General features: G+C 37.7%; 1 protein-coding gene across 1 annotated transcript; it reads right to left on the bottom strand.

Moving 5' to 3' along the window:
• Positions 1–82,730: 82,730 nt before the first annotated feature.
• On the bottom strand, positions 82,731–477,216 carry LOC131038306 (vacuolar sorting protein 18). The gene is made up of 25 exons (XM_057970666.2): positions 476,863–477,216; positions 469,832–469,980; positions 467,888–468,074; positions 444,148–444,360; positions 443,806–443,945; positions 443,555–443,650; positions 377,490–377,557; positions 322,931–323,029; positions 322,406–322,550; positions 322,017–322,160; positions 290,862–290,981; positions 290,533–290,589; positions 286,874–286,933; positions 256,330–256,437; positions 256,026–256,189; positions 240,792–240,870; positions 234,452–234,514; positions 234,179–234,309; positions 156,269–156,374; positions 129,333–129,521; positions 122,633–122,860; positions 112,534–112,689; positions 112,156–112,311; positions 83,775–83,906; positions 82,731–83,541 (listed from the first exon to the last, which is right to left on the bottom strand). Exons 2-25 carry the CDS (start codon positions 469,901–469,903, stop codon positions 83,377–83,379), a joined length of 3,078 nt encoding a protein of 1,025 aa, XP_057826649.1. The 5' UTR covers positions 469,904–469,980; positions 476,863–477,216; the 3' UTR covers positions 82,731–83,376.
• Positions 477,217–570,099: the final 92,883 nt, after the last annotated feature.

Below are 570,099 nucleotides of genomic sequence, written 5' to 3'. Positions count from 1 at the left end.
TTAAGATTAAAATAGACAATATATCATTATTCTTAGAATGCAACCATTTGTGTAAAGATGCAATGAATATATTATATAAATCAACAATTGAGTTATGAATAAAACTATTCTTATTAAATAAAGGAAACACATTAAGAACTAATAAAATAGTGATCACAAAATTAGTAACAGTACATGCTTTATTAAAGGCAATGATACCTATTATTAAGGAAGTATTTAAGGTAGACATAATTTATAAAAGGTAGCAAATTGAGGTTTGAATTAAGGTGGTTTGTTAATAAATGGTCACACATTTATAAAAAAAAGTCTCCATTCAAAGGGATGGCTCATTTCATGAAAAGGCCTAAGAAGGATATAAAGGTAAAGGGAATTTGGAGAGAGGAACAAGGAAATGCAATAAGAGATTTGTGTGTAGAAAATTATGATATCATTCAAATAGATTTATTAATTTGAAGTGTGATTATTATATGAAATGAAGAGTTATAATTTTTAAAGGTGAAAGGAGATGTCTCTAATGAAATTGTCTCTCTTGGGAAGATATAAAGAAAACATTGTGTGAGAGATATAAGATATGTATTGAACAAAGAATGATATCATTTATACACCAGTAAATCCAAACATATGAAGAGTCGATTTTTATGGAGAATATATGTAGAATTTATAAAAAATTTATGTGCAATATTGTAAAAGATTTTTTAAGCGTACTTATAAGAGTTTAGAAGAACATTTATTGAAGATTATATAGTCGATTTTTATGGAGAATATATGTAGAATTTATAAAAAATTTATGTGCAATATTGTAAAAGATTTTTTAAGCATACTTATAAGAGTTTAGAAGAACATTTATTGAAGATTATATGAGAAGATATATGAGAGTATATGAGAATATTTATGGAAGATTATAAGAATATATTTAAGTGAAAAATTTGAGGATATGCTACCACAAATTTGAGTAGCATGTGAAGGATTATTTGTGTGCATTAAGGGTAGGATAAAAAAGAGTTTTATGTATATTTTTGAAGCATTTATGAAGAAGAGACTATGCAGATTTGTGAAGAATTTATAGTTTTTTTTAAGGAGAAGACATGAAAATTTAGATGGTTGTATCCATTTCAAAGAGCTGCATTCATTTATAGAATCATTAAAGATATAAAGGGATATTATTCAAGTGAAGAATTTGTGTGTGAAAAGAATAAGTACTATATAAAAAATACTATTAAGTGAAGAGAAAATTATAAAGAGTTATTATGCAGTTTAGATGAAGAGATTGCAAGAAATTTGATAGGAGATTTGTAATTAGATTTATGAAGTATTTATGGTAGATTTATGAAATATTTATATATATTTGTGAAGAGGGTTACATGCAAATATAAAGAAGGTTTTCGAGTACAATTAAGAAGCATATTGGAAAGAGTTTTATGAGAGGTATGTATGTGGAAAGAATATGCAAGCATATGTAATCATACAATTACATTTATGTTATAAAAAAGAGGGAAATCATGGATTGAACTTGAATGAAGCTTGTAATGTTGACACCATCAATTGAATAAGCAAATTAGAGGGTAATACTTTTATTTAGAAGTTGGTGCTTCTTAAAGGAGACATTGTTATCTCTGTAGTAGGTTGGTGCCTACGAATCCAATTGTGGGAGTTTGTGTTTCCGGTAGATTGGTGCTCACAAATTGAATGAGGGGTTGGTGTGAAGGAACACAATTGAGCCAACAAGGGGGGGGTGAATAAGTGGATATGTAAAGCTCTGATGCTAATAGTTAATAAGATGAGAGGGGGGGTGGGGGTGAATCATACAAACTTAATCTTTAATATATTCAACAGATTCAACCTCGGTAGCTTATACTTCAGAATACATAACCAAAACTGTAAAACATTCAAACTCATGAACAGATAACATCACAACACATATAACACCGGATTTAATGTGGAAACCCAAATAGGGAAAAACCACTGTGGGATTTTGGACCCACTAAGAAATATACCCTTCTAGAGTATGCTCGGTTAAAAGCAAATCCTGTTAAAGATTACAAACACATTGCTAGATGTGACCCGGTTAAGGGATTTCCCTCAGACTTGTTAGAGTCTTGCACTTTGTTAGGAGTGACCTTGTCAAAGGATTTCAAACACTCATTTAGAATGTTACCTTGCTAGAGGGTTTACAAATAAGACTGTTAGGTCCACTCGGTTAAGAGATTTCCTGTCACTTACAAAACAAATAATAGTAATAAATTATATCTGCAACTTTACATCTGAAATGCTAAAGCAGATTCTATTTGCTCAAAACAATCTTGTCATAAGACTTATCTAGTCCTTTGTTGGGCTTGTTGGGCTTCTCAATCTATTCTTCAATCAGATCTTCAAGCTTTTGAGCTCGGTAAACAATCCTGTAGCATCACTGTGCATACATTTGCTTGCATACATTGTTTATCAACAATTCCTTATTTATAAACAATTTCTAACCGCTTAATCTCCTTGATCACGTTTCCCATGATCAATATTAGCCATCAGATCATCAAACTTGACTAGGTTCAATGTATTCTTTGATCTGAAAAATGTTTTACCTCGCCTTGGAACTTGCATTCCTTCCTTGGAACTTGTGCCAGGTTATTGCGGTTCAATCTGTGCTGTAGATCTTCCTCCTGTATTTTCCATGTCGTCAATCCTCAACAAACTTCTTGCATGACAAACCAATCATCTGATCAACTCCAGCTCATCAACATCCTTCAAATGTAAATAATGCTTTTATCCATCCAATGCGATCTATTATAACTCGGTTGTTACTCGGTTAATACTGAACTTCACTCGGTAGATATTCTGCCTTCTTTAATCGATATCGATAACCTTAGGGTTTACCGACTAGGTTCCTTGCTCGGTGACATAATACAGTACTAAACTTATAATCAACAACATGTGAAGGATATCAAAACAATCAAAACAACATGATCTCATCATTGTCTAACTTGGTAATAGTTGCCCATTGAATAACTTATTTCTCCCCTTTTTTATCATATTCTTTCTGTGTCACTTACTGACCTCCTAATACTCATCAAAACATACTTCTCAAGATATGGCAACATCATACTGAATTAGAAAATCAATTTCTTGACATCAATGACAAAACAATATTATTAAGACAGTAATCATCCTTCTTCAATTATATCAATAATCTCCAACAACCTTCTCAATATCCTTATTGAAATGCCAACAATCTCCTTTCTGTTGTAATGCCAACAATCTCTCCCTTTGGCATTGATGGCAAAACCAACAATTAAATGGTAATACCAGCTTGATTTATTCCAACTGATTCGGATTTAGATTGCTGTTAGATTTCTCTTGTTATCCTTGAGCTGTTTAAATCTTCACCTGAAGTCTTCTCCCCTTGTCATTGGTTTTCTGTTATCTTCTCCATTTAGTCTTCTCCCCCTTTGACAACAATGCCAAAAGGAAAAACTAATTCATGATTTCTTGCCATTGTGAAGTAATTTCCTTACTGTGTTACACATGTATCATCTCAGTCTCAGTCAGAGCAACTTATCTCCAATCACTAATTCCTGCACACCTTTAGAAAACCTCCTAAAGTGCATAAATCAACATCAATCCACAAATAATATTCTATAGAGTCATCGAATTGATGCTTTCACTGAACTCTGTCAGTGAGTAGAAGATAGGGGTAGGACCCCTAACTTGCTTCTGAGATACTCAAAAGTGTCCCTTGGCAGTGGCTTTGTGAAGATGTCTACTATTTGCTCCTTTGAACTGATATAATCCAGCACAACTTTCTTCTCTGAGATAATGATACTTTATAGAGATATGCTTTATCTTAGAGTGCATTACCGGATTCTTTGAAATGTTAATGACACTAGTATTATCACAGAATATAGTTACTGGCTCGGTAACTTTCTCATTTATACCTTCCAACAGTTGTTTGATCCATGCTATATTGGTACAATTCAATGCTGCAACGACATATTCAGCTTCAGCTGTTGACTGTGAAATGCATCCTTGTTTCTTGCTAAGCCAACTTACTAGTCTTTCTCCCAAGAAGAAAGCTCCACCACTTGTGCTTTTCCTGTCATCAATGTTTCCTGCCCAATCAACATTAGTATAAACTTTTAAATCAAAATCATTCCTCTTTTCATATACTAAGCCATAATCTTCAATGCCTCTCAGGTATCTGAAAATTCTCTTGATTGCTGTCATATGGGTTTCTTTGGGATCTACAGAAAATCTTGCAACTATTCCTACTGCATGTGCTATATCTGGCCTGCTGTAAACAACATATTGCAACTTTCCAATCATAGATCGATAAAGTGTCTCATCAACAGATGCAAATTCATCATTCTTGGATAGTTTACAGTTAGTAGTCATAGGAATACTTACAGGTTTATAATCCTCCATTCCAAATTTCTTCAAGATTTCCTTTATGTACTTGGATTGAGTAATGAAAATCTCATCTTTCATTTGCAGTACTTGTAAACCTATAAAATACTTTATCTCACCGATTAATGACATCTCAAATTCTTTACACATTTCATTTCCAAAGTTCTTGCATAGATAATAATTTCCACAAAAAATAATATCATCAACAAATATGGCTGAGATCAGTATTCCATTGTCCTCATCATTCTTCATGTACATATTGCCATTTTCACTTGTCCTTATAAATCCAATCTTGAATAAGTAAGAGTGCAGTCACTCATACCATGCTCTAGGTGCTTGTTTTAGACCATATAAAGCTTTGTTTAATTTACATACCTAATCTTTACTCTTGTCTTCAACAAATCCTTCAAGCTGTTCAATGTAAACTTCTTCTTCTAGTATACCATTCAAAAATGCAGATTTAAAATCCATTTGATATACCTTGAAATTTTTGAAAGCAGCATATGCCAACAATGTTCTTACTCCCTCAAGTCTAGCCATAGGTGCAAAAGTCTCACCATAATCTATTCCTTCTTCTTGAGCATAACCTTTGCAAACTAGTCTTGCTTTGTTCTGAATGACCTCACCTTTTTCATTTAGCTTGTTTCTGAAAATCCAATTTGTATCAATCATATTTTTGTCCTTCGGTCTTGGGACCAATGTCCATGTTTCATTCTTCTTGATTTGATCAATCTCTTTTGTCATAGCATTTACCCAATCTTCATTGTTAAATGCCTCTTTTACTATTCTCGGTTCAAATTCAGATATCAGACATGTGTTATGTGTCAGTTTGTTCCTTGTCATCATTGGATCATCCTTATCTCCTATAATCTGACTTGATGCATGATTTCTTCTGACATATTTGGCTAATATAGGCTCGGTAGGCTCTGTATGATCTTCTTCATCACTCGGCAACTGGATATTATCTCCATTTTCTTCAACAACTTTCTCGGTAGGACTTCTCGGTTTAACATAAACAAATTCTTCATAATTTTTTGGTTCTTTGGAATTTCCTTCATCATTTCTTTCTGCAAATTCATCAATTTTCACATTTGTACTTTCTACTATTTTGTTAGGTGATTTGATCAGACATTTAAATGCTTTACTTCTAGAAGAATAACCAAAAAATGTTCCTTCCTCGCTTTTCTGATCAAACTTTCCATTTCTATCATCTTTGTGAACATAACATCTACTTCCAAAGATTTTAAAATAACTTACATTAGGTTTCTTGTCATACCAGATTTCATATGGTGTCTTCATAGTTCCTTTCTTCAGTTGTACTCGGTTCAGGGTGTAAACTGTAGTGATGATTGCTTCTCTCTAAAATGTTTGAGGTACCCTCTTTTCTATCGTCAAGGTTCTGGCACAATCTACAATTGATCTGTTTCTTCTCTCAGCTATCCCATTTTGCTGAGGTGTTCTTAGTGCAGACACTTGCCTTTTTATACCATGATCATTGTAGAATAAGTTAAATTCATCAGAAGTGAACTCTCCTCCTCTATCAGATCTAAGACATTTCAGCTGTCTTCCTGTTTCATTTTCAACTCTTTCCTTGTACCATTTAAACATTTGAAAAGATTCTGATTTTTCTTTTAAAAACATAACTGACATCATCCTTGAGTAATCATCCACAAATAATATGAAATATTTATCACCATAATAACTTTGAACTTTCATGGGACCACAAAGATCAGTTTGTACTAGATCTAAAATTCCTTTAGAAGTATAGGACTTACTTGTAAAGCTTGATCTTGTCATCTTACCCATCTGGCATCCTCGACACATAGCATTCTCAGGTTTTTCCAATCTTGGTAGACCTCTTACTCAGTGCTTCTTACTTATTTTGATCAGATTATCAAAATTTACATGACAAAACCTTTTATACCATAACCAGGTATCTTCTATTTTTGCATATAGACATTTGTTCCGAGTTGAGTCAAGATGAAATGTATTACCTTTTGTTTGTGTCCCGGTAGTAGCCAGCTTTCCATGTTTGTCATGAACTTTGACACATCCCTTTTGGAATTCTATTTGGTATCCTGTATTGTTTAACTGTGCTACACTCAACAAATTGTATTTCAAACCTTCAACCCAGTATACATCATCACATTTAGCATTGTCAAGAAGTGTTATAGATCCTTTACCTTTCACCGGACATGGTGCATCATTACCAAATCTTACATATCCTCCATCATAGTCTTCTAATTTAACAAACTTATGTTTATCACTTGTCATGTGATGTGAGCATCCACTGTCTATGATCCAAGAATCATTATTATTTATGTGAGATATTAGGGCTTTTTCTTCATACCTTTCTTCATCTGATCCATCTTTAATAGCCACATAAACAACTTCCTCTATATCAGTTTCATCAAATTTATCATCATTGGATTCCTCATCAGCTACTAGGCATGTCTTTCTGTCTCTCCTTCTGAAGTCTCAGTGTCCTCTGTATTGGTTGTCTTTCTGCCTGTTATCTCAGTATTCTCTCTTTTCACTAGATTCTTTGTTAGGGTAGTTAGAATCCATATGTCCTATTTTATCACAATTGAAACATTTTAAAGGTAGCTTTCTTTTATACTTACCTTTGCCTCTCGGTAACCTTCTGGCCAATAGTGCTTCAAACTCTTCTTGCTTTCTGATTTCCTCATATAGTTTGTGTACTTCTTCCATGTTTTTACAAAATCTCTCACTCGCTCTACTGTGATTTCCTTCAGAATACTTATTCATTCTATCATTATCCTCATCAGATTCACCAATATGAAAAGAATTGAATGCAGATTCTACTTTATCTACCGAAGACCCACTGTTATCAAAATTACTTAACTCAAATGCATGTAGCTTACCGATAGTGGCATCCAAAGAGACTGGCATGTTTTGTATAGACCTTAATTCATTGATTGCAGAGACTCAAATGGCATAAGCAGGTAGAAGGGTTCTCAACAACTTACTTGTTACATCCTTTTCTTCAATAGTTCCTCTTGCTCCTTTAATTTGATTGACAATTTCCTTTAACCTTGTACTGTATTGGGTTATGTTCTCACCTTCATTCATTCTCATAGATTCAAGTTGTCCTCTTAGACTATCTACTTTTGCTCTTTGAACATGTTCATCACCACCATACACAGATATGAGCTTGGTCCACATTGCTTTTGCATCATTACAGCCTTCTAGATCATTAAACTCTGAGTCGGTCAATACTGATGTTATTTCAATCATAGCTTGGATATGTTCTTGCTTTGCCTTTATCTCTTCCATGGTCATCGGGTTGGTGATAGGTGCTATGTAATCATTCTCCAAATAATATGTTGCATATTCTCCAATTCCTGATAAGTGCAGCTTCATCCTTTTCTGCCATGTGGAGAAACTTGACTTGTTCAACTTTGGTGCATCCCTTTTATACATCTTCAGATCTTTGCCTCAAGTACCTTTAAACGTTTCTTCCGGAGTCCACTGCTCTAATACCAATTGTAAAGCTCTGATGCTAATAGTTAATAAGATGAGAGGGGGGGGGGGTGAATCATACAAACTTAATCTTTAATATATTCAACAGATTCAACCTCGGTAGCGTATACTTCAGAATACATAACCAAAACTGTAAAACATTCAAACTCATGAACAAATAACATCACAACACATATAACACCAGATTTAACATGGAAACCCAAATAGGGAAAAACCACTATGGGATTTCGGACCCACTAAGAAATATACCCTTCTAGAGTATGCTCGGTTAAAAGCAAATCTTGTTAAAGATTACAAACACATTGCTAGATGTGACCCGGTTAAGGGATTTCCCTCATACTTGTTAGAGTCTTGCACTTTGTTAGAAGTGACCTTGTCAAAGGATTTCAAACACTCATTTAGAATGTTACCTTGCTAGAGGGTTTACAAATAAGACTATTAGGTCCACTCGGTTAAGAGATTTCCTGTCACTTACAAAACAAATAATAGTAATAAATTATATCTACAACTTTACATCTGAAATGCTAAAGTGGATTCTATTTGCTCAAAACAATCTTGTCATAAGACTTATCTAGTCCCTTGTTGGGCTTGCTGGGCTTCTCAATCTGTTCTTCAATCAGATCTTCAAGCTTCTAAGCTCGGTAAACAATCCTGTAGCATCACTATGCATACATTCCGCATACATTGTTTATCAACAATTCCTTATTTATAAACAATTTCTAACCGCTTAATCTCCTTGATCACGTTTCCCATGATCAATATTAGCCATCAGATCATCAAACTTGACTAGGTTCAATGTATTCTTTGATCTGAAAAATGTTTTACCTCGCCTTGGAACTTGCATTCCTTCCTTGGAACTTGTGCCAGGTTATTGCGGTTCAATCTGTGCTGTAGATCTTCCTCCTGTATTTTCCATGTCGTCAATCCTCAACAAACTTCTTGCACGACAAACCAATCATCTGATCAACTCCAGCTCATCAACATCCTTCAAATGTAAATAATGCTTTTATCCATCCAATGCGATCTATTATAACTCGGTTGTTACTCGATTAATACTGAACTTCATTCGGTAGACATTCTGCCTTCTTTAACTGATATCGATAACCTCAGGGTTTACCGACTAGGTACCTTAGGATTTATCGACTAGGTTCCTTGCTCGGTGACATAATACAATATTAAACTTATAATCAACAACATGTGAAGGATATCAAAACAATCAAAACAACATGATCTCATCATTGTCTAACTCGGTAATAGTTGCCCATTGAATAACTTATTTCTCCCCTTTATTATCATATTCTTTCTGTGTCACTTACTGACCTCCTAATACTCATCAAAACATACTTCTCAAGATATGGCAACATCATACTGAATTAGAAAATCAATTTCTTGACATCAATGACAAAACAATATTATTAAGACAGTAATCATCCTTCTTCAATTATATCAATAATCTCCAACAACCTTCTCAATATCCTTATTGAAATGCCAACAATCTCCTTTCTGTTATAGGTTGGTGCCTACGAATTCAATTCTGGGAATTTGTGTTTCCGGTAGATTGGTGCTCACAAATTGAATGAGGGGTTGGTGTGAAGGAACACAGTTGAGCCACTAAGAGGGGGGGTGAATTAGTGGATACTCAAAACTTGAGCTTTCTAAAGGATTAAGACTCTAAAAACAAAGATCAAGCAACAATGAGTAAAGATATTAAACAAATATGCACACACACATAAAAGACAAGCCCACAACACAAATATATATGAGGAAAACCCAAGATGGGAAAAACCTCAGTGAGAAATACTACTAGAGTCTACTGCTTTAATCCAACCTCACAGTGAAAAAGTCTGATTAGAAAGTTTATGAGCGCCAACTCAAAGGAGCACCAACCCCTAATATTTATGGGCACCAACCCAAAGGAGCACCAACCCTTAATCTGAGCACCCACTCAGATGATTACAATAATGAATAATTACTGTAGACACCTAAAATTGTCATGTCTAATTAAATAAATATTATTTATTTAATTATCTAAGCCTAATTCTTCTATTAATTAAATAAATCCTTATTTATTTAATTAATTCATTTATCCTCTTCTAGCCTTATTTCTCATTTAAATAAATACATTTATTTATTTAAATTATCCTCTTCCTAAATTAAATAAATATTTAATTTATTTAATTATCCCACTTCTACTATTAATTAAATAAATCTTTATTTATTTAATTAATTCATTAATCTTTTCTACACATGACACATGTCATTCATCTCTTAATTCATACACTACCTACCTCTTTCATTATTTTACTATTTCTTCTACCTACCCTCTAATCCTAGCCGACCTCCTTTTTACACCTCTCAATCTTATCCCTCCATTTCATATTGTGTCTTCTATTTAAGGAGATGCTTCCTTCATTATCAAACCCTAATCACTCATGCTAATCAAGCATTCTAATGACCTAATCGACAATTTGGAGGACTTGACTACACTACGATCCTACTTGCAACCACATTTCGTTCTTTGTTGAGCTCTTGTGCATATAAAATCTGAGAGCAAATATATCAAGCAAGATCAATGGAGATAGGAAGAATGGAGATCAAAACCCTATTGGACATGTGAAGGTATAATCTTTGTGATTTCATTTGATTTGCATTGTCTTAGGTAATCTTCATATGTTATGGTGGATCTTTGTTGATTGTTAGGCTAGGGTTTTGTGGTTGAATCCATTTAGTCTTTCAATATTGTTATTATTGTTATCCATTTTCACCATACACATTTTGGCACGCCCGGTGGGACTTCTTGTCCCTTTGCATTTAACCTTTTTTGTTGCAGATTTTGCGTTTTGAAGTTGCAGATCGGACATTTTTTTTGACGACATTTTAGGTTTTTTTCGCGTCTGCGAACTTTCGGATCGCGTCTCTGATTTTCAGGAGCGTCTGCGGATACTGGAGTCGCGTCTGTGTTTTTGACAAATTTTATTTTGCAGGTCTCAGATAGGGGCGTCTGTGTTTTCTAAGCGCGTCTGTGTTGTTTTTGATCGCGTCTGTGTTCTATAAGGGCGTCTGTGATTTTTGACCGCGTCTGTGAGTCACAGAACCGCGTCTGTGTCATATAGACACGTCTGTGTCGTAGGTAACAGCGTCTGTGTTTTGAATGTTTCAAAATTTTCAAATTTTCATTGATTCGGTTTTCGGATTTCGTACTTAGGGTTTCAGATCTGGTTTATTTTTGGACTAACCCTTTCAGATCTAGCTAACTAAGTTGGTGCAGCTCGCCTTGGAAGCTAAAACGTTTTGGTTGAAGGCCCCTCTTTCACAAAGTCTTTTGGGTTTCTAAAATTCACCTAACTTGTGTGCTTGCAGGAAGGGGTGATCATTTGAAACAACCCAAACTACTAACAAATTTTGTTGCAGGTCCTTGGCTAGGGTTTTGAAATTTTGTTGTGTACCTTGTTTTCATAGATTAGCAAACACTTCCATTGGTGCACTAAAATTGATTCATTTTCTTTTGTGTCTTGAGCAATAGGCTCTTTTTGTTTAATCTTTAGAGGGCTTGTCTTCCCGTGTGGTCATTAGGACTAGTGAGAAGAGAACGACCCAAGTGGTAGCGAGGAAAACCCACCTCATCCGAACCACTATAATCAAATGTATTCATGGTGAAAACTATGGATAACGTGTGCTGATTAGTTCATACCGACACTATGTCTCCCCATAAACCCGTTTGATCAAATTTATTTGATCATTTGTAGGGCGTAACCCCTACCGGCTGGAAGCCTTCTGTATTTACAGAGCTGAAAGTGCCGCATGTATGGCCACACGAGCGGATGCCCTTACTAGCACCATTTTGTTTTAGAGGCCCAAATCCTTCTAGTTGTTGGGGCAGGAGGTCGGACCTCTGGTAGCGGCCCACACACATACGGTTCTTAGTAGAGATACAAAGTTCACCATGGGGAGTTTTCATGGGGACTGATGCTTGGCTGACCCGAGAAGTGAGTGCCGAGGGTGGAGCCAGTGAGGTCAAGCATCTAAGTATCCGCTCTGAATAGCGTAGCCTCGAGGGTAAAACCCTATGTGGGATCAACAACTATTGTCTTGGCCAGCCATAAGAATTGTGCTTGACTTATGTTAAACATTCAAAGCATTCAAGATCAAACAACAAAACATTGTGTCTTTTGTGTCTTCAAGTGTATGCAAAAAATTTTACATCAAACAACACACTTTTCTTGGAGTCATTTTGGAGTCTAAACACTAGCAAACATTGAGTCCTCATCAACATTGTGTCCTCTTGTCACGAAAAACAGTCAAACAGTCAGATTTGGTCACAACAAAACAATTTCACAGATTGGAAAAATTGCACGAAGTTTACAGAAACGCGTCTGTGTCTGTTTTAACCGCGTCTGTGTTGTCTAAGCGCGTTTGTGAAGGGCAGAATAGCGTCTGTGTTTATAACAACGTCTGTGTTAAGCAGAGTAGCATCTGTGTCGGGTAACCGCGTCTGTGCAGTATACAGTCGCGTCTGTGTCCAGAATTGCAAAAACTTTACAGTCCAGCAAACATAAACAAGAAAATCACAGAAGCGCGTCTGGGTTAAACATAGTAGCATCTGTGTCCGGAAACCGTGTCTGTGAAGTATACAGGCGCGTCTGTGTTCAAAATTGCAAGAAAAAAATTTCAGAGTCCAACAAACAAGAGAAATCAGTTTCGGAATACTTGAGCTTCCTAGGTTGTTTCTTCAGGTTTCATCTAGCATTCAACCTATCTCTGGGTCTCATACAGTCCATCATTGCTTCACATCTCATTTTACATTCATACTTGTCTAAACTTGAGTCAAAAGGTCACTTGCTTGTCCTCATCATACTTTGTCAACATACTACAACTACACTTTGCTAAGTGGTCCCTCATCAAGGTTTCTTACCTTTGGGTCTCATTTGGTTTTACTTAGAGTCAAGGTCAACTTACCTCATCAAGAGAAACTATCCTCTCTTTGGAAGTCCCACCTACTCTACTACTTACATACTTGGTCTTACACTTTGGACATTGCAAGTAAACTTCAGATTCATTTACGCTCCATACAACTCTTGGTCTTCCATACTCTTTCCATTTTTCATCTAGTCTTACACATCTTGGTCAAACACCTAGTTCATGGTTGAAACCCGTCTTCAAAAATCTAGGAGAAAAGCTAAAGAAGCTCAAGAGTCCACCAACATGAGTTCTTATGAGTATGACAATGATTTATTTTTCAATCTTGAGCACACTACACTGCCTGACATGGATGTTTATAGACACATTCCAAATGTGGAAAACACAGACACTACAAACAACAAGGCTACACACAATGACAATGTGGACAACTTTTCAATACAATCAGCAGATGTAGAAGAATCCATAATGAATCTTCATTTCAATAGATTGGTTGAAGAGATAATGAAGAGGGATAGACAATACTTCTTACACATGATGGCACAAAGTGGAGCTAAAATACCTCATGACTTTGACATGTCTCAACTTATGGAAAACCGACCCTCGCAACAAACTCACTCCAACATGGATCAAAGGAGACCCAATAGTGGAGGGAATAGAGGACCGCATATGGTACCTGAATCACCATCGGCTTTGCTTCAAAAACCAGAGGTCCCACATACACATGGTCAAACATATGATACTTACCTTCGAAGACCATTATGGAAGCCTTATGCAGATAGATATGCTCAATCACATGCTCAAGCTATGGATCAATCAAAACAAGTGGACACTCAAAGGCATGCTCAAAATTTGGACACAAGGAAACCTCATGTCAAATTTGGGGGCAACACAATAGAACATGACGTGCCTATAGAATATGGTATATATGCACAAAATAGATATGGGGTTCCTCAACATGAAGCTATACCAAGTGCTCCCTATATGCCGCATCAATATAAACCTCCTCCATATGAACATGTTTATGATCAATATCATCCATACATGCAACAAGCTCCTCCTCAAATTGGTGTCCCAAACATGGGGTATGCTACAAGAAATCGATCGCCACCTAAGAATAATTTGGAGCAACAAATCAGAGATTTACAAAAGAAAATGGAGGACATGAGTACACCAAAACCAACATACACTATGAGAGACATATGTCCTTATCCATTTGATAAGAGCATTCCAATGCCTCCATTTCCGGCACACTTTGTGACGCCAAAATTTGACAAGTACAGAGGAAAAGGAGACCCCAAGGCACACATGCGACAATTTTTCACAGCTTGCATAGAGGTAGCGGTAGAAGAAACATATTTGATGAGGTTATTCCCGCAAAGCTTAGGCGATCAAGCTATGGAATGGTTCTCTCAATTACCTCCTGGTATTAAGTCATGGGGTGACTTAGCAGAGGCATTTATTTAGCATTTCTCTTACAACATAGAAACAGATATCTCAGTCACTACTTTGTGCAATACTAAGCAAAAGGAGGGAGAATCTTTTGCGTCATTTTTACAAAGATGGAGAAATCTAGCCAGCAGATGCTCTTGTGAAATTCCCCAAAAACAAATGGTAGAAATGTTCACTCAAAACGTTAACAAGGATATTGGCTATGATCTAAGGAAAGCTTGTTTGTCCACCTTCAAGGATGTTATTGAAAAGGGCTTAGCAACAGAAAAGGTCCTAATTGAACAAGGAGTCATCAAGCTATTCAAGGAAAACAAAGATGACTTTAAAGGAAAAGACAAGCCAAGATTTTGGAATAAAAACAAGAACACAGTCAACGATGGCGTTGTTGATGCCAATACAGTGAGACCCAAGTTCATCTTTTCAGGATCAAGTTCTACAAACAATCAAGTGAATACTCAAACAACTTTCAGATCACGAAGGAAGTACACTCCATTGGAAGAACCACTTGAATCAGTCTTCAAAAAGCTAGTGGCAAACAAAGTGATCATAGTTCCAGATTTTCCTCCATATGAACCAAAGGTCAAACCAAATTGGTGGAATGATGATGAGTATTGTGAGTTTCATAAGAGCAAGGGTCATAAGATAGGAAATTGCCATCGACTGAAGAATATCGTGCAAGATCTCATTGATAGAGGTGACATTGAGATTGAGGGACATTTGTCTAATCAAGAACATGAGATGTTTAAGGAACCATTCCCAAAGCATGACAAAGGAAAAGCCCAAGTCACAGATGATCAGGCCAACTATACTAGAGCACCTTACAACTATGACTCAACTATCAATCACATCTCAATGGATAATCATATCTCTACTATTACCATCAAGAACAAAAATCCTGAGAATCCTCCTCAGAGACCCAAGATTGTCCTAAGAGGTGTTGGATCTTCTTCCGAGCCTGCCTCTGAATGTCATGTTACAACTCGTCGAGGTAAAATTACTTTTCCAGGTGCCTCCACTAAAAACACCTCTTCTTCATCTACTAAACCTGAGTATGACCTTGTAGAACAGTTAGGGAGGACACCCACGCTCATCTCCATCCTTGAGCTCTTACGCATATCCCCCGCTCATAAAGCTATTCTTGACAAAATCTTGAGAGACACCGCCGTTCCTACTGATCTGAACGTGGACCAGTTTCAAGCCATGGTGGGATACCTATCCATTCCACATTCCCTTACATTCACAGAAGCTGATGACGCCTCCATAAGTCAACCACATAATGCACCATTACATATTGAAGCCTTCATACACAAGCATCGAATAAAGCGAGTCCTGATAGATGGAGGAGCTGGTCTAAACATTTGTACATTGAGCACCATTAAACAATTGGGATATTCCGATAAAGCTGTGAATTCAAAAAATCAAATCACCATCAAGGCATACGATGATGAAGAACGCTCATCCAAGGGCACGGTCACCTTACCTCTAAGAATTGGGCCAGTTACAAAGGATGTGGTTTGTCAGGTCCTGGATTTAGATCTCACTTATAATATATTGCTAGGACGTCCTTGGATTCATGAAATGAGGGCAGTCCCATCGACATATCACCAATGCATTAAGTTTCCTCATAATGGAGTCGAGGTAACAGTTAACGGTGATCCTAATCCATTCATATATTGCAATAACCTGAGATCACATACGGAGACCATCATTCCTAGTAATCGTGAAGCTGTTCCTTCTTCGGCATACATTGACCCTGAGTCATTAAAACCTTCGACATCAAAACAAGGTGAACTTAAAGGCAGATTTCAGGACAAAGGCATGGGAGAATACACTTTAAATCAGACCATGTATTTACGACAAGTCATGAGCTCTCCAAAAGAATTTGGAAGGCCACATCCTAACAAGCAAACATTCATCATGACGCTCAAATGGGATCCTACTACCTTTCAAAAATGGGGCGAACTGGAAGAGGAAGATTTATACAAAATGCTCTATAAAGACATTGAAGATGACACACATGATCAGATCAATATACCTTGTGAGAAATATGGCAAAGGCTTCAAGATTCTACAAAAATTCAGGTATGATGGAAAAAGCCCTCTTGGGTTACGCAAAGAAGGCGTCATGGAACCCCTACAACCTGAATTGACTGTAAGAAGAGAACGCTCAAAGGGACTTGGTTTTTTGACTTCCAAGATCCACACAAAAAGGACAGAAGAGGCATCACAAATCAAAGTTGCCAAAGTTCAACAAGAAGATTGCTATTCCACAGATTCCAACGAATGGGAATGGGGTTCAGACAAATCCTCCAGTGACTACGAGCTCACCGAGACATTCAGAGAGCCAGATGAACCCATAGAAGAAGAGGAATTTTATAAAAAGTTCAGAGTTGGTCAAGAAACAACCCATAAGGATTCCGCATAGTCTTCGTCTCAAGGTTCTAGGTCGAAATCACATAGGATGAGGACACCTGTCCCAGAAGGCGCTACTAGTAACGACAATTTGGATTCGCTTGCGATCGAAATTGACGAGGAGAGTGCCATCGATGACCTCAACGATTGCCTTGATATACCCGAATATAACCATATCTTCACTCTTAGCCCTGCAAACTCTAAAAACATTAAAGGCCTTCCCCTTATTCACCACCAACTCATTGACTGGGATTATGAAGGACCAGCACAATTTGACACATTTCAAAATGACGAAGCTATTATTGACTATCTTGGCATACGAGATGATCTTCCCCCTGGGGACCACAAAGCAGGATACACCATAGAACTCAACAACATGGCATATTTTGGTGAGGGTGTCGGACCTTCCAGTCGCAAAAATGTGAAAATAAGAACAAATCAAGGGTCTTATGGCAAAAACCACACTGTGGTGCTATCTGATCCCAAAAAAGTAAAAAGAAAGGACGCATCTGAAGGTGAAAACCTCTCTGAGGCACCCGAAGATGGAAGGCTCGACATTCTCCCAGCATCATATGAGGAAAAATCATCCATGTTGGTAGAGGAGACTATCAAAACAAACATTGGTACAGAAGAGGTTCCACACAACATATTCCTGGCTCAATCATTAACAGAGTCCGAAAGATCAAAATTCATAAGCTTCTTCAAAGAACGACAAATCAACTTTGCATGGTCATACGCTGATATGCCTGGACTGGATCCGGATTTGGTAATGCATCATTTGACAGTCAAACCGGGGGCAAAGCCAGTGAAACAGAAATTAAGGAAAATGCATCCACAAGTGGCATTACTAGTCAAAGCAGAGCTTGAGAAATTACTCGATGTCGGATTCATATGCCCAATTGATTACCCCGAATGGATCTCCAATTTGGTACCTGTCAGTAAACCAGATCGCAGCATTAGAATTTGCACAGATTTCAGAGACATCAACAAAGCTTGTCCAAAGGATGACTTCCCAATACCAAACATTGACTTGATTGTTGATCTCACAACAGGTCATGAAATGCTATCATTAATGGATGGATTCTTTGGCTATAATCAGATAAGAATTACACCCGAGGATCAACATAAAACATCATTCACTTGTCCGTGGGGAACTTTCTGTTGGAATGTCATGCCCTTTGGGCTGAAAAATGCAGGTGCTACATATCAAAGAGCTATGACTACTATTTTTCATGATCTCATGCATGTAATTGTGGAAGATTATGTTGACGATCTCTTGGTCAAATCAATAGACAGAAATACACATTTGGACATACTTTCAGTTGCCTTTGATCAGTTGGAAAAATACAAAGTAAGATTAAACCCTAAGAAATGTGTCTTTGGAGTAACCTCTGGGAAGCTCCTAGGATTCATCGTGTCCAAAAGAGGAATTTAAGCGGATCCAGCAAAAGTCAAAGCTATCTTGGAAATGCAACCCCCAAGAAATATCAGTCAACTTCGATCCTTACAAGGCAGACTCCAGTCCATACGAAGATTCATAGCACAACTGGCGGATAAGTGCAATCCTTTTCAACACTTGCTACATAAAAACATCAAATTCAAATGGGATGATAACTATCAACAGGCTTTCCAGACGCTCAAATATTATCTCCTAAATCCACTAGTTCTGATGCCACCAGTTCCAGATCAACCACTGTTATTATACATTTCAGCTACTCCAACAGCACTGGGGGCACTCTTAGCGTAACAACTTGCTGACGGCAAGCAAAAAACAGTATACTATATCAGTCGCACATTGGTGGGATATGAGCTAAACTACACACCAATCAAGCGTGCATGTCTCGCTGTGGTCTTTGCTTCACAAAAATTACGACATTATATGCTCACTCACAAGACTAAGTTGATTGCAAGAATTGATCCATTAAAATACCTTCTCAACAAAGCTACACTTACTGGGCGGCTGGCCAAATGGGTAATGATATTGAGTGAATTCGACATCGAGTATGTGGACAGAAAAACAATAAAAGGACAAGCCATCACAGATCAATTAGCAGATGCTCCCATGATAGATGATGTTCCTTTAAATTCAAAATTTCTAGATGAATCCATTTTAACAGTGTCACGTGCAAAGCCATGGCAACTGTACTTCGATGGCTCATACACACAGCATGGGGCAGGAGCTGGTATTCTCTTTATAACTCCTCAAGGCGATTCTATACCAAAATCATACCGCTTATCATTTCCTTGCACCAACAATATAGCGGAATATGAGGCATTAACAACAGGATTACGAATTACAGTTCAATGGAAGATCCAGGAACTTCGTGTTTTTGGAGACTCCCAACTTGTTATCCGTCAAGCAACTGATGATTACCAAACAAAAGATGAAAAATTACTGCCTTATAAACAAATGGTGGATAATCTGAAATAGCACTTTACAAAGATAGACTTTGAGCAGATACCAAGAGAGCAGAATCGTGCTGCAGATGCCATGGCTACAATTGCTTCACTAATTGACCTGCCTCAAAATGAAACTTGCTATGAGTTCCTGGTAGACAATCTATTGGTTCCTTCATATGAGACCACTCCTACTGAAATGATATGCGTTGTTGGTCCCGAATCCCAGTTATATGGTTCCATATTCACATATCTTCGCGACAATATCTTACCTCTTGATCTATCAAACAACCAACGCCGCACTTTCATTCGCCAATCCTCTCGATATGTCATTTTAGCTGATATCCTATACCGACGAGGTCTAGATGGCACTCTTCTTAGATGTCTAGAAAGCGACGAAGCTTAGATTGCGTTACGTGAAGTGCATGAAGGGATATGTGGTCCACATGCTAGTGGTCCTACCTTGGCCAAGAAACTCATCAGGATTGGATATTATTGGCCCAATATGGAAAAAGACTCATATCAGTTTGTCAAGAAATGTAAGCAATGTCAAATTCATGGAGACCTCATACATGCGCCGGCACAAGAACTACAACCACTTGCGTCTCCTTGGCCCTTTTGTCAGTGGGGACTCGATCTCATAGGCAAGATTCACCCTCCTTCTTCCAATGGTCATAAATTCATTATCACTGCCACAGAGTATTTCACAAAATGGATTGAAGCCGTGCCTCTCACACAAGTCATTGGAAAACAAATTGCTACTTTCATCCTTAACTATATCATTTGCCGATATGGTATTCCTAAGTCCATTATTACTGATAACGGGCGTCCCTTCAAAAATCAGGATGTTCGTGAATTCTGTGACCGCTTCCATATTTCCCATCATTTCTCCACACCATATTACCCCCAAGGTAATGGCCAAGCTGAGGTGTCTAATAAAACAATTCTTAAAATCCTCAAAAAGACAGTCGACGACACTGGCCGTAATTGGCATATCCAACTCGATCCTGCACTTTGGGCCTACCGCACAAGTGTCCGCACACCTACAGGAGCTATGCCATATTCACTTGTCTACGACACTGAAGCCATCTTGCCTATTGAGGTCGAGTTACCCTCTTTACGGGTCTCTTTGCAAAACATTATCACTGATGAAGACTACAGGGTCTCTCGCTTACAAGAACTAGAACTATTGGATGAACGGAGACAAATTGCTTTTAATCATCTCAAGGCTTACCAACAATGAATGAGTCGCAACTACAATCACAAAGTCAAGCCTCGCACATTTGAGGTAGGTGACTTGGTTCTCAGAGAAAACCTCAAGAATCAGCAAGACAGAGAGAAGAAGGGCAAGTTTGAACCAAACTGGCTGGGTCCTTACATCATCACAGCAGTATATGGATCTGGGGCATATCAGCTCTCTACTACAGAAGGTGAACCTTTGGAGGATCCTATCAACAGCATGCATCTTCGCAGATTTTACACATAGTTCTTCAGAATATCCTAATTCAAAAATACAAAAAAATCAAAAAATTCAAAAATACAAAAAAATTATAAAACAAAAAAATCGTTACTTGGTGAAAACCTGGCAAACAGGCGCCTTGTGACACAAAAAACATTGAAAAATTGAAAAAAGTAAAGAGAAATAATTTCGTCCAACGGTGAAAACCACTTCGGTGGCGCCCTGGGCAAGTACCATGGTGAAAACTGGGTTCCCAGCGCCATGCGTAGAGACATTGCTCCTCCCTCCTTCAGGATTCTCTTTCATCATTTCACTTTGCACACACTCACGACCAATTCGTTCATAATAAACTTACCCATTCCCATCATAGCTTGTTATTGATCTACCTAAGATTGGTTAGCCATTCATAATAAACATTCCTAAACCTCCCTTTCCATCCATAATAAATCAGATCCTATCTGTGGCTAAGGCAAATCCTATGTCTAGTGATGGGTGTGGAACTAAGAACATCACATGTTTCGAGGAGTACAGTTTCTTCCAGCTTTCTCCAGTCTATTCGCACACAATCCACAACAAAGCAACATCTGCATCACCAGATCCACAATAAAGCTTCATTTTCTCTGTAATAAAGTATCAGTTTCATGGATTCAGTCAGTTTCAGATGAGACACAACAGCAACAATGGGCTTCAACAAATCAAATCTTTCAACAGACTCAGACAACATTATGGTTCAGTGCTATCTATCCTTTCTGTGAAAGTAAACATTGTGACCACAATCAAATACGACTTATACAAGTGACAAGAGACACTAAACTTGAGGACTACAATGGATGTTGGTGTCGAGTCTTGGTTTTCTTTTGATTTCATCTTTTTTGGTGACATGTCTTTTAGCTTTTCCGGGATGTCTTTGACTAGAGATTCTATCTCTAGGATGTCTTTGACTAGAAAGGCAAGGATGGGGTATCGTCACCTATTTGTATTTGTTGTTTGTGGATTGTCTCTTAGTAATGCTATGACTTGTCCAAGGATATGAGGACACTGTGAGTCTAGTATGAACTGGGGCATTCCTTGTTTGTGACTGTCTTATCTCCATGCAAACAGGTACAATGACTTTCTGGGTCGAACATATGCCTCGATTGTCATAACCTACTTGCCATAATAAAGCTCAATGATGATAACGCACAAGAAGATCTCTCACTTTCATATCTTCTGTCTTCCATCCCCCTTTCTTGATTGACTTCCATCGTCCTTCTCGAGTCCGCGTAGCCTGCTATCACATGACTGAGTATAATGGCACACCAAAAACATTTGCATTTCATGTAGTTGCACCTGCATTACCACATATAAGCATCTCATACATACATATAGATATCACAACTGCATCACATCCTGCACACAACACCTATTAGCACAATTTACATTTGCATTATCATATTCATCTGCATTACATACATTCACATTTACATTAGCATAACATATAGAATCATAAAATAACAAAAATATTGCATCCATATCATAAGCATCACATAAGAACATCTCATCACATAGGTACACATGCATATAGCTGCCGCAAAAATGAATCATCTCTCATATATATAATAAAAAATGTCATGATACAATGATGTCAAAAATCATATGGCTACAATCACCCGTAGGTGTCTACAATACAAAAAATGGTTCAACTACTGATACAAGGGAGCCCTCTATGGCTATGATGAACTCCCTCCCTCGGAGCCGCCTGGCCTCGACAGAATCTGAGCCCTAGAAGGACCCGCTCCAGGATCACCCTGCCTGTTTGGTGGTGGTGGAGGACCCATGACCCCACCACTCGATGCCTGTCTCCTCCGGCTCCCTCCCGTAGCTGTCGTTGTCCGCGATGGTCTATGGAAGCTCCTCGCCCGCTGATCTGCTGGCACGACACCATAATACAGGTCCCTCCAGTAGGCAATCTCCTCTCCGGCTCGTAGGACATATGCGTAGCCTGCTCCTGTGTCCTCCGCCGCCTGCCTCCCTGCCCTCAGCGCTATCTCAGCCTCTGTGTAACGCTGGATAGCCTGATCTCGCTCTCGCTCAGTATCCCTGAGCCTGGTCCTGAGCCGATCCCTCTCCCTCTCCAGATCTTGAATCTCATCTGCCTAGCCCTGGCAGATCTCCCTCAGATCCAGCAGCTCAGCCTCCACTGGGTCACCCCCCTCTGCCTCTGCCTCTGCCTCTGCCCGTGGCTCTCCCTCTGCGGGTGCTTGCCCCTGTACCTCTCCCTGTACCTGTACTGGTGCCTGAACAAGTACCTGTCTCGGTACATGCCTAGGTCCCTGTACCTATCTCTGTCCCTGTGCCTGTACTGGCACCTGTCCCTGCACCTGTCCGTGTCTCTGTCCCTGTGCTCTAGGACCCTGTGCTGCTAGTACCTGCAGGGGCACTCCACCGCGACCCCTCACCACCTGGGCCTGTCCCTCCTGTCCACCCTCTCTCTGAGGTGCCACCCTCCTCTCCCCAACTACTCCCCTCCGCCGCCGTCGACCTCTACCCCCATCACCCCCACCATCATCATCATCATCTCCTCCTCCATCTCCATCCAGTAGCTCTCCTGGATCTGTCAATCGGGGGAATGGATGCTCGGCCCAATACGCTGTATACTCTGCATCCATCCCAGCGTCCTCAATCTCAGGCCACATGTCCCAAGGAAGGGGTATCATCTCTGCCAGCTGTGTGACTGCCTAATCATATGACAACAACAGCCCGAACTGCACCTGATCCCTAACTGTACGGGCATACATACCCGAGCCTCGTGGCATCCGCTGGATCCGGCCAAACTGTCGGCCAATCCTATCTACTAGTTGCCTCTCTAGTATATAGGGCATCCACCCAATCAAATACCTGTTCCGGAAGGTGTAAGGCAGCTCCACTGCGTCATCCTCCCACTCCTCGCATCCCAGATACGGCCTCCAGATGACGACATCAATGTCATCTATCACTCGCCGCCAATACTCTAGCCTGCCAATCCGAGGCTGTGACGTGATCATGTCGTACAGATGAACAAAACTCCGTCCGTGACCCCTGCCTCTGAAATGTATTGGCCGCATGATAGGCAGATGCTCGTATGCCCAAACCTGCAGTAGTGTCACTCCACAACCCAGTCCTACTGATCCATGGTAGACAAACTGGTGAAGCTCATAATATAGGTGGGCCAAAACACATGGACCCCACGCATATCTGGTGTGCTGCGTCACCAATGTCTCCAGTGCTCCTCCCCAGCCCACTGCCAACCCCCGTGTCGCTCTGTCCGGACATAGGAACCCACTGATAGCTCCTCCAATCACAGCTGGCAAAGCTAACCCTGTCGCAGTCATGGTATCCCATGCCACATGTCCTGCTCTCATCTCTAGTCCGGGATCCTGGAACACCCGTCTGAATGCCTCCCTGTCTCCGTCACGATCATATGGAATCAGCTCTCCATCAATCGGTATCCGCAGAATCCGGTAGACATCCTCGAGGGTGACTGTCATCTCACCCATCGACAAATGAAATGTGCATGTCTCTGAATGCCATCTCTCGGCCAGCGCAGTCAGCAAACCCATGTTTGCCCGAAACTCAGGCACATACAATACGTGTCTCAAACCCATCTCCTCGATGGCAGCTCTATCCTGAAAAGACAACTCCGGTCGCAACCTCTGTGTGGACGGGAATCTCTCCCGTGACTCTAGCATAGGCAAATACTCCTGCAGTCAAACAAATCAATCATGTCAGTCATGGTGGCATTCCCTGTTCATCACAAAATGCTACTCGCTATCTAAATGCATATGGTTATCTATTCTAGTGACACTCACTGTTCATCACAAAGTGTTGCTATCTATCCTAGTAGTGCTCCCTGTTCATCACAAAGTACTACGTGTGTGACATTCCCTGTTCATCACAAAGTGTTACTCACATTTTGCACTCCCTGTTCATCACAAAGTGCTGCTCATACTTTGGGTACTCCGTGTTCATCACAAAGTACTCTATCTTGGTGCTCCCTGTTCATCACAAAGTGCCTTGATCTATCCTAGTCTTCCTAGAGGACCTGCTTGAGTGTATCCTCTCAGCAGCTTATCCAATCGACAACGTATGTTCATCACAGAACTGCCGATTTGACCTAGAAGACCAAAACCTTGCATTTTCAGACACAAACGCATTTATAACTCACAAACGTGCCTATAGACTGCACAAGCGTGCCTGAACAACACAGACGCGCCTGATTGACATAAACGTGCCTACATTTGTCGCAAACGCGACTTTGCAACACAAACGCGCCTTCAGGACGTAGACGCGCCTGCATTAGACACAAACGCGGTTCCAGACGCAGACGCGCCTGGCACCGACACAGACATGCCTGGCACCGACACAGACGCGCCTGGCACCGACGCAGACGCGGTTGCATGTTTTTGCACTTTTTTGGTGCCCTATTCCTAAGTGCATTTATTGCTAACTAGCATGCATTAATGACAAAATTGAATGCGTCAAAGTACGAGGAGGTTTGGTGGTACTTACCGGCTCTCCTGCCTCTGCTGGTCTCTGAAATCGACGAACGTGGTCGAATCTGTGTACGAAGGCCATCGCTGCTGACTGCTGCTGCTCTTTTTCTCGCTCTGCACTGTGATCTCGTGAAGGTGTAGATGACAATGAGGATGTCTTTTGCCCGTGGTCTATCTTATGGCCTACCCTATCCCTCGCCTTCATTTCCCGAGTCAGTCTTTATTATCCCGTGACTTTGTCACTTTATCCGACCATTCCATTCTAGCCTTTCTTTCTTATCGAGAGATTGTCTACAATCTTTCCAGACTTTTTCATCCAATCTCTCGAGGGGGATATCATTCCCATCCTGGGGCAACTCTGTATCAGTTCATCTTATCTTCTTTGAAACAACGCGACAAGCCGCATTGTCTCAAAGAGGGGCAAAATGTAGACACCTAAAATTGTCATGTCTAATTAAATAAATATTATTTATTTAATTATCTAAGCCTAATTCTTCTATTAATTAAATAAATCCTTATTTATTTAATTAATTCATTTATCCTCTTCTAGCCTTATTTCTCATTTAAATAAATACATTTATTTATTTAAATTATCCTCTTCCTAAATTAAATAAATATTTAATTTATTTAATTATCCCACTTCTACTATTAATTAAATAAATCTTTATTTATTTAATTAATTCATTAATCTTTTCTACACATGACACATGCCATTCATCTCTTAACTCATACACTACCTACCTCTTTCATTATTTTACTATTTCTTCTACCTACCCTCTAATCCTAGCCGACCTCCTTTTTACACCTCTCAATCTTATCCCTCCATTTCATATTGTGTTTTCTATTTAAGGAGATGCTTCCTTCATTATCAAACCCTAATCACTCATGCTAATCAAGCATTCTAATGACCTAATCGACAATTTGGAGGACTTGACTACACTACGATCCTACTTGCAACCACATTCCGTTCTTTGTTGAGCTCTTGTGCATATAAAATCTGAGAGCAAATATATCAAGCAAGATCAATGGAGATAGGAAGAATGGAGATCAAAACCCTATTGGACATGTGAAGGTATATTCTTTGTGATTTCATTTGATTTGCATTGCCTTAGGTAATCTTCATATGTTATGGTGGATCTTTGTTGATTGTTAGGCTAGGGTTTTGTGGTTGAATCCATTTAGTCTTTCAATATTGTTATTATTGTTATCCATTTTCACCATACACAATTACAACTACAAGTTGAGACCCTTATTATAGATGATGTTCTGTAACCATCGTGTTTTCCACACCTAAAACTAAACCTGCTCTTTTCGACTTAAAAGATTTGTATTCTTATTTATGATCTCTACAATATCTCTCTACACTCTATCTTGTGTTTTCACTAACTATTTTTCTCTTTATAATAGCTCTCTGGTCTCTGCTATCAATCCCTGCTATCTGCCTTCTATTCTCTTATGATCTCTGCACCTAGCTCTCTAGACTCAAATCTGTCCAATTCCTTTTCTTTGCTCCACTTTGTGTGGATAACCCACTATGATTTCTGTCTCGGCTCTCTGCCATCTGGTCTTTGGTCTCTGTCTTGCACTTATGTCTCCTTCTCCCTCTTTCTTTTAGATCTTTGCTATCTGATCTAAGGCCTTAGTTCTATGTCTTCTCTTTGGTTTACTTGATGTGTATTCCCCACTGTTTCTTCGACACGTGATGTAGCTGCTTCTATCCACCTCACCTTTTCTTTTACAATTATGTATTCTCTGTTTTTACAGAACTCCTCCACCACTTTGCACACCTACAGCTCACACCCACAACTCTACACTTTTCACACCTCACACACTTCAACTTCTCAGATCTTCACCTCAACCTCTCTACTCTCCTGCAACACACACCCTTTTTTCTGCTTTATGCACAACAACACCTTCTATTTTTGTGCATTCACAACCTCACTACTCAACACTACAAATGTTCTAGATTTTGCACTTGCTCACTACTGAGTTTTCCATGCGTGTTGTAGCTGCTTTTATGTGCCTAGATTTTACACTCTTGGGTTCTATATTTTTATAAAGCTTCACCACTTTTCTGATCTTTGTTCTAATCAGATCTTTCCTCTTTGCTCCACATGACATGAAATACACACTATATTTCATACACTCTATTTTCTTGCTTCTCTTTTGTCTGCAACAACACTCTCTAGTTCGCCTTCCATAACACATGCACAACACTTAGAAAACATTTCATCTCCATCATACAAAAATGATCACAACAATTTTTACTTCTTAGAATTTTCCCTCCAAAGAAGAATCCAAAAGATTCATCTCAAAATCTAGAGCTTAATTTGCCTTAATTTTTGCCCTTTCGTATCACATTCTGTCTTTCTATTTTTGTTCAGCTAACTCATCATTCTTGCATGATCTTGGAATGCAACACTCATTCTCGTAAATGAAACTCCTAGTTGTCATTTCCTCAACAACCATATCTTGTTAGCAATCTCTGATTGGTCCTATACATGTCACATCCTCCACATCTCCTTTTAAATCATCAGGTCAAACTTGGTCAAATATTGAGTGCACCGCTTCTGTGTAAGCAATTTGTAGAATACCCATTGCGTTCTCAACATCACAAACCATACTTGTGGGATGGCGGCACTGCGTGCCTTCTTCCATCTGATTACTCCGTGAGTTCATTTTTCATTAGGCTTTCTTTCTGTAGGTTGACGGGGCGTTGTGCAAAACACGTCGTTTGATTTATTACACACAAAATATCATTTTTTCTAAGACATCTCATGTATCATAGCGAAAAGATTCATATCACTATAACACCAAGGGTCGACAAGAAACATATTGAGTTTTGTCGAAAATCAAAGTCTCATCAAAAAAGGAATATCAGTGTGACCCAAGGGTGTCGAGGAGACTTGTTGGATCTTTCACCGAAGAGAAAAGTCACATTGAAATGCAAAGGTGATAAACACGATGTTATCGACAAGACACATGTAATGTCACATCAAAATTAGGAATATTGGTGTAACCCAAGGGTGTCGAGTAGACTTGCTGGATCTCTCACCGAAATATAAAGTCACACTGAAATGCTTTATTACTATGGTACAAAACATGTTGAGTTTACCACAATACATTTTCAGAAGCTTTATCGACAAGATTCAATTGATCTCCAAGGCAACCAAGACATCTTGTCAAAATTAAATCTCTGATCATTAAACTTAGGTGCCCTATTGCATGTAGATAACACAGTGGGATTTTTACACTGCAAGAATACATTTTCTGAGCGAATCCAATTTGCCTAGTGCCTTCATAGTTCTATTTACTTTATCCCTTTATCCAATTGCAGTTCCAAATAGTTGACCTCATTGTCTTATTTATTTTGTGGCTTTTAACTACATGCACATTCCATACTTATTCAACTTGCTTGTATACAATAAGTTCTGCTCAACTTCGACAACATGAATTAATCTGCACATGAATTAATCTTCTCTTCATCAACACCGCAACAACACACCTTCAACCAATCTGATATTCCTTTGGGATATGCATCATCCAACATCTCTATCCAATCTTATCTCTGTTGGCATTTTGCATATAGATTGCATTAATGATATGTTGCAATTGATGTCAATTGAACCGGTAATAGTATTCATGTTATTGCTGATATTGTTGTTTTTAATATTGGCTAGTAACTGGTAGGAAGATCTTTGTGGAAGATATTGTAAACTGGTGTAAAGGGTTAAACCTTTCTATGCAATGTAACCGGTAAACCCTATCAATTGTTAAACCCTAACTGATCAAGTTTGTTGGTTTATTATTTGATGAGCGATAATGATGGAGACACATGTGATCATTGTATGAGGATAAGTTTAGATTGCTTTGGCATGTTTGTTTGCTATCTAGGGAAGGAGAAAAGTGGATTGCATCTAATGCATAGCGCGTGATGAGTTACAAAGTCCGATGAAGTGGTGATCATGGAGCGGTTGGAATTTTCTTGAAGAATGTGAAGAGATTGTTATGATTTCTAATGGTCAAGATTGTATCGACTTGTTTGTAATCTCGATGATGAGAATTAGGTTTTTGTTGTGTTACCGACCTAATTGATTTGTATTTAAGGTCGATGAAGTTGTTTGTAAAATTTGTTGGTAAGATTGGCAGAAACCTATTGAGTGTGTAGTTGCCTAACTGGTGAATGGATCTGCACTTTGAGTAAAGACATATTGAAGCTTAAAAGGATCTGATCAAGCAAATGTACTGCTATTCAGATAGATCAAGAAAACCTATTGTTTTCTAACAATTACAACAGAAGTGAAATCTCTTAACCGGGTAAGCTCTAACAAGCTTGGTTACTTATTAAATCCTCTAACAAGGTGGTCCATTAGCTTGGATTCTTAAATCCTCTAGAGAGGTTACTCCTAACAGGGTATTGTGCTTTTCATCAAGGCATATTTGTAAATCCTTTAACCGGGTGATTCCTAACCAAAATTAGTTCTTAACAGGACTTATTGTAAAACTTTAATAGGCTTGGCTCCTAATAGGGCAAACTTCAGAAGAGTTTAGATAGCTATCCTTGTGAGTCTCATCTCACCGTGGTTTTTACCTATTTGGTTTTCCATGTATAAACATTTGTGTCAAGTGGTGAATGTTTTTGTAGTTATGATCTTATTTGTTGATTTGATTAACTTCTAATAAGGCATGATAACTAGAAGCATTGAGAGATGAATATATTGAGATATGATTAAGCATTGTTGATGTTTATAAGATTAGAGTTGTTTACTGTTAAGTTGTCATAATAGTCAAACTGATTGATGTCAAGTATTCTTATGAATATTGATCTTGACTGTGATATGTTTACTTTGTGTGATTGAATTTGAGTTTGGGAACTTTGTATCAATTTTTCAATATACTGATTCACCCCCCCCTCTCAGTATTCTACCAGATACTTATTCTTTCATCATACCATCAATTGGTATCAGAGCGTCTCAGGTCCTCTTTAATCTAAAAACCTAATGTAGATTGAGGAAAAGATCTTGTAGATCATGATGAAGAAACGTCTAAAGTTCAACAAAGATAACTATATAATATGGAGCACCAGAATGAAGATTTACATTAAGAGTCTTGGTAGTCAGTATTGGGATCATATATAAACTAAGTATATTAAACCGACTAGAACCCTGACTGATGGTCATAAGAAAGAACAACAAGAAAATCATCAAGCATTAGAGGCTATTATCGGTTCCTTGTCTGATGCTGAATATGTAGATGTTCATGGTCTTGGGACTGCATATGAAGTATGGAAAAAACTTGAAGAGATTTATAGCGATGATGAACATGTTAAGATTGCTAAAGAGGAGAGTCTAAGAGGAAAGTTTGATAACATGAGAATGTCTAAAGGTGAGAATATCCAACAGTATGGTCAAAGGATAAAAGAGATAGTTGGTGAAATAAAGAGTGCAAGAGGGAAAGTGGAAGATGCCACTATGATCAGTAAGGTATTGAGAACCTTGCTACCGGTCTATGCTATCCGAGTTGCAGCTATTTAGGAGCTGAAATCCATTAACAAGACAAAGGTATCTCTTGACTCTATTATTGGCAAACTTACTGCTTTTGAATTAAATGGCTATGATGGCTAGTGTACAAAAATCAGAATCTACATTTAGAGCTTCTGTCTCTAACCCATATGTGAGAAGAAGTAGAGATACCGGCCATAGCTATGAATCTAGATCTAGCAGAGATGCTGATGATGAAGACAACTTAGTGGAACTTGAAGCATTGTTGGCAAAATGACTACCTAGAGGCACTGGTAAATATAGAGGTAAGCTACCTTTAAAATGTTTTGCATGCAACAAGATTGGTCATATAGCAGCTAATTTCCCTAATGGTGAAAATGAATACAAGAGAGGCAAATTTAAGAAGTATAAGGGTAAAGGCAAGAGAGATTGTCTTGTAGCTATTGACAGTGGTATTACTGACGAAGAATCTGATGATGATGCTAGTGAAGATATTGTGTTTGTAGCTATTAAGGATGAAATATCATATCAGAAGGCACTAGTATCCAGGATGGATAACTCTGATGATTGGATCATTGATAGTGGTTGTTCACATCGCATGACCGGTGATCAGAGCAAATTTATTTCCCTGAAGGAATTTGATGGCAATGTTGTCAGATTTGGCAATGACTCACCATTTACGGTTAAAGGTAAGGGAGTTATTTCTCTTAATGGGAAGAGTAGTGCTGACGATGTCTATTGGGTCGAAGGCCTAAAACATAATCTTTTGAGTGTGGCACAACTTAATGACAAATGATACCCACTGGATTTTAGAAATGGTATGTGCAAAATATTTGACAGCAAAGGTGAATTGATTGCAACCGGGAAATAGACCAGAGGTAATCTATTTCATCTTAATACTAAAGTTAGCAACTGTTTGATTGCAAAGATAGATGATAGCTAACTTTGGCATAGGAGATTTTGTCATATAATTTTTGACAATATTGTTAAAGTGAGAAAGTCTAAGACAGTAAGAGGTCCGCCTCAGCTAGACAAACCGGTTAATGCTCTTTGTAAAGAATGTCAGTTAGGAAAGATGACTTCTTCAACTTTCAAGAGCAAGTCCTTCTCAGTAGGGCACTTGTTAGATTTGGTTCATACAAATCTATGTGGACCAATAAGAACAAGAAGAATTCAAGGTGACAGATATTTCATGATCTTCACTGATGATTGTTCAAGGATGACGTGGCTCACATTCTTGAAGGATAAGAATGAAGCTTTTGGTAATTTCAAGGCATTCAGGGCCTTAGTTGAGAAAGAGAGTGGCAAAAAGATAAAATGTCCTAGAACAGATCAAGGTGGTGAATTTACTTCTAAGGAATTCACTAAGTATTGTGATGAGAATGGTATCAAGCAACAACTTTCTGCACCAAGGACACCACAGTAGAATGGTATAGCAAAGAGAAACAACCGGTCAGTGATTGAAACTGCTAGGACTATGTTGATACAAGGAGGTGTAGCAAAAACATTTTGGAAAGAAGCTGTAAGTACAACTATCTACACAATGAACCGAGTTATGGTGAAAAGAGGCAAGGACAAGACCCCTTATGGATACTGGTATGGGAGATCACTTGATGTTAGCTATTTTAAGATATTTGGAAGCAAATATTTTATTAAAAGAGGTGATTACATAAGCAATAAGTTTGAAGCTAAGAGTGATGAAGGCATATTTCTTGGCTATTCCACCAAGAGTAAGGCCTATAAATGCTTCAACAACCAGACACAAAGAATTGTTGAGAGTGCTGATGTTCATGTAGATGAATGTCCTGAAGTCTCTGAAGGAACCAGTTTAGAGAAAAAGGATGAAGATCCTTGCATTTTGCTTTTGGAACCTAACACTATTAAATCAGAAATCGGTAAAGCAAATCCTGATGTACTTGTTGAACCAGAACAAATAAATTTAGAAGAAGATGATAATGAATAAGCTGAACCTGAAGAGAATGATCATGTTATTCCTAGGTATGTGAGATTGAATCATAGTCCTAAATAGATTATTAGGGATAAGGATGCAGGAGTACTAACTAGAAGGAGAATAAGAGAGAACTCTTGCATGATCTCCACCTTTGAACCTAGAAGTGCTAAGGAGGCATTTGGTGATGATCATTGGGTTAAAGCTATGGAGGAGGAATTGGATCAAATTGAGAAGAACAACACTTGGACCCTGGTACCCCGACCGGTAAACAAGAATGTTATAGGTACTAAATGGGTGTTTAGAAACAAGTTAAATGAAGATCGTGTTGTAGTTCACAACAAGGCAAGATTAGTCTGCAAAGGTTATGCGCAAGAAGAAGGAGAAGATTATGGAGAAACTTTTGCACTAGTAGCAAGATTGGAAGGTGTCAGAAATTTACTTGCATTTGTAGCTCATAAGAAGTTCAAGGTATACCAGATGGATGTTAAGTTTGCATTTTTGAATGGGATATTGGAAGAAGAGGTTTTTATAGAGCAACCTGATGGTTATGCATTGACAGATAAGGAAGACATGGTATGCAAATTGCATAAAGCTTTGTATGGATTAAAGCAGGCACCCTAGAGCATGGTATGAATGACTTCATACACATCTAATGAAGATAGGCTTTACTAGAACCAGTGATGACAACAACATTTATATCAAGTTTGAAGGAGATGAAATACTGGTCAGTGAAGTATTTGTTGATGACATTATATTTGGAGGTAATGATGACATGAGCAATAGTTTTGCAGATGAAATGAAGATTGAGTTTGAGATGTCATTAGTAGGGGAAATAAATTTTTTCATAGGATTGCAGATACAACAAATGAAGAAGGGTATTTTCATTACTCAATCTAAGTATGTGAAAGAGGTTTTGAAGACTTTTGGTATGAGTGACTGTAAACCAGTTGGAACCCCAATGGTTACAGGTTGTAAGTTGTTCAAGGAAGATGCATCTAAGTCTGTAGATGAAAAGGAATACAGGTCAATGATTGGAAAATTACACTATGTTGTTCACAGTCAACCGAATATTGCCCATGCAGTTGGTATTGTTGCTAGATTTCAGAAGAATCCAAAGGAAGCACATCTGATGGCAACCAAGAGAATTTTTAGATATCTAAAAGGTACTGTTAACTATGGGTTATGGTATCCATATGGTGGAAATTTTGATTTGAAGGCATACACGGATGCTGATTGGGCAAGAAATATTGATGACCGGAAGAGTACTATCGGTGGAGCATTATTTCTAGGAGGAAGGCTAGTTTCATGGAGTAGTAAAAAGTAGAGTTGTACTTCACAATCTACTGCTGAAGCTGAGTATGCAACAACTTATATGAATTGCACACAAGCTATTTGGATGAGACACTTGGAAGGTTTTAAGATGAAAATCTCAGAAACAATAAAGATTTTGTGTGATAATACAAGTGCAATAAACATTTCTAAAAATCCTATTTTGCATGCAAGGACTAAGCACATTGAATTGAAGTATCACTTCTTGAGGGAAAACGTTCAAAGTAAAGATGTTATCTTGGAGCATGTTTCTACCAAGGAGCAGCTTGCAAATATCTTTACCAAACCTCTGCCTAAGACCACTTTTGAGTATCTTAGAAGTCAATTGGGGGTTGTACCTCTTCTTGAAGTTAGTTGAGCATGATGCTGATTGCATCAGTCCCTGAATTACTTGTAGAATCTTACATGGATTGATGAAGAAGTGGATGTATTCCACAGGAGGAGCATCAAGTTGCAGTATGTTGTTGATGCACAGTGAGAGCATAATTATGTGTTTTTACTTTCACTTTGACATTGCTGTCAAAGGGGGAGAAGAATTATGTGATTGAGGAGATGAATTATGTGTTTGATTAGGTGAACCAGCGGCAGGCTGAAGATAGACAGAGCAAGGTGAATACTTGGTAATGTAAACCAGGATTCCTATTCACTAATCTTAGTAGCAATAAGAGGCATTGATATTTGTATTGCCATCAATGCCAAAGGGGGAGATTGTTGGTATTTTGCATATAGATTGCATTAATGATATGTTGTCATTGATGCCAATTGAACCGGTAATGGTATTCATGTTATTGCTAATATTGTTGTTTTTGATATTGGCTAGTAACCGGTAGGAAGAGCTTTGTGGAAGATGTTGTAAACCGGTGTAAAGGGTTAAACCTTTCTATGCAATGTAACCAGTAAACCCTATCAGTTGTTAAACCCTAACCGATCAATTTTGTTGGTTTATTATCTGATGACTGGTAATGATGGAGATACGTGTGATCATTGTATGAGGATAAATTTAGATTGTTTTGGCATGTTTGTTTGTTGTCTAGGGAAGGAGAAAAGTGGATTGTATCTAATGCATAGCGCGTGATGAGTTACAAAGTCTGATGAAGCAGTGATCATGGAGCAGTTGGAATTTTCTTGAAGAATGTGAAGAGATTGTTATGATTTCTAATGGTCAAGATTGTACTGACTTGTTTGTAATCTCGATGATGAGAATTAGGTTTTTGTTGTGTTACCGATCTAATTGATTTGTATTTAAGGTCGATGAAGTTGTTTGTAAAAGTTGTTGGCAAGATTGGCAGAAACCTGTTGAGTGTGTAGTTGCCTAATCGGTGAATGGATCTGCACTTTGAGTAAAGGCAGATTGAAGCTTAAAAGGATCTGATCAAGCAAATGTAGTGCTATTCAGGTAGATCAAGAAAACTTGTTGTTTTCTAACAATTACATCAGAAGTGAAATCCCTTAACCGGGTAAGCTCTAACAAGATTGGTTACTTATTAAATCCTCTAACAATATGGTCCATTAGCTTGGATTCTTAAATCCTCCAGCGAGGTTACTCCTAACAGAGTATTGTGCTTTTCATCAAGGCATATTTGTAAATCCCTTAACTGGTTGATTCCTATCCAGAATTAGTTCTTAACACGACTTATTGTAAAGATTTAACAGGCTTGGCTCCTAACAGAGAGAACTTCATAAGAGTTCAGATAGCTATCCTTGTGAGTCTCATCTCACCGTGGTTTTTAACTATTTGGGTTTTCCACGTATAAACATTTGTGTCAAGTGGTGAATGTTTTTATAGTTATGATCTTATTTGTTGATTTGATTAACTTATGATAAGGCATAACAACTAGAAGCATTGAGAGATGAATATGTTGAGATATGATTAAGCATTGTTGATGTTTACAAGATTGGAGTTGTTTACTGTTAGGTTGTCATAACAGTCAAACAGGTTGATGTCAAGTATTCTTATGAATATTGATCTTGACTGTGATATGTTTACTTTGTGTGATTGAATTTGAGTTTGGGAACTTTGTATCAGTTTTTCAGTATACTGATTCACCCCCCCCTCTCAGTATTCTACCAGATACTTATTCTTTCATCATACCATCAATCTCCACTCCTGAGCACTCATAATTGCTCAACTATACCAATCTGAGACCATAACATCTCAACCAAACCTGATCTTCATCTGTTGCATTCATCATGTTGCATCTCCATCTAGTGGATGTATCTGCATCTTCTCAATTGTTGATATCAATGACAATCTAATGCCAACATGGTGCTCATGAATTGAATGAGGGGTTGGTGCTTACAAAATTTATAAAAAGAAGAATGTATATTAAAGCATTATTATGTTGTAGTTTTCTCTTGGAAGGATTTTCACGTAAATATCATTTGTTGTTGTTTTCTTCTCACATGCATGATTATTGATGTTGAGTAAATGATGTTATTATTATTGATCAAGTTTTAAATTTGGAATTAATTTTGAAATAGTAAAGATTAGTATTGTACCGATTCACCCCCCTCTTAGTATAACCATGTGCTCATCAGAAAGTTTTCATAAAAGAAAAGGAAGTATTGGGTCAAAGGTTAAATGGGTTGTAGGAAAATTTGGAATTATCAATGGTTTCAATTACCCCTTTTACACTTTCTAAAAGGTTAAAAACACATAAGTTATGGGAGTCCCTTGTGGGAGAAAACAACCTAAAAAATGTTGATTCTTAGTTCTTAGTGGGTTGAGAAATGTAAAATTCGATAGGATAAAGAAAAACCTTTTAAAGCTTTTACTAATTCCTTTTTGGCTAGAACCTTGGTGAAGAATATAGAATGGAAGATACTATGCTAAAAGAAGCTTGAAACTTTGATGTAGGGAAAAGAGAGCTGTTTTCAAATAGATTCAAACCTTGATGATGGATGAAGGGCTTAGGGTGTTTGTTTTGAAAAAATCTCAAACCCCAACATGAATAAAATAAAATAACCAATAAATCATTGGAAAATGAAAAAGTTCCTAAGGAGTGTTAGATTGCCAATGTAGTTGTGAATAATCTTCAAGTAATTTATTAGACTTCTTAAAAGATGACACATGAAAAAAGGATATTAAGGGGTTTATCATTGTACACTCTCATAATTGAAACATAAGTTTTTTAGCTTCTCGGTTGGTGAAGTATAAAAGAACACAAACCATATAGACCAAGGGACTTAGAAATCCATCTAAGAGGATGAACTAGTGAGAAAAGAGAGTTTTGGACTAGGAAGAAAATGGTCGGCATGTACAAGTGATGAAACAAATAGGAAGAGACTGAGCTTCAAAGTTCATTTGGAGAGAAGATTCTTTGTGGAATTATTGGAGAGACAATGAGAAGGATGATGAAGAGTGGTCATGAAAGAAGGCCAAATTTTGTAATAAGAATCTTGAAGTGGATTTTATTTGATAATTTTTTTTTTCATGTATGAATTCAATAAAATCAAAAGAGTTTATGGTTTTGTTGGGTTAGATGTTGATTTTTTTTGGTGTGACTGGGTAGTTTGACAAGATTCTTTAGTCATGATTGCATCCAATAGTATATAAACTAGTAATTTTCTAGGAGACGTTGAGATTGGGGTCATGATACTATCTAGTATTTTGAGTTTGGGTGGTAATTTTGTTGCAAGAGTCTTGGAACTAAAGAGAAGAGTGAGGATGAAAATGTGTTGGTTGTTGTCCAATAGAGATTGAAGTTGGGTAGAAGGTGCACAAAATTTATCCAATGAGAGAGTAGGTAGAGATATCGAGAGGTATGTTTTTTAAAAATATTTTTTGGGTAAAGGATAGGTGTGAGAGTGAGTTTTTGTTGCATGTATGAATGGGGTCTTATAATTGCTAAATGGTTGATGTGTGCTTGAGTGTGTGTGCAATTGAAGATGGAATAGAGAAAGAGCACACAACTACCTGTAAGAAAGGATTTGGGAATTGCATTCCTTACACAAAGAGAGAAGAGATATATAATGGAGATTAGTGAGATGTAGAAGACTCTATGAGTTTTGAGAGAAGGTAGAATGACAATGGAGAAAAGAAGAGAAGTGGTGAATATAGGTTTGTTTGTAGATGAACCTATGTGTACAATGAAAGGTGAGGAAGGATGAGTAGAGTGCCACGCTGATGACATTGAAGAAGAAATATATAAGGGAAAATAGGATGGAGGTGATATTATAGTAGATAGTGGCAAAGAAAACATTGATCAACAACTAAAGATAAGAATGGTAATGCAAAGGTTGTCAGGTGTCCTTTGGAGAATATGAATATTTTGGGAAGTACAAGACAATAGAGCACAAATAAATTGGTTGTGGAGCAAGGTGAAGCAGACGATGAGAAGATAGAATACATGGAAAAAAAGATGTTGAAGGAGAGGTGTATGCATATGATGTGGTGAGTGTTGAGGATATTGCAAGAAAATTTTAGTGGAGATCAAGTTATGGTGGGTTGAATCCCATAAGAAGGAGAAGAGGAATGGAGAAAGGTGAGATGAGGAGGACTGTTGAGTGTAGAATAATTTGGAGGAAGAGGTTAGGTTAATGTAGTGCACATAGATCCATGAGAGGAAACAGGGATGAAGAACATACTTGGAGGAGGAGGATAGTCTATACCCCAACCAAATTTAGAACATATGAAGTAGTGAGTGAAGAGTAAGTTTTAGGCTAGAAGAAAATGAATTAATGTGCAAATAATGAAGTAGATGGGAAAAGAGTGAGAGGTGAATATTTAATAGAGAATATTATTTGTAGAGCCATTGAGAGGCAACAAGAAAGGTGATGAAGAAGACAATCATGAAAGAAGGGAAAATTTTATATTATGTGAGTCCTAAAGTGGATTTTATATAATAACAAATAATAAAACCAATGAAGTTTCTAGTTTTGTTTGGTTTATATTGTATTGGATGTTGAGTTATGTTGCATGATTGGGTAGTCTAACATGGAGTCATGATTCCATCAAAATGTTATAAAAGATCAAGCCCAATACACACAATATCTTGATGGCTATGTATATCATTTGTAATAATGGAGGAAGATGTAAAAGATATATCATTAGATGACTGCATTTTTCTCACATAAGCAAAAATGTAAGAGATCCTTGTCTTGTTCTTTATGTATAATTATACAATGAGAAACATAAGAAGGTACTCCACAATTGTTCAAATATATATTGGAAGAAAGCATAGAAAGATAAAAAATAAAGTCCCCATAGACATCAAAAACTGATACATCATCATGATGTATGTTAAATTCCATGGGATCTGTTGGTGTAAATAATTATTCATCTTGGATATTATTACACCTTACTTAAGTTTACTTAGGTACATGCATTTCATAGTAGTTTGGGTATGAGACACTTGGGTGTTTGTGCCACATTGGGATAGTGTGTGTAAGAGAATTTCCACCTTTTGTGGACTTATCTTGTTGTTACATTCCACATTCAGTGGGTGATCCACCTCATGTGGAATATTATATTATTTCTCCTACCTACCCACACCTATTTCCTACCTACCCTTGTTTCTTATTGAGCCACATGTCATGTTTGTGTGCTCACATATCCATATAGCCTTGCCTATATAAGCAGGCTCATATTCATTGTATGTAACAACGATTGATGATCCAGTTGATCAGTATTTTCATCTTGATAGAATACAATTTATTTCTATCATCTGTTTTGTTCTCTTTTATTTGTGCTTTCCATTGACTCTTGATCTTGGCAAAATCTCACATGGTATCAGAGCTAGTCCATGTCTCACATGGTATCAGAACCATTAGAGTGTCATTGGTTTGCTAATTGAGAGAAATTTGATGCTATTTGGGGTTGTGTATTTTGGAGTTTTCTATTGCAGGTTATTATTGAAGCTTGATGGGTCAAATATGAGGTTACCATTGGATTGAGGAGGTATAAGAAAGTCAGTTTTGGCTTTTGTTTCATCCAAATCGGACTTCATAGGCCAAATCTAGAGGCATTTGAAGTTTGACGCTGCGGCGGAAATTTTCCAAAAATTATAAATTTTGCAGGCATTTTTCAAATAGCGATATCTCACTCATCCGGACTCGTTTTTTTGAGAATTTTTTTTTGTTTTGGGGTAGAATTTCATGATCTGTATAGTGGTGCAGGAGTTTTCTGAGTTTCAGATACAAGTTTTTTGAAAATCATGAAATCCCAATTTTTACAACTTTGGAGGCTTCGTTTAGGCTCATATGGACTCCTTTTCAGGTGCCGTTTTTTTTTAAAGTGCATATTTTTTCATCTACTTTCATAATCCACCATTTATTTGTAGTAATTTTAAGTAGAAATTTTACTTTCTATATTTGGCCATTTTTGGCATATTTGGTACTTGCATATTGCTTGGATCTCAGTTTAGATCACTAGCAGTATTTTTTGAAGTCTCTTACATCTCATTTTAAGAAGTTGTAAATTGAAATTAGAATTCCACTTTGCCTTGTTTTGCAAGTGGCCCATTGTATACGCACTAAGTATAAAGTGCCAAAATCACCATTTTGGGGGGATTTCTTGATTGAGTATTTTGGGGGGGTGTCTTGTGTGATTGTGCCTCTCTCTATCTTGTGTTTTTTTATTTTGGTGCTATGGGTTCTCCTAAATTTCCACTTTTAACTCCTCATAATTATGCATCATGAAAATTTAAGGCATGGAGTAAACTAATGGAAAAATGACTCATTCATTATGTAAATGAAACTATTACAACACCACCTGATCCTAAGGTTGATCGTAATGCTCAAATTGAATGGCTTACTAAGAATGCTATGGCACTTGGAACTCTTAGAAAGTATGTATCAGATGACCTCATTTTTCACATTGATAAGTGTACAACAATTAAAGAGGCTTGGGACATTTTTAAGAAATTGTATGGTCAAGTTGATGAGATTAAGGGCTACAAGCTTGATAGTGAACTCACAACTTTGGATCCCAAGGATTTTGATACAATCCAAAATTATGTCACAAAAGCAACTAAGCTAAGAGCAAAGCTAAAGGATTGTGGAATTGACAAAAAGGATGCTCAATTGGTTTATAACTTATTGGACAAGCTTCCTTCAGAGTATGCAGCTTTTGTATCTAGCTTTCACACCCACAGGTTAGCTCAAGGTTCCTCATACACTTCTCCCTCATATGATTCATTCATGGAGATGTTGATACTTGAGCAATCTAAGTTGACCACGATGGGGATTCTCAAATCTTCAAAGTCACAAGCTTTGGTGGCTAATAAAGGGAATCAAAGTAATCAAGGAAAAGGCAAGAATCAAAAGCAACCTAAGTCAAAACCACAACAATATGGAGCACAATCTTCCTCTCCACAACAAGGTGATTCACCATTCTCACCTAAGAGAAAATCATATAAGGACAATTTTTTTGTGGATATTGAAAGAAGTCAGGACATGATGAACATCATTGTTATAAGAAGGATATTGATGAGTTGAAGAATCTTCTTGAGAAGAAAAGAATCAACCTACCTTCTAGAATGTCTATATCAGCTTCTTCTTCCAAGGATAAAGGAAAGGATCACTCTTTTGGGATAGATAAAGGAAATGGACAAGCTCTTTGTGCTACTACAAGTCATGATTCAGGGAGATGGCTTCTGGATTCAGGGGCTTCTCATCATATGGCATCTTCACAGTCTATGTTTTCTACATTTGAGCCTTGCCACATGCCACAAATTTTGATGGGCAATCATACATACATGGATGTGATTGGGAAAGGATCTATTTCCATTGGGGATAACTCCTTGAATGATGTGTTGTGTGTACCCCACTTGACAAATAATTTTCTTTCCATCTATCAAATCACACATGGGGCAACAGTTTTCCTAGTCTCTCTTCTTCTTCTCTCATATGGGGGGGTCTTTTTCCTCACATGGGGTTTTGTCCTTCACATACTTCTATGAGAGTTCTTTGTATCTAGTTTTCATCTCTCTTTTGGGGGAAGGTTTTCTCCCATTGGGTTTTTCTCTCTTTCCCCACTTTGTGAGAGATTTCCTTGCATTGGTTTGCATGCATTTGCATTTGTACATGGGTACCTAACATGGCCTCGTAGCCAGGACCCATCTTGCATAGCTTAGTTGCATTGTAGACTTAAGTGCATTCCCCTAAGTTGCACTTAAGGGGGGGTGTTGGTGTAAATAATTATTCATCTTGGATATTATTACACCTTACTTAAGTTTACTTAGGTACATGCATTTCATAGTAGTTTGGGTATGAGACACTTGGGTGTTTGTGCCACATTGGGATAGTGTGTGTAGGATAATTTCCACCTTTTGTGGACTTATCTTGTTGTTACATTCCACATTCAGTGGGTGATCCACCTCATGTGGAATATTATATTGTTTCTCCTACCTACCCATACCTATTTCCTACCTACCCTTGTTTCTTATTGAGCCACATGTCATGTTTGTGTGCTCACATATCCATATAGCCTTGCCTATATAAGCAAGCTCATATTCATTGTATGTAACAATCATTGATGATCCAATTGATCAGTATTTCATCTTGATAGAATACAATTTATTTCTATCATCTATTTTGTTCTCTCTTATTTGTGCTTTCTATTGCCTCTTGATCTTGGCAAAATCTCACAGGATCCTCTAGTAAAAGTATATTGGAAGATCATATATGACAGTCATAAGAAAAACATGATCTAGAGCTACAAGTAAAGTAATCTATGAAAGCACATGACAAATAATGAAATGATTTATAATAAACATGACATGTGCTACACCATGGATTTACCATATCATTTAAGGTATCACCAAGTATATTCATTAATGTAATATCATCATGTAGACATGCATAATATGAAGAAAAAAATGATCAAAATATAGCATTACATTATTTATACTAAATAACTATCATTAGTGCTTTAAAAGAATGTGCATCATAAACCAAACCATTATGAAATAGAGTTTTCAACCTCATTGATGATGGGAAGATAAATAACTAGTACATTCTTCTCACTAAATATATAATTAACAGACTAAGTGTTAGAAGATACAGGACTAGCAATATCACATGAAGGTGGAATATGTGGATTTGTATTGCTTGGATCCTCAAGGAAAGATGAATTATGAGATACACATGAATGAGAATATATATATATAAAATAAAATCTACAATGAGATGTAGAAGGAATATTTTTTCTAGGTATATAACATGAATCAAAACTCCAAAATGCATAAATAAATATAGGGTTGAAGTAAGTCCCAAGTCACCATCATAGAATACAAAAGATGTCATTACAAAATATGGTGGCATAGTAAGTGAATTGGATTAAGAAGCAGACAATATATACATGATAAAGATCAAACAATGAAACCACAAATAAAAGGGTGGGTGGATACAGATTGTAAAGGGTGAAAACAATGAAAGTATAAACCCTAACCAATATGAATTAATAAAGTGCAAGTGAGGATGGACCTAAAATATAATTAATGATTTTTTTTTTTGAAATAAAAGATGCAAATGATAAAAAAATAGATTAAAAACTCAATAGATCAATATTATCACTAAGATTAAAGCCTTGTCAAAAATCCTAAAGGGGTTTGAATCCCAAGTTTGAAATATTATATAAGGAGTTTGAAAACCCTCCATATATACCTAGGTTAAATAAATGCAATAAAGTAGTTCTAATTAAATCATAGTAGATACTAGAGCAAGGGCAAAACTATGCACCTAATAAAAATGAAATAAGAATAAAATAATAATAAAATGTTTGCCTTGGAAGTGAAGATTAAAAAGGTTGTGATGAATGGTCATTACCCTTTTGAATTTGGATCTAGAATGGATAGACCAAGACGACCATGCTTTAAGAACTCTAACTTTCACTAATCCTCTTCTAGCCTTTCCCTATTTAAATAATTATTTTTTATTTATTTAAATTGATCATTTCCATAAATTAAATAAATATTTTGTTTATTTAATTGGTCTCACCTCTTCTATTAATTAAATTAAATCTTTATTTATTTAATTAATTAATTAGCTTTTTCCCTCCATAACATTTTTCATTCATCTCTTAATTTACCTTTAATTACCTCTCTAATATTTTCCTATTTTCTATACCTACCCTCTAATTTTCAGCCAACCATTTATTTGTCCACCTCTTAATCCTAGCCTTCCATTTCTAGGGTACTCTCTATAAAAGAGGATCCCTTCTCTTTATCTATCCTTAATCCTAAACCTTATGATAATACCCAAATACTCCAACAACGATCAATCAAGCATCTACATACATAGCCAAATATCATTCTTTATTGAGCTCTTGTGCACAATACAAAATTTGAGAGCAACCAATATAACAAAGAAATATCAATGGAGGTAGGAAACAATTGAGATCAAACCCTAATGAGCATGTGAATGGTGTAATCTTTCACATTTGTTGCTTTGCATGTTTTTAGGTTCTTCATTGATGTATGGTAGATTTCATTGTAGAACTAGGGTTTTATGTCGTTGAATCTTTATGAGTTTTATAATACTTTGAATTCCCAATTTCACCGTATACATAAGGAAATGGGATATGAAAGTGGCTAGCCTTAAAAGGGGGGAGTTATACTTTCTAAAACATTCTAGGGTGGTTCAACTTCCCAATACAAAGAAGACAAACAAGGGTTACAAAGGATAGTTCCAAGATTGCAATTTGTGGCTCTGGCTTTCAAATTATTGTACTAATAAAGCCCATGTGGTTGTAGCATGTTATTTTATAAATGTAATTTCATTTCATTGAGATAATAGAAAGAAAATGTTTCCTTTGTTACATTTTTTGTTCATTTCTCTATTGTTGTTGTATGTTTGGGTTTGTAATGGGAGTACTCATTATCAAAGGGTTGGGGTTTCCCTATGGGTTGATATGAGGGTTAATGTGTTTGATGTGGAAAGATGAATAATAATTGACAAGTGACACTTTCTATAGACACATGTAAAAGGATTGTTCTAGTGATGGATGAACCCTAGATGATTCTTATTATGAAATTACCTGCAAAGTGATGTTTTTTAGTCATAGGTGCACAATTTGGAAATTGTAGTGTGGGAAATGATAAATAATGAGTAGTTAGAGGTAGATCGGTTTGATTTTGGGATAAATTCTATATTTTAATAAAATTGGGTCACAACCATTGCTACAATATTGACCTAGAACAATATCATGCCTACAATTTTGAACCCATGAGGGAAAAATCTAATTTGAAGTCTGAAAATATTGTATGTTAAGAAGATATATTTTTTTTTCAAATGCTTAATCTAATTTTGGGGTTAATAGGAGAATCAAATTAATCAAAATCACATGTTAAGGCAATTTACTTAAGATGCTCATGGAAAGACTTGTAAAATGAAGGGTAAAAGTTCATATGCTCTTTTCACCCATACAACCCTTATTCCATTGACCTTAGTTAGATCCTACTGCATTTGTGGGTGATCCTAACATGTTTCTATATTTTTGAGCATTCAACATCTTTGTTTCTTTCTGCATTTATGGCTTGTCCTACTGCATTTTTGTATTTCTAAGCATTCAACATCTTTGTTTCTTTCCGTGTTTGCGGCATGTCCTACCGTATTTCTGGCTAATATTTTTGCATCTAGGACCAATCTTACTATGTTTCTAGTTCTGATAGTTTTCTATTTTGTAGGTTTCTGTTGCATTTTTGTTAATTTTTTATGCAACCATAACTGGTAAGAACCCTCAAAAGAGTCAACCGACTTATGCAGCAAGATAGACACAATGAAAGCAACAAGAAGATATAAAAATATCACATAAACAGATCATATTAAAGCCTTATAACTTCCGACAATCATCCAACAATCATCATATTATCATCAAAGAACATTCGATAGTTAATCGATTACATGCAGGCTTCAAGCTAGATACAATCCAACCGAGACTCTAAGAATCAACCAGATCACAACATGCGAATCTTAATCCTTATTCTAAGTTCTACTTTTCTCTCCCCCATCAATAAATACATAATAACAAATTTATACCCATCAGAACATATCCGAGTCGACCTCATAAGATTACATTCACCAATGTAGGAAAATGAAACGTGTAATTAGGTCGGCCCTAAGAATTAGATAAATCTTTCTAAAAAATAACAACCAAGTTATGCGGTTCAACAGGAAGATCTACCACACACCAAAGAACATCAGACAAGACCCAAGATAGATCCACATGCCAAGAATCACACCGGTAATGAAGGAAAACCAACCGGTAAGCACAAGAGCTGTCTCGAAACCAAGAAACAGTCAACCGGAAGCGAAAACTGACCGACAAAGAACCAAATGAATTGGAAATATGAAATCAAGCACATGAAACTGTTTGGAAACCAAAAATAAGATCTGCCATGAAGAACAATAAACTATTGGTACATACTTGTAAGAATACATAAAACTGCACAAAGAACTAAACCAGAACAAAACTGAAAGGAAATATTTTTGGTTGATGTAAGATTGCTCATCGACCGGGGATGCTCTTGCATTAGATAACCCAGGTAGAAAAAGATGTTCCATGAGAGGAAACTCATGAACATCTAAAAGGATTTAGAATGAAGATCCCATGCTCATTTCTGATCCAAACATCTTCCTTATCTGCCAACCTCTATTTTAGCTGTTTCGGTGCCTCAACTGACTTCTCTAACTTTTGACTCTCTCTGTTTCTCTTCCTTTTCTTCAAATCTTCACATTGTCTTTGTTTTTGTAATTTTTATTTGGTTCTGCCACAAGACTTCATCTAGTTTGTCACCATCAGCCCTCTGTCAATCAGTTCCATCTGTCCATCAGGTTCATCCATCAGATCCTTCTGCAAACTCATGTCACCCTCCAGTATAACCTCTATAACTGGTTCTATCATATCTTTCTTCAAAACCTCTGGTATGACCTCTGCAACCAGTTCTATCAAACCTTTTGGTATGACCTCTGCCACTGGTTTCTCAATATTGCAACTTCTCTCAAGACTCATATTCTTCACCCCCTTCTCTTTCTCCTTCAAAGAAATCAATGTGAACTTCTGCCCATCCTTTTCAATAGTAACGAGGTATCTTCTATAGTCATAAATAGCTCCTCTATCATACTACCAAGGTTTTCCAAACAAGACATGGCAAACACTCATAGACACAACATTACATAAAACTCCATCTCTGAAAGGCCCAATATTGAAACTCACCAAACACTGCTCCTTTATCTCTATCTTCTGATCATCTTGTAGCCAACTCACCTCATAAGGAAAATGATGCTTAAGACTCTTCAACCCAAGCTTCACAACCATCTCCTCAGATACTAAATTATCAGTACTTCCACTATCTACAATAACCTGGCAACACTTACCACCTGATTTGCACATAGTCTAGAAAAGACTCTTCCTTTGAGTAGATCCAGTATCCTTTCTTCTGAACATAAGGGATTCTCCTTGCTCCGGTGCACAGTCAGATACGGTACCATCACCTTCTGGTTCCTCACTTGGCACACAAATTCTTTCCATTTATGGCTTACATTCATAGAATCTATGTCTGGTTTCTCCACACTTGAAACATTTACCAAGAAATTCTCTACCGGTGCTGCTGCTACTATTCCTTGGTGTCTTCTGCTCCGGTTCTTTAATCCACTTAGGTTTTGATTCCTCTTCTTCAACCAATTTCTTCATACTATCACTCATCTTGAATTTCTCCTTTCCCTTATTCAGTTGTCTTCTTCTCACCTTCTCCCCAGCCTTCAAAGAATACTGGTAAGCTTCTTCAACTGTGGAAACTTTCAACATACTCATCTCATCTTGAATATTAAAAGCAAAGTCCATTGATGTACCTTGCCACCTTTTCTCTATCCATCTCTTTATGTTTAGATCTAATAACCACCTTGTAGAATTCCTCAGTATATTCCTTCAGAGTCATGTTTCTTTGTTTCAGGTTCTGCAACTTCTTAAACAGTTCCAATTCATAGTCTCGTGGTATGAACTTGGCCTTCAATCTTGCAACCATCTGTCTCCACCGGGTGATCTTCAATTCACCATTCTCCACTCTATCTTTCTACAATTCTTTCCACCATAAGGCAACATGCCCTTTCAACTTGGTCTGTGCCAACTGAACTCTTTGCGATTCCTTGACATCCTCAAACTCAAAGTAGTCCTCCAACTCTCCGATCCAATCGATCAGATCCTCCAGGTTTAGTGCTCCAGAAAAGTTGGAAACCTCAACTTTATGAACTTTACTTGCTTGCGCCACTGCTCTCAGGAATCTTTCCTCTCTTTCATCTTTCGGTCCTTGAACTTCATCAAGATCTTCACCGGCTTCCTCATATTCATCCTTAGAATCAGGGTTTCTCCGCAAACCAACGAAAGCATTTCGGATTTCATTCCTTACTTCATTCTTGAAGTCTTCCATCATCTGCTCTACCCTCCGAGGGTTTGTCCTCCTCGACGACATCTCTCCTTCCACTTCAATGAGCTGCCTCAACTCAACGATTTGACTACCAATTTCAATTGCCTCCCCTCGGTGATCTATTGAACATACGTGCAACTTGCCTCCTATTGCCGATCTGTCCACCCCAAGGAATGCCTCAATGTTCGCAAAGGATTCTTCCACCACCCAGTCCATAACCAACTCTGATACCACTTGATGCATCCATAACCGGTAATAACCCTCAAAAGAGTCAATTGACTTACGTAGCAAGAGACAATGAAAGCAACAAGAAAACATAACAAGCTCACATAAATAGATCATATTAAATCCTTAGAACTTCCAGAAATCATCCGACAATCATCTTATTATCATCAAAGAACATCTGGTAGTTAACCGGTTACATGCAGGCTTCAAGCCAGATACAATCCAAACAAGACTAAGAATCAACCGGATCACAACATGCGAATCTCAATCCTTATTCTAAGTTCTACTTTTATCTCCCCCACCATTGAATACATAATAACACATTTATACCCACCAGAACATATCTGGGTCAACCTCATAAGATTACATTCACCAATGCAGGAAAATGAAACATGTAATTAGGTCGACCCTAAGAATTAGATAAATCTTTCTGAAAAATAACAACCAAGTGATGCGGTTCAACAGGAAGGTCGACCACATGCCAAAGAGGATTGGACAAGACCCAAGATAGATCTAAATGCCAAGAATTGTGCTGGTAATGAAGGAAAACCAACTGGTAAGCACAAGAACTGTCCCAAAACCCAGAAACAATCAACCATAAGCAAAAAATGACCGAGAAAGAACCCAAATGAACTAGAAATATGGAATCAAGCACATGAAACCGTCTAGAAATTGAAAATAAGATCTCCCATGAAGAACAAGCAACTATCGGTACATACCGGTAAGAATACAAAAAACTGCACAAAGAACTAAACAAGAACAAAACTGAAAGGAAATATTTTTGGTTGATGCAAGATTTCTCATCGACTGGGGATGCTCTTGCATCAATTTTTGTGGTATCTTTATCCTATCCTACCACGTCAAGGGTTTAGATGTTATTGCATTTTCTCCAACTCTTAACACGTTTTTGGCTTGTTATGTCACATTTTTGTCTTGCGGGTTAGTTGAAGATTGAAGATTTTAAAATCGTTTGTAGAAGGCCTCTTTTAATTTCATTTTGTGATCTAATCTTTGTGGTTGCAGGTTGGGGTAATTTTGAAACTACTAATACATTTGTGCTTGCAGGGTTAATTTAGGAGAGTGCTTATTTTTATTAGATTAGTAAACACTTCCATTGATTCACTAAAAGAAACAATTGTTTGAAGTGTTTGGGGTGCTTTCCCAATCTATTGTAGAACCCTAGGTGTTTGATGAAAGTATCCTCTCTCCTCACCTTCGCAGATCTTGGGTGTAAGAGAAATCATTGAACATCTCTTTTTTTTAGAGATCCTGCCTCCCAATGGTGAGAGGGAACGACCCAAGCAACATTTTCATTTTGGTCCACTATATAAATAATCGTGGATGTGATGAAAGTCATCAACCATCTAGTGCCACTATTCTATACCAACAAAAGTTTCCCTCAGTATCCATGTGATGAGTAAAAACCCTTGTTCCAAGGGCTGGGGAACCTCTGAAATGAGTGAACCACTGCATGTATAGACACTAGATTACCCTAAAATACTAACTAAAAACCTTAGTATTGGCCCACCCTATTTTTTCCAATAATTGTGATAGCTTTAGTGCAAGGGGATAGCTAGTTTCCCCCCCAAGATACTCACTATAAGGTTCCCTTGAGATGAGACAAAAACCCTCAGCTTAGCATAAGATTTTTGTAGCTTTCTAAGGAGAGGGTGATTGGTTCATCCTTCCAGTCCTAGAGGCCCCTATCTATCCTCACACACACAAAAAAAATAGTGTACACACCCGTTAAGGTGTCCTACATTTGATTTGATGGAGATTCCAGGTTGTGGGTTGAACTTATTCTCATGAGACCTTGACCTTAGGTATAAGAAGTGTTTGAAGTGTATTCGTTTGTGATAAGACCTGTGGAAATTGGACTGTTTCAGCCTATTGAACATACACATTACAGTCATATTTGGACAACAAAACCTTAAAACATTGTGTCTTCTTCCCACAAAAACATCAACATTAAGATCTGGTCACTTATCAACAACTTCAAAAATTGGACAAATTTGAGATTTTTTTCTAGAAACGTGTCTGTGTTCACTTCTAGCGTGTATACAATCACTCTAGCCACATTTGTATTCATTTCTAGTGCATTTTTTACTCATCTTGTCACATTTGTGCAACTTTTTGGTGTGTTTACAGACAAAACCGAAACAACATTATCAATAGGAAAATGCATTTTTGAGATATTCTATCGCATCTGTGCATATTTATGGTGCATTTCTGAGACATTCTATTGTGTATTTGGACAAACTATGATTTACACTGCAACTGTGTTTTTAAATTTTGAAACTACATATTTGAGATATTATAATACATATGTGGATTCATACTGCTTCTATGGTTCTAATATTTAGAGAGCTTCTAAGGTTGATTACATAGGATTCCATTTTAGTCAAACATTATCTTTTCACGACTTTCCATCCATTTTCAGACACTTTCAGACATCACTTTCAACTAGAGTCAAAAGGTTTTTTATTAGTCCTTATCTTAGCTTGAAAACACCTCACATACATCTCTAGGTGGTTCTTGCATCATATTTATCATCTTGGGTACCATTTGGACATCTCAAGTTAAGGTCAACTTACCTATAGGATTTTGTCATCTCCTAGGAAGCCACACCTTGCTTAGATTATCTTATCTATCTTGGAACAATATTTTGGGACATTGCAAGACAACTCTAGATTTATTATCCATTTTCATAACCTCCTTATCTTTCATAGTCTCCATATTCTTCCATGATCCATTTTAGCCAAGGTCTTTTCATGGTTGAAACTTGATCCCAAAGATCTAGAAGACAAGCCGAAGAAGCTCAAAGTTCTCAAAACATGGATTCATATGTATTTGATGATGAAGAATTTTATAATCCACAACATAATGCACAAGAATTTGATAATGAGTCCTTTACAACCACAAAAATTCAAGATGACATGTCCAATGCAAGGTTTAATAGATTGCTAGGGACAATTTTGAGAAGAGATCGTCAAAGATTTTTACACATGTTAATTAAAAATGGGTCAAGATTACCCCATGACTTTGATATGACACAAATTTTGGAAGAAGTTCCCAATCAAGCTAATGGTAATGATGGTGGACATAGACATGAACATACCATGCAAGAGTCACCTTCATCCCTATTCCAAAAATTTGAAGTGACTAATACTCATACTCATACCAATGATGCTAGATACACTCATGAACAACCTCGTGCACGTACTTTACAAGGCAAAAATAATACCAATGCTTATACTAAAAAACAAGAGGATAGTAAAGATCATGATAATACCTATATTGGAAAACCATGTGCCAGATTTGATGACCATACTCAAGATCTTTCCTTCAATACTAATTATGCACATGGTCATGACATGTATACTAAGCCTAAGCCTAGTGAACCTCATCATAATACCATAACAGGTGGCTCATACGGTAACTTCATTCTTCCACCACTCCAACACATATATGACCAATATCATCCTTACATACAATATACCCTCCTCCACCCAGTGTCTCAGACATAGGAGTAGCTCAAAGAGACAAAGAACCACCTAGTAGTGATTTGCAACAACAAATTAAATAGTTGCAACTAAAAATGACAAGTATGCATGCACCAACCAAGAATTACATAATCCAAGACATATGTCTTTATCCAATTGATAGAAGCATACCCATGCCACCATTTTCTCCTTACTTTGTGGTATCTAAATTTGACAAATATAAAGGAAAGGGAGGTCCCAAGGAATATATTAGAGAATTTATCAGGACTTGCATAGAATTGACATGAGAGGATTCTTACTTGATGAGATTATTTCCACAAAGTTTAGGTGGACAAGCCATGTAATGGTTTTTAAAATTACCACTTAGGATCAAGTCATGGGGTGAGTTGGCAAAGGCTTTTATATAACATTTCTCATACAATATTGAATGTGGAGTATCAGTGACCACTTTATGTAACACAAAGAAGAAAAAGGGAGAGTCTTTTGTGTCATTTCTATAATTATGGAGAAGTTTATCTAGTCAATGCCCTTCTCATATTCCATTAAAATAGATGGTTGAGATGTTTACCCAAAATTTGAACAAAGACATTGTATATGACCTTCGTAAAGCATGTTTGTCTACATTCCAAGAAGTTATTGAAAAAGGTTTTATCTATTGAGAAGGTTATCATTGAGAAAGACACCATAAAGTTATTTAAAGAGAACAAAGATGAAGGAAATAGGAAAGACAAAACCTGATTTGGAATAAGAACAAGAATACCGTTAATAATGGGGTTGTTGATGCAAATGTGGTTAAACCAATGGTAAGTTTTCCCGATGATAGTTCATCTAATAATCAAGTTAATACACAAAGATCACCAAGACCTCCAAGGAAGTGCACACCTTTGGGAGAACCAATTGAAAGTGCATTGAAGAAGTTGGTTGCCAATAAGATCATTACAATACCAGAAAATTGACCATTTGAGCTAAGTGTAAAACTGTCATGGTGGAATGACAATGAGTTTTGCGAATACCACAAGAGCAAGGGCCATAAGACTAGCAATTATCAAAATTGAAGAATCTCCTTCAATATCTTATTGATGATGGCACGATAGAAGTTGACGGTCATACTTCCTATGAGGAGCATGCGACGTTCAAGGAACCATTTCCAAAATATGATAAGGGAAAGGCCTCTAAAACAAACAATAATGCCAATTATACTAATGAAGCCTATGATTACATTGCCAACCATATCAGTGAATTGAACAACCATGTGTCTACCATAATCATAAAAGGTAAAACCCCTAAATGCAATGTCACTAATTGATGAGGTAAAGTTACTTTACAAGGTGCTACATCCAAAATGACTTCATCTTCCAACAACCAATATGACCTTGAAGATCAATTGGGAAATAAAATCACTCGCATTTCAATCCTTCAGCTTTTGTGCATTTCACCCTCACACAAATTTATTTTGGACACAATCTTGCAAGAGACATCCGTTCCTACTGATCTAAAGGTGGACTAGTTTTGAGCCATGGTGGGACACCTTTCTACCCCTCATTTCCTTACATTCACCAAAGCAAATGATGCATCTCCATAAAAACCATAAAATGCACCACTTCATATTGAAGTTTTCCTCCATATACACTGCATAAAATGAGTCTTGATAGATAGAGGAGAAGGTCTCAATATTTGTACTTTGAAAGTTGTCTTAGCATTGGGATTCTCTGAAAACACTATAGATTTTAGGAAGAAGATTACTATAAAGGCATATGAAGATGAAGTATGCTCCTTAAAAGGAATAGTCACTCTACCTCTAAAAATTGGGCCAACAACAAAGGATGTGGTTTGCCAAGTCCTTGTTCTTGATCTTACATACAATATACTTTTGGGATGACCTTGGATACATGCAATGAAAGAAGTGCCTTCAACTTATCATCAATGTATCAAGTTCCCACACAACAAAATTGAAGTCATAGTTAAAGGTGATCCAAATCCATACATGTATTGCAATAATCTTTGACCAAGATTGGAAACAATAGTTCGTATAAATGGAGAAGTGAGTCCATCTTCAACATATATTTATCCAGAATCACTAAAAGATTCCACTTCAAAGCAAGTAGAGCTTAAAGAGAAATTCAAGGAACAAAGGCATGGGAGAATATAATCTAAACCAAACCATGTATCTGAGGCAATTAATGGGCTCTCTCAAGATTTATGGTAGACCACATCCTTCAAAGCAGATATCAAAAATTATCATAAAATAAGATCCCAACACTTTCAAAAAATGGGGTGAAATGGAAGGAGAAGATATCTAAAAGCGCTTTACAAAGAACTAGAAGAATAATCTAATCAAGGCCACATCATAATACCAGTTGAAAATTATGGAAAAAGTTTCAAGTTTTTTCTAAAGATGGGATACAAAAGATCCACTTGGCCTACAAAAGAAAGGTATTGTGGAACCATTACAACTTGAGTTAGTACCAAAGAAGTAGAGAACTAAAGGACTTGGTTTCACACCATTAACGCCATATGGTCTTGACTCTCAAGAAAAATTGCAAATTACTTATCCTACTTTCACCAATGACCAACATGAGGAACACCGTTATTTTACATATTCAAATGAATGAGAATGGGGCTCCGAAAAATCATCTAGTGACCATGCACTTGCAGAAACCTTCACAGAACCAAGCAAACCCAATGAGGAATTTTTGTTTAGAGAATTATTCAAAGTTGGTCAAGCAACATCATCGAATTCTACATCCCAAGATAAGAAAGATAGTGGTGAAGCATAGATAAGGACTTTTCTGGGATCTTGAACCCTCTATTTCTCGAGGCTTTAGGAAAAAACTATGAAAAGTGAGTTCTCTCGTTGTTGAGTGTCCTTCTAGTAATGCCGATTTAGATTCTCTTATGATCGATCCCGATGGAAAGAGTACTAGTAATGACCCTATAGAATTCATTGACATACTGAAAGACTCTTGTTTCTTTTTCCTTACACCGGCTGAATTTGAACATACTGATGGCCTTCCCCTCATTCACCCTCAACTCATTGAATGGGACCAAGAAGGACCTCCACAACTTGACAAATTCCAAAATGATGAGGCCTTCATTGATTACCTTGGCATAAGAGAAGATCTCCCTCTTGGGGACCATAAAGAAGGATACACCATTGAACTCAACAAAGTGGCATACTTTGGAGAGGGTGCCAAACCTTTCAGTTGCAAAAATATTAAAATAAAAATAAATAATGGGTCTTTTGGCGAAAATTGCATTGCGATGCTTTTTAACCCCATAAAAGTAAAAAGAAAGGACACATCTTATGGTGAAAAACTCTCTAAGATGCTATAGGATGGAAAGTTTGACACCCTCCCCAAGACATCATATCAGGAGAACTCATCTATGTTGATCGAAGAGACCATAAAAACAAACATTGGGATAAAAGAAGTACCAAACAACATTTTCCTCACACAATCATTGACAAAAATTGAGTGTCCAAAGTTCACAAAGTTTTTCATAGAGAGACAAATAAATTTTGCATGGTTGTATGCAAATATGCCTGGACTAGATCCTAACTTGTTTATGCATCACTTGATAGTTAGTCTAGGCGCCAAACCAGTTAAATAGAAACTGTGAAAGATGCATCCATAGGTGGCATTACTAGTGAACGTTGTGGTTGAAAAGTTGTTGGATGTTGGTTTCATTTGGCCATGCCAATTGATTATCTCAAATGGATTTCCAATCTTGTACTTGTCAGCAAGCCAACTGACAACATAAGGATATGTACCAATTTTAGAGACATAAACAAGGCTTGTCCCAAGGATGACTTCCCATTACCAAAAAATGATTTGATCACCAATCTCACCATAGGTCATGCAATGTTATCACTTATAGATGTATTCTCCATATACAACCAAATCAAGATAGCGCCTAAATATCAACACAAGACAACATTCACATGATCATAGGGTACCTTTTGTTGGAACATCATGCCCTTTGGATTGAAGAATGCAGGTGCCACATATCAGAGAGCCATGACAATAATATTTCATGACATGATGCATGTTACTTTGGAGGACTATTTTGATGATATTTAAAAAAAAATAGTTACAAGGGAAGAACATTTGGATGTTTTAGAAGTGGTTTTTGATTACTTGGAGAAATATATGGTAAGATTGAACCCCAAGAAGTGTGTCTTTGGGGCGACCTTTGGGAAACTCCTAGGATATATAGTATTGCAACGAGGCATTAAAGTAGATCTAGCAAAAGTCAAAGAAATTCTAGAGATGCCTCCTCTTAAGAATATCAGTCAACTAAGATCATTGCAAGGAAATCCAATCAATTTGTATATTTGTAGTGTAGCCTGTAGATAAGTGTAATCCATTTCAACATTTGTTTTACAATAATATCAAATTTAAGTGGGATGAAAAATGGCAATAAGATTTTGAGTTGCTTAAGGACTATCTTGTGAATCCACTAGTGCTTATGCCATCAATTCAAGGAAAACCATTGTTACTCTACATATCAGCAAATACGATGACACTAGGGCACTTTTGGCACAATAAGACCATGAAGGAAAAGAACGAGCCATCTATTACATCAATCACACATTGGTAGGATATGAGCTTAATTACACTCCAAATAAGCGTGCATGTCTTGTCGTAGTTTTTGCTTCACAAAAATTGTGTCATTACATGTTAACTCACAAAAGGATCCTCATAGAAAGAAGTGATCCACCGAAGTATCTACTCAACAAAGAAACTCTCACAAGAAGGTTGGCTAAGTGGGTAATGATGTTAAGAAAATTTAACATTGAGTATGTTGACTTAAAAGATATCAAAGGAAAAGTCAATGCAGATCAACTCGTAGATCCACCAATGGTTGATGATTCTCCTCTTGTATCAATTTTTTTTGGATAATTCCATTTTCACGGTGACAAAATCAAAATTATGGTAGCTATATTTTGATGGATCCTTTACACAACATGGAGTAGGAGTAGGCATGATACTCATCACACTTCAAGGAGATTGTATTCCTGTCATATTGGATATCTTTCCCTTGCACAAGAAATATTGTAGAATATGAAGCATTGACAACAGGTCTACAAATTGTAGTTTAGTTGAAGATCCAAGAGCTTCATGTTTTTGGGGACTCTCAACTCGTGATTCATCAAACAAATGATGATTATCAAACTAATGATAAAAAACTAACGCCTTTCAATAAAATGGTGGATGACTTCAAGAATTAATTCATAGAGATGGCCTTTGAGAAAATACCAAGAGAAAACAACCAAGCTGCAAATGCCATGGCTACCATTACCTCCTTGATTGAAATGCCACAAAACATGACCTGTTGTGAATTCTTGGTGGATAATGTTTTGGTTACTACATACGAGATCACTCCATTTGGATTAATATGTGTTATTGGACCCGATTTCCCTTGGTATGGCAAGATTTTCAATTAAATTCGTGACACCCTTCCACCTGACCTTTCCAATAACCAACGTTGGGCCTTTATCCGCCAAACCTCTTGCTACATCATCATAGATGACACAATTTACTGATGGGGTCTCGCTGGTACTCTTCTTAGATGTTTATAGAGTGAGGAAGCTCAAATCACATTGTGTGAAGTCCACGAAGGTATATATGGGACTCACTCTAGTGGTCTAGCCTTAGCCAAGAAACTTTAGAGGATTGGTTACTATTGGCCTACAATAGAAAAGGATTCATACCAATTTGTCACAAAATGTAAGCAATGTTAGATTCATGGAGACCTAATACATGCACCAACACAAGAACTTCAACCAATTGCTACACCATGGCCCCTTTTCCAGTGGAGACTCAATCTCGTGGGCAAGATTCACCCTCCCTCATCCAATGACCATACATTCATTATCACAACAATTGAGAATTTCACAAAGTGGATTGAGGGCATCCCTCTCATCCAAATCACCGGTAGGCTGGTTGCCACTTTTACCCTCAATTACATCATTTGCAAATACAATGTTCTCATTTCCATCATCACAACCAATGGATGTCCCTTAAAAAATCAGGATGTTCGTAAGCTTTGTGATTGATTCCATATTCACCATCACTTTTCCACTCCATACTACCCCCAAGGAAACGGTCAAGCTGAGGTGTCAAACAAAAACTATTCTCAGGATCCTTAAAAAGACAGTTGATGACACTAGGCATAACTAACACATTCAACTTAACTCCTAACTATGGGCTTATCACACAAGTGTCTACACACTTACTAGAGCTACCCCCTATTCACTTATCAATGGTATTGAAGCCACCTTTCCTATTGAGATCAAGTTGCCATCTTACATGTTTTGATTAGTGATGAAGACTAGAGGGTCACCTACTTGTAGGATTTGGAATTACTAGATGAGCATTGACAAAATACATTCAATCACTTGAAAGCATATCGAAAATGCATGAGCCACAATTATAATCACAAGGTGAAACTTCGCATATTTGAGATAGGTGACTTTCTCCTAAGAGAAAACCCCAAATTTTAGCAAGACAGAGAGAAAAGGGCCAAATTTGAACCAAATTGGCTTGGGCCTTACATCATCATAGTAGTTTATCACTCAAGTGCATGCCAATTATCAACACTAGAAGGAGAACCATTGGATGATCCTATCAACAACATGCACCTTTGTAGGTTCTATACATAGCTTTTTCAGAGAATCCCATTCAAAATTACAAAAAATATAAAAAAAATGCAATTATTTAAAAAAAAAATGAAAAATATAAAAAAAAAAAAATACAAAAAAAAAAAAAACCACTTTGGTGAAAACCTAGCAAACAGGTACCTTGTGATGCAAAAAAAAAAAATTGAAAAAAAAGTAAAGAGAAATAAATTCGTCCAATAGTGAAAACCACTTCGGTGGTGCCCTGGGTAAGTACCATGTTGAAAAATGGGTTACCAACGCCATGTGTAGTGATCCATCATATAACATCATAACATAATAATTATTTAGAACGTACACCATAATCATTATAGGATCATATAAATCATCATTTCATAAATAAATGCATCTCCTTACCTACTCCTGGAGTGATGCAATCCGCTTTGCCTAGACTTGTATCTGGTCCTCCAAAATCCATAGTTGGGCTCTCATAGCCCCAAAATCAGCTGGCTCATCCCAACCATCTCCTCCTCTGGGTTTCTCATACCTACCTTCCTAATCCCATCCCTGTCTAGTTGCTTATCCCTGCTCTCCCTCAACGTGGTGTGGGGCACCCTATCCCTAAACCTGTGCACCCTGTCCCTGTGGCTATATCGGTGGCACCTATATCCCACCTCCTCTCCCTCGTTGTGGCCTAGGTGGCCATCCATCCATACCTCCACCCCCCTCATCATCACCCTCCAAGCAACTGCCTCTCCCTCTCCTCCTTCGTTGGTGGGTTGGTCGCTCTCCATGTGTATCATCCTTGAGCCTAGACATGGGCTTGCCAACACCTGTCAACCATGTAAATGGATGTGCTCAGAAGTAAGCCTCATAGTCTAGTGTCATCCCAACATCTGTGACATCCAGCCTCAAGTCCCAAACCACATGAGTCAATGCTTGGAACTCGACCACATGTACCTCATAAGACAAACATGATCCCCATCAAGGAATATTTTGTCTGGTCCATGCAAACTCTGCATAACATATTGGTTGGCCCTATACCCATCCAAACTATCTAAAAACCCTATCTAGTAGATATCTCTCAATGATGTAAGCAGTTTGACCAATGAGACACCTGGTTTGATAATAGTATGGGAGCTCTATGTCATTCTCCTCCCAAGGCTCGCAATCTAAATAAGGTTGCCAAATAAGAGTATTAATTTCATCGATCACTTGTCTCGAGTAGTCCATCTTCCCAAGCGAAGGCTGGGAGACAATCATGCTATACATATATACACAAGGTTGTGCAACCTTGTGTCCTTTGTAATAAATTGGCCTAGTCACAACAATATGCTTGTAAGCCCATATATGAAGAAGTGTCACACCTGCAGATATCCCGCAATGACCCAAGTAAACAAAATGGTGTAGATCATGATATAGGTGAGTCAACATGCATGGCCCCCAAGCAAACCAATTCCCATGAGAGAGAATCATGTCCATAGCCCGAACCCAACTAATGGACATCCTATGAGTCATGTGGTCTGGACAGATGTACCCACTGATCATGCCGCCGACAATCGCCGCCCAAGCTGACCTCACCAAACCCACCTCATACATCTCATCCCAGCTGATGTGATTGTCGCGGATCTCCAAATCCTGATAGTCAAACACACGGTGTAGATCCTAAAGTTCTCCTCCCTCTTAGTAGTAGACCACCATCTCCCCATGGATAGGGATGCATATAATGTAGTAGACATCATGCAGCATCACAAAATCTCCTCGGTAGGCAACTGGAAAGTGTGGTGCTCACTGTACCACCGCTTGAAAAACACATATAGAAAATTGAGATTCATCCAAATTTCGAGCATGAAGGTAGCATGCCATAGTATTAGGACTCCTAGTGTCGGATGATCATCCTCCGTCAACTGTGGCCTTAGTCTTTGCATCCTCAAGAACCTCTCTTGTAAATCTAAAGGGGCCAAGTCAGTTTGCAATCAATTGTACACCTGTGTTAGCGTCAAAATCTTGTCAGTCTTGCGTGAGTTTAATTAGCTCTATCTTTCAAATTCATCAACTTTATCAGCTTCACCAATCACTTTGCAACCTATCCTACTAGGGCACTCACCGAATTTCATCAATCCGATGACTTATCCAATGGGTAGTTCTTGTTTATCACAGTGAAAGCCTATTTTGCCCTTATTGGGACCATAAACAAACTTATGTTTATCACGAATATGCTAATAATCCATATACACAATTTTATAGTGCAAAAACACACTTCTACCCTATACGCGCTTATGTTTATCATAGATGCGCTAAAAAACCACATACACATTTATTTGTGCCATATACACAGTTTGACCGCGTAAGCACTACTATTCATCACAAACATGCCAATATTGACCCTAAACAAATTTTCATCATCAAGGTACTTTTGCAGACCCTATACGTAATTATCTTGACCATAGACATGTTAAGACCCTATACATGCTAAGATGCAACCCAAATGTGCTAATATGAAACCTGTACGCGATTTCAACATTTTCCTAATCGTTGCATTTTTGGCAAAATGCATTCTATCCCTATTAATGATGCATTAAATGCATGAAATTAAAAGTATGATAGGGTAGATACTGGCTCTCTGTATTCCTCAGGCCGTTCATGGTGTTGAACATGCTCGAATTTGTGGAATCTCTTTGCCATAGCTTCGCTATGGTGCTTTTTAGCTCTCCTTTGCTCTATGTCATGAACAATGAAAGTGATGGATGCAAATGAGGTGGTCCCTCTTCCTAGCTCCTATTTATAGGGGTGCTAACCCTAGTTTCTCATGGTGACTCTCTGTGGTCGCTGTGATCCCCCGAGACCCCGTTTTCATCTGTCTTCAACCTTTTCACCTTATTTTTCATTCCACTTAGCCTTTTTCCAACATTTTTCTCTTTGAGAGATTGTCCAAATTAAAGGTATGATAGGGTACATACCGGCTCTCTGTACTCCTCAGGCCGCTCATTGTGTCGAACATGCTTGAATTTGTGGAATCTCTTTGCCATAGCTTCACTATGGTGTTTTTTAGCTCTCTTTTGCTCTGTGTCATGAACAATGAAAGTGATGGATGCAAATGAGGTGGTCCCTCTTCCTAGCTCCTATTTATAGGGGTGCTAACCCTAGTTGCTCATGGTGACTCTCTGTGGTCGTTGTGATCCCCCGAGACCCCGTTTTCATCTGTATTAAACCTTTTCACCTTATTTTTCATTCCGCTTAGCCTTTTTCCAACCTTTTTCTCTTTGAGAGATTGTCCAAAATTTTCAATTTTTTTTTAACCTAATCTCTCGAGGGAGTATGTTGTCTTCCTTAATAGGGGCAACTTATCACACCAATGCTTTATTTTCTTTGAAACAACACAATAGGCTGAATTGTCTCAAAGATGTAGTACCCCTACCCTAATTAGACCCTTTTTGACCTCGTTGACTGTGGTTAACTTTTCAGTGGCTTATGTGGATGACTGATTCATTATGATTGTGATGTTTTTATCTAGGTATCATGCTTTGGAGTGTGATTTTGTGAATATGATTATGCATTATTGCTCATTGAGGAGTAGTTGAATGAGTAGTTGTTAACTCTGCTTATGCATTGTATTTTATAAATAATGAAATGTTAAGTTTATTTATGTGTTACTAACGATGGACTAACACATTTACTACCTGTGTGAATTGTATTATGTATATGTCATCATGTATGTGTGGAAAGTGTAAGGGGTGTGAGGAGATGATTTACCGTCACTCACTTCGGTGAGACACAGAAAGTCATAATTCTCCTTCACTGGTGTGTTTATTGTGTTTGTATCTATATGTATGCATGGTTCGATGATGCAAAATTGTAGGTACAAGGTATTGACTCCACCTGGCTCCACAAGTTTGAGCGTACCTAATTAACCTGATGGAAGTGGAGGAGATGGTTTTAAGACCCTAATGTCACCCCTAGCCTTGCTTGTTGTTGAGTGTCATCTATCATTTGTCAACCCTGTCAGATCACCAAGTAGGCCATTGTTCCGACGTTGGTATGTGGGTCATGTCTTTATTTTGTTTAAGTTGAGTGCTGCGTGTTATGCGTTTTGTGTATTTAAACTATTCTCTTTTTGTGTTAGTTAATGAGTAATTACTTATTAATACCATATGGTTATTAATAACTAATGTGTGTTGTGTTTATTAAATTTAATAAAGAATAAATTAAATTAAGAGCACTTTTGTGGTTAATTAGAGAATCGATTTTTCTTAGTTTTTTAGTTAAAGTAATTGTTGAATTATTAGTGGAAATTTATATTTTGTCTTGAGTATTTGTTTTAAAAAAATAAGAGAGAAAGAAAGTTAATTTTTACTTATTAGTTATTAAAATATTTATTCGATTTTGTGTTAAAAGAATAATGGAATTGTTAAATATGTGATGTAAATGTTTTAAACAAAATTAGATTTTCAATTTTTTCTGAAAGTGAATTTGTGCCCTCAAATAGATTTTTGGGTAAAATTGCTTTATAATTTGGGAAATTTTTCAAAAAGGGGGATTCTTTCTCATGCTGGAGAAATTCTTCTTCTTTGCTTGTTATTGGGGTTTGGTGTGAACTTTGACAATTTTGGGAGGATTGAGATGGCTCTTCCTCAAATTTCCTCCAAGAAAGCTTTTGCAGGTTGGCTGCTTGATTCTTTTGCTTGTTCTTCTTTTTAAAATTTTTCGAGACTATGTGATTGTTTGTTTTTTTCCTTTGTCAAGTTGAAAGAAATTGTTGTTGAGAATGCTCTTATTGCTGGGTTTCTATCAAATTTAGCGAAATTGGAAGAAGTTTATTCCTTCCCTTTTGGGTAAAATTGGTTCATGGGGTTTTGAAATTTCTCAATTTTATGTTTGGGAAGAAAAAATGGTCTGTGAAATGTCTTTAAAATTTTGGTATTTGAATCTTGGATTCAGACTGTTAAATTAATATTATGAATGTTTTACCATTCAATTTGTGCCAAAAGTACATACCCTGTTTCTGGGCAGAGGACTGGTGTTTTTGTTGCTGTTGGAAAACTTCATTTGAAATTTTGTTTTGAAAAAAATTAATGAAAAAAAAACCTCTGTTTGAAATCACAGAGAAGAGTGTCTAAAAAAATTTAAATAAAAAATAAATTGATTGAACACGTTGGGGTGGGGGGGGGGGGGAGGGGGGCGTGGAGCCCAAACTCCATGCTGTGGGGAGAGGGCGCCACAACCGCGGTGCCTCTCAACCCATAGTGGTGGGGAGAGCCACCACAACTGTGGGGGGGCTCTCTCCACGACTATGGAGGTTCCTCACCCTACTCCATGGGGGGAGCCTTCCACAGTTGTGGAGGCCCCTTCCTCCACGCAGTGGGGAGTATGGCGGGCGGTAAATTTGTAGTACTGTTTCATTTTTTTTAATTTGTTGTTAAAAATCATTCCTGCAGTATGTATTTCGATTTATATTAAAATGTGATTTATATATATGTATATATATACATATATATGTGTATATATACATATATATGTGTATATATACATATAGATATGTATATATATCTATATGTATATGTATATACATATATATGTATATATATCTATATGTATATATATCTATATCTATATATGTGTATATGTATATATAAATTTTTAATTTTAAATTGATATGGTGGTTAGTGGGATTATGATGAGTATCAGATTTTGAATTAAATAAATATTATGTATATATACATATACATATACATATATGTGTGTGTGTGTGTGTGTGTGTGTGTGTAGTCATATATGTGTATATATATAATATGTATTTTGGAATTAGTAATATGAATTAAATGTTAAAGATGTAGGCTTGATGATGATGATATGATGTAATAGGTTGATTGATGTATATATAAATTTGTAATTTTAAATTGATATGGTGGTTAGTGGGATTATGATGAGTATCAGATTTTGAATTAAATAAATATATATGTATTTATATATATATGGGATTATGATGAGAATAAGATTTTGAATTATATATGTGTGTGTGTGTGTGTGTGTGTGTGTGTGTTCATATATGTGTATATATATAATATGTATTTTGGAATTAGTAATATGAATTAAATGTTAAAGATGTTGGCTTGATGATGATGATATGATGTAATAGGTTGATTGATGACTTGAATTGTGTTGTCATTGATGGCAACCATGTTTTGTCAGTCATCTAAGTAATTTAGTCCAACCGGTAAAGCCTAACCGGTAGAGGAAGCAGTTAAATAGTGAACCGGTAAACAAGACAACAAATCAGTAAATAGGGACAGTGCTATAATCAAGCGACCGGTACGAAAGATCAGATAAGAGTTAAGTGTTACGGTTTGGAATGTATGTTCATGACATTGGTAGGAGTCTATGACTGGAACCGCATCGACGGATTTGAAGTTTGGAGTGAGTTATGATGTATTGAGCAGTCAGTCAGGAAGAACAGTTAACCAGTAGAGCAGAGTTACTTAGATTGATAAATCGGTAGACTTAATGTTTTATTTTTGAGTTATGATGTTTGTGGCCAACATGAGTAAAGCGTAATGAGCAAGATTGACCAAATACATTAAACCTAGGAAATTGTTCCAAGGGTATTAGCTGACTTAACAAAGTTGTTTATAAAAAGGTGAATATTGTGTGATGATGTATGAGATGAAGGATCTACAATTATAATTTGATTGTGCAGTGTAAGGTGAAGCTTTGTATTAATGTTTAGTCGGTTCTAGAAGAAGAACTAAAGCAGATCTATTAGGCACAAATGTGCTATATGCAGATCACTTATTTGTTGTTTCCTTTGCAGCAGTATTAAAATCCCTTAACCGGGTAGGTCCTAATAGGCCTAATCTTGTAAATCCCTTCATCGAGTGACTCATTAACTTGAGTTTAAATCCTTTAGCAAGGTTACTCCTAACAGGGTTGAGGTTGAAATCCCTTCACCAGGTGACTCCTAACAGGGTCTGCTCTTAACTGGACATTATTGTAAAGCTCCTAATTGGGCTAGGCCTTTAACAGGGCGCATTCCGAAAGAGTGCATATTTTTGTGGGTGCTAATTCCCACCATGGTTTTTCCCATTTGGGTTTCCACATGAAAAATTATTGTGTTACATGTTGCATGCTTTATTGGATGTTTGCATAAGTGGTGATATTTCTTGCATGCTTATTGTTTTTCAAGTTGGTTAAAGTGGTGATCAGATTTATATTTTTTTTGCTTGCACCGATTCACCCCCCCTCTCAGTGCCTTATAAGTTTATCAATTGGTATTAGAGCCTAACTTCCTCAAGGCTTAATCGCTTTGGAAAGATCCTTAAGGATATCATGGGGGATATGAGTTATAGAGAGATTTCTAACCGGCTTGCAGAATCTGAAGAAGCCCTAGGTGAGTTAAGGGTCAAGTACCAAGCTTCACTGGCTAAAAGGAGAGAGCTAGCTGAGTAGTTGTATGAACTTAGTGAAAATAGTTCATCTAAAGAAGCTAACATTGATGTATTGGCTAATGAGGTGGAAAAGTTGAATGATGAGAAGTCAAATCTGAGGAGAGAGTTGGAAGCCCTAACCATCATAATGAGTCAAGAGCTGGAAGCCAGAAGGACTGCTGAAGACAAGATAAGAGAAAAGGATGATGAGATCTTAAAGCTAAACCAGGAGATTGGTACCCTGCATGCACATCTTCATGAAGAAAAAGAAGAAAAAGAGGAAATATAAGCTGATCTAGACATGGCTATGTCTCTTAGAGAAATTCTTATGAAGAAGAATGAAGATCTTGCTAAGGAGTTGGCTGATGCTAATGAGATATTGGCTAAATACAATAAGAGAATTGCTATGCTTGATGAGAAGATCTAGTGACAAAGGCAGAATGTAGATACGCATGGCTTGGGATACATAAACTTTGAGCAAGGAGAGCCTTGTGGTACTAAAGACATCATGGCTGAAGCTAAGTTTGCACCTAAGAACATGAAAACCACTAGTAAGAGATCCTACAAACCAATATGTTTTAACTGTCATAAGGTAGGTCATACTGCTAATGTTTGTAGAAGTAGATCCAGTACCTTTGATGGATATATACCTAATACATATAATGGACTAAGCCTAGTACCTTTAATGGTTATTGCTAAAATTGCAACAGGTATGGGCATAGAGCTGTTGAGTGCAGGTCTGGAGCAAATAATCAGAGATCTTACTTGAATAAGAGGTATAATGGTAGATGGCAAAGATCTTTCAATGACCAGAGAAACCCTACTTGGCAGAGACCTTATGTGAATCGGTCTAGCCCTTATGAAATGGAGAACAAATGGAATGTGATTTGCACTATTTGTCATAACTATGGACATGTAGCTATGAACTACAAAAGAAGAACTAGTAGAGGCAATGCTGGACCCTGGAGAGCATTTGGAATGGCTTGTTTTCATTGTCATAAACCGAGACATATTGCAAGGTTTTGCAGAGAAAGAATGAACCAATCAGTAAATCAGTTTGCTAACTGGAAAGGGAAGAAGAAGGTTGATGTGGAGGAGACCAGGAGTGAAATGAACAAGATCTGGAGAAAGAAGAGTGATGAGAAACCAACAGAAGACCCTAATTCTTCACCTAGTGTGGAGAATCCTTCACTGGTAAACTAAGCTATGCATAAAGCTTAGGGGGAGCTTATTGTCAGATCTATTTATGGACCCCCTGAATGGTGTGAGGTGAGTTAAATGTGCATATCTTGATGCATTATAATGTTATGAAGAGTTTTTGTGATCTAACTGGTATATTGGATGTGTTATGAGAACCGGTAACAAGTTTTAGGGTTGGATGGTGATTAGGGTAAGTTCAACTGATATAGCATTTAATGCAGTTTGTAAAAGGTAAATAAAAGGATGTTTTACAGTTTCATTTGTTACCTTGCATTCTTGAGAGCACATTTGCAGAGCGAATGAAGCACTGAAGAGCTGTTGATTATTTCTTTAGCAAAATTGTTAGCAGATTGAGAAGTGAATCAGTGAAAGTACATTCTGACTGGAAACCCTAGCTGCAAAGAAGTTGAAAAGGTATTCCTTTGAGAATCTAAATCTGTGTTTAAGTTCTTACAATGGATATGCCACACATTGTAGATGTTACTGTTAGGCCTCGACTGAAATTCAAGAGGCATCCTCACAAATCAACAGAAACTGATCCCGTTGGAGCCCTATCAAGTGTTCCTTATGGTGTTCTGCATGTGGAATATGTTAGATCTTATATTCACTGTAAGTTGGAAGACTTAGGTATTTTTGCTATCTTTTATCAGTACAGGTTAATGTGTGATAAGGAAGGAATTTTGCAAGAACAATTCAGACGGGTTACCGATAAAGGTTTTCATCATGCATTGAATTTTATGGATAATTTTGAAGAGGAGCATGCTAGATATGTTTTGAGCAGAGTTCATGACCAGTTTATGTGGTTGGATAGACCACATAAGATTACTAAGGAGGTGAATCATGCTATCATCGGATTGTCTGCCACCAGTGAAGTTCCTATTTTAAGATCAATTTTGAAGGATGAGGTGATTCGATTGACTAACTCTAAATGGGATGGTCGTGCTATGACTGTGAATGAGATTGATGATCCAAAAGCAAAATATGTATCTTTGGTCATCGATTATAGGGTTTATCATTCTAGCCGGATGAACATTATTCCTTGTGCTGTGATTCATACTGCCTATTGGATGATTAAGGATAATGCAAAATATGATATTTTTGAAGCCGTAAGAGCACAATTGATGCTGAATCTAGAGTCAATTAAGAAGGACAAGAGACAGAAGTTTAAATTTGGTCAGTTGATCATTGGTTTATTTTTATATTTCCAAAACTTCTTTCTCGGTATCGGTGAAATACAGTGGTCTAATAATACACCGACATCCCTACAAATCAAGAACAACATCAAGATGCTTGGGAATGAATTTAATAAGACCATTTGGGGTTACTTTAAAGATTTTTGGAAGAGGATGCATGAAAGAAAAAGGATACCAGAAAGTGTTGTGAAGAAGTATGAGGACTCTATCTATTTTATGGTTGATATAGATACATGTCAGATGGAGGCGGAAGACCCTAGAACTTCATGGGTTATGCCTATGGGATACAAGGTAGAAGCAACTATTTTGACTATGTATGCTGATCATCTTCTATCTACACCGGTAGATCTGAATGCGACGAGGTTTGGTACCTTTAAGGAGAAATATTTACAAGTTCATGCTGAGTTGGCCAAACCGATTATTGAAAAGAAAGTTAGAAAAGAGGTTGAACAATTTGTAGTTGAACAAGGGTTCACAAAAGAGATGATTGCTGAAGCTAGAACAAAGTTTGAAGCAAGATAGGAAGGATCCTCTAGTGCCTCAACTGATACCAGCACCGATATGCAAACCAAGAGCGTAAATGTGAAGAAAGAGAAGCCTCCTCCTCCTCCTAAGATCCAATTTAGAATAAAATCTAAGGAAGAAAAGCCTCAAGTTCCTAAAGTGAAAGAAGTTTACAAGAAAAGGGAGAAAAAAACAAGCACAAAAGTCTCTTGAGACTATAGCCGATGATAAGGAAGAAGATACAAAATCTAAAGGTGGACATAAAGAATTGAGAGCCAGTGGGAAAAAATCCAAAGTGGTGGGTTCTCCTACTAAGAAATCTGTAAAGCAACCGATAAGTAAACTTACTTCACTTGAAAAGATGTTGGAGAAAATAAGAAAGTATGGTATTTTGGTTGATGTAAAGAAACATTTTAACAATTTTGGTGAAGATGAGAAAAAGCATATTTTGAAGAAGTTTTTAGGACTTATTCCTGAAGAAGAGGAACCAAAGAGAATAAAGGGAGAAGATCTCCCTGACAATTTGAACATTAATGATATTATACCAGATGAAATTGTATTTGATACACACACTGAGCAAGAAACAATTATTATCACAGATGAAGAGACTGTGTTATCAGAAGCTACTTCAACCGGTATAGGTGAAGAGAAAACATAAGCAGAGAAGAAAGATGAAGAAATGACTGAGCCATCAGTGATTATACAATAAAATGTACAGACCACTGAGCAATCGGAAAAGACAAAAGCACAAGAGCCACCAGTAAAGAAGATAGAAGAAGAGAAGATTGAAGAAAAGGCTCAAGAGGAGACAAAACAAAAGATACCAGAAAAGAAAAAGGAAGAAGAACCCGAACAAAAAGTGACACCTCGGTCACTTACATCAAAGAAAATTATTGATGATGATGCAGAAGATGACACTATATCCATTCAAGGACTGATCAACATGGATATGTTAAGTCCTACTGAGTTGATGGAGATTGCATCTGCTATGCAGTCTAAGGCACAAAAGAAAATTATGAAAGCACAGAGAAAAGAGGCTCAAACTATTCAAAGTGCAATTGATATACTTTCCAATATACTATCAGAGACTAATATTGACAGTCTTCCTACACCTATTGACAAACTGGAACAACTGGTCACATCAGTAGGAGAACAAATGAAGAGTTTGGAAGAAGCAACAATGCTTAATGTGGAGAAGGAATATAGGAAGAAGAGAATTGAGCAATTGATGCAAGATATTGATAAGGAAATAGTAGGTCTCACTGTCAACATGGACCTAATTAAAGGAGCATTGAAAACCAAAGAGAGGCTACAAGGAAACAAAGACAATTATGTCAACACCAAAGATGAGTACATTAGATGCCATGGAAGAACTTGCCTACCAAGTCAGGACTCAATGAGATCACTGCTACACTTTTGGAGACATGGGAGAACAGTCACAAAGACACATTTTGCAGATATTTTCATCAAGAGGTAATTATTGTAAAACTTTTGAACTCCTATATATTTTTTGGTAATGCAAATTTTGATATATTGTATTCATTTGTTTCAAATCTATTTGCTTACCTTTGTCATTGTTGTCAAAGGGGGAGTAGTATGGTCAACAAATTTTTTGTAATAGAATGTAATTGCTAAGGGGGAGTTTTGTATGTATTTGAGTAATGAGTCATAATTTTTGTAATGTGACACTTAGACAAAATTTTTCCTAAGTGTTGCCATTAATGCCAAAGGGGGAGATTGTTGGCTTGATTATGATGATATGATGTAATAGGTTGATTGATGACTTGAATTGTGTTGTCATTGATGGAAACCATATTTTGTCAGTCATCTAAGTCATTTAGTCCAATCGGTAAAGCCTAACTGGTAGAGGAAGTAGTTAAATAGTGAACCAGTAAACATGACAACAAACCGGTGAACAAGGACAACGCTATGATAAAGCGACCGGTACGGAAGATCAGAGAAGAGTTAAGTGTTGCAGTTTGGAATGCATGTTCATGACATTGGCACGAGTCTATGACTGGAACCGCATCAACAAATTTGAAGTTTAAAGTGAGTTATGATGTATTGAGCAGTCAGTCAGGAAGAACAGTTAACCGGTAGAGAAGAGTTACTTAGATTGGTAAACCGGTAGACTTAATGCTTTATTTTTGAGTTATGATGTTTGTGGCCAACATGAGTAAAGTGTAATGAGCAAGATTGACCAGATATATTGAACCTAGCAAATTATTCCAAGGGTATTAGCCGATTTAAGAGATTTGTTTATAAAAAGGTGAATATTGTGTGATGATGTATGAGATGAAGGATCTACATGGAGAATTTGATTGTGTGGTGTAAGGTGAAGCTCTGCATTAATGTTTAGTCAATGCTAGAAGCATAACTGAAGCAGATCTATCAGGTACATAGGTGCTATATGCAGATCACTTATCTGTTGTTTCCTAACAATTGCAGCAGTATTAAAATCCCTTAACTAGGTAGGTCCGAATAGGCCTGATCTTGTAAATCACTTCACTAGGTGACTCATTAACTTGAGTTTAAATCCTTTAGCAAGGTTACTCCTAACAGGGTAGAGCTCCTAACAGGGCCGAGGTTGAAATCCCTTCACTGAGTGACTCCTAACGGGGTCTGCTCTTAATCAGGCATTATTGTAAAGCTCCTAACCGGGCTAGGCCTTCAATAGGACGCATTCCGAAAGAGTGCATATTTTTGTGGGTGCTAATTCCCACCATGGTTTTTCCCATTTGGGTTTCCACGTGAAAAATTATTGTGCTATGTGTTGCATGCTTTATTGGATGTTTGCATATGTGGTGATATTTCTTGCATGCTTATTGTTTTTGAAGTTGGTTAAAGTGGTGATCAAATTTATATTGTTTTTGCTTGCACTGATTCACCCCCCCCCACTCTCAGTGCCTTATAAGTTTATTAAAAGATTGATTGGATATAATAGTAAGTTATTTAGTGAAAATAAAGACTATATGAATAGTCATCAATTAAATTTAGTCGACATGATTTTTAATTGAAAAGGTCTATTTGACTTAAATAATGTTTTTAGTTTTCAAATGTATTTAATTGTTATTTTTATTAATTAGAAATTTGAATGCAAAGGGAAATTGTTTATAGCCCAATTGACTTTAATTGAAAAGATTTATATTTATTTTAAATGATGACTTATTTAGTCTACGAGTTGCTTTTATTCTTTTAGAGGGTGTATGGTTTTTAAATCAAGCATTGTGCACGTCTATTTGGGTGTATGTGTACTTAGACCCTTTTTATGCGTTATTCCCTATTGTGGATTTTCTTATCATGAAGGAGTCAATTATTGAAAGAGCTGCAATAAGATAACATTATCTTTTAATTATATTTTGAGTGATCGTTATGATTCCTTAACATGGATGTGTTTAGAGTGCAAGTGTACCCTTTTGAGTATTTACTCTGATTGATGGTATTTGGTGTTGATTTGAAAGAGTCATTCTCATGTTCATGTTGGTATTTTGTTGAATGCGAGTCTGTTGTGTAAGATAATTGGTTAAGTGTTGAATTGTGGCTATACTTGCTTTATTTTGGTGGTGGTCTTGATTTGTGAATAGTCTAGTTGTTCGTTTCACACCTCCAGTTGGTTTAACCTTGGTAGAAGGTTTGTATAACCAAATTGTTCTTCAGTTTTGTTTTTGAACTCCTTGTGTTAGTTTTCTTTTGTGATTTGCCTTGGGGTTCTTTGGAGGTTGTGTAGTGTCATAAGGAAGAGTGACTTCTAAGTGGGTCCCGGGGCCCAAAGTGGCTGCCAGGATAACCCCTTGGAAGTTGAGTAATAAGTGATAACTTAATTAATAATCCGGGGTTGGGTTTCAAACATTAATTAAGATTAATTGTGCCTCGCTCATGGTTGAGTGCTAGTACAGACTCAGGGTGTAGTGAGAAGGCTTGGAATGACAAACCAACTACCTTGTCTTCATGAAAGGTTTGTTGGATCTACATGAGTTATGGATGGGGTTCGAGGGTACGTGAGAGGCTACCAAGATAACCCAAGATGGGGGTTGGGGCCTATGGAGGCCTTCCAGGATAACCCATACTAGCTATGCGATGACATTCTTCCCTTATTTTCACTAGTGTGTAGTCATGTGTTGGCTTTACTTGGAGCACTCTTGTGGGAGTCTTATTTGTATGCTTATGCTTTGTGTAAGTACCTAATGTACATGTTAGACCATGTGATGATTTGTTGTGGCTTGCTTGAGGGCCTTATTACTATCTCCTAGCACAAAGGGGTGGTTCCTTTTTGGGCCACATGGTCGGGTGGTAGTGCCACTTTCCATTGGGTATTTTTTTCGTGCCTTCTTGTGAGGGATTAGCTTCGCAGGTGCTCCAGATGTATTTCTTGGATTTGCTTCAATCTATTGTACCAGTTGGATCTTCTTTGTTATTCTTGGATCATATTTTTATCTCTTGGAACCTTATGTGGTCGGTTGTATCATATGTTATATGTATGCCTTCATGGCAGTTGTAATTTGATATAATCATCATGTATTATTATGAGACTTGATGTATTAAGTCCAATTGTAATACTATGTTATCCTTGCAATGTAAAAGAAGTTTATAATGATGTGAGTTAGATGTTAGGATTTATATCTTTAATTAAGTTCATTAATGCAATGTAATTGAATGTTTAATCATAAATGAAGTATGGAAATGTTAGTGTTATCTCGTGCAAAGAATGAAACAATCATTGATTTGTATAACTAAGTTCCTAATGGTTAAATATATTTCTTAAGTGGATTAATTGATCTTAAGTAAGGATTAGTTTAATTAAGTAATTCATGTTGGGAAACCCTTTAGCAGTTTGAGTTAAGTCTTCCGCTTGTGCAACAACTATTGCAATGTTTATTTTTTACATTATGCGTTCAAAATTGTTTAAAGAAAATATTTAGGCACTCTTTTTGAGTGTTTGTAGTTGTATCCTTTAGGGTTTCTCGGTGGGGAATTATAGGGGAAAAATGTAGACACCTAAAATTGTCCTAGCTTAATTAAAAAAATATTTTATTTGTTTAATTATTTTTATTCTAAGCTTTCTATTAATTAAATAGATTTTTATTTATTTAATTAATTCACTAATCCTCTCCTAGCCTTTCCCTATTTAAATAAATATTTCTATTTATTTAAATTATTCTTTCCCTAAATTAAATAAATATTTTATTTATTTAATTGGTCCCACCTCTTCTATTAATTAAATAAATTTTTATTTATTTAATTAATTCATTAGCTTTTTCCCTCTATGAAATTTGTCATTCATCTCTTAATTTACCTTTAATCACCTCTAATATTTTCTTATTTTCTATACCCACCCTCTAATCTCAATCGACCATTTATCCCTTTACCTCTTAATCCGAGCCTTTCATTTCTAGGGTACTCTCTATAAAAGAGGATCCCTTTTATTTGTCCATCCATAATCCTAATCCTTATGCTAATACCCCAATACTCTAACAATGATCAATCACACATATACATACACAACCACAATTTGTTCTTTATTGAGCTCTTGTGCACAATACAAAAATCTGAGAGCAACCAACATATTAAAGCAAGATCAATGAAGATAGGAAACAATGGAGATCAAACCCTAATGAGCATGTGAATGGTGTAATCTTTCATATTTTTTTCTTTGCATGTTTTTAGGTTCTTCATTGGTGTATGATGGATCATTGTAGAACTAGGGTTTTCTGTGATTGAATCTTTATGAGTTTTACAATATTTTGAATTCCTAATTTCACCGTATACATAAGGAAAGGGGATACAAAAGTGGCCAACCTTAAAAGGGGGGAGTTACACTTTCCAGAACATTCTAGGGTGGTTAAACTTAACAATATAAAGAAGACAAAGAAGACAAACATGGGTTATATAGGACAATTCCAAGATTGCAATTTGTGGTTTTGGCTTGTAGATTATGTTGTCTCAATTTTTGAACTTTCAAATAATTGACAGTCCATACAAATTTTTACTCAAAATTTGTAGTTTTCTTCTCTAAGGCATGTTTTACAAGGTTTAAAACTCATATTTGTCAATGCCAAATCATCAGTGAGTGTGTTTGTCATTGTTGTCCAAGTTTTGGTTGGTTTTTGCTTTCATTTCCTATCTTTTTGTGCAATTTCGGGTTTTCAGTTCCTCTCCGCAAGTAGGAACTTTTTGCTATCATTGCGAGTAGGAACTTTTTGCAGTCATTGCAAGTAGGAACTTTTTGTAGTCATTGCAGGCAAGAACTTTTTGTAGTCATTGTAAATAGGAAATTTTTGCAATCATTGCAAGTAGGAACTTTTTGCTATCATTGCAAGTTAACTTTACTTGCAATTGGGTCTTAGAAACCCGATTACAAGTTGTGTTGCACTATAACTTGCAAATTGGGTCCTAAGACCCGAAATGTAAGTTCAAACCTTATTACTTGCAATCAGTTTTCTAAACCTCAACTGCAACTAAAGTCACTTTGATCACTTGCAATTGGGTTTCAAAACCCTGATTGCAAGTACGTAGGTTTTGTCTTTGCTTGCAAGTTGTGATTACTTGCAATCGAGTTTCTAAAATCCAATTGCAAGCCTTTATATTTGCCATTACATTATTACTTGCAATCAAGTCTTAGAAACCCGATTGCAAGCATGCAATGCTGTCTTCTTTTTTGCAAGTTCCCTTTGTAATTGGGCCTCCAAAATCCGATTGCCAGCCAATATTGCAAGAATGTTAAATATTTTTGCACTTGTAATTGGGTCCTAGAGACCCAATTGCAAGGGGTCTTAATTCATGTAAAGATAGTAAACAAAAGCCAACGTTGTCATATGTTGATGACAATAGTGATGTAAATTGAAAAGAGTACAATGTCATATGCATAGAGAGAACTTCTCCTGAAGAATCAGTATTACACCAAGCAAGAAGATGAGGTTGGAGTTCTTTGGCAAAGGACATAAGAACTATCAAGGATGCAAGTTGATGTTCCAAAACAAATACCTTCACCAATCTTGAATACTTCAAGTGCTAGCATCTCGTAGTAGCATGAAGACCCCTTAGATAGAGGATGATGTAAGTAGAGTCGTGTTTTGGACACATATTAGTTTCAATTATGTATTTGTAATTTCCCTTTGACAAATTACATGTAATGCCAAAAATTGTAATTGCAAGTAGTCACCTTACTTGCATTCTTGTAACTTGTAATTACATGTAAACAAGTTACAAGTTGAAAGATAGTAGGACTGCAATTAGGAATAAGTCATAGTTAGTTGTGGAATAAGTCTTAGTTAGTTAGACCTCTCCCACTTTTTTTTTCTCTTAGCTCCTCTCCTATATATATTGGGGAGTGCTCTATGTAACAGGGATCTTTTTAGCAAGCAAGAAAACTCTACAAAAATAAATAGTGATAAAGACTTTATGCTTTATACTTGTAAATTGGATTCTCAAGCAATATAAATGAGGACATTTAAGTTTTAGAGTTGTTGTTGAGGCTTTGTTCATATATCCATTGTGTTCTTATGTCACAATCATATATTTTTCTGCATATACTTGAGATTCTAGTGAGGTTGTTGGAAATAGCTTTAATCTAATTTCTTGTAGAATTTATGTTGCAAATATTGAGGATTAGATTAGCATAGTTAAGTGTTCATAATAGATAAAAGTCACAAGACTTTGTGCTTGTAATTATTCCTACTCATAATAGTTTGGAGTGCATCATATCAATAGACTTTGAGCTGTCATATGTTGTACATTGTTATCATACTAATCATCTTGGAAGGTAGATAGGATAGTAGAAAGGTGAAGACTTTGAGATTTTCTTCTACATTCCCATCTCGAGAAAGTGACAAAAGACTTTGCACTTTCATGGAAACTTCACTTTCTTTTATACAAGAATCTTTGTAGTTGTCGAAATTTTGTTAAGTTTCCATATTTGTTACTCTAGTTGTAGTTTCTTTTCTGAAAAGAGAAAAGAATATCATATTTTCTAAAAAGTGAGAAAAGGATGTTGTCTCACCCAAGTTAGAATAGTGTTTATATTTTATAGTTAATTTGTAATAGTAGGAAAGGGAGAGCCTTACCTTAGAATTAGGAGAGTTTTAACTCACACGCTGTGGCTGAAACCCTGATTTTGCATGCCTTCTTAGGTGTACAAAATTTTCAACCAATCAATTATTGTAATGAGAAAGCCCATGTGGTTGTAGCATGTTATTTTCTAAATGTTGTAATTTCATTTCATTGAGATAATAGAAAGAAAGTGTTTCCTTTCTTGCATCTTTTGTTCATTTCTCTAGTGTTGTTGTGGGTTTGGGCTTGTAAGGGGAGTACTTGTCATCAAAGGGTTGGGGTTTCCCTATGGGTTGATACGAGGGTCAATGTGTTTTATGTGGAAATATGAATAATAATTGATGAGTGACACTTTCTATAGACACATGTAAAAGGATTGTTCTAATGATGGATGAACCCTAGATGATTCTTATTATGAAATTATCTACAAAGTGATGTTTTTTAGTCATAGGTGCACAATTTGAAAGTTGTATTGTGGGCAATGATAAATAATGAGTAGTTAGAGGTAGATCGGTTTGATTTTGGAATAAAATTTATATTTTGATAAAATTGGGTCACAATCATTGCTACGATATGGACCTAGAACAATATCATGCCTACAATTTTGAACCTAAGGGAAAAATCTAATTTGAAGTCTCAGAACATTATATGTTAAGATAAGATAGTTTTTTCAAATGGTTAATCTAATTCTAGGGTTAATAGGAGAATCAAATTAATAGAAATCACATGTTAAGGTAATGTACTTAAGATGCCCATGCAAAGACTTGTAAAATGAAGGGTAAAGGTTCATATGCTCTTTTCACCCATACAACACTTATTCCATTAACCTTATTCTATAATCTAATGTGAATTTAAAAATAATTAAATATTTAAACATTCATTTTCATTCAATATAAACTAGGGCAACCAAAAAAAGGCAACTCATAGAAAGGGACAAGCTAATAGGGCTAGAGCATGTAGTGGTTTATCACTCTATTTTAGAATAGAATAGATTAGGAGTTGCATTCTGGGATTTGCATTAGGGTTTATGCTTCTCTAATCTTAGTCTCTTTCAAGAAGATAAATATATGCATGGGTTGTATGGTTTGGGATGGTGGCATTCACATGATCATGATGGTGTTGCACTACAAAGGTGTTATGTACAACTACACAACTTTAAAAAAAAAAAAAAATATAGGTGGACCTATATATGAACCTTTTCACCTAACTACAAATAAACACTAGCTAACAAAGACAAAACTCACAAAATGACATATACACTACAAAAATGACACTACACTTTTTCTTTCCCCTTGATCTTGTTGCTATATAGCTTGTAACACATTTCTTCTTTTGACCTCTTTCTAATCAAACAAAGCTTCATCTACTTTATAATCTACATAAGAGGCATCATGTAATGGTTGATTGATTATAGCTAGAAATAATTCTTGAAAATGGGAGGCAACTCCTAAATACTCTATCTAATGGTCATCGTAGTTTCCATAATGCTTCCACCAACTATTCTAGGATGAAGCACTTGCGTTTTTTTGAATACAATATGGATTTCTTGGCCATCTTTAAATTCTACTATTCTAACAAAAGATTTGTATTTACCTTTATGGGAAGACCAATTATGAGTTTGAACCTATCAAGGCTAAGGTAGACAAACTATATCAAAGCATTTATGTGGTGATGTAGGTCGTGGAGTGAATAGAATCAACCACATATCCTACATACATGCATTAGTAAACTACTTCATCTCTTTGCCATGTAACTTAACATCATCCCCTTCACTCACAAATACAAAACCACCCTTTTAACTAACAGATGAGAGAACCTAACCCCCCCATGTAGGGCTACTCCACCCAACACACACATATATCACAACAAACATAGATTCACATAGAAAATACCAAGGTAAACAATAAACTTTTATTCATCCAAGAAAATAAAATAAAATATTCAAAAATTACTTTACTACAACATCATGGGCTTATTCCATTACAAATGAATTCGACTCTAACAAATTCTTTTTACAAGTCAGAGACACTATTTGTATTACTAGAACTATAATTGTAACCTTTGTCCACCTCTTTAATTGGCATCAATAATTTTTCATCCAATTCCTCTACATCTTTCGAATGTTTTGGAAATCGTAATTCCATTTTTTTTGGGCACCCAAGAGCCCAACCATTCATTTTCCCACCCAAGAAGATATTTTATTTGAAATTTGAAATTTAGAATTTAATAGCACAAATTTTGAGAGTTGACTCAGGTGTTCGATTTACAAACCTAATAAATTGTTGGAAAGCTTGTGAAGATATCTACAATGTCGAAATAATTTGAAGATCATTTACCCCACTTTTCAAACTTGTATGAGGCTTCTAAGGGATTTAAATTTAAGTTTGAAACCTTTAAAATTTTCTAGGAGGAAAGCTTTAATATCTTCCGAACAATACATGATATTCAAATGATTTCTTCAACATTTTCTTAAATTTTCGCTTCTACTCCTTGGGGTAAGTTTTTAGGTTCACATGTTGCCTAAACACGCAACCTTACTATAAATAACGTTACAATTTTTGGCCTTTTAGAACACCTGGCTATCCTACACCTCTGAAGTGTCATCATGGGCTCCAATAGAACCGTAAAAGTGTAAAAAACAACAAATTTTATTCCGGTGATGCAAGATTGCTCTTACACCTCAGATGTTGTTGCATCACCCCCTACCATCATGTCACCATTTCACCTTTTATAGTTTCTCTTTTAAACATTGCCACAATATATCCCACTTGATAACAATGCCTATATTTAAACAAGATATTTTCATACTCTAAAACCTACTTACAAATGTGCTCACCTACTTGCAACCACACTTTCAATGACAAACCCATAGAAATTTCCAACTATACTTGAATCCTAGTGGAAGTAATGGATTAAATGATCACTTTTTGGGCCAATAAAAAAAATGACCTAATAGATTTCTTTTCTTGTGGAAATAATCATCTACTCAAAACTGTAGCTACAAATAAGGTAGCCTAATCCATACTAGCATTATTGAGAATGTCTTTGTCATCAAATTAAACTCTAGAAACCAAAAGTTTGGTCAACAAGATTGATTTTCCTTCAAACATGGCCCTATTTTCCAATTTATATTCTTTATCTTGCACACATTGACATAGCAATAGAAAAATACCTAAGAACAAGGATAATCTCTAATGATCCTTTTAGTTTTTTAGACCAACTTTTTGTTATCCATACATGAAGATTAGCTAGCGTAGAACATAAAGTGTTAAATCTATAGATCAGCCCTTGACTCAAAAAATATCTTCCTCACTAATTACTTTCTAACCTAGAAAATGGATCCAAAACTCCTTAAAAGGGAAGAGTTAATCAAATGTATTTAAGATACCAACCTTTCTTTCAGATTTTTTTCTTCCCTTTCATCCATTTCTTGTGTTGATGCATTCTTTTTTAGGAGAAACACTATAGCTAGATATCCTTGTTTTCTACTTAGTACCCACTTCATTACATGGTTTTCTAGGAGTGATAGACACCTCAAGCACCTCAACATCTACTAGCTTGGGGCTTAACGTTATCCCCATTGCAAGTTCACTTTGCAAACTATCAAAGTGACACTCCTCACTTGGGAACTCCCACTATTCTTATACATTTGTTATAGCACACCCAAGACCTTGATGCAAGGTTGACATCTATTTGAGTCTAAGATTGATTTTGAATTGCTATGGTACTCTAGTGTCCCTTGCCAAGAATTAATATGCAACTTTGAAGCTTATTACTTACAAATAGAATTTAGCTATTTGGACAAGATGTTTCCTTAGCACCTTTGGGAGTTTTTCTTAAAGAGGTTGATGATGATCAAGCTCCATATGGTTTATAAATATGTGAAAAATAGAATCATTAGGATCATGCATTATTAAAAATGTTAATAAATGTAAGTGCATCTAAGAAAGTCTAACAATGACCTCTTCTATGTGTTTTGTTAATGATAATTACTTTCTAATATATTTACAATATGATTATCTTGTGTGATCATTTCTATATTAATTTAGTAATTCCCTTTTAAAAATAAATCATTAAAAAATTATTTTTATTCTTAGGCATGTAAAAAGGATAAGGGCATTAGTTGGAGTAGAGAGGTAGTTGTTAGACTATAAAATATCACATTTTGACTATTGTGCATACTATTTTGAATGTTGGTGTTTAGTAGACACCACTATAGGTATGCTGATGTTCATTGTAGTCAAATGATTAGGATAGAGGTAAACAAAGGGTATTATGCTCTAAAAGGATTAAATATAGAATGCATTGTGGGATGAGGGACAATTTGTGTGTCAATTGGATAAATGGTTCAAACTATGACAATTTGACTACAATAGGCGACTTCTTATTAAGCACAAACTCACCATCCTTAAACTCACAAGTTGAAATGCACGAGGCTGGAAAATATGTAGTTACTACGTTGCCACCTAGGACAATTACCCTATGAGTTGTGATAAAACTATTTTTGCCTTGTCAGGATTTGAATCTGATGGCCCAACAAATGACTAGTGAGGATCAATATCTTTAGCTCCAATATTACAATTGTTCTTTTTATTATTTATTATAGCCCAACCATCCTTATTTTTTAAGGAGAATCTCCGATAAGTAACTTGGGTTGTGGCTTGGGGCATTGGATATCCAACATAAATCCTAGATTTTGTGAATTGAGGATTGGTACCAACAACAAGTGTTTGGCAAATCAAGGTAGATGCACCATTGAGTGAGACTTTGGTCACCAATTAATTTTTTCAATAGAATCCTTGACATTCTTAAATAGGTTGACCTCAAAAACTCTTTTCCAAGGATAAGCAAAGAAAAATGGTTTTAGCTCAACATGAACAACATCACCTAGTGAAGCCACTCTGTAGTCCATAAAAGGCCATAACAACAAAGGAACACTAGGGAACTTAACCTAGATACGAACTTAGAGGGCATGTTCTTCAGAGACAACAAAGTCTTGAGTCCAATAGGGGAAAAAGTACTAAAAAGGTGTGAATTAAGCATGGGCCATGCTCAAACAAAGCTTTCACAAATTTAAAATTAACAAAACAAAACAAAAACTGCTTTTAAGGTTTTAGATGATCTCTACGTAAACTCCACATAGAACCCAAATAGAGTTGACCCAGCTTTAGCATGCATTCAAAGAGAATTTTATTATAAAATATCAACAAGAGTATAGTTTTCGACGTCGTCTATGCAGTCATCAGACTGCCATTTGACAGTATTAATTAATTAAAAAACAACAATTTTTTTATTTTCAATTAATTAATAAATACGGTCAAATGTGCAATCTGATGGCTACATAGACAATATTATAATTTTCAAGCCGTTCACATGCATTATCAAGATCATAAATCAACAAAACATCAAGAACATGAGAGCTACTCATGGACAACTTTTGGTATGAGCTTGTGAAGATGTTTTGATGCCATTTTCTTACACTTGACAGCTAGCAACCCTAGAATCAAGCATTGGACTATTATAGCTAGCAACTCTAGATTCAAACGCTGGACTATTATGGCTAACAACCATTTAAAAAAGAAAAAAAATCTTAAAGACGATAGAAATTTAAATAACTGAAGAAGAGTTAAGGGTCTTATATAAAGAATTTTGTATTTGAATTGAATCTTTAAGATTAGAAGTAATTAAATAATAGAGATCCTGTTCAGTCTTATACAATCGATCTTATATACAAATTGATCCAATATTACTCTGGTTGAACTTGCGAGTAAAAAACTAAACAAAGGTAACTTCCTTTGAGAAACAAGACGGATCAAGACTGCCCTAAGATGATTAAGTTTAAACTACTCAATAACAACTCCTTATATGTGTTTTTTAATAGCACGTTTTACATCATCTCGACATTAACCATTAGATACACACTGTTAAATTGAATATATCACTTTAATTTTGTGCTTCAATTTAAATATGGAAAACACTAATAAATAATCTTATGAACTTTTTGATGGCTTAACTATCTCAATGCTTATGCTTGTGAAAGGTGAAAATTTGGTTCTGTAGCAAAAATTCATTAGTTAGAAAATCCAAGATTGCCCGATCACAACTCAATCATATCCAAATGGTGACGAACAAAGCATTTATTGTTCTCAATTCAAATCCCCAATACTGCATAAAAAGACCAAACATTCACTGCTCAGGCGAAAGAGGAACATCTCAAGGAAATAACATATTCCTCGCTGTCTCCAGGTGGATCCCTGTTAACTCAGTATTTATATCTTCAGCTGATTGAAATGTAGCCGCATCGTCATGAAGTTGTGTATACTTGACCATTCCAAAACTCAAACTTGGATTGTAAACCATACATTTATCCCAAATAAATCATATAACTTTTTACATATTGTTTCTGCTGAACCAATCTGACTCAATGCTGATTGTAGCTTTCAAAGGTACGATTTGAACCATTCTCCCAGAGAGCTCTTTATGTTAAACCATACTCTCGTGAAAATGTACCACCTTTTATGTCCCATGACATTACATGTTCTGTTTCCTCGGGCATAATAAAAGGCAAGGAGATCTCCTTTATCATCAACTCTCCACAAAATGGGCATTCCCCAGCCACAGCATCATCAAGCTGTGCTCGAATCTAAACAATAAAGAAAACTGGCGATTCAGAAATCATGACCTTCAAAGTAGAAGAAAAAATAGATATGACAGAATAAGCAATGGCCTGCAGAATCTTGTACAGCATGGGAAAAGAATACAAGACGGACAGGAAATTTGAATTGAAGAAAAATATTTCAGCAATGGAAACAGAAACATATCACATTACTATCTAATTTGTGGAAAACCATATCATATTACAAGCCAAGTATAAACCTGATCTGTGGGTGATCTGGTGCTGACTTGTGCTTCTTCATCTGCAATGCTTGACGTTCTTTCTAAATTGAGGGTTGTCCCTGAGTTCACAGCTAAACTCAGCCTCCGCTGCAGATCAAGTATGCGCTCTGCCTGCAAAATATGAATGCAATAACAAATTACAGCTATAAAAATAATTGCATGATACAAAAATAACAGAGAAATTTACTCCGAGTAAATGCTAGTCTATAAAGTTCAAATATGTTCTCCATGAACACAATTACTCAGTTTACATATGGCATTCCATCCCCTATTTGGGTTGGAAAGAAAATGGGAAACTTCATTACATTCTTAGCCACTGATTTACAGAGATCACAAGACAATTCATATGAGGAATCATAAGATGGACTATATTATAAGGTCATTTTATTGTGGTACCTTGTTACTTAAAAAAGATTATCAGATGTCTTAAGTGTACAATTGTTTCAATCTTACTTATCAAAGATTCAGCTTGTTTTATATTCCAATTCTACTCACCCGCAAGGATCCAGGCCGCTGATCCGTAGGCCACTAATGCTGTTGGGGCTTCCACTTGCCGTTGAAAGAAGTATTAACAGATGAGACTGCCCACCACAAATTGAACTGAGGTTGTTTTTGAAGCTTGTTCTCCAAACTATTACTAGACCACAGCTCAATGGACAATTGACAGGTTGTCATTGTAGATTTGACATTATGTACTTTCATCTTCTTTAATTTGCTGGCAGAAAATTTCAGAAGATACATTTTAGAAACAAGGATTTCTTGTCTGGCATGTCTTTCAAACCATTTCAAATCTTTGATTCATTGATGAGGACGCTTAATGAAATTATTGTGTACATAGGCTCATCGACAGATGGTTAGCTTATTGAGAAATTTTAGTAGATTTTGAGCTTACCGTAAAACCTTTATACTAATGTTCTCCATTCATTTGAAAGATGAAGTGCGAAGGTACTTTAGTGTTGTTACAAGGCAAAAGCTTTTCAACCCTTCATTTGGTTTTCTAGCATTGGCCATTACAAGGTTCAACGGTACTAAGGTCCGTAGCTGTGGACGTGATTAAGGTGCACGATAGTTGAATCCATGTTCATAGAGCAAGTTAAAAGAATACAAATAACAAAGTTTATTAATTAGAGTTTTTAATTTGTGGAATTTGAATTGTTGGTGCTTTAAGTCATCTATGAGTGGTCGTTTACTAATGGCATTTTTTCTTTGTATACTTTGGTAATAATTTCAAGGCAGAGGGACCCACTTAGCACACAAACATCTTCAATAATTTGTAAATAGGAAAAGGAATAGTCAATGTAATCCCCACTGCTTTGGCCTTCTCCCCTCAAGCATCTTTTTCTATTAGCAAAGCTTTTGTAGCAGGTAATGCCTTGTAACTTGTAAGTCACCCTTACAATGCATCCAATGTAGGATTGACCCAATTAAAACCTAATCATGTAGTTGTATTAAGTAATTGAAGGCTTCTAAACACAATTTTAGTTATATATATTTTATTTTTGTTATATGGACCTGTGTTTTTGCTAGTGTTACTAGACTCAATGTTTTTTTTTTGGTACGCTAGGGGTATCCCCGCGACCCAGCCCAACGACCCAACCTGCCTTACCTTGAGCTTACTTTATTGCCAAGTTGGGGTTAGGAAGGGGCGAGCTGAGGCGAGACTAGTCTCCTAGGGGGAGAAGCCAGAGCCCGCAACCAGTCCTCCCTCTTAAACCCGAGAGGGAGTCAAACCCGAGACCGATGGGGAACAAACCCACCGCCCAAGCCAACACACCTACACGTGCGGGCTTTTACTAGACTCAATGTTGACAAAAACTCGGCATAGGTTCTGTTGATGTGGCTAAAATCGTATTGCTACAACTCTATTCGGCCAACGTAGAATAGAATTACTCGCTGAGTATCCTATCCTCTCTTGTATAAGGAAGCCCTAATGCTGTTTTAGTTGATCAAAGGGGACAACCTCAAGGTTCCAAGTGTCAATTCATGACTGCGGGATAGCTCAATAGTTGATGTGTTTTGCTAGGAGCACAAGGGGCCTTACGTTCACAACAAGATGGTTTGCATCTGATTCTCAAACTGGGAAATAAAAGCAAAGGATAAGGGTTTAGGAGACCTAAAATTAACAAGACTGGTGTGCAAGTAGACGGATTTGACATAACCAATCCCTGCTTGGCTAGAATAACTCACAACCTCACAAGAACGGTGCAATCTTCAAGGGGACTTAGAAGATTTTCAGACTGCAGTTGCATGCCTAAGCACCCAATTCTGGTGCAACTCACACAGACACCTACAATTGAACTAAACACAATTTTAAAGGTTCAGGATAACCATACACAGAGATACACAATCAACATATCCCCAATGGTATGAACCCGAATCCATTAAATACTTGCACACCAGAAAGAATCTATCTAAACCTGTTCAAGGAAACCATGCAAATAGACTAAAACCAAGATGATAAACACCAAATCAATGTCCATATATTGATTTCAGCTGCTATTACAACAATTTCTACAGAAATTCTACTCTATTCCTAACTACTAAATTCTAACTTTCTACAAAAACTCTAACTATCTAACTGTCTAACAATCTAACCCTTAACAATGAGAGGCATCTTGCCTTTTATAGATTTTACAATTATGAATCAAAGGCCACGATTGACTGCATCCAATAGTTCTAATCTGCCTTCTAGAACTTGGTAGCTTTAACCCATGCCCATTTAATCCTTAGTTATCCTCCCAACCACATTCTCAACTACCTACAACTGTTTGGCATTAATTCGGTCAACCTGATAGTTGGAAATAACTGACCCGTGTCTTTTTGTTTTGAATACATAAGGTAGGGCCCACAGATAGTCATGTACATTAAACAATTTAGTTTTCAAACTGATTTTCTAGAATTTCTTCTGGCTGTGCATTTTTGAGAATGCATAGACTTGTTGCATTCTGAGTGTTTTTTTAATCTTCGGTCTAGCTGGTGGACCTCAACTTTGTGGTCTGGTGGTGGCACGTTTCTCCGTGCTTCGTTTTTTGATCCTGCGCTCCGCAATGTGTTCTTCATTAGCAACGCCTGGCTTTGTTGCTTTGATCCTACGCTTCTGCATCCTTGCTTCCGGCTTTGATTGTGATCAGGTTTGAGCTTTAAGTCGCCACCTTAGTTCCTCTTGATGTCAATCTGCAAACAATCAATTTCGATTTAAATTAATTATTTTTGAAAAATTAAATAAATTCATTTAACAAAAATCAAATTTTAAGCGATGTCGGGCTTTGTCTTGGCGAAGACGAAAAATGTTTTCTTTAAAAAACAATATAAGTTCCCTCCTTTGCAAAATAAGGGTTTTATGGTTAAAACACGAGATTTAAACCTGTAAGTTGAAATGCTCCCTTCACTTGTGACGAAAATCGGCCACTTTGGCTTTAAATGCAAGATTTAAACCCCTTTGATAGAAAGTGCCCACCTTTAAATGAAATTTGGACGAACTTTTATGTTTGCAAAATCTTAACTTTTAAAACGTCTCCCTTTAATTGCATTTGCAATTACTTGGGCGACTAAGGGAAAAATTCGGCCCTTTGAAATAAAATGCAATACTTTGTTATCTTTTCGCCCTTTCACCTTTGATTAGTGAAATTCGGGTCCTTTTAGATACATTGTGATTTTGGACGTTTCACTTCATTTTCGGCCTATGGACTCATTTGGCGAGATTTTAGTCCGTGAATGACTTTTCGGGCAAATGGAGTGTTTTGCACGACTTGATCTTTTATCATTTTCGGTCTATGAGGTGAAAATGCGTGACTTAGAACTTGCTTATCATTTTCGGCGAGCCTTTTTGCGAGTTGTCTTCTAATTTTGGCCAAATGAAGTTAAAATGCGAACTTACCTTATTGATTTCATTTTCAGCTCAAATGCTCTTTTGCATGACTTTGAACTCTTTTATCATTTTTGGTCTAGAGAGCCGTTTCGCATGATGTGGGAGGCTTTAGTTCATTTTCGGCTCATAGAGCCATTTTGCGCAATTTGATTCCTGGAGTCGTTTTCGGCCTAAAAGACGATTTTGTGAGATTTTGGAATTTTGTTGATTTTCGGCCTCCAAGCTCCGTTTGTGAGATTTGCTGTTTTTCAGCCTTCTGGTCACTTTGGCGCGATTTTGGAGAGTCAGGACTTTCACGGCCTTGAGAGGCACTTTGAGATTTTGCCCCCTTACTTTTACTTTGCACTTTGACCCTCTAAGCCGAATCCAGGAGACTTTCAGTGATCTGAGAGGGGTTTATTTCGAGCATTTAAGAGAAAATGTGCGATTTTGGTTCTCTCTCTTAACGCCCCCCCCTTTCATTGTTTGAAAACAAATTTTGGGCCTTAGCGTCTAAATGTGAGATGTCTCTGTGTTCTATTTCTCACGCCCTTCCTACGAAATTTGGATCTTTCCCCTAGAAGGTGCGATTTATTTAATTGCTGGAGCCTATGGACTTTCGGGATTTCACATGAAAATGGCGATTTTGGTTTGATTGCTTGATTTTGACTCAGGCTCTCAAAACACCTAACTCCTCTCACAGACAGGCAGATTGCAACAAAAAACTTGGGATTCCCTGTGAAGTAGGGTGATGTGTGCTTAACGCACAACAAATGGCGACTCGGCTGGGAAATGTTCCCGAACATTTTGAGGATGACCATTTGGATCAAACCCCAGAATCTCTGGTATATACCCCACAAAACAACCCAAATGACAAAGACAGATTCATGGCAAAAATGAGGTCGCAAACTGAATCGAGTCACCAACCTTGAAAATCGAGTGTGTGTAGTGAAGTTCATTCCAGCTTAAAGAAAGTTGGGATATCATCGTTTAGTTAGGGCAAGCTACATAGGTGAAGCTGACTTCAAAAGCAACCTGGATATTGCCCCGCTGCCAGTGAGCGTGACGCAGTCAAGGCAAGGAGATCCAATGAAGGACAACCCAACCTTGCAGCTTATAACATAAATCATGCAAAGCATACTGGTAACCGGTAACAAGGTGCTAGAAACAACAGAAAGAACAACCGGTAACAACACAGAACACATAAAACCGGTAAACAATGTGAATGAATCTTATTACAATTTGAAGAATTATACATGCCACATGCTGGATCGCAGTCCAGGATACAAACAATGCTTACAATGCAATTACTAGATCCGCAGATCATATACACATCAAGACGGTCTCTGGTAATAGTCTGCCGGTTCTATCCTAATCCGGACCTCAGTCCTACCGGATCAAAATCTCGCCGGTTCTACATCTTCGCTCAATCTCAAAGCTCTGTCTTCAATCTTCTAACTTTTCTCCGTCCTCAAATGATTCACAAGCTTCCATTTTTAAATCATTTGCAAATAATTACAACTCAATCAAGTCGGCCCAAAGACCAACCGGTTCATGAAACGTGCAACGGTAACATGTCGACTCAAATCACTAAGAACAATCTCCAAATCATAAAAATGATGTGCAGACCTCCGGGAATACCGACCAAGGCCCAAAGCAACACCTCCAACGATCCGCAAGTCACGAAGATCAATCGCAACCAGAATTCATCTTCGCTCAACATACAGCCAGGCTAACCGGTAAGAACACAACGACCGGGACAATACCGGAATCCACATCTCATCGGAAACAAATCCAAATGCTATGAAACTCGAACACGGTAAAGACCACGAACACAAGGGGATAAACCCAAAACCACAATGCTAAACACTCAAACATGAAGAAATGCCACGCTCTCAAGCAATTCCACTGAAAACTGCTCAACTGGTAAGAACTAGATCGATGCTCCTGCATCAGAGCGTCTATAGCCCCGACGAGGTTATTGCCTGTAAGCTCACAAAGATTGCTCTGTTTCCGATAAATTACTCTTTTTGAATACTGGCAGAGATGTCTGCACTCCCAAAGCCAAACAATTTGATATTTCTTTGCTTTTGATTTTTCTTTGATTTTCACTTTTTTCACATTGGCTGGTAAGCAATGAAGCCTACGTAGGATTGAGCGTTATAGTGGTCGCTGAAGTAGAGCTTCAGATTTTTTACTTGCAATGACTTCCCTTTGACAAGACAACGGACGAGCGATATTAAGAATCTAAGGTGCAGTGATCGCAATGTTGGTGACAAAGTGCAGTAAGCAACTAAATTTTTAAAATGACTAAGCCTTAAACCAAATGAATTGACTACGGGGGCAACTGTCAATTAGGTGTTCTACCAAAGTCGACATTCGAGAAATGAGCTGGAAAAATTTCCTAGCTTCGCACACCAATGTTGGGAAAGAAAACAAACCCTCTTGCAAAAACTAATAGGGAGACAACTCCTTCTGAAAGGACACCTACACTATGGAAAGCAAACTAAACTAAAATAGAAAACAAAAAATCTAAGCTAGAAACAGAAAGAAAAACTACTCTAAAACAAAAAATAAAAAAACCTAAGCTAACTATATACAAGAAGAGACTGATTGTACAAAATGTGGACTATACACACATGTTCCTGCCCCAAGATGATTTCTTAGTATGTGCAGCAATAACAGGGCAGTGGGGACAGTTCTAAGTTTGGCTAGTTTGTCTTTAAATTTTGAAAAGAAAATTTTTAGTTGGCCACTTTCGAGTTTAACTAGGACATCGGGCAGTATTATCAGTTGGGGTAGTTCATTAGGTCCGTGGTTAATCCATTTACAGGTTGCTTTCCTAGGATATTCAAAATCAAACTAAAAACTTTCAAAATTAATAGCAGAAAGGAAATACACAACCTGACAAGTTTCTGAGTCGTGCGGGGTGTTGTGCAGCGGAAAAGCTTTAGCAGCCTCAGGAGGTCGCAACTGGTGGTGCAGCATCACGCTTGCGTCCGGCTTGTGCAAATCAGCATCAAGCTCTTCATTGGGTTAAACAGGCTGAAAATCAGTCTGGAACACGAATTCAAGAAAGTGGAAATCATCATCCACTGGTGCATCTTTGGGTTGTATGAACCATGCGGCCTTATGCACCTCTGTCAGTATATCTTCAAATAGAAGGGACTCTTCGATAGCCTGGTCCTCAAAAATGTCTTCAACGGGCTCTTGGATTGCATCCTCCATTGGTGGGGGTGCTGCAAACTGCTCTTCAGTGTTGAGCTTCTCTACGGAGCTCACTTGATCTTCGTCTCCTTCAGCCTTGGCTTCATCAAGTGCAGGGACAACACAATCATCCTCTGTCACATCTTCCTTTGGCACAAGGACAACAATGGCTCTAATGAGCTTTATTTGACCCAATAGTGATTACCAAAAACAAATAATTGAATTCCACTAATTTCCATGCATGATTCCTAGGAGGATTATTCGATCTACAAAACAAAACACTATTCCGGAAGGGAGAATTATTCCTGTAACCAATTTAATCATTGAAATATTGATGTGCAACGCTGACCATAATAAATTTAGGAGATTCAAGCCCTCTACTGGCTGGATTAATGGTAGCTAGCACCCTGGAAGCCCACCAAATGGTACAACTGCGTATGGAGGTTGTATAGCTACCCTAGGAAATGAATTATCTGCCTTCTCAGTCTGAAACCCTCTCCAATCTGCATATAAATTCCCTGTATATGCTGAAGTGAATCTGAATTAAAGCTCAATTAGGAATTCACAGTGAATTCCTCCATCCTGTGAATTGGGGTATCGTCCAATTTCACCTTCTCTTCAAGGAGTTTTCGTTCCTTAAAGTTGCTAAGCTGTTGAATTGAGTTGCAGAGCTCAATTTCCAAAAGTTGATTGTAAAAATGATTTCAAAGATAATCAAATGGCTGCCTCCAATGTTCTTTTGTTGTCTCAAAACCCTAATTTAATTTTAGGGTTGCCTTTCCATTATTATCATTCTTAAATAAAGTTATTTCCTCCTCTAGGCTGACCATACCTTATCTCCTAGGCTTCATTTTATTATTTTAACTTGTTTAAAAACAACTTAAATCATGTCCCCTAGCCATCATGGCCCGAGGTGGTCTCCTTTAGTATAATATAAAGATACTTTATCGAACCATTATAAAGTGATTATAATCACTTAACTTTATTTCTTTTATTAAATATTAAAGTTAAACTTTAATATTTAATTTATTCAAATTCCATCACCTGGCCTCCCCCAAACTAAAAATTGATGATGCACGTACCCTTCTGGTGATGTCCAAATATAGTAGGTGAATTGGCAGTGTCCTAAGAAATAGGGATTCTCCTAAAAGTTAGGAGATTGTCTCCAATCAACTGAAAATGCACGTAAAGGCTCTTGCTTTGCTCCCTGGTCCTCCAGGTGGTCAACCAATCAACTGACAGTCTACCCTAAAAAATAGGAGATGGTCTCAAATCATCCGGAATGGTTTGTAGACATCGCGGGACCAACTCCCAGTCATTCCATAAAAAAATAGGGATCCCTCCTAAAAAGTAGGAACTGCCTCTGAACATCCAAAATGGCTTATAAATCCCTTACACAACTCCACAAGCCTTAGAATGGGTTCCCTCTTCACTCCATCGGCCTACGGAAACCCGATGATAGGCAAATCCTTGCTCAATTGCCTGTCACCTAGGAAGGGGACATTACAATCCTCCCTTCCCGAGATTGCTTGCTCTCAAGCAATCTCCAAGCAACCCGCTGCTCCACTCTGATAGAAATACCATACACCACAATCTGTGAAGCAACAACATGGAATCCATGCAGACAACCAATCGATACCCGGATCCCATATCAAAATATAGAACCTGCTGTAAGAGATGAATAAGAAGTTTGTCAACCAATCACCCTGAAGTAACCATCCATGCATGTAAGACATCAAGACAATGTGAAGATGAACTCCCATATGCCAAATAACCAACACAAATGGCCACTAACCCTCACTGTCATAACTTTGATCAGCAACATGGATGATATCAAACATGTCATCAAACCAATGCCAATCAAAGAATATCCAAAAGAAATACCCCTCAACATTCCCATACTGAATCGCTGATGTAGTCAATGCAAAATCAAGAAGTGCTAAATGATTCCAACTAGGACAGCCACTATCCCATGTAGAATCTATGAAGAATAAATCACCAATCAACAAGTAGATCGCTGCCATATCATTAGAAAGAGGTGACAAGTCCACGGATGAATAGTAGATGTTTTCGTTTTGCATCATAGACAAACTTTTATTGGCTGGTCCACTATGAATGCCACCCAATATCTCATCAACTCTAGGCAGGAAGGAATCAACTTCACACCTAGCCATCCCTACTTGAATATTCTCAATGCAAGGTTTCAAATTTGACTCATTAGATGAAAGAGAATTGCTGATCAAACTCAAAAAATCAGACTGATGCTTAAACCTCTTCAATATATCTTCGCTGTCTTCTTCTTCCCTTGGAAAAAATAAAGACCTAATGGATGATTCTCTTTGTTTCCTTGCATCATCTAGCTGATTGCGACGTTCTTTGACTTTTTGGAGGTGTTGTCTTGCTTGGGCAGTAAGCATCTTTGCTTGGGTAGCTCTATGTAACCAATCTTCATTCAGCCTTTGGCAATGCTCTATATTTGCTACCCAAAAGTACACAAAATCTAATTTATGATGGGTTGTGTTGACATGGCTAAAGTCGTGTTGCTACAACTCTCTCCGATCAACACAGAATAGAATGCTAAGTATCCTATCCTCTCTTGAGATAAGGAAATCCCTAATGCTATTTTAGTTGATCAATGGGGACGACCTCAAGGTTTCGATTGTCAGGTCTTGACTGCAGGATAGCTCAACAGTTTGATGTGTTTTGCTGGAAACACAAAGGGGACTTACGATTAGACAGAATTGGTTTTGTTCACATAGGTTCCCTAAGATCCTACGGTTTTGATTTCATCAGATTTTGCTTTAATACGATGCTGTTTGGAATTCAACTTTGGTAAAAAAAAGGAGGAAAAAAGGAAGGGAAAAGAGGGAGAAAATGCCTAATTAATCTACCTAAAAATAACACCTTCAAGCTAATAGATAGAAATCTTGCAATAATCAAATTTTATTTTGCCAACAATTTGCACTACTACATAAAATTGATGCAATCTTCAAAGGGGAAACAAATTTTCAAGTTTTTAAACATAAACACTGAATTTGAGAGATTCATGCATTCCATGTTCAAAAAACCGAACTAAGCATACTAATAAGTTCAGACTAACCATCCAGAGGAACTTGCAATCAGTCAATCCTTAATGGTATGAACGAAGATTTCTATCAAAAATCAACTTGCAAATATTATTTTGTAAAGCAAAATGCATACATAAATTTAAAGAGTGAAGAAAGACCATGCACTCACATGAAACAATAACAACTTTAATCTTCACTAAGTCTGAATGTATTTCTGCAAAGCTTTTGCAACAATCCACAATTTCTTACTAAAAAAAAAGAAGGGACTATTCCTTATATAGATTTTCAAAAATGGATGAATGGCCAGGATTTGATTCTACAAGTGGCTCAAATTCATCCTATGAAACATGGCTGCCCATACCCATAAATGGAAAACAAAATATCACCACCAACCATAAAGTAACTAATAACTACCAACTACCAAACATAAAGCTGATCCAAAAAGTGCACTTGCACGGAGCTCAAAAATTTACAATGACTTTGGTAGTTGGAAAGAAACTTTATGCTGAAAAAGTGCATTTAGAATTTGAAAGAAACAAATATTCTCAAGAAAGCACTTTTTCCTTCCCCGAGGTAGACTCTTTCTCCAAAAATTCAACTTCGTTGTGCAAGTACTCTCCCCAGATGTCTCGATTTGCTGCACGTTCTACCCGAACGTAATCCTGAAATCTCATGCACAGTTGGAACAGTACCTTGTTGGGGGGCATAGGAGGATGGCGTATTTTGTACTGCATACCCTCTCGGTGGTGATCCACATGTTTCAACTCATCACTCTAGACCGACCGACGAGTTTCAAAACCCAATTTGTCTGCACGTAGCTCACTGGCAAATTCCAGGTCTTCTATGGAGTACGTGGCTTTATCAATTCTCAATCTATCCTCCCACCTTGGTCGTACCTCATTATCCCTCATGCTGCTCTTCCAACCAAGGACCATCGATCTGAGGATCCTTTCACCAAGATCCTTCATGTTTGACAAAATTTCCTCGCACTCATCCTGCTCTTTATTTATGGTATGTTTCATATCATTTTTCGTTCTGGCAGTCCATTACCATTCTTTGAAAGTGCTGATGTCGTAGGGATCCAGGATAGTATGCAATGTGGGAATTTGAGTGTGGGTCCAGAAAAGAGCCCTCATGAGGGGGAAACCATACCAACCATCTCATGGACCTTGAAGTATTCCTTCTTTACTTCAAATATCTTGATGCGAATGGTCTCTCGGTCGTGGGCCATCTTCCACACATCGTTGATGATTTGCTCTCCCCTTTCTTTAATGCCCCGAATCCATTCCCTGATGACCTTGGTAGTGTCACACACTCCTTCAAATTCAGCTGTAGTCTTTTGTGCTAGTGCCAATGGGGGAACATGGGACTCACGGCATGCTGCAGTGGTCTCAACACTTGATCTATGTACCCCTCAACTTGCTCAGCACGAGCCCGGTACATATCTCTCTCAGCGGTCATTTCGTCAAGTTATCTGAGCATATTCTGCACGGAATCTTTGAATTCTTCCCTCTCCTGCTCTTTGATTGCTCGTCCTATTGGGATGGTCGTGACGCTGTAATTAGCCAATGCAATCTGATCTGCTAGTTTGTCTGCAGGTGGGGTAGCAATATGAATCAAGCGATTCCTTTGCTCATCTTCAGTGATCTTGGAGTAAGTCTTCGGCTTTTTCCTGCCTTTGGATTTTATTTCTCCTATTCGAGAGAAGATATCCTCCAGGTTAATTGGTGGCTTGACAACTGCTTTCCGCTGTGCGTGAGTTATTAACTAGTCCTGAGGGATGGTTTGGCTAGATGTAATTGCTAGATTCCTACTCTATTCTTTGGAGGCCTCAACTGACTCACTGCTTATCCGTAATTGATCAGATATAGGAGGAATGGGTGCAGTATCTAATCCTTTACTCAATTGAGTTTTCTCCCACTTCACTGAGCAACTGCTGGGTATCCTCTAGTAATGGTTGCTCTTCAGTTCTGCTGGGTTCTTGAGTTCCATCCTCTTTCTGTTCTCCCTCAACCGTGGTGTCATCTTTGTTGCCGCCTTTCTGCTGCAACTCATGCCCGCTCTCTTGTGTGAGCTCTTGTTTACCAATCTCTTGATCAGGTGCAATCTCTCCCTCCTTGACCTGATTTCCAGGTCCATCCAAACCAATGATCCTCACCTCTGCCTCTTGCTCATTCTGTATTTGAGGATTATTTGCCTCCGATGCAACAGGATCATTCTGTGAAGGTGGAGTGGGCATGAAATCAAGTTCAACCACATCATCCTCCGAACTGGGGTCCTTGGATGAGGAAGTAACCTCTAGCCTCCTGATTGGGATCTTTTCTCTTCTTGTTCTTTTCGACGTCGGAGTCCCTCTATTGGCTCTTGCTTTCTTTCTCTTTTTTTTCAGGTTTCTCAACCTTTTCTTTTGGTGCGCTTGAGGTTCCTTCGTCCTCTGAAGACTGGGAATCAAGACTACCCATTAAATTGTATGTGAATTGGGTTCCTTCATGAGTCAGCCTCTCTATTTGTTGGGATAGCCAGTTATCTGTGTACCTTCTTGGACCTTCCATGACTACTTCAAAATATGTGATCGGGTCCTGAGTCCAATCAATGGCTGGCGGGAGGTCCTTGACTGCTTCAAATTCCCGGACTTGCAAGCAGTTTCCATAGTCTGTTACTTGATCTGGGACTTGGCGGTACTCATAAAGCCGCATTTGTTGAACACTCAACCTTGAATATTCCCGCTGAGGACCTCAAAGTCATCTGAACAATTGCTCCAATAGTCCTCAATCAATACCTTGGCCCTGTAATGCTTGTCGTAGGCCTTCTTTCCCAATCCATCATGGTCAAAGCATTTTCTGGGGAAATGCTCCTGTAAGCAATAGGATGCTAATTCGGCAAATGATTCTTCAGCTTGCACCAAATTCTTGAAGCGTACATCAAGATTACCCAAAATCACGGGGAAGGTGAACCCTGATTGCTTTTTGTCTCTGAGTAAGCTACCTGCTGGGTGTGCCTGCCTTGGTACCTCCATGAGGACTAATCTATCTAATGGATAACGCGGAAGCTGGTATGGTGTTCCCTCAAAGCCTACTATTTTGATGTAGGTGAATCTGGGGAATTGGATGAACCATGCACCGTATTTCCGGATCAAGGTGGTAGCCTGCTTTGACAACCTTATATGCAATCCTTCTTGCATTAATCTAACTAGGTGCATTGTAAAAGCATCATTAACACACTCGTACTGACCAATTGCATATGCGATGTTATTCTTTTCTCTTTGGGCAATGTCATAGTAATGCAACTGAGGGTAGCAGTCGTATACTTTCCCCTGATTCGGCCCATTCCCAATCTCACCTTTCTTAATTAATCTCGGCAATGGCTGATGTCGAGCAAACATGTAGACCAAGTAGGAAGTCACGGTAAAGTACTTTTTCTCTTCAAGCTCAACCAGCTGTGTATGAATATTGTTGCCGATGATCTGAGCCCAGTCAAACTTAGACTTCCCAGCGAAGACTTGCTCGGTGAAGTAGAACATCCATTCCTCAAAGAGATTGGATTGAGAAAGTCCCATGACTCGGCTGAGTAAGGTAACCATATCACCATACTCATTGTGGAAATCGCTTCTGAGGGTCTTTTTACTGATTCTAGTGCTTTGTGGTCTTCTCTCGCTGAACCATTCTTCGTTTATCAATGTTTTGCACTTAACAAGATTCATGTCATAAACAATTTGAGCCTCATCGATAGTTGTGGCAGTGGGATTATCAAGAAACGGGATATCAAATGCTTCCCCAAGGGCTTCAGGCATGAAGTCAGCTAGTACCATCCCTTTAAATACCACTAATCTGGTTTCTGACTAACAATGTTTAGCAGCTTCAACCACTAATTCATAATTCTGCACGACCGGAGGGAAACCAACTGCCTGAGCAATACCACTCTCCATCATTCGTTTGGGCTTGCCATAGGCGTTAAGAGAGTACACTCTGTTCCTGAAATCCTGAATATCAATATGTCCCAGGTCCATATCACCTATGTTGTCCCACACACTCTGGACCTTTGACTCCTTGACTCCTCCTTGGTATCGGTACTTCATTTTTTTGACCTTGCGGGGAATCTCAGCTTTGGAAATCCGTGATGTTCCAATTGCGTCAGGTGCCTTCGAGGACTCTGTCGCTAATTTAGGCATCTATCCTGCACAATCAGACATGGATTACGAGACAAGATTAAGGCAAAAAAAACGGGTTAGCAAGGCTAGAAGACGACATTAGCATTTAAAATTGATGACCAACGAGATAACTTAATGCTTGAAAGCATTTCGGAATAGGTTTTTAAAACATTTTAAATCCTGCGCTTGGGGAATGAATGCAATTCAAAGTTGAAAATCAGTTGGTTGGTTTGAACAAAGTTTCAAAATATCATTGCTCCTGATTTTGTTGATGTGGGAATTTGCAAACGTTTTGGCTTGCGACTGAGCGTTTGAATGTTTTGATAATGGTATGCTAATTGTTTGAAGATGATTCTGCGTTTGCAATCTCTGAAAGATGAGTTTATGCGTTTTGGACCTTTGAAAAGCTTTAAATTTCGAAAGTTGTTGGTCATTGATATCGGATGAGTGTCTTTGAACGATGCCGCTTCCTATACAACTGATTTGGAACTTGAAAAAAAGGCTTCAGTTTTAAAAGTGCTTTATTTTCGAACTTGTTTTCTTTATTGGCTATTAAAAGGAGGTTCAAACGTTTCAAGGGTGCTTGGAACAATGCTCCAATGTTCAATTTAGGCTTGAAACCTAAAGTTTGTCTAAGTTCAAAATTTCAGTCTGAAGGCCGATTTGCCAGTTAGCTGTTATTGATTTTGAGCAAGTTTAAAATTTTATCATTTCATTTGTTGCTGACTGGAGGCCGAATTTGGCAGGTCACTGATGTTTCATGAGGTTAAACTTTTATAATTTACTTGGTTTTGATTTGCATTTTCACCCTAGGTAAAAGAAACATGGTTATTCACTAAATGCAACAATCTAACCATTCAAGGGCAAATTTCGAATTTACCTGGTAACACAATGAAAGGTTTGCTGATGGTGTTTAGACTTCTAAACTCAAATGGTGAACTTGGCGTCTAAGAACCTCTACAATTTCGGGCCGATGAACCAAAGTGAAAAGATGCCCTCCCTCTGAAGTTTAGATCGCCCTCTCTTTGAATAGCGCAACTAATGGTTCCAACGTCTTCCCTCTTGAAATAAATTCGGACTTTGAATACACAAATGTGTGATTTTGAACCTCCTCGCACGACCTCAACCTTTCACCACATGTTAAACATCGATTTTGGGACAATGGCAGGGTTTTGTTCAGTTTCGTTTCCTGTGAAATCACCACACTTCGCGCATCCGTTTGCCTTAGAAGGAATTCGGCTTACTATGAGAATGTGCGATCTTCTTTTGTGTTCTCTTTGTTACCAATTTTGGGCTACTAAGCCGAATTGCGTGATTGTCTTTTGCACCTTGAGACGCCTAGTTCAAGCTTCAGGCGATCTTCGGGTTATGTAAAAATGCTCTTTCATAACAATTTCGGACATTAGACCAAAATGTGAGATTTCGGGCCAAATAATAATATCACGTGATTTTTAGACTTGGTTTTCGGCTTAGAAGATGGTTTTTGGCTTGAAGGGCCAAAAGACGGCGTTTTGTTTTAGTGTTTTCTTCCTTTTCAGCCTGAAAGTCGACTTTAAGAACTTAGGTGATCTTGTATTTCGGTCTTAGAGGCCGATTTGAGGGTCTATCATTTCGGCCAAATGACTCGAAATCGCGACTTGGTTTGCAGCCAGTTTCGGCCTGGAAGCTAACTTTGAGAACTCAAGTTTATTCGGCCTATTGGGTGCCTTCGTGCGATATTAGACTCCTGAAGATTTTCGGTTATTTTGCCCATTTTCGCGATTTTGGGCATTTGTTCATTTTCGGGTATGAAGAGGATTTTGAGAGTTTTGTATCTTTTCGGCCATTTGGGCCGAATTGCGTGAACTTTATTACTTGTCTCAATTTCAGCAAGTTTCACCTCTTTTATCATTTTTCGGCCTGAAAGCTGATTTCATGAGCTTAGACGTTTTAAAACTCTTTTGGACATTTTTGCGATTTTCTATCTTTTCCCATTTTCGGCTTAGAAGCCGGTTTTTAAGGACTTCGTTGAACTTTGCATTTTGGCTTTGGAGGCCGACTTTGTGGGCTTTAATGAATTTCAGCTTAGGAGGCAACTTTGTGAGCTCTTTACCTTTACTTTGTTTCTCTCATTTCGGCCTATCAAGCCGAATTTTAAACTTTTGCGTTGTAACGTTTTGGTGCTTAGGTCGATTTTGCTTTCAACGACTTTGCATTTTGGTCTGGAGGCCGATTTTGGGCCTTAGAGATTTTGAATTTGCATTTTGGCCTTAGAGGCTGATTTTGGTTCTCAAGAGGTCTTAAAGACATTTTCAACTCGGCTTTAGGATCATTTTGCAAACTTTGAATTTTCAAAACCCCCTTGGTAGCTTGGTCATCTGACTTAGATGCAAAATTTTGCTTCTCATCTTCAAGATGTAAACACTCCAGTACCTAGAACTTAGGCTAGTCATCTTCTCAACATTCAAATTCTTAGCTGCTACATCCTCTCTCTACGAATTACAGAAATTCCCTACCCAGGACCTGAGCGAGGACGAGACGAGAGAACGAAAAAAAAAGGGGGGACCTTGTCGACGACAGGGAGTGTGTGCAAGGCACAATAGGTTGTATCATTCACATCATCACAACCCATGCTTGCACCATGTGTGCCCTCAAATGTAGAATACAAATCATTGTTCTCTTTTTGACCAAAGGCTGCCATATCTTGAGGAAGAGAAATTATGTCACTGCTGTTATGAACTTCAGAATTATGGTCATACCTTGGTGATAAATCTTCAATTGATACAAGCATATTTTTCTTGTAAACTTCATGCCCAACCTTTATATCTTGAATGCCAATGCTAGAGGTCTCTTCTTTACTGATTAGCCCATGTGTCAAATCTGCAAACTCAAGAAAATGAGGAAAGGAACCTTTGCTGTCCAAATTCAGAACTTGGGACTTTTCTCCTTTGCTATCTTTGGATTCACTACACACCACTAAATTTCGATTTTCCTCATAGTCTTCCCAATTGAGAAGAGGAGGTAGTGTGTCAAATGAATTCAAACTTTCACTATCCATATCAATCTCATGTTCTTCATCAATTGCTGATTCAAAATCAGTCTTTGAGCAATCTGAATACTCATCAAAACTCTCTTGAATGTTGTCACTACAAGGCCCATGTGATGACAAAGAACTCCTGGTCAAACTCAGAAAATCAGACTCGTGTTCAACAATAATCTCTCCATGGGTTGCTGTACCTTGCATATTGCTTGAAGTTACAAACACTTCCTTCACATCTTCCACCATGAATGATGGGACAGCGTCGTGACCAACCAAAGAGGCACCAATTGGATCTATGCTTTCATCGATCAAGATCTCTAGTTCACCCACCGAAATGCTCTTGCATGCCTTGCCACTAGGGTGAAGAGATAGTGAGGTAATACTATGCTCAAGTAATGGATCATTACAAGAATTCATACCTTCATGTGGCTGATTACCAAGAAGCAATTCTTCATTTAACCTCTAGACATCTTCAACATGCTTTCCTTCAAGGGCGGTTCTAGACCTTTGTTCTCCTATAGAATCCACTTGTGAGACTTGCAAAGATGGGGAAGCCTCATGTGAGTCACTCCTCAATGTTATCCATTTGTCCTCATAACCTGAATTTGCCTATTTATCAAATTCTACATATAGCTTTTTGCAAACCTTACTTGTAGCCTTCATATCTTCTACTCTCCCAATGTTTTCCTTGCTATCTTCTGATTTTTCTTTCAACTGATATGAACTTGTGGATACCAAATCATCATCCTTACTTGGTATACCCATAAATTGTGTGAAGAAAAAGAGGTCACATATCTCCTTCGAAAGAGTGCAATACCCATCCTTGAATGCCTTGGCATGAGGCCTCTTACTTGTACTTGTTGATGGAGATGAAACTTAGAGTGCCCAATTTTCCTTGAATGTGCAATATCTAAGCGTTGCAATTTTCGATTGTTTTGAGGTTGAGTTTCTCCTAACTTTGTAGGATCCTTTGTTATTTTCTCCCAGCTAGGTATCTTTTCCTTCATTGGTGAAGAATGTAGGTAATAATCTTCCACCCTTAATTTTGGCCATTGACGTGATTAGCAACTGAAGCAAATTGATTCCACCCTCAGGCTAGCAGAATCAAGGCTCTGATACCATTGAAAGATCCCTGCCAATTCTATACAGAATTTTTTCTGAATTTTATGCTGCAACTTGATGGTTTTATGATTGTTTTCAAAGGTGTTTGCTTCGGATTTGTTTCCAATGAATTGTTTGGGGTTTTGTCATGAGCAATTGCCAATGAACTTAATATTTTTGAATCCAAAATATAGAAATATAAATGACTGCTAATGAAACTCAGAATTCTGATTTTTGAGAACAACAATATGATAATTTCAGAATTAAGGAATTTATTTCAATAGGATAATAGAGCTGCATACCAGGTGTCCAACGCCATGCCTGGAATACATTTATTAAAGTTATTGGTGCACAATGCAATTTAACAACACCCAAAAGTTGGGAATTGCTTTAATGATCTTTATTTGACCCAATAGTAATTACCAAAAACAAATAATTGAATTCCACTAATTTCCATGCCCGATTCCCATGAGGATTATTCAATCTACTAAACAAAACACTATTCTGGAAGAGAGAATTATTCTTGTAACCAATTAAATCACTGAAATTGTGCAACAGTGACCATGAGAAATTCAGGAGATTCAAGCCGTGGTAGCTAGCACCTTGGAAGCCCACCAAATGGTACGGCTGCATATGGAGGCTGTACGGCTGCCATAGGAAATGAATTATTTGCCTTCACAATCTGAAACCCTCTCTAGTCTACATATAAATTCCCTGTAGATGCTGAATTAAGGCTCAATTAGGAATTCAGGGTGAATTCCTCCATCCCGTGATTTAGGGTATCGTCCAATTTCACCTTCTCTTCAAGGAGTTTTCATTCCTCAAAGTTGCAAAGCTATTGAATTGAGTTGCAGAGCTCAAGTTCTAGAAGTTGATTGTAAAAATGATTTCACAGATAATCAAATGGCTGCCTCCAATGTTCTTTTATTGTCTCAAAAGTCAAAACCCTAATTTGATTTTAGGGTTGCCTTTCCATTATTATCATTCTTAAATAAAATCTTTATTTGATTTTTAATCAAATTATTTCCTCCTCTAGGCTGACTGTACCTTTTCTCCTAGGCTTCATTTTATTATTTTAAGTTGTTCAAAAACAACTTAAATCATGTCCCTTAGCCATCATGGCCCAAGGTGGTCCCCTTTATTATAATATTAAGATACTTTATTAAATCATTATAAAGTGATATTATAATCACTTAACTTTATTTCTTTTATTAAATACTAAAGTCAAAATTTAATATTTAATTTATTCAAATTCCATCACCTAGCCTCCTCCAAACTGAAAACTGAAGATGCACGTGCCATCCTGGTGATGTCCAAATATAGCAGGTGAATCGGCAGTGTCCTCCTAAGAAATAGGGATTCTCCTAAAAGTTAGGAGACTATTTCCAATCATTTGAAAATTCACGTAAGGGCTCCTACTCTGCGCCCCAGTCCTTCGGTGGTCAACTAGTCAACTTGCTTGCCCTAAAAAATAGGAGCCATCCTAAAAAAATAGGAGATGGTCTCAAATCATCCAGAATGGTTCGTAGACTGTGATAACCCCCATGATATCACCTGATGCAAATTATTAAATAATGTTAATATTCTAAAGAGGAAATAAATCATTAAATATTGTTAATTAAATAAGGTTAATATAAATAAATGATTAAAATATTAATAGATTTAATATATATAAAATAATAAAGGAAAAGTATTATTAAACAAATAATTAAATTGGTAATACAATTAATATATTAAGTAATAATGAAAGGTATTATAAAGTAAATGGTTAAAATGTTAATAGATTTAATAAAGTAAATGGGTATTATAAAGTAAACAATTAAAAATACCATAAATAATATATAAAAAAAATATATATTTAAATTAAACCACTAAAGACTGACCCCCCCCACACCCCGCACGAAGTGATGCGACGGTAGTCGCAGCCTACCATCGCATCCCTTTGCGTGGAAAGGGGCCCATGGAGGGATGCAACCTTTCCCCTCCACGGGGTATATAAAAGGTGCATCAGCGCAAGGGAGGGAGGTAAAAAAAGGAGGATCAGCAGACAAAGAAATCAGACTGTCAGAAGGCTGTCAGAAAGGTTGTCTGCAGTGGTAAGTACTCCTTACCCAATGTTGGTGTATTAATATTATTAATATTATTAATATTATAAGGTAATAATATTATTTAATATTGTTCAAAGACAATCATGTTCCAGGATAAGAACATAATTCAGTAAATAATAAATATTACGTTCCAGAATAAATGCAATATAATAAAAAATATATCTTAGAAGAGAACTAATTGGTTATCGAATAACATAACAGTGAACTTTACAATGTTATACTGAATATTTACAAACATAAATACAGTCAGATGCATAATAAAAGAACTGAATATTTGAATTAATTAGGATAACAATTTAACAGTAAGAGATGTCACATGATGTATGTGTAAATAAATATTTTAATATATACATTAATGAATATAATGAATAGTTTAATATATATATTAATGAATATAAATAATGAACATTTGAATATATATGTTAATGAAAGGTCCTTAATGAATATGTATAAACGTAAGTAATAAATACATATCAATGAAGTAGGAATATATGTTAAGAAATAAATGTGAATATTGGATAATGAACATTTTTATAAATATATATTAGGGAATACATGTTAAATCAATATTTAATAACTATAAGGGCAGACAGATCTGACATGCGTCAGATCTGGTCTGCCATTATATATTAAATTAAGAGTGGCTGTCGTGTCTTGCAGTTTATATTAATGTTACCCTTAAATTTTGCATAAAACATTATCAGACTCTATATTAAGCTTACGTATTAAGCATGTTCCCATGCATACCACCAAACAAGGATGTTACCGCCTGTAACTTAATAGTTCTAATCTGATCGGCAGCTATCCCATCATAGTTCCCGCCCCGCCCCCCCCCCCCCCCCACCCCGCTGTGGACTTATTATATCTTGCTAGAGAAACGGTTGCATCGTTTCAAACAGATCGCATCTCCCTATAATATAAACAAATCACATCCTCTACAAAATGATTTGGGTTTAATAATATGGTTTTTCTTTCCTAAGGGGAGTCTTATTTGGATCGCAATATACGTGATGCCTAAATAGGCTTCTTATTAGTCATTGTCTATTCTATTGTAAATAGTATTGTTATTATTTATTATCGATTGTGTAAATTATATGTGTATTATTTTAAATAAATACATGTTGTTTACAATTAAGAATATGTAAACTATGTTTATGATTTATAATATATAAATATGTTTATGATATAATATTAATTTATTTTATTTGAATATTTTAAGATTTTATTAGTAATAAATATTAATTAAATAATAATATTTAATATATAAATAAATATCAAATAATCATTCTTTGGTAATTATTATATTAATTTATAATTGTTTTATTTAGGATATATATATAACGGTCAAGCAGGGGGACATGACAGGAATCGAATTAACCTTCGATTTCTTGAATGGCTTGGGTGTGAGAAGTTACATCCAAGACAGGAATCGAATTAACCTTTGATTTCTTGGATGGCTTGGGTGTAAGAAATTACATCCAAGATAGGAATCGAATTCACCTTCGATTTCCTGGATGGCTTGGAACCAAGATGGGTTCCAAGAAGGCGAGCTTCACGGCTGCCTAAGGACATATCTCCGTATGGCATTCGTATCCTTTTTATTAGATAAGAATTGTGAGTAGTGTTGAATTAAGTATTTTAAAGTTAAATTGCAAGTTAGATTAGTTATATATATATATATATATATATATATATATATATATATATATATATATATATATATATATATATATATATATATATATATATATATATTTGTTGTATTCTAACAATTTGTTTTGTAGGACAATGATCTCTAACTAGTAGGGACATTACAGTGGTATCAGAGCATAATCCTGCCAACTTGTGAGAAGGATTCTTAGTTTATGATCACATATCAGAGAAAGAAAGGCGTGAAAGAAATGGCCGATCAATTAGCCAAACAGCTTTAGATTTTCATGGAGCAAACCAATGAGAAATTCGAAAGAATGAGCCAATTAATCCTCCAAAGTACAAACAACAACAATAGAGATATTCCAAACCCTAGAAGAGAGACACGCTCTAATCACGCCGATAATGAACGATCTCCTCAAAGTTCTAGACAAACAGTTCCCGAATTTCTTCCTAGAGAGGAACATGTGAGGGACGAAGAGGAACCAACCACACTTGGGGTGGAAGAAATGACCCAAATTTATGCTAGATTAGAGCCAGAAGTTCAAAGGGTGGTTTCCTTCAGGGACTTCTGTGAGTCCAAGACTAATGAAGGTAGAAGGAGGAAGCCTATGGGTAGAGACCTCAAAGCTAAGGTCAACAAAATGTCCCTACCATGCTTTGACGGGTCAGGGAAGGATAGTGCCCAAGCTTGGGTCCAAAAACTAGATACATACCTTTCATACAGCCCCATGACCGAAGGAGATGCTATAAAATTTGCCATACTCCATCTAACCGAAGCAACCCATAATTGGTGGCATGATGGTCTCATTTCCCTAGGGCACAAAAATATCTCCACCTATAATGAGTTTACCCAAAAGCTCATCAACCGGTTTGACTAGAAAGACTCCGAATGGTATTTCCAAGAGTTAACACACCTTAAGCAATCAGGAACCATTGAAGACTATATAGACCAATTCCAAAACCTATCAGGGATGGTCCTTGACCTATCTCAGAGAAGGCATACTTACATGTTTTTAGAAGGCTTGAAAGAGACTATTAAAATTTTTGTAAAACCCTTGGAACCTCAAAATTTAGTAGAGGCCATTAAGAAAACTAGGATGGTCGAATTTAGTGCTCCCAAGAACCCCGCAACCAAAATGCCGCATAGGAATGAAGGACCCCAGAGGGACCACCAAGAGAAGCCCTGTCACTTTTGCAAGAAACCTTGGAGTTTGATTCACCAATGTAAGGAGAGAGGGGAACTCAGGGAGAAAGGGTTATGTTTCAAATGCAAGGCCCCATGGGGGAAAGGCCATGACTGTAAAAGAGGACACTTAAATAACACAGAAGAAATACGGGATGAGGAAAGACCCTATAAAAGGGTCAGGTTTGAAAGCAAGAAACTAGGCACCTTGGCAGTCATCACTCAAGGAAGTGAGAATAGATGCTTCAAACTCAATGGGATTATCAAAGGGCAGAAAGTAATCGCTTTGGTAGACACAGGAGCCTCACATGACTTCATTAGCAAACACTTAGCAGCAAAGAGAAGGTTAAAAACTCAAGAGTTTGGAGGGTTTGAAGTGATCATGGGCAACAGAGTCGTAGACAGGTGCACTAAAATTATACCTCAATTGGAAGTCACCCTGGGGGGGCACACAATTAAGAGGAACTTCTTTGTGGTGAACCTAGAGAATGACATCATTTTGGGAATGCCATGGATAAACTAATTGGGACGGTTCACCATGGAATACCTGATGGCTCTCCAAAGACAATATCGTGTAATAAAATGGAGAAAATCCTTAGGCATGATCAACGAGAGTGGGTCGCCCAATGAATGGTCGTGGATAAATCTCCGACCAAAGGTCAAATCATTCATAGTAATATACAACCCATCCTTAGGAGACACCAAACAATAAAAAAAAAAAAAAAAAAGAAGTCTTCAAAGACATTCCCCTGGGTTTACCCACAAAAAGGGGATTTGAACACTCCATTGAACTAGAAGAAGGAGCAAAACTTGCCATTACACCTCCTTACCGCCACCCCATAAATAAAAGAGGAAGACCTAAATATGCTTGAGGACAAGCAAAATTGAGATAGAGGGACTGTGATAACCCCCATGATATCACCTGATGCAAATTATTAAATAATGTTAATATTCTAAAGAGGAAATAAATCATTAAATATTGTTAATTAAATAAGGTTAATATAAATAAATGATTAAAATATTAATAGATTTAATATATATAATAATAAAGGAAAAGTATTATTAAACAAATAATTAAATTGGTAATACATTTAATATATTAAATAATAATGAAAGGTATTATAAAGTAAATGGTTAAAATGTTAATAGATTTAATAAAGTAAATGATATTATATAGTAAACGGTATTACAAAGTAAACAATTAAAAATACCATAAATAATATATAAAAAAGAAATATATTTAAATTAAATCACTGAAGACTACGACCCACCCCCTCCCCCACCCCGCACGAAGTGATGCGACGGTAGTCGCAGCCTGGGCTGCGACTACTATCGCATCCCTTCGTGTGGAAAGGGGCCTGTGGAGGGATGCAACCTTTCCCCTCCACGGGGTATATAAAAGGTGCATCAACGCAAGGTAAAAAAAGGAGGATCAGCAGACAAAGGAATCAGACTGTCAGAAGGTTGTCAGAAAGGTTGTCTGTAGTGGTAAGTACTCCTTACCCAATGTTGGTGTATTAATATTATTAATATTATACGGTAATAATATTATTGAGTATTGTTCAAAGACAATCATGTTCCAGGATAAGAACATAATTCAGTAAATAATAAATATTATGTTCCAGAATAAATGCAATATAATAAAAAATATATCTTAGAAGAGAACTAATTGATTATCAAATAACATAACAGTGAACTATACAATGTTATACTGAATATTTACAAACATAAATACAGTCAGATGCATAATAAAAGAACTGAATATTTAAATTAATTAGGATAACAATTTAACAGTAAGAGATGTCACAGGATGTATGTGTAAATAAATATAAGTAATTAATATTTTAAATATATATTAATGAATATAATGAATAGTTTAATATATATATTAATGAATATAAATAATGAACATTTGAATACATATGTTAATGAAAGGTCCTTAATGAATATGTATAAACATAAGTAATAAATACATATCAATGAATAGCAGGAATATATGTTAAGAAATAAATGTGAATATTGGATAATGAACATTTTTATGAATATATGTTAGGGAATACATGTTAAATCGGGAATATGTAAATGTGGATTATGGAATGGAAAATAGTAACAAAATGCAAAAATGTATTATAAATGTGATTACATGAAGGAGGCTATAAGGAGGAAACTCCCTTAGTCTAAGGGAGGGATTATGATAATCCCTGATAGGCAATATATATACTGAATATCTATATGCACATATATGGCTTGGTTGACTAAGTTCATCCAAGAAGAGACGGATCTGGCCGGTCCCCTCTGAGGACTTGGATGATGAGATGCATCATCCAAGGCAAGGAATTGACATATGGTCTTCCTTGGATGGCTTGAGTGTAAGAAATTACACTCAAGACGAGAATCGAATTAACCTTCAATTTCCTGAATGGCTTGGGTGTGAGAAGTTACATCCAAGACAGGAATCGAATTAACCTTTGATTTCTTGGATGGCTTGGGCGTAAGAAATTACATCCAAGACAGGAATCGAATTCACCTTCGATTTCCTGGATGGCTTGGAACCAAGATGGGTTCCAAGAAGGCGAGCTTCATGGCCACCTAAGGACATATCTCCGTATGACATTTGTATCCTTTTTATTAGATAAGAATTGTGATTAGTGTTGAATTAAGTATTTTAAAGTTAAATTGCAAGTTAGATTAGTTATATATATATATTTGTTGCATTCTAACAATTTGTTTTGCAGGACAATGATCTCTAACTAGTAGGGACATTACATAGACACCCCAAGACCAACTCTCAATTATTCCCTAAAAAATAGGGATCCCTCTTAAAAATTAGAACTGCCTCTAAGCATCCAAAATGGCTTATAAATCCCCTGCGCAACTCCACAAGCCTCATAATGGGTTCCCTCTTCACTCCACTGGCCTACAGAAACCCGATGATAGGCCAATCCTTGCTCAATTGCCTGTCACCTAGGAAGGGGACATTACAGGCTCTATCTCTTATTGATGTCCATGACCTTCAACAAATATTGGGGGCACACTCACATTAGTAGTTTCTTTTCTATCACTAGTTGTTCTTTGACTTTAAATGTTAGAAGAATTCTATGTGATATCAATTGCCTCCTAGGATTGTCTAGCCCAACCCCCTTAGTCATGAAACTTCCTTGACAAGCATTCTTAGACTCTACATTGGTAGTCTTATAATGATAAGTTGTTCAATACTTTGATGCATACTAGAATACAAACACTTGAGAATTGTTGTTCCCTTTTTTGGTGGTCTTCATTTGCTTCTAGTGCTTTGCAAGGTTTCCCTCACACATTTATTTATATTTGTTCTAGTTTGTGGGTTACCTTTTTTTAGATTAACCCCCATGTGTAATTTTCTTTCTTTTTCCTGCTTTTCTCGCTTTACTGTATTTGCTTCAGTTTTAGAGCATCTTTTGCCCTTGTTCTTTGCTATTGTACCTGTTGTACATTCTAGTCCCTTTTACCTATTCTAGTCATTCCTAGACATTAATATAATTTCTTATTTCTTTCTTTCGTGCATGAAATTTTGGTGCATTTTTTTTTACCTAAGTTGCCAATTTGGATATAGTTGCAGCCTGCAGGTATGGGTACAACAATATATGTAATAAATGCATAAATGTAATATATTAATATAATAAAATATATAGTATATATCAATGAATTTATAATTTTTTTTAAAAGTAATAAATAAATATATTAATAAGCATTATTAAATATATATAAAAACAAATTTAGATAAACTTTAGAGTCTTAATTTTTTTTAATAAAAAATAAAAAAATATCAATTTTATTAAAGCAAGTGAGGCCAGAATGGTGGCAAACCCAAGGCCGCACAAGGAATAGACTTGGACCCGGCTCAAATGCGGACTGGCAACTGGGCTCCCAATGCCATATCCAGTAACATAGTTTTTTATGCATTCGGTAAAACAAAATTGTTTCAATGAAGCTCCTTGTTTCAGTCTTATTGCATGTAACTGTTACCTAAGCATATTTTTCCAGCCCTCCCTTTTGCTTACAATTCTGGTTATACATGAAAAGAACTGCAGCTGTATGTACAAAAAAATTCAAATCAATTTACCATTGTTTTCACTGATCTAGCATGTTGGATTCACTTTTTGTAGCTCATACTAGCTTATACAGTTCTCAGTTTCATAGTAAAGGAACAGAAAAAGTGAGGAGGATAGCAAGAAATAATGTTATTCACAAGTAATAAAAGGGGATAGAATGAAGAGTATAAGATCTAGAAAATAAACAGATGCATTACAGGAGTGCATTTGTACCCATAATTGTACAATTAAATTCAAGTTTCTAATGATTTTTGTATATATACTCATACATACACAATTTTAAAGTATACACAGATACACCCTATAACAGATGCACCCAAATTTCAGAGGGGTGTTATGTACTCATACCTTGTGCATCCTCCCATCATCACAACCAGGTTATCTTGAATTAATTGCAATGTAACACAAAGAAAAGGATAGAAATGCAGAGAATTCCCACTCAATGGGAAGATACAGAAGATAGTTATGTAAATAGATTCAATCAGGGTAATGCTTTCTAAAAAAGCATCAATCTGCAACACTTGTTACTTCAAGATCATTTAAATGCACAATGTGCATAAATATAGATTATAAATTATTGTGAAAATATTTACAATAGCATTCCTTTTTGAGTCAAAGTGTGCAATGACCATGAAAAGTTGATACATCCATGCCTTTCAGATTGAAAATTCAACAGCTTAGCAAGGATAAGTGTTTGCCAAACAGGATATGTTTGTTTTTCCATTACATGTTCAGCATATACATTGTGGACATATTAATTAAAGGTAGCTTGGTTATACATACATACACATACACATGCATCCATATGTACACACATACGTAATCACATTTCTAAGCATTGCATGAAAGGATAGACAAATATAGTATGATATTTGATTTAAGTTTCATGAAAGGGAAGAATAGATCAAGCATACAATAAATGTCACTGCAAATTATTACCTCAGTTGGATCTGTGTGCTTCGTGACATGCCCAATAAGACATTGTGCATGAAAAGCATGTTCACAAGGAAAAACATAAAATGGCGCCATGGGTGATGTAAAACCCCTAGCCACTCCAAGTCCACTTCTTGAAGTCAATATTTTTCGTTCACAAACCTGTCAGATCCAGTTTGATAGTCATTAAAATTCTTAGTGTTACTTCTATCTTATTATGCCTAAGAGCTGCAATTAAAAGACAAATGACTTGAACCTGGTATCCAGTAAGCTGTTCTATAATAATCTGAGAAATGCTTCAGAAAGAAATGTATGCAAGAAATTAGAAAAAGCCTCCTCTCACTTAAATAGACAGAGTCATGGCTGAATGTTAAAAAACAATACCCCACATTCTTCATCACGGTCAACAACTGCATATCTTTGTGCCAAAGCACTGATGTCTTGTCTGATGCTGTCTGCTCCATGAGTTGCATCGTTCATCTCCTGCTTCAGTTTCTCAATTTGCTTATTATAGTCTTCCAGGGATGAACATATGGCTTCCTGTAGGAAATAACCAGTACACTAACATTAAAAAAAAACAATGTTCTATAAAAATTCTCCTGAGTCACTCTACTATTGAGTACTGAGCAAACATTTGGTCAAACGTTGGTTTTCTTTTTGTTTCAATGCATATCCTGTGAATCAAAATAGGAAATGAAAAGATTGCAACAGAGACAATTGGAAATATAGGAGTAAGTATGGAATTTACAGCTTTAATGATACTAGACAAGAATGAGAATTTTGAGATGTCATGAATTAAAGTAAATGCACAGGCCACACTAGTTTATCGGATAGAAGCAAGAAACTGTTCGAGTGATATAAAAATGAGATTACTGAAACTAGATGTATGGTAGTATGATCTACTTATATACTTTTGGTAGAAAATTTTCTTCACAATTTACATTTTGTACTTTTTCTTTAGCTCTAATCATTAGCTTTTACTTCCTAAAATTTTGATGGTCGCATTTTTATTCATCCTCATTTTTTAACCTAACTGTTATTATATTGATTGTAGAAGTCATTGGGTAAGGTCCTATTAGCCTTTCCTTCTATAGATGTAGATAGATTTGATCACCAAAATAAAAGGTGTGTGTTGACGTGGCTAAAATCGCATTGCTACGACTCTATCCGGCCAACGCAGAATAGAATGATCTCGCCGAGTATCCTATCCTCTCTTGAGATAAGGAAATCCCTAATGCTGTTTTAATTGATCAATGGGGACGACCTCAAGGTTTCGATTGTCAGGTCTTGACTGTAGGATAGCTCAACGGTCGATATGATTTGCTGGGAGCACAAGGGGGAATTACGTTTTGCAACAAGTTGGTCTGTTGCGATTTTCAGACAGGGAAATAAAAGCAAAAGAGAAGGTTTAGGAAGCCTAAGGGCAAGGATGATAAAAGTTGATGTAGCGGGTAGATAGATTTCGATAAACCAATTCTTGTTTTGCTAGAGACACCCTCACAACTAGACAAGAATGGTGCAAGCTCCAAGGGATGAAGGATTTTCAGACCGGAGACATTCGTTTTAGGCACCCAATTCTGGCGCAGCCTAAAGACGAACACCTGCGGTTGAACTAAGCACAGTTTGGGTTCATACTAACCATGCACGGTGACCTACAATCAGCAGACCCCCAATGGTATGAACTAGAAATGCATCAAATACCCCTCTACACTTCACCATTAAAATCCCTGCACTCTAAAATTAACCAGCTGAAAGAAAACATGCAAACAGACTAAACAAAGACAACAAACACCATATTTCAATGTTCATATATTTGCTTCAATTGCCATTACAACAATTTCTGCAGCATCTCTATGCTATTCCTAAAATCTAACCTGTTCTAACTCTAAAATCTAACTACAAAATTCTAACCACCTAACCCTTTACAAAAGAAAGGCCTCTGCCTTTTATAGATTTTACAATATGAATCAGAGGCTAGGATGGACTGCATCCAAGGGCTGTAACCTACCATCTAGAAGTTGGCAGCTTTAACCCATGCCCACTAAACTCTTAGTCATCCACCCAACCACTATCTCAACTACCCACAACTGTTTGGATTCAATTTGGGTCTATCCAATGGTTGGACATAATTGTCCACAACTGACCTGTTTCCCCTTTGTTTCAAAATATATTGAGTGGGGCCCACAGGCAATTTTACAATAAAACAGTTTCAGTTTTCAGAAACTGAACTTCTGGAATTAAATCTAGCTGTGTATTTCTCGAGAATGCATAGACTTGCCGCATTCAGAGTGTTCTTCGGTCTTTGGTCTCGGTGGTGGACTTCAGCTTTGTGGTCTGGTGGCACAACGACACACTTCCCAATGCTCGGTTCAGATCTCGCGTTCCTGCATCTTCGGGACAATACCTTCGACCTGCGAACAATCAATCAATTTGAAAAATTAAAATTATTTTGACAAACATTAAATTTTAACGTTTGGCTCAAGAAGCTCTTTGTGAGATGAATCTTTAAATGTTTTTCGCTTAATAGAGGTGAAATGTGAGATTTCATTTTAAATGCTCATTTGCCTCTCTCTTTGGAATTTCATGCATATTAGGCAATTTGAAACCTCTAAGCATTTTTTGAATTTCGGCCTATGAGGATTTCATCTTATTAGATTTTCGGCCAAAAAGACCTTTTGCAAAGTTATTAAAATGCCTCTCTTCTAACATCTTCACGATTTTGGCCTAAAAGGCTTTTTGCAAATTTTAAGAGATTTCAGCCTAAAAGGCTTTTTGCAAACTTTAAGTGATTTCGGCCTAAAAGGCCTTTTTGCAAACTTTAAGTGATTTCGGCCTAAAAGGCCTTTTTGCAAACTTTTAAGTTAAAACACCTTTACTTCTCATTTTTGCGTTTTCGGGTTAGAAGGTCATTTTCGGCCCAAAAGCATATTTTCAGGATTTTAATGATTTTCGGGACTTATGACATTTTCAGCCCAAAGGTATCATTTGCGCGACTTTCAACTGTTGTTTCATTTTCGGCTTACAAGCCGAGTTTGCAAGGCTGTGAAGCTTTATCATTTCGGCGATTTAACTATTTTGTGAGATTTTCAGAGGGCATGAAACTTCCGAACTTTATCCTTTTGCTCATTTGCTAAGCGAAATTGGGTTTCTAAGGCAACTCACATGAGGTTTACTTCAAAGCATTGAACGCTTCCTTCACTTCTCTCCTACTACGCGGCAGACCAGACTCAAAACGGGGGTCCCTGTCAATGATGGGGTGTGTGTGCTATACGCACAACAGTGTGCAGCGCCTAATGCTTGTGCTTTGCACTGATCTATTGTAGACTGTTTTGCATTTGCTACTAAATGCGCTCAATGAATTGAATAGCTTTGTCAACTTCCTTTAGAGATAAACGAGTTACTATAATTGATGGTTGAATAGGATACTGGTAAACTATGTCAATGGGTGCTGAAAGTTGGAAACCCATGTAGACCTAAAAAAAATTGTGGTGTTGTGTGAAACTCTGTTGTAGTTGTAGTTACTATGAGAGCTTGAATTAGCATTCAGCTCAGACAATTTGCTACTAGGCTGGCACTTTCCTTGTTATGTTTGATGTTTAAGTGGAATTGTTTAAGACAATACAACCATTTTTGTGCTGCTCTTGTTGTAGTGGGTGTTGAGTTTGCAAGAACTAAAGTGGCTTGTGATTTGTGTGGATCATAGTCTCCTTGTCCAAGATATAACTCTTCTAATGCTTAGATGTCTAAATAATGGCATAAAGTCTTGCAATCATATATTGAGTAGTTCCTTACTAGTTCAGTGAATATCTTGCTCTGGTAAGCAATCAAGTGACTATGTTCAGTGAGGACTGATCCAATGTATATTCTGATGCATCAATTTTGATCTCTAATTAACGTAAGTATTGACATCAAATAGAGTCTACATTTCAATTCTTCAAATACTTTTTGTTGTGCAATTGTCTAGATAACTTTTCCTTAGAGTCACCTTTGGTAACTTCGTCTAGTGGCCAAGATTGTGCTACTATCTAAATGAAGCTTACCTTAGTGCCACCTTTGGTAACTGTTATCACAAAAGCTTGCACCCTTGCTGAGCTATCAACATAGCAACCTTGTGAAACATGGAAACAACCCCGAAGTGTGGGACCTTGCGCAAGTGGGTTGAATCTCCGGAGAAGGCCAACTTCCTTCTCAATCCAGGTAGGTGTTGAACCAACTCAACACTTCAAAACTTACTCCTAAGCCTATCCTAACAACTTGTAGAGGAAAAGGGAAGAGAGAAATGCTTTAAATTAAGGAGGTGATGCACCAAGGAGAGATTGTTTCTCTCCCTACCCGAAATGAGACAAAGAATCAACTGAAATACCCAGGAGATGCACAAACTTCAATTGTATGAGTGATCCCAATGCATGTATGGAGGTTAGAATTCGCTGAATGTCAAGAGGGGAGAAAGTTTCCCATAAGTCCACTCAGAAATAGATTTAACATGGCATATATGAGGGAAGAACCACAAAACATACACCTATGATGAAGGTAAGGAAACATACACAACATACATAAGTCGAAGGAAGGCAAGAATGGTGATTTCAATTCATTATAAGGCCAATGGCCAAACTTACAGTTGCAAAAATGCAAGATAAATACAAGACAAGTGAAAGAGCATAGAATAATTCAAGCCAGCAGGGAGAGAACCCTTTACAATGAGGTTTAACAACCTTTATATAGAAAATTGGTTACAAGAGTGATCATGACCCCTGTGTGTGCAGGGAAATGTCATTCTGAGAGTGCAGGGAAGTGCATGCACTTGACTTCTGTACATGCAAGCAACCTAGCCATACCCTCAAAATGCAACCCTGAGAAGGGTGGATTGACTGACCTTCCAAAGTCAGAGCATGCAGACATGACATAAGTTACCACAACAAGCATGGCCCTGTACCTCTCTTGATGGAAATCCTGCCAAAATCATTAAATGCACCCTTGTAGCTACACAAAAGAAGGTGTACAAGTCACAAAAGTCGTCGGAGCATTTAAAGCTTTGAGTGTTGATCACGCCATCTAGAAGTGCTGCAAGCCGGAAGGAAGTCCAAGGACTTCGGAAACTCAGGTTCCCGAAGTGGGGAAGACAATGAAGGAACTTCAGAACCTCGGGGTTCCGGGGAAGGGGAAGGAGAAACTAAGCAAAAGGAAAAGGGGAGACCTAGCAAAGGAATCTCGGAACCTCGGGGTTTTGGGGAACTGAAAAAGGCTTGAGGAAGGAACTTCAGAACCTGGGGGTTCCGGAGTTCTGGGGAAGAGGGAAAAGTAGCAAGGAAGAGACTTCGGAACCTCGTGTAACTGGAGTTCCGGGAAAAGAAAGGGGCTAAGGGAAACGAACTTCGGAACCTCGGGTTTCCGGAGTTCCGAAGAAGGCAAGGAAAGGGAACTTCGGAACCTCACAGTTCCGAAGAACTGAAGAGGAAGGGGAAGGAAAGGGAGGAACTTCGGAACCTCAGGGTTTCGGAGTTCTAGGAAAGGGAAGAAGACGAGGAGGGAACGTCGGAACCTCGGGGTTTCGGAGTTCCAGGGAACATGAAAGAAAAGGAAGTAAAGGGAACTTCGGAACCTCGGGGTTCCAAAGTTCCGGAGAAGAAAAGAAGAGAAGGCAAAGAGAAGGAACTTCCTCTAGGCAAGACAACACCTCTCACCTCATAATTCTTCTGCTTTTCTCCTTGATCAACTGGGGCAGCGCTGGTCCATGGATCATATCTCTGATCGGTTATTACTAATGGACCGAAGGTGTCATAAAATGACAGCATTTTTGGCAATTTCTGCGGGATGCTTGCCTGCTAAGCATGAAGTCCAGAAGCCTTGAGCATCCATTGGGCACTGAGTCATTGAAAAGACCCAAAACATGTGTGTGCCATCACTTGGAGGAAAACTGGAAATTAAAGCGCACACCCTCTTAAGGAGAATGGGGTAGGTGCACAAGCACTTATGAAAGCAAAACAACTTCTAGTCTAATACTTACATAGTCATCAACAACCTCTTCAGAAGTAGGGCTTGAGATGAATCCCATTCACTAGGATTGGAAGAACTTCGCCATCAAGCCTGGAGAGATGAAATGCATTGGCCTCCTTGCAACTAGTGATGACATATGGACCACTCCAAATAGCATCAAATTTGGAGTGTCGCCCAGCTTTGGCTCTGTCTGCATCCCATTTGAGAACTAGATCTCCCTCTTTGAAGACCTTATTAGTCGCCTTTTTGTCAAAAAATTTCTTGACCTACTCTTGATGAGTCTCAAGTGTATGCATAGCCTGACTTCTAACCTCCTCCGGCTCCATCAGCTCAACTAGCTTTATTGTCATGGCATCATTCTCTGTTAATTCCAGCTGATGTGCTAGTTCAAGAGAGGGTAACTCCAGGGAAGTTGGGAGTCTTGCTTCCTTCTCATATACTAGCATGAAAGGGGAGTTACCGATCGCCCTCTTGTGTGTGATCCTGTCAGCCCATAAGGCTGTCCTCAACTTAGTATGCCATGCCCTCTGACTGTCTTCAATTGTCCTTTTAATTATCCTGATGAGGTTCTTGTTGGAAGATTCAGCTAAGCCATTACCATGAGGGTAATAGTTGGATGACGTCTTCAAGTATACACCATGCTTAACTACCCAAGAACTGATTTGGGTTCCAACAAATGCCCAGGCATTGTCTGATATGATGGTGGAGGGGACACCGAATCTTGTCACAATTCCATCAAGGAATTCCAACACTGAGGTCTCAGTGGCATCCCTCAATGCAACTGCCTCTGTCCACCTAGTGAAGTAATCTATTGCGGCCAAGATCCACTTATGGCCAGCACTAGAAGGTGGATTTATCATGCCAATGAAGTCTAAACCCCATAGTGCGAATGGTTGATTTGCTTCAATGGGGTGAAGAGTTAGGGCAGCTAGTCTTTGCTTTCCAGAGAAGAGAGCACATTTCTTGCAATTCTTCACCCATCTATGTGAGTCACTGAATAAGGATGGCCAGTAATAACCTGTCCTCATTATTTTGATAGCCGTAGTCCTTGCAGAGGAGTGGTCCCCTGAAGAGCCATCATGAAATTCCTCTAACAATCTACTGACTTGGTTTTGCTCGATACATCTTAGTAAGACTCCATTAGAGTCTCTTTGAAAAAGAGTGCCATTCCACGAAGACATAGGGAATGGACTGCAACCTGAAATGCCTTCTTTTGGTCCTGTCCAGGCCTTTGGGGTATCTACCTTCCATTAAGAAGGCGGTCATGTCACCTACCCAATTGAATTGAGTGTCGTTGCTAGTTGGTTGATCCTCTTGTAACACAAGGGCGACCTCTGAAGTAGTCTCAGAAGATGAGACAAGCTGTTCACATAGGCCCCTGCCTCTTACAAGCTTGGTGATCTTGATGTTGATATCGTACTCCATGACCTTGGTTATCCACCTAGCGCTCTTCTCACTGATGTCCTTGTTTAGAAGGAAATCCTTGACACTTGCATGTGGAACTAAGAGTTGGATCTTGTTGTTAGACAACATGTGTCTGAACTTTTTTAATGCCCTTACAATAGTGAGGACTTGCTTCTCTACATAGCTATACTCAAGCTCATAGTCCTTTGACCCCTCACTAAAGAAAGCAATAGGTTGCTCCAAATTATCATCGTTCAGCTATGTTAGGACAGATAAGATGCTGGATTCTCCTCCGAAGGTATAGAGGATAAAATCCCTTTCATAGCTAGGATTGACAAGGGTAGGTGCCTGAGCAATTGCTTGTTTGATCTCTTCAAAACCGGCCCTTCCCTCCTTGGTCCAACTAAAAACCAAGTTTTTTTTCAACATGGAAGTGAGGGGTTTTACCATGGTGGCAAGGTTGAGAATGAACCTCCTCACAAAGTTGATCCTACCAAGGAAACTTTGCAATCCTTATGACTGGGGAGTGGAAGAGAAAGAATAGCCTCCACTCGCTCTGGATCAATGGTCAAGCCATCCTTGGATACAATGTGTCCTAGCAACCTTGATCAATAGCAAATACACAGTTGCTAGGGTTCAAGGACACACCATACTCCCTACATTTCATGAACACTTGCTCAAGATGACCAAGATGGTCAGCTGCATGCTTTGAATAAACAGTTATGTAGTCAAGGTATACAAGCACAAACTTTGCTAATACCCCTTTGAAAGCCATGTCCATTGCTCTTTGAAATGTGGCACCTGCATTGGTTAGCCCAAAGGGCATTTTGCAATAAGCATAGGTACCCCACTTAGTAGTAAATGCAATCTTGTATTGGTCTGATTCTTGGACCAAGATCTAATTGTAGCCTGAATACCCATCCAAGAATGAAAATCTTTCCGAGCCACTGACCTTTTGGAGAATTTGCTCCATAGATGGAAGGGAATAGTGATCCTTGAGGGAGGCTCTATTGAGATCCCTAAAGTCTACACATAGTCTGATTTCCCCATTCTTCTTTCTTACAGGGACAAGGTTGGCCGCCCAAGAGGAGTGCTTGATAGGGAAGATGATATTGGCTTCTAGGAGCTTGGTCAACTCCTTCCTCATTAGTAGCTCAATCTTGGGGTTTATTGGCCTTTGCCTTTGTCTAACTGGCCTTTGCATCCGGGTTTAGCTCTATAGTATGCTGGGCTAAGCTAGGGTCAAAACCCTTCAAGTCTTCATAGGTCCAAGCAACCATGTCATCATATTTTTTACAAAGCTCAACAAAGGCCTCTTATTTGGTTGAGGAACACACCTTGCCCAAGTTTAGAGACCTACCCCGGCGACAACAACTGGCTTATAATCACACCTCTTTGTAGCCAAGTTCATCTTCTTCTTCAACTGATCATCCGAGTTGAAAATGCCTTTCAAGATAACTAGACCTTTAGGCAACTTGTTGTAGTTGAGTTGCATGATTTGATCTCCATACTGGTCTTGCAACTTAGACTGATTTTTAGCAGAAAATTCTGCTTCATTTTGCAAGAAGTTGACGATCTGCTGATCGCTTTCGAACACTTGCCAATTTACCTGATTGTTTGGGACAGCAGGCCTCACAACAAGCCTGATGTGTTGCTCCTTCTCACTTGCAACATGCGCTGGTATGTTGAATTGAGCACCAACCGCTACAAGCCTATCAGCGTGCTTGTTCTGACCTCTAGGAATGCTTTGGATATTGAAGGCCTCGAATCCTTCAATCAAATCCCAAACCCCGTGTTTGTATGATTTGAGTAGGTTGTTCTTTGTTATACTTTGAGCTCGGATGTGGTTAACCACCAACTCACTATCTCCAAATACTTGCAAAGATCCGATCTTTCTGCTTTGTGCAAGTTGGAGACCTTGGATCAAGGCTTCATACTCAACGACATTGTTGGTGCAACCAAACTGAAGCATGTAAGGGTTTTTGGGATAACCTTTACTCCGGTGGAGCTGACTTCTTGAAGACTTAGCTTGATATATATACAGTTGCTTTGCGAAGGATTAAGACATGATCTTTTTGATCATTGTATGCGAATGTATATAGTGAATGTGAAAGTGATTATAGTGAATTTATATAGTGAATGTGAAAGTGATTATGCACCTCAGTGGAATTGTAACTCATGCATATGATAGATGCAATATTAACAGTTCAGATTTTGTAATATTGGCTGTAAGCCATCCTCTAGTAGTGAGTCTATCCGGTAGTGAGCCACCCTGTATTATTGTAACTGGTTACATAATATTGAGAGCTACCGTCTTGGGTTTTCTATGTATAAATCCTTGTGTTATGTGGTGTATTGTATTTCTGTTTACTATTCATTTTCAATTCTGCAACTATGTTATGTGGATGGTTGTTTAAAAGTTTTAATAAATTCAAGGGAATACTGATTCACCCCTCCCCTCTCAGTATTCCGGATGTTCAACAGGCATACCTTATAAGTTATGGTCCAACTCTGAGTTTAGGTTGAAAACTCCTATTTTTGTTCAGGGCATTTTCAAAGCTATGGCCAGTCCAGCTGACAGAAAACCTTCAGGTCCCACTACACAGTACTTTATCAAGTTATTCTCTTCTACAGATTGATGAATCAAAACTTAAATCATCAGCATCAGTGTTTGCTTTTCTTTGGTTTCCTGCTGCCACGCGTCTATCACTCTTTTTAGTAATGGTAGAGTTACAGGTCCAAATGGTCTTTAAAAGCCTGTTGACTTTCCATATATTCAGTTTTCAAGCTTCAGTTACAGTTATCTTAATAAACTGCTAGAAAGTTCTATAATGGATATTTTTGTACAAGCACAATTCGCAGTCATTAGTTTGCTGACTTTGTAAACATCTTCCACATCTTAAAATAATCATGTAATTGTGCCAATCAGAAAGAGCATAAAACCATTCAATCTTTACAGTTATATTTGAACTTAAATAAAAAAAAAATTAAAATAAGGTCATCCACCAAAAGGATAGTGGGGGGTGTACCTAATGCAAAAGTATCGTATTCTTAAGAAGTGAGAAGAAATCAAAGACATTCATACCTTGAAATCGTCAATCAGAGCAAAATCTGGGAAGAAAGGTAATATATCTTCAATTTTTAGAAGGCCATCTGTTTCCTTGAGAAAGGCTATTGCCTTTCGAATGTTCTCTCGTTTTGTCCCCCTTTCCTGCTCAATTACATGCTTGGCAACCATGAGCCAAAGCTTTTTTCGCAGGTCTTCGTCATCCTCGACTTTGTCTGCCTCTGCCATTGCTAGCTCTGGGTCTACCTGGCAAATGAATTTGTAAGAGAATCATGTTTATATGATATATTCAACAATATCTTCTTCAAGAACTATTGCCTAAATGTTGATTCTACAGAGACAAACAGCTCTGAAATGAAAAAACAAATCTATTTATTTCCTACAATATGCAATTGAAAAATGACTTTCTCGATAGGTAAAGCATTGTGGTGGTATGTGAGTTTCATACTTTGATTATATAGACAAAACTTTTCATATTGAAGTATTTTACTAAAGAAATAGTAAATGAAGTATCCTTGGACAGAATGATAAAAGTATCTTGGAAACGCCTGACCAAGAGGATAAGCAACCACCTTTTACTTAGAAATTCTGATATTAATAAAGACTTTCATCAATAAAACGGAATCCATGTTAGAGCAGGCAGCTTGTGCAAAAGCTTCATGATAATATATTATTAGGATATAATGCCAAGCAACTGTTGAAGAAGTGTGTATTGGTCCTCTGATCATTTCATCAAATGAATTGGGATGGTTCACACTTCACCCTACTAAAGTATCTACTGTTTTGGGGGTTTCCATCAATAAAAGAATACACAGACTTTATTTAATAATGGGTGTTTCCGATTTCTGATAGCAACAGATAAGTATTAGCAAGTTTTGAATTATTACGTGTAGTGAAAAATTCTAGTACCTTGAAACTAATGTATAATTTCTGTAGTTCTAGGTTCTTTCAGTCTTCGACTTTCTTGAACAGAAACTTTTTTATTTTGTAAACAGACTTGCTTAAATTAAAATCTAAATAATTTGTTCTTGTTCCAATATCAATTTAATTATATGGCCCTTATGTAATAATAAAGAGGTAGTACCTCAAAATAAGAGAGGGAGCATAATCATAAACAAAAGATATTAGAAGTGAGGGATGCCCCTCATAAAGCCAAAAAGAGAGATATTTCATGAGTTTATAAAAGTGCCAAGATAAAGAGTGCAGGTCCAACGAGTCAAAATATTCCTTGTGGATAAAAGGATAGTCCAATAATTAAAAACACATTTTAAAGCTTTAGCTTTACTATTTCAGGACCTGTTTGCGTATCTTAATATCATAGGATAATTTGTAGGCAAATGTGAGGCATTGATAAGGAGGATGATCATAATAGATATCGAAGGCCCTTTCAATGTCCCAAAATTGTTTGTATTGCAGATAAATGAGGGGCCCACCTTAGCTTTGCAAGAGATTGATTCTATTGTAGTTCTTTCTTATGCAGTTGTAACTGTTTTATTATGCATTCAGCAAGCATTTAACCTTTGGAGAGTTTTGCAACTGTGTATTTTCAGAAGCATTTAATAAAAGATTTCATGGCATTTTTATTCTTCCCACAATCTCGAGTTTTATGTGAACAGTTCAACCTCACTAGAGTGTTAAACTTCTTACCTCTAGCATTAGACATTTACCATATCCATTTTTTTGTTGAATGTTTAGAATCTAGATTTTCAAGTGCTTATCTTGTTCCTTTGGGAGTGACACACTATTTTGGCACATCACCCTTTTAGTGTAAAAGTTACGGTATTTTTCTCCCTCACCCTTTTCACCCATAAGTATTTTTAGAAACCATTAGAATAGGGGAACCAGTTTACTCCAGAGTTTGCTTGAGATTAAGATAACTGTGGTCAAGCTTCCAGCTGTGGATTTGGACAGACAGATGCAACACTGTAAGTCACAATCCCTAATCAACAATAAGACTATTCAACTAAGAAAAGACAGATAATTTATATGGAGTTTCCAGTCAGTACACATATTTATTGAAGATCAGAGTTGAAAGTAGATGCATAGACAGCAGTAACATCCTCATGCAGTCTCACCCATACTTTTGGGCAGTGGATCATGTATGGATCTATTACAAATGTAGTTATTTGGCCTTACGATGAAACTAGAAGGCTAACTAAGATTTCACATTGTAGTGTCAACTAATTTTCTGTAATGTCCCGTTTTTGCCAGCCTTAAATAAACAAATTATTGAATTACTATTTTGCCTAAAATATTTGAAGGCAATTAATAGTTAATTAATTATTTATTATAAAGTGACTTTTCAAGTTAAAATTATAATATTATTAATGTCACTTTATGATTTAATATTTGGAATGGTTTACAATAAACTATTATAAAAGGGTGGCAGAAAGAAGGATTATTCATTTGGGAAACTAGTAATTGAAGAATACGGAAGAGCTTTTGCTTTCAAAGGATCTGAGGATGAAAATCCTCGAGGTTGGATAGAAACCCAACATCATCAAGAAGGTGGATTCACGTCAAGATCCGCACTCTGCTTTATTGATCAGGTTAGATATTTGTTGAAATTTTGTGAAGTCTTCTCTGAAGACAAATTTCAGAAATATTAGTCAGGCAAAAAAGCAAAGGAGTTAATAATGAATTTCTTTAAGTAAGGTGATAGTACCAGTTAAGTTGGTGAAGAAATTATACAGAAATAGTGGGCCAGGTGTTAATAGCAAACACTGATTCATGGATAGTAATAAGAAATGAGCGCCAAGTTTTAGGACTTGGAGCATTCATTAATGATATGGCCATCTTACGATTCCTCGTGCATACTTACAAGAAGATTGGAAGGAAATTTCAGTCATAAATGGGAGCATGTTTCCATTGATTAATTTTGTGAAGGAATTTACAGTCTTGACAAAGGTATTTCCAGCTATTAGAACACCTAAATCTTTCATTATTCCTAAGAGATTTCGGACTTGTTGCTGAGGTCTCATTTTCAGATTGTTGAAATCATATTATAATATGTTAGTTTCAGGTTTTTGCAGCAATCAGATTATACTTTTTGGGGACTTGGAGCCTTCGGAGAATTTTGACAAAAGGTTACGGTTGAAGAGAACAGGTGTTGCAGCTAATATTGCTTCATCTAGTTTTGAAAATCATGTAATTCATGGCTGCCCAGCATTATATTCAGATTGCATGCAAGCTAATTTGTGTTCTTCCTCGGAGGAGCAACTCAAATTTTGTTCTCAACATCAATTTGGAGTTGGATAATTTGTGTTCATGATTTGCAGGTTATGCTTATCTTTTCACTTTGAGGATATATGACGATTCTAAGGTTTGGGATCCAGGGATTGCTAGGAAACTTCATAGGGTAATGCAGAAGGGTAGAACTACCACATTCAGTACTATCAGAGTGGCACAGCGAAATTTTGGTGTTAAGGCAGAAGCATGTAATGGTGACTATGCTAATACCATGATGAGTCTTTTCATACTTTTATCTAGGAGAGATAAGGAGATATTGTTTACAGAAAAGCTGCTGAATAATGTTTCAAGCAGAAGCTTTTACAGGCCTCCTAGATTGATAAGGGATCCTGGTGATTGGTACAATTCTTCAGTGATTGTTCTACAGATTGCTTGAGGACAAGCAATCCCAGGGTGAGAAGACTTGTAATGTCCTATTTTTGCCAACCTTAAATAAATAAATAAATAAATAATTAAATTATTACTCTGACTAAATTATTTTAAGGCAATTAATAGTTAATTAATTATTTATTATAAAGTGACTTTTCGAGTTAAAATTATAATATTATTAATGTCACTTTATGATTTAATATTTGGAACCGTTATCAATAAACTATTATAAAAGGGTGGCAGAAATAAGGATTATTCATTCAAGAAATTAGTAATAAAAGAATACAAGAGAGCTTTTGCTTTCAGAGGACTTGAAGACAAAAACCCTCGAGGTTGGATGGAAACCCAACACCATCAGGAAGGCAGATTCACATCAGGATTCGCAATGTGTTAGATGTTTGTTGAATTTTTGTTAAGTCTTCTCAGAAGACGAATTTCAGAAATATTAGTCAGGCAAAGAAGCAAAGGAGTTAATAATGAATTTATTTGAGTAAGGTGATAGTACCAGTTAAGTTGGTGAAGGTAATATACAGAAATAGTGAGCTAGGGGTTAATAGCAAGCAATAATTCATGGATAGTAACGAGTGCCAGATTTTAAGACTTAGGTCATTCATTAATGGCATGGAAATCTGAATAATACTGGCTGCCACTCATCAAGTTGGCGTGAGGAAAATTGGGACGTCTTGCCTTATGCTGGCAAGTCAAATAAAGCGAAGGCCTAGTGGGATGTATTTGGTAAAGCTGAAATCAAATGACAGAGTTTATTAATTCATAAGATGGAGTGTTACTTTGAGAAATAAATATTTGTCACGGATTATGGTTCCTTACATATATTATGGGAGTCATTTTATTGTTTCAAATGCCTTACATTTTGTGATGCCGATAAATGTTAAATTTTATATGGCCTTCCATCTTGGCATTACATTTTTGGGCAGCCGATTTCGAAAATAAGGGGCAATGAAATGTTATTGAGCAACTTATTTCAAAGAAGCCAAATAACGTGGGAGGATATTAGCATAGTTTGGCTGCCCAGGTTCATTTATACGGAATTCAATTTAAAGATTGGCAGCTTTAGTGGGCCTGAGTAATATGTGAAGGCTATTGGTCCATATTTGGGAGAAAGGCAACCTGTGGTATTTGGTTTGCAGCTCAGTGTGAGGTAAATGCTTCTACACTTGGACACATTCTACCGGTAGCAGCGTAGACATTATTGAAGGCTGCGATTCCAGGTATTGGTGTAACGTACCAATGGTGATTGCATTGCTAGCTGCTCAAAGTTATTGAACAGGTGCTTGGAATATGCATTGGAGATTAAATAGCTGTTGAGATCATAGTCATATCATTCCAGTCTACTGTGGGCGGCATTTGTTGAAAGCTGTCTGTCATAAATGAATACCCTGAGTGCCTTGGATTTCATTGTGTAAGGGAACAATTATCTGCTACTAAAAGGTCAGAGATTTCATTTATTTCATATAGAAATATAAGACACTGTATTGCAAAGTACAAGTATCAAATATCAGGTCAGGAACAAATCATTTGTTTACTTTTAAATTCAACGAGGAGGGTGATTTTACTATAGTTGAACAATAAAGAGTAGATTTTGGTACTGCTTTGCATTGAAACTTAATATCTGAGCACTAGTGTTACTTTTGCAACTAAGATCAGTTCCACAATTAACTTCAAACATTTGAGTTAGATCTAAGTTTGTTAAAGCATTGTCAATGTAAGGTTATTTCAGTTCATTCCGACTTGTAACCACAGTTATATTAACATGAAATCCGAGTTGTCAAACTACCTATGTGGCTGTTATATTGTATAGCAAGTGTTTGTTAAATCACCCTATCATTTCCATTATGAGTTCATACATTATTTGTACTAGTTTGGAGCCATTAATCTGCTGCTCTGAAAAAAAACCCACTCAAAAATGAACAAGACAGCTTGCATACAAAGTGTTTAATGGAATGCCAATACACTAAAATCATGAAATTCAGGGAGATTAAGGTTATATTAGACAGGGTATCTTACATTTTCAGGATCATAAAATTGAGCTCAATGACTTAACATTCTGACGCACATTATTTTCTAGTGATTAAGGTCCAAGGATCTCAAACTCTTATTTTGTATTTTAGTATTTTAGTGTGTGACGAGAGGTGATAATTTAGTTGGATATGAGATCTATCACAACTGATATTTCTAATCCTTTCCTTTATCAGTTATCAGTAGAAGCGACCATAGTTATAAAAAACAAGATTAAAACACAGCACCCTTTTAAACAGACCAGCCACTTGCATCGTCTCATTTTGACCCAAGTTGCCCAGTTTTTTCAATAAACTAGGTCAAACTAGGAAAAACTTTTTTTTCTTAAAAACAAGTTTAAAACCATCTTACCAAGGAAAACTGCATCAAATCCAATGGAATTCAATGGATTCTGCAATGAACCCATGGTAGTTTGGCAGCTGTTTTAAAACAGTATATGGTATTTTGCAAGGGTTATCTATGACTACTGCTATGTTGTATTGCAATTTAGTATTTTAGTGTTCAATAGAGTTTTGATTATGGAAAAGAGTAATTAACTAGATCTCTGACATTAGGGAAACATCAAAGATGAAAGAACAATATATATCTGTCTCTTCTTTATATCCTCTAAATATATTGGACACTTTTTGCTTATCGATATATTTATGGGATATTGAGAACTTTATTTAACTTTAATAATTCTAAATTTATATACATTTGTAGGTTTTTTCCGTGTTTTTATTAGTATTTTAATGTTTTAATTTACCATGCTTTTTAAACCTAAGTAGTTGAATTCCATTTTTAGTTTTGGTTTTCTGTGTATGTATAATGTGACTATAGTAGTGGTTGTTACCGAAAAACTCCCGACTTTAAAAACTTATTAAAATAGAAACAAAAGAGCTGGTAGTTTATCTTCTCTTTGACATAATTTTGGCTAATAACTTTCAGTTTCTTAAATAGCTATTTAACAAGTTCCTTTTTTCAAAGGTTCCCAATATCTATTTTATTGCATATTTGCTAGTCTTTTTAGCTCAGTTACAGAATATGGTCCCACAAGAGAATTTTTCAATGAGATGAAAATTACCTGCAATGCCAGAGCAACAGCTGCTTCATGCATGCCCAGCATGCTATAGATGTAAACACAAGCACGCATTCGTCCCTCTTTCAGACAAAGACGTAAAGCATACTTAGGATCATAAAATATATCTGGTCTGCCAGATCGACCTTTTCCATACTTGCATTGAAGGAAGCGTAAGAGTGCACTTTCATCTTTCTGTTCTCATTATCAAGACAAATGAGCACACGCCATTAATGGATGAGAAATATATTATGGGAAAAAAAACAGCAAAAAGGAAATGTTTCTAGTATACTAATTAACCTTCTTACTTTAAAATCCTATTTTTAATAGATTGCAGAACCTATTAAAAACTGTAATTATTTTAATCAATACAAAAATATCATCACCTGTCACAAACCATCTATAAACTTTATCTCCACTTCTGACGAATAAAATCCCATCAATAAAGACAAGTACATATGAGGATCCCCTCAAGGAGAAATTGGTATAAAATAAAGGAAACTGTGCTAGAGTTGAAAAGATCTGTTACATCCCATTTGTGCCCTAGTTTTTATGCTACTTTACGCCATGTTGTTTGTGCCCTAGTTGTTCTATGCTTTATTGTGAGATATTTAATCGTGCCCTAGATGTTTCATGTTTTAAATTGAATAATGATGCCCTAGATGTTCATGCATTACTGAATGATGCTAAATGTGCTTAGAACAATGAATTGTAGACTCATAATTGTTAGATTGATGTTTTGATGGTTTACATTATGACATTAAGATGTTTTACTTTTGATAATGATATTTTGAAATGTCAAGATTATAACAAGGTTTTTGAGCTAACTGGTTGAATTGGCCAAGTGTGTGCAGGAGTTCGTCATCCTCTGAGAAGGGAGGGGAAGTATCATCAAGTTGGGAGGTAAGGAGAGGGAAAACTCATGCCATCTAGAAACCCTAAAGGTAAGTGAGTCAAGTCGTTTCAATTGACCATGTTTTTTGTCAGCTTGTCGCGTCAGGTAACCCTATTTTGGTCTGAATAGATGTCTAGGGTTTCACATCTTAAGTCTTGAAATAGGTATTTTAAGCTAAGCTATTATTAATTCACTTATTAATATTATTATTATTTTATTTCCGTTTTATAATAATTAAAAATAACTTTTGCATTCGGTACCCTCTCGTTAAGGAAAGGTTAATCCAATCCATAGAGTTTATAGGCGGATTTTGGAAAAAATGTGGGACATTCTTGTTGCTGGAAGTTTAATTTGCTCTGCAAATACCATTGTTCTTCATTCAAAGGAATGGCTACCATTCTGGAACTCATAGAAGCATATTTAGGGGCAGTTATTAAAGGGAAAGCTAGGTTGTTAGTAGCACAATTGAGGACTAGTTTGCATCATCTCAGGTTGAAACGGGTAGGTGGAAAAGGCCCAAGGAGTTATAGGAAGAGAGAACTTGTTTGTTTTGCGGGATGGGAGCAATTGAGACTAAATGGCACTTTCTGATTGAATGCATAGCGTATGAAGATATTCGAGCTCAGTATGAGATCATTTTGAAGGCCGACAACATGCATCAGTTATTTGACGAGGACGGGATCAACCAAACGGCTAGATTTCTAGTCAAGATTCATAGCAAGAGATCAAACATTTGACGAGGATAGGATCAACCAAACGGCTAGCTTTCTAGTCAAGATTCATAGCAAGAGATCAGACATGGAAAAATATATTTAAGGGGTTTAGTGTGTGTGTTTTTCTTGGTCCCATAGACTGTTCAACCAAGATGGTCAATTTATCTTCAGAGTGGTAAGAACGATAGGCAAGAGATGTATTCCAGTACTCATTAATGCGGTTGGGCAGGATAAATACAAGTGCATTTAGACATTTAATATACAAAACCTTAGTGCGAAAAGATTTGATAGACAAGGGAGCTTATAGCGCTTCTTAATGCAAATAGTCATGTATAAACTGTTGGCATTCCTACAAAATATATAGTATCACGAAATGGTACAGAAGCAATACGAATGCTCATAATACACACAAAACATAGAAGCTAATGTTGATGAGGGAGATAGCAATTTGTTGTCTATCTCATCTTTTCCGCTGTAATGGACACCTTAGAATGCCCAAAACATAAACCAATTGCCAATAGGAATTTAGTCAAACAGTTTGCATCCAACTCCTTATTTCTCCGTTTAATGTTTAAACCTCTTATGGCTTCGGAAATGAAATGTTTGTTTGTTTTTAAGTCTTTGCATAGGTTTAAAATCACATAACATGAACTAGAAGGAAATTACAATAATATGCAACATGAAGATTGAACTACTGCTGATATGATATTATTTCCAGAATTAATAAAGTCAAATACATAGTAGATTTTTCAACTCACTAAATACTTAAGCATTTTTTGACATAATGTTCCAAAAATGACTCCCATCTTGCTGCTACAGTAACATGAATAGTGCTGCACTATAGTAGCGTGAATAGTGCCGTGCTATAGTAACGTGAATAGTGCTGCGCTACAGTATTAATTAGTCTTCAATCAGTCCAATATCTTCATAAAATCATCCCTTCAGAATGGCATAAGCATTGGTCAAGAAGTGAAGAAGGTATGAGCAAAACACCAAATTTGCCTGTAGTTGGAGATGAACCCAATCTGCCTGTTAATGAAGCTGATAGCAATGGATTCCAAAGGCCAAACCCCAAGGGAATGACGTCTAGAATGTCACAAGAGAGGATAGACGTCCTCTAATGCCAAGAACGGATCTGCAACTCACACATCAATTTCTTCTCATATTCAACATGTTGAATGAAGCCACAAAAGCTTCCTTTTATTCTTTCTCCAAGGGTCGACCCAACTCACTTGAACAATGTGGGATAAAAGATGTGCAATATAAAACATATTAAAATATTCACTTATGTCTCCCTTGGGTGCCCCTTTGATTTGCACACATCCCCATAAAATAAATATTAAAGTCAAACTTTAATATTTTACAATTAAATTAAATGTTACTTTAATAACACTTCAGGCATTAAAATATATTAGCAATCGGACTCCGAATAGTGCGAGTGATAGCTCATCGAAAAGCTCTCACCGAGGAGTATCGAATCCAATCACCAAAACTAGCCTCCGTTGTGTCCTGCTGACTTATGAAAAATAGTAAGTATGCCTGAAACTAAGTAAATCAACTCCGTTTTGGCCCAAACTGGAAATGACTAGGCCAAAACACTCCAGGATCCCCTTAAACCCTTCGTTAGCCCTCGGGACCATGTAGAGCTAGGCTAACGCACATACACTTGGTCAACTACTAAAGTGGGGACATTACAGTCCGCCCCCCTTGAAATTGCTTGTCCTCAAGCAATCTCAGTCCAGCTTGTTGTATCACCTGCTCATTCTCCCATGTAGCATCTTCCTCCGGCAGGTCTCTCCATCTGACCAAATACTCCTTCACTATCCTGTTTCTGAGTTTCCTCTCTCTGGTGTCCAAAATAGCCTCAGGTACTAACACGAGCTTCCCCTCCTCATCTAAAGGGGGTAAATCTGCAAAAGGTACTACACTATGACCAATGGCTTTCTTAAGCCTAGACACATGAAATACATTGTGTACCCGACTGCCCTCTGGAAGCTCAAGCTCATAGGCGACTTCACCCACTTTGCGAATCACCCTGTAGGGACCATAAAATCTAGGCTTCAACTTCTCTGCTCCGCTCCTCTTGAGCGATGATTGCTTATATGGCTGTAGCCTCAAATACACCATGTCCCCCACCTCGAAACTGCGCTCTACCCTATGTTGGTTAGCATACAACTTCTGCTGATTTTGAGCCTACTGTATATTCTCCTTGAGCGCTCTCAGGATATCTTGACTATCCTACAACGGATCCTTGGCTTTGGGCACTCTGTTGTCCCCCAAAGCCAAATCCATGAAGCTTGGTGCTTCATACCCATACAATGCCATAAATGGAGTCATCTTGATGGTCATGTGATATGTGGTATTGTAACAATACTCCCCCATGTGTAACCACCCGACCCAAGCTCTCTGCTGCACAGTCACATAGTTCCGTAAATAACCTTCCACCCATTTATTTACTATCTCCATCTGCCCATCTGTCTAAGGATGGTAGCTCATACTAGGTGTAAGATCTGTACCGCACAGCCTGAACAACTCCTGCCAAAAGGCGCTCATGAACTTGCTATCCTTGTCACTAACAATAAATCTTGGTAGCCCATGCAACCTAAAAATCTCTCTGAAGAACAAATCTGCCACCTGAGCTGCTGTGTAAGAAGAAGGAATAGCAAAGAAGTGAGCAAACTTCGTCAATCTGTCTACCACCACATAAATGCAATCTCTTCCCTGCACTCGTGGTAAACCAGTAATGAAGTCCATAGAAATGCTTTCCCATTTCCTGTCCAGAATGGGCAAGGGCTGTAGTAAACCTGCAAGAAACGTGTGCTCTCCCTTATTTTGTTGACAAACTGCACACTCCCTGACATACCTCTGAACATCATCCTTGAGCCCTCTCCATGAGAACCGCTCTCGGATCTGCCTGTAGGTCTTGAAGACCCTTGGATGCCCAGCTGTAGGCGCATCATGAAATGCCCTCAGTATCGCCTCTCTCAACTGTGATGACGGAATCAAATAAACCCTGTCTTGAAATCTGATCAATCCATCTATCACCTCATAGCGATCATCTTGTATAGTACCTGAAATCAAACCAGAAGCCCAAGTATATCCAACATACTCTGCTATAATCTTATCCCTCCAATCTCCTGTAATCTCTGCAAGAGCACAAATGTGAGGTCTTCTTGATAAGGCATCAGCTACTACATTCTTCTTCCCTTTGACAAACTCAATGTCAAAGTCATAAGCCTGCAATTTAGTGACCCACTTCTGTTGCCTGCCATTCAAGTCTCGTTGGCTCATGAAATGCTTTATGCTGTTGTGATCCATCTTGATCACAAACTTCCCTCCAACCAAGTAGGATCGGAATTTGGCCAAGGCATGCATGATGGCCAACATCTCACGATCATAAATAGAATAGCTCCTCTCCACACCTCGGAGCTTCCTACTCTCAAAAGCGATGGGGTGCTTCTCCTGCATCAATACTGCTCCAATCCCATCACCCAATGCATCACAATGAAGCTCAAAAGGCTTCGTGAAGTCTGGTAGAGCTAGGACTGGACATGAAGACATCACTTGCTTGAAATGCTCAAAACACCTCTGTGCTGCCCCTGTCCACATGAAGGCCCCCTTCTTAGTAAGATCTGTCAAGGGAGCAGCTGTCTGAGAAAACCCCTTAACAAACCTCCTATAAAAACCACATAAGCCAAAGAACCCCTTAAGCTGAGTAAGGTTCGTAGGCGTGGGCCAATCAACAATAGCTCTAATCTTTTCAGGATCCACCCGAACTCCCTTTGCATTGATAATATGACCAAGGTATAAAAGCTCTGTCATCCCGAACTCACACTTAGACTCCTTGGCATACAGTGACTCTCTCTCCAAGATAGATAGCACCTCCTCAAGATGCTACAAATTCTCCTCCCATGTCTTGCTAAAGACCAAAATATCGTCAAAGAAAATCAAAACGAATCTCCTCTAATGCCCCCTGAATACCTGGTTCATGCAACTCTGAAAAGTAGTAGGAGCATTGGTTAGCCCAAATGGCATAACCAGAAACTCGAAATGACCATAGTGACACTGAAAAGCTGTCTTCTCAATGTCCTTTGCCCTCATACTGATCTGATGATACCTTGATCTCAAATCTATCTTTGTGAAGAAGCATGCCCCATGTAGCTCATCTATCAGCTCATCTATCCTCGGAATGGGGTACCTGTTCTTAATGGTTTCTTGTTCAAGGCCCTGTAGTCAATGCACATGTGCATTGTTCCATCCTTCTTAACCAAAACAACTGCTGAAGCAAAAGGGCTTTTGCTTGGCCTAATGTGCCCCATCTCCAACAACTCCTTGATGGCTTTCTCTATCTCATCCTTGTGTTTCTTTGGATGATGATAGGGCGTGATCATAATGGGCTTAGCCCCCTCTTCTAACTCAATGACGTGCTCTATCCCCCTATCTGGAGGAACACCATGTGGAATACTGCCAAATACCTTGGCATGTCTATCAAGGATGTCCTGCATATCAAGCGGATGACTCTTAACCTGTGGCTCTGGTGATGCTGGCATAATCAAGCACTCCGCTGCCCACTCAACATCATCATGTCCGAACAATCTCTCCATCCTCCTCAAAGAAACTACCCTACAACTGCCATCTGATAATCCTCTGAGTACCACGGTCCTGCCCTCATGCTGGAACCTCATCTCTACTCTCTCCATGTTGAGAGTAAACTCTCTCAACGATGCCATCCAAGTCATCCCTAAGATAACGTCATAATCACCCATGTCCACAACATAGAACTCATCCTGGAGCTCATAACCATCTCCCAATCTGATGCGAAGATTTGTAATCTTCTGTGTGTATAGTAACTTGTGACCACTAGCTACCATGACTCGAAATCCTGAATGTTCTTCAATTTGCCACCCTCTCCTAGCCACTAACTGTGAATCTATGAAATTATGTGTGGCCCCAGTGTCCAACAAAGCACCACCTTCTGTCCCTGTATGGTGCCACGCACCTTAAAAGTAATTGCCTTTTGAGCACCTGTCAATCTAGCTAGGGACTTCTCATTCCCTGAACCCTCCTCAGTGGCACTGCTCTCACCATCAGACTCTGACTGCTGCTCCTCATCCTCTGACTATGACTCCTTAGTAGAGAAGTACTCCATCTAGTTGGCCTTAGCCTTCAGAGGACACTTGTGAGATAAATCCCACGGTTCCCTACATTGAAAACATAGTTTTTTTCCACCTCAACTCGTTCAGTGTCTCATTGTCTAACCTCTTTGATTCTTTTTTCTGAGGCTAAGAATCCTTATGTAGAGGTTTCTTATCCTTATCCCTCTTGAAGTGTGGATCCTTAGGAGTGAACTTACTCCTAGAAGCGGAAGGTGCAAGATCTCTCGCCTTCCGAATGGCATCCTGCAATGTGAGGGGATCATGTCCCTTCACCCAACCACGAAGAGGCTCTAACAATCCATCCACAAACAGTACAATCAACCTCCTCTCCGAAATGTCTGTAACCAACACTGATAGACTCTGGAAATCTGAGATGTAACTGTCAATAAGACCCCACTGTCTCAATTGAGCTAACTCCTTGAAATGAAGTTTTGGATCCTTCGTATCAAACCTGTCAATCAACCTCTCAGTGAACTCTGTGTATGTGTCTATCTGATTATGGCCCAATGTGACCATACCATGGTGCCACCACTCGTGTGCACTCCCATCCAAGTGCAATGCAACATACTTAATCGCATCCTCCTCAAGCATGGGATTAAGCTGGAAATAAGTATCTAATTTCTGGACCCATATCCGTGCTAAAGCCTTCCCTGTACCATCATAGTATGGAATAGACAACTTTCCCAACTTCTTCCTCATCTCATAATTTTGTTGTCAGTTTCCTCTCATGGGCATATTCTTGAGTCTTGTCATCTCAGCCTGTAACTCAGGGCTGGAGTCCCTCCAATCATCCATAATCATATCTTGAATCTCTTACTGTGTAGGACCGGCATTATTCTAGTCATTCTGTCTCGGAGCAAACTGTGGCATGAGTGGTTTCGTGGTAGAAGAACTTGCTCTAGCATATGTCCTGGTTCCCCTGTTAACCGATGCGTCTCCATTACCTCCATTACCCTGTCCACCTCCCTGGTTAGCATTATTACCCTGATTGGTATTATTACCTTGGTTGCCATTATTGCCTTGATCTGCTCTCGTCAAATGTTGTATAATGGCTATAGCCATCTGCTGCAATGTAGCCTGGAGCTCCCTCTGACCCCTAGCAAGATCACTGAGCATCTCCCTAGTGCTAGGTTCTCCCCTTTCCCCATCTCTGTCACCCATGGCTGGTGCTGAAAAAGGGTCACCCTCCTCTTCAATCTCTGGTGAATTCTGTAAGTTTAGGTTTGACCTGTTTCTCCTCAAGTAATACTGATGTGCTGGATGCACGAAACCCTCACAAGATGGTAGGAAAAACAAGCTTTGATACCACTGTAATGGACACCCTAGAATGCCCCAAAAATAAACCAACTGCTGATAGGAATTTAGTCAAATAGTTTGCATCCAACTCCTTATTTCTCCGTTTAATGTTTAAACCTCTTATGGCTTTAGAAATGAAATGTTTGTTTGTTTTTAAGTCTTTGCATAGGTTTAAAATCACATAACATGAACTAGAAGGAAATTACAATAATATGCAACATGAAGATTGAACTACTGCTGATATGATATTATTTCCAGAATTAATAAAGTCAAATACATAGCAGATTTTTCAACTCACTAAATACTCCAGCATTTTTTGACATAATGTTCCAACAATGACTTCCCATCTTGCTGCTACAGTAGCGTGAATAGTGCCATGCTACAGTAACATGAATAGTGCTGCGCTACAGTGCTGCTACAGTATTAATTAGTATTCAATCAATCCAATATCTTCATAAAATCATCCCTTCAGAATGGCATAAGCATTGGTCAAGAAGTGAAGAAGGTATGAGCAAAACACCAAATCTGCTTGTAATTGGAGATGCACCCAATCTGCCTATTAATGAAGCTGATAGCAATGGATTCCAAAGGCCAAACCCCAAGGGAATGACGTCTAGAATGTCACAAGAGAGGATAGACGTCCTCTAATGCCAAGAACGGATCTGCAACTCACACATCAATTTCTTCTCATATTCAACATGCTGAATGAAGCTACAAAAGCTTCCTTTTATTCTTTCTCCAAGGGTCGACCCAACTCACTTGAGCAATGTGGGATAAAAGATGTGCAATATAAAACATATTAAAATATTCACTTATGTCTCCCTTGGGTGCCCCTTTGATTTGCACACATCCCCATAAAATAAATATTAAAGTAACTTTAATATTTTACAATTAAATTAAATGTGACTTTAATAACACTTCAGGCATTAAAATATATTAGCAATCGGACTCCGAATAGCGTGAGTGATAGCTCGTCGGAAAGCTCTTGCCGAGGAGTATCAAATCCAATCACCAAAACTAGCCTCCGTTGTGTCCTGCTGACTTACTAAAAATAGTAAGTATGCCTAAAACTAAGTAAATCAACTCCGTTTTGGCCCAAACTAGAAATGACTAGGCCAAAACAATCCAGGATCCCCTTAAACCCTTCGTTAGCCCTCGGGACCATGTAGAGCAAGGCTAACGCACATACACTTGGTCAACTGCTAAAGTGGGGACATGACATCTGCACTAAGGTAAGTATATCGGTGTAGACCATGCTTCAATGAACTAGAAGGGAACAATTTTACATTTAAAAATAAAATAAGGTCTTAACCTCAGGATGAGGTAGAATACCGGCCGATACAATCAACTATGCCAGACTGTAGAGAACTATCAACTGTCTGGATATTTCTTGTAATATTCATGTGTGAAAAAGGGCATCATATGTTTTTCATTCTTCTGTTCATGAGAGAGCAAGTTGCTAGGTCAAGGGCACAATTATGAACTCCATACTAAAATAATCTAGGGTTTGGTCAAGAAAGGTTACATTATAAGAGTGTAAGTCATCTTGAGTTTATAGACCAGTATGTGAAACTTGAGTCCACACTTGAATGACAACCAATGTGTCTCATAGAGTCAGAATGCAGTAGCATAGAGACAAACATGAGGACTTGGATACCTTCAGGAATTTAATCCAACCGAGCAAGTTGATGAACAATTAACTTCATGAACTAGCGTGATTGCTATTATATTTAAACTTTCAGCCAAGGTGATGCTATTCTACAAGCGTCAACCAATTTGCTAATCCAGATACACAACTTGGTCAGAGGTCATACTAGTAAGGGGAAACCTATGGTGTATGACCGACTAAGGATCCGTGTAGGATTATCCACCAATTCAGATGGCATGGGTTAGAGTTTTTGGTATCTCCCTGCGAAGGGTCGGGCCAATCTAGTCGGATATGGCACGGAGGACTAGTAAGTCCGTGGTTGGGGCGGAAACGCACCTTGATGATACTTTCCCTCCTCATTGGTCTGTTGACAAAGTTATGAAAGTTTAGAATATTGGCATCTGGAAAAATGTATATTCTAAACCTCTCTTTTCATTTTAATTGAAATGTTAAACTTTACATTCGTATCTACTATTTTGCTCATAGCATAGATCTATGTTTAATTCAAGATTTCAGTTAAGAACAAGTTTCCTTTCAGTTATTTGATGTTCAAAATGAAAAACGGTAGTTTTTTTTCCTCTTTTTTTTCTACAAAGATGTAAAAGTTGTTATTTCAAATTTTCATATGTTGTTGCTTGCAACAAGATCAAAGATAGGAGTCATAGAGAGTGCACAAGCCATGCCAAACCAAAGAGTACAATAATTTATGAAATGTTAATCCATTCAACACGCATTAAAAATAATCCTTCCATCTACTTGGCCTTAACATCACTAGGAAACAACCCTACCAACATTGACAAACACATTAGATTATCCCAGTTTCGATGCAAGCGTGAAACTAGTGAAAAAGGACATCACAATGTCTCAAAAGAATAAAGATGGAAATGAAACTAGATTGTTGAGTGCTCAAGCCATCTAAAACTAAGAATAAAATAATCTACACAAGAATATAAATTTTCATTGCACAACGTAGGCCATCTTATGACAAATGTTGTTGTGATTAAATTAGAATGATACCAGGGCCATTATTTCTTAGTTTAATGATATTCTATCTCAAAGAAAACCAGGAAGGTGGAGAGGGCAGGTTGGTCAACCATATGGGGTATACGTCTTGATTCTTATGCACATTGGCACAAGTAAGAACAATGGTAAAGCACAAATGTGAAAATGATCATCTCCTGATTACTGCTCCCACATAAACCTAAAATTTGCATTTCTTTAGATGGAGATCTCCAATAACAACGTAAAAGGATTAGACGAAATGGAATTTCAAGAGATTAAAATTTACAGTCAATGAGATCACGCTGTAGAATATGGGATACGGAGAGGGTAAAAAGATAACATGACAGAAGCAGACTAAAAAGAGAAATACAAGACATTACCTAAAAACAACAGACCAGTGATTAAAAGTTGGCAAGTAAATCAAGGACTCGCTAGTACTCACAAATCCGGTAGGTTTGGTAGATTTCTCACCCAACAACTCACAAGCTAGTTTTGGGCAAGTAGTTGTTAAGTAACACACATATGCATCTTGATTCTTATGCACATTGACACAAGTAAGAACAATGGTAAAGCACAAATGTGAAAATGATCATCTCTTGATTAATTGCTCACACATAAACCTAAAATTTGCATTTCTTTAGATGGAGATCTCCAATAACAAGGTAAAAGGACTAGACGAAATGGAATTTCAACAGGGTACATCTATATATTTTGAAAGTAAACTTAATTGAGATTGAAATTTACAGTCAATGAGATCACGCTGTAGAATATGGGATACAGAGAGGGTAAAAAGATAACACGACAAAAGAAGACTAAAAAGAGAAATACAGGACATTACCTAAAAACAACAGACCAATGAGTAAAAGTTGGCAAGCAAATCAAGGACTCGCTAGTGTTGAAGTTTTATCAGATTTGAATATAGGATATTTTAAATTTAAGAATGTAATCTCCAAGTCTTATTACAGTATTATCAATCACTAAGAATATTGATTTATTATAATATGAACTGCTGTTCCAATGATCGATTTATAATAATATCGATCTCTCTACAAGTGCTGTTTTAAACAAAGAAACAATCGATATATTACTTATCGATTTTACCAGCATACGGGCTGCTGTGATGAAGGTGGCAGTCGGGCTTGTGTCAACACTTAATATTTCTGTATGTTTACAAGTACCAATTGATCACCTCTACATATAGAGGGAGACATGCCTATGTAGAGGCACGCCTCTACGTGGAACATGTCCACATAGAGACATCTCTCTACGTAGATATGTCTTATCGGCTGTATTAGTCATGCCGATACATAACAAAGGTTAAATGATTGTTATCGATTCCAATTTGCATTTGATACCGATACACTTTAATAATATGATTCACTTAGAATATATAATCTGATCGATACTCAATATCGATATACATATGATTAATTTACAATCATATTTCATAGATTAATAATTAAAGCAAGAATCTTATTAAACACAAAGCAAATAATTCGATTAATACTTGTGAAGGATAGATATCAAATGCTTAAGGCCGACAGGCCAATTAAGCATTTGATTTCATCAGTTAGAATAATCTGACCGAAGCTACAAAACATTAACACTCCCTCTTGGCTAGGGAGGATTAATTCTATCCCAGAATACAATGGATTCATTTATAAATGATATCACCTCATTGTGATATTTAAGAGATATCGCTTGCCCATAAATATCAAGTTACATGATATTTGCCATGACTCTCATATATATATATCCAGAAACTATGATATGTGGACTGGCATCACGTCACATGATACCTACCATAGGAATATTAAATCATGGCATATCCATGGATATTATGTCACATAATATCCACCATGATTATCTCAACTATTATGGTTATCCATTGATATCAAGTCTCATGATATCCACCATAAAGTCTACTGAGATGCTAACTATCATGACGTTGTTGACGTGTCTAAAGTCGCATCGCTGCAAACTCCATACGGCCAACGCAAAATAGAATGTACTTGTTGAGTATCCTATCCTCTCTTGAGATAAGGAAATCCCTAATGCTGTTTTTTGTTTGATCAAAGGGGACGACTTCAAGGTTTTGATTGTCAGGTCTTGACTACGGGATTACTCAGTGGTTTGATGTGTTTTTGCTAGAAACACAAGAGGACTTACTGTAAAATAGGCAATTACTAGATGAGTTCCCCAAAACTTTAACAGTCTCGTTTATCGAATAGTTTCAGTTGGGTTGATATTGTTTTTAAAAGGACTGCGGATTCTTCTTGGTAAAAAAAAGGAAAAAGAGGGATAGGGAGAGAGAGATACAAAGAATCTAAGTTACTTAACTAGGATAGCATATTCAGAAAACAGACAGACACCTCCAAATAACTAGACTAAGCATTACCAACCATTTAAGCACAATACTTGCATCAATCTAGTGCGATCTTCAAGGGAAAATTGAGTATTCATGCTACTAAATACAACATCAGAACTTTAACATTCATTCAGTGAGCATTCAATAACCGAACTAAGCATATGAAAGGTTCAGATTAACCATACAGAAGGAAAGACAATCAGTCATCCCCTAATGGTATGAACAACGAGGATTCTATCAGATGTTTATCTAGAAAATGCTATAGAGAAATGAAAGGAACATAAATGATAATTCTAAATTAATGAAGAAGGAGACCATGCACTCACAAGGAAACTTGAAACGGTCTTAACTTTGCATTAAATCCTGTAAATTTCGCCAGAGCTTCAGCAACAATCCATGAACTTCTTACAAAATGAGGGAAAACCAGTCCCCTTAAATAGGTTTCAAAAATGGATGAATGGCCAAGATCTAATCTAAACAAGTGGCCCAGATTCATCCTTTACAAAAGAGTACCGATACCCATTAATGGAGGGTAAATATCAGCAACTACCCCAAAGGGAGAAATAACTACCCAAAAAGGTAATTAAAACTTATCCAAAATAATCCAAAAAGGTGTACACACATAAAGTTTACATTTAGTTGACTTGGAAGTCAAATATGACCCTTTGGCCAAAAGTGCACTTTTCAAAATTCAAAAGAAAAAGAAAAAAAAGCACTTTCTCTTTTCCAGCTTCACATCCCTTTTCCAGGAATTCATCCTTACCATGCAAATATTCTTGCCAAAGGTCTTGACTTGCTGCACGTTCCTCACGAACATATTCCTGGAACCTAAGGCACAATTGGAATAGCAAATTGAATGGAGGCATAGGAGGATGACGAATTTTATACTGCATGCCTTCAAGGTATTGGTCTACGTGCTTCAAACCATCTTTCCAGCTGGAACGATTATGCTCGAAGCACAACATGTCTGAATGGAATTGACCAACAAAACTCAGGTCCCTAGCGGAATAGGTGATCCTATCCGTCCCCAGTCTTTTCTCCCAGTCCGGCTGTATCACATCATCGGATAGGTCATTTTGCCATCCCGAGACCATTGATCGGAGGATCGTCTTGCCGAGTTTTTGCATGCCTTTCAGAATTGTCTCGCATGCATTGTGTTCTTTATCAATGATTTCTCTTGTGTCATTCTTCATGGTGATAGTCCAGTACCACTCTTTGAAAACGCCGATATCGTGGGGGTGCAGGATGTCGGAGGGTGTAGGGATCTATGCTTGGGTCCAAAAGAGAGCTCTTACGAGGGGAAGAGTTGTGGCAGCCACTTCATGCATTCTGAGGGATTCCGTTTTTACCTCTAATAGCCTGACCAAGGTGGTCTCTCGATGGTGGGCCATTTCTTTTACTTCTTCAAGGATTCGTTCTCCCCTCCCTTTGATGCCTTGTATCCATTCCCTGACGGCCCTCGCAGTATCCCGTACTCCCTCAAATACCATCGTGGTTCTTTGTGCCAATGCTGTCGGGGGAATGTGGGATTCAAAAGCATTGTGTAAAGGTCTCAAGAGTTGATCAATGTACCCCTTGGCCTGCTCAGCCCGAGCTTGATACATGTTCTTTTCAGCTATTATTTCTTCAAGTTGCCTGAGTATGTTTTGTATTGAATCCTTGAATTCCTCCTTTTCCTGTTCCTTAGTGGCTCGTCCGATGGGGACGGTTGTGATGCTATAATCTGCCAGTGTAATCTGATCTGCTGGCTTGTCTATAGGCGGGGTGGCGATGTGAAGAGTACGGTTCCTTCGTTCATCCTTGGTTATTCTGGAATATGCCTTGGGCTTCTTCTTCCCTTTGGCTTTAGCTTGGTCTATGTGTGAGAAGATGTCCTCCAAATCGATGGATGGCTTGGTGGCGGCCTTGCGTTGGGCTCGGGCAATTAACCATTCTTGAGGTACAGTCTGGGCTGATGCTATGGTTAAACTTGCACTCTGTTCTTTGATGTTCTCAGCCGTCTCATCAAAATTTGCAGATGTTCCGTTACAGGAGGAGTGGAGGAGGTGTCAAGTTCTTTACTCGCAGCGGAGTTTTCTCCCACTTCACTGAACAATTGTCGTGCCTTCGTGTGATGGTTGCTCTTCAGTCTTTTCGAGCTCGCGAGTCTCCTCTGTCCTTTGCTCTCCTTCAACGGTAGAGTCATCTTTGGTAGTATTATGGAGCAGCAATCCATGGCGGCTCTGTTGGGTGGGTTCATGCAATTTAATCCCCTGAATGGATGGAATTTCTCCTTCCTCAACTAGATTGTCCGTTTCGGCTGATTCAATGGCCCTTAGCTCGGACTCCAGCATGTCAGGTGCAGGAGGATCATCAACTCCAAATGCATCAATATCACTCTGGGAAGGCGGAGCAGGTATATAATCTAGTTCAACTATGTCATCGGACGAACTAGGGTCCTTTGACGATGAAGTGACCTCTGGTCTCCTAATGGGAATCTTTTCCCTTCTTGTCCTTTTGGATGTATGAGTTCCTCTGCTGGCCTTCGCCTTCTTCCTTTTCTCAGGCTTTTCAACCTCCTCCTTAGGTGCACTAGAAGTTCCCTCATCTTCGGAGGACTGAGAATCAAGGCTACCCATTAAGTGGTAAGTGAACTGGACTCCTTCATGAATTAGTCGCTCAATCTGCTGATGCAACTATTGGTCTGTATATCTTCTTGGGGCTGCCATGACTGCCTCAAAATCAGTGATCGGGTCCTGTGACCAATCAACGCCTGGTAAAAGATGCCTTATTGCCTCAAATTCCTGGACTTGCAGACAATTTCTTGAATCTGTGAGTTGATCTAGGACCCGACGGTATTCGAAGAGTCGCATCTGCTGCACAATCAGCCTTGAATATTCGCACCTACGGACCTCATAGTCATCAGAGCAGTTTTTCCAATAATCGTCAACTAATTCTTTTGCTCTGTATCGCCTGCCATAGGCTCTCTTTGCCAGATTGTCGTGATCAAAGCATTTCCTTGGAAAATGCTCCTATAAGCCATAGGAGGCTAGCTCTGCAAAGGATTCTTCCGCCTGGGATGGGCTCTTTAGATGGACATCCTGGTTGCCTATAATCATGGGGAATGCAAATCAAGCCTGCTTCCTGTCCTTGAGTAAGCTGCCTACCGAACATGATTGCCTTGCGACCTCCATAAGAACTATCTTGTCGGTTGGGTAGTGGAAGTCGGAGAGGGGCACCATCAAAGCCAACTATCCGGATGTAGGAGAACCTTGGGAACTGGATGAACCAGGCATGATATCTTTGTACTAGAACAGTAGCTTGCTCTGAGAGCCTTATGTGTAATCCTCCATGCATTAGCCTGACCAGGCGCATTATGAAGGCGTCATTGATGCGCTCATATTGACCAATTGCATAGGTCGGGCTGTTCTTTTCTCTTTGAGCTATATCCTGATAGTGTAGTTGTGGGTAACAATCATATACTTTTATCAGGTCCATTCCCAATTTCACCTTTCATTATTAAACCGGGTAGTGGCTGGTTCCTGGTGAACATATAGACCAAATAGGAGGTCATAGTGAAGTACTTCTTTGTCTCAAGTTCAATCAGCTGAGTGTGGATGTTGTCGCTTATGATCTGGGCCTAGTCAAACTTGGATTTCCCAGCGAAGACCTGTTCTGTGAAGTAAAACATCCACTCTTCAAAGTAGATGGATTGGGGAAGTCCCATAATCCTGTTGAGCAATGTGACCATGTCCCCATGCTCGTTGTGAAAGTCACTTCTAGGGGTCTTTTTCCCAATTCTGACGCTTGGAGGTCTTCTCTCCTTGTACCACTCTTCATTCATTAGTGTTCTGCACCTGGCGAGATTCATGTCATACACCCCCTGTGCTTTGTCCATTGTTGTTGCTATAGGGTTGCTTGGGAAGGGAATGTCAAATGCGTCGCCAATGGCCTCCGGAGTGAAGTTAGCGAGGACCATGTCCTCGAGGAGCACCAACCTGGAACCTGGCTGGTAATGCCGGGCAGCCTCCACTACTAACTCATAGTTTTGCACTACTGGGGGAAATCCTGCCGCTTGGGCGATGCCACTTTCCATCATCTGTCTAGGCCTGCCGTAGGCATTATGAGAAAAGACTCAGTTCCTAAAATCTTGGATGTCAATATGGCCCAAGTCAGTATCATCGACACTATCCTAGACACTCTGAACTTTTGACTCTCTCAGTCCCCCTCTTTGATATTGATACTTCATCCTTTCGACTTTGCGAGGGATATCTGATTTGGATGCTCGCGATGTCTTGGCTGTAGCAGGCGTCTTTGATGATTCTACTGCTGATTTAGGCATTTATTCTGCACAACAAGATGCGGATTACGAGGTGATATAGGGGAAGTAAAGCGGGTCAGATAAAGAATATGCCAGCATACAAAGATCAATTCAAAACCGAATTGAAAGAACAACATGATATCGCTAGCTAAAAGCTTGATTGATTTAAACATAAATATTTATGAAGCTTTTTGATTGCAGATTTATACTTAGGCATTAATTTCAAAATGGACAAAACTTGAGAAATTTTCCTAAGTCTGAAAATGCGTTTTCTGGTTAATTCCGAGATTCTGTTTTCAGTTAACTTGCATGACGTCTTACAAACGGAAAAAGATGTGTTTTTCAAGATTTAATCATTTTAATCAATTTTTTTACACACATCTATCCAATTTGCAAATATTTCAAACGATCGAGAGAGGTGAAGTGCACTTACCTAGCGAAAATGAATGACGCGAATCCGCACAACTTGCAAATTTGAATGGAAGAGTTCTGCAATTTTTGAATTTTAACGGTCAACTTCCTATTCGAATTTTCACGCCCATGGTTTGAAAAGAACTTGCAGTTTTCATGACTTAATCATTTTAATTACCCTGGCGATTTCTGAAAACTCCCACCTTCACACTTCTGCGTGGTTTCTTCTTGGTGAGATCTTCACGGATGGAGAGGGGAGTTTGGTGTGATTGTAATGCTTGACTTCTGATATTTACGCCCCCTTCAACCCCTTAAAAAAAAAAAACGCGACTCACCTGCTATTGGAAATTTAGGGGGGGGTTTAGAATATTTTGCAAGTTTTACAAATTTACAACTTCGCCATAGCTGCCAAACTTTGGCATTCCTGGAGGGTTGGAAAACTTCAAAACCTTAACACTTTAGCAATAATCGCGATTTACGGAGCTTTCATACAATTTGCGAATTTTACGTAAATAGCGGCTTCTCCTTGGTATGCAAACTTCGGACTTTCAGTTGCCTTAGGAGATTAAACTTTAAACTATCCACCGTTGCTCCTCTAAATCGCTCATTTTCAGACCCTTGGGGCATTTTGCCAAGTTTAAAACATTTCACAGGGTTTACCCTTTTTTGCGATTTTCGGACTCCATTTGAACTTCGGCGGATTGGGACTATTTCCACTTTTTAAACACTTCGCATTTACCCTTGGTCATGCGAAGTTCAGCGCTTGGGCGTGGTTCGTCAAACTTCAAACTTTTCTCTCCTATCTCCTAGAATGCGGATTTCGGCGATAATAAGCATTTTGCAAACTTCGGCAGATTTAGGGGCTTTGCCAACTTCGGCGATTTTACTTTGTTTGAAAACCTCGGACCTTTGGTGGCCTTTGTCAATTTTACCCCTTTCGCGTTTTTACTAGACAGTGCGAACTTCGACACTTTTAGCCTCTTTGCTAACTTCGGACTTCTTAGGCGTTTTGCAAATTTTCACTTTTTCACATTTTGACATAAAGGTCCGAATTTCGGCCTTTTGAGGCATTTTGCCAACTTCCACTTTTTCTAACATTTTGGCTTAAAGGTCCGAATTTCGGCCTTTTGAGGCATTTTGCCAACTTTCACTTTTTCTAACATTTTGGCTTAAAGGTCCGAATTTCGGCCTTTTGAGGCATTTTGTTAACTTTCACTTTTTCTAACATTTTGGCTTAAAGGTCCGAATTTCGGGTTCGAGGCATTTTGCCAACTTTGCCTTTCAGCTGGCGAAAATCGACATTCATACAAATCCTGCAAACCTCTAAAAACATCATGCAATCTCTCTCATTTTCTTCTACGAAAATCAGCGTCTTTGGGTCCTTATGTAGCCTTCAGATGCATTATCCTTTACTTAGCGGATTTCACCAGTCTCTAACACCCCACGCCTATTTAAGGCGATTTTACAAGCTTAGACAATCTCTTGGAATTTGTGTCCGAGGGCCCAACTGACCTCATAGAATCACAGGCTCCTCTGTTCAACATCATCATCTTACGGACTGATCGCGGGCTCGCTCGAAAGGACGCGAGACACTCTGCGCGGAACTCAACAGGGCGAAGACAGAAAGGCCCTCAAAAAGGAGGACCCTGTTGGCGACAGGGAGCGTGTGCAATGCACAACAGACATGTCCATAGAGATCAAGTCCCATGATATCCAACATGATAGTGATGTCAAATATTTGCAAAGTCGTCGCTTTACAATATCAACCAGATACAAGTGTTCATTGTTGAAAAGTCGTGACCTTTCAAAAATGTTCACAGGGCCCATGTAGTCATGAAGTCTCACACATGACAAAAGAGTTTACCAATTAAATATCTTTAGTGATATTAGTACAACAGAATTAAATACTTTAGATTTAATCTCAAATTAACATACATTTTCAACCATACCAAGTTTATCCCGAAAATGCTCAACTTTTGACTTGGATAGAGGTTTGATAAGAATGTCTGCAGTCTGTTCGCCTGTACTAACATACTTCAGCTGAATCACATTCCTTTCAACCATATCTCTAACATAGTGATAAGGAATCTCAATATGCTTTGACCGGTCATGGAACACTGGATTTACTGAAAGTTTTATGCAACTTTGGTTGTCACAATGGATGATAGTAGAATCGAAAGGTTGACCAAACAATCCCACAAGGAGTTTCCTTAGCCATACTACTTGCCTTGCTCCCATGGAAACTGCAATGTACTCGGCTTCTGTAGAACTCTGTGCCACTCAGGATTGTTTCCTACTAATCCAGGAAATCATAGCTGATCCTAAGCTAAAGCAACACCCTGATGTGCTCTTTCTATCTACCACACTTCCAGCCCAATTTGAATTAGTGTATCCATGAAGATCTAGGTCAACATTAGTGTATTTAAGACCATACCCAATAGTACCACGCAAGTATCTCAGAATATGCTTAGCTGCAACCATATGTATCTGCTTTGGTTCACACATGAATTGACTAAGTGCATTAACTGGATAACAAATGCCTGGCCTGGTGTTAACCAAATACATCAGGGACCCAATTATCTGCCTGTATAAGGTGGGATCTGCAAATTCTGATTCCGCTGCTACTTCCTTTAACTTGTGCAAGTTTGTTTCCATAGGGGTAGACATAGGCTTACACTCCATCATTCCAAATCTTTTCAGTATATCAATGGTGTACTTTCCTTGATTTAGGATGATGCTATCTGCCTGCTGCCAAACTTCTAAACCGAGGAAATAATGTAAAGGACCCCAAGTCCTTCATGTCAAACTTTGATGCAAGATCTTGTTTACATTTGGTTATTAGGTGATCTTCTCCTGTAATTAGTAAATCATCAACATATAAAATGAGAATCAACATTTCACCATTAATTACCTTGAAGTACAAATTCGGATCTGCATCATTCTTGGATAAGTTATAGCCCAGAAGATATTTATCTATCCTTTCATACCAGGCTCGAGGAGCCTGTTTGAGCCCATATAAGGCTTTCTTCAACTTGCATACATGAGAACCATTTCCATGCATGACAAACCCTTCGGGTTGCTCTAAGTATACTTCCTCTTCTATTACCCCATTCAGGAAGGCGGTCTTCACATCCATCTGGTGAATCTTCCATCCTTTAGATGCAACAATGGCAATGACAGCTCTAATAGAAGTATATCTGGCAATTGGGGCAAAAGTCTCTTCATAGTCAATCCCTTCCTTCTGAGAGAAACCTCTGGCTACAAATCGTGCTTTGTATTTCTCAATGCTACCATCTACCGCATGTTTGATTTTGAAAAGTCATTTTGAAGACACTACTGATTTATCTTTAGGTCGGGGCACAATGTCCCAAACATCATTCTTAATGATGGACTGATACTCTTTTGTCATAGCATCCTTCCACACTTGATTTTTAATGACCTTGATTCTGGAAGGTTCTGATTTGATGATCTCACTCATCAAGGCAACATAGCTGGAGAACCTGTGAGGTCTTTTGTTTTCCTTGAAGGTCCCTTGAGGTGCTGCATGGTCTTTAGCCTCTTGAATCATTTTCCTTGCCCAAAGTGGCCTCTTTCGATTCACATTAGTGTCTCTAGGTTCATTTGCAGGATCCATGAATTCATTTTGTCCTTCATTTTCTATTACTTCATGAGTCTCCCTCTGAATCTCAGGAGCAAGATCCTCTTCCATATTTAGAGGAGATTCTTGATCTTCTAACTCTTGAGTACTTTTAGATTTTCTGAAAGCAATGTCTTCCTCAAATATGACATCTCTACTTAATTCAATTAATCTTTGTCCAGGTATGTAGATTCTATAGGCTTTAGATGTTTCACTATATCCTACAAATATGCCCTTTTTGCCCGAGGGTTCTAATTTGGATCTTTTCTCATTAGGTATATGAATATAGACTGGACATCCAAAGATTCTTAGGTGGCTTATGTCAGGTTTAACTCTAGTGAAGGGGTTTTGTCATCTAGGAGGGAGTGAGGACATCTATTTTGTATATATACAACAGTACTAGAGGCTTCAGCTCAAAAAGACGTTTCTAAGTTTTGATCATACATCATAGCTCTAGCAGCTTCAACAATAGTTCTATTCTTCCTCTCTGCCACCCCATTTTGTTGAGGATTATAAGGAACTGTATACTCCCTCTTAATCCCAACATTTATACAAAAGTTTTTAAAGTTATTTGAAATATATTCCCCCCCATTATCTGTTCTTAGTATTTTAATTCTCTTACCCAATATATTTTCTACTAGAGCCTTGAATTCCTTAAATCTCATAAGGATTTCTTTTGACCCTTTACATTTAAAAAAATATATCCATGTCTTCCTAGAGAAATCATCTACAAAGATAACATAATACAAAAATCCTCCTAAAGAGGTTACAGACATGGGTCCACATAAATCAAAATGAATAATTTCTCGTACATTTTTAGATTTGCTCCCTCTGGAGTGAAAAGTCCCTTTCGTGTTTTTCCCTAAGGCACATCCTTTGCATGTTCTTTCATGATTTTGCTTGAGCTTAGGTAGACCTATTACCATTTTTTCAATTGAAGGGAGAGCTCGAAAATGGAGATGTCCTAACCTTCTGTGCCAAATTTCACATGTACTTGTGGACTCGTGGAGTAGGGCTTGAGAGGAAGAAATGCAAAGTTTGTAGAGGCACCCATGTCTTACTCCAATAGTGTAAGCCTTCTTGATGGTTGAGCTCTTTGGCATGCCAAGACCTTTCCTTCCATAAAGGTGATTCTATATCCTTTGTCTTCAAGAGCTGAAATGGAGACTAAATTCCTCTTTATCCCTGGAACATATAACACACCTGTAAGTTGAAGAGAAATGCCTGAATTCAGGTTTATAGTACAGGTCCCAATTCCTTTTATGGGATAGTTTGAATCATCCCCAATAGTTACTTCCTCATCAAAGTTTTCTATTAGAATATCAAGATGTTCTTTGAATCCTGTAATGTGACGTGATTCTCCACTATCAATCACCCAAGTATTAGGACTGGTTGATACTTGTCTTGATAGTGCTGAGTAGAACACAAGTTTCTCTGAATCATTCTCTAACCCTGTCTTACCAACTTCTGCAACAGTGGCTTGAGGTCTTGGCCTGTCTGGACACTTTATGGCGTAATGCCCATATTGGTCACATCTGAAACATTGCACCTTGGTCATATCCTTTTTTCTCTTGGATGAGTATTTTCCTCTTGTATCTTTGTCCTTCTTCCTTTTGAAGTTCCTTTTCTACAAAAGCTTCTAACTCTTGCTCTCTTAATGTGATCATAATTCTGAATTTCCATGGGACAAAGTTAGAGGCACCTTCAAGACGATCCTCAAACCTAACACTGTTGGCCATTTGGAGAAGAAATATGTTTTTCTAAAGAAAAAGATTCAAATGATAATTTCGACAGCCTTTAGACTCAAATCTGATCGGATCTTCCTTAGACTGGCTTTGATACCATGTTGAAGTTTTATCAGATTTGAATATAGGATATTTTAAATTTAAGAATGTAATCTCCAAGTCTTATTACAGTATTATCAATCACTAAGAAAATTGATTTATTATAATATGAACTGCTGTTCCAATGATCGATTTATAATAATATCGATCTCTGTACAAGTGCTATTTTAAACAAAGAAACAATCGATATATTACTTATTGATTTTACCAGAATACGGGCTGCTGTGATGAAGGTGGCAGTCAGGCTTGTGTCAACACTTAATATTTCTGTATGTTCACAAGTACCGATTGATCACCTCTACATATAGAGGGAGACATGCCTACGTAGAGGCATGCCTCTACGTGGAACATGTCCACATAGAGACATGTCTCTGTGTAGATATGTCTTATCGGCTGTGATAGTCACGCCGATACATAACAAAGGTTAATCGATTGTTATCGATTCCAATTTGCATTTGATACCGATACACTTTAATAATATGATTCACTTAAAATATATAATCTGATTGATACTCAATATCGATATACATATAATTAATTTACAATCATATTTCATAGATTAATAATTAAAGCAAGAATCTTATTAAACAAATAAAGCAAATAATTTGATTAATACTTGTGAAGGATAGATATCAAATGTTTAAGGCCGATAGGCCAATTAAGCATTTGATTTCATCAGTTAGAATAATCTGACCGAAGCTACAAAACATTAACAGCTAGTACTCACAAATCAGCTAGGTCTGGTAGATTTCTCACCCAACAACTCACAAGCTAGTTTTGGGCAAGTAGTTATTGAGTAACACACATATAAACTTGCAAATCCTGCATCAAAATTTGCTAGAGGGAAGAAAAAAGTATTTTTCCTCATTTTCTGATGTAGGCTCTTGTAAAGTTGGCAAGTAAATGAAGGACTTGCAAGTACTCATGAATTTCTTGCCCAACAACTCACAAGCTAGTTTTGGACAAGTAGTTGTTCAGTAACACACCTATAAACTTGCAAATCCTGCATCAAAATTTGCTTGATGAAAGAAAAAAACAGCATTTTCCTCATTTTCTGATGTAGGCTCTTGTACCCTTCACTCTTTGATTTCATTGCATCAATATTGAGGTTGTTTTTGACTCAATTTGATTGATCTTGAACTGTTTTAGCAACTTTAATAATCAGTTTCTAAAGGTATGTAACTCTTTTTTTTGTTTTAGTTATTTTTCTTTCATTGTTGTTGTGTTCTAGGACAGCCGGGATCTTACATTGTCTATTTATCTATGCTGCCAAACTGGCAGAAAAACAAACCGATACCAGGCATGAAACATCCTAGAGTCAGATTACAGTTTGAATTGTTCATGAATTTGACTAGGGCTTGGAATTTTGGCGGCCAAAATGCTCCAAATCAACAGCAATTTGCAAAAGAACTCAACCGATCCCAAAAGTGACATGGCAATTCCTGAGCAATTCCAAATACAAACACAAATTTGGATGGCTTTTTTTTAACCTATCGACCGAAAAAAACCTAAATGTGTAACATTCATTTATTTTATGAGTTTTAGATGCCAGAAGAGGGAAGGATAAAAGAAGTAAATGTAGAAGAAACCACAATGAATAGATATGATTTCAAACTGAATATTCACCTACTGCCTGCTGCTTGAATGTCTTAAAACTGGCCAGTAGCCTGTACAAAGCATATGACTACCAAGTGATCATTTTGGCTGAAATTTCAAGCTTGAATCAGCTGCTACTAACAAGTTTCTCACATTTTTAGTTATTTAATATTTTTATGCTGTTACTGACTTCTGGCTACTAGCCAAACAGATCTCATGCTATTCCTCAGCCTCCTATATCAAGAATCATTCGGTCTAGGAAAGGCTTGTCAAGATCCATGTTGACATAGATCCAGACATAGGTCATCACTCCTTGGTTTTTTGTGAACTTAAAGGTTGTCATACATTCCAACATCAAATCTTCAATTTTTCTTTATTTCCTTGGCAAAAGGGGTACACACAAATAGACAAGGACTATGCTACAAAGATCCTCTGTTAGGTTGAAATCCAAAGATCAATATTCCATAAAGTCACAATTTTTTCATGAACCAAGGATGGCCTTGAGATACTATGTCTTGTTATGAATTGGAGGAGAACAGACTCATTAAGTAGCTCTTAGGCATTTTTATGATATACACCAGTCCTAGAGGGTATTGGGGTTGGGAAAGCTTTGATAATCCTGTGGATGAAAGCCTTTTCTTTTTGAAGTCACACTCTAAATGTTGTGTCCTGCATTGAGAAAAAGACCTTGGGAGGAGTTTCGAGACATAGGTTGCATCCATTTTCCTTATTGGCTTGAAATATGTGGCTTGAGAATAGTCCTTTGTACATGTTATCACATGAACTGATGTACTTCTTTCTGTTTTCTGTTAGGCTCCTATAGATATCTTTCATGAAAATTGGCAGAGGATACTACTTTTGAGGTCTTGGCCTCCTCTCGGGGGTAAGAAACACACATTAGTCAAGAGAGAAATTTGAGGAAATAAATACAATTTTCTGCTTTGAGTGATGGTTAAGAGCTGAGTTACCGGGTTCGCCCCCCTAGACCCCTGGTACTGGTCCAGTCCGAACCTAGTTTGGGGTTCGGGTCCGGTTCGCCTGTGGTTCGGACAGGGTTCGTGATTCACAAGCCTAGTAGAACCAGGGCGAACCCAAGAGGACCCAAGTTGAACCCAAGGGTCTGACAGCCCAAAAATGGATTTTTTTTTGCAAAATTTAATTTTTTTTGAATTCCACCACATAAAAAAAAAAAAATATGACCCTAAAAGTGAGTTTTAAAACATTAACTTGGCTCATTTCACACAAGCAACATGACTACAAGCAAGGGGAAACGAAGATGTGGGATATGGAGCCAAAACATACTGATTTGGATGATTTCACTTCTCAGCTTGTTGCATTTGATGGCTCAGATAGCGAGCAAACTTCAAGTGCGAGTGCAAGTGTAAGTGGCATTGGCATTAGCATTGATTCATCTAATGTCAATGTCAATGATGAGGATGACGAATTAGAGAATCCATTTGATGATCAAACTTTAAATTGTCGAAAGTTGAAACAATGATACTTGAATATTTTATCATTTTGATATTAAACTTGATGTATATGATGCTGTTATGGTATGATGATGATGCTATGATTACAAGTTTATGTTGGTTTTGTTGTTTATATGATGCTATGTGGCATGCTAATCTTAATTCATGCTTATAGGCTGCATATATATATATATATATATATATAATTTACATGGTTTTGTACTAACGAACCCAAACCCCTTTTCAAAATTTTGCCATACCGGCGTACTGGTTCTTCGAACCCGAACTGGCAACCTAGGTTAAGAGTAAGGAAGATGTGTGAATCAAAGAGCATGAAAACATTTCATTTTGCAAAGAATCATCAATGTTCAGACTATCAAGAGCTATATAAACTTCATATGACTAAAACAAAAAATCATAGAATAGATAATTTTAAATGAGCTATCACAATGCATAGCAATCTCCTCTACCCAAACATATTTTGAAATCAAAATCTTTTATTTCTATAATCTTATTCACTAAACACATTTACAACAAAGAGATCTTTTATGTCAAACTGAAAGACCATATAATGTTTCATGAGAGATTATGTCGTAGCTAAACTAACCTGTTTTGTGTACAAGGAAAGTAACAAGTTATGCACAGCAGGATCTTCATTTTGGAGCCGCGAGACACAGTATTCCAAATACTTGATAGCCTCATGTGCCTCATCTCTGCAGACAATGGTTTGTTAAAGGCAGTAAGATGTCTAACCAAAAAATTTAACAAGCAACATGATAATCCATGAGAAGATTAGATGAACAATTTTGCAACTAAACAACTCATGTAAGCTTGTTGAAATGAGATATGCTACAGAAGGAAATATCCATTGCCCCCATCATTCAGGGAATGATAAACAATTCATGGCTATACCATTATGAGTAAAATTTATTAAATGATTTCCTGCCCAACACAATTGCACAATGCACAATAGAACCTAAGGAGACACTATTCTATCTCTATTGTTGAGCAGCACAGAAAAATATATTATCATACAGTATAGTATTGAAAACAATCATAATAATATGGAAGCCAAGCATCTAGGATGCTGCTAATTAATTAGCTGACTCTAAAAATAGCATCTTGTTATGATGACTGTAAAAAATTGAGTATATTTATATATATATATATATAGCTTTGTTGTTAATAGTTTCTGAACTATATGTATTTTCTTTTACCTATTACGCTCAATCGTATCAGTCACAAACAGAGACATTAACTAAGGGGTAGAAAGATAACTGAACCTTGCCTATCTTACATTATGAAAAATGATCTGCATAATACTTTGAATAAATTGTACTTATTTAGCAAGTTCCTAACCATAAAGCACACATTTGACAAAGGAATGATTATAGAAGATGCAATATACTTAATAAACTATTTCAATTTTTTTATTAGTGATGCTTGTGATAACCATAGTTGAAAAACTTGGACTTGGCAATTGCTCAGTTGACCGAATAACTCAGCAAATTTATCAAAAAAGATCAAAAATTACATGAGTTTTTCAAAATTCAAAACCACACATATTACTGGTTTTATGAAACATATTACTGATTTCCTTCATATGGAGATCAAATTAAAGTTCAATACACATCATACACCAAAAAAAGGGATCAAATTTTTAATACAAGCTTCACATTTCAATATAAAAAGGTTATAAATCATAAATTATAAAATAAAATGTTTATTACAGGCAAAGGCCTGTGACACATTAAATTTATCTTATTTTAAATTGTGAAGCCTCTTGACAGTTGACACTAACAAAAAATCTTCACTACGATTAAAAAATTAATTTTTTAAAACAGAATTAATCAAGCATCTTATCCTAGCACATACCTGATTCAGCAAATAAAATTATAAATATGCATCCCTAAAAGTTGAAGGAAAAATGTAGATTTGCAGACAGCTTAGGGTAACATGCATCTGCCCCATCACGTGATGATATGGAGTGCATTAACCTCACACAAACACTAAAACACCTACTTGTGACTTCAATAAAACACTGTCAAAGACCTGAAATCCAAACCCAAAAATTGCATTATAATGAACTTTATGTGCTTTATTTTTTTAACAAGCCAAGTTTTTTGTAAGTGTGAGTCAGGCAATTTTTTCTGGAGAATTCTGCAATTTTTAGAGGAAAATGCACAGCGAGTTTTTGTTAAAACTCGTGGTTAAGATTTTATGGCAATTATTCATATAGAGTTTGGCATGAGTACTATCTTAGTTCTGTAGCATTCATCTGATAACACAGTGTTGCCAAAATCAGGGGTTAATCAGAAAATCCAGAATTTGAACTTTAAATCTTATGCACTTTTATGTTTTAAAATTGTTAAAATCACCGAACTTCCATTAAAAAAATGTGACAAAAGGTCTTTAATTCAATAAAATCTGAAATCAGGAAAAATTTAGCAAATTTTAGAAAAAATTAAACTTTATGTTTTCCATTGATCTCTGCTTAAATTAATGAAATATAAATTTAAATTTTCTCTCTCTCTCTCTCTCTCTCTCTCCTTTTTGCGCACTTCTGATGTATTCACATTTTCCAATTCTATGCAAGACATAATTTTGGTAACATTGTAGCAATGTCCCAAGTAAACTGTTGTACCTTTCATATTTTCTCCTTTGTGTACCGATTGGGTAAATACGTTCAGAGATCTCAATCAATATCTCCATCCATGAAAGTCAAGCCTGAATGTGCTAGAGACTAGGTACGAATAGTATGAGTAAAAAAAATATGCATATTCAGAGATATTTATATGAGTATTTCAGAGACATTACTGAATATAAATAATGACTAATGACAACATTTCTACTCAGAGATATTACTTATCTAAAAAAAAATATGAATATTATTTAGAGACTAGGTATGAATTATTAATTTAGAATTATTTATTCTGAACAACTTTTGTTTAGTTTAGAATTAAAATTTGTACATAATATAAATATTAAATAGCATTAAGCATATATTACATATATATAAGATATATATTATTATTTATTCATTGTTTTAATCTTTTAAGTTTTTGACTATTATGATTGATATATATTTACATATTAATCATTAAAAATTTTAAATATATAAAACTCAATTATAGTTTTCAATATTTTATTATTGAAAGTTTTCAAAATTAGAAACTCATAATTATTATGTATATATTATAATAATATAAAAATTAAAAGAATCTAAATAAAAAATATAGTTATTGAGGAGATATAATCACCGAAGGTGAGGTCGCGACTTCCAACTAATGCTGCAGCTAGAGTTTTTTAACAAAGATATGAGTGGAATGTGGATTATTACTCCGGACAACTCCATGGAGCTTGGCTAATTGGCATGCAAGGCAGGGGCGTGCCTAGCTCAACAACTTTCCATGAAGCTTCGATATGTTGGGATGGAGATAGGGCTTATGGGCAACGACCTCCATTTGGCCCCCATGTTGGGCAGCCTCCATTATAAAGCACGACGGTTGGTAATTGTGACAAGCATCCACCCTTAGGGTTGGATGATAGGTGTGCATGGAAGGGACATGGTAATGCAGAATAGGATACCTTAAATTCGCCTCACTTGCTTTTGTTGGCTAGAGATCCTTTGATGGTAGATTTGGGTGAGGATATACTATGGGAAGTTGAAAAAAATGTGGCTTTCTTTGCCAAACATGGGTTGATTAGAAGGTTTAGGGGTTTTTGGTCAAGTTTGGTAGAGCTTCATCAACAAATTATAGATACCTAGTGGCCCATTTTGAAAGGTGATCAATAAATCTATCCATATGCACGAGGGTTTTTTGTAGTCATTTTTGACAATTCCCATGACTGTCACATTGTGCTTTGTGATTCTCAATGTGACATTTACAAGCACTTTCTTATGTTAAAACTATTGAGGCATCTGAAGTCGGTTTTCAACTCCTTCCGGTCAACACATAATAGAATTCAAATAGCAATCCCATTCTCTCTTGCGTAAGGAAGTTCCAATGCTGCTAAAAAGATCAGTGGAGAGCAACCTCAAGGTCAATTTCGTTAGGTCTTGACTGTGGGATGGCTCAAAAGTTGATGCGTCTTGCTGGTAGACACGAGGGGGACTTATGTTTTACGGATAGAATGAGCTTCAAAATTCATATAAGGTCCCTAATACCCTATAGGTCTAGATATGATCAGATTATTCATACGTATGATGCTGTTTACGGTCTGCAATTTCAGATTTTCAAAAAAAAGGAAAAAGAGAGAAAATAAGAAGCGGATATTAACTAGTCTAACTAAAATAGTGTATGTGGGCAAATACACGAGGATCCTAACATCACCACATTATACTTGCCAATTAAACACAACTTAGTATAATCTGGAGCAATCTTCAAAGGAAAGTTGAATTTTCAAACTTTTAAACATTAATACGGAATTTAAAATAAACATTCATCAGAGTGTTTAACAGGCGAACTAGATACATGAACATGTTCAGACTAACCATGCAAAGGGATTGACAATCAGCCAATCCTTAATAGTATGAACTAGAAATCCCTATCAAATACTTTTCCAAATACACTACTTGTAAATAAAACGCATTACAAAAATTTGAATGACGAAGCAAGAACCATGCACTCACAGGAAATATGAACATCTTGGAATTCCATAAAACCTATAAACATTTTTGCAGATGTAATGTCCCTAGTCAATTCTGATATGAAAATTCTGATCTTTTTGTCCTAAATATTTCGTCAAACACTTGGCTAACAGAGTCTCAGTCTGCTGGTCTTAGTTTCAGTTCAATATAAGGGACATCAAACACTAATTCCTCATGAAAGAACATTCACCAAAAAACGTTGAAATGCAAATATGAAAATATTAAAATACTTAGACCAACCTAGAAGTGTTACAAGACAAAAGTAGCTCTCAAACATGGACATCTACTGGCTGTCATTATGTCAAATGGTTGTCATACAATCTCAGAATTTAGTCATATAAGATGGAGCCATTAACTCCTTCAACCTTTATTCATAGGATAGCTCAATGATAACTTTACAAGCCCAAACACATTGACTGATAACAATAACTAATTCTCAGACTTCTGAGGACTAATGGTACTCATAAACTTTATGCATATCAAACTGGAATTATAATGAATTTTATTGGCAAAGAACCTGGAGTTAATCGCTTGAGTATGGCGATGAAGGAACAAACAATATCCATTGGCAAGGAGACTCCAATGAGCAAAATCGAACCATGTGCATGCCGTCCCTCCTGCTGCAAGTGAAGGGTCTGAGATACCAAGGTAGACTGCACACAAGTGCTCCAATTCACCTCGAAACTGGTCGGTCTTCTCTCTTGAAGAGGGCGCCTTACTAACCAGATATCCCAAGGCCGAACCATGAAGTGTCAATCCAAATCGAGGGTTTATGTGCCACCGAACTGTTCTGATCAGATTCTCTTATGTGGCCGATATCTATCACCAAAACTTATAACAATTAGATCGCCTTGTTATCCCAATGTAATCGGTAGCCTTCAATATCAAAATCGATGCACATTGGATGGTGTATGAACGAAATCGTGGATGGTTCAATCTGCAAACAATATGACAACCAGCAACAACATACTTCGATTTGCCCTCCAAGAACAACAAATCATATTGCTTCCTTCTCTAGGAGAGATTGCTATCTTCAAATCACCATGGAGATACATTCACCATTGTCATTAGCAAAATCGTAGAAATCTGATAAAGGATTCAAAATCTGATATGAAACCTTGATAAGCTCAATGTGAAGAGCTGAATGCTCCTCACTCAAAGCAACCCTTCATAGGATCTTTCACCCCCTCAGTTATGCGATCAATGGGAGTTGACGTTCCCAAGGATCCTAAGTCTGCAGACACCCTTTAGGTTCTACAAAACCCTTTTAATTCTCCAATCTCAAAATCCAAGTCTGCCTTCCTTCTCTTACCCTCATCTATTTAACCTTTTCCATAACTCGTCATGAGACACCTTCTAGAAGGGGGTAGGTACAATATATTTATTTTTAATTAAGTGACTATTAATTAATATTTTATTTTTATACTTTAGTCACTTATAATTAAATTAATTAAATATAGTCACTTTTTAATAAATAATTCATTTTAATGACTTTATAAGAAATTAATTTAATTAATATCTCCTTATAATGCCTATTAGCCTAAAGGCTAAAATTGGGGACATTACAACAGATTTTTTGTAACAATTCTAGAGTTCTAAAATAAGGAAACTCAATCCCTTTAAATAGACTTTCAAAATTGAATGAACGGCCCAAATTAAACAATACAAGTGGCCCAGATTCATCCCCAAAAGTATGACTACCCATACCTAGTTAATAAGGAACATACCTCCCAACTAACTAACCAACTACCTACCATACAGTTGTCCCCCCAAAAGTGCATTGCACGGAGCTCAAAAACTGAAAAGATTACCTTGGTAGTTGGGGAGAAATAACTAACTTTGGGAATGCACTTTTTATTATCCCAAACTAGATATTTTCCTCTTTTACAATAAAAATTCCTTTTCTCCTTTCAAGTACCCTTTCCATATGTCTCAGCTTGCAACTCACTCTACCCGAACGTATTCTTGGAACCTTAGGCAGATGGAGCATATTTCTTGAAGAGGAGGAATAGGTGGATTATTCATTTGGAAGTGAACGTCCTCACAGCGACTATCTACCCTTCCGATTTGCTCTAACCAGACCAATTTATTGGTCTCAAAGTCCCTTATAGCTGTGCGCAGCCTCTGGCGAATGCTATATCATCCTTGGAATATGGAGTTCCATCATCCTTTAGCGGGTCCTTCGAGCGTATTTTCATCTCGCTGCACTCCAGCTTTGGCTGCCAATCATTGATCAAAGTTCACAAGATCCTCTTACAGAATGTCTCGACATCGAGCACGGTTATTTCATATTCATTCCATCCTTTGTTGTTGCAATCTACGATGTAGCCTTTCATACCTAAGATTCAGTACCAACTTTCAAAGGTATCGACATCAAAAGGTCCAAGGATCTACTGCAATGTGGGAATCCAGGAATGGGTGAAAAATAATGCCCTAATGATGGGGAGTGGCGTATCAACTGCCTTTTGAAATTCTCCCACTTGGTCCCTAATGATCTACAGTCTCTTGTAGACTCGCTTTACGTCTAATCTCATGCCAGTCGCCTCCTCAAGTACTAGATATCCCATCTGTGTTATGTCTTTAATCCATTCCCAGGTTGCCTTGGTAGTGTCTCGGACACTCTCAAACTCTGCAATTGTTTTTTGTGCCAGCTCTAGAGGGGAGACATAAGTCTCAGTAGCGTACTGCAGCGGCTTAATCAGATGATCTATATAGTTCTCGGCCTGCTCAGCACATGCCTTATACATTTCTTGTTCAGCACTCATTCTTTCTAGCTGACCCAATATGTTCTGCATGGAGTCCTTGAACTCATCCACTTCCTGTTCTTTTGCCACCTTTCCCAATGGAATTGACATAACACTATAATCGGCCAATGCAACTTCCTCGACGGATTTGTCTTCAAGCAGAGCAGCAATATGTATTGTTCAGTTCTTTTGAGTATCTTTGGTAATCTTGGAATATGTTCTCGGTTTCTTCTTCCCTTTAGTTTGAGGCTCTCCTATTCGAATGCGACTAAACTAGTACCAAAACCGCATGTTAAAACTCGTGTTATTGATTTTTCAAAAAAATCAAAGCCGCAGCTAATTCTGCTGATCACGATGAACAATCTGGAATTTTCGCAAAAATCAATAACACAAAGGTTACTAGTTTGTACTATGAGATTTTGGAGCCAGTTTAGCTGCAGCCCTCCTATTGTAGAGAATAAGTCATCCATGCTTATGGGTGGCCTTGCTGCGTTTTTCTTATGTATCCAGGACTGCAGTCATGCATGAGGAGTGGGTTGTCCTAATGTGACAACCAAATCTCTGTTTTGTTATCTCAATGCCTTAGCAGATTCACTATCTAGTCGTTGTTGATCAGTCATGGAAAGAGGCTGAGTCAGCTTTGTAACTTGATCCTTACAGCTGAATTCTCCCCAACTTCACTTAGCAACTGTTGAATGACTTCCATTACCTATTGTTCTTCAGTTTTGTAGGGCTCCTCATTTTTATTTTCTTCCTTAGCCCTTTCAACTGCTCCATCATTCTTCACATCATCCTCTTCCTTTAGATCCTCATGTGTGTCCTCTTGCCTGCTTACCTCTTCATTCGGTATAATCTCCCCTTCCTCGATTTGACTCTCAGGCCCATCCAGATCGATGATCTACGTCTCTGCCTCCTGCACATTAGGCCCTTGCGAATCGATTGCCTTAGTGACAACCAAATCAATCTACAGGGGAGGAGTAGGTAGATGCTCAATTTCAATTACATCCTCAGCTGAGTCAGGATCTTTTGACAATGTGGCGGTGGTTGGCCTTCTTGTTGGTATCTTTTCCCGCACAAGGGCCTTAGGTGACTGGCTTGGATCTTTCCTATACCTTTTTGATGTTCGCGTTTTGTTACTAGCCTTCGTCTTCTTTCTCTTCTTTTCGATCCTCTCCTCAACTTCTTCCTTCACAACACTTGATGCCTCTTCATCCTCTGACGAGTGAGATTCAAAGCCTCCCATCAGGTTGCAAGTGAATTGAATCCAGTCATGGATTAACTTTTAAATCTGCTGATATAACTTCCATTATAGCCTCCAAATCAGTGATTGTATCTTGGGACCAGTTCATCGATGGTGGGAGGTCTTTTACTGCTTCATAGTCTTGGTATTGTAGACAATCCCCATAGTCAACTAGCTGATCTGGGACCTGGGCATACTTGAAAGTCCTGATTTTATGCACATTAAGCCTCGAGTATTCCTGCCGGTGGACTTCAAAGTCATCCTTGCAGCTGGCTCAATAATCTTCTATAGTCATTTTATATCTATAATGCCTGCCATAGGCTTTCTTCCCTAATCCAGTGGGGTCGAAGCTCCTCTTGAAGGGGTGCTCTTGTAAGCAATAGGATGCCAATTCCTTGTAAGATTGCTCAGCATGTGCAAAATTCTTAAAATACACATCATTGTCCCCTATGGTCATTGGGAACGTGACTCCTGATATCTTCTTGTCCTTGAGTATTTGCCCCACTGGATGTGCTTGTTTGGCAACTTCCAAGAGAATCATCCTGTCTATAGCGTATTGTGAGAGTCTGTAAGGGGAACCTTCAAAGCCTGAAACTCTCAAATAGGTGAACAGGGGAAATTGGATATACCATGCTCCGTACTTCCACATTAGTGCGGTGGCCTGTTTAGATAATCGTTAATGCAATCCTTCTTGCATCATCCTGACCATGCGCATGGTGAATGCGTCATTCACGCACTCATATTGGCCCACTGCTTAGGCGATGTTGTTTTTCTCCCTCTGTTTTATGCTATAATAATGCAACTGAGGTTAGCAGTCATACACTTTCACTTGGCCTGGTCCATTTCCTATTTCCCCGAAGCAAATCAATCTTGGAAGCTTTGGATGCCTTGCATACATGTACACTAGGTAAGAGGACATCGTGAAGTATTTATTTTCCTCAAGATGGACTAGTTGGGTATGTATGTTATCACTTCTGATTTGGGCCCAATCAAACTTGACTTTTCCCAAAAAGACTTGCTCTGTAAAATAGAACATCCACTCCTTGAAGAGGTTGGAGTGGGGGAGTCCCATGACTCGACTGAGCAGTGTTATCATATCTCCATACTCCTCAATGAAATCGCTCCTGTAGGTCTTCTTGGGAATCCTGGTGCTAGGGGGCCTTCTCTCCTTAAACCATTCTTCATTTATTTTTCCCTTGCACTTATTTGGATTAGCGTCATAAGCTGCTTGAGCTTCTTCCATTGCTACTACAATTGCATCCTCAGGTAGTGGGATGTCAAAGGCCTCCCTAGTAGCTTCTAGGGTGAAGCAGCCATCATTGTTCCATTTGCAATCACCACATAGCTATCTGGTAGATAATGCTTGGAAGCCTTGACAACAAGCTCATAATTTTGGATGGCTTGGGGAAAACCTACCGCCTGTGCAATACCGCTTTCCATTGTACTTTTGACTTTTTCGTAGGCATTAGGAGCATACACCCTGTCTTTGAAATTTTGAAGATCAACATGCCTAAAGTCAGTGTCGCCAACATTCTCCCAATTACTCTGAACTTTTGATTCTCGTATCACCCCTTGGTATCGATACTTCATTTTCTCCAATTTGCAGAGGTTGTCGATTTTGGGTGCCTGGGATGTTCCTGATGTGTCAGGTGCCTTCGAGGATTCTGCAACCTTAGGTGGCATCTATCTTGCATATCAGGACGCGAATTAAGATGTAGGCTTAAGGTAAAAACGTGGTTAGTGGTGCCCAAAGACGACGTTAACATCAAAATTATTGGGATAACGACATTGTAATTGTAAAACAACATGATAACCAGAATTTGAAAGTATTGCTACAGTTCTTTTTATGAATGATTTGAATTTCGAGGCCCGGTTGGGGATGGGGGATTAGGTGCGTTTTGGTTTAAAATTCTATTGGTTGCTGATTTGGATGCATTTTTAAACGATGTTTCCTATACTACTGGTTTTCCCACAACTAAGTTCTAGTTTCGACTTAATGCATTTCGATCGTGAACTTGTTTTACCAACCAATAAGGGAATTTTAGGCATTTTTGAAGGGCATTTAGGAAGATGTTTTGATGTTTGCCAATTTCGTTAACATTCTTGAAATTTCCCTAAGTTTAAAACTTTTAGATTTTGGGCTGAATTTTGATAGCAAATGATGGATTGCAAAGTTGGATTTTGAAGCTTGCATCATTTATATTGCATACATACTGTAGATATGGTTTATACAGGAAAATTTTAAAACTTTAGAAGCGATCAGCATACCTAGAATCGTGGAAAAGAAGACTATGGGTTTGCATGCCCTTTTGGCAAATTGGGGTGGGCTTTGGTACACGCCCTTGACTCCCTTCGACCAAGGCCGCGCTGCAACCTTTGCTAAAGAATCCGAGCAAAGAGAAAAGTTTGTAATGGGGATTTTAAGAAAATCTCTTCCTTCATTCGCCCTTGGGAGAAAACTTGGTGCTATGAAGCATAATGTGAATCATGTGGCGTACCTCCCATATCATTCCTCTAGCTTGCCAATTTCGGGAAGAAATTAGGTGTTCTGGAGAAAAATGAGCGAACTTTCCTTTTGTTTCACTTTCTACGCCCTACAAGACTCAGCGATTAGAGGCAAAATCCGAACTTTACATTCTTCAAACTTTATTTCCAAAAGGTATCATGCAGGTTGGCGTTATAATATGCTTTCATTCTACTTATTGCAACGTTTTGCACTTGAGGGAAAAACCTCGGCTTTTAAAGGCAAAAATGTGAAAATTGCTTTAAAACATTTGATTATTTGCCTTGGGTGAAATTTTGGTTTTATAAGCCGAAATGCAAACTTTCACTCTTCTAAAAAAAATGCCTTTTTTCATTAACCTTTACTTCTCCTTTGTTTTGCTGATAGGAGGAGAGATTTCGACTTTGAAGAAAAAAAATAGGAAAATTTTCGAGTTTGTCAAGAGAAATGCAAGTTTCTCCACCCTTCACTTTTTACCCTTGCTGGAGAGAATTCGGCCTTTTCAAGGGAAACATGCGATTTTGTGTTTAAAAAATGTCTTGTTATTTGCCTTCTAAAATGCCCCTTTGCAATTTGAAACTTTTTGTCTTTTTGAGGAAAATTGCAAGAAATTCGCTCTAAAGTTTTACTCCATCATCACAAGCTCGGCCTTTTGTTTTATAAGAAAATCCTCTTAACTTGTCACTTTACCTTGTAGGGGGAAAACTAGCCTTTTTAGGCAAATTGTGAGAAATTCACTTTTTTTTTTAAATTGCCCCTTTTCACTTATTGAGAATTTTGGCCTTTTAGGCCAAATTGTGAGATGTGCGATTTTGAAGTGCGCCTTACTTTACCCTTTGTTTTTTTTTTGCGCGCAACTTAGGGAAAAACTCGGTCTTTTTGGGTAAAATGCAAAAAAATGTTTTAAAAATTTCATTATTTGCCTTAGGCGAAATTTCGGCATTATAAGGCGAAATGTGAACTTTAATACACCACGCACCCTTTGCAACTTTTACCTCTACCTTTTAGGGAGGTGGTCGGGTTTTTTAGGCAAAATGCAAGAATTGCCTTTATCTTTTTCTCTTTTCGCCCTTTTGGTAACTTTTTCCCTCTTTACGCCACAATGGAGAAAACTCGGGTTTTTAGAATAAAAACGTGAACAGTGTTTTCAGCTTCTATGTTATTTGCCCTTCTAGGGGACCAAGTTCGAGTTTGCAAGCAAAAATATGAACTTCAATTTTAAAATACCCCCTTTGTTCTCCACTTAACCTTTAAGGGAGAAACTAGGTTTTGCAAGAATCACAACCTTGCACACAGAGGAGAAAGGCCAGATTTAGATTTTAAACTGTCCCTTCTCTATTCGCTTTGTCTTTTTTCCCTTGAAGAATTTTTTTGGCTCTGAGAGATAAAGGTACAACGTTGCCTCAAATTTCTCCCCTTTTAAAAACCTTCATCTCCTTCCAGGATTAAGCTTGGCATTGCGAGACCAAAAATGCAGGAGCTTTTCCTAAAATCCTATGGTATAATCCGACCAAACCGACTTACATTGCGCCTAGCTCTGCAAACTAAACAAAAACTGCTACGAGAACTCAAAGAGGTAGGAATCAAAAGGGGGAGGGGGACCTTGTTGACGACGGGGAGTGTATGCAAGGCACAACAAAAAACTTTGCACACCTCCTTTGATCCAGCCACTAAATCCTTTTCTGTAACTCCAATTTGGGTAAGAGTCCCAAATCTTCCCTTGTAATTTTGGTTCAAATCTTGTTTTGAAGCTATAGGTAATTCGCTGGGGAAATTCTTGTGGGTTAATGATGGCTCTATCGATTATCTACAAATTGTCTTTGCACACATATTGGTGGAAGTAGATATTACCAAAGAACTCTCAATGGAGATCTCTCTCACCACCGAAAAAGGATGTTGAAAATAGATTTTAGACTATGAGGGCATCTCGTTCCGATGTAGCAGATGCTTTTCTACTAGTCATTTAGCTGTTCAATGTACCAAATAGAAATATAAAAACAAGGCTACTTGGTGGAAGGATGTTACACAACATCATTATACTATGGAAAAGATGAAATCTAGCTTGAAAGGAAAGTCTAGTGATATGACTCCTAAAAGTGTAAGTAAAGATGGGAGCGAACCATTTACTCTAAACAAGGCAGTGCACTCACCTAAGACATTGCTGCCCCCTCTCCATCAGACTGTGACAATGCACAATCTATTTTGGTTGCAACCGAGAGGGAGGCCAAGCAAGTTGAGAGCTCTACAACTTTGCCTAATGAAGGAGATGAAAATTCCTCAATTTTAGCTAATGTGTGTTGGTTGAAAATTTTGTACACCTGGGAAGATGTGCAAAATTGTGGTTTCAGCCATAGTGTGTGAAGTATAAAACTCTCCTAATTTAGGGAAGGCTCCCCCTCTACTACAACTAACACTAATCTAATTTGGGTGGAATAACATCTTATTCTCTTTCTTCAAAATAGGCAACATTCTTTCTCTTATTTCAGAAAAGAAGTTACAACAATAACAGTAAATACAAAAATGAAACTTTTTGTAGGATTTTTAGAACATAAAGGGAAGCAAAGTTTACATGAAAGCACAAATACTTCCGTCACTTCCTCGGGACGAGAAAATAGAAATGAAAGCACAAAGGCTTCAACACTTCTACTATCCTATCAACCTTCTCAAAATGATAACACTGTACAACACACAACAACTCAAAGTCTGCAAGACCAAGTCTGTAAACCAAACCTATGACTCTATATACAATTAGCAGCTCAAAGTCTGGAAGATTGAATTTAAATCCTTCTTGAACAATAGAACAAAAATCACAATCAAATCTAGAAAACGTCAACACATAACAACTTGAATTAGCACAAAGTCTCAACATAACTTGCCTCTTTTATTGAGAGCAATTTGATTTACATCTAAGCTCAAAGTCTTAGAGTGCACATACAAACTGGTAGAATTTTGTTGGATTGCCAAAAGATGAACATTACAAAGAGCACCCTCATCTATATATAGGAGAGGGGTTGAGAGCAAAATGAGGGAGAAGTCTAACTAACTAAGACGTTTTCCACAACCAACTAACTAACAATGACTTATTCAACATTGTAAGTCCTATTGCATTTCGACTTGCAATGTAATTACATGTAATTGCAATTTACAACTTTGCAAGTGATACGATTTCCTGCAATTACAATTTCTGACATTACATGTAATTTGTCAAAATGAAACTATATCTGCATAATTAATCTAAGTGTCCAAGACATGACTCTATTTACATCATCCTCTGTCTAAGAGGTCTTCATGCTGTTACAAGACACTCTGTGATTGAAGTACTCAGGTTCAGGAATGGCATCTTGAATCGGAACAAGAACTTGCACCCTTGATAGTCTTTGTGTCCTTGGCCAGCGAGCTTCAACCTTATCACATGCTTGGGGTAGTACCATTTCTTCATGAGGGAAATCCTTCTCTTTGTTGTGTTCTTTCTCCATGCTTGATTCACTTTGTCACTGGATGACTTCTATTTACAGATGACTTCATGAGGATTATTGATCCTTGGGCTGTCCCATGAATTACTGTTGTATCTATTCTTCTTTTGTTCACTAATGAAGAACCCTATAACACCTTATTCAAGATGAAATTGTTATAAAACAATGCCCATGCCTCGATTTCTTGGTTTGATAGATCGTGTGTGCAAACAAGACTGACAAAGGAAGGGATAAATTGATGCAAAAAAGGGCTCATAAGTGAATTTCAGGTTTTGGAGACTACATTACATGTGTGGAAAAACAAGAGCATTGACTTGCAATTGTGGAGAACGAACAGGCAACTTCATATGTGTAATGAGAAAATACAAGTTTGCAATTGTTATTAGATCCTAGAGACTCATTTTCAAGTATTTTGACTGCATTTTGGACCAATTTCGGGTTTTGGAGGACGGATTGTAGGCAAGGGAATCATCACAACTTGCACTTGTAATCGGGTCTTGGGATGTGGAATGCGAGTCAGGTGAACTCGGAATGTGCAAGTGGAAGAGCACAAGTGAATAGCAGCAAGCTTGAAAAGGTGGAAATGACCAATGCAAATGTAGGGAAAAACCATGACAGTTCCACTTGTAATCGGGTCTTGGAGACCCGATTGCAAGTGAGTATTGCTTGCAAATGAGTGGGAAAAATCTTCATAGTTTGCCCTTGAAATCAGAACTTGGGGATTTGAGAGCAAGCTAGCAAGTCTTAAATGTTTGGGATGTGCAAAATGGGGAAGAGATGCTGAAACTTTCACTGGCAATTGGGTCTTGAAGACCTGACTGCAAGTGTGCGAGTTTGCATAGAAACTTGCAGCAGGGACCTTAAGATCCGATTACACATAAAAGAGGCTTAGCAAGATAGATACATGTAATGTCCCTACTAGTTAGGGATCACTATCCTGCAAAGCAGATTGTTAGAATACAACAATTATATATATATATATATATATATATATATAACTAATCCAACTTGCAATTTAACTTTAAAATACTTAATTAACACTAATCACAATTCTTATCTAATAAAAAAGGATACAAATGCCATACAGAGATATGTCCTTAGGCAGCTGTGAAGCTCGCCTTCTTGGAACCCATCTTGGATCCAAGCCATCTAGGAAATCGAAAGTGAATTTGATTCCTGTCTTGGGTGTAATTTCTTACACCCAAGCCATCCAGGAAATCAAAGGTTAATTCGAATTCTGTCTTGGATGTAAGTACTTACACCCAAGCCATCTAGGAAATCGAAGGTTAATTTGATTCCTGTCTTTCTTACACCCAAGCCATCCAAGGAAGACCATATGTCAATTCCTTGCCTTGGATGATGCATCTCATCATCCAAGTCTACCAGAGGGGACCGGCCAGATCCGTCTCTTCTTGGATGAACTTTGTCAACCAAGCCATACATATATGCATATAGATATTCAGTATATATACTGCCTACCTGTTGACGTGTTTTTTATGCACATGCGAACACAGAATAAAATACCTAAAGGTACCTTATCCTCTCTTGAATAAAGCCTCTGAATGCTGAAGATATCGCGAAAAGGATCAATCAGGATGACTTCAAGGTTCTTCGTTGTAGGATCTCTATGTGTGGATAAGCTCTTTGTGGTATGATGTGATTTGCTGGAATCACAAGGGGACTTACACTTGATGACCTGAACGTCTGATTTGCTAGAATCACAAGTCCTACTAACTAACTGGAAGACAAACAAATGGCAAAAGATACAAGGTTTAGGAAGTCTACTCTACTACCTAGAATGCGAGAAGATGGATGAATGACTAGGTGGATTCCTACTGGGCTGGGTCTCACCATCAGGCTGAACAATTCAACACCAACTCAGTGCGATCTTCTAAGGGATGCTTCCAATATGTTTAAATTGTACACCATCTGACAATGATCACCATTCAAGAAAATGCATGAAACAATAGACGTGTAACGACTTATGATTAAGCTCATTTCATTCCAGTTGACCACACAAGGCGTCCTTACAATCAGTAAGAGGCTAGTGGTATGGATTAAACGGATTCCACACAGGTGCATTCAACAATTTCCTTCATTCGATCTAATCATCTACCATCTAGAATTGAAGATTCAACAAGAAACCATGCATATTGCAAGAAACGACATACTTCACCATTACTTCAATGAAAATGGAGTTTGTTTACAATCAATGGCAACAATTTCTTGCCTTGTCCTCCTATTCTACTCTAATTGCTATTCTATCAACTGACTACTCACTCTCTAACTACTCTCTATCTTCTATTATCTATTCTAACTGCCTTTACAAAATGAAGAGTCGGGGCTTATATAGTGCCCACAATACAATTCGATGGCTCAGATGAATTTGAGATCAATGGTCAAGATTCAACAATGAAAACCCTAATTAGCGTTTGTTACAACCATTACATAACTTTTAATGCTTGACCAATGATAAAATTACATTTTAAGGACACATGTCTTCACTGGAAAATTCGACCAACGGATAGCTGGGGTAGGTACATCGAAGTTTGTGCCATCTCCCATGAGTTAGGTACATTGAATCTGGACATGCTGAGGTGGACCAATCCGACTGGAGAAGTGATGACTGGGATGCCACCTTATCTAACACTTGGAACTTGGTAGATATCCAATTTGGTGATGTTGAGAAGCTAGAATGCTTCTTCAACGAACCCTTGCTCTGACTTCTCTTGTCTTTGATGTGCAGGATGATTGATGTACCTCGCCTTGGAATGCTGGATTGGAAGAAGTTATTCCTGATGATGCTTGACCGAAGAAGGTTGTCCTTGTTGATGCTAGACTGGAGGAGGTCACCCTTATCTTTGCTTGATCTTCTTTGGTGATACTGAGCTGGAGGAGATCATCTTTGTCCTGGACCAGATCTTCTTTGATGAGAACCTGCCGACTTGTAGATGCTCCTGCCCTAGGAGTCGCCATCTTGATACCTACACAACATTTCAAAATTAGTATTATATCTTGAAGTGTAGAAATTAAACTTAAAAGGAAGATTTAAGATTTTAATTAGAAAACTTCATGATAAATCTTGAGTTATTATTTCCTAATTAACCATGCAATACTTAGATTTTTCCAAAACAAATGTCCAAAAATCAAACCTTAAACAAGGGTGTCAAGATGATTTTGCCATACCTCCTCTTGAGTATTAAACTCTAAGAAATGATGTAAAAATAGATGAATTTCGCTAGGCAAAGTGTAGATCAAAGTTCTCCCTTAGATGAATTGCGCCTCCCTTAGCCTTCCAAAAGGGTTCCACCTTCCACTAGCTTCTTCAAAATCTGGAAATTCGCCTTCAATCCTCTGGATTTCGTTCCTCCAATTCGCACTTCAACTTTGCACTTGAAAAAGGATGAATGAATGATTTGAAATGTGAAACAAACCCCTCCAATATATAGAGCGCTCACCTCTCTTCTCTCCAAGGCCGACTTGCCAAATTAAAAGGTGAAATAATAAATAAAACCTCAAAAGAGTAGGCCGACTTGGCTAATAAAAACAAAATAAGGCCTTGAGCGCTTTATTAAAAATTAATTTTAAATGCCTCCAAAATAAATTTCGATTTTCTCAAGGTTTAAAATTAATTTATTAAATGCAAAAATGCTTTCAAATTTAAATTTAATTTTCTAAAACGCCTCAAAATTAGCAATGTTGGCGATCAAGTGCAATTTGGAGAATATGAATTTTTAAAACAAGGCTTAATGAGATTTCATGAGGATTTCGCCCTGGACCCTCTCTGAGGGTCAGGAGTGATTTTTCTGTTTTCAACAAAGTCCTCCATCATTTCTAGTCAAAACTTCTTCAGGCGGGTGGAGAAAGTCCTTTATTTTCCATTTATGATCAAAACTTGGTCTCTTTTCATTGCAAAACGAAGGAAATCAAAATCTCGCTGTGGGCCCTCTCTGAGGTCAGGAGCGACTTTTTGGTTTTGAGCTTGATTATCCATCATTTTTCATTGAAACTTCATTCATCACTTGGCAATGTTCTTCCTTCATCCATCTCATCCAAACTCGCTTTGTTGTTGCAAGGTAAAATGAGGATTTTCAACAATATCACTATGGGCCCTCTTTGAGGGTTCGGAGCGATTTTTTGCTGTGGGCCCTCTCTGAGGGTCAGGAGCGATTTTTCATTTTCTGACCAAAATCATCAAGTTTCAAAGGCAAAATAATATTCATCATGTTCTTGGAGGTCTCTTCTCCTTGTCCTAACCTTGCCTTAGCACCATTTTGAAGAAAACATGCATTTTTTGAAAATCTCGCTGTGGGCCTTCAGTGAGGGTCTGGAGCGATTTTTTGGTTCTAGGCAAATTCCTTTATCTTTTAATCTTCAAATCACCTCCAAGGCATAACACATCACATTCTCCTCCTGTCCAAGCAAGTTTTTATCTCAATTCTTCAAACCAAGGAGAGAATCTTGGAAAATCGCTATGGGCCCTCTCTGAGGGTCCGGAGCGATTTTTGTAATTGCCTTCAAAATATTGATTCTCAACGATTTCTTTTCACTTCAAGGCTTTTCAAACATCGTTTCAAACCCATGCCTAACCTTAGCTTTCCTCAAACTTGGATGAAAAGTTCCCATATTAGGTTTCTCGCTGTGGGCCCTCTCTGAGGGTCCGAAGCGATTTTTCGCTGTGGGCCTTCAGTGAGGGTTAGGAGCGATTTTTTCATTTTGGGTTGATTTCTTCTTGTGTTGATCCTCCAAATTATATTCAACGGATAGAACATGCTTTCCTTCATCCCTTCCAATCATAAAATCACTTTGATCTTGCAAGAATAATGCATATTTGAAAATCTCGCTGTGGACCCTCTCTGAGGGTCAGGAGCGATTTTTGCTACCTGGACCAAAATGTTTCACTTTTCATCTAAAAATCACTTTGCCAAGGGAGATATCGTCTTGTTCTTTGCTATGAATAAAAATTCATGTCCAAGAAAGGTCAAAAAATGTGTGCACAACGAAAATCGCTGTGGGCCCTCTCTGAGAGTCGGGAGCGATTTTTCCTTTCCTGGGCAAAACTCCTTCAATTTATCATCTTTGATCCAGTCTAGATACCTCATTATGTTCATTCTATCCCTCACCATGCCTTTGACATCTTAAGTCGACCAAATAAGGCTAGCAATGACCCTTATAAGATTTCTCGCTGTGGGCCCTCTCTGAGGGTCAGGAGCGATTTTCGCTTTGGACCCTCAGGAAGGGTCAGGAGTGAGATTTGACTTTTTGAACTCTTCGTCAGAATAATTTTATGGAATATAACATTTAAGTATAAGAACTTATACTTTAAGTTATATTCCATATATACTTTCAGGATGTTTGAGAGTGGTTTCAGACCTCTAGGAGCTATATTGCAAAATCTAGTTTTTGGAGGTTTTTTCAGTTTCCAGACTTAGTCAAATTTCAGGATCAAGACATTCCAGACTTAGCCAAATTTCAGGATCAGGACATTCAGACTCCAACAGGACTTGCTATCCAGGTGATCCCCTAGGCGACACTCAAAACGCAAAGGCTAACAAACAAAACCCTAAAAGACCTAAAAAACAAACCCTAGAAAGCAAAAAAAAGCAGGGGTCCCCATTTGCAATGGGGCGATGTGTGAATACGTCACAACACTACCAGAGATTATCATAATCCCTCCATTAGACTAAGGGAGTTTCCTCCCTATAGCCTCCATCAGTTAATCACATTTATATTACATTTTACAATTTATTACTATTTTCCATTCCATAATCCACATTTTCATATTCCTAATTTAACATGTATTCCCTAACATATATTCGGAAAATATCCATTATCCAAAATTCACATTTATTTATTAACGTATATTCCTAACTATTAATTGATATGTATTCATTAACATCTAAGAACCATTCATTATCATATGCATTAAAATGTTCATTACTTATATTCATCAACAAATGTATTAAAATATTCATTATTAACATTCATTAATATATGTATTAAAATATTCATTATTAATATTCATTAATATATATATTAAAATATTCATTAATATATATATTAAAATATTTATTAACTATAATCATTTACATATACATGTGACATCCCTTACCTGTCTGCACCCGTAGTAGTAGTTTCCACTTTGCAGTTCCTTGTTGCTGTTCGCAGTTTTCCTTGCACCTCGCGCTGCCTTCCTTTTTCTTCAAACTGTGTGCTGCTGTCCCCTTTATACCCCGTGAAGGGTTGTACCCCTCCACGGGTCCCCTTCCGCATGAAGGGGTGCGGTGGTAATCGCAGCCACCGTCGCACCACTTCGTGCGGGGGTAATCGGGGGGAGGGGGGGGGTTCGTTATAGTTTAATTATATTATGCTTTGAATAGGGGTGTTTTAAATACATTAAATATTACATTATCATATTGCCATTTAAAATATATTAAATATTAAATAACACTTTTCTTTATTATTATATATTAAATATATTTCCTTTATTTTTAATATATTACCTATATTAGCATTTTAATCATTTATTTACAGTAACCTTATTTAATTAATCCATATATTAACATTATTAAATAATTTTACATCCGGTGATACCGTAGGGGTTATCACAATACACGCTTGCATTCATCACTCAAAAAGAAAGGTGACTTGGCTAAGACACTTTGCATTAGGGTTTTGTGGACCAATTACAAGTGAAAGGGTAGTACTTGCACACTTGCAATTGGGTTTCAAGGACCTGATTGCAAGTAAAATACACATTGCCAATGGTGAAGCATGAAGAGATTGCAATCGGGATCTAGAGACCCGATTGCAAGTGATTTTAACTTGTAATGAAAATAACCCCTACACACTTGCAATCGGGTTTCTAGAACCCGATTGCAAGTGACCAAGTGTGTCTCTTTTCTTTTATATAGCGAAACTTGTAATCGGGTTTCAAAACTCTGATTACAAGTAAAGTTGATTTACTTGCAATGTTCGACATACAACCCCACTTGACTTTCACAAGAGCGCTCAACTAAAGGGACCTTAGCTGCAGTCGGGACTTGAAGACCTGATTGCAAGTGTTATAATACAACTTGTAATGATGCTCTAGAGATCTGACTTTACAAGTAACTTGACAATTAAAATAATGAGCTAACTTATAATTGGGTCTTAAAGGCCCGATTACAAGTAAATGCTTTTACTTGTAATGTCATCCAAAAGTTCCTACTACTTGCAGTGAGCTACTTGAAACCTGAAATTGCATATAAAGCTAGGAAAATGAAGGCAAAAATCAACCGAAACTTGAACAATAATGGCAAAGACACCCCCTAATGATTGGACATTAGCAAATATGAGTTTTGCACCTTGTAAAATGTGCTTTAGAGACAAAAACGACACATTTTGAATAAAAATTCATAGGGGTTGTCAAATTTTTGAAAATCCAAAAAAAGGGACAACAATGTGGACCAAGAGAAGGGAGCCATAGAAGATAATTGATCTGTTGTTCAAAGTAGGAGGAAGAAACGTGAGGCAGTTTTTAATATGCAGCTTCGTTCTCACAGCAAATTGGGTGCAAACCATTAATGGGTTAGTGTTGGGCTATGGCAAGATGTTAGTATGGCTTTCGTGGTTTTGTGTTGTTGGAAATTGTTCATGGGTTTTGTTGGCAATTTTGCCCATATCTGATTTAAAACTTTCAACTTCTTCAATTTAATGGGTGCGGCCCCTCAGTTGTTATTTACCGATTAAAAATATGTATACAAAATTAAAATTATTTATATATTTATAAAACAAAATATGTAAAAAATATATATTATTATTTAAATTTTATACGTAATATATATAAAAAATTAAAATTGTTTAGTGTATATATAAATTGAACTCATAAATTATTAAATTAAATAAATGTAATGAAAATTGTTTATAATTTTACAGTTTAGCTCAATGCTTATGTACTTTTTTGTTGCTATGTTGTAGATTGATTTCTAATTGGAATGGCATCTGAATCTGCACCAGCATCTGCTTCAAACTTTGCAAGTGCAAGTCAATCTATTGGAAGGAGATCCCTTGGTAGTCGTGGACCCACTTGGAAACATAGCAGAATGGGACCAGTATCAGGGACTGTTATTCTTAGAGTTAAAGCTTCTTGTCCATCAAAACCTCCATAGAGGTTTGATCAACAAATATTAAACTAGGAGACATGTTAATTAGATAACATGTAGTGATAACCACTAATGCCTAAAACTTTTGTTCCAAATTGACTCAAATAATATACTTTTAGCCCTCTCCATCAACATCATGATTATATTCTCCCCAACTCCTTTTTGTTTAGGAATGTATCATGAAGTTGACCTGTGCCATGAAATAGCATTGTCCTTCAAAACTCTATCAAACTTTGTTGACCAATATTTTCCACCATTGTCTATTCTCAACACCTTGATCTTTTTTTCCATATGGTTCTCGACAAGAGCCTCAAATTCTATGAACTGATTGAAGACCTTAGATTTATTTTTCAAAAAATAGGCCTATGTCCTGCAAAAGTCATCAATAAAAGACACGTCATCCATAGAATTTTTCAAGCAAAGGTACATAAACATGACCAAAAGCATCACTATGGATAAGATCCACAATCCCTATAGATTTATGAGAGCTCAAGTAAATCTGAAAATGATTTTGTTTCCCATATATAGTTTTCATATAAATAAAAAATCAAGGTTACAATCAGCCAACCCCTCTACAAGATTTGTAGTTTTCAAGGCTCTTAGACCTTCCTCACTAATGTGGCCCATATGTTGATGCCACAATATAGCCTTTTTAATAGGTAACTTGTTCTTTGACGTAAGAGTACCCAAACTACACAATCAACAAAACTAGATACAACAAATCTCTTTGCTACAAGTTTTGATGCCAAAGGTGTAGACATTGCAGATCTCTTCACTATAGGTACAACAAACTATTACTTCGAAAGTATGTGTTGGCATCAAAGTGGGAAGTAGTTCCAATCTTAATATCCTTTTTGACACCATAGCTTCATGAACCATCTTGCACCCTTCCTTGCCAAAGACCACCTACACTACCACATAATTCATCTTACTAATAGATAACGAGTTTTGTGCCAAACCAAAGATGTATAGAACTCGTGAGATTACTTTGATTAGCCCATTAGAGAATCTGATCTTTCCTCTCTTGTGACCAAAAATACTGAGGAAAGAGTTGTCACCAAGGTAAACCTTTCCACTATAAAAGCTATCATAGTTTCAAAACCACTTCCTATGGAGAGTTACGTGGAAAGAAGTTCTAATGTCAATCATCAATGGTTCCTCACATGCACACATAGCCAAACCTGCAACCTATGTATCACCAGCATCATCATGCAATGTCTTGGAATCCAAATCATATTCGATTCTTCCTTGTCCATTTTCTTATTCTTCTCCTTGTAGTCTTTTCTATTGTGGTTTGTTTTGCCACAATTCCAACATTTCACTTTGGACCTCCCATAGGACTTAGATCTGCCTCTAGATTTCGATATTTGGTCCTTGCTCTAGCCTTTTTCTTTTTCCCACAAACAAGCAATGCATCTTTTGTGGCTTCCTAATTTTTTCATCTTAGCTCATTTGGGAAGAGCACTCACCACCTCTTCAAGAGTCAACTTAGTGGCAATATTGTTGATAACAACGAATAGGTTGTCCCACGAATCTGACAAAGTATATTGCAAGGTAATACCATGATATTCATCATCTATTTGCACACTAAGGGATTTCATTTATGCATCAATGATGTTGAATGCATTCAAGTGTTCCAAAATATAATCAACATCACCCAAATTCAAGGAATGGAGCTTCTCCGATGAAAAGAAACTATTCACCAAGAATTTAGAGTATTACAAGTTTCCCAAATTCTAAAGGGAATCCACAATTATTTTTCATGAAATATATAGAAGCACTAGATAAGCCATGCATAATCTAATCAAGCTTTGTAACGTTTCTATCCAACAATAGTCATTTGTTGGTGTTGTCACAAAAGTTTGAACCCTTGCTGAGCTATCAACTCAACCTTGTGAAACATGGAAACAACCCCGAAATGTGGGAACTTGCGCAAAGAGGTTGAATCTTTAGAGAAGGTCGGCTTGCTTCTCAATCCAATTGCAGGTGTTGAATCAAATCAACACTCCAAATTCTACTTCTAAACCTATCCTAACAACTTGCAGAGGAAAAGGGAAGAAGGAAATGCTATAATGAAAGGAGGTGATACACCAAGATAAGAGAAGTTTCTCTCCCCAGCCAAAAATGACACCAAGAATCAATTGAAATGCCCAGGATATGCAAAACATCAGTTGCATGAATGACCTCGAACGCATATATGGAGGTTAGAATTTGTTGTGTGTCAAAAGGGGAGAAGGTTTCCCACAAGTCACTTTTAGAAACAAGTTAACACGGCATATACGTGAGAGAAAGCCACAAAACATACACTTACAATAAAGGTAAGAAAACATACACAACATACATTAGTTGAAGGAAGGCAAGAATGATAATTTCAATTGATTCTCAGGCCAATGGCAAAATTTACAGTTGCAGAAAAGAAAGAAAATATACAAATCTTCAAGAGAAGTGAAAGAGAAAAGATTAGCTCAAGCCAATAGGGAAAGAACCCTTTACAATGAGGCTTAACAACATATATATACCAAATTGGTTGTAGAGGAGAGACCAATGGTCAAGGAGAGGAAGCCTTGACCCTAGCATGCACAGAGTAATGTGAATCAGGCAAGGTAGGGAGGTGCACAGACCTGACATGGTGTGTATGTAAGCAACCTAGCCATACCTAGACAAGGCAATCCCAAGAAGAATAGTACTTCTAGAAGGTGGATTGTTTGACATTCCAAAGTCAGAACATGCAGTTTTGACATGAAGGCCATCAAGTAACCATAAATAAGCATGGCACTAGACTCCACTTGATGGCAACCTTGCAAAAACACTAAATGTGCCCTTGTAGCTCCATGAATGAAAGTTGACAAGTCGCAAGGGTTGATGGAGCATTAAGAGCCTTGAGTGTTGATCACACCATCTAGAAGTGTCACAAGTCATCAGAAATCGAACGTCGGGTCTTGCCGCAAGGGGAGAGGAGTCTTAGAATCTGGAGGTTCCGGAGTCATTTGGAAAAGGCTTGGAACCTAGGGGTTTCGAGATTCCAGGGTCATGAAGGAAAAGGATTGGAACCTGGGGGTTTCGAGATTCCGGGGTCATGAAGGAAAAGGCTTGGAACCTAGGGGTTCTGGGATTCCGTGGTCATGAAGGAAAAGGCTTGGAACCTGTGGGTTCTAGAATTACGGGGTCATGAAGGAAAAGGCTTGGAACCTGGGGGTTCCAAGATTTGGAGGTCATGAAAGAAAAGGTTTGGAACCTGGGGGTTCTAGGATTCCACGGTCATGAAGGAAAAGGCTTGGAACCTACAGGTTTCGGGATATTGGGGTCATGAAGGAAAAGGCTTGGAACCTAGGGATTTGGGGCAAGACAACACTTAACACATCATAACCATTGGCCTATCCACCTTGATCAATTGGGGCAACACTGGTCCATGGAACATATCTTAGATCGGTTCTCACTGATGGAACAAGGATGCCATAAAATGACAACATTTTGGCGACCTTTGTGGGATGTTTGATTGCTAAACATGAAATCTAGAAGCCTTATGCATACATTGGGCACTAAGTCACTAGATGGACCCAAAGCATGTGCGTGCCAACACTTGTAGGGAAGCTGGAAACTAGAGCATACATTCTCTTAAGGAAAATGCAGCAGGTGCAAAAGCACTTATGAAAGAAAAACAACCTCTGATCTAATACATACATTGTCATCAATACCCTCTTTAGAAGCAAGGCTTGAGATGAATCCCATTCATTGAGATTTGAAGAACTTCACCATCCAGCCTAGAGAGATGAAAAGCATTGGCCTCCTTGCAACTGTTGATGACATATGGACCACTCCAGATAACATCAAATTTGGAGTGTCGCCTGGCTTTGGCTCTGTCTACATCCCACTTGAGGACTAGATCTCCCTATTAATTGTCTTTTTGTCAAAACTTCTTTTGACTTGTTCTTGATGAGCCTCAAACGTATGCATAGCCTGACTTCTAAACTCTTCCAGCTCCATTAGCTCAGCTAGCCTTCCTGTCATGGCATCATTCTCTGTCAACTCTAGATGATGTGCTAGTTCAAGAGAGGGTAACTCTAGGGAAGATAGGAGCCTTGCTTCCTTCCCATATACCAACATGAAAGGGGAGTTACCAATCGCCCTCTTGGGTGTGATCCTATCAGCCCATAAGGTTGTCCTCAACTTAGTTTGCCAAAACCTCTAGCTATCTTCAATTGTCCTTTTGATTATCTCGATGAGGTTTTTGTTGGAAGATTCAGCTAAGCCATTAACAAGAGGGTAATAATTGGATGATGTCTTTAAGTATATACCATGCTTAACTGCCCAAGAACATTTGGGTTCCAACAAATGCCTTGGCATTATCTGATATGATGGTGGAGGGGACATTGAATCTTGTCACAGTTTCATCAAGGAATTCCAACACTGAGGCCTCAATGGTGTCTTCCAATGCGATTGCCTCTTTCCATTTGGTGAAGTAGTCTATTGCGGTCAAGATTACTTGTGGCCAGCACTAGAAGGTGGATTCATCATGCCAATTAAGTCTAAACCTCATTGTGCGAATGGCTGATCTGCTTAAATAGGGTGGAGAGGAAGGGCACCTAGCCTTTTTCTTTCCAATGAAGAAAGCACATTTCTTGCAATTCTTCACCCATCTATGTGAGTCACTGAATAAGGTTGGCCAATAATAACCAGCCCTCATTATTTTGATAGTTGTAGTCCTTGCTGAGAAGTGGCCCCCTGAAGAGCCATCATGAAATTCTTCTAATAATCTGCTGACTTGATTTTGCTCAATACATCTTAACAAGACTCCATTAAAAAGTCTCTTCGGAAAAGGGTGCCATCCACTATGACATAGGGGATGGATTGCAACTTGAAGTGTCTTCTTTTGCTCCTATCTAGAGCTTGGGGGTATCTACCTTCCACTAAGAAGGTGGTCATGTCACTCACCCAACTAACCTGAGTGTTGTTGCTAGTTGGTTGACCCTCTTGTAACACAAGGACAACCTCTGAAGGACTCTTAAAAGATGAGACAAGATGTTCACATAGGCCCTTGCCTCTTACAAGCTTGTTGATCTTGATGTTGATGTCGTATTCCATGACCTCGGTTATCCACCCAGCCCTCTTCTCACTAAGGTCCTTGTTTAGAAGGAATTCCTTGACACTTGCATGTGGAACTAAGAGCTAGATCCTGTTGTTAGACACATGTCTAAACTTTTTCAATACGCTTACAACAGTGAGGACCTGTTTCTCTACATAGCTATACCTAAGCTCATAATCCTTTAATCCCTCATTGAAGAAGGCAATGGGTTGCTCCAAATTATCAGTGTGTTAGGACAGCTGAGATGTCGGATTCTCCTCAGAAGGTATAGAGGATAAAATCCTTTTCATAGTTAGGATTGACAAGAGTGGGGGCCTGAGCAATTGCTTGCTTAATTTCTTCAAATCCGTCATTCCCTTCCTTGGTCGAAATGAAAGCCAAACTTTTCTTTAGCATGGAGGTGAGGGGTTTTACCATGGTGGCAAGGTTGGGAATGAACCTCCTCACAAAATTGATCCTACCAAGGAAACTCTGTAGTCCTTTCTTATGATTAGGGAGTGGAAGGGAAAGAATAGCCTCCACTCTCTCTAGATCAATGGTTAAACCTTCTTTAGCTACAATGTGTCCTAACAATCTTCCTTGATCAGTAGAAAATACACATTTGCTTGGGTTCAAGGACACACCATATTCTTTGCATTTCAGGAACACCCGCTCAAGATGACCAAAATGGTCAGTTGCATGCTTCGAATAAACAGTTATATCATCAAGGTATATAAGCACAAACTTTGCTAATACACCCTTGAAAGCCATGTCCATTGCTCTTTGAAACATGGCACTTGCATTGGTTAGCCCAAAAGGCATCTTACAATAAGCATAATTACCCCACTTAGTAGTAAACACGGTCTTGTATTGGTTTGACTCTTGGACCAAAATTTGGTTGCAACCTGAATACTCGTCCAAAAATGAAAATCTTTCTGAGCCCTAACCCTTAGTAGAATTTGTTCCATGGAGGGAAGGGGATAATGATCCTTAAGGGAGGCTCTGTTGAGGTCCCTAAAGTCTACACATAGTATGATTTCCCCATTCATCTTCCTTACAAGGACAAGGTTAGCCACCCAAGAGGAGTTCTTGATAGGGAAGATGATATTGGCTTCTATGAGTTTGGTTAACTCCTTCCTCATTAGTGGCTCATTACTGGTTTTGCATCTGGGTTTAGTCCTATAGTATGTTGGGCTAGGCTAGGGTCAAAACCCTTCAAATCTTCTTAAATCCAAGCAACTATGTCATCATATCCTTGACAAAGCTTAACAAAGGCTTCTTGTTCGATTGAGGAACATACCTTTCCCAAATTTAGTGACCTACCCTCGGCAACAACAACTGGCTTATAATCACCCCTCTTTGCAGCCAAGTTCATCTTCTTCTTCAATTGATCATCCGAGTTGAAAATGCCTTCCTAGGTAACTAGACATTTAGGCAACTTGTTGGAGTTGAGCTGCCTGATCTGATCTGATCTCCATTTTGATTTTGCAGCATAGACTGATTTTTAGCAGAAAATTATGCTTCATTTTGCAAGAAATTGACAATCTACTGATCACTTTTGAATACTTGTCAGTTTGCTTGATTGTCTAAGATAGCAGGCCCCACAAAAAGCTTGATGTGCTGTTCCTTCTTGTTTGCAACATGCATTGGTATGTCAAACTAAGCACCAACTGTTGCAATCCTATTAGCATGCTTATTCTAACTCCTAGGAATTCTTTGGTTGTTGAAGGCCTCAAATCCTTCAATCAAATCCCAAACCCTTTGTTTGTACGATTTGAGTAAGTTTTTCTTTGTTATGCTTTGAGCTCTAATATGATTAACAACTAACTCACTATCCTTAAATACTTGCAAAGATTTGATCTTTCTTTTATGTGCAAGTTGGAGACCTTGGACTAGGGCTTCATACTCAGCCACATTGTTCTTGCAAACAAAATGAAGCCTAAAAGAGAAGTAATATTTCTCCTGCTTAGGAGAAACAAGCATCATGCTAGCAGCTGCACCATTCCTGTTTCTTGAACCATCAAAAAACATGCTCAATAAACCTTCCGGACCTTCTTGTCTCTTGATGAGGTTAGGAATAGGAGTATACTCCTCATGAATACAATAGGTACCAAGCCCAGTCTCCTCACTCTCAGCTAATGGATCAAGTTGGAAAGCATTGCCCTACTCATCTAGCAAGGTCACAGACAATACACTCTTCCCCCTCTTCACACGAGGTGCAATTCATGTTTATAGGTCTGGGGGTGTAGGGCTCAATGTGGTTTTGTGCAATGGGTTCTGCCTTTATGGTAACCTTGGGACCATACCTTGTTTGAAATAGCATGTGGGACCCATCAGAAGATAGGTATCGACCTATCTTGGCAGTGAAGTCTCTAGACAGATAGATGACAAAGGCAGGGAGATCAATGACTGATATGTCTTGTAAGATAGTGCAATCAGGGCATGCATGCAAAGTTAACTTCAAAATTTTTACAACCCCTACTCTCTTAATAGAAGTGGCATCCAATTAGACAACTCCCTTAGTCACAGGTTCAAATTCTATACCAAGGTCAGCTACTTTCTTAGGTATGACTAAGCTGCTAGCTCCTAAATCTATCATACAATTGTGGACTAAGTTATCTCCTATGATTAAAGAGAGATAAAAAGGGGGAGGCTTACTGATTTTGCTTGAATCTCCTTCCTCTCCAAGTTGTACCAAACTAGTTGGAACTATCTTCCTGCTGACTGGGACCTCATCACTTGATTGGTTGATGTCCTTCGATATCTCCTTAAGCAAATCCCTTTGAGATGGGATGGAAAGGGCCTCCCACATATTGACATTGAGATTGGCCTTCTTCATTTGGTCAACTATATTGAAAGGAACACTTGCTGATTTTGAAGACCCCTTTGAAATTACAAGGTCTATCTTTGTTCTTGGGGTGACATCCTACTCCCTTGAATGGTATTTTAACTTGTATCTTGGACAACTACTTTGGGCGTTGGAGCTTGGGCTGATGTTAAAGGTAAGGCACCTTCTACCGCTTTCCTTTTTGACCTTGTGTATTGTAGTATAGTATCACCATTTGTCTGGTTTATACCACAAAATTCTACCTCTTCCAAATTGACAAAAATAGAATCCCCTTGTATGTGAACCTGATTGCCAACACTTGGTTGATTTGGATCATATTGTTGGCCAGAGGTGGTTGGCTCATTTTGCACTACTAGAGCTTAGACAAACTCTCCATTTTAGCATGCACTTTGGTTGTGTGGCTGATTGCATGGTTGACACCAATCTTGCTCCTGGGCGAGATTGTTCTGCATTGGAACTATTGACTTTGAGTTATTTGCAGTTGTAGGATTCAAACTATGCAAGGACCTAGCTTTTTTCCATTGGTTTTGCCCTCGAAAATGTGGCCTATTTTGCTGGTAATTCTGATTTTGTGCTTTAATAAGGCCTGCTATGTTGAGTCTGCTACCTCTTTAGTGTCACCAACTCATTGCCAAAGTTTTGCAAGAGAGTTTTGACCTTGTGGAGCTCATTTGAGGATGAAGTGGATGTGGATGGATGGCATGTGGGCGCCATCGAGATACGAGCCAAGGTGGGTTGTTGAGTAGGAGCTTCTGGGAATAGAGATATTGGAGGCCTTGGAGCTATAGTCCTAGCTAGTATCAAACAATTTTTTGCATTTATGGCTATGTCATATGCATCTGGTAGCGAAGTTTCTCCCATTGATTGTATCATGATAGCTACATCACTATTGAGAGCTCTTAGATAATACAAGAAGGCATGATTAGGAGATGGGTTTGCTAGAGTAGGGATTCTATCCCATGTCTTTTGGAATCTGAAATTAAAGTCTCCCATGAATTCATGATGTGCCCTCTTGATTGTAGTTAGTTGTTCAACCAGGGATAGGTGATCACTTTTGTCTTCAAAAGGGTCACACAATTTTTCCCCTAATTCGTCCCAATTATGAATGGAGTTAGGCAGTAACCCTCTATACCACTCCAAAGCTTTTCCTTTCAAGGAAGTGCCCAAGAGCCTAACAGCAACATCATCCTCGGTGACATTATGGACAGAGAAGATGTTTGTGATGCAAAGGATATTGGTCTTGATCAACTCTAGAGGGATAACACCAACCTCTTTCCCAACTAGGTTCAAAATCTACTCACTTTGTTTGATACTCAACCTTCACTAGGCTTCATTCAATGCACTCAACTATGGATTCCAACTCCAAAGGCTTATCCAACACACCCAAGGGTGTCAACACACTCACATTAACTTGACAAAAGGTTCTGCACTCTTCAAACTCGGGGTTCTAACTTCGTTACACTCGGACTGCTCTATAAGGCTTATTCCTACTAGCCCTACCAAACGGGTATTTGCAACTTAACGCCATATTCTTCCGAAACACTTGCCCAACAAATTACATATTCAGACACCCATTAGGGAGTTCTACAGCATATCCAAAACTCGAGTATAGGTACTTTGGACTAACTGTGCCAACCAGCACCCTGCTACGCATGAAACTAGGCTAATTAGCCGACTTTTACAAAGCAACTACCTCAAAAACTCATCACCAAACCTCAACACCCAAAAGAAGTCTTACTAAAGGATGCAAATCAACATATTTTCAAGGTTTTAGACAGTACCATGAACATTTACACTCCCAAACATAAAACCCTCCTTTTTAGGACTACAAACTAGGGCTTTCACAATCTCACCCCTCAAATCACCTCAAGACTCCAACAATGGACCAAACACATTCCATATGACCTGCATAAACTCCAACAACCATAAAAACACCCACTCATTCAATGGTTTGACTCAACTCCACACATGGCAACATAAATTCACTTATTCAACACACAATTCCTCACCACTCTTCACCCTAGGGTTTCACCATCACATCTCCATGGCCATACCTGCACTCCACTTGTTAGAATAGGCCATAATACAACTTTCCAGACCCATTCCACAAGAAATAGTGGATACATAAAGTGGAATGGGTCAATTCTTCATTGTGACCCTCAAACCCTTACAAAACTATCAAATATGGCAGAATTTAGGAGAGTCAACAATATATGCACAAAAAGGATTGATTAAGCCTTCAAACCAATGCCAAATGAGTGTTAGAACATTTCCCTATCACATCCAATGAAAATCCAATCAAATATTGCCATGTATGAACTGTTGCAACCAAGGAAAAGTTCAGATTTTACACAAAATTGCAGGGAACCATTTTATTCATTGCCAAGAACTCTTTTGTTTTACAAGATCCGACCTTCAACCATCAACAAAAACCTTTTCCAGGCGTGAACACGAGTATTTAAACTTTCTCCATGCCCATTCAACTGACTTCAACCTCGTAACCAACTTTTAAACTAAACATGATTGTTGGAATTCAAATTTGACAACTTTAACAAGTTGTTTCATGACAACCTTACATTGCTTGAACTTTTACATCATTTGATTAATCAACACACCTAATTAGACTCAAAATCACCTAAAACATGATCTTCACACCAATAAGGAGCATTTTTACATTTATTTGCTCATATGACAAATTTGTGACTCAACTAGACAACTTTTGAAAACAATGACACATGTACCCTACACATTACACCATGGACCATAAATGGTCTTATTACACCACAAAATGATCCAAATGACCTTATTACACCTCATCTAGACTCAACTTGACACATTTACTCATGTGGTCTCATAGGACCCTTGGGTGCTCCTGCACCAGTTTGCAATGTCTTGAATGTGCTATATAGAAGTATTAGTACGCCCATACATCTCTCTCTCTCTCTCTCTCTCTCTCTATATATATATATATATATATATATATATATATGCCAAAAAATACAATATTTAGATACCTCACATCCATAATTTGCAAAAATAAAAATACTCAAGTCTCAAAATGCCATTACACAATAATAATTCAAATTACAATCGATATCAACATTTGGTTCAATTTCATTCGAACACCACTAGATGTGTCAAGTGTAGAAGTTGGTTCGATTCCTTTTTTTAAACATTTGACAAAATGCCAAATCATTAGTAACACAAGGAAAGTGATTTCACAAAACATAAGCAAACAACTGCTACATATGCATAATGACAATCATCTGAAATCAATCTCATTACTGTCGACATAAACTTTTCTAACCTCGTGTTCGTAGGTATAGCTCACAAATGCAACTGATATTGGTAGATTGGCTCTCGCAATTAACTGCGCTAAGAACAAAAAGAAATTAGAGGCAAGTTTCCCAATCACTCTTCTTTGTCAAGCACTTCTCTTATTTGTCTGAATTTAGCATGACTTCTTTGGTTTCTCCAAGCAAGAGTGTTGAAGTGTGAAATGATCTCTCTTTGTTCACCTTGAATAAGTTCTTCTTCAAGCAACACTATACCAGAACATAATCTTGGAAAGATGATTGCAGGCCCTCCTTCTAGTGCCAAAAGATGTTGATGTGTTCTTTTAGCACATGCAAGCATTAGAATAAAATACCAAAGTACTTTACCCTCTCTTGAACAAAATCACCTCAGATGCTAAGGGTAAGATCAACTAAAATGATTCCTCGGTTTCTATAGTTAGGTCTTGACGAGTGGGTAACTCAATGGTTGATGTGAATTCTTGTTTTCACTCGGAGACTTACACAATTGTTCAAATCAACTTTGCTTATAAAGGATGTGGAATGGGTGTGCTGGTAACTTAGGATTTAGCAATGAAGCTCTTGACTTAATTCTAGCAAAACTTTCTAAAAAAGGCAAAAGGAATTGGGTTTAAGAATTCTATTATAAAGCCTAGAATGCAAGAAGTGATGAACAAATTCAATGGAATCAAACTAGGCAAGGTCTCACCATCAAGTCGAACAGATTTTGACACATGATTAGTTCAATCATCTAAGGTGTATTTCATAGATTTTCAAATTACTACCATCAAACATTGATACCATCCAAGTTGATGCCTAACAATGGACGTTTAATAATCAAAGTTAAGCTTGCATAAACTTCTAGTTGACCACGCACGACACACTTACAATCAACAAGAGGCTAGTGGTATGGATAAATGGATTCCACACAAATACATTCAACGAATTCTTTCATTCAATCTAACAAACTTGAAAGCAAATTCTAATCTAGAATTCTAATCTAACTTGGAGGAATTGAGAACCTTGAATGCAAGACAACACTTAAACAAAAATCACCATCAAGTCGAACAATGATTTATATTCAAATCTGTAGCATCTACCAACAATTCTCAAAAATCTCTCCCTTACAAATGAGAGGCAATGAGGTATAAATAGAGTCTCATACAAAATGGATGGCCAAGATTAAATCAAAATCAAGGGCCAAGATCATGGCAACAATGCCCTAGAGTTGCCCTAATTAGGGTTTACATAAAAAATGGAGCCACCAACATATGGCCCAATAGAAAGACACCTAGTCATCAAATAGGGAATCTTCTAGAAAAATTTGTCCTGCATCTCTTTCTCTCACAGCATAATCCAAGAATCTAGCCAATACAGAATCTAAATCCTCCATGGAAATGCTAGGTAAGGTATCCTGTTGTAGATCAATCACGTCCAACACATCCTAGCAAGCATCCAAGGTGTTCTCCCAATCTGGCATGAGCTTCTGCGAATTGTGAACATGAATCAACAAAGACACTAAGTCATCCATCTGACTCTTCTTCAAAGAGTCCAGCTGATTGAAGTACATGAACTTCATCTTGTCTCTAAATTCTGCTAAGTGTAAACCACTGGCTTCACTGACATCAACTCCCAATAATTCCTCAATTGAGGCAAGGATCTTTGACTGGATATCATGAATTGATCCCTCCATCTCTGCACAATCCGTTTGTGCGTGCTCATAAGTTGATTTCTTCATGCCCAATGAACAATACCAGCCATGGAAATCATATCTATCTCCATTATGCACAATATTCTCCCTGATCAATGTGGACATAGGAATTCTCTTCAAAACTTTGAGGCGTGGAATAGTCTTCTCCTGAATAGGTCAGAATTCCTCCCAAACTCCCTCCAAATACTGTATCTTGAATATGAGCTCTGATGTCCTGGCAAAAGTCTGGACAAAGTGAGTAAGGAAATCATCCGCCTGTCCCTTCATATCTTCAATCAATTTCTCCACTTCCAAGAGTGTATCTCTCGTTGCCTCATAATGTGTATGTAGTCCACGATCAACTACAATAGGGGAAATAAGGGTGGGATTCTTACGCCTTATCCCTGCAATATACTCTCTAAGTCTAATATTCTCTTCTTCATACTTCTCTTTCTTTTCTATCTCCCTATCTAATCTTGCACTAATTGCCTTGAGAGTATCACCAACTTCCTGGAATTCCTGGTCTTTTGTAGTATGACCAAGGGCAACTGAAGTAATATGGAAATCCATTGGAGTAGCAACATCCTTCGTCACATCCCCAATAGGAACAACCACCTGTGCAACTCGCATTCCTGCCTCATCTCTAGCTATATGTGACAAAATCTCAGCTTTCTTTGGTTCTTTTTCCTTGTTGCTCCTAGCTAAGTAGTCATCAATGTCGTCAATAGGTTGCACCTCTATCATTTTCTTACTTTTCTCCATACTCTTCATCAGCCAATCAAGAATAGCAGCCATCTCCATACCATCATCGAGACACATCTCTTGATCAAGCTCTCTCAATGTCGAGACAACATCATCATCATCATCATCAGGATTATCCTTGGTCAAATCATATACATTCTTCCCCAAACTAACCTCCAAAAGGATAGTAGGAGATCCTGGCTAATCATCATCTTCATTAGGTGGAGCAGATGTAGCTGTGGCATATAAATCCTGAACTTTCTCTGGTAATATCACCGTGTTGGAACATTGTTCAATCTCTTTGTTCTATTCTAGCACTTCAACTTCCTTGATTGATGAGACACTGAGGGAAGGTGAAGGAATGATAGGCGAAGGAATGATAATCTTTTGCTTTTCTTCTTAACCACCTCAATCTTCTTCCCTCTAGCATTGACTTCTCCAGGTGTGTTCTTCCTTCGCTCGGGAGCTTGACTCTCCTCATCCGCATGAATCCTTATGTTGTTGATAGTTCTTTGATTGTCTTCAGAAGCGGATTCCTCCTGTTTCATCTTTTCATAAGTGAAGATAACACCCATGTCAACTAACTTGTTCATCTGACTGTCTACCCATCCTCAGGAGAAACTCAAGACTTCTCTCATCAATACATTCAAATTTGTCACTTCTTGTTCTGACCAATTAGGCAATAGAATAGCCTTCTTCATTTCATTCTCATATTGTGCATGCGTATGATGCTTGTCATCTAATATCTGATGGGGAATGAGGAAAAGTCCATACTTCCTCATGAAATCCATAGATATTCAGGACCACATTCTCCTTTTCATTGCTTGCTCGTCCATTAGGTTGGCCCAATAATCCTCTATGTCCACCTTGTGAATGAACTTATCTCCCCTGATCCTTCCAACTTTCTTATTCGGATCAAACCTTTCTCTTCTCTTGTATGTTGCAAGGCGATAAAATGCAAGTTCTTCAATAACTGTATTAGCTGTTGTGGAGGAATGACAAACCTCCAATGTGTTCCCTACCAAAATAGGAAATGTCATCCCCGTTCTATGTTTGTCCTTCTGGATAGAATCAAACTCCAGAAGCTGTCTCACCACCTCAAGTAATATCATTCTGTCTGTAGGATACCTAGGAAGCCTGTAAGGTTCGGATTGAAATCCATGAAATCCATGAATCCTTAGGTATGTGAAAGTGGGAAACCGAATGTACCATGATCAATGTTTCTCTATCAGCTTTGCTGCCTCCTTGGACAACCTCTTGTGGATTCCGCTCTGCAACATTCGTGTTAAGTACATAGTGAATGCATCATCCACTCTCTTATAATCTTCATTTTGATACATGTTCAGTTGTGGATAACATTCATGACTCCTATATTGCCCTTGTCCATTCCCAACTTCACCTATGCATATCAATCCTTTATAAGTAACAAATCGCGCAAGTAAATACACCAAGTAGGAAGTCATGGCAAATGACTTGGATCTCTCCACATTCCTCAGCTGAAAATCCAGATTGTCACATGATTTTTGACCAATTGATCAATGTTCCCTTCAGACAATCCTAGACAAAATAGAATATCCATCCATCAAATAATGCAACCTGCGGCATTCTCATCACTCGGTTAAGTAGGAATACCAAGTTGCTATATTCCTCTTTGAAATCTGTGCACATGAGTGTCTTGGGAGCCTTGCAATGATGAGACCTAGGGTTGATCATCCACTCCTTGTTCACTATGGTCTTGCACGCATCCATCTTCTTCTTATACCTTTCTTCATATTCATCCTTGGTTCTATCTTTCACGTCTGCTCCACGTGGAATTCCGAACACCTCAGCCAGGAAAACAATGGTGACACCCTTAGGAGTCTTGATCATTTGGGGGCGAGGATCATAACATCGCACACACTCTAAGATTAGCTCACTGCACTGTATGGACTTCGGGAACCGAGCAGCCTGATAAATATTACTCTTCATAAGTTGGGGAAGGAATCTGGTTTCCAATTCCGAACATCTGCTATTGCATCTGGTCCATGTTCAGGAAATGCATGTTCGTGTCTGTAATCTCCTTCCATCTGGATGACATCTTGGATTCTGAATAGAATTTCGTCTCAACTATCCTCTGTTGTTCCTTCCGAATGCTAATTCTGGACTTCGACATTGCACCTATATGAAGCTGGAAGTTAGAAACTTCGGAAAATTTTCCTGACAACTATTTTCAGAATTGAATAAGTTCTGATTTTTTAAAAATATAGACAAATTTATGGATGGAAATCAGGAATTTTATCCACATTCTTAATGAATTCTGAAATAGAACAAAAATGTGATAAGACTAGGGTATGAAACCCTCATGAAATTCATTAAAATCATAAATTTACAAAGTTTGAAGACACCTCCTTATACTTAGAAATTTTAACAAAATTAGAGTATAAAAGAGTATATCGGAGTGGGAAATGAACTAGGAAAAATTTGAAAGTAGTGTTTTTCACTCAAAAGTTGTCTGAGGACACCTTCCCAAGGTCAACAATGGTTGCCAGCAAGTCTGAACACAACCTGCAACTCTACAAATCAGTCACTAAAAACATGTTGCAATTGCGTGAAATGCACAAACTTGAATAAAATAACTTTCCATGGTGAAAACAATCAATTCTGAGTGCATATGCATGGCTGGTAAAATAAAACTTTTTTGAAGACAAGTCTGAAAATGTGTGTTTTAGAATTACCAGCACCTTGCAAAGTGATAAAAAACCCTAGAAATGATTGAAAAATGGCTTATAAATGCCCTCCAAGTAAAATCACTAAGGTAGGTAAGTGGCTGGAAATGATGTTTTTTCTGAGGACAGCCTGCAACAATGGCATCTCAGACCTGCAACAACGAAGAATAGCTCTGAAAATGCATTGAAAACTTCTCCGAACAGCCTTTAGACAAAATCACATGAGGTGGAAATGTGCTGGGAATGAAATGTATGCCTGAAAAATGTGTTCCCAGCCGACAATGGAGGTAAGATAATTTCCAGCAATGGTCAAAAATCAGGTCTGATGGCAATGACAACGAATCTCAAGCAATGGTGCCACCCAACATGGAGGATAATCACCAAAAATTGGAGGAATAACCTCCCCAAACAAAATCACCTTCTCCTCAAAAATGGCACGACCCAAAGAAAATCGCCAAAATCTGAAAATTAGTCTTCAAGGGCACTCCAATGGCTGCCGAGCAAAATTGCCTAAGGCTGGAAATGGAGAAAAATAAACAATGGAAACAACTTTCAGCCTCAATGGTGTCAAGTTGACACTTAACCAAAATCGCCAACTAGAGAAATTCGCCCAAATCAGCAACACACTTGGCAAATATAATATTATTATACTACTGGCCTCCCTCTTTTAAACATGCTTTCACCACAAGTTTTCACCACACAAGCAATGTGGGATAAAACTTTGATATTTATACTTGCCTGGGGAAAATCGATTTGCTTCTAGAAGGTAAAAATCATTTAATGTTTATTGCAAATAATTTATTAATTGTTTTTATTTTTTAAATAATCGTCAATACTTGTAAAAACAATTAAATTTGGGTCAAATTAAAAAAAATATTTCAAAATTTGGATCAAAATTGACCTCAAGGGGAAAATCGATCCCTATTGGGATAAAAATCCCAATAAAAATTTATTAAAAATCATTAATAATGCCCTTGGGGCAAAATTGCTCCATATTGGGATAAAAATCTCGACAAAATTTCATCAAACTTGTACAAATACGCCTCCAAGGAAAATCGACCCCTGTCTGGAATGAGAATTCCAATTTAAATCTTGTTATTCAGCTCAAAAATCACCTTGGGGGAAAATTGACCCCTCTCTGGACAATTATCCGGACTTTAAATTGTCAAAATCATCATTGGTGGAAATTCCCCTTATGCCTGGAATCACTATCCACATTAAAATCCTTAAAATCTTGTCATAAATGCACTGGTGGAAAATCGATAGGCATTAGGAATCATCATTAAAGGCATCCACAGTCCTAGTAGAAAATCAAGGGTCATCCGGAAGATTTCCCACACATAGTCGAATTTTTACCTCTTTGGTGGAAAATCGCCCCATGTCTGGATAATGAGTGGGAGAAAAATTAGGTCCATCAAGAATCCAATGGAAATTCACCTCCCATTAGGATTTTGAGTGGGAGAAAATCATGGGTCATCGGAAATATGGGGGGAAAGCACCTCCCATCAAGAATTTTGACATTTTGACCCTTAGAGTATGGATTTTTATTAAGAATTTAAAAATTTAACTAGTCAAAATCATCTGGACATTTAATGTTGTCCTCATTTTTGTTTCCAAAAATGAAGGACCACTACGATGGAATTTTTATGAAAAAATAAAAATTATTACTCTATGGCACGCTTCCCGAGGCAAAATTTTGACTAATCCTTGGACTGGCTTAATCCTCAGTCCATTCTCGAACTACGTTTCAAATTTCGTCCAATTCTGGGTTCGTTTGCTATGCCTTTCCTTCAATTTCGGGTTTTAAAACCCAGACTGCAGGTGGAGAATTTTCTTCAAACTGCAAGTTTTAATGATATTCATTGTTGTGGTCTTTGTAGGGGAGTTTTTGATCACTTACATGTGCATTTTTTATTTCAAATATGTCACTTGTAATTTATTTTAAGTTTCCCATTTAATGTTTTTATCTTTTTGTTGTTTTTTGGTCATTTTTAGTTAAAATAGGGGTTTTTTTAGCTCAACTGCAAGTAAACTTGCAGTTTGTTCAAAAAACCCCTACTTTAATGGTTTTCACATGTAATAGGGATTTTAAATCCCCATTACATGTGTGCAAGTGTTTAATACTTGTTGTAGGGATTTTATTTCCCCCTTACAAGTATTTTTAAACTTGCAGTTTGTCTTTTAAAACCCGATTTTAACATAAAAGTTCATTTTTGACAATTTTAAACTTGTCATTTGTCCAAAAAAACCCGATTTTGGCTTAATGAGTGAAAAAGTGAAAATCGAACTTGTTGTTTTATATCCAAAACCCGATTTGCTTCCTTTTGAAGAAAACGAACTTGCCTTTGGCTCTCCAAAACCCGAAATGCAAGAGAAAAACGATTTTAGACCTTTTCAAGGTGAAATTTGTGGAGGAATCATTGGATGAAGGAGGCGTTTTGGGTTTGCATCCTATCTTCATGCATTGTTGGACATCTCTCATGCCATTTGAAGGATACATTCACTGGTTTTTACCCTAAATCAGCAACCACGCTATTTATTAATGCCACGTTTTTAGGAGTTAAATCTATAACAATTTGCACTCCTAAATCGTTTTGCTCTTTTCTACTAAGGCGTGGAGTATGGGATTGGTTTCAAGACATTTAATAATCCATTGAATGTGTATTGAATACCACGTTTTTTGCAAAAACGTGATTCTCTTTGGCTGCCTTTTAAACCTTTGGCATTGTTACCTCTTCAAATACCTTTGGTGTTATTGCTTCAGCAAATACCTTGATTGTTTTGCTTCAACAAACTTGAAATGAACACTTTCATTGGCATTTTGCTCCTCCAAGTTTAAGATTGCTGCCATTTTTGGGGGCATTTTCACAAAAACGTGATAAGGGTTTAATAGTCCAGTTTTGCTTCTTCATCTCAAGAAGTATTGCATTGTTGGAGAAGCATTTTGATTTTCTAATCAAGGTATGTTCTTCCTTTCTTCTCTTCTTTTTATTATTTTCATGTTTTCTTCATTTTTCGTTATTTGTTACATTCTTCGCATGTGTTGTTCTTCCCTTAAAATTGGTTTTCATGAAAGAAATCTTCCCTTTGAAATGCAATTGTTAAATTGCATTATTCTTCTCAAAATTCCATCTTAGCTTGTATTCGGGATTTTTAATCTCGATTACAAGTTCGCTGGAAATTCTTGTTCTTCCCCTACGGTTAAGGAATTTAATCATTTTTGGTTAAATTTCCAAGCTTGAAAAGTGTGAAATACCCCTCTTGCAAATTCGGGTTTTGAAAACCGGATTACATGTTGAAAAGATCTTCCCATTTTCATGAAAATGACTATCCCGGATATTCCCATTTCTATCCATTCACGTTCCCCATATCCGTACTTTCCATTTCCATCATTTCCCGCAAGTCAAAATCCCGTTTTTCATCCGTTTCTCCATTTTCGAATTTACAAGTATACTTGTATTCGGGTTTTAAAATCCCGATTGCATGTATGTACTTTCCAACTTGTATACTTGCGAAAATTCCCCCAAGATCCGAAATTGGTCAAAGTCAAGATTTTCCCATTTCTACATGTCTTCCCTCTTCTTCTCACAAAACCGTGAAATTCAGAGATCAAAGTTTTACCCATTTGAAAAAGAAAGAATGATATTTGCAGCTGATTATGATGTGGCCTTAACCCATTTAAGTCTTCATCACAGCATTCCAGGTTCGCAATCAATGTCAGATTTGCCGGCATCGCCAACTCCAAAGAAAATGAAATACAAATATGACAAATACCAGAATGAGGTTGCACCTTCCAAGGTATCTTCTCCATTGGATCGCATCAGGGACACAGAAATAGGGCACGTTGATATGGCAGAATTCATTCACAGGGTAGAAGATCCACAGGATAACAACTTGCAGCGGCTGTTGGACAGCCATATCCATCATGCGTCTTCTTTCCCGGTGGCTGCCCTAGAACCTGAATTTGTTCTTGCATGCGCCCATCATTTTGACAAAGAGTCAAGAGTCATAAAAAATGATGATGGTGAAGCCATAATTCGTCTTGATGCGGATACAATCGAGAAGGTCTTCAAAATACCTCCTGCACCTGTTTATATGGAAATCACCAAAGAAAGTGCAGCAGAGTATTATGTGAAAAGAGAAAAAGATTGCAAGCACCACATCAATAGGTGGATTCATGAGCCACGTCCTTCCTTCTCAAGATGGGCAAAGTTGTACCGTTGTGATTTCAAGTGGGAGATAGGAGACACCATCACTCTTCTCAGCAAAATGTTAGGCCTTGAGCACTCTAATGTCTTTGAGCCATGGATGTATCAATTCATCATGTTCATACGGCAGTCGCATCACATTTCATGGGGTGAAATCATCAGCGATGCTTTGTGCGAACAACTTGCAGCGGTTCCTACCACTATGACCTTCTTTATGAATTCTTATTTGATATATTTAGCAGCATCACTTAGACACTTTCCAGGTCTTTCTACCGAGGGTGATCGCTCGCTCATACCAGTTTGGGAATATTATGACCAGCTGCCTTTGAAACCTAGCAGACTACATTTCAAAAGAGTCCAAGACACATTCTTTGGATATTTTATGTGTCAGTTTGACATGGATCTCAAAAATAAACGAGTATCAGATGAGGCATGGGTCAAGGTATCTGAGTATGGGTGTTTATTCCTGCAATTTCCCACCTTCACCTACATGAGGATTGGGTGCTATGATGGACAACCATACATGCTTCCAAGATACCCGACCGATACGAAAATTCTTATGGAGTTGGGAAGACAGATTATGGCTGTTCATACTCTTCAGTCTGCTAGACACAAGGTTGGAATGGGGATCTCTAACACAAATCCATTGAAAATTGGTCGATACTCCCTTGTCACATCTGTGAAGGCTAAGGCCATGGAGGTTGAATTGCAGGAAATCAAGCTTAAGAGGTTCAAACCTAGAGCTGATTTTGATTATAGAGGTATGAAGGAAAAGATCAAGAAATCCTTTGTGCATGTTCATCGCATTGAAGACATCTGGGCAGATCTCCGCACAGAAGCTGAAGTTCTGAAGATGGATTACTGCAGGCTCACTGTTGAGCAAATTGTTGACTTGAACTTGGCAGATATCCCACAAGGGATGATTGATGACGGGCGTATACTTGATCCTGAATACACTTCACGGAGGGTTGAGGAAGCTCCACTTCCTTTGATCCAATGGTCACATAAAGAGTGCGTCTCCATTCTTGACAAATTTCAGCCTATCTTGGCCAACACTAACGCATGGTTGAAAAGCAATGCTGTTAGACTTATCAAAATCAAGGTTGGTAAAGAAGATGATTCTACAGGGCCTCTTGGACGGAAGTCTGAGATTCAAATTGATAATAAGGAGGGTGCTTCATCTTCAAGCACAAGGATCAAATTACGAGTTAGTCGTGCAGTAGTGCTTCCACCTGAAGAGACAACTACTCGTGGGAAGGAGAAATCACGGTTCCATGTTCAGGTGGTCGATCTGGATAATCCAGAAGAGGGGCAGCAATCTGATGATGCGCCTAAGTCTCCAGTTCTAGACATGCCTCATGAGGTCATTCCTCCAGTTTCCATTGAGACGCCTCTTTCTCCTCCTGATTTGCTCATTGATGAGTCTCCTCAGAATGCAGTTCCCATTTCGGCATACGAGCCTTCTCCTGATCAACAGCGAGAAAGTGTGTTGAAAGTTCCTGAAGATATTCCCATTTGCATTCAGTTATCAGAAATTGACACTTCCACTTTTGGTTTTGAAGAATTCATGAGGCAATCTTCATGTCCGTTGGTAACTGAGCAAAACATAGTCGCTATTCAAACAGATATTCCTCCCAGGGTGACCACGGTGATTCAAACAGAAACTGCTTCTCCTTTGCCTACAGCTGCTACAGGAAGTGAGTTGATGACTTTGCCTCCATGGCTTAGTTCTTTCACCCCGAAAAGAAAGAAGCAAAAGATCTCACCTGATGCCTTTGACTACCAGCAACTCAAACAGTCCAGATCCAAAGTTGCTAAGAAGGCGAAGACTATTTCCAGGGTAACTGTTGATAGCAACAAGATGAAAGTAGCTGAAATTGTGGAACCTATTGTAGATAAACCACTTGATGAAATGTCAGCTGCTGATTATAAGGTTACAAAGGTAGAATTGGGCAAGCAAACACATGAGGTTATTAAACATGATGCTCAGTTTTCTGTTGCTTCACTAGTGCAAAGATGTGACGATCTTCTTGCAAAGAAAAACAAGCTAGAAGAAGAAAATCGACAGCTCATGGCAGCCATCCATAAAATCACAAAACCTGCTGCCGAAGGGAGTAACTCTATAGGTTCTTCTGGTTCCCAAGAATCGATTCGTGGAGTGGAAAGAGCTGCTCAGAAAGTACAAGCACTGGATTCCTAGGTTGATCAGCTTCATGATCAATGCGTGCAAGTGATAAAAGACATTTTTCAAATAATGTCTAAGCTGGAAACCATTGAGGAGAAATTGGATCAGACTTCTAACACTTTCAAAAAGAATCTGGAAAGTGTTGAGAAAAGTCTGGCAATCTGGCGTACCATGCCCCAACAACAGCTCAATATCCTGCAGGATCACGCCATCATTTCTTCCAGGGTCATGTACTTGGAATTCGAGGAACTCATGGAAAACAAAACTCTTGTTCTTAAATCCCTCATCGAAGAGATCAGTGATGCAAGGAGATTCCGGGATGAAGTTTATCAAGGTATTGTCCCACATTGTGAAAGGGCCTCTTGCAATATAGTAAGTCAGGATGGAGAGCTAATTCCAGAAGAAGAGGTTCTTGCAGATTTACAGATGAGGATTCACGGTGAATGGAGGAGTGAACAATTCTCAGCAGTTTCAATTCAAACATTGATGAAACACCAAGCCTTTTTGCATGAGATTCAGTCCATCTTGGATAAAGACAATTCCGCGCTTCTCCGTTGCCACGACACTATTGTGAAGACTATGGTAGTTGCTAAGAACACTCATGAACCGAATCCCGAGGAACTACAAGCGAGCATCCGGAAGTTTCAAGGATTCATGTCTTCACAAAATTCAACTTAAGTGTTTCTCAGCACTTAGTTGAATTTTCTCTCTTTTTGTAATTTCTTAGTTGTAATTTTGTTTTAACAAGATACATGTAAAAGTAGTTTATGTAAAATGCAAGTTACACATTACTTGTACTTTTGTAATTACATGTAAGGTAACTACAAGTTGTGTCCGATTAGGACTGTAGTCTGAATAAGTCTTAGTTAGTTAGAATAACTCTTAGTTAATTAATGAAGTCTCAGTTAGTTATTGAATGAGTCTTGGTGGTTGAGAGAATCTCTCAAGTTAGTTAGTATCCTCCCACCTTTTTCTCAAGGCTCCTCTTCTATAAATACTGGAGGAGTCTATTGTAATTTATATCTTTTTGAAAGCAAGCAAAAACTCTGCCAAATTTACAGCAAGAAGTCTTTGAGCTTATGAATGTGAATTGAAGGTTTTGGAAGAATAATAAAGAAGGATTACTCAAGTTTTGAGTCTTTGAGCTACATGTTTGAGTTTGAATCTTTTTATTTCTTCTATGCAAAGTGTTTCTAAAGGAGCTTAGTCCAATCTGATTTGAAGTCTTTGAGCTGCAAGTAGAGAAGATTAATTAAAATAGGAAACCCTCTTGAAGGAGCAGCAAGTCTTTGAGCTTGCGTCTATTCTTGAGGAAAAATTACTGTTTGATAAGAAATAGCAGCAAGTCTTTGAGCTTGCATTAGTTCTTGTCTTTGTGTTAAAAGAATAGATTATTTCAGTCTTTGAGCTGTTATCTTTTATTCGTTGTAAAATTTAGTATAGCAAAGGGTAGATAGGACTTCCAATAGTAAAGTCTTTGAACTTGATATTGCTGTCCCGTCCCGAAGGAAGTGACGGAAGTCTTTGCGCTTTCAGGAAACTTCATTTCCTTTCTCTCATTTCACTTGAAAGTAGTTACTGTTGTTCGTTTTCAATCGCTATCCTTTTCTGTGAAGAGAAAAGGATATTGTCTTTCTTGAAGAAAGAAGGAAGACTGCTGTCCCATCCTGTTTTTATTTCAGTTTTAGTTAGATAGGGGGAGCCTTCCCTTAATGAGGAGAGTTTTTACTCGTGTGCTGTGGTTGAAATCACAATTTTGTATATTTCCCCTAAGTGTACAAAATTTTCAACCAACAGTTTTTTGGCGACTCTGCTGGGGACACGGACGCATTCGGAAGCCTCAAGCTTTCGTTTGAAGATTAGTGTCTTGCTGGTAAAAAAAAGAAAAAAAAGAAAAACAAAAGGAAATAACTTTTGTTGGGTTTCTTGCTGATCGAACGAGATTTGAAGTACTTTGTTATTTCTGTCTTAAAAGATCTCTGATATAAATTTGTTTGGCCCATCCGAGACACCAACAGTTTTTTGGCGACTCTGCTGGGGACACGGACGCATTCGGGAGCCTCACGCTTTCGTTTGAAGACTAGTGTCCTACCGTTTTGAAAGAAGATCTTGGAAATTCCTTCATTTCTTTAAGCTGGAAAGTTCGCGTGTTTACGTTCGTCGGAAGAAAGGTGAACATTCAGAAGAAATATTTGTTGCTGAAAGAGCTAGATCCTTTTTGCTCGCTAGTACATCTTCCCTTTCACGAACCACAAGTTATCCTCCTTCAAGGAAGAAGAAATCCATCCCAAGTGAAAATTCTTCCTTCTTTTTCAAACCACTAATACCTTCATTACCTAATATGGCTAATCCACCTCCACTTCCTCCTCCCGGTCCATGGGGAGTAGCTTTTGGTCCTTTGGCATTAACCCCGCCTCTTCATCCGCTTCCACAAGGTTCACGCAAAAATCTTCCCAAATTTTATGGCGATGGAAAGCAACACCCAGATGAACATGTCAAGTCCTTTTATATGGCATGTGGTGTTCTTGGGGTTGAACATCAAGATGTTGCTGTTCGGTTGTTCATAGAGACTCTTCAAGGTATTGCAGCCGACTGGTTTTTCAATCTTACGGCTGGTTCAATTGTTTCCTGGAACTCGTTGAGAGACAAGTTCGAGGAACGTTTTAAGCCTGCAGAAGATGAGCACGCCTTATTGGCCCAGTTGACACAAATGAAGAAGGATACGCATGAAAGCATGCGTGAATTCATTGCTAAATTTAACAAATTAGCAAATAGAATTCCTGTTAATGCTAAGCCTACTCCTGAAAACCTCAAGTGTTTTTTCATCAACACTCAATTGCCCGAGGTCAGTTTCTTCTTAAGACGAGCATCTCCTGCTGATTTAGAAGTTGCTCAATCAATGGCTACTGAAATTGAGGACGATTTGATCTTAGCTGGTAAGATCAAGAAGGATTCTAATCGGTCCAAAGGACTTTCGCACCAGGATAGTTCATTTTCTGGTTCTACCGATCCAATGGTACAGAAATTGGCAAATGAACTTCTTGCTTTGAAGAAGCAAGTGTCTCAGAATTCCTACCCCGCACCGTACAAGGATATCCCAAGAAGGACATATCCTAATGCTGCTGCTAGTTATGCTGCCAAAAATCAACCCAAGTTGCCTCCTCCTCCGGAGAAACTTGCGCTTGAGCCTCCTTCTTCAAAGGCAGCAATTGGTTATTATGAGACTGATCAAAATGAGTCTTCTTATTTTGATTATCAGTCCGATGAAGTTGCTCTTCCTCAACAAGAAGAAGAAGAAGTGACTGGCGACTCTACTATACGTTACATGCACTATGATGACTCTGTTGCTACCGACAGGACTCATAGCCAAGCATTTGCTGTAACGACAAGATCCCAGACCCGGTTGGCCCAGCAAGAAGACGCTGCAAAGATCGCAAGTGATTTACAACCACCTGCTGTTATTGCTCAAAGAGGAACACCGCTGCCTTATATTTCAAAGGATGCAGCAAAAAACCAAGTAAGTAACAAAAGTCCTCCTCTTGCTTCATCTGTTGACCCCAAGCCTAGTATGCCCAACCCCAAAACATTCTCGGACAATGTTAATCCTTTTCCAGCTGGTTCATTTCAAGCCTTTGATATTATTGACCATGCTAGGAAGACTAAGATTCAAATGTCCGAAGTTGAGTATTTGCAAGCTAATCCTGATCAATTTGATAGATTAGCTGATTTTGTTAAAAGCAAGGAGACTCGTCCTATACTTGAAAACACTATCCCACAAGAACCCAAGAAGTTGCCTAATCATTTGGTAACCATTGCATCTACCACCCAGGGAAAAATAGAACCTTTTTACATTTCCTTGTTGATCAATGGTTTTCAATTAAGCAATTGTGTCTTGGATTCTGGTGCTTCTGATAACGTCATGCCCGCGAAAGTTGCTCAAGCTTTGGGGCTGACTTTGACCAAAACTTTTGGTCATTGTTATTCCATGGAGAACAAGCAAGTGCCCCTTATTGGACAAATCAAGGACGCACAATTTGCATTTGCTGCTTTTCCGGATAATAAGATAAAGATGACTGTCTTGGTGGCTGACGTTCCTGCATCATACGGAATGTTGCTTGGCCGTAATTTTTGTAAAGATGTTGGAGGTGAACTCAACATGGATATGACAGAAGCAAGAATACCTGTCAAAGGTGTTGTGCAGAAGTTAATTCCTGAAAGAGAGACCAAGTACACGGTTGTCAAATCCAATGACCCTCATGCTCAGATTCTTTTTGAATCTTCAGGTTTTGGGAATTATTACCTCCATGTTGATGAAATTTCAGAATTTGCTGAAGATTATCCTTCTAGCAGCTCTGATATTTCATTACTTTCGGCAAATGAAAGTTTTGTTGATATTGATCAGGACCAAACATCAAAAGATGGGTCATCCAGTTCATATGTTATGGTTGAAGAGGTCGCATCTTCAGTTGCTAATGAAAGTATTCCATCACCTCCTCAACAAGAAGAGCTTCATTCTTCGTCTGTTCAAGAGGAAAGTTCATCCCCTCCTATGGAAGAAGATGATAACTTTTCTTTTCACAATGCACTCATCTCGGAGGAAAGCAGCTCTAATCATTCCAATGAAAACAACAGTTCAAATGATGTATGGACTCTTGAATTTGATGGCAGCTGTGCTACGAATGGATCCGGAGCTGGTGTAGTTCTTATATCTCCCAAGGGAGAGATCTTCCCTTACTCTTTCAAATTACAATTTGTTAATACCAACAATACGGCTGAATATGAGTCGCTCTTGTTGGGAATGAGTGTTGCATTGAAAAGAGGAATCAGAAACCTTCATGCCCAAGGCGATGCAGAATTAATTGTTTGTCAAGTGAGAAACATATATCAAACTAAGAATGACAGGCTCAAGCATTATCGCAATTTGGTATGGGAGAATATTGAAGAGTTTGATTCTTTCAATATCTCAGTTGTTCCTCGTGAATACAATGATAGAGCTGATTCTCTTGCTGTTTCAGCTACTTCATTAATTCCACATCTTGACTTTGGTCAAGATAAATACATCATTGAGATAATCTGCAGACCTAGTGTGCCTGATAATTGGGATCATTGGCAGATCTTCAATGATGATAAGCAGATTAATAATTTCTTGCAAGCTGAGGATGGTTTCAACAACTTGTATTTTGAAGGAAGTAATTCTCCTTCTTCTTCGTCTTCAGATCCGGTGTCTGATACATTATCTGAATCAGATGAAAATATCCTTCAGCTGAAAGGAAATAAAATCCCCAAGGGATTGGTTTCTCTTGAAAAACTTTTCGATCAACATGATCGTTATATCAAGAGACGACAACAAGAGAGTACTGATTCTCTTATGGGATATGAGAAATACAATATTGGATCTGACGGAGATCCAAAGTTTGTCAATATTGGCAATAACTGCACTTTAGAAGAGAGAGATCAGTTTATTCAGCTTTTGCGTCAATACCATGATGTCTTGGCGTACTCATATGATGATCTAAAGTCCTTCCAACCCAAGGAAGTGCAGCATGACATTCCTCTCAAGCTTGGTGCGGAACCTTTCAGACAAAAGCAACGCCAATATAATCCAAAGATTTCAGGTACCATTCTTTCTGAAGTTCAAAAGATGCTTGATGCTCGGATTATCTTTCCCATCCATCATTCAACATGGTTGGCAAACATAGTACCGGTGCGTAAGAAGAATGGAGAAATACGTATCTGTGTGGACTTTAGGAATCTTAATCAGCTATCACTTAAAGACAATTATCCATTGCCAATCATGGATCAAGTCCTTCAAACAGTGACAGGCTCCGAGATGCTATCTATGCTCGATGGATTTTCAGGATACAATCAGATTGAGGTTAATGAACTTGATCAATACAAGACTGCATTCACCACTCCATGGGGTACGTTTGCATACCGCAGAATGCCTTTCGGTTTGATCAATGCAGGAGCTACTTTCCAGCGAGCTATGGACTTAGCTTTCCGTGGTATTGTGGGGAGGTATATTGTAGTATATCTTGATGATCTTACTGTTTTTTCTAAAGATCGTGAGAATCATCTTTTTCATCTACAAGATGTACTTGAAAGATGTCGCAAGCATGGCATCTCTCTTAATCCCAAGAAGTCAATTTTTGGGGTGACGGAAGGAAAACTACTTGGTCACATTGTTTCCAAGGAGGGCATAAAGGTTGATCCTGAAAGGGTTAGATCTATTCAGAATCTCCCTTTGCCGTCCAACAAGACTGCTGTTCATTCTTTTTTTGGTAAGGTTAATTTTCTGCGAAGATTCATTCCTGACTTTGCGGAGAAGACTCGTCATATTGTGGACATGATGAAAGGAAAGTCTTCTTTCCATTGGAATTCTGAAGGAAGAGCGGCATTCAATGAAATCAAAGATGCAATTGCTCATGCACCTGTGTTGGTTTGTCCCAACTACACTAAGGAGTTCATTATGTATAGCTATGCTTCCGAGCATACTTTGTCGGCTATTTTGATGCAGAAAAATTCAGAAGCAATTGAATCTCCTATCGCTTTCATGAGTTGTCCTTTGAAGTCTCATGAACTTAAGTATTCCTCTATTGAAAAGAATGCTTATGCGGTGGTAAAAGCAGTTAAGAACTTCCGTTTTTACATATTGAATTCTCATACCATTGTGTTAGTTCCTGATACATCAGTCAAATCTATCTTAACACAACAAGAGTTTGGTACAAAAAGAGGAAATTGGATTGCTAGAATCCAAGAATATGACTTGGAGATCAGGCCTACAAAGCTCGTTCGAGGAAGAGGACTTTGTCAGTTGATGGCGGAAGGTATTCCAGAGGAGCGAGAATTGAATGATTCAGAAGATCTTCCCAAGGTGCTGTTTGTTAGTACTACTGATGAATGGTACTCTAATATAGCATTTTTCTTGACCTATGGCGAATGTCCACAATATTTGACATTCAAGGAAAAGAGAAGTATCAAGTTGAAAGCTGCAAACTTTGTATTATGGGATGCTGGTTTGTATAAGAAAGCCATTGACGGTACTTTCCTCCGTTGTGTTGACAAAGCGCAACAAACTAAATTGCTGGAATTTTTTCATGACAAGGCTTGTGGAGGACATTTTTCTGCGCCAGTGACCGCTCATAAAATTTTGAGAGCAAAATATTATTGGCCTACACTCTTTCAAGATGCTTTTCGGTGGGTACGTAAGTGTGTACATTGTCAGCAGTTTGTAGGTAAACCAAAGCTTGCAGCATTACCATTGAAGCCGGTTATTGTTGAAGAACCTTTCCGGCAATGGGGCATTGATTTCATTGGTGTGATCAATCCCTCCTCAAGTGCAGGTCATTCCTATGTCCTTACAGCTACTGATTATTTCACCAAGTGGGTGGAAGCCATACCAGTAAAGAACGCTACTTCTGAGGTAGTATGCAGATTCCTCAAGGAGAATATTATTTCCAGGTTTGGTGTTCCTTTCAAGATTGTGACTGATAATGCGGCTACTTTCTCTTCCTCAGAAATTTCACAATTTTGCTTTGAGTATAATATTTTGTTAACTCATTCATCTGATTATTATCCCCAAGGTAATGGTCAAGCGGAATCTAGTAACAAGAATTTGATTACTATTATTCGCAAGCTTGTGGAGGAAAATCAAAGGTCCTGGCATAAGGCTCTTTTTGATGCTTTATGGGCAGACAGGATTACACCCAAAAGGGCTATTGGTATGTCTCCATTTCAGCTCCTTTATGGGATTAATGCAGAAATACCCATCACTTTGGAACTTCCTGCTCTCAAGTTATCTAAAGCAATTGAGGATCAAACTTATGAGGATGCTTTAGATAAAAGGATCATGTATCTTTCCCAACTGGAAGAACAAAGAACACAAGTGGTAGACCGAATTGCTCAGCATCAGCTACAAGTTAAAATTCTTTTTGACAAGAAAGCAAAACAAAAAGGATTCCAAGTTGGTGATCGTGTTTTGCTTTGGGATAAGCGAAGGGAACCGAAAGGCTTACATGGCAAATCTGATTCTCTTTGGCGAGGGCCCTTCACCATTCACCGTATTGCTGGAGAAGATAGTTTTATCTTGTCTTATCATGATGGAACTCCATTTGTACTGCCATATAATGGTCAACATTTGAAGCATTACTTTGAATGAAGGTTCGAGGTAACTTTTTGTAAATAATGTCTTTCTCTTGATTGTTTTTCGCCTTTTGTTTGTTTGTTTTTTGCTTTGTTTGACTCTGTGACCCAATGGATAAGAGGAAGGCACTTAGAGTTCTGGATTCTTTTCTCTCATAATCTTGAAGGATAAATGAAAGAATTCCCCAGTCAGAGCCTGTTGTTGTCCTCATTTTTGTTTCCAAAAATGAAGGACCACTACGATGGAATTTTTATGAAAAAATAAAAATTATTACTCTATGGCACGCTTCCCGAGGCAGAATTTTGACTAATCCTTGGACTGGCTTAATCCTCAGTCCATTCTCGAACTACGTTTCAAATTTCGTCCAATTCTGGGTTTGTTTGCTATGCCTTTCCTTCAATTTCAGGTTTTAAAACCCAGACTGCAGGTGGAGAATTTTCTTCAAACTGCAAGTTTTAATGATATTCATTGTTGTGGTCTTTGTAGGGGAATTTTTGATCACTTCCATGTGCATTTTTTATTTCAAATATGTCACTTGTAATTTATTTTAAGTTTCCCATTTAATGTTTTTATCTTTTTGTTGTTTTTTGGTCATTTTTAGTTAAAATAGGGGTTTTTTAGCTCAACTGCAAGTAAACTTGCAGTTTGTTCAAAAAACCCCTACTTTAATGGTTTTCACATGTAATAGGGATTTTAAATCCCCATTACATGTGTGCAAGTGTTTAATACTTGTTGTAGGGATTTTATTTCCCCCTTACAAGTATTTTTAAACTTGCAGTTTGTCTTTTAAAACCCGATTTTAACATAAAAGTTCATTTTTGACAATTTTAAACTTGTCATTTGTCCAAAAAAACCCGATTTTGGCTTAATGAGTGAAAAAGTGAAAATCGAACTTGTTGTTTTATATCCAAAACCCGATTTGCTTCCTTTTGAAGAAAACGAACTTGCCTTTGGCTCTCCAAAACCCGAAATGCAAGAGAAAAACGATTTTAGACCTTTTCAAGGCGAAATTTGTGGAGGAATCGTTGGATGAAGGAGGCGTTTTGGGTTTGCATCCTATCTTCATGCATTGTTGGACATCTCTCATGCCATTTGAAGGATACATTCACTGGTTTTTACCCTAAATCAGCAACCACGCTATTTCTTAATGCCACGTTTTTAGGAGTTAAATCTATAACAATTTGCACACTCCTAAATCGTTTTGCTCTTTTCTACTAAGGCGTGGAGTATGGGATTGGTTTCAAGACATTTAATAATCCATTGAATGTGTATTGAATATCACGTTTTTTGCAAAAACGTGATTCTCTTTGGCTGCCTTTTAAACCTTTGGCATTGTTACCTCTTCAAATACCTTTGGTGTTATTGCTTCAGCAAATACCTTGATCGTTTTGCTTCAACAAACTTGAAATGAACACTTTCATTGGCATTTTGCTCCTCCAAGTTTAAGATTGCTGCCATTTTTGGGGGCATTTTCACAAAAACGTGATAAGGGTTTAATAGTCCAGTTTTGCTTCTTCATCTCAAGAAGTATTGCATTGTTGGAGAAGCATTTTGATTTTCTAATCAAGGTATGTTCTTCCTTTCTTCTCTTCTTTTTATTATTTTCATGTTTTCTTCATTTTTCGTTATTTGTTACATTCTTCGCATGTGTTGTTCTTCCCTTAAAATTGGTTTTCATGAAAGAAATCTTCCCTTTGAAATGCAATTGTTAAATTGCATTATTCTTCTCAAAATTCCATCTTAGCTTGTATTCGGGATTTTTAATCTCGATTACAAATTCGCTGGAAATTCTTGTTCTTCCCCTACGGTTAAGGAATTTAATCATTTTTGGTTAAATTTCCAAGCTTGAAAAGTGTGAAATACCCCTCTCTTGCAAATTCGGGTTTTGAAAACCGGATTACATGTTGAAAAGATCTTCCCATTTTCATGAAAATGACTATCCCGGATATTCCCATTTCTATCCATTCACGTTCCCCATATCCGTACTTTCCATTTCCATCATTTCCCGCAAGTCAAAATCCCGTTTTTCATCCGTTTCTCCATTTTCGAATTTACAAGTATACTTGTATTCGGGTTTTAAAATCCCGACTGCATGTATGTACTTTCCAACTTGTATACTTGCGAAAATTCCCCCAAGATCCGAAATTGGTCAAAGTCAAGATTTTCCCATTTCTACATGTCTTCCCTCTTCTTCTCACAAAACCGTGAAATTCAGAGATCAAAGTTTTACCCATTTGAAAAAGAAAGAATGATATTTGCAGCTGATTATGATGTGGCCTTAACCCTTTTAAGTCTTCATCACAGCATTCCAGGTTCGCAATCAATGTCAGATTTGCCGGCATCGCCAACTCCAAAGAAAATGAAATACAAATATGACAAATACCAGAATGAGGTTGCACCTTCCCAGGTATCTTCTCCATTGGATCGCATCAGGGACACAGAAATAGGGCACGTTGATATGGCAGAATTCATTCACAGGGTAGAAGATCCACAGGATAACAACTTGCAGCGGCTGTTGGACAGCCATATCCATCATGCGTCTTCTTTCCCAGTGGCTGCCCTAGAACCTGAATTTGTTCTTGCATGCGCCCATCATTTTGACAAAGAGTCAAGAGTCATAAAAAATGATGATGGTGAAGCCATAATTCGTCTTGATGCGGATACAATCGAGAAGGTCTTCAAAATACCTCCTGCACCTGTTTATATGGAAATCACCAAAGAAAGTGCAGCAGAGTATTATGTGAAAAGAGAAAAAGATTGCAAGCGCCACATCAATAGGTGGATTCATGAGCCACGTCCTTCCTTCTCAAGATGGGCAAAGTTGTACCGTTGTGAGTTCAAGTGGGAGATAGGAGACACCATCACTCTTCTCAGCAAAATGTTAGGCCTTGAGCACTCTAATGTCTTTGAGCCATGGATGTATCAATTCATCATGTTCATACGGCAGTCGCATCACATTTCATGGGGTGAAATCATCAACGATGCTTTGTGCAAACAACTTGCAGCGGTTCCTACCACTATGACCTTCTTTATGAATTCTTATTTGGTATATTTAGCAGCATCACTTAGACACTTTCCAGGTCTTTCTACCAAGGGTGATCGCTCGCTCATACCAGTTTGGGAATATTATGACCAGCTGCCTTTGAAACCTAGCAGACTACATTTCAGAAGAATCCAAGACGCATTCTTTGGATATTTTATGTGTCAGTTTGACATGGATCTCAGAAATAAACGAGTATCAGATGAGGCATGGGTCAAGGTATCTGAGTATGGGTGTTTATTCCTGCAATTTCCCACCTTCACCTACATGAGGATTGGGTGCTATGATGGACAACCATACATGCTTCCAAGATACCCGACCGATAGGATAATTCTTATGGAGTTGGGAAGACAGATTATGGCTGTTCATACTCTTCAGTATGCTAGACACAAGGTTCGAATGGGGATCTCGAGCACAAATCCATTGAAAATTGGTCGATACTCCCTTGTCACATCTGTGAAGGCTAAGGCCATGGAGGTTGAATTGCAGGAAATCAAGCTTAAGAGGTTCAAACCTAGAGCTGATTTTGATTATAGAGGTATGAAGGAAAAGATCAAGAAATCCTTTGTGCATGCTCATCGCATTGAAGACATCTGGGCAGATCTCCGCACAAAAGCTGAAGTTCTGAAGATGGATTACTGCAGGCTCACTGTTGAGCAAATTGTTGACTTGAACTTGGCAGATATCCCACAAGGGATGATTGATGACGGGCGTATACTTGATCCTGAATACACTTCACGGAGGGTTGAGGAAGCTCCACTTCCTTTGATCCAATGGTCACATAAAGAGTGCGTCTCCATTCTTGACAGATTTCAGCCTATCTTGGCCAACACTAATGCATGGTTGAAAAGCAATGCTGTTAGACTTATCAAAATCAAGGTTGGTAAAGAAGATGATTCTACAAGGCCTCTTGGACGGAAGTCTGAGATTCAAATTGATAATAAGGAGGGTGCTTCATCTTCAAGCACAAGGATCAAATTACGAGTTAGTCATGCAGTAGTGCTTCCACCTGAAGAGACAACTACTCGTGGGAAGGAGAAATCACGGTTCCATGTTCAGGTGGTCGATCTGGATAATCCAGAAGAGGGGCAGCAATCTGATGATGCGCCTAAGTCTCCAGTTCTAGACACGCCTCACGAGGTCATTCCTCCAGTTTCCATTGAGACGCCTCTTTCTCCTCCTGATTTGCTCATTGATGAGTCTCCTCAGAATGCAGTTCCCATTTCGGCATACGAGCCTTCTCCTGATCAACAGCGAGAAAGTGTGTTGAAAGTTCCTGAAGATATTCCCATTTGCATTCAGTTATCAGAAATTGACACTTCCACTTCTGGGTTTGAAGAATTCATGAGGCAATCTTCATGTCCGTTGGTAACTGAGCAAAACATAGTCGCTATTCAAACAGATATTCCTCCCAGGGTGACCACGGTGATTCAAACAGAAACTGCTTCTCCTTTGCCTACAGCTGCTACAGGAAGTGAGTTGATGACTTTGCCTCCATGGCTTAGTTCTTTCACCCCGAAAAGAAAGAAGCAAGAGATCTCACCTGATGCCTTTGACTACCAGCAACTCAAACAGTCCAGATCCAAAGTTGCTAAGAAGGCGAAGACTATTTCCAGGGTAACTGTTGATAGCAACAAGATGAAAGTAGCTAAAATTGTGGAACCTATTGCAGATAAACCACTTGATGAAATGTCAGCTGCTGATTATAAGGTTACAAAGGTAGAATTGGGCAAGCAAACACATGAGGTTATTGAACATGATGCTCAGTTTTCTGTTGCTTCACTAGTGCAAAGATGTGACGATCTTCTTGCAAAGAAAAACAAGCTAGAAGAAGAAAATCGACAGCTCATGGCAGCCATCCAGAAAATCACAAAACCTGCTGCCGAAGGGAGTAACTCTATAGGTTCTTCTGGTTCCCAAGAATCGATTCGTGGAGTGGAAAGAGCTGCTCAGAAAGTACAAGCACTGGATTCCTGGGTTGATCAGCTTCATGATCAATGCGTGCAAGTGATAAAAGACATTTTTCAAATAATGTCTAAGCTGGAAACCATTGAGGAGAAATTGGATCAGACTTCTAACACTTTCAAAAAGAATCTGGAAAGTGTTGAGAAAAGTCTGGCAATCTGGCGTACCATGCCCCAACAACAGCTCAATATCCTGCAGGATCACGCCATCATTTCTTCCAGGGTCATGTACTTGGAATTCGAGGAACTCATGGAAAACAAAACTCTTGTTCTTAAATCCCTCATCGAAGAGATCAGTGATGCAAGGAGATTCCGGGATGAAGTTTATCAACGTATTGTCTCACATTGTGAAAGGGCCTCTTGCAATATAGTAAGTCAGGATGGAGAGCTAATTCCAGAAGAAGACGTTCTTGCGGATTTACAGATGAGGATTCACGGTGAATGGAGGAGTGAACAATTCTCAGCAGTTTCAATTCAAACATTGATGAAACACCAAGCCTTTTTGCATGAGATTCAGTCCATCTTGGATAAAGACAATTCCGCGCTTCTCCGTTGCCACGACACTATTGTGAAGACTATGGTAGTTGCTAAGAACACTCATGAACTGAATCCCGAGGAACTACAAGTGAGCATCCGGAAGTTTCAAGGATTCATGTCTTCACAAAATTCAACTTAAGTGTTTCTCAGCACTTAGTTGAATTTTCTCTCTTTTTGTAATTTCTTAGTTGTAATTTTGTTTTAACAAGATACATGTAAAAGTAGTTTATGTAAAATGCAAGTTACACATTACTTGTACTTTTGTAATTACATGTAAGGTAACTACAAGTTGTGTCCGATTAGGACTGTAGTCTGAATAAGTCTTAGTTAGTTAGAATAACTTTGAGTTAATTAATGAAGTCTCAGTTAGTTATTGAATGAGTCTTGGTGGTTGAGAGAATCTCTCAAGTTAGTTAGTATCCTCCCACCTTTTTCTCAAGGCTCCTCTTCTATAAATACTGGAGGAGTCTATTGTAATTTATATCTTTTTGAAAGCAAGCAAAAACTCTGCCAAATTTACAGCAAGAAGTCTTTGAGCTTATGAATGTGAATTGAAGGTTTTGGAAGAATAATAAAGAAGGATTACTCAAGTTTTGAGTCTTTGAGCTACATGTTTGAGTTTGAATCTTTTTATTTCTTCTATGCAAAGTGTTTCTAAAGGAGCTTAGTCCAATCTGATTTGAAGTCTTTGAGCTGCAAGTAGAGAAGATTAATTAAAATAGGAAACCCTCTTGAAGGAGCAGCAAGTCTTTGAGCTTGCATCTATTCTTGAGGAAAAATTACTGTTTGATAAGAAATAGCAGCAAGTCTTTGAACTTGCATTAGTTCTTGTCTTTGTGTTAAAAGAATAGATTATTTCAGTCTTTGAGCTGTTATCTTTTATTCGTTGTAAAATTTAGTATAGCAAAGGGTAGATAGGACTTCCAATAGTAAAGTCTTTGAACTTGATATTGCTGTCCCGTCCCGAAGGAAGTGACGGAAGTCTTTGCGCTTTCAGGAAACTTCATTTCCTTTCTCTCATTTCACTTGAAAGTAGTTACTGTTGTTCGTTTTCAATCGCTATCCTTTTCTGTGAAGAGAAAAGGATATTGTCTTTCTTGAAGAAAGAAGGAAGACTGCTGTCCCATCCTGTTTTTATTTCAGTTTTAGTTAGATAGGGGGAGCCTTCCCTTAATGAGGAGAGTTTTTACTCGTGTGCTGTGGTTGAAATCACAATTTTGTATATTTCCCCTAAGTGTACAAAATTTTCAACCAACATTTAAAATTTTCAATAAATGCATCGGGACATCGGCAAATTTACCAAAATTTGAGCGAACCAAAAGGAAACCTATCGGGATAAAGTGCAAAATACTCTTGGATAACTTCCTAGGAGCGAGAAAACAACTCCTAAAGGTCCTAAAATACCTTAGCACTTAAAATCACCGACGTGGATGTTCTAAAATATGTTAACGCTCAAAAGGTCTACACTTAAACAAAATTAGGATCATTTATAATCTCAACTTTTACGCACTTGATCCTATAACTTCAAAACCCTAAATGACAAATAGGCATGATCAAAAATCTGAGAGTTGGGCATGTGAACTCAAAATTGCCCACTATGCTGCCAAACCCCTAAACTAACCAACGCAGAAAGCGAGAGAGAGAGGGTCCGTGTTTGCAATGGGGCGATGTGTGAAAAGGTCACAACAAAACCCATACTATACCAAAACCGTACCCTACAAGGACCCGGTCCTTACTAGCAGTACTTGATAACTTAGATAAATAGGCACATTTTAGAGCAACCAGATAAATTTCCTTTTAAATACTCACGTTTCTCCTCGATATCAAAATTGACTTCAAGGACTTTTAGTTTAATATTACTTTTTGATCCTCGATTTCAATGTCACTTTTAAATAATAACCTTTTAAGTCACTTGAACCCAACACCTAGTGCTAACACTTTTTGGTCCTCTTTCAAAAACACTTTACAAAGTAGGCCACCCTTCTTTAAAATAAATATAAAACCATCAGTTGCCTTTATAATATAAAATCACCTTAAGGTAAATTATTTATTTAATTACTTTTATCCACACACCCCAAGGTCGTAGGAAAGTTGGTGCTCTCCAAGGTTGTTGTAAATTTCCAAGAAGTGTGGAATGCTCCTTGAAAGTTGGATTTGCATCGAAAAAACCATTGTATTCATCTTGACCCCTAGAACACTGCAATTGTCAAAAATCTATTTTGATAAAACTAACATTCTCCATGAATGTTGGAATGTAACAAAAAAGGGGTATTACAACTATCACTCTTCATGCTCTTTCCATTCTAGTGACTCTTACACAATGTAAAAGTCCTCATAGTTGGATTTAGCAGCTTCCATGACACTAAGTGAGACTTACAAATTGTCTATTATCAATTAAAGTGGCACATAGTGCCACTTCAAGTGGGATACCCCAAATTTGTGGTTACATAATAAATAAATACGAATTAATTAATCAATCAAACATTAATATTGCAAGGTCTATGACATCAATCCCAACATTGCCAAACATTATCCCTATTTGGGTGAGGTTGCCCTTACTTCCCCATGAAAACTCAAAGGAAAATGTTCTATATTATTGGGCATTGCAGATTAGCCCAGATATGTGTACTAGTACATTCCTAGTACTCGTACAATTCAAGTTCATCCTTGAGTACACATAGGGTACTTCCTAAGCACTTGGGTTCCCTGTGGGTCCTTCTACATTAATATTGCAATTTGTATGACATCAAACCCAACACTACCAAGCATTATCCCAATTTGGGTGAGGTTTCCCTTCCCAATGAAAACTCAAAGGAAAATGCTCTAAGTTATTGGGCATTGCAGATTAGCCCACATATGTGTATTGGTACATTCCTAGTACTCGTACAATTCAAGTTCGTCCTTGAGTATGCATAGGGTACTTCTTGAGCACTCGAGTTCTATGAAGGACCTATAGGGAACCCAAGTACCTGGGCATACTTGGGGCATAGCCAATAGAACCATAGGCAAATAGTTTATTTTACCTTGATTAAATTCTCTCTCATTTTGTTTTTCCTTTTTGGTTTCGCTAGAGTTTTGTGCTCATAGCATTAACTTTTTCAATGATGTGGATACAAAATCTTGTGGTTCTCTTCCAATAGATTGTTATACAAAGCATTAAGATTGTCCTACTTTAGGAATCTTGTTTCCATATAGATGGTTGTTTGATATCCCTAAGTGAAAAGGGAGAGAGGTTGTATGCTTTAGCTAAACAACCCAGTTCTGCAAATTTTCAATCCTTTCTAGGTGTAGGTGTAAATGTTATGCTGGTGGCAAGATAACCATCTATATTTTTCACATATATTTGTTGAGTTTCTATAACTATGAGTATCATTGTTCTTATAATTTATAGTTTTGAACATACATACATATGTAAAGCGTATATATCCGTGTGTGTGTGTGTGTTTGTATGTGTGTATATGTGTGTGTGTGTGTGTGTGTGTGTTTGTATGTGCGTATATATGTGTGTGTGTGTATTCCCATACCCAAGCCAGTAACTTAGAAAATGCTCTAAATAAGACTGAAAATGCCTCTGGAACATAGCAGCTTTACAATTCATTAGAGATTAAATGGTTCTCGACTACACACACATTTGTGTTAGTCTACATCTAGATAAACCTTTGATAAATTAAATTTGGTAATTGGAGTAACCAATGGACCATAAAAACCTCCAACATCAACAAGTACACACACAAGGGCAGTAGCTAGCAGGGAATGATCCACCATTTCCCATTATAAGTGCTACAATAAATCACACTAGATCATGTCAATTTAAAATATCGGTAAAACAGCACAAGTCATAACTAGTACATACATTTCATCATAAAACACAATAGCACAAGACTCTAGTGATGTAGATGCACTATGTAACATGTTTCAATAGAAAATGTAAGAAAAACAATATATTTGATATGTTGCATCCCTTATCTGTGTATAATATTTCTCTGAGTACTTATAAATTCCACACTAGATCGTGTCAATTTAGAATATCGGCTAAACAACACAACTCATAACTAGTAGTACATACATTTCATCAGAAAACACAACAGCACAAGACTCCAGTGATGTAAATGGACTATGTAACATGTTTCAATAAAAAATGTAACAAAAACAATATATTTCATATGTTGCATCCCTTATCTGTGTATAACTTTTTTTGAGTACTTATACAAACAGCTTACAAATTTCTCATTTTCTTATTTTTGAAAGATCAATATTTCTGCATTTGATATCGAAAATATTACAATGAAGTCAAAGAGTTGTATTAGAATAGTGTAATGACACTCGCCTAGACTTGCAATTACTCAGCAAGTCATGAAGTGGGGCGAAGCACCCTCGCGGAATTTGTGGGACCTAGACTCCGTCGAGTCTTTCCTAGACTTGCCAAGTCTTGGTGAGTCTAGATCTAAGACTCCACCATTTATATTTTTCTTTTTTTTGTAATCTCACAATTTCAATGCTTGTTCGGTTTATGAGATGCCCCTAGATTATATACATGGAAGATAACATATAACTCTGCATCTGTGTCTTCAAGCAGTCTCATTTCCTTCATCAAAATATATACATGAAATATAACATTTAAGTATAATAAAGGAAAAACACATAATTTCATGTATATATTGGCAAGATGTTTGAGAGTGGTTCCAAATCTCGAGGAGTTATAATGCAGATTCTAGATTTTAAAAGGTCTTATAAATTTTCAGATAGTCAAATTTCAGTAATCAGCAAACTTCTATCAACATTCTCTCGCTCTCTCTATCTCACTCTCTTTATCTCCCCCAAACTCTAGACCCATCTCTCTCCCAATCACTGTTCCTCTATCCCCTCTCTCTACATCTATTTCACTCTCTTCTCTCTCCCCCAAGATCTAGACCTATCTCTCTACATCTCTTTCTCACCCCCAAACCCCTGCGAGGGCTGCAACCCTCAACCTTGTTCTGTTGTTACCCCCAAACCCCCATCAAACTATAAGGTTAAGCAAGTAATATGCCAATAATGAATAGTGATCATAAAAATATACATGATACATAGCCCTTGTTGCAAATCTCTCCATATTCATAGCCAAAGCCACAATCAAGGATTATCTTGTTTCATATATTGGACAACTTGTTTAGTATACAGGGACCACCCTAGGCAAAGTTGGCATGCTACAGTCCTTGTACTAGTAAGTACAAGTTCAGTCACAGTTGCTAAGAAATGTCATTTTCATCATGCAAAATGTATCAATCATGCCTTGCATAGACAATTGATAGAAGAATATCATCTATTAGTATCCTAGCTAAAGTAAAAAATAGAACATAACCATTTATCTTTTTACTTAACCACTCCTCTTCGTTGATGAGTTTGTCAACAACACATGCAGTATTGAAGGCTTCAAAAACAAATTACTAATAAATTCTTTAGTTGAATATACACACCAATTGTTTGCCACATACGGGTAAACCTTAAATGCACATAACATAATGGAAATATATTAAATAACCAGTCTCTGTATTAATTCAATAGTCCATGTACATCAAGTGCTTATAACATTACATCTGATACAACTATTATGATTCCATTACGAAGGAACGATACGCAATATATAATACCCAAAGGGGTGCGACCAACCGTCGCATCCAATTGCCCTTCGGGACGACTAACTAACTGACCGTCGTACTGTTGTGACCATTTCACACATCGCCCCATTTAAATGGGGACCCCCTCTTTATGCTCGTTGTTGCTCGCCTTTCGCTCTGCCTTTTAGGGTTTTGGTAGTTTGTCAGTTGTCTGGATTTAGGGTCAAGCCTTAGGGTTTCTGTTTTGTCGTTTTCAGGCCAAAGTCCAGTCAGTCTTGAGAGTTTTTTTGGCTTCCTCTCGCAGGATGCAATTTTGAATAAAGTGAATTCGCCAGAGGCTAAGTGAGTTGGTCTATTTTCAATTGGAATTTTGAATGAAGAGTCTAAATTTGTCTAAGTATGAATGATGAAATTGCGAATTTTGTCCAATTGAGTGATTTTGACCAAATTTTGAAAATTTTGATATTTGATCCCGGGCATTGGAAATGACTTGTTTTTACCTTGTGAAGTGATCAAAATCCCGAAATCATGATATTTTGGCCTGTAGGAGCAAAATCGCTCCTGTCCCTCAGTGAAGGACCAGAGCTCGTTTTCAAAAATCTTACTGTCCCTGCAGGATCAAGATGATTTTTCGAATGGAAGTGGTAAAGGGAGGCGTGATCTTTCCGTTGAATATAATTTGAAGAATTTCATGAGCACGGAAATGCCCCAGGAGTGAAAATCGCTCCTGTCCCTCAGTGAAGGACCGGAGCTCAAAATCAAACATTGCCTTGTCCTTGCAGGATTTAAGCAACTTGACGATTTGAAGAGATCAAAGAGGATATGTTTTATTAATTGAATATAACTTGAAATACCTTCGTGAAGGAAAACGGACCAAAAATGCAAAGTTCGCTCCTGTCCCTCAGTCAGGGACCAGGGCGAAATCCAGTGTAGCTCCCGTCCCTCTCCCAGGGACCAGAGCGAAATTCTTCATAGGGGAAAATTCAGGCAAAAGCAAGTAAGTTTTGGGTTTGGAGGCGAGAAAGGAGGGTGAAATGATCCTGTTGAATACAAATTGAAGACTACAAGACATCAATAGGAGACTCAAATTGGCCTAGGCGCTCCTGTCCCTCAGTCAGGGACCAGAGCGATTTTTGCCTTAGGTCAATTTCTTGCCAAGTTTGAATGAATTCCAAGCCAAAGATGAATGAAAGGATACATAACGAGACCATTGAAGATAAATTTGGCAGTTGGCAAAGTGTAGTTGAGCTTGAAAATGCAAATTCGCTCCTGTCCCTCAGCCAGGGACTAGGGCGAAATGATGATTATCTTGCCTTCTATCCAAGTTCAAACCACTCCAAGTCAGGATACAAGGGGGCAAGGACATTTTGAAGTGTCTTGACGAAGGACGAAGTTATGAAGATCGCCAAAACGAAGGATTTGCACTAAAATGCCTAGGCGCTCCTGTCCCTCAGGCAGGGACCAGAGCGAAATTTTCAAATGAGGCCAAATTTAAGTTGCCATTCACATTTTAAATGTTTGAAAGGGAGTAAAAGACATCGTTTTGCACTTTGAAGACAATTACAAGTTAATATGATGAAGATTTTGCACTAAAAGGCCCAAGTTCGCTCCTGTCCCTCAGTCAAGGACCAGGGCGAAATTCAGTGTAGCTCCCATCCCTCTCCCAGGGACCAGAGCGAAATCTTCATGAAGGCCTAAGTTTTGAAGGTTTATCAAGTTTCAAGTGGCCAAAAGAGATCAAAGGACCTCATTCTTCATGGTGAAAGTGATTGCAAGTTGGCAAGAACAAGGATGAGCCCAGGATGCCCAAATTCGCTCCTGTCCCTCAGTCAGGGACCAGGGCGATATTTACCATATTGGCCAATTCCTTCAAAAATCATGCCAAGTCAAAGTTATGCGCGGTTGCAAAGTATCAAAGGTATCTTAAGAAGATGATATGCAAAGAAATCTAATGTCAAAAGGTGATCAATTGAGGTAAGGAGATTATATCGCTCCTGTCCTTCAGTCAAGGACCAGGGCGATTTTCACAAGATCATTCATTTTCCTTCAAAATCTTGACAAGGCAAAGATACATAAGATCAAGGATATCGTTTGGAAGGCAATGAACGAGGAGTTGAGGTTAAAAGATGACAAATTTGAGCTAGGATTCAAAGTTCGCTCCTGTCCCTCACCAAGGGACCAAGGCGATAAACACTCAAATATCAAATTTGCCTTGTAAAAGACAAGTAAACTATGCATGGAATGAAAGAATAAAGTTGTTACTTGCCTTGTGATATAAATTGGCAACTTAGAAGGCAAAGACCAAGGAGTAAAAACAAGTTCGCTCCTGTCCCTCACCAAGGGACCAGGGCGAAAATGGTCTAAAAGGCATTCTTTCCAAAGATGAAATAAGTCACAATCAAAATACATAGCGAGAACCTCATTTTGGACGTAGGGGATGAAGTTTCAAACGTGAAAAATGAAAGATGGAGGACCTAAATGCATAATCACTCCTGTCCCTCTCCCAGGGACCAGAGCGATGAAGTTAATGTTCATTTTTTCTTCCCATGTCTAGGCACCAACATCATTTTTTTAAATTGCATTAAATGCTAAATTTCGATAAACCTTGATATTTTTAATTAAAATTGGCATTTAATGGGTGCGCACAAGGCATTTAATAATTAATTTTGCCTTTTAAAAAACCGAAACAATTAATTACAAAGGTATTTTAATTAATTAATTAAATAAGGAGGTGAGCGCTTGGGTTTTATTTTTATATTTATACAAAAGTCGGCCTCCCTTTATTTAATTTTTGTTATTATTTGCTTTATTTCCAAGTCGTCCTAGAGGCAATCAAGGAAGTAAGCACTTATATAAAGGGGGTGTGATATGGCATTTTAAAACATCATTCAATCATCCCTTTGCATGCGATTTGGAGAAGACAATTACAAGGTGCGAATTTCATCAAGGAGAGGTGCGAAATTCCATTCAAAGGGGAGTGCGAACTTGGTTTGAGGTGGAGCGAATTTGCCATCAAGACGTTGAAGACCCCACAAGTTGGCGAAGTTGACAAGGAAGGTGCCTTTGCTAGAAGAGGATCGCATTGATACTTCGAAACTCCAATTTTTGTCTAGACAAATCGCCTTATTTTGCATTTTTAGAGTTAGCTCGCAAGTGAGGTATGGCAAAGTCTTCCCTTGTCTAAATTTTCAATATTGATCTTAAATTTTGAATTTTGAAATTTTGAAATTCCATTAGCTTAATCGTTTTTAGGAAATGATAACTCAAAGACTTATCATGAGGTTTCCTAAAATTAATCTTTAATCTAATCTATGTTATGCATTGCAAAATCTAGTTCTTATTATGAAATGTTGTGTAGGTATGGCGACCCCGAAGGCGGGAGCATCCACCAATCGTCCTGCTCTCATGAAGGAAGATCAAAAGACCGAAGAGGTGGAGACCAAGATCGTGTCTAAATGGAGCAACATTGGAGATACCAACTTGGGCAACTTCAGTACAAAGAAATTTCGAGAGGTCCCTTACATTGGCAAGCCATCACCTGTCGCCCGGAGGATAATCGAAAGTGGCATCATTAAGGCGGCCGGATTCCCTCCAGCAGTACAGTGTCATGAGTTGATGATCGAGTGTGCTCGTCATTATGATCCTCAATCCAGAACGATCGTGTCCAAGGAAGGAAACACTTTAGTGTATCTTTCAGAGGAAGCTATAAGTGAGGCTTTCCATCTTCCAGAGCACGGAGATATGATTTACAAGAGCATAGAAGGAGCCAAGTCCATGTACGAAGATGATCCAGATGCTTGTCTAAGCATCATTAACAAGAACTGGTTACTCAAGAGTCGTCCTCGCCTGAGCAAGGTACCAAACACACCACACAGGATTGATTTCCAGGAGGAGTACAGAGATTTGATTACAATGCTCAACCGAGTCACAGGTGCACCTCAAGCTTTTTACTTTGAAAAATGGATGTTCTACTTCATCCAGGTGATAGTTCAGGGTAAAGGAACAATTCATTGGGCTAGAATGATTAGCCATTGCTTGGACGTACAGTTGAGGAGACTCAAAGCTACCAAGTCCTTCCACATGAGTTCATACGTCATCTATGCCTTGATCAGGAGCTTTGAGTACGCAGGACTACCTCACAGAGGAGTGATTGGAAGAGGACCCGGCGAGGTCAGAGTTTGTGATTCCTATGTTCACTTGCATCATCCGCCAGGAAGCAACTACAAGTTAGTTAATGATACCTTCACTATGAACATCACAAGGACGTTGCAAGGCGGGATTCACAACAGATTATCTCAGGATGCACAGGAACTAGTAAAGAGGTACGGTGCTTGGTTTATCCAATTTCCGAAGTTTACTTATATCAGAGTTCATGGATGTCCTTCACCTCCATACATGTTGCCGAGATATCCAACAGACAGAATTGTGTTACTTGAGGTAACAAGACAGTTGGCAGCTTATGCGAAGGCATTCAGACACAGACATGGAAATGGAGTTCCTGTACCCATCATATTGGGCAATTCAGTTGAGGTATGTCCTAATGCTTTAGCCATGGATGACGCAGAGAAGGAGTTAGCTTTGTATTCTTTTTCATTCTTTGCTTTGAGGGAGAGCTTTGATCCACATGGACATATAGAGGAGACAGTCGGTAGGAAGTTTAAGCATGAGTTTCAGATGGAAGATTTTATGATGAATCTCTTAGACGATCTTGAAGTGAAAAGAAAGATGCATTCTAGATTGCATTTGGATTTCATCAGGAAATGCAAGATTTACAGAGTGGCCGACCAAGCACAGGACAGTGGCAGACATCTCCAGTCATCCTATGATCGAGAAAGCAAATCAATAAGGTTAGATTGGAATGAGCCCGAGGTCGTGGATCTAGATGCTGTGATGGCTCCAGTCTTGTCTTGTACTCGCAGATGGGTTGATGTGCAGCATCAGAAGTTGAGAGAGCAAGGCATAGCTATGACTTTCACTTTGGAAGAGAAACCAACCGAGGGTGGAGCTAGTGTAAGTGAAGGTAATCCTAATCCCAGAAATGCAAATGAAGGCAACCTTCGAAGTGCAAGTGAAGGCGATCTCCATCCAAGGGGCTCGAAGAGGAAAGAGAGACCTGGAAAGAGAGAATCTTCCAAGAAGAAACAAGAGGCCAGCCGAGATCGTTCATCCGGTACATCTTCTCGACAAGAGAAAAGGACACTCGAAGTGGAAGAGTCTATGGAGTTGATGGTTCAGAATGATAAAGAAGGACAGGTACCTCAAGGGTCGCCAAGTGGATCTCTCCAAGATTATGAGTTACATGAAGACAAGAATAATGACGAAGTAACATCTCCTCACAGAGAAGAAGAAATATTGCATAAGGAAATACAGGTCAAAGAGACAAGATCAACCATCCCAGATTGGTTGAAGGAAAGATTAACGAAGGTGATTGTGATCGAGGACGAAGACAATGTGATTGATTTAGAGAGCCTTGTTGGACATTCCCAGGAAGTGACAGAGAAGAGAAAGGCTACCAAGATGTCCAAGATGATTAGAGATGAGACTGGATCCAGAAAATTACAGATAGCTACACCGGCAGTAGACAAGTATGAAGGTGAGATCCTAGCAGAGGAATATGATGTAGAGACATTTGAGCTAGGTCCATCCACAGCTGAGCAGACACTAGATGATGCCACAGATTCCTTTGAGGCATTGAAGGACAAGCTTAGAGAAGAAATGGAGAAGAGTAGAAAGCTTGAGAGGGATGTCGGTGCATGGAGAACATATTTCAGCCATCTCAATCAGCCTTTGGGACGTCAGGATCCAGCAAGATCACCTATACAGGCACTTCCCCTTCAATCAATTGGTGAGGCAGAGAGATTCAGGAGTATGGTCCAGCGTATGAGTACTTGGATGGATAAATCTCATACAGTTGCCGTAGAGTTTGCAACAAGGATGATGAAGACTATTCATAGGGCTATTCAGGTTCTTGAGATCATCCACAATTTGATGATAACAGTAGCCGCTTTTGCTCATACCAAGGATGTTATCATTCCTGTCTTGAAGGTAATTAGACAAACATCGAGGAAGGTCTTAGCGCAGGAAAAGATTATGGATGGAGGACCTCACAGTTTACTTCAGTGGTCAACCTTACTCCAGATGAAGGAAGTTCTCTTTGAGGACATCAGTACTAGATGCAGTCATGTTGAGGAGGTGATCAACCCGATCCAGGACAGAGTATTTGAGGTACTACGTACCATTCTTGGCAGGAGGATCGAAGTTGAGACAGATGTGGATTTGCAAGAATTGGAAGATAGAATCAAGGTCATCTTTTGCAAGGACGTCAATATCACAGATGAGCAACAGGACCAGATGTTTGCTACCATGCTCCTGATTGAAAAGACTAAGGAACTTGAACTTACATGGGACGCAGCTCTTCTAGATGCATTTGATCAGGTCATCCACTTGGAAGAAAGAATGAAGAATCTTCCCGAGATTCCAATTGCTGAGATCGAGGGAATCGTATCAAGATTCATTGCACATGCTAAAAAGGAGCATTGGAAAGGGAATAAGATTCTAGATGAGAGGTTGTTATAGATGACATGGCGCCTTAATTGTCATTGGTCTATGTCTCCTAGATTTTCGTGCCAAATTTATAATTGGTTATGCATTTAATGTTGTGCAATAAAAGGGGAACTTTTGTAAAAAACCCTAATTAGGGTTTAGGTGTCATGATCTTGACCATTGATCTACTTTTGATCTGGACCATTCATTGTAATTGAGGATTTCATTTCATTTTAAAGAGTGAGATGTGAGAAGAAGATTAGATTATTGATGTATTAGAGAGATTAGAGTTTAGAAGCAATTTACTTTTGTAGCAAGATTGAGTTTTGAAGAAAGAATTCAAACAATTGTTGTACATGATGACTTTGGAATCAATGAAATATTGAAGTTATGGTGTTTTGTTGCAATTCTCTTGGTTATCTTCATGGTTGTTCATTTTCCTTAAATCATTCTCAATCAAGGTAGTGTGTTAATTCGAAGGACAAAGTGTTGGACTTGATCTTTGGTAGGATTCGCTTTCCAAACCACTAGCTTCTTGCTGATTGTAGGAACGCCTTGCGTGGTCAACTGGAGAATACTTGAATCACTTAAACCTTCAATCATTGTTGTATCTTGGATATGTACCTTCGTGGCAGTGTCCTTGATCTGTGATGTATTGAAAAATCATTTGTTACCTTAGAAGATCGCATCAATTTCAATTGAGTTGTTACTTTATGGCAATGTTGAAGTTGGTAGAATCTTGCCAAGTCTTGTCCACACCAAGTCATTCTTAGGGTTAGACTAGATTAGAACTCTTGCAACCCTATCCTTTTGTTATTTTTTTTGAAAAGCTTGTTTAGTTTAGCAAAATCTTCGGCAACGTAAGGCCCCTTGAGGACACAGCAAATCACAACGACCACTGGTGCTTATCCACACGTAGAGACCCTACTTACAAGAACATTGGAGTCATCCTAACTGATCCTTCTTGCGAAATCTTCAGCAGTTAGCGACTTTATTCAAGAGAGGATAAGATGCCTTTGGGTATTTTATTCTGTGTATGATTGTGTATAAAAGACACGTCAACACGTACCTCATTATTACCAATGACAACATAAACATGATATGACAACATAACATAATGATTATTCCCGACAACATCATCCCCCCCAAGAAAAGAAGTCGACTCCGGACGACTTAATACAAAATAGAGATGAACGGCAGGAACTGCTGATGCCAGTCGAGCTCGGAACTTATACACTTGCTACATCCTCACCTGAAAACCCTTTTCTGCTACCAGCCGATGCTCAAGTGCGGATTTCACCATTATTGCTTCCTTTGACATCACAGTCCTCCTGTACCTAAACCAAACTTGTCTGCAAAACACGCTTTTCAGTCTTAGCCTCCACCAACTGCTACTCAAATGATACTGTCTCCCTAGCCAATTTGTCCTCGATAGCCACTGGCGTTGCCCTTGCGGCATCCAACACCTGGGTACGCTGAGCTAAGTCTCACGCTACTATTGCCTCTAACCTAGTGGTCAACTCCTCCCGATCCCTCTCTGCATCCACCAAGGCAACCTCATGTCCAGTCGAGACATACTCCAAGTTCCTCAAGCGTACCATTCCTACCTGGAGGTGGCCACAACCCTCTGGCACAAAGGCTAGGAGACACCTCAAATCCTCCATCACACTCCCCAAAGGTTGCTAACTGAACTGAATAACTCTCTGGTGTCATACAATTGCGCGGACTTGCAATGCCTTCCCTCACCAATGCTTAGCTTCAGGCTTCCTTCTCACAGTACGAACAACCACAACACTTACCATGACATCTCTAATGCCCTTCGCCCAACTCCAACAAGTGTATTGTAGCTCAAAAAATAAACTGGGGGTCTGGGGGCAATGCCCCCAGCGGGGTCGAGGGGCAGCGCCCCCGCCACCAACATCAATTTACAACCCTCAGAACCATACGAAAGTCCATGGCGCACATCATTTCTGTGATATTTTATGATGTCAAAACCCTTCTTCTCCACTCTAATATTTTCAGTGTCCTGGCTCCAAATGTCATCGAATAATTTTTCAATCTAGTTGTCGTCGTTTTTTTTGTTTTTTTTCCTTTCTGTAATGTCCCCAATGGCACCCTGGCCATACAACCTCCCTGTACGGTCAACACCCCTCCACCATACAGCTGTGTTTGTTTGTGAGGCGTACTTGGCGTGCGGGTGTGTGCAATCTCCTTCCTCTGCGTTGTTTCCCTTCTTCTTTTTCCTTGCGTGGGCTGCGTGGTGCGGGGGTTTGTTTTAAGTGCGGCGTGTGGGTGTCCACCTTCGGTGGCCCCACCGTTGGTGTGACCATCGCATGGTGGTCCCACCTTCAGTCGTCCCACCGCACGGTGGTTCCACCGCAACATGGTTCCACCTTCGGTGGTTCCACTGCCGGTGTGGTCACCATACGGTGGCCCGACGACTTTTTTTTTTTTTTTCCTCCCACGCCGTACGGTCACTTGGCGTACGAGTCTTTTTTCTTTTTTTTCAAGTCGTACGGTCACCTAGCATACGAGTTTTTTTTTTGTCCAGATTCGGCTTGGGTTTCATGCCTCCAGGATCGCCTTTTCTCGGTTTGCCTCGCCCGAGGGTCTCCCGCTGTGGTCCTGTGCCTCTCAAGTCACCTGCCCAGCCTCTTGAGTCCCCTTCCATCCTCTTGGGTCCCCCTCCGAGCCCTCGGGTGCCCTTCCGGCCTCTCAGGTCCCCTGCGCACTTCGTGTGGTAGGGTTTTAATTTGGATCCGTTGGTGGCAAGTCTATTTTCAATGGCCATCAAAAGACCTGGAACCACAAATTCTACAGGGACCACGGCCTCCTTCCCGTATATAAGAAGAAGAAGAATAATAAAGATTTTGATAGCTGCGGCCTTCCACACAAGGTTCCAATCGTTGCCGACACAATTGATCTTCGGATTATCTGCGTCACCGAGGTTTGGGGCATCTCCCTTCCAATATTCCATGTATTTTGGCAGGTACACCTCCTCTGTTACTTGCTCTGGTTTCTCTACTTCGAGCTTGTAGCTCTGGAACATTTCATAATCCTCCATCTGCCAATGGAAGAGCCCGTTCAATGACCCTATCTCATCCTCGAAGCACTCTCCTAGTTTGAGAATCCCTTCGTCATTGGGCTCCCTGCAGCCTTGTCCTTCGTTCCTCAGGTTGCCTTCTCCTTCACCCTCCGATTCCGAAGATGATGCCAGTTCCTCACTAACTAACTGTGTCCCAACGTCTATGATAAACTTCCTTCCTCCATTCTCCGTAGACAGAGTGTTCTTCTTCCAGTTGTGGGTGGCTTTGGCTGCCACCAGCCACCCTCTCCCTAAGATCGCATCATACCCTTTTTTCTTTAGTGGGATTACCACGAAGTACAGTATGAAGGGTTGCGTCCCAAAGGTAACTTGTTGGCCCATCAGTGTCCCAATGGGTTTGATTCCATGTTGATTTGCTCCCAGCAGATTGAATGTAGATGGCCATAGCGTCGGCTTCCCCAGCTTCCGCCAGGTTTCTTCTGGAAGAACATTCACTCCTGATCCACCATCGACGATGGTATAGGTTAGAATGGTGCCAAGAATACCCATCTCCACAATGGTCGAGTTCCTTCCAGTGTTAACTGCCAGCAGCATGGGGTCTATTGCAGACCCCCCAGGAACATCTGTGCGGTGGTTGGTATTGGTGCGTGGTTGGGAGAGATTATTCAGCAACGCCGTTCGTAATTGAGGCATCGTTTGGAGGAGGTCGTGTACCTTCACAGGCACCTCCAGTTTTAATTTTAAAATTTGATTTAGTATAGCATCCTTTGCCTCCGGTCGGCTGGAAGTACTTGTTGTACCCTTCGCCTTTGCCCTTTCTCGTATCTCTTTCTCAATTTCTACCCGTGCTTCCCGTGCCCTTTGCTTCTCCATCTCTGGGTCTGGGCACATTGCGTGTCTGGCTTGGGTGTGGGTTACGGCCAGCACTTCCTCTTCTTTGGTTTCCTCGATATTGAGCAAGTTGACGCCAGACTTCGGGCAGGTGACGTCTTCGTGGTCTCCCGGTCCGCACCATTTGCACAAATATTGTGTGGCCTCTCCCTTCGGGCAGTCTCGGGCGAAGTGCCCCCACTGGCTGCACGCTCTGCATTGTACCATCGGTTGACCTTTGGAGTCGTATTGGATCCGGCTCCTTGTGTTGTTATTGTTGTTGTTTCTTCCGCTGTCGCGTCTGTTATCCCGATATCCTCCAGGGGTTGCATTGTTGTTCTCTTGTTGGCCCGTACCCGCTGGTGCGGACGTTGTGGCCTGCTCTGTGAATAACACCTTGTTCATTTGCGTATTCTGGGTTTTCATGTTGTATGGGCACTCCTTGGTGGAGTGTCCCATCACTTGGCAAATCTCGCAGAATGCCTTCTTCGGGCAGGTACCCTTTGTGTGCCCCTCCTCTTTGCACTCAGTGCACCATATGTCCCCTTCGGTCCGACCAATGCTTCTCATTGTTTTGAATTCCCTCCTCATTCGCTCCATGTCTTTCTGGAGCACTTGCACCCATTTGCCAGCCTCGCTGTCGCTACTGCTTTCCTGTGACGAGTCATCCCCCTCGGACAAGCTATCCTTCTTCTTTTTCTTCGATGTCTTGGTCTTGCTCTCGAGATCCATTGCTCTATTGTATGCATCTTTGTACGATGTAGGTGGAATGATTTTCATCTTCCTTCGGAGGGAATGCTTTAGTCCCTCCACGAACCATCGCTTTTTCAACCCATCTGCTGGTTGACTCTCCATTTTTCCCAATAGTTCCTTCAGCCACCGACTATAGGCTCGGACAGTCTTGTTCTTGTTCTGCTTCGTTCCATAGATCTCAGTGACTATTTCGTTGTCATCTCTCAGGAGGTGGAACTCTATCCCAAACTCCTTCTTCAGGTCGGGCCATGTGCCGACTTTGGCCATATCCATGTCTGAGTACCAGTCTATGGCCACTCCCCTTAAAGTTGTTGGGAACTGTGTTACCCATTCGTTTTGGTCGGTAACACCGTTCGCTAACCATATGATTTCGCACGTTCGACAATAGCGGACGGGATCTTCCTTCCCGTCGCCATTGAACTTCGGCAGTTTCTGTTTACTCCCCATCGATGGGGGTCGTCTTCCTGGAGGTGGTTGTGGCTGTGTCTGTGCCCCTGCACCGCTCCCTCCGGTGCCGGTGGTGTGTCCTGCGTGGGTGACTGGAGGTACAGTGTTTTCCCTGTTGAGTGTGGCACCTACCGTACGGTTATCCTCCCCTTCGTTGTCACCCGCACCCACTCCTGGCTCCCTTTGGTGATCCTCACTTTGTGGTGTAAGGGATAGATTTCTGAACCGATCCCGGGTCTCTTCGACTAGATCTCTCCTTAACCTTGTTTCCTCCAGAAACTCTTCGTGGCTCCGCACCTTACGGTGTTCTGGCGACACGTAGAAATTTCCGTCGGCTTCTGCACCCTCCGTAACACCTCCTTGGTTTCCCTTGGGCCACCCTTCGGTAGGTCGTCCTTCGACAAGTTGCCTCAGCCTCCGTCTACATTCTACTTGCTGCTCTAGAATCAAGGCCCTCTGCGCGGCCTCCCACTCGTCCGTTTCTGCTTTTTTATTTCTATCTTTATTTAATATATTGGGCATAAATCACTTCCGTACATAGCAAGCACACGCCATGTACAAAAAAAAAAAACTTTTATTATTTTTCCTTTCGGCCACAATTTATCTCAACATTGTGTCGGGATTATTACAGGGTTCAATTTCCCCTTCGCCTCTTGCCATCACGCTCTGCGTCCCACGATGATTGTTCCGTTTGTGCGTCGTCGGCCTCTGGGTTAATCTCACCGACGGGTAGGCCCATCGTGTTTGTGCGCCATCCGCGTTTTCCGTTCCCAAGTACGTCTAGGCAACGACGCCAAATGTTTGCCACATACGGGTAAACCTTAAATGCAGAAAGTAAATGCACATAACATAATGGAAATATATTAAATAATCAATCTCTGTATTTATTCAACAGTCCATGTACATCAAGTGCTTATAACATTACATCTGATACAACTATTATGATTCCACTACGAAGGAACGGTATGCAATATATAATACCCGAAGGGGTGCGACCAACCGTCGCATCCAATTGCCCTTCGGGACAACTAACTAACTGACCGTCGTAATTCATTATTACCGACGACAACATAAACATAATATGACAACATAACATAATGATTATTCCCAGCAACACCAATTATTGAGACACAAGCAATTATCATGGCTACATCATCATCCAAAACCCATCTAAGATGCCAACACATGACTTGTTGTGATGTTGGGATGAGTAATGCAACCTTCTTCAGCCATTGTCCTAAAATTTTAGTTTTAATATTTGTTTTGATGCCAAGGATTTCATATCCATGAGTTTTGTATATATTTGACAATATTTATATATCCAAGTGTGTTATTTCCTTCAACTACAATTTGTGTTTATACTTACGTGATCGATGTATACTTGTGTATGTCATCAAATAAGCTTCTATTTGATGATGTTATTGTGTCTTTAGGGTTTATTTAATATAGGGTGCATGAAACAAGTTAAATCCTTAAAAATCTATGAATTTCTTGGGTTTTTCACTTTGCCGCATTTTTGTAGATTCTTTGTGCCGGGTCCGAGTCCAAGCTTAAACATGCTTGCCATGTCCGAGGTGAGTCCAAGTCTCATAACTATGGTATTATTTCTTATATTTTTTAAAGCACTAGAGAAGCAACTTATTCAAATAAAGAAACACAATCAATTGTTTCAGGTTTTGATGATGCCCAATTTTCCCATGAAACAATTCTAAGATGGCCATGTGAATGTTTAGATTCCCGACATTTTGAGTTCTACTCCTAGATAGTTCTCCAAGGGATAAATTCTTCAATGTTTGATTCAAAATAAAGCAACCAAAAGATTACCACAAAGTATTATTTAAGAAAAACCATTGGATGTGTCTGTTTCATAACCTCTTATTTCTAATTAATTATCTATTTCTTGTGAAGAACAATCTTCGTGATGTCTATCTGCAGCACAGATGCAAAGATCAAGCTCTCACACAAATCAAAGGAGAACTACACGAGTTTGAAGAGAGAGAGAGAGAGAGACCACAAGTTCAGCAATATGAGATGACACAAGATACACAAGAAAAAACAAAAACTATGAATAAACAGTACTCTATACTTACTTTGTATGGGGTTCACTGGAATAACGCATCAATGCAGGAATCAATCTCCTTGGGTTCAAATTGCTTGTAACCATCCACGACTCAACAGTTTCATATGGGTCTAGCATGATTAGATCTGGTGCAAACTTGTACTACAATATTATGAATTATCAGATTCACAACAAAGAAGAAATAAAGAACTCTTATATTATCACACTTCATGAGTATGCCGCATTTTATTCTGACACTGCATTTTGCTTAAAATCATACTTTGGATATCTCATGTTTATGTACCTGCAACTCTGGAGAAACATTTGGTTTTTGCAATACTTCCAAAGCTTTTCTAGTCTCTCCTTGCTGAAATCAAATAAATAGAGTCATCAAATATGCTGTGCTAAGAGAGGATGAAATTATGCAAGACTAATAGAAAACAAATTCTTTTCAATTCATAACATTGATGAGGTTAAAAGAAACTAATAACTTCCAATGGCAACACCAACTATAAAATTGCTAAAGCAAATACACTTAAATTGTGGGCAGTCCCTTATCCATAGATAAACCTAAACATGTCATTGGTATATAACTGATGCCAGGGGCAGACTGTTCATAAAACACAGATAATATCATTAGTCCATAATACTATCTTTTACAATAATACTCAATTTCCTATATACAATAGGTATCAATATTGGTTATCCAAGGATGTATTATTTGTTTGACAAGTTTGAGCAATTATAAGCGTCGATTGATGATTGTGTTCCTCTTGGCCATCATCAGATCTTTTAAATGGATTGTGTATCATCAAGGAAAGCAGTATGATCTAGTTGGATTGACTCTAATTCCTGGTTAACCATGTCTGGTCTTCTTCTAAAACAATTTAATTTAGGAATAAAGATATATTTTACTCCTATTTTTAGTGTGCATTGTCATAGGCATGACTCTGTGGGGCTCTCATCAAGGGATGAACGGGCTAAACCCGACGTTGTTGAATACTCTTGCTAGTGCCTTTGCCCAAGAGAGTATAGGTGCCCAACCAGCAGCCAAATAGATTGTAGCGTAACCAGCATGAATGAGTGAGACAATAACCTATCTGATCAGAGTAGTTCATCTGATAGATGGGTACCTCAATTAATGCTCAAGGAAGGCCCGACCATGACGGAGAGGCCTTGGGATCAACCAAGTTTGCCAATAAGGGGAAAGAAATTGTTCAAACAAGTCTGTCCATTCCAATAATGATTTGGCAGCTCCTGAAAGGACGTGCGAAATGTTTTTTTAAATTCATCTATTTATTTTATCAGATAGAGCGGTAAACACCCAAAATGTACCCAGCCACCCGAAAAAAAATTGGTTGTACCAATGTACCATACCCCCGTACTGAAACCCAATTCCAATTCAATAACTTAGCATTAAGATTGTTGGTCTTTTTAAAGAGAACAGATTTGCAAAAGCAGTAGATCATGTGTCGAAACTAATAGAATACTACGAATTTGGATCCAATACTTCAAGCACACCCTTCAAGTTCTCATGTAGATTTTAACCGATCCAAAAGAATGGACCTACATGATTCAGTTAACAAACCTCCAAAAGAAATGGATATAAACCATATAGCTCCAAATTAGTTAAACCCATTATGAGAAAAAAAATGTTACTAGCCTTTTAAGAGAATATTTAAAAAAAAAGAGTAAAGACATTAGAAAGTAGAGAGAAATGTCACAACTCAAGCTAAAACACTTTACATGGTTCTGTTGTGACGTATTCACACATCGCCCCATTGCAAATGGGGACCCCTGCTTTTTGCTTTCTAGGGTTTGTTTTCTAGGTCTTTTAGGGTTTTGTCTGTTGGCCTTTGCAGGATGAGTGCTGTCGAGGGGAACGTTGGATTACAGGCTTTGCTTGAGCCAGGGTGAGTCCACAGGGCCCCAGAATTAGGGTTTCTTTGAGAGTCTTCCTTAGGGCCTGGTTTTGCTCTCATTGCTAATGTGTCTTGCTTTGTGAGTGGGTATCATTCTTGAAGGTCTGAGTTAGGTCGAGTTGGTGAGTGATGAAGTCTGAAATGTCATCCTGATCTTCAAATGCCCTGAAATTTGGCTAAGTCTGGAATGTCCTGATCCTGAAATTTGGCTAAGTCTGGAATGTCTTGATCCTGAAATTTGACTAAGTCTGGAAAACTGAAGAATCCTTCAAAAACTAGATTTTGCAATATAACTCCTGGAGGTCCGAAACCACTCTCAAACATCCTGAAAGTATTCTTATACTTAAATGTTATATTCCATAAAATGATCCTGATGGAGAGTCCAAAATGTCAAATTTCGCTCCCGACCCTTCCAAAGGGTCCAAAGCGAATTTCGCTCCTGACCCTTCCAAAGGGTCCAGAGCGAAATTCTCCATAAGACATTCTACTTTGACCAAAACCTAGAACTAAAGCATTCCCAGGCTTGAATGAAGGCAAAAGCACTTGTTTGAATGAAGAAATGCAAAAAATGAAGTCAGGATCATGGCCTAAGGTGAATTTTGCTCCTGACCCTTCCAAAGGGTCCAGAGCGAAATTCTTATTTCCTCTATTTTTCTCCTTAGCTTGACCAAGTTTGTAGACTTTTGAGGCATAATTGAGAAGGTTTGATGCAACTTTGCCTTGGAGAGGAGATTTTAGACCTTGGGATGATGGATTCTAGCCTGGGAGAGGAATTTCGCTCCTGACCCTTCCAAAGGGTCCAAAGCGAAAATCCTTATAACTCTCATTTTCCTTCCTTGTTTTGGATGGGCGTTGGTTTATTAGGCTTTGTGTGTGAGTCTTGATGTGTTCTTGCCTTGAGAAGTGTTTTGAAAAGTGAGGATCTTGTCCAAAATAGGAATTTCGCTCCTGACCCTTCCAAAGGGTCCAGAGCGAAATTCTTCATAAGCCTCATTTGCTCCCTTGTTTTGGATACCTTGTTCCATGGGCGAATTTGGGAAGGAAATAACATGTCTCTGCCTTTTGAGGTGATGGATCGTAGAAATGTGAAGGATTTTGGCCAAGATTAGGAATTTCGCTCCTGACCCTTCCAAAGGGTCCAAAGCGAAATTCACTATAATCCTCATTTGCTACCTTGAATTGGCTTAAAACCTGGTTCCTTAAGTGGAAAACAATCTATATTTGCCTCCAGGAGAAGATTGAAGTTTGAAAAATGAGTAATTAAAGCCTAAATCAAGATTTTCACTCCTGACCCTTCTAAAGGGTCTAGAGCGAAAATCCTCCTTCTAAAGGGTCTAGAGCGAAAATCCTCCTAGACCTCATTTCCTTCCCTATTTGACCAAATTGTGATGTCCAAAGCATGTTGAAAGGGGAAATGGACATGATCTTTCCTTTGAGAGTGTTTGGAAGTTGTGAAAATGAAGGATTTTAGCCAGGAAAGGAAATTTCGCTCCTGACCCTTGCAAAGGGTCCAGAGCGAAATTCCTTATAAGCCTACTTTTTAACCTTTCTTGGACATGAAACCTTGTTCCTAGGGCAATGAAGGATGAGATTCTACCTTGCAAAGAAGTTTCAAGTTGAAAGGATGATGATTTTGGGTCAAGAATGAGATTTTCGCTCCTGACCCTTCCAAAGGGTCCAGAGCGAATTTTCTCAAAGCTGCTTTTGGCTATCAAGTTTTGCTAGGACAAGTGTGGGATAAGGTAAAACCAAGAAGGAATTGCCCCTGGGAGTGACTTGAAGTGCTAAGGGATCATTAAAAGGTGAAGGAATTGAGCCAAATAGTGAATTTCGCTCCTGACCCTTCCAAAGGGTCCAGAGCGAAATTCCTAAAAACACCTATTTTCCTTGCAAGGTCAGGACAACTTTTTGGTTTTTATGGCTTGAATGGGTGTGAGGAGGTGTGTTTTTGCCTTTTGAAGATGATTGAGGTTGAAAAGATGAAGGAATTGAGCCTAAGAGAGATTTTCGCTCCTGACCCTTCCAAAGGGTCCAGAGCGAAAATCCTAAAAACTATCCTTTCTTTCAAATTTTGGGCAAAACTAAGCTTAGACAAGGGTGAGAGAACGTATTTGGATTGCCTTAGAGTGGAATTGGGTTGCTAAAAATGCAAGTTTTTAAGACAAATGAAAATTTCGCTCCTGACCCTTCCAAAGGGTCCAGAGCGAAATTTCTAGATCCTCCTTCCTTACAATTTAAGACAAGATTTTGGTTTTCATGACTTGGAGAGGAGTGAGGCAAGATGTTTTATGCATTGGAAGTGATTTGAAGATGAAAGGATTGGAAAATTGCCCTAAAACCTAATTTTTGCTCCTGACCCTTCCAAAGGGTCCAGAGCAAAAATCCTAAAATCTACCTATTCCTTTCAAATTTATGCTAAGCTATGCCTAGACCAAGGTAAAAGATGCCCTTGTGATTGCCCTTAAGTCGATGGTTGTCTCCAGAAGTGATGATTTTAGGCCAGAAGAGGAAATTCGCTCCTGACCCTTCCAAAGGGTCCAGGGCGAAAATCCTTCAATCACCTATTTTGGCCTTGCAAAATCAAGATAAACTTGGGTTGGATGAGAGAAGAAAAGTGTTTCCTTGCCTTGTGAGGTGGATTGAAGTTGAAATGATGAAAAAATGAGCTACAAACAAGAAATTCGCTCCTGACCCTTCCAAAGGGTCCAGAGCGAAAAACACTAAAACCATCCTTTTCTCCAAATTTTGTGCTAAGTCAGGCCTGGACTAGGGTGAGAAAAGCTATTTGGAATGCCTTGGAAAGATGTTTGACCTTCAAAAATGTGAATTTTGAGCTAAAGTTGGAATTTCGCTCCTGACCCTTCCAAAGGGTCCAGGGCGAAATTCTTATAGGGTCTGTTCCTGGAGAAAATCTTGGGCAAGTTTCATGTTAATATCTTTTTGTTGATGATTTAAGTTGAAAATGCTATGTTGAAATGAATTTATCATGTGTTCTTAATCATTGTTTGGTTTGTTTTGGCAGATGAAAGAAGACCAGGCTAGGACAAGGACGACCTTCTCCAACCCAACATCAACAAGGACGACCTTCTCCAGCCCAGCCTCATCAAGGACGACCTCTTCCAATCCAACATTTGAAGGAAAGACAAGGTGGCATCCTAGTCATCACTCCTCCAGTCGGGTTGGTCCACTTCAGCATGTCCAGATTCAATGTACCTGACTCATCAAAGATGGCACTAACTTCGATGTACCTACCCCGGCTATCCATTGGTCGAATATTCCAGAGAAGACATGTGTCCAAATAATGCAATTATTTCATTGGTTAGAATTAAGTTTGTTGTAACTAACCCTAATTAGGGTTTTCATTGTAAAATCTCAGCCATTGATCTCAAATTGATCCGAGCCATTGAATTGTATTGAGGGCACTATATAAGCCCTGGCTCCTCATTTGTAAAGGCTAATAGTTAGTCAATAATAGCTAATAGTTAATAGTTAGTAAATAGAGGCCAGAATAGTAGAATAGCAATTAGAGTAGATTAAGAAGAGAAGGCAAGACATTGTTGCCTTAATTGTAAAGACTTCTTTTCATTGAAGATATCGTGGAATATGTTGTTTCTTTGCAATGTGCATGGTCTCTTGTTGAATCTTCATTTTTGATGATAGATGATTAGATTGAGTGAAGAAAATTGTTGAATGCACCTGTGTGGAATCTGTCTAGTCCATACCACTAGCCTCTTACTGATGGTAAGTGCGCCCTACGTGGTCAACTGGCATAAAATGAGCTTAATCTTAAATCGTTACACGTCTATTGTTCATGCATTATCTTGAATGGTGATCATTGTCAGATGGTGTACGATTTGAATGTGTTGGAAGCATCCCTTAGAAGATCGCACTGAGTTGGTGTTGAATTGTTCAACCTGATGGTGAGACCCAGCCCAGTAGGACTCCACCTAGTCGTTCATCCATCTTCTTGCATTCTAGGTAGTAGAGTAGACTTCCTAGACCCTGCATCTTTTGTCATTTGTTTGTTTTCCAGTTAGTTAATAGGACCTGCGATTCCAGCAAATCAGATGTTTAGGTTGTCAAGTGTAAGTCCCCTTGTGATTCCAGCAAAATCACATCATACCACAGAGAGCTTATCCACACGTAGAGATCCTACATAACAGAACCTTGGAGTTACTCCGACTGATCCTTCAGCGAGATCTTCAGCAATCGGGAACTTTGTTCAAGAGAGGATAAGATACTTCGGTATTTTATTCTGTGTTCGCATGTGCATAAAAAACACATCAACAGGTTCCAAAAAAGTGGAGAGCCTTCCAGTCTTTCTTGTCCCTTTGTAGATATCAACACATAGACATTTCCAGGAAACCTATCGAGAAAACTATGTAAAGAAAAAGGTGATAAGGCTTTAAAAACATTTGTACACAGTTTTACAGGAGCACATCTGATACCTACAACTTTAGCCCATTTTAACAAAACAATAAATGCATCTATAAAAGTCAATGCATAATACTCTTCATTTATAGAAAACAAACAAAATATTCCTTTAGAGAGAAAAAAAATTGAAATGATGAGAATAATAATCAAAGTGATAGAATATACCACATAATTGTCACATGAATTTTTCAAAAGAGTAAGCTTTGCATGGCATGTCTAAAAAACAGCATGAAATTAGAAAACATGCATATATGATTGAGATTTTGAGGAAAACAATGATGCACATACCTGAATGTAATGGTGGATTACAGTCTCATGTTGCTCCTTAAGACTAGCAAAAAACACAAGTTCGTCTACCCTTCCATAGCTGTACAAGAAGTTTTGGAGACAATTAACATGCAGCCAAGGAAAATTTGCTTCCTGTCTATACTAGAGCATGTTGGGTGTTTCCAACTGTTGACAGTTTATGGTAACAATTTATTCACCTAGGATAAATGAGAAGATGAGTTTGAGACTATCAAAGCAAAACTTATTTAAACACTAGGAGTACATATGATGACATTGATGGCATAAATTCAACCATGATCCACATTTCAAAACCTTAAGAATGTGATCCAAGCCTACCCTGCAACACATTAAAGGTCATCCATAACCTCGACCATGATCTACCAAGCAAAAGAAAGAACAAGATAAATAAAGTAAATGTAATAATGTAGCGAAAAGATAGTAAAAACCAGTGAAAATTTCAGGATCCAATATTCAGAAAACAAACATTTTATGTCTATCCAATATCATACCTATAAAATCCTAAAAATTTCATCTTTTCCTTTGATAAAACATTACAAAATTGATATCTTAAACTTCAAAACTAAATTATCAATTACAACCAGCTTGAATATTTTCCATTGAGTTATAATTTCTTCACTTCTTTGATTAAAACCATTCTCCAAAAGTTTGTAGTTGTATTATTTAGAAAAAAAATAGGTGATTCCCTTAATTATTCCTGTCAATTAATGAAGATTTTTCCAGTATGATATTATTGTTGAAAATGAGTTTGTAATTCAGCTAAGTGAAAAAATAGGACAGGTATAGCACCAATGCAATTCCCAGGTTAGCTACAAATGTGACTCTGATGGTAGCAGACTTTATATATCAATAAGCTAATTCAACATATGATTCAACAACTCTGAAATAAACCAAAGAATAAGTATTATTTGTCAAGCTTTCTGCGAGAACTCTGTAATGTCCCCAAAATTTTGGTGAAATGAATTAATTAAATTAATTATTCTAAAGTTGTCCAAATAAATAAAATATTAAGAGGATGACTTTATTTTAATTAATGTAATTGAAAGTGACTTAAATAAAATAAATATTATAAGAAGTCACTTTATTTAATAAAGTTTTCCAGCAAATTCCAGAAGCTACATCATGAGGTGGAAAAGGGAAAATTCTAGAAGGCTCATCAAATTGTTATAAAAGGAAGGGTTTGCAATGTGTTTGACATGCTTGTGAAATTTTTATGTTATGAATGCATCTGATGCTTTGCATTAGCTAAACCCTGAGGACGGAAACCTTCAGGAGTAGACAGGAGAGCTGGACAAATGCCTAGCTCTTCCAAAAGGTGGATTCACGACGGAGTTCACAGCTGGACAAATTTGTGAAGTCCTGTGTGGAGACAAATTTGCAGATAAGTGTCAGTAATAAAGAATTTTTCCCAATCTTTATTATTCTAAATTATTATATGTGCCATAAGGGGTATGTGCGATGGTCTTGATATGAGTATTAGTGAATATTATGAGCCGTGGTACTCAACTTGTGTCAGGAACAGATTTGTATGATGTGTGGCATATAAGACAAATCACATGTAAACACGAAAGAAGTTAGCGCAGCTAAGGGTTAGCATGAAGGAATCGTAGGTCAAGGTGATTGGCTTAATATTAGAGCTAGAAGACAAATTTTAAAAGGGAACGAAGTGTAAGAAAAGGAAATCGAATCCTATTCAGATTTATCCTTGAGGAAACGTGGACATCATTGTTAATTGCTGTTGGCCGTGTAAGGCACACTTTGTTGGGAAAAAGACAAACACAGGTCAAACAAATCGCTAGAAGACAAAATTAATAGAAAATCAAGCATTGGAAGACCCCACGTAGCATCCAAGGAAGTCTCAGCTCAATCCTTTGAGTCAGCAAGAGAAAAATTTGGAATAAGAAAATCTGAGAATAAAACAAGAGTAACTGCCAGGTGTGAGGATGATGTGGAAAAATGCCACTACAAGGTTGAAGAAATTCATGAGAGTGGACCCAGCAGCAAAAACAAAGATTCTGAAGTTTTGTTTGATTTTTGAAATTTCCCACTATCTTGGTCTACGTAGGTCAAAGGAAGGATTGTAGTGGAATGCAGCAGCAACCCAAAAATAAAATGGAATTGCAGTTAAGGAAGAGGGTGTAGCTTGTAAAGAATTTTGTTGGGTTTTTTGGTCAGCCTCCACTATCTTGTGGGGCCGTCAACCAACCCCAGTCTTGCTGCTTGAGTCTGCAAATCAGGTTCATTCTAAATCATTTGAATTTATTGAACAATATTTAAACAATGTTTCAATATTATATGTGAATATTTAATTCACTGTGAAAATTCAAGGCTGTTCTAATTTGTTCAAGAATACCACAATCAATACCAATTATTGATGGGTTTGGAAGGAATGGGAAAAAGGTACAGCAGAAGAAATATTTGATGGTTGATTTTTATTAAGGGACAATCTTTTGCAATACATCTTTGTTTATTAATGAATGAGTTTCTAGCATTGTGAATGTCATTAAAACTATATTTAACTAGCACCACATCAAACAGTCAGAAAACCTTTGTAATTCTCTATATTGGCAAACTGTTTGACAAGAAGACAATTAGTGGGAAAGAAAAAATTTCAGTGGCAAACAGGGGAAGTTCATTACAAACTCAGTCATTTGAAGACACTTTACAAGGAAATTTTATCCTCTTCCTAATAATGGACCATGGAGTGTGATCCAAAACATGAAATTCAAAATTATACACAATTTTCTGCCAGAAGATTTCAAATTAATAAGAAACTTTACTCATTTCATGGATAAAAAAATAAAAGTACTCATCAAAAGACAAGCCCAAAGAAAAAAATGAGTGTCAGAATTAGATCGGAGGGCTCTAAAGTGGTTAATAAAAACAAGAGCATATGAAAATAATTTGGTAATTGCAGATGATGGTAGTTTACAAATTTCTTCTGCTCTAGAAATATTTGTGGGAAGATTCAGCTTGACATAGGATAAATAGATTTATGAGACCTTTTAGCTGTTGTCCTATCCCTTGAAATGGCAATTGTGTACTAGTATACAAAGGCAATTTTCTGGATGAAAAAAGGAAACAAGAAATTCAGAGGCTGCACATTCAAGCATGTCTGACTAAAATATTCCCTGGCAAAGTATCAACAAGCTACAGTGGGAGACACATAATTTAAGCACACACAAAGATTTGTCAACTTGTGGATTGGAGAATGAAAAGAAGCACATTAGTCCCTCTTCTTGCAAGCAATAGCAAAGGCAGGTGACCCATGGTGGAGCCACACATATCTGAAGATGGATTAAGATTTGGACTAGACAATAACAACTAAAGTATTTGGTACAAGAAATAAACAATGCAGAAATAAAAAATAACAACTCACAAAAAAAGGTGGAGCACTTCACTCTGGTCTACAAAATGTGCAATTGACATAAATCATTGATACCAAGAATGCCTAGAAGAAATCATACATCATCTGATTCAATGTCGGATACATTGTCTGAAGCAGATGATGAAATTCTTCAATTAAAAGGGAATAGAATTCCAAAGGGACTAGTTTCTCTTAAGAAACTTTTTGATAAGCATGATCGCTTTATCAAGAAGCAAGAACAAGAGAATTCAGAATCTTCTATGGGATTTGAAAAGTACAATATTGGTTCAAAAGAAGATCCTAAATTTGTCAATATTGGCAATAATTGCAGTCCAGAAGAGAAAGAGCAGTTCATTCAGCTTTTGCGTCAATATGTATGTTTTGGCTTATTCCTATGATGACCTTAAATCTTTTCATCCGAAGGAGATGCAACATGATATTCTTTGAAGCTTGGCACAGTGCCTTTTCATTAGAAGCAGCATCAATACAACCCCAAAATTTCAGATACTATTCATTCTAAGATTCAGAAGATGTTTTGCTCGGATTATCTTTCCTATCCACCATTCAATGTGGGTAGCAAATATAGTTCTGGTGCGTAAAAAGAATGGAGAAATATATATCTGTGTAGATTTTCGAAACCTCAATCAGTTGTCGCTGAAAGATAATTATCCTCTGCCAATAATGGATCAAGTGTTGCAAACAGTGACAGGTGCTCAGATGATGTCTAGGTTAGATGGATTTTCCGAGTATAACCAAATTGAGGTAAGGGAATCTGATCAACATAAAACTGCATTTACTACTCCTTGGGGTACTTTTGTGTATCGTAGGATGCCTTTTGGTTTAATCAATGCACGAGCTACCTTTCAAAGAGCCATGGATTTAGCCTTTCGTGGTATTTTGGGAAGGTTTATTGTGGTATATCTTGATGATCTCACCGTTTTTTCAAAAGATCATGAGAATCATCTTTTTCATTTGTAAGATGTATTAGAAAGATGCTGCAAGCACGACATTTCTCTTAATCCTAAGAAATCAGTCTTTTGAGTGACTGAGGGAAAGCTTCTTGGTCATGTTGTCTCCAAAGAAGGTATTAAGATCGACCCAGAAAGAGTGAAGTCAATTCAGTCTCTTTCTTTGCCGGCTAGTAAGACAGTTGTCCATTCTTTCTTTGGCAAAGTAATTTTTCTACGTCGGTTCATACCTGATTTTGCAGAAAAGACTCATCATATCGTTGATACGATGAAAGGAAAAAACGTTTTCCGTTGGAATTCGGAAGGAAAGGCTGCATTCAATGAGATTAAGGAAGCCATTGCTAATGCACCTGTGTTGGTTTGTCCAGATTACACCAAGAATTTTATCATGTACAGTTATGCTTCTGAACATACTTTGTCTGCCATTCTAATGCAGAAAAACTCAAAAGGAGTTGAGTCTCCCATTGCTTTCATGAGTTGTCCGTAGAAGACTCATGAACTTAAATACTCCTTAGTTGAAAAGAATGCTTATGCTATGGTGAAAGCAGTTAAGAATTTTAGGTTCTATATTTTGAATTCTCATATTGTGGTTTTGGTTCCAGAAACATTAGTTAAATCAATCTTGACTCAGCAAGAGTTTGGTACGAAGAGGGGTAACTAGATTGCAAAAATCCAGGAGTATGATTTAGAGATTAAACCTACCAAACTTGTTCGTGGAAAGGGTTTTTGTCAGCTTATAGCTCAAAACGTTCTCGATAATCAAGAATATGATGATTCAGAAGATCTCCCTAGAGTGTTGTTTGTCAGTACAATTGATGAGTGGTATTCAGATTTGGCCTATTTTCTGACTTATGGTGAGTGTCCAATGCATTTATCATTTAAAGAAAAGAGGAATGTCAAGCTCAAGTCTACAAACTTTGTTCTTTGGGACACCGGTTTGTACAAGCGAGTTGTTGATGGAACTTTCCTTTGTTGTGTTGATAAGGCACAAAAAGTTAGATTGTTATAATCTTTCCATAATCAGGCCTGTGGTGGGCATTTCTCCGCACCAATGACTGCTCATAAGATTTTGCAAGCTAAATATTATTGGCCAACATTGTTCTGTGATGCCTTCAAATGGGTGCGAAAGTATGTTCATTGTCAACAGTTTGTGGGAAAACAAAAGCTTGCAACATTGCCATTAAAGCCCGTGGTTATTGAAGAACCTTTCCGGCAATAGGGTATTGATTTCATTGGTGTTATCAATCCGTCTTCAAGTTTAGGTCATTCATATGTTCTCACGGCAACAGATTACTTCACCAAGTGGGTGGAGGCAGTACTAGTGAAGCATGCTACCTCTGAGGTGGTATGCAGATTTCTCAAAGAGAACATCATCTCCAGGTTTGGTGTTCCACACAAGATTGTGACTGATAATGCAGCCACATTCTCTTCTTTTGAGATAACACAATTTTGTTTTGAATATGGTATCTTATTAGCTCATTCATCTGACTATTATCCTCAGGGTAAAGGTCAAGCTGAATCAAGTAATAAGAACTTGATTACTATCATACGCAAGCTTGTTGAGGAAAATCAAAGGTCTTGGCATAAGGCTCTTTATGATGCTTTATGGGCTGACAAAATTACACCCAAAAGAGCTATTGGTATGTCACCATTTCAACTTCTTTATGGGATAAATGCAGAAATACCCATCACTTTGGAACTTCTTGCCCTTAAATTGGCTAAAGCAATTGAGGATGATAACTTTGAAAGTGCTTTAAACAAAAGAATCATGTATCTTTCCCAGTTGGAAGAGCAAAGGACACAAGTGGTAGATCGAACTGCTCAGCATCAGAAACAAGTCAAAATCCTTTTTGACAAAAAAGCTAAGCAATGGGGGTTTCGATCGTGTTGCTTTGGGATAAGCATAGAGAATCTAAAGGCTTACATGGAAAATTTGATTCTCTATTGCGTGGACCTTTCACCATTCATCGTGTTGCTGGAGAAGATAGCTTTATCTTCGCTTATCGTGATGGTACACCATTTGCGCTGCCCTATAGTGGCCAGCAACTGAAGCATTACTTCGAATGAAGTTTCGAGATGAATCATTGTAAATAATGTCCGAGTCTTTTTGTTTTGTTTTTGGATTCTGCTTTGATTGACTCTATGGTCCAATGGATAAGGAGGAAGGCACTTAGAGATCTGGTTTCTATTCTTTCACAATAAGTGAAATGAATTCCCCAATCAGAGCGAGTTGTCCATATTTTTGTATTCACAAAAATAGACAACCCCTTTAAAAATCGTTTAAAAATGAAAATTTTACTCTAAGGAACGCTTCCCGAGGTAAAATTTTGCATTGCCCTTGGACTGGCTTAATCCTTAATCCATCCTCGATCCACGTTTCAAATTTCATTGCATTCTGAGTTCGTTTGCTATGTTTTTCTTTCAATTTCAAGTTTTTCCTTCCTGACTGCAGGTGGGAAATTTTCCTTGGATTGCAAGTTTTATTCTTCTCTTGTTTAGTGTTGTAGGGAAATTTTAAGTCAATTACAAGTGCACTTTATGTAATTTTTAAACTTGTAACTTACTTTTTATTTCCCCTTTGTTGCTTTATGTCTTTTAAGTCATTGTAGGAACTTTTTGGACATATTACAAGTTAATTTAAAATTATAAGTTAAAAAGAACTTGTAATTCCTTTTAAAAGTTCCTACTTAAGTGATTTTAACATGTAATATGGATTTTATTTCTTTATTACAAGTTTTAAAGTTACTTTTTATATGTAATAGGGATTTTATTTCCCTATTACATGTTTTATTGTTTTTCTAGTCACTTGTAAAGGGAAATTTATTTCCCTATGACAAGTTCTTTTTTGAGTTAAGTCATTAAAACTTGTAAAGGGGATTTTATTTCCCTCTTACAAGTTATTTTGACATGTTCTTTTCTCTCACAAACCCGATTTGCCTAAAAAATGAAAAGTGAAACAAATTAAAATTTGTAAAAGGGTTTCTAAAACCCGATTACATGTCTTTGCAAGGCATTCTAAACTTGTTGCTTCCTACCAAGAACCCGACTCTCTTTCCTCTCCATAGAGTTCAATTTTGCCACAATTTCTAACTGATTTTGGTGGAGGAATCCATGGGATGAGGAGGCGTTTTGGATTCAAGGCAGATTTTATGCTTTTGGAAAAACGTTGCAGCTTTTTTGGTTGCCATTTCATTGATCTTTGACTGCGTTTTTTCCTCCATGGGCTGTTTTTGAATGCCACGATTTGGAGATTGGAATGCCACGTTTTTCAGTTGGAACTTAGGTGTTTTGGTTTATATTTCTCCTACATGGGTTTTCCATGAGGATTTGACCTATTCTTTCTCCTTTTTGAATGTCCTTTTTAGTGCATTCGGTTAAAATTCGAGTTTGTCTTGGACGTGGCAAGCGTTTCAGTTTTGTGGTTTCATTTTCTATTTAAGGAATCAGTTCTTCCTTTCAAGGATTGTTTCATCTCTTGAAGAAGCATCTTGATTAAGCAAGGTAAGGTTTATTTTCAATTTTGCTTTCTTTTCCTTTCTTTTTGTTTTCATTCCTTGTTTGATCATTCCTTGTATGTTTTGCTCTAGTTCGGATTTGAGAGAGATCTTCCCCTTTCTATCCAAGTCTTGAATAGTATTGCATTGTCTTTCCCCTTTTTTTTTTATGTTTGCATTTCAGGTTTTAAAAATTCGATTGCAAGATGAAAAAGTGAGTTTTTCCCCTTTGGTTGAAAAGACTTAATCATCTTTTGCCAAAAGTTCAAGTTTCAAAGTTGTTAAAAAGCTCATCCTTCCAATTTCAGGTTTTTAAAACCTAATTACAAGTAAAGGTTTTTCCCATTCTCTTGAAGATGATCTTCCAAAATTCTTTCCTTTTTCATCTGCATTCATCACTCTTGTACACACATTCCATTCCCATTATCTTTTTCCATTTTTCACACATTCTTCCATTTTTCTTAATACAAGTATGCTTGCATTTTGGTTTTACAAACCCGATTGGGAATATGTCCTACCCCACTTACATACTTGTAACATATCTCCCAAGATCCGAAATTGCCCAAAAGCCAATTTCCAAGTGTTCCTATTTATTCACCATTTTCCTCTCAAAGAGGGATAGAGTTTTTCCCATTGAAAAGAAGAAATTGTTTCATTGGGCTGATCTTGATGTTGCTTTGATACTTCTAGATCTTCATCATAGTGTGCCAAGCTCTTGTTCAATGTCTGATTTACCGTCATCTTCTACTCCAAAGAAGATGAAATACAAATATGACAAGTACCAGAATGAGATCTCCCCTTCTCAAGTTTCCTCTTCCATGGAGCATATCAAGGATACGGAAATAGGGCATGTTGACATGTCAGAGTTTGTTAAAAGGTGGAGGATCCAAAGGATAGTAATATGCAGTGCTTGTTGGACAGCCACATTCACCATGCTTCTTCCTTTCCAGTGGCTGCCCTAGAACCTAAGTTTGTTCTTGCTTGTGTTCACCATGTGAATAGGGCATGTTGACATGTCAGAGTTTGTTAAAAGGGTTGAGGATCCAAAGGATAGTAATATGCAGTGCTTGTTGGACAGCCACATTCACCATGCTTCTTCCTTTCCAGTGGCTGCCCTAGAACCTAAGTTTGTTCTTGCTTGTGTTCACCATGTGAATAGGGCATGTTGACATGTCAGAGTTTGTTAAAAGGGTTGAGGATCCAAAGGATAGTAATATGCAGTGCTTGTTGGACAGCCACATTCACCATGCTTCTTCCTTTCCAGTGGCTGTCCTAGAACCTGAGTTTGTTCTTGCTTGTGTTCACAAGATGAAATACAAATATGACAAGTACCAGAATGAGATCTCCCCTTCTCAAGTTTCCTCTTCCATGGAGCATATCAAGGATACGGAAATAGGGCATGTTGACATGTCAGAGTTTGTTAAAAGGGTGGAGGATCCAAAGGATAGTAATATGCAGTGCTTGTTGGACAACCACATTCACCATGCTTCTTCCTTTCCAGTGGCTGCCCTAGAACCTGAGTTTGTTCTTGATTGTGTTCACCATTAGAAAGTTTTTGCCTTGATGAAGACACTATTGAGAAAGTTTTCAGAATAATTATCGCCTCCCCAACCACATTCACTTAAGTGTTTTTCAACACTTGGTTGTATATTCAGAATTGTAATTTCATAGTTGTAATTTCCTTTTTGACATGTTTACTTGTAAAATCATTTTTGTGAAGAGCAAGTCATCACTTGCACTTTTGTAATTACAAGTAAACTGATTACCAGTCAATTTAGAATAGGACTTGTAACCTTGAATAAGTCTTAGTTAGTTGTTGAATAAGTCATGGTGGTTGAGAGAATTTCTCAATTTAGTTGGGATCCTCCAGCCTTTTTCTCAAGACTCTTCTCCTATAAATACTTGAGAGGGTCTATTGTAATTTTTATCTTTTTGAAAGCAAGCAAAAACTCTGCCAAATTTGCAACAAAGAAGTCTTTGAGCTTTTATGTGTAAATTGAAGAATTGAAAGGAATAGAAGAAGATTGCTCAAGTGTTGAGATTTTGTGCTACATTCTTGAGTTTGTGTTCAATATTGTCTTTCTTGCAAGTGTTTTTTAAAGAGCTTAATCAAATTTGATTTGCAGACTTTGTGCTGCAAGTATTGGAGATTAATTTTAGTAAGAATAGAAGTTCTATTAAGAGAAGTTGTAAGACTTTGTGCTTACACTTGTTCTTGAGAGAGATTAGAAGTAGATTTTGTGATAGGAAATAGCTGTGAGACTTTGAGCTCACACTAGTTCTTGCTGTTTTGTGTAGAAAGGAATAAGTTATTTTAGACTTTGTGCTGTTATATTTTGTTCTTGTTATTATCGGTATAGAAAAGGGTAGATAGGACTTCACATATTCAAGACTTTGAGCTTGATATAGCTGTGCCGTCCTGAAGGAAGTGACGGAAGTCTTTGAGCTTTCAGGAAACTTCATTTCCTTTCTCTCATTTTATTTCAAAAGTTGTTATTGTTGTTTTACGTTAAATTGCTATCAATTTTCTGTGAAGAGCAAAGGATATTGGCTTTCTTGAAAAAAGAAGAAAGACTGTTGTTTTATCCTATTTTAGTTTTAGTATTAGATAGATAGGGGGAGCCTTCCCTTCATTAGGAGAATTTATACTCACACACTGTGGTTGAAGCCACAATTTTGTATATTTCCCCAAGTGTACAAAATTTTCAACCAACAAGAAAGGAGACATATATATATGCTTTACATAAAGTAATTCTGGTCAGTATTCCATACACCTAAATCTGCTCATCTTCATAGAATCTTCCTAGTGAGATCTATCAACATCATTCCCCCCCAACAGATTCAATATCGAAAAATGATCAAAAGGAGACCAAAAGAACTCAGCAATAGTCTACATTCGATCTAAATAAATATAACAAGTCAACCAGCATCATCAAAATCGGTGATAAAGGAATCAAGTACGAAATGGGATGCTGATTTGTATAATGAACCTTAAGTGATCAGGGAAGAATAAGATCGGATAGCACATCAATCAAGCCAATTATCAGATCGGAAATAATACTCTTCAACTACCAGCACATAAGTGTATCAATCAAATGTATAAAGAGTGATCGGTAATTGAGTATCGGATTTAATCATATAGGCAGCAAAACACTCCACTAATCTCCATCATGAAGGGATGCGATTATGGTTAACCCATATTATCTATGCACCATAGCCACTTTGGTTATAATGTGAAGAGGCACGATTAAAGACAATACGAGTCAGTGATCAGGAAGAGACAAGGGACGTGTCTCTTACGACACCCCATCCCTTCATATATGAAGACAATCCCCATCATTTCCAAAAGGGGCATGGATGGAGTTTATACCTTATCCCTACATCCAGTTTGGATCGTTCTTAAAGAGCAATTGTTGTAGGCACATAACCTGTTGCATATGAAACGCAGAATACATAATCTAGTATAATTATATAAGGAACCAACAATGAATATATATAATATGCAACCATCGAACAGATCAGATCAGGACTGTTATTAATTACAGTCAGTGACGTACTAGTTCTTGGTGGTATGCATGGGATGTGTATGCTTAAGCCTGATAATATTCTTATGCAGAATTTAGTAGTAATATTAATATACTCATATAGACTATAATATGTATGACAGTCATACTTAATTTTATATACATTAATAATAATTGAAAGACGAATATATATTCACAGTCTAAGTACTTAATCAACTCTAATCCTATTCCTCAAGGGAGATGGGTGCTGCTAGGGAGAGATGGAGTAAATCCATCTAATAGGAAGCCCCAAGGGTGAAAAACTCCTCCTGAAATCTGGGCTGCAGGCCCCAAGGGTGAATGGACTGAGTTCGGTAATCTGGGCTACTTTAAGAGTTGGTGTCAAGCGCCCTAGGCAGCCCAGCCCTCTTCTCGGAAGAGTGTCGGAACAGTTTGAGATTCGGCATAGCTTTAAGAAGTTATGTTACAAGGTTTAGTTAATTATGCTTAATTAAGGTAGTAACATAGATGTTGCTTTGATAATTGACAGAGTATAAGTAGGGGACATTATAGATGGAAGCCATTCATAGAGATTGTTCTTCTTCGATTTCTCCATTTCTTGGATCTTTGAGTAGTGGTAGTGGTAGTGGTAGTGTTGCTCTTAGAGTTAGTGGATCTAATTAGCCTCAAGTATCATACCACACGCTACTTTAGGGTCCCAACCATCACTTGAGATGTAGCAAGGAACGCAATTGGAGACTTGGTTTTATTGCACCATTCCATTTCAAGTAGCTAGATAATTAATTATTATTATTAAAAGATTCTTTGATTTATTTGTCTCTTGAACTTTTGAATTTAAGGGTATATAGAATTTAAACTCTAAACTTTTCAATACCTTTTTTGTTTTTGTTTTTTTAATGTTTCCTTATTGACATTATTGTTTGTAGGGCGAAGTTTAAAGCCCCTATTGATAAGGAGATAAAGGGAACCCTTTCGACTCAAACGGCGGCTCATATGAAAGTCAAAATTAATGAATGGGATGAAATACGAAAGAATGGTTGCACTCTCATGAATAATGGTTGGACAAATAGGAGAAATAAAAAATTATTGAATTTCCTTGTTTCTTCCTCAGATGATTATGCTTGTTGAAACCCATTGACTTAGTGATTAAGATTTTTTATTTCTATATTATTAATAAACATTAGGATTTAAAATTTTGTGGTTTCTTTTTCAAATGACACATCTTTTTTAAATCCATTGATGCTTTAGGAAATACAAAAACTGTCGAATTCTCTTGTAAGATTTTGGAGGAAGTCTTAGGCAAGGTGAGTGAAAAAAATGTTGTGTAAATATTTACAAATAAGCATAGTTTGCAAACTTTGCGAGTACTCTATTTTTTTTTGCTCCACGAGTTTTTACAAGCTTAACTCGCAAGTTTTTATAGGCACAAGAAAAACAAGGGTAAAATCGCCTACATAGAAAAAACATTGGTTAAAATGCATTTTTCACACCTTTTTTTTTGCTATATAACCATTCATTTTCCTTTTTGAGATGTCATTTTTTAATTTAATACATTTTGTAATCGAAAAAAATGTCTTTTTAAGAAATTTTAATTTTTAGTACTTTCTAAGTTGCCAGGTTTTGGTTGAGTATTTGTCAAGTTTTTGTCAAAAATTTAGGGCTTCCCGAGTACTCTTTGAATTTGAGTTTGCTAACTATAGATCAAGGTATGTGTGAAAAATGGGAAAAATATTTGCAAATACATATACAACCATGATTGGATCCTCAACCTAATCAAGAAATAAAGGAACAAGGAGCTAGCTTAGTTTGGAATAACCCATTTTGCAACAAACCTTATTATGGTGCAATCTTTGTCTTAGTCAAAGGTTGCTTTGAGGTGCATGTTTGTTAGTGAGGAGTTGTCTACATCATCATTTGCTAAGATCAATGTAGGGGTTGTCATGGTTGACAAGTTTTTTTATGACCATAGCTTATAGCTTTTGAAGAAGGTGATTCTAGAGGTTAGTTCATATTTTCATTATATTTTTGTTCATTTTTTGTTTGTATTTCCAATCTATTTATTTATTTTTGTTCACACTTATGTTAATGTTTAATAATAATTACAATTAATAGAGTCTTTAGTTGTTCTACTTTGAGTTGTTGATGGGAAGAAGCCAACGATGGACTGTATATACAAGAACATGGAAAGGGCCAAGGAGGTATTGAGATCCATTTGTGTTGGGATTCAAAGTATGATCCCATATGGGACATCATTGGTCAACAGCGATAGCAGCTTCCGCTTCACAAGCCCTCACATACGACTATCTATTTCTAAAACCTAACATTCCAATTTCACCTAGATTTCATGGCTAATGAGGAGTTTCTAAGTGGGTTCTACACAATCATAGAACAAACAGTACTTGGTTGAGATTTATAGACTTACAAGGGGACCTCTTCACATGAGACATGCAAAGCAACTTGGATGACACTGCAGCCAAGTAAGTTTATTCAGGGCATAATTCAAGTTTAAAAATTGAAAAAAAATATTTTTTACATTACAAGGGACCTCTTTACATGAGACATATGCAAAGCAACTTGGATGACGCTGCAGCCAAGTAAGTTTATTCAGGGCACAATTCAAGTTTAAAAATTAAAAAATATTCTTTTTTACATTACTATTGAAAATTAAAGTTGGACAATGCGATAGATTTTTTTACTCACCATTTCAAATGCATGGTGGAAAATTTTTGGTGCTAATGTGTCAAATCTTCAAAGAATTGCAAATCATATTTTGATCCAACCATGCAGCACTTCACCATGCAACCACAATTGGAGTACGTTTGAGCATATAGACTCCAAAAAGTGCAATAGGTTGTCAATGCAAAGATTGAATGACCTTTCTTATGTTCATTACAAAATTTTCTTCTATCATAGACAAATCATAGGTACAAACTTATCTCCCATCACGATATCGTTGGGAACCCAAGGTTGAAGACTAATCCAGCCAAGATCCAAGTAATTTTGGACATAAAGGCTCTCATCAATATGATGGCAATAAAATGAGAAAATTATGAACAAAACACAAGTTTGGGGAAAGAAACTATTTTACTGCTAAGTTTTTAATATCACCTCTTTTTAACAAGCAATTGTCATGATTTTTCTTATATTTTTCCATTTTAACCTTAGTAATTTAAAAGTGGTCTTACTCTAGCCATGTCATGTCCCCACCTAAGTGTTGTATTACTATGGATCCAATGCTTAGTTTTACAACTTACAATTCAACTTAAAAGAAGGGGTTTCATAGCCCTCAATATGGCATTTATCTTATCATGTTAAAGAATATAGAAAACATGTTTTATGACATTTTGTCTACCCTCAAGCCTCTCATATTCATGTTAGACATATGCGGGCTACGTTTTAGGAGCTTTCTAGTTCATTCTCAAATTGCAATATGGTCTATATGCAGTGGATTTAGCTAGAACAAGACAGATTCTCCAAGTCAATATTTGGACTGGTTAGTTGAGGCCAAAAAATTTACCACCATGTACATTCGTTGCAAACCAATGTAACTTGCTACATACCTTATAAAAAGAAAAAAGATAGACACAAAAATAAAAGAGAATCGCTCATTTAGAAAGAAACTAAATACAAAAAGCTATAAAAAGAAGCCAAATTTTCAATGCAAGGAAAAGAAATATTAAGAAACAAAATTATTTTAGAAATGGAGCATGGCAGAAAAGTAACAAAAATCATCGCTAATGAACTAATGAGCCACTCACAATACATTGAAAATGAATAACCTTTTTGTCAATATAGTTATTTGAAAAAAATATTGTATTTACAACATTAAGAAGATATGTAAAATTGTATTGCAAAATACTAACCTCCCTATTAGTTTGACAGTTGTTGCTTCGTCAAGAACATCTTTACAATCACTAAGAAAATCTCTGAACTCCCGAAGTGTCTCCTGGTACTTGGTGTTAATTTCATTCGAAGAAGGCGATGTTCCACCACTTTGTTTGTCATCATCCAAAAGTAGACGATTAATCTAGAAAGAAAAGTAAACAATTGTTTTATGTGTTCTAATATACTTCAGACTCCTTAAAGAACAGCATCATGGACAATTCCAAAGAAGAAATTCATGTTCACCAAATTACAGATTATGCAACATTAGTAGACATCTTTAACCTTGTCAAGGTACAACTCAGTTGCCCATGTAGAGATCATCGTTATTTGAGAACGGTCCTCACGGCCAAGATTGTCTAATTTCCTTAGCAAAAAGGTTCTCAATGCATCCTGCAATGTCAAATACCTATTATAAAAGAGGATGATACATTTGTGCCAAATCAATAAAACATAATTTTAAAAAGAACGTAAGTTAAACAACTATTGAAACAATTTTCACAAAACAATGAACCAAAAAAACATTATCAAATTTATCCAAGTCCTACTTTTATTAATTTATGTTCACAGTAGAAGAACTGAAATAGAGTATTAAATATAATTAAGTTACCGTACCATTATCAAACATACAAATACAGTAAATTCCTATGTCCTTTCCCCAATGATACATAAAAGAAGCTATAATGATTTGATACCTAAAATTTAGGAAAAATTATCCAAGGTACATTAAGTAAAAATTATACATGATGATTTGATACCTAAATTTGATAACTAGCACATGGATATGGATTCATATGGTTAATATTAGGAATAATTATCCACAGAACATTAAGGAAACATCCTTAGGTATTCTATGATGTACTCCCATTTTGGGTAGTCTTGATGATGTGGGGATGCGAATAAAACATCCCCTCTCCGGCCATATCCTCTACAAGATTTGAAGCATGTCTCTCCAATTTGGGGGACATTTCCTACAATGCCTCCCTTGTCACCAAATAGATTTGGAATGCCTGACATCATCAATGTTTTACAAAAATCAAGGCATCAAGGCATCCACCACATACCATACTTTTGAAGGCATGTAGAGAAGCCTCAACTAAAAAACCCTAGATCCTTTATGAAGGGCCCATAACACTCCACAACCTAGACATTTTATGTTTAATACCCAAATATGGTATGCACCATGAAGGTCCTTGTGTCCTCAAAGGCCATAAATTCTGCTTAAGCTGCTGCCCCCAAACCCCAAGAGGGGTAATGACCCTTTACCCCACTAAATCCCCACTCTAGTATAAGATACATAAATAGTTGTGTATTGTGCCATATCAAAAAGCAGCGAATTTTTTAAGAGTTTCCCCAATTAATTCAATTTCATTTATACATTTGGTTTGTCAAAACAATCACAATTCTGAATAGGACCACAACGTTCCCCAACAAGTTCATTTATACATTGATGTCAAATAGTTGTGGGTAGTTGAGAAAGTGGTTGAGAGGGTAACTGAGGATTGAATGGGCATGGGTTAAAGCTGCCAAGTTCTAGAAGGCAAATCAGGGCCCTTGGATTCAGTCAATCCTTGCCTCTGGTTCAAAATTGTCAAATCTATAAAAGGCAGGATGCCTCTTATTGTAAAGGGTTAGATTTTTATAGTTAAGACTTTTAGAGTTTGACAGTTAGATCAGGTTAGAGTTTTTGTAGAAGGTTAGATTTTAGTTATAGAGTAAGAATTGTTGCAGAAATTGTTGTAATGACAGGCAAAATCAATATATGAACATTGAAGTATGGTGTTTGTTATCTTGGTTTTCTTCTGTTTGCATGGTTTCCTTCAGCAGGTTTAGATAGATCCTTTTTGGTGTGCAAGTGTTTGATGGATTCAGGTTCATACCATTGGGCGATATGTTGATTGTGTATCCCTTTGAATGGTTAGTCCGAGCCTTTAAAATTGTGTTTAGTTCAATTGCAAGTGTCCGTTTGAGTTGCGCCAGAATTGGGTGCTTAGGCATGCATCCGCAATCTGAAAATCTTCTAAGTCCCCTTGAAGATTATACCTTTCTTGTGACGTTGTGAGTTATTCTAGCCAAGCAGGGATTGGTTATGTCAAATCTGTCTACCCACACACGAGTCTTGTTAATTTTAGGTCTCCTATCCCTTCTCTTTTGCTTTTATTTCGCAGTCTGAGAATCGCAGCAAACCAATTTGTTGCAAAATGTGAGTCCCCTTGTGCTCCCAGCAAAACACATCAACCGTTGAGCTATCTCGCTGTCATGAACTGACATTTGGAACCTTGAGGTTGTCCCCATTGATCAACTAAAACAGCATTAGGGCTTCCTTATACAAGAGAGGATAGAATACTCAGCGAGAACATTCTATTATGCATTGGCCGGAGAGAGTTGTAGTGATACGATTTTAGCCATGTCAACAGAATTGGTGCTAGAAGGAGAGCCTCCCTATCAGGTTCCTTGCAGCAAGTTGAGTCTAATAAACCTTTTAAATGCTATATTTGGGATATACAAGATCCCTGTTCTGAAAATACCAAAATAATTTGAGTCAAAATGTTGAGTCAGCCACTTCATGAAGACTGTCCACGGTCCAATATTTTCCAAATCTAGCAAACACTGAGTCTGGAGTCATATCCAAATCAGTTATCCGAGTTCACATCAACAGGTCACTGTAGAATTCATGGCACAACAGAGCACGAAGAGTTGAACTGCTTGACATTTCTATCAAGAGTTGAGCTAGCACTGCAGGGACAAATATTTTTCTGGGATATCCCCAAACCAGGAGAGCTCATATAGTCGGATATCCCCTGTCCTCCGTCAAGCATGGATGAGTTCACTCGATTAAAGGACCGGATTGTGAACCAGTTTGGTCTCGAAGAAGAGTTATGCTTAGAGAGCGTGTTGTCACTTTGGTGGTGCAGAATTCATCGCAACCCACACTCAAAATTCATCTGCTCATTATGCATGGAGGCAGTCAATCAAGTCAAAGCCCAATACGGACTAACGGAAGAGTCGGAGGAGCCCATCACCAGCAAAGTGTGGAGTGCCTACCTCGCTGCTAATGAATACAGAAGATCGCAAAAACAATGCAGCGCCACACTCCCCGATGATGAAAAGATGGAATTCCCAAGTACTGAGCAAGGTGAACCCGTCAATCAGACTATGGTAGCAGGTGACTGTGTCGTCCCTGTACTTGATGAAGCCAGGGCTGAAGATGATGATCAAGCGAGCCCCGTAGAGCAGCCTGATGTTGAAGAGCAATTTGCAGCAGCCTCACCAATGCAGGATATAATCCAAGAGTCTGTCGAGGATGTTTTTGAGGATCAATCAATCGAAGAGTCCTTGCTATTTGAGGATATGCTGACAGAAGTGCATAAAGCCGCATTGTTCATAGAACCCGAAGATGCACCAACAGATGATGCATTCCACTCTCCTGAGTTCGAATTCAAGACTACTTTTCAGCCTATACAAACTGCTGAAGAATCTGATGCTAATTTGCACGAGCCGGGCGCAAGTGGGATGTTGCACCATCAATGGCGACCTCCTGATACAGCTATTGAAGACCTCCCGCCACACAACCCCCCGCCACACAACCCCCCGCATGACTCATTAACGCGCCAGGTTGTTTCTTTCCATCCTACTGTTAATTCTGAAAAAATTCAGTTTGATATTGAATATTATGGGAAAACAACCTATAAATGGATTAACCACGAGCCTAAAGAACTTCCCTAACTGTTGATACTACCCGATGCCCTGGTTAGACCCGAGAGTGGCAAACTGAAAATTTTCTTTTCGGAATTTAAAGAGAAGTCAGCCAACCTTAGAACTATCCCCACTGGCTTGTTATTGCTGCACATACTAAGAAATCATCCTGGATCGGGGATGCATGCATGTGGTCCTCATTTTGTACAGTCGATCTCTTCTTGTATATGGTTAGTTTAGGGTTTTATTTTTTGTTTTCAGAGTAGTTTGTTTTTTGTTTTAGTTTAGTTTCCCTGTTTTCCGCTTTAGTTTAGTTTTCTTTCTGTAGTGTAGGTTTCCTTTCGGAAAAGGTTGTCTACCTGTCAATTTTTGTAGGGGTATGTTTGTTTTTCCCAGCATTGGTGTACGAAGTCAGGAAGTTTTGCCGGTCTATTTCTTAGATGCCAACTTTGGTAGAGCACCTAATTGATGGTTGCCCCTTTAGTCAATCCATTTGGTTTAAGGCTGTCATTTTAAAAATTTAGTTGCTTGCTGCATCATGTCACCAACATTGCGATCACTGCACATTTAAATGCTTAAATTGCTTAGGTCTATTGTTTGATCAAAGGGAAGTCATTGCAAGTGAAAATTTTGAGGCTCTGCTTCAGCGACCACTGTAACGCTCAATCCCACGTAGGCTTCATTGCTTACCAGCCAAAGTGAAGAAGTGAAAATAAAAGAAAAAATCAAAAGAAAAGAAATATCAAATTGCTTGGCTTTGGAAATGCAGACACCTCTACCGGTATTTCAAAAAAAAAAAAGGAATTTACAGGAAATAGAGCAATCTCTCTAAGCTTATAGGCGATAACATCGTCGGGGCTATGAACGCTTGTTGGCAGCGAGGCAATGTCCAGGTTGCTTTTTAAGTTAGAGTCGCTCTACATAACTTGTCTTGATTGAACAATGATATTTCAACTTTCTTCAAACTGGAATGAACTTCACTGCACACACTTGATTTTCAAGGTTGGTGACTTGATTTAGTTTGCAACCTCATTTTTACTTTGAATCTGTCTTTTGTAATTTGGGTTGTTCTGTGGGATATATACCAGAGATTTTGGGGTTCAATCCGAATAGTCATCCTTGAAATATTCAAGAACATATCCCAGCCGAGTCACCATTTGGTGTGCGTTATGTACACCCGCCATGCTTCACAGGGGACCCCCAATTTTGTCTATCTTCCCACAGGAGAGAAAGAGACATTCAAAAGAACACAGTGCGTTGAGTTTCAAGTTAAAGAAAATGCGTCTAATATCTAAGTCGCTCATTTAAAGAAAAATTAATGAAAGTTTGCTAAGAACACACGAACTCCCCGAAAAATCAAGGGGTGTTTTAATGTCTCCCCATGCTAAGAAAGTGAAAATAGCACCTTTGAGCTTTTCTTTTTTTTGTGTGAAATGGTGGTCGAAAAAGAAAAATGCGCACAGGCCCTCATTTGGCCAAGTTTAGGAAAGATGTGAAAAAAACTCAAAAGACTAATGTCGCACAAAACCATCATTTTGGCCGAAAATGAAAAGCAAGAGCCTAAAGTTGAGCGAAATGCTCAGTCGGCCTGAAAATCGTGAGCTAAGGCATAATAGCTTCAAAGTTCAAAATCGCATCGTTCTGACAAAATGGCCGAAGTTTCATTGCCTACGTAAAGGGCTAAAACAAAACCTAAATCGCACAAAACAACTGATATTGCCGAATTTGCAAGTGAAAATGAGAAAGGAGATCTAAGTCGCGTAATTTTTATTTTTTTAAAGGCCGAATTCCCTTAGTAAAACCAAATTGCGTGATTTGATTGAAAATGCCGAGGTTTGCAAAAGATGAAAAGTTCCCATATGTTTTCCTAAAATGCTTGAATTTCATTCAACAATGGAAAGCTCGTTTTAAACATAAACGATCAATTCACCCAAAGTGCCTGAGTTTCATCTAGGACAAAGGCGTGTTTAATAAAGTCACGCAACACAATCCTATATGCTGAAAATGAACAAAGAAGTTCAAATTCGCACAAAGCCTCCCATAAGCCTACAAAGCCGAAAGCCCAAAATTGCTTCATAAGCCGAAAAGGGGAAAAGGTCAAAAAAGAACAAAAAGTTTGAATCACGCAATTCGACCGAATTGGCCAAAATTAGAAGACAATGTGCAAAATCGCCCATTTAGCCGAAAAAGTGAAGAGAGTCTAAGTTCGCATTTTTACTCATTTTGGCCGACCAAGTTTGCAAAATCGCCTAGTAGGCCGAAATTGGAGCCAAGTTCTAAATCGCACATCTTCCTCTTGAGCCGAAAATATTCTAAAATCGCACCTTTGGGGCAAAAAACCCAAATTTCATAAGGCCCAAAGGTTCACGTTTTTTATAAAAATGCTGACTTTCAAACCAAAGAAGAAACAGTTGCACATTCTAACTAAAATAGTCGAATTCTTCCAAGGGGTGTTAAAAAGCTAAGGTCAAAATCTCTCAAAACCTTCAAATCACTTGAAGTTCATCAAAGGAAGACATTTGTTGCAATAATATCTCGCAAAGGATATGAAATGTGCGAATTTTCATCAAGGGGCATTTTAAGTTGAAATTTATTTTTTGTTAAATTAGTTCATTTAATTTCTCAAAATGATTAATCCAAAGTGGAATTCATTGTTTGCAGGACGATATCGGGAAGAGCTAGAGCGTCAAGTTGAAGTGCAAATTGGAGATGCGATCACGATCAACGCCGGCCAGCAAAGATGCAAGAGTGCAGAACGTAAAACAAAGTACCAGAAAGCAAACCACCGGACGACAACTAAAAGTGAACCAACGAGATTGAAGACTAAGAACACAAAATGCTACAAAATATGCATTCTTAGAAATGTACAGCTAGAAGAAATTCCAAAAAATCAGTTTAAAACTGAAATGCTTTATTGTAAAAAGAACTACCTGTGGATCCCATTCAAGATATTTTAAAACAAGGGGACACAGGACACTTATTTCCAACTACCGGATAGACCAAAATTGATGTCAAATAGTTGTAGGTAGTTGAGAAAGTAGTTGGGGAGAATTTTGAGGATTGAATGGGCATGGGTTAAAGCTGCCAAGTTCTAGAAGGCAGATCAGGGCCCTTGGATTCAGTCAATCCTTGCCTCTGGTTCAGATTTGTAAAATCTATAAAAGGTAGGATGCCTCTTATTGTAAAGGGTTAGATTTTTACAGTTAGATTCTAGTTAGATTTTTAGAGTTAGACGATTAGATCAGGTTAGAGTTTTTGGAGAAGGTTAGATTTTAGGAATAGAGTAGAATTGTTGAAGAAATTGTTGTAATGACAGCCAAAATCAATATATGAAAATTGAAGTATGGTGTTTGTCATCTTGGTTTTCTTTAGTTTGCATGGTTTCCTTTAGCAGGTTTAGATAGATCCGTTTTGGTGTGCAAGTATTTGATGGATTCAGGATCATACCATTGGGGATATGCTAATTGTGTATCCCTTTGCATGGTTAGTCTGATCGTTTAAAATTGTGTTTAGTTCAATTGCAGGTGTCTGTTAGAGTTGCGCCAGAATTGGGTGCTTAGGCATGTATCCGCAGTCTGAAAATCTTCTAAGTCCCCTTGAAGATTGCACCATTCTTGTGAGATTGTGAGTTATTCTAGCCAAGGAGGGATTGGTTATGTCGAATCTGTATACCCACACACCAGTCTTGTTAATTTAAGGTCTCCTATCTCTTCTCTTTTGCTTTTATTTCGGAGTCTGAGAATCGCAACAGACCTGTTTGTTGCAAAACGTAAGTCCCCTTGTGCTCCCAACAAAACACATCAACCGTTCAGCTATCTCGTAGTCATGAACAAAAATTTGGAACCTTGAGGTTGTCCCCATTGATTAACTAAAACAGCATTAGGGCTTCCTTATACAAGAGAGGATAGGATACTCAACGAGAAAATTCTATTTGCATTGGCCGGAGAGAGTTGTAGCGATACGATTTTAGCCACATCAACAGAATGGGCGCTAGAAGGAGGGCCCCTCTATCAGGTTCCTTGCAATAAGTTCATTCTAACAAACCTTTTAAATGCTATATTTGGGATATGCAAGATCCCTATTAAACTAAAAAATAAAAATAAAATAAAAAAATCTGAAAATACCAAAAAAAATTCCGAGTCAAAATGTTGAGTCTGCCACTTCATGAAGACTGTCTACAGTTTGACATTTTCCAAATCCAGCAAAGGCTGAGTCTACAATTGTATCCAAACCAGTTATCTGAGTTCACATCAGCAGGTCACTGTAGAATTCGTGGCACAACAGAGCACGAAGGGTTGAACTGCTTGACATTTCTGTTTAGAGTTGAGCTAGCGCTGCAAGGACAAATATTTTTCTAAGATATCCCCACACCACGAGAGCTCATACAGTCGGATATCCCCAGTCCTTCCCCAGTCCTTCATCAAGCATGATGAGTTCACTCAATTAAAGGACTAGATTGAGAACCAGTTTGGTCTCAAAGAAGAGTTATGCTTAGTGAGCGTGTTGTCACCTTGGTGGTGTAGAATTCATCGTAGCCCACACTTAGAATTCACCTTCTCATTATGCATGGAGACAATCAATCAAGTCAAAGCCCAATACGGACTGACGCAAGAGTCAGAGGAGCCCATCACCAGCAAAGTGTGGAGTGCCTACCTCGCTGGTGATGAATACAGAAGATCGCAAAATCAATGCATCGCCGCACTCCCCAATGATGAAAAGATGGAATTGCCAAGTGCTGAGCAAGGTGAACCAGTCAATCAGAATGTGGCAGGAGGTGACTGTGTTGTCCCTGTACTTGATGAAGCCAGGGTTGAAGATGATGATCAAGTGAGCCCCGTAGGGCAGCTCGATGCTGAAGAGCAATTTGCAGCAGCCTCACCAATGCAAGATATGATCCAAGAGTCCGTCGAGGATGTTTTTTAGGACCAATCAATTGAAGAGTCCCTATTATTTGAGGATATGCTGACAAAAGTGCATAAAGCCACATTGTTCATACAACCCGAAGATGCACCAACAGAAGATGCATTCCACTTTCCTGAGTTCGAATTCAAGACTGCTTTTCAGCCTATACAAACTGCTGAAGAATTTGATGCTGATTTGCACGAGCCGGATGCAAGTGGGATGCTGCACCACCAGTGGCGACCTCCTGATACAGCTGCTGAAGATCTCCCGCCACACAACCCCCCACATGACTCAAAAAGGCGCCAGGTTGTTTCTTTCCATCCTACTGTTAATTCTGAAAATTTTCAGTTTGATTTTGAATATTATGGGAAAACAACCTGTAAATGGATTAGCCACAGGCCTAATGAACTTCCCCAGCTGTTGATACTAACCGATGCCCTAGTTAGACCCAAGAGTGGCAAACTGAAAATTTTCTTTTCGCAATATAAAGACAAGTCAGCCAAACTTAGAACTATCCGCGCTGCCCTGTTACTGCTGCACATACTAAGAAATCATCCTCGATCAAAGACGCATGCATATAGTACTCATTTTGTACAATAGATCTCTTCTTGTATATAGTTAGTTTATGGTATTATTTTCTGTTTTTAGAGAAGTTTGTTTTTTGTTTTAGTTTAGTTTCCCTGTTTTCCTCTTTAGTTTAATTTCCATGTTTTCCTCTTTAGTTTAGTTTGTTTTCTGTAGCATAGGTTTCCTTTCGGAAAGGGTTGTCTGCCTGTCAGTTTTTGTTGCAACACTTCCTGATGGCATGATCAACACTCAAAGCTCTTAATGCTTCGACAACTCTTGTGACTTGTACACCTCCATTCGTGGAGTTACAGAGGCGTATTTAATTATTTTTGTAGGTGGAGTACAATGCCATGCTTATTTGTGGTTACTTATGTCATGCCTGCATGCTCTGACTTTGGAATGTCAGGCAATCCACCTTTTGGAAGTCACTTTCTTCTTGGTATTGCGTTGTCAGAGTATGGTTGTCAGGTGCATGCACTTCCTTGCATTCCCTAACTGACATTTCCCTGCACACACAAGGGTCAACGCTTCTCTTCCTACCAATGGTCTCTCCCATGTGACCACTTTTCTATATAAAGGTTGTTAAGCCTCATTGTAAAGGGTTCTCTCCCTGCTGGTTTGAGCTATTCTATGCTCTTTCACTTCTCTTAAAGACTCGTATTTATCTTGCATTTCTACATCTGTAAGTTTGGCCATTGGCCTTATAATGAATTGAAATCATCATTCTTGCCTTACTTCAACTTATGCATGTTGTGTATGTGTTCTTACCTTCATTGTAAGTGTAAGTTTGTGGCTTTCCTTCACATATATGTTGTGTTAACCTGTTTCTGGGTGTGACTTGTGGGAAACCTTCTCCCCTCTTGACATTCAACAAGTTCTAACCTCCATACGTGCATTGAGGTCATTCATGCAACTAAAGTTTGTGCATCTCCTGGGTATTTCCGTTGATTCTTTGTGCCATTTCAGGTGGGGAGAGATGTTAAAGTTTAGATCAAATTTAGAGGTTATAGTATTTTTAAATTTATAATCACTGCTCTCAGATGTATATACTGATTCTATATGATATGTTGATCACAATATCTCAATAATTTCACTTGGATATATATTAATATAAATGCAGCATGAATATATATCGATCTGCTAAGATCTTAATATCAATATCAATGAGATGATGCTTAGATGTAATGAGAATGCAATACCGATCTGAACTATATATATAATGCCACTAATATAATTGATGAGATGATTACAAACTATGTATAACTTGCTGTCTTTCTTATAGCACTTATTGATATTTTTGTACCTAACAAGATACTTGGATAGATCATTATATATATAATAGTGTGGAGACATGTCTCCCCTAGAAACATGTCTCATCATGACCAATCATTAACTAATCAATATACTAATTGATATGTATTCTATTTAATCGGTACTCATTATCAATTAATGTTATAATTAAAACCAAAGTTGATACACTTTATCGATTCATATAATAGTCAATGCAAAATCGATATTAAATATCGATACCATATTATGCTCAATACATCTTATCGAAGCATAGTATGATATCGATATTTATTATCGATACTCACCAATGTGAATGTCGATATCCAATATTGATGCATGGTATAATTAGTATCAACATTAAGATTAATGTAACAGCATTATTAACATCAACAGTATGAACAGCATGATTAATAATTGTTATATCAAACTCAATCATGTATTGTGATAACCATAATCGTTAGCAATATATAGAAGAAGGATAGTAATCAAATGCTCAAGGCTGATAGGCCACTTATGCATTTGATTTCATCGATAGGAATAATCCGATCAAAGCTACAATTCATTAACACTCCCTTTTAGCTAGGGAGGATGATTACTATTCTAAAGTAAACACAATAGATCCATATATTGTGTGAGAGAGAGAGATCACCTCAATGTGATATTAGGAGTAATGGCATGTCCACAAATATCAAGTCACATGATATTCACCATACTCACATTATCCATAATGGTATGTGCACAGGCATCAAGTCACATGATGCCTACTATAAGGATATCTGCTCATGGCATATCCATGGATATTACGTCACATAATATCCACCATTAAATATCTCAGTAATATAACTCATTGAGGTTATCCACCACTTAGTTAATATCGCTTAAGAGATATCAACTATCATGACATGTCCACGGATATCAAGTCACATGATATCCATCATGATAGTAAGGTTTAACTATTGTAAAGTCGTCACCTTACAACAGTAACCAGAAGTATAGGTGTACATCATTGAAAGATCGTCATCTTTCAAGGTGTTCACAAGGCCCATGAAGTCATGTAATCACACACATGACAAAAGAGTTTACACATTAAACATCTTTCAAATATATTAGTACAATAAATTTATATTGTTGAGACTCAATCTTAGATAAAATTACATTTCTACCATACCAAGCTTACCTCTAATATATGTCAACTGTATAACATTCCTTTCCACCATGTCTCTAACATAATGATAAGGAATCTCCACATGCTTTGTCCTGTCATGAAATACAAGATTTGCATCAATCTTGGTGTATTCCAAGCTCATCAAGTATTCATCTATCCAGAAATCTCATGACCTAGGAGTCAGCATAAAGGGCTTTTCAGTCTACATGGGACACCATCCCATGAATCATAATCTTTTGTCTGATCACTAGAGAAATTTTCTCGACATAGTCCACTCCCTCTGAATCAATATGATCAAGATTCTAGGATATCAATCGAAGCTCCCTCTATCACGGAAGCATCCCTTGCTCACATGGACCGAATCATGGAAGATATCTTGCTTCAAGAGACTCATTTTTTGGTATGATCCTTATTCGTCTCAAAGTGCTAGATCCAAACTACCGTGGGTCAACTGTCATAAGATCGAGCCCTGCACAAATTACTTATAGCTTTTCCAAGATGACTATAGCACTTTTGTAAGTAAATATTGTTTCATAAAAATGGAAATTCCAAATTTCAAAATCTCCACTAAAGTCCTCTAACAATTCCTCCTAAATTTCAATCTTCTTCATCACAAATAGAACTCTAAAATTTCACAAGTTGTGATCCTAAGGATGTCCTGTATGTAAGGGATAAGTTTCTCATAGTAAATTGAAGAATTTTAACCATAGGCTATCTAGATGCAACTTGTTGTAAACAAACATCTGTTAACAATGTTGATTCACAAATACCACGCATAATGTAATTTCATGGATTCACAAATACCACGCATAATGTAATTTCATGGATTCACAAATACCACGCATATTGTGACGACTTTACAATAACTCTACAGTCTATCATGATAGATATCATATGGTTGATATCTGTGAACATGTCATGATCACAGATATCTCTTAAAACAATTTTCAACTATATATCATAAGGTTGATATCTTGAAATTATTGAGATATGTCATGGTGGATATTAAGTGCTTAATATCTGTGAGTATGCCATGATTTTCATACATCTCTATGGTAGGCATCATATGGTTGATGCTAGTGCACATACCATATTGGATATGTTGAGTTTCGGTGAGTATCATAAGTGTTGATACTTATAGACCATTGCTCCTGATATCATATAATGATATCTACTACACTATGTGTAGTTCTTCTATGAATACCTTGTAATCCTCCTCCCTAGCTAAGAGGGAGTGTTGATGTTTTATAGCTTTGGTCGGAGTAGACTCATATGTATAAGTAATGCTAATTATTGTTGATATGAATATATACATATTAATATATGTAATAATAATAAGTGTTCTTATTATTATTATATATATGAATATTTATACATACATAATTTATATTTATCATTGTTTATGCAAAATCGAATATGAGCACCGTATCTATATAAGTATTGATTATATTGATCAAATGAAATGATCAATATAAATCGATTCTCAACATTAAATAGTTCGATATCAATTTATCGCTGTGTATATCAACTTTAGTCGATCTCCCTTCAAAGACGATTATGAGAATCATTACTTGCAGATAACAGTAATAACTAATCATTAGAAGAATCATTAACTGCTAACAAACGATTAAGAGGAATCGTTGTTTGATTGTCAACCGAATAACAAACTATTAGGAGAATCGTTGTCTTGCATATCGGTTCATGACTTTCGGTATAGAGACATCCCATTCATCGACATGTCTCCACGTACATGGAGTCATGTCTATTCATCGACATGTCTCCACATACGCAGAGGCATGTCTGTCCATTGGCATGCCTATACCGTAAGGTATATATCTGATGCAGTTCGATTTTAATAGGCAAGTACAGTAATCGAAAGTGCAAGCCTTTAGATATCGATCTCCTTCATTCAGCAGACTCTCAAATACATCATGCATTAAGTTGTGTTCCCTTCACATGAGCAGCAACCTGCACTCAAGAGTTCATTGTCATATAGTTTAGTGAGAACCAAGTATTAGAAAATAAAAACTACTCACATATCTAATATGATCCAATCTTTAACATATCAGCCCCGCCCACACACACCCCCCTCTCGGCCCGTCCACCAGCCCCCCGTCGTCCCCGAACTTAGGACCTTTGTCCACCTGTCCCACCGTCTTGAAATGCGGTGGAACACTGATATATTGTAATGTCCCCATCTTGTGACCTGAAATATAACAAACAAAACCTTTACGTGGTCAAGGAGTGGCAGACCTTGAGCACCTATATGTAATGTCCCCTTTCTAGCACATGCTGTTTGAGGCTCTCGTTAGCCTATTTCTCCATGGTCTCGTAGGCCAACAATGACATTTAAGGGATATTGAGGATATTTGGAGTAGGAAGTTTCAGTTGTAGACGATTCTAAGGTGTTTTGATGTGTTTTGGGCATACTTACTATTTATAGTAAGTTAGCTGGGCAAGGACAAGATCATCAGTGGTTCATGAATAATAACCTGTCACTGGTTAACTGATTTGAGATTTTAATAATCATTTGCAATTATTAAATAGTTTCTCAATAAAAGTTAAGTTATAAAGTTAAATTTAAATATTTAACTTTACTGATGTGCAAATTTAAGTTAAAAGTGAAAGTAATTTAAATATTTTATTAAAGTATGTGGAGACATGAATGTTAAAGGGAAAAAGTATGCCTTTTATCCTACATTGGCTGGAAAGTGTGTGAGCTCTCCCAGGAAAGTTATAAAACGCTCTTAAGAGCTCATTTATGGGCATGCTTGATTGATTTGTTATTTTGTGAATATATTAGACAATTCATCTTCACGGATTTGTGAGGATGAAACCCCTAATGAATGACATTATTCTTGCTGCTGCAACACAAAGTCAGGAGGATTAGTGGTGTTTCAACTTCAGGAAGCACAATGAGCTTGATTTCTAGGTTTTGGTTGCATTCAAGGAAGATTTTAATGTTTGCATTCTAAGTATTGACTGAGTTGGAGGGCATTGCTGAAACACAAGACTATTTCTTCCATTTAGAATATTGCTGGGCTGTACTTTATTTATTACTTCTGCTGGCCGATTGTTGATGTCTACACCCTTTGCCAAACATGTTAATGTTGGTCATGCCTTCCATTGTGCCATTAAAGTTAGGAGAAGGTCGTACAGGTCTGGAACCCACTTAAAAGGAGTCGTACAGGTTTGTAGCAAGTTCAAGGGAGTCGTACAGGTCTGAAGATCGATTGGAGATAGCTACACTTGCTGGGTTAAGTGCCGTACAGATCTGAGAAGAGTTTCCAGGGTGGCCGTACTACCTAGAGGAAGTGTCGTAATGATTTGGAGATCACTGGAGGTGGGACGTGAGGGTCTTGGAAGAGAATATTGCTGATTACATATTAGCTGCTTTTAATCTTAACTGGAACAACATTGGGGCATGCACGTACATTGTAATGTTATTACCAGTTGAATTGAAATCAATAAATTATCCGTTGTTAGACTTTCCTGTTCTTAATCTACTATGTTCACAAAATATACTTGTTAGAAAAGTGGTGTTGAACTGTGACATTGTTATCAGCTGTTGTAATCTGCATTAGTCTTGTTACATTTATATATATTTCTGCATTGTCTATTCTACTGTGTTATACATTATCATTTCAAGCAAATCAGAAATTTACATTAAAACTCAGAAAAATCAGACCCCTAGAAGCTTACATGCCAAGTGTTTGACAAAATGACAAATAACCCAAACTGAAAAAATAAGTGCAAAAAGGATAGGGGATATTTCAGTGGTATCAAAGCTAAAGTTCCTCCCAGACTTTGGGTGATTTAGGAAGTTGGATTTCAGTCTAGAGCATGGCAATAGAAGATAGGAAACAATTGGCAAGATCACTTTATGAAGTAGGTAGAAAGCTCAGTAATTAATTTCAATCAAGGGATGATGTCTTGAACACTCTTAAAAAGGTAGAAGAATGTTTGATCTTGGTTGGGCAGTCACCATGTGAAGTGATACAAATAGCTCTAACTCCTATAGTGTCCTCCCTAAATCAGCACAAGTGGTTGAGAGATCCAGATGATGACATTAAGTTGGTGGGTACTTTTTGCTTAACTGAGATCATGAGGATTATAACACCTCTAGTACCTTATGATGATGATACAATGAAAGAGGTAATGCAACTGATTGTGGGTAGCTTCCAACAGCTTGGTGATATTAAAAATCCCCATTTTTCTAAAAGAGTTGCCATACTAAAAACATTTTTAGGAATCAGATTGAGTAATCTCATGATAGATTTGGAGTTGCCTAATTTAATGTACAACATGTTTCACCATTTCCTTGCTTAAATTAGGGAAGATCGTGATAATGATGTTATTGCAGCAATAAAAGCCATTATGGTTTTGTCCATTAATGAGAGCTATGATGTACCTCAGTCTTTGTTCTCTATCTTATCCGCTAACAGGAAGAAGAGAATTCTTGGACTCTCATTGGTAAAAGGGAGATTGGTTAGAAGGGTGATATTTTGATATGAAGAGAAATTGAAACCTTTCTTGGATAAAGAGAAAGCAGAAGTTAATGCAAAGGACTTCTCCTTTGACAAAAATCAGAAAGTTAGCAAGAATGATCTAAGAAGACAAAACCTTTGCTTCTCCTGCAAAGGACTCTGGGAGCCTAATCACCATTGCTCGAGTGAAATGGTGAAAGTACTGGAAGAAGGACAAGAAGACATAGAGAGAGAGACTAGGAAGAAGGATCAGACAGAATCTTCCATTGACAACCTAGACAACTCGGTTGAGCATGTTAGGAATTTCAATATTCCTATGCCATCATTTCATGAGGGAATACAAGTGAAAGGAATGACACCTAATGGTGATGATATTGCAGAAGAAGTTCAATTGAAGGAGGAGCACAATTGCCTCACAAGTCAAATATCTTCAATATGTGAGGAGTCCAATACAAGTCTGTTGCAGAATGTAACTTATTCTTCATGTGCGTCTACCATGGAAGATGATTACAATAATGCTCAATTTGAAGATGCAAATAGTACCTTAACTCATGACAACTTGGTGATGAAGTTACAAGGAGTTGTTGATGCTGAATTGGTGCACAAGACAGCAGCCTTGATTACTCCTTCTATGTATGTTGAAAACAAGAACTTGAAATCTGATCATGAATCTTTCTTTCACTTCAATGATAGGGGAGGACTTTGGTTTGACTTTCAGAATAAGCTTATTCCTTTGGATTCTAATGCTACTGTTATCACAACTCAAAAATCACGTATAGAAGATGACATAGAAGGAATTAATTCTTCGAAACATAAATCAGATTTTCCTTTGATTGAAACTGGTCTAGAACAAAGACCTAGTGACTTCAATGATTCGGGTTCTCAACTTACTGTTGAAGATGAAAGGGAAGAGGCATCTGAGAATTGTAACAGCCATGGAACCACAGTTGAGAGGAATTTTGACAACTGTTCATCATCTTCCTTTGATCATAACTGGAGAAGAAATTTTTTACTAACTGCTGAAAATGAAATACAAGTCTTGACTAGAATAGATGATGCACATGGGTATGTGGGAAGTTTAATTCATAGTGTGCCAAGAGGTCAAGAGGAGTGTAATATTTCCCTTGCTGATCTACAAAACACGAAGAACACTATAGAGGAGAGCAAGACAGCATTCTTGCATGTGATCCTTGACAGATATATGGCTTCTAAGGTTGTTGACGAGGCAATAGATCTATACAAAGGAACAAAGTCTAAATTGAAAGCAGCGCAGAGATTCAGATTGCTACCAATAACCTTTTCAAGAAGTAGGAGAATAGAGAAAGAGCCAAGGAGATCGAACTGGTATTGGAGGAGATTGATTCCACTCAATAGGAGTATGATCTGGTCCATTGTCCTGAGAAATTAGGAAAAAAAGAGTCTAGATCAGCAAAAGGATAATCTTCAGCTCGTTGGCAATCCTTTGTTCGAGATAGATGCTGATAAGTCTTATGATAATCCACTTTTTGACTTAGATGAAGGTTCTGGCATCACCCATACTTAGATGATTTCATATGTTGATAAGGATTGGGAAGAACATCAAGAGTATGAACTCTTGAGATTGGAGGAGGAAGTCTCACAAGAAGGTTTAGATTTCAAACATGGGACTGCTGTTATAACAGCTTATGCAAGCAATTTTCAGAGGGGTACACCTGATAGAACATCCACTTTTGATTAGCAACCAAAACTAGAGGGTGAATGGCACAAGTACTATGAAGTTACCATGAAAGGATTTGAAGAAAATGTCAATTCCGTGATGATGAACAACAGTTCATACGCTTTGGTTTGTCATAAGATGTCACATATGAACATTCAAGTTGACACGAGTTTGGTGAATCACACTATTACTGCTCGAGATTTCAATTTTAGGCATGAAGATGTGCTTATGGTTTCAATTTTCTTACAAGGTATGAACTTTCCTTGTTATTTGAAGATTTGCATTAAGGAGGAGCTTGAGGTATACAAAGTTCTTGTTTGTATGGATATACCAAGAAGCTTGAATGAACATGGGAGTCATAGCATTGAAGAGTTGATAGTTAAATGGTTAGCAAATGATCACACTCTCTCTCTAACCAATAAGAAAGCATTATATTTGTTGAATGAGCCATATTCTAGCAGCCTACAACTGATTGGGAATGAATTTTCAGATTTGGTTCCTCGGCCTCCATCTCACAATTCAATGCATAAAAGTTCTCCTATGATGCTAATCATTGAATTTTCAAATCATGCAGTGATGATAACAACTGATCGTATGGATTTGAGTGCACATAATGATCTCTACAGCACTTAGGAATTGAATGTCGATGAGGATTTTCCAGTCCATGAGAGAAAAGGCATTCGGGAAATGAGTATAAAATCAGATTTCCACATTTGTTGCCGCTGAAAATTGTGAAGAGATGTGTGTGATAACATTTGGAGATACGCTGAAAAATTTTAAAAGTCACTTAGTTTGATTGAGAAAACAAATGGAAAATCTGATTTTAAAGCCTCCAAAAATCACATTTCATGCCTCCAAACCTTGCCGGCCAGCTAGTACAGTTCAACCTCACTCAATAAAATTAGATTCAGTTTGAAACCTCCTGAAATCAGTCCAAATAGGGTCACCCAGGGTTTGAAAAAACTTTAGACCAATACCTAGATCAGTTTGCATCAAAACTCATCCACCATGAACATTTTATGAGTAGAACAGCCTGCTCTAGCATAGGATTGACCAGCAGAATGAACCCTGTAATATCATTAAACTAAACAAATAAAGCTCTATGAATAATCACCAAAAAACATCCTTCAAACCTAACTACAAAAGACCACGAAGATTCTCATTCTTTTTGAAAATCTGAATCACCCAAACTTTGTGAAAATCAATGTATTTACTATTTCCTGAATGAAAATACCAAATCCAGAAAGGGTGTATCTCTCACCACCAAAACCAATCAAGTTGCTTTCACCCTCAACAATCTCTGAAAGAACTCTCAAGTTCATTTCAACATCTCATTATGTGTGCACAAGAAAAATGTAAGAATGAGAGCCAAAATCCCATTATATAGACTTGGAGGAAGAAATTAGGGCAGATTTGAAAATTCAAGTATAATATTGCATGAGAAAAGACCCTCAAATGACTTTTAAAACACAACCTATGTCGCCCAGCTAGGCATCCCCTTTTTGAGACATAATTTATAAAATATTTATCACTTCAGTTAAATATTAAAGTCATTTTTAAAACATTTAAGTGAAAATATTAAAATAATTCCATCACCTTATGAAAACTTGCCAAGACACAAACAAAAAAATTGAACATGTTGGAACCAACTGAAGCTAAAAAGAAGATAATTGATGCCAACAAGAGAACGATATAAATAGCAATGCTCTCCAAGAACCAAAGAGAACAAACCCAGAAAAACCCAGAAAGATTGATACCATGCAAGAACTAACTATAAATAGCAATGTTTTCCAAGGACCAAAGAGAACAAATCCAGAAAAAACCCAGAAAGATCGATGTCATGCAAGCACTTACTATAAATAATAGTGTTCTCCATAGACCAAAAAGAACAAACCCAAAAAGAACAAACCCAAAAAAACGGAGAAAGACTGGTGCCATACAAACACTTACTATAGATAGCAGCATTCTCCATAGACCAAAGAGAACAAACCCACAAAAACCAAAAATGATTGATACCATGCAAGCACTTACTATAAATAGAAACTATTGTCGAAATCACTGAAACTAAGAATTGAGCTCACCAAGAACATTGGAACCCTCCCAATGCATCTAGAAACCTACAAAAAACCCTAAAAGTTGGCCAACACTCGTAGAACAAGATGCAATAAAAATGGGGAAACAACCCAAAAAGTAGTGAAGGCACCCCAAATCTATGATCTTGAATTGTGAGGATAATTGCTTCTTCATTTCAATGATCAATTGACATTGTTCACGATCATAATCAGATCACCCATAGAGAACAATAATTAGAATTTCTCAGCCTGACGAGGTAGCATAGTTGGCTTGGGTCATGGGTTTGCTCCGCAGTGGTTCCATGTTCGACTCTGAGGCCTTGTACTCACCTAATGGACCGGGCAAGCGGGCTGCAGGATCCATCCCAGGGACTAGTCTCGCCTCAGCTCGCCCCAAACGAGTGTTGGGATGGGTCGGGGTACCCTATGGCACCAAAAAAAATTAAAAAATTAGAATTTCTCAATCAATATTCTTAACTTACAGATTGGGATCCTTTTCAAAGTTCTTGGCACCCAACTTATTAACATATTGATCAATCCACTCATTCCACAAACAAGGCATCTACTTCAAGCCATATAATGACTTCTTCATGAAGGGAGAGAGATAACATTAAAAGGAATTCCTGATGGCTCTCCAAAGATAGTATCATGTAATCAAACGGAGAAAATCCTTAGGCATGATCAAGGAGAGTGGGTCACCCAATGTATGGTCTTGGATAAATCCCCGACCGAAGGTCAGAACGTTCATAGTGATATACAACCCATCCTTAGGAGACACAAAAAAGTCTTCGAAGACATTCCCCCTGGCTTACCCCCAAAAAGGGGATTTGAACACTCCACTGAATTAGAAGAAGGAGCAAAAACTATCATTACCACTCATTACCGCCACCCCCACAAATTCAAAGAGGAGATTGAAAAAACCATAAAAGAACTATTAGAAATGGGACACATCCAACCAAGCAGCAGCCCCTTTGCTTCATCAGTGGCATTGGTCAAGAAGAAAGATGGGATGATGAGAATGTGCATAGATTACCGGGCCCTGAATAAGAAGACTATAAAAAACAAATACCCTATTCCGAAAATTGACGAACTAATGGATGAACTACACGGAGCAAGATATTTCTCTAAAATTGATCTAAGGTCGGGATACCATCAGATTAGAATGAGGGAAGAGGATATTGCCAAAACAGCATTCAGATGTCACTTGGACATTTCGAGTTTTTGGTTCTACCATTTGGTCTCACTAACGCCCCGGCCACCATTCAGTCATGTATAAATCATACATTCAGGCAACAGTTGAGGAATTTCTCCTAATCTTCTTTGATGATATACTCATTTATAGCAAGACATGGGAAGAACAACTCTGGCACATTGAGGAGGTATTAAAATATTCTTGAGTCTAAATCCTTATATGCTAAAGTCTCCACGTGTGAATTTGAGATGAAAAATTTATCTACTTAGGACACAAAATTAGTAAGGTCAAAGTAAGTGTGGATGAGGAAAAAATCAGGGCCATCAAGGAATGGCCCACCCCTAGAACCTTAACACAACTAAGGGGGTTTGTGGGACTATGCAGCTACTATAGACGTTTTGTAAAAGGGTTTTCCAAGATAGCGGCACCCCTCACCAACCTAACTAAGAAAGGAGCCTTCACATGGAATGACCAAGCCCAACAGGCTTTTGAACAACTTAAAATAACCATGAGCTCATGTCCAGTATTGGCCATTCCCGACTTCTCTATGCCTTTTGAACTTCAATGTAATGCATCCGGGGAGGGAATTGGGGCAGTCCTCACGCAAAAGAAACACCCCCTAGCTTTTGAGAGCCGTAAACTTACCGAAGCGGAAAGACACTACTCTATTTATGACAAAGAAATGTTAGCCATAATGCATGCCTTGGCCAAATTTCGCCAATACCTCGTCTGTGGGAAGTTTGGTGTGAAAACCGATCATAATAGTCTACGCTTCTTCTTGAGCCAAAAGGACCTTAATGATAAGCAACAAAAATGGGTGAGCAAAATACAAGCCTGTGACTTTGATATAGAATATGTAAAAGGGGTGAATAATAGGGCAGCAGATGCATTATCCCGAAGAGCCCCCCTCAATGCCATTATCAGCATCTCAAAGGACTGGAAGGAAGAAATCCTTAATGAATATGACCAAGATCCCCAAGCAAAGGAAATCTTAAAGGGAAACCTTCCCAATGAAGATTTTAAAGTTAGGGGAGACCCCATCTTGTACAAGGGAAGGGTATACTTGACCCCTCAGACCAAATTCAAAAACAAAATCCTAAAGGAATTCCATGATAACCCCCTGGCAGGACATCAAGGATACTATAAAACTTATAAACACATAAGGGAAAAGTATGCATGGAAAGACCAAAAGAGAGATGTCCAAAAATATGTACAAGAGTGCCTAACTTGTCAATGCAATAAAACCGAACTCACCCACCCAGCTGGATTGCTTCAACCATTACCTATTCCCAAACAGAAGTGGGAGAGCATTTCTATGGACTTCATAACAGGGTTGCCGAGGACACAAGGAAAGGATAGCATTTTTGTGGTAGTAGACAGACTCACAAAGTATGCCCATTTCCTTGCAGTCTCCACAGAATACAAAGCCTACCAAATAGCCGATCTATTCTTCAAGGAAATTTTCAGACTCCACGGACTCGCTCTGAATATTGTCAGTGACAAAGATAGCAAGTTTATTAGCCAATTTTGGCAGGAACTCTTTAGAATGGAAGGAACAGTCTTGACCCCTAGTACTAGTTACCATCCTCAAACTGATGGGCAAACAGAAATAGTGAACAAATGGATAGAGGGTTATCTAAGGAATTATGTTACAAGGCAACAGACCGCTTGGGTCAAGTGGTTACACCTAGGAGAACATTGTTACAACACGACACATCAGATGTCAATAAGGATGAGTCCTTTCCAAGCTTTGTACGGTTATGAGGCCACAAACTTTGGCGAGTTAATAACCCAAGAAAGCAAGGTACCAAGAGCACAGGATTTTGTTCAACAAAGTAGGGATATCATGAAGACTTTGAAAGAAAATTTACAACAAGCCCAAAATCAACAAAAGATCTATACAGACAGGAAACGTACGGAAAGGACGTTCGAGGCAGGAGATCTGGTGTTTTTAAGGCTACAACCTTATAAACAATATTCCCTCAAGAAGAATGGGGCTGAAAAATTGAAGCCCTGGTTTTATGGACCCTACAAGGTAATTCGAAGGATTGGGGAAGTAGCTTATGAAATAGAACTCCCCAAAGAGAGTAAAATACATAATGTGTTCCATGTCTCCAGACTCAAAAAGGTTCTCGGGCAACACTTGTCTCCATGCAGTGAACTACCTCCCCTAGATGATGAAGGGAAACTCACTTTGTACCCTGAGATCATCTTGGACACACAGAAAAAAGAGCTTAGGAACCGAACCATTACCGAATACCTGATTAAATGGAGGAATCTCCCAAATGAGGATGCTACTTGGGAAAAAGAGGAGGATCTAAATATGCTTGAGGACAAGCAAAAGAGATGGAGGGATTGTGATAAACCAGGATTTATCACCTGATGTAAATTGGTTAAATAATGTTAATATACTAAAAGTAGAAATAAATCACTAAATACCATTTCTTTATGTTAAATTATTTATTTATGTTAAATCGTTTATTTATGTTGAATCATTTATCTATGTTAAATCATTCATTTTATAAAAGTTAAAATATAAATAAATGATTAGAATATTAATATATTTAATATGTGAAACAATATAGAAAAAAGTTTTATTAATTTAAAAGAATTGTTGAAGATGAAATATGGAAATGAAGCAGTGTCAAGGTATAAGGGAAGACACCACGGTGGCCGCCCCGCGAGAAGTGGTGGGACGGGGGTCGCAACATGGGTTGCAACCACTGTCACGCCCCTTCCTGTGGAAGGGACCCCGTGGTGGGTCGTGACCCTCCTCTCCACAGGGTATAAAGGACGGCCTCCGTGGAGCACAAAGGGGAACAAGGGGAAGAAAAAAGGACTACAAGCAAACAGCGGACTCCCATCTGCAGACGACAATTGCAAATTATGAACGTCAACAGCAAGCTGCGATCTGCGTACAGGTAAGAGGGGTTAAGGGTCATAAGATATATATGTGTGTGGACGTGTGTACCACACACACACATATATATTACTGCATATTTATAAGTACATATATTACTAATGTTTATTTATATGAATGTAGCAATAAAGATAGGTACCCATGTAGAATATGTATGTATATATAGGATCATTACAAAGGTTAAAGAATATGTAAATATAGACGTAAATTATGGAAAGGAAAATAGTAATGAATTGTAAAATGTAATATAAATGTGATTATATGATGGAGGCTATAGGGAGGAAATTCCCTTAGCCTAATGGAGGGATTATGATAATCCCTGGTAGGCAGTATATACTGAATATCTATATGCATATATGTTATGGCTTGGTTGACAAAGTTCATCCAAGAAGAGACTGATCTGGCCGGTCCTCTCTGGTAGACTTGGATGATGAGATGCATCATCCAAAGCAAGGAATTGATCACATATGATGGTCTTCCTTGGTATGGCTTGGGTGTAAGAAATTACATCCAAGACCAGAATGGAATTAACCTTCGATTTCCTAGATGGCTTGGGTGTAAGAAATTACATCCAATACAGGAATCGAATTAACCTTCGATTTTTTGGTATGGCTTGGAACCAAGATGGGTTCCAAGAAGGCGAGCTTCATAGCCGCCTAAGGACATGTCCCAGTGCTGCACTCGTATCCTTTTTAAGAATTGAGATTAGTGTTAATTAAGTAATTGAACTTTAATTGCAAATTAGATTAGTTATGTGTATATTTGTGTTGTGTTCTAACAATCTGTTTTGCAAGACAATGATCTCTAACTAGTAGGGACATTACAATATTCTACAGCAAATAGAAGACTATTTACAAGAGGTTGAGCATCAACTAAGGAATTTCGATTCTTTATTGCAGATCGTATATTCTCTATATTGAATTGTTGGCATTGCTTCAAGAGTGAAGCAAATTCTTTGTAAAGTCTCTTGACATAACTGAGATAATAAAGACATTTCATTGTTGGGTTTTCTCACCTTCAAGAGGAAGGTTTTCCCAGGATAATATCTATGCATTTGTGTGAATTATTGTGTTATCTAATCTGATCATAAAACTTAACATGGTATCAGAGCCACAGTGAAACAAGATTGTGTTTAGATTCTATACAACCTATAAGTATTCTCTCCTCTCTCTCCATCAAGCAGTATCTCTAAGTCTAGAAAATGGTGAATGGTCTTAAATTCGAAGATAGGCTTGAAGGCGCATCTAACTTCACCTCATGGAAGTTTAGAGTACTCATTGCACTTGAAGAAAATGATCTTCCTCAATTCATAGAAAAGGATTTATCCGAACCTGAAGATCATGACGAGAAACTGCAATTCAAGAAGAACGCAATCAAGGCAAAGAAGATATTAATCGACTCCGTGAGGGATCACTTGGTGCCTCTCATTTCCAAGATGACAATTGCAAGAGATATGTTCAAGACCTTGGAGCGTTTATATGAGATCAACAATGTAAGTAGGGCTCTTGCCTTGAGACAGCAACTCCACCAAGTGAAGATGGCAAAAGGAGATTCAGTGATCACCTACTTTATGAAAATTTCAGAATTGAGAGATCAACTATGCGCAATTGGGGATCAAGTGATAGATAAAGACCTTGTTATGCTAGCCTTGAATGGTCTGCCTCATTCATGGGAGCCATTTATCCAAAGCATAAGTTGAAGGTCCAAATTACCTAAGTTTGATCGACTTTGTGTAGATTGTATTCAAGAAGAATCAAGATTGACCGCCAGAGGAATCGTCAAGAGTTCTCAAAATGAAGATACACATGTTCTTGCCACTCAATCTACCAAGAAACAAAAGTATTGGAAGAAGGGCAACTTCAAAATGAATAGAGATTTCAAATCAGATTCTGCACTTGATTCTAGGAAGAGGAAGAAAGATCTCTTTCGCATCCAGTGTTTTAGGTGTGACAAGTTTGGTCAGTTTCCAAAGGATTGTTTGACAAGACCTAATCATCAAGGAGCAACCATCAATGAAGTCTCATCTCAAAAAGAGAATAAAGATAACACCCAAATGGTTTTCTTTTCATATCAACACTATCAAGCAATCTTCCTACAGACAGTGATACATGGTTAATTGATAGTGGAGCCTCTCGACATATCACCAGTCATCAGGAGCACCTTTCTGATCTAGTGGAGAAAGAGTCACATCTTCAAGTCAGTATTGGGGATGATGCTCACTATGCTGTAAGAGGAGTTGGTGCTACATCTCTAAAACTTGAATCTCGAGTTTCTCTACACCTAAGTGATTTATTGTTTGTACCAAGGATCAAGAGGAACCTTGTATCTATTTCAGCCTTGGAGGATAAGGGATATCAAATTGCATTTTATGAAGCAAGAGTTCTTGCTTGGCCTAAGAACTCCAGCATCAAGATTGCTCGTGTGATTGGAAATTGTCATGAGAGTTTATAAAAACTCTCCACTCTCCCAGTTCAAGCTCTTATTCATGATTCTTCTAGTTCCAACGAACTCTGGCACAGAAGACTTGGACATCTTCAATTCAGGGCTCTTCCATCTTTGGAAAAGATGGTAAAAGGTATTCCTAAACTTATTCATGTAAAATGATGGTACTTGTAAAGGTTGTGCTATGGGTAAATATATTAAAAGTCCTTTTCATAGTAGTGAAAGTAGGTCTAAAGAAATACTAGATCTTGTACATTCAGATTTATGTGGTCCAATGTCAATTCCATCCCTAAGTGGATGTTTGTATTATATAACTTTTATAGATGACTAATTTAGGAAGACTTGGATTTATTTTTTAAGGTCTAAAGAGTCTAAAGAAGTCCTAGGTAGGTTTAAAGAGTTTAAAGCTCTTGTAGAAAACAACACTGGAAAGAAAATTAAAATTCTTAGGTCTGATAATGGAGGTGAATACACCTCGGGTAGCTTTTGTGATTTCTATATTGAGGCAGGAATCAAGACGGAGTTTTGTGTTCCTTACAACCCCCAACAAAATGGGGTTGCTGAAAGGAACGATAGGTCTGTAGTTGAAGCTGCAAAAGCTATGATTCATGATCAAGACGTTTAGATTTTTCTATGGGCAGAAGCCTCTAGAACAGAGGTGTATGTTCGGAATAGATGTCCCCATCGGATATTACAAAATATGACTCCTAAAGAAGCCTTATCAGGTATCAAGCCTGATATCAACCACTTGAGAATATTTGGTTGTCCTGTGTATGTTCATATTCCCAAGGACAAGAAAACCAATTTGGAGCCTTCTGGCAAGAGAGGAATATTTGTAGGCTACAGTAAAACCTCCAAAGCCTACCGTATTTACATTCCTAGATAGAAGCAAATAGAGGTTAGCAGGGATGTCACATTTGAGGAAGATGTTGCATTCAGGAAATCAAAGGGCTCATGCATGGAAATAGATGATGGGACTCCTCAAGACATGGATGTTGATCATGCTCCTGAGATTCAGAGCGAGACTATAGAACCTGATGTGAGTAATGATCCAATTGAACCCTCGGATCCCACTGATGGGCCCAGAGATATTGTTGTGTCTCGAAAGAGACCTCTTTGGGCGCGAAACACTATGCAGGAAGCGAAACAATTTGTCGCTCCTAGAAGAACATTCAGAGAAAGAAAAAGACCATAAATATTTTATGGTTATGTTGCATTAATGTGTAATCTTATTGAGTTTGAACCTTCTAGTGTAGAGGAAGCCACAAAACAACAAGTTTGGAAAGATGCAATGGATGAGGAGTATCAATCCATTCTCAAGAACGATGTGTAGGATATTGTGCCTAGACCAAAAGGAAGTTTGTTGTATCTTCCAAGTGGTTGTATAAGATAAAACATGCAGCTGATGGCAGCATTGAAAAGTAAAAGGCTAGATTTGTGGCTCGTGGCTTCTCTCATCAAGAGGGAATAGACTACAAAGAAACATTTGCCCCTGTTGCTCGCTATACTTCCATTAGAACCATCATTGCCATTGCAGCAGCTAAGGGATGGAAGTTGCATCAGATGGATGTGAGGACTACCTTTCTCAATGGTGTGATTGAAGAAGAAGTCTACGTCAAGCAACCTGTGGGGTTCGTGATTCATGGGAAAGAGTGTCATGTGTGTAAATTGAAGAAAGCCCTATATGGTCTTAAACAAGCTCCTCAAGCTTGGTATGAAAGAATTGGCAGATACTTAGTGGGTTTGGGTTTCTGCAAAAATGATGTTGATCCAAACCTTTACTTCAAGGTATTCAAAGGTGATATGTTGATCTTAGTACTTTATGTTGATGACCTATTTGTTACCGGAGAAGATCATCTCATTGATAGATGTAAGGAGTTGACTTCAAAATTTGAGATGAAGGACTTAGGACTTGTGCATTTCTTTCTAGGGTTGGAGGTGTGGTAGAGGCCCAATGGGATTATCCTAAGTCAAGGAAAATACACCATCGATATCTTGAAGAGATTTGGAATGACAGATTGTAAATCTATGTCCACACCAATGGAAACTAACTTGAAGAAATTAAGGGAAGCTGCAGCTAGTTTAGATCTTGTGGACCCTACTATGTATAGGCAATTGATTGGGTCCCTGATGTATCTACTTAACACTAGACCAGATATTTGCTATGCAGTAAGTGCACTTAGCCAATTCATGAGTGAATCTAGACAGATACATCTAGTTGCAATCAAGCATATCTTGAGATACTTGCATGGCACAGTTGGATATGGCTTGAAATACTCTTCCAGTATGGACCTGATTCTTGAAGGATATTCTGATTCAGATTGGGCAGGAAGTGTTACTGATCGAAAGAGCACTTCTGGTTGTTGCTTCAGCTTGGGATCTGCTATGATTTCCTAGTGTAGGAGGAAGCAGTCTTCAGTAGCTCTGAGCACTACAGAGCCAGAATACATTGCAGCATGTGTAGCAACTCGCGAAGCAATGTGGCTTCGTAGGCTCCTTGCAGGATTGTTTGGTCAATCATTGGAGCCTACCATCATACACTGTGATAAGCAAAGTTGTGTGAAGCTTTTAGTCAATCCAATATTTCATGGTAGAACGAAGCATGTAGAGATTCAATACCACTATATCAAAGATATGGTACAAAGGAATGTTGTTCAGTTGAGATACATTTGTACTAAGGAACAGATGGCTGACATTTTCACCAAGCCTCTTGCGAAAGTGAAATTTGTGCATTTTCGAGACAAGCTTGGAATTGTGGAAAATGAAGCCCTTGCTGAGAGGGAGTCTCAGCATCATTGATTACTTGATATGTATTATAAAGCATTCTTCTCTGTGAGAGAAGTTTGAGGTATCAGCCCTTGTTGAGCATTCTTCTCTGTGAGAGAAGTTTGAGGTATTAGCCCTTGTTGTGCAGTCTTCTTTGTGAGAGAAGTTTGAGGTTCCATCCCTTGTTCCATTCTCTGCGAGTAGGCATGGTGGATCCACCCTCTGTGAGTAGGTATGGTGGATGTCAAGACTTTGCACTTGTGCATATTTACTCTCTGAGAGTAGCCATGGTGAATGTCACTATGTGACTCAGTTATCAAGAAGGATTCCTCCCTAACTAAGAGGGAGTGTTGATGAATAGCTTCGGTCGATATCCTTCAAGGCCGACGATATAACTAATTTGCCTAATTGGCCTATTGGCCTTAGACCAATTAATGATATCGTTGAATATTAAATGGTTAAGTAAACAAGATTTGCATATATCAATAATGTAATCATTCCTTAATGTGTCGATTTATATAAATCCTGCCAACCTTTAAGAGACGTGTTAATATAACCGATGCATAATTATATTATAACTAATCTTCATTCATGAGACGCGTTGATTAGAAACCGACCCTTGGAGCAGTTGTGTTGGTTGAAGGCACATCTGATCGGGTACATATATGAAGTTTTGTATCCCTCTCTAAAACATATCGAAGGACACACTCATATAACAGTTTGTGGACATTCTACAGACATTCATTTCTTCAGGCAGTTCATTAATATTCTACAGCAGATAGAAGACTATTTATAGGAGGTTGAGCATCAACTAAGGATTTCCGATTCTTTATTGCAGATTGTATATTCTCTATAAGAGATCATACATTCTCTAAATAGAATTGTTGGCATTGCTTCAAGAGTGAAGCAAATTCTTTGTAAAGTCTCTTGACATAATTGAGATAATAAAGACATATTTCATTGCTGGGTTTTTTCACCTTCAAGAGGAAGGTTTTCCCAGGATAATATCTGTGCATTTGTGTGAATTATTGTGTTATCTAATCTGATCATAAAACTTAAAACAAATCACTACCAAAAATGAAGCTTATGAATTTAGATAAAAGTGTCAAACAGGCTCCTACTGTGCTTAGGGATAACATGTAATTTAATCAATATCATACAAATCACAGCTACATCGCATTCTAATCAAAGAACCTAATAATTTGCAGCAAAATAAGTGTCCCTAACCATACTCTCCCACCCTTGAACTTCCCTAAAATGCTGAATATCTTACAACCCCCTCACCACACATCATATGTCCTATATGTACTTATATATCTATATCAACTTTGAATGGGACTTGCTTCCTTGAATATATTAAACATAGAATGTTGCCATTACCCCAATATTATAAATACATAGCACAATAATTAAGAAAACACCCAACCCTTGATTGAACGCAACAATAAATAGAGCATGTGATAAAAGCATAACGAACATAAACATATGCCGAATTTCCAGAAATTTATTTGTTTAAAAATTTCAACAATATTTGTGCTGTTCTAGTCCTTTGTATATTCACTCAATCAAAGTTGTGCAAACATTTTATTCCTAGAAAATGAAAGGTAAAAAGAGAAAACCACAAATATTGTTACCTGTTCGCCTGCAGCAACAAATTTTAATGCAACTTCCTCAAATGACAAGATATAATTTGTCTGCAAGACAAAAACATCCATTATGGCAGGTTTCATTGCTAAATACTAATATTCAAAAATTGATGAGGCATAAGACACTAACAAATATAAGCATATAAAAACTAAAACACTGCATCAACAGGCAACATCATCAAGTGAAAACATATAAGCTTCCTTCACAAGGATATCACACACCAAATCTAGTATACATGTCAATCTATGTTTGCCCCATGAAACAAATAAATGAAACATTGTTAGAAACCCTTACTAACATCATCCACTATCCTCTTCCTCTTTTGAGAGCAATATTGCAACAATCTTAATCCAAGCATGTCAAGTGAATTTAAAAATTAATTTCTTTTTTTTAAGTCTTTGGAGAAATGTCATAATGATGACCCAAGACACTCTTTGTTAGCCAGGCTCCACAATGTTAAAAAGGAGATGAAAATGAAGACTCAAACCATTTAAGGCTGGATGCAAATCCCAAAAGAATTTTGGAAGATCATATACCCATTGGATGAGGATGCGTACTGCTAGCCTAAGATTGATAATTTTCTTAGTGTGTGAGTATTTACCACGCAAAACAATATTTTAAAGTTTCTTCAAAGATAGTTAATAAATTCTAAACAAGTTGCAACCTTTTCATAGTGATTTTTTAACTATTCAATTTTATTCAAAGCAACACCAAACAGCAGCAGCACTAGAGTCATACACATCTAGTAAGTTCAAAATGAATCTATCACCAAGAAAGAGGCTAAAAGGTTCAGTAGGATAGCTTGACCTCAAACTTCATTGCATGAGAAATTGCTCATAGTGACGTGTTTCATCACCATCACCAAGTTCCATCAAATATATAATCATTCATCTTTGAGAATGCCTTTGGTTCTTAGACTCTGCTACTGAATTTTTTAAATTAACTTTAGCTTATTAAGATATCTTAACCACTCCATAATTAGGACAAAAATTATACAATTCCCTAAACTCCTAGAATGTCTAAGGATCTTATTCTAGTTAGGCTTAGTATTTGTCATATTGTATAGTTAAAGTTTGTTTTATTGGCCAGAGAAATAATGCATGAATTATTGTAAAAATGCTTAGAATTAATCCAAGTCATAATATACGTGTTCATGATTAAATTCAGCAAAATAAAAATGCAGAAAAAAGTTCATCAACTAATGCATTTCAAGAAAAAAACTATGATTAAGTTTGAGTAATTATGTATCTTTATTTTTTACTATTTTTATTTTTATAATATAAATACAAGTTCTATTATTTCTATTCTTTAAATTAAAAATTAAATTAAAACCTTAAATTAAAATGTAATCAATAGACAATTAAAATTAATAAATTAAATAAGATTTAGAAAAAAAAATTCTAAAAGCCAAAAATCATAAATGTAATAAAAAATAAATATTCCCATTAAAACATGCTATCTCGCTTGAATGAATAGGGCCAAAACCATATTGTCAAGGCCATTTACCTTGTTATAGAACTGTGCTAAGAAAGTTTTCTGCAATCTATATGAAAGAAGTAGTTGGGTTATGTTGATAGTCTCAACCAGAAATTTTAAACAGGAGTAAGAAAAAAATGGCAATGATTGTAACAGCGAAAATAAAAACCAGAAGTTGTTTCAGTTTGATGGAACCTATGCCCCCCGCAATCAAACAACTCCAGAAAACATCCAAACTCTGAATGGTGGGCATCCAGGGATTTTGTAAAAGTTTTAGGGCATTTTTAACAAAAAAAAAAAATCTAAATCACTGAATTTCAAATTTGTAAGAAGAGATTTGGCTAACTCTGCGACTTAAGAACTAATCAACCAATGTATATTGTAATGTCCCCTTATGGGTTTAGGGACATCTCCTTCCCCACTTCTTAAATACTGATAGTAATAACATGTTTTAGACTATACGTATACTAATTGCTTATGTATTATGAATATATATATGAAATTAACTATGACTGTGATACATATTGCAGTCCATATTAATATTACTATTTATTCTGCATAAGAACATTATTGGACTTCATATATTAAGCATACTTATTAAACACATCCCCATGCATACCACCAAGAACAAGGATGTTACTGCCTGTAACTTAATAACAGTTCTGATCTGATTTGATCCATCATGTATATCCTTTGGCAAGAGATTCACCCTTTCACCATTAGCACCCTTTGAAAGAGTGTAACTCTTCATTGTTTCTGCCCTTTGAAAGGGACACAACCTCTCATAATCAGATCTGCACTTATCATTTAAATCAGATCTGCACTTCTCATTTCCAAATTATTCCCTCTCTCAAATGAGGTTCTCTTCTCCCTTTTATATCTCATTGTTGAGGGAGTCACAACCTTTCCTTTCATTTCTTTTGACTTTTCATTAACTTAATTAATTTTTAATTAATCATATTTAATTATATTTAATTATTTTACTTTATATTTTAATTTAATTTTAAATATTTTAATTTTATTATTACCATTTATTATTGAATTTTATTTCAAAGTGGGGACATTACATATATGATCAATTCAATCAATTCCTTTCAGGTACCAAACCAGATAAAATCATGAGTAATGAAACAAAAAAGAAAGTTCAGATGATGATAGCAGTGACCAAGTTAGACCCATGTACCCTGTCTCCAAGAGTAACTAATCCCATAATAGAATGTAACTTCTGAGTCAAATAGTTTGCACACCAAACTTGGGCACTCCTCTTTAATCCTATCAAACCTCTTACAAAATCCTATGCGTGCTATAAATAGTGGTCAAAGATGCTGCACATAGCCTCCTATCTAACTCTCTCTATCAATGCTCTTGAAATGTAATTTACACATATCATAGAATCTGCTACACATTTTACAATGTCATAGATGCTCTTACACATCCTTCAATAATATTAGATGCTCTCTTACAGATGTCATATCATACAATCCAAGTGGCAAAATGCATCAGAGAAAGAAACTCAAGATTCCTCCATGGGTGGTGCCCCATTCCATGTGGGGTCACAAATTATAACACATCAAATATGGAATACATTTATAAGGACTTGCAAGGTTTGCAACATCAAGTCCTAACAATGCAAACATGCAAATATGAAGTTTGAGGCTATATATTTTAGTTTGTTCCACATTCGAACAAGCTTTCATAGTTATGTTCCTTGAGAATCGTATACGGAACTTGTGAAGTTTGGTTTGGTATCCATGCCAATTACTAGCAGATGGAAAGAATACAGCAAGCAACCCAACTCCAAACAAATGCATGAAGTGTGGGTTTGGAGGCAGAAGAAGTACATGTACAAAATCATAAACCCAATTAAAGAGAGCGCTGTCCACCTAGATGATTGGACAAAACATTGTCAAACATCTGACAGTGCATTGTTTCGTTTGAAGATGGAAAATTAACTATAAAGTAGTTCAAAATTTTCCTAAACCTACAGTTTCAAATCAGAAAAATTTTATATAAACAAGATTTCCTAATAACCTTTACTTCTTTGAAAACTTGGATTTTATCACATACTGCATCTTTCAGAAAAAACAGTCATAATTAACTCTGGTGTCAGTAGGTAATCAGCACTTGCTCAAGCTGCAAAATCCATATATGAGGAATATGAGAAAGTCACCTTTGCATAAAAGAAAGCTGCCCTCATGAAATCCTTAGTAGAGAAGGCAGCCTCAGCCTGCAGAGAACACACAACCACATTATAAAATCTGTGATTTATTTTGATTTAGAAAGACTAAACATACTTCATAAGTGTGGATCAATAAGAAAAACATTCTACAGTAAAAATTCAACAAGTTTCATGTAAACCTACTTAAAAGCAAACCGATTGATTAAAAACCATTTTGTAAAGACACCATTGCACTTGAAAAGAGAACATAGATTCTCTGAAATTAATTAGCGATTTCAAAAATCTGACTAGTTCAATGCCTGTAAAAGTGATTTTATAACCTGAACTGAGTATACTTGATCTCTCTGAAATGTGTTCCTGCAGTGTTCTAAAGCAGCAGCATATTCCTTCATGTCTAAATAAACTTGCCACATATCTTGGCCTTCATCATGTACAGATATCTGCAATTTTTCAAAATGAACAGAAATTTAGAATGTTTTATTAAACAAGAAGAAACTGAATTCCAAATGGAAGCAATGAACTTATTGTTACCATTTTAGATGCAAGTGTGGAAAGATTTCCAAAGATTAAGGTTCACTGGTTAGGCAATGGATAATGTATGTATAAAGGTAAAAGCTAAAAGCTGAATTTTCAAGTCACACATATCCAGCATGCCAACTTGCCATAAGTCCTTATTATGGGAACAAGCATCTTTTCTGCTTTAGTGTGTGTGTGGGTGTGCTGTATTTACACAATATAAATATATATCAATCATGTCAAATGATATAAGCTTAAGCAGTAAATCAATAGAGCTTTCACAGTCATGAGTTCAAATCTCGGATGCTAATACATAATAATAATGCTGATCAATGTACTACTTTCAATTATGCATGTTATGTACCTCAACAAGCAAGCCCGAGTGCAAGTCCTAAGCGAATTTGACAAAAAAGGTCTTCCTCAGTTGAGCAATGTTAGCCAAACGCAAGTCCCCACTATTGTTAAAAGGTGACAATTTACCAATCATATAAACAAATATTGTTAAAAGGTGGCGATTTACCAATCATATAAATAAATATAAGCTTGCATAGTCCAATGATTTATTTTAATTTATTAGTACAATCATGTGATATATTAATGTAACATTCAATTTTAGGATGGCTATAGGATAAAATATAAATCAGAGCTCCATTATAAATTTGATAGTCCTTTAATACATGCATTATTATATGTGAAAGCATAATTTTATAATTTATAACTAGTTACCATAAGCACTAAGTAGTAACAGCAAGGAGTGAGCAAGGAGCAACAAGTAGGAGTGATTAGAATAGGCAACAGGTCTATGTCATGATCATATTCCTTGCATTTGTGCTGGATTATCAGCACAAGTTCTCTTATAGTTTGGTGACAAGAATGCAGTTCTGATTGATGATAATAAGATGTGGATCGCATTTGGAAACCTTGGATTCGTCTTTGTGATCACACAGTTCAACTATTTAGCGCATAAGATTTAGATCAAGAGAGAATAGGATATCTCTAGGTATTTTATTTTGTGTTGAACATGCATAAAACCACACCAACAAGAATACGAGGAAGAACTGCTATAGATTCCTCACTAAGCACACGACCTCATATGAGATGGCGGAAGGCCACATGAGGCCAAGAGGGATGGGATATCCACTCTTGGGCCTAGGGTATAGGATTGCTTTTGGCACCCTATAATACAAGAAGAGGAAACAATTATGAGGTCCTCTTTTAAGCACACCACCTCATGGTGGTGGCTAATAGTTCCATGAGACCAAGGGGGTGCAAGGTGTGCCCCGCCCTCGGGCTTAGAAGGGAAGGATGCTCTGGAAACCCTATTGTAATTTCCCCACAAGCTTCCACCATGGTTGATTATTGAGTTAAGGATTCCCAATCATAGGAAGGTGAATAAAGGTGATATGATAAGGGGGAACAGTTGAACAACTCACTAGGTACACCACCTCATATGAGATGGTGAAAGGCCACACGAGGCTAAGAGGGATGGTATATCCACTCTTGGGCCTAGGGTAGAGGATTGCTTTGTGCACCTGTTGTGCGTTGCACACGCTCCCTGTCGCCGACAAGGTCCCCTTTCCTGTTTTTGAGCTTTCGATCGTTGTCCTGAGGTTCCGAGCAGAGCTTCTCGTGTCTCTTCGAGCGAGTTCGTGACCGATCCGTACACTGATTGGCATTGAAGTAATGAACCGATGAGTCCTCCTGACTAGTCTAGCTCTCGGGCGTAAACGCCAAGAGCTTTGTTCAAAGTTTTGAAAATCGCCTTAGATAGGCGTAAGATGGTAGGAATTGACGGATCCCCGCCAAGCCAGAGTTGTGAGGCCGATTACATAAAGTTTGTCACCCGACCTTTGCAAGGTTTGGGCGAGAGATGATTTTCACCTGCTGATGAAAGATCGAATTGCCCGGCCAAGTGCCTTAGTATTCTGATGCCTCCCAAATCCAGATTTGTGGAACCTGGCAAAGCTAGTAGGAGGTCCGACGTTCCGTGCAAGTTTCCAAAATTGTCTAAGGGGCAGGTTTCGGGCCCTGGAGCGAAAATTTCAAGACAGATGCTCCCTACTTGGTTCGAAAGCAATGCAAAGTTCTTTTAAAATGTCGCAAAAATAGCGCTTCAAACCCAGAAAATCACTCGAAATGTTATTTTCGGACCCCTGCTCCGAAATTTGGAAGTGCATCGATTTCACCAAAAATGCCAAATGGTCCGAGGTCTTCTTAATATGGCAAAGTGTTTCAAGGTCCGAAACTTCGGATAGAAGCTCGTAAATCACGCGAAAGACCCCAAATTCGGACCCTGGGGTAAGAGGCATCAAAAGGAAAATTAGAAAAGCGCGTTTGAGGTCCGAAAACCCGAAGTGTTCTTTTCAGACCCCTGGGAAAAAGTTTAAAAAACGCGAAGTTGAAAAGGGACGCATTAGGTCCGAAAACGCGAAAAAGAAGAAAGCGCGTTTCAACTCCAAAATCACTTAATCCGATTTTCGAACCCCTGGGATAAAGTGAAACGCGAAGTTTAAAAAGTTTAAAAAAGCTCTCCATGGTCCGAAAACGTGGAAAATTAGAAGAAAGCGCATTTCAACTCCAAAATCTCTTAAGTCCATTTTCGGACCCCTGGGAAAAAGTTTAAAAAACGCGAAGTTGAAAAGGGACGCATTAGGTCCAAAAACGCGAAAAAGAAGAAAGCGCGTTTCAACTCGAAATCACTTAAGTCCATTTTCAAACCCCTGGGAAAAAGTTTTAAAAACGCGAAGTTCAAAAGGGACGCATTAGGTCCGAAAACGCAAAGTTTAAAGTGAAATCGCGAAATGTTTTAAAGCACTTCAAGCTCCAAAGAGAACTTAAGCCAATTTTCGAACCCTAGCTCCGAAAGGCGAGATGCGAAAATCGCGAAAGAGGCATTAGGTCCGAAAATCATCCGAAATCTTGAAGTCCTCCGAGGTTTTTTGCGAAAAGAGCGCCGTGACTACAGAAGTCGCGAAAATCGCGAAGGATGGCATAGTTAGGAGTTTGGCGAAGCTTGCGGATTCATTCAAACACTCCGAGGTTTCGAAAGCATCCAACATAAGCGGCGAGTCCTCCAAAGTTTTTCCCAAATTGCCGAAGTTTGCCAAACACGTTCCAGCTCCGAAGTTTGAAAGTTGCAAGAGCATGCAAAAAAAGGGGTGCTCAGGTCCGAAGTTTTGAAGAGTCGCAAAAGTGCGTCAAGCTCCGAAAGTCTCCAGCTCGCCTAAAACCCCAAGGACTTCCGAAATTCGCCAACGGGTTGAGAATCTCCAAGTTTGCAAATAGCGTTCAAGCTCCGAAATTCGTGCAGGCTGGGTAGAACCAAGTTTAAATTTCGAAACCTCCAAATTCGTCAAAAATCCAAAGTTGGAGAGAGAATGCAATTCAAAATTTGAAAAAACTCCTTAAGGTCCGAAAATAGGAAGGTAAGACGCTGCATCAACCCCTCTCAATCATTTAAATTCAGATTGCCAAAGGTGAAGCCATTTAAAATTGATAAATTCTCTTTCGTCCACCAAACCGCGAAAATTTAAATCAAAGGGATAACCGTTGGGATTCGAACTTTGCAAGATCGTCCGTTCATTTCACGCGACGAGATCGGGTAATCTCTCGCCATCCGCTCCCATCAGGTAAGTACACTTTATCGCATATGATCATTTGAAAATGCTTAAATCAAGTAGACAAATGCATGAAATTTGATCACAATGCTTGAATTCTTGAAGTCTGCATCTCTTTTTCATAAAACGTTGTTCAAAGCATTCGAAATTTAGAATTCACTCCCAAGGTTTAGCCAGAAATTGCATCTCTTTTCAAACTCAAGAAAGTTTCCATGCTTTGCCTCTGTTGAAAGTTAATCCAAAGTTCAAAGTGATAAGTATAAATGCGTAGTCACAAATCTCCAAGAATATGCTGCGGTTTAAGTTAATCAAGTTGTTAGCTAAAATGATATTGCTCCATGTTCGGACTAAACTCTAAATTAATCCCGGCCTGCTGGAGCACTTCTTTTGTTATCTAACCCGCATTGCCGTTCTTGTATCACCTTGTAATCCGCGTCCGGCTGTGCAAGATAGATGCCTAAATCGGTGGTGGAATCATCAAAAACACCCGCTGCAGCCGAAACCTCACGAGCATCCAAATCAGACATCCCGCATAAGGTTGAAAGGATGAAGTACCAGTATCAAAGGGGAGGATTAAGGGAGTCGAAGGTTCAGAGCGTCTGGGACAACATTGGTGACACCGACCTTGGCCATATTGATATTCAAGACTTCAGGAATCGGGTCTTTTCACCCAACGCTTATGGCAGGCCTAGGCAGATGGTGGAGAGTGGCATCACCCAAGCAGCAGGTTTTCCTCTAGCAATCCAGAACTATGAATTAGTAGTAGAGGTTGCTCGGCATTACGAACCAAAGTCCAGATTAGTGCTTCTGGAAAATATGACTATCGCCGACTTCTCCCCTGAGGCTATCGGTGATGCATTTGATATCCCCTTTCCAAATAATCCCACAGCTACAACCATAGACGAAGCACAAGGGGCATATGATATGAACCCGGCCCGATGCAGGGCACTGATTAACGAAGAATGGTTCAAAGAGAAAAGGCCTTCGAACACCAGGATTGTGAAAAAGACCCCCAGAAGTGATTTTCATAATGAACATGGGGATATGGTCACCTTACTCAGCCGAGTCATGGGACTTCCTAAGTCCAACTACTTTGAAGAGTGGATGTTCTATTTTACAAAGCAGGTCTTCGCCGGAAAGTCTAAGTTTGACTGGGCCCAGATCATAAGTGATAACATCCACACTCAGCTGATTGAGCTCGAAGCAAAGAAGTACTTCACCATGACCTCCTACTTGGTCTATATGTTCGCAAAGAACCAGCCACTGCCAGGATTGATAATGAAAGGTGAGATCGGGAATGGGCCCGGTCAGGTGAAAGTCTATGATTGCTACCCGCAGCTGCACTACCAAGATATAGCTCAAAGGGAAAAGAACAGCCCGGCTTACGCGGTTGGTCAGTATGAACACGTCAATGACGCCTTCACAATGCGCTTGGTTAGGCTAATGCAGGGCGGGTTGCACATCAGGCTCTCGGAGCAAGCTACTACTTTAGTACAGAGGTACGGAGCCTGGTTCATCCAATTCCCAAGGTTTTCCTACATCCGAATAGCTGGCTTCGATGGTGCCCCCCTTCGACTTCCACGGTATCCAACCGATAAAGTAATCCTTATGGAGGTGGCAAGGCAATCACGCCCCGCCGGCATCTTACTTCGAGAGAGCAAGCAGGCTGGATTCACATTTCCTATGATCATAGGCAACCATGATGTCCAATTGAGAACCCCCACCCTAGCGGAGGAGTCCCTTGCAGAGCTGGCCTCTTATGGCCTCCAAGACCATTTCCCAAGAAAATACTTCAATCATGATAATCTGGCAAAAAGGGCCTATGGTCGAAGATACAAAGCAAAGGAGTCAATTGAAGACTATTGGAAAAACTGCTCCGATGACTACGAAGTCAGGCGACGGGAATATTCTAGGTTGAGTGTGCAGCAGATGCGACTCTTTGAATACCGTCAGGTCCCAGATCAGCTCACGGACTCAGGAAATTGCCTCCAGGTCCGAGAATTCGAGGCAGTAAGACACCACTTGCCAGGCGTTGATTGGTCTCAGGACCCAATCACAGATTTCAAAGCGGTTATGGTAGCCCCAGCAAGATACACAGATCAGTGGTTACATCATCAGATCGAGAGGCTAGTCCATGAGGGGGTCCATGGGCAGTCTTGACTCTCAGTCTTCCGAAGACGAAGGGACATCAACTGAGAAACCAGAGAAAAGAAAGAAAGCTAAGGCTTGCAGAGGAACTCGGACGTCCAAAAGAACAAGAAGGGAGAAGATTCCCATAAAGAGGCCAGAGGTCACTTCATCTTCAAAAGACCCCAGTTCATCTGACGATGCCATAGAATTGGATTGCGTACCTGCTCCGCCTTCCCAAAGAGACATCGATGCATTCGAAGCCAGTGATCCTCCTGCACCTAATGTACTAGACACCGAGCCAAAAGGCCTCGAGTTGACCAAACTGGGTAACCAAATAAAAGAAGGAGAAATCCCATCCACCCAGGGGGTCGAAGTGCATGAACCTACCCAGCAGAGTCGTCACGAGTTGCTACTCCTTAACACAGCCAAGGACGACTCAACCGTCGAAGGAGAACAAAGGATAGACGAAATTCATGAGCCCGAGAGAACTGAGGAGCAACCTTCACAAGAGGATGTCAGACAGTTGTTCAACGAAATAGGGGAGAACTCAGCTGCAAGCAAAGAGCTTCCTCCCTCTTTCACTCCTCCGATGGTGGGGCAGCTACGAATTTGTGGTCAGCCGGTTGAGAGCGTAGGAGAACAGGATGCTAACTTAACCCTATCGTCGACCCAGACAGTGCCTCAAGAGTGGCTGATTGCCAAAGCTCAGCGTAGGGCCGCCACCAAAGCGCCCATCGATCTAGAGGATATCTTCTCACGAATGGATCAAGCAAAAACTAAAGGGAAGAAGAAACCAAGGGCATATTCTAAAGTAACCAGGGATGAGCAAAGGAACCGCACTCTTCATATTGCCACCCCGCCCATAGACAAGCCAGCAGATCAAATAACACTGGCAGATTATAGCATCACGACTGTCCCCATCAGACGAGCTACAAAAGAGCAGGAAAAGGAAGAATTTAAGGATTCAGTGCAGAACATACTCAGACAGCTCGAGGAGATCACAGCGGAAAAGGATATGTACCGGGCCCGTGCTGAACAAGCCGAGGGATACATCGATCAGCTCCTGCGGCCATTGCGCAACCCCTCCGAATCCCATATTCCCCCAATGACATTGGCACAAAGGACCACGACTGAATTTGAAGGAATTCGGGATACCGCAAAGGCCGTCAAGGAATGGATGCAGGACATCAAGAAAAAGGGAGAACAGATCCTTAGGGAGGTGAAAGAAATGGCTTTCCATCGAGAGCTCACTCTAGTCAGGCTGTTGGAGTTAAAGAGGGAATCCCTTCACATGCACAAAGTGGCAGCCTCTACCCTTCCCCTCATGAGAGCTCTTTTCTGGACACATGCGCAAATTCCCACATTGTTTGACATCCTAGATCCCCATAGCATCAGTGTTCTCAAAGAATGGTACTGGACCATCACCATGAAGAACGACGCCCAGGAAATTATTGACAAAGAAAATGACGCATGTGAGGTAATTCTGAGGAACATGCAAGAACTAGGTAAGACCATCCTCCGATCGATGGTTTCAGGATGGATAAATGACCTATCCGATAGTGTAATCCGGCCAGACTGGGAAGAAAGGTTGGGAGCAGATAAGGTTTCTTATTCCGTTGGAGACTTGAGTTTTGTTGGTCAGTTCCATTCAGACATATTATGCTTCGAGCGTAATCGCTCCGGCTGGAAGGACGGTTTAAAGCACGTAGACCAGTATCTCGAGGGCATGCAGTACAAAATTCGCCACCCTCCCATGTCTCCTTTCAATCTCCTCTTCCAGTTATGTATCAAATTCCAGGAATACGTTCGCAAGGAACGGGCCGCAGGTCGTGATTTATGGCGGGAATACCTGCATGGCGAGGACCAGTTTCTAAAGAAAGAATGTGAAACCGAAATAGAGAAAATAGTTTCTCAAATGTGTTTTTTCCCTTCCAAATCTTAAAATGCACTTTTTGTCCTAAAAAGGTGACAGTTGACTTTTGGTCAACAAATTGTAAAACTTTTGTGTCCCCTTTTTTATTTGTTCCTAATTGTTGTAATTATCCCTTTTTGGGTAGTTATTGCCCATTTTGGGGTAGTTGTTGATATTTGCCTCCCATTTATGGGTATGGGCAGCACTGCTTTATGGATGAATCTGGGCCACTTATTTAGATTTAATCTAGGCCATTCATCTTTTTTGAGGCCTATTTAAGGGACTGGTTTTCCCTCATTTTGTAAGAAGTTCTTGGATTGTTGCGAAAGCTCTGAAGGAATTTGCAGGAATTAATACAATGGATTAAGACTATTTTCAAGTTTCCTTGTGAGTGCATGGCCTCCTTCTTCACTTAATTTTGAAAGCTTTTAGTTATGTCTATTCATTTTGCATAGCAGCTTCTTTAATCAAGCATCTGATAGAGTCTTCATAGTCCATACCATTAGAGAATAGTTGATTGCTTTTCTTTCCACATGGTTAATCTGGACCATTTCATGCTCAGTTCGATTATCAAATATATAGACCATGAATGTAGAAATTTTAATATCGTATTTGGTAATATGAAAATCTGGTTTCTCCCTTGAAGATTGCACTAAGTTTATGCAAGCATTGTGTCTAAATGGTTGATGATGCCTAATCTAGTTTCCTGGAGGTGTCTGTCTGCTTGATTGAATCTGCTGTCTTAGTTAGAATTTACAGTTCATGTCTCTCTCTCTCCCTATCCTTCCTTTCTTTTCCCCCTTTTTTTTATCTATTCGGAAAATCTGCAGTCCTGCTAAAACAGCTTCAAATTAACCAATATCACCTGATGGAAAGATCATAAAAGGTTCTGGGGAACTTATCCATAGAACTGCCGGTCAAACGTAAGCCCCCTTGTGTTTCCAGCATAAACACATCAAGCCACTGAGAGATCTCGCAGTCAAGACCTGACAAAAGAAACCTTGAGGTAGTCTCCTTTGATCAAACTTAGAAAACAGCATTAGAGACTTCCTTATCTCAAGAGAGAGTAGGATAATCAGTCGGCTATTCTATTTTGCGTTGGCCGTATGGAGTTTGTAGCAGTGCGATTTCATCCACGTCAACAGCACCCTATCATGTCTCATTATCCTAACCATTTATGGTGGAACTCCATTAATGAATTAGATATATAATATGATTAAAATAATGTTCCTAAACCTACTAGGAAAGATGTATTTTATGGATTATGCTTTCAATGATTATCTAACACGATTGCAAGGTCAAAACTAGGATCTATCTTGTTAAACAATTTAAATGGGTAAATGATATCTCTAACTCTATTTCAATGATTATGCTTTCAATAATGGTTGATTATTGAGTTAAGGATTCCCAATCATAGGAAGCTGAATAAAGGTGATAAACCCTTTATGGTGGAACTCCATTAATGAATTAGATATATAATATGATTAAAATAATGTTCCTAAACCTACTAGGAAGGATGTATTTTATGGATTATGCTTTCAATGATTATCTAACACGATTGCAAGGTCAAAACTAGGATCTATCTTGTTAAACAATTTAAATTGGTAAATGATATCTCTAACTCTATTTCAATGATTATGCTTTCAACAATGGTTGATTATTAAGTTAAGGATTCCCAATCATAGGAAGGTGAATAAAGGTGATATGATAAGGGGGAACAGTTGAACACCTCACTAGGTACACCACCTCATATGAGATGGTGAAAGGCCACACAAGGCTAAGAGGGATGGTATATCCACTCTTGGGCCTAGGGTAGAGGATCGCTTTGTGCACCCTCTCATGTCTCCTTATCCTAACCCTTTATGGTGGAACTCCATTAATGAATTAGATATATAATATGATTAAAATAATGTTCCTAAACCTACTAGGAAAGATGTATTTTATGGATTATGCTTTCAATGATTATCTAACACGATTGCAAGGTCAAAACTAGGATCTATCTTGTTAAACAATTTAAATTGGTAAATGATATCTCTAAACTCTATTTCATTTCTTACTTGGAATTGTGATTTTTGGGCAAAAACTAGGGCATTTACAAAAGGGGGCATTACAATTTGCCCCTATACAATTGTGAAATGTGAGTGAGTCTCCCATTGCCTCTATTGTCCTCTTTTTTTCTACCTTTTCTTGCTCAAATGTTAAAGGAGAGCTCACACCTCATTTTGAACCTGTAGAGTTGCTTTATTTCATGGCATAACATCTTGGCAAGGAAATTGTGCAAGGTGATATTTTAAATGATTTAAACCTTCTCTCATATGTTTAGAATAATAGTTGCAACTAACCATTCTCTTTTTAGGGCCTTTTGTCCCATATTTCTACCAAGGGTTCTTAGGTTTTCCACCTTTCGTAGTTGTAGCCATATTCTTTTAAAAAAATGATAACCAAGCCTACCAAAAGGAAAATAACTAAGAAGAACTGATACTACAGGTGTGGCTCAAAATAAAATCATTCACAACTAACAAACTATCTTTGTTTAATTTTTAATTTTTTTAATGGGTGTTGAATGGTTGATAATCCATGACAATCACTTTGAAATTTAATTGTAGTTCCATTATGATAATTTTGTTGAGGATTTGGTTTCAATTATTGAAATCTTAGCATCTTGAGGATTTGGTTTCAATTATTGAAATCTTAGCATCTTGCACTAAATGGTATCCTAGTAGCATTTGCATTGAATATTGTTGTTGGCCTTGAGCCTGTGAAAACCAAGGCTGCATTTAGTTAAGCTTGGAGGCTTATATGGTCAATTCCTATTGTAGGTCTATAAGATGGATGACACCCCTGCTTGTCATACAATTTTTTATATGATGGCTAGATTCATTTTACCAATGAAAAATTCACAAACATAAAAAGATTATAAAAGGGCAAAATGTACATGTTAAAGTTGTGCAAATTATTATACCATGCATGTACCATTAGAAACTATAACACAAGCCTTTCAAAAATTTGTATTTAAGTATGTAGTGAAGAATGTGTTCCTAATAAAAGCCACAAACTTACTAAATAGCATATTTCCGTGGAGTTTCCTAACAAGGGAACGTGGGTACGTGAAGACAAGTTTCAAGGACAGGGGAACCAAGGGCCTAAATTTGGGGACAACAGAGGGATGACGACAAAGTGGCAATGGGGTGCGACACTGATATACAAATTGAGGTGAATTGAAATCTTCAAGGCAAAATCTGCAATATAACATCTCTACAAGTGCCCCATGAGGCAAACTAGTTTTCATGAAGTTAAAGGTTGCAATCAGTATGTAATGGCGTGTGTCATATAGTAAGCAACCCAGCAGCATCCTCAACAAAGGTAGTGATGCTATGGGAGGGAGTTTCCCCCGAGTCCACACATCCCAAAAACATTCCCATCTTGAGGTCACGGAGTTATTTTTGGTGTGACACGCACCCATGGAACACTGTTGAATAGTAGAAGTCTTGGCAAAGTGTTGTCCTCATTTTTGTTTCCAAAAATGAAGGACCACTACCATGAAATTTTTGTGAAAAAATGAAAAAATTTACTCTATGGCACGCTTCCCGAGGCAAAATTTCGACTAATCCTTGGACTGGCTTAATCCTCAGTCCATCCTCGAACTACGTTTCGAATTTCGTCAAATTCTGGGTTCGTTTGCTATGTCTTTCCTTCAATTTCGGGTTTTAAAACCCAGACTGCAGGTGGAGAATTTTCTTCAAAATGCAAGTTTTAATGATATTCATTGTTGTGGTCTTTGTAGGGGAATTTTTGATCACTTACATGTGCATTTTTTATTTCAAATATGTCACTTGTAATTTATTTTAAGTTTCCCATTTAATGTTTTTATCTTTTTGTTGTTTTTTGGTCATTTTTAGTTAAAATAGGGGTTTTTTAGCTCAACTGCAAGTAAACTTGCAGTTTGTCCAAAAAACCCCTACTTTAATGGGTTTTACATGTAATAGGGATTTTAAATCCCCATTACATGTGTGCAAGTGTTTAATACTTGTTGTAGGGATTTTATTTCCCCCTTACAAGTATTTTTAAACTTGCAGTTTGTCTTTTAAAACCCGATTTTAACATAAAGTTCATTTTTGACAATTTTTAAACTTGTCATTTGTCCAAAAAAACCCGATTTTGGCTTAATGAGTGAAAAAGTGAATTTTTAAACTTGTTGTTTTATATTTAAAACCCGATTTTGAGCATGAAAAGGAAAAAGGAGAAAATCGAACTTGTCATTTTATGTTTAAAACCCGATTTGCTTCCTTTTGAAGAAAATCGAACTTGTCATTCATTTTTCAAAACCCGAAATGCAAGAATGAAGCGATTTTGGACTTTTTCAAGGCGAAATTCGTGGATGAATCGTTGGATGATGGGGGCGTTTTGAGTTTGCATCCTATCTTCTTGCATTTTTTGACATCTATCATGCCATTTCAAAGACAAATCCGCTGGTTTTTACCCTAAGAAACAGCAACTGCGTTTTTTTTTTAACGTGCCTCATGAATGCCACGATTTGAGCGGTTAAATCTTCAATGTTGCCCACACTCCTAAATCGTTTTGGCCTTTCTTCCTAAGGCGTGGAGGGTAAGAGCAGGTTCGCACCATTTAATGGTGCATTGAATGTGTAATGAATGCCACATTTTTTCATAAAAACGTGACTCTCTTGGCTGCGTTTTTTGGCATTGATACCTCTTCAAACACCTTTGGTATTATTGCTTTAGCAAATACCTTGATCGTTTTGCTGCAACAAACTTGAAATGAACACTTTCATTGGCATTTTACTCTTGCAAGTTTAAGATTGCTACCATTTTTGGGGGCATTTTCACAAAAACGTGATAAGGGTTTAAAAGTTCAGTTTTGCTTCTTCATCTCAAGAAGTATTGCATTGTTGGAGAAGCATTTTGATTTTCCAATCAAGGTATGTTCTTCCTTTCTTCTCTTCTTTTTATTTTCATGTTTTCTTCTTTTTTTGTTATTAATTGCATTCTTCACATGTGTTGTTCTTCCCTTAAAATTGGTTTTCATGAAACAAATCTTCCATTTTAAATCCCCATTACATGTGTGCAAGTGTTTAATACTTGTTGTAGGGATTTTATTTCCCCCTTACAAGTATTTTTAAACTTGCAGTTTGTCTTTTAAAACCCGATTTTAACATAAAGTTCATTTTTGACAATTTTTAAACTTGTCATTTGTCCAAAAAAACCCGATTTTGGCTTAATGAGTGAAAAAGTGAATTTTTAAACTTGTTGTTTTATATTTAAAACCCGATTTTGAGCATGAAAAGGAAAAAGGAGAAAATCGAACTTGTCATTTTATGTTTAAAACCCGATTTGCTTCCTTTTGAAGAAAATCGAACTTGTCATTCATTTTTCAAAACCCGAAATGCAAGAATGAAGCGATTTTGGACTTTTTCAAGGCGAAATTCGTGGATGAATCGTTGGATGATGGGGGCGTTTTGAGTTTGCATCCTATCTTCTTGCATTTTTTGACATCTATCATGCCATTTCAAAGACAAATCCGCTGGTTTTTACCCTAAGAAACAGCAACTGCGTTTTTTTTTTAACGTGCCTCATGAATGCCACGATTTGAGCGGTTAAATCTTCAATGTTGCCCACACTCCTAAATCGTTTTGGCCTTTCTTCCTAAGGCGTGGAGGGTAAGAGCAGGTTCGCACCATTTAATGGTGCATTGAATGTGTAATGAATGCCACGTTTTTTCATAAAAACGTGACTCTCTTGGCTGCGTTTTTTGGCATTGATACCTCTTCAAACACCTTTGGTATTATTGCTTTAGCAAATACCTTGATCGTTTTGCTGCAACAAACTTGAAATGAACACTTTCATTGGCATTTTACTCTTGCAAGTTTAAGATTGCTACCATTTTTGGGGGCATTTTCACAAAAACGTGATAAGGGTTTAAAAGTTCAGTTTTGCTTCTTCATCTCAAGAAGTATTGCATTGTTGGAGAAGCATTTTGATTTTCCAATCAAGGTATGTTCTTCCTTTCTTCTCTTCTTTTTATTTTCATGTTTTCTTCTTTTTTTGTTATTAATTGCATTCTTCACATGTGTTGTTCTTCCCTTAAAATTGGTTTTCATGAAACAAATCTTCCATTTTAAATCCCCATTACATGTGTGCAAGTGTTTAATACTTGTTGTAGGGATTTTATTTCCCCCTTACAAGTATTTTTAAACTTGCAGTTTGTCTTTTAAAACCCGATTTTAACATAAAGTTCATTTTTGACAATTTTTAAACTTGTCATTTGTCCAAAAAAACCCGATTTTGGCTTAATGAGTGAAAAAGTGAATTTTTAAACTTGTTGTTTTATATTTAAAACCCGATTTTGAGCATGAAAAGGAAAAAGGAGAAAATCGAACTTGTCATTTTATGTTTAAAACCCGATTTGCTTCCTTTTGAAGAAAATCGAACTTGTCATTCATTTTTCAAAACCCGAAATGCAAGAATGAAGCGATTTTGGACTTTTTCAAGGCGAAATTCGTGGATGAATCGTTGGATGATGGGGGCGTTTTGAGTTTGCATCCTATCTTCTTGCATTTTTTGACATCTATCATGCCATTTCAAAGACAAATCCGCTGGTTTTTACCCTAAGAAACAGCAACTGCGTTTTTTTTTTAACGTGCCTCATGAATGCCACGATTTGAGCGGTTAAATCTTCAATGTTGCCCACACTCCTAAATCGTTTTGGCCTTTCTTCCTAAGGCGTGGAGGGTAAGAGCAGGTTCGCACCATTTAATGGTGCATTGAATGTGTAATGAATGCCACGTTTTTTCATAAAAACGTGACTCTCTTGGCTGCGTTTTTTGGCATTGATACCTCTTCAAACACCTTTGGTATTATTGCTTTAGCAAATACCTTGATCGTTTTGCTGCAACAAACTTGAAATGAACACTTTCATTGGCATTTTACTCTTGCAAGTTTAAGATTGCTACCATTTTTGGGGGCATTTTCACAAAAACGTGATAAGGGTTTAAAAGTTCAGTTTTGCTTCTTCATCTCAAGAAGTATTGCATTGTTGGAGAAGCATTTTGATTTTCCAATCAAGGTATGTTCTTCCTTTCTTCTCTTCTTTTTATTTTCATGTTTTCTTCTTTTTTTGTTATTAATTGCATTCTTCACATGTGTTGTTCTTCCCTTAAAATTGGTTTTCATGAAACAAATCTTCCCTTTGAAATGCAATTATTAAATTGCATTATTCTTCTCAAAATTCCATCTTAGCTAGTATTCGGGATTTTTAATCTCGATTACAAGTTCGCTGGAAATTGTTGTTCTTCCCTTACGGTTGAGAAATTTAATCATTTTTGGTTAAATTTCCAAGCTTGAAAAATGTGAAATACCTCTCTCTTGCAAATTCGTGTTTTGAAAACCGGATTACATGTTGTAAAGATCTTCCCATTTTCATGAAAATGACTATCCCGGATATTCCCATTTCTATCCATTCACGTTCCCCATATCCGTACTTTCCATTTCCATCATTTCCCGCAAGTCAAAATCCCATTTTTCATCCGTTTCTCCATTTTCGAATTTACAAGTATACTTGTATTCGGGTTTTAAAATCCCGATTGCATGTATGTACTTTCCAACTTGTATACTTGCGAAAATTCCCCCAAGATCCGAAATTGGTCAAAGTCAAGATTTTCCCATTTCTACATGTCTTCTCTCTTCTTCTCACAAAACCGTGAAATTCAGAGATCAAAGTTTTACCCAGTTGAAAAAAGAAAGAATGATATTTGCAGCTGATTATGATGTGGCCTTAACCCTTTTAAGTCTTCATCACAGCATTCCAGGTTCGCAATCAATGTCAGATTTGCCGGCATCGCCAACTCCAAAGAAAATGAAATACAAATATGATAAATACCAGAATGAGGTTACACCTTCCCAGGTTTCCTCGCCATTGGATCGCATTAGGGACACAGAAATAGGGCATGTTGATATGGCAGAATTCATTCACAGGGTAGAAGATCCACAGGATAATAACTTGCAGCGGCTGTTGGACAGCCATATCCATCATGCGTCTTCTTTCCCAGTGGCTGCCCTAGAACCTGAATTTGTTCTTGCATGCGCCCATCATTTTGACAAAGAGTCAAGAGTCATAAAAAATGATGATGGTGAAGCCATAATTCGTCTTGATGCGGATACAATCGAGAAGGTCTTCAAAATACCTCCTGCACCTGTTTACATGGAAATCACCAAAGAAAGTGCAGCAGAGTATTATGTGAAAAGAGAAAAAGATTGCAAGCGCCACATCAATAGGTGGATTCATGAGCCACGTCCTTCCTTCTCAAGATGGGCAAAGTTGTACCGTTGTGATTTCAAGTGGGAGATAGGAGACACCATCACTCTTCTCAGCAGAATGTTAGGCCTTGAGCACTCTAATGTCTTTGAGCCATGGATGTATCAATTCATCATGTTCATACGGCAGTCGCATCACATTTCATGGGGTGAAATCATCAGCGATGCTTTGTGCGAACAACTTGCAGCGGTTCCTACCACTATGACCTTCTTTATGAATTCTTATTTGGTATATTTAGCAGCATCACTTAGACACTTTCCAGGTCTTTCTACCAAGGGTGATCGCTCTCTCATACCAGTTTGGGAATATTATGACCAGCTGCCTTTGAAACCTAGCAGACTACATTTTAGAAGAGTCCAAGACGCATTCTTTGGATATTTTATGTGTCAGTTTGACATGGATCTCAGAAATAAGCGAGTATCAGATGAGGCATGGGTCAAGGTATCTGAGTATGGGTGCTTATTCCTGCAATTTCCCACCTTCACCTACATGAGGATTGGGTGCTATGATGGACAACCATACATGCTACCAAGATACCCGACCGATAGGATAATTCTTATGGAGTTGGGTAGACAGATTATGGCTGTTCATACTCTTCAGTCTGCTAGACACAAGGTTGGAATGGGGATCTCCAGCACAAATCCGTTGAAAATTGGTCGATACTCCCTTGTCACATCTGTGAAGGCTAAGGCCATGGAGGTTGAATTGCAGGAAATCAAGCTTAAGAGGTTCAAACCTAGAGCTGATTTTGATTATAGAGGTATGAAGGAAAAGATCAAAAAATCCTTTGTACATGTTCATCGCATTGAAGACATCTGGGCAGATCTCCGCACAGAAGCTGAAGTCCTGAAGATGGATTACTGCAGGCTCACTGTTGAGCAAATTGTTGACTTGAACTTGGCAGATATCCCACAAGGAATGATTGATGATGGGCGTATACTTGATCTTGAATACACTTCACGGAGGGTTGAGGAAGCTCCACTTCCTTTGATCCAATGGTCACATAAAGAGTGCGTCTCCATTCTTGACAGATTTCAGCCTATCTTGGCCAACACTAACGCATGGTTGAAAAGCAATGCTGTTAGACTTATCAAAATCAAGGTTGGTAAAGAAGATGATTCTACAGGGCCTCTTGGACGAAAGTCTGAGATTCAGATTGATAATAAGGAGGGTGCTTCATCTTCGAGCACAAGGATCAAGTTACGAGTTAGTCGTGCAGTAGTGCTTCCTCCTGAGGAGACAACTACTCGTGGGAAGGAGAAATCACGGTTCCATGTTCGGGTGATCGATCTGGATAATCCAGAAGAGGGGCAGCAATCTGATGATGCGCCTAAGTCTCCAGTTTCAGACACGCCTCATGAGGTCATTCCTCCAGTTTCTATTGAGACGCCTCTTTCTCCCCCTGATTTGCTCATTGATGAGTCTCCTCAGAACGCAGTTCCCATTTCAGCATACGGGCCTTCTCCTGAGCAACAACGAGAAAGTGTGTTGGAAGTTCCTGAAGATAATCCCACTTGCATTCAGTTATCAGAAATTGATACTTCCACTTCTGGTTTTGAAGAATTCATGAGGCAATCTTCATGTCCGTTGGTAACTGAGCAAAACATAGTCGCTATTCAAACAGATATTCCTCCCAGGGTGACCACAGTGATTCAAACAGAAACTGCTTCTCCTTTGCCTACAGCTGTTACAGGAAGTGAGTTGATGACTTTGCCTCCATGGCTTAGTTCTTTCACCCCGAAAAGAAAGAAGCAAGAGATCTCACCTGATGCCTTCGACTACCAGCAACTCAAACAGTCCAGATCCAAAGTTGCTAAGAAGGCGAAGACTATTTCCAGGGTAACTGTTGATAGCAACAAGATGAAAGTAGCTGAAATTGTGGAACCTATTGCAGATAAACCACTTGATGAAATGTCAGCTGCTGATTATAAGGTTACAAGGGTAGAATTGGGCAAGCAAACACATGAAGTCATTAAACATGATGCTCAGTTTTCTGTTGCTTCACTAGTGCAAAGGTGTGACGATCTTCTTGCAAAGAAAGACAAGCTAGAAGAAGAAAACCGACAGCTCATGGCAGCCATCAATAAAATCACAAAACCTGCTGCTGAAGGGAGTAACTCCATAGGTTCTTCCGGTTCCCAAGAATCGATTCGTGGAGTAGAAAGGGCTGCTCAAAAAGTACAAGCACTGGATTCCTGGATTGATCACCTTCATGATCAATGCGTGCAAGTGATAAAAGACATTTTTCTAATAATGTCTAAGCTGGAAACCATTGAGGAGAAATTGGATCAGACTTCTAACACTTTCAAAAAGAATCTGGAAAGTGTTGAGAAAAGTCTGGCAATCTGGCGTACCATGCCCCAACAACAGCTGAGTATTTTGCAGGAGAACACCATCATCTCTTCCAGGGTCATGTACTTGGAATATGAGGAACTCATGGAAAACAAAACCCTTGTTCTTAAGTCCCTCATCGAAGAGATCAGTGATGCAAGGAGATTCCGGAATGAAGTTTATCAAGGTATTGTCTCACATTGTGAAAGGGCCTCTTGCAATATAGTAAGTCAGGATGGAGAGCTAATTCCAGAAGAAGAAGTTCTTGCGGACTTGCAGATGAGGATTCATGGTGAATGGAGGAGTGAACAATTCTCGGCAGTTTCAATTCAAGCATTGATGAAACATCAAGCCTTTTTGCATGAGATCCAGTCCATCCTGGATAGAGACAATTCCGCGCTCCTCCGCTGTCACGACACTATTGTGAAGACTATGGTAGTTGCTAAGAACACTCATGAACCGAATCCCGAGGAACTACAAGCGAGCATCCGGAAATTTCAAGGATTCATGTCTTCACAAAAGGCAACCTAAGTGTTTTTCAACACTTAGTTGAATTTTCTCTCTTTCGTAACCTTTAGTTGTAATTTCGTTTTGACAAGTTACATGTAAAAGTAATTTTTGTAAAATACAAGTTACACATTACTTGTACTTTTGTAATTACATGTAAGGCAACTACAAGTTATGTCCGATTAGGACTGTAGTTGGAATAAGTCTTAGTTAGTTAGAGTGACTCTTAGTTAATTAATGAAGTCTCAGTTATTTATTGAAGGAGTCTTGGTGGTTGAGAGAATCTCTCAAGTTAGTTAGGATCCTCCCACCTTTTTCTCAAGGCTCCTCTTCTATAAATACTTGAGAGGTCCATTGTAAATATATCTTTTGGGAAAGCAAGCAAAAACTCTGCCAAATTTACAGCAAGAAGTCTTTGAGCTTATGTATGTGGATTGAAAGTTTTTGAAGAAATAATAAAGAAGGACTACTCAAGTTTTGAGTCTTTGAGCTACATGTTTGAGTTTGAATCTTTTATTTCTTCTATGCCAAGTGTTTCTAAAGGAGCTTAGTCCAATCTGATTTGAAGTCTTTGAGCTGCAAGTAGAGAAGATTAATTAAAATAGGAAAATCTCTAGAAGGAGCAGCAAGTCTTTGAGCTTGCGTCTATTCTTGAGGAAAATTACTGTTTGATAAGAAATAGCAGCAAGTCTTTGAGCTTGCATTAATTCTTGTCTTTGTGTTAAAAGAATAGATTATTTCAGTCTTTGAGCTGTTATCTTTTATTCGTTGTAAAATTTAGTATAGCAAAGGGTAGATAGGACTTCCAGTAGTCAAGTCTTTGAGCTTGATATTGCTGTCCCGTCCGGAAGGAAGTGACGGGAGTCTTTGAGCTTTCAGGAAACTTCACTTCCTTTCTCTCATTTTACTTGAAAGTGGTTACTGCTGTTATTCAATCGCTATCCTTTTCTGTGAAGAGAAAAAAGGATATTGTCTTTCTTGAAAAAAAGAAGAAAGATTGTTGTCCCATCCAATTTTATTTTCCAAGTTGTAGTTAGATAGGGGGAGCCTTCCCTTAATTAGGAGAGTTTTTAGTCATGTGCTGTAGTTGAAACCACAATTTTGTATATTTCCCCAAGTGTACAAAATTTTCAACCAACACAAAGAAACCACAATCAAGAAGATTTATTCAATTTATTATAAATAGATATCCAGCTCTACAATATCATTAGAATGACTTATCAAGATGCAAATCAATTTCCTTGTGATCTTGTTTTGAATTTGCTCTATGTACAAAATCATAAATCAGCTTCATTCTTGAAAATTGGAGTTCTAAAAAATGCAAGAAAATTTTGAGTGAGATGAAGTACAAGGTGAAAATTAAACTGCTTAAGAGCTTATAGGCAATAATTGTTATAAAATTGATTATTATATTGTTATTCAATTTCTAAATTTTTCGCCTTAAATAATTATTATGCTTATTTTCAATGATCATTACAGCTAGAAAAATACTACACATTGTTGGTATGTATAAATCTGATTCAAAGCAGATTTGTATTCATTTTAAGTTTTGAACTTTTTACACCTTATTACCTCTTGCATCCACAAGCCAAATAGGAGTATGATTGAATAGCATCGAGACTCTAAACAATGAAGACTAAAGACTAAAATGGCAAAACTGAAAGGTCTGAAACCCACCAAACACTCAAACCTTCAGCCTGTCAAGCCCTGAAACAGCTCACAATCACCTTCCAAACCCATGAAAATAAAATGACGAGATTGTGTTGCGTTATGGTGAGTTTTCTAAATTACTCAAAATTGAGTTTTGGTATTCTATCTTCTCTTGAAAAAAGAAACCTTATATGCTAAACAATATGATTAGATAAGGCAACTCCAAGGTTTACAATGCGAACAATTGACTTTAAATTATGAATAGACAAAGTGATTTGATGTGATATGCTGGTAACACAAAGGGACTTACGTTTTGTTGGAATGTAGAGTACTAAACTCACTTAAAAAATAGAAGACAAAGGATGAAGGGTTAAGAAAATATCAATTAAAACTAAGGATTTAAAAAGTGATTGCTGACTCGATGAAAGCAAACCAAGTTTTGCTTCGCCATGAGGAAACAACTACACAAAGATGGTGCTATTTCCTAAGGATAAGCAAATGATTTTCATATTACTTATGCAGATCAACACCATGAACAATGAGCATAAAGCAATTGAAGTTAAGCTTTAAATTAAGTTCAGTTTAACCATGCACTGCAATTTGCAATCAACAAATTCCAAATGGTATGAACATTTAGGCTTCACCATTCATACAATAAAATTTTCCATTCAACTAATCAACTCCATATAATCAAATCTAACTTATGAGAAGTAGAAACCATGCAACATGTAGAAACTCATACAATGTTCAACCATATCCTCAATGAAATCAAGTATTTATTTCAACAAAGCCTTGACAACAATTTTTTGTATTCTCCTCCTACTCTACTTCTAAGACTAACTATTCTATTATCAATTGTTAACTATTAACCTTTACAAATGAGAAGGCAATGCCTTATATAGACATCCCAATTACAAACGAATGGCCAAGATTGATTTGGAATCAATGGCCGAGATTACAAGATGAAATCCAAATTAGCGTTAGTAATAACTAACTCCTCTTGGAATCAATGACCTTCCACATGAATAGTTATCTTCTTCATAGGTTGAGCCAAGTACATTGATCTTGGACAAGCTAACTTGTCATGACCTGAGTGGGTTGATGATGACTAGGTGTAATACGCAGCCCTGTTCTGATATTTTTTGTTTTGATTTTTTTGAAATGGTTTTGATATGTTTGAAGAATTTACCCAATGACAATAACAATAACAATGCAAGAATATAGATATTTGCAGCACTCAACATACAATGATAGTTAAGAATACTAAGAAATAGCTTCAAAGTAGTTTCGAAATAAAGATATCAGTTCTGTAATAGCAGATTTCTTCATTAAAGATGGTGGCCCTTTTGAAGAACAAGATTTCAAGACATTTCTTTACATACCCAGAAGAATGCTACACTGGAACGATGACTTTAGTTACAAGAGACATCATTATTGTCACCTCAAACCCTACACGCAACCATCAGCTATACAGACTCAGTACGACTTAGGGAAAGTACAGTATTCAGCAAGAAATCTGTTCAATGAATGCAGCTTACTGTCTCCCAAATCCAGCCGCCCAGCTCCAAAACTCTACGTCCCAGCAATGACCAAGTATGCAGCTCCAAATTGGGACAGCTAAACAACAGTATCGCCTAGCAATGAAGTATGGCCTTGCTGGAAATGCAAACAGAAACTCCTGAACTACAAAAACTCCTCCAAAACTCCTCTAATCGACCCTCCAAACTGATTGAATAATGCAAACCAAAAACCAAACTTACTCCAATCTTGCTCCAAGCTGTAAATCTGATTTTCTATTAAGCACGTCTCCTGTATTGAAAACACCCAATGAATCTCCAGGCTGTATCTCTCAACAGTGTAGAGATTGTCGCTTATAAGGGATTTCGTCCTCACAAACGCGTGAGAAATTATCCCAACAATATGCTCACAAATTCTCCAACCAAAAACATGCCCAACATGCCCAATGATCTTCACAATACTTCTTTTATAACTTCCCCAAGGGGTTCAATCCACTTTACCAAGCAATGTGGGACTAAATAAAACACTTTTAAATCTCCCAAGGTGAATTCCAAAATAATAAAGGCCACATTTTAAAATTAAAACATATTTCACTTTAATACTCACCCTTATACCCCTTTATTAAAATAACAATAAAGTTAAATCTTTAATTTAACTTTATTACTTAATAACTTATCGTTATTTTATTTTAAACCATCAAACAATATAAAAGACTGAGATACTAATCAAATACTAAATCCACTGAGAATATTATAATAATAAGAGTACCAGCTGATTCTGTCAAAGACCATAACTAGCTTACTATAAATAGTAAGTATGTAGAAACCACACCAAATCACCTCGAAATTGCCTAAAACTAAAATGTCTAGGCCAAATGTCCCGAAGATCCCTTAGATGTCCTAGTTAGCCTACGAGACCACAGCAAAATAGGCTAACTGTTGGTTGAAAATTTTGTACACTTGGGAAGATGTACAAAATTGTGGTTTCAGCCACAGTGTGTGAGATATACTCTCCTAATTTCAAAGGGAAGGCTCCCCCTTTGCTTTCTACTTCAACAATTCAAAAATAAACTCTAACTCAAAATCTATTTTAAATCTGGGTGAAACTCTGTCTTGTTCTCTTTTTTCAGAAAAGACACTTATTCTTTTCTCTTCTTTCAAAAAAGAATCACAGTTGAAAGCACAAATGATTAATGAAGTGAACTAAATAAAGAAGCAAGTTTCCATAAATGCACAAAGTCCTTTGTTGCTTCTCCGAGACCGGAAAACAGAAAGAAAGATCAAAGTCTTCAAGTATCTACTCTCCTATCAACTTTTTTAGATGATTTTCTGGTAACCAAGCACAATATGTAGCAGCTCAAAATCTAACTACATGATGCACCTCTTATGCACAAACATAGAAAATAAAAGCAGCACAAAGTCTGCAAATTACACCCTTTGCTTGAGCGTCCTACAATAGTTTCAATTTTCAAACGTGACAAGTAGCTCAAAGTTTGCAGTATCAAATCTTAAAACCAATCTAAAACTCCAAACACAATAAGCAGCTCAAGGTCTGCAAGATTGAGCTTGAATCCCTCTTGTATAACACCTCAATACTCACAATCAATTTCCAAAAAATGTTGTCACATAACACCTTGAATCACCACAAAGTTTGAAAGCAATTTTCCTCTTTTAATTGACTACAATCTGATTTACAACTAAGCTCAAAGTCTTATAGTACACATACAAACTGACAGAATTTTTGTTGCATTGCCAAAAGATATCTATTACAATAGACCCCGTCAAGTATTTATAGGAGAGGAGCTTTGAGAAAAAGGTGGGAGGATACTAACTAACTTGAGAAATTTTATCAACCACCATACTTATTCCAACTACAGTCCTAATCTAACTCAACTTGTAGTTGCCTTGCATGCAATTACATTTTACAAGAATGCAAGTGAAAGTGACACTTGAAATTACAAAAGTTGTTTTTACATGTAACTTGTCGAAACAAACTTACAAATACACAATTGAAACTATTCAACGTGTCCGAAGACACGACTCTAACTACATCATCCTTTGTCTGCAATGATCTTCATGCTTCTTCGGGATGCTAGAACTTGAAGTATTCAAGATTGGTGAAGACATCTCGAACCGGAACAGGAATTTGCATCCTTAACAATCTTTGTGTCCTTGGCCAACCAACTTCAATCTTATCTTCTTCCTTGGGGTAGTACTGGCTTTTCAGGAGGGAAGTTCTTTGCAAGGCTGAGATAAGAAACCTATCTCTGTCTTGAAAGCATTCTATGCTCTCAATAATTCATATCACTTATCCATCTCCTTGTATGGCTCTGTCATGTTGTTGTTCTTTCTTTGTATCATCCTCCAATCTTGGAATCTGCTTGCAAAATAAGGCCCATGCCTTAATTTGTTGATTGGTAGGTCGTGTGTGCAAACGGGACTAACCAGGATGAGACAAAGGGGCTACACAAGTGAGGCCAAAGCTCAATTTCGGATCTTGGGAGGCTAATTGCAAGTGTGGAAAAACAAGAGCATTGACTTGCAATCGTGGAGAACAAACATGCAATTTCATATGTGTAATGGGAAAATACAAGTTTGCACTTGTAATTGGATCCTAGAGACTCATTTTCAAGTGTTTTTGAGTGCATTTTGGATCAATTTCGGGTTCTGGAAGGCTGGTTGCAAGTGCAATGTAGGGAAAAACCTTGGCCTTACACTTGTAATCAGGTCTTGAAGACTCGACTGCAAGTAAGCATTTTGATTGGGTATAAGCTTGCAATCTTGTGGGAAAGCCTTCATAATCTGTCTATGAGAATTTTGTGGAGGCAAGCAATGTTTTAAAACTTAGAGACCCGACTGCAAGTAATGAAAGCCATGGATAATGAACTTGCAATCACCCTTTCGAGACCTAAAATGAAACATGTGGGCATAATAAAGAGGAAACAGCAACAATAGGCATTATTGGTAATTGCTTGTAATGGAGGCAATGTTCTTTTATGTGAAAAGTACTTGCAGCAGCAACATAAAAATCCGACCAAGGAGGGAAGGGCATCATCAAACTCAAATCTGCAAAAACGTGGCAATGGTAGAGCAAAAATGGGGGATTCAATAAAGTTGCAGACCGTACCAAGTGTTCTTCATGCCAAAAATCTCTCTAATAGGGGTTTGAATGAGCAAGAGCAAGTAAAAATCAGTTGCAAAACTGATTTCGGGTTTGGAAAGACTCTTTACAAGTTTAAAATAACATGTAATTCCTCATTGCAAGCATTTCGGGTTATTTTTGGTTCATTACAAGTTGCTTTTTGAAAACAACTTGTAATGAAAGCTTTTAAAATCACTTTACAAGTTTGAAATATGACTTAAAGGCAAATTCGGGTCTTAAAAGTCACTTTACAAGTTTGAAAAAAAATCGACTTAAAGGCCAATTTCGGGTTTTAAAGGACACATTACAAGTTAAAATAACTTGTAATTTCAATTACTAGCAATCACCTTAAAAAGACCCTCACTTGCACTTAAAGTGAAAAATGAAAACATAAAGTGAAATTTAAAACTTGTAATTGCATCAAACAGTTCCTACCTGCAGTGACTTAACTTGTAATGACATCTAAAAGACCCCCTTGCAGTGACTTTACTTGCAATGACATCAAAAGACCCCCACTTGTAGTGACTGCTCTGAAACCCGGAATTGCACAAAAAATGGCCAAAATGAAGGCCAAAAGTAACCAAAATTTTCACAGAGATGGAAGATAAACACATGATTGATTTACCATCAAGAAATGTAGACTTCCCACCTTGAAAAGTGTGCCTTAGAGCCTTAAAATCACAAATTTCAAGCAAAAAGTTCCTACTTGCAGTGACTACTCTGAAATCGGAAATTGCACAGAAAGCTAGGAAAATGAAGGCCAAAAACTCACCAAAACTTGGACAACAATGGCAAAGACACCCCCTAATGATTTGACCCTATCAAATATGAGTTTTGTGCCTCGTAAAACGTGACTTAGAGACAAAAAAGACACATTTTAAACAAAAATTTGTAGGGGTTGTCACATTTTTGAGAGTTCAAAAATGAGGACAAAACTAATGACAAAATTTATCGAATATGCTAGAAAGGGGACATTACACTAGGCACCAACTAAGCTTGCTCTTTGCAAATCATCATGAAGAAGTCTTTCATCTTGAGCAATATCTCTGGATACTTAAGATTTCCAATCCCTGATGTGATGATGATTCATATTCCCAAGTTGCATCATTTCAGTAATCAATTATCTAACACTGCTTAACTCTTCTAAAATTACCTAGCTTGATCTTCTTTCACAATTTCATCTCCTAACTTGGGAACATCGTCTTTGTGTTGCATTTCGCCTTGAACATCTTACCTCTTCCTAATAGTCTTTGGTCTTGAAATGTGGAACACGTCCTTGATGTAGTACATGACTTCATGATGTCTATACTTGATCCTCTTGTGCATGATGTACTTGATCGAGATTACCTCCTTATTGTACTGGCTTTGAATCTTGGATTTCCAAAGGAAATTCAAGATAATTGTAAAATTTCCTCATTTCATTGTCATGTCTTGAACACCCTAACATTGTACAGCAATCTCCATGTGGTGGTTGTATCCTTGAAGTTGTAATGCTTTGAATCCTCCATCCCTTCGTTTGCATTTGTGATATCCTTCCCACACCTTTGAGGTGCGCTTCTTGTTCCCTTGATGTAGTCTGGATTTGCTCCTTCACTAAATGAGTCAATACTTGACTTCTTCTTAGCATCCTTCCCTTATGTTGATCTTGAAACTAAGGTTGGAGGCTGACTTGCAAGTGCTTGGAGCACAATTGCAAGGAGTTATGGGAATAGCGACCAGCCCTTTGATTAAAATTGCATGATGGAGGTGAATTAATGTCCTCCTTGATGTTGCATTTGATAGGGCAGGAATGCAAGTATGACAGGAAATTCCACCCATACTTGATGTTGCATTTTTTCAGTTGAACTCCTTCATCCTTCCCCACTTTGTACATTATTGAAGTTTCAAATAATGATTCCCTTCCCTAGCCAGCTGATTACAATCCTTGTGTTGATTATTCATCATGTTGTTATAGAATTGCAAGGTGATGGGTGGGATCACAAAGCACATATGCAATTACACTTTTGTTCTTGATGTTGCATTGTCTTTTCTTGTGCATCCTTGTGCTTCCTAATGAAGTCCTCTTCTTATCAGCTTTCCATCCTCACATCAAAACCTGAAAGGCAAAGGGATTTAACATCATACATCATGGATTGAATGCAAATAAGGCTGATACCTACCAAATCAGGCCCCTAAAAACCCATTTAACCTGGAAATAACATTGAAAAAACAAGGAATGTAAATCTGAAAATGGCCTTTTCAATATTGGAGACTATCTCCAATCAAGTCTGCTGCCTCAAATCAGATCTGCTCCTCTGCCACTGCCCCTAGAATTGGAATGATTGATGTTTGAATTGAAATTTTAGTCCTCCATTTATATAACTTCAATACCCTTCAATCACCTTTACCTCCATTAGCCAACCTAGACACAATTGATGTTTGGAAAATGATTTTAGTGCTTACTTCGGGTAAGTCAGGCGGGGATGTAGTTTTAATTTTGCCATTAAATTAGCAAAATTTTGAAAAGTTTTTACTTTTCTTCCCTAGGTCAGCTGAGCTAAATTTGCAACTCTTGCATTCTTAAGGAGGGGGTGGGGGTAATAAATAGAAGGTTGGTGCACCTATCAAAGCATCATCAAAATGGCATCAAGCAATATTCTGCTCTGCTATGATCTGCGAGTTAGGTCTGATTTGTGATTCAATGATGAACTGATAGAATCATACCTCTCCCTTACAACACTTTCACTTATAGCCAACTTACCTTGTACTTCAATTTTGATCCTTTAAAGATTTCACTTGTCATTCAAAGGGGGCCGACTTGGCATTATATCACCTTGAGTGGGTTTTAGGTAGTGGTATGCACAAATTTGTTGTGAACATAGTTACAAGCCTCAGACTCGCCTCGGACTCAGCAAGCTGATTTTTGACTCGGACTCAGACTCGGTGCTCAGACTCGGCCGAGACTCGGCAAATTGAAAACCCCAAGAGATTCAAAGATTTTTAACGATTTTAAGCTACTTTCATGCTTTTTTTAATAAATAAACAGTAAAGACACAATAATTCATGGAATATGAAATCCATGTCATCAAAAGTTCAAAACATATATCAAGTTCAACATAGTAACCAGAGCCTAGAAGTCTAAGGCTCAGAGGAGCCAATATCAGTCAACCCCGCAACTGTCCTATGTGTGCGCCTAAGATAGGTCCTGGAACGTTCTGTAGCCATGATCTTTACCTATGTTTGAGGCTCAAGCTCACGCTCAGTGACATCCATATCATCCTCGAGGTCCTCCAATGGGTCTCCTCGTGCTCTAGACCCTTTTTCTCATTTAAAAATAATTTTTTTTTTTTTAACTTATTATTTTATGTCTGCGTAGCAAAGTCTGACCCACGAGACTCGGCGAGTCTGCCGAGTTTGACAGACTTGGCGAGTCTGCCAAAACTCGGCCAGACTCAGTCGACCAGAGGCCATGGGCCTCAGCAAGGGCGACCTGCCTCCGGACTCTGCGAGTCTTGCCAAGACTCACAGAGACTTGTAACACTGGTTGTGAACGCATTTGACACTTGTGTATGCACAAGTTTGCCCTTGGACGGGTTTGGTGGTCTTCTATGCACAAAAAGGTGAGTTCCATCAAATAAGGTGTATGCTCAAATGTTAGCCAAGGTAGGCTTTAGACCTATTGTTGCACAAACATAGGAACTTTTTTGATGTTGTCTTGCACAATGTAGGGCAGTATTTAGGGGTTCTTGTGCATTAAATGATAGGTTGGTTTATGCACACTACAAGGGGGTTCATTCCTGCCTTACACAAATTTTGTCTTCTCTTGAGCACATATGAGGTAGCTTCTTGCACAAAATGGTGCAAGGGGGTTGACTTCTGTCTTAATCAAAATTTCATACTTTTACCCACCTAGGACTTGCACAAATACAGACTTGAAGTTCATGACCTTAAGGTAACCGTAATATACTTGCAATTTCTGACGAAATTACAAGCAAACTTACCACTTCTTTCTCTTATGACCAAATTGACAGCATTAACAACCTTGACAAGATTTTGCAACATTTGACAGCATTGACAACTTTGACCAATTTAACAAATTTTGCAACTTTCGACAATATTTACAACTTTTAGCAATTTTTGACAAGACTCTACAACTTTTTGCAATTCACCCCCAACTCTCAATCTTGACACTCGATTATGGATTCCAGACCTGAAACAATCAATTTCCAACTTGATCTCACTTGTTTGACAAAATGTTGCACTCTTAAGATATACCTAGAGTTGCGAAACATACCTAACCTGGATGGACAAAACATATCCTTCTCATAAACAAAGGTTAAAGCCTATGAAACTATCGCCAAGCTAAAACAAAACACTAGAACACCTAAGGTAGGAAGCAAAAAAGTGGGGGTCCCCATTTGCAATGGGGCGATGTGTAAAAATGTCACAACAAGTTTTCCTACAAGTCACTCGGCTCAATTTATGACTTACAATCACTTGCAAGTTCTACAAGTAATCATAGAGTTTTAAAAGCCCTAGTTTAGATCAAGAAGCTACCCTACTAATATAATGAGAGGATTTCCTCACATACTATTTTGGTCTATGTTTTTCTAAAAAAGACAAAACATTAACAAGATCTAAGCAAGGTATATGATAGTCAACTGCATTTAATGTTTATGGTTCTCAAATTTGGCTTTGACTATAAATTTCGCAAATGAATACTAAATTGTGTATTTACCCTAAGGTTCTCAATGATGACCAATGGAAGCCCTATTGAAAGCCATCTAACACTTGAGACGAGTTGAGAGCATCTACCAAGGAGACCCCATTCCCCCTCACCTCTTCATTAGGATGGTTGAGGCTCTTGGGAGGGTTCCCATAACATCAAGCATTTAAAACGCATCCCATAAGTAGATTATGGATGATACAATATTGGAAGGTTAAGCCACAACAGATGTAGCAAAGGAATTTTTTAAAATTGTTTATTTATAAGGAAACCAATAAGATGAGAAACAATGGCATTTCAAGAATATTTTTTACAAATCTGCCACCACTAAGGCAAAGGAAGTTAGTGGTAATCATGGGTTATGTGATAGAAGCACATTCAAGCAAGTAATTTGGATTTCCCCTTTTTGAAGGACAAAGTTTGACCATGGTATGGAATAATCTAATGGAGAAAACTAGGAATATCTTGTCATCATTGCAGGAGAAGTGGCTCTCCTCTATAGTATGCTCCAATTCCTTTCTTGCGTTCTCCAAGTTTCTCCTAAATGCTTCATATCAATCCTACAGGGTCAAAGCTTAATTATATCATGTCTAAAAATAATCATGAGATTTCCTACAGCTAAACACTAAAAAAAACACAAGGCTTCATTGATTTACAGGAAGCTGAATCATTCACAACAAACATCTTTAGCAAGTCCCTATAGGCATCTCAATCAGTTCGGTGCTGTGATCTAGATACTAAAACACAACACTATGTTTAGTCTGGGAGTCGACCCCTATACCCACATTTGCATATTTATTAAAATATAAACAAATACATGGCATTAGGATAAAAACTAATTTTATCATAGATTTTTACTATCCTACATGTGTGTGCATGTGTGCATTGGTGAATACATAATCTAACCTAAATATTTTATATTATTTAACACAAATTGTTCTCACTATGGGTGCAAGAAAGAGAATGGATCCCTGATTCTCTGCACCTCAAATGAATCATAACCATATATGGCAACTAGAACAGGTCTAGATAAAGGAGTGGCGGGATAGCTCTGGTAAACCTTGTTCTTACAAAAAAATAGGGATACAAAAGATGAAATTAATAATCAGATACAAACCTCAAAAATAGAGTTTTCATCATAAGCATAAAATACACCAGCTGTAACATCGCTGCAAAGTCCAAGAATTTCTCTAGAACTTGAATCAAATTCTCGGTCAAACTGCAGCTCTTCTATCACTTTTTGGCTTACTCTATTAACAACCTGCCTCAAAGGAAGAAACAAAGCACAATCATATTTTAATGAGGATGAAGTTCCATAAGCAAGAAACTCAATAATGATGTCCATTCACAGCAAAATGTTCACTGTTTGCTTCATTACAGCACAACCTTCCTAACTTATTCTTAATTGAAAAAGAAAGCCTTCTAACTTACATGATTAGCATCGAATATGCAAATTCTAGCAGTTCAAGTGATATAAATGTGAAAAGGGATGTGGCTGAGGCTCACCTTAACTTTGTTTTCAAAAAGCAACAAGAAATGGAACTCTGATAGTGCAAGTGAGTGTGGTTTTATTCCTTCTCGATCTTTTTCTAATTTTGAATACTCTACAAGGGCCTTGTTTTCCACAAAGTTGTCATCTCCATTGCTTGAGCTGCTACCAAAAAAATTAATATAAGAAACACATAAGGGAAGCAGAGCCCAAATCAAAGACCCGAATCACATAAAATCCCCTATAAGAAAAGAAATGATAATCGAAATTCAAAGTATTGAATTGTTTAACTAATTTTTTAAACATGATAAAATCAGTTGTGTGTCAAATCATCTTCATCTCAAATATAAAGCCTATATTGAGTTCAGCTTAAATTTATTGCTTCACATATTCAAGGCAGAACAACGGTAACAATATGTTGTGTTTGAAAAAGCAACCAGAAAACCACAAGCAAATAACAAACAAGTGATACTTCTATAAAGAGTCAGTATACTTATAGTGACAAAAAATATGTAGTTAAAAAGAATAAATGAGTTCCCCACCTTTGTGGTGCACCAAGATTCAGATTACCATAGTATATCCCTGCCCCAGCTAGCCATGCAAAGTCTGCCTGTCGTTGCTTGACAAAGAAATGAAGTTCACTGCAAAATAAGAATTGAATATTCATCAGAAAAGATTGATGATGTTGGGAATTTAAGCGCCTTGACAAATACAAATCAAACTAATTTCACCTAGACAATAAAAGAATGCACTGCCACACATATATCCATAAATGCTAACCAACCAGATTGACTTAAGAGATTTAAAGATTTCAAATATATCAAACTATAATATATGAAACTTGTGGAAAAACATAAGTATTTGTCAGGTCAAATATGCTAAGTTGCTAATTAGGGTAAGGAATAGGATGTGTACGGTTTCAGGATTCAGGTTTGCTGGTACAGAAAAAAAAAATCCTAGGTCTAGTATGGCTACGTTCATATATATACATATGAACTTACACATAAATAACTTATGGCTAGATTTACTACTTATATAAATAGTTTATATTAATATAATTATATAATTAGTTATTTTACTCTCTCTCTCTCTCTCTCTCTCTCTCTCTCTCTCTCTCTCTCTCTCTCTCTCTCTCTCTCTCTCTCTGTGTGTATATATATATATTACACCTTAATAATTAATAATCTACATGTAATATTTTTTAATTTCTAGGAGAATCAGCAGCCCAGCAACAACAAATTCGCCACAAGTAATCGGTGTGTTTTCAAATGATCTGCAATCCCCTAGTACTTGCATCTGCACCTAGAAAGGCCCCACACACTAGTGCAGCTTTAAATCAGTTTTCAAACTTATGCCCATTGTGTTTTCAACAACTCAAACATCCGATCTATGGCCAGAGACTCACTGTATATAATATTATATTATAAAATTAATTATATTGAGATAATAAATATGATACTACGAAATAATTATTTATAAAGTATCAAAGCACTCAAAAGTGGTCAAGATAATAATTGCAATAACCATCAATTTCAAAGTAGATTCCTTGTAGTGATCATGGATTAAAAGCATAACCAAGAAATTGGCACCCTTATTGATGGGAAGAATGTTTAGCACAGTCTAAAAGAGCTGGGAATAGGGCTTCTCTACCTCTCGATATTTCTACCTATTTTTACTAAGACTTTTCCTTGCATCTTAGTTGGATTTTCTACCTATTTCTAATTACTTCTACTTTGATTTTTCTATCCAAATACTTTCTGATAAAAACGGCTCTAAAAGAATTGGTTAAAAATGGGTACAAGTGCCTATGAGTCCTATTGTGCATAGAAGCAAAAATCGTCAAAAAATCCTCCCTTTTAAAAAACCAATTGATTGCAATTTTCAACATTTTTTTGTGTTTATATCGCATAAAAATCAAATTTAAATTGCATCTAAAACCTTAATCAATCTCCCACCACCCTGTGAAACCCTTGAAACCTACAAAATAGCAAAATATTTTATGGATAACTCAATCGCGTCTTGTTTTTAGGGCACAACTACAAACAAGAGCTCACAGGGATGTGCGTAGAAGGTGCAACTAGTTGCAAACTTGCAAAGACTCAGGACGTGGTACATCTGACTCAATGATAGGCAATTTTCTTGTTGTAACACTGCTGCATATACATTCTATAACTTCACGCCACATAAATAGCATTTACAAAAAAATCAAACAAAGCATACAAATAGATGAATAATTTGTTAAATAAAAAAATTTCAATGCGCACATCAAAAGGATTTTTCAATTAAAATTAACAAGATAAAAAACGTTAAATCTATTTTATTTTTGTGGGGCTTCCATCCAAAGAGATAGTATTATACTGTTATGACAAGTGAATGGTCTATATTCCGAGGTTATATTTTAGGTCAATGTTCATACTTCATATTTTGTGTCCATTTAAACATGGTTTATTTTTATCAATTGACAAATGCAAGGATTTTTCTCAATACCATCAATACATTGTCACAAATGGTTTAATTTTGTGTCTACTTATCTAAATTGAATGTTAAATAAAATTTTCAATGTGCACATCACAAAGGTCTTTCAATTTAAATTAACAAGATAAAAAACATTAAATCTATTTTATTTTAGTGGGGCATCCATCCAAAGAGATAGTATTATAATATTATGACAAGTGAATGGTCCATATTCCAAGGTTATATTTTAGCTCACTAGTCATATTTCATATTTTGTGTCTACTTTATAATTGTTTAATTTTATCTACAGTCAGATGTGAGGATTTTTGTCAATACCATCAATACATTGTCACATGTGGTTTAATTTTGTGTCTACTTGTCATCTAAATTGAATGTTAAATAAAATTTTCAATGTGCACATCACAAGGATCTTTCAATTTTAAATTAACAAGATAAAAAATGTTAAATCTATTTTATTTTTGTGGGGCTTCCATCCGAAGAGATAGTATTTTACTATTATGATAGGTGAATGGTCTATTTTTTGAAGTTATATTTTAGCTTGTTGTGTCTACTTCTTATCTTGATTTTCTGCACAAATTAATTGTTATTGTGAAGATTGGTTGGTCATTTGGTCCAAACAACATTTGATGGTCTCTTTTTCTATAGTGGTAGCCTTTTAATTAGTTCTCTGGAAAGAAATAATCCATATTCCTGGCTAAATGGCTTGAATTTAATGCTAATTTAGGCTCTTCGTCATATCATTGCTTTGCTTGATTAATATGACAATGCTAAAGTGTCATTATTTTACAATCTCATTACTAGGAGTGAAGAGGTAATGTTATGTATAGGTCATCCTTGTTTTCCTATCATTGTATCCTTCTCTCAAGTTGTAGTACGAAAACCCTTGGCTGCATAAAAACATCAGCCTGATGTTTATATGTAAGATGTCCAATCTTTGTGACATCAAAATCTTGGTCATTGTGATTTTGTATGCTTATTTTGATATTATGCATATCTATCCTAAAATGTGTTTTGTCCATATCTCCTATTTCTACTTCTACTTTATATGAATCAATACTTTGACTAAATTGAAGGTTTGGTTTTATAGCAAAGCTCTTGAATGTGACTTGGTTTTGTATCTTGACTCTTTGAAAATGAGTAATTCGTGCTCAGTTAACTCTACCTATTATGAGAAATGATTTCTCTCTTATTGATCGATTAGATTTTTATTTGGATTCTATAATCTTTTGTAATGTCCCTTTTAAAGATACTTTGAATTTGACTTCAAAAATATAACTATAGCTTGCAACCAATACTATGAAGTCAGCTTCAGTTTATTTAAGTGCACTAAACAATCTTAGTTATGGTTTTGATGCTTGATTACATATGCATATTTCAATAGAAATAATGAAATTAATAATGGTGCCACGTTCTGATCTGAATTACTATCAATGAAATCTGATATAATAAACATCTTTATATGAATGAAATCCAAGCAATTTCTGTTTCAGATTACTCTATATGATCATGCGATGAAGATATGAGGGCTATCCCTCACTCGAATGGCTGTGCCTGATTGATCTTTATATACCTGCTATATAGTCTGGGCACTGTGTCTGATTATTACTTTCTAATTGTGTACACTTCACCTTGTAGTGGGGTGGGTGATACCCCCCTCTTACTTGGCTGACAAAGGGCTCCTTGAGTGCTGTGAATATGAAAAAAGATTAACAGCTTCGATGTCATGAAAGAAGCTTATGATCCTCTATTAATATCTATTCAGGTGATCATGATGTGAGGAGTTGTATCTCCTTAATCATGTCTCTTCAACAATTTAAATAATCAGGCTGTTAATCAGACTTAACTAATCACCCCTCCTTTAATCAATCTGATTTCTTCTTCATTATGACAGCGATACTTTTAATTATATCACACTTCACATCTAAGGAAGGTTTTGTGTGATTTGTTAGTAATCGGGTGGGGTTATTAGATCTTTGAAGATTCCTACATGAAATTTTCTCAGTGATAAAATGTTTTTTTCTTTTATCCTTCATGCAAGCATGTTTATTTGTAGTTGTTTTGAGGTCTTACTAACTTTTTGAAGGTTTCAGAGTTAGTTATGATTGTCTAATCTCTATGATTAAACATTCTTTTTATATTGATAATAATTTGGAATGCACTGTTGTTAGTAGCGTTTTACCATCCACTCACATCATACAACAAGACTGGAGGTTTACTCATATATATTTCAGTGAAATCTTTTATTGTTAACTTAGCAATAACTTTATAAACTTCATACAGAACTTACCAAAGAATCATATACTAGCAAAGCTTACATGCTATACTATATTCTACTATTTTAGACAAACTTTGCATTTGGAGAACTCATGGACTAAACTCTCTATTTTAGACAATTTATGTGATAAACTCTCTACTTTATTTGCTCTCTACATCTCTATGCTATAGAAATGCCTTTAAATTTCAAAAACAGGTGGTTTTTGTCTCAATTTCTACATTTTTCTTAAATCTGATTTTTCAGTAATTTTTTCAACAAACCTTGTACTTTTCGTTTGTTGATTTTTTCCCAAAAGATTTTTGCTGCTATGGAGTGTTCTCTATAAAATTTGTGCCTTCAATGCTTGATATTTAAGCTGGACGGAGAAACTTTAATCATCTTTTCTTCTCTTTATCCCAAAAAATAGATGATCTAGGTGTTGCCAATTTCAAAAGACCACTAACATGCAAACTATAATAAAAAACCCAAAATCCTCCCATGGAATAATTGAGAGTGAGCACATTTGGGATTAATATTTTTGTATGTGCAACACTAGGCACATCTTTGCTACTTTTTAGCATGCAACGATATTTGCATAAAGATGTTGTTATGTCATGCAGTTATATTGAACGGAAACCATTTTTAATAGACAAGATCTCTATCCCTATCTTTTGGGAAAGGTTCTTGTTGTGACTAATTTCACACATCGCCCCATTGCAAATGTGGACCCCCAGTTGTTTGCTTTTTATGGTTTTGTCGTAGTTCTGCAGTTTCATAAGTCTATTTTCGAGAGTTTAGAGTTAAAAGTTTTTTTTTTCCAAGAGTCACCCCGAGCTAAATGGAGAAATCATGCCCCGATCAGTGTCTAGACGTCACCAAAGCACTCAGAAGGCACGAAGGACGAAGATCGCAATTCTTTGAGTCAATTCTGACACCTTCCTATTTTTTAGGAATTCTGCTATTTTGCTTTTTTGCTTTTTTCTACTTCTTTGAAAGTAGACCTAGGGTTGGGTCCCTCGGGTCATGGCGTCAGTGCCCATGTCTTCAAAATCGAAAAATTATGTCTCCAAGTATAAAAAGCAAGAAATTAGGGTCTTGTTCCAAAAGATCAAAACTTCAACATGGCAGATCAAAACTTGAACAAGGCAATAGAGGAAAGGATGGCAGCATGGTAAAAAGAAATTCAATGTCCAATGATGCCCAAGGACAGCCTAGGCAAGGTGAAAGATATGTCTAAGCAGCTGCAAACTCCGACCAGCATGGTGAAAGGTATGGCCAATCAGCCTCAAAGTTCAACCTGCCTAAGGATGAGCATGGCAATGGAAGAAGAGAAGTTAAACTATGCCTAAGCATGCATGAAGTCTGCCTAGCATGTGGTCAAGACAGCATTGAAGTCCTCCATGGCAAAGTAGTCTCAAAGTCCGCCAAGGAAGAGGTAACGTTGATTGTCCAAAACATCAACAAAGTCCGCCCTCTCAACATTGTCCATCATGATGCAAAGTCCGCCCTCTCAACATTGTCCATCATGATGCAAAGTCCGCCCATGGTCAAAAGGGAATGGCAGAAGACTAGTCAAGTCCACCCTAGAGGATGGCTAATCAATATCCAAATCCGCCCAAGGGGAAGAGCAACGTCCAAAGCACGGGTAAAGTCCACCAAGGGAAGCAAGATGAAGTGGCATGTGAAGATCAAAGTCCGCCTTGTCCAAGAGAGGGTGAAGTCCACCTAAGGTATGTCCAATAATACATGAAGTCCGCCCTAGCAAGTGTTGAGACATGGACCAGCAAGGACTCAAACCTAGGACCTTCCATACGTTGTTGGAGTGCTCTACCACTAAGCTACTGGCCCCTCTTGGACCAGTCCATCGTCAGTCTGGGTGTGGCTTATTTCCAACACCAAAACCCCCCCTTAAGCCACACCTCTAGTGTGCTTGGGGCTCCTAGCCTGAACCTGGCTTTGATACCATGTTGAGACATGGACCAGCTAGAACTCAAACCTAGGACCTTCCATATGCTGCTGAAGTGCTCTACCATTGAGCTACTGGCCCCTCTTGGACCAGTTCATCGTCGGTCCGGGTGTGGCTTATTTCCAACACCAACAGCAAGGAGGTTGACAAGATAAATGTGAAGTTCGCCTAGCAAGGAGAAGCATGATCAAAGGCTAATTGTCTGACACAAGTTCAACTCCGCCCAAGCCTAAAAACACATCCAAACACACTACAAAATCTACCTAGCCTAAGAGAAGGATGTCCAAACATGGGGTAAAGTCTGCCTTGGCACTTAGATTGGAAATTCTAATTATCTCCAAAGTCCGCCTAGGTTGGAAGATGGCTTGAAAACCTCAAAGTCCAACCCCCTTTGTGAAAGATGTCTAATCGACTATGAACTCCACCCTAGAGAGAAGATGGCTAAACAAGATGAAAAGTTCACCCATGGCATAGGAATTAGGCATGAAGATGACCAACTTGCCATGATGAAGGGGGGGAAATGACTAGAGAAATAAGCAAATTTGACATAAAGCACATGAGATCACCATTGGAAGATCAATCGAGATTGAATGGGTTGGAAAAATAAATTCAAACACTTGGAATATTTTTAAATTTTTTTCAAAACTTAGAATTATTTTCGAAGGGGAAATAAATTTAGAAAAAAATTTGAAAACTTTTGGAATTTGAGAGAAACATCTAGAAGGTTCCTTGCTTTCTTAGCTAAGGATGAATTCTTGAAAGAAGAATAAAACTTTCCATTTTGGGAAGAAATAAAACAAGTCTAAGTTCAATGAATATAAATAAAACCAAAAAAACGAAAAAACTGGAAGCTCCTAAAAATCGAACTTTTGAAGTCTATATCAATTTGACTCGTCACTTTCAAATTCATTATCAGGTTTGAAGATTGGAGTTCGATTGTGAAGAAGTTTCTCTCTCTCGAAGGTTTGAAAGATTGATTTTTTGAAGAATTTTTGGAGTAAAATTTTTTAACTGTTGGATGACAAGAAACAAAGTGCTTTTTCTAAGTTTAAACAAAATTTTCAGAATTAAAGGTAGATTTTCAGTCACAAGAGCAAATTTGAAGGTCCAGAATCCGAGTTTGACTGATTACTTTCACCCTCCTGTCTTATTCACTTATTTTCACGAAATTTGCCAAATGCTTAGTCAAATTTTTCCACTTTTAGACTGATTTTTCACAGATATTTAGCTTTTTGACAGGCTGAAGTGAAATTTTCAAGTAAAAAGGTCCAAAATCAGAGTTAGAACCTTCAAATTTTCTCGAAAATAATATTGAATTTTCATGTGTATTGCAGGTTAATGACCACCAAAGGAATACCCTCCAGGAAAGCTCAGATGAAGTTCGCCAGTAAAGGGTTGCAGCCGGAATCGAAGATCATTTCCAAATGGAAAAATGTCACAGATACCAACCTCGGGCATGTAGATTTCAAAGACTTCAAAAGGAAAATGTATGGGCACGATGGATACTTGCCAACACCTATTGCCCGTCGGATGATGAGAAATGGCATCGTCCAGGTAGCTGGATTTCCACCAGCTATGTGTTGACGTAGCTAAAATCGTATTGCTACAACTCTATCCAGTCAACACAGAATAGAATATTTTGCTGAGTATTCTATCCTCTTGAAATAAGGGATCCCTAATGTTGTTTTTGATTGATCAACAAGGACGACCTCAAGGTTCCAATTGCCAGTTCATGACTACAAGATAACTCAGTGATTTGATGTGTTTTGTTGGAAACACAAGGGGCCTTGTGTTTACAACAAGTTGTTTTGCATCCAATGATGCTATGATTCTCAGACTAGGAAATAAATCAAAAGAGAAAAGTTTTAGGAATCCTAAGGACACTGATGATAACAGCTAATGCAGCGGGTAGACATAAACCAGTTCTTGTTTCACCAGAGACATCCTCACAACTTGACAAGAACGGTGCAAGCTCCAAAGGGATGAAGTATTTTCAGACTATGGGGATCCATCTACGAACCCAATTCTGGCGCAGACTAAAATGAATACCTACAGTTCAACTAAGCACAGTTTTGGGTTCAGACTAACCATGCACAATGACCTACAATCATTAGATCCCCAATGGTATGGACCTGAAATGCATCAAATATCCCCCACAATTCGCCATTAAAACCATTGAACTCTAACTAACCAACTAAAGGGAAACCATGCAAACAGAAGAAAACAAAGACAACAAACACCATATTTCAATGTTCATATATTTGCTTCAGCTACCATTACAACAATTTTTGCAGTTCTATTCTACTCCTAATAGTCTAACTAATTCTAACCTTCTACGAAAACTCTAACCCTTTACAATGACAGGCATCCTGCCTTTTATAGATTTTTCAAATTGAACCAAAGGCCAGGATTGATTGCATCCAACAATCCTAATCTGCCTTCTAGAACTTGGCATCTTGTAAGAACCCAACTTGGCTCTCCTCTGCTGACTGTTTCTTTTGAATGCAGTAGATTTGAATTTGTTTTGGTTTTTGAATGTTTATAGATTTTTTTTGTGTTTTTTTGGTAATAATGAGCAATGAAACAATACTGGAATAAACTCCTATGCTTAAAATAATACTGAAACAATAATATTACTGCTGGAATTAATTTACGAGACTATCAAGGGAATGTTTGTTCTGTTTTATGGCCAATATGCCTGGAAAACAAATTCATTACAATGTAAGATAAAAACCTGATTTTTGCTGTCCTAGTAGTTGAAAAAAATCTGCCAACTGCAAATTTTAATTTTTTTGAAAAAATTACTGTTCACGTGGTACTGTAGCAATCCGTACGGCGGCACTATTCACGCGGTACTGTTCACGCGGCACTGTAGCAGTCCATACGGCGGTACTGTAGCGTTTATTGTAGTGCGGGTACTGTAGCAGCAATTGTATTTTGAAATGATTGCTTCAATTCTGATTTTTAATGGCTGCCAAATGAAACTGTAGGTCTGCAATTAATATATATTCGAAAATCTGCATACCCTAGATGTCTTCCCTTCTTTTTAAAGCCCAAATAGAACTCCAGAATGAAGCTCTCCTGAAATGCCAAATTTAGTGGATATTTCACCACCTCAAATGGTTGCAACACTGAAGAATTGTCGCTCTCCAATGGCTGACTGAATCAGAAACCCTTGGCTTCTTCTCCCAAGTTCATAACAAACAAATATCAATTCTCTGGATGGATGCTATAAAATGAGCTCTTAAGTCCCTTCTTATTCTTTCTTATGAGAGCTCGAACACTTTCTTGGCCAATGTGGGATTAAAGACATATTCACACATTATAATATTAAAGTGACTTTATTATTATAAAGTTACTTTATAACTTTATAATAACATTAAAATATTTAAATAAATCACTTAAGTCACTTTTAATTAAATTAATTAAATATAAAGTCACCTTTTTTAATTTAATTTTATTTAATGACTTAATAAGAAATTAATTTAATCAATTTCTCCTTATTTCTCCACTTAGCCTTCGGAGAATGTAAAGGCTAAGAACTCCAATGAGATGCTAAAAAGGTGGGGACATTACAGTCCGCCCTTCCTGAAATTGCTTGTCCTCAAGCAACTTCAACTCCGGATGCTGCAAAATCTCCTCATTCTCCCAAGTAGCATCCTCTACTGGCAAATCCTTCCACTTCACCAAATATTCCCGGATGGTACGTCTCCTCAAGTTCCTTTCTCTGAAATCAATGATAGCCTCCGGTATCAAAACAAGTTTTCCCTCATCATCCAGGGGTGGTAGTACTGTAGAAGGCACAATATGATGTCCTAGCGCCTTCTTGAGGCGTGACACATGAAAAACGTTGTGCACCTTGCTCTCTGCCTGTAAATCTAACTCATAAGCCACCTCTCCCACTTTCCTGATAATCCTAAATGGACCATAGTATCGTGGCTTAAGTTTCTCGGCACCACTCTTCTTGAGAGTGGATTGACGGTAAGGCTGCAACATAAGATACACCATATCTCCAACCTCAAAAGTCCGCTCAGTCCTCTTCTGATCTGCATACTGCTTCTGCTGATTTTGTGCCTTAGTTATATTATCCTTGAGAGTCTTAACAATGTCTTGACTCTCCTGTAACAAATCACCTGCACTGGGCACTCTATTGTCACTCAAAAGCAGATCCATAAAATTGGGTGCCTCATACCCATACAGGGCCATAAACGGTGACATTTGAATAGACATGTGATAAGTGGTATTGTAGCAATACTCACAGAGATAAATCCACTTTACCCATGCCTTCTGTTGCCCTGCTATATAATTTATGAGATATCCCTCCACCCATTTGTTCACTATCTCTGTCTGACCATCTGTCTGAGGGTGGTAGCTAGTACTCGGAGTGAGCTCTGTCGCACACAACCTGAATAGCTCCTGCCAAAAGTGACTCATAAACCTGCTGTCCCTGTCACTCACAATGCTCCGAGGTAAGCCATGTAATCTAAATATCTCCTTGAAGAACAACTCTGCCACCTGTGTAGCAGTGTATGTAGCAGTGATCGGAAAGAAGTGTGCAAACTTCGTAAGGCGATCCACAACCACATATATGCAGTCCCTGCCTTGGGCCCTAGGCAGTCCTGTGATGAAGTCCATAGACAAACACTCCCACTTCCTATCAGGAATCGAAAGTGGCTGAAGTAAACCGGCTGGATAGGAGTGTTCTTGCTTATTCTGTTGGCAGGTGGGACACTCCCTAACATACTGAAGTACCTCTGCTTTGAGCCCTTTCCATGTGAAGCGCTCTCTAATCTGTCGGTATGTCTTGTAGTAACCAGGATGTCCTGCCATAGGTGAATCATGAAAAGATTTCAGAACCATCCTCCTCACTGCTGATCCTAGAACCAAAAATATTCGCCCTTTGTAAATGATGAGCTCATTCACAAGGGTGTATCTGCTGTCCTGAATATTCCCATCTATGAATCCAACTGCCCAAGTATCCTTTGCATACTCTGCAAGGATCAAGTGTCTCCAATCCTCCGATATGTCTGTCAATAAGCTCAAATGGGGCCGACGTGATAAGGCATCAGCAACTACATTCTGTGTCCCCTTAAAATATGTAATGTCAAAGTCATAGGACTGTAACTTGCTCACCCACTTCTGCTGCCTATCATTGAGATCTCGCTGCCCCAAAAAGTATTTTAGGCTATTATGGTCGGTTTTGATACAAAATTTGCTACCTACCAAATATTGCCTGAATTTAGCCAAAGCATGCATAATAGCTAACATCTCCTTATCATATATGCTAAAGCTCCGCTCTGGCCCTCTCAATTTCCTGCTCTCATAAGCAATAGGGTGCTTCTCCAGCATAAGCACCGCTCCAATGCCCTCCCCGGAAGCATCACAGTGTAGCTCAAAAGGTTTGCTGAAATCTGGTAATGCTAACACTGGACAAGAAGTCATCAACTCCTTAAATTTCTCAAAACACTCCTGTGCCTCAGGAGTCCACAAGAAAGCTCCCTTTCTCATCAAATCTGTCAAGGGTGCTGCATGCCTAGAATATCCATCCACAAACCTCCTGTAGAAACCACATAATCCCAAAAAGCCCCTCAACTGTGTAAGGTTCACCGGTGAAGGCCACTCCACAATGGCACGAATCTTTTCATGATCCATGCGTACGCCCTCTGCACTGATGATGTGACCCAAGTACAACAACTCTGTCATGCCCAAATCACACTTTGACTCCTTTGCATACAAGGACTCTCTGCCCAATATATCCAACACCGTGTCAAGGTGAACCAAGTGCTCCTCCCAAGATCTACTGTACACCAAGATATCATCGAAGAAGACAAGTACAAATTTCCTCAACTGAGGATGGAAAACCCAATTCATTGTTGCCTGAAAAGTAGCAGGTGCGTTAGTTAGCCCAAATGGCATAACTACAAACTCAAAATGGCCACAATGACATCTAAAGGCTGTCTTCTCAATGTCCTGCTCTCTAACTCTGATCTGGTGATAACCTAATCTCAAATCTATCTTTGAAAAGAAGCAAGCTCCATGAAGCTCATCTATCAACTCATCGATCCTAGGAATGGGGTACCTGTTTTTAATTGTCTTCCTATTAAGCACCCTGTAATCAATGCACATCCTCAATGTCCCATCCTTCTTCTTCACTAAGACCACTGAAGAAGCGAAAGGAGACTTACTTGGTCTAATGTGGCCCATAGCAAGTAACTCCTTTACGGTTTTCTCAATTTCATCCTTCAACCTCTTCGGATGCCTGTAAGGTGTAATCATGATGGGTTTAGCCCCCTCCTCTAACTCAATGATGTGCTCAATACCCCTGTCTGGTGGTCTACCTGGTGGAATGTCACTGAACACCTTAGAGTGTTTAACTCTAAGCTCCTGAATATCAGGAGGATATTCAATCTTCTGCTGTCCCTCCTGTGATGGCATCAACATGCACTCTGCTGCCCACTCTACCTGATCATGTCGAATCAATCTAGCCATCCTCGGGAAAGAAACCATCCTGAGATCACTGTCCCTGATTGCCTTAAGAATATGTGTCTTCCCATTCACTTTAAACCTCATCTCCATCTCCTTGAGGTTAAGAGTGAACTCCCCAATATCATGCAACCAACTCATCCCAAGGACTATATCTGTATCTCCCATAGGCACAACATAGAAATCTGCCTTAAAATCATAATTATTAACTTTCAATGGGAGTCCAGTGATCTTACGATCACATTTGAGGACATAGCCATCAGCTACCCTCACTCTAATTCCCCCAAACTCCTCTGTTTGTATGCCACGCTTCTCCACCATCCTAGCATCAATGAAATTATGAGTGGCACCTGTATCAACCAAAGTTATGACTCGCTGTCCAGCAAGCACTCCTCTCATCCGGAATGACCCTTCTTGCCTAATACTTGTGAGACGAGCTTCCCTAAGTTGCCCATCTCCTTCCCCATCATTGGACTCCATTTTAGACAAGTTTTCAGCCTTGTCTTCCTCTTTTTCACCATCTATTTCCTCTATATCAGACTGCTGGTCTGAGTTATCTGATTCTGATTCCTCATAGTATGCCCACATAACTCTGTTAGCTTTGCCCTTTGGTCTAAGAGGACAATCATGGTTTGCATCATAGGGTCCTTTACAGTAGAAACATAATTTTTTCTTCCTCAAATCATTTAATGTTTTCCTATCAAAAGGTGCTGGAGTTTTATCTTTAGAATCATTTTTAAAATTAGTCCTCTCTGGTTTTTTATAAAATGGTTTGTTATCCTTACTAGAAGATGCTCCTTTGGACTGAAATTTGTTTGTTGGGACTGCATGTTCCATACTTCTTGCCTTTTTCATAGCTTCCTGTAACGAAATAGGATCAAATGCCTTTATCCAACCTCTCAGTGGTTCGGATAGGCCCTCAATGAAAAGAACTATCAATCTACGCTCTGAAATGTTTGGCACCATGACTGCCAACCGCTAAAATTCACCAATGAAATACTCCAAGTTGCCTGTTTGTTTTAGCTGTGCTAAGTCCCGGAAGTAAACCTCTAGATCTTTCTTGTCAAATCTTTCAACCAACCTATCCACGAAGTCCTGGTACTCTGTCACCTGATTATGTTGAAGTGTTACCAAACCATGGTACCACCAATCATGTGCTACTCCCTCCAAATGCAAAGTGGCGTATTTGATAGCTTCAATCTCTGTCATTGGCCTCAGTGCCAAAAATGTGTCAAGCTTATGAATCCAAGTTTGAGCTGTCATCTTACCACTCCCATCAAATGTAGGCATAGTAAGCTTGCCTGTAACTCTATTCAGCTCACTATTTTGACCTCTAGGCCTCCTATCCTGTCTGAGTGACCTGTAATGCTCTCTCCTCTGATTTACAAACCTCTCGAATGTCATCCTCTCTCGTACCTGTGGAGTTAATAAATCCCATTTGTCATTCGCAGCCATGAGGATATCTGCGAACATCTCCTCTCCTGGTTCTCCTGTAGGTGCTACCTCAGGCTCATCTCTAATGAAGGTAGGACGTGTAGGCCTGTCTCCTGTCCTGGAATGAGTCCTCTGAGCTCTAGGTGACCCCACTGCACTCCTGTTATCCCCTTGCTCCTGATTCTGTCTGTCTTGTGGGTTCATGCGCTCAATCATGGTGGTGAGTGCCTGCAAGGCCTGAGCCATCTGCTGCTGTCCTGTAGCCATTACTCTGAAAAATTCCCTTGTTTCTTGCTCCTCATTCCTATCGCCTCTGGGTGAGCTACCCCCTTGCCTGTCACCCATGGTGCCCGACTGCCTGTCAAATTCTTGTTCCCTGTCAAACAAAGCTCGCCTGCGAGTGTAATATCTGTGAGAGCCAACCTCAGGCGGCTGCATGTGATTGCTAAACCCTCAGGATGGCAGGATTTAGCTCTGATACCAATGTAAGAACCCAACTTGGCTCTCCTCTGCTGACTGTTTCTTTTGAATGCAGTAGATTTGAATTTGTTTTGGTTTTTGAATGTTTATAGATTTTTTTTGTGTTTTTTTGGTAATAATGAGCAATGAAACAATACTGGAATAAACTCCTATGCTTAAAATAATACTGAAACAATAATATTACTGCTGGAATTAATTTACGAGACTATCAAGGGAATGTTTGTTCTGTTTTATGGCCAATATGCCTGGAAAACAAATTCATTACAATGTAAGATAAAAACCTGATTTTTGCTGTCCCAGTAGTTGAAAAAAATCTGCCAACTGCAAATTTTAATTTTTTTGAAAAAATTACTGTTCACGCGGTACTGTAGCAATCCGTACGGCGGCACTATTCACGCGGTACTGTTCACGCGGCACTGTAGCAGTCCATACGGCGGTACTGTAGCGTTTACTGTAGTGCGGGTACTGTAGCAGCAATTGTATTTTGAAATGATTGCTTCAATTCTGATTTTTAATGGCTGCCAAATGAAACTGTAGATCTGCAATTAATATATATTCGAAAATCTGCATACCCTAGATGTCTTCCCTTCTTTTTAAAGCCCAAATAGAACTCCAGAATGAAGCTCTCCTGAAATGCCAAATTTAGTGGATATTTCACCACCTCAAATGGTTGCAACATTGAAGAATTGTCGCTCTCCAATGGCTGACTGAATCAGAAACCCTTGGCTTCTTCTCCCAAGTTCATAACAAACAAATATCAATTCTCTGGATGGATGCTATAAAATGAGCTCTTAAGTCCCTTCTTATTCTTTCTTATGAGAGCTCGAACACTTTCTTGGCCAATGTGGGATTAAAGACATATTCACAAATTATAATATTAAAGTGACTTTATTATTATAAAGTTACTTTATAACTTTATAATAACATTAAAATATTTAAATAAATCACTTAAGTCACTTTTAATTAAATTAATTAAATATAAAGTCACCTTTTTTAATTTAATTTTATTTAATGACTTAATAAGAAATTAATTTAATCAATTTCTCCTTATTTCTCCACTTAGCCTTCGGAGAATGTAAAGGCTAAGAACTCCAATGAGATGCTAAAAAGGTGGGGACATTACACATCTTTAACCCATGCTTATTTAGTATTCAATTATCCTCCCAACCATATTCTCAACTACTTACAACTGTTTGGCATCAATTCAGGTCAATCCGGTAGTTGGAAATAACTGACCTATGTCCCTTTGCTTTCAAATATATTAAACGAGGCCCACAGGCAATCATGTACATTAAACGATTCAATTTTGCAACTGATTTTCTGGAATTAATTCCAGTTGTGTATCTTTTTGAGAATGCATTTTTTGTAGAATTACGAGTGTTCTTTGTCCTTAGTCTTGCTGGGACTTCAACTTGTTGTCTAGCGGTGACGCATTTCTCCATACTTCATCGCTTCAACCTTGCTCTCTGCAACACGTTCTTGCATCTTCGCTTCCGGCTTCAATCGCGATCGTGCCTTCAATCTTAGCTTTAGGTTAACGTCTATATGCAAACAACCAATTTCAACTTGACTTAATCATTTTGAAGAATTAAATGATTTAAATAATTTTAACTTTAAATGCCCCTTGATACTGAATTTAACTTTAACTTGAAAGTATTGATATTATGGGGATTTAGGATAGACTGGATTGCCAGAGTCCGAGCATGAGTCCAAAAAAGGGCCCTCATGATTGGTTGAGCTAAGGCAACCACCTCCTGGATTTTGGCGTACTCCTTTTGCACCTGTAGCATTTTGATCCGTGCTGCTTGTATTCTGAGTGCTACTTCGAATACATCACTAATAATCTTCTTTCCTTTCTTTTTAATGCTCTGGACCCATTCCCCAACGGCCATGGCATTGTCACGCACTCCTTCAAATTCAATTGTAGTCTTTTGTGCCAGTGCCAATGGGGGAACATGGGATTCAGAGGCATGTTGCAGTGGTTTCAACAGGTGATCAATGTACCTATTGGTGTCTGTTTTATCATCTACCAAACATTAGGATAGGATACCCAAAGGTATTCTATCCTCTCCTGAAAAATCACTACTGATTCCAAGGTCTATATGTGCGAACAAGTGACTTTAGTGGAATAGCTTCTTGGGTAGTGTATGCTGAAATTTCGAGGGGGACTTACGTTTGACAAGTATCTTGAATTGCTGGACTTAGATGGATTTAGCAATTTTAGGCTCTTCTTTTTTCTTTTGGGGAATTTTCTAGGATTTAGACTTTCAAAAGAAAGGGAAAAAGGGATAGGGTTTAGGAAGGCTAATCTAATCCTACGAACTCTGGAGACGGTATCAACTGGGTGCTCTCGAGAAACCAAACCTTGCTTCGCCACACTAGGGACAACTACACAAGGCCGATGCAATCTTCAATGGGTTGTGCTTATGATCGAGATGTTGGGATGCACAGGGGATGGGCTCAGACTAACTTTGCACAATAGAATGGAAATCATCCATTTACCAAAAGTATGAGCGGAGATACACCATCAATTGACAATTATCAAATCCTTCATTGAAATTAACAACAATGAAAGCAAATCTAAATTAATTCTAACTAAGTGTTGAGGCAATTGAAACCATGCAAATCATTCAAATAATAGAGATTACAAAGCGGCGCACATGCAATATATTATCTGGAAATGACCTTAAGCAACAATACATCAAAAACCTCACACTCTCCAAATGAGAGGAGGTAGCCTTATATAGTTTTCAAGAATAAATGAACGGCCGAGATCAAACAGTGATCAAGGGCCCAGATTGAAAGCTATAAACCCTAATTAGGGTTGCCCAAAACTAACTACCCTCAACCAATTACATTTGGGACACTTGTCCTTCTTGCTAAATATGAACCATCAATGAAAATAGAAGGTTGTTGCATTGTGAAGTGCGCCCTTCTAGAAGCTTCTGAATAAGTCAGGTTCATCAAACCTGGACATGCTGACTTGGAGCGATCTGATTGGTTGGAAAATGACGAGGCGCCACCTCAACGTGTTGGATGTCTTTCTTGAATTCTCCAATTTGTGTCAAGAAATCGTCTAAGTATGGAAATTTGATTCCTTCTTGTCACCATTTGATTCTGCTTGGGAGCTTGTCTTTTTTAATTCCTTCAAGAGATGAAATTCTTCAAGAAGTTGGAAGTTTATCTAACTTTTCCATATTTTCACCAAGTCTGAGAACTTTTCTTTCTTGATGCCTTGAGATTCTTTCAAGTGCCTCGAATTTGGAGGAGAAATCCCCTCGTGAAGTTTTTCCCATACTTAGCCAAATTTTGGCCCTCTCTATACTCGGACGAACCTTGCTCGTGGTCCTGTCTTCAATTTTGAATTTGGCTCGAAACTCCATTTGTGTTTTTTGTGATGATCCTGCCTTAAGTTGCCAATTTATGTTGCGTGGGAGGAGGGTAAAAGCTCTAGATAATCCCTTGCAAATATGAAATGATGGGATCCAATTGTTCTGGCATTCGCTGTGATCATGTCCTTCTTCTCGATACCCTGACATGCCTTCATCATAATTGAGGAAATTGGAATTTTCTTTGTGAAACATTTCCCATACTTAGCCAAATTTTGGCTATCTTCACGCCCGGATGAACCTTGCCTGTGAACTTGTCCTCAATCTTTCGTTTGGCTTGAAACTCCAGCTGCGATCTCTATGATGATCCCACTTCTATTGCCTCCTGCGACCTGTAAAACCAAAGGAAAATAAGTTAAAAATCTATCTTGGATTAAAGAAAATCGAGGCTGCGAACGGCTAAGTGTTTGGAAAATTTCACTTCATTTTCATACTTAGCCATGAGAATGGGATTTTCACATGTAAATTCTCCAACCTTCAAGATAACTGTGATCACAATCCAACACCAAGTGTTATAACTCCGAAAATTTCTTATACTTAGCCAAAAAAATGATTTTCCTCCCTTAGAAATTCGAACAAATTCACTAAAAATCATTTCTCAAACTCTGGAAAAACTCAGAAAATACATAAATCTGCATCATGAATTTAATTTCACCTTCAAAAATACTCAAAAATTCAGGAGAGATTCAATAATTCGTCCTTATACTGGTTGTCTTTCTCCAAAAATCTCTGAAACTTTTGTCAAAAAAGTTTATCCAACTTCCAGCAATATCCAAAACTTTCTCCAGATGAACTCCAAATTGAAAGTATTTTACTATGCTCTCCTTAATATTTTCAAACTTCTTGGTGTAGAAATGAAGTTTACAACGAAGTATTTGTAAATAAAGTTAAATCTTCAATCAGAAACCCTTAAAATCTTCCAAATCATGTTTCCAATTTTAACTTCATTCTTTTGGAAAGTGTTGTCAAGTTTCCAAATTCGAAGAAAATATCTTCCAAAAGTTTCCAATTTGGCTATAAGTTCGAAATATTTATTAATCTTCCAATATTCTCTTTAAAAAAACTTTCCATTTTGGATTTAAGTTCGAAATACTTATCAATCTTCCAATATTCTCCTTTTGAAAACTTTCTATTTTGGATTTAAGTTCGAAATCTTGAAGGATTTTCATGACATCACTTTGTATTTTCGTTGATTCTGTTTGACTTTTATGTGTAGGCGGACTTTTGGAGGATTACCTTCATCTTCCTCAAACTTGGGCAGACTTTCCTTACCTCTCCAAGGCATGGCGGAGTTTGAGAAGGCTCTTCAAAATCATACTTAGCATCTACTTCCTTGGGCGGAGTTTTGAAGGGTCCCTTCAACATGGAGGGCGGACTTTGAGCAAAGCTCAATCAAGGCGAATTTTTAGCTAAGGCATAGGGCGGACTTTGGAAGACATCTCCAACATGGGCGGACTTCTAAGACATCTCCAACATGGGCGGACTTCTAGACCTTTGCATCATTTTGCTAGGGTAGGGCGGAGTTTTGATGGGTCTCCAACATTGGGCGGACTTTGGACTTCACCCCTTGGGCACCCCACACACATGGCGGACTTTAGAGTGTTGGCCATCATGGCCTCTTCCAAAACATAGCGGACTTTGAAGGGTTGGCCGCCAACATGGTAGGATAGGGCGGAGTTTTGGATGAGTCTCCTTACCTTGGGCGGACTTTGGACTTGGTTCCCACATGGCGGAGTTTAGAGAGTCCTAAGACATGGCGGACTTTGGAGGCCTCTCCTCATGGCTCTCCCTAACATGTGTGGCGGACTTTAGGCTAGGCTCCCACCACTTTGAAGACCTTGGGCAGACTTTGGAGGTTGCTCTTCAAAAATCTTCCCAACCTATGGCGGACTTTGGAGGTTGCTCCTCATAGGTGGACTTCTAGACCTCTCCATCATGTTGCTAGGGTAGGGCGGACTTCTAAGGACTCTCAATGCTTGGAGGGAGGAGTTTGGACAAGGCTCCCGTATCTTCTTTTCTCACTCCACAAGGCATAGGGCGGAGTTTAAGAGGCCTGACCACCAATTGACATGCTTGGGCGGAGTTTTGATGTCTTTACCACTTCACCAACAAGTTTGGGCGGACTTTGGAGAGTCCACAAGACATGGCAGAGTTTTGAAGCCTCTCAAGGCGGACTTTAGGAAGGTCTCCTTGAGGGCGGAGTTCTATGCTCCCTCTTCATAGCCTCTCCAACATGCATGGCGGACTTTAGACACCTCTCAACATGGCGGACTTTTGGTCTACCTCCCAACATGGCGGACTTTTAGACATCTCCAACATGGGCGGACTTCCAGACCTTTGCTCTTCAAGGCGGACTTTTGGAGGTTCTCAAGAGGGCGAACTATATATGAAATATAACAATTAAGTATTTTCTCTTTCTTATACTTTAAGTTATATTTCATATATATTGTCAGGATGTTTGAGAGTGGTTTCAAGTATCTAGGACTTATAATGCAAAATCTAGTTTTTGGAGGATTCTCCAATTTTCCAGACTTAGTCAAATTTCAGGATCAGGATGACATTCTAGACTTAGCCAAATTTCTTAGAAAAAATTCAAAATTTCACAGCTTAATCAAATTTAACCGGATTAACTTGAAATTTGAAATCCATGCCTAGGTGGATCATCTGAGGCATCACACCCCCTAAAATCTAGGGATTTGGCTTTTTAGGTCAAAACTTGGAATTTTTGAGTCTCGGTCAAAGCTAGTCAGTGGTGCAAGTGTAAACCCTAGGTTTGCATCCCGAAAAAGCAAAAAGCCTAAAATCTAGGGATTTGGATTTTTAGGTCAAAACTTGGAATTTTTGAGTCCCGGTCAAAGCTGGTCAGTGGTGCAAGTGTAAACCCTAGGTTTGCATCCTGAAAAAGCAAAAAGCAATATGATCCCTAAAATCTAGGGATTTGGCTTTTTAGGTCAAAACTTGGAATTCGAGTTCCGATCGAAGCTGGTCAGTGGTGCAAGTGCGCATCCTGAAAAAGCAAAATGCAGTATGATCCCTAAAATCTAGGGATTTGGCTTTTTAGGTCAACTTGGAATTTTCGAGTTACGGTCGAAGCTGGTTAGTGGTGCAAGTGCAAACCTTAGATTCCCATTCCGAAAAAGCAAAAAGCAAACATCCCTAAAATCTAGGGAAAACTTTCTAAAAATAGTCGTACTGTGGATCCGGCTGAAAATGCCAAAAACCAAACATCCTAAAAAATAGGAAAAAGCGAAGAAAGTTGTCCAAATTCGTCCAAATCAATTGCGATCTTCATCCTTTGGCCTTTCTAGGCACTTTGACAGCATCCGGACTCTGGTATCACTTGGTTTGCAAAAACTAGCTTTCAATCTCTAGGACTTGAATCATTCAAAACTAAGCAAGGCTTGGCAAAAAAATGAAGCGGAAGGCCACAGGACACTGTTGTGACCATTTCACACATCCCCCAATTAGAATGGGGACCCCCTCTTTTGCTTTTGGTTTTGTTTTTCTCTCTGCTTGTTTTTCTCTCTGCTTTTAGGATTTTGAGTGAGTGAGTGGTCTGTCTGAGCTAGCTGGATTAGGGCTAAACCTTGGAAGCTCATTTTTAGGGTTTCATTCAAGTTAAGTCTAACCAAGTTTTGGAATTGTTAATAGTCTACCTGAAGATTCAAGATTGTCGGAATGAAGTATACCTTTCAGGAGACTCATTGGATAGGACAGGTCTCAGGTCAGGTCGAGATTGAAGGAAGGTTTTTCTGGGTAAGGTCCTGTTTGTTTCTGAGTCTGAGTCAGCTAAGCATGGTCAGTGAAGAAAGGGAGTCTGGTCAATGAAGAAAGGGAGTCTGTTCAGTGAAGAAAGGGAGTCTGGTTGGCCAAGTTAAATGGAGAATGAGATGGATTAAGGGCCTAAAAACCTAAAATTCGCTCCTGACCCTCCCAGGAGGTCCAGAGCGAATTTCATTCTAAACACAATTTCATGTTTTGAGTGGACTTGCAAACTGGTTCCTGGCCTTGAAAATGATCTAACCTTGCCCTATGAAATGGTTTGAGACTTAAAAATTGAGCAGTCTAGCCTGGAATGAAGATTTCGCTCCTGACCCTTCCAGAGGGTCCAGAGCTAAAATCTTATTTGAGCTTATTTGTCACTAATTTTGGCTAACTTTTTTGTGCAGGGCATCTTGGAGGAAAGATTGGACGTCATTTGATACGTTTGAAGATTTGGAAGCGTGCATAATGAAGAGTTTTGGACAAGGAAGGTAATTTTTGCTCCTGACCCTTCCAGAGGGTCGAGGGCGAAATTCCCAAATGCTCCTATTTTGCAGTGAAAAAGGTCAAGTCTGTGGCATGAATGAAACAAGAATAACTTGCTTTTACCTATTGAGGTTGTTTTGACTTGGAAAAATGAAGGATTTTGCCTAAAACCAAATTTTCGCTCCTGGCCCTTCCAGAGGGTCCAGGGCGAAATTTCTTCAATCGCCTGTTTTCCTTGCAAAATCAAGTCAAGCTTGGGTTTGGATGAGAGAGGAATAGTGTCTTCTTTCCTGGAGAGGTGAAATCAACTTGAAATGATGATGAGATAAGCCTCAATTGAGAAGTTCGCTCCTAACCCTTCCAGAGGGGTCCAGGGCGAAAATCTTAGTAGAAGACATTTCTTGCTCAGTTTGGGCGAATTGGAGTATCGAAGGCGTGATGAAAGGTGAAATGAACATGATGAAGCCCCTAGACCTGTTTGGAGATGAAAGAATGAAGGAGTTTTGTCCAGGAAAGGCAATTTCACCCCTGGCCCTTCCAGAGGGTCCAGAGCGAAATTCCTTCTAAACACATTTTTTGGCCTTTCTTGGACATGAAATCCTATTCTTAGCACAGTGCAAGATGAAATCTTACTTAACAAAGAGGTTTCAAGGTGAAAAGTGAGAGATTTTGGTCAAAATTGCAAAATTCGCTCCTGACCCTCCCAGGAGGTCCAGAGCGAAATTCTCAAAAACACCTTTTCCTTGCAAGATCAAAGCGATTTTTGTGGTTGGAGTGGATGTGAGGAAGTATGTTTTGTCCTTTGAAGATAATTTGGATAGTCAAGAAGAAGCAACCAAGCCTAGAAAAGGAAAATTGCTCCTGACCCTTCCAGAGGGTCCAGGGCGAAAATCAAAAAACCTATCTTTTCTTCCAAAGTTTGAGCGAAGCTGAGCCTAGGCATGGGTTTAGAACAATGTTTGGATTGCCTTGAAGTGAGGAGAGATTGTTGAAAGTGAAAGTTTTGAAGCCAAGAAGGAAATTCGCTCATGACCCTTCCAAAGGGTCCAGAGCGAAATTTCCAAGTCCTCCCCTTTTTTCTTGCAAATTCAAGACAAAATCTTGCTATTCATGACTTAGCTGGGAGAAGGACATGATGTTTTACGCCTTAGAAGTGATTTGAGGCTAAAGGAATGAAGGAATGTGCCTAAAAACTCAAAGTTCGCTCCTGACCCTTCCAGAGGGCCCAGGGCGAAAATCATAAAATCAACCTATTCCTTTTGAGTTTTTGCTAAGGCAAGGATGCACTAAGGTAGAAATAACCTTTAAGACCATGATGAGTAATTGTTTGCTTCAAAAAACTTGATGATTCTAGGCTAAGGAAAAAAAAAATTGCTCCTGACCCTTCCAGAGGGTCCAGGGCGAAAATTTGAAAAACCCCTATTTGACCTTGCAGAAACAAGACAAACTTGGGTGGAATGAATAAAGAAGAATATTGCCTAGCAATGAGTGAAGGATTCAACGAAAGATGATGAAGGAATTAGCCTGAGGAGGAAAAATCGCTCCTAACCCTTCCAGAGGGTCCAAGGCGAAAAACCCTAAAATCACACTTTTCCTCCTAAGTTGAATAAAACTAAGTCTGGAATGCAATGAAAGAGCCTATTTGGAGTGCCTTGAAGAGGTTTTTGAACTTTGAAAATGAACATTTTGAGCCCAATTGTGAATTTCGCTCCTGACCCTTCCAGAGGATCCAGAACGAAATTCCCCTAAATGCACTGTTTCCTTCAAAATTTTGATGAGCCAACTCAGTGATACAAGGAAATAGACCTTGGAGATCGATTTGGAAGAGTTTTATGATCAAGCCAAGGTGGATTATAGCCTAAGGAGGAAAAATCGCTCCTGACCCTTCCAGAGGGCCGAGGGCGAAATCCACATTTTCACCTAATTTCCTCCTGTGAAATACCAAAATTTGAAATGCAACACTTTAATTAGGTATGAATTCACCCTCCAGGAGATTTTGGAGTCAAGGTATGAGATATTCAGTACTAAATTGAGAAAATCACTCCTGACCCTCCGAGAGGGTCCAGGGCGAAATCATTAGCAAACTTCATTAGGCCTTGATCAAGCGTTGATATTCTCCAGTTTGTACTAAATCACCAAATTTGCTAAATTCGAAACATTTTGGAGGATTAAATTAAATTCGCATTAATTAAGGCATTTTTTTAATTTAATAAATTAATTTTTTAGGCCTTGAAATAATAAAAATTTACCTTGGATGCATTGAAATTAATTTTAAAAAATTAAAAATACAAAATGAGCGCTCAAAAATCATTATTATGCCTTTGTAGGCAAGTCGACCACCTTTTCAAGGAATATTTATTTATTTTTACCCCTTATTTGTCAAGTCGGCCTTGAAGGGAGTAGGGTGAGCGCCCTATATGAAGGGGGAGTGTTGCTTCAAATTTCAAATCATTCATTCATTCCTTCTAGGTGTGATTTTGAGGAGCAAATTGAGGAGCGAAATCCAGCAGATTGGAGGCTAAATTTCCAGAATTTGCTGAGTGTTGGAGGCTAAATTTCCAGAATTTGCTGAGTGTTGGAGGCTAGTGAAGGAGACGTTCTTTTGAAGGTTAGTCAAGACATAATTCATCCAAGAAGGAAGACTATAATTTAACCCTTGTCCAGCAAAATCCGGTCTTCCTTCATCATTTTCCAAAGGTTTTATAGTTAAGCACTCAAGGGAAGGTATGGGGAATCGTTTTTCAAGGCTTGTTTTAATTTCATAGCAATTTTTTAGAAAAAGGTCTAAGTCTTGAAAGTTTGATTCCATTCATAATTAATTGAGAAATGAGGAATTCTGGATTTATCATTAATATCTTAAATCTTCCCTTGGAAGGTCTTAAGTTCTATGCTTTAAGGTATGATGCTTAAAGACTAATCTTAAATTGTTTGTGTAGACATCAAATGGCGACCCCCAAAGCCGAAGGACCTACTAGTCGGCAGGCTCTCATTAAGGAAGATCAGAGGAGCGACGAATTGGAGACCAGGATCGTGTCCAAGTGGAGTAATTCCGGAGACACCAATTTAGGAAACTTCAATGTGAAGAAGTTTCGAGAGGCCCCCTACATTGGCAAGCCATCACCTATTGCAAGGAAGATAATCGAGAGTGGCATCATCAAGGCGGCAGGTTTCCCTCCCGCAGTAAACTGTCATGAGCTAATGATCGAGTGTGCATGCCACTGACTCACAATCAAGGACGATCGTAACCAAAGATGGGAACATCTTAGCTTACCTTTCAGAGGAAGCTGTAAGCGAAGCTCTTCATCTTCCAGACCATAAAGATATGATTTACAAAAGCTTAGAAGGAGCAAGGGCGATCTATGAAGATGATCCTGAGACTTGTCTGAATCTCATCAATAAGAATTGGTTGCTCAAAAGTCGGCCTCACCTGAACAAGATTCCCAATACACCACATAGGATCGACTTCCAGGAGGAATACAGAGATTTGATAACTTTGCTCAATCGAGTTACAGGGGCTCCTCAAGCCGCCTTCTTTGAAAAGTGGATGTTCTTCTTCATCCAAATGATAGTCCAAGGAAAAGGAATGCTTCATTGGGCCAGAATTATTAGCGATTGTCTGGACGTGCAGTTGAGAAGGCTAAGACCCACCAAATCATTCCACATGAGCTCATATGTTATATATGCCTTAATCAGGAGTTTCGAGTATGCAGGGCTACCTCACAGAGGAGTGATCGAAAGAGGACCCGGAGAAATGAGGGTTTGTGATTCTTATGTTCATCTGCATCATCCGCCTAGAAGTGACTACAAGTTAGTCAATGACACCTTCACGATGAACATTACCAGGATATTGCAAGGTGGGATTCACAATCGACTATCTCTGGATGCGCAGGAGCTTGTGAAGAAGTATGGTGCATGGTTCATCCAGTTTCAAAAATTCACATACATCAGAGTTCATGGTTGTCCTTCACCTCCCTACATGTTGCCAAGGTATCCAACAGACAGAATAATACTACTTGAGGTGACCAGACAGTTGGCAACTTATGCGAAGGCATCCAGACACAAGCATGGAAATGGAATTCCCGTGCCCATCATATTAGGGAATTCAGTTGAGGTGTGTCCTAACACTCAAGCCTCGGAGGATGCAGAGAAAGAATTATCTTTATACTCATTCTAATTCTTTGCCTCGCGGGAGAATTTTGATCCTCATGGTTATATGGAGGAGATAGTCGGTAGGAAGTACAAGCATGAGTTTCAAGTGGACAATTTTTGGATGAATCTCCCAGGTGATTTAGAGGTTAAGAGAAAGATGCATTCCCGGCTACCCTTAGATCTCATCAGGAAATGCAAAGTTTATAGAGTAGCCGATCAGGCCCAAGATAATGGTAGATACCTCCAGTCATCTTATGAGAAAGAGGACAAGGAAGTGAAAATAGATTGGAATGAGCCCGAGGTTTTAGACTTGAGAGCCTTGATGGCCCTCGTTTTATCCTGCACTCGCAGATGGGTGGATGTACAGCATCAGAAGTTGAAAGAGCAGAATGTATCAATGACATTCACTTTGGAGGCAAGACCAGAGGAAGGAGAAGCAAGTGTGAGTGAGAATACTTCTCATCCCAAGGGCTCAAAGAGGAAAGAAAGACCTGAGAAAAGGGAACCCTCCAAGAAGAAGCAGAAAACCAATCCTGATCACCCACCAAGCACATCTTCTCAACATGAAAAGAAGGCAAGTCAAGGAGAAGATCAGGAGAAGATGGTATATGAAATTGATGAGTCTATGGAATCCATGGTACAAAATGACAATCAAGAAAAGGGACAGACACCTCAGCAGTCGTCGAGTCAATCTCCCCAAGTTGATGCTAATGAACTACATGAAGAGAAGAATGATGATGAAGCGACATCTCCTTTCCGAGAGGATAGACCACTGCTTAAAGAAATACAAGTAAGGGAAACAAGATCCGCCATTCCGGATTGGTTAAAAGAGAGACTGACAAGGGTAGTTGTGGTTGAAGAGGAAGAAGATGTATTTGATTTAGAAAGCCTTATAGGAAACTCTCAAGAGGTAATGGAAAAGAAGAGGGCCACAAAGATGTCCAAGGTAATTAGAGATGAGACAGGATCCAGGAAATTGCAAATAGCTACACCAGTGGTGGACAAATATGAGGGTGAGATTCTTGCAGATGAGTATGACTTAGAAACATTTGAGCTTGGTCCACTTACCTCCGAGCAAGCAATGGAAGAAGCAACCAATTCATTTGAAGCACTTAAAGACAAACTTAAAGAAGAAATGGGAAAGAATAAGAAGCTTGAGAGGGAGGTCAGTGCTTGGAGAAGCTATTTTAGTCATCTCAATCAGCCCTTGAGACGTCAAGATCCAGCAGTATCCCCTTTACAAGCACTTCCTCTTGAATCAGTGGGTGAGGCAGAAAGAGTCAAGAGCTTGGTTCAACTTATGAGCTCTTGGATTGATAAATCCCACACGGTAGCCGTTGAATTTGCAACAAGAATGATGAAGACAGTTCATCGAGCTATCCAGGTCCTTGAGATTATCCATAATCTAATGATAATTGTAGCTGCATTCACTCACACTAGAGATGTTATCATTCTTGTCCTACAAGTGATAAGACAAACACCAAGACGGATTCTGGCACAAGAAAAGATAATGGATGGAGGAACCCATAGTCTCCTACAGTGGTCAGCTCTACTCCAGATGAAAGAGGTCCTTTTTGAAGACATCAACACTAGATGCAGTCAAGTTGAAGGTATCATTCATCCAATTCAAGATAAGGTGTTTGAGGTGTTATGTACCATTCTTGGCAGGCGGATTGAGATTGAGACAGATGTGGACATCCAAGAGTTAGAGGAGAGAGTCAAGGTTATCTTTTGCAAAGAGGAGAACATCATCATAGATAAGCAACGAGATCAGATGTACACTACTATGTTCCTGATTGAGAAGACCAAAGAACTTGAACCTGGATGGGAGACAGCTCTTCTCATGGCTTTTGATCAAGTCCTTCACTTGGAAGAACGAATGAAGAATCTTCCTGAGATTCCCATTGCTGAGATCGAGAGAGCTGTGTCCAGATTCATTGAATATGCTTAGAAAGAGCATAGGAAAGGGAGCAAAATTCTAGATGAAAAGTTGTTATAGGATGATGTGGCAGCTTAATTCCTATTGGTCTATGTTTCCTCGATATTTGTGCCAATTAATTATTGGCTATGCATTTAATGATGTTTATCTAAATGGGGAACTTTTTGTAACAAACCCTAATTAGGGTTTAGGTGTCAAAATCTCAGCCGTTGATCTTCTTTTGATCTGGGCCATTCATTGTATTTGAGGATGCTATATATACCCTCACTCATTTTCATTTTGATATATAGAAGTTAGAAAAAAAGGAGAGAGAGCTTAGAGAGAAAAAGTAATTGTGTAGCAAGCTTGAGTAGTGAAGAAAGAATTTTCAACAATTGTTGTCTATTTGGCTTTGAGATCAATAAAATATTGAAGTTATGGTGTTTTATTGCAATACTTGTGGCTATCTTCATGATTGTTTATTTTCTTGAATCACTCTCAGTTGAAGTAGTATTTAAGTTTAAGTTTGAAGGACTAAGTGTTGTGCTTAATCTTTGGTGAGATTCACGTTCCAAACCACTAGCTTCTTACTGATTGTAAGGACGTCTTGTGTGGTCAACTGGAAATATTGAGATTGCTTAAAATTTCAATCATTTTGGAAGTATTGATATGTATCCCTATGATAGTATCTATATCCTTGATGATTTGAAAGTTACTGAATCACCTTAGAAGATCGCATCAATTCCAGTAGAGTTGTAATTTCTTGGCGATACTGAAATTGGTAGAATCTTACCAAGTCTAGCCTTCATTGAGTCATTCTTAGGATTAGATTAGCATTCCTTCCTTGAAACCCTTATCCTTTTGACATTTTTTTGAGAATCTGTTAGTGTTTGGAAAATCCTGTTCCTGCAATCGAAAAGAGAGTAACACGGCTCTGAAAGTACATAAGGCCCCTTGAAGAAACAGGATATACAACGACCACTGGTGCTTATCCACACGTAGATATCCTACAACGAAGAACCTTGAAGTCATCCCGATTGATCCTTTTTGCAACATCTTCAGCATTCGGAGACTTTAATCAAGAGAGGATAAGGTACCTTTTGGGTATTTTATTCTGTGTTTGGTGGTGTACAAAATACACATCAACAGACACTAACAAAAACCCTAGAAAGCAAGAAAAGACAAGGTCCCCATTTGCAATGGGGCGATGTGTGAAAAAGGTCACAACAGTACCCTTCGGCTTGCTCAGCGCGAGCTCGGTACATATCTCTCTCAATGGTCATTTCGTCGAGATGTTTGAGCATATTCTGCACGGCATCTCTGAATTCCTCCCTCTCCTGCTCTTTGGTGGCTCGCCCTATTGGGATGGTCGCAACATTGTAATCAGCTAATGCAATCTGGTCTACTGGTTTGTCTGCAGGTGGGGTGGCAATATGAATCATGCGGTTCCTTAGCTCATCTTTAGTGATCCTGGAGTAAGTCTTTGGCTTTTTCTTGCCTTTGGATTTTATCTCTCCTATTCGAGGCAAGATATCCTCCAAGTTAATTGGTGGCTTGACAGCCACTTTCCGTTGTGCATGAGCAATTAGCTAGTCCTGAGGGATGGTCTGTCTAGATATAATTGCCAGATTCCCACTCGGTTCTTTCGTGGCTTCAGCTGACTCACTGCCTACCTGTAATTGATCAATCATAAAAGGAATGGATGCAATATCCAATCCCTTACTCATGGTTGAATTCTCTCCTACCTCGCTGAACAACTGTCGGGTATCCTCCTGTAACGGTTGCTCTTCAGTTTTGTTGGGTTCTTGAGTCTCATCCCCTTTATGTTCTCCCTCAACAGTGGTGTCATCCTTGTCGCCGCTATTTAGTTGCAACTCATGCCTGCTTCCCTGCGTGAGCTCATGCTTACTAATCCCCTATTTAGGTGCAATCTCTCCCTCTTCAACCTGATTTCCAAGTTCATCAGAGCCAACGACCCTCACCTTTGCTTCTTGCTCACTTTGAGTTTGAGGATTATTTGCCTTGAATGCAGCAAGATCACTTTGTGAAGGCGGAGCGGGTATGTAGTCAAGTTCAACCACATCATCCTCTGAACAGGGGTCCCTAGATGATGAAGTAACCTCTGGCCTCCTGATGGGGATTTTTTCTCTCCTTGTTCTTTTTGATGTTCAAGTCCCTCTATTGGTCCTTGCTTTCTTTCTCTTCTTTTCAAGTTTCTCAACCTCTTCCTTTGGCACGCTTGAGGTTCCTTCATCCTCCGAAGACTAGGAATCGAGACTACCCATTAGATTGCACATGAATTGGGTCCCTTCATGGGTTAGTCTCTCAATTTGTTGGGATAAACAGTAATCAGTATACCTCCTTGGAGCTTGCATAACTGCCTCAAAATCTGTGATTGGGTCCTGAGTCCAATCAATGCCTGGCAAGAGATTCTTGACTGCTTAGAATTCTTGGACTTGCAAGCAATTTCCATAGTCCGTCACTTGATCTGGGACCTGGCAGTACTCATAAAGCCGCATTTGCTGAACACTCAGCCTAGAATATTCACATCGACAGACCTCAAAGTCATTAGAACAATTGCTCCAATAGTCCTCTATTGACGCCTTGGCCCTGCAATGCCTGCCATAGGCTCTTTTTGCCAAATTATCATGATCAAAGCATTTCCTAGGGAAATGTTCCTGTAAGCCATAGGACACCAATTCAGCAAATGACTCTTCAGCTTGCACCGAATTTTTGAAGTGCGCATCAAGAGTACCCAAAATCATGGGGAAGGTCAACCTAGATTGCTTCTTATCTCTAAGTAGACTACCTATTGGGTGTGCCTGTCTTGCTACCTCCATGAGGACTATTTTATCTAATGGATAGCACAGAAGTCGGAATGGTGTTCCCTCAAAGCCTGCCACTCTGATGTAAGTGAACCTGGGAAACTGGATGAACCACACACCGTATCTTCGGATCAGAGTGATAGCCTGATCTAAGAGCCTTATATGCAATCCTCCTTGCATTAATCTGACCAGGCGCATTGTAAAGGCATCATTAACACGCTCATACTGACCAATTGCGTATGCGATGTTATTCTTTTCTCTTTGGGAAATGTCATAATAATGCAGTTGAGGGTAGCATTCGTACACCTTCACCTAATTCGGCCCATTCCCGATCTCACCTTGCTTAATTAACCCTGTCAGCAATTGGTGTCAAGCAAACATGTAGACCAAATATGAAGTCATGGCAAAGTACTTTTTTTCTTCAAGCTCAACCAATTGCGTATGGATATCGTCATTGATGATCTGAGCCCAGTCAAACTTAGACTTCCCGGCGAAGACCTGCTCAGTGAAGTAGAACATCCATTCCTCAAAAAGATTAGATTGAGGAAGTCCCATGACCCGGCTGAGTAAGGCACCGTACTCGTTGTGAAAATCACTTCTCGGGGTCTTTTTACTAATTCTAATGCTTGGGGGTCTTCTTTCTTTGTACCATTCTTCATTTATCAATGTTTTGCACTTAGCAGGATTCATGTCATAAGCGACCTGCACCTCATCAATAGTTGTAGCAATGGGATTACCTAGAAATGGGATATCAAATGCTTCCCCAAGGGCTTCAGGCGTGAAGTCAGCTACTAACATCCCCTCTAGCACCACTAGTCTGGTTTCCGGCTGATAATGTTAAGCAACCTCAATCACTAATTCATAATTCTGCATGGCCGGAGGGAAACCAATTGCCTAAGCAATACCACTCTCTATCATCCGTCTGGGCCTGCCATAGGCGTTTGGAGAGTATACCCTGTTCCTGAAATCTTGGGTATCTATGTGGCCCAAGTCCATGTCTCCTATGTTTTCCCATACACTCTGGACCTTCGACTCCCTAACTTCTCCCCCTTGGTACCGGTACTTCATTTTTTCGACCTTGCGGGGAATGTTAGCTTTGGAAACCCGGGACATTCCAGTTGCGCCAGGTGTCTTTGAGGACTCAGCTGCCGATTTAGGCATCTATCCTACGCAATCGGACACGGATTACGAGACAAAATAAGGCAACAAAAATGGGTTAGCCAAAACAGAGGACAACATTAGCGTTTAAAATTAACGATCAACAGCGAAATCGGAATTTGAACATATTGCTAAAAGCATGACATTTCAATAAATAAAGCCTGATCATCCGGAAACTAGATGCTATTTGAAGCTGAAAATCAGGTTGGTTTTGTTTAACTATTGCTCCTTGGACGGGTTTCAAAAAATGCTACTTGATCGATAATGGCGGAAAGTTGCAAACGTTCTGGCTTGCGACTCAATGCTTGAATGTTTTGATGATTGCTGATCTTTCGAAAATGTACTTGGAAAAGAGTGTTGTTCTAGTTTAGACTTGAATTTTCCAAAATTTCTCTAAGTCTGAAATTCCAGTCTAAAGGCTGATTTCCCTAGCTGGTTGTTGTTACATGCTATGCTGATGTTTTCTAAAATCATAACCCGCAAAGCTTCACTCTCTCACCTACACTCTAACCCTAGCCTAACTATCATGGCCATTTTGCACAAATTTAATGACTTAAAGGAGAAATCCGAACTTACCAGGTGGAAAAGCTTTGCCCAACGTAGAATGACTTTTGGCCAAATGCTGATGTTTGCGATTTTAGAAACTCTAGGTGCCTTGGTGAATAAATGGTTAACCCCGCGATCTCTTCAGACCTTGGCCTGGAAAAGGCGCTTGGAGATTTGGCCCCCTTCGCTCTGCAATCCGAAGACCCTCTATCTTGCAAAAAACTCGGGCCCTAAGGGGATTTTCTGGAAAACTCGCGCGACTATGGAGATTTCGGCCAAGAATGACTCTCTGCAAAATCCGTAGCTAAAATGCCCCCTCTTGTGATTTCTTCAAACTGGGGGACTCATGCGATTTTGCAAAGCTCTGATAGTTTAAACACCTCCCCTTCTACACGCGATTTTACATTTCGGCACAAAGGAGACTTATGCAAATGTTTAAGTTAAAACACCTTTCTCACTACTGACGCGATTTCAGCTTGAAGAGAGATTTTGTCAATGTTTTAAAGTAAAACGCCTTTCTCCTTCACTTTTGCGTTTTCGTTTTTCGGCCCTTGAAGCCTTTGTGTAAACTCCGAACACATCTTTTCTCCTTTTTCACGTGATTTCGGCCTTTCTTGGGTTTTTGCAAATTTCGAGTTAAAACGCATTTGCCCTCTATTGTTTATTTCGCATTTTCGGCCTTAAGAAGGATTTCGGGACCAAAGAACATTATGCAATTTTAAAAAGACGACTTGAAGGAGAACTATGGCATTTCAGCCAAAAGGGCTCATTTGCAAAGTTCGCACTTAAAACGCCTTGCCTTCTTGAACTTTTCGGCCCAAGAGGCCATTTCGCAAATGTTTTAAACTTTATGAAAACACCCTTTTTATTGCGCGATATCGGCCTGACATACCCTTTTGCAAGATTTTAAAGTGATTGAAAAACGCCCTTTCCCCTCTTTTGCGCGATTTCAAACAGGAAAGGGCTTTTGCAAGATTTTAAACTTTAACGCCTTTCCTTTTGCGCGATATCGGCCTGAAATGCCCTTTTGCAAGATTTTCAAGTGATTGAAAAATGCCCTTTTGCAAGATTTTAAACTTTTAACGATTTTGGCCAGGAAAAGGCTTTTGCAAGATTTTATACTTTTAACGCCTTTCCTTTTGCGAAATATCGGCCTGAAATGCCCTTTTGCCAGATTTTAAACTGATTGAAAAATGCCCTATCTCTTCAAACGATTCATGATTCAACCTTCCCTTCACGAACAAGATCATGCATGACATTTGACACAAACTCCTCAAGACTTAAGTGGTCGGGCTCACTCTTCTGCAGGATCATCTCCTCATACTTCTAACTGTTGCATCTCCTTAGCGAATACAATCAAATTTCACACACCGAGGGCGAGACGAAAACCAAAATAGAGGGGGGACCCTATTGGCGACGGGGAGTGTGTGCAAACCACAACAAATATGAACAGTGGAAAAAGCATCCACATCCACGTCGAGAGGAGACATAGGTAATTCTAAAGGAATCTAAGGAGGAACTTCATGAGGTGACTCCAAAGTTGGTGACTCGAGAGCATTATCTGATTGTAGTTCTTCCTCTAGATCTTCAGAATCAATTACATGAATATGAAGCTGAGGCTTTTCTTTCCCTCGAACTGTCACTTCTTCAGGAGGAAGTACCATTGCTCTACTAACTCTCAACTTGATTCTTGTGCCTGAAGATGATGCACCTTCCTTGTTGTCTATTTTGATTTCGAGCTTACGTCCGACAGGTCCTGAAGAATCATCTTCTTTACCAATCTTGATCTTGATGAGTCTAACACCGTTGCTCTTGAGCCAAGTGTTGGTGTTAGCTAAGACAGGCTGAAATCTATCAAGAATAGAAGTGCATTCCTTATGTGACCATTGAATTGATGGAAGTGGTGCTTCATCAACTCTCTTTCCAACATATTCAGGATCAAGTACCTCTCCATCATTAATCATTCCTTCAGGAATGTTCACCAAGTTCAAGTCAACAATCTGCTCAAGAGTGAGTCTGCAATAATCCATCTTATGAACCTCCTTTTATGTACAAAGATCAACCCAGATGTCTTCTATCCAATGCACATGTGTGAAAGACTTTTTGATCCTCTCCTTCATGCCTCGGTAGTCAAAAACTGCTCTTGACTTGAACCTTTTGAACTTTATTTCCTACATTTCGGTCCCCATGGCCTTGGCTTTGGTGGATGTAATGAGGGAATAATGGCCAATCTTCAATGGGTTATTTGTGGAAATTCCCATTCCAACCTTATGCTTAACAGATTGATGTGCATGAACAACCATGATCTGTGTAAGAACCTACCAAGGGTTCTCAACTCAAACAACGGAGGTTTAGTTGAACCTATTGCATTTTATGTTTTGCATTTTGCAATTTCTAACAACAAGGCTAGTTTTGAACAAATAGTATGCAAAAAGCAACATTAGAAAGAGCTGGAAATTAATTGAACTTCATGAAATTAGGATTATCAAACCCTTGTTACATCCAATTTGCATAAACACCTTCAATAAAGAAATCAGACAAGACCAGGAAGATTTATTGTCAACTACTCAAATTTATGAAACCCCTTATTTATCCTTCCTGCCATACAGCAGCAAATAATGACAGCAAAATTATTTATCAGTCCAAACTACCCGAAATGGTGAGTTTAGCAGCTCAAACTGAAGCTACCAGCTAGGCATCTCCTTCAGGATTTATTTCAGCATTTTTGGACTCCTTCAACAAAATTGTACCCTTTCAAGGAAGAAAGGTACAGCAGATCTGCAGGCTATACATGCACAAAACCCCAGCTGTAAACACAATTATTCCTGCCTCTGTTCTGACTCTGTGGCTGCAATCAATCCTTTGCATAAAATGAATAAAACCCTTTCTAATCTGCCCAATCTTGGTTTCTGGATAAAACCAACTGAAACCAAAATCAACTGATATTTCACAGCCTCTAATGCTGATGCACAGAAATCCATCGTTTTCCTGTACCGATACTTTCAGATCATCTGCAGGAAGAAACCCCTGCTGAAACCCTCAAGCCAAAGTCTCCTAAGAGCAAACTCAATATCAAATCTTCACATAATGAAAAGAAGACCTAAAAACTTCTTTTATCTCTTCCCTTTAGGGTTTGGCACGATTCCCAAGAAAAGTACGATTTGGCATTAAATGATGTTTTAACTTTTAATATTTATTTTTTACTATTGAAGCTTCAAAAATAAATCTCTTTTCAATTTAATATAAAAGTGGCCCCATCCAATGAGAAATAGACCCGCACTTAAGTTATAACTTAAAGTGACTTGAAAATATTAAAACATTAAAGTTCGCCATTTAATATTTAATTAAAGTAATTAAATATTAATATCTCTCTAAGTATCCATCAGAATTGCCTGCCATCAGAACTGGAGACTGCCAAGCCATACTCTGCCACTGCCCAACCCACTAGCTAAAAATAGCAGGACTGCTAAAAATAAAGAGTGTCTCACGAAGTCCTGGAGACCTCAAATAAAAGTCAGTCCTATAATGCTCACTCTGAAGATGAAGAATCAATCTCCGGGAGACCCTCTAACCAACCTCATCAGCCTACGTGGGTCAGTGATAGGCTAATCTACTCAGCTGACAGATGTCAACTAGAAGGGGACATCACAGTCCGCCCCTCTTGAAATTGCTTGTCCTCGAGCAATCTCAACTCCGGATGTTGTAAAATCTCCTCTCCCAAGTAGCATCCTCTACCGGCAAATCCTTCCATTTCACCAAGTACTCTGTCATGGTACGTCTTCTGAAATTCCTCTCCCTGAACTCAATGATAGCCTCAGGTACAAGTATCAACTTCCCCTCATCATCCAGGGGTGGTAAAACTGTAGAAGGAACAATACGGTGTCCCAACGCCATTTTGAGACGTGACACGTGAAACACATTGTGTACGTTGCTATGTGTCGGTAAATCCAACTCATAAGCCACCTCACCTATACGCCTAGTCACTCTGAAAGGGCCATAATATCGTGGCTTGAGCTTCTCTGCTCCACTCCTCCTGAGAGTAGATTGTCGATATGGCTACAACATCAAATACACCATGTCTCCTACCTCAAATGACCTCTCTGTCCTCTTCTGATCAGCATATTGCATGGTATAAGGGAGGAGCTATGGAATTATAGCTACATAGAAAGAGGAATAAGATAATGGTTACTACTGCGTAGACAGAGGAAAGGGTGAAGGGAGACAGCAGAAGCGTCACAGGTACGTGTATGTGTGTGGATGTGTGTGCCACACACACACATACAAATATACGTTTAGTTGTTAATGGTTATGTCATTATCAATATATAATGTGTAGTTACAGAATTCTGTCATGAATGTTATAATATGAAGGTTGCAGAATTATATCATGAATATTATAATATGTATGTTGCAGAATTATATCATGAATATTATAATATTTATGTTGCAGAATTATTTCATCGTTATTACAATGTTGTAAGTTACAGAATCTTAGCGAATGTTGCATGTTAAATTATAATTCAAATGATGTCAATAATATGAATTGTTATGAAATATGGTATATCAATGAATGGCGATAATGTGATTATCTGATGGAGGCTATTGGGGGAGGGGGAAATCCCGGTAGTCTAATTCAGGGATTATGATAATCCCTGGTAGGCAGTATATACTGAATATCTATATGCATATATGTATGGCTTGGTTGACAAAGTTCATCCAAGAAGAGACGGATCTGGCCGGTCCTCTCTGGTAGACTTGGATGATGGGATGCATCATCCAAGGCAAGGAATTGATCAAATATGATGGTCTTCCTTGGTATGGCTTGGACGTAAGAAATTATATCCAAGATAGGAATCGAATTAACCTTCGATTTCCTGGATGGCTTGGGTGTAAGAAATTACATCCAAGACAGGAGTCGAATTAACCTTCGATTTCCTGGATGGCTTGGGTGTAAGAAGTTACATCCAAGACAGGAATCGAATTAACCTTTGATTTCCTGGATGGCTTGGGTGTAAGAAGTTACATCCAAGACAGGAATCGAATTAACCTTCGATTTCCTGGATGGCTTGGAACCAAGATGGGTTCCAAGAAGGCGAGCTTCACAATCGCCTAAGGACATATCTCCGTACGACATTCGTATCCTTTTTATTAGATAAGAATTATGATTAGTCTTAATTAAGTAATTTAAGTTAAATTGCAAATTAGATTAGTTATATATATATATATATATATTTGTTGTATTCTAACAATCTGTTTTGCAAGACAGTGATCTCTAACTAGTAGGGACATTACAGCGATCATCAAACAACATTATAGCACATCCCTCATTGTTAAATCAGAGAAAGATATTAGGATCATCTTTGCATGATTGTATCAGTTTATATCAAATATAGCAGTGATCTATATTCAATATTCTTTGAATTGACATTATCATTATCTATATCTTATCCATTAAATATAATATCTTATCAATTAAATAAGTTTATAAGTGGTATCATATATTGTACTTCATAGTGATATTTGAGACTTGAAGTAAAGAAGTCTCTTGCAATTTATCTAATGCCCCTATTTCCTAAGTCATAAAATAAGGGGGCATTACAAGTGGTGTCAGGACATTGCATTTTGTGGTTATATTGTATTGTTCCTAAAACAGGACATTACACCACCATACTAAACTGATTAGCAAGGGGACATTACCGTACTTACCCAAAAAATTGTTAATGGAATGCAGATATATGATCAGACTAATTTCTTGTTTGTGGGTTTGATGTTCTTTATTTTATGGAATTTGTATTTCTCTTTATAGATGGAGTACTCATTGAATGCATTTTTTTTTTTTATGTAAAGTATGGACAAACTTTGCAATGTGAAAACCCTATAACCAGACTTTGCCAAATGCATACAATAAAGCTTCAAAAGAGCCTTTGAGTTCTCAAGCAACCTTTTTCTCTCATTACATATGCTAATTGTTTCTTCATTTTCATCCAAGAGAAGAAACCTCTTTCATCTTTTTTACCCATTTTGTGTCATACATGTAGATCTCTATGTTTATTTATTTTGGATTTCTCTATTTATGATATTCCATTTTCCCTTTCTCTTTTTTGTTCCTTTGTACTTTCTGGTTAAACGTACCAAAAACCCCAAATATTACGTCATATGAGGGAGATGCCCCTCTCAAAGGCAAAGGAAGATCATCCTTTCAATGGTGATCTATCATTTGTTAAGATTTTGTTACTACCCATTGGACAAATTGACAGAGAAACTACAATGACAAAAATTCTTGCCAACACACCCTTTAAGAGAAAAGGCAAAACCAACCCCTTCAATAAAATAATCTTGATAAATAGGAAGACCATACTTCAGCATCCCATCTTGGAATGTATGCTCCTCTCACACCCCATCTAGAAGACGTTAAGAATATAAGCACTCAAGCATCAAGAATTTTATGCAAAGTATACAACACATTCCTAACAAAATTCACCCGTCATCAATGCTAAAAATTTGAGTTTAATGATTAATATTGTAAATGGTGTTCAATTCTCAATTCAATATGCAAGTTATATTCTAGTGTATATTTTCTTGATCTATGTATTATCTATTTATATGATAAATCTGACTATCTTCTTTGTATGGCAGGTGAGAGGAGCATTTATTGATTTCGATGTCCTTCTCACAAATGCCAATTGATATGTATATGCAAGCTGGGTACAATCATGCAATGCCTTGACCGGTCATGTCTTTTAGACATGACCGATCAAGACATTACTTGATCGTGCCCCTTTGCTTATCGCAGTAATTACAAACGGTGCATGTTTAACAAACCGATACCAATCGGTGTATGCTTAACTTAACAACCGATACCAATCGGTGTATGCTTAACGTAACAGCCCGATACCAATCGGTGCGTATTTACCTTGCCACCCGATACCAATCGGTGTTTAGTTAATCCGATAATTATTATTGTTCGCTGTCAAATATATTAACCGATATAAATCGGAATACATTGGTTGGCCCGATTTAATAATCGGTGAACACAAATAATATAACCGATATTCATTGGGATTCTATGCTACAGGATGATTATCGATAGTTAAGCATTTGATCGAACTAAGTAGATTGATCATATACAAATGAAGAATGGTTATCAAATGAAGGATTAATAGCTTGAAGTTTTTCATCATAATTTATCGATAGGATAAATGATTGAATGAGAGACTTCATTTATCTCTCATTCAATCATTTATCTTACCGAAGCTATCATGCATTAACAAATATGAAAATGCCATTTAATGTTAAATCATGGATTATGTCGTTTATATTAAAATTTTAAAGCTCTAGTTTATTTTAGTTAGTTTATTTTGCAAATTCTTTAGTTTGATTTTCATATATTTAAAAAGGTTGCCCCCCAAATCCAAGAAATTCTTTGCCATCTACAAATATATAGTTATAGCCCCTCCCCATCTCAAAAACTCAAAGAGACACTATTGCTTACTTAAAGGATGACGATATTAAGTTATTAGCATTACTTCAAAGCCATGTGATATAGATATAGATAAGCTGAAAGGGCAACCCTTGGTCCAAATCTTTACCCATGTGTTATTGTATCCTAGCACTCTAGTTAGCTCTATGGGGAAATTTATCTCCCCTTCCTATCCTTGCTCCAAGGATTACTAATCCATTGTTGGTGACTAATAAAGATCCGATTAGTGAAGGGCACCAAATAGTACTAATGGTATTTAGGATAAGGGTGGATGAGATTCCTAACCAACTACTTTGAGAATGATGATAGTAGCATTAGCTCAAAGCCATTAGCTCAAAGCCATACAAAATGAAAACTAATAAGCTAATGGAAAAATGCACAGTCAAACACATTTTAGTTTAGAACTGCCTATCCTTGAGCTGGAACATGTTAAATTAGAAAACCAACATCATATGAGCTTCCCCTCATTGAGAAAATATCTGGTACAGTATCTAAGTACTAAGCACAAACTTTCAAAAATGGTCTACCACCATCCAAACCTATGACAAATATCGTGGAATAGTAGCACAGTCAATGGAAGTTCCTATGAAGTAAAAGGGAGGTGCTATACTGATCCATAAACTCCATGGATATTCCATTGAAAGAATCACCAATACAAATCCTTTATTCATTAATTAGTTGCTCTCTAGATTCCTGCAGCATTTGAACATCAAAGGCTTAAAGCCTTAAAACAATAGAGATAGGCATATTCACATAATCCACATCCTCATGTCTTAGCTGGTAATGATTACAAAAGATAGCATGAAGCAAGTAAAAGAAAACAAAACAAGCAAAAGAACAGTAAAGATTATACTAATGGTCACAAAAGATCAAAAGAAGAGGAAAGGAAAAATGAGAGACTGGTTGGAGTAAGGTTCATTAATTTACTCTTCACAAAGCTCATGTAACTGTAGAGATGGTATTATAGTGATCTAGGCATTTAACATATTAAATGTGTACCAAGAGGTAAATGAACAAGAGTGGCTATGTTCAAAATCCTAGCATTGATATAGGAAAAACACCATTGCTCAAACACAAAACTTATCAGATAATAGGATAGCAGACAAATTTTGAATTGAGATTCTATAGAGGATTACGAATTCTAATATTCGTGATTAATTTATCGAATCAGTTTGCACTAGTCAAGAGTTCGACAAATTGGGGAAACGAAACTTCAAAGACAATAAAAACTTCATTATGTCCAATGAAGTCAACACAATAATCAAGTGAAATGTCCCTGTCTATTTCACAGCTTGGCTATGGACTTGTTCATGGCAGGAGGTGGCTCTAGTTCTTACTGCATTTTAACATAAATGATAATTAACAAGATCAACAACCTCATTTGATGGTTTCCTTGAACCTTCATGAGAAAATTCATGGGCACATATCAAAGAAACGGGACTCGGACTCGGCTCGGACTCGGCAAGACCAAATCGACTCAAGACTCAAACTCGGGAGTCAAAACTCGGCTTAGACTCGGTTGGACTCGACAAAGTGAAAAACTCAAGAAATTTAGAGATTTTTTAAGATTTAAAACTTGTTTCATGCACCCTTTATTAAATACACCTTAAAGACACAATAAAATCATCAAATAGAAGCTAATTTGATTACATACACGAGTATACATCAATCACATAAGCATAAACGCAAATGGTAGCTAAAGGAAATAACAACATAGATATATAAATATTGTCAAATGTATACAATATTACAAAACTCATGGAATAAAAAATCCGTGTCATCATATGATCAAATGTTACATGGAAATACCAAAAGTAAAAAACAACTACAAGCCTATGGCTCAGAGGAGCATGCATCCCCTAGCCCTGGCCCCCTACGAAGGCGTGTAAGGTAGGTCCTGGATGATTCGGCAACCATAGCCTCTCCCCGTGACACCATGCCACCCTCACCAACATCAAGAATATCTGTGTCACTGTCTACCTCTAGCTCTGTTGTCTTTGCTCGTGCTCTCTGCTCCTCCTCTGCCATGGCTACAACCTCAGCCTCTATATCTGCTTGGTTGACCCAATCAATGTCGTCGTCACTAAAGACAGTATCTGTCTCAGTGGTCCACTCAGCTTCAGGATCAACCTCCTCTAGAATGATAGGGGAGATGTCAGTCTGTGCATTCCTTTTCATTCTGAGGCGGAGGTTGTAGTGAACAAAGACAAGATCATTCATCTTCTCCACAGATAATCTATTGCGCCTCTTGGAGTGTATGTGCTCAAAATACTCCAATTGCGCTCACAATCAGATGCGCTGCATGGTTGGCTCAAAATGCGAATGGCCTACATTTGAATATTTGGTGTTTTTGGGCCAAAAAAGCTCCACCAATTATCTGAATTTGAAATGAGAAAAATTACAAAAATCAACCTCACTCTCGACTCTCATTTAACAATATATAATAAAATTAAAATTACGCCTTAAAATGTATTTTTACCTTGCATCATAGTTGTCCTACTTTCTTTGTAGATAGTACGAGAGGCTCTCCCCTTGAGCATTAGAAAACAACTGTATCTCTCGCATAAGTTCAATCTAACAACTAACAAGTGTGATCTTCTCCATGACTAAGTACAACCCACTAAGAACCTCCTCATCCGCCTTGAAAGTAGGGCTGAAATGGAATGTCGGGTTCAGATAATATGTTGCTGCATGGGTGGGCCTGTGAAGCTCCTTATGCCATCTCCTATCAATAATATCCCAAATGGGACAATACCTGCTCTCATCTCCTCCATAGACAGATTTGATGGCCTCCTTGGCCCTATCCATGCCCTCATATATGTAGCCCATTGCAGGTTTTTCCCCATCCACAACTCGCAAGAGAACCACCAAGGGCTTAACAAACTGCAAAATTGCAAATATTGTGTAATTTATAAAAATGAGCAAATAAGAGAAAATGATGAAAAAATTATTAAACAAAAACTTAAATTGTAGAATTTATAAAAAATTTACCTTCACAATTTCATCACAAGGGGTCCAAAAGCCTCCCTCATCAAAAATGCACTCTACCATATCTATCCCTGCAGCGGTAGCAGCATAGGATGAGGAAGCCCACTCCTCACCAACAATCATACATCTCAAGGCCGCCTTACAGCGAAGCATGGACTGTAATGTAATGAAGTTAGTGCCAAATCTGGTGATTCTAGGACCTGCTAACTCCCTCTACTCTGTGTATTGCCTCATAAGAGCTAACACCCATGAATGATTATATACAATTTTGCATATATTTCTTGCCCTTACTAGTATTCTACACATCTCCTAATCCATGGGAGTTTTCCAATATCCACCAACATGAGGTCAATGCAATGGGCGGCACATGGAGTCCAAACTATAGATGGGTGCCTCTCCATCAAAAGTCTACTTGCAGCAACATAATTTGTTGCATTGTCGGTGACTACCTACACCACGTTCTCCTCACCCATGTCATGTATCACCTCACCCACCTCATGTATCACCTCCTCTATTTTCTCACATAGGAATGTGCATTTTTACAGTGTGCGGAGGCATCAATGGACTTGAACGAAACCAATGCCCCCTGAAATTAAAAATAAAACAAGATCAATGATCATTCAATAAACAATAAAATAAAATCAATGACTAAATGAAATTAAAATTAATCAATCACCTGCAGAAGAAACAAGAAAATTAAGGAGAGTTCTATTTCTCCTATCTATCCAACCATCAGTCATGATGGTGCAACCTGTCCTACTCCATATCTGGCGTTGATCCTCTAATTCCCTCTTCACATCACGCACTAAATCTATCAAAATTGGTCCCCTTAAATCAGATTCAGAAGGGGCTTTGAACCTCACCCTACATATGGTAAGGGCATCAACCATTTCCTACCAATAAGGAGACCTGTCACAAATAAATTATATGAGATAAGTATGTACTATGTACAACAAAAAATCAAACAAAGAATCAAACTATAAATATTAAAACAATCAAACAAAAAATATTCACCTGGCTGCAAAGAATGGAACACTGCAGTAGACCCAAAACCTGCCAATTGCCATTTTAGCGGCATCATGGACCTCCTTGTTCCAACCCATGCTCTCAACCAACTGTTGGGACCCAGGAGTAGTGTGAGGCTCAAAGTAGCAATCTAGCCTAGATTTACGAATTCTAGGACCAATCCTAACACTTCCACTACCACTGGTAGTGCTAGGACCATGAGCAGTAGCACTACCAGAAGCACTAGCACTGGGAGTGGGACGATATGCAAGCATGGAAGAAGGCTCTCCAACACAACCTAAACCATGGCCACCAAATCATCCTTTTGCTTCTTCGCCATTTCCTTCTTTTGTTCAAGTGTTTCAACTACCACATAGCACTCACGTGTAGCCTTAATAATTGCTTTTGGGCATGGATCGGCATCATGGCCACGTACGCCAACAATATGGTATTTCAATCTATATATACCTCCATGGAATATTGTTTTGCAATATTTACACTTTGTCTGTCCTCTTTTTTGCCTAGGAAAATCTTCATGAAATTTCCAAGCGGGGTCCTTTCTAAGTGGGGGTCTAGAAGAAGACATTGTATGATTGTAATGTGAAAATTGAGGCAAATAAGACAGTCAAGGTTGCTGCAATAAGACATTATTACAAATACAATAAAATTAATATTTGAGAATTTGTGCATTCATTGTACATTTTTTTCAAAAAAAAACTAAGGTAGGATTTGTTAAAATTTTTAAAAAGAAATGTAGGGTTTGATCAAAATTTGAAACCCTACTTTTTCTTTAAAAAAAATTTACAAACCCTACATACATTAGATTTTGGAAGAAAATGTAAAACTTTCAAAAAAAATGAATAGAAAATGAAATTTTTGCTTACAAGAAACAAAAAAAACTCAAAAAATCAATCTTACCTCTTACAACAAGCTTGAAATGAGCTGAAAACTTTTCCTTTCCAAATCTTGATGCACCAAATGAAAGTATAATGCAGCCCCAATGCGATGTATGGGTGAAATCTTGAGCTTCCTCCTTGCTGGTTTTTCTTCAATGAACCCTTATTTCTCTTCACAACTAACTTTCCTCCTCCTATTTTGCCAAATGAATGAAATGAAGTTCACTTTTAGGGGCAAAGCAAAATATAAACAAAAAAAAATCAGATAAAAACATTTTAAAACATGGTTTTTTTGTGTCTTTAAGTTGCCTTACGTCGGTTGAGTTTGGGAGTCGGGACTCGCCAAACTTGGCGATTTCAGGTGATTTTGGCAAATGGCGATTTTGGGCAATTTTTGGGGCCAAACTCGTCCAAGCCCGAGTCTGAGTCCAGTAGACTCGGCGACCCTCACTCAACTCGGAAATATTTTGGGCGATTCTCGTTTTTCTGGCACATATACACTATGCAAAAAATCGAGAATATTGTAGTTCCTTGAATATTTATTACCTACTTCCTTAATATAGTAAAAGGCAATAGAAGAAAAACAGTAGCAAACCCAATTGATGGTGACACTAGAGAATAATAATATTGTTGGACAATTTTTTTTAACCTTACTAAATAAAAGCCTCTTATAACAAGGCCTCCCATCATGAGATGCCCTAATTTTGATTACAAAGCTTTGATTATTCAAGAATATATGTGTTCAGCTCCAAACTTTTGTTTGGTTCTTGGGCTAGTATTCCCAACTTTTATAAGGGCTTATTTTTTTAGGGTTTATTGTCACTGTAGTATCAAAAAGTATAGAAACTTTTCACTTCATGGCGGTATCTATCAGTAATTAGGTGCTCTCCACTCTCCAGTAGGCATATTGTCAACACTGATAATTTTAAAGACATAACATGGAAAAGCTCTGAGCTTGATTGTATTGTAAGTTTGATTTTTTTGAATGGAACAAGGTACCCATAATAGAAACCTAGAATTTTAGCAAAAAAGAAAATATGATATGGCTTGATTCACTATTTTAGATGGAAAAATCAAATTCTGATACCTAATCTGATGAAAAGATGCATATAAATATAAAATCATGCAGACCCCAAAACTAAAAGAGATCCATTTGTTATCTCCAACTTTTCTCAATGGGGATAACAGCCAATTACACCATTTCGGAGCTATTGAAGCCACCTTTTCTGATTGTCACAATTTTCCAATTGCAACTTGCACACAGAGGATGTTTGAAATTACAAAGATCTCTCAGCACGTAGATGAAAACATCAGCGCTTTCAAAAACTTATCGAGTTTTTATGTTTATCAAGATACTCCATGATCAAAGATCAATCACTTAATTGTATGGATAATGGTTTTGTAAATGATATTCAAATTTATGTTCGAGTCTGAAGTTATATAATCTTATTATTCTTTTGCTGTTATTTCCTGTTATTTCTTATGTCACAGGTTGCTGAAGATAACATTAATATTTTACATGCTTCTACAGCTTTTCATTGACAAGTACATATAGGCAATGCCCACCGATCAAGGCATGCCTTGACCGGTCATGTCTTTTGACATGCCCGATCAAGACATGTCTTGATCGGTGCATATGCACTGCTTCACTTAAGCGATGTACCGATAACTATCGGTCACATCACATTTAATATATTAAACCAATTCCTATCGAGGCACGTTTGTTAGTATGTTTGACTGATTAGTAATCGGGTCACGTCAGGAATATAATCATCCGATAAATAAGATAATCATCAATCGATATAAATTGAGATTAAGATGATAACTGTTATAATTATCATATGATAGAATCAATCGATGCTATCATATGATATCTATGATAGTTATCATAATTCTAGTCTGATCTTATTACAATTATAGTATGATCGATTATGCATATAAGATGATTATAACAAGTTCATTTATTTAATCATGAGGTCTACATTTAGATTTTAGTTATCTCAATAAGGTATATGATTGAATGAGAAATAAATGAAGTCTCTCATTCAATCATTTATCTTACTGAAGCTACTAAGTTTCAACACTCTCTCTTAGCTAGGGAAGATAACTGGAGACCTATGGAAAATAAGCATTAATTTCTTATAATAACATGTATTACACGACTTCGTAATACAAGAGATCATATCACATATGCTCGTGACATGATGCATCATGTAATGAGTGACACAGGAATATATCACATCATCTCGTGATATCAGTATCGCATAACACACGATACCTTGGATATAGAATACTTGAGAATGTAAAATTCCCTTATATCCGAGTTATGGTATGTGCTTTGACATTACGTCACATAATGTCTACCATAACATATAATGGCACATCCATGATACAGAGTGATATCAAGTCAGCATGATATCAACATTACAAGATCGTCACCTCATAATGTTTAATACAAGTGTTCATAGTCTAAAAGATCGCCACCTTTTAGAAATGTACACAGGGGGTGGAGCCCATAAAGTCATAACACGACAAAAGAAGTTTACACATTAAGCATCTCATATATTAGTACAGATTACAAAAACTGATTATAACTCAACTTTCACTCTAGCTAGAGGTTTGGTCAGTATGTCTGTTGTCTGGTCTCCTGTACTGATATACTGCAACTGAATCACATTCCTATCCACCATATCTCTCACATAGTGATAAGGGATCTCAATGTGTTTGGATCTATCATGAAATACAGGGTTCACAGAGAGTTTTATACAACTCTGATTGTCACAATGAATTATAGTAAGCTTCATTGGTTCTCTGAATAATCCCACAAGTACCTTTCGTAGCCATACAGCTTCTCGTGTAGCCATGGAAGCTACGATATATTCGGCCTCTGTAGAGCTCTGAGCTACTAAAGACTGTTTCCTGCTAATCCAAGATATCATGGCTGAACCCAAGCTGAAGCAGCACCCTGAGGTGCTTTTCCTATCAGTCACACTTCCAACTCAATCTGAATCAGTGAACCCGTGAAGATTCAAGTCAATATTCTCATACTTGAGTCCATAGTTGAGAGTACCTTGAAGGTATCTATTAGAGTTTTAATCTGCACGCATTGACTATAAGATGAATCTCCTTAGGTTCACACATGAATTGACTTAAGGCATTTACAGGATAACAAATATCAAGTCTAGTGTTGACAAGGTACATTAATGATCCAATCATCTGCCTGTAGAGCGTAGGATCTACCAATGGGGAATTTGCTGCTGCCTCCTTCAATTTGTGAAGATTAGTTTCCATGGGAGAAGTCATGGGTCTACAGTTCATCATACCAAATCTCTTCAATATGTCTAAGGTGTTTTTTCCTTGATTAAGTATAATGTTGTTAGAGTTTTGCCAAACCTCTAATCCAAGGAAGTAATGTAGAAGGCCTAAATCCTTCATATCAAACTCCTTTTCAAGGTTTTTCTTACATTGACCAATAAGGTGATTTTCTCCTGTAATCAGAATATCATCAACATATAAGATTAATATCAGCATGTCGCTTTTGACTTTCTTGAAGTAAAGACTTGGATCTGCATCATTCTTTAAGAATCCCAATCCCAGTAGATAGCTGTCAATTCTTTCATACCAGGCCCTGGGAGCCTGTTTTAGACCATATAGAGCTTTCTTTAATCTGCACATACGTGTCTTTGGATTGTGGATCTCAAACCCTTCTGGTTGTTCCAACTAGACTTCCTCCTCAATTTCACCATTGAAAAAAGCAGTTTTCACATCCATTTGATGGACTTTCCAACCTTTGGCTGCTGTAATGGCCAGTACTATTCTGACAGAGGTGTATCTAGCAACTGGAGCAAATGTCTCATCATAGTCTATTCCTTTTTCTAAGAGAACCCCCGGGCAACAAATCTGGCTTTATGTTTCTCTATGCTACCATCTGCAGCATGTTTGATTTTGAATAGCCACTTGGATGAGACAACAGATTTCCCTTTTGGCCTAGGAAAAATTTCCCATACATCATTGTTGAGGATGGATTTATATTCTTCTGACATGGCATCTCTCCAAACTTGATGTGTAAGAGCTTCTGGTACACTAGAAGGTTCCTATTTAGAGAGATCATTCATTAGGGCTACATAGGTAGTGAATCTTCGGGGCCTCTTACTTTCTCTAAAGGTCCCTGAAGGAGCTGCAAAGTCCCTTGCATTTTCCATTGTTTTGTGAACCCACAGAGATCTTTTCTTAGCGATTTCTTGGGGAGGAATTTCTTCTTCATTTTCTTCTGAGCACTCCCTCTGAATCTCAGGAGTGGAATCCTCTTCTATGTCTAAAGATGGAACATAGATTTCTGACTCAAAAGAGTATTTGGCTCTTTTGAAGGCTATGTCTTCTTCAAATATTACATCTCTACTAAGTTCAATATTGCTATGTCCAGGCACAAATATTTTGTAGGCTTTAGAGGTTTCATTGTATCCAACAAATATTCCTTTTCTTCCAGAGGATTCTAGTTTTGTTCTTTTCTCTTAAGGTATATGAAAGTAGACAGGGCATCCAAATATCCTAAAGTGAGTGATATCAGATTTTATACCTGTGAAGACTTCTTCAGGAGTTTTATCTTCAATGTGGGAGTGAGGGCATCTATTTTGTATGTATACAGTAGTGTTGGAGGCTTCTACCCAAAGATGAGTTTCTAAGTTTTGATCAAGAAGCATGGCTTTGGCTGCCTTTACAATGGTTCTATTTTTCCTCTCAGCAACCCCATTTTGTTGGGGGTTGTAAGGGACAGTGAACTCCCTCTTAATCCCAACATCTTTCCAAATTCTCTAAAAATGTCTAAGGTGTATTCCCTCCCATTATCAGTCCTTAAGGTTTTTATTCTCCTTCCGGAAGAATTTTCAGAGAGGGATTTGAATTCCTTAAATCTCTTGAGAACCTCTTCAAATTCTTTACGTTTAAGAAAATAGATCCAGGTCTTCCTGGAGAAGTCATCAATGAATATTACATAGTAAAGGCACCGCCCTAATGATGGTACAGACATTGGCCCACATAGGTCAGAGTGAACTAGCTCTAAAACATTGTTTGTTTTCCTAGAACTATTCTTAAAGGAACTCTTAGTATTTTTGCCTAGGGAACACCCCTTACATGTACCAGAATGGTATTCTTTTAACTTAGGCAAACCAATTACTAATTTTTCCATTGAACATAAAGCACGAAAGTTTAAATGACCTAATCTTCTATGCCAAATTTCATTTGAATCTGTAATCTCATGAATTAGGGCTAGGTTAGATTCAGTACATACCTCATATAAATAGCCTTTTCTATGTCCTAGGGTTGTAGCCTTCTTGATGGAAGAGTTTTGTGGCCATACTAGAACTTTACCATTCATGAATGTTATTATGTACCCATCATCTTCAAGTGCAGATATGGAGATTAAGTTCCTCTTCATGCCAAGAACGAATGGGACTCCAGTGAGTTGAAGAGACATGCCTGTCTTCAGCTTGATGGTGCAGGTACCGACGCCTTTCACTGGATGTGCAGAGTCATCACCAATGGTTACTTCCTCATCGGTTTCTTCTACCATGGAATCCAATAATTCTCTATACCCAGTGATGTGTCTTGAAGACCCACTGTCAATGATCCAGGTGTTAGTTTTAAAAGATACTTGACTGGAGAGGGCAAAGTAGAATACATGCTTCTCGGAGTCATATTCTTCCCTTTTAACTTTTGCAAATGTAGCTTGTTGTTTGATTCTATCCGGACATCTTGCTGCATAGTGTCCATATTGATCACATCTAAAGCACTGAATGTGAGAGTTGTCTCTTTTAGATGACTTTTCTCATGTCGGTTCTTTCTCTTTTTGAAATGTTTCTTCTTGTTTTTCTTGTTGGAGTTGGTATTTAGAACATGGAGATCTTCATCTATGTTCTTTTGTTTGATCCCCTTCTTATTTAGCCTTGACTCCTCTTGAAGACAATATGTTCTTAACCTATCAAATTTCGGATATTTAGCTCTTGCACTAATGCCTTGGATGAATGTCTCCAATGTAATAAGCAACCCATCTAGAGCAATGAGCGTTAGCTCTTTGCTCTAGATCTCATATCCAAGCGTTGCCAATTCATCCCTTAGGGCTGATATCCGCATAAAGTATGCATTAATTGACTCCCCTTTGTTCATACTTATATGATTTATTTCCCTTTTTAGAGCCAGGGTTCTACTTGCATTATTTATCTCAAATGCACTTTCGAGTGCTTTGAACATATGGTAGGCAATTTCATGCTTTGTTATTATTGGCATGATGTGATTTCGTACTCCATCGACTATGATCTTCATGGCCTTTTCATTTCCCTCGATCCATGTTGATTTGTCAGGTTCATCCTCTGGTTCTTTAGATTCAATTATTACGAATGATTCAACCTTATTTTCTTTTAGAATCATTTTAATTCTGAACTTCCATGCTGAGAAATTGTCACCTCCTTCAAGTCTGTCCTCAAATCTGATAGCATTAGCCATGGGAAATATGATGTTTATATCTTCGGTTTGAACTTCTCAAATTTGAATGCCTCAGGTTCGATCAGCGTGGCTCTGATACCATGTAAATGATATTCAAATTTATGTTCAAGTCTGAAGTTATATAATCTTATTATTCTTTTGCTGATATTTCCTGTTATTTCTTGTGTCACAGGTTGCTGAAGATAACATTAATATTTTATATGCTTCTACAGCTTTTCATTGACATGTACATATAGGCAATGCCCACCGATCAAGGCATGCCTTGACTGGTCATATCTTTTGGCATGCCCGATCAAGACATGTCTTGATCGGTGCATATGCACCGCTTCACTTAAGCGATGTACCGATAACTATCGGTCACATCACATTTAATATATTAAACCAATTGCTATCAGGGCATGTTAGTTAGTATGTTTGACTGATTAGTAATCGGGTCACGTCAGGAATATAATCATCCAATAAATAAGATAATCATTGATCGATGTAAATTGAGATTAAGATGATAACTATTATAGTTATCATATGATAGCATCAATCGATGCTATCATATGATATCTATGATAGTTATCATAATTCTGGTCTGATCTTATTACAATTATAGTATGATCGATTATGCATATAAGATGATTATAACAAGTTCATTTAGTTAATCATGAGGTCTAGATTTAGATTTTAGTTATGTCTATAAGGAATATGATTGAATGAGAGATAAATGAAGTCTCTCATTCAATCATTTCTCTTACTAAAGCTAATAAGTTTCAACAGGTTTCAAAAATATTGTCCTATGTAATAAATGTCATCACGATCATAATTGATGATCATGCCATGTCTTGACATGTTCTACAAAGTAATTGCTAAAGGTTATTATTCTATAACCCGATGTACAAGGCATACAGGGCCCAACATCAAATCAAATTTATGTATATGTCTAGACTATAGATGCGGATGTTAATTATACATGTGTCAAGAAAATGACAAATGTTTACAAGGAGAAAGTATCTTTAGTAATAAGGGTCCATAGTCGGATCATATTCATTATTTGCACATTGCTATCCCCACCCACTTCATTTTTTAGTTAATTATTATTGTTATGCAGTGTTCCACAAGGATGTGTCCTTGTCGGTCCAAGCGACATCCCCAACATCTCTGGGACTTGAGATGGAAACCTCCCCTTTTTCAAGACCAGACAGCCTACTCCATTTGGTGCATAAAATTTTAAAAAGGATAACTTTTAAAGTAAAAAATATTAAAAACCCCTAAAAACTGAAAAAGGGGAGGATCATAATTGCAAATGCAGCACATTGTATTTACTTTCTAAAATTTCAGCTGCTTTTAGCAGCAAAATGTAATAAAAAGCATGTAAATATTAATTTGAAAGATTTACATGTAATAAAAAAGTTAGGTTGTGAGGTTGTGGTCGTAAGTGGTTGAAAATACTAAATAAGGGTAAAAAAATACAATTATCAACTACATTTGCAACACAAGGGATTGTGTTAAAAACATGAAAAGTAATGAAAAGGGATTCCTCTCTTCTGAAATACCCATTGACCCATGGAAAATATTCCTTGGAAGTAATTTTATGTGTGTTTTGTTCATGAAGAATTTGATGCATATCCTATTACATGAATTATGAATTGAGTTCTGGTTTTTGTGTTAAAAACATGAAAAGTAATGAAAAGGGATTCCTCTCTTCTGAAATACCCATTGACCCATGGAAAATATTCCTTGGAAGTAATTTTATCTGTGTCTTGTTCATGAAGAATTTGATGCATATCCTATTACATGAATTATGAATTGAGTTCTGGTTTTGCTATTCAATGTGCAATGTATTGTAACTCATGTTGATAGGGCGATATTTTTCAGATTTACAATGAAAATTATTCTTGCATGATTAAAACATGCAATGTGATCTAACCTGGTAGATTGAATATTTCATTAGACTATTTTTAAGCTACAGTAACAAGCACACATGCACTTGAGTTTTGTATCAAGGGTGTGGAGATGTGTCTTGATATATATTGAATTTTGTGCCAAGAAAGTTTCAATTGGTGGCCTTTGAAGCACATTCTTGTAGGTACCTTAACCAAGGACTTTGAGCCTTAAATTTCTTTCAATCATCTTTACACAACCATCTTCCACCAATACCTCTTCAATGTTTTCCAAAAGAAGATATTATTTTCACTCTTTAACATCTTCCTTGGTTTTCTAGAGCAGTTCTCTGCATTCATTCTGTGCGAAGGTCTCATATTCCACCTCTTTCCCTCTCTTTTCATTATTTTGTCCTTTTACTGCTTTCAGGTTAAAAGTATAGACAACCCAGAATATTCATCCTACAAGGAAACCTGCCCCAGTAAAATGTTGGTAAATCAATTGTTTTGTGTAGTTGCACATATCTATGGCATGTCTTGTTGCTGTCTATTGAACCCAACGCAATAAAATCAGTAAAAGACTAAAAGGTTTCAGTGACAAAAATGTACACTTACACAAAAGGTTTTTATGATCCTTCTTAACAAGCTTGTGAATAAATATTTACAAATAATGATGTGAGAATGTATAATATCGACAATGAACGGGATTCTTAATTTCATTTTCTGCATTTTATTCAGTTTTCAAAATGTCTTCTCCTAGATTCCAAAGTAAACTCTATAGCCCTTTCTATCCTTGTAATATTTTCTGATCTGCACAAAACATTTTAGACTCTTACCACAAAAGAAAATAGAAAACATTCAGCACAACTTGTATGTTTTTAAAACTTCAAGTGAAGAAAATAGCTTTGCAAATGATTGCAATAAATATTTTGAGTGAATGCAATTCAATCCCTCAAAGATGTCATAATATGCTTGAAATAAACCATTGGTGATGTTTCATTATCCCCTAAAAAACAGAACAGGAATTATGAAAAACACTTGCCTGCTTGGTGTTTCACCAGGAAGTTCTGTAAAATGCATACTACGATTAGCATATACAGCAAACACAGCCTGCCATCCAAACTAATGAGATTAGAAGGTCTTCTTCACACCAATAATCTTTTCCCTTTTTACACAAACACTAAAATCAAGACTTTAAGATGTCCCAATAAAGGTTCTCAAATCATTATGATTCAACACAATATATAATACATTTAGGAAAAAAATGATAGCATCAAATAATCATGAACTTCTTTAAATGAGAAAATCTTATGCAATGAAATATATAATATTGTGCCCTAAAACATTGAGAAAGGAGTGAAATTCAAAGGCTCGATTCACACGCAACACGTTAGGTTAAGGCTTGAACTCTTGTACATATGCTACAAATATGATAATCAATTCTACCCAAGGACGGCTTTTAGCATGACAACTTTACCTAGCTCATTTAAATTACCAAGCACAAACATAAATAGAAAATTCATATGCCATATTATATTTCATGCTGAAAATTTAACTATCAGAGACCTCTCTTCTAAAATACAAAACATTGAATTCTATGAAATTTATTTTTTCAAAAAATCCATTTGTAGAAATATTTATTTCGAAATCAGCCCTCCTCCAAACCTATTTATACTAGAAATATCTATTGCCCTAACTCAGAAACAGAAACAAGAAATGATTTCAATGACTGAAGCATGACATTGCATGCAACGAGGCATAATTCGAAATGAACTTTTTCATTGTACTAACTACACTAAACTGGTGCCCAGCAGACCCCAGAGAAACTACCCAACTATTGCTCTTATTATATTATATGTGATTTATTTACACTACAAATGCCCAACTATTACTGTTAAAGGACAAATAGTTGACAGCAACTGCTTAACCAACCTCTGATAACATCCACAATAAACACATGATTTACATAAACATAATTACCATCTACATCCCTCTGAACCTCTAGTTAAGATTCTTATCCTCAAGAATCATTGCTTGATCTCCTCCTGAATGCTGATACTAAATTTTCTTCACTTCCATCTATTCTTGCTTCCTACTAGGGTTGTCCATTTGGGCACTCTTAGCCCTGGAATTTGTCAGATCTTGCACTGAGCCCATTCTGTTTGGTACGGTGGCATTTTTAATCTTCCTCACCAGAACCTTGGTGCAGACATGTGACTGTGCCAGTGTTTCATTACAAAGTTGATACCTCACATTGACTATTTGTAATCAACAAATTGTAGTTAGATCATATGAATTGGAGTTAATCCCTTTTGGTTTTCCCCTCAGTTATGCTTTTTAGTGTTTACTTGCTTTTCAGAATCTAAGGTTCTTTTTACCCCAGTACTCTTCTAATGTAACTGGATGTACTCTTTAAGTGCCATCAGCCTACTTTAGTTGAATGCGGAACCTTAATATTTCCTTTCATTATTTTCCTTCTCTTCTGGCAGCCCTTAAGACTTTCACTCAAGAATCTCATATTGAATACAAAAAAAAACAATCTATGCAACATAAGTTTGACTTCAACTATCCTTCTAAGTTTATGTCCTCAAAACACGTATTTATAGGCTACAATAAATAGCTTTTAGGGATTTAAGAATAATAATTTAATATCCAAAAAAAAATTGATGAGCGGGTGGGTGTGAGTCAGTATAACAATGATCTTTTGATTTTTCAAAATTTATACTATAACCATATTGATTGCACAATAACATAACGTGTAACAATTATGCCACGCAAGGAGAACACAAGATTTACATAGAAACCTTTATAGGTGAAAACCACGACACAATATTGCTTATATAAAAAATCCTCTTACAACTTTGTAGACAATTATGCCACGCAAGGAGAACACAAGATTTACATAGAAACCCTTATAGGTGAAAACCACGACACAATATTGCTTATATAAAGAATCCTCTTACAACTTTGTAGACACCAGGCCACAAGATACACCAATCCCCTCAGTTCATAGGCACCAACCCCCACAGCTAAGACCCAACTTAGCGAGATACACCAATGTCTCCTATAAATGATAGGCACCAACCTCTTGCATAAACCTCTCCTCAAAATTCTGCTATAAGTCTGTTTACAAATCTACTACAATATCGCCCATAAATCTGCTATAATGTCTGCCTTTAAATTTACTATAACACTCCTCACAATTCCTTCATAAAATCTGCTATATACTCCTCATGGTCCGCTCTTCATATGCTTGGATCTACTGGTGTATTAAGAATATAACTCTTGTTCAACTCACAAATTCTATTTCTCACACAATGCTCTCTTTATATCTTTCACCTTCATATGAACCTATTGGTTGAAAGTTTTGTGCGCCTGGGAGATGTGCAAAATTGTGGTTTCAGCCATAGTGTGTGAGTATGATACTCTCCTAATTTAGGGAAGGCTCCCCCTATTTACAAACTAAACTAATCTAATATGGGTGAGACAACAGTCTTTCTTCTTCTTTCAAGAAAAACTATACTCTTTTGTCTTCACAGAAAAGCAATAGCAATTGGAAATAAATAACAGCAAATACAAAAATGAGACTTTTTGTAGAATTTTTGGAACATAAAGGGAAGCAAATTTTCCATGAAGGCACAAAGACATCCATCACTTCTCAGGATGGGAAAACAGAAAGAAAGCTCAAAGTCTTCAACTATCTATTCTCCTATCAACCTTTTTAGATGATTTTATGCTAACTAAGCACAATATGTTGCAGCTCAAAGTCTAACTACATGATGCACTACACCTTACATGCACAGGTTTTAAAAATAGAAGCAACACAAAGTCTACAAGCTATCTTCCCTCTTGAGCTTTCCACACTAGCTTCAAATATGATAAGCAACTCAAAGTCTGCAAGACCAAATCTGAAAACCAAACATATAACTCTAAATACAATTAGCAGCTCAAAGTCTGCAAGATTGAATTTAAATCTCTTGAACAATAACACAAAAATCACAATCAACTCCAGAAAATGTCGTCACATAACAACTTGAATTGGCACAAAGTCTCAACAGAATTTGCCTCTTATTGAAAGCATTTTGATTTGAATCTAAGCTCAAAGTCTTAAAGTGCACATACAAATTGGCAGAATTTTGTCGCATTGCCAAAAGATATCAATTACAATAGACCCCCTCAAGTATTTATAGGAGAGGGGCCTTGAGAAAAAGGTGGGAGGATCCTAACTAACTTGAGAAATTCTCTCAACCACCATGACTTATTCCAACTACAGTCCTAGTCTAACTCAACATGTAGTTGCCTTACATGTAATTACATTTTTACAAAAGTGCAAGTAAAAGTGACACTTGCAATTACAAATTTGACATTACATGTAATTTGTCAACACAAAATTACAAATGCATAATTAATCTATGTGTCCAAAGATACGACTCCAACTACATCATCCTTTGTTTTGAAAATCTTCATGCTACTTCAGGATGCTAGACCTTGAAGTATTTTGGATTGGTGAAGACACCTCGAACCGAAACGGGGATTTGCATCCTTAATGATCTTTGTGTTCTTGGCCAATGAACTTCAATCTTGTTTTCTTGCTTGGGGTAGTACTGGCTTTTCAAGAGGGAAGTTCTTTGCAAGGCTAAGGTAAGAAGCCTATCTCTGTCTTGAAAGCATTCTATGCTCTCACCATTCATATCACTTATGTGGCTTCGTCATGTTATTGTTTTTTTCTTTGTATCATCCTCCAATCTTGGAATCTACTTGCAAAATAAGGCCCATGCCTTAATTTACTGAGTTGGTAGGTCATGTGTGCAAACAAGACTAACATAGGCAGGGATAAATTGATGCAAAAATGGCCTCACAAGTGAATTTCGGGTTTTGAAGACTGCATTACATGTGAGGAAAAACAAGAGCATTAACTTGCAATTGATGATGAGCAACTTCATATGTGTAATGGGTAACTATTTGCACTTGTAATTGGACCTTTGAAACTCATTTTCAAGTGTTTTTTTAGTGCATTTTGGACCAATTTCGGGTTCTGGAAGGCTGACTGCAAGTGAAGACACAACTGCAATCAGGTTTTGACATGAGGGGAAAATGGAAAGAATGATACCAACCGGTAATGGCAAACTTGGAAAATGGGAAAAACTCTTGTTTGCAATCAGATTTGTAAAACCCAAAATCAAATGAATGAATCTCATAGCAATTCTTCAACATTTGTAAATTTTGTAAAAAGAAGATTAACTCTTTTTACCAAAGGGGGGAAAATCTTGCACATTTACAACTTGCATTCAAAGAAATTATTCATTTGGGAAGATCACTTAGAAACCCGAATTTTTGCTTGGTCAAATACCCTAGACCAAAACAAATGAGCTTGGGAAGAACTGAAATGCTCCATAAATAGACATGCTGAAAACCCTTGGCAGCCAAAACAAACTCGGATTCAAACTTCTTGCACCAAAAATGGCATGAAAGGAGGAAGAAAAACGCCTTCAATCATATTGCAAATCCACGATGGGGATAAAGAAGGAAAAACGCCTTACAATGGAGGATCAAAATGCAACAACACGTGTTTGAAAATCATCCATAATGGGGCAAAAACGTGGCTCCAAATCAGTAAAAACGCCTCCCAAATAGCAAGGAAACGTGACCCATAACCAAGCAAATGAGGAACAAAACGTCCCACCTCCTTCATTCAATGCATTCTTCCATGAAAATCGGATTCAAACCATGAAAAATGGGTTGTTTTGGGGAGCAAAAATGCATTTCAGGTTCTTGAGCTGCAAATACAAGTATCAAAATGCACTTGGAAGTTGTAATCGGGTTTTAGAAACCCCTCTACAAGTTTTAAATATTTCACTTTTTCCGCTTCAAAGGCAAATTCGGGTTTTAGGGAAGAAATGACAAAAAGAAAGAGCAAAACAACTTGTAATAGGGAAATAAAATCTCCATTTCAACTAAAAGCAACACATAAAAACTTGTAATAGGGAAATAAAATCACTATTACAACTTAAAATCACTTAAGTAGGAACTTTTAAAAGAAATTACAAGTTCTTTTTAAACTTATAATTTAAAATTCACTTGCAATTTGTTCAAAAAGTTTCTACAATGACTTAAAAGACATAAAAAGCAAGGGGGAAATAAAAAGTAACTTGAAAATCTGCTTTAAACCTGCTTGTATATCTGCTTGTAAATCTGCTTGAATTAGGAAGATATTACATTTTTGCTTCACGAAATCTATTGATTTAACAAATATTTTGCTCTCCTTCAGAATCTGCTTGCAATGGAATGATACTATATTTACTGCTTGCTTGTTTTACCTCCACTGCATCTTCTATTTATACCCCTATCATGCCTCTTCACCCAAAAGGGGTGACTTCCCCAAGAGGCCGGTCACATTTTGAAAATTATAAATTTATTTTTATTTCCCCAAGACTGGTGAACATATCAAGGTGGTCAGCCCAAATCAAGGAGGTCCCAAATAATAATTTTATTTTTATTTTAATTTCTTCAGTGGATGCCAAGATTAGATGAGGTCCGACAAATATTATGGGCACCAAAAAGAGAATTAAACCACTATGGAGGTCGACCAACATTTGTACATAAAATCTCATGGGTCGGCCAACGAATTAATCTTTCGCCTTCAATAAAATATCTCCTTTAACATCAATGACGACAATGTCTCCAACAACCAATACCAATTTGATGACTTAAAATTGGAAATCTGACCCTTTGATGTTTTGAATAAAATATTAGCTCAATTCTAAAGGCATTCATCTTGATGATGAATCTATTATACTTAAAATACTAACAAACAGGAAGAACATCTACAACCTACTGTTAAACATTCCTCTTCTTTTCTTATTCGGCTTATGTTGTCATAGAGTCTCCTTTCACTTGGATTTATCCAATCCAAATGTCCCAAAAAATCATCAAAAGAAAATAAAGATTTAATTTCATCAAACAACCCTAAATATTCTTCAAATATTTTTATGGCTTCAAATGTGTACCTTTTTTATCCCATCATTCCAATTTGAAATTCTCCTCGTAGGGTCCTCCCTATATCCTCTTCTCCTTCGCCCAATCGTTTGAAACTCACAATATTCAATACAAGTAATATATTGTCAGATAGATGGGCCTAAGTTCATATATTTGGCATGACATCTTGTTACTTCTTTAGCAAATTCTCCTAGATGTCGTCCTAATGTCATTAAACCCATTGCTTCCTATTTTCATGCAGCTGCATGACCAAACTTTCATAGGCTGGCCGAAAGGTGGCTCTAATACCCCTGAAATATACCAATCATTTGATATATATATATATATATATATATATTTGTTAGCATGTTTTTGTCATTGATGTATTAAGTTGTAATTGTTACATGTTTAGTATTGGCGTGATATTCTGTTTTATGAAACTGTGAGTTTGAACGAGTTGATGCTCAAAGATTTTGTATTCTAAATTGATGAGTTGGTGCCCAGATTGTAGAGTTAGGGTGTTGAAAGAGTTGGTGCTCTTAAGATATGGGTTTGGTGACTCCTTAGGGTCGGTTCCCTTAAAGATTGTAATTGATTTTAACTGTGAGGCTCGATTAGAACAGCAGATCCTAGCAGCATTACTCACCATGGTTTTTCCCATCTTGGGTTTCCACGTCAAATCTTGTGCAACTGTTCCATGTGTGATTGCTTTGCATTATTGTTTCAGTTTCAATTTAAAAGCAATTTCACAAAAGGATTTAATTGATTAAAAAGTTTTAAGATACATTTACTACTGATTCACCACTCCCCCACTCCCTCCCTCTTAGTAGTAAACCTGTGTTCTACAACTAGTATCAAAGCCAGTGCTTGTTAAAAAGACCTAATCAGTCTAAGCAAATCCTGTCAATAGAACACATGGTTAATCTAGAAGGTTCCTCATCAAATAAGGCATCTTTGTTTGATGGCACTAATTATGGATTATGGAGCATTAGAATAGAAAGCTATATTTCTTCCTTAGGGTTTGATGTTTGGATGGCAATAGAAAATGGTTGTACTATACCTAAACTTCCTTTAACTAATCTTGTAGAGAAAAGGGGTTATGAAAACAATGCCAAAGCTAAAAAATGTTATGTTATGTGGTTTGTCTAACATTGAGTTTGTTAAAAGTTATGCATTGTAAAACATCCAAGGAGATTTGTGACAAATTGAAGAGCATCTATGAAGGAGATGACAAAGTGAAATAGACAAAGCTACAAACCTACAAAATACGATTTGAGAGTGTAAAGATGAAAGACGATGAACAGATCGCAAAGTATTTGTTAAGAGTGGACGAGATAGTGAATGCTATTAAAGGTCTTGGAGAAAAAGTGGAGGACAAAGCAGTTGTGCAGAAGGTATTAAGGTCATTAGCCTCAAGGTATAATGCTAAGATTTCTACTATGGAAGAAGCTAGGGATCTTAAAACACTTACTATTGATGATTTACATGGAATACTAACAGCATATGAGATGAAAATTGTTGATGAAGCAACTACCGAAAGAGAAACTGCATTCAAAGCAACAAGGAAGGCAAAAGAAGAAAGTTCAGAGTCGGATAGTGATGACAAGGAAGAGCTTGCAGAACTTATAAAGAAACTTAGAAGGGGTTTTAGAAAGTACAAAGGGAAACTACCCCTAAAGTGCTTCAACTGTGGGAGAGTTTGACACTTTGCTCCTAAATGTCCCTATACCAAAGATGATCAAAACAATGAGGAAGATTTCAAGAAGAAGAATAAAGGCAAACCTTTCTACAAACAGCAAAACTTCTCGAAGAAGAAGAAGAGTTTGTGTGTTAATGAGGAAATTTCAAACTTAGAAGACAGTAATGAATCTGATGGTGAAGTATTGTTCATGCCAATTGGTTCACCGGAACAGAGTGATGAAGATGATGTCGAAGAAGGTGAAATAGATCTTGAAGGAGAACTACTATGTGCCCTTGAAGAAATCAACAAATTGAAGAAAAAGAGCTCTCAGCACAAGGTTTCAGCATTGAAAGAAGTTGAAGTCCTAATAAATGAACTTGAAAAAGGAAATCACACGATCATCAAGTTAACAAGTGAAATTGAAGAAGGTAAGAAAAGGGAAGAGGTAATACATTCGAAATTTTTGTCTAAATCTGAAGAACATATAGTTTTAGATTATAAATTAGTGGCATTACAACATGATCTAGAACCATATGAAAGTGAAACAGATAGAAAAGCAAAATTTGTTAAAAGCTCTAACCTGTTGGATGAAATGCTAACTAAACAAAGGTCAAATAAGAATGCATCTGGTTTGGGTTTTGAACAAGGTCAAAGTTTTGATGACAAAGACAAGAGCAACAAATTTGTTAGAGTTCAAAGACAACAAAGGTATTCACAATGGCATTTTCCTACTATAAGATTGACAACAAACAAATATTATTCTTTTCATGGCTATTGTAATCTTTGCAACTATTTTGGTCATAAAGTTGTTAATTGCAGAGTTGTACCACGAAGGAATGTTAATTTTATTAGTAGAAATTCTTTTGAATATTTGAAAGATTTCAGTGTAATCTATTTTAATTGTCAGAATGTTGGTCATATTGAAAAAAACTATCACATACATTTTGCAGAAAAGAAAAGAGCTGAAAACAAGTTCTCCAAGTCAGAAACAAAGAAAGTATGGAAGAAGAAAGGAGACAATAAGTCAGAAAAGTCCATGATAGCTTAGTTTGCTCCGCATGCAAAAAAAAAAACCTTTGGATCATAGATAGTGGTATCTTGAATCACATGACAAGTGATAAGAGTAAGTTTATTACCTTTACTGATCGGAATGGTGGTGTAGTAAAGTTTGGTGATAAATCAATCATACAATTCAAGGTAAAGGCTCTGGAAGCATTAATGATACTTTAAAAGCATGTGATGTTTGGTATGTAGAGAACCTTAAGTATAATTTGCTAAGTGTCAGCCAATTATGTGATAATGGATATTTTGTGAACTTTAATGCTCACAGGTGTGATATCAAAAAGGTTGATATAAGCAGGTTGGTTGCTAAAGGGACAAGATAATGTCTATGATTTGAGAGAGGTTCAAGGTGCACACTGTTTGCTTGAGCAGATTCATGAAGGTTAGCTTCGACACAAATGGAAGCTTGGGGTATTACCTTCTCTCTAATTTTGTTCAAGAGCAAGCATCTCCTTAGGGAGAGAATTGTCTTGTCAAACTTTGTTATCCCCGGCCGCTTTGTCATTGATGTCAAAGGGAAAAAAAGGTATATTTGTTTTGCAGATGCTATTGTATTTTGATGCGGCAGGGATACTTCAAGATTTGAATGGATGCTTCATGATTTGTTCAGATTTCACAGATATTGGTGTTTTTCAGTTTCCAGCTTCAGATTTGATTGTGAACGGTGATCTTAATTTTCAGATTTGTTTCAGATGTTGTTGTCAGGTTGAGGTTGTTGACATCAATGCCAAAGAGGGAGATTGTTAGCATGTTTTTGTCATTGATGTCAAAAACAAAGAGTGCTTTACTATTCTGATTGATTTTGACATATGGGAAAATATTCTTTGAAGTATTCATACCGGAAATTATTGTTAATAAATTGAGTTAGTTCTCTCATATCCAACGTAGATGAAGTCAATATTCAACGTATTCATCAGGAGGTTGTAAGCAAATGTTTTGAAATATTTCTTACGTAAAGTGACTTTGTCGTTACAGCTTGCATGGACTTCTTAATGGAGCAACCTAATTGTTCTTTCGTTTATTGTTATCGGCTTTTCTTTGAGAGGAGAGTCGGAAGTTTTGTTTGCGAACACTGAGATCATATTGTTGATGTATATATCTGCAGGAGTCTCCTTGGGAGACCGATTCTGCCAAATATGCAATTGACCTTCGGCCTTGCATATTTTTATATTGCCGATAAATACCTCAAATATGCGATCCCTTGATTACGTGCATATAATATAATAAATATGTTTATTAAGGGGACCAACTTTTGGGAAAGTTTGCCACCCTTAATGAAAGGACACATTGCTTTGAATGGAGTTAATCCAAGAGAGTTGACTCTTCATGGAGAGTCACCTTGCACGGGTATAAAGGAAGAAAGATTGACTTCTCCTTCGGCATTGAATTATTCTTACATACAGCAGATCGAAGAATACTTGCTCCAGCGATTTGTATATCAACCTTCGGCAGATCGAATAAACATATATCAGCAGTTCGTATTCATCTACAACAGATTGAGAATTTATCAAGGAAGATCGAGTTCATTGCAGATCATCTATATAGCAAATCAGATTTTTCTCTATAGCAAACTATTGTCGTATATAAATTATTAAATAGCTTCAAGTGTGAAGCAAATTCCTTGTAAAGTCTTTTGACATGACTGATATAATAAAGACATATTTCATTGCTGGGTTTTTCACCTTCAAGACAAAGGTTTTCCAAGGGTAAATTTTGTGCATTTGTATTTGATTTACTGTCTACCCAATCTGATCATTAAAATTTAACATGGTATCAGAGCCACGGTGAAAGAAGATCGTGATCAGATTCTCTACAACTTCTAAGTATTCTCTCCTCTCTCTCCATCAAGCAGTATCTCTAAGTCTTGAAAATGGTGAACGGTCTTAAAGTCGAAGATAGGCTTGAAGGCGCATCTAACTTCACCTCATGGAAGTTTAGAGTGCTCATTGCACTTGAAGAAAATGATCTTCTTCAATTCGTGTAGCAAAAGGATTTATCCGAACCTGAAGATCATGAGGAGAACCTTCAATTCAAGAAAAATGCCATCAAAGCAAAGAAGATATTAATCGACTCTGTGAGGGATCACTTGGTGCCTCTCATCTCCAAGATAACAACTGCGAGAGATATGTTCAAAACCTTGGAAGATTTATATGAGATTAACAAAGTAAGTAGGGCTCTTGCCTTGAGGCAACAACTCCACCAAGTGAAGATGGCAAAAGGAGATTCAATCATCACCTACTTCATGAAAATTTCAGAATTAAGAGATCAAATAAGCGTAATTGGGGATAAAGTGATCGATAAAGGCCTTGTTATGCTAGCCTTGAATGGACTGCCTCATTCATGGGAGCCATTTATCCAAAGCATAAGGGGAAGATCCAAATTACCTAAGTTTGATCGACTCTGTGTAGATTGTATTCAAGAAGAATCAAGATTGACCGCTAGAGAAATTATCAAGAGTTCTCAAAATGAAGATACACGTGTTCTTGCCACTCAATCTACCAAGAAATGTAAGACTTGGAAGAAGGGCAACTTCAAAAGGAATAGAGATTTCAAATCAGATTCTGCACCTGATTCTAGGAAGAGGAAGAAAGATCTCTCTCGCATCCAGTGTTCTAGGTGTGACAAGTCTGGTCACTTTGCAAAGGATTGTTTGACAAGACCTAATCATCAAGGAGCAAACATCAATGAAGACTCATCTCAGAAGGAGGTGGAAGATATCTCCAATGGTTTTCTTTTCATATCAGCATTATCAAGCAATGTTCCTAAGACAGTTATACGTGGTTAATTGATAGTGGAGCCTCTCGACATATCACTGGTTATCGGGAGCACCTTCCTAGTCTAATGGAGAAACTAGAAAGAGTCACATCTCCAAGTTATTATTGGGGATGATGCACTCTATTCTGTAAGAGGATTTGGTGCCACATCTCTGAACCTTGAATCTAGAGTTTCTCTACACCTAAGTGATGTGTTGTTCGTGCCAGGGATCAAGAGAAACCTTGTGTCTATTTCAGCATTGGAGGATAGGGGCTATCAAATTGCATTTTCTGAAGGAAGAGTTCTTGCTTGGCCTAAGAACTCCAGCATCAAGACTGTTCGTGTGATTGGAAATCAACATGAGAGTTTATACAAACTCTCCACTCCCTGTTCAAGCTCTTATTCATGATTCTTCTAGTTCTAGCGAACTCTAGCACAGAAGACTTGGACATCTTCACTTCATGGCTCTTCCATTATTGGAGAAGTTGGTAAAAGGTACTCCTAGACTTATTCATGTAAATGATGGTACTTGTAAAGGTTGTGCTATGGGCAAAAATATTAAAAGTCCTTTTCATAGCAGTGAAAGTAGGTCTAAAGAAATACTAGATCTTGTACATTCAAATTCATGTGGTCCAATGTCAATTCTATCCCTAAGTGGATGTTTGTATTATGTAACTTTTATAGATGACTACTCTAGGAAGACTTGGATTTATTTCTTAAGGTCTAAAGAGTCTGATGAAGTCTTAGGTAGGTTTAAAGAGTTTAAAGCTCTTGTAGAAAATTTATATGGAAAAAAAATTAAAATTTTAAGGTCTGATAATGGAGGTGAGTACACCTCGAGTAGCTTTCGTGATTTCTGTATTGAGGCAAGGATCAAGAGGGAGTTTTGTGTTCCTTACAAACCTCAACAAAATGGGGTCGCTGAAAGGAAGAACAGATCTATTGTTGAAGCTGGAAAAGCTATGATTCATGATCAAGACCTTCAAATTTTCCTATGGGCAGAAGCCTCTAAAACAGCAGTGTATGTTCAGAATAGATGTCCTTATCGAATATTACAAAATCTGACTCCTGAAGAAGCCTTTTCAAGTATCAAGCCTGATATCAGCCACCTAAGAATATTTGGTTGTCCTGTGTATGTTCATATTCCCAAGGACAAGAGAACAAAGTTGGAACCTTCTGGCAAGAGAGGAATATTTGTGGGCTACAGTGAAACCTCCAAAGCCTACCATGTTTACATTCCTGGTCAGAAGCAAATAGAAGTTAGCAGGGATGTCACATTTGAGGAAGATGTTGCAATCAGGAAATCAAAGGGTTCATGCATGGAGATAGATGATGAGACTCCTCAAAACATGGTTGTTGATCATGCTCCTGAGATTCAGAGGGAGACTACAGAACCTAATATGAGTAATGATCCAATTGAACCCTTGGATCCCAGTGATGGGCCTAGAGATATTGTTGTGTCACGAAAGAGATCTCTTTGGGCGAGAAACACTATGCAGGAAGCAGAACAATTTGCCACTCCTAGAGGCACATTCAAAGAAAGCAAAAGACCACAGAGATTTTCTAGTTATGTTGCATTAATGTGTAATCTTATTGAGTTTGAACCTTCTAGCGTAGCGAAAGCCTCAAAACATCAAGTTTGGAAAGATGCAATGGATGAGGAGTATCAATCCATTCTCAAGAATAATGTGTAGGATATTGTGCCTAGACCAAAAGGGAAGTTTGTTGTATCTTCCAAGTGGTTGTACAAGATAAAACATGCAGGTGATGGTAGCATTGAAAAGTACAAAGCTAGATTTGTGGCTCGTGGCTTCTCTCAACAAGAGGGAATAGACTACGAAGAAACATTTGCTCTTGTTGCTCGCTATACTTCCATTAGAACCATCATTGCCATTGCAGCAGCTAAGGGATGGAAGTTGCATCAGATGGATGTGAAGACTGCTTTTCTCAATGGTGTGATTGAAGAAGAGGTCTACATAAAGCAACCTGAGGGGTTCTTGATTCATGGGAAATAGTCTCATGTGTGTAGATTGAAGAAAGCCCTATATGGTCTTAAACAGGCTCCTCAGGCTTGGTATGAAAGAATTGACAGATACTTAGTAGGATTAGGTTTCTGCAAGAATGATGCTGATCCAAACCTTTACTTAAAGGTGTTGTTCTCATTTTTGTTTTCAAAAATGAAGGACCATTACATCAATTTTTTTGTGAAAAAAATGAAAATTTTACTCTGGCACACTTCTCGAGGAAGAATTTTGACTAATCCTTGGACTGGCGTAATCCTCAGTCCATCCTCGAACTACGTTTCGAATTTCATCACATTCTGGATTCGTTTGCTATGTCTTTCCTTCAATTTCGGGTTTTTTCTCCCTGACTGCAGGTGGAGAATTTTCCTTGAACTGCAAGTTTTAATGATTTCCATTGTTTTGGTCTTTGTAAGGAAATTTTTGGCTAATTACAAGTGCACTTTATTGAAAAATAAAAACTTGTAATTTTCTTTTTATTTCCCCCTTGATGCTTTTTGGCTTTTTCAGTTAAAATAGGGATTTTTTGGTTAAGTTACAAGTAAACTTGTAATTCTTTTCTAAAACCCCTACTTTAATGGTTTTTGCTTGTAATAGGGATTTTAAACCCCTATTACATGTGTGCAAGTGAATTATAACTTGTTGTAGGGATTTTATTTTCCCTTTACAAGTGATTTTAAACTTGCACATCTCTCTCCAAAACCCGATTTTCCCTATAAAGTGCATTTTTGAGGATTTTAAGCATGTAATTGCATTTTAAAAACTCGATTTTGCCCAGGAATGAGATAAAGTGCATTTTAAACTTGTCATGTTGCCCAAAAAACCCGATTTTGCCTAGGAATGAGATAAAGTTCATTTTAAACTTGTTATTTCCTCCAAAAAACCCGATTTTCAACAATACATGCAAATTCGAACTTGCTATTTCCTTCAAAAAACCCGACCAGCAAGGAGAAACGTTTTTGTTGAAGATTTCAAGCAAATTTTTGTGGAGATTTTTTAGGAAGGAGAGGCATTTGGGATTCTTCCATATTCTTGTGCATTTGCAAACATCTTTCACGCCATTCTAGGGTTTTGGGAGTTCGATTTATTGCTGGTTTCTTGGTGTCAAAAATGCAAACATGTTTTTACCAAAAACCACGTTTTTCTCCTTCAAGGATGCCACGAATCAGCAATCTCCTAAATCGTTTTGGCCTGGTATGCTAAGGCATTGAGGTTAGAAAGTGTTTTTGCCACTTTCCACGCCATTTCCCTTGGATTTGCTGTCACATTTTTATGCAAATGGCATTTTTGTAAAAACGTGGCAAGGGTTTGGGTTGCGGATTGTCTTTATTTATTGGATTGTCTTCTTCATTCCAAGATTGTTGCATCTTTTGGAGAGGCATTTTCAGTTTGGAACAAGGTATGATTTCTTTTCTTTTCTTGTTTCATTTTCTTATTTTCTTGTTTTCTTTGTTTTCCTTTCTAGTTGTAAATTTGTAAATATGTTGTTCTTGCCCCAAAAATCGGTTTTGTGAGAGAGATTTTCCTCCTTGATATGCAATTTTTGAATTGCATTGATCTTCCCCATGTTCCCTCTTTACTTGTATTCGGGATTTTAAATCCCGATTACAAGTTGGCTGGAAATCTTTGTTCTTCCTTTACGGTTAAAGAATTCAACCATTTTTGGTTAAAATTCCAAGTTGAAAAGATGTGAAATACCCTTCCTTTCAAAATCGGGTTTTAAGAACCGGATAACATGTTGAAAAGTCCTTCCCATTTTCATGAAAATGGCATTCCCGGATTTTCCCATTTTTATCCATTCATGTCACCCATATCCGTACTTTCCATTTTCGTCATTTTCCACAAGTCTAATTCTCATTTTCCATCCATTTCTCCCTTTGCAAATTTACAAGTGTACTTGCATTCGGGTTTTAAAAATCCGATTGCATGTATGCCCTTTCCAACTTATATACTTGCGAAAATTCTCCAAGATCCGAAATTGGTCAAAGTCAAGATGACCCCATTTCCATTTATTTCCCCTCTTTCTCTCACAAAGTCATGAAGTTCAAGAGTCGAAGTTTTTCCCATTTGAAGAAGGAAAAATGTTATTTGCAGCTGAATATGATGTTGCCTTAACGCTTTTAAGTCTTCATCACAGTATTCCAGGTTGTCCATCAATGTTAGATTTGTCGTCATCACCAATTCCAAAAAAGATGAAGTACAAATATGACAAGTACCAAAACGAAGTTGCGCCTTCCCAAGTTTCCTCTCCTTTGGATCGTATCAGAGATACAGAGATAGGGCATGTGGACATGTCAGAATTTGTCAAGAGGGTTGAGGATCCACAAGATAGCAATATGCAACGGCTGTTGGACAGCCATATCCATCACACATCTTCTTTCCTAGTGGCTGCCCTAGAACCTGAATTTGTTCTCGCTTGCACCCATCACTTTGACAAAGAGACAAGAATCATTAAAAATGATGATGGTGAAGCAATAATCCGCCTTGATGCAGACACAATTGAGAAGGTCTTCACAATACCTCCCGCACCTGTTTACATGGAAATCTCCAAAGAGAGTGCAGCTGAGTATTATGTGAAAAGGGAAAAAGACTGTAAACAACATATCAACAGGTGGATCCATGAGCCACGAGCCGCCTTCTCAAGGTGGGCTAAGTTGTACTGCTGTGACTTCAAATGGGAAATAGGAGACATCGTAACCCTCCTCAGCAGGATAATGGGCCTTGAACATTCTAATATTTTTGAGCCCTGGATGTACCAGTTCATCATGTTCATAAGGTAGTCCCATCATATATCATTGGGAGAAGTCATCAGCGATGCCTTGTGTGAACAACTTTCAGCAGTCTCTTCCACCATGACTTTCTACATGAACTCATATTTGGTGTACTTGGCAGCATCGCTTAGACATTTTCCAGGTCTTTCTACCAAGGGTGATCGCTCGCTTATACCAGTTTGGGAATATTAGGATCAGTTACCTTTGAGACCCAGCAGATTGCATTTCAAAAGAGTCCAAGATGCATTCTTCGGTTACTTCATGTGTCAGTTTGACAGAACTCTGAAGAACAAAAGGGTATCAGATGAGGCATGGGAAAGGGTGAGTGAGTATGGATGCTTGTTTCTACAGTTCCCGACCTTCACCTATATGAGAATCAGATGCTATAGTGGGCAGCCATACATGCTTCCTAGATACCCAACTGATAAGATCATTACTATGGAGTTGGGAAGACAAATCATGGCTGTCCACACTCATCAGTCTGCCAGACATAAGGTTGGAATGGGGATCTCTACAACAAACCCATTAAAAATTGGCCGGTATTCTCTTGTCACATCCGTTAAAGCCAAGGCCATGGAGACTGATATGCAGGAAATTAAGCTCAAAAGGTTTAAGTCCAGAGCTGATTTTGATTACCGGGGTATGAAGGAGAAGATCAAGAAATCCTTCGTGCACGTGCATCGCATTGAGGATATCTGGGTAGATCTCCGTACAGAGGTCGAGGTTCTGAAGATGGATTACTGCAGGGTCATTGTTGAGCAAGTTGTTGATTTGAACTTGGTGGATATTCCACAAGGGATGATTGACGATGGGCACGTACTTAATCCTGAATATATTTCACAAAGGGTTGAGGAAGCTCCACTTCCTTTAATCCAATGGTCACACAAGGAGTGCATATCCATTCTTGAGAGATTTCAGCCTATCTTGGCTAACACCAACGCTTGGCTAAAAAGTAATGTTGTTAGACTCATAAAAATCAAGATTGGAAAAGAAGATGATTCTACGGGGCCTCTTGGACATAAGTTTGAGATTCAGGTTGACAACAAGGAAGGCGCATCATCTTCGGGCACAAGGATCAAATTGTGAGTTAGTTGGGCAGTAGTGCTTCCTCCTGAGGAGGCGACAGTTCGTGGGAAGGAAAAGTCACGGTTTCATGTTCAGGTGATCAATCTGGGCAATCCAGAAGAAGGGCAGCAATCTAATGATGCTCCCAAGTCTCCAGCATCGGACTCGCCTCATGAGATTATTCCCCCAATTTCCATTGAGACGCCCCTTTCTCTTCCTGACTTGCTTGTAGATGAATCTCCTCAGAATACCATTCCTATTTCGGCATACGAGCCAACTCCAGATCATCAACAAGAGAGTGTGCAAGAAGTTCCTGAAGATACTTCTGCTTGTATCCAGCTATTAGAAATTGATACCTCCTGTTTAGTCCTAAATGTATAGTTGGTGAATAATCAGATAACCTAGTAGTTCCTGCACGTACCAAGCATTCATGGAAAAAAACAATTGTACATCATAACATAAATGACAAATGATAATAATTAGACTAGAAAGTTATATCTTTATTCCAATGTCCAGAATTGTCCATACCTGATCCCCCCCTGCCGAGGTTCCAACCAAACAATATATAGACCCAACGGTTGGCCAGGTTGCCAACCGTCACCAACTCCCAACTACCCGACGGGAACCTCTCGACAACAGCAAAACATAACCACACATAACATACTTATAATTATTATTCATACTAACATACATTTTTACCCCTAACATTAGCCCCCCCAAAAACGTAGTCGTCTTCCAGACGACTCAGACAAGAGAAACTGAATTATATAAAACATAGCTAAGATCGAGAAGAGGGAGGAGGCGTCCCTGTAGTGGCTGCAGGAGGAGGTTGTTGTCCGGTCGGAAGTTTCAGGTTCTTTTCCGCCAGCAATTGTCGTTCCCGTGCTTTCTTTACCATGTGAGCAGCTTCCAGTAGCTTTTTATCTTTTTGTTCCAGCTGTAAGGTGAGCTCTGCCACTTGGGCTGCTAATGCCTCCAAGTCACCCATACTTGTTTTTGCTGGTACTGTATCAGTTTTTGCCTCCAAGTCACTCGTACCAGTTTTTGTTGGTACCGTACAAGTTTTTTGTCGTACCAGTACATGTTGGCACCATACTAGTTTCTGTCGTACCAGTACATGTTGGCACCGTACCAGTTCTTGTTGGCACCGTACCAATTTTTGTCGTACCAGTACATGTTGGCATCGTACCAGTACTTGTTGGCATCGTACCAGTACTTGTTGGCACCGTACCAGTACTTGTTGGCATCGTACCAGTTATTGTTGGCATCGTACCAGTTTCTGTCATACCAGTACATGTTGGCACCGTACCAGTTTCTGCCGACACCGTACCAGTTTCTGTTGTCGTCATACCAGTTTCTGTTGCCGACGTACCAGTTTTTGCCGACACAGTACCAGTTTTTGCTGACACCATACCAGTTTTTGTTGTCGTCGTACCAATATATGTTGGCATCGTACCAGTTTCTCTTGCCGTCGTACCAATTTCTGTTGCCCCCGTACCAATTTATGCTGCCACCGTACCAGTTTTTGCTACCACCGTACCAGTTTTTGTTCCTGCTGCAAGTACGGCCAAACTGATATGTGGCAACGATACCTGTCGCTGTGCCGGCGGTTCCCCCTCTCCAATCTTCTGGAACAGCACCCCCATTGGTCGTACATCTCCCACTGGGCTAGCTACTGCAAGCGCCTCCTAAGGTACCAAGTGTGCCGAGGCTAGTTTCGAGGGTGTAAATTTCACCCTCGTACTCTTCCATTGCTCCCGCGATTCTCCTTGTTGCTCCTCCTCTTCATCTTCTTCCTGCTGTCATGACTCTGTTTCCTCTTCCTCCTCTACAGCGGTGTGTCCTGACAAGTGGAACCCTTCATCCCCACTTTCCTGTTCTTCTGTTTCTTCCACCTCCTCTGAATCCTCTGCACTGCTAACCTCTTCAATTTCTACAAATGCGTCTAGTTTCCTCCTCGCTGCGCTGTGTCGCCAAGGATGTCCACGTGAATGTAGTAGTACATGGTGGGTTTATTTGGTTCATCCCGTCCGCGAGGTTCAAAGGTTCCCCACTTTTTTGGTGGTACTTGCACGCGTATGGCGTCTAGGAATAAGCTAATAGCATGATGGCACATGTATAATGTCTTGTATTCCATCTTGAAAAAAACATGAATTCGTTCTGCCAGAAGTTGTCCTTCCGACCTGGTACCAGTGATCGTCGTACCAGTACCTGAACTTGTCGTACTAGCACCTGGCGTACAAGTACATGCTAGTACCGTACCAGTTCTTGCTGGAAATGTACCAGTTCCTACTGGAACCGTACCAATACCTGCTGGTATTATACTAGTGCTCGTCGTACCAATACCTGAACATGTCGTACTAGTACCAATTACCTGTACGGCGACCTCTTTTTTCCCTAGTGCGGCCTCCTCTGCCATTGTCTGGTTTGCCATACTGGTAGGGACCATTGGACCGATTGCTGCCTCTACACCGTACAGATTAACTCATGCACTTCCACTCCCTGGTCGTACGGCCTCTTCAACCCGTGCCAACTCTTCACTCAGCTTCACATGGATGGCACAAATCTCTGCACAGATACCCTCAAACTTTTCATACAACCGCTCCCTGCATGTACAAATACCGCGAAGGAGGGGATTGTACAAATCCCGCACGTACGGTATGTTTGTTTTCTGACCGTACGGTTTTTCTCCTTTATCTGTTGATAGTCGTACAAGATCATATGACTTAGTTTCCTGTGGGTGCAATGTTCCGCCGTACGGTATTCCTCCTCTTGCAGGTCGTACACCATACGAGCTATGCCAGTCTCCCTTCTCTGTCGATCGTACGTTGTACAGATAACTCAAAACACTGCCACTCTCCTTTCTTTGTCGACCCTACGTTGTAGAAATATTTCAAACACTCCCTCGATTGGCATACGTCGTACGAGTGATCTAGTACGGGGTTCCAATCATCCCCTACGAGTATCACCTGCGGGTCCTCGTCCTTGCCTAGATTGATTTTTTTCGCATCCCTTTCCTCATACTTGATGGGTTTATCCCGTTCAAACTGGTGGGTTGGCGTGTCGTCCATCCGTGCCATTCCCTCTTGGTATCTACCGCACTCCGGGGAAAAGGATTGTTTTTCCATCCCGTCGCTTGATTCTCCTATCTCACATATTTGAAGCATGTGACACTCTAGGTGGAAGACCTCATAGTCCCCCATTTGCCAATAAAAAGGTCCCGCCAATGAACTGGTTCCATCCTCGGAACATTCGTCCAATTCCAACACTCCTTCCTCGTCGGGTTCTTTCCCTCCTCTGTCTCCTGCAGAACCCCACTCCCATCTATTTGAATCTTCTGAGTCGGAGTCCAATGACGCGAGCTCTTCACTAACGAACTGGTTCCTTAGATCAATTACATACTTATGACCGTCACTCTCGATTGAAAGCGTATTCCTTTTCCAGTTGTGGTTAGCTTTGGCCATGATCAGCCACCCCCTTCCTAGAAGAGCGTTGTACACTTTCCTTTCCAGAGGGATGACTACAAAATCCAGAAGGAAGTGTTGCGTCCCAATTACCACCTTTTGTGCCATGAGGGTGCCAAGGGGTTTGATGTCGTGCTGATCCGCACCGACCAGGTGCAAGGTTGGTGGCCATAGAGTCGGCTTGCCAAGGTTTCGCCAAGTTTCCTCCGGCAGTACGTTGACTCCGGACCCACCATCAACAATGGCGTTTGTCAGCTTTTGTCCCAATATATCCATCTCTACCACTACGTGTTTCCATCCGACGCCCACCGCTAGTAGCATAGGGTTCATGGCATCCGTACCGGATCCCTTCACCGGGTTTGTACCAGACTTTGTCATCGTTTGGTGTTCTTGACCGATGGTAGTGTCCCCAGTTACATTTGTCAGAGCCATCCTTAACTGTGGCATGGTCTGTAGAAGGTCCAACACCCGTACAGGTATTGTGCTTTGTAACATCTGCTTGATGATATTCTTCTCTAGTTCCGATCGGACTAGTGTATCAGCAGCCAGGTGCGACGCCCTCCGCTCTCCAACCATCGCCCGCTCGATATCCACCCTTGCCTCCTGGAATCTTTCTTTTTCTGTGGGAGGATCCAGGTACATGGCTTTCTTGTTCTGCAACCTTTTGATTGCCAGTACGTCTTCTCTTGATCCCTCCACATCGAGAATGTTCACCCCATTTTGTTTTGGACAATCTATGTCCTCATGATTTCCTGGACCGCACCATCTGCAAAGCAAACTTCCTACATCACCTTCGTTTTGGCATTATCGGGCAAAGTGACCCCATTCGTTGCACTTCCTGCACTGAATCATGGGTCGCCCCTTCCCATCGTATTGAATTCTGCTCCTCGGTGTGTTATTATTGGATCTGTTGTTACCCTGCCGATTGTTTCTGTACCCTCTAGGTGAGGCATCAGAGTTTGTTGTTGGCTTCAGCGGTGTCGCCCGCGGTGTGGCTTGGTCGGGTTGGGCGTAGAGCACTTGTGTGCTTCGTGCTTTCAAGTTTTACGGGCATTCCTTAGTGGAATGTCCCATTACTTGGTAGATGTCATAGAAAACTTTACGGGGACAACTTCCTTTAGTGTGTCCTTCAATCTTGCAGTCAGTACACCATAGTTCTTTTCCTTTCCTACCACTTTCTTTGTCACCTTTTAACTCCATCATCCTCATCATATCCTTCTGGAGTGCTTGCACGGTTTTGGATCCCCCGTCACTGTCTTCGTCCGTGCTGTCACCATCACTAGTCTGTCACTTCCCCCGGGATGTCTTGTTTTCACTTTCAATATCCATGGCGCGGTTGTATGCTTCATCGTACGATGGCGGAGGGACTACTTTCATCGTCCTTCTCAGGGATGGTACCAATCCTTCCACGAACCACCGCTTCTTGAGGCCATCTGTCGGCCGGTTCTCCATTTTGTTAAGCAAATCCCTCAGCCTTCTGTTATATGCGCGCACACTTTCGTTTTTTCCTTGTTTGGTGTTGTAAATTTCCATCACAATCTCGTTGTCATCCCGTAGGAGTTTGAATTCTTCCTTGAAGGCCTTCTTTAGATTGCTCCAAGATGTTTTATGTTGAGCTTCAAGGTCTATGTACCAGTCAGTAGCTATTCCTCGCAGAGTGGCCGGAAATGCCTTCACCCAGTAGTCCCGGTTGTCCTGGCCATTTGCTTCCCAGATGGTGACGCATGTCTTCCAATGCCGTATGGGGTCCTCTGACCTGTCGCCCATGAATTTTGGAAGTTTTTGTTTCTCCGAGGTGTGTGCCATCGTTCTTTTCTGTGCGGTTTTATGCAGTGCCTGGAAATGGCTATATGTCGGGAAGGTACTGTGTCCGCAGGGTACCATACACTCCTAGTCTGATTGGGCCCCTGCCAACCGGGCTGGTCACCTTCACTTCTATAGTCCCTCCTTCCCGGGGTTTCCGGATCCGATCTTCCTATTTTGATGCCCTCCGCCAAGGACAAGTATTTAATGCCAGACAACGTTGCTTCGAAAATAGTGGTGATTTCCTCGTGCAAGTCTCATACCGCCTCCTCTCCTTGTTCGGAAAATTCCGATTGGGTGCTTTGTGATTCGGTTCTGGAGTCTTCTTCACTTGACGTCGAGTGTGGGGCCTGGTCGGCGAGATCTTCCTCCGCTACGTCTAGAAGTGGCAGGTTCCTGGCGACCTCGGCCAACTCCTTCCACGTACACGGTTTTTGCCTCTCCCGACTACGACTCCGACTCACACTCCGACTTCTGTTGTGTTTCTCCAGACTCCTCGAGTCGGCAACCTCTCTTAATCGTCGTCTCATGTCGGCCTGTTCTTTTATGCGAAGAGATCACCATACAGTTCCCTCGTTTACTCCTTCGGTAGCAGTGGTACATCTGTCTTTGTTCAGTCGTAGGGGCATCAAGTGCCAGAGGTTCGACGCAGATTGGCCTCCCTCTCCTCTTCCTCCCTACGACTCTGTTCCTCGTACCGTCGGAGAACTTGTTGCCGCCGAAGTTCCTTTGTCGTTTCCTCCCTTTGGTCTTGGAGTGCAATCAAATTCCTGGCGAGTAACCTTGGAATACTTCTGAGTAGGTCAAAGACGGGGGTGCTGACGGTGAGTTCACCACGTACCGTACCTTCCGAGACGGCTCTCTCCTGAGCCTCTCGCCGTACGTACTGCATGACCGACACGTCCCACAACTCCACCAAGTCTGTCGTCAACTGATCCTCTCATTCCTCTTCCGCGGTACTCTCTTCGTGCGTGTCACTGTCCACGACAATTAATTGTTGGTTAAATGGTCGGCCCATTAATTGTATCCACCTGCTGCCATGGTTATCTCCAGGTTCGTTCAGGCAACGGTGCCAAAATGTTTAGTCCTAAATGTATAGTTGGTGAATAATCAGATAACACAGTAGTTCCTGCACGTACCAAACATTCATGGAACAGAACAATTGTACATCATAACATAAATGATAATAATTAGACCAGAAAGTTATATCTTTATTTCAATGTCCAAAATTGTCCATACATGATCCCCCCCTGCCGAGGTTCCAACCAAACAATATATAAAACCGACGGTTGGCCAAGTTGCCGACCGTCACCAACTCCCAACTACCCGACGGGAACCTCTCGGCAACAACAAAACATAACCAAACATAACACACTTATAATTATTATTCATACTAACATACGTTTTTACCCCTAACACCTCCACTTCTGGTTTTGAAGAATTCATGAAGCAATCTTCATGCCCATTGGTTACTGAGCAAACCGTGGTCCCCATCCAAACAAATATTCCTCCCAGGATGACCACGATTATTCAAACAAAAACTGCTTCTCCTTTGCCTACAGCTGCTACTGAAGGAGAGTTGATGGCTTTACCTCCATGGCTTAGTTCTTTTACTCCAAAAAGGAAGAAGCAAGAAATCTCACCTGATGCCTTTGATTATCAGCAACTAAAACGGTCTAGATCCAAGGTTGCTAAAAAGGCCAAGACTATTTCCAGAGTAACTGTTGACAGCAACAAGATGAAGTTAGCTGAAATTGTTGAACCCATTGCAGATAAGCCACTTGAAGAAATGTCAGTTGTTGATTACAAAGTTACACGGATAGAATTGGGTAAGCAAATGCATGAGGTGATTAAACATGATGCTCAGTTTCTTGTAGCTTCATTGGTACAGCGGTGTGATGAACTTCTAGCAAAGAAAAACAAGCTAGAAGAGGAAAACCGACAACTTATGGCAGTTGTTCATAAAATCACAAAACCTGCTGCTGAAGGGAGTAACTCCATAGGTTTTTCCCAAGAATCAATTCGTGGAGTGGAAAGGGCTGCTCAGAAGGTACAAGCATTCGATTCTTGGGTTGATCAGCTTCATGATCTATGTGCACAAGTGATGAAAGACATTTTTCAGACGATGTCTAAATTGGAAACCGTTGAAGAGAAACTGGATCAGACTTCCGATACTTTCAAAAAGAATCTGGAAAGTGTTTAAAATAGTTTGACAATCTGGCATACCATGCCCCAACAACAGTTGAGTGTTCTACAGGAGCATGCCATCATCTCTTCCAGGGTCATGTACTTGGAATTTGAAGAGCTTCTGGAAAATAAGGCCCTTGTTCTTAAATCCCTCATTGAGGAGATTGGTGATACAATGAGATTACGGGGTGAAGTTTTCCGAGATATTGTCTCTCATTGTGAAAAGGCCTCTTGCAACATATTAAGTCAGGATGGAGAGCTGATTCCAAAAGAAGTTCTTGCTGATTTACAGATGAAGATTCATAATGAATGGAGGAGCGAACAATTCTCCGCCGCTTCAATTCAAATACTGATGAAACACCAAATCTTTTTGCATGAAATCTAGTCCATCCTGGATAAAAATAGCTTTGCGCTCCTCCAATGTCATGATACTATCGTGAAGACCATGGTTGTTGCCAAGAACACCCATGAACCGGATCCCGAGGAACTACAAATGATCATCCAGAAGTTTGAAGGGTTCGTGTCTTCAAGTGCTACAGATTAAGTGTTTTTCAACACTTATTTGTATTTTTCCACATTTGTAATCTTTAGTTGTAGTTTTTCTTTTGACAAGTTACAATTAAAAGTCTTTTTGCAAAATGCAAGTTAATTCATTACTTGCACTTTTGTAATTACGTGTAAAACAACTACAAGTTGTGTTCAATTAGGATTGTAGTTGGAATAAGTCTTAGTTAGTTATTGAAGTCTTAGTTAGTTATTGAATAAGTCTTGGTGGTTGAGAGAATCTCTCAAGTTAGTTAGGATCCTCCCACCTTTTTCTCAAGGCTCCTCTTCTATAAATACTTGAGAGGTTTATTGTAATTTTTATCTTTTGGAAAGCAAGCAAAAACTCTACCATATTTACAGCAAAGAAGTCTTTGAGCTTTCATGTGTGAATTCAAAAATTGAAAGGAATAGAAGGAAATTGCTCAAGCTTCGAGTCTTTGTGCTACATACTTGAGTTTGTGTTCTATATTATCTTTCTTGCAAGTGTTTCTTAAAGAGCTTAATCACATCCGATTTGCAATCTTTGTGCTGCAAGTAGTTGAGGTTAATAGAGATTAAAATAAATATTTTGTTGAGAGAAGCTATAAGTCTTTGTGCTTTCACTTGTTCTTAGGAAAATTTAGGAATAGATTTTGTGAGAAATAGCTGTGAGTCTTTGAGCTTATACTACTTCCCATTGTTTTCAGTAGAAAAGAATAAGATATTCCAGTCTTTGAGCTGTTATAATTTTTTCTTTATAGCATTAGTATAGAAAAGGGTAGATAGGACTTCACATAATCAAGTCTTTGAGCTTGATATTGCTGTCCCATCCCGAAGGAAGTGACGGAAGTCTTTGCGCTTTCAGGAAATTTCATTTCCTTTCTCTCATTTCATTTTGAAAGTGGTTATTGTTGTTTATATCAAATCGCTATCATTTTCTGTGAAGAGAAAAGGATATTGTCTTTCTTGAAAGAAGAAGAAAGATTGTTGTCCCATCCTATTTTATTTTCAAAGTTGTCTTCCTTTAATTAGGAGATTTTTACTCACACGCTGTGGTTGAAACCAAAATTTTGTATATTTCCCCAAGTGTACAAAATTTTCAACCAACACAAGGTATTCAATGGTGATATGTTGATCTTGGTACTTTATGTTGATGACCTATTTGTTACCAAAGAAGATCATGTCATTGATAGATGTAAGAAGGAGTTGACTTACGAATTCAAGATGGACTTAGGACTCATGCACTTCTTTCTAGGGCTGGAAGTTTGGCAGAGGGCCAATGAGATTATCCTAAGTCAAGGAAAATATACCATCGATATCTTGAAGAGATTTGGAATGAGAGTGTAAATCTATGTCCACACCAATGGAAACTAACTTGAAGAAATTGAGGGAAGTTGCAGCAAGTTCAGATTTTGTGGACCCTACTATGTACAAGCAGTTGATTGGGTCCTTGATGTATCTAGTTAACACTAGACCAGATATTTGCTATGCAGTGAGTGCACTTAGCCAGTTCATGAATGAACCTAGACAGATACATCTAGTTGCAGCCAAGCATATCTTGAGATACTTGCATGTCACAGTTGGATATGGTTTGAAATACTCTTCTAGTGTGGACCTGATTCTTGAAGGATATTTTGATTCTGATTGGGCAGGGAGTGTTACTGATCGGAAGAGGACCTCTGGTTGTTGTTTTAGCTTGGGATCTGCTATGATTTCCTGGTGTAGCAGGAAGCAATCTCCAGTAGCTCTGAGCACTGCAGAGGCAGAATATATTGCAGCATGTGTGGCAACTCGCGAAGCAGTGTGGCTTTGTAAGCTCCTTGCAAGATTGTTTGGACAATCATTGGAGCCTACCACCATTCATTGTGATAACCAAAGCTGTGTGAAGCTTTCAGTCAATCCAGTATTCCATGACTAAACAAAGCATGTTGAGATTCAGTACCACTATATCAGAGATATGGTACAGAGGAATGTTGTTCAGTTGAGATACATTTGTACTAAGGAACAGACGGCTGACATTTTCACCAAGCCTCTTGAAAAAGTGAAATTTGTGCATTTTTTAGACAAGCTTGGAATTGTGGAGAATGAAACACTTGCTGAGAGGGAGTCTCAGCATCAGTGATTACTTGATATGTATTATAATGCATTCTTCTCTGTGAGAGAAGTTTGAGGTGCAAGCCCTTGTTATGCACTCTTCTCTGTGAGAGAAGTTTGAGGTATCAGCCCTTGTTGTGGATTGCCCTTGTTGTGGATTCTTCTCTATGAGAGAAGTTTGAGGTATCAGCCCTCGTTAATGCATTCTTCTTTGAGAGAGAAGTTTGAGGTATAAGCCCTTGTTCCACCCTCTGCGAGTAGGTATGGTGGATGTTATGTGAGAGACTCCATGACTTGGCGATTGTGCTTATTCACCCTCTGGGAGTAGCCATGGTTTACGTCATATTGAGATGACTACATCACGTTGAGTGATTCCGTGATGAGGCACTTGTGTTCACTTACATTTCCATTCATAGGAGTAGCCATGATGGACCCACCCTCTGGGAGTAGCCATGGTGAGTATTAGTTCATATCGGCAAGGAGTCCTCCCTAGCTAAGAGGGAGTGTTGATGTATATATCTGCGGGAGTCTCCTTGGGAGACCAATTCTGCCAAATATGCAATTGACCTTCGGCCTTGCATATTTTTTATATTGCCGATAAATACCTAAAATATGCGATCCCTTGATTACGTGCAAATAATATAATAAATATGTTTATTAAGGGTGCCGACTTTTGGGAAAGTCCGCCACCCTTAATGAAACGACACATTGCTTTGAATGGAGTTAATCCGAGAGAGCCGACTCTTCATGGAGAGTCACCTTGCACGGGTATAAAGGAAGATAGATTAACTTCTCCTTCGGCATTTAATTATTCTTACATACAGCAGATCAAAGAATACTTGCTCCAGCGATTTGTATATCAACCTTCAGCAGATCGAATAAACATATATCAGCAGTTCGTATTCATCTACAACAAATTGAGAATTTATCCAGGAAGATCGAGTTCATTGCAGATCATACATCCTATATAGCAGACCGGATTTTTCTCTATAGCAAACTATTGTCATATATATATAGCTTCAAGTGTGAAGCAAATTCCTTGTAAAGTCTCTCGACATAACTGAGATAATAAAGACATATTTCATTGCTGGGTTTTTCACCTTCAAGAGGAAGGTTTTCCAAGGGTAAATTATGTGCATTTGTGTTTGATTTACTGTCTACCTAATCTGATCATTAAAATTTAACACATATTTCCTTCGATATTATTGTGATGAAATGTATACAGTGATTGTTTGTTGTAGACTATCATACAAGTCAGGACAGAGATATATTTGATTTGCAAAGAGCTTTATGTCTGCCATTGATTGTGTAATGAAACGGTTCCATCTGCCACCTGTATGTTCAGTTTGGCTTTCGATTACTTATTTTTTATTTATTTCAATAGTATGCATGTGCTTTGCAAACACAAACTATTTTTGTAAGTTCGAAGTTTGGTTGGAGAAGTTACTAAACTATTCGGTGGTTTTTCAACTACTTCTACACCTGATAAGAGATAAAGAAAACACTATTTATTCATTGCCTTGAAGTTCATGGGTGGTTGTGATTGCAATGAAAGAAGATTATTAATACAAAGATTTTGTTGCATAGATAAGAAGACATCATGCTGTGTGGGGGAAGAGTATGTATTGTTTGAAAAAGTGTATATGCGGTGGATGAAATGAGAAGATATCATTTCTAATAGAAGTGTTGTCTGAAAAGATATAAAGTATTTTGAGGACATATTTACTTAGATGTGAAGTGATGTTTATCAAAGTATGTTGCTGTTATAAGTCTGTCAGTAATTCCTTTTGAAGTTGAGCAATGCTGTTATAAACAAGAAAGATCATTTACTATGGGATGTTATGACTGGTAATAAGCCTTGTTGAGATTCATGATTCAGGTATAACAGTGGCAGTTTGAATTTGTTGTTTGTTATTATATGGGCAATATGCATATCTCATTCCCAATGATATAAAAGTGACAATTTTCAGTTTGCAGGTTACTATTGACAATACTTCTGTAATTAGAAGTACACTATTGCATAAAATATCTGAAAATTAATGATAATCAGACTACAAATAGTTTCAAGTCTACTTCTCAGAATTCTGAATTTGAAGTTGATTATACATATACAGTTTGTATTTGGTTTGCAGAGATTTTATTGCAGGTTCATGTCAGTTATCAGAAGTTTGTAAATATTCAAATTAGAATCATTTATTAGCATTCAAGTAGAAACCATTGGCTTATATTCAGATTTGGACTAATTGTTAATACTCAGTTTGGTCTCTTTGGATATTCTAATGTTGTGTTGCAAGAAGAAAATATGAAAGTTGTAACAAGTTGTGAGTTGTAATTGTTACACGTTTAGTATTCGCGTGATATTCTGTTTTATGGAACTATGAGTTTGAATGAGTTGATACTTGTTGGTTGAAAATTTTGTACACTTGGGGAAATATACAAAATTGTGGTTTCAACCACAGCACACAAGTAAAAACTCTCCTAATTAAGGGAAGGCTCCCCCTATCTAACTAAAACTGAAATAAAAACAGGATGGTACAGCAGTCTTCCTTCTTTCTTTAAGAAAGACAATATCCTTTTCTCTTCACAGAAAAGGATAGCGATTGAATATGAACAGTAATAACCACTTTTAAGTAAAATGAGAGAAAGGAAATGAAGTTTCCTGAAAGCGCAAAGACTTCCGTAACTTCCTTCGGGACGGGACAACAATATCAAGCTCAAAGACTTGACTATTGGAAGTCCTATCTACACTTTACTATACTAAATTTTACAATGAATAAAAGACGACAGCACAAAGACTGGAATAATTTATTCTTTTAACACAAAGACAAGAACTAATGCAAGCTCAAAGACTTGCTGCTATTTCTTATCAAAAAATAATTTTTTTTAAGAACAGACGCAAGCTCAAAGACTTGCTGCTCCTTCTAGAGATTTCCTATTTTAATTAATCTTCTCTACTTGCAGCTCAAAGACTTCAAATCAGATTGGACTAAGCTCCTTTAGAAACACTTTGCATAGAATAAATAAAAAGAATGAAACTCAAACTTGTAGCTCAAAGACTCAAAACTTGAGTAATCTTTCTTTATTATTCTTCAAAACCTTCAATTCACATATATAAGCTCAAAGACTTCTTGCTGTAAATTTGGCAGAGTTTTTGCTTGCTTTCCCAAAAGATATCGATTACAAAGGACCCTCTCTTCTATTTATAGGAGAGGAGCCTTGAGAAAAAGGTGGGAGGATCCTAACTAACTTGAGAAATTCCCTCAGCCACCAAGACCTATTCAACAACTAATTATGACTTCATTAACTAGCTAAGACTTATTCCAACTACAGTCCTAATCGGACACAACTTGTAGTTGCCTTACCAGTAATTACAAAAATGTAAGGGATGACAACTTGCAATTACAAAAATGCAAGTGATGACAACTTGCAATTACAAAAATGCAAGTGATGACAACTTGCCGAAAGGGAAATTACAATTCTGAAATTACAATTTTAAAATTTTACAACAAGTGTTAAAAACACTTAAGTTGCAACTCTTGAAGATACGAACAATTCAAACTTCTGAATAACTTTCTGCAATTCATCAAGATCTGGTTCATGAGTGTTCATAGCCACCACCCTAGTTTTTATGATGACATCATGGCATTGGCATAGCGTGGAATTGCCTTTTTCCAATGCTGACCGGATTTCCTGCAACTCAGTTTGATACTTAATCAATATTTGAATGGAAGCGACTGAGAATTGCTCACTTCTCCATTCATCATGAATCTTGAGTTGCAGGTCTGCAAGAACTTCTTCCTCGGGCAACAGCTCATCATTCTGATTTAAAATGTCGCAGGATGCCTTTTTGCAATGGGAGGTTACATCTTGAAAGACTGCTTCATGCAACTTTAAGGTTTCATCAATTTCTTCAATGAGTGATTTGAGTTCAAGAGATTTGTTCTCCAGAAGTTCCTCATATTCAATGTACGTGACTCTGGAAGGAATCACGTCATGCACCTGAAGAACGCCCAACTGATGTTGAGGCATCTTTCGCCAAGAAACTAAATTTCCTTCAACCTTCTCCAACTTTAGTTTGAAAACACCCAAGATTTGATTCAACTTATCTTCAATGATCTCCAATTTAACCATCGTTTCAAATACCTGTCTTATGACTTGTGAACATAAGTCATGCAGTTGATCAACCCAGGTGTCTAAGGCTTGAACCTTTTGGGTGGCTCTCTTGATACCTTGGATTGGTTCGCTGACCCTGGAAGAAATAGGTACTTGGCCTTCTCCACTTGAAGGTTGAGTAATACTTTGGATGGCTGCCACGAGTCTTTGATTCTCTACTTCAAGTTGATCTTTCTTGGTCAACACCTCATCATACCGTTGTACCAATGTAGCCGCTGTTTGTTGAGCATCGTGCTTGACAACCTCATGAGTCTGCTTACCCAGTTGAACTTTGGTGATCCGATAATCAGCTGCTTGCGTTTCTTCAACTGGTTTATCTGATATTGGTTCAGCAATCTCTGCCACTCTCATCCGGTTTTCATCAACGATCACCCTTGAAACTGTCTTTGCCCTCTTAACAGCTTTAGGTTTTGATTGTTTCAACTGTTGGTAGTCGAAGGGATCAGGTGAGATCACCTGCTTCTTCCTCTTTGCAGTGAAGGAACTGAGCCATGGAGGTAAAGCCATTAACTCTGATTCTGGGATAGAGGGAGAAGCAATTTCTATTTGAATAACAGTGGTGACCTTGGGAGAAGTGTCCGTCTGGATAGCCACCATAGTCTGCTGAGTGACGGCAGGATGTGATGAAGATGTCATGAACTCATCAAAACAGGTCATAGAAGTATGAATATCAGACATAGGTACATATGAAGGATCTTCCGAAAAGATATTCAACAAATTCTCCTGAGGATGGCCTTGAGATGGTTCTGCTGCTGAAAGTGGGAGGACGTTCTGCGGAGATTCTGAAACTGAACGGGCAGATTGAGAGCTCACATCTATCACAGGAGGAAACATGGGTACCTCAATAGGAAGTGAAGAAAGAGAATTATGTGGAGACTCTGTAGAAAGTGACTGAGGAGCATTATCAGATTGAGTTTCTTCCTCTGAAGCTTCAGGATCAATCACATGAATTTCCAACTGTGGCTTCTCCTTGCCTTGAACTGTTATTTCCTGAGGAGGAAGCACCATTGCACAGCTGACTCGCAATTTAATCCTCGTACTAGAAGAGGATGCACCTTCTTTGTTGTCTAGTTGAATTTCAGACTTCCGCCCAAGAGGACCTGTAGAATCATCTTCTTTCCCAATCTTAATCTTAATGAGCTTGACACCTGTTGACGTGTGTTTTGTACACAATCATACACAGAATAAAATACCGACAGGCATCTTATCCTCTCTTGAGAAAATAGTCTCTAACTGCTGAAGATCTGCAAAAAGGATCAGTTAGGTGGACTCCAAGGTTCTTTTAGTGGGGTCTCCACGTGTGGACAAGCTGTTTTAGTGGTATGATGTGATTTGCTGTTTCCTTCAAGGCTTCTTACGGATTCAATAGTTCGAAGGTTTCACTAATCTAAAAGGAACTTTCAAAAAAATGGAAAAAGATAGAGCTTAAGAGGTCTAATCTAGCCTAACCCTATGAACGACTTAGCGTGGATGAGATTTGGCAAGACTCAACCAATTTCAATTTCGCCATAAGGCAACAACTCAACTGAAATTAGTGCGATCTTCTAAGGTAATAATGATGTTCAATGCATCAAAGACCAAGGACACTACTACGAAGATACATATCCTAGATACGAAAATGCTTGAAGGTTAAGGACTCAAGGTGTTTTCCAGTCGACCACGCAAGGCGTTCTTACAATCAGCAAGAAGCTAGTGGTTTGGATTGCGAATCCTACCAAATATCAAATCTCACACTTAGTCTTTCTAATTAACAAACTACTTTGATTGAGCGAGATTCAAGTACATCCAACAACCATGAAGATAACTCGAGAAACTTGCAACAAAACACCATAACTTCAATATTTTATTGATTTCCAAGTCATCATATACAACAATTGCTTGAACTTCTCTCTTCAAGACTCAATCTTGCTACAAAATAAAAATTGCTTACAATTCTAATCTCTCTATTTCACTCTTAACTCTCTTCTCTATTAACTGACTATTATAAATGAAATGAAAATGGGGGTATAAATAGCATCCCCAATTACAATGAAAGGTCCAGATTGAAAGTAAATCAACGGACAAGATCATGACACCTAAACCCTAATTAGGGTTTGTTACAAATGACCTCCTTTTTACTGAACAATATTAAATACATAGCCAAATATTAAATTTGGCACAAAAATCTAGGAGGTATCAACCAATGAGAAATAAGATGTCATGTCATCTGTAACAACCTTTCATCTAGAATCTTATTCCCTTTCCAATTTTCCTTCTTAGCATATGCAATGAATTTTGTCACGATTCCTTCGATTTCTGTGATTGGAATCTCGGGAAGATTCTTGATACTCTCTTCTAAGTGGATAACCTGATCGAATGCATCTAGAAGAGCTGTGTCCCAAGTAGGTTCAAGTTCTTTTGTTCTATCAATCAGGAGCATGGTGGCATACATCTGATCATACTGCTCATCTGTAATATCTGCGTCCTTGCGAAAGATGATCGTGATTCTATCCTCAAACTCTTGTAAATCCACATCTGTCTCGACCTCGATCCTTCTGCCAAGAATGGTACGAAGTACCTCAAATACTCTGTCCTGGATCGGATTGATCACCTCCTCAACTTGACCACATCTAACACTGATGTCCTCAAAGAGAACACTCTTTATATGGAGTAAGGTTGACCACTGAAACAAACTGTGAGAATCACCTTCTAAGATCCTCTCTTGTGCTAAAATTCTTCTAGATGTATGTCTTATAACCTTCAAGACAGGGATGACAACGTCCTTGGTATGGGCAAATGCAGCTACTGTTGCCATCAATCTGTGGATTATCTCAAGAACTTGGATAGCCTGATGGGTGATCTTCGACATCCTTGTAATAAACTCAATGGCCACCGTGTGAGATCTATCCATCCAATTACATGTACGCTGAACCATATTCCTGAATCTTTCTGCTTCATTGATTGATTGAAGGGGCAATGCCTGCAATGGTGATCTAACTGGATCCTGACGTCCCAAAGGTTCATTGATGTGACTGAAATATGTCCTCCATGCACCGACCTCTCTCTCGAGCTTTCTATTCTTTTCTACTTCTTCTCTAAACTTATCCTTCAATGCCTCAAATGTGTCGGTGGCATCATCTAAAGTCTGCTCTGCTGTGGATGGTCCTAACTCAATAGTCTGTATGTGATAGTCCTCTGCTAAGATCTCACCCTCATATTTGTCTGCTGCCGGTGTAGCTATCTGCAGTTTTCTAGATCCAGTCTCATCTCGAATCATCTTGGACATCTTTGTAGCCTTCTTCTTCTCTGTTGTCATATGTGAGCGTCCAACAAGGCTCTCTAGATCGATTGCACTGTCCTCGTCCTCAATTACGATCACCTTAGTCAATCTTTCCTTCAACCAATCTGGGATATTTGATCTTGTCTCTTGAACTTGAATTTCTTTGTGTACTATTTCTTCTTGTCTGGGAGGAGATGTTACTTCATTATCATTATCTAAATCATAGTCTTGGAGAGATCCATCGGATGAAACATGCTGTGCCTGTTCTTCCTCCTGTCTGTCATTCTGTACCATCGATTCCATGGATTCTTCCACTCGAACTGTTCTATCTTCTGGCCTGGAAGAAGTACCTGGTGTTTGGTCTTTGTTAGCACCTTGCTTTTTCTTGGAAGGCTCTTTCTTTTCTGATCTTTCCTTTCTCTTTGAACCTCTCGGATGGAGATTGCCCTCACTGGCACATCGAAGGTTACCTTCACCTGAATTCCTAGGATTAGGATTGCCTTCACTAACACTGGCTCCTCCTTCGGCTGGCTTTTCTTCCAAAGTAAAAGACATGGCTATGCCTTGTTCTCTCAACTTCTGATGTTGAATGTCTACCCATCTGCGAGTACAAGACAAGACTGGTGCCATCAATTCATCTAAATCCACGGCCTCGGGCTCATTCCAATTCAAACTTATTGTTTTGCTTTCTCGATCATATGAAGATTGGATGTGCCTGCCGTTGTCCTGAGCTTGGTCGGCTACTCTGTAAATCCTACATTTCCTGATGAAATCCAGAGGCAATCTAGAATGTATCTTTCGTTTCACTTCGAGATCATCTAGGAGATTCATCATAAAATCTTCAATCTGGTACTCATGTCTAAATCTTCTACCGACTGTCTCCTCTAAATGTCCATGAGGATCAAAACTATTCCTCCAAGCAAAAGATGAAAAAGGATACAAGGCTAACTCCCTCTCTGCGTCATCCATGGCTGAGACATTGGGACATACCTCAACTGAATTACCCAAAATAATAGGTACCTGAACTCCATTCTGATGTCTGTGTCTGAATGCCTTCACATATGCTGCCAACTGCCTTGTTACTTCAAGTAACACAATCCTGTCTGTCGGGTATCTCGGCAACATATATGGAGGTAAAGGACATCCATACACTCTAATGTAAGTGAACTTAGGAAACTGAATGAACCAAGCACCGTACCTCTTGATTAATTCCTGGGCATCTTGAGATAATCTGTTGTGAATCCCTCCTTGCAACGTCCTTGTGATGTTCATCGTGAAAGTATCATTGATTAACTTGTAGTTCTTCCCTGGTGGATGATGCAAGTAGGTATAGGATTCACAAACTCTGACCTCGCCGGGTCCTCTTCCAATCACTCCTCTGTGAGGTAGTCCTGCGTACTCAACGCTCCTGATTAAGGCATAAATGACGTATGAACTCATGTGGAAGGACTTAGTAGCCCTGAGTCTTCTCAACTGTACGTCTAAGCAATGGCTAATTATCCTAGCCCAATGTATTGTACCCTTCCCTTGAACAATCACCTGGATGAAGTAAAACATCCACTTTTCAAAATAGAAGGCATGAGGTGCTCCTGTAACTCTGTTGAGCATGGTGATCAAATCTCTGTACTCCTCTTGGAAATCGATCCGGTGTGGTGTGTTCGGTACTTTGCTCAGACGGGGACGACTCTTGAGTAGCCAGTTCTTGTTGATTATGCTTAGACAAGCATCTGGATCATCATCGTACACTGATCTGGCTCCTTCAATGCTCTTGTATATCATGTCCCTGTGCTCTGGAAGATGGAAGGCTTCACTTATGGCTTCCTCTGAAAGGTACGCCAAAGTGTTTCCCTCATTGGACACAATTGTCCTGGACTGTGGATTGTAATGACGGGCACACTCGATCATCAACTCGTGACACTGAATGGCTGGAGGAAAACCGGCCGCCTTAATGATGCCACTTTCTATTATTCTCCGGGCGACAGGTGATGGCTTGCCGATGTAAGGGACCTCTCGGAACTTCTTCGTGCTAAAGTTCCCCAAGTTTGTATCTCCAATGTTGCTCCACTTGGACACGATCTTGGTCTCCACTTCTTCAGTCTTCTGATCTTCTTTCATGAGAGCCGAGCGACTGGTGGATGCTCCCGCCTTTGGGGTCGCCATACCTACACAACATTTCATTATAAGAAATAGATTTTGCAATAAATAACGTAGATAAGAGAGATAGATTTTAGGAAACCTCATGATAAGTCCCTAGAGTTATCATTTCCTAAAATACAACGATTGAGCCAAAAGATTTAAAAAATCAAAATTTGAAATATGACGATGAATGAATAAAACAATAATAATTAAATCGCCATACCTCGATAGAGAGAGCTAACTCTAGAATGCAAAAACAAAATTTGCCTAGGCAAAATTGAGGTATAAATAATCTTCAATATGATCCCCTCAAGATTGACTTCGCCACCTCTGGATAGAATGTGATCTTCACTTATCGCCTTGGACGTGGTCTCAAATGGATCTTCAAATTCGCACAAATAAATCTCCAAGTCTTTAGCAAATTCGCCTTAGGCGTGATCTTCAAATTCGCACCACCTTTGGTTTGGAATCGCACCACCTTTGATAGCTAAGCGCGCCACCCTTGGATGAATGAAACTCGCACCACCTTGGATAATATTCGCACTATCTTTAAACACACTTAACACTTTCCTTTGTCTTCCTTGATTCGCATGTAGAGAGGTAAAAATGATTATGTGAAAATGAACATTTCACTCCCCTTATAAATAGCGCTCATACCCTTTCACCCCTTAGGCCGACTTGACAAATAAAACCATTTTTTAAATGATTTGCAATAAAATAACAAGGCCGACTTGCCTAATTGGGCGCTTCAAATCGATTTTTATATTAATTAAATAATTAATTATTAATGCCTTGCGTTTTTTAAATGAGAATTTCGATTTTTAATAAAGGCAAAAAATAATTAATAAAAGATAACGCCATATTAAATGCTAAATAAAAATGGATTTTCAATTTTTTAATCGATTTAGCATTTAAGGAAATTTAAATTTGTTTATTTGGCGCCAAAATTGGAAAACAAAGGGACGTACCTCATCGCTCTGGTCCCTTGGAGAGGGACAGGAGCGATTCACCATTTTGTCTTGACTTTTGCATTTCTTACGTCCAACTCCTTCATCTCCACGTTAAAAAAAATCGATCACCTTGGTGGTCCTTCGAATTTGATCGCCTTGTGTGCGCATATGGGTGTCCTTTAAGTGCATATCGCCCTGGTCCTTGTCCAAAGGACAGGAGCGATCTTCTTGTTTTCATGTCCATCTTGCATCTTTTAACTTCGATTTTTTATTGTGGGCGAATAGCATCCTTTGTTCGTGTCTTTTGCGCTTATTCCATTTGCTCGCATGAAGTTTTGAGTGTATTAAAGGGATCATCGCCCTTGTCCCTTGGAGAGGGACAGGAGCGATCCATGTCCTTTCCTTGACCTTGTCAACTTTGCACTTCGATCTTCATTGTAATGCCCTTCAAACGTCGTCCTTCACCTTACCTAACCTTGCTTCGCTTTGATCTTTGAAGGAACGTGCGTGCTTTTGATGATATCGCCTTGGTCCTTGTCCAAAGGACAGGAGCGATGTGAGGCTTTTACATTATTTGACAAGGTTTGGACGTTCAACACTTTTGCGAATTATCTTCAAACGATGCCTTGGACCATATGCTATCTTAAGACGTCTTGACTTAGCTTGATCTTGAAGCAAAACAAGGAATCCAAAGCAAATCGCCCTGGTCCCTTGGAGAGGGACAGGAGCGATATAGTCTCCATGCTCAAAATAATGATCATTTCACGTTCAAAACTCTTGATTATCATCCTTTTACCATACCATGGACCCTCTAAAACATTGCAATGTCTTGTCCTTACGTAAATTTTGCATGAAATGGCCAATGCACCTAACATCGCCTTGGTCCCTTCCCAAGGGACGGGAGCGATCTATGTTATAGGGTGTCAATTTCTTCATTTTAACGTCCTTTGAGTGTTTGCGCATGATGAAGACGCCTTGAAATGTCCCTCGCCACCTTGTCTTGACTTGTGTCGACCTTGAACTTCGGAGGAACGACCTTGAACTTGAGAGGGACGTATCTTCACCATTGTATCGCCCTGGTCCCTTGGAGAGGGACAGGAGCGATCCTTCCTTTGTGGCCTTCATCTTACTTTGCCAGGTTCCAAGTTTATATTCAACGGAGTCGTCCTTCTTCACTCTATCCGCCCATGCCTTGACATTGTTTGTAATTTTGCAACAAAGGCAATTATATCAAAAATCGCTCTGGTCCCTTGGAGAGGGACAGGAGCGAACTAGGCATTTAATGCTGGTATGGACGTCCAAAAAATCTTCAATTTATATTCAATGCATTCATCTCATGTTCTCCTTCGTTTTTGAACGTAAACTTGCCTTGACCCTTGTCTGGATTTTGCAAAATGGAGGAAATCGCTCTGGTCCCTGGGAGAGGGACGAGAGCTACAAGGTACCTCGCCCTGGTCCCTTGGAGAGGGACAGGAGCGATTTAGTCAATATAGGTCATTTTCCTTCATTTTTTGCATCTCAAATTATATTCATTTGGCAAAGTATCTTCCTTCGGACGTCCTCCAATTGCTGAGTTATCAAAATCTTGCATGGACATGGCGAAATTTGAATCGTAGCTCTGGTCCTTGACTGAGGGACAGGAGCGATTTTCCTCCTGGAGGCCTTTCCGCGCTCATGAAAATCTTCAATTTATATTCAAATGAAAGATCTTGTCGTTCTCTATCACTTCAAACGTAAAATTTGTCTGGACTCTGCAAGGACAATGAGATATTTGAAAATGAGCTCCCGTCCTTCACTGAGGGACAGGAGCGATTTTGCTCCTACAGGCCAAAATAACAAGATTTTTCACATTTTAACACTTCACGAGGCGAAAACAAATCAATTCCAATGCCTAGGATCAAACTTCAAAAAAAGTCAAAATTTGGTCAAAATATTCAATCAGACAAAAATTCACATTGACGATCATCATTTAAACAAGTTTAAGCTCTGCATGAACATTCCAATTGAAAATTAGACCATTTTGGCGAAATCATTGCATTCAAAATTTACATTCTAGAAAAGAAAGCTCAAAAGCTCTCAAAAGTGACTGGATTCTGGCTCGAAAAGGCAAGATTTAAAACCCTAAGGCTTAGCCCTAAATCCAGACAACTAACGGACTAACAAAACCCTAAAAACGAAAGCGAAAACAAGCGAAAAAGAGGGGGTCCCCATTTGCGATGGGGCGATGTGTGAAATGGTCACAACAACACCATTATTCTTTAGCCAGATATTGGTATTGGCAAGAACTGACTGAAATCTATCCAAGATAGAAGTGCCTTCCTTGTGGGACCAGTGGATAGAAGGAAGCGAAGCCTCATCAACATTCTGATTGACAAACTCAGGATCAAGAACGTTACCATCATCAATCATACCTTGTGGCACGTTCACGAGGTTTAGAGCCACAATCTGTTCTGCAGTGAGTCGGCAGTAATCCATCTTGCGAATCTCCTTTTCGGTACGAAGATCAGCCCAAATATCTTCTATCCGGTGTACATGGATGAAAGTCGTCTTGATCTTCTCCTTCATGCCTCGGTAATCGAAATCAGCTCTAGGTTTGAATCTTTTGAGTCTAATTTCCTGCAACTCAGTCTCCATAGCCCTGGCCTTGATTGAAGTCATTAGAGAATATTGACCAATCTTCAATGGGTTGTTGGAAGAAATACCCATGCCAACCTTGTGTTTAACTGACTGGTGTGTATGCACAGCCATGATCTGCCTTCCCAACTCCATGAGAATAATCTTATCTGTTGGGTACCGTGGGAGCATGTAAGGCTGCCCGCCATAGCATCCAACTCTCATGTAGGTAAAAGTTGGAAATTGGAGAAACAAACAACCATATTCTTTCACCTTTTCCCATGCTTCATATGAGACTCTCTTGTTCTTCAATTTCTTGTCAAATTGACACAAATAATGACCAAAGAAAGCGTCCTGAACCCTTCTGAAATGAGACCTACTTGATCTTAGAGGCAACTGATCATAGTATTCCCAAACCGGTACAAGCATGCGGTCACCCTTGGTGGAAAGACCTGGGAAATGTCTAAGTGACGCAGCAATATACACGAGATATGAATTCATGTAGAAGGTGAAGGTAGTAGGGACGACTGCAAGTTGCTCACACAAAGCATCACTGATGATTTCACCCCAACAAATGTGCTGAGACTGCCTTACTAACATAATAAATTGGTACATCCAAGGTTCAAAAACATTGGAATGCTCCAATCCCATCATACGGCTAAGAAGAGTAATAGTATCACCGATCTCATTCTTGAAATCTGACCGATATAACTTTGCCCATCTGGTAAGCACAGTGCGAGGTTCATGAATCCATTTGTTGATATGACGCTTACAGTCTTTCTCCCTTTTGGCAAAGTATCCAGCTACACTTTGCTTGGAAATCTCTATATAAATGGTTTCGGAAGGTATTTTGAAAACCCTCTCTATAGCTTCTGCATCCAAGCGAATGATCACTTCCCCGTCATCATTTCTAATGACTCGTGTCTCTTTGTCAAAATGATGAGCACATGCTAGAATAAATTCTGGTTCTAGGGCAGCAACTGGAAAGGATGCGGCATGATGGATATGGCTGTCTAGCAACCATTGCATATCACCCTCCTTCGGATCTTCAATCCTTTGTATGAATTCGGACATGTCAACATGCCCTATCTTAGTATCCTTGATATGATCAAGGGAGGAGGAGATCTATGACTGCGGAACTTCATTCTGGTATTTATCATACCTGTATTTCATCATTTTTGGAGTGGGAGATGATGATACATCTGTCATCTGGAAACAACTGGGAATGCTGCAATGTAAATCCAAGAGTATCAAGGCAACATCAAAGTCAGTATCTTTAGACATTTTCACTCCACCAAATGAGAAAGTTCAACTTTCGTATTTTGGCTTTGTGAGAGGAAATATAAGAGGTGGAAAAATAAGCTTTTGACTTATCTCGGGTTTTGAAACATGTTTTGCAAGTACACAAGAGGGAAGTACAAATGTGCAATCGGGTTTTAAATTCCGAATGCAATTATACTTGCAAAACACGAAGCATGAATAAATGGAAGGAGAATGAATTTTCAGTTTGGAAGTTGGGAAGAACACATTTGCAATTGGTTTTCTAAATCCAAATGCAAACTTATTTACAAACTGAAAATCGGAGGAATGGACGGAAAAAAGGTATTTAGGCATGCGGGAAATGACGAAGATGATAAGTACGGATGAGGGAATTGGAAGCGGATAGGTAAAAATGAATTTCGGGAAGATCACTTGGAACTTTGTCATGCCAAAATGGGAAGAACTTTCAACTTGCAATCCGGATTTCAAAACCCAAAATTGGGAAGAACTTGATTTTTTCGTCATTGAAACTCGATTTTTGGACTAAAGAAGGTTTAAGTCTTTGTCCAAAAAAGGGAAGAACACATCTTGAGGTAGAACTTTTCACACTTGCAAATTTCTTTGCAAATTGGGAAGATTGCAAATTGGGAAGAACATATTGGGAAGAACACATTTTTCTTGTTTTGAAACTTGATCTTTTGGATCAAAGAAGGTTAAGTCTTTGTCCAAAAAAGGGAAGAACACAAATTTTCCTCTTACTTGCAATCGGGTTTCTAAATCACGAATGCAAGTAAAGAAGGAGAATTTTCAATGGGGAAGAACAACTTTTACTTTACAAATTTCTTTGTAAAATGGGGAATTTCCTCTCATAAACCCAATATGAACATGAACAAAACCAAAACTTAAACAAGAAAATGCAAAGAAAGAAACAAGAAAGAAATACAAAAATAAAAATTACCTTGAAAAGATGAGGAGAGATCCAAGCTTGTAGAGTCAACCAAACATGGAAGATGAAACCCTTTAAATAGAATTTAAACAAAGGAAGAAACTTAGCCACGCATGGTGACCAAAGAAAAACCGATTTGCTATAAAAATGCCATGAAAAATGCCAAGGAAGTAGTTCGAAAATGATTTGATTCATCATTAAATACAAGAGAAAGCAAAAATGATTTAGAATTGAAAGCATACCTTGAATGAGAAAGGTGCGAAACTTGCAAAAAACGTGACTGGTTTTTAGGGCATTTTTGCAAATCGATTCCCCAAAATGCGCACAAAACGGTTTGAATGAAGTTTGAAATCCAACGCATTTATGATTAAATCAAAAACGCCTTAGGAAAGGGTAGATTCGAACCTCCAAACCATGGCAAATGGCACAAATACATGATTCAGAAAAAAAAACGTTGAAGAAGACAAATGGCGAAAATCAGTTTGATAGATGCGTAGAACAAGGGTTTGAATCCTTCAAAGTTGCAGCAAATCCGCATTTGGAAGGAATCCCTATCCTTCCTCCAAAAAATTTGAACCCAAATCAATTTGCAAAGGCATGGGAGAAATTTCGGGTTTTAGAAATGAAACAACAAGTTTTCAAAATGTTCATATTTTTGCCTCTAAGGCAAATTTCGGGTTTTAGAAAAGGAAATACAAGTTAAATTACTTGTAATAGGGAAATAGAATTCCCTTTACAAGTGATTTTACTTAAAACATGTAAAGGGATTTTAAAATCCCATTTACAAGTTCTATTTAAAAATAAAAATAACTTTAAGTCATAAAAACATGTAAAGGGGTTTTAAAAACCCATTTACAAGTTTTACAAAACACTTAAAAGTCATTCTACTAGTAAAGGGGGTTTTAAAACCCTCTTTACCAGTTTCCAAAAACTTGTAATTGGAGAAAAACTCCCCTACAAGACCAAAAAGCTTCAAGGGGGTTTTGAAAAACAAATTACCAGTTACTGGTAATTATCGAAAAATTCCCCTACATTGAAGCAAAAACATAGCAAACTGACTCGAAACATGACGAAATTCAAAACGTAGCTTGGGGATGGATCAACAATCGATCCAGTCCAAGGATGGGGCGAATTTTTGCCTCGGGAAGTGTGCCATAGAGTAAAATTTTTCATTTTTTAATAAAAATTTCCATGTGATAGTCCAATTTTTGAAATCAAAAATTGAGGACAACAATACTCAAAGATTTTGTATTCTAAATTGATGAGTTGATGCTCAAATTGTAAAGTTAGGGTGTTGAAAGAGTTGGTGCTCTTAAGATAGGGGTTTGGTGACTCCTTAGGGTAGGTGCCCTTAAAGATTGTAATTGGTTTTAACTGTGGGACTGGATTAGAGCAATACATCCTAGCAGCATTACTCACCGTGGTTTTTCCCATCTCAGGTTTCCACATCAAATCTTGTGCAGTTGTTCCATATGTGATTGTTTTGCATTATTGTTTCAGTTTCAGTTTTAAAGCAATTTTAAAAAAGGATTTAATTGAGTAAAAAGTTTCAAGATACATTTACTACTGATTCACCACCCCCTCACCCCCCAGATGTCGGCCCAAGGTAAACATAGCTGCTTTCAACATGCTAGGGCGGGTCAGCCCAATTGGCAATGCAAATTATTCAATAATTACCATTTAATGATAACCACCAAAGTTGACCCCAAATAATTTTATTTAGTAATTTATTTATTTAAAATATCAGTGCTAGCTGAGCCAGCCACCAATCGGGGAAATGACAAGGAACCCAAGATGCCTAGGGTAGACCCAAGGTGAACCAAGGACCGACCCAAGCTAACCTAGGTGTACCCCCAACTAACCACTCAAAAAAATTAAAAAAACAAATGAAAAAATCTGTTATTTTTACTTTTTTTAAAAACAAAACAAGTGCCTAACACCTAATTTTGCCCTAAAGTGAGGACTTTTAACCTCTTTTGCCTTATTTCACAAACACAAGTAAAACAAGATTTTTGCCTCCAAGTTCTCACTGTTGATTTTTAAAGATTACTACAAAAAAGAAAGACCTACACCAACAAGAGAAAGAATTGTACGAAAAAGATATATCTATCAAAGGTGAGTGAATCTTTTAATTTTTTTCAAGATTTTCCAAATTATTTTCAAAAAAAGGATTTTAATGTTTGAATATTTTTAAAAACTTTTTAATATTTTATACATAATATAGGAGTTATAGAGTTATAATGCCAATAATTTTTTTCAAGTTTTAGGAATGTAAATTTTAAAAAAAAAAATTGTTTTGTTATATTCATACAAAATGGTTGGTAGTTCTAGTTAAGTTGACACAACATCAACTATTTGATGACATACAACCATGATTGAACAACTTCCTAGTATTAGGAGTTATAATTGGTGTTGTAGCCAATGTGGGAATGAGTATGAGAGCTCATATAGTCAACTAAAAATTTACCTATTAGCTATTATTGGCTTTAGAAATAAAATTTTGTCTAGGTCCTAATAAAACAAAGTTGCCAAAGCAACAAATAATGGGATATATCAAAGAATAAGAAGATGTTGACATGATAAGTAACAAAGTAAATGAAAAAGTAGATCCTCTTTCCAAGAAAGGATTGCAAAAACCTCCTAGTGGCTTCACAAAACCCACTGTCCCACAACCTTCCATGCCACCATCATGTTCCCAAGGAAAGAATACCACTTATTCCATCAGCCTTTCCTGAAAAAGAGGCCCACTGGAAAAGACCTTCAATAATGCTACAAGGGAGGTTGCAAATGAGAGCATTTCTCATTCCACTTATAGCAATGGGCTTCCTTTCAACCTTGTTTGATCACCATATTGATGGGAGGTGATGACAATTGCCAATGCACCTAATGATTACATTAGTTTTAGGCATTGACCAAGGAGAAAGCTTTCATTGAGGCATCATAGAGAACAATCAAGGATACATGGCCTAGATTGGGGATGACCATCGTTTATGATGGTTGGAAGAATTCCAAAAACAAACCATTAATTAATATCATTGCAGTGTCCCCTAAAAAGGCAATTGTATTGAAGGCAATAGATTGCAAGGTGCAAGTGAAGGATGCAACCTTCATTGCCAATATCCTCATAGAATCAATGGTGGGCCCTAAAAAAGTTGTCCATGTCATAATGGGCAATGCTAAAAATTGTACAGCAATTGATTCAATATTGGTGGTACATATGGGCATATTTTTTGGACACCATGCATCATCCACTCACTCAACTTGATATTGCAAAATATTCGCACAAAGATTGAGTAGATCAAAGAAATTTAGATGGATGTTGAGGTAATAGGTTAGGTCATTTCCGACCGCCACCCATCACCATCACCAACTACTGGGGTGGAGAGCTGGAATGCGAATGCGCAAGCAGGCAGTGGTGTTTGTTTCCCCTCGTGCCTTTCCTTTCCTTTGGGTCAGGAGATATAAATGTTTATGAAAAATCATCATGTCACAAGCCATCTTCAAAGCCTTCTCCAAATTGGATTTATTAGTATATTTTTAGAATTTTAAATTTTTTAAATGTCATATACTTTTTAACTTTTTATTTAGCCAATAGGCTTTTCCTTGTGAGAAAGCTCGCTGTTATTTTTATGATCAGATTAATAGAATGCAGATATAAGACAACTTAATCAAATTTGCACAGCATATACCCTGGGAAAACCCTCCAACATGAGGGCAAAAACCCAGCAACTAGATCTTTTATTATGTGTCAAATAGCAACATTGCTTTACAAGATAAATGACTTCGCTCCTTGAAGCTAAATGAATATGAATCGGTCTAATATGATCTGCTGTAGATCTGCTCTAGACGTGCAGACTGCTGTATATGTGGATCACTGTTGATGATCGGACTGATGTAGAAGTTATACGATCTGCTATGAATGAGGGAACTGCTGTTGTCTTTCTACAATCTGCTGTGTATATTCGATCCAAGGAGAGGAGAACATATCTCTCTTTATACCCTATCGAAGGTGCGTCTCCATCAAGGGTCGGCACACTTCGAACCAATATGACTCTTCATTAGGGTGGCGGAGATATATCAAGTCGGCTCCCTTAATAATATTTATATTTGTCATAACAAATGAATCGCTCTTGCTAATAGAGTCGGCTCATACAAATAAATGCATATAGAAAATAATCGCTAGATGCAAATAAGCAAAGTCGAAGGCTAATTGCTTATTTGGATGAAGTCGGCCCCCTTAAGAAGAAGACTCCCGAAGCTATACACGTCAACACTCCCTCTTAGCTAGGGAGGAATCCTTCCTGAATCTGTGTCATGGAATGACATCCACCATGGCTACTCCCAGAGGGTGGAACAAAGTTCATCACGGAGGCACTCAACGTGATGACATTCATCATGGCTACTCCCATGTATGAAAAATGAATATCTACACAAGTGCCCATCACGGAGTCACTCAACGTGATGTCGTCATCTCATCATGATGTTAACCATGGCTACTCCTAGAGGATGATCAAACACAAGTGATGTTGTCATGGAGTCTCTCAATGTGACATCCACCATGGCTACTCCTAGAGGGTGGAACAAGGGCTTTCACCTCAAACTTCTCTCTCACAAAGAATAATGCATTAACAAGGGCTTGCACCTCAAACTTCTCTCTCATAGAGAAGAATGCATTAACAAGGGCTTGCACCTCAAACTTCTCTCTCACGGAGAAGAATGCATTAAAGTACATCTCAAGAAATCACTGACGTTGGGACTTCCTCTCAACAAGTGCTTCCTTCTCCACAACTCCAAGCTTGTCTCGAAAATGCACAAACTTCACTTTGGCAAGGGGCTTGGTGAGAATATCAGTAGTCTAATCATCAGTGCTAATGTAGCTCAACTGAATGGTTTTCCTTAGAACCATATCTCGAATGTAGTGGTATTTGATCTCCACATGTTTTATTCTGTCATGAAACACAGGGTTGACAGAAAGTTTCACACAACTTTGATTATCACAATGAATGACAGTAGGCTCCATCGATTGTCCAAACAATCCTGCAAGGAGCTTCCGAAGCCACACTGCTTCTCGGGTTGCCACACATGCTGCAATATACTATGCTTCTATGGTGCTTAGTGCCACTGAAGACTGCTTCCTGCTACACCAAGAAACCATAGTAGATCCCAAACTAAAGCAACAACCTGAGGTGCTCTTCCGATCAGTAACACTCCCTTCCCAATCAGAGTCAGAATATGCTTGTAGATTTAGATCTGGAATGGAAGTATATCTCAATCCATATCCTATAGTGTCACGCAAGTACCTCAATATATGGTTTACTGCAACTAGATGAATATGTCTTGGTTCACACATAAACTGACTGAGAGCACTCACTGCATAACAAATGCCAGGTCTAGTATTGACTAGGTACATCAATGAATCAATCAACTATATGTACATGGTAGGATCTACCAAATATGAACTAGCTGCAGACTCACTTAACTTCTTCAAGTTTGTCTCCATAGGTGTAGACATAGACTTGTAGTCCATCATTCCAAATCTCTTTAGGATCTCTATGGTATATTTCCTTTGACTTGGAATAATCTCATTGGGTCTTTGCCATACCTCCAATCCTAGAAAGTAGTGCATAAGTCCTAGGTCCTTCATCTCAAACACAGAAGCTAACTCCTTACATTTGTCAATGAGATGGTCTTCTCCAGTAATAAATAAATCATCAACATAAAGAACCAGAATAAGAGCCTTGTCATCAATTACCTTGAAGTAAAAATTTGGATCTGCATCATTCCTGAAGAACCCCAAGCCCATCAAGTATCGATAAATCCTCTCATACCAACCATCAAGAGCCTTCTTTAGTCCATACAAAGCCTTCTTTAATCTGCAAACATGAGACTCCTTCCCATGAATCACAAAGCCTTCAGTTTGCTCAATGTAAACCTCTTCTTCAATTACCCCCTTGAGAAAAGTTGTCTTCACATCCATCTGATGTAGCTTCCATCCTTTTGCTACTGCAATGGCAATAATGGTCCTGATAGAAGTATAGCGGGAAACTGGAGCAAAGGTTTCTTCATAGTCTATTCCCTCCTTTTGAGAGAATCCTTTAACTACAAATCTTGCTTTGTATTTCTCAATACTTCCATCTATTGCATGCTTGATCTTGAACAGCCATTTGGAGGATACAACTGACTTTCCCTCAGGTCTTGGAACAATGTCCAAAACATCATTCTTAATAATGGATTGATATTCTTCATCCATAGCATCTCTCCACACATGTTGACTTGAAGCTTCCTCGACACTGGAAGGTTCATATTCAATGATATTACTCATAATGCAACATAGCTTGAAAATTTATGAGGTCTTTTGCTTTCTCTGAATGTGCCTCTAGGAGCTGCAAACTTTTCTGCCTCCTACGTAGTTTTCCTAGCCCAAAGAGGTCTCTCCTTGCTTATGACAATGTCTCTCAGACCATCAGTAGGTTCCAAGGGTTCAATTGGATCAACAGCCTCTACGAGTTTAGTAGACTCCCTCTGAATCTTAGGAGTATGATCAACATCCATGTCTTGAGGAGTTTTCGGGTTATCATCATCTATCTCCATGCACGAACCTTTAGATCTTCTGAATGCAACATCTTCCTCAAATGGAACATCTCTACTAACCTCTATCTGTTTCTATCCTGGAATGTAAATCCTGTAGGCTTTTGAAGTTTCACTGTAGCCCACAAATATTCCTCTTGCCAGAAGGTTCCAACTTGGTTCTTTTATCTTTAGGTACATGAACATATACTGGACAACCAAAGATTCTCAAATGATTGACTTCAGGCTTAACTCCTGAAAAGGCTTCCTCTAGAGTCATTTTCTGCAATATCCGATGAGGACATCTATTCTAAACATATACTGCCATCCCAGAAGCTTCTGCCCAAAGAAAGGTTTGCAAGTCTTGGTCATGAATCATGGCTTTAGCTGTGCTTCAACTATGGATATGTTCTTGCTTTCTGCAACCCCATTTTGTTGTGGGTTGTAAGGAACACAAAGCTCCCTCTTAATTCCTGCCTCAATGCAGAAATTACAAAAGCTTGCTGAAGTGTATTCACCTCCATTATCAGACCTTAAGACTTTAATCCTCTTCCCAGACAAGTTTTCTACTTGGGCCTTAAACTCTTTAAACCTATCTAGGACTTCTTCAGACTCTTTGGACTTCAAAAAAAAAATCCAAGTCTTCCTAGAGTAATCATCTATGAAAATTACATAATACAAAAATCCACTTAGGGATGCTATTGACATTGGACCACATAAATCAGAATGTACAAGGTCTAATATTTCTTTTGACCTACTTTCACTACTATGAAATGGACTCTTAGTATTCTTACCCATGGCACGACCTTTACAAGTGCCATCATGCTCATGGCTGAGCTTAGGTACACCTTTAACCATTTTCTCCAATGATGGGAGAGCCTTGTAGTGCAAATGAGCAAGTCTTCTATGCCATAGCTCACTGGAACTGGTAGAGTCATGTAGGAGAGCTTGAACTAGACGGATGGAAAGCTTTTATAGACTTTCATGTCGATTCCCAATCACACCTGATGTCTTGATGCTAGAGTTCTTTGGCCAAGCAAGAACTTTCCCTTCCGAAAAAGCAACTTGATAACCTTTGTCTTCCAAGGCTGAAATCGAGACAAGGTTCCTCTTGATTCCCGGCACGAACAAGACATCACTTAGATGGAGAGGGATGTCGGATTCTAAATTGAGAGAGGTAGATCCAGAGCCTTTCACCAAGTAGCATGCATCATCTCCAATTATCACTTGAAGATTGGTCTTTCTTTCCACCAAGTTTCAAAGATGTTCCCTATAACCTATGATGTGACGAGAAGCACCACTATCAATCAACCAAGTGCTGCTATTGATTGGAACATTGCTAGATAGGGCAGAAATAAATAGAAACCCTTCTTGGTTGTTCCTAGATTCCTTTTGAGGAGATACTTCAGCAACATCCGCCATAGAAGCATGTTGTTTTGGCCCTGTCAAACAATCTCTTGCATAGTGACCATACTTGTCACATCTAAAACACTAGATGTGGGAGAGATCTTTCTTCTTCTTAGAATTAGGTGAGGAAACTAAACTTCTATCTCTGCAACTTTTTCCTTCCGTCTTTGTAGTTTGAGTGGCTAGAACATGATTGCCTTCATTGTGAGAGTTTCGGCCATTTCCCCTTGCAGCCAACCTAGATTCTTCTTGGATGTAGTTTGCACAAAGACAATCAAACTTGGGAAACATGGATCTCCCACTAACACTTTGAATAAATGGTTCCCAAGATTGAGGGAGACCATTTAAGGCCAACATGACAAGGTCTTTGTCCACAACTTGATCTCCAATGGCGCTTAGATTATCTCTTAACTCAGTAATCTTCATGAAGTATGATATGACAGATTCTCCTTTCGCCATCTTGATTTGATGAAGTTGTTGCCTTAGAGCAAGGGCTCTACTAGTGTTGTTGATCTCATAAAGTCCTTCCAAGGTTTTGAACATATCTCTAGCAGTTGACATCTTGGAGATAAGTAGCACTAAATGATCCTTCACCGAATCAATCAACATCTTCTTGGCCTTTATGCCATTTTTCTTCATTTGAAGTTTCTCAGCTTCATCGGATGGTTCAGATATATCATCCTTTTCTACGAACTCAAGAAGATCATTTTCTTCAAGTGCAATTAGAATTCTATATTTCCATGAAGTGAAGTTTATTCCACCTTCAAGCCTATCTTCAACCTTGAGTCCGTTCACCATATTGATGCTAAGAATTACTCCTTAGAATGGGGAGGAGAATAGAGAACTTCACTTCTTTAGAGAAATCTGATCACGATCTTCTTAAACCTGGCTTTGATGCCATGTTATTTTTATGATCAGATTAATAGAATGCAGATAAAAGACAACTTAATCAAACTTGCACAGCATATACCCTGGGAAAACCCTCCAACATGAGGGGAAAAACCCAGCAACTAGATCTTTTATTATGTGTCAAATAGCATGATTGTTTTACAAGATAAATGGCTTCACTTCTTGAAGCTAAATGTATATGAATCGGTCTAATATGATCTGCTGTAGATCTGCTCTAGACGTGCAGACTGCTGTATATGTGGATCACTGTGATGATCGGACTGATGTAGAAGTTATACGATCTGCTATGAATGAGGGAACTGCTGTTGTCTTTCTACAATCAGCTGTGTATATTCGATCCAAGGAGAGGAGAACATATCTCTCTTTATACCCTATCGAAGGTGTGTCTCCATCAAGGGTCGGCACACTTCGAACCAATATGACTCTTCATTAGGGTGGCGGAGATATATCAAGTCGGCTCCCTTAATAATATTTATATTTGTCATAACAAATGAATCGCTCTTGTTAATAGAGTCGGCTCATACAAATAAATGTATATAGAAAATAATCGCTAGATGCAAATAAGCAAAGCCAAAGGCTAATTGCTTATTTGGATGAAGTCTGCTCCCTTAAGGAGACTCCCGAAGCTATACACGTCAACACTCGCAACCGGAATTGTCTCAAACCTGAAAATATTTGATGGAAAACATTTCAAACTTGTCACAAATGAGTTGTTATAAATAGAAATAATTCCTTAAACGCTAACCGGAAATAGCATCCCCGAAAAAATGTCACCGCAGCTATTTTTTGGAACTATGGAAACATTCTATTTTCCCTCACACCACCATTCACGCCAAAAATTACCGTCAGTTTTCTTTTTCCACCATTTTGTCCATTGGTTTTTTCCTTCTTTTCCACCATTTTTTCTCGTCAATTTCTACTTGCCACTTTCAATGTTGGATTGTCGTTTTTATTTTCCTTTCTTTGTTTGTGTTTTCCCATTTGACTTCCACGGCTCATTTTGATAGACCATATACGATGCATTTAAGAATTAATAAAATTCCCTCCTTTTAACACTTCTGTTATAAAAAAGAAATATGTGAGCTTGAAGAAAGGTAAAAATAATAGGTAATAACTTTAGAAAATGTTGAGCACTTTTGTAAGTAATATAATAATTGGTTATTATTTGTTTTTACTCTCACCAGATGGAACACATGCCATTTTTATTTGTTGGGAATTCCCCTGTTTATTTGTATTAAAAGGATGATTTCTAAAGCATTCAATTGAAAAAACAAAAAATTTTACCAAGATTAGGTAGAGGGTAGAAAAGTTTTTTTTAATAGTCGATTATTTTTTATAAATGTTTGTGGTACTAATCTTAAAAATAATCCAGTTAAATGATTTTAATGATTTAATATTTTAATATTAAATTATTATTTTTTATCAATTACAATATAATAAATATATATAAATTAATGATGATGAAAAATTTTATTTATAATTTTTTAAATATTATATAGAATAATTTAAATTTCTATTATATATTATGTTTTAAATATATAAAAAATTTATATAATTATAAATAAGAAGTAAACATTTAATATATTTGAAGTAAGAAAATAATTTTATTGTGAATAATTTTTTAAATAATAATATTAATTTTTAACTAAAAAATTAATTAATTATATATAGAGTTGAAGATAAAAATCGAGTTCTGATACAAGTTTGAAAATATAATTAATAAATTCATATTTCTCTTAATTTTAAAAAGTGCGTATGTGCATTATGCTTAATTGTTAAAATAAAAGAAACCGGTTCAAAAAGTGCCCCACCTATCAAATTTAAAACTTGCTTAAACCCATAGTGATTGAAAAATATTACGCATTCACTTAAACTTATAAATAATTAATTTTTTGAGATTTCAAATATGTTACAATGGACGTATATCAAATAATTTATAAAATAGATAAACATAAACATTATTTTAAAAAATAATATTATATTTAAATATTTTTATTATAATATTAAATTATACAAATGTTTATTGAAATTAAATATATTATATATTTATTAGTCAATTATCTATAATGCTCTATCTCCTATAAGATATTAGTATTATAATATCTAATAATTGACATGAAGAATCATGGTCCAATAATATGTCAAAACATATATAAATTTTAATTATTATGTAACTAATTATACAATATTAAAATACATATAAGTTTTACTTTAATATCTTATCGGTTTATCCCTTGAACCTCCTATAGGTACAAGTGCTGGTTTATTTTATTTTTTACATCATATTAGGTTGTTGAGACTCAATTCAAATCACACAAAGAACATGTGAAGGTGCAAGAGGCATTGAGCACCATGGTCATCAACACTCCTTGGAGTGTATGGAGGCAATCAAATACAAAGAGAGCCCACAAACTCAAAGCATTGATCCTAGATGATGTGTAGTGGGTTCGCATAGAAAATGTTGAGTTTTACTAAGCCCATCATACTCATGATTAGATATGCTAACACGGATCAACCATGTTTGGGTGAAACTTATGATAGCATGGAGCATTCTTGATTTAGAAGGGAGCTTCCAATTCTAATTTGATGAAAGGCTTTACCTTATACTCTGTCACTCTGTTCCATTTTGTGTTGTCCCCAAAAGGAGAAAGATGCTAACAAAAACAATACTTTGTTACAGAGGTTTGATTATTATTTATTATTTGTTTATAAAACATTCAAATTTTATTAAAATTAAGTGTTGGAAACATCAAGAGCAGTGCTTCACAGACAAAATTCTGACTGTCATTTTACTATGCGGATGCTGACTATTACACTGAGTAAGTATTCTCTCTTTTCCACATCAAGACTCTAGATAATCCACTATTAAAACTATGAACAAAGACGAGCAACTAAGACTATAACCTTTATGTACAAACTACTATTTGTTGTCCTCGTTTTTGGATTCTCAAAAATGTGAATACCCCTACAAATTTTTGCCTAAAAAGTGTCATTTTTGTCTCCAAGGCACGTTTTACGAGATACAAAACTCACATTTGATAGTGTCAAATCATTGGGGGGTGTCTTTGCCATCATTGTCCAAGTTTTGGTGAGTTTTGGTCTTCTTTTTCCTAGCTTTCTGTGCAATTTCGGGTTTCAGGACAGTCACTGCAAGTTGAAGATTTTACTCTATGGCACGCTTCTCGATGCAAAATTTTGTTTCGCCCTTGGACTAGCTTAATCCTCAATCCATCCTCAAACCACGTTTCAAATTTCATCGCATTTTGTGTTCGTTTGCTATGTCTTTCCTTCAATTTCGGGTTTTTTCTCCCTGACTGCAGGTGGGAAATTTTCCTTGAATTGCAAGTTTTAATGATTTTCTTTGTTTTAGTCTTTGTAGGGAAGTTTTTGGCTAATTACAAGTGCACTTTATTGAAAAAAGAACTTGTAACTTACTTTTTATTTCCCCCTTGATGCTTTTTGGCTTTTTAAGTTATAATAGGGATTTTTTGGATAAGTTACAAGTTAATTTTAAATTGCATATTTAAAAGTAACTTGTAATCCTTTTCTAAAACCCTTATTTTAATGTCTTTTGCTTGTAATAGGGATTTTAAACCCCTATTACATGTGTTAAGTTATTAAAACTTGTTGTAGGGATTTTATTTTCCCTTTACAAGATATTTATAACTTGCATATCTCTCTCCAAAACCCGATTTTGCTTAGAAATAGAATAAAGTGACAATTTTAAACTTGTTATTGTACCCAAAAAACCCGATTTTGCCTTGTTGAGAGAAAAGTAACATTTTAAACTTGTAATATGGGAATTAAAACCCGATTTTCACTATTACATATAAAATGAAACTTGTTGTTCTTTCCCAAAAACCCGACCAGCAATATTGGAGGATTTTGTTGACAATTTCCACCGATTTTTGTGGAAAAATCTTGGGAGGAGAAAGGCATTTAGATTTCCTTGCTATTTTCATGCATTTTGAAACTCTTCTCATGCCATTTGGTGGATTTGTTTGCTGGTTTGAAGGCGTTTTAACAGCAAAAAACGTTTTTGAAAATGCCACGTTTTACTTCTTCAAATGCCACGAATCATACCTCTCCTAAGTCGTTTTGGCTTCTTTCATCTAGGCATGGAGGGTGAAGTTATTATTTGACCGATTCTTCATGCTTTTGGAAGGCATTTTGCTGCCCATGGCGTTTTGGTAAAAACGTGGCTAGGCTTTTGGAATACGGTTAATCTCTATTTAAGAGTTTTCCTCCCTTCTTTCAAAGATTGATCATCTTTTTGAAGTGGCATTTCAGTTTGAAGCAAGGTATGATTTCTTTTCTTTTCTTGTTTCATTTTCTTGTTTTCTTGTCTTCTTGTTTTTCCTTTCTAGTTGTAAATTTGTGTATATGTTGGTTTTGCCCCCAAAAATCGGTTTTGTGAGAGAGATTTTCCCCTTTGATAGCAATTTGTGAATTGTATTGTTCTTCCCCATTTTCCCTCTTTACTTGCATTCGGGATTTTAAATCCCGATTACAAGTTGGATGAAAGTAATTGTTCTTCCCTTATGGTTATAAGAATTTAACCATCTTTTGTTGAAATTTCAAGTTGCAAAGATGAAAAATGCCCATCCTTTCAAAATCAGGTTTTTAGAACCGGATTACATGTGGAAAGTTCTTCCCATTTTCTTGAAGACGACATTTTCAAAATCCTTCCATTTTCATCCATATCCATTGCCATCATCCGTACATACCTTTCCCACCATTTCATCCACTAATTTCACACCTACATTCATTTTCCCCATTTAAAGTCTACCTGCAGTCAGCCATCCAGAACCCGAAATTGATCCAAAATGCACTCAAAAAACACTTGAAAATGAGTTTTAAAGGTCCAATTACAAGTGAAAACTTGTGTTTACCCATTACGCATATGAAATTGCATGTTTGCTCCCCACAATTGCAAGTTAATGCTCTTGTTTTTCCCACACATGTAATGCAGCTTCCAAAACCCGAAATTCACTTGTGAACCCATTTTTGCATCAATTTATCTCTTCCCTTGTCAGTCCGGTTTGCACACACGATCTACCAAATCAATGGATTAAGGCATGGGCCTTATCTTGCAAGCAGATTTCAAGATTAGAGGATGATACAAAGAAGAGATACAACTGCAATTCATAGTTGAGAACATAGAATGCTTTCAAGACAAAGATGGTCATAACATGAAAAGAGGAAGGCAACCCTTTCCCTCCTAAAAATCCAGTACTACCCCAAGCAAGAAGATAAGGTTGAAGTTCGTTGGCCAAAGACACAAAGATCATTAAGGATGCAAATTCTCGTTCCGGTTCAAGATGCCTCACTGATCCAGAATACTTCAAGTTCTAGCATCCTGAAGCGACATGAAGATCATCACAGACAAAGGATGATGCAGTTAGAGTCGTGTCTTTAGACACAGAATAGTTTTAGTTATGCATTCGTAATTTTGTTTTGACAAGTTACATGTAAAAAAAATAACTTTGTAATTGCAAGTTAACTCATTACTTGCACTTTTGTAATTACATGTAAAGCAACTACAAGTTGTGTTCAATTAGGACTGTAGTTGGAATAAGTCATAGTTAGTTATTGAATAAGTCTTGGTGGTTGAGAGAATTTCTCAAGTTAGTTGGGATCCTCCCACCTTTTTCTCATGACTCCTCTCCTATAAATACTTGAGGGGTCTATTGTAATCTTTATCTTTTTTTGAAATCAAGCAAAAACTCTGCCAAATTTGCAGCAAAGAAGTCTTTGAGTTTTTATGTGTAAATTGAAGAATTGAAAGGAATAGAAGAAAATTGCTCAAGCTTTGAGCCTTTGTGCTACATTCTTGAGTTTGTGTTCCATATTTCCTTTCTTGCAAGTGTTTCTTTGAGAACTTAATCGAATCTGATTTGCAGTCTTTGAGCTGCAAGTATTGAAGATTAATTTAGTTAAAGTAGAAGTTCTATTGGGAAAAAGTTGTAAGACTTTCTTCTTACACTTGTTGGTAACAAAATTTAGAAGTAGATTTTGTGAGAAATAGCTGTGAGTCTTTGAGCTTATACTACTTCCCATTGTTTTATGTAGAAAGGATGAGACATTTCAGTCTTTGTGCTGTTATAATTTGTTCTTAATCAAATTAGTATAGAAAATGGTAGATAGGACTTCACATAATCAAGTCTTTGAGCTTGATATTGCCGTCCCGTCTCGAAAGAAGTGACAGAAGCCTTTGAGCTTTCAGGAAACTTCATTTCCTTTCCTCTCATTTCATTTCGAAAGTTGTTACTGTTGTTTTATATCAAATTGCTATCACTTTTATGTGAAGAGAAAAGGATATTGCCTTTCTTGAAAGAAGAAGAAAGACTGCTGTCCCATCCTATTTTATTTTTAAAGTTGTAGTTAGATAGGGAGAGCCTTCCCTTAGTTAAAGCCACAATTTTGTATATTTTCCCAAGTGTACAAAATCTTCAACCAACACTATTCATATGGCATACATAATTGCTGATAGAATTGACCATATTCACTAACATAACCAAAAGCAACCTTTCTTGATTATACGTTAAAAGCATCGCTAGCTAATTGTATTTGGCATAGCCTAATAAGATTCTTGGAGAAAATACTTTTGGTTTTGATCATTTGAGAGATTTCCTTGCATATTGCCCTCAAAGACCCAAAAAGTACTATTGGGATGCTCTGAAGTAAGCTTGAATACAGAGACAATCCAATCAGCATTCTTGGCTCACATACTGGTGCTACTCCTTTTCGGGACCTGTCTCTTGACAGCATATTAAAGAACAATGTTTTCTTGCATTCATCTTTTTATAGGACCATACAGCGCCAGTTTTTCCATGCTCTTCTGCGTATTGCCCTCAAAGACCCAAAGAGTGGTAATGGGATGCTTTGAAGTAACCTTGAATACAGAGACAATCCAATCAATATTCTTGGCGCACATACTGGTGCTGCCCCATCATGGGGACCTGTCCCTTGACAGTAAGTTAAAGATCAATGTTTTCTTGCATTCCATGGCCACAAATCTTTTTATAGGGCCATACAGTGGCAGTTTTTCCATGCTGTTCAACGTCTGTTTTGCGTATTCAAAGTTCATCATCAGATGTATGAAGACATTTCAGTTTGTAATACAATCTTTTTTCTTTTCAACGCAAAGAGAGAGTTTGTTGATAAAAGCATCTGACTGAGGATGTTGAGCTTCATGATCCCCAAATTCTTGACCCACTAAGTTAAAACTACACTCAAGCTTGTTCATGGCCTTGAACATTTAAGCTGGGATCTTGGTTTGTTAATGTGTTATATTTTTAATTTTTGTTGATACATTATTCAAGTTCTATCATTTATTCGAGCCGATTAGTTTGATGCCTTGGAGTCATGCCATTTTATTTTTTTTAAATCTATAACTAAGAACTAGGACAATGCCAGCTATAACTAGGTCCCCGGGATTTTTTGCCCATGTCCCAAACTGGGGATGACTCGAAGACAGGGGACAGCTTGGTGGCATTTCCCAGCCATCCCAAAAATTTGCTAGACTCTCAGAAACATTTCCAAAATGGCGGAACAGCAAGGGGACAGAAGTGGGGATGGTGGGCTGTCCCCAGGACGCATCAAGGATGTCTTAGACGTCCCCCAACCGTCCTTGGGACAGCCATCCATCTCCAATCTTCCAATGCTCACAAAATTATAAAAAGGCAAAGCAATGACTTTTTTCATTTATTTTGCAAGTATTTAAAAACTGGCATGTGTACTCTGTTTTTATTAAACCTTCAATGCTTTTTAATTTCCTAATTCATTGACAAAATCTATATCTTCAGGTTTATTGAGTTAATATCAATAAATATTTTTGCTAACGTGGTAGGCAGATGTGTTAGTTACATGGTTTCTTGTTGGTTTTATGAGAGCATTTGTCATGATCCCAATTGACTCAAGGAGACAAAACCCTATTTTTGCATTGGAGTTTCCCACGTTGAGTTTCATTGTCGTACATCTTGTGTCGCTCGTGTTCTATTATCTTGTTTTGTGTTCTTCACTTGCTTAATTGTTGATTTGTTGCATGTTGTTTCCATTCCCGCAATTATGCAAGTAGGTAAATTCTATGATCAAATTCTTAACTTTTTCTTTAAATGATCATGTAAACTCTATTATCAAATGCTTAACTTGTTCCTTAAATGATCAAGTATGTAAATTCTATGATCAAATTCTTAACTTCTTCCTTCAATGCTATGTTTCCATTCCAGCAATTATGCAAGTATGTAATTTGTTCGACTCTCATGTGAACTCTATTGTTGTGTTTTAAGAATTCTATATAATGTATATGTCAATATGATGAATGCTTTATCAATGTTATCATATGAATATTTGAGATTTCCCATCCCTGAACATGTCCCCGCATCCCCCTATCCCAGAAACTTGGTGCAACATAGAATATAATCAATAATCTCATTTGCTGTCATCCTTAACAACCAGCATTCACTAATAAACTCTATACAGTGAATTGATCAACTAAATTGTGTCATCATTAAAAGAGATGATTAAAAAAAATATTCCAACATAAGAAACTAAAAATCTATCTATTCTCTTCATATTTGTTTTCTATTCATTCTTTCTAATTACGTGATTTCTTTTATAACTCATTGCCCTTCCATGACATTAGCTAAATGGTATGCCTATGCATAAATGTATCTAACAAGCCCACTCTTGATGTTGAAGAAATACATATTTTCAATCAGACTTCACCTTATCAAGGCTTCTAAATAGCATAGATACAATCAGCATTCAATTCATTGGTGCTTGCAGATAGAATCATCGATAAGTGAAGTAACATTAAATTCCTGTTTTTAGATTGATTGAATTTTTGTGTAACATCCCCTTTCTAAAATAGGATTTAATATTGAATAGTAATAATAAATTTAAATTTAAATGTAACATAATTAAAAAATGAATGGTCAAACGACATGAAATAGAGATTTCTAAATTTCAGTTGATCATCGTATGCATGAACTTATAGAGTTTAGTTTTAAGGATATATATATATATACAGTGCTCATGTGTAAAGTATATTAGATTCCATGACATTTACCCAGTGAACAATATATTACTCCAACATGATTCATTTGAGAACATTATATCCAGTCGCTGCAGAGTGGTATCAATTGGTATAGGAGACAATGTCTAACACAGTTTCTGACACAAGAAAGTTGTCTGGCTTTTCCTCTAAACTGCCATACATGATACATGAAGCCTTATCAGCATTTAACTGGAGTTCAATTAAGACATCGCTAGGAGCAGTTAATTAAAATTAAAAATCAGTCGAAAACGTCAAATAGTGGTCAACATAAACAACAATAATGGCTAGTCAAACAAATAATAATTAAGTACTCTAAAAGGGTGTGATTCTAGGGTTGATGCAACACACAGTTTAATTAAGAAAATATATTAAGTATGATGACTAATTCAGATATAAGTCAGAAATAATAAGTACTTTATTATATCCAAAAGGTGTGATTTAAAAAGTGAAAGAGTTGTGACTCTCCCATAATGAAGGGATAAATAGCTACGAAACCCAGGGATGTGTCCCCTACTTGAAAACCCCCATCCCAATCCCGGGGACATTTCGGGGACTTGGGGACAGCCAAGGGACGATTCCCCCCGGTCCCCAAATTGCTAGAATTTGGAGGGGACATCCTCAAAACGGGGGGAAGACTGCCCCAGCTGTGAGGGACGTCCGTACGTTCCGGGGACGGATGGGGACAGCTGGGACGTCCCCAATCCGTCTTGGGGATGGCCAGACGTCCCCCATAGCTAGGGCTAGTGAAAAATATTAAAAAAAATTTAAAAACATAGTTTTGAATTTTTTTTTTAATTTTCTAACATCGGCCCCCTAAATCGTTCCAATTATAAAATAAATTAAAAGGCAACGATTTTAAAATTTAAATTAATAAATTATTAATATTATAATATAAGTTAATGTTAATATAATAAATTAATAATATAAACATCAAATTTGAAATTATTAATATTAAATATAAGCTAATGTTAAATTATTAATTCAAATTGTTATTATAATATTATTAAATATTAAATATTAACGTTTTTAAATTTTAATATATATGTTTCATACAGGGCAAACATATAAAATTAATAAATAAATTAAATAATAAATTATAAATAGAAAATCAAAATATTAATTCATCTCTTAACTCTTAAGCCTTAAGTTCTTAGCTTTTGAGTTTTAAGTTTAACTTTTAAGTTTTAAGTTAATAATTAACAAATTATAGATAGAAACTATAAAACTTTTAGCTCTACCATATAATCATATATGATATATATCATATATGATTATATGATATATCATATATGATTATATCATTTCTTTTTTTCTGTTTCATCGCTCTCTTCCAGCGCTGCTATTTTCGGCGGAGAGGACTTTATTTTTCGGCAGAGGCTTTCATCGCTCTCTTACCGCCACCAGCGATTTGCCGATTTTGGGCGCTTTGATAGGGAGGGACGGACTGGTTGCTGCTAGCGATTGAGGGAGAGAGGGAGGGATTTCACTTACTGTGCCAAGGGTTAGCAACATTTGGTCTTCAGCTACAACGTTTGATGCAAGGTATGTGATTTTTTTTTAAAGCTTTTGTGTCCACTCACCACTGTCATTCCCCATTAACTGACAGTGGATAATCATAAAGACTTTTAAAATTTATTATTTATAGTTTTAAATTTTTACAAAAATTAAAATTTAAAATACATTCCGTAGAGGCTATGTATCAAAAAACAGAAAACTAGATTCTCAGATTTTGTAATTACTAATTAATAATTTCTGAGAATCTAGTTTTTAAATTTCTAGCCTTTAGGGCATTATGTTGCTACCAGTACCATTGTATTTTTAATTTTTATTCTCAATGAATCTTTTAGCATCTGATATATTATGAGAGAAATGTCTGATTTTTTTTATTTATTTTTGTATTTTATCAGTTCATTCAAAGAATCAAAATCAAAAACAATGAGCAGCAGTGGGGGTGACAATAGTAGTGACAATGAAATGGAAGTTGTTGGGGAAAGTGCTGAGAGAAGTAGTGGGCAGCAACCTAGCATATTTAAATGCCCATCAAAAATTATGTTAACATATGCAAAGGGCCCTTTTAATAAAAACAAACCTCCTCTCCAATATGTTACACCTAGGCCTAGGGGTGAAGGGAACAAAGCTTCGGGAGGGAGTAGGGCGTGGGCCTACGACATCCACTATTGGTAGTAGCAGTCAAATTGAGACAAGAGGAAAGAGGAAGGTGAGTAGTGAGAAGGGAGCGTCAGTAGAAGCTTTGTTTAATATAAAAGGACGTGAAGCTATAAAGACATCCGTTGGTAGATTCTTTTTTGCTAATGCGATCCCATTTCATGTGGCACGTTCCTCTTACTTCAAACAAGTGGTCATGGATATAGCCGCTTTTGGTCCCACATTCACAGCCCCTGGAGATCATAAGCTATGGACTACTCTCTTAGACAAAGAGTATTTCAAGGTTAATGTGTTAATGGAGGATATGAAACGAATTTGGATGAGGACAGGTTGCTCTATTGTGATGGATGGGTGGACTAATGTTAGACATCGGCCACTCATCAATATCATTGTCACATGCCCTGCTAGTTCTTATTTTCTAAAAGTTGTGGATTGTTCAAGGAAGCATAAGGATGCAGAGTTCCAGTTTGGCATTTTGAGAGATGCCATAGAGGAAGTTGGGGCTGCCAATGTTGTACAGGTGATCACTGATTCAGCACGTGTGCAAATCTACAGGTTTGATGGTGGAGGGTGCTTACAAGCACATCTTTTGGACCCCATGTGTTCATGCATTGAACAATGCATTAAAAGACATAGGAAAAATAGATTGGGTGAAGCAAGTGGTGGCAGAAACTAGAGACATTCAAATGTTCATTTGCAACCACCACACCTCACTTGCTCTCTTTAGATCATTTTTAAAGAAGGATTTCTTCAAACCCATTGAAACAAGGTATGCTAAATTGCTAATGCCACTTAATTTTGTATCAGACTTCCAGTTTTTTATTTTAATTTTCATTGAATAAAATATAGCTATGCCACTTAATTTTTTTATTATTTTAATGAACGTAGGTATGCCACTTACTTCATCTTGTTGGAGAGGATGCTTAAGGTGCATGATCCTCTAGGTTGATGGTGGTGAATCCTGAGTGGGGTAGATGGCGGGAATCAAACTCTACTAAAGGAAAATCTGCCAAACAAAATATTCTTGATGACAATTGGTGGTCCATTGTGAGGTAAGAAATCGCTGATTTTATTATTAAATTGTTGATTGTTTTAAAAATTAAATATTAGATTGTTGATTTTCATATTTTGATTGCAATATTTTGAACTTTGCACTTACATATATGTTTGCTCTGTCATCTCACCTATTGTAGATGTCATCACACATACTGATACAAACTCTCCTAGTCTTGGAGAGATATATGAGACATTTGACAATATGCTTGGGAAGATTAAGCACACAATTTTGGCTAACGATCCTACTTTGGAGTTCTATGAGCAACATATTAGGCCCATTGTGACACGAAGGTGGAACATAATGAACACCCCACATCATATGGCAGCCTATGCAGTGAATCCCAAATGGTATGCACCAAGGGATGGAAGGGTGCCTCCATGTGATGATGATGAGGTTTTAGATGGGTTCACATGGGCCATTGATAAGATATATACAAAGGAGCAGGCTTCCATACTTCGTGCACAATTCCTTGACTTCACAAATCTTTGTGGTCTCCTACAATGAGTAAACGACAGGAGAGGTTGGACATAGCTAATTAGCCCGAAGAGACCCTATTGGATGGTGGACATGGCATGGGAGGGATACAACACAATTGAAATTGTTTGCCACTCGCCTACTTTCACAGGTTGCTAGTTCCTCTGCTGCAGAGAGGAATTGGTCCACATATGGCTTTATCCACTCTATCAAGAGGAATAGACTTAGCCCTAGACGGACGAAAAAGCTAGTGGTCGTGCATAGTGCTCTTCAACTTTAGGATCATCAGACTCCAGCTTTACGATGGGATGTTGATCCCAAAGATGTGGCCAAGGTTGATGAGGAGGAGACACCATAGGGATTGGTTGGGATTCCATTGGATGAGGTGGACATGGACCATGACAGTGGCAGACACTTAGAGGACTCTGATTTTGATGCAATGTTAGGAGATGTAGATTAGGGGCAGCATTGTACTTTGCTTTTTTTTATTTACTAAGTACTATTTTGATTTTCATATCATAATTGACAATGAAACAATATGGCAGCAGTGTAGCCTTTGGGCATTTTGTATGTTATTTCTTTAATATCTATTATGATATGCATATTGACAATGTGAATGAATTGAAATTCTGAATTATGAATGCATATTGAGTATTGAGTCTATCGACAATGTTGTATGTTCAAAGTTTACATTCTAATATGTTTTCATAGTATCATACACATGCTCTATCCATGTTTTCATATGAATATAATGTATATATGCATGCTTTATCCATACCGTCCCCCCCCCCTCCCATCCCCAAATTTGGCAAAAAAAAAATGTTGTCCCACAAACTCGTCCCTTGTCGTCCCCGTCCCGAAAACTTGGGGTAACATAGATAAATAGGGAGAGATTCATTTGTAGGGGAGGCGGGAATCGATCAGATCATATCAGAACTATTATTAAGTTACAGGCAGAAAAATCCTCGTTCTTGGTGGCATGCATGGGGATGTGTTTAATAAGTATGCTTAATATATGAAGCCCAATAATGTTCTTATGCAGAATCAATAGTAAGATTAATATGGATTGCAATATGTATGGCAGTCATACTTAATTTCATATATATTCATAACACATAAGAAATTAGTATACTAATAGTCTAAATCATGTTATTACTGTCAGTATTTAAGAAGATGGGAATGAGATGTTCCAAAGAGGGACAGTCTAAATCCAAGCAATAGGTTAAGTCCCAAGATAGGGTGGGGATCAGCGACCCGTAAGCCTTGAGGGCATGGACCCAAGAGAGGTAAGGGCTTGGATTTGTAATCTTTGAGGGAACCTATTGTAGTTGGTCTCTAAGCGCTTTGGTAACATACATATCCTCCTTATTCCTTAAAACTGAAGTAGTAACATAGGTAGGTACTTGCATTAAGAGTTATGGAAGACAAACTTAATTATCTAATATGGTTGATGAAAAATTCACTTATTAATAATAAATTCATTGAACTATGGATATCACAGATTTGATTCATATTAAGGTAAATTTGTCTCTTAATCAATATAGTTTAAGTCATAAGTATATTGAAATAGATTAATTATAGCTAAAACAAGCCTAAACCTAGTAGGGGACATTACATTTTGTTCCCTGAAGTAATATACAATGCATTTCTCCTTACCAAAATATAAGCAATATCCAATAATTAGCCCCAATACTACAATGTGATATGACAAGATGACAGATACTCACATCCAAAGATCCCGTGCCAGTGAACGTATAAAGCCTGGTTGGAGTAGAAGCCATTACATAATAGCGAGTTGTACCACCTGTAGCAATTGTTTCCATCTGCAACGAGATAAAATAAGAAAAGTATGCTTAACTCAACATTTATCAGGATATAGATTTTGATTTCAAATATGCCAATCGAGCACACACATGAGCAGTATCCTTACATAAACATCAAAAATTTTGAACCAGTAAAATGTAGCCACACTAAATACCTGCAAACTCACAAAGGGTTCTTTCAACTCAATCAATTCAAATAGCAACTTAAGATGTTTCTCTTTCTTGTCCTTTTCTTCAACAACAACCTCATAAAGTTGACCTCCCATTGTCCCAAGAATTATATCTCGTGTTGAAGCTGTTCAATCACAAAAACAGAAAATAAAACATTAGTAAATGTTGTTAACATCAGAAGGATATGTGCCCAGATGTTGCACAATAAATATGCTAGACTGCATAAGGGAATGAAGAGATTGGAAGCCTTTAGTATATGCAACACCACAACCAATGAGCAAATACTAAAATTCCAATAAAATTTGTTCATCTAATTTTACAATAACCTTCTGAAATCTGCTGCCTATTCCAAGCTACAGCATTTATAACAAGACCCTTCAGTTTGCTCAGAATACGAGGCTTTCTCCATTTAGCATGTGTGTAAAATGTTTCAGCTCCTCCATTACTAAGTACAACAGCCAAACAATGCTTCCCGCCAGGATCCACAAAGACTCTATGTACAATTTGATCCCCAGTACGGCTAATGGAGAGATCAAGCTCTGCATCATCAAATCAAAAAAGTTAGTAAGTGTCATGCATCAACTGTAATCATGTAAAACCCAACATATTCCCAAGATCATAAATAAAAAGAAATCTTAAAACACTAAATTTTTAAGATGAGAATGTAATTGGTATGCATTCAATACTGTATACAATAAAATAAAGACTTTTCTGTTGTCAAAATCTTCACAGAAAAAATTTCATAGCTGAAATATGACATAAAATAGAATGGCTAGGAACATCCAGGGGTATCAAGCAGAATGAATGAAGAGATGTTTACTCAATGGTGTACATGGATTAGCAAGGCCCAAATTACCCCAGAGCTTAATCATCAGATCAAATGAGAAGGTAAAAATATTTAATCATACATATCAAGATTGTCTCATATGCCAAGTAGGCGTATTCAGCATGCTGGGAACTAAAACTACCTTTACCTCCAAATCTTTGTTCCCAGGTTTTCCAGGAACCGTGGACAAACCTAGATGGGTATGGGGTGGGTTATGATCCCAATCTGAGTTTGGCCTGTGTTTGATTAAGGTCTGGCCCTAGGATGGCCCTAGGATGGCCCCAGGTATGTCTCAGACATACCCAAGCCAAATGGTTAGGTAAGGACAGCACCCTAGGCAAACCTAGTGAGAACTCACATGGTTCCAAATAAATTTTTAATATATCTAACCCTAAAACTCCATTTTTTGAAGAAGTTCGAGCTTGCTTTAAAAAGTTAAAATAATGAAAAATGACATGGACCTGAAGATTCATATAGCCTTGAAGGCCTTAATTTGGGCCAGTCCTCAACCTCACAAGGGGCTACTGCCACCCTAGCTCTAATTTTAAAAACAAATGATAAAATTGTTGTGCTGTACTAGATGGAAAACGAATTGTTTTCTTGAATTTGTCCAATTAAATCCCAAGCACTTGAATTAAATTTTTAGTTGTGGTTTGCTAAGTCAATCTCAATTCTAAGTAATGCTCCTATGATATAAACCATTTTGATCTATCTTTTCAAACTTATGTTTTGACATTGAATTATCAGTTATTAGTTGTGTTCTCAATTCTATATTAAATTTTATACATTTTTTGCAAATTATGGTTTTATATATAGTACCGAGTACACTTTGTAACCACCAATACCCAAACCAAACAGGTCCAGGACTAAGTACCCAAGGAGTTCACTTGGGGCACATCCCAAACATACCAAAGGCAGCAATGCCCTAGGTGAACCTGAGCAAACCTAAGTGAATCCACAAGTAGGCAGCCCATTTCAACTAACTAAAAAAAAAAAACACCCAAGTAAACCCTAAAAGCACAAGACCGACAAAACACAAACACAAACGAATTTCCAACTTATCTATCACTTTCAAACTTACAACACTTTTTGTTTCCTATTGCTCAAGGCTGCTGCTGTTTTTGAGTGTTAATGGATTACAAAGACTCCTTTAATAAGTTCTTGTAGATATTTTAGCTTACATCAAGGAAATTCATCATTTAAAGTAAGTTTTTTCTTTTTCTTTTTTTTATAACTTTTTAAAATTTTATTTGCAAGCTTGCAAGCATTTTTCAAGGTTTCCAAATTGTTATTCAATTAAATGTTCTTGAAGTGTTTACATAGCATAGGGATACATTCTCTTTTTTCAAATTTCCTAATATTAATTTGTTTTCAAACATGTAGGTAAAGGTATGTAAATTTTACAACGGCTGCTAGTTCTAGTTCAGTGGACCTAAGAAGGGAAGGACTTTCAAATCTGACCAAGGATCACCTCTTTGGCAATATGTCACAATAATTGAACAATTCTTTCAACCAGGGGTTATCTTTTGTGTTATGGTAAGTTAATAAATATTAAATAATAATGAGTATAAAGCTTGTACAGTCAAGTGAAAGCTCACTTGTGTACAATGGCTGGCCAAGAAATCAAAAATTTGTTCAAAGTTGAATAGACAGGGGTTGCCAAAGGAGAAAATCCTCTTTATATCATAGAGCAAGAAACAGTATAAATTGAAAACAAAAGAGCAAAATCACATAATGTCATACCCCGCCTGAGACTAGGGCAAAATACATATCAATCGCAGCTTAAGTACTCAAAAACTGGGCAATGTAATAAGTGCAAGGCCAACCCAAATAAAGGAAAGAATATTAGGTATAATTAATTTGGGAGGGCCAACCTGTTTGAGGGTTAAGTAAATTAAAAATTGTTTCAGGTCGACTCCCTCGAAATAAAGTCAAAGGGTATGTATTTAAGAAGTAGAAAGTGTGATTGCCTCTAAGGGGTGGCATAGAATAATTGATAAGCAGTGATTAAGGTTAAGGCGCAGCAATCCACCTTAAGCAGCAATTTTTTTAATAACAGATAATTAAGATCAGTTAAGATAGATAACAGCGTTTTAATTAAGATAAGGAACCTTGAAGAATCACCACTCTTGCAAAGAATGTGACCGCCACAAAAGACACAACCCTCCAATGATATTTAAGGAGGAACCACGATGGAATGGAAGATGGCTATGGGCAATGAGAATCGAATAAGCAGATCAGCAATTCGTATCATATCAGTAATGACATAGCAGAAAATTAAGATGAGTTTTCTTTTCAGAATTATTCATAGAATTATTAAGTTGAAAATTTCATTTTTTTAGGTAAATTTATTTATGATATAATGCGGTTATCAGCTAAGTTGGAATTACTTGTTTAGGGAAAAAATCGGAAATGTCCTCAAATGGGGACATTACAATTGGTATTAGAGCTTCATTCCTACCATCCTGTGAAAGATAGTTGATGCAACTTAGCCAAAGGGCTCAAAGGGCCTTGGAAAGGGAAAAGAAGAAACTTGCATCCACCAGTAACCCTACACAAAACAACACAATGAGCGAACAAATGAGATATGAATTGAGGACCTTCATGTAGCAAACAACTCAAGCTCTCGTAGAGAAAAATGAGAAAACAACACAATTAGTTCTCCAAGACATCCAAAATATGAACAACAATAATCACCGACCCAACAAAACCAATGCGAGGGATGCCAACTCTAACCATTCAAGGATATCAACCCGTAGGCCAACAAGACCTCCCTTCATACCTAGGGAAGAACACACAATAGAGGAAGAAACAAATAATCCAACCTTTAACAATGTTGATGAAATTGCCGAAGCATACTCAAGATTAGATCCTGGAGTTAGGAGAAATGTCTCCTTTAGGGAATACTATGATGATAAAACTTGGACTATCCCTAGAAGGGAGAGGTGACAACCCAACAAAGATTTAAGGCAAAGGGTAAGTAAAATGACTCTACCCAACTTCGATGGATCTCGAAAAGTCACGGCACGCTCATGGGTCCAAAAGATGGACACTTATATCACACTTAGCCCCATGACAAAGGAAGACGCTATTAAATTCGCCATCCTACACTTGGAAGAAATGGCTTATGATTGGTGGCATCATGGCATTACTACCTGAGGCCACCAACATATAACAATTTATGATGAATTCACTCAAAAACTTATCCAAAGGTTTGATCAAAAACACCCCAAATGTTACTTTAAAGAGCTAACACAAATAAAACAACATGGAACCATAGAAGAGTATACCACTAAATTCCAAATTCTTTCAGTTATGGTACAAGAGGTGTCTCAAAGTAGGCTCACATACCTATTTGTTGAAGGATTAAAAGAAACTATCCAAGGCTTGTTAAGTGCCCTCAATACTACATCACTTGAGGACACAATCCAAAAAGCATTAAAATTAGACATGACACCTATGAAGGACAAATACCATACAAAGAATCAACCTTCTAACATTCATACCAAACCTTTTTACAAAAGAGATGAACAACAAAAACCTTATCCCCCTCTATCTGACAATGAAAGAAAGGAGTTCAAAACGAAAGGATTATGTTTCCAACGCAAGGAAAAATGTGAACACGGGCAAGTTTGTGATCAAGAAAAGCTTAAAAGACGACATGAAGACCAAAACAGAAAAGGTTTGTGGTTCAAATGAAAGCAAGAGTGGAAGCCAAGACACGTGTGGAAAAGGAAGCCAAGCACGTAATATAGAGGCAATGTCTGACGAAGAAGCAAAAGAAAATCTAAGCAAGAAAACAAGGTATGATGAAGAAGAACAAGGGGCCATAGCCATTAATTCAAGAGTATCTAAACACCAAACCCTTCAAATCAAAAGTACTCTTAAAGGACAAAAGGTAATCGCCCTTGTTGATAGTGGGGCAGCTCATAACTTCATTGACGAAAGACTTGATACTAAAATTAAAATCAAAACAACAAACTTTAAGGGCTTTAAGGTAGCCCTGGCTAATGGATCTATTGCTCAATGCAGCAAGAAAATCCCACAATTAGAGATCACATTGGGAAAGCAACCCATTAAAGAAAATTTATGTGGTAAATTTAGATGCCGATGTGATCTTGGGGACCCCTTGGATACACTCCTTGGGACGCTTCATCATGGACCTCCCAAAAGTGGAAATTTGTTTCCAACATAATGGACAAGAAGTCACTTTACGAGGGCTATCTGATGGATCCCCAAGGGTAGTCTCATCTAAAAAGATGGAGAGAATTTTTAGGTATGGACAAGGAGAATGGGCTGCACAATGCATGATACTTAACAAGTCTTCCTCCCTGGGAAAAACTATACATATTTATATCCAACCCATCTTTAAAAGGCACAAAAGGGTGTTTGAAGACATTTCGCAAGGACTACCAAAGAGAGGCTTTGAGCACACCACTAAATTATAAGGAGCAAAATCTATTATTACCACACCCTACCACCATCCACGAGGATATAAAAAGAATTTGAGAAAGCCATAAGGAGTTATTGCAAATGGGAGATATCCAACCTAGCTCTAGTCCCTTTGCCTCATCTATTGTCCTAGTTAAAAAAAAAAGATGGCACCATGAGAATGTGCATTGACTATGGGAAAGTTAATAAAGGGACTATCAAAAACTGATATGCCATCCCTAAGGTTGACGAGTTAATCAACGAACTTCTTGGAGCAAGATATTTTTCAAAAATTGATTTACGTTCAGGGTATCATCAAATAAGGGTAAGGACAAAAGATGTCCCAAAGATAGCTTTTAGGTGCCATTATGAACACTTTGAGTTTCTTGTCCTACCTTTTGGTCTAACGAATGCCCCTACTACCTTTAATCATATATTAACTATATCTTTAGGAAACAACTAAGGAAGTTTCTCCTGGTATTTTTTAATGATATTCTAATATATAGCAAAACAAGGGAGGAGTACTTAAGATATATTGACAAAGTATTGGAAATATAGGAACCCTTATTCGCCAAGCTACCCAAGTGTGAATTCAAGATGGAAGGAATCTTATATCTTGGACATAAAATCAATGCTCAAGGTGTCAGTGTTGATGAGGAAAAAATTGAAGCCATAAGGAGTTGGCCAAAACCAAGAACCTTAATACAACTAAGGGGATTTTTGGCGCTATGTAGCTACTACCGAAAATTTGTCTAGGGTTTTTCGAAATTAACAACACCATTGATCGATTTTACCAAGAAGTGCACTTTCACTCGGAATAATGGGATGCAACAAGCTTTTCAAAAACTAAAATAAGTCATAAGCTCTTGTCATGTCCTAGCAAGACATTTTCCTTACCATTTGCGTTGGGATGCGATGCTTTTAGAGAAGGCATTGGAGCCATACTAATGCAGAACAAACACCCTATAGCTTTTGAAAGTAGAAAACTAAAGGAAAATGAAAGAAGCTACTCCATATGACAAGAAAATGCTAGCAATCATGCATGCCTTAACCAAATTCTACCAATACCCGTAGTACCTGGTTTGTGGAAGATTTATTGTAAAGACCGATCACAATAGTCTAAGATTTTTTCTAAACCAAAAAGATCTAAATGATAGACAACAGAAATGGGTAAGTAAAATACAAGCCTATGACTTTGATATTGAGTACATGAAGGAGAAAAACAACATCATGGCAAATGCCCTCTCACGACAACCCCACCTAAGCTCCGTGACAAGCATCTTTATGGACTCGAAGAATGACATTATTGTAGAGTACGCCAAGGATCCAAAAGCCAATGGCATCTTAGAAGGAAATATACCCAATGAAGATACAAGGTAGTGGAAGAACTCATCCTATGCAAAACTAGGGTGTTCCTTGTGCCAAACTCAAAAAAGAAAGACAAGATCATTAGAGAATACCATAGCAATGAGCCCACTCAAGGCCTTGTATGGATACAAGATGACCTCTTTTGGAAGTTTGATTCTCCAAGAAATTCAAGTACCAGGGGCTAAGTATTTTGTGAAAAACAACTCAAAAATACTGAGAGGGGGGAGGTGAATCAGTATTTCAAAGAATTTAACAACTAAATTCTGCAAAAGTAATAATAAGAACATTCATATAGAGACACAAGATTTTTCTTGTGGAAAACCTTCTTGGGTAAAAAACCACAGAACAAATAGCTTCCATTATGAAAAATGTGCACCAACCCAAGATTACAAAAGTGAGCACCAACTCTGATTAGCTAAGGCACCAACCCCAGTATGAGCACCAACTCATATTTACTCTCATGCACTCATGACGATATCCATGACTCAACTACACTCGCTGCTCCAAAAAGAAATATACATCACTACATACAACAAAAACCGTCAGCAGCATCGTTTATGGTTTATACAGAACACTTCTCAAAAGACACATATAGAAATACTCATAGTTGATCAACATTCTCTTTCTGAAACAGTCCCACTACTCACAAAACATCCTGAGAACTTATTCCTGCAAGCTGCAATCACTCAGCTGTCATAATAAACTTCCTATTTGAATAAACAACTTGTGTCAAAATACATTACATCCCCCATGATTTTGAAAACCATTTATCTCAACATAGCACAGAAGATGCTTTCATCCCTTTTTGAGTCTACCAAGAATATCGACCAAAAGTCAAACCCACACCCTATTCACAAAAAACTCACACCTAATTCTCGTCCATCGTTCAATTAACATAGCAGCACTCATAAAAACTGAAAAAGAGCATCAATCATTATTAAAACAAAAAACGCCACACCCTCGTCTCATTATGCAACCTATAGTAGAATCATTTCTTCATACATTTTTAAAAAAAAAACGTAGTGTGTTACACCCAAAGATATCGACCTCTGTTTTTTAACCAAACAAAACTGAATGCCCTTTTCATTTGATAAAGAAAAAAACATATCATATTTTTTATGCACTAAAGGAAAAACATTTTTCTTTTTTCTTCTTAATTTGAGCCCAGAGCAAATTCAAGATATCTTACGGTAGACATAATCAATGAGTTTTTTTAAACTGTCACGTTCTTCACTCCTATGTCTAACCACTCACACAAGCCAGCAGCTCCAAATTCCAAAAACCATATAGGAAAAACACGTAAATAGTCAAATCGTTTTTTTACATAAAAAAAACGAAACTTCTACCTTTTCCATCAACATCATATACAAAAAACGTCACCCCATTTTTTTGTTAAAAAAAACTCTCAACTTCAATCCAGAAAGAAAAACACCAGCACATAAAACTCTAAAACCATATCCAATCAAAAGCAACTTCATCTACAAGCAAAACAGCTCTGTTTAAATCTGATGAAACCGACCTCCCAGCAAAAAGATCAGAAAAACATTATTCTAGAAAGAATTTTTGATATCCAGCAGCCGCATAGAACTTCCAGAAAACGTAAACGTCTCTCCTTCCAAACAGAATATATGAAGCCAAAGAAGATGACACTATAACACTGCCAGTAGTAGGAAAAAGAAACGCCTTCTAACCTTGGACACATGCCAAGAAGATTCAATAAAGAAACTATTCTCACAAAAGTGTGCACCCTTGATGAACTCTCAAGCTCATCAACCTTGTGACACATTGAAACAGCCTCCAAGTGTGGGACCTTGCATTGTGGCTGAGTCTCCGGAGAAGGCCGGCTTCCTTATCAATCTAATGCAAGTGTTGGTCTAACCCAGCACATAAATCTATTCTACTGATTTTGAGGGGAAAAGGGGAAGAAGGAATGCTTGAAAAGGGAAAAGGTTTGCACCTAGATTGAAATTGGTCTTCCATGCCTATAACTGCGCATAACATCAATAAAACTACAATATTTTCTACCTAAATCAGCTCCCTATTTGCATGAGTGAAGGTTGGAATTATTATAAGATAGCAAGAGGAATTGAAGATAGTCCACAGATGATATCCAAAGATGGTTCAACACAATCACTTACACTTGAGAAAACAAATGAAGATGTATTCAGACATTACACAATTTGTTTGAACTGAAACAAGGTAAGACAAGTAAATCCTATTAGTGCAAGGCAAAGCAATGTTTACAAATCACATAAAACATGTATTCTGAGATAGAAAAGAAAAGAAATCCCTGTAAAGGGTTACAAAATTGCCTTTATAGTTCAGGCATAATTGAGATTGATTACAGTTAGAAACCCTAACCCTTCTAGGGTTAGTTTACTAAATATCTAAAGAGGATCAAATCAACAAATTGATCTGATCACGGAAGTTACAATCTGAAAATATCCTCCCCATCTAGGAAGAAACAAAATCGCTATAGGAAAGAAGAAATCTCTACGCAAGATGTATCTGAATGCACTTGCAGAGACAAAAGAAATTATTCAATGGAACAACACAAAGGTCCAAAACCACTGCCAAGTCAGAAAAACACAATGAACTGATGTAACTCGAACACTTAGCACACAGAACATAGAGAAAGAACTACATCATCCTGTCAAAAAGACAAGTTCCAGAACCATGTAGAGGAAATCCGAGTCTTTGACACTAAAACAAACCAAACATCAATGACAATATTCTCAACACTTCTTACAGCAAAATATGGATATTATGAACACACTAAAGGACAATCTACACCATGCACAAAACCAGCAAAAGATCTATGCCAACCAAAACCGAATCAAAAGGACATTTGAAATTGGAGACTTGGTTTTCTTACAACTACAACCATACAAGCAATCTTCAATCAAGGTCAGTGGAGTCGAGAAGCTCAAACCCCAATTCTATGGGTCGTACAAGATCCTAAGGAGGATATACGCAGTAGCCAATGAATTGAAATTGCCAACAAACTGCAAAATCCACAATGTCTTTCTTGTATCCTGACTCAAAAGGGTGCTAGGGCAGCATGTTACCCCATGTGTGGAACTACCCCCACTTGATGATGAAGGCTAATTAATTCTAGAACCTCTAAAACCGTTCTCAATATGTGGGATAGGAGATTGAGAAATAAGACTATTTCTGAGAAAGGCCTACCTATAGAGGATGCTACTTGGGAAGGAGATGAAATCTTCAATCATCCAAATTTGAAATCGCTTGAGGACAAACAATCTTGGTAAGGGCAGATTGTCATGACCCCACCATGAATAGAAGACGGCAGCACAGAAAAAATCATCTTAGGCAATCATCTTAGGCATAAGACTTCACAATTTTCTTCTAAGAGAAAACACAGACAGCAATCTACATCCACCATAGTGCAATGATCCACATACAAGCCAGTAGGATGTCGATTGGATTAAAGAGGCTATAAGGATTAAGTGCACATTAAAGATGTTATTAATGAGGTGTGATCACCCTAATGAACTGATAATTAGAAACAAATACATAAATGTTAACAAATTACAACAAGCCTTAATCAATCGGTTCCTAGCAGCCACAACTTGAAGGGACAGCAATCTATAGTGGAAGAGACACCTCCTTATGAAGAAAGACGTCCTTAGCAAAGAGGAATGACTCTATGCCTCCTCTTGAAGGCTATATAAGATAGATCTGCAATTTAGAAGAAGGGCATCGAATCAGACAAGGAAATCAATCGATCAAGGAAGAGATAATCAATTTTAGAATCAATAAGAGTAGTCAGCAGACTTAGATATTTACAAGTACTTGGTATGATGCATAACTGAAATGTCCCACCCCAGTTTGCCAATAAAATTTTCCACACTTCTTCTAACCACTCAGCTATGTAGGAATTTTACCAAACAGTTGTCGTGCATTCACTAGTGAAGACATTAAACTTGCTGCTCCTAAAAGACTTAATTGTCGATGGTTTAAATGTTTGTTTTCAAACTTGCAATAGTGTTAGTGTTCAGATTTGCAATATGTTTTGGAATTTCATACTGTGCATAATACATTTCAAGATTCGACAATATTTTAAGCAAACATAATTCAACATAAAGGAGATTCAGAATAGAACTTAAACAAAATAGCTCTGACGTTGTATTTGCCAATTACAATCATAAGATACAGTAAATCTGATATTGATTTGCAGCAACAGCAATCTTCTATTATTTCAACACCCTTCAATACACTACAGATTAGTGTCAAGGGCAGAATATGGACAGCAATAAGAATGCACCTTCAGAACTTTGGAATCCACCTAATGCAACCTCCAACTGAAGATGATCACCATACAAGTTCTCCAAATATGTTATACAGCTTCAATATCAATGGGACTGTCATTGAAATGGGCATTGCAGCAGCTAAGGACTTTGCTGTAGCTTTCCTTAATGAACAAAATGCAGGGGCTGCTGGTAAATAGAGAAATATCACCTTTAACTCACCAAATCTGCAATTAAAGCTTTCCCAGAGCTATATATTCCAGGAACAATAGGACTGAAATACTTAAAATAAGCAATAACTTTCAGACCAAACTCCAAATCTGAAGCAATATGTCTTCCACCTGCAAATAAACTTCAAACCCTAGCTGACATGATTTTCCTTCATAAACATTCAAATCTGAAAATGAAGCGCAATAGTGAATCTTGGACGAATCCACTCGAAAGATGGATTTAGGTTTTCATCCAAACCACCAAGAAACTCCAAGGGTTTCCTTCCTCAAATTTCCTGTAAATGAAAGCCAAAACTCTCAAGCTTTGCAGAGAGAAATAAAATAAACCAAGTATATGCAAACGAGCTCCCAAGTGCCTTTTTATGAAGCTTTCATCCCAATGCCCTAAATAGGGTTTGCACAATTTTAAATTAAAATAATTTTTAATATTTCATAATATCCATGTCTCCTGATGGCCTTATAGAACTTGTTTTAGAAAGTTAGGAGCAGTCTATTATGGCACGGCGTAGAGGTTTACAGCAACCAAGGATCGAGGGTTTTCATTGGTCACAAAGAATAGCTGCAAATCGTTTTGAGAGTCTAAGAACGAATCATCAATCGTTGCAGGATGAAGTGGAGAACAAAGACCCAGCCCCTTCCTTTGTTAAGGGAGTCAATCGAATCTCATTGGGGTTGAGGCATGATGATGATAGGGCTAGGCTTTTTGGAGGTAGAAAATCTAAGGTGGGCTTTGAAGGTTTTCGTTCTCGGAGCACAAATAGCAACCCCTGGAGAAAGCCGGATAGGCATGTGAGGCATCAGAAAAAGTTCATCTTCCTTCTTGAATCGAAGGAACCAGAATCTCCCTAACCTTAGGGTTCCCCGATCCAAGGCAATGATTATCCCCTCCGGACTTTAGAAAGCACAATTATCAATTTGAAACCTAGGGCTTTCTTTGTTAAATGGAGCGGCTGGGGTTTTCCACAAGATCGGATCATCGAGTGTTGGAAGGATCGTTGGAGGATCATATCTTATTGAGGTCTTTGCTCAACAACTTCTTTTTAATAGAATGCAGTTCGAATGAGTTGAGGGCTGAAATTTTTGCAGCAGAACCACTTTTTTTAGATGAAATAGGTTTCTAGATTAAAGATTGGGAGCCGAATTTCAACCCAATTAAGCAGAAAAATGGGTAGTCTTCCCAGATGAGTTAGGCTTTATAATCTGCCAACTGAATATTGGTGTGAAGCATTAACAGCAATCGCTAATGAGCTTGGGCCCTTAGTCAAGTTGGAAGATCAGATTCATGGGGAAGAGAATAATACATTCATTAGAATCAGCTTGAATATGGATCCAAAGGAGGAAATTGGGGAGGAATTGGCAACCTTATCTGAAGGAGGTTCACAGAAATAGAAGATTGTTCCAGAAATAGGCAAGGGCCCTAGATGGAAAAAGTCTACGGCCAAGTCTCTCTATGAGAAGATAGATAAGATCCCAGATGATGATAGAGAAGGAATTGCTTCTTTGGTGAATAAGGCTTCGCTCAGAAATTCTCCAATATCTATGGAAGACTTGCTTGTTAAGGAACCATTCATTCATGCGGTGAAGGAGGTTTCAAGTAACCAACAAGATGAAATAGGGAGACATCCTAGAGTCAAAACCAAACAATGTTACTCCAATCATGACTAGTCCCTTACCGGAAGGAAATCTCCTATTCGATCCCCTTAAAAACGCAGAGGACGGGGATAAACCTAAGAAGATCACACCTGAAGTTAAGAAGGTTCAGGAGAAATCTCTCAGCGAAGAGCCAAAGACAATCAGCCAAGGTATTGACTTGAAGAACACTACAGAAGACTGGAAATCTCATAGCAAAAAGCCAAAGACAATCAGCCCAGGTATTCGTTTGAAGAACACTACCAAAGACTGTCATGGAGGCTACGGAGCCAACATTGGATCTCTTTGGAACCCCTAATCTGCATCTGATAAGTCTCAGAGATGAAGCTGTCGAGGAGGATCTTTTGGAAGAAGACAGGAGCTGGAGCCAAGATGATAAGGAGGAAGGGGAGACTGAGGATCCAAGGACTCCAATTCACGTCATTGAGAATGGGAGGCCCAAAGGCTCCAATCCAGTCAGAAAACTAGGTATAAACCAAAAGAAAGCAAAAAGATCTTTCCTGATTGCAGGGACAAAGAGGCTGGGACAGAAAACTAATCAGGAGAAACAAAAAGGTGGATGGAGATGCTAAGGATCAGATTAAAATAACTTGTCTTCAAAGATCAGGGAAGGGTTTCTCCCTTCCCAAGGAGCCATGAGGCTTTTTTCATGGAATGTTAGGGGCATCAGTGCCCCTAAAAATCAAAGGTTGGCTAAAAGACAACTGAGTAGGGTAGAGGCAGACATAGTCATGTTTCAAGAAACAAAGTTGAACAATGAAGAGAGTAAGAAGTTCATCAAAAGATTGAAGATATGGCAAGGAATCCGGTTGCCCTTAGATGGGGCCTCTAGAGGATTGCTAGTTGTTTGGCAACCCCAAGCAGTATTAGTTGATGAAGTTGCTATTAGGAAACAATGGATATGTTGCAAGCTTTGCAGCCTTTCTTCCAACCTCCAATTTCTCTTGACAAATGTTTATGGACCTGTCTCATGTGTGTGGACAAAAGACAGACTTGGTCTAAAATTGATCTTATTCTGGAGATGTGGCCTCAAGATTTTCATTTGATTGGGGGTGATTTTAATGCTATCCTCCATGCTGCAGACAAAAAGGGAGGAATAAGAAGGAAATTGCAATCCCATAAGGACTTTGAGGAATGGACCACAAGAAGCATATTAATGGAGATCCACCATTCTAACGGTCAATTCACATGGACCAACAGGCATTTAGGATTCAGCAGCATTGCTAAACACTTGGACAGGTTCTTTTGGAAAGGTAAACAGGCAAATTTTCCATTTGGTTTTGAAAGCATTATCATACCTTGGTCAGGTTCGGATCATTTTCCAATCCAACTCATCATTTCAGGAGACAAAAGGCACCATCGATGCCCTTTTAAGTTTGAAAATATGTGGCTAGAGCATCCCGATTTCTTGGATTTGGTGGATAAGTGGTGGAAGGAGTGTGTGGTTGATGGAACCAAGATGTTTCAGATTGTAACAAAACTCAGATTTTTTAAAAAGCAGCTCAAAGAGTGGAATAGAAACCACTTCAAAAACATCTTTGCAGCGAAGAAACGGGTGGAAGAAGAGTTGGAACAGTTGAACAATGAAGTGCTTAATGTAGGTATGAATGAGGGCAGATTTCTCGAGGAAAAAAAACTGCTTGGTGAATATGAGACACTTCTTGCTAGAGAGGAAACCTTTTGGAGACAAATATCTAGGGAGATCTGGATAAAAGATGGGACAAGAACACTCATTTCTTTCATGATTGTACTAAGGCCCATAGAAATGCAAATAGAATTTCAAGGATTGTCAAAGGGGATGGGATGTTGGTTGAAGACGCTGAAGATATTAAAGAATGAGCAATCAATTATTTTAAGGATTTGCTTAATAAGTGGAGTAGATTTGCTCTAGGGTCTCAACAAAAGGTTTTTGGAGCATATTCCTTTGCTTTTATCTGATGAACAAAACAAAATGTTAATGGATAGCTTTTCAATGGAGGAAATCAAGATTACTCTTTTTGAGCTGCATCACAATAAGGCACTAGGTCATGATGGCTTCCCTACTTCCTATTGACATGCGTTTTGTAACCACGCGCAACACAAAATAAAGTTGTCCAACGGTCACTTTACTCTCTCTTGATCAAAGTTCAATTGTATGCTAAGATTGCAATAAGTTCGAACAATTGACTCCAAGGTTCCGATTATGCAATGGATGTGACTCAGTTGGCTTGATGTGATATGCTGGTAATCCAAGGGGACTTACATTTGGGTCGTTCTTTCACTTCTTTGAAATGGCCGGAACTTCATCGTCAGATATAACAATTCTATGATGCTTCTGCTTCGAACAAACTGAACTGGAATGAACTGAAATTAAAGGGAAAGGAGTTTAGAAGGATCTAAATCTACTCCTAAGGGTACTGATATCAACAAATAGTGCTCTAATGGACGAATTCCAAATAAACCAAATTCTGCTTCGCCAAGATTAACTACAACTCCACAAGAACTGGTACAATCTTCCAAGGATGTTGAAGGATTTTCAAATCGAGAAAGTGCATTTGAATACCCAAAACAGTGCAATCCAAACGACTATCCACAATCGAACTTAGCATAAATTTAGTGGTTCGGGCTAACTTTACACTGCAACTTATAATCAACAAGATGCAAAAAGCATGAACCATGGAAATTCATCAAACACCATTAAATTCTCCATTGAAACCAAAGCACTATTCTACTTCTACTCTAAGTGAGGAAGGTGAAAGCATGCAAGTTTTGAAAAATAACTTAAGTGGACACCATCAAAGAACAATGTTTCACTGTTATTATCTCAAAAACTTATCGCAACAATTTCATTCTAATCTCCCTCCTTTTACAAATGAGGGGGGTCACCCCTTTATATAGGCTTCAAGCCTTGAGGATATACAAACCCTAATTAGGGTTTTCCCTACAAGATTCCCCACACATGATGCAACAAGGTGGGAATCGACAATAAATGCCCATTATGTTCATATACAATTAATTCCAGCCTATTACAATTGGTATCCTGTTGATGTGTTTTTTACGCACATGCGAACACAAAATAAAATACCCAAAAGTATCTTATCCTCTCTTGAACAAAGTTACTCAAATATTGAAGATTAGCTTAAGGATCACTTGAGACAACTCCAAGGTTCTGGTATGTCGGGTCACGACGTGTGGATAAGCTTGTTGGTTTGATGTGATTATGCTGGAATCACAAGGAGACTTACGTTGAATAGTCGAATGCTTGAATCGTTGGAACTTGATCATTTGATGTTGCAATCTTGTGATGATTTTTATCCTAAACTAGCTTGAATTGAAAAAAGGGCAAAAGATAAAGGGTTGGGGAGTTCTATTCTAAAACCTAGAATGTAAGAAAATGGATGAATGATTAGATGGAATCCTATTGGGCGAGGTCTCACCATCAACTTGAACAATCTGACACAAGCTCAATGCAATCTTCTAAGGACATTTCAAAGGTGTTCAAATCATTACCATCAAACATTGCTCACCATTCAAGTTAATGCATAAACAATGGACACATAACAATTTGAGGTTAGGTTCATATCATTCCAATTGACCACGCAAGGCACACTTACAATCAACAAGAGGCAAGTGGTATGGACTAAACAGATTCCACACAAATACATTCAACTAATTCTTCCATTCAATCTAATCAACATGACAACAAATTGAGAAGTAAAGATCATGCAAGTTGTTGAAGTAACAAATCAAATTCACCATAACTTCAATGAAATCAATTGTTCTTTACAACAAGGTTTTGACAACAATCTTTGCCTTCTCCTAATCTAACGTCTATTCTAATTGCTATTCTATCCTTCTCTATTTCTATGCTACTAACTATTAACTATTCCCTATTAACCTTTACAAAATAAGGAGCTTGAGCTTTATATTGAGAGCTCGTTACAATGAATGGTCAGGATCAAATCTCCATCAACGGCCAAGATTTTACAATGAAAACCCTAATTAGGGTTTGTTACAACAAACTCAATTTGCTAATGAAATAATTACAACATTTTAGCATAACCAATAGATAATAAGGGTAGGTGCCCCTAAGTTTGTGCCATCATGGGCGAGTCAGGTACATTGAATCAAGACATGTTGATGTGGAACTCCTTCGATTGGTAGAGATAGTGACTCGGATGATGACTATGAATCCACCTTTTAACTTGTACTTGTAGGCTTGATAGATCATCATGAAGGAATATTTCTTGATACTCAACATTATCCAGCTTCAACAATGATGATGATGATCTTTAATTAACTCTTCTAAAACTATTCTCTTGAGCGCTGGAATGACGCTGTGGAGGAATTTTCACCTTGGAATGAAAATTCCTTCCTTGTCCTTGTCCAATGCTCTATCTCTTCCTGGGCGTTGTTTCCATGTGGTGAAGGAATGTTTGACCTTGTTGACTTTTCCTGCATACCCTCACTTTGGCACCCCATACCTGACTTGGCGTCGATTCCACATGGTCAAGGAATTTTGGGGGTGGAGGAAAGTTCCTCCACACCCCCATTTTGGCGCCCTTCTTCATGCCTAGGTGCTGATTTGCTAAGGTGCAGGAATTTTGGGGGTGGAGGAATATTCCTCCACACCCCCATTTTAGCGCCCAACTCCCAACATGAGCGCCATTTAGACCAACTGCAAGAATTTGGTCTTGGAAGGAAAATTCCTCCAAGACCCTGTTTTAATTCCCACCTTCCTTTGGATGCACTTCTTTGGTGAAGGATTCCTACTTGGCCTCTATCAAGACTTAGCCATTTTTGCACACTTTCCAGATCAGGTTGCCATCTTGGATTGAACTAGATTTCCATGGCTTAGGAGATTTTTCAATGCCTTTCCACTTCTGGAGTGAATTCAAACAGCCATTTTTCGACTAGTCAGCGTGCCTTCTCAAACTTTCCAAATTTAGAAATGTTCAGGAATGTGCAATCTTCAGTGCCAAGAGCCCTGCTTGTAAAGAACCTGCCAAAAATAGACTTACTATAAATAGTAAGTACTTCAGAATGTCAAGGTTAGGGCAAAACAGGATGAGACGACACTTACTAAAAATAGAAACTTACTAAAAATAAAAACTGCTAAAAATTGTAGGTCTGATTTTTGGCAAAATAAAGACAATCCGAGAGGCAGTGAAATCCCTAAAAAATAGGAACTTTCTAAAAATAGAAAGTTGCTGAGAATTCGCTCAAATTTCACTAGTGGGTTCCTTAAAGGATCCTGATTTTAATGCAATGTTTAGTTTTTCCAAAACCCTAAAGGAAAGCCCTCAAATCCAAGTCTGAAAGGCAAAACCCTAAAATGGACAAAATAGGTTCCAGACTTAACCAAATTTATTCAAACGACTTGCAGGCCTGATCAAATTTCATCCCAATCACTTTCAAACCTGGGAGACCAAAGAGACTGCTGCGAAAAGACCCAAAGAAACACAACCAAAACACCAAGAGGACCTAAAAAATAGGGGGCCCTATTTGCAATGGGGCGATGTGTGAAAACGTCACAACACTTCATTTTTTCAGAAATGTTGGGGGATTGTTGGTAATAAGGACATTCAAGAAGTGATTGAGGACTCAAGAGTGTCCTAAAGATCCCTCAAAGAAATCAGCAATACCTTCTTGGCATTAATTCCCAAGAAAAAAGCGGTTACTACCATGGATGATTTCAAACCCATTTCTCTTTGTAACACCCTCTACAAAATTCTAGCTAAGGTAGTGGTGAATAGGCTTAAATTGATCACCCCTAATATTATTTCAAAACAGCAGAGCGGTTTTGTTACAGTTAGATCGAATCAGGATGGGGTGATAATTGCTCAAGAAGCTATTCATTCGATCCAAAGGTTAAAGGAGTCAACCAGGTTAAGTAAATTGGAAATCAAAAAGGCCTATCATAGAGTAGATTGGCGGTTTTTGGGTTTATAAGAGATTGGCTTGATTGGATATTCAATTGGATTTCCAATCCCAGATATTCAATGTTGATTAATGGCTCTCCCGAGGACTTCTTTGACAGCTCCAAGGGCATTAGGCAAAGGGACCCTTTGTCGCCCTTTCTTTTCATTATTATGGCCGAAGCCTTGGGTAGATTTGTAAGTGCAAAAAGGCAGAGGGGCAGCATAGTAGGCTTTAAAGTGACTAGTTCCCTTCCTTCAATTTCACATCAGCAATTATGATACTCTCATCTTTGGAGCTGCCAGCAGACGAGAAGCTAAAGCTATTAGGCGAATTCTTAACCTTTGAATGACTTGTTCTGGACAAGAGGTAGGGGCAAACAAATCTGAAATCATTTTCTTTTTCACTAATAATAGGAAAGAAGAGGAGATCGTAAGGTTACTAGGTTTCAAAAGAGGGGGGCTAAAAGATCAAGAAATTATTGCCAAGCAATGCAACTTAATCAAAAACACTAAGCTAGAAAGTGAAAAAGTGAAGGTCCCAATTTGCAATGGGGCGATGTGTGAAAATGTCACAACACTTACCTATAACCTATTAGAGATATGTTTGTTTAATATGATTGTTAAAACATTCTCAAATTAAGTCCCCTTTTTTATAGTTGGGTCTTTCTCAAAAAAATTCCCCTATTTTATTATTAAATCTCTCTTGAAAAATTCTCCTTTTTATATCGAACAAACATGACCTTTTCAATTATTTTGTCTTCAAAATTAGCTAACATTTAGAAATCTCGGAATAGCAAGGTATTTTGCATGAGGGTATTTATTAATTTGTATGTTTTGTATTGCTTTGATCTTAGCATGCTTTTTGATTCCCACAAGAGAATTGTTGGATTAACAAGTAAAACTAATAGTACTTCCTCTATGTCTATTTTGCTATGCTTTTTTAAATATATCAGTTTTTAATACCTGATCCATAGTTCTTTCAATGTTTACAATTACAGCATGTAGCCTATTGCAAGAACTCGAATTTTTTGAATGCAAAAACACATAAACGACCAAATCTATCAATTATATAATGAGAGAAGGGTCCCTGGAGTTGGGTAGTTGACATATGTTATTGCTAATAGACATGAACTTGCAGAGACCAGCAAAAAGCATTGCCTCTTGATAGAAAGAATTTAGAACAGTTACATTCATCGCAGTCAGAACAGTCAAGAATATGCAGTTTTAACATTTGCCCTGGTCGCTTCACAATTTTTTTTGGCACTGTCAAAAGAAATATTTTGTGTTTGACTAAAGAGACGTGATTAAAACCCTATCAAGAACAACAAATTCACAGGTTGTCAGTTGAACAAATAGTCAAAAATAAATGCAAAAATTTGGAGTGTTATGTCGCAATTTACACCCAATTTAAACATCTTTAAAATTGCTAAAACAGGTCAAAACTAATTGACTTCAATTTACTGAAAAACTCACAATTTTGGGGGATAAAAATTGGCTTCAGCAATGATCCCCAATTGATAGCGATTTTTTCACCTTTTTTCTTCTATAATTTATATCATCTAGTGGAATCTGGCCCCTATTGTATTATATCTTTAGTTCCACTGATTAAAAGTAATGTCCCCTAATTGGGAATGCCCTAAATTTGCCCTAATTCTAAATTTCAAAGTAATTAGGTGGGTTTAGACTATACCTTTCCCCTGATATAAACCTGCGAACAGATTAGAAGGCCCTTACCAACAATGATTCCAAAAATCATATTACAACAATAATCAGAGTATTATAATCAGTAAATTAAATCAGATTTACAACAATGATCAGATTATCATAATCAGTGAATTCATAGCAGATTTATTAGTTTACTCATAAACTATTAAATAGCTTTGAAGGACCCAACCATGGGAGAGCAAGGGAGGGTGTGACTTTGATGGGGTATCTTGGACCCTCTACCCTAGGCCCAACAGCAGATATACCATCCATCTTGGCCTCATGTGGCCCATGACATCCATATTAGGTGGTCTACCCAGTGAAGTGTCCACTTTTCCATTATCCCCTCATCTTGCCAACCTTTTCCGTCTCTATGGTTGGTCCTCTTGCACCATGGTAGGGGAATGAGGCTGCAACAGGGTGCCCTGGAATGCCATCTCCTCTAGGCCCAAGGGCAGTACCCTCTGTACCCTCTTGGCCTCATGGAACCATCTAGTTCCCTCATAGAGCCCGCATAACATAAAGAAGTGCCCCATCATCGTACCCCTCTTGTAGACCTACACTCCTTCCACCATGGTTGGCAGCACTCAGAAAATATAAAGGAATACATAGCATAAGATTAACTGTAGGATGTCACTAAATCAGACTGTTATTTGGATGTGTATAAGCAATCATGATAGTAGTCACTAATAATAATAGATATGCAGAAATATAATTATGCAGTCACAGTACTTCTTATGCCCATATAGAGAATTCATACCAAACTGTCTTAGTTAATTCCTTTGTTGTATATTCAACGTCTTATCCAAGATACTCCTGCTAGGATTCCTGTAATGTCCCCACTCTAGTCAGTATCAGTTGTAGATGGGTTAGCGGTTAGCCTATTACTTGGACTCTCGTAGGCTAATATGTTTGGATAGAGGGTCCCAATGGTAGTTAATGGAGGTTGTTGTCACTCCATTTCTTCAATTCAGTTCCAGGCCATTGTAGATCAGTGTTTGAGCTTAGTTGGGGAACTTACTATTTATAGTAAGTCAATCTGGCAATGAAGCTATTTTTAGTCAGGGGCACCTGGACACATGGGGGTTATACAGTGTTGACCCCAACTTCTAACGGCACATCAAAAGACTGAATATTGAGGGAGATATTAATATTTAAATGGTTAAGTTATATTTAATCCTAAAGGGGTTATTATAAAGTTATATTATCAACTTTATTAAAAGGTGGACCTCTTAAATACTATAAAGTGGATATCAAAAAGGTACGCCCAAGTGGGGAATTTATTTAAATGATGCATAAAGTATATTAAATACAATTTAAATGTATTTAACTCCTTTCAAGAAGGAAATCGCACTTTTTGGAGAATTGTGCCTTTTTTAGGGTTATAAGAAGCAAAGAAGACAATTCGACCTCATATGATCGATTATTTGACTTTGTTCTTTTTGGCTTCTCTGTGCATTTGTCTGAGACAAGGGTTACAGTGAATTTCTTCAATTGGAGAATGGAAATTCTTCAGTGATCTGCAATTTTGAAGCTGTGAAAGACCAGCTGAATCATTGCATTCTGAGAGGGCTTCATTCTGGAGTCCATTTGTGCTTTCACCAGATATCTTCATCAATTAATTGTTCCAATTTTCAATAAGGAAGGGCCTTTGGTTTAGGCGCCCTCTTTCAGCAGTTTTAGTCTTTCAATAAGCAAGCCGTACAATTCTCCTGGCTGGCCGTACCATTTTCACAGCCAAAAGACAGCACCACATTGAGGCATGAGGATTGGGGGCTGAAACATCTCCCTTTTGCAGCACCTGTCAGCTCCATCTTGGACGCCTAGCTCTATCAGGGTCTCCCATCCTATTTCAGGCGTGGAGAATTCAGTCTTTGGACTTGGGCGTGGGAATTTGTCAATTCCCCTTATTCTAATCGGAGGACCTCCGGGCATGATCTAGAATTTTCTTATTTAAATAATCTGAATTGCCTTGCTTGATCTAGAATTTTCTTATTTAAATAATCTGAGGACCTCCACGCATGTTATTTGTATTAGATTTATTTGCAGCAGTTACCTGATTCATAATATAGTTGCAGTTGCTCTATACTTCTTGTCTATTCAGTTTTATGTGCATTTCTTGCCTGGCGCACTTCTTATTTTTTATTTAAAATTATTCAAAGCTATTGAAAAACACAAAAACAGTCATTAATAGCATCAGAGGAGAGTTAGAACCAGCAGGGTTCTTACAACTCCCCTTCCATTCTCCTCAAATGAAACCTTCTCCCCCTTGCAACTTCCAATGTGAGGGAGAGTCACACCACTTCATCATGCCTTCTCTTTGCAAGGGTCACAACCTTTCACAATTACCATCCTTTCAAAGGTCACGACCTTTCATCATTTCTATCCTTAAAAGTCGCTTCCTTATTTTCTGCCCATTTCTTTCTCTTCCATTAATCCTTCCTTAATCCTTATGCTCCATTCTTTCTTCTTTTTCTCCATATCCCCCCTGTCCATATTAATTGCTTACTCTTTTTATACCCTCATATCTCATTGAGGAGACACATCTCTTAGGAAAGAGATATCCCTTTGAAAGGTCATGTCCCCTCCTCCTGTCTTACCTTAATTCAGATCTGCACTAATGATTGTATATGCTGTTTGAAATGAAGTTATCTTCTCTCTTGTGATAAAATATGTTAAAAAATGTCATCCTTTGTTTACACTGGGCATGGCCTATACCCATATAAAATGACTGAGAATGTAAAATTGTAAATAACTAAATAGGAAGACAAAGTTTCATATCTCTATTAAAAATTGGTGCAAGATTTTATCTCCTTGCTGCAGATCTTGGTTATCTTTGAAAAAGGCCGAAACAAGAACAAGATTAAATCTATTGATCTAAAACTGGTCTCCATATTTGCTTTCTTATTGAATCAGAAAAGACTTTCTTTGGAACAAGCCCCCTACAAGACATATCTTTATTTGTAACTTTGCCCTAAACCTGAAACAAAAGGCACATCTATCTTAAATTTTAATTGCACTTATGCTTTTTCAATTTAGGAGGATTGTTATTGATGCATTTGAGGAAATCGTTGGCAGCAAAATCTGATAGACTGGCATGTGAACTTGCACTTTGCATGATGCTTCTCATGATGTGGTTCGTAATTATAGTTACAGGGTACCTGTGGCAAAAAATAGACTAGAGGATATTTTCCAAACCCAGAAGGAGATGACACTGAATTCTATTTGAAAGTCATGCTCTCAGTCATAATTGTGTGGTGTACAGGAGTTTTAAGGCTTAAGAACTAAAAGGGATATTATTCAAAAAACTTGGTTATAAAAAATAGCATCAAAGAGGAAAATGCAGATGACTGCTCAAAATCAAGTACTAATCTGGAAACTTTACCACACAAGCAAAGTCAAGCTCAGCTTGATGTGTGAGAAATGAGAACTACCACTGCAGTTGCCACTAATTTCTTTGAAGTACATATGCCTCATGATGCATTTTCTCAAGAAGACAACCAAAGCAGTGAATTCTTAGTTACAATTATCTGATTTTCCTAGGCAAAACTCTGTGTGGCCTAAGTTAATGTATTGTTGTACAGCTTTAAACTGAGCACCTTTGGCAGAATTTTTAAAATCTTATGATTTTGGAGGGTGAATATAATTACTTTATTAAAGCTTTATATTAAGAAAATAGCACATACCATAATTGTCTCCACCTCCAAAATCATATCGAACGAGCCATCCCTTATTTGTTCCAACAAGTATAGCATTATTTCCCGCTGACATGCATGTTATAACTCCATGACCCTTGGATGCATATCGTTCAAGTGTGTCTACTGAAAAAATATGGCTCTCTGTATTCTTCTGTCCTCCAGAAATACCGTAAGTCTGCAATACAAATTCTTATTTTACAAGATGAAAAAAACAAGAAAAAAAGAAAATATAACAAAGTAGTAATGACATGGAAAAAAAATTCTCTCTTTTTCTATTGTCGAATATGACTAATTAATAGCACTACATCAAGATGCATCAATGCAAACAATTGGTTAAATGTCATGATCCTTTTATTAAGATCATTCTACAGAAAGACCCAGCTCAAGACTTTGGGAAATACTGAATATTTGTGTATATTGTGCCCAACATGCATTTCTTGTTTTGCGCATTGATGTTGTATTCCTCTCATATTACTGTTATTGGATGTTTGGTTCTTTACTTGGTTGTGATAATAAGAATGGTAGCCTGTCAGAACATGAGAGAAGTTGGTATCATAATCATTAGCATGCGAAGCATCAAAAAGGATTGTAGTCTGGTGAATATTGGAGAACCAAATAGGAGGGGAGGGCAAAGAATGGAGAGGTAGTTCAAAGAATAAAAAGCCAACATGAGAAGCCAGTGGAAGATGATAGGAGTTATGGAAAAATCAAATACAGGAGATCAAAGGTGTGTTATCAACAACATAATCTGCCACCATCACTCCCCTGCCATGAGGGAAGCAAGTCATTGAAATCACAGAAAAATGGTATCCCATAAATAATAGAAGACCATGGGACTCACCCAACTAGGCAAGATGCCTCTACTAAGCCATAACAAAATTACTCCTATCAGCTAAGATTCTTTACAAACAAATATCCTCAGAATAACCCATTTAGACCAAACTCGTTGTCTACATGATCATGTAGAAGCATCTTAAAGGTCTTGGTGTAAGCATTGAAATTGCCCAAAAGAAGGACATCACACAGCAATATACAATGAGAGATCTCCAAATCAAGGTCATGGTATAGATCACAATCAGTGTACACAATATACAACTATGAAGTTGGAGATGAGTAGAAAATTGCAATGAAGATATCTGGCAGAGGAGGTGGTCTCCTCTAGCCCAAATCAACAAATAATTCATCAAAAGCTAAAAGCAAAAGTTTTGATAGGAGGCAATTACAAATATGCCATAGAGAACATGAAAACCATCTTCTAAGAGTGTTTGAGCTGTTAAATGTTTTCAGTTTAGCCAATCCTTGCCTCTTGCAACTAAACTCAATACTTAAGGCCTGCCATAATAGTGTCTTTCACGAATCAGTCCCAAGAGCTGCAATAAGTAATATTGAAACTCAGCTCCTAACACTCTAGATCCACAACCCAACTAGTAAATTTTTGTAAAGTTATCTGAATGCCAAGACCTTTCAAAGTGAAGGAGTTTCTCGATACAAAGGGGCAGTCATCCTCAAGCCCTAGGGGGAGTTGTCAAACATTTGTTAGAATAGACAAAAAAACCATGTAAAAGTAGAGCTCAAGATATCAACAACACAAACCAAGGAAAACAAGGACATAATTAAAAATCAAAATAAAGGCTTTAATAGCTAAATAATGTGGAAATATATTTGGATTTTATGGTATCAAGGATCACCCTATAGCATTGCATTATCTAACACAATTCAAAGTACATAGAAATAATATTATCCGGAAGATTAGGAGAAATGAGAAACTTCATAAGCAACTAAATTAGTGTCCCTGATAAAAATTCAAAATATGTAATGAAAAACCCTTGATTAAACAATACACTCGATGCAAAAATTATTAATAGCAGTCCAAAAGTAAGTATAATCTATTAACATTGCAATCTCTTGAATGAACTTAGGCAAAAAGGGTACCTCAGCATACTCATTGATGGTATGAGATCCACTTTCTGAAGCAGAATGCAAAGAAGCCCAATCATCCAACATTTTGAAAACTTATACTTAAATTATAAGGAACTTGGCTTACATATTTATGACCATTTCCTAATCAAATAGAAGAGTTCCTGCAATGAGCAATCCAGAAAATCAGTTTACAACATGGTCAAACCCACTTAGGATATAAATGATCACTCCAAATTCCAAAACAATATACATAAATATTATACTTTGCACATTTTAGATACTTACGAGTCACAATTAGTTGTTGATAATGATACAAATAATCATATACACTATACAATGGAAAATATTAAAGATGGGCTTATAACAATTAAAAATAAATATAAGACATACTTAAATATATATTTGGTTTTAAATTTTACAAGACATTTATTTTTGTCAATCATATAAGTAGAACATATCAAATTTTTAACACTAGTAAATTGCATATTAAAAATTTCTTCTACTTTCAGAAAAAAGCATATGATATATGCAGTTTTATTTTCAAACTGGTCAAAAGCATGTAGGTTTTCCTAAATTCATCAGTTGTCTTCCACATATTTTTCAAACCATTTTAATTGAAACAGAATCCTACCATCTCATTGTGCTTTGGAATACTACATAAAACTTTGATTTTTTCGCAATTTTTTGCTGGACTTTGAGGAATTTTTTAATGGCCAATCTTCTAGATCCTCCCCCTCAATATTGATAAAAGACAAAGTGGCTGTCAGCCCATTTGTCCAAAATTTGCAGCCTCTTACCATTTCTTCACTTCATTCAACCCCACAATTTTATTATATAAATTATATATCCGTACACCATGTTTGCTAGACATTTTTTGATCCGATCGCACCAATTTTATAGCACACATTTCTCAATTTGTTGGATTCACCATTATTCTTCTAATATTTTTTACCACTTATCTTCCTCTCAACAAACCAATTATGAAAGAATTGGTGATCCTTATTCCTTCTCGGCCAAGTTTTTCCCCTTACATGGGTACATGATATTTGGGTTCCAAACATGGAGTGAAAGGAAAAAATTGTAGCAACACAAACATATCCACATAACCCCGTGAGAGAAAATTATGCAAACAAGTATTTAGAATCCATCATACAAAAGAATAGACAAACATTCTATCAAGATAACACAACACACACCCTAGGAAAACACTCATAAGGGAAAAACCCAACCTCCAAAGCATCCAAACTCAATGTATTAGCAATTAAATATTACAATATACTTATAGAGTTTCCATGAATACCTCTAAAACATCAAGCTCCTCCAATGCATCCTCTATGTTTCCAAATATAATGGCTAACCATACAACATACATCCCATGCCATGCTTCACATTTGCACTCTTCAAAATAGCTGAAAACAAATGACAACCAACCTCAAACACTAAACATGCGTTTCCTTTATATATTCAAGCTCACACAAAACCACCAAGTGGTATTAGCTAAATCATGTCTCAAAACCATGAGACCACAAAACTTTTGACCCCAACAATTACTTTTTGATACTAATTTTTCCTACTATTAATTTTTTCTCCAAAGTGCAACCCACACATAAAATATCTAATCAATGTTACAATACAACTTTACAAGTGAACTCATAAAAATATTTGATGTGGCTAAACACATCCACTAAAATGCACCTCAAATAAATATCTATTTTACATAATTAAAGTATATTTCTTTTCTTATACAAGGTGTACAACACCCTTTTTCCTAACATAGAGAACCCACGGATGGGAAATAATTCAAATGAATCATTGACTCTAGTTTCATTTAGCCTAAACTCACCCTCCTTTATGGACAGTGCTATTTGGGCCCCAAGAAAATATGACAGCCACAATAGACTTTTATTCTAACAGTTCAAATAATGCTTCAAGCCTCTTTTAGAAGATACCTTTGCTTAATATTACTATAAAGTGACTCTATAGAGCATTCTTAGAGGGACTTGACACACCTAACTTGTGAGAACTTCCAAAGATTTAGGACAACATAAAACAGAAATTTTACTCAAATTTGATTTTATTATTACCACTCTAAAAAGGGGGCAGGGCGGGCATGCACACGCTTTTAACACAATATATACAAATGATATCAAATTTATTGTCTAACTAATCAAATTATTAATTTTTTAGAAAATTGAAAAAATAGCCATACATTGTAAATTTATATGTCAATTTTTCCAAGAGAATTATGATTGTAAGTAAGTTATTCACTAGGAATTTATGGAACCTTTTAGGGGCCTTTTCTTATAATATATGCTCGGCTTTGTGTCACCTATTTATTCAAGCACATAACATCTTTATCTCAAATGTATCAGGCACGAGACTTCAAAAAAATATACAATAAAGTAATTAAATTCTAGGAAGATATTCTACCTAACTTACATATCAAAATTGGTTGAAAAAAGTGAGTTACAAATAGTGGTCTTGTAGAGACCACATGCAGCAATTTTATGTGCAGGTCAATAACTACATGTGTATTTTGCAAACAAAATAAACAAATTAACTTATTTGAAGTTGCTGGAAGCTCTCAATACTCCACCACTACCTAGGGTTGAGATTACTCTTCATAAGCAAGCATAGCTCCACACCCAAACTCACCGAATCTGGAGACCCACCCAAACTCGTCGGGTCTTGGCAAGTCTGGGCCTAAGAATTGACCATTTTAAACTTTAAAAAAAAAAATAACACACAAAATTACAATGCTTTTTTGGTTTATGACATGCCCATCTAGGATTTTATTTTTAAATGGTGTGCACCATGAAGGTTCGTGTGGTTTTGAAGGTCTTCATTTGGGCTTGGTGGCAGGGGCTCCACCTCTCAAACCTGCCCAATATCACGACAAGTAACGCGTCGCGGTGCTACCCACAAACCCCATGAGGGTCACTGCCCCTCGACCCTACGAGGGGTGTTGCCTCCAAAGCCACATCAAATTATAAGTCTAAGCAAGTAATAGGCCAATGATGAATCATGATCATAAAAATCTACATAATGCATATCCCTTGTTGCAAATCTTTGCATATTCACACTCACAGTCAAAGCCACAATCAAATATTATCTTGATTCATATATTGGACAACTTGTTTAGTATACAAGGACCGCCATAGGAAAAGTTGGCATGCTACAATCCTTAATTTTGTTGAATACAAGTTAAGTCATAGTTGGCAAGAAATGCCATTTTCATAATGCAAAATGTATCAATCAATCCTTGCATAGACAAATAATAGAAGAATCTCATCTATTAGTATCCTAGCTAAAGTCAAAATAGAACATAACCATTTATCTATTTACCTAACTACTCCTCTTTGTTAATGAGCATGTCAACAAAACATGCAATATTGAAGACTTCCAAAAAAATTACTAATAAATTCCTCACTTGAATATACATACTAGTCATTGAGACAAGCAAATATCATGGCTACATCATCATCCAGGACCCATCTTAGACTTCAACACATTCGCCTATTAGGGCTCCGACCCAAAGGAGGACAACTATACAAGCTTACTACTTATGAGATTACTTATGTGAAGGCTGGATCATATTACTTATGTAATTCCGAATAACATTACCGTAAGGATGCGAGGTAAGGGACTCCGAGCCAAAAGACAAGGAGAAATATTTACTTTTGATTGGAAAAGACAAGGAGAAAGATATTTACTTTTGAGAGTACTCTAGTATTTCGAGTGAGAAAGCCCGTCCACCCCTATCGAGGCTCCGGCCAACGTTAATCAACATGGGGGCTGCAGATAGATGAAGGCCTATTGTGATGTTGGGATGAGTAATGCAACCTCCTTCGAGCCATGGTCTTATAATTTTAATTTTGATATTTGTTTCAATGCCATGGATTTCATATTCCATGAGTTTTGTATACATTTGACAATATTTATATATCCAAGTGTGTTATTTCCTTGAGCTACAATTTGTGAATATATTTATGTGATCAATGTATACTTGTGTATGTGATCGAATTAGCTTCTATTTGATGATGTTATCGTGTCATTGAGGTTTATTTATTAAAGGGTGCATGAAACAAGTTTTAAATCCTTAAAAATCTCTCAATTTCTTGGGTTTTTCAATTTGTTGAGTTTTTGTCCTGAAAAGCAGCTAAACCTTTTAGGGGTACATAAAAAGCAGATTATAGGAGACCATTTGTGTGGATTGTGATGGAAAACAACACTAGGAGAAGAAATTTGAATGATTAAAGCACACAAGAGACAAATGCCAAACTATGTAATTTTTTTGCATATAGAAGACTTGAATCAAATTTTTAGAGAGGAAGTTATTTTTCTAGGAAATATTCTTTTGGATTTGACCGTGTAGATTTTTATTACCAATATTTTGGATCAAACTCCATGATCCATCATCAAGGTATGAAAGCAAGAGAAGAGAATTGTGAGGATTTCGGCAGACCAAGATGACTAAATAGATGGAGGGAATTGAGGCACAAGACAAATTGCACAAAAACCTAGGATCTAGATGAGAAAGGATAAGCCTTGGAGAAAAGAAATATGGTAGGGCTAATAACCAAATTTAAGTAAAGAGGACAAGAAGCAAACAAATACTCAAGAAAGCCAAGAAAATTGCAATGGAAAAAAAGAACAAATTTTTTATTTTTTTTAAAAGAAAAGAAAGAAAAAGATAAAATGAGACAAAATAACCTTGAATCGGAATAAAGCACAACGAGGGAATTTATGTAAAATGAAGAAACAATTTTCAACAAATAAACATATACTATTAGCTAGCAATGAGATATAATTTAAGCTAAATATAATTATGTACACAATAACACAAGACTCGAAAGATGAAAGAAACCATAATTAACTATAGCTTTTTTGTCTATGTGGTTATAGTTTCTTTTATCTTTTGAGCCTTTTGTTATTGTATAAGTAAATATATTTAGCTTCAATTATGTCTCATTGCTAGCTAATAGTATGTTTATTTGTCAATAAGTGTTTCCCTCCTTCCTGTAATTAATTCCAATTCAATATTAATTTGTCTCATTTAATCCTTTATTTATTTTCTTGTCCTTTTATATTTGTTCTTTTTTTCAGTGTTCCATGGAAACGCGTTCCCCCACCCCTCATGCCCACGTTTCCGAGACAGGGAGACAGGGACATAGCGTCTCCCGTCGTCCCGCCACCGGCACTGGTGTTCCACCGGAGACGCAGAGACGTCTCGGCATCTCCAAGGAGTCTTGGAGGGGTCTCCAAGACTCCTTGGGAGACTCCTACGCATCTCTTGAGGGGTGGGGAGACTTGCAGAAGTCTCTCGTTCAAACACGTCAAAAAGCAATTGAAATTTTATTTTATTTTAATTTTGGGCGATTTTTGCGGGTTGGGAGGTAACCCTAATTTGACGTGGGCCCCACCCCTTCCTCCAATGCAATACAAAACCATTAAAACTACTGATTTCATTCACATTTCTGATTCTGATTTTTTTTACCAGCTAGCTGAAGAGGAGAAAAAACTTAGAAATCTTCGTATTTAGATTTAGTATTTCAAATTTTGCTATTTTATAATTTTACTGATTTCCTATAGTTTCATTTGAAATGTAATTCTTATACTGTTATACATCTTTTCACAACTAGTTTTTCAAGTACTATAAGTATATGTATAACTATATCAACACCACCACACACCCCCCCCCCCCCCACCCTGCCTCCGTCCCCCCGCCATCCCCAAACTTAGGCCCTTTGTCCCCCGTCCCCATGTCCCCCTGTCCCCAACGGCCTTGGAACACTGCTTTTTTTTGCCCATTACAATTTTGCTTGCTTATTGTCCTGTTCACTTAAATTTGGTCATTAGCCCTACCATTTTGCTTTTCTCTCCTCTCACCCAAGGCTTCTCCTTTTTCATCTTTTTCATCGAGATCCTAGGTTCTTGTCAATTTGTCTTGTGCCTCAATTCCCTCCATCTATTTAGTCATCTTGGTCTGCTAAAATCCTCAGAATTCTTTTCTCTTGCTTTCATACCTTGATGATGGATCATGGAATTTGATCTAAAATGTTGGTAATAAAAATTTACGCAGCCAAACCCAGAAAAATATTTGCTAAAATAAATCAAAATGTACTGTTAAAATTTCATGATTTTAAGAGAGAATTCTTCTTTGCAGTTAAAGAAACTTGATACTTTAAAGATACACATGCCAAACACAATCTTATCTAGAATTGATTCTAAAAGGATGTTGAATCATTGCAAATTGATGAAAAGCGGAGATGCTAACTCTGTTTGTCCGTGGGAAGATGATTTCTCAAATGTAGAACCCCTGTTTTTGTTGAAGTAATATAGACACATGGTTTCAGAAAAGAATGTAATAATATCAAAAGCATATTAATAACTAATTGTACGCCTGAGTGCTAACCAAGTAACCAACCATGTGAGAAGATGTACCAATCTGGAAAACTAAGCTGTTTGTCACTTATTCAACAGAGTCTTTAAAAATTTTAGTCATTTCATGTTACGCCAATCCCTTGCATTGTAACGCTTGGTCTTTAAACTACCAGAGCTAATATAATGGCACAAAACTGTTGCACATATAAGGTTTGTGAAGAAGAATGTAATAAGTTTAACATATAAAGATGGTCCTATCTCTACTATTCACTCTATGTGAAAATAGCTGACAACCATTACATTAAAATTTACAGTATCCGCAGTTGCTGGTATCCATTCAATACTGATTTAATAATTTTGTTAGAAAAATTGATAAAAAAAAATAACCTCGAGAACAAAGATAACAAAGTAAACGAAAAAAACATTTCACAGATCAAAATATTTCTACCTGAAGAAACAAATAGGGATCTAAAAGTAGGTATTAGAATAATATCATATATGAAAACAGCCGTAGACATAACCACAGAACCAATGCCCTAATTTAACAGATATCAACAGAATTGTTTTAGAATGAAATTTGACATGACAAAAAACGATCCGACCCGATACAGATTCCCCCTACCAAAAAAAACTCGCGCAAACCGTGGCAAGTGACTTACCTCAAGATTCTGCACAAAACGTGTCGTGCTGTCAGCGATGTCGATGAGAAAAATGAGCAGAGTTTGAAGTAAAGCTATACGAAACCATACCAAAAGCGGAATTTTTTTATAATGAGACTAATCAAAACCAATCTCGCTACAGCTGCTGCTTCAATCTACTCACAATAAACGAAAATATCGGAGTTTTAGAGCTACTAGATTTTGAGCTCGCGAGAAGATTTTTGCAGCATCTTAAACGGATATATTGATCGGGAGTTGAAATTTGTTTTCAGGTCTGAGGGGAGCAATGATGAGACCACTTTCCACGTGAAAGCCTGCTAAGCCTATGGGTTAATTATTTTTTCAATGTTCTTTCATTTACCTTCCTCCTTTTTGTGCTTCTCCTTTATTTCTTTGGGTTTTTTTGTTGTTATGTTTGTGCTTTCAATGCATTACTTGCATTACTTAGTACTTGTTGTCAATGAATTTTCTTTTTTTTACTTAATTAGTTACAAAGAGAAAAGGGAGAATGCAGGGTGTTTGTAGAGAACGCAGTAATAGGGAGGGCAGTAGATCTAAGACACGGAGAGAGCATAAGGGGAGCACATAGTGGACATACAGAGAGTTTGTCGGCTCAGAGATTAAGGGGTGTGTCGGTAACCTTCCAGAACAAAAGAAGAAGTGGGTTGTGGGGCCAAACCACAGGCTTCCAAATCCAATAAAGTTATCAAAGGTATTTTTTATATTTTATCTGCTTAAAAACGTGGGAGGCTCTACCCAAGCACAAGGATCAAGCAGGATAAAATTTGTGGGGCCAAGACAGACAAAGATAGACAAAGATTCAAAGTGGGGTTCAAAGGGCATTGCAGGTAAGTTTTATTTGACATTTTCCTCTCTAGTGGTGGATTTTGTCAATATCTGAGTTTGTTTATATGCACTTTTTTTCAAACCAAATCATTTCAACTCTGGGCATCAGCAACACAAACAAAACTGAAAACAAATACAAACAAACTTGGGCAACAGTACGATAAAACTATAAAAATCAAACAGACAATATAGTGGAAAACATCACAGAGCAAGAGGTGGATCTGCTAATAGATTTCTCAGAATACAAAGGAGATGAACACATTGTCTCATTGGAAGAGTTAGAGAAAAGTTTCATGAAGAGGATTGGGAATGATCATAAGAGTATGCCTCAGATAGGCAGTATGATGCCATACACTACAGATATATCAGCAAGGAGTCTAGAATCTCAAGCATGTGGACAAGACAAAGTCCCAAATGTAAAAGGACTTACATTTGTTAATGCAAAGCAATATAAGAGGATTTTACAACGAAGGCAAGCTAAAATAGATAGGAGGTTAAGATGGCTAGGGCATACCAAGTTTATCACTATCTTGCCAAGGATAGTAAACTTCAACCAAATAGCAATAATACATAAGATGCAACACAAACAAGTAAATATAGGGATGGAAATGCAAGGGGATCATGAAGTTCAGACTAAAAGAGCATCAACTCAAGTGCATTGATGGAACATAACAACAAAAGGCAAATATTGGAGAGGGGATGGAAGATGACAGTAAGATATACCAATACAGCCCTAATTCAACACCTCTAACTTGGTCCTCGGACCTATATGTTCATGAATCGATGGGTTTAAAGAGAAGGATCGAAGGCTTGGAAGCGCTAGAACAACTGAATTTCAACAAATGGCAAGAGGTTATGGAAACCAACCATAAAATAACCCAAGAAAACAAGTCTCTTAAAGAGGAAATTGCCAACTCACAAGCTAATCTGAAAATAGGGCAGCATGAGATCTTGACCATGAAGGAGGAACTAAGACAGATAAAAAGTGGAAATTTTTCCACAACGACGGAGGAAAGAGACACCCCACACCTACAAGAGCTTCAATCAACAATAGCAAACATAGAAATAAAAGAAGTTGAACTAAAGGAGCAACTTGAAGAGGCAAAATCATGGTTACAAGTAACAAAGGGTTCAATCGAGAGTCAAAAGGAACTCATAGAGAAACAGATCAAAGTTCAAATAGGGGAAGAAAGATAGAGAAAAGATAGGGCAGCAAATATAATAATTAAAGGATTGAAGAATTATGGGGAAGGTGAACATACTGATAGGTTAATTAAAGACTTTCTAGCTTGACAAGTTGGAGTGGACAGGGCATATTCATCAAGCAAGTAGAATTGGGAGTGTGTCACGAGAAGGCAGAAATAGAAATGTTAGAGTAATATTCAAAAGTATTGAGGACATGAAAAAAATTTTGAGGAACAAAAGGTTTCTCAAAGGCACACGATTCTTCATAGATGAAGATTTAATCCCTTTACAGTTAGAAGAGAGAAGGAAAAAATGGGAAAAAGTCATAGCAGCAAGAAGTGCAGGTAAGGAAGCATGGATATATAGAGGGAAAGCCCAGTTCAGTGACAAAACAACATATAGTAAATAGGAAGGTGGGGGCCCCTGAGCACACCTCTCAATGGTAAGCCAGAATTGTAGAGGTTACCCTTGGAGAAGGGGGGCTAGTTTAGGGCCCATTGCAAAGGGGATGGACATGATTGTCCTCCTTGAAACACATGTGCATGAAGGATGTAAGGTTCCAAATTTGAGGGATATATGAAGGTAGAAAGTGGAAAAGACCATGGAGGAGTAACAATCTTAGTAAGAGATTCTTAGGAAATAATTATTCATGTGGAAAAAGAAGACCCCAATAAACAGTACATGTGGATAAAAATAGAGGATAAAGAGTTCACAATCTACCTTGCAACATGCTACTTTGCTCCTTATGGCTCAAAATTTTATAAGAAGAGGAAATTAGACAAAGAGGACCCTTATGCAACCTTGAAAAAAGATATATCAGCATACAATCACAAAGGTGAGATCATCTTAATTGGAGACTTTAATGCTAGAACAACCAATAACCAGTCCCTTTGCCTTAATGACGAGGAGGGAATAGGGGACAATCCTTTGTGGTTAGAGGAAGAAGGGAGTCAAAAAGGGGAAAGAATGTCTCAAGATGAGAAAGCAGCTATCACACATTATGGTGTGGAATTGCTAGGAGTTTGCAGCTTGTATGATTTGATAATATGCAATGATTAAAGGCTTGGTCGAGCTTAGGGAACATTACGTGTCACACTTATAATGGTCAGAGTGTAGTGGACTACGTTTTAAGCTCAAAGAAGCTTGTGACAGGTGTAATAGATATTGTGGTGAAGGATTGTCCCATAGAAATGAAATCAGATCGCAACCCAATATATGTTAAGATTGGCATGCAAAAAGACAATCAACATCAAAAGGAGATGCAACAATTAGAAAAGAAGGAGGTCACTCAAGGAGTTATCCTCTTGACACGTGAAAATCAAGAAATCTTTCAAACAATGCTCAAAAAATAGTTGCAAGAAGAGGGTGTCAATGGGTTGGTCAATTCAAACAAGGAAATGATCGGTAGCATAAAGTTGACATCTATAATTCTCAGGGCTCTCTACTCATGCAAAAGGTCTAGACCTAAAAAGGACAATAAGAATAGCTTCCCTGCAAATGCATGGTATGATGAAGAATGTAAGGCATCAAAGAAAATGGTCAAAATACGAGGTAACAACATGGAATATGCAAAACTAGTGAGAATGAAAAACGAGGAGTACATGCGAACAAGAAGAAAAGAATTGATTAAGCTCGGGAGACAAAATCCAAGGGGCTTTTGGAAAGAGTTGCAGCAAAGAGACACAGGAAAAGAAAATAATATCACAAATCTTCAATGGCTAGAATATGCAAAGCAACCATATGAGAGAGATCAAGACAAAGATAGCCCTCTGATGATCAGATCAAGAAGTAAACTCTTCTCCTCGGACAATATTAGAGAAGGAATTAGAAAACTTGCAGTGGGTAAAGCTCGAGACATAGATGGCATACAAGCAGAACATTTAAGGTGGGGATTAGAAATTCCCATGCCTCACATCAAAAGAATATTCAATGGAATCATCCAAAATGGATTTCCAACAAATTGTTCAACTAGTGTGGTCATCCCTTTGCTTAAAAGTGGTGACATCAATAACCCCTCAAATTACCGCACTATAATGATCAATCCTCTCTTCGGTAAACTTTTTGGGAGCATGATAGAAAGGCAAATCAGTAGTTGACCTGAAAAGAAGGGAAAGAGATAAAATGGGCAAGTAAGCTTTAGACCGAAGTATTCTACCATTGATCATTGCATAACACTCAGACATCTGATTGAGAAGGTATGGAATAAACAAGGAGGGAAAGTCTTTTGCTATTTTGTGGATTTCAAAAAAGCTTTTGATAGGGTACCTAGAGGCAAATTGTGGGGTAGAATGGAAGAGTTGGAAATTCCAGTACAATATAGACTTGTTGTTCATAGATTTTATGACCAAGTTTGGGCTAAGTTACAAACAAAAGAGGGACTATCATAATGTTTTAGAAGTGACATTGGGGTCAAGCAAGGTTGGCCATTATCTCGTACCCTATTTGGGCTATACATTGACAAGTTAGAGGAATGGATAGACAAGTTTGGGGGTGGGGGAGTTCATCTAACCAACTATGTAATCAAGTTGCTTTTATATGTTGATGACCTTGTTTTAATGGCAAAAACAACACAAGATTTGAAAGAACACTTGAAGGCTCTAGAACAATTTTGCCAAGAGCCGGGAATGCAAGTGAACGCTAGAAAAACCAAGGTCATGATCTTTACCCTGAAAAGAAAGAAGGTCCATAGAGAATTTGTCTTTAAGGGAAACACCTTACAAGTGGTCAATGAATATAAGTACCTTGGCCTAGATTTCCACAATAAACTCAGCTGGGAAACATGTAGAACAAAAAGGATCCAAGGAGGATGGAAAGCTTTATACTCACTCCAAAATAGATGCAAAAGAGAAGAACTATGGGATTGGAAAACTAAGAAAACTCTTTTTGGGCTTCTTGTGGTTCCGATGGTATTGTATGGAAGTGAGGTATGGGGTAGCAACACTTCAGCAAGGAAATGGAGGCAAATAGAGAGATTACAAAAACATTTGATTACAATTAGTCTCAAGATTAAATCATCTATCCCATATGAGATTGTCCTAGTGGAGGAAGGGGCTTTCCCTATTGAGGCATTAGCTATGTTTTGATTGGTAAGCTACATAAGGAGGTTAGAAAACATTGAGATACATCGCTGGCCAAAAATGGCAGCAGGGGAGAAGTTAGACAAAAGGAAGAGCACATGGATGAAACAAAACATTAAATGGATGAATAAATGGAGTATTAACCTACAAGATTGCCCGCATAACAATGGAGAAATTAAAAAATACGTACAGGAAAAATTCAAAGAAAACATGTGGGTAGGTCAGCTGGGGAGGAAAAAAGAATACTATATCAAACACTTCAATCCTACACATGACCACACACAAAATAACTACATAGGAATGGACATAAAGTGGAAGGCAAAAATGTCAATTGCTCAAATAAGGACCAACTCACATCAACTTAGATGTGAAACTGGGAGATGGATGATACCCAAAGAGGAATGGGAAGATAGAAGGTGTAGATATTGCACGCAAGGGGTGGTGGAGATTGAATGGCATTCCATCATGGAGTGCCTAGCCTACAGTGACATCTGGAGTAAGTATGTTGAGACACTAAATGTGAACACCTTAAGTAGTCTATTTGACGAAGAAAAGATACCAAGAGTTACGGATTTCCTAATCAAGTTACACAGCAGAAGATCCAAGATGCAGAAGGAGAAGGAGAAATAGGTTTAACAGTTTGGATTTGTTCGGGCTTTGTTTGTCTTCTTTGCTAGCTATCTGTGGGTCCCATTGGTTGTTTGGCCTCATGGACGTTATTAAAAACATTCATTCATTCATTCATTGTAAATAAGTTTTATTTTAATTTTTTAAATCTTTTTATGTATTGAAGTCTATTTGTATAATTTTTATGTTTACAAATTATAAAAACATTTTTTACACATTGACTAATACAATTTAGCTCTTATAAATGAATTTTTAGGAAATCTGAGAATAAATCATTTTTGTAGCAACAATTTTGTCAAGAATATAGATAATAGTTATTTGGTTTGGTTCTAATTCGACAAGGAAAGGGAGAGAGCGATGAACTCTAAGGTGGCGATGGCTTCCTGTGCGGGCTAGGGAAAGCCTAGTCATGTTCCTTTTGCTTATTACGCTAGTTCGAGGGGTTTGAGTGGGGAGTTTTCTAGTCTGTCAATGGTGGTGTTGGGGATGCGAGATTTGGGAGAGCTCGTGTGCAGTGATTTGGTGTGAAGGGCTCTGTTCGGATTTCCCTACAACAGGTGCCTATGGTTGTTGTTTTCTTTTCTTGGGTGGCCCCTTATTAGGTGTTGTTGTTGCTACATCGGGGTTTTCTTTGGTGTTCTTTCCTTTTAATCTATGGTGTTTTTGTGCTCCCTTTGGATATAGGGGCTAGTTGCCTTTGGATTTCTCTGGGTGATGGTAGATCGAGTTGTTTCGCCTAGTTTGGTGATCCTTGGAGCTATGGATTCTTTAGATTCACCTAGTCCTCTACATGAAAAGGTAAATGACCATCCACGTTGCATGTCCTCGAGGGGTGAACCTTCACCCTCAAAAGGTTTTGTTGGCATTAAGAAAGTGAATGGGTATTTGGAGTGGAGTCATGATCATCCTATTTTAGTCATTCAACCAGAGATAGTGTCGAAAGATGTGACGTATTGGTGCAGCCATGCTCTTATCGACAAATTCATGGGTCTTCGACTTTCTTTACTAGTTATTGAATCTTGGGCCCAAAGGGTATGTAATCCTGAAGGAGAGATGGAGATTCTTTTGGGGGCTAATAATTATTTCCTTGTGGTTTTTTCATGCATGTCAAATCGGAATAAAGCTTTTGAAGGGGGGCCTACTTCTTTAATCAGGTCAGGCTCTTCATCAAGCTATGGCATTGGGGGTTTAGCTCTGTAGAAGAGCTTCCATCAAGAGTCCTTGTTTGGGTTTGTCTTCCTTGTCTAGCATTGGAATTCTGGAAAAGTGATATCCTTCACTCTATATCCCTTCTGCTTGGTAAACTGGTTGGATCTACTTCCCAAATATTAGATAGAAAGGTAATTACTTATGCCCGCATTTGTGTTGAGATCGATTTAAATAAGCCTTTATTAGATTCTCTCGAAATATGTCTTGGATCATCTTCTTGGATTCAGTAGCTTGATTATGAGACTTTTCCTTTTAGATGTTGTATCTATAAAAAATATGGGCATTTACAAAGATGATACCCTCGTTCTAATCCAACTAGGGGAATGTCAGGTGCTCCTTCTAGTTATGATCCTAAGGTGGACAAAGGGAAGGCTCCATTGGGGGAAGGGGTTGTAGATAAGGAGGGTTTCATCCAAGTCAAACCTCACAATAAAGGGAGAGGGTTGAAAAGGACTCTGAGGGATAGGTAAATGGATGAGAATTTTAACGGGTTCGATGTTTTAGAGGATATGGCTCAAGAGAGAGAATTCCTACTGATCTAGTTTTAGATGCAGGAGCTATGGGTATGATTTTATCTAAAGATAAGGTAGATGAAGGTCATAATTCAATTTTGGATTCTCATGTGGGTGGGCATATGGATATTGATGTGCCTTACCAACTCCCAGTTGTACCTGTTTCAAGCAAGGTGGATGATCCACATACTGGTGAATCTTTGGAATCTCATGCTTCTATCCCAATTCAGATATCATTAGCTTCTGGTAAGAGTAGCAAGGTCCTAAGACCTTAGGTTTACATCAAAAATCCTTAAAGAAGGGGCCACCTGAGAAGCCTCTGCGGAATGGGTGTAAATCAGATCAAGAAAAGGTTAAAGATAATTGGTGATACTTTGGTGGAATCTAGGTCAGTTAAAACCATTGACTCCCATTTTTCCCAATTGCATAAATGATTGTATTATCCTGGAATGCAAGGGGTTTGAACAACATCCTTAGACAAAAGGTTGTTCGAGATCTGGTTGTCAATCACTCTCCTGATATTTCCTTTATTCATGAAATGAAACTTTTTGTAGAAGGTATGCTTCATAGAGTTGCTTGGATTTGGTCTCAAGATTCCTATCAGTGTATTGGGGCCTATGGTAGTTATGGGGGAATGGCCTATTTTTTGGATCCTCGAAAGATTATCCATCTTTGGTGGATTTCCACTCAGTCTGTTATGTCTATGATTGCTACTAGTTTGGAGATAGGTGAAGTTTTCTTTTTCTCTAATGTTTATGCTGTAAATGACCTTATTGGAAAGGCTCAACTTTGGGACCACATTAGATATGCTCATTCTTTGTCTCCCTTTCTCCCATGTATTATTGTTGGTGGCTTTAATGCTATTAGTGGTCTAGATGAAAAGAGAGGGGGTGTTGTGAGGCTTGATCTCGCTGCTTATCTCCTGAATCTCAATATTGATCTCCTAAAAGTTATTGATGTAAAACTAAATAATGGCATCTTCACTTGGGATAATGGGAGATGTGGGAAGGAGGCAATCGTTGAAAAACTTGATAGATTTTTGGTATCTTGTTTTTGGGTGGGTGACAAATGGACTACAAGTTTAGAGATTCTAGATTGGTGAGGTTTGGATCATTGGTCGATAAAGTTTTCTTTTGTCGCTTTTAGCATTTCTAAAAGCCTTTCTTTCAAGTTTTCAACTTATGTGGTTGCACAATCTCTCTCTCCAAGATCTTGTTAAAGTTTGGTGGTTTGAGGGTAAGCTTGCTCATGGTAGGGCTATGTATTCCTTCTCTAAAAGGTTGCAATAAGTGAAGTATAAGCTTAAGGTGTGGAATATGCAATATGTCTTGATTATATAATCTGCCTCATTAGAGAGAAAGGATTGACTGTGGATTTGAGAAAGGAAGAGGTTTCAGTTATTAAGGATCTTGAAGAATGGGAGATGCGTGAGAAAATTTTATGAAAACAAAAATCTCCTATTGACTATCTCTAGGAAGGGGATAGGAATAGTATCTTTTTTCATAACTCCGTGAAGGCTAGACGTAATGTCAACCTTATTTCTTCTCTCGTGTCTTTGAATGGTGCTCAGATTTGTGTAAAGGATGATATTTTTCAGGAGGCTTCTTAGTATTTTTTTGCTTTTTATACTTAAGACAACCCCCTACTGGTGAAGATGAAGCAATGGTTTTGGATTGCATCCCCCTCTAGTTTCGAGGGAAACAAATGAGGTCCTCATTCGCCCCATTAGACTTTAGGAGCTGGAAGAGGTTATATTTCATATGGAGAAGGGAAAGATGCTTGGTCTTGATGGATTTCTTGTTGAATTCTTTCAGAAAGTTTAGGAGATCATTATATATGATCTTTTGGAGGTGGTTCAGGAATCACAAAGAAATAAACAGATGTTAAGGACTATGAATTATACATTTTTGGCTCCTAGCCCTAAGAAGGAAGGTGCTAACAAGCTTGATCAATTTAGACATATATCTCTCTACAATGTGGTTTATAAAATTATCACCAAGCTTATTACGGAAAGGCTTAAGATGTATCTGAAGGACCCGATATCTGAGGAGCAAGGTGGTTTTGTGGTGGGAAAGCAGACTTTGGATGGGATTGTCATTATTGTGGAGGCTATCCACTCTATGGATAATTCTAAGGAAAAGGCCATGTTTATTAAGCTAGATATGGCCAAGGCTTATGATAGGGTTCGATGGTCTTTTTTCCAAAAGGTCCTCCTAGCCTTTGGGTTTAGTAGTGAGTGGGTGAAGTAGAATATGAACCGCATTACTTTCACCTCCTCTATTTTGATTAATGGCGAACCTTCTGAGTTATTTAGTGCTTCTAGGGGCCTTAGGAAAGGAGACCCCCTCTCTCCTTACTTTTTCGTTATCATGGCAAAAGTTCTCAGCAGACTCATTAAGGCCCATGTTTGTCAAGGTTTGATTCAGGGTTGGATTTGGTCTAATAGTCTTCCACCTCATTCTCATCTTCAGTTTGTGGATGAAACTGCCTTAATGGGTCTTGCTCGAATTAGTGAGGCTACTGGTTTCAAGAGAACCCTGGATACTTATCTATTAGCTTCAGGGCAACGTATTAACGAGGCCAAATCCTCTATATTCTTTTTTCATACTCTCTGACTTATCCAGATTAGGATCGCTCGTATTCTCAGATTCCAAATTGGTTCACTTCCCTTGGTCTATTTAGGGATCCCACTTGGGGTTGGATCTATTCATAGGGAGTATTATAAGGAGATGTGAATATTAATTCACATTGCATCTACGGGGTTTTTCTTTTGTTTTTTGTCTAAGTATGGTTTTCTTTTCAGGCAGGGGCATATTGGACTGCAGTTCGCGTGTGCCCACTATGTGTTGGCACAACATATCCTTTTGATGGTCTCTTTTTCTTTTGACCGCAATCCACGCTCGAGCGCCATGTGGTTTCGTCTCTCGCTCTCTTGTAGAGACATGCTTATTTTTTGACGAGGCGCACATTTAAATACTTGTGGCAGTCTCATAGGATTTTGGGGTTTGCAGTTTTGCCGAAACCATCATGTGTCCTTCTAAAGTAGTTCCTTAAGGCTCCAAACATTCAACTTTCAGAAGCAAGACATTTCTCATGAGGCAAACAACAAAATGGTTAGCTGCGAACTAATTTTGGGGCATCGTTCTAGTTAAGTCCAGGGAGTTTGTTGCAGGGGAACGATTAGGATTCCTTTTTCTTGATCAATTAACAAAAAGGTGTGCCTGTTTGTGCAAAAGGAAGATGAAGTCATTTCTTTCATGATATTTGATGAATGCGTAGAGTGCTAGCTAGTGCATTTTCAGGAGGTTTTCTTGTTTGCAGCAACAAGAGATTAGGCTCTCCTCTATTTAAAGAGGATTGTTTGTATAATGAAGGGGTTATGACCTTTTATTTTCTTGAAGATATATAGATAAAGTTTCTAGGTAGGAATTTTAGCCTCAAAGCTATTGTTGTGCTTCTAAATTAAAGTAATCAAACTATGCCTCAGGCCTTTGGGACTATTTTGTTCAGTGTGCATTGATTATTTTCTGTGTAATTTCAAATTTAGCCTCGACTCTAGTAATGTATGCTTAAGCTCTACTGATTGAATCATGTTATACACTCTTTTATTTTGGTAGATATTCTTATGTGTTGTTGCTTCATGTTTTAAGGATCTTTAAATGTATCTTGGGGAATTTTCAAGGCATGTAGATTGTTGAATGGGCCTTAAAATTACATGTATATGAAGTTCTTTGTGCCAATTATTTGACTAAAAAAATCCATTCAAGCATATATCACCTTAGATTAGATTTGCTTTTATGTTCTTGCTTCCCTTTTCCCATCTCAATGAATGAAGAGTCGACTTCTAAAATCCTGGGGGTTGCTCAGTGAAAATGCATAGCTCCCCCTAACACTGAGTTTCCCGTAAGGCTGTATTTCTAGAGGTAATTCTAGAGATCAACGGTTTCTTTTCTGGTACACTTGGTGGGACCAAAATTCTCTTAACTTAAGTGGGTGTATGAGCCATAGACCTATTACTAGATCCTAAATTTCTCTAAATATGAACTTGCTAGTTCCACCTCTGGTAACAGTCCAAGTTAGAAGTTCAGGAGGAGGTACACAAGCCCAAGTTCAATTCCTTGTGCAAATGGCTACAGTTCCTCCTTAAATTTTTGTTGCATGGAATAGCGGATGTCCCCTTATTCCACTAGCCCCTCCTAATCAGTGGGATGTCATTCCAACCCCTATGTTAAAATCTTTACCAAAGTTTACCAGGGAAGATCCCAAAACTCCTGAAGAGCATTTATAAGATGTAGCCGATATATGTATTGTTCATGATAAAAGAATATGGCATTGAGGCTACTAGCAACCTCTTTCAAAGGAAAAGCTTAGGATTGTTATAGGTCTCTCCAACCAAATTCAATAGTTGATTGAGACTAGCTGGGAGATTTGTTCTTTGCACGCTTCATAGAAAAGGGAAACAAATCCTCCTTGTTACAATAGATAATAACTATCAAGCAATCCCCCCAAGAGGTCGTGATGGATTTTAATGTTAGGTTCCAAAAGACCTGGCAGAGGATATCTTTGGTTGCCTATCCCCTTGCAGACAAGGCCTTTGTTTTCTACCTTAAAGCGTTCAACTTCGATATATCTATTATGATTCAGTCCTTAGGTGGAAATACCCTTCCTGACACTTATGAGCTCGCAGTCCAGGTATAAAATAACCTTATTGATATAGGAAAGGTTCCTCTAAGGCCTCCTATGTCGCGTTTTCTTGAGTTGTCAAACCAAATGCCTAAACAAAATTCTCCAAGTACATCCACATCGCCATCCATGTATGTTTACCCGAATGCCCAGCAAACTAACGCTTCTACTTTCACATCTCTAGCTACTGAAGTAAGTGACATGAAAAACTTGCTAAGAACCTTTTATAATGAAATAATCAACCTTAAGAGGCAACTAACAACACCAACTAGGCCCCCTTTCCAAAACTATCAAGGTGGAAGACCCTCGTATCAGCAAAATCAATCCCAAGGAGGAGCGAAAGCAACCCAGACGCAGCCTAACAATCAAATCGTACCTGTGTCGACCCCTTTGCAATCTATACCACCTAACCAAAATAGTGAGCTAGTGGTAAGTTAGAACAATCTAGCAGATGATACTAACTCTTAGTGTTTCCCTTGTGATGATGCTCACATGCCATGAAATTACCCATGGGGAAACCTACAATAGAAGATCGCAGAACAAAGAAGTCAAGGAATGAACCCTGACGCATGAGTATACGCTTCCTTGGGGATGCAGGATTCTGCGCTCATGGCTCAAATGCAAGGTATGTCCCTAGAGAAAGAAGCAGAGATTGCCCCGAACCATGCACTTTTCTTGTGGATGCAAGGCAAAGATACGATGTTTATGAATGATTCTTCCCCGTCGTCCTCAAAGACACCCTAGGTACAATTTGATTATAATCTTCGCTCTAAGAATCAATTTACGGGAGAACCTATTATACAACAGTCGAAGGTGAGTTCATATAAGCTTCAAGAGTAGCCCGTCGTAGTGTCCACTACCCAAAGAATCAAAAAGTTTATACCTCACAAGCCTAGAGAATCAAAGACTTCTATTCCTATGGTTCTTGACGTGGTGGAGAAACTAAAGAAAGACCTGACAAACGTGTCCTTATGGGATATTCTTGCTTTTCTAGAGCACAAGACCCTTTTGAGGGAAGCATTGGGTGAGTTAGATAAGCCCTCTATCAAACCTGTGAAGGGCAAAGAGCCAGATTCTAGGAAGCAATCACAATCATCTGCAGTGCTCACTAATGAAGGAGAAGTTCCCGACAATGGCAAGGTTGGTAAAATAAAATCTACTCCATTCTTTTTTATTCTTATTGTAGGAGATAAATTGCTTCATAACTCTATGATTGGTTCTAGAGCTAGTACTACAACGATGCCTAAGCAAATAGCTGAAGTCTTGAAGCTAGAGTATGAGCCCTTAAACAGAGGAGTCATGCAACTTGATGGAAACAAATTATAGGCCATAGGTTTAATTAAGAACCTTATGTTGACCTTATTTGCTTCTCCAAGCATCACAATTCTTCAGAAAGTAGTGGTCATCGATATTCCCCTCATTTTCAGCATCTGTTTATCTAGTGATTTTACTGCCAAAATAGGAGGATACCTTTCCCTAGACTAATCTCACTTGATTCTTAGGACCAAGCATGGACCTAAATTGAAAATACTATTTGAATTCCTAAATACTGAGAATGCAGTTGATGAAGCCATTATTAATTTTGAGGCAACTCATACTTCCAAAACTAGAGATGAGATGAAGTGTGTTGAGTCGCTTGAGGGTGAAGAAGTGACTAGCGACCGCACCTCATATCAAGAGGTGTTTCTTAATGAGTTCATAGATGTGGACCCATATGGGAATTACCATGCCATTGGCCTTGGAACCTATGTGATCTTTGATGAGGATCACATAATTCCCAAAGTGTCGAAAGACTTACAAGATAGAGAAAAAGAAGAAGAGGATTGAACCTCAAAGCTCTGGACTTTACATTTCGATGCAGCAAGGTGTAAAATTGGATCCAGAGCATGCATTTGCATGATATCTCCTTTCACAGAACAAATCCCCAGGTCTTTCTGCTTCCATTTTGCTTGCTCAAACAATGAAGAAGAATATGAAGGGTTGGTCCACGGGCTAAGCCTTGCAGATAGTTGAGGCATCAAACAACTAAGAATCTTGGGATATTTTGAGCTAGTTGTCCAGAAAGTTTGAGGTATGTCTGTCGCAAAACATGTCTGCATGTGCTCCTACCATCATCGAGTCTGGGATTTGATCAAGAGTTTTGAAGTCTTCAATATCGAGAGAGCTTCTCTAGAAGCAAAACAAAGTTGTAGATCATATGGCTATGATAGTATCTCAATTTGACCTTGTCTCGAACTTGTTAGAAAACAAGCACTTGGTCCAAGTAATTGTCAGATCAGCTATACCAAACAACGATTTACACTGGCAAGTTTTTGAAAATGATGAGCAGATAGAAATGTTCATATAGCAATCATGTGAATTTTCTAAGCAGTTACAACCTAAAGTTGCTGAAGCATATGATGATCAAGTCGTTCAACTAAAGTCAAACAAGCTTCTAAAAAGGCCTAATCACATTAGAAAATCTTTTTGATTGTGATGATGTAAGAAATGATAAAAGAAAGTTTGCTACTGATAAAGGAGATTACATCGACCTTCAAGTTGGAGAAGGTAAAAAGCTTAAGGTTAGTAAGAACATTCCTCAATGGGACAAAGACAGGCTGATCCATTTTTGTGAAAAGTACAAGGGAGTGATTGCATGGTCTTATGACGAGCTCAAGGGATAATATCCCAACATAATTCAACACACCATTGAGCTTGTTGAAGGAGAAAAAATAGTCCGACAGAAGCAGTGGCCAGTAAATCCTAAAATTGAGTCCCTAATGTCCCAGGAACTCCAAAAGTTGATTGGTTCTCAAATCATTTATCCGATCAAGCACAACACATGGGTTTCCAACCTGGTACCTACTCACAAAAAGGATCATTATCTTCTCCCATCTAGGGAGAAAATTTTACACATTGTAGCTGGTTCTGAAATGTTTTCCATGCTTGATGGAATTTTCGGGTATAACTAGGTGTTGGTTAAATGGGAAGACCAACATAAGACAATGTTCACATTTGTACATTCTAAAATGTCTTTCGGCCTTTCAAATGTTGGAGCTAGTTTTCAAAGAGCAATAGATATTGCTTTTATGGAGCTCATGAACAAAATCATCATGATACACCTAGATGATTTTATTGTGTTTTCAAAGAGAGGAAGATTATTTTTATAATTTGGAGCTAGTGTTTTAGAAATGCCTAGAGTTTGGAATTTCCCTCAATCTGAAGAAGTGTATTTTCGACGTTCCACAAGGAAAACTACTCGGACATGTAGTGTCCAAGGATGGGGTATCCATTGATCCAGATCGCGTGAAGGCTATTAAAGAGATTCCCTTGCCTATGAATAAGAAAGGCATTTAGTCTTTCCTTGGAAAAATCAACTTTATCAGCAAATTCATATCTGACTTTGCTGGGATGGTCAGACCAATCACTCTAATGTTGAAGAAGGATTTGCATTTTAAGTGGACCCAAGAAGATAAGGAGGCATTTGAAAAGATCAAAGTGGTCATTTCATCTGCCCCAATTTTGGTTAACCTTAACTTGTCCAAAGACTTCCAGATGTATGTTTATGCTAGTAATTTTAGCATTGTTGTCTAACACAAAAGGATGACGAAGGAAAAGGAGACCACCCAATTGACTTCCATTCAAAAACTCTGAAGGACTAGAAAGTCAAATACAACTTCGTTGAAAAGAAAGCATTTGCAATTGTTAATGGACTGAAGAAATTGAGATATTTCATTGCTTGCAATAAGACTACAGTGCATGTGGCTCATCTGAGTGTCTGGGAATACATAATGGAAGGAGAGATAACATAAAAGAGGGCTAATTGGATTACAAAAATCTTGGAGTATGACATTGATATAAGACCAACAAAAGTAGTTTGAGGAAAAGGTCTCTGCGAGTACTTAGCTTGAGAAATAGAGATCCTTGAAGAGGAGCAAGATGAAACAATCCTTGTCAATGAACCTATTGTTGAGAGGTGTTGGGTTAAAGATAGGGTGGAGTTCATGAAAACCGAGAAGTTTCCTCCTGATCTCCCAAACAATAAGAGAATATTCTATAGGCTATAGAATAGTGGTTACCACATGGTGGAAGGAGTTTTATTTTAAAGAAATTTCGATGGGGTGCTTCTCTGATGTGTAGACAATTAGCAAGAAAAAATGATCCTGCACAATTATAATGTCTCTGCAGGAGGCCATTTTTCAGCTCAAACAACAACTATCAAAATCACTCATGTAGGGTATTACTGGCCTTCTCTTTTCAATAATGTGTATGCTTTAATCCGTGTATGCAAGGAATGCTAGTTCTATGTTGGTAAGCATAGGAATGCAACTATGCCTTTGAGACCTATAGTAGTAGATGAACTCTTCACACAGTGGGGTTTGGATTTCATAGGGATGATCAACCCAATATCCACTGCCAACCACAAATGGATCCTCACTATGATAGACTATTTAACTAGGTGGATGGAGGCAATTCCTCTAAAGAGTGCAACAGAGTCAGAGATTTTAAGTTTCCTAGAAGAGCTCGTTACTAGATTTGGTCCGCGAAAAATAATCATCTCAAATAATTCTAAGGCATTCTTGGGCCCTTGGGTCACACAATTTTCTCTCAATCATGGTGTATACTTAAAAATGTCCTCTAACTATTACTCACAAGGGAGTGGTTTAGTAGAGTCAATAAACAAGAACTTGATCCAACTCATCAAAAGGATAAGGGCAGAGTACAAAAGGGAGTGGCATTAACATTTGCCAAGTGCACTTTGGGTAGATTGCATAACTTCTAAGCAGATACTGAAGACCTCTCCCTATGAGCTAGTTTATGAAAAAGCGGCTCAATTTCCAATTTCCTTAGAAATTCCATGTATGCAATTACTCAAGTCACTAGAATTGGAGGAGAACGAACCTATGGAAGTCCAACGAGCGGATCTTCAAGAATTATAAGAAGAGAGGGAGAAAGCTTTTAATGCCTTAAATAACCGGCAACATATTGTTAAAAAATGGTTGAACAACAATAGCTCAGACCCCGATTTTAAGTGCAGAGACCTTGTTTTAAATTATAATGAGCGAGGTGCTAAGCCAGGATAGCATGCTAAATTTGACAGCTTGTGGGAAGGCCCCTTCGGCATTTATGAGTGTAAGGAATTTCATGCTTTTAAGCTAGAAAATATGCAAGGTGAGGTGCTTGGAATTCTTGTCAATGGAATCCACCTCAAGCCTTTCAATTGATTCCCTTTCATTTTAGTCATGTAAATATTGTAAATAGCGTGTTTTTTTTCATTTTCTTTGAGGCCGCGTGTTTTGTCCTATCCTAGAAGCCAAAGTTCAAAATCTTTAAGCCTTTTAGAGCATTTGAATGGTAAAATAAAACAAAAGGTAGAAGTAAAAGACATACATTCCAATAAAAGAGAGCCATGTGACACCAATTGTAGAAAAATATTATATATTGATTTTTCTTTACATATTACATGACAAAATTGGCTCTTAGGCCCTTGTAAGCTTGTGAGAAAAAAGAGAGAATTTAGAGTAGCAACAAAGAAGGTTTAGTCATCTTCATGTTCATTGTCTTCTTCATCATCTTCATCTTCCTCAAAACTAGAAAAGATCATAATCACCTGGAGAACTGGAGGTTTGTCTGGAGTCAAAATCCTTAGGAAAATGTAGTCCTGAAAGTCAGTGTACCAAGTAACGTTGTCTAAGTTAACTAGGCAATGCAACTACAACAAAAAAATTAGAGGTGCGCCTTACTTGATCTTGGTGTTGCGCCAGGGACATGGTTTTGAAACCAAAGAGAAAAGGAAGCCATGGGACTACCTCCCTATTGTCAACAAAGCGCCTCAAGTCTATCACTCTGGAGATTACCATGTAAGGAATGGCAAACTCTACCACCGCGTCTAGTCTGCCCAGGTACATTTGTGGGAAAAGCACTTTAGTAAGGTGAATAATTAGGTGCTTGGGCAGGTTGATGTCAAGCAGTTAATCAACAAAGAAAGAACAAATATCCATGTTGACATGGTATCTATCTTCAAAACCTACAATTTCCTCACCCAGTACCCACTTAATTGCGGCAATGAGTATCTGATTTTTATGCTAGTCATTCTCAACAAGTGACAATCAAAGATGTTGTCTAGGAAAGCTATTTGAGTCCCAATGCTTGATAGTCTAATGGGAGTATCCATAGCCTCTATAATTAGTAGTGAAACCCAAATACCAGTGTGAATGTGATTATCCATTTGAGGTGTATTTATAGAAGCAAAATGACATGAGTTAAAAGTAAGATTAACAATTCATAAATCAATGCAAGTTGATACATAATGCCAATTGATTTCACATCAAGCGAAAAGAATTGAAAATGATTATAATCTAGTTGTACAGAGGCTTGGAGAGTGTGCAATGCATGAGCTTGAGCCGCACATCCTTCCGTAGAATTTCCTTATTGTGGCAGATCTTGAGTATCCCCTTGCTCATATATATTCAGCAGGTTGTCTTAAATATGCAACAAGCGAGGGGATGTGCTTTTCCCAAGAAGGGCATAAATTTTTTTAGATGACAGTGGTAGAAAGCATAATGGCTTTTTGGTTTTTTGAGATAGTAGCAGCGCAGGTATCATGCAACTTAATTTTGTACAAATGTTTGAGGTGACGCATGCATCGAGCAAAATGCATAGTTAACATGTTGTTCAACATGAAAATCAAGGGTTGCAACATCTTGATGAAGATTAGAAGCACGTAAAAGGTACATGCAAAGGAAGTGTTCTGTAAAGAGAACTTTTATTCACCTTGAAGTAGAATTTTGAAAACAAAGAACAAAAGAATGGCTTCAGAAGAAAGCATTTTTATTGATGTAGGATCTTCCACAGTGAATTCCTTTATGGACATATCCTATGCCTCTCATGTCATGCCCTAAAACATGTTCATCCAAAGACAAGCTGAAGGCAAAAGGCATGACCAAAAACCCCTCGGTGGTGGTAGATGATATGAAGAGGTTTATTACCTAGACCTACATGAGCATCCAAAAAATCTCCAAGAAGGCGCTTGCCAAAGGATGTTGAAGAAGATGGGTGATTCGAAGGCACCTGCGGTTAAACTCTAGCATTTTAGCCTTTCACAATACATTGTACCAATGGCTCTCCATTTTCCTGAGTTCATTTATGCATGCACTAAGAATTTTGGGTTGAATTTGCCAATTATTCAAGTAAACTTGCTAAGAGTGATGATAAGAGTGGACGCTATCAAGGATATGTTATGTATTCCTCTTCTTGATGAGAGAACATAATTTTTTCGCAGAGAGATGCTAGATGGATATTGGTGAGAAAGAAGGGATGATGTAAGTTTTTATAATAGCGCATTGGAAAGGGACCAAAGTATTGAAGATCTTCCAAAGTTTCCATTACAATATGGTGATTTGAAGCAAAAAGATATGTAAGGCACTGCCTCCATGCTAGCGTATATCTTCAATTTTGATGATGATTGTAGTATCTATCCCTTTCAAATGAGTTTCTTGTTCAAATTTCAGAAGTAGAAAGAGATTTGTTGGTATGATTTTGTAGACATCCTTGTTCAAGGGATTGTAGAACAGTTGACAAATTTTCCGAAGCAATATAGGTTCAGGTACATTTCATTTATGGTCCATATGTTTCTGCATCAAAATATAGATTTCTTTCGTCAATATATGGACCTGTCAATTTTTGATAATCAAAAGAAGAAGAAGCTTGTAACCGTATGGACCCACATTTTGTCTGCTATGCATGAAGCATATGCGTTTTATGATGCCTTATTGACTCATACCATGCAAGATCTAGATAAGGAAGACCCTAACTCTATTATTCACTTCTCTAATGATCATATTTGTTGGATGTTGTCATGACAACCCCCTTTTGACTAGTTCATAGGTCAGAGCTTTTCCTTTATCAAAATCCATGGTTTTATAGAAGAACCTTTTCATCTCCCAACATGTGTCACCAAATGTACCTTAGCCCTAGAAATGTTTAGGTAACTAGTTATGATTGAAACCCATATAGGTGTAGGGAGACATGAAATCACCATAACTCAAGATCATAAGATCATAGGACCCATTGTTGTTGACAAAAGGCTCCAAGAGGAGGGTGTGCTCACCTCGGGGCTAGTTCAACTAGGTTTTTTTTTATTGATGACAAATGGAGTTACGACCTAGATGAATACCTTTCAAAAAGGAAGATACACATAGTGCACATACCACATGATTATTGGGAGGCTTGGGTAAATCCACAAGAAGACGATCCAAAGTTGTATGTGAATCTGGTCCTCATTCCTAAAGAGGAACGACCGCCATGGTGGAAGTTTTACAAGCCAAAAGGGGAAGCAGATTCTGCCAAGAAATTGCCCCTCATTTTGTAGAGGAAAATGGATGATGATGTTTGGACCGAGGAAAAGAGGCTAGCCTTTTGGATATACAAGCATGAAATTTAGCAAACCCAAGTGGGGTTGGGAAACATCTCCATATATGAGGTTTTTGAGAAAGAATGGAAGAAATATAAAGGTGATGATGATACAGAGCCCGACTACAACCCTCTGCCAGGTTGCACTGATCTTGCAGATCCAGTTATTCTAGAAGAAGCAACATCACAATGGGAAAAAGGGGGAGCAAGTTGTATTAAAACCATCTTCTCAGGTCTTTGGACCCATTGCCGCGTATGAAGCTATAAAGAAGCCCGTTAGCAGGCCTCACTCACAAGTCATGAGGAAGCAACCTAGTGAGACATCTCAACCTCAGAGTCCTCCAAGTGTTAGCATGGCTCCCTAAAATAAGAGACAAAATATAGTTGATGTTTTAGGAAGTGCACAAATGTGAGTACCTGTTGTAACCCAAGTTTCAGCCGCATCAACAATATCTTTGGCTCAGGTACACTTTTCTCTCTTCTCAATCTATGGTCTCACCCACAACCTTGTCCTCGCATGTTTCAGTTGCTATATCTAGTTCCCCAGTCGTGGTAATATCTTCTACAACCAATGTGCAATCCCAATCAACTCCTGTATCTGCTAGACTTGTCACATCCTCCTCACTTAGTGTTGCCTCATTTTTCATAGTAGTAAGTGCTTCCTACTCTGCCATGACTCCAAGTTAGTCAAAATCTGCATCCTCAGTGGAGTGAGCTTTAGGGTTCATGAGTTATACACCTATGGCATCATCAAGTGTTGGTTCAATGTTCTCCTCTCTTGCTGATGTTCTGCAATGAATCCCTCCTTTCTCCCTATTCCTCTCACCTTGCCTGTGCAGACTCAGTCGCAAGCCCTTGTAGTCCCAATTCCATTTGCTCTGCCACCTGGGGCCCCTTTTGTAGGGAAAATGATTCCTTCTCTATCAGAGTTCATGCAACATGTAGGTTCTACCAAGCTTGCTCAAGCTTAGAGGGCACAAAAAAGAAAAAGAAAAGATTCTTAAAAATAATACAGATGCTTTACAACAAAGATCGTGAGAATCTATTGTTTGCTGCTATGACTCTTAACATCATCAAGCGAACAGGTCAAATGCAGCTAGAAGATTATGCAGTGCACATTGTTGGCATTAATTTAAAATAGACATGACTGCAAGATAAAGTGGAACTCATGGAGGAGACTCAAAGAGTGGTGTCGTCTGATTATTTGAAGCGTACTCAATACCCAAATAAGCTCACAATTGAATTAGATGCAGTTAAGGCTACGGTCGAATGTTAGCAAAAAGAAGGATGAGCCAAAGAAGCAAAAAATACTTGCCTTCAATCGGCGGTGCAACAAGAGAAGGTGGAAAAAGATAGGCTCCAAAGCACACTTAATAATGTAGCAACCCTGTTGTAGGTAGAAAAGGCCACAAAGAATAAGCTAATCAGGGTTTTTTTTGACAAAGAACAAGAGCTTCTGCAAATATGGGCACCTTCCCTAGATGTAACTCAGATTCAGGACCAATTACAAACCGCTATTAAGGAGAAGGATCAATATTATTAGGAGTTGTCTAATGCACAAATTCTCCTTGCAGAGGAAAGAGAGGTAAAAGAACAGGTCTTGCAAGAACTACAAGACAAACAAGCCCAGTTTGAGAGAGAGATTTAGGATTCAAGGTTGGCTTTGGAAAATGAGCAAGCAAGTAATAATCAGTTGTAGAAAGAAGTGCAGGATCAAAGCACTAGGATGATAATGTTACAACATCAAATATCTAATTTAGCTAAGAAAATGAAAGAATTGTACGAGAGGATAGAGTCAAAAGAAGTTGAAGTTGAACTCCTCTCAAAATCCTCGGTACCTCCTCCTGCTCCTCTTACAAATTTTACTCGCATAATTCAAGAGCTCTACATCTCTTATTGGGACAAAGTAAAGCAATTTTTTCCTTCTTGCAACCGGCCCTGAAGTTCTTAGCAGACTCTCACTCCTTATGCACTGGAGGAAGCACCACTATTGAACATGTCATGCAATCCATCACACCTAAAATCCTTGATGCTCAAAAGCTATTAAATTGGTTGTATATTACTTCCGATCAGGAATTAGCTGTCATGGGAATTGGAGATTACAAAGAAATGGCTAGGAAGGCTAATGAATTTTTAAATTACAACAAAATAATAGTGCATGCCACATCAAGCTTGTCAGCTTTGAAATCATTAGTCTCATAGATAGTGGAACATTTTGAACATTTTATGATTCTTGGATTACCTTCACCTTTCCTCTTTGATGGTTCAGTCATGGGTGCCTAATATATCCCTCTAGATCTTATGTTAAATTTTTTGAGGTTTCTAAGTTCTACAAAGAAATTATTTCAAAAGGTTATTTATGTTGTCAAAATAAGTAAAGGATATTTTTTGTCTTTTATTTATTTTGAAAAAGGTTCTAAAGAAAAGAGAAAGTTACTTCCCCACGTCGAGTAGAGTGAAAAAAAGCCAACCTTTAATGTTTGGAGGGAAAATATCTCATTATTTTGGTTAACCATGAGTTAGAGGATCAACCACAACAAGATCAAACTCCTACGTGAAAGGAAGGAAAACCCTAGTTTGTTAAGTTACATGTTGCAGTTCATGGCGGTTAGGATGTTTTGGGTCTATAACATAAGTTTAAAGAGAAGATATATGTATGTACCACATGTCTTCTTCAATAGGTAAAGGAGGGATCCATCTTCAGTGTTCTATTAGTTTTAAAGACGAAAGGAGATATGCAACAAGCATCAAAATGGAAAGAGAAGTTCCAAGGATGCAAAGAGAAGTTGAATAGCTTTTAAAAGAGTCTCGAGTGTAAAGCATGCTTATATGATTGAAAGAAAGTGTGAAGATATTTAAGCCACCCATGCAAAGATCAAGTACACCATTCTTTATCATCACAGGTCCACCTCATCCTAGTAACTCTCTCTTATCTTCATTTGTGAAAATATAAATTATGATTGTTTATATGAATGGTCTTCGCTTCTTTTCATAGAAGAACAATTTATTTACTCAAAGGTTTTCTTAATGATAAGACTATGGATGAGAGGGGAGATCTGAACCAACAGAACAAAGAATGGAATCAAAGTTCCAAGATTAATCCTCAAACCCTAGGAGCAGTCACAGAACCATCTATATCGAAACCAGAAGCAAGGTTTGAAGGTATAAAACAATGAGCCTTTTTTTTTTTTAAGCAGTAGCTGGGAACAGTCAAAGGCCATGCAGAGTTAATGATAGTATCAAGGAGCAAAAGAAAATAAGCATCACTGTCACCATACAAAGATTTTAGAAGAGCAAGGAGCATATAAAAGTCATAAAACCACTCTTAGAGTAGTCTACAAAGAGAGAGTAATACATAGTGAACATGATAGGCTTCAAGGCATGTAGGATCAATAGTAGCAATGTTCTCTAAATCACACACAATTCCATATTTGAGGCTCAGTAAAAAATAGTGAAGACAGTCCCAACAAGGTCATGGCAGTTTCTATAAAGGAAGATCAAGAGTAAGCAAAAGACAGTAGCATCCATTGTCAAAAATCTCAAAAGACCACATTATAAAGCACAAACCTTGAAGGTTTTGAGGTATGAGCACAAGAGGTGAATGACATAAATGTCTACCAAAATAACAGTGAAAAGATCACTATTTTGATGACCAGGGATCTCTAAGCTTATTCATTGATACTTACATTGTCAATCAAAGGACAAAGTGGAAAGCATTATAGACAGTGATGTCAAGGGTAGCCTTGGTGACAATTTACTGGCAAGATACAGATCTAAAACTAGGAGCAGCTCACACAGTAAAAGAATAGAGACATAGAGATTGAGTTTCAGATTTGCAATATTAACAACATGAACACTTCATAGGGCAAAATTAGAAAGACATTTAGTAGTCACAGTCACAATGGAAGCTTAAAATTTGAAAAAGAACAGTCCTGTGATAATTATAGCATATAGGTTGAGATAGGAAAAGAAGTGTGCCATAAATCAAGTCCATGTGAAGGGCATGCGTAGATAGTGTCATAAGGAGTAGAAAATGAATATTATTATCAGTGACAAGATAAAGGTCAAAGGTAAAAATATGAAAAACAGTCGTAAGATCTAAACAAAGCTTTATCTCTTCTTAGGAGTCATTGCTTCTCATAGTGAAAGAGGTCTTAACCATGAGGACATCATAGTCATGATAGTGGGGGATATAAGCATAAATAAGACACACACGACATATTGATATGAGATAGAGCATTATAGCAAGTCATAGCAATCTTAAAAGGTTTGTGTCAAAAAAGATAGTAAAGAGGGTAGTGAGAAATAACAACAAAGAAGTGATCAATATTGCAAACCTAAAAGATAGTAATGGCTATTGCAATCCTGTAGACATCAAAGAAAAATGAAATAAATCATTATGCCAAGATTAGAGAGCACAAAAGAATGATATATACACAATGATGAAGGTCTCCCTAGTAGTGGTGCAGAGTTATCAAGAATACATTTCAAGAGACATTGTTGTAGCAAGTTTAAGGGGAAATAATAAAAGCTTCATGATTAGAACTTATGATAGCTGCCACATACACATTGCCATTGAGAAAGGATAATAGACATAGGGAGAGACTATAACAAAAGCAAAAGATACCTTCTAAGAAGTGTTATAGATCAAAGACAAAGATCAAAGGCTAAATAGCAGTCAAAGGATGCATGCATAAAGACAACCCAAAGAGCACCGATCACATTGAGGATAGTCATCAAAGGAATGATTGGATGTTGCAATAATGATCCAATTTTTTTAGATAGCTATAGATAAGGAAAGAGCCTAGAAAATATAGCGTAAGATGATAATATACCAATGTAAAGACACAACTTATAGTCTTTTGAAATACTATGAAGTGGTCATAGTTTACTTTCAAAGTCTCAAGAGCACAAGTCATTGAGTAGTTCAAAGAAAATATAGAGATGTTGGTAAATGAAATGAGTTGTCATCATTAAGAAACAAGGCTTAAGGTTAGAAGCTTCTAGCACACAAGGTTTCATACCCTCATACATCACTAACTAATCCTGGAACAATAACAAAAGCAAATATTCTAGAAATTGATATTTAAAATAGTGAGATTGCAGTCATGAGGCAATTACAACCATAAGTCATAGTTTGTTGATTTACCAATTGTTAGAGATGTTATAGTTTTAGTTAGGAGGTTTGTGACCTTGATACACCATAAAAGAATGCAGCTAATAGAGACACTTCTTACAATAGAAGTAAAGAGTTAAAAGGGTGTCATAAACAAGGTATATTAGGGATGAGTTTATATGCATGAACATAGGGTTTTAGTGATCATTGAGTTTAATATAAAGCTAAATGATAAAACACTTTACACTCAAGTCTCCTTGAAGATATTTTATGCTTCAAAAGGGATTAGGTCAATTTTATCTATCATTAAACCACCCCTAATTCATGCATAAAAACTCAAGTTAAAATCTATGTGATCACATATCAATTAGAAGGCTTGAAAAGGAGTCATTTAAGGGCAGTTCCATCAATTCTAGTGCAGTCAAAGCCCTACAAGGCTCATACATCAGTTGAGAGGAATTTTGGGGCCACAAACACTCAGTTATCAACAGTTTAATGTGGCTCTGTGCATGATTTTTAATCAATTTCGATCCATGTCAAATATCTCATGCAAGATGAAGAATATTCCAAGAAGAAGACCATCAGTTGGAGCTGGAGTTTGACCTCAGTCCTTTCTTTCAGTTCTAGATAAGCCTTCTCTTCTATAAGAATCACTTTCTTCTCTCATTTATTATAGTTCCTTTCTCTGTTCCCTTTGCATTCAATTGGGCATGAAACATTGTAGCTCATTTTTTAGTATTGTAACAACACGCTCCTTTATTTTTCAATAAAATAGCATCAATATTCCTTCTCAATACTTTGTATTTCCTATCATGGATGACTGATTTGATGTTTTATTGTGATTTATGTTTATTTCTTTAAATATGTATCATTCAAATATGGTTGATGTAGGAAGATACATGATAGGTGCAGGTCTTAGGTTGTGCTAACTGATTTTAGTAGCTTGTAGTTGTCAAAACACATTGTCTTCCTTCAAGCAAGCTTTGGGTTCAGTCCTTTCTAGGAAATACTTATGCATCTAATTGTTTAGTTGGGTTGTGAGAGATTCAAGTCTATTTTGTTGAAAGGTTTTGTGAGTTAAGTAGGTTGTAGATCTCGGTCAATCATTTGGTGCATCACGTCTTAGGATATGTTCCAATTCAAGTTTCTTCCTATCCATTTTCCCATCAGAAATTCATTTGTAGGAGATTCATCAAAGAGAACCAACTCACTCTAGAGGTTGATTTCCATCATAGGCAACCCATAGGCCTGTAAATCATCCCATGTTTCACAAGATTACTGAACTTTCAACTTAAGCATCACGGGTGCAATCTTGGTGACAACAGTTAGAAAAGATGATCGATAGTTGAAGTGGGAGCCAGTGCCAGTTAGAAATTTAGGCATGTGATGTAAGAAAATTGTCTTGAAATTGCATTTAATTTGCATTTAATTTGAATTTTGATGGATGGAAGGAAGGCCTAAGGAGGGAAGGATGGATTTGACCTACCCCTACCCATTCAAATGGAACCCTATGGATTTGACCTGCCCCCCACATGATCCCTTATTGCAATAGAAGGGAACCTACCCATTCAAATGGAACCTACCTCTACCAATGGTTTGACCTACCCCCCCACTCACTACCCTAGCGAATAGGTTGGGGCCCTCCCACTCATTTTACGTATAAAATCGAGAAGTGGGAGGTCCTACAACTATTATAAGTTGGGATAGAATAGTCGGCTACCCCTACCCATGAACCACTTAGTGATTCCCCTAATCAAATTGGACTAAATTATTAGCTCGAATTAACAAACAAATCATAAATGACATGCACATTTATTTAAAATTAATTAAAATTAGAATTTGGAGAAATTATAATTTTTGAATTTTCAAATTAGAAAAACATGAGTTAGACAATTAAATAATTTAAAGAAATTATTTAATTGTTGGAAACTAGAAATTGAATTTAATTAAATAATAGATTATTTAATTAAAGTTGTAAATTCAAAATTAATTAAATAATAAATTATTTAATTAATTTAAATGGGAAGCTACATGATTAAACAATTTAGAAAAAAATTGAATAATTAGAAATGATGAAATGTGATGATTAAACTAATCTAGAAGAACAAACCTAGGTTAATTAAATAATTAAAAAATATATAATAATTAGTATGTTAGTAATGAGACATTTTTAAGTGTCTACATTTTGCCCCTCTTTGAGACAATGTTGGAACAACATTTTTTCAAAGAAAATGAAAAAAAATTCCTGCTCGGGAGTGGCCCATCAATGGTAGGGTGTAATTATGCCCCTAGGTAAATTGGTCAAAATTTTTGGAAATTGAGACCAATTTAATGATAATATTATTGTGATTGCTAGTTTCTAGTTTCGTGAAGTTTTGAGCTTGTTTGACTATCCTACAAGTGCTTCAAAGTTGATGGGGACCACAAACGTTTTGAAGTGAAAAACCCTAATTTCGACCTATCAATAGAAACTCCAAGGCTCATTTGTCTCATTTACATTCATTGAGTTCAGAGAATTGAGAGCAAATTCATAGAATTGAATGCCTTAAGAGACCCATGAGTTAAAGGAATGGTTAAGTTAGAGACAAAGTCTCTAACAAAGGGTTAAGATTGAGTTAACTATTAATGGTTATGGAAGACTTTAGAGATTAACTTGTTGAAGGCATAAAGCCTTTAATGGTTTATGAAGACTTTGGAGGATTTTGATAAGTGACCCTTTTCTTAAGGAATGTGCAAATGTTTAAGGGGTAATTAGGCAAATAGGAAGTGATTAGAATAATCTAGAAAAGGGTTTAGGCATGCAAGTGGATTTTGTAAGAAAATGCAAGTGGGAAGATTTTTAGGATTTAATTAAAATAAAATTGATTTATTTCAATTATTGGTTGCAACTTGCATTTAGATAGATATTTAAATAAATATTGATTTATTTAAATGTGAAGAGGGTATTTAATTAAATGTAGATTTAATTAAATGTAAAAAAGGGATTTAATCAAATAAATATGATTTATTAATTAAAAGTCAGCATATGGTTTAAATGAATTAAATCAAATAAACTGAATAATTTATTTAATTAATAGGAGGAGAGGGTTAGGATCAATTAATTAAATATTAATTTAATTAATTGTTGAATGATGGTTAAATAATCAAATAAATGCTAAGTATTCATTTAATTAAGTGGACAGATTTGGGTGTTTACATTTGCCCCTCTTTGAGACGGTGCGGTTTATCACATCATTTAAAAGAAAAACAAGGAAGCATGGTACATGCCCCAACATGCACTAGGTTGGTGGTTAGGTATGCCCCCTCAAGAAATTGGATGAAATTTTAAAAATTTGGGTGCTCTCTCAATTTTTTTGAGGAAATTACGCATTGTAGAATGGGGGATTCAGGTATGAATGAGGGGGAATGATGAGTGGTAGAGAATAATGGGAAGTTGATAAGTACCCTTAGGTCATGCAAGAGATATAATGCAAAGGCGATATTGTGGTACATTAGATTGATGCTGGTCAATTGATCAATATTGTTGTGACAGTCTGGTGCAATTAGGTGAGTTCCCCCAGTTTTAGTCAAAGCGTGACAGTTGATGTCAGTTGTTCGCTTGGATAGGATAAATTCCGAGTAATTGAATCAAATGGACCTGTTGAGATTTAGACAATAGATGCAATTTCCTGATGAAGTCAAGGGATCTGAATCAAAGTACTCGTTGAGACTTAGACAATTGATGAAATTGTCTGGTTTGATTGTGTTTGATTGGTTGACCAATTGACAGTTGGGCTTAAAAGGAATACACAATAACTTGATTTGATTATCAAGATGAACTATCGGCGACCTCGATTTAGAGTACTTGGCTTGATCGATTTTGATGGGAAATGATGCAGGGTATGCAATTATGGGGATGACCTAGATAGGGAGGGTGAGGGGGGAGTCAATGTTAGATAGAAGGTATGAAGGAACTAATACCCATTCCTATGGAAGAGTATCAAAATAGTGTTATCCAAATAGTAGGCATTTGCATAGCTATAGGAAGTTTAGTTCATTCAACCATTTTGAATCTCCATTGGCATCCATGGTTTAGTGATAAAGCTGAGATCTACATACACTCATTTGGATCTTGGTGAGGAGAGAGACAAGGGAGAAGCAACAAAGGCATCATGGGAGAATCTTAGAAATAGAAGGTATGAAGGACCTAGTACCCATTCCTATGGAAGAGTATCAAAATAGTAGGCATTTGCATAGCAATAGGAAGTTTAGTTCATTCAACCATTTTGAATCTCCATTGACATCCATGGTTTAGTGCTAAAACTGAGAGCTACTTACACTCATTTGGATCTTGGGGAGGAGAGAGACAAGGGAGAAGAAACAAAGGCATCATGGGAGCATCTTAGGGATACTACTCTTCCTTTTCTTCTTTTATCTTGCTTTCTTCTTTTATCTTGCTTTCTTTGCATGCTTTTTAATCTTTCTTGATATGTATGTGAAGGTTTCTTGTTTCATTTATTTTAGTTTTGGTTGGAAACTAACTCACTAACATTTGAATCTTGTTTTTGGCTTATATCCCCTTTCATGTGCATCATTTTGGTGCCCACCGTGGGGCCCTTATCCCATTTTTCATTCTAACAAGTTAAGATTTTTCTAAAAAATTAGATAGAAGGTATGAAGGACCTAGTACCCATTTAATATTTTGACTACACCTAATGAATCTTACATGAATTCAAATGTATATAAAATAAATGTACATGAATGCACTTACAGGAATCTACATCAATGGATGTAAGTAACTAATGTATCTAAAAATGTATTTAAAAGGAGATGAAGATGGATGTACCTAATGAATGCACTTAATATATTAAATGAATGTGCTTAAATGAATTAAATGGGATTCACTTAATGAATGCTCTTAAATGAATTGAAATGAATGCACCTAATGAATACACTTAATGACTTAAATGAATGCATCCAATGAATGCTCTTAATGACTTAAATTATTGCACCTAATGAATGCACTTAAATGATTTAAAATGAATGCACATAAATAATAGGAAGTGAATTGAATACCTAAATGAATGAAATGAAGAATAATGAAAACTGAATTGACGTAAATGGGTTGAAAATGCAACTATTTACAAATGCTTTATATCCTATATGAGACATAAATGCCAATGTGTTAGAACATGCAAAAATGACATGGAGATGTGAGATGATGTATTAGAATACTTTGTCATGATGTTTGTGCAAGGTAAGCCTTTGATAGCGAACTTTTTCATAGCATCCCTAATTAATTGCATGCTTGACAAAAGATATGTACAATGTATAAAGGAATAAATGAATGGGTGATATGCAATGGAATGCAATATATACAGATGAGATGGAATGGTGACCCATGGATTATTCATTGTTCTTTGTATCCTCATTGAGCATGGTAGTACCAATCTTGTCTGAGGTATCAAAAACCAAGTTTGAATGTCGCATCGGTAAACAAACATCACAGACAAGGAAAGTAACCCTCCATCATGGTTCATATGCAGATGATCAAGGTATACACTGTAGTCAGCAAGCCAACAGGGATCCATGACTGCATATTTTACATAGGATTTTGTAGCTTAGTGAACTTCCCACGTAGACACCATTAGTACATGCCGCAAAACTTCATTGGAACAAATCCACAGACATAAAACAAAGAAAAAGATATCCAGAACCATCCTTGCCAATCTAGTCACCTGTGAATATCCTGGAGTGACATAGGAACCGAATATATAAAGCCATAATCTAACCAAATGCCTATCAACTTAAACATCTTCTTGTCAAAGATATATGTCACCATGTCTTGTTTGTTTGAAGGAAGGATGCATCCTTGTTTAACACATTTTTGTATATGTTGTGCTCAGAATGTTTATTTGTGTGCTGATCTAATAGGTGGTCATCATTAAGTAGTTTAAAATGTTGTTTCTTGTTTGACTGGATATTTATGTACAAATAACAATTTTTATTGCAATGTTTTTGATTGAATTTTTATGTTTTCTCTCGTTTTTTGGATTTTTTGAATGTTTTGGATGTTTTTGGATTGTTTTCTGAGATTTTTTGAATGTTTTTGGATTATTTCAGGATGTTTTTGAAATGAGTAACTTAGCAAATAACAAGCATGGAGAATCCACTACAATCATTATGTTAAGAACATTGCCCCCAGTTAGGTGTCAATGTGAAAGCATGACGTGGGACCTATGAGGCAATAACTCAGATTGTAGATCAATACAAAGCCATGGTATAAATGATGTATGAAGGGATGCAATGGATGTGATCGCAACAAGTCTGAAAGACAATGGAGCTACAACCTTTTACGAATTGCGCTTGTTTGCCAGGTTTTCACCACCGTACTTATCAAAGGCACGATAACCATACTCACAATGTTGGTTCCCACTTTTTGGTACATCCTGATTTTTTTTGAAATCATACATTTTTTAGAAAATATAATGATTTAATCTTTAAGAGGTCCCATTTGAAGTAATTAATTGAAAAGAGTTAGATCAAAGGCTCTTAGGTCAAAATTTTCTTGGATTGAACCTCTCTACTTATAAATCATACTTGCAATGGAATCTCCTTTGCATCTATCAAATGTTGATAAAAAAACTAATTTTACATTAGCTTTTGGGGGGTCAAATGAATTCATTTAGAAGTTTTATTTTTAAAAGTATTTAATCCTTATTATAAGCTTTCCAAATAGTATAATTTTTAATACATTTAATTTCATTAATATATTTTTATTTTATTTCTTATGAATGTAGGTTTTTCTCCGAACATGAACTTATTTGTTCAATGCATTGGGAAAAATAGTAAACTAATTCAAAAAAAATCTGAAAAATATCTATGCACTAGGTATTGATGTCTTCTTTCTAATAAAAAAAATAAAATAGAATTTTGATATTTATAGAACAAGTTATGTGTTTAAACGTACACCTATATCTAAATTATAATTAGTCAAACTTCAAAACTTAATAACATAAAAAATGTTCAACATGAAGAGTCCCTCCCCGATCAAGATCTGGTTAACTTAGTTGACCATGGTTGACTGCATTAATAAATGCTATAATTCAATAGGATGGGATATGTTAGATGGATAGATTAGTGGGAAAAATAATTGAACTAGGTTATGGAATCATTTTACCTTGCAGTGCACATTTTGATGGGTTATGGATTTAGATCCTATATGATCCATTGGTTTGATAATCTTGATATGACGTATGTCAGCTATATCTAAATTTGCAGTACTTTATTATGATATTAGAAAACATGGATGCATGTCATATTAATGATTGAGTTTTCATGAGGATTATGATGATGCCTTTTGAGTAGATTGCTTTATGTAGATTTTATTGGATAAATGATAAATTGATCGTTATGGTTAAAATTGTATGCAAAGTGTCTGAATGGTATTATTTTCATATGCTGATATTAAATGTGATTATTTGGGGTTACTAATGTGCAAAGTGAGATGTGCAGGAAAACTAATCCATGTGACCATGGAAACTACTAGGAGAATCAAGCCTAAACCTATGTGCGTTTGTGAAGCCAAGGGTTGTCTATTTGGAGAGACAACACCTCGTTTGTAAATGTGTTTTAATTTGTAAATGTTTATGCTTGGATGTGTGTTTAATTTGAAAATTGTTTAATTATTAATTCCAAAAAAGGGACATTGCCATGTGTATTTAAGTGATGTGTAATTTGTGGTGTCACTTGACACATGTGATGTATGGTGAGTTGGTAGTGACATGTCCATTGGAAGGAATTTGTTTTACCAATGCATTTTTCAAACATCCTAGTATGGTCCCAAGAAAGTCTTGGTTAGGGAGCCATTAGAAAGGTCAACTCAAGGTTGACTCATAGGTAAACTTTGGGTGAGTTTCTAGAGGGTTAAACTAACTCCTAAGGTCAAGTTAGGGGCATTTTTAGTGGGCCATATGATGTACCTATGGATGAAGGCCAAATTTAGCTATGTGTCCACTTCCTAGGGATTGTTTAGTCACCCCAAAAGTTGTGTTTTTCAAGATGGCCGAATTTTAACTTTTGAAGATCTTACCTAGGTTAGACAACCTTCCTCATGAGCGACATTGCTCTTCCCCATTCCTTTTACCTTTTTGAGGTGCCTTGGCTAGAGAGTTTGTAAGGTGTTGGGAAGACCAACCTATGAACATCCCTCACCCTTCCCAAGAGGATTGGAAAGAGTGAGGAGTGTCTTCTTAGGGAATGGTTTGAGAGGGAGAAGTTTGGTCACCCACTCTCTATTTTTGGAGACATAGATTTTCTTGAGAAATTGGTTTTTGAATTTGGAAGTTTTGGCTAAGTCTTGTGAAGGAAAAGATAGTGAATTTGGGCAGCTCTTCTACAACTTTTATTCTTCCATTCGCAAAATTTAAGGTTGGTTGCTTACTTCTTTTTATGTTTTGCTTTGTGTATGAATGAATGTATGAGTTGTGCCTTTGGTTGTTTTCTTGTTGTTTTGAAAAAAAAAATGTGTTCTTCTTGTGGGTTTCTTTTGTTATTTCATGTTTATTGTTTTGGGAGTTTTCAAGGCCAAACTCACCCTTGGGAGGGTAGAGTGGCCTTGGAGTGAAGGGTTATTTGAAGGCCTAAGAGTGTAGAGGCTCTTTTTGGAAGAGAGTGATACACAAGGGATTATGGGACTCTTGCTGCATAGTGTCTTGTTTATGCAATGGGGGTCATAAGGGGAGTTAGATGGCTTGTATGCCTTGGGGGACATAAGGATTTGTTGGGACAAGTTTGGAACTTGTGGTTATTCTACTTGGTAGCCTTTCAATGGCATTTTGTTCTCCTACTTGCAGATTTCTCCTCTAGGTATTTGGTCCACCTTCACCCCTCAAGTTATAGTCACTATGTGACTTTGTGCATCCTTGGGTTGGGAGTGTTTATGTTGTGTTTTCCTTTGCTTATGTGTTTATGCTTGAGTGTAACTCATTTAGCCTTGGTTCTCCTAGCTCGGGGGTAGCTTCTTGTAAGCCTAGGTTGGGAGGTTAGCCTCCATGATCACAACCTACAAGTTTTTTATTATAGGTTTGCTTGGGAAAAGATTGGAAAGGAAGCTATGGTTGATCCTATTGTTTATTTGTATTTAGTTGCAAAAAGAAAATACATGTATTTGGAAAGCCCTCATTTAGTAGAAATGAGAGGCTTGATTTTGTTATTTACGTATTTGTATAAAAGAAACTATGATGTACTAAATGTAACTATTGGATTTGTTTTACTATGTAATATAGATGTATTTTATTTGAATGTATCCTTGCAAAGAAAAGAATAAAATTTGAGTTATTCTTATTGTTATTTACTTCTTGATAAAGATTAGAAATGAATTTTATTTCTATCTTATTTAGCTAATTGAAAAAGAAATGTAGAGTTAAATGTTAATAGAGTAGTCACTTTTAAATAGAAATGAAATATTTCCTTAAGTCTATAGTTCAGATACAAAAGAAAGATTAATAGACATTTTAGAGTTGGTATTTAATCTTGTAATACATCTTGTTGTTTATTGATTAAATGGATTTTAGGAAAATTTAGTTGCAACTGTAAATAAAATCATTTCTACTATTTTCTTTACTATTCTGAAAATGCATGTATAGTGGAAATTATATAAATCTAGATATTGTTATTTTAAATCAAAAGCAACTATATGTTAATGGAAGAAATTAAAATCTAACCCATTATGTTTCATTGAAATATATATATATATATATAATTCCTAATGTTCTAAATATAAAAGTGAGTTGTTGTTTTTCCTTAAGAAAAATAAATCAATCATCTAAATTGTTGTATTCTTCTAAGAAAAATAAATAATATGTATGCTGCCTTTATATATATATATATAAATGAGGAAATATTAATAAACTGTAAATAAAAGAAATGCATTTTTACTTTAGTATTTTGATTATTTAATATTTTAATGCAGTCGACTGTCAAAATTTATATATATATTAATATATAATAACATACATACATACATACATACATACATACATACATACATACATATATATATATATATATATATATAAACACATTAATCTAAATATTTTTGTTAAGCATTTTAATTTTAAAATAATAATAATAATAATATAATGAAACTTTGAGGGAGGGAGGGAGGGGGGCGGGGGTCTTAGTCGCCCCCCCCTTATTGAGCGCTATCGGTCATGGCGGCCACCTTCACTCCCTTGCGGGCGCCACAATGGGCAAGCCACCGCTCATTGTGAGCCGTCCGCAGTGAGCGGGATGAGACCCACCACTGCGGGTGACTCACAATGACGGTGATCGCCACTGTGGGTTCCCATAGTGGACGACACCCGCCACTGTGGTAAGCCACTGTGGACGACAGCTGCTCCCTGTGGGGTACCACAGGGGCCACCCACACTCGAACCCCCATGACCCTCCAATATTGAAATCCTCACGCCCCCCCCCGCTTCAAGGACTTTCGGCCTCCCTTCGGCCCTCCTCTTTGCTCAGCCGCCATGGCCGCCACCTACACACACACACACACAAACAAAAAAAAATATATTAGACATGAAACCCTAACCCCATTTCGGGTTAGGGTTAGCAATTGGAAAAGATGGAATAAGATTTAGTTATAAAGATAAATAAACCCTAGCTAGGGTTGTAAAAAGAAATATATTAATAAAATAAATAAAAAGAGGGAAGCTCTCTTTTAAATTTGAAATGGGATATCCCCATTTGTTTAAGTTTTATTTATTGGGTTGATTTTTGTATTGGGAAATTAATTAATTGTAAGACAATATTGATCCCATATTTTGGGTAAATTTATTGAAAAAGTTTATTAACGAGAACTTTTAAATGGTATGATGATTAAAATTAAGTTTAAGTGATATTTTTAATGTCGAATATTGATATTTAATCTTTATTGTTATTGGGGTTATCATCCTTAAAAGAAATCTTTATTTTAGGTAAATATATATATATATATAAAGTAAAATGTTCAATTTTAATCTATAGGGTCAATATTGGGCGAATATTAAATAGTTGATATTTAATATCTAGAGGGGGATTAAATTGGACTTTAATGTGAGATGAATTATTAGACAAATATTATATTTGTTTTGGTTAACTTTATTAGTCAAATTTAGAAGCTTTATTTTCATTCGCTCTATTAAGTAATGTTAATACACTGAGCTTGAAACAATATTGATTTAATGGATTCTAGGCTTATTTAAGTTATATAAATACATTTTGGAAATTTTAATGGGCTACTCTAATAATGGTGGTTTTTAAATGATTATTATTGTTTTAGTGAGAGGGTATTGTAGTGGAATAATATACTTTTCTATAATAAGTTAATGGACCTGATCTTGCAAACTTATTCAACCCTAGTGGAACCTTTTATTAAATAATTTAATTATTATAATAACGTTTGACACTTTAATTTTATTTGCCCAATTAATTAATATTAATACATTAAAATTGTATTAATATTGAATTAATAGATTTAAGAATTAGTTAAGTTATAAATGAAGAGATTATAATATCAATGTATTGGGAAATACTTGATATACCTTTACTTAGATAAATAATTTTTGATTTAAGAAATTATATTAATGTCAATTTAGTAGAATTTGGGCCATTTAAATATTATTAAATGTAACTAAAATTGAAGGGACATTTGAGCGAATTTATTTAATATAAAAAAGGATATTGTCCTTATACAATTAAATTATTCTGTTTTGATAATAGGAGTTATCATAATGGTTACATAAGTAAAAATCTAATCCAGTCACTTAGGAGTTAAAGTTGAAACCTAAGACTTCTAGTTAAATTTTAATTCATTGCTCACTTTAGAAACCCATTTAAATATCAATTAAGATTTCGTTTGGAACAACTTGTTGAGTTGTCACATCTAAGTAATTAAGTGTTAAAAAAAAAAATTGTTGTTGTGTTTTTTGTCCAAAAGTTTGGGCATGACACAACATATCACTATCAAACCAACTGCATGCTCTGGGTATTGATGTTACAAACCAAAATTCAAAAGAATTAAGTTTTTATCATTTATAGAAAAAAAGTTATGCATTTCGAGATGCACGTTACTCTTAAAAAATGTCGTTTGTTGTAAAAAACTATTTTTTGAGGGAGATGGAAAAATCAATAAAATTTTATTCAATTTTTTTAAAAAAAGTATATTTATAATCTACAAATAAGATGTTACAAATCACTAGTTTACATCATCTTCAAATTCTTAACGGTTTAAAAGTTATAGGTGTCGGAAAGTGAAGGTTTTTTTCAAAATGTTCATCTAAGTGTCAAAGTTGGTCAAAAAGTGGGAACCAATATTGCGAGTTCACAATTTACAAGAAATAAAGGTTTAAAAAAAATATTAATAGCCTTGTTACAAATGAGTTTTGTAACACTTACAAATTCTCACACCTTGAAAATGAATTTCTCTACCCGCTAATGTTCTTCCTCTTCTTGATTGTCTTCCTCTCTCTGTCTTTGCTTCTCTTTTTCTCTTCTTCTCTTTGTCTCTACTTCACCTTGCTGAATTTTTTGTTCAAATCTCTATTCTCTCTACCTCTGCTTCACCTTGCTGAATTTTTTCATTCCAATCTCTGTTCTCTCTGCTTTTGTAGCTTCTACTTTTTTTCTTGGTGGCAACTCAGACAACTTATAACTCTTGCAGTAGACTTAATAAAAAAAAATTATTTCCACCTCTATCTCTATCTCGACAACCACACCTACCATTGTCAAATTTCATCAATTCTGTTGCTTGATTCAATTGGCTCGGTACACCTAATATTTTCCCTCCAAAGCAATTTTTTTTAAAAAAAAAATCAGTTATGTTGTCTTGGAGATTTTCTACTACAAGAGATTTTATTCTCTATCCTGAATACGTTCCCATATTGGCCACCTATATTAAATGCATCCTCTCTATCTTCAGATCATTATCTGTACTTAGATTACTAAGTTTAGTAATCTTCCCCTTCCCGAAGAGATCTAGTATTCTTCCTCAAGTCACACAAACAGCTATTGACGAGTGTTTTGACACACTCACCAACAGTAAGGTAGTTTATGTGAACACTCGCCACCTCTCCTGAAAAGAAGTAAATTTTGAAAAACTAACCACTCCAAGGTCTCTATAGTCGGGTCTCGACAGTGATGGGCAGCTCAGTAGTTGATATGATTGTACCTATAAATGGGGTATGCTGGTGATAACTACACACTTCAGAATATCTATTTTTTTGTACTTTTTTGATTTCAACTCTAAAAATAAACAACAAAAGATAGATCGGGGAAATAAGGAAATAACAAAGAAATTGATACAATAACAACTGAATGATCCACATGGTTAGTATTTTGTAATCCAAATATTATCAATACCACTGAATCAACATTCAAATGACGAACTCTGAAAAATATATAAAGTCAGATAACTTTACACACCAACGGAAATGAATATCACCAAACCAATAATCACCCTATCACTTTAATCCTCATATACCATTTGCGTGCACAATATGATTCATAAAATAATAAACCATCCAAAAGAACTAGTTGTTGATTCAAACGATAGAAGTTACCAGACCGCGAAGAACACAAACACATAGAACACACAAGTAGATCAAGCAATCCACAAGCTTCTTTTTGTATTAAACTTGAAAGAGTATCACAAAATATTCTAAACTCATAAAAATGTCTAATAAAATTTCTAAAAATGTACCTCAAATCATCAATTCGTGGACCTTTACATTGAAATAACTCCTCCAATTTATAGAGTCTCTAGTCCTACTTTCTAGGAAATAAGCCTATTTAAATTAAGCACTACAAAAGCAAGGAGTTGCAGTTGACATGCAAGTCTCTGCCTTAAACTCCAATTAACTACTGCAATACTGTGACTGGGTGACCATTATGAAAATGGTGCTCCATGAACCAACACTTCGTAATCATGCCAAAATTCGCCCAATAATTGAAGCACATGTTGGAGAGGTAGTTAAAGTCCCAGTATTAGTGACAACCAAAACTCTAAAAAATACAATGCTATTATTAGCAATTGTATATTTACCTTTCACTTCTTTTTAAAGTTCTTATAGTTACTAATGAAGCATGCAACTGTCTCAACAAGAGGATCAACAACATACTTGATTCTGAACTTGAACTTCTTCAAAACCTTCTTCACCTTCTTTCGCCTATCTACCAACTTGTCTACCACTTCTTCAGCTTGTTGACATTGACACACCAAATATGTATATCTGTCCATTAACTCAACACTAAACTTAGCAATGGGTACAAAATAATGTGCTACATACGAGTCCCATTGATTGAGTACATTGTCTTCTTCCAAATATCCACTACTAAGAATACCAAGTCCAAAAATACCTAACTTTTCTACAAATTTCTCATATCTTCCTATCGAACCAAGGAGAGGAAGATGTGTTTCCAAAAATATTCTTTCTACACTGTTGAAGTATTTCAACCTTTAATTCCAATGTGTATATATAGGACTACAAGTTCCCAATACTATCCCCCCCTAATAGATCTTCCTTCATTATGATATCCTCTCCAAGTTCCAATATGTTATTCAATATCTCATATTGTTTGGCAAAAATGTTGAGCTTCCGCTCCCATTGTTGAGAATATGAAACTAAAACTCCTTCTATTTGTAAGGCTTCCTTATATATTACCATGGTATTTTGCAAAAACATTCTATGTTTAGAAGCATTACCTTGTGCCCATGTTTTTGCTTTTGCGACCACCTTTTTTATTTCAATGAATGTTCTCACATCACCCTCCGAAAGCGATGAAACTGAAGGCAAAGTGTCATCCATACGTGAGTCTAGTGGTTTCCCCATCTCTACAAGTAACTACTTAAACTGCTCCAATTATGCTTTAACCTTTGACTGAGAACTATGTTCCTTTTTAATTCTGCTCCTTACTGTATTGGTAACAAACTCCAAGGTATCTAACTCTCCCCACTTGGTCTTCTTACCCAATCTAACCTGTGAAACTTGGTATTTCAGGGAGCTTTCCCCTTCAACTTGTATAAGAGTTGCAATATCAACAACCACTTCACTAGAATCTATTCTAGACAAATTATTTATTGTCTTTGCCTTCTTCATTTTCCTTGGCTCTTTAGTGATTGCTTGCAGTTAGGTGAGGTTTGGCAGCACCACTTTCTTCTTCTTCTTCTCAAAGGTGAAACTTAACCATTATGGTGTGTCTTCATCCTTTTCACCTTCCCGTTCTACGATCTCTGCAGACACCTTGTGTGCCTTTTGTAATTGCTCCTCTTCTTCATCTTTCTCTCGCTCTTGATCCTTACCCTTATCCTCTTCTTCAACTTGTCACTGTTCCTGTTGAAGAATTTGGACCTCTTGGGTTGGTGGAGGCTATCAAGCTAGATTTTCTTGAAGAGCACTATCAACATCAAGTCGCTGCTGCTGAAGTTCTTCTACCTTTTCATTTACTTTCTCTCCAAAAGCCATCTCGGTTTCTTCTATTTGTTTTAGTCCTCCTTCACCTGCTATTTCCTTAAAAAAATTCTCTCAGTCTTCAGGGGTTAAGACAAATCTTTCATCATGTTCTTCATCAAGTTTATCCTTTTCTTTCTCTTTGTTAACCAATTGCTCTCCTTGTAGATTCTGCTCATCCACCTCCATAGGATCTGTTATTCTCAAATTATGATTCCCCTTAAAAACCCTTATAATAAAATAATAAACTCTGTCTGCAGAAGAGAAATCAAAGGGAAGGAAACTTCAGAGCAACATATGACAAGGTTTTAAAACCTTCTACACTTCAAACTTATCCAAAGTTTAGGCGGGTATACCTTATGTGAATAGACTTCACACTTTTAAAAGATAGATCCACAGTAAACCAGGCTGAAAATCAATGAATCCTATCACCTCAAAACTAACTGAAACAAAGAAAGAAAGCTTATACTCATGTTCAGTGTTGACCTACAAGACATGTAAAAAAGACAACTACAATTGATACCAGTGCCTTATCCAAGCCACAGAGTCATCTAAGTTTAAACAATACTCCCACAATCAAATATCTCCACACATCCCATCACCTCGGCTTCTCTAAAACCCCACATATGCTTGACATAGATAAGAATTTACCCTTATCAAACTAGACTGCATTCATCAAATTCAAAATCTCCCACAAGGAATTTACTGATAGAAATGCTTCATGTGTATTTAATTTCCCTCTTGGAGAGAAAAGCTAAGAAACACCTCTATTTAAGATTGCCTTACAATCCATACTCAAATGAATAACCCTAGATTACTCATATTGAAAACAGTAAATATTTACAAGTAGACCAGAAGACAACACAAAATTTAGGCTCGAAAGTTGATAGTCTGTATATTGATATTAATTTTGAGAAAATATTACAAAACTCAGAGTATTCTCCATAAGACTAGAAAATCCCAGATATATTTTTGCAGAGTTTTCTTACAAATTCTTGTGATCATTTTTTAGAAGTCCTGGTATCCATTTATAATATCATTGATGCATACAAGCTTCAGACCTTTCAAAAGAAAGTTTGTTACAAACAAGAGTCTTTTCCAAGAAGCGGTTACAAGTCCTTTTCAACATCTGCGACTTCCTCTACTTGTTGTTCTGTTGCAACCTCTTCTAACTACTCTACATCCAGCACCGTGTACTTTCTTGTCCACTCCTGGTATACATCGTCAGTAGGCCACGAGAAGTTAATCACTTTTCCCTTCATCTTGGCTAATCTTTTCCAAGAATTCCTCATTTTGTTGACCTCTGAATTTAGAAAACCATAGTATGATTTGATTTTCTCTATCTCCTCAGTTGTTTTGACAAATAGGGAAGTATCATCTGAATCAATGATTCCTTTTATTCTCAATGATAGGTTGGCTTCTAATTAATTAAGCCATATTTTTTTGTCCTTCAATTGAGTTGGACTAGCAAAACCCCTTGGGAGTAATTCAAATACTTGATCAGTGTACTCTTTCTTGTACAAGTTGATCTTTCTATCTGCATTATCTACTCCTTCTGCTAACTTTTCTAGATCCTTTTCCATGTCACAGGTGGATTTGATAATGGGGTCAGCCCCTATCTCATTATAAGATACATAAATAAGTTCTAGATCCTGCTCCCTGGGTTTCCACTTGTCAAAAATAGGCATCAAAACAACCTTGTCTCCATTGAGCTCATTCCACATGTCCAAAATTTTTCTCATGTTGTTGTATATTAATGAGGACCCTATGGTGTCAGCAAAACTCAATTTTGTAGTCCTCACTCTCTCTTCATATTTATTTGCAAACAGGGCTTGAGCCTGTTTTAGCTTTTCCAACTCATGGAGAGTGATCTCAACCAATTGGGAACTAGAAGGTGCTGGAGATGGTGGGAATTAAATGATGGGGCTAGTAGGTGGAGGTCGTGTAGGAGAAGAAGTGATCATCAATATTGAGGACTCACCTTGACAGTATTGTCTTGCCAACTAGCTTTTCAACTTGGCAATAATGCTATCTTTACCCATTACCTCTTCCTTGGCATTGTTGTAAGCTTTTAAAACTGTCTCCAACTTAGCTTGGAGATCCGCCTTTTCCTTTGCTTCTTTCTTTGCCACTACAACACTAAACTTTGCAGTCTCGAGGACTGTGCTTGCAGCTTCTACTACCCCTGTGTCTTGGACTCTCTTAACAATCATGCCTCCAAGGTAACTTGACCCTGGGGTATCCTTTTTCTTTCTATTTTCATCTCTTTTCAGAGACCACATGACCAGGGCAAAATTATCCTTGCTAAAGGTCACTCCTTCCATTGGCTTTGTCTCCTTCCTTACTGCATCAAGAATCAATGCATCAGCTATATCCCATTTAGGGAGAATCAACACACCAGCTTTATCCAACATCTCTCTTCCTTTCTCAAGAGTGATTGCTTTGAAATCCTCCATCATTTCTTGCTTAACCTGTTCCTCCACTTGGGCTGCATCCTTGAGAGGTTGTTCACTTACCTTTTGCTCACATCTGATCTTGAATTGATCAATATTTTGCTTCCATAAAAACTGCATAAAAGCTCCTGATGTGACAAAATTACTGTCAGCTAGGAATTCTTCACTAGCTTTCTTAACACTAAGGTCCAATTCTTGGCCCTTCAACTCACCATCAGTCAAATCCATTTTAGCACTAGGTGGCTCTTCGGGCATCCCCTCTTGGGTCTCCTCATAGGTATAGGCAATCTCACCGAGACTCCCTAACTGCAATATTTGTTCAGCCACAACTTGTTCATCTCTAATATGGATAGGAGACTGAGATGGAGAATATTGAGGCTCATCAGTTTCAATTTCCTTTCCCACTCTTTGTCTCTTAGGGGAATCCTGAATGTCAATGACATCTTCAATCTTCCTTTTCCCTTTTGAAGTGGAAGGATCACCTGTCACTGGCATCATCACAATGTACTTTGACTTCTTGCACATTACATAGTTACCAGGTGGGATAGCTCTAGCAAAGGCAGGCTTAGCCAAGACCATCTTAACCTTATCAGGCTCATTTTGCATTATGGCCTCTCTCTTTTCTTTTAAGGTCTGCATGAGGTCTTCAAAATAAAGAATCAGGAATTTTATTTTCTCCTCAAATGGATTGAAGATAGAAAGAGGGTCATAGCTAGTGTCAAATTGATGGATAAAATCAAGGGCTTTCTTATATGCAACCCACTTCTCCTTCCTCAGTTCCTGCTCATCTAAGCTGAATTCATTTCTAATCAGATCTTTTGGGAACTGAAATTGATGTGGCCTACCTCTACACACTGCTCTTTTTCTGAACATGCCATTGAAAAAGTCTTCGGGGTCTGCACATCTTGACACTGCAATTGACAACCTATATGGCTTAAAGAATTCTTCAAAATATTTCCATCCACCCTTAGTGATTACAAAATGGTGGGCTATGGTAATAGTTGGGAAAATTGTCCCTTTACCCCTGTTAGTTAACTCAGCCTCCTGCACTCCTCCAATCTGTCTTAATACTTCTGCAATCCCTATCTTTAATGGGACCTGATAGGGTAGTAAATAGGGGGTGCCTCTAAATCCAAACACTCTAAAAACAGTAGACACAGGGTACAAATATATGTCTCCCCAATTGTGAACAATCTTGATATCCTCTGCAAACTCCTTAGGTCTGAGAAACTCCAAAAGAGCCTTAGGAATTCTAGGGTTTTCTCTGTATAGAAGAATCCTAATTTTAGATGCAAAGCATCCATCAAACTTTAGATAACTTTCATCCTCTCTATCCCAAGATAGAACAGTACTCCACAATTGCACTGGCATCTCCTCTTTATCCTTTATCTTGATCAAGTCCATTTCCTTTGCAAAGTAATCATCACCTTTGAATAAGAACATGTGCATTGACATGGAATACCATCCAAATGGCCTATCCACCTTACCATTCTTGATTCCTACTAGCCCTTTATGAATTGCATCAGCAAGGTATGAGGCATAATCAAATGTTATTACTAGGGAGGGGTTTAGAATTTGTGCAATCATTAACATATAATGGGTCAGCATATTCTTTTCAGCATCTTCTCCAAAGATCTGGCATAATGCCCAATACATACCCTTAGCTCTTAGAGTAAATAAGTTGAGAGAGAATGGTTCCATTGTGTTGGGGCCTACAACTGTTAACCCCCCTATCTTTACAAAGAATTCTTTCAATGGGCCATTTATAAGATGATCCCTTTGTGCGTTGTGTTGGGACTAATTAAAACTGAGTCAAGTTTATAGGCCCATTTCAAAAATTTGCCCGGCATTTCCGAATGATTAAAATAAGTCAGTTTGAATGGCCTAGTTAGCAAGGGGGTAAAATGGAGCCACTTGATTTTCAGAGGGTAAGGCTCGGGATTCATGTCCCACACCTTTCATTTGGCCTATTCAGTGATGTGCAACTTTCAGAATTCAATTTGGATAAGTTTATGAGGTACCCATTTTGAGGGGTGAGCTGGAAGTGCATTTTAGGCACAAATGCAAATTTTATGGAGTAGCCTTCTTTGAGCGATTACATCTTTTGCCCTGTTGATCTTCATGAAAAAATTCAAAATGGATTCAATTGTATGCATTAATATGAGTCACCTTGCAAAATTTCAGGTCTCGACGAATCCATTTGCTCAGTTTTCAAAGCCGAATCCGTTTGCAGTTTGTGTGTTTTGGCAAGTCCCTGTTTCGACAGCGAGTCGGAGCCCTATTTTGCACAATTGTAAAAATTGCCTCAGTAAGCATAATGCCAAAGTGTTTCTTTTAGGTTGATGTCAGTATAAATGATGAGCTACGTTTCAAATTTCAAGCCTTTATCAATCCGTTTGATCGGTTTTCAAAAGGATTCATTTAGCTATCATTTTCAGTTATCCGCACTTTTAGTGATATATCAGTTAATGTAGCCATTTTGTGAGCGCGTAGTTTGCATCCTGTCAGTCTGGTGATCGAACTGAGGATTCAAAGATTTAATATGTACTTCAAGGTACCTATGTTTCAAATTTGAGGGCCTACGGAGGTCGTTTGATATTTTTGAGAAAGACGTCATGTGTTGCCAGGACATTGACTTCATCACGTCCGCAGTGTCGACAAAGCCAGTTGGGCATTTTTGGAAATTATTATCTCTTGGCTCAGGATTCATCTTGAGAAACCGTTTGGTAGAAGTCATCCTTGTATATTAGAGTACACGCCTGTCAGATGGCGAGCTCCAGAAAGATGTTTTGACAGGTTTGAAAATTACGTCTTCGCGATTAAATGCGAAAATTGTGGCGTAATTGCCTGAAGGTTGTAAAATGCGGATTAATGCTCCGAAAATGATGCCGATCATTTTCGGAGGTATGTTTGAGTTCCGTGAAGCATTCCAAGGGTCAGTTGCATGAAAACAATTTTTTTTTTAGTCGGACCCACTTTGGGGCCCGACCTGGCTCATGCCTGTGCCATATTAGTTTATTGGCGACTTTGTTCACTAAGAGATTTTCAGAATATCTAAATATGGATTATAATCACGAGGCATGTCATAAGAGTTCAAGATGTTATTATGAACTTCAAGCAATTTAAAATTGGTGAGTTTGGAGCTAAGTCCTCCTTCAGCGACAAAGAAGAGCATTAAAAAATGTGAATGCACTCGGCAGCCATGGTGTGAGAAGACCATTTAAACTTTCAAATTAAATGCATTGGCATGTGAAAAGCCATTAAACCTTTCAACCAAATGTAATTTGGGAGGTTGAAAGCCAAATTCCACAACCTTCCCAACATTCTCCTTGTTGTGTGTGATGTCTGGGAGTGCATTTTAAAACTCCAGCCAATGCAAACAACAGATCTCTTTCCCCATGTGAAGCTACAGCAGCGAAAAACTTGAAATAACAAATGCCATTGGGCACTCCAGGCTTCTACGTGGCATGGTAAGGAGGCAATCAATAAAAACTTTCAAGCAAATTAAATAGCAAGTGTGCAGCTATGAATCCTCCCTTGCTGTGTGTGGCTTTGGCAAAAGCTTTCAAACAAATGCAAACAGAAATGGTAGATTGGGCACATTAAATTTTGTAATATGCACATTGGCAGGCTCAGAGCTATCATCTCCCTTGTTGCACATGAGTTGTTTCTTGAAGTGCATATGGTAAATGAGAAATGTATGGCTGGGAAAGGTTTGATAAACCTTAAACTTAGTGAAATGCAATCTATTGGTAAAAGACTTCCCTCCTGTAGCCTCCTTCAGCATGGAAATGGTGTGAAATCAAACAGTCCAATGCAAATTGGTAGGTCACGTGGGTAAAGGAATTCCCAAATAAATGCAATGTGGAAGGTGTAAGCCAAATTTCATGACTTTGCCAACATCCTCCATGCTTGAAGTTTGACAAAGAGAAGACTTTATAAACTCCAGTGAATGCACAATGGCAGGTGTATGTGCCAAATTCCTTTGTTGCGTGTGAGCTAGAAGGTGGACCATTGTGTGGTTGTAGACTTTAACTGCAAAAGACCTCCCTGCTGGACGTGGAGATGAGGAAGGCTGCCAAAAACAAATAAATGCCAGTCAACAGCAAAGCAAATGCTCATGTTGATGTTTGGCAGCAGCAAAAACTTGAAGCAAATGCACTTGGCTGTTGTAAAGCCCACTCCCCATCGTTCTTTGCTAGCTTCCTCTCTGTGGTGGTGAAAAGAGACATTGAAATTTTAAAGCAAATGCAATCAGGCGCCATTAAAAACTCAGGAAAAGCTTCAAAAAGGCATTCCCAGGCAAAACGTTTTGTCCCACATTGGCTGGGTGAGAGCATTTTTAAATGTTTAAATGTAAATCCTTATAGTAGTAATATGTCTAAGCCATAAAGGCTTTTGACGGATGGTGCCTATGGGTGCCCAAGGTGGGCCCACATGCGAGCATGGATCCCGAGGCGATGGAGGAGGTGACTAAGTGGCGACCAGGTGGACCCCACATAGGCACGCTTCCCGAGGCAGACAGGCAGAATTTTGCAGAGAAAGGTCGGGTTAACGAGTGAGCAGGTTCGAGATCGATCAACGGTACGCGCTATTTCACGAAAGGAAGATGCACGCGAGTTACACCCTGCAAAGTTGCGAAAGCCAGGTGGCGAGTACAGTCAGTGGTCCAGCGTGCGGGTCCCGATGAGGTGGTGCCTAGGTGGCGATGACATGACGCTGAGGTGGTGTACACGTGGTGGCCAAGTGGCAGTGACAAAGCAGATGACGTGGCGATGATGAGGTGTCATCCCAGGTGGTGTCCGGTCAACCCCATCAGCTAATCAGAGGCCGCCACGTGGCATAGCGTCAGAGCACATCAGAGGCAAAAAATTAAAATTAAAATTAGTTAATGATATAGTTTAAACTATATTAAATAATTCAAAAATTTAAATGATGTGCACATTGGGGAATTAATTCGCCTAGGGTCTAAATTTTGGCCAAAATATAAAGTGTTATATGTTTTCGGAAAGCTCTTGGAGTGAGGAATCTGATTATGGGGTTAATTTTGACAAATGTGGGATATTTTGGAAGTAGTTTGGCCGAGAGTAAAATTCAGTTAGAGAGGAGACACTTGGCAATTCAGTTGAAGATTTGATTTGGTTCCCTCTCCCTTTTTATTCCCAATTCTTCTTAGTTGTAAGGGTTCCAGAAATTTGGAAAATGCTCCAGATTTGATGGTTTCCACTTTCTGAACATCTTGACCCAAGTTTGTAAATGTTTTTGTTTGGTTTCAGGGTATAGAGATTGCAGGGCAATGTTATGAATGTGGTTTTAGTTGCAGGTCTTACTTGTGTCAGGCATGAGTAAATTTCCCATGATATTGTCTCTGTGTATGCATTTAATTGTTATGAATTGAATCCTCAAGGAGGCTTATAATTTGTCATCTCAAGGAGATTGTATGATTGTTTGTAGGCATTCTTCAATGAAGAGTTTAAATTCTATAATCAGTCATAAACAATGAAATGTGTCCCAAATCTGATTATTTTGTGAATGGATTGAGTAATGCATTAGTACAAGGTATTAGTGCAGGGATATGTTGTAAGGAAAACCAAACTTGGATCTGTGATTTGTATTTGTAGTTCTGTGTGTGTGACTCTGTTGCCCGATGAACAAGGCACTGGTCTTTGACAGATTTGGGGAAGGTTTCAGATGAACATTTTAAAAGATAAATCTAATTTCCCTTCATGTTTAAGGGTGTTTGTGTTCCATTCTTTCTAAGCTCTGTTTCATCCTATTGTTTGTATAGATCTAGCCAATATGTAATATTTCCTAACATGTTGAGCTTGTGAAATGATCTATCTGCTTAGTGTTGATGCAGTTATGTGTCTGTAATTGTTGTATTTAGTGCATCGAAAGGGTGTTCCCCCTAGGTCTAGCAGAACCTGAAGTGCAGGAGGATCAATTAGGGTCCTATGTTATGTTGTCCAAGCCCTGATGTGTTTTGTAGACTTAAATTGGCCATTTCATAGAAAGATTTGCAGGTGTTCTTGGGTTATCACTTTTGGTGAACAACACGTTGTAAATATGGGCTAACGACTCAAAGTCAATAGGCTCTAAAAAATTGGAGGACTCATTGAGTTTAAACACTTTCCTGAATTCATCTTCATTTATCTCAATCAAGACTAATCCCTTTATGTTCTTGATGCATCTTGCCATAGGGTCATAATTCTATGCAATCAGGGCTAATAGATCTACATCCATAAAAACACCTGGGACCACAAGCTTTCCTACATCCTGTTCCCATATGCCATTCAAAGGAGTTGGGGAATTCCTCTGCCCAAAACCAACTTTGAATAGTCCTAAGCCTGATAATCCTATTTTAGGGTCCCTCAACCAATTACCCTTATCATAAAGGCCATCTCCAATTTTTAGATGAGGGTTCTTGGGTACTAGCTCTTTGGCCTTAGCCCCAGCATTGGTGGACATGGTTAATTGCTCTAAAAAATCATCACAGATATTTTGATCTTGGTAATTCACCTTCCTTGTTAATTCTCTTTTGGGTGCCATTCTGGTCAAACAATTATACCACTAGAAGCTAGCACAGACCTCCAATGAAGTAATTCACACAACAGTATTTGAGAACAAACCAAGAGTTATCAAGAAAAGCATAAAACACCTGATTATTCACCCGAAGAAAATTGCCCTGCAACAATTCGCTTTGCAACAAAATTCGATGAAACAATATTTAGCAATCAAGTTGATGCGGACTCAAAAGGACAAGTTGGCATTTAAGTTTTTAGAAATTAACTCCGCATGCTTCGGCTTTCTTTTTAGAATTGAATTCGCCAAATCGAATTCAAAACTGGCTCCAACGGGCCATAATTTCTCTAAGTCTTTCCTCTGTTTTGCTCTTTCGCTATTTCGCAGAACATAAAACTTGTGCTCTTTTCTTTCATGAAACAACACTAGTCGTTGGATCACGAGAACTTACATTGCCTTTATCTCCATTTGATCTCTTTGCTTTAGTGTCGGGCCCTACCTCCTTTTCGCCACTTCGCGCGCTTTAACAATCATGCACTTTTCCTTCGCAAAGCCGTGCCAAGCGTTAGATTGAAACTCAAATCACCTGGTCTTTAACTCCAACCGGGACAGTCAATCTTACTTACTAACCGCGCCTCATCTTGACGGCTAATGATTTTTGCCATTTCACTGAAGTTAAGTTGTGGGCATCTTCGGGCCACGAAACAATGAGAAGCGTTGGATCAATCTTGAGATGAATGCCTTTTAAGTGGGCCCTTTATCTGGGAATTACTTACCCCACTTGTTCTCTAGTTAATAAATGCCACATGGCAGTCGACCATTAGCCCTGGAAACTTCTCTGGGTTCCACCTTTAATCCGCCACGTGTTATCTTTATTCTTCCTAGATAACTGTCGGTTACACGTAGGCGGGCCCTCAACCACTTTTTAAAACCACGTGTCACTCAACACATCACTATTGAGCTCTACAAAAAGAGGCAGCTGTTATGCCACGTCACACCTTCGTGTGATTTCCACCTGTCTTTCAAGACTTTATGAATATTATTCTTTGTTTGGCTTGCAGCCACGAAACCACGAGAACCGTTAGATCAAAACAGACCTGATTGGCTTTTAACTTCGGGCCTTGCTTGTCTTTGGGCCCACCAGCCTTTTCGCCATTTCGCAGGCTTTAATTCACTAGCATCTTACCTTCGTGAATCCACGCGAGCCATCAGATCTCAAGAACTTGCTTTTTTTTTACTCCTTTCTATGACAACCATGCTTGAGCCCACTACAGACCGCCAACTAAGTGCCTCGTCACTGCTCTGTCATTGCCAGTTGGACCTACCACGTTCACTGCCACCTTTAGCGGGACCCTTTACCTTTTCACTATTTCACGAAGGTTAAAACACGTTCATCTCCCGACCACGAATCAATGTGAGCCATTGATCCTTTTCCAACCCGATCACTCTTTAACCAAGGAAGACCGCTTGTCTCTGGGACCCACCAAACCCTTTCGCCATTTCGTGAAGGTTAAAACACGTTCATCTTGATCTTGCGAAACCATGCTGTCCGTCCAATCAGATGAAACTTGATCGATGTTTAGCTTCGATGCAAACCTATATGCTGGGTCCACTTTTGCCTTTCACTACTTCACGGAAGCTAACTTTCGAGCACTTTTTGGTCGTGAATCAACGTGGGCCATCAGATTAATAGAAAGTTGCATGATGCTTAAAAGGCCCAACAGACATTAGAAAAGGCAGATTAAAAATGAACAAAAATTAAAACATTTAAAGGGACCGCCTAGGTAAATGACAAGGGGGGAACACTTTTTATGATAAATAGACCCATCACTTAAGTGAATAAAGTAACGCCAAATTAGAAACCAGAAGGGGTTTTTCTCAGATATTGAAATGACTTTAAAACCTAAACCCTGAACCCCTTAGGACTCAAAACAATTTTTAAAGAAAATGGGCGATACCTGACTCAAAAACTTCATAAACCTAGCCAATTATGGGAAAAGAATACCCTTTTTTTGAACAGTGATAATAGGATCAACTTGTTCTTGCTCAAGCACCTGTGACTGCTTCTCAAGTCGAGTGGGTTTCTTTCTTTTCTTTTTCTCAACCTTCTATGCCAAATGCATGATAGGCTGTTGATCCTCCTCATCAGAGTCATACACAATATTATGAATAATCACCCTTTCAATGGTAGGAGTTATTATAGGTGCAAACTTATGTACTAATAGGGGTGGTGTTGGTATTGATGTCATGTAGCAACTGTAGCAGTGGGTGAAGACACCATCGTTATTACAGAAGTTGTAGTAGCTAGTGATGTAATAATAGGTGCTTGTATTGTTGTAGAAGGAAGAGGTTGAGATAATATTGTTGTTGTGTTAGGAGGAGGTTGAGTTGATGAGGACGTTCCTTCATCAGCCCTTCCCTACTCACTTATCTTTGTGGTACCTTCCCCCGATACCTTTCCAATAGAAACCCTAGCGGGATGTATTTCTGCCTGTGGCATAGCTCCCAATGCTTCCCTTATCCCAAAGTCCACTGCTTTCTTTAATAGCTCAACCTTTTGCATCTATTTCTTTACTTGTTCCATAAGCTCCTCTTGGGTTGGTGGAGGCTCAGAGGCTTGATCAGGTTTTGTAGATGTGTTCTTTCTAGAACTAGGCCTCATTCTTTGAGTGTACTCCTTGTGTACCTTAGACTGAGGATTATCTATGGCCAGTTCTTTCTATTTCCCCTTTGAGGTACTAGGCCTAGTCCTTAGGCTCAACCATTGCTTATTTCTTTTCACTACATTTGTGTTACTATATTTATGTCTACCTCTTCCTATCCTAACCATTTTACCAGAGAAAGGGGCTCCTTATCAATTCCTTGCTCCTTGTACACCGGGTCTAACAATTCACCATCATCCCTTAATTCCTTAGGGAGATTTGCCTTTATTTCAAAATCCCTTATTTGTGGTATTGTAAGACGATGATAACTCTTCTCTCTATCTTCAAAACTATCCTGCAGGTTAGCCCAAAAATCTTCCAACTCAGGTTTATGTCCCTCATATGCTTTGAGCATCATTAATTTCAACTTGTCGTAGGGGTCGTAAAACTCTTGAGCATAATCAAATTCTTTCAATTGTAAATCCTGTGATTCTTTCTTGGCTGTCTTAGCTACTTGTATTTTTTAACAAGAAAAGTAACCAATTGTTACAAGAAAATCAACACCTATTTTGTGCTTTGAAGATTACAATGATTGTAATTCGAACATCTGCCTAACATACTCCAAACTTTTAACCCTGTTACTACAATACCTAGGCAACAACATTAGATTTCCTGTAAACCCACTAACTCTGATATATGTGATCATTGGTTCTGTAGGAATCAACATCCCCATTGCTTAATTACTGCCATGCCTTCTTGACTTATTCTATAACCTATATCACCAGTGAGTTTTATAATTACAGGAATAGAAAGGCATCATTTACATTCTTAAAATGTGACTTAGCTTGAGATAAAGGGATCTACGTATAGTATTCCCATACTCTCTTTTGTTTTTCTCCTTCCAGAGTTTCCGTTTAGTTTTGGTGTAGTCACCGGTTAGGAGGGACCTCAAATAGATCAATCTAGATTGGTCAACAAGAGTAAACACAATGGAAACACAAGGATATGATGGAGGCAATGCAAAACAAAATAAATTAAATCATGAAAACTGATTACAATCAACCGGTAACAACCGGGTTACAGAAACTGGCTCACTGGCCTGCTAAAACATGCTCAATTATAGAACAGGTTACAATCGCAACCTCAAATCTTAGGATCTAGCTTGTATTTTTGGTCAACTCCATACTATCTCCTATCTCCATTCTAATGCTCAATTACAATTATATATATATGATCCAAGAGATCCGGTCAACCCAAAAAGGGATCTAATGCTGAAGAATAAGACCTAACGTGTACAACCAACAAGGTTGGCCTTTGCCAAAGAAATTCCTCTGAAAAATCCAAAGGATGAAGTGTAGATCAAAGGGAAGGTCGACCACATGCCAAGGAACATTAAAATCAATGCTCAAGGCTCCACAAGCTATGAAAGGGATCTGATAGATCACAAATGCAAATAGGTCCAGGCAACCGGTACTAGAAAACTGTCTCGAAAATTGGTAGCGATAACTTGGCAGAAAATGATCCAAATGCTCCACTTTTTGGGAATAAGATAGATGATCAAGTCATCAAGAAAAATCCAACTCCTCAAGATCCGGTGAGCCAATGCAAAATGAAATGCTGAAACTGCAAAACAAAAAACAAAACAGAAAAGAAATATTTTTGTTTGTTGCAAGATTGCTAAGAACCAGGGATGCTCCTACATCATACATCTAGGGTTGTTGAAAAAGTGTGTCTCTCACTTTGTTGGGGTTAGAGGAAAAAATGGCAGCCTACCTTTGCTTGAGAAATCCAAGATGAGTCTTCAACTAATTTGTTTTTCCACATCATAAGATACTCATTATATTGATTGCTCTGGGTACTACGCCCAATCCTACTATCCAAAATGTCTTCAATCTGATCCAGTTCCTTCTGGGGCAACTGTTTCTCCAACTCTTCATTACTGTCCTCACTGAATTGTGGATCATGATATTGATGTAGATTTGCAATGTTGAATATAGGTGAAATACTCAGACTATTTGGTAACTCCACTTCATATGCATTTCTAGAACTGAACTTTCTCAAAATCTTGGAAGGTCCAAACTTCCTCATCTGCAACTTGTTATAAGTTCTAACCGAGAATCTTTCTTTTCTCAGATACACCATCACTTCATCGCCAACTTCAAATTCCTTATGTCTCCTCTTCTCATCTTCTTTCTCCTTATACTTGGTGTTCATGTCCTCCAAATGTTGCTTAACCTGAATATGTAAGGCTATCAAGTGGTCTGCAAAGTCTTTGCTTCTGAACTTCTCTGGTCTTCACTGCTGATATCTCTTAATTTTGATATACCTCTAGGGTGTGCTTTGGTAACAATCTCAAAAGGTGTCCTTTTGGTACTCCTATTTACTGAATTATTGTAGGCAAACTCTGCTCGTGCAAGAATCAAATCCCAACTTCCGGTTTTGTCTCCAACTAAACATCTTAACAAATTTCCCAGGCTCCTGTTAACTACTTATGTCTGTCCATTAGTCTACGGGTGAAAAGTAGAACTGAACTTCAAATCTATTTTCATCATCTTCCAAAGTATTCTCCAAAAATAACTAATAAACTTAGTATCTCTGTTTGAAACTATGCTCTTAGGTAATCCATGCAATCTCACCACTTCCTTGAAAAATAGGTCAGCTATATGCACTGCATCTAATGTCTTCTTACAAGGTATGAAATGAGCCATCTTCGAGAATCTATCCACTACCAAAAATATAGAATCATTTCCTCTTTATGTCTTAGGCAATCCGAGTATGAAATCCATGCTTATATCTATCGTGCTTGTGAAGTGTGATACCTGTAGCTACAAGACAAACACTCAATAGATCATTACAAGCATGGCTAGCAAATAAGAAGCACATTAAAGATGAACCATGACAAAGCAACCTATCACCTCCTAAGATATGCAAGTATGGATTTTCTCTCAGATCTCGATAAGCAATCCCAGTGATTTGACTACACCCAGATGGGGGATTTGAAATGATAATGATATGCAAAGATGAGATTGATTATGCTAGATTGATCAAAGAGACTAATTAAGCTAATGATATGCATGATTAAGCTATGATGATGATGCAATTAAGCTAGAAAAGAGATTGATTAAGCTACATGATTCAACAATTATTCTAGAAAAAGATCAAATTAAGCTAAATCTAAGATGCAATTGTCTATAATAACAATGCTCAAATGATATGCTAGAATGGATATGCCTATAGTAACAATGCCTAAATTGATAATGAGATGGATCCTTTGTGCTCCAAAATGGGGGATATTTATAGGATTTCCAAGGCTAGGGATGAGGTGGCAGGAATCAATGGTCAAGATTGAGTCTAAAGATATCAAGGGTGAAATTGGAGGAGGTTGGAGAAAGGGACACTTGCCATCTCTATGGTGACAAGTGTCAAGGATCCTTGCTCATAAAAGGGCAAGTGTGCAAGAGGATATGTGGCCAAAGTGCCATGTGTCTCAAGGGAAGAATATCCACACCATAGGAGGTTAGGATAAGGAGGTTAGGATGTGCAATATAGGATTGGGTTAGGAAAACCCAAGGTTAGGTGGAATGGGTTAGGTTAGAGGGATGGTTAGGTCAGGTGGTTAGAAGTTAGGAGGCATGTGGGTAATTTGAATTTAAAAATACAAATGATAGGAAAAGACTAATTAATTTTCAACAACTCATAAATTGATGTGTTTTAATTAATTAGGGGATTAGAAGAATTGATTGAAATAGGGGGAAGATTAATTAATTTGAATTAATTAATCAAAGGGGACCATGGGATGAAATTAATGAATAAATCCTTAGATTTATTAATAAGTAGATGAAAGGGAGAATTTAATCAAATTGATATTGAATTCAATTAAATTAGGGAGGGGGATTAATTAAATAATTGCTTTTTAATTAATTATCTTTAGACCATTTTTTAGGTGTATACATTTTGCCCCTCTTTGAAGAGAGGTGTGATGATGCGTTGATTCAAAGAACAATCTCATTTTGATGATGATATCAGTTTGATAGGATGCCCCAGACATTGATTGATAAATTGCAGTATGATGATGCCCCCTTGGGAGATCAATTGAGATAATTGATTTTTTGGAGTGTGTGAATTTTTGCGAAATTGATATCCCGATTAGAAATGATTTGATTTATACAACTGTGGTTGATGAAAATGCGAGTTCTACAATCACGGTGATGTGGTTCTTGATTATTGATAAAACTTGATTGATTAGATTGATAAGATCGAGATTCAGCCTGGTTTCAGGAATGACACATCCTGTATAGGACAAAGATGATCAAAGCATCTGGTTTTCAAGAACGATATATCCTGTATAAGACATGATCAAAAAGTCTGGTTTCAAGAAAGATACATCCTGTATAAGACATGATAGAATCAATTTAGATGTGATCGATTGATAAAATTGATAAGGTTGATTGAGCAAAGAAATGACAGTTTGTTGATATCAAGTTGCAGGAAGATTCATATATGTTGATGTTGGTTCGATTGAGAGGGTAGCATAAGATTTGGGCTGGGTTGACAATATCTGGAGAGAGATGAGTCATCAATCTGATTGCGTATACACTTATGATGATACCTTGATGATTACTACGATAGATTTAACATTGGATAAAATGAGCATGCGGGATTCCATGCAAGAATGAGATGTAGGCTAAATGCAAATGGAATGCAAAGCTACGTCTGGATCAGTCACTAGGTTATTGCGTTTTGTCATCATTGAGCTTTTTAAAATGTGGGAAGTGAGTGCAAATATTGATGGTACAATTAAACCATGATGACCTGAGCACTACTTTCCTAGATTTTGATATGGCAAGTTAGCACAAGCATCAAGGTATAATTGAACCAAGATGACTTGAGTGTTGCTTGCGTAAAACATGCAGTATTAACCATTTCTACACGTAAATCGAAAATATCTTCGATGATACTCCGATGATCATGTCCTCAAATAATTTTGCACATATTAATGATTAATTTACAGACAATAGACAAGAAAAATATCATGTTCCTTCCTTGTTCCTCTAGTTAGAGACATCTTGGAGTCACTCAGAAATCATGATAGCGAAAATCAAGATAGAAAAGTATAACAACCATGTTAAAATCATTATCCAAAAGATATCATCTATTGAAAAGTGTGTGAATGTGCTTAGACTGATATATGATAGTTTGATGGCTGATAATTTGATCTCGTGTTCAACATTGGATGTGTCTTAGTTTTTGCTTGATAATAGTTTCCTAACTATTGTTCTTCCTGTTTGATTAAGCTAAAAAATGATTGATAATTTTGCCCCCAGCTAGGTGTAGGATTTTGTCCCATGCCTAGAAACAAATTCATTATGATATACCCAATGATCCAAACCATGGTGAGAAGCCACTCGGGATGCCTGCATATGTACAAAAGCTTTATTATGGATATGAACAACGTTGATGGAAAATGAATGCAAGCAGAAGGATGCATGAACTAATAGATGGAAGAGCTAGCGGACATATCGCGCATATTTGCCAGGTTTTCACCATATGTTTTTATTGAACTTTTTCTCATATTTGATTTTTTTTTGATTTTCTGCTTTTTCACTGTTTTTGGATTTTTCTGCTTTATAACTGTTTTTGGATTTTTTTGCTTTTTGACTGTTTTTGGATTTTTCTGCTTTTTCACTATTTTTTGGATTTTTTTGCTTTTTTCAGACATAAAACTTCTTCAGATGCGTGCTATTGATGGGTTCGTCAAGATGATCCCCATCCTGTGTTGATAGTTGATATGCTCCTGACTCAAATACTATTGTGACCACAAAAGGGCCTAACCAGTTTGGTTCAAACTTTCCTTTCTTTTCTCGATCTGCCTAGTTGCATGGATTTTCTTTGAGTACTAGTTCCCCAACTTAAAATTTTCTTGGTTTGATCTTATGATTATATCTGTGGCACATTTGTTGCTAATATACCTTTAAATGATCAAAGGCATTTTGTCTTTGTTCATGGATCAATTCTAACTCTTGCAATCTAGATACTCGTTGTTCTTCATCTGAGATAAGACCTTTTAATCATACTTGTAGAGAAGGTATCTCTACTTGTATTGCTAGTATTGCTTATGATCTATAGACAAGAGAGAAAGGTGTGGCACCTGTTGGTGTGCGGATACTTGTACGATAGGCCCATAGAGCAGGGTTCAATTGAATATGCCAATCTTTGCCAACATCATTCACTGTCTTTTTAAGGATTTTCAAAATAGTTTTGTTTGATGCTTTTGCTTGCCCATTCTCTTGTGGATAGTAGGGTGTGGAAAATCTATGTTGGATCTTGAATTTCTCACTTAGCTCTTGGACATCCTGATTCTTGAATGGTCACCCATCATCAGTGATAATGGTCATGGGTATTCCATAGCGATAGATGATGTAGTTCAAGATAAATGCAGCAATTTGTTTTTTTGTGATATTTGTGAGAGGTACTGCCTCAATCCATTTTGTGAAATATTCTATAGCTACAAGGATGAATTTGTGACCATTAGATGAAGAAGGATTTATCTTTCCTACTAGATCAAGACCCCATTGGCAAAAAGGACAAGATGTTGCCAAAGCATGAAGTTCTTGTGTTGGTGTATGAATCAAATTTCTATGGAGTTGACATTGTTTGCATGTTTTAGCTATCTAGAAAGAATCTTGTTCCATAGTTGGCCAATAATAGCCCAAGCGTATGAGTTTTTCCAAAAGGGTAAGACCACTTGAATGAGTGCCACAAATGCCATTATGGACTTCATTTAAGGCCTTCCTAGATTCTTCTTATTCGAGACATCTTAAAAGAGTACCATTCAGACCTCGTTTAAACAGGGTATCTGCGACAAGAGTATAATGAGAGGATTGGCGAATAAAGTTTCTCTTTTGATTTTTCAATAAGTCAAGAGGTAGGGTGTTATCTTTCAGGTATGTGTAAGTTTGGCCATAACGGGAGGAATCATGCCCAACAAGGTGACAAATAGTTTGGGAATTGGATAATTATGAGCAGGGTAAAACAACTCTTCCACCAGGAATTCGTAACACTGTTGATTTTCCTGTGTTTGAAGTAGAGAAGCAAGTGTAGCCATGGCATCTGCTGCTTTGTTGTCATTCCTTGGTATCTACTGAAAAGTTATTTATACAAAGTATTTCTTGATATCATCAATCATCTTTTTATAAGGCATTAAATTGTCATCCTTTGTTTGATAATCATCATTGATTTGATTGATGATGAGCTAAGAGTCTCCAAAGACTTGAAGTTGTGTAATGTTCCATTCTATAGCCATTTTGATACCTGTAACCAAAGCTTCATATTCTACTGTGTTGTTGGTACATGGAAAGCTTAATTTGTATGCCTTTGGAATTGTATGACCTTGTGGTGTGATGAATATAATACCTGCTCCTAATCCATGCTGTGTATATGAACCATCAAATTATAATTTCCATGTTTTTGTGGTGACTGTTAGGATATCAACATCGGGAAACTCAATCTGTAAAGGACAATTATCTTGAAGCGATGCCTCTGCTAGTTGATCTGCAATGACTTGCCCCTTGATATCTTTTCTATCTACATACTCAATATAAAACTCGCTTAGGATCATGATCCATTTTTCTAATCGTCCTGTTAATGTTGCTTTGCTGAGTAAATACTTCAATGGATCGGTTTTAGCTATCAACTTGATGGAGTGAGATGGTAGATAGTGTCTTATTTTTTGAGAAGCAAAAACTATCACCAAGCATGCTTTTTCTATTGGTGAATAGTTTATCTCGTATCCCACTAATGTTTTGCTGATGTAGTATACAACTCGTTCTTTTTCTTCATTATCCCGTTGTGCAAGCAGAACTCCTAATGATACTTCGATGATCGATACATAGAGTAACAACGACTTTCCTAGAATTGGCAACATTAGGATGGGTGGTTGCATGAGATATGCCCTGATCTTGTTGAATGTATCCTCACATTGATGGTCCCACTTGAAATGAACATTTTTGTGCAATAGATGAGTAAATGGTTGACATTTATTTGCCAGTTGAGAAACAAATCTTCTAATTGACTGTAGTCTTCCTTAGAGTGATCTGAGTTGATTTATACTCTTGGGAGATGAAATTTTCATGATTGCTTTGACCTTAGCTGGATCTACTTTGATACCTCTAGCTGAAACAATGTATCCTAATAGCTTGCATGAAGTGACACCAAAAGCACGTTTCTTAGGATTTAGCCGTAGCTTATACTGTTCTAACCTGTCAAAGATCTTTTCTAGTATTCCTATATGGTCTTCTTTCTGTATGATTTGGCCAAGATGTCATCCACATAATCTTCCATGAATGTATGCATCATGTCATGGAATATCATTGTCATAGCTCTCTGATATGTAGCACCTGCATTCTTTAGTCCAAAAGGCATGACGTTCCAGTAGAAAGTACCCCACGGACATGTGAAAGCTGTCTTTTCTTGATCTTCAGGTGCTATTTTAATCTGATTGTATACGGAGAAACCATCCATTAGAGAAAACATGGAGTGTCCAACAATTAAATCTACAATGATGTCAATGTGAGGCAAAGGAAAGTCATCCTTTGGACATGCATTATTAAGATCTCTGAAGTATGTGCATATTCTGATACTTTTATCTGGTTTGGAAACATGAACGATGTTGGATACCCATTGAGGATATGCTGCAGGTCTAAGGAATCCTACATCTAGTAATTTCTTTAGTTTTGCTTTGACTAGAAGAGCAATATGTGGATGCATTTTCCTTTATTTTTGTTTAACTGGTTTGGCTCCTAGACTGACATTTAAGTGATGTACAATAAGCTCCCAATCCAATCCTGGCATGTCTGCATATGACTAGGTGAAATTGATTTGTCATCGTTTGAAGAATTCCATATATTGTTGTCTTTCTTCTTTTGATAGAGAAGTTGCTGGATGTAGGATCTTTGGTTGCTCTATTGTCCCAATGTTAACTACCTCTATTGGTTCGATCAAAATGGATGACCTTTCTTGATAGTGCACAGGTAAACTGTCAAATCTCCCATCTTCCGGCAACTCAAGGAGGTTTTCACCATTATATGTGTCCTTTCTTTTTACTTTTTTTTTTGATCTAATGTTGCCAAGAAATGGTTTTCAGCATTAGACCTAATATTTTTTCTTTATTTTCCTTTCTGCGACTAGGAGATTTGGCACCCACTTGACTGGAAGATGTGTTGGTAAAATTCCTGGTGAGAGTTATTGCGGGTTCGATTACATTAAGATATACAGATATGGCATGGTCATTCAGAAAGGTATCAATTACAGTATGTCCTTCATTTTCTCAGTCAATAAGTTTGGGGTGGATTAGAGGTAGGGGGTCATCAGGTTGAGATGTTTCGAGAGTGTCAAGGGTCATGATGGATATGTCAAAGTTTTTGATATTTTTATCTATGTCTAGAATGGTACTCTTGTCAGAATGACCTCGCACAAGGAGCTCCTGATCGTCCTCGATTAAGTCCAAGTCAGCCGAATGTGATTCCAGTTCAAGTGGGTTAGTTCCTAATGTTCGCTCTACATACGTGTGAACTACATCGACTCCTACATCATCTTCAAAGCAATTTTCTTCAGCTGATTCTTTAGAGTGATAGGAATCCCATTCCCATTCGTTAGAATCTGTCTCACTTGCAGCTTACAATCTACAGTTCCGTTCATATAGTATTTGATTTGTTTCTTAATCTTTTCTTTTTATATCTTTTCTTCTTTCATATTCAACCTCTTCTGGACTGAGATTGAATTTTGTCAACCTTGCTATGAGCTCTCCTTGACTTGTATTAGCTTCTTTCTTGTTTTGATTGAGATTTAATGCTGCTTGGGAGGTGTTTTTAGTTTGTTTTTCCTGTTGATTTGAAGCTTGCTTCTTTTGCCATTTCATGTTTGCTTGTGCTTGTTGCTTAGTTGATGTTTCTTCTCTTTCAATTGCCAGTTGTTCTTGTTTGTTTTCATATTCCTCTTGTTATTAGCTAAAAGATGTGTCTTCTGATAGAGTAGCTTGTCCATTCCCTAAGCCTGCTTTGTCTGTAGCCTGCTAAGTATGAGGTTGGATAGGTTATGATATACCTTCTTTTCTTTTCCCTATAGGACCTATTCTAGTGTATCCCATTTTTATAAGAATGTTAAATCCTTTTCCATACTTTTCTGTAGGTATGTGGACATTGTTGATCTTTTGTTGGACTTCTTCATCCTTGTATAGCCACTGTAGTACATCTTTGTCTTCTGTTTCCTCTGATAAGGTCCCAACACTAACAAATGCTCCATGAAATATTGGAATATGTTTCACAATTGGTTGTTGTTTAGAGTTTGATGGTTTTCCAAAGGATTTAGGAGAAAGTGGTAATTGTGATATTGAATATTCTCCATTCCCTTGATCTCTTAGCTGCATTTGTTTTTCCATACTTGATAAAATTGAGGCAAATGATTTTTATTTAGATTGTGTGTTCGAAGATGATGCCTCCCTATTATGAGGAACAATGACCTCTTGAGCTAGTTTGAGATTACTACAATACCGAAATGGATTTGAATTTGCTGAGATCGTGATTTCCTTCCCATTGTAGGGAAACTTTAGGCATTGATGATATGTGGATGGAACAACTTGTATGTCATGTATCCAGGGTCTTCCCAAGAGTGTTGTATGGTAAGTCCAAGTCTAGAACTTGGCATGTTGTGTCTTTCTGGTAAAGGTCCCACTTTGATGGGTAACATCACAATTCCTTTAGAGGAGCGCTCTTCTTCATCATAGGCTTTAATGGTGATATTTTTCTGGGGATCATCTACATCTTCTGAATAACCTAGAGCATGGACTAGACTCAAAGAGAAAGAATTTAAGCCAACTCCTCCATCTATTAGGACATGTTTAACTCACGTCTTATGAATGATGACTTCAATATGCAAGGGAGCATTATGGGGATGTTGCAAGGACATGTCGTCTTGTTCAGTGAATGATAAGCAGTGAGGGGTTGTGAGGTGTCCCACCATGGTTTGGAATTGATCTATATCCAGATCTTTAGACACTGTTATATCTACTAATGCTCTTTCAAGAATTTCTTTGTGTGCAGGTGAAAGATTTAAAAGTTCTAAGATGGATATTTGCGCGGGCGTTTTCTACAATTGTTCCACTAGATTATATTGTTTTGCAGTGGATGACATGTTGGTGGTAGGACCCAACAAAACAACTTTAGCTTTGCTTCTTGTGATAGCATGAGCAGGTTGTTGATTTTTCTTTTCTTTAACTACAATCACATTTACCACATTATCATATGTATGAGCGTAGTTTACCTTCGCTTTACCCTTACCATTATTTGTTTTTGATGATTCACCCTTTTCATAGTTTGTAAGTGGAGTTTTAAAAGTTGTATGCGATTCGTTTGTCGTATGTCCATCCATAGTTATTACTCCATTATCAATCAAATCTTGGATGACATGTTTCAATCGCTTACAATTATTTGTGTGATGTCCCTTGTTTCGATGGAAATCGCAATAATGGTTATCATTCCACCAAGGGGGCTTTACTTGAGGTTCATAGTTCCTTCCTTCTGGCAAAGTAATCAATTTGTTTGTGAGATGTCTTTAGTGCTGAGTTCACCAATGTTTGTAAATTGCCTTCGAAAGAAATTTTTGATAGTAGCTTTTTGGTGATTGTTGTTTTGCCGAGCCGCGACTAAGTGATTGGATAAACTAAAAACCGATTGTTTTGGTTTCACATTGTTGTTATCCACTATTCCATCGCTGACGATATTACAATTTCTATTCCAAAATTTTCCTTATCATTGTTGTTAGGAGGGTGAACTTCTTCTTTGTATATTTTCAACTCACCCTTCTTTATCATGGCTTCCTCCATTCCGATTCCATTATCAATCATCTTTTCATAACTTTGATGTCCTTGCATTTTTAGATGATAAATAATTTGATCATTTAGGTTGTCGATGAATGTGTCCATTTTTTCGTACTTTGGCACTGTACGAGGATATCATGAAGCTAACCATTTCCATCTCTGTAAAAATATCATGAAATGTTCTCCACTCTTTTGTTTGGCATTACATAGGTCTAGCATTGTTACTTCATGTTGTATGTTGTAAGAGTATTATGAAAAAAACTTATCCACCAATTCTGAGAATGATCTGATTCTAGGTGGAAGTTTGGAAAACCATTCGGTAGCTAGTCCGGTTAAGCTTTTTGAAAATAATCTCATCAAGTAGGTATCCTCATGTGCAAACTCCATACTCATTGTGAAAAATTACCATATATGATCTTGATGGTCAGTGCTTCCATCATATTTTTCGTATCTAGGAGTTTCACAACCTATAGGAAATGGTATCATGTTTAGATTTTTGTCAAATGGATAAGGATAGATTTCTTGAAGTGAGTATCTTCTAACATTTCCTCTCTGTATATCTTGAATTTGCGTTTGCAGTGTTTGTATTTATTGTGTGAGAGTTGTGATATGATTATCAACATGATTTGTTCTTGTATAACCATGATTTTGCATTCTAGGAGAATCTTGATCTCTTCTTGTATCATCTCTATCCCTTCTTGTATCCTTATTGGATTCAATGTTATTTTGAATTTCTACGTCATTCCTTTTGGGAATGTAAGTTTCCTCATTGGTTCTAGTGTTACTAGGAATTGACGTGTCATTAATTTTGAGACCAAAAATATCCTCATATTGTTCGTTATTAAGGGGAGGGTCATTTCTCTTTTGTGTCAATTTGTTCACATCAAAATCTTGGGGGAGTGTAGCACCAGATTTTTCTAACATTAGAAAATATTTTTCTTTTCCTCCCTCGAATATTTTTTGCATAAATTTATCGAATTGAGGATCTTTTTTGATGTCTCTGACATGTTGTTCTATTATTTCCTCTTCAACCTGTATTTTATCTTCGTGTTCCATGTTTCTATAATCTTCAGTTATTTCAAATGTTTCTATTTCTGTTTCTGCAATCTTTCGTCTCTGAGCCCTGGTTAAAATGGGCATACACATGTGCTAGATATTGTGCTAGGATTCGATTGTACAAAAGTTGTTTCAATAAGTGATCAATTGTTAATGTAAATGCGATAGAGTGATATGACACGAAAAGATGATTCAAGTGTTTTAAAAGTTTGCATGTTTTTTGATCTTCGGGTTTGGAGTGCAATGATGATGATTTTGATAAAAACCAAGTCCAATAGGAACGATATATCTTATGATGTGGGACAAGGGTGTCCTAACCAAATGTTGTAGTTTCGTGATAGAGGATGATAGATCCTAATGAGAAACTATGTTTTGAGTGATCAGTTTATCAAAGAGGGTGATAATGCACTTTGAGGTGTTAGTATTGAACTTGTTGAAGGTGAATACTTGAAAATCTTGAGGTGTCTATTTCTAGAATCCAATTTGATAGATGATAACTTGACCAAGCGAACCAAGGAGACAATGTAAGCACTAAATGATAGATACTAGGTGTTTATGCTCATTGTACACTGACCAAGCAAATATGACAGATTTGAAAAAGACATGCAAGAAGACAGTTCTGGACAAACAAAGACATAAATTCGTACGACACCTTATACAACCCCGAATGACAATTTAATAGGCTCATACGGCAAACCAGAAATCTCGCATGACAGAAGACATAAAATCATACGAGATTTCTCACAGAACTAGACGACAAAAGATGACACAAAATTCTCTACTAAAATGATTCGTATGACAATTCCCATTGGGCTAGACGATAAAAGATAACACAAAGTTTTCTGCTAAGATGACTCATATGACAATTCTCACTGGACCGGATGATAAACTAGATGCATCGTATGACAAACTAACAAACTCGTACGATAGAGGATGGAAACAAAGACAAAAACTTTGTTTGGACATATTTTTGATTAATGAAGTTTGATGTTTTGCTTTTGTTTTCCATTTTTTTAGATGTCTGATTTTCTGTTACAAAGACACAACAAACACGTGATATGATAAGTGACCTCAAGCACAGTACACTACCTAAGGAAGTTGGCTGAGAGATAAAACCTTTTCTTGCAAACTTAGGTACACACCCAATAGCTAATCAAAATATGGCCACCGAGTCTCACACAATGGATTCTCAATGCTGTATTATCTGACTCCAAATGCTAATTGGGGCACGATATGGCAAGTGTCTTGGGAGAGTTACTATCTCTCTTGCAAAAATATTATCCCCCTTTCGGAGGTGAATCAGGTAGCTTCTAATTTTAATCGGAACTAGTAAGGGATCTATTTGACACGTCGGGGTATAAACTCAATTAAGAGATCTCCTAACCTTGAAAACCAAAGTTTGATATACCCGAAGGTACAAAGGAGAGCTATTCCTAAACACTGCCGTTAACTTGATTTTCATTAAATCACGTTTATTTTATAGTGGGTTGGACATTAGCCGTTCCCACTTGGGTCATTCCCCTCACTGACCTTAATGGATTTGGCTTTATATGCTCCTCGGGAGGGCAGGCCTGCTAAAGATATGCAATATTGAAAGCAAAGGATGAGACTGCTTTTCTGATCACCTAAGAAAGGTGAGAGCATACTCGCCTATCATCAAAACACATAAGACATGTTTGTTTATTTCCATTAGCCAAAACAAGTGTGCCTAGAAAATTTAAGAAGACATAAAGTTTGGTTGAGTCCTTCTAGGCAACCTACAAAATAGATACGTTAGTAGTCATGATGTTTGGATGAAATGAAGCTTTGACAAGCATAATATTTGACAATAGTCCTGCAAAAACCAGTTAGGCTATCAAAAAAACTCACAAACAGACCAGGGTTAGCATTAGTAATAATCAAATTAAAGCATGAAAACGCTAAAATGCAATCTGTTTTGAAAACACATAAACATAATTTCGTATGACAATTCTCACCTACTCGTACGAGGACACAAAGGAACTCGTATGAGACAAAAAGGGAACTAGTATGAAATTCTAAATCAGACCCGGCCAAAAACCTTCTAGATTGAAAATTAGATGATGTTAAGAGGCCAAAAATTAGATTTTTGGCCCCACGGTGGGCGCCAAAATGTCATGCCTGTGAAGTGTGATACCTGCAACTGCAAGACAAACATTCAATAGATCATTACAAGCATGGATAGAAAATAAGAAGAAAATGAAAGATGAACAATGACAAAGTGACCCATCACCTCCTAAGAGATGCGAGTATGGATTTTCTCTCAGATCTGGATAAGCAATCTCAGTGACTTGACTACACCCAGATGGAGGATTTGAAATGATAATGATATGCAAAGATGAGATTGATTATGCTATATTGATCCAAGAGACTAATTAGGCTAATGATACTCATGATTAAGCTACGATGATGATGCAATTAAGCTAGAAAAGAGATTGATTAAGCTACATGATTCAACAATTATGCTAGAAAAAGATCAAATTAAGCTAAATATAAGATGCAATTGCCTATAATAACAATACTCAAATGATATGCTAGAATGGATATTCCTATAGTAACAATGCCTAAATTGATAATGAGATGGATCCTTTGTGCTCCAAAATGGGGGATATTTATAGGATTTCCAAGGCCAGGGATGAGGTGGTAGGAATCAACAGTCAAGATTGAGTCTGAAGATATCAAGGGTGAAATTGGAGGAGGTTGGAGGAAGGGACACTTGTCATGTCTGTGGTGACAAGTGTCAAGGAGCCTTGCTCATAAAAGGGAAAGTGTCCAAGAGAGGAGATATGTGGCCAAAGTGCCACGTGTCTCAAGGGAAGAATATCCACACCATAGGAGGTTAGGATAAGGAGGTTAGGATGTGCAAGATATGATAGGGTTAGGCAAACCCAAGGTTAGGTGGAATGGGTTAGGTTAGAGGGATGGTTAGGTTAGGTGGTTAGAAGTTAGGAGGCATGTGGGTAATTTGAATTTAAAAATTCAAATAATAGGAAAAGACTAATTAATTTATAACAACTCATAAATTGATTTGTTTTAATTAATTAGGGGATTAGAAGAATTGATTGAAATAGGAGGAAGATGAATTAATTTGAATTAATTAATCAAAGGGGACCATGGGATGAACTTAATGAATAAATCCTTAGATTTATTAATAAGTAGATGAAAGGGAGAATTTAATCAAATTTCTAATGGATTCAATTAAATTTGGGAGGGGGATTAATTAAATAATTGCTTATTTAATTAATTATCTTCAGACCATTTTTAGGTGTATACAATATCTTCCCAAGGTCTCTCCGGTAGTGTCAAAGGTTTATACAATCCCTCATTTTGACTACTACCTTTTGCAACTTGATAAAATCTACAACTTTGCACATATTTCTTAACATCCTTATGAATCTAGGGCCAAAAGTAATGCTCACTCACCAATGCTACTGTTCTGGGAATAAGATAGATGATCAAGTCCTCAAGCAAAATCCAACTCCTCAAGATTTGGTGAGCCAATGCAAAATGAAATACTAAAACTGCAAAATAAAAAGTAAAACATAAAGGAAATATTTTTGGTTGATGCAAGATTGCCAAGAACCGGGGATGCTCCTGCAACAGACATCCAGGGTTGTTGAAAAAGTGAGTCTCTCACTTTGTTGGGGTTAGAGGAAAAAAAGGCGGTCTACCTTTGCCTGAGAAATCCAAGATGAGTCTTCAACTGGTCTAGATTTCCACTTCACAAGATACTCCTTATCCTATGCCCAATCCTACTGTCCAAAATTTCTTCAATCTGATCCGGTTCCTTCCGAGGCAACTGTTTCTCCAAGTCTTCATTACTCTCCTCATTGAATTCTGGTTCATGATACTGATGTAGATCTACAATGTTGAATATAGGTGAAATACTCAGACTATCTGGTAACTCCACTTCATATGCATTTCTGGAACTGAACTTTCTCAAAATCTTGGAAGGTCCAAACTTCCTCATCTGCAACTTGTTATAAGTTCCAACTGAGAATCTCTCTTTTCTCAAATACACCATCACTTCATTGCCAACTTCAAATTCCTTATATCTCCTCTTCTCATCTGCTTTCTGCTTATACTTGTTGTTCATGTCCTCCAAATGTTGCTTAACCTGAATATGTAAGGCTGTCATGTGGTCTGCAAAGTATTTTGCTTATGAACTTCTTCGGTCTTCACTGTTGATATCTCTTAATTCTGATATACCTCTAGGGTGTGCTCCGGTAACATTCTTAAAAGGTGTCCTTTCGGTACTCCTATTTACTAAATTATTGTAGGAAAACTCTGCTTCTGCAAGAATCAAATCCCAACTTCTGGTTTTGTCTCCAACTAAACATCTTAACAAATTTCCCAAGCTCCAGTTAACTACTTATGTCTGTCCATCAGTCTGTGGGTGAAAAGTAGAACTGAACTTCAAATTTGTTTTCATCTTCTTCCAAAGTGTTCTCCAAAGATAACCAACAAACTTAGTATCTTTGTCTGAAACTATGCTCTTAGGTAATCCATGCAATCTCACCACTTCCTTGAAAAATAGGTCAGCTATATGCACTGCATCTGATGTCTTCTTACAAGGTATGAAATGACCCATCTTCAAGAATCTATCTACTACCACAAATATAGAATCATTTCCTCTATGTGTCTTAGGCAATCCAAGTATGAAATCCATGCTTATATCTTCTCAAGGTCTCTCTGGTAGTGTCAAAGGTTTATACAATCCTTCATTCTGACTACTACCTTTTGCAACTTGACAAACTCTACAACTTTGCACATATTTCTTAACATCCTTATGAATTCGGGGCCAAAATTAATTCTCACTCACCAATGCTACTATTTTGTCAACACCAAAGTGTCTGACTAATCCCCCACTATGTTTCTCCTTTATCATATTTTCCCTCATAGAAATATTAGGTATGCACAATTGGACTCCTCTGAATACATCCCATCCCGAATGAAGTAATCCAACCAATTGTTTCTATCTACCATAATCGGTTCTCTACATGCTCTCCAAGGTTTTGTAAAATCCAGGTCATTATCATACAAGGTTTTCAACTCCTCAAATCCTAATACTATCACTCTCATCTCTGTCAGAAAATTCCTTTTTCTACTCAATGCATCAACAACTTTGTTAGATTTCCCACTTCTATGCTTCAACACAAAGGTGTAACTGTGCAAAAATTCTACCCATCTCATATGTCTCTGATTCAACGTACTTTGATTGTTGAAATATTGCAAAGATTGATGATCTGTATACAATACAAACTCCTTAGGCAAAAAGTAATGTCTCCACTTCTTCAAGGCTTGAACTATGGTATTAAACTCCTGATCATACACTGAATATCTCTTTCAGGTATCATTCAACTTCTCACTAAAATAAGCTACTGCTCTCCCTTCCTGACTCAAGACTGCTCCTATTGCAGTTCCACTTGCATCACAATCCACTTGAAATACTTTGTTGAAATCCGGTAAAGCTAACATAGGCTGCTCAGTCACTTTCTGCTTCAATAGTTCAAAATTTTTGCTTTCTCTGGTATTCCACTTGAATTCCTTCCTATCTCCCCTCATTGTCTCAGTCATAGGGTTACAAACTGAACTAAAATTTCTGATAAACTTCTGTTAGAAACTAGCCAATCAATGAAATGATCTTACCTCTCCAATGCTTTCCAGTGTAGGCCATTCAAAAATTGCTTTTACTTTCTCAAGGTCTATCTTCAAACCATCTTCAAATATTACAAATCCCAAAGAGACTAACTCTTCCTTCATGAAAGTACACTTCTTAAGGTTCATCAACAACTTTTCTTCTGTCAACCTCTGCAAAACTTGTCTTAAATTCAACAAATGCTCCTCTTTTGTCTTACTGAAAATCAGAATGTCATCCAAATATACAATAAAAAACTTACCCAATAATTTATTCAATACCTCATTCATCAACCTCATGAAAGTACACCGCGCATTAGTCAATCCAAAAGGCATCACCAACCATTCATACAGTCCTTCATTTGTCTTGAATGATGTCTTCCACTCATCTCCTTCTCTGATTTTAATTTGATAATATACACTCTTCAAATCTGTCTTTGTAAAGTATTTGGCTCCACTAAAACAATCCATTATGTTATCCATCCTAGGCAAAGGAAACCAGTATTTCACTGTGATCTTGTTTATTGGTCTGGATTCGGTACACATCCTCCATTCTCCATTCTTCTTAGGTGCTAATATTGCTAGTACTACACAAGGAATCAAACTTTCTCTGATTAAACCTTTCTTCAATAGCTCTTACACTTGTCCATTCAACTCTTCATTCTCTATCAGTGTCATCTGGTGTGCAGCTTTGCTAGGAAAACTAGCTCCAGGAATCAGGTCCATGCAATGACTGATACTTCTCACAGGTGGTAATCCATCAGGCATATTATCTGAAATGATATCTTCATACATGTTCCATATTCTTAGTCTTCTTAGAAACTATGGCAAAACACACATTCTCATGTCTCATTCCATCCATGAATTTCCTTCCATCCACCAAATAGATTTTAGCATTTGTACAAAATTCACTCTTAAAAGGATCCTTGAAGGGTAACAAGGTTTGCTTCATCCCATTGGCCACAATAGTGTATGTATTCTTTCTCCCATCATGTATTTCCTGTCTATCAAACTGCCAAGGTCTACCCAACAAAAGGTGACAAATATCCATAGGCATAATATCACACAAGACTTCATCATGATAATTCCCAATTTTCAATTTCACCAAACACTGATCACTTACCAACAACTTATGTTCATCCTGAATTCATACTATTTGATAAGGCTTAGGGTGTTTCAATCTTTCCAAATTCAACTTATTCACCATCTCTTCTGAAATAAGGTTATCTCAACTACCACTATCAATAATAAATTTACAACACTTACCAGATACCTTAGATTTGGTCTTGAACAAATTCTTCCTTTGCAAGGGCTCCTCATCTTCTCTCGTATGACACAAAGCTCTCCTCATCATTAACAATTCTCCATCTTTTGGTTTGTTAGCTTATCTGGTGGGGCTTTCTTCCACCACTGTTGTTCTCCTGGTATTATTTGTCTTCTTACATTTGAAATCATGATGTCCTTCTCCTCCACACTTATAGCAAGTTCCTCTGGACACTCTCTTGTCTTGTCTTCTATCATCTTTTCTAAAATTTTCATTCCTGTAGCCATCTGGTTCTCTCCTCTGGTATAAATTTCTATCATCCTTCCGGTATGAATTACCTTCTTTTCTTACTTCCTTGTCCTTGTTCTAATCTATACAGGTTCCTCTTCCTCCAGTATATCCTCTTCTTCCTTGAAATCTTCCTCCCGAAAACCTTCCACCTCTACCTCTCTGTCTCTGCTCATGTCTTTTGTTTAGCTTCTCTTCTGCTTTTAGCACATATTGGTAAGCCTCTTCAACACTCTTCAATTTGATCAAACTGAGTTCATCTTGTATAGACATCCGCAATCCATTCAAATATCTTGCAACTTATTCAACTTCATCATCAACATGTCTGAATCTGATATTCAACTTGTAAAATGCTTCGGTGTACTCCTTCACACTAGATTCCTTTTGCTTTAAATTCTGCAACTTCCGGAACAGATTCACTTGATAATCAGCTAGCATAAAGTTTGATTTCAACTTAGCAACCATCTGATCCCATGTCTTGATCTTCTCTTTATCTCTCCTCTATCTATCAACCTGTGAATGCTCCCACCAAAGAGATGCATGTCCTTTCAAGTACAAACATATTTCACCTTCCTTTCCTCTACCATGTTCTCAAAATCAAAATATTTCTCCATCTCTGAGATCCAATCCATCAATTCATCTGAATCCAACTTTCCATCATATTCCAGTGGGGTAAAATGAGGTTTAGTATCGCCCTACTCAAAACCCTCAAAAACCTCTCTTCATCTAGATCAATCGCCGGTGGGTTTACTTCTCCTTCATCTTCACTCACATCTTCAATATGTCGACCTATTCTCTATGCTATCACAACAACTTCCAACTGAGCTGCAATTCCTCTCAATATTTCCATCACAACAGGGTTTGCATTCCCACGTGCTCCACCATTCCTATTTCCTCTTTGCACCATCTTCAAGCCATCTTCACGCCAATCCTCTGTAGCTGCAAGTCGGATCTACAGTCCGTCACCCTACAACAAAATTTATCAAGACAACGTAATCTTTGAAATGAAAGCTTTCTCTAATGCCACTTAGTGCAGTCATCGGTTAGGAGGGACCTTAATGATATCAATCCGGACTGGTCAACAAGAGTAAACACAATGGAAACACAAGGATATGATGGAAGCAATGAAAAATGAAATGAATTATATCATGAAAACTGATTACAATCAACCAGTAACAACCGAGTTATAGAAACTGGCTCACTGGCCTACTAAAACATGCTCAATTACAGAACAGGTCACAAGCGAGACCTCAAATCTTAAGATCTAGATTCTATGTTTGGTCTACTCCCTACTATCTGCTATCTCCATTCTAATTCTCAATTGTAATGATATATATGATCCAAGAGATATGGTCGGCCTAAAAAGGGATCAAATGTTGAAGAAGAAGACCTAATGTGTACAACCAACAAGGTCGACCTCAGCTAAAGAAATTCCTCCAGAAAATCCAAAGGATGAAGTGTAGATCAAAGGGAAAGTCGGCCACACACCAAGGAACATCAGAATCAACGCTCATGGCTCCACAAGCTATAGAAGGGATCCGATAGATCACAAATACAAATAGGTCTAGGCAACCGGTACCATAAAACTATCTCGGAAACCGGTAGTGATAACTTCTTGGAAAATGATCCAAATTCTTCGCTATTTGGGAATAATGTAGATGATCAAGTTGTCAAGAAAAATCCAACTCCTCAAGTTCCGGTGAGCCAATGCGAGAAAATGTAGAATGAAATGCTGAAACTACAAAACAAAAAGGAAATATTTTTGGTTGATGCAAGATTTCCAAGAACTGGGGATGCTCCTGCATCAAGTTTGCAGCCTGGGAACTGTCCTGCTCATGCTACTACCCAAATGACCTATAATGTGAAAAAGGACCTCTTTGTTTTGTGCACATTCACCAACTGATTATGTATGTTGTCTGACAGGATTTGAGACCAATCATAATACTGTTTACCAATCAAAATGGTGGTCATGTACTGGAACATCCGCAAGTGGAAGTGGTGATAGTCAGGTTTGCCGAATGTCTTATTCAACATTATTATCAAATCTCATTGTGGCTCTTTGAATTTAGCCCTTAGTATGTCATTAGCTTTCAAACCTGTTTTCCTTTCTTCTTCCAACCAATTTTCATTCATATGTTTCTTACAATTATATGTATCATCATCCCAAATTTTCAAAGCTTCCTCCTCAGTAGTTAGTAGTACATCATCACTAGTAGGAATGCCAAACACCAAATGAAGTAGTTTAATAGATAAATCAATTACTCTTAGGCCCTTTTCATCTACACACCTTTTGGTATCAGGATCATAGAATTGGGCGGCGGTCATGATAAATTCAGGGGCTTGAACTGATTGTGGAAACACTGTTGCCTCCACTAGCCCAAATCTGTTAATCCTCCTATGAAGAGCATTCAACTTTTGTTGTGCTAGTTATTTTGTAATGTCTTCCAACTCTATATGACCCACTTCTGTGTTTGTCACCCATTTGATTTCATCATCCAATTTGGATGCATATGTTTGTTCTTAGTACTAGTACTTCATTGTGATAGGTACTTTATCTAAGTCTTTAACCTTATTGCTGGATAATGGTTCCATTCAATTACTTTGACTTGCAAAAAGACACCACAAGTCAACTATGATATTGTCAAAAATATCAATTTTTTAGAACACAGTTTAGGAATTTGGGGTTTCGAGGTGTAAATAAGATAAAAGACTGCAAAGTTCGGAACTCCGTGGTTCTGATCTTGTCAAAAAAATCAATAGTCAAATTTCGGAACTCCGGGGTTTTGGGGGTACCGAGGTGTAAAAACTTAAGGGTGAAAATGGATCGCAGGACTTCAAAGTTTCGAAGTTCCGGATGGATGAAATGGACAGTGAAAAGATAACCCAAAACTCTAGGGTTTTGGGATGAAAGAAAGTTTATTGGATGGATTACCCCGAGTCTCCAGGAGTCTAGACTTCTGGGATGGAATGGAAATTGGTTATGGAATGAACTTCGATATCTCAAGCTCTTGGGTTTTGAGGTTTAAATTTTGGAAAAGACAAAGGAACTCAGGATTTCGGGGACCCAGAATCCCAAACATGGGGTAGGCGAAAAACTCAAACATGCAACACCTAAAAAAATCCCCCAAAAAATAAAAATCTAAACTACGAAAAAATCAGAAATCTGAACCACCAAAACATGAAAAACCAAAAAGAAATCCACCAACATGATGGAAGAAAAATACGTGTAACCTGCAGACATGGATGCACGGACTCGAGAGATTAGAGCTAAGAAACTCAAAATCTTGAATGCACAAATAAACTTCAAAAAATTAATTTTCACTATTTATACCTCCCCGCAAGTTGTCTATACAAAGGCACTAAAAACAACCTCGGGAGTTCGGGGTTCCGGACTTTTGAGGTGGACAAACAAAAGAACACAAACACACCTCGGGACTCTGAGGTTTTGGAGTTCCGATGTGAAACCCAAAACAAAACTTTGGGAGTCTCGAATTCTAGACTTCCGAGATTGACAACAAAAAAGACAGAACACAAAGAACTTGGAACTATGGGTTCCAAGGTCCAACCAAAAAACGAAAAAAAAATAAGGCAAAGAGCACACTTCAAAACTCTGAGGTTCTGGGGTTCTGAGGTAGAACTCAAAACAAAGCAAAGGACACTCCTGAACTCTAGGACTCCGGGGTTCCAAGGTGTAAAAAGCAAAAAAAACCAAAAGAGACAAACAACAAGACAAAAGCAAAATGGGACCCATATTTTCAAGGAAAGGAAAATGATGGGATTAGATATGCAGGGCATAAAAAATGGCGACTTTCTGGGAAAAATGACTTCTAGGCATTTTAGAAAGTCAAAATCTCTAGTTTATCTGACTTCTGAGGCTACTATAATTCAAAACAACATATAAGAGCCCAAAAGATGATTGAGCTAATGAGAAGTCAACCAAATTAGGAACTAAACATGATCCACTCGTAAGTGTGTGTATTGATTTATTACTTCATCGTTTTATAATTAGGAAGATAAACAAAGGAAATTGGGCCTAAGGTACATAGGCGAAGTCAATCCATGTGCTTCATGCAATGTCATTTGGGCGTAGCTCTGTTGCTAGCCAAACGTCTATAGCTTCGACAGAGATACCTCTGGTTCTTGTTGTCACATGTAAAATTCATCATGTATTCCAATCAGAAATAGAAGGGAAATCATGAATCCCTATCCTAATTAAAGAATCCACAAACCAATGAAATAACACAATCAAACAATAAGAGTATAAAATCTATCAATAAAAACTCTCTATCCCATGATTGCATATTGCTTCCATTGTTCTTCTCTTCTTTGTGGTATGGTGGCTCTCAGATATCGCGTTGGCATCCTGTAAGTGACACAAAGATTCAAAGTTTGTGATTATTAAAAATGAAGATTGAATACTCAATTTATAGATTATTGGAGAGGATTGAATGAAAGGTGGAACATATTGATCAAGAGGTGGAACTCAGGTGAGCTCACATGCTGATTGATAGTTGAACTACTGATTTGGAGGTGAAACTCAATTGATTGAATAGATTAAATGAGTTATTTGATTGAGAAAAAAGCTGATTGATAGATGAAAAAGGGTGATTGGAGGAAATAATTGAGGATGACAAAGAAAACTTTATTTAGAAAAAGCTAACTAGAAGATAGAAAAAGGATGATTGGAGGAATAGTTAACTGAGATGACTGATTGAGAGTTTTTTGGAAAACAACAAAGTGGAAGATAGAAATAGAGATTGAAAAGACAATGATTTAATTAGTTAATTAATTGAATTTATTAATTTAGCATGTGCTTGCACTTTGACTTTGATTTTCAATTTAATCTTTGCATTAGATCTAATTCAAATATTGAATTTATTTTAATTCAATTTGGTTATTTGAATATATTTAGTACTTGACTTTGATTTTCAATTTGATTTTTGAAATCATGCAGACGTATTTGAAATTGGGAGAAATTAGAAGAATTATGAAATTAAATAAAATTAGATGAAACTAGAAGAACAAATGAGTTAATTAAATAATTTAAAGAAACTATTTAATTATTTAGAAATTGAATTTAATTAAATAATAAAGATTATTAAAATTAAAGGATTAAAATCACAATTAATTAAATAATAAATATTTAATTAATATTTAGAAAAGGGTTAATGATTAATTGAATAGAGATAGAAATTGAAAATGAAATTTATTTAAATAATAAAGATTATTTAAATTGAGGGATTAATAATTATAATTAATTAAATAATAAATATTTAATTAACATTTGAAAATGGTTTAAATGATTAAATGAAGATAGAATCGAAATTGAAATAATTAATAAAATGATGATGAAATATGAAATTAGAAGAATAGATTAGTTAATTTAATTAAATAATTAAATAATTATTTAACTAATTTAGACTAATATTTAGTACATGATTAATGAGACATTTTTAGGTGTCTACATTTGCCCCTCTTTGAGACAAAGTCAGAATGACATTGTTTCAAAGAAAACAAAAATTTTCTGTCTTAGTATGCCCAAGTAATACTTAGGGTGTAATGCCCCCTCGAGAGATTGTTTATGCATTAAAGGTATAAACGATCTCTCGAAAAAAGAAAATGTTAGATAGAATAATAGTCAGTTGATTAGAGATAGAGATAGGTGATGTGAAGATGATATTGAGATAGAATATGAGAGAATGAACCTTAGAATGAAATAGAATAATATTAGATGATAGAAAATGATTTAGAAAGAGATGATGAGAAAATGATCAACAAACTAGCAATAAGCAAATGAGATGAAATGAGAATGATTGATTCACGAACCTATGTCATTATTGATTGTGCAATATATATTCATCACTAAGCCTTATTATTGAACAATGGAGCTTAGCACATTAGGGTATAAGGAACCAAGATGTAAAGATATCTCATTGAAGAAACAAACACGTAGCAGACAAGGAGTGAACTCTCCATTTTGGGAAATACACTAGGGGTCGAGGCATGCATGGCATTCACAAGCTGAATGCTCCTATCATAGATACCCACTAGAGCAATTTCCCTAGAACCTCATTGGTTCACACCACAAACAACAAACAAAGAAAAAGATAATGCCCATCATGGCTCCTCTAGTCACTTGTGGACATCCTTGAGTAGCATAGGAACACAATCTGTCGCCAAATGATAAAAGATAAAGACTGACCTGGAAAAAATTTAGAAGCTATATTGACCTTGTGCCTTCATTCTCATTTGCTTGATGTGACGGTTGATAATGTCTGCTCTCAGAAAGTTGCAGACCCCGTTTAAGACTGACCTGTCTGATTTTGAGTTTATCCTCTTCTGTTTAAGACAAGATAATGATCACTTGATATGGATATTTGAAGATTGATAAGACTGTTTGATCAGTTGATTGTAGATGTTTGACTAGATAGTTATATCCTTTGTTAACTTCATGTGAAGTGTTTGCTGGATATTTGCTAGGGTGTTTGATTTTTGCGAGACATTTTATTGTAAGTTTTTTTTGATTGATTTATGATTGTTTTGGATTTTATGGATTGATATTTGAATGTTTTTGGTTGATTTTGTGGATTGATATTTGGATGTTTTTGGTTGATTTTTTTGAGACATTATATGGAGTTTCTGGTATGTTTTTCTTTTCAATGTTTTTGGATTTTATGTTTTCCACTGTTTTTAGATTTTATGTTTTTCATTGTTTTTGGATTTTATGTTTTTCACTGTTTTTGGATTTTTTTAGGATCGTATATGTTTTTTAGGATTTTTTCAGGACTTTATATGATTTTTAGGATTTTTTCAGTTATGACCCCAGTGTGTAGACCTATATGACATGATGATCTACAGAATGCATGTGGAGACAATGAATTTTTGACATGACCTATGTTAATGCAATATGCATGATGAAGATGCATTTCCTATGTGAACAAGGATGACTGTGTTTGTTTAGCATTTCATAATACACCGATTGAATTGGAGGTACAAAAAATTTAGTAGATAAGCAGTCAGTCGATCCTTAAGGTCCCTTGGAACATCCAAATTAACACACTTAGTGACTAGGATTTACAAATGGAGATGCGGAAAACTTCCCCATTGGTTCTTGAAACTTTGATCTTCCTTTGCCATGTGTGTGCAAATGAGTTAACTCTCACTCTTGTGTTCACTAATAATCCTTAGCATCCTATATGACTAGCTACATGGATTATTCTAACTTCAAAAGCATCCCGAATAGAGCCTCGTTGCCAGCAAGCTTGTAGAGCTCCGACGAGGTTATAGACTGTAATTTCTCAAATATTTCTCCATTGCCAACATGCATTCATAGCCCCGATGGAGTTACTTGCATGTTCCCATAGTCAATATTTTTGTCGCACTTTGTATGCATGATATTTCAGTTATATATCATTGCTCTTTTTCCTTGAGATGAATATTTGGCATAGCACTTTTTCTCTTTTTTTTTGGTTTTCTTGCCTTGAATTGTAAGTAATGTTACCTACTTGGGTGTGACAATTACAGCGGCGCTGAAGTAGAATTTTAGATTTTTCACTAGTCATATGATCAACTAGGTGTCTAGAATGAATTAGAGATTTTTTTTTTTGTGTTTGAGATATAACAATTGATAGATTTTGGGTCAACAAGTCTCAAATAGTGAAATCACTACCCAACCATAAGTAAAGTGTCATCACAGGGTAATATGTTGAAAATATATGACCTTAGGACCTCAAAGAGTTCATGTCTAAATATATAAGAAAGGAGACGACCCTTGTTTCTCTTGAATGCAAACGGATAGTAAACTTGGATAGTTGCCTTGTTTTATTGATGCTGATATATGCCAATGCAGGAATTTTGCAAATGCGATGCATTTGAAAAAGAAGCTATATGTGATGCAATGCTTTGAAGAAAATGAGATCCAGTACGGAAAGTAAAACCTAAACTAACCCATCCCTTAGATATAATATTGTTTAAGGTGCATGCTGTTCATAGGGTTAGGGAGTGGATCTCCCTACATGGTAGCCAAATTGTATGCTCCATTTCCTATAACCCTTGTTATGATAAAAGGACCTAGCCAATTAGGTTCAAACTTCCCTAGCTTTTCATGTTCTGCTAGGTTCCTTTGGTTCTCCTTGAGAACTAGATCTCCCACTTCAAAATTCCTTGGGTGTACTCGTTTATTATAAATCCTTCTCAATATGTCTTGGTAACCTTGCAGATGATTTAAAGTAGTTTGTCTCTTTTCATCGAGCATTTCAAGTTCTTGTAACCTTGCAACCCGATAGTCTTCCTTTAATATGATGTGTTTTAAGGAGACTCTTAAAGATGGTAGTTCTATTTCAATATGTAGTATTGCTTCTATACCATAGATACTTGAATATGGTATTGCTCCTATAGGGGTGTGTACTCATGTTCTATAAGCCCAAAGAGCGGGATTTGACTGGAGATGGTAGTTTCATCCTATTTCAGTAACAACTTTCTTGAGGATCTTTAATATTGTCTTGTTTGTTGCCTCTTCTTGTCCATTGCTTTGCAACTAATATGGTGTTGCAAATCTCTGTTGTATTTGAAATTTTTCACATAATTCTCTCATTTCTTGATTATTTAATGGGCGTCCATTGTCTATCATTATGCACATTGGAATCCCATACTAAAAGATAATGTAATTAAGGATGAATTTAGCTATTTGCTTACTAGTGGTGTATGTAAGGGGGACTACCTCTACCCATTTATTAAAATACTCAGTACCCGTTAAGATGAATTTGTACCCACTGGAAGAAGTAGGATTAACTTTACCAACTAGATCCAACCTCCATTGTGAAAATGACCATGGTGATGTAATAGGTTGAAGATCTTGTGTAGGTTCATGAATGAGGTCTCCATGCATTTGACATTGTCTACATTTTTGTACATATTTATTGGCATCCTTTTCCATAGTTGGCCAATAGTATCCTATTCTTAACAATTTCTTTAATAGTGGTGGACCACTTTGATGTGCCCCACAAATTCCATCATGTACCTCCTTTAGGACAATTTGTGCTTCTTCTTCATCAAGACATTGGAGAAGAGTTCCATCAAAGCCCTTTCTATACAATGTGTCAACAATAATAGTGTGTCTGGATGCCTAACGAATAAAAGTTTTCTTTTGATTTCTAGACAAATCAAGAGACATATACTGATTATGTAAGTATGCGTATATCTCATTATACCATGGGGATTCGGGACCCACAATTATACATACATATTTTGATGAGGGAATCTCATATGCCAGTATCATCAACTGTTCTACAATAAACTCAAACCGAGTTTCATTATTAGGCATATTTAGTAGAGACCCTACTATAGCCATGGCGTCAACTGCCTTGTTTTGGATCCGTGGAATATGTTCAAAAGTGATGTTACTAAAATGTTCTTTATAATCTTCTACCAGTTGTTTATAAGGCATCAATTTATTATCTTTTGTGTTATAGTCATCATTGACTTGATTGACAATCAGTTGTGAGTCACCGTAGACTTGTAATTCTTTTATCCTCCGCTGTACAGTGGTATGAAGTCCTATGATGAGAGCTTCATATTCAACGATATTGTTTGTACATGGAAAACTTATTCAGAATGACTTAGGGATAGAATCACCTTGAGGGATGATGAAAAGAATCCCAACTCTAGCTCCATGATTTGTATAGGATTTGTCAAAGTACAATTTCAACATGGTGGATGGTGTCAATGTAAACACAGATTCATCAGGAAAATCTAATAGTAGCGAGTGACTATCCTACAAGGGAGCCTCTGCTAACTGATCTGCTATAATCTTCCCTTTGATTGCCTTTTTGTCCACATACTCTATGTCAAAATCACTTAAAATCATGACCCACTTAGCCAATCTTCTAGTCAATGTTGCTCTACTTAACAAATATTTGAGTGGATCAAAACGTGCGATGAGTTGCACTTTGTGACTCAACATATAATGTCTAAGTTTCTGAGATGCAAAGATCACTGCTAGACATGCTCATTCTATAGGAGTGTAATTAAGCTCATATTCGATTCAGGTTCTACTTATATAGTAGATTGCTCTTTCCTTTCCTTGATCATCATGTTGTGCCAACAAGGCTCCTAAATATGACTTTGTTGCTAATATATATAGTAATATGGGCTTTCCTTGAGTAGGTGGAACTAATACTGGAGTATTCAAAAGATAATCTTTTAAAGCTTGAAAAGCTTCTTGGCACTGTTCTGTCCATTTGAAGGTAACTCCTTTTCTGAGTAAATATTGAAATGGATGACATTTATCTGCTAGCTATGCTATGAACCTTCTTATAGACTTTAGTCTTCCTTGTAACCCTCTTAACTTCTTAAGTGTTGATCGAGGTTGCATATCCATGATTTCTTTGACCTTTGCAGGATTTACTTCAATTCCTCTATTAGACACAATAAATCCTAAAAGTTTGCCTTCTGTTACACCAAACACACACTTTTTTGGGTTTAACCTGACATTGTATTGCTCTAATCGATCAAATATATTTGCAAGGACTTCAAGGTGACCTTCTCTTATCTGCGATTTAGCCAGTAGATCATCCACATAGTCTTCCATGATATTTGGATCATGTCATGAAATAGTGTTATCATAGCCCTTTGATATGTTACTCCTGCATTCTTAAGACCAAACAACATGACGTTCCAACAATATGTTCCCCATGGACAGGTAAATGCCATCTTATGTTGATCTTCTGGTGCAATCCTGATCTGGTTATAAACTGAGAAACCATCCATTAATGAAAGCATTTTATTCTCAGTAGTTATGTCAACTATCATGTCTATGTTAGGTAATGGGAAAACATCCTTAGGACATGCTTTGTTTAAACCTCGGAAGTCGGTACAAATTATTATGCCCCTAGTGGGCTTAGTCACAGGCACCGGATTGGATATCCATTCTGCATAGTCAATAGGTTGAATGAAGCCCATATCCAGAATCTTTTGGAGTTCTATTTTGACTAGTAATGTAATATGTGGATGCATCTTTCTTAGCTTTTGTTTGTATGGTTTGATTCCTGGTAGTAATGGTAAATGATGTCACACCAATTCTGGATCTAGGCTTGGCATATCCACATAGGACCAAGAGAAATTGATTGGACGTTGTTTCAAAAACTGTATGAATTTGTCCTTTTCTTCCTGGTTTAATTATTTTGCTAAGTGGATATTATGTACAACTTCTCCTTCTGGTATATTTACTTCTTCAGTTTCTTCCATGAGTAATGCTGAATTCTCTGTTTTAATAGGGAGGTTGTCTAACTCACTTTTTCCATTGCAACCATGTTGATCCATATCTTCTGTCACAGAGGCACTTGCCTCTCCAAAGTATGTTGTTCAAATCCTGCCTTGTGGAGACCCTTCTCTGACACCAATGAATTCTGTAATAGCTTCATCATTCTCAAACTAATCTAGAGTTGGTTTTCCTTCTTGTCCCCAATGAATCAAATGTGAGTGTACAAGGGGTAATTCATTGCTCCCTTCTATTGTAAAAGATTTTGATAACATGCATACCTGGTTATTTGAGTGGCTTGATATATTTTCATCATCGATAGGTGATTTGTGGTCCTCTGTCATGTCTATTGCTTGTGGGCTAACATCATGATTAGATAGGAATTCATAGTCATGAGATTCTATCACACTTTCTATGTACGTTTCAATTTTTGAGGTCGTGTCACTTATCTCTTGTTCTTGCATCTGATTTTGTTGTAGATTCACGGGCCTCCTTTATAAGGTGGTCACCCTTCTTAAGCCTGGTATAAGTCATTGTAGTCTTTCCTCGTCTGATTTATTGGGTGGATCTTGAGTTGTTTCCCTTGGAAAAATAATTGACAACAACCAAGGATTAGGCTCGTTTACTAGTGCTAAGCTTGTGTTTGTTACCATATTTGCGTGTGTGGATGTTTCAGATACTGTATTGTTGGGTGACTCGGTGCTAGGTTCTTGTAGAAGTTGTCTCATATCTTCACCAACTGATTCCATACTAGGAGATGTTGGTGTTTTCTTGCTTGTCTGAGATGAAGAGGGAAACACTTGTGTTGACAACTGACTTTGAGGCATGTACTCTAACGGTAGCCTTGGTTTGTTCAGTATATCTAGTATACGTTGTCTTGCTTCTATTATATTTGGTATATGTTTATATCCTAACCCTTGATTCTTTGGGTTTTCATTTGGTACAATAGGTTCTAATATTCCTCGCTTTTATAATCCCAAGCCTGTGGTACCATCATACCCATGTTTTTGTAGCATCTTGAATACGTTTCCATACTGATCTAAAGGTAACCTGGGTATTGTCATGTCATCTTCTTCTCTGTATATCCAGTGATCCACATCTTCATTCAGAGATTCTTCTTGTAGATCTCCCCACCTAATGAAAGAGCATGAATCTGAGTATCTTACTATTTCTTTTCCTTTATCTTGTTTCATTATTGTGTTACTAGGTTTCCCAAAATACCTAGGAGAAAGAGATACTATTTACCCTTCGAGGTACTTGAAATAGAGTATTCCCCACAACCAACATCCTTAATATGCAAAGAAGATGTTGTAGGTGCATTCTTCTGTATTTTTGTGATCGTTACTGACTCCATTTGTCTAGTGAGGGGTGCTGCTTGATTAATGGGTACCTAGTTATCTACACTTGCCTTTAAGGGATTACAATGCTGGAATGGATTTGGATCACCCTTTATGGTCATTTCAATGCTATTGTACGTGAATTTAACACATTGGTGAAATATTGATGGTACAACTTGCATGGTATGAATCCATGGGCGACCCAATAACATTTTGTACCCTAGTTCTCTGTCCAATACTTGGAAAGTAACCTATGTTGTTATAGGTCCTATTTGCATTGGTAGTGTAACTAAACCTTTTGAAGGATTCTCTTCATCATCATATGCTTTGATGCTTATTCTTTTTGAAGGATCAATATGAAGTTCAGAATATCCCAATGCCTTAACCACCTTTAATGTACAGATGTTGAGACCAACTCCTCCATCTATAAGTACTCTTCTGATTCTTCTCTTATGTATGTAAGCTTCTAGATGTAGTGGGTCATTATGAAGAAGTCTATCACTAGGAATATCTTGTTCTATGAATGCAATATGGGTACCATTACCCAAATTCCCCACCATGGATTAGAAGGCATTTTCATCTATATCTTTGTCAACTACTGAATCTTGAAGTGCTTTGTCCAAGATAGATTTATGAGTTGGTGATATACGCAATAGTTCAAAGAGTGATGTCTAGGTTGAGGTTTTCTTGAGTTTCTCAACAAATTTATAGGTCCCTACTACTGGTGGTGGGTTTGATGGTACTTCTTGTAAAGTTACTTTAGATCTGTGAGTAACTACTGCACAGTCTCTGTAGTGGGAGTTATTGTGATTGTAGCCACTGTATCATCTCTTGTGAGGGAACTGTCTGCAACATATGCTGTGTTATCAAGGTTCATTTCATATCCCTTCCTATAGTCATTATGTTCAAGTCTAACATCCATGATATGTGCTATAAGTTCATCTTCAAACCATCCCGAATGAAACGGTTCTTCATGCCCCTAGTCCATAAGACAAAGATTCTCGTCTTTATCATATTTTGGTGCTTCTGACATCATGAAAATTTGGTTATCATAGTTGTAAGTCTCTTGATATTTCTCATCATTATCAAGTGCTTCTTGTGAATCATCATTTACTACATCTCCTGAGCTAATGACATGAATAGTATAGTCATATGAGACTTTTGTGTAGTTAGCTATGTTGTCTTGTGTTCCTAATGTAGATGCCTTCCCTTTGTCATGTTTGACAAATGGATCCTTAAAAATGGTATGATTTGTGTTTGTTGAAGTTTTGTTGGTGTCAATTGTGATGTCACCTTGATCAATCATGTCTTGGATTAAGTTTTTCAATTTATAGCAACTTGTAGTTTTGTGACTTTAGTATGATGATATTCACAAAAATCACTATCATTCCACCATGTAGGTTTGAAAGGACCTGGTTCATATACTCTTACTTTTGGCAAAGTGATCATGTTTGTCTATATTAACTTGTTTAACGCTGATTCAATAGGTTCCCCTAGAGGTGTGTAATTCCTTTTTGGAGCATTTACCCTTGGGAATTTTGTGTTCATAGTTTGTGCAGCATTTATATTGGTCGATACAGTGTTATTATTTGTATGTGGACTAAATGATTAACTTGGGCCTTGTAAAGACAAAATCAGTTGAGTTCTGTTCACTGTACAGGTGTCTACAACACCATCGTTGGTCACATTTTTGTTTTTTGACTAAAATTTGGATTTATCATTGTTGTTGTTATTGCCATATTTTATGAGACCTTGTTCTACTAGACCTTTCTCACACTTTAGGGCTTTTTCAGTGATTTGTTTAAATGTGGTCAAACATTGCATTTGTATCAAGTACTTGATTTTAGGGATTAAGTTTTCTGTGAATATGTCAACTTGCTCCATTTTGGGAATAATAGTCTTGCACCTTCTATATACATCTCTCCATCTTTGTATGAAGGATGCAAATGTTTCATTCTCATATTGTTTTGCGATACGTAAGTCCACTCTATAATCATTCTTGTATCTATTCCCCAGTTTATGCAAGAAGTTAGCAATGAAATGTTCAACTAATTCACCCCATGATGTGATAGTTGGTGGTAGATGTGAAAACCACTTCAAGGCTGAGCCTCCCAGAATTTTAGGAAACAATCTCATTAGATAAGTGTCTTCAGTTGCAACCTCTATACATGCTATAAAAAACTCTCTAATGTGATCTCTAGGATCATCTTTCCCTTGGTATCTGTCAAATTTTGGTGTTTCAAAACGTGGTGGGAAAGGCGACATGTATAATGTGTGATCAAAAGGATAAGGACGCAAGTCCTGCATTGTGTAGCTCTTTTTATCGTTAATGGTTTGCATAGTTTCCATCTATTGTTGCAGATTTTGTACATGTTGGGACATAATATCTATTTGAGTCAGGGGTACACTTTGCACATGTATATTTCCCACAAAGTATAACTAGGAGGCTGTTGAAAGGTACTATAATTATAATTCTATGTGTTATGGGTTCCGTTAGGTACTGTGAAATAAGCGACACATGAACCCATGTTTGACTGGGTTGTACTCATTGTATTAGCGGAACCTAGGTTTGTATTCTGATGACTGTATGTAGATCCTATGGAATAGGAAATCAAAGGTTGAGTTGCACTTATTGTATGAGAAACTTGTGTTTGAATAGGTGCTAAGACACTTGAAATTATCGGTATTGTATGAGAGGCTAGGATATCTTGTGTTGGTACGCTAATATGGTGCACTTAATTGAGAAGTCGCGTTTGAAATGACATTTGTTTGTATAGATGATGTTGGTGTATTCTAAGGAAAACTTGAGGTCATCACTTGTGTTTGTGTCATATGTGGTATTTGACTACTATTTGGACCTAAAGTAGTTCCTAGTGGTAAGATTGTTGTGATATCAAAATCTTTTGGTAATTTGGCCCCTTTTTGTAATAACAACGAGAGATATTTGTCCCTATCATTATGTATAAGAGCGTCTAGGATCATAAGGACATGTGGGTCTTGTTGAGCTGACTCAATCTCTTTATGTGTTAAATTTTGTTGTAGCTCATGTATTGTGGGCATTACCTGAGGATTTGACTATTGACTGCTTGTTATGTCCATGTTCTAAGTTGGATTAACTGACAGGTCGTTGTTTGGGTCCATCTTACTTTTTGCCTTTTGTGACCTTCTGACGGGCATTTAAGACTTCTATATGAGGATGGTTTAGAACCTAATGCAAGATGACAAAAATGTATGACTCTAGACTTAAAGACAAAATATGCATCACTAGATCAGACTCTCTATTGGGGATTTTGACGTGAGACTTGTTGAGTATTTTGAGATTTTTACAACGCAAGTTTTTCAAGTTCTCTTAGAAGTTCTGCAACAATTTCTCTATCAATTCTACGAGCAATTTTATACTCTCTATTTAGCTCGTATTCGACTCCTATGTACTAAGGTGCATTTCTCTTTAATGGCCAGGCCAATTTACCTAAACCGTCAATGATTTCTTGTTGACCTCCATTTTGGCACTAGATTAGGTTGCTCGAAGGGGAGCAAACCATCACCTAGGAGACCCATTAAGACGCATGCTATGACTTTCTAGGATGATTATGCAAATGATGATGAACTAAGACATATGTATATGAGGTCTATGTTGGCTTGATGATGATTGTAATGTATTCATCACTTGTTGTCATTGATGAAACACTCTCACACACATGTAATTACATTGACTACCGGTGTAACTTCACTGATTTACACTGTTAACCAACATGTTTAAGGTCTATCTCTAACTGCTACTCTGTGTCAACCGGTATGTGCCTAAGAGATAACCTGTGGTTACATTAAGTCGGCATCAAAATGAAGATGAAGATGAAGATGAAGATGAAGATGAAGTAGAAGATTCCAGGACAACGGTTCACATATTTTGTTCCAACCGGTATTGACTGTTCTAATTGGTATCCATTTTTGTGATGAGTTATGAACACCAATTGTTTGGCAGTCATTTTTGTGATGAGTTATGTTTAATTGTCTAGATACACTGCACCTAGGAAATTGTGTTCCTATGGCCGACATAAGATTTGTGTCTATTTAAAGACATCTTAGTGAATCATTTAAAGAGAGAGAACTGATATAGAAGAGGAGAATTATGCAAATACTAATATGCATAAAGAGTGAAATCTTTTGTTGAAGAGCGATAAGTGTTTAGATGAAGAGTAGTGTTGAATGTACTTAGAATGATCTAATCAAGCAAGTCTTGTGCTACTCAGAACAGATCAAACCTTTCTTGTTGTTTTCTAATCATTACAACAGAATCAAGTCCCCTAACTGGGTAAGCTCTAACAAGCTTCATTGTACAAATCCTCTAACAAGGTGATCCATTAGTTTGGATTCTCAAATCCTCCAGCAAGGTTACTCTTAACAGGGTAGTACTCTTAACATGGTATAAGCTTCTAATCAAGCTTGGGATCTCTAACAAGATTCGCTCCTAGCAGAGCACTTTGTAAGACCTTAACCAGTTAGTTATCTATTACTGTAGATAGTTAACTTGTGAGTTCCATCTCACCGTGGTTTTTACCTATTTAGGTTTTCCACGTATAAACACTTGTGTTATGGTGGATGTTCTACTTTATGTGGATGTTGTTATTTTATTTTGGATAACATGTATTTTGTTTAAATGCTTGGTTAAGTTCATCTATCGGTTAGTGTTTGAAGTTTTGTTTATTTTGGTGTCACTGATTCACCCCCCCTCTCAGTGATTTTCAAGGCCATCAATTGGTATTAGAGCCTAACTTATTTTAAGCCTAACCGCTTAGAAGGGAATCTTGAAATTACCATGGGGGATAGGAGCTACTTTGAGATGGTTAGAGAGCTAGAAGCTAGCATAAATGAAATTGAATCCCTTAGGGGCAAACTGAAAGTTTCTCAAGTCAAAAGGAGAGAGCTATCTGAAAAACTACTAGAAATATCTGATAATAGTTCTTCAAATGAAGCCAACATTGAAGCTTTAGTTGATGAAGTTGAAAAGGTGAATGGTAAAAAACTGAATCTAAGGAGAGAGCTAGAAGGTCTCACTATCCGCATGAGTCAAGAACTGGAAGCCAGAAGAGCTGCTAAAGATCTTATCAAGGTAAGAGATCAAGAGATCATAAAGATCAAATGGGAAAAAGATACTATACATGAGGACTTGATTTCTGAAACAGAAGAAAAGCAGAACCTAAAGCTAGATCTTGAGTTGGCATCTTCTCTGAAAGAGAACCTGTCTAAGCATAATGAAGATCTTGTCAAAAAGCTTACTAAGGCCAATGAGAAATTGGAGAAGTTCATCAAAAGTTCTACCATGTTGGAAGAACAAATTTAATCACAGAGAATGAAGGGTGATATCTCTAGACTTGGTTTTCATACAACTGAAAAAGGTGAATCCTTCGGTACAAAGAAAAAAACTTCTTCTAAAGTAAAAAAGACTACCGGTAAGAAGGTTTTTAAACCTGTCTACTTTGTTTGTCACAAGCCTGGTCATACTGCAAAGGTTTGTAGAAACAAACCTAACAAAAATGCAAATTACAATACTAATGCTAGGTATGTGTCTAGAAAGTTTGAAGGTCATTGCTACACATGTGGAATGTATGGGCATAGACATATTGAGTGCAGATATGGATCAAAAAATCATGTACCACACATGCATCCTAGACCAAATGGTGACCGGATAAGGAATTTTGAGAACCGAGTAAACCATAACTGGCAAAGATCCTATGGCAACCAGTTTAGTCCATTCTAAATGCAAAAGGCAAAAAATGTTCTTTGCACCTTTTGTAATAACCTTGGTCATGTGGCTATGAACTGCAGAAGAAGAATAGGAAGAGGAAATGTAGGACCCTGGAGATCATCTGGTATAGTCTGTTACCACTGCAACAAACCGAGGCACTTAGCAAAGTTTTGCAGATCAAGAAATAACAGACCGGTCAACTCCTTTAAGGATCAAAAAGGCAAACAGAAAGTTGACATCGAGGAAACCAGAGAAGATATGAATCAAATTTGGAAAAAGAAAGGTGATGACTCACCTGGAGAAGAAACTATTCCTTCACCCAGTGAAGAGAACCCAACACCGGTGACTTAAGCCTGTCTAACACGACTAAGGGGAGCTTAACGGTAAAACATCTCCGAAAACCTTGTAAAATGAGCGGGAAAGAAATTTTGAATTATTAAATTTTTGATGACTTTTTGTTAACGTGTTATAAACTGGTAATTCACTTGAGCGGTAAATAAAATTAGGGTTTGTAACCTAAAGTGCAAGCATTTATTACAGTTGGTAAAGAGGATAAAAACAAGTTTTACTTTATCATTTTTACCCTAACTCTTTCGAAAAATAAATTTGAAGTAATTACAGAGTAGAACAAGATTGTCTTGTTGTCAATTGGAAAGTTAATTCGCAAAATCAAGCTGAATCGAAAGTTGCAGAGAGGTGAACAGGTGTGCATTTGAACATTTCAACCGAGAAACAGAGTGACGTGCAAGATACTATTGGCATATGCACACTCCAATGAGACATTGTAGGTGATTGAAGGTTTTGTCATTGATGACAACCTTACAATCCTATGACACTGATAAGGCATTCCACCGACACTAGCAAAATCAGACTCTACACCGACACTCAGATCACCGACATCGGCAGTGAAAGGTAGCATACTGACACAGAGGCCGACAGGATTTTTGTTGTAATATATTTTGTTTATTATTTGTAAAATCATTGTAAGTCAACTTGGCAACTTGTAGAATGACTCTTATATAAGAGAGATCATTGTAGAACATTTGTAAGTAAGGAAGAGGAATGTAATTAGGCGAAATAAGGCAGACCTATTATGCGAATTATAGGTTAAGGGTTTATGTTAGAAGCAGAGCAGAACTGGTACTAGATCTATCATTATAGATGCTATTTTGAAGCAGTACAAGACATTGGATTTATATAATCCATTTTGTAAGTCAGTGAGACTTCCTATTTTGTATTTGAGAAGTGAGCTCTAGGCAGTTGGCCTTCCTGCATGTGCAGGCCCCTCTTGTAGCAGTAATATTTTCTTATTGGCCAGTAAGTGAATATTGTGGGTCACAAATCCAACCGAGGTTTTTCCCACATCGGGTTTCCTCATTAAATCCTTGTGTTATGGTGTGTTTTTCATGTGGTTATTTTTATCTCTGTTTATTGCATTACTTTCTGCTTACTGGTACACAGTATTAATATGTTCTGCATGTTTTAAGTTAAGAAAATCTATTAACTGGTTAGATACTGATTCACCCCCCCTCTCAGTATCTATTGGAATCCTAACAATTGGTATCAGAGCCTGGTCCTCTATTTTCTGAAGCCTAACAGCTTGAGGAAGATCTTGACACCAGTAGAGATGAAAAATTTGATGAAGCAACTTGAAGGAGCTCTCTCAGACTATGATGCAGAAAAATTGAAAAATATCAAACTTGAAGATGATCTAAAGGCTGCTCAGGATATTATTTAAGCACTTCAAGAAAATCTTACTATTTCAAGAAACAAGAGAAGAGAACTTTGTGAAAAGATGCAAAATGAGAATGATGAAAAAGAAACTCTTAATGATATGATAAACAAGCTGAAACAAGAGAACATGAAAACAAAGAATGAGATGTAGGATATGACTATGAGATTTTGTAAAGAAATTGAAGATAGAAAGAAGAATGAAGAAGATTTGACTAGAAGACTAAGTGATGCTGCAAATGAAAACACAAGACTCAGTTATGAAAATGATTTATTGAAGACAGATCTAATGCACACTCAT

The sequence above is a fragment of the Cryptomeria japonica genome, chromosome 6 (genome assembly GCF_030272615.1).
Source record: "Cryptomeria japonica chromosome 6, Sugi_1.0, whole genome shotgun sequence".
In the NCBI taxonomy this organism is placed as follows: domain Eukaryota; kingdom Viridiplantae; phylum Streptophyta; class Pinopsida; order Cupressales; family Cupressaceae; genus Cryptomeria; species Cryptomeria japonica.
The sequence above is the reverse complement of the archived record's forward strand: the minus strand, read 5'-3'. Positions and strand labels throughout refer to the sequence as shown.

What these genes read in the sequence shown, in the direction of transcription:
- LOC131038306 (XM_057970666.2), bottom strand. Translation starts at nt 469,903, where the DNA reads ATGTTGGATGATTGGGCTTCTTTGCATTCTGCTTCAGAAAGTGGATCT. An exon ending in CTGGCACGGGATCTTTGGAT is followed by an intron (nt 377,558 to 443,554) that starts GTGAGTATCTGT and finishes TTTGGATGGCAG; the next exon opens with GCTGTGTTTGCTGTATATGC. An exon ending in CTGTTGCTCTGGCATTGCAG is followed by an intron (nt 122,861 to 129,332) that starts GTAATTTTCATC and finishes TTCATTTGCCAG; the next exon opens with GTAGACCCAGAGCTAGCAAT.